The 576,716-nt window shown below is 39.6% G+C and overlaps 3 protein-coding genes across 5 annotated transcripts; 2 read left to right on the top strand and 1 right to left on the bottom strand.

Annotated features, from left to right (window-relative positions):
• The first annotated feature begins 134,237 nt into the window (after window positions 1-134,237).
• Window positions 134,238-484,515, top strand: TPK1 (thiamin pyrophosphokinase 1). Of its 2 annotated transcripts, none has more exons than XM_060108529.1 (9): window positions 134,238-134,334; window positions 134,729-134,787; window positions 192,553-192,624; window positions 259,017-259,086; window positions 292,514-292,586; window positions 318,639-318,734; window positions 339,752-339,898; window positions 382,631-382,742; window positions 483,342-484,515. In XM_060108529.1, the coding sequence occupies exons 2-9, from the start codon at window positions 134,745-134,747 to the stop codon at window positions 483,467-483,469; spliced, it is 741 nt and encodes a 246-aa protein (XP_059964512.1). In that variant the 5' UTR covers window positions 134,238-134,334; window positions 134,729-134,744; the 3' UTR covers window positions 483,470-484,515. The 2 variants fall into 2 exon arrangements, with proteins under 2 accessions (XP_059964512.1, XP_059964513.1); XM_060108530.1 differs by lacking the exon at window positions 483,342-484,515 and adding an exon at window positions 462,684-463,924.
• Window positions 484,516-518,678: 34,163 nt separating this feature from the next.
• On the top strand, window positions 518,679-524,132 carry NOBOX (NOBOX oogenesis homeobox). The gene is made up of 8 exons (XM_060107753.1): window positions 518,679-518,727; window positions 520,188-520,745; window positions 521,168-521,364; window positions 521,582-521,694; window positions 521,967-522,052; window positions 522,272-522,503; window positions 522,830-523,134; window positions 523,831-524,132. The coding sequence occupies exons 1-8, from the start codon at window positions 518,679-518,681 to the stop codon at window positions 524,130-524,132; spliced, it is 1,842 nt and encodes a 613-aa protein (XP_059963736.1).
• A 15,655-nt stretch (window positions 524,133-539,787) lies between these two features.
• Window positions 539,788-565,617, bottom strand: ARHGEF5 (Rho guanine nucleotide exchange factor 5). Of its 2 annotated transcripts, XM_060108400.1 has the most exons (15): window positions 565,576-565,617; window positions 555,070-558,184; window positions 554,222-554,273; window positions 553,739-553,803; window positions 553,275-553,528; window positions 547,826-547,986; window positions 547,147-547,299; window positions 546,714-546,843; window positions 546,408-546,482; window positions 545,887-545,976; window positions 544,586-544,743; window positions 543,810-543,971; window positions 542,330-542,400; window positions 540,662-540,766; window positions 539,788-539,945 (listed from the first exon to the last, which is right to left on the bottom strand). In XM_060108400.1, the coding sequence occupies exons 1-15, from the start codon at window positions 565,615-565,617 to the stop codon at window positions 539,788-539,790; spliced, it is 4,791 nt and encodes a 1,596-aa protein (XP_059964383.1). The 2 variants fall into 2 exon arrangements, with proteins under 2 accessions (XP_059964383.1, XP_059964384.1); XM_060108401.1 differs by lacking the exon at window positions 565,576-565,617 and having other exon boundaries at window positions 554,222-554,309; window positions 555,079-558,172.
• Between the last annotated feature and the right edge of the window lie 11,099 nt (window positions 565,618-576,716).

Below are 576,716 nucleotides of genomic sequence, written 5' to 3'. Positions count from 1 at the left end.
TAGAGTAATCTTGGTTCTAGGTTTTCCCCTCCATCACTTTAAATATATCATGCCATTCCCTTCTGGCTTGTAGAGTTCCTGTTGAGAAATCAACTGTTAACTTTATGGAAGTTCCTTTTTATGTTATTTGTCTTTTTTCCCTTGTTGCTTTTAATAATTTTTCTTTGCCTTTAATTTTTGTCAGTTTGATTACTATGTGTCTTGACGTGTTTCTCCTTGGGTTTATCCTGCCTGGGACTCTCTGTGCTTCCTGCACTTGGGTGGCTATTTCCTTTTCTATGCTAGGGAGGTTTTCGACTATAATCTCCAAATATTTTCTCTGGCCCTTTCTCTCTCTCTTCTCCTTCTGGGACCCCTGTAATGCGAATGTTGTTGCGTTTAATGTTGTCCCAGAGGTCTCTTAGGCTGTCTTCATTTCTTTTCATTCTTTTTTCTTTATTCTGTTCTGAAGCTTCTGTTCTGAAGCAGTGAATTCCACCATTCTGTCTTCCAGGTCACTTATCTGTTCTTCTGCCTCAGTTATTCTTCTATTGATTCCTTCTAGTGTAATTTTTATTTCAGTTATTGTATTGTTCATCTCTTTGTTTGTTCTTTAATTCTTCTAGGTCTTTGTTAAACATTTCTTGCATCTTCTCAATCTTTGCCTCCATTCTTTTTCTGAGGTCCTGGATCATCTTCACTACCATTATTCTGAATTCTTCTTCTGGAAGGTTGCCTATCTCCACTTCATTTAGTTGGTTTTCTGGGGTTTTATCTTGTTCCTTCATCTGGTACATAGTCCTCTGCCTTTTCATTTTGTCTGTCTTTCTGTGAATGTGGTTTTCATTCCACAGGCTGTAGGATTGTAGTTCTTGCTTCCGCTCTCTGCCCTCTGGTGGATGAGGCTATCTGAGAGGTTTGTGCAATCTTCCTGATAGGATGCACTGGTAGTGGGTCAAGCTGGGTGTTGCCTTGGTGGGCAGAGCTCAGTAAAACTTTAATCTGCTTTTCTGCTGATGAGTGGAGCTGAGTTCCCTCCCTGTTGGTTGTTTGGCCAGAGGTGACTCAGCATTGGACACTACAGGCTCTTTGGTGGGACTAATGGTGGACTCCAGGAGTGTTCATGCCAAGGAGTACTTCCCAGAGTTTCTGCTGCCAGTGTCCTTGTCCCCGCAGTGAGCCACAGCCACCCCCACCTCTGCAGAAGACCCTCCAACGCTAGCTGGTAGATCTGGTTCAGTCTCCTATGGGGTCACTGCTCCTTCCCCCTGGGTCCTGATGCACACACTACTTTGTGTGTGCCCTCCATGAGTGGAGTCTCTGTTTCCTCCAGTCCTGCTGAAATCCTGCAATCAAATCTTGCTATCCTTCAAAGTCTGATTCTCTGGGAATTCCTGCTCTTGTTGCCAGACTCCCAGGTTGGGAAGCATGACATGGGGCTCAGAACCTTCAGTGCAGTGGGTGGACTTCTGTGGTATAATTGTTCTCAAGTTTGTGAGTCACCCACCCAGCAGTTATGAGATTTGATTTTATTGTGATTGCACCCCTCCTACCATCTCACTGCAGCTTCCCCTTTGCCTTTGGACATGGGGTATCTTTTTTGGTGAGTTGCAGTGTCTTCCTGTCAATGACTGTTCAGCACTTAGTTGTGATTCCAATGCTCTCGCAAGAGGGAGTGAGCGCACCTCCTTCTACTGTGCCGTCTTGAACCAATCCAATATTTAAAGATTTTACATGTCCATAATTATAGTATTTCATGCCAATAAAATTCTCATTAGTGATAATGAGAATTAATAAACAAATAAATAAATAAGGAGTTTGGGATTAACATATACACACTACTATATATAAAACAGATAAACAATGACCTAGTGTATAGCACAGGGAGCTATGTTCAATACCTTGTAATAACCTATAATGGAAAAGAATCTGAAAATGAGTACATATGTGTGTGTGTGTGTGTGTGTGTGTGTGTGTGTGTGTGTATAAAAAACTGAATCACTTTGCTGTGCACCTGAAGCTAACACATTGTAAATTAACTATACTTCAATAGAAAAAGGTTAAAAAAATACATTTTTGTAGTAATAAGGCCCAAATAACTAAATTAAAGAAAAAAATAGAGAAAAATTTTAATAATTCACATGACTATATCCACTTCAATTTTGAAAGTATACTAATTGTAATAGTCTTATTTTAGTGATAACTTTTGTATGCTGACATAATTTTCACTAAGCATAAGCCATTCCCATTCCTGCTATGAAAGAAAGAATTTTCCATTTTTCCAATGAAATTGCCATCACTCAAAATATTGAACTTCAATTCATCACTATCTGTATTTATAAATGACATATAGTACAATATATTATCATTCTCTTCAAAACAAGTGATTCTTATTAGGAATTAATTTTCAAATTGCCATTTGGAGATCTTAGACTCTGCCTTCTATAGCATTCTATTAATTAAATTGACCTAACTAAATATATCACTGTCATTCAGCAAAAATCCTGATGTCTTGTTTTGGCAAAGTTTCAAACCATAGTACATTTGAAGAATGAAGCAGTTTGCATCTTAAAGAAAGACATCTTTCACTAAAGATATAGCAAATTTATCATCCTGTAATTATTACAATGGAAATTAGTAGAAAAGATTTTCTTTAATTAAAGAAATAGCACTACTCAATTCTAGCCATGGATCTTTGTCTCATTAATAATGTGACTTTGGAGAGATTACTTAAATTATCTGGACCTCCACTTTCTCTCTCCATCTTTCATATCCTTTCAAGCTTCAATATTATTTAATTCTTTAATTATTTGTGCTGTCATGTTTATAATCAAGAGAACCAAATGCTCTTTACTACAGTGCAAAATGTGAGTTTCTCTTTGATAATGTGCTGATCTTTAACATGAGAATTTTGGTCTGCCTGGCACTTCTGTTTCTCCATTAAAATGAATAAACTTACTTCCTAACCTAAATTACTGTTCTGTGATTTGGGACACAAATTTAAGGAGAAGGTTAAGCTTCTAAAATAGAGGCTCCAAATATAATGACCTAAATAAGATAGAAGCTTATTTATCTTTCATATATCATTCCATCTGGTCTAGGGTTGGGGAGGGGGTTGGACTCTTTTCCCCGAGGTCATTCTGGCATCTAGTTTCTTTCCTTCAGGAAATAGTAGTCAATACAAAAAGATAAGAAGAAAAGAAATAAGCAATATACAAATATTAATGAACAGTGAAGTGGTAATGCATGTGGGTCTTGCCCTATCATTCCTGAGAAGCTATGACAGTCAACAAACACTGGACAAAGCAACTGTTTCCAAGAATTGAACAACAGATGTGCAGGATGTGGTTCTTGAGAGAAAGAAAAAACAAAGTGAACTCTGCTTTCCAAACTATGACATAGAGAAATGAAACCCAAAGAGAATGCAGTGGTGTTGGGCTGAGGAAACTGATTGGAGGTTGGGCTTTGAGGGAACTGGACTTTGTCGGCAGGGAGCAGGAGAGGATGAGTCCTGGATATCTCTAGAGGGATTCCATTTTGTTCTTAGCCAAATCCTACGTGCTTTGCATACACACAAGTCTCTCTGTGGCCTGGCTGTGAGCTGCTACTGGGGATGAACAGGAGGCTCTGAGCTAAGCAGAGGTTCTATGAATAATACCTTGGTAGAGAAAATTATGCAAATTTACTAAACTACGCAAATTAATTATGAATACACGAAGATGTATACCATGTTTACCAGAAGATATTAAATTTATTCTCTTCCAATTAACCTATAAATTCAACTTAATTCCAATCAAAAGTTTCTTCTAAAACTCACATGGAAAAAAATATAAATGCATGCAAACTCAAGATATTCTTTAGAAATGAAAACAATGAGAGGGCGATCACACCTCAGAGTAGAGAAGACATTATTAAGACACAATAATCAAAAGACATAAAGCAAAGATAGATGAATTTTGTTTTTTGTTTTTTTTTTGCAGTACGTGGGCCTCTCACTGCCATGGCCTCTCCCGCCGTGGAGCACAGGCTCGGGACGCGCAGGCCCAGAGGCCACGGCCCACGGGCCCAGCCGCTCCGTGGCATGCGGGACCCTCCCGGACCGGGGCACGAACCCGCGTCCCCCGCATAGGCAGGTGAACTCTCAACCACTGTGCCACCAGGGAAGCCCAAAGATAGATGAGTTTGACTACATCACAACTCAAAACTTCTTTGAGGCTAAAGAAACTGTAAACAATATTTAAGATCAAGGAAATACCTGAAAAAAATTATCTAGAATATATAGGAATTCTTGGGTATCAATAACAAAAAATACATTGATCTGGGCTTCCCTGGTGGCGCAGTGGTTGAGAGTCCGCCTGCCGATGCAGGGGACACGGGTTCGTGCCCCGGTCCGGGAAGATCCCACATGCCGCAGAGCGGCTGGGCCCGTGACCCGTGACCGCTGAACCTGTGCATCCAGAGCCTGTGCTCTGCAACAGGAGAGGCCACAGCAGTGAGAGGCCAACGTACCACCCCCCCCCCGCAAAAAAAAACATTAATCTAATGGTAAAACTGAGAAAAATTAGAAAAAGACAATTGGCAGAAGAGGAAATACTAATAGAAAGTAAATATACAAAGAGTTTGTTCAACCTCAACAATAATTAAGGAACTCCATTTTCCCTCCATCCAGTCAAATATAAATAAGTCTTACAGTGTAAAGTGCTGGGGAAGCTACGAGGGAAAGAAATTCTCATACACTGCAGGTGGGAATAAAAATAAGTACAGCCCCTTCAGATGAGAGTTAAGCAGAATGTAATAACATTGAAAATACTCATAACCTGGAACCCCTGTTATTTAATTTCTGGATATTTAACTTCTTCCTCCCCAACCTCCACAAAAATACATATGTGCACAAGGAGACATATTCAAGGGAGTTGGCTGCGACATATTTTTAATAGCAAACATAAAGACTGGAAACTAATCTAATTGGACATAAAAGCAAGAATGAACAAATTACAGTACCCTTATGATGAAATACTTGTACTAATTAAAAAGAATAAACTAGATCTATCTATTTATATAGTATATATATGTACATGGTTTGAGCTTAACATAAGGGAAGATTATAAAAAGCAAATATGAAACATGTATAATACACACGTACAAAATATACAGAACGTGTGTGTATGTGTTTTGTTTGTTTGGTAGGGAATGCAAATGTAAACATCACAGAATTTACTCCAAGGTTAGAAGTGTGGGTAGTGTAGCTAAATCTATAACGTTTCATTTAAGAAAACAAAATACGAAAAGAGATTTGAGGTAAAATGTTGACATTTGTCAATGTTGCATGGAAAAAAATATGTAATTGTATATTATTCTTTATCCTCTACTGTTCTTTCTGATATCTTAAAGCTTAAAAAAATCAATGTTTGTTTAACAAGTGACATAAGTTTGTGGTGCTGAAAAATAATTGAGGAAATCTTGGGTCAGTGCAAATACTATCACAAGTCACAAGTCACTTGGTGGATCTGGTCAGATCACTGTTCACTTTGCTGGTCAGAGACAGCTTTGAAACATCTAGGTTTCTTTTAATAGAAGAGGTAAATTAGAATGGCTTATGCTTTAGAAAGAGACTTATTGTTGTTTTATCTTAAATGACTCCCTTCAGAAATATTTGTTGGTAACACATAAACTGGAAAGAATTCTTTTGTTCCCTATTATCAGGCAGTGAAGTTTTCCCCAAGAATATTTTGAAACAAAAACCACATACAAGGCCATGCTCGAAAGTCACCGTTAAATTGATCAGTGCTTGGTCTGGTACTTACAGTAATAGTTAAAGCATTCCTCCAAGGCCCATCAAAATAGAGCTGAGATATTATGTTCATTCAAACAAATGTCTTGCAATTTACACCTAATGAAATTCTCTCTTAACATTGTTTCCTTCACTCCTCCCTCGTTAATCAATTAAGGGGGAGTAGAATTAAGACAGCAACTCTAGCATAATGTGAGAAATTTTCCCAGCATTCCTGAACCAGGGAATAAGCAAATGACACATGGTTTTTCAAATGTGTGCAATACATCAGAAGTGTAGAGAGGAAATTAACATGAACTTGGGGGAAATATTACAGCTAACGTTGCTCAGTAGCAGACCTTGGATCTGTTTTTCCATTTGATTTTGAAATTATTGGTTACTTTTATGGACTTTGCCAGTAAAATAATTCCAGTTTTATTACTATCCATATCCTGTGGTTTTATTTCCTAATAAAAATATGTGTAGTGTTAGTGTTGTCCTGAAATGTAATTGATTTCTGAGAGGTATAATTCGCTCTCTGGGAAATAGTCTTGACTTTCTATAAGATAGCGCATGGATGAATGAGATCGTGAGAAAGACGACAGTGCCAAAAAGTAATAATGGAGATAAAAATGATTTTTCATTATTTTGGTATTGTATAGTTTTGAGTTTAGTTTACTTTTTTAAAGCTTTTATTGGAATTGCATATTTCAATAGAAACCTTCAAAAATTAGTTTTGATGTCATGAGTTTTTTTTTTCATTTCTCAAATTATTATGCTATCAGTAATTTTAAGTTGAAACCTCCCTTTTTCTCCAGAAATGCAGACAAGATGTACTTGGGATGAAGTCAGAGATCATAGGAAATTTAATTGGGCAGTTCTTAAACATGAGAATTCCTGATTTATTTAGAGGCCAGCCGTGGGAACATGCTAAAACATCCCAAAGAACTTAAGATATTTACCAAGGGCTTGTGTGAAGGACACGTCCTAAGTATTATGAGTGGCACATAGTCTAAAGATCTAACTGGGGAGAAAAGATGTCTATCAGCTCATATTGCAGTCTTCCTTGTCACCGACAGGAAGAGCAAGATGCTTTCAGCTCCTCTCCTGTACCTGCCCACAAACCCCAGCCCAGCCTTCCATGAGATTCACCAGTCAAGCAAGGCCACTGCTCTCTGCTTGGGTTTCACTTCCCTATGTCACAGTTTGGGAAGTAGACCAGAGGAGAAAGCTCACTTTTTGTGCTTGCTTTCTCTCAAGAACCACACCTTGAACATCTGTTGTCAAATTCTTGAAAACAGTTGCTTGGAGCATTTTGTGCAGTGTTATTGTTGTTTACGGTAGCAGAGTAAATCTGATATTCATTACTACCTCATGGTCAGAACTGGATGTCTATTCTCTTTCCTTCATATCCGTATACTTCTTATTTCCTTTTTTGTTATCTCCTCCCACACTAGGGCCTGAGCTAACTGAGGGCTGGGATTGTACAGTTGCTTATGAGATAGACTTACAGTCCAGAGAAATGTATATTGAATGAAGCTCAAGGGAACAAAAATTTGAATATTATTGATGAACAAAGGTTTTCCCAACCCAATATTTGTATTATTTCTTCTGAATAAAGATGATTCACTTTTGGGTCTCTCTTCAGAATAAGAATATAAGTATCAGGTGTAACAGTCTCCATACACAGATACATAATTCCTTATCCACCATCCTGAAAACCACTAAAACCCAAGGCTTTTTGCAAATTTTGTGCCAAAACTCATTTGGTAGCAAAACTGGACCTGAAATGACATGAGTGGGCAATGGTGTCTCAATGCTCCTCCCAGGAATATGCACCAGTGCTGATTATTGGTTTTTTATCTTGTAAATTTTGTAATTATCAGCAGTGCAGAAAATGGCGTTAATGGTGACTATAAAGCATCTTATCAAAGAATATAGCTTGGGAGTTGCCACTATATATGATTTAAAGAAAGAGACAAGATGTTGACGTTTTATGGTGACAGTGATGACAAGAACCACTGAAAACAAGGAAATCATTGCAGAAGTAAAAACCAAAGAGCTTAACTGTGGGTTGATTAAAGGGTTTGACAACAAAAACAAAAAACAAAAAATGCAAGTATGTCACTGGTCAGTTTGCTGGACAAGCAACAAACCTCAAACATAGGTCATTTCCCATAATATGCTTATCAAAGTTTTTGCCTAAGCAAGTGAAATATACTTACCTTTCTATTCTTCAAAAAATGGAATATTAAGAAAATATGACATTGTCAAAATCCATATGTAATGTTGAAGTTTCAATCTTTAGCAGCTGTCATTTTCATGGGGAAATGCCAAACAGTGCCATTCTGGGACTTTATTCCTAGAATTAGGCTAGCCAGATCACACACTACTAGCATTAATACATGTGAGTTAATGAAAATAATACAAAAAGATATCATAAAACAAATAAAAATTGAATCATCAAATCAAATAATAACATGTAAATTTGGACATTTATATTTACTGTGTATTGAAAATGATTGTGTTGTTATTAAAAGTGGGGATTTTTCTAAGACTGAGCACCTCCCACTTTCCTAGTTTTCTTGTTGGGTGAGCCTATTTCACAGTTAACACAACTAGAGAAACATGGTAGAGAGAGAAGAGAAAGGAAAGAGCTACGAATTTTTTTATAGTCTGTAATACTATGAAGCTAAACAATGTTATCATAATGTTCTGGCTAACTTCTTTGAGGAAGGATTGGAGAAGAATTTCAGAAGTTTTGATTTATTCACGCACATGAAAATTGTTTCTTACATCACCTACCTTTTTTATTTATGTCACTAACTATGTCTAATATTATTGGAGATCACAGCAAGTAGAGCATTCTAAAACTTTTTTTCCATACCATATTAAATTTTAAGCAAGTTATCTGATTTTCACTTATTTTGATATAATTTTGTTTGTATAGATGAAGCCATCAAATGGATTGTTTTTCACTTTCTTGAATGGAGAACCAATTTAATAAACCCTGTCTTGATCCAGATTGCTATTTGGAAACCTAGATAATATTGATATATTTTTTTGATTTCTGTAGTATAAATGACAAACTCTGAAAAACATGCTGAATTTCATGGATTGTTTTCTAAGTTTATAAAACCTTTCCTTTTATACTTAGTGATTTAATGAAAAATATATAAATCAGTTTCCTCTTTCTCTAAAGAATGTTTACAAATACAAAAAGTATATATTCAAACATAAACAAGATTCCTGTCAGTTGTTTAAATACAATTCCAAATGATTTTTTTAAAAGCCGAATGCCTTCTCTATCCGCTGGAAAAAAAAAAGTAGATTGTAAAAGCTATTAAGAAAACATGAAATACCTATGATAAACCATAATGGAAAAGAACATGAAAAATTATATATATATATATATATATATATATATATATATATATGTATAACTGAGTCACTTTGCTGTACAGCAGAAATTAAACACAACATTGTAAATCAACTATACTTCAATAAAAATTTTTAAAAAGAAAACATGAAATGATCTTATCCTAAATAATAATAAAAGATATACAGAGATATCACTTTACATTACTAAATTAGCAAGGAAAATTCTAATTTTAAATTTAACTTTGTTGAAAACTAATATACTCCTGTAGTGTTACAGGCTTCCTAGAAAGAATAGAACAACAGATATTGATTCATAAAAATGTTTATATATCAATTATTTAAAATAATGATGGTGAAAAGCATAGTCTCATATAAGGTTACTTAGTATATAATGTGAAATGAAAAGATCACAGTAACAAATGTTATGTTCACTATAGTCGAAACAGTAAGTAAAAAAAAAAACAAAATCTTGGTCTCACAGAGAGATTTGAGAAGAGGTTAGAGCCTTGCCTATGGAGAACAGTTAAAGTATAACCTGTGAATTTTCTCTGCATATGGCAAAACGAAATTACTTTTATGCTCTAGGGCCACAGTATCCAATACAGTAGCCACTAGCCAGAGGCAGCTATTGAAGACTTGAAAGGTGGCTACTCCAAACTGAGATATGCTATAAATAAAAAATATAGTCTGGATTTCAAAGAGTTAGAATTTAAAAAGAATGTAAAATATATGATAAGTAATTCTTATTTTGATTACAAATTCAAATTATAATATTTGTCTATATTGAGTTAAACTATATTATTGAATTATTTATGCCTGTGTCTATGTACATTTTAAAATGAGACTACTAGGTCATTAAATGTGATCCTGTGATTAAAGAAGGCCCTTACACAAGGAATTACATTCTTAAGACAGGAATCCAACAATGATGCAGGTAGATGAAGAAGATTCAGGCAGGGCACTAACAACTTTTACTGGGAGATTGTTTGGTGGGATCCACCAATTTTAGTGAGACTACTTTTGGTTGCAAGCAGCATAAAATTCAATACCACTATATTAATTAAAACAGAATGTGCTGGGTTTCCCTGGTGGCACAATGGTTAAGAATCTGCCTGCCAATCAGGGGACACGGGTTCAAGCCCTGGTCCAGGAAGATCCCACATGCTGTGGAGCAACTAAGCCCATGCTCCACAACTAGTGAGCCTGTACACCACAACTACTGAAGCCCACGTGCCTACAGCCCATGCTCCGCAATGAGATAAGCCACCGCAATAATAAGCATGCGCACCACAACAAAGAGTAACCCCCGCTCACCACAACTAGAGAAAGCCCACACACAGCAACAAAGACCCAACACAGCTATAAATAAATAAATAAATAAATAAATAAATAAATTTATTTTTAAAAATACAAAATGTGTTGCTTAATGAAACTCAGAAGTGCACAAATATGCCAAGTACCTCTTTTTTTAAAAAATATAGTTGAAGTACAATATTATGTTAGTTTCATATGTACTACATAGTAATTTGACATTTACATGCATTATGAAATGTTCACCATGGTAAATCTAGTAGCCATCTGTCCCCATACAAAGTTGTTACGATATTATTGATCATATTCCTTATACTGTATTTTACATGCCTGTGGATTATTTATTTTATGACTGGAGGTTTTTAACTCTTAATCCTCTGTACCTAGTTTGCCTCACCCCTTACCACCCCCTCCCTTCTGGAAACCACCCATTTGTTCTCTGTATCTATGAGTCTCTTTTCATTTTGTTTTGTTTGTTTTGTCTTTTAGATTCCATATGTAAGTGAGATAATATGGTACTTTTCTTTCACTGTCTAATTTAGTTCACTTAGCATAATACCCTCTAGGTCCCTTCATGTTGACACAAATGGCAAGATTTCATTTTTTTAATGGCTGAGTAATATTCTGTTATGTGTATATATATATATATATTCCATTATATATATATATATATATGTGTATATATATATATATATACATATATATATATATTACATTTCCTTTATTTACTCATCTACCAGTGGGCCCTTAGATTGTTTCCATATCTTGGCTTTTATAAATAATGCTGCAATAAACATTAGTGTGCATACATCTTTTCAAATTAATGCTTCTGTTTTATTCAGGTAAGTATCCAGAAGTAAAATTGCTGGATCGTATGGCGGTTCTACTTTTAATTTTTTGAGGAAACTCCATACTGTTTTCCATAGTGGCTGCACCAATGTACAATCCCACCAACAGTGCATGAAAGTTCTGTCTTCTACACATCCTTGCCAATATTTGTTATTTGTCGTCTTTTTGATGATAGCCATTATGACAGGTGTGAGATGATATTGTGGTTTTGATTTGCATTTTCCTAATGATTAGTGATTTTGAACATCTTTTCATGTGTATTTAGGCCATCTGTATATCTTCTTTGGAAAAATGTCTGTTCAGATCCTCTGCCCATTTTACAGTCAAGTTGCTTATTTTTTTGATGTTCAGTTCTGAGTTCTTTGTATATTTTAGGTATTTACCCTTTATCAACCGTATCATTTGGAAGTATCCTCTCCCACTCAGTAGGTTACCATTCGTTCTGTTGATAGTTTCCTTCTCTGTGCAAAAGCTTTCTTGTTTGATGTAATCCCATTTGTTTGTTTTTTCCTTTTATTGTCCTTGCGTGAGAAGAAAGATCCAAAAAATATTGCTAAGACCTATGTCAAAAAGTGTACTGCCTATGTCTTCTTTTAAGAGTTTTATGGTTTCAGGTCATACATTTAAATCTTTAATCCATTTTGAACTTATTTTTGTATGTGATGTGAGAAAGTGGACCAGTTTGATTCTTTTGCATGTAACTGTTCAGTTTCCCAACACCATTTATTGAAGAGATTATATTTTCCCCATTGTATATTCTTGCACACTTTGTCATAGATTAATTGATCATATAGCATAGGTTTATTCCAGGGCCCTCTTTTCTATACCATTGATCTATGTGTCTGTTTTTCTGCCAGTACCATACTGTTTTAATTACTGTAGTGTTGTGGTATAATTTGAAACCAAGAAGCATGAAACCTCCAGCTTTATTCTTCTTTCTCAAGATTGCTTTGGCTATTCAGAGTCTTTTGTGTTTCCATACAAATTTTTAAACTATTTGTTCTACTTCTGTGAAAAATTTCATTGGTGTTTTGAGAGTGACTGCATTGAATCTGTAGATTGCCTGGGGTTGTATGGTAACTTTTACAATATTAGTTCTCCCAATACATGAGCACAGTATAACTGTTTGTATCATCTTCAGTTTCTTTCACCAGTGTATTATAGTTTTCAGAGAGCAATTCTTTTACCTCTTTGGTTAGATTTATTCCTAGGAATTTTATTCTTTTTGATACAATGGTAAATGAGATCATTTTCTTAATTTCCCTTTCTGATAGTTTTTTGTTAGTATATAGAAACACAATTTACTTTTGTATGTTGATTTTGTATCCTTCAAATTTACTGAATTTGTGTATTACTTTTAACAGTTTTTTGGTGGAGCCTTTAGGGTTTTCTTATATAGTAAAATGTCATCTGCAAATAGTGACAGTTTTACTTCTTTCTAATTTGGATGGCTTTTATTTCTTTTTCTTATCTGATTGCTGTGGTTAGGACTTCCAATTCTATGTTGAATATAAATGGTGAGAGTGGGTAGCCTTGTCTTGGTCCTGCTCTTAGATGAAATGTTCTCAGTTTTTGATTGTTGAGTATGATAATTGGCTATAGATTTGCCATATAGCCTTCATTATGTTAAGGTGTGTTTCCTCTATACCCACTCTGTTGAATTTTTATCATAAATGGATGTTGAATCTCTGTCAAATACTTTTTCTGCATCTATTGGGAGGATCATATGCTTTTTATCTTTTATTTTGTTAATGTGGTGTATCATGGTGTTGGATTTGTGGATATTGAACTATCCTTCCGTCTCTGAGATAAATCCCACTTGATCAAGGTGAATGATCCTTTTAATGTATTGTTGAAATTGGTTTGTTAATATTTTGTTGAGAAATTTTCATCTATGTTCATCAGTGATACTGGCCTATAATTTTCTTTTTTGTGGTGTCTTTGTCTAATTTTTGTATCAGGGTGATGCTGGTCTTATAGAATGAGTTCAAAATCATTCCCTCCTCTTCAGTTGTTTGGAATAGTTTGAGAAGCATAAGTGATAACTCTTCCTTACAATTTGGTCCTGGACTTTTGTTTGTTGGGGTTTTTGATTACTGATTCAATTTCATTGCTGGTAATTGGTCTGTTGATGTTTTCTATTTATTTCTGATTCATTCTTGGGAAATTGTATGCTTCTAGGAATTTATCCATTTCTTCAAGGTTATCTATTTTATTGGCATATAATTGTTCCCAGTAATCTCTTATGAGTCTTTGTATTTCTGTGGTGTTGGTAGTAACTTGTAAAGTTAGATTGTCTATTTAAGATTTTTCTTGTTTCCTGAGGTAGGATTATATTGCTATAAACTTCCCTCTGAGAATTGCTTGTACTCTGTTCCATAGATTTGGGATTGTTGTATTTCCATTTTTACTTATCTCCAGGTATTTTATTTCCTCTTTGATTTCTTCATTGACCCATTTGTTGTTTGGAAACATGTTGTTTAGAATCACATGTTTTGTTATTTTTAGTTTTCTTTTTAATGTAGTTGATGTCTACTCTTATATCATTGTCAATGGAAAAGATGTTTGATATGATTGAAATCTTCTTAAATTTATTGACTTTTGTTTTGTGGCCTAACACGTGATATATCCTGAAGAATGTTCTATCTGCAGTTTTGAGATGGAATATTCTGTATATCTCTATTAGGTACATCAGATTTAGTGTGTCCTTTAAGACCACTGTTTCTGTACTGATTTTCTGTCTGGATGATCTGTCCATTGGTGTAAGTGAGGTGTTAAAGTTCCCTACTTTTATTTTGTTACTGTCAACTTCTCCTTTTTTGTTTGTTAATATTTGCTTTATGTATTTAGGTACTCCTATATTGAGTGCCTATATATTTACAATTGTTATATCTTCTTGTTGGATTGATCTCTCTATCGTTATGTAATGTCCTTTGTCTCTTGTTACAGTATTTGTTTTAAAGTCTATTTTGTCTGATGTAAGTATTGCTATCCCAGCTTTCTTTTCATTTGCTTTTTCACAGAATACCTTTTTTCATCCCCTTACTCTCAGTCTGTGTGTGTCTTTAGATTCAAAATGAGTCTCTTGTAGGACACATATAGATAGGTCTTGTTTTTTTATCCATTCAGCCAATCTGTGTATTTTGATTGGAGTATTTAGTCCATTTACATTTAAAATGATTATTGATAAGTATATAATTATTGCCATTTTGTTAATTGTTTCTAGTTGTTTTGCAGTTCTCTTTTGTTCCTTTTTACTTTTTTACTCTCTTACCTTGTGGTTTGATGACTATCTTTAGTGTTAATTTTGGATTCCTTTCTCTTTTTTGTATGAGTATCTATTATAGGTTTTTGGTTTGTGGTTACCATGAGGTTCATATATAACAACATATTTAGATATAGATATAGATGTATATATAGATATAGATGTATATGTGTGTGTGTATGTGATTAGTTTAAGTTGATAATCTCTTAAGTTAGAATACATTCTAATAGCCCTATATTTTTACTACTCCTCACCATGTTTAGTGTTTTTGATGTCATATTTTGCATCTTTTTGTTTTGTTGAGTCCTTAACTACTTATTGTGGATATAGATGTTTTAACTCTTTTTGTGTTTTAAACCTTCCTACTATATTTCTAAGTTAGTTGATCTACTAACTTCACCATATATTTACCTTTACCAATGAGATTATTTTCTTACATAATTTTCATATTTCTAGTTGTGGCCTTCTCTTTTCCATTTAAAGAAGTTCCTTTAGCATTTCTTGTAAAGTGGTGTTGAACTCTTAGCTTTAGCTGTCTGTAAAACTCTTTATTTCTCCTTGCTGTGCAGAGTATTCTTGGTGATATGTGTTTTCCTTTTATTACTTTGAGGATAAACCCTTCTGGCCTGCAAACTTTCTTCTATAAAGTCAGCTCATAGTCTTATAGGCATTCCCTTATACGTAACTAATTGCTTTTCTCTTACTGATTTTAAGAATCTCTCTTTGTTTCTAATTTTTGCCATTTTAATTTGGTGTGGACCTCTTTGGGTTGATCTTGTTTGGGACACTATGTACTTTCTGGACCTGGATGTCTGTTTTCAGCTATTATTTTTTTCACATAAGTTTTCTGCCCCTTCCTTTCTTCTCCTTCAGGGACACCCAAAATGCAGGGATTAGTATGCTTGATGTGTCCTGGAGCTTAAACTATCCTCTTTTTTAAATTCTTTTTTCCTTTGCTATTCAACTTGGGTGATACAGTATCCACATCGCTGATCTATTCCTTTGTATGATCTAATCTACTGTTTATTCCTTCTAGTGTATTTTTAATTTCAGTTAATGTATTCTTCAACTTTGTTGGGCTCTTTTATTAACATTTCTAACTCTTTGTTGAAATTCTTCCTGTGTTCATCCAGTCTTCTCCCAAGTTCAGTGAGCATCTTTATGATCATTAACTTGAAACATTATTGATTAGATTGCTTATTTCCACTTTTTTTAGTTCCTTTCTTGAACTTTTGCCTTGTTCCTTCCTTTGGAATATATTCCTCTATCTTCTCATTTTGCCTAGTTCTCTGTGTAGATTTCTATCTATTGCGTCTGTCAGTTATATTTCCTGATCTTAGAAAAGTGGCCTTATGTAGGAGATGTCCTATGGGATCCAGCGTCACTCTCCCTTCTGGTCACCAGAGCTATATGCTCTAGGGGTGACCCTCTTTTGGCTTCATGGGCCCTTCTGTTGTGGGGCTGACCACTGTGTGTGTGTGTGCTGACAGGCAGGGCTGGTCCCAGCCCAGTTGGTGCCAGACCCTGCCTTGTGCAGTGGCTGCTGGCCCACTGATGGTCCAGGCATGGCTGGCTATGAAGCCTGGCAGGAGTGGGTAGGGTCTTGAGACTGTTGCCAGCCTACTGGAGGGCAGATCCTGGCCCCTGCAGAGATGTCTGCATGGCCAGGGACCTGGATCTCAGGGCTGGCACCAATCCATTGCTTGGCAGGTAAGCCCCCAGCACTAATAGGCTAGAGGGAGGATTCCAAAATGGCACTTGCCAACACTGGTGTCCATGTGGTAGAACAAACTCCCTAAATTGGCTGCTGCCAACATCTCCATTCTCAGAGGGAGCCCCAGTTGCCTCCTGCCTTTACAGAAGGCTCTCCAAGATCAACATGTGGGTCTGACACCGGCTTCTTTCAAACAACTGCCTCTGCATAGGACTCAGAGAATATGAAATTTTGCAAGTGCCCTTTAAGAGTGGAGTCCTTTTTTCCTATCTCTCTCCAGCTCTCCCATACTCAAGCCCTGCTACTTTTCAAAGCCAGGCATTCTTAGGGTTTGTCTTCCCAATGCAGAAACTCCAGGCTGGCATGCTCAAAGTGGGGCTTGGACTCCTCACTCCTTGGGGAGGACCTCTATGATTGTGATATTTCCTCCATTTGTGCATCTCTGACCTGGAACTATGGGCCCTGACTCTACTGTATCTCCACCACTCCAACCTGTCTCACTGTGGTTCCTTCTTTTTGTCTTTAGTTGTGGAAAATCTTTTCTGCTAGTCTTCAGGTCATTCTCATAGATAGTTGCTTTGTAAGTAGTTCTGATTTTTGTGTGTCTGTGAGAGATGGTGAGTTCAGGGTCTATGTACTCTGCCATCTTGGCCACCTCTAATTCTGACACCCCTTGATGCCACAGCTCAGCAATGTCACAAAAATCCAACTTCCTTCTGCATACAATGTTGGCTTCATCCTAACAAAAGTACCCTTGTGGTTTTCCTAATGGCAGCAAGATTGTTGCCAGTAAATAATGGGCTTTGTGTTTCCTATTTTAAGACCAACATATGAAAGAGTATTTGTCTTTTCTTTCTTTCTTTTTTTTTTTTTTTTTTTTGGCTGCTCTCATGGAATGATGAGGAAGTTTTCTTCCCAAAAGATGCTAAAAAAAAAAAAGGCCTCCTTTTCCTATCTGATTAGCCTTGAGTCCCAGTTTCATCTCTAAGCCAATCACTACTGCCTAGTATTAAGATGAGCTGATTGAATTAAGGCAATCAGGGATCCATCTGTATTTGAGAGCTTGGGGCTAGGGGTCAGTTCTGCTCAAACTGCACAGAGGGGAAATGCAGAATCATTAAGAAAAAAAGGAAAATGGATGCTAGGGATGTACCCAACAAATATACACTCTACAGCCTCAGGCATAAACACAGAGGCAAGAATTCTAATGGGAATTTTAATTAACATATTAGCATGAGGGAAGATAAATATATAAACTTTGTGAGATATTTTTTAAACTTTGTTACTATCAGAAAGTTCTTTGGTTTTAGTCTCTGGAGTTTTTTGTTTTATCTCTCTTTTTTTGGTCTCATAGTCTTAGCAATATAACCCTCAAACTCAAGGGCCATAAATGCTTCTTTTTCTCAGTTTCAAGGAAGGAACTAGTGAGAAGATAGTGAGCTGAGGAGCTACAAGGATACAAACCTAAGCAAATATTAGGGGTTTGAAAGGATGAACATTAATCCCCCTCTCCATACTTCTGCTTATCTATCCATGTCTTAGCTAGTTCTTTCCAAGAGAAGTGGGTTGAAAATTCTGATTTGTCAATGACTGTAACATCACCTGTACCACAAATAACTGGTTGATGTGGTTTCTGTATATTAAATGCTGGCACTCTCCAAGTAGAGAGCCCCACATACTTCATTTATTTTTTAAAGTAAGTTGTTAAGGTATTTCTATTCATAATTCAGACTCTATTATTTACTTTATTAACCATCAATAACATAAGTGAAATTTAAGGCTGCAACATAGGGCAACATAATAATTATAACTTATTAGATATAAGTGGGAGTAGGTAGAAATCCTAACTTAAACTATAAGTCTGTGTCAAGTTGTCCATCCTTACTGGCACTGTAAGTTCTCTAGTCCAAGCACTACATTGAAGGCTACTGAATGTTTGCTCAGAAATTTACAAAGATATTTTGGGCTCTTTTGTTATAATTTTTATAAGCAGTCACCTTGCTTAAGAAATCCAAAAGGAATAAGAGTAAGTAGACAAATTTCCACAACAATCTGCAAACAAAAGATTGAGAAATAACTCGAATTCCCAAAGAAAGTGGGGAAATAATTTGAATGACTGAAATGGGGAGTAACAGATGAAGGGGAAAGAAAATCAAGATTGTACCCTAGAAATGAAAGGGTTCAGAGTTAGAGACAGAGATCAAACAAAGGTGGTTCTGGCAGGTCAACAGTAGAAAAGCACACAGAAAGAGAAGAAATATGAAAATAATTTTTATCTTGGATTGGTGGTTTTATTACTGTATTAAATCCATTAATGTCTTGCAAGTGAAATAAAAAAGGACTTAAACTATATAGTTGAAGCAAAATGAAGTGGTAGGAAGTAGAGTTTCACATTAGGCATTGGCAGATTAGCTTACTTCAGACCAACCATCCCACTCATAATAACTAATATTGAAAAGATATTTTAAAAATCTGTTTGAGTGCTTCAGAAAACTACTATAGTGGATATCATGGTACACTTCCTATACACCCCACTCTGGCACTGAAATACTCACTATCCCAGCTGCTTAGAGTTTTGGCAGCATTCAGCTTTCAACTGAGTCCTTTTCAGGGACTTGTCACCAGCTAAAGAGAACCACCTCATCTTAGGTCATGTCCCTTCCTGGGGTTGGTGGGGGTGGAGTGCACCATCCAATGACCAACATGAAGAGGGAGTGAAAAGACCCAGCACTCTTTTTTTTTTTGAAAGTTAATTTTTTTATTAGTTTCTGCTTTATAACAGAGTGAATCAGTTATACATATACATATATCCCCATATCTCTTCCCTCTTGCATCTCCCTCCCTCCCACCCTCCCTATCCCACCCCTCTAGCTGGTCACAAACCACCGAGCTGATCTCCCTGTGCTATGTGACTGCTTCCCACTAGCTATCGATTTTACATTTGGTAGTTTTTATATGTCCATATGTACACTACCATTCTCTCACTTTGTCCCAGCTTACACTTCCCCCTCCCCGTGTCCTCAAGTCCATTCTCTAGTAAGTCTGCATCTTTATTCCCATCTTGCCCCTAGGTTCTTCATGACCTTTTTTTTTTTTTTTTTTTTTTTTTTTTTTAGATTCCATATATATGTGTTAGCATATGGTATTTGTTTTTCTCTTTCTGACTTACTTCACTCTGTATGACACTCTCTAGGTCCATCCACTTCACTACAAATAACTCAATTTCGTTTCTTTTTAAGGCTGAGTAATATTCCATTGTAGATATGTGCCACATCTTCCTTATCCATTCATCTGTCAATGGACACTTAGGTTTCTTCCATGTCCTGGCTATTGTAAATAGTGCTGCAATGAACATTGTGGTACATGGCTCTTTTTGAATTATGGTTTTATCAAGGTATATGCCCAGTAGTGGGATTGCTGGGTCGTATGGTAGTTCTATTTTTAATTTTTTAAGGAACCTCCATACTGTTCTCCATAGTGGCTGTGTCAATTTACATTCCCACCAACAGTGTAGGAGGGTTCCCTTTTCTCCACACCCTCTCCAGCATTTATTGTTTGTAGATTTTTTGATGATGGCCATTCTGACTGGTGTGAGATGCTATATCATTGTAGTTTCAATTTGCCTTTCTCTAATGATTAATGATGTTGAGCATTCTTTCATGTGTTTGTTGGCAATCTGTATATCTTCTTTGGAGAAATGTCTATTTAGGTCTTCTGCCCAGTTTTGGATTGGGTTATTTGTTTTTTTGATATTGAGTTGCATTAGCTGCTTGTAAATTTTGGAGATTAATCCTTTGTCAGTTTCTTTATTTGAAAATATTTTCTCCCATTTTGAGGGTTGTCTTTTCATCTTGTTTATGTTTTCCTTTGCTGTGCAAAAGCTTTTAAGTTTCATTAGGTCCCATTTGTTTATTTTTGTTTTTATTTCCATTTCTCTAGGAGGTGGGTCAAAAAAGATCTTGCTGTGATTTATGTCAAAGTGAGTTCTGCCTATGTTTTCCTCTAAGAGTTTGATAGTGTCTGGCCTTACATTTAGGTCTTTAATCCATTTTGAGTTTATTTTTGTGTATGGTGTTAGGGAGTGTTCTCATTTCGTTCTTTTACATGTAGCTGTCAAGTTTTCCCAGCACCACTTATTGAAGAGGCTGTCTTTTCTCCATTGTATGTTCTTTCCTCCTTTATCAAAGATAAGGTGACCATATGTGCGTGTGTTTATCTCTGAGACCCAGCATTCTTATCCCAATACAACTCAACTCTAAAGGGCCTTACTAGCAGCAGAACACCTTGTAAGTTTGGCTGAGGTCTTGATTGCAACTGCATTGTATTTCAACTCCTCTTTCTGCTCAGTCATATTTCCTTTACTCCCCCACTAGGTTTGATCTTTAGAGAACTCACCAATTAATTTTCTCTATGCAAATCTGTACCTCACAGTTTACTTCAAAGCTCTAGGTATGGGGTGGTGATGCAATTGTTAAAACTTTCACTGATAATAAACTGGAATGAGATACTAGTGGGAAAAAAATCCACTAGTGGCAACAATATATCAAACATTGAGAAATACAGGGAAATTTTAAGGATGCTAGAATGGCTATTGAGGGTTTTTTTAATATATTTTGGAGAAAGACAGTGAAGGGCTGTGGGTGATTAATTGCCAGTTTAAGGAAAGGTGTAAAAGGTAGAGGACATCCTTATCAACATTTTAAAACTCTTCTGCAGCTGGAGGGCAGAAAAAGTTGAAGAATAGTTTCAGGGCTTAGTTATAAGAGCAGCAGGCTCTAAAGAGAATGAATTCTCAAACTCCACAAATCTCCTGCCCAAAATGGTTGAGCTGAAACAGGACTCTGAACCTCTTTTTCAAGACAGGCGAGTTTGGGGAATTCAAGGTTTTCAGGTGCATCAACTCAGACATCCTAATTCCATATCTCAATGTAGATCCCTTGGACTCCCAAGCAAGGAAGGTCATGCCACCTGTAGTGAAGAAACTCTGTAAAGAAAACATGTTCATAGTAACAGAGCAGATGGACTTCCCTGGTGGCAGAGTGGTTAAGAATCTACCTGCCAATGCAGGGAATACAGGTTCAATCCCTGGTGCAGGAAGATCCCACATGCCATGCAGCAACTAAGCCCACACACCGCAACTACTGAAGCCCATGCACTCTAGGGCCCATGTACCACAACTACTGAGCCTGCATGCCTAGAACCTGTGCTCCGCAACAAGAGAAGCCACTGCAATGAGAAGCCTGCACACGCAATGAAGAGTAGCCCCCACTCGCCACAACTAGAGAAAGCCTACGTGCAACAATGAAGACCCAATGCAGCCAAAAATTAAAAATTAAAAAAAAAAGAAACAGAGCAGATGACCATGGGACATCAAGATACCATAAAACCAAAATGTCCCATCATGAGCTGAGTTCTGTCAGACCCACCAAAGTTAGGAGTGTCCAACAGGAATCCATTGTAAGATATGTGTAGTTAAGTTGGCATTGGGTTTAAGCAGAACCAGAGAGCACAAGTAGGATCTTGATGTCATCCACCACTAGGGCACTAGCTCCTTTCCCTCAGCTGACACCTAGGCCTTATGTGTGATCCCTTAGAACCAACTGATGGAGGAGAAAAAAAAATACTGAGCTTGCTTTACAGATTGTTCATCTTGGCATGTAAAAGCAAACAGCTTTGGCCCTGAAAGGCATCAGTGAAAGTGAATCTTCCCAGTGGGCAGTATTTTCGACAGTTCACCTAGTCACTCACTTTGTGGAGAGAGAAGTCACTGAAGGTTAGAGAAGTAACTGAAGGTTAGAACATGTTGGTGAGCAATGGTGAGTAACTTGGCTGTCTGGTTATGGGCCTAGAAGGAGAAAAACTGTAAGATCAGAGACATGGAGGTGTGAGGAGGAGGTGCGTGGGTATATCTATAGGAGTATATATGAGATGTGAAGTTCGTTGTAGTACACATTTTGATGGCTTTGTGAGGTGTCAACTTGGCTGGGCTAAATTCCCCAGAATTCCCTTGCTAGTGTGTTTCCAGTTAAATAGCCTACAAGTGAGAGTTTGAAGATGAAAGGGAGGGAGCAGCCATAGGAATAAGTAGTAGTTATTCTTCTCCTAGTTATTCAGTCAAACGCTAGTTCTGGTGCTGCTGTAATGAAATTTTGCATATGTCATCAAAGTCCCAAATCACTAAATTTTCAGTTAATCAAAAAGGACGATATTCTGACTGGTCCTGACTTAATTTGGTAGAAGTCATTTAAAGAGACTAGGCCTTCCCTGCGTTCAGAGAATCCAGGCAGCAGAAGGGAAGAAAAACTGTAGAATAGTTCTACATCCTGGGAACTCTACACTCACCTGATTACTGCTAATCTGCTGATCTACTTCATTGGCATAAAGTAACACCTGGGCCTGTGGTTGCTCTCTCTTCACTTTGGATCTTCCTTGACTCCTAGGCTAGGTGTGTATGTAAAGCTCTGTGATGAGGGCTCTGGCTTGAGCAATATACCTTATCATCAAGGTCAGAGGCAACAAGAACAGACACAAGTTTCAGTCTGTCGTTATGGGGTTCCAACTCATGCTTCTGGGTTTCCAGCCTGATCACAATCTTGCTGATGGCCTATCTGTGGTCTTCAGGCTCCAGCATTCAATGTGGAGACAGTTTTGTAGAGACCTCCAAGCCTCACAATTGTGTCAGCCAATTCATTGTAATAAATAATGGGGCACATGGGGCTAAGATTCTGGAGAGAAAGGAAGTTAAGAGAGGTAAACATGTACTTGACTGTTTCCCATGAGATGTGTCAAATCAATTCAGTGGCTGAGAGACTCAGAAGAAAATAATGAAGCAGAGGCTGAGAAGCTAAAAGGCTGAGCTGAGCTTTCAGCAGTTTTATAGATCTTGGGGGCAGTGGCTAGTCATAGGAGAGAGGCCCTGGTAAACACCCCCAGCTCTCGGTTGTCAGGACAAAGAACTAAAGCTTAGGAAGAAAGAGTGTACTGGATATAGACCAGCCTCAAGGACTGAAGGCCAGCTTTGACTTGGTTCACTTTCTGATTAACACAATCCACCTTTAGCCTAACTGCTTGTCAGAAAGAAAAGGAAGTCTTTACTAGAGAAAGATAGGGCCAAGAACCATAAATTATCTCCACAATTTTACAAAAAAGAAACAAAAACACAAAGAGATTTTTAAATGCTGATGATATTTACAATGTATTTAATAAGATAGAGAACAATGACAAAGGATAGAAAAGTATGAAATAAAAATCACATTGAAATTCTACAGCCAAAAAAAACCTGCAAATAGAATTCAATGGATGATCTTACAAACAGATTAGCAACAGCTAACAACGATTTAATGAACTAGAAGATATGTCAGGAAAAAAGATTCAAAATGAAGTAAAAAGGCAAAAAGATTTAAAATGCAGAAAAAAGGCATAAGGTATATGAAAGACATGATGAAACTATAACTGGAGTACCAGAAGGAGAGGAGAGAGGCAGAATAGAATAGAACAGTAGTTAGTCTATGCATCTAGAACTTTTCTCAAAAATTTCCAAATCAAGATATAAATCCACAGATTCAAAATGTACAATGAACCCAAAGCAGGAATAACAACAACAATAAAATAATAAACAATCTGAGTACATTTTATTAAAATCAAGACAAAGAATCTTTTTTAAATGAGCAGAGAAAAAAATCCTTATATTCAATGGAACAGAGATAGGATTTAAGATATTTCTCAGTGTACACCATGAAAGCCAAAGGCAATGAAACTGTATCTTTAAAATACAAAAGGAAAATAACAGCCAAATTAAAGTGGCATACTTAGCAAATCATTCTTCAGAAATAAATGTAAAATAGTCATTTCAAACAAACAAAACTAAGGGAATTCATCTTTAGCAGAAGCCCATGCAAAGAAATATTAAAGGGTTTCTTCAGAAGGAATGAAAATGATCACAGTTGGAAGTGTAGTGATGCAGGAAGGAGAGAACAGCAAGATGTGTGTAAATATGTGGATAAATACAAATGAACATGAACTTATTAAACAATAGTGCTAATGTCTTATAGGTTTGAAATATAAAGGTAAATAAGGTATAACTTATAAGCACTAACTAAAAGCTATTGTAGCTATAATAGCAGGCAACCAAGATTTTAAGCAAAAAGCATTACTGAAAATTAAAGGAGACACTTTCACACTTTCTAGAATGGAAGAGTCCATTCACCACAAATATATTTAAAATTTAGATTTGTGTTATCTAATAACATGGCCTCAGAATGTATAAAGCCAAATTGGAGTAACCAAAAGGATAAAAATGCAAATCCACTATCATATTAGGAGCCTATTACACTTGTCTCAGTAACTTATAGAGCAAAGATCAATTAAAATGAACTTATGAGCTATTTGAAGTAATTAGCATATCTAGAACACCTGAACTATAGACTTTGTACTCTTTCAAGAATACAAGGAACATTTACCAAAGTAGGTTATACATTAAGTCAACCTATTTCATAAGCAAAGATGCAAAAAAAAAGAAAAAATTGCAAATCAAATCCAGCAATATATTAAAAAGATGATACATCATTATCACATTGTTTTTAGTCCAGCAATGCAAGGACTAAAACATGAAAGGTCAGTTTAATATCTGAGAATCAATTAATATAATGTACCACATTAACTGAATAAAGGAAAAATATGATCATCTCAATAGGTGCATAAAAAGATATAGAATCCCATATCAACATATAATTTTTAAAAACTTATAACACACTAGGAATAGAAGGGCACTTCCTCTACCTGATAAAGAGTATCTATAAAAATCGTATAATAAAATCATCTTAATAGTGAAATATTGAAAGATGTACCCCTATGATTGGAAACAATATAAGGATACTTTGAAATAAAACTGTTATTACTGTCAGACCACCTGATTGTACATGTAGAAAATAAAAGTATCTATAGATGAATTATTATAATTAATGTTACTATAATTATTATGTGAATGTAACAAGGGTTTGGATTAAAAGTCAATTGTAATTATTTCAGAAAGCAAGAAATTAAATTTTCAAAAATTAAAAATTTTAAAGGTAAAAATAGAGGACATGGGCTTCCCTGGTGGTGCAGTGGTTGAGAGTCCGCCTGCCGATGCAGGGGACACGGGTTCGTGCCCCAGTCTGGGAAGATCCCACATGCCGCAGAGCGGCTGGGCCTGTGAGCCATGGCCGCTGAGCCTGTGCATCCGGAGCCTGTGCTCCGCAACGGGAGAGGCCACAACAGGGAAAGGCCCGCGTACCGCAAAAAAAAAAAAAACAAAAAAAAAAACCAACCAAAATATAGAGGACATGCCATGTTCATGGACAGGAAGACTCAAATTTGCAGAGATATCAGTTCTCCCAAAATTGTTTCATAGGCTCAATGCAATTCCAACGAAAATATCAACATGTATTTTATGTAGATATCTATTAATATTCAGGCTTATTACAACTACATATAGAACAGCTCTCTTTGAGAATGACCTGAAGACTAGATAAAAAGCTCTTCTACAACCAAGGTTATAAAGACAGAACCACATGAGTGTGGACAAGAAGAGGAGGAGCAGTCTAGTCAGAACCCACACCACAGGTGGGTGACCCAGAAGAGGAGGTGGATATCACAGGCTTGAGGATTCTCCACAAGGGGCAAAGGGGCTCAAGCACCATGTTGGGCACCCCATCCTTGGAGTCTGGCACCAGGAAGACAAGCTCTCTTGGCTGGTTTGAAAACCCATGGAGCTTACCAGATAGTTGCAGAAAACCAAGACTCCACTCTTGAGAATGTTCTCCAAGTCCCAGGACTAAGGCAGATTAAAAACTGCATGTTGCTTTGGCCAGCCTGCTAGGACTGCCCCAGCCCACAACCCAGCTTGCACTGGGCCACTGCTGTAGCCACTCCTGCTCCGGCACTGATTCCCATCAAGGTGGAGTCTGACAATTTTCACATCAGAGAGAAGTGGAGCTCCCTCAGAACTGTGGCTCCAGAACCTCAGGCCCCACCACTGGCCAAAGTGGAGACTACAATTATATGCACCAGGGAGAAGCAGAGCCAGCTCAGAACTATGGCTCTAGACCATTGGGCCTTAGCCCATCCCCCAGACAGGGTGGCAACAGCCACCAAGCCTGAGAGAAGCCCAGGCTTGCATGGTGTTCTGACTCTGGCCCTACTCCCACCAAGACAGTGGCCACCAGCACACCCTGGGAGAAGACACAGTCCATATTCACCTCAGATACAGCTCTCCCACCAAAACCACTGGGCAGATACAGACTGCAAAGTAATGTTTCCACACAAAGACATGTCTTCAAGACCAAGATAGGTAACTGTTTCATTTAATTTCATAGTGACAAACAGAAAAAAATCAAACAAAATGAGAAAACAGAGGAATATGTTTCAAACAAAAGAATAAGATAAATATATACACACACAAACACACACACAAAGCTAAAGAAATGGAGATAAATAATTTAACTGATAAAAGTTTAAAGCAATAGTAATAAAAATGCTCAACTAACTCTGGAAAAGAATATAGGAACACAGTGAGACTTTCAACAAAGAAGTAGAAAATATTAAAAAGAACCAATAAGATCTAAAAATATATAATAACTGAAATGAAAAATAAAATAAATGGAATTAACAGCAGATTAGGTGATAGAAAACACATAAGGACTTAGAAGGCAGAACAATAGAAATCACTCATTCAATGCAGCAAAAAGAAAAAAATTTTAACAAGTATAGTTTCAGCTTAAGGGACTTTGGGGACAGCATCAACCATACTACCATTCTCATTATATGGGTCTCAGAAGGAGAAGAGAGAGAAAAAGAGGCAGAAAATACATTTGACAAAATTATGGCTGAAAACTTCCCTAACCTGAAGAAGGAAATAGATATACAGGTCCAGGAAGCAAAGAGAACACAAAGCAGATGAACCCAAAGAGATCCACACCAAGATATATCATAATTAAAATGGCAAAAGTTAAAGCGATAATTTTTAAGTCAGCAAATGAAAAACAGCTAGCCACATACAAAGGAATCCCCATAGGCTATAAACTTATTTCCAGCAGAATCTACACAGGCCAGAAAGGATTGGCATGACATATTTAAAGTGCTAAAAGGAAAAAATCTACAACTAAAGATACTCTACCCAACAAAGTTGTCATTCAGAATTGAAGGAAAGAGAGTATCCCAGAACAGCAAAAACTAAAAGAGGTCATCACCACTAAATTGGTCTTACAAGAAATGTTAAAGGGTCTTTATTAAGCAAAATGAAAAGGCTATAAAAAGAAATAAGCAAATATATAAAGGGAAAATCACACTGGTGAAGGTAAATATACAGTAAAGGCAGTGAATCAACCACTTAAATTAGCTAGTAAGAAGGTTAAAAGACAAAAATTGTAAAATCAACTATACTACAATAAACAGTTAAGTGTACAAATAAAGATGTAAAATATGACACCAAAACATAAAACGTTGGGGTGGGGGGTGGTAATAGGTAAAAATGTTGAGCTTTTAGAATGTGTTTAAACTTAAATGACTATTAGTTTAAAACAAGTAGATATAGATATAGGTTGATATATATAAACCTCACGGCAATCAAATATCAATAACCTACAATAGAAAAACAAAGAGAAAGGAAGCCAAACATAACACTAAAGAAAATCATCAATGAACAAGGAAAGAGGCTAAAAGAAAAAGAACAGAGAAGAACTAAAAAATAAACCCAGAAAACAACTAAAAAGATGACAATAAGTACATACTATATATTGATATAATCACTTTAAATGTAAATGGACTAAATGTGTCAATCAAAAGACATAGAGTAGCTGAATGAATAAAAAAAAACAAGATCCCCCTATACGCTACCTACAAGAGACTCATTTCAGATCTAAAGACACACACAGACTGAAAGGGAAAGGATGGAAAAAAGATATTCCATGCAAATGGAAATGAAAAGAAAGCTGGAGTAGCAATACTCATATCAGACAAAATAGACATTTTTTTAAAGTCTATAACAAAAGACAAAGAAGGGCAGTATATGACGATAAAGGAGTCAATCCAAGAAGAAGCTATAACACTCATAAAAATATATGTACCTAATATAGAAGCACCTAAACATATAAAACAAATATTAACAGACATAAGGGGAAAAATTGACAGCAAAACAATAATGGTAGGGGACTTTAAAATCCCACTTACACCAACAGATAAATTATCCAGACAGAATATCAATAAAGCAGTGACCTTAAATGACACATTAGACTACATGCTCTTAATAGACATCTACAAAACATTTTATCCAAGAACAGCAGAATATACATTCTTTTCAAGTGAACATGGAAATTTCTCTAGGATAGATCACATTCTAGGCCACAAAACAAGTCTCAACAAATTTTAAAAGACTGAAATTATCTTTTTATTACCGTCTTTTCTAACTACAAACGTATGAAACTGGAAATCACTATAGGAAGAAAAATGGAAAAAACCACAAACACACAGAGACTAAACAACATGCTACCAAACATGATGAGCTCAATGAAGAAATTAAAGAGGAAATCAGAAGTTACCTTGAGATGAATGAAAGTGGAGATAAAACTTTCCAAAATCAATGATACACTGCACAACCAGTTCTAAGAGGGAAGTGTAGAGTGATACAGGCCTACCTCAAGAAACAAGAAAAATATCAAATGAACAACCTAACTTTCTATCAAAACAGATTAGAAAAGGAAGAACAAACAAAGCCCAAAGTCAGCAGAAGGAAGAAATAATAAAAGTAAGAGAGGAAATAAATAAAATAGAGACAAAAAATATAAAAGATCAATGAAACTAATAAATGGTTCTTTGAAAAGATAAACAAAGTTGATAAACCTTTAGCCAGACTCATTAAGAAAAAAAGAGAGAGGGCCCAAATAAAGAAAATTAGAAATGAAAGAAAATTTACAACTGATATCAAATAATTATAAACAATCATAAGAGAATAATACAAGTAGTTATTTGCCAACAATTTGGACAACTTAGAAGAAATATACAATCTTCCAAGACTGAATCACAAAGAAATAGAACATCTGAACAGACCAGTTACTAGTATTGAAATTGAATCAGTAATCAAAAAACTCCCAAGAAAAGAAAGTTCAGGACTGGACAGCTTCACAGGGGAATTCTACTAAAAATTTAAAGAAGAGTAAATACCTATCCTTCTCCAACTATTCCAAACAATTTAAGAGGAGAGAATACTTCCAAATTCATCCTACAAGCCAGCATTACCCTGATACAAAAACCAGTATAAAAAAAGAAAATTACAAGCCAGTATCCCTGATGAACACAGATGCAAAAATCCTCAGCAAAATATTAGCAAATCAAATTCAGCAGTACATGAAAAGGATCAAACATCATGATCAAGTCAGATTTATTCTGGGGATGCAAGGATTATTCAATATCTGCAAATCAATCAAGTGATACACCACATTAACAAAATGAAGGATAAAAATAACATGATCGGAATAGATGCAAAAAAGGCTTTTGACAAAATTCAACATCCATTCATGATAAAAACTCTCAACAAAATTGTATAGATGGAGCATATTTCAACATAATAAAGGTCATTTATGACAAACCTACAGCTAACATTATACTCAATGGTGAGAAGATGAAACCTTTTCCTCTAAGATCAGGAGCAAGACAAGGATGCCCACTCTTGCCACTTCAAGTTAACATAATATTGGAAGTTGTAATCATAGCAATCAGACAAGAAAAAGATAAAAAGCATCCAAATTAAAAAGGAAAAGTAAAACTGTCACTCTGGGTAGATGACATGATACTATATGTAGAAAACCCTAAAGACTCCACCAAAAACCTATTTGAAGTAATAAATGAATTCAGTAAAGTCACAGAATACACAACTAATATATAGAAATCTGTTGCATTTCTAGACACTAAGAATAAACTATCACAAAAAGAAATCAAGAAAATAATCCAATTTACAATCAAATCAAGAGGAGTAAAATAAACTTAACCAAGGAGGTTAAAGACCTGTACTCTGAAAACCATAAGACATTCATGAAGGAAACTGAAGCTGATATGAATAAATGGAAAGGTATACCATGATCATGCAATGGAAGAATTAATATTGTTAAAATGATCATACTACCAAAGGCAATCTACAGATTTAATGCAATCCTTATCAAAATACTCAAGAAATTCTTCACAGAACTAGAAAAAATAATACTAAAATTTGTATGGAATCACAAAAGACCCCAAATAGCCAAGCAATCTTGAGAAAGGACAACAAACCTAGAGGTATCATGCTCCCTGACTTCAGTCTATACTACAAAACTAAAGTAATAAAAACAGTATGGTACTGGCACAAAAATGGACACAGAGAGAGATCAGTGGAACAGAATATAGAGTCCAGAAACAAACACACCCACATACGGTCAATTAATCTACAACAAAGAGGGCAAGAATATACAACGGGGAAAAGGCAGTCTCTTCAATAAGTGGTGTTGTGAAAACTGGACTGCTAATGTAAAAGAATGAAATTAGAACATTTTCTCACAGCATATATAAAAATAAAATCAAAATAATTAAAGACCTAGATGGAATGCCTTAAACCCTAAAAGTCCTAGAATAAAACATAAGCAGTACACTCTTATATTGGTCTTAACAATATGGCTTTGGATCTGTCTCCTCAGGCAAGTGAGGGAAAAGCAAAAATAAACAAATGGGACTACTGCAAACTTAAAACCTTTTGCACAGTGAATGAAATCATCAACAAAATTAAAAGGCCACCTACTGAACTGTAGAAGATATTTGTAAATGATATATCTGATAAGGGAGTAATATACAAAATACATCAGGAACTCATACAACTCAATATCAAAAAACAAACAACCTGATTAAAAAATGGGTAGAGGACCTAAGTGGGCATTTTTCCAAAGAAGACATACAGAGGGCCAACAGACACGTGAAAAGCTGTTCAACATCACGACACATTAGGGAAATGCAAATCAATGAGATATCATCTCACACCTGTCAGAGTGGCTATCATCAAAAAGACAACAAATAACAATTGTTGGATGAGGAGAAAAGGGATTCCTAGTACACTGTTGGTCGTAATGTAAGTTGGTACAGACACTATGGAAATAACAGTATGGAGGTTCCTCAAAAAATTAAAAATAGAACTACCATAATATTCAGCCAATCCACTCCTGGGTATATCTGAAGAAAATGAAAACATTAATTCAAACAGATATATACACCCCAATTTCACAGCAACATTATTTACAATAGCCAAGATATGGAAGCGACCTAAGTGTCCACCAATAGAAGAATGAATAAAGAAGCTGTGGTATAAATATATATATGCATATATATATATGTATACATATGTGGTATATACACACATGCACACACAATGGAATATTATTCAGCCATAAATGAAGAATGATTTTTTTTTGCCATTTATAGCAGCATCAATGGACCTGGGCATGTTGTGTGAACTGAAATAAGTCAGTCAGAGAAAGATAAATACTGTGTTTTCACTTTTATGTGGAATCTAAAAACTAAAACAAATGAACAAATACAACCATACAGAAACAAATACAGATATAGTAGTTACAACAGGAGAGAGGGGTGGCGGTAGAGACAAAACAGGTGAAGAGGACTAAGAGGTACAAACTACTAGGTGTAAAATAAATGTTACAAGGATGTGATAAGAGTGTAATGTTCAGCAGAGGGAATATAGTCAATATTTTATAACTTTATGTGGAGGATAATCTATAAAAATATCAAATTACTGTGCTACATGCCTGAAATACTATAATATTTTAAGTAAATTGTACTTGAATTCAAAAAAAGAAAAGTCAGCAAAAAATTTACACTGCTCTTTAGTAAGAAGGAACTCCAAATGGCCAATAAAAGTACAAAAATGTGAGCAACCTAATTGGTCATCAGGAAAAATCAAATTAAAACTACAAAAAATAAGACAGCAGAACCACCAGAATGGCTAGAATTTAAAATGACTAAAAGCACCTACCTTTTTAGAGCAAATAGATCTTTCAAACACTGCCAGTGGGAGTCTCAGTCGGCACAGTCACTTTGGAAAATGGCTTGGGAATGTCTGCTAAGGTTGAATATACACAGACTCCAAGACCCAACAACTTTACTCCTAGTTATTTTGGGGGTTTTCAATGTTCATTTTTACTAATTTTATCCTAAACGCACACTTGAAGTCATCCAGATCAGAAACAGATTTCTTATTTATTACTTCTTGGTAAATAAAAACTATATTGCCCACTATAATACGCCTTTTGCCCCAGGTTTTCACTCCTGGGACCACGCAATGAGAGCCATTGGAAATGTTCCATACGTGAATGGATGGATTCTCCATAGGCCAGGGAAGAGAAAGAAATGATTTTCTCTCCCCTTCTGACAGTGTGTCTTCCTGACACTTGGTATATAAATAAAATCTCTCCAGGAGGCCATTAGCCACATAATCTTTACTGTTGTGAGACCTAGTGTTGTGAGGCCTCATTGATCCTTGAAATGTAAATACTGAGATAGATAAGGCCCCAGTCTCTGAGTATGATACTAACCCAAGTGTCTATCCCTTTGGCTTTGGGGGAGATAAGAGAAGTTTCATTATCCGTTTGGATCAGAGCAATTAGCTCCTTCATCAGGGAAACAAATGGCTATAGCTTTAATCTTTATGGTATGTGAATATGTTTCTAAGAGAAGTGAAAACAAATGTCTCTAACTTTGTAGCGTATTTGTTTCCATGGCTAGGATTTTTTACATGAACACTGAAAAATCCAGGAATGTTTTATTTTCCCACAATTATGCACCCAACAGAAATGTGTGCACATGTATACCAAAGACATGTTGAAGAATGTTCATGGCAGCATTATTCTTTTTCCTCTCAACTTTCTTTCTTTCTTTCTTTCTTTCTTTCTTACTAATTGAGACACAATTGATATGTAACATTCAGTAAGTTTAGGGGGTAAAATGTATTGATTTGATACATTTGTATATTACAATATGATCACCACTGTAGCCTTAGCTAACACTTCTATCGTTTCACATGGTTATAACTTCTTTTTCTCCCAGCTTTATGGAGATATAACTGACATGTAACACTGTGTGGGTTTAAGGCACACAATGTGTTCATTTGATACACTTAAACATTGCAAATGATTGCCACCATAGTGTTAGCAAACACCCCTCTCACATCACTTATTTAGTATTATTATTAGGAGTTCAAACCTGAAAACCACCTGAATGTCTACCAACAGAATAGATAATTATCTATTATGGTATATCCATACAATAGAATTCAACACGGCAATAAAAATGAAGACAACTCCGGTATATGCAACAACACAGATGATTCCACACACAGCTTGAAGCAAAAGAAGCCAGACAAAAAGGAATACATACTCTATGATTCCATTGCAATAAAATTTTTAAATGGGTGAAACTAATCTATGGTGTTAGAAGTCGGGATAACGCTTACCTTTGGCAAGGAAAATGGAGACAGTGAAGGGGAAGGAAGCAAATCAAGGGGCTCTGAGTAATAGTCTGCATTGATCTGGGTAATGGTCACACAGGTGCATTTATTTTGTGAAGAAATCGTGGGCTGTCTGGTTATTATTTGTATACTTTTCTGCATATATTTTATATTCAAAAATTTAGTTTTCATCAAGGAGGAAATTTCTCATAAGGGCTCCCACAACTCTGACAGAATTCAAGGTCAGCCTAAATTCTGGCTTCTGGAAGTGCTAAAACAGAGACTAGAAAGCAACAGAACGCAAATGCTCATTTTTCCCTACCTCTCCTCGGTGTTTCTCTCCTCCTCTACCTCATTCTTTCCTTTCTCTTAAGTCTGCTTGGCAGAAGAAGACAGATGAAGTAGTGAGAGTAGTTAATAGAGTGGTTAATATTGTTTATTCCTAAAGGATTTTCTCACAGGAAAATACATAGGATTTGAAGTTCTCTTGTTTGAATTATTCCCAATAGGAATTAGAACAGCTGCTATTTTTAGCCTCTATGTACAGGCAGGGAAGGCATTTATTCTGATGGGTGTTATCTATTCCACCCCTCTTATTAAATAGTTTGAATACGACCTCTGGCTTAGAGTTTTTAAATAAACAGAGGGAAAAGAACTTTCATTTCAAAGCAAATAGACACTAATTATAAATTTAAACTTGAAATTTTCTGTAATAGGAAAATTCTGATCACTGAGAGGATAAAATAAAGCAAGCTGACAGTTTTCTATGCCAGAGGGACTACAGGTGATAGCTAGTAAGTTGAGAGATATCTCTAATGTTCCAAAGCAAGTTTCTAAAGCCAGAATCATTCCTTCACACACCTGCAAAAGATTCAGAAGCCCATGAGGAAGTAAACATTTATTTCAAAAATAAACTTGAAAGTTTGGAAATAAAAACAGACAAGGTGTTTTCTTTTATAAGAAAAAGTGGCCCTACACAATCAGATGTACCGTAATCAGAATTTCAAAGAGCAGAAATAACAGGTGACAACTTACTCAGAGACTTTCAAACCTACTGAACTGCAGAATAAGTGTAATTTACATCAATTAAACATCATATAAGTGGAGAGGATTAGAAATAAAGAGACAAGGATTCCAACTCCAATTTTGCCACCGACTATATGAATTTTTTTCTCTGTAAAACAAGAACAAACACTCATACTCTATCATGAGAAACAAAAGATCAAGGTGAAAATTCTTCCAAAGGAAGCTTACAAGTTATATTTGTAATTATTATTAAAATCTTATGGCTTCTTCTCTTTTATCTCTTTCTCTTTTTCCTTATGTCTCCTCTTCCTCCTCTCCCTTTTCATTTTTCCTTCCTCCCTTTCCACCTACTTTCCTTATTTTTACCTCTTTTCTTTCAACCTTCTCTATTACTTCTTTAATTGTCCATAGTATGGTATTTCAACTGACCATATAGTATAAATACACTTGTCTTTCTCTCTTAAACATCAACTAAATTGCTACTTTTACTTGTTTGCAACACAAAATTAATTTAGTTTCAATGAGTCACTGCTTTAGAGAAGAAAAAATTTTTTTAATGTTTCTTACCCTGGTCTAAAAGAATCATCCTTGGATTTATTGAACTAAAAGATTTAGTTTGTTAGTGAACAATATTTCAGCGTCACAAGGAACCAACCTACTAGTGATTTTCCTTTCAGGGACATTGAACCAAACACCACCTCATTTCTTTTGGTTGCCCTGTATCTTACCCTTGAGCGAATATGTATCTGGCATGCCTCCCATCCAGGTCCACTTTCTGAATGTTAAATGAGATCCTAAGATCTCTGATCAATGTTAATTAATCAATAAACACTTTATCAGCATTCACAATATGTATAGCTTATATTAGATCCTTTGAAAACTGGAGCTAAGAGAGAAGTGTTTTTTTACTTCAAGTATCTTTCTTCATATTTATACTAGGAAAGAGTATAAATATGATCTTATAAATAAGAATAGACGCATTCAGTTACATGCACTCAGCAGACCAAGAGAACTCTTCGCTTGATACTGTCAGACTGGTGAGAATACCAAGAAAATTAGGGGAAGATTCCTATCCTGGAGGAATTTATCATCTAAAAGGGAAGAAAGATAAGTAAACAAATAACTACATTAAAATGCAATGTGGTAAGTACCACAATAGCAGATGAGTAGCGAATAGGATGAGGAAGGATTAATTCCGTCTAAGGGCGTCAAGGCTCCACAGAGGAGGAAGCATCCAGCTGAGGCCCAGGGAGCTCACCAGGGGAATGAGAGAGGAAATGACACATAAAACATGGTTTTGTCATTCGCTGGCTTCTCTTCCTCCGCCTGCCCCTCAAATGCTGGTATCCTTCAGAGTTCAATACAAGATCCTCTTTACTTCCGGCTCTTCATGCCTTGTTAGAGAGCTTTCACCCACTTTATGACTTCTATGGGAAGGCTATCAAATTGGCATCTTCAGCCTCCGTGAGCTACCTATTTATCTATTTGCCAGTAATCTACATTTGAAGGGCCCAGAGCCGGTTCGTACTTATCAAGACCAAACTGAACTTAATCTTTCTTGCTGTTTGTCATGGGTAATGATGCCTCAGCCCCCTAACTGGTCTACTCTGATCCACTCTCAGTACTCGGGACTGAATGATATCACTAAAATACAAATTTAGTCTTGAAATTTCCCTATTTAAACCTTTCAAAGTTTTTCCATTGTTCTTAGAAAACGTCCAACATATAGTTTTGTGGGGTTTTTTGAGATTGAATATACACTTTAATTTTAGAAGAGTTAAGCTCCTTCCTGATGTAGTCTGCTCTCTCAGACAGCGGCTTATTCTAAATGCTTCAGCAAATAACGCAAAACAGTACGGTAAATCCCTATCCTTCCTAAGAGTGCTGCTGGAAGAGATTTCTCCCTAACCCTGGCTAAGGCTCTCTTTATTTATTAGGGGGATTAAACTTAATTCCCTTGATTTGTACTTATTCTTTCTAACAATGGTTTATACATAGGACTTCAGAGAGGCTTTTTCAGATTTGAGATACAAGTTCAATGTCAGCCTTTTTTTTTTTTTTTTTTTTTTCCTGGTTTGGCTAAATCACAACAAAGGAATAGTTGCCAGTAAAGCATGCTATGCAGAATCCAGGACTTATATGGTGACTCAGCATTGAATTTTACTCCCATGATTTTGTTGGAAATTAGATGCTGCTACTGAGAAAACCAGAAGCATTGGCTTCGGGTTCAGTAGATGTAAGTTGAGTTTATGAAAAATAGGATCTTACTATGCAGTCTCTTGATTACTGCTGAAAGAACTGTGCAGTCTCCTGATTATTGTTGCAAGAACTTCTTGATTGAATTGATACATCATCTATTTTTTTTCCATTTTACAAAGGTTTTTTTTTACAACTTTATTGGAGTATAATTGCTTCACAATGGTGTATTAGTTTCTACTTTATAACAAACTGAATCAGTTACACATATACATCTGTTCCCATATCCCTTCCCTCTTGCGTCTCCCTCCCTCCCACCCTCCCTATCCCACCCCTCCAGTCGGTCACAAGGCACTGAGCTGATCTCCCAGTGCTATGCAGCTGCTTCCCACTAGCTATCTGCCTTATGTGTGGTAGTGTATATATGTCCATGCCTCTCTCTTGCTTTGTCACAGCTTACCCTTCCCACTCCCCATATCCTCAAGTCCATTCTCAAGTAGGTCTGTGTCTTTATTCCTGTTTTACCCCTAGGTTCTACATGACATTTTTTTCCTTAAATTCCATATATATGTGTTAGCATATGGTATTTGTCTTTCTCTTTCTGACTTACTTCACTCTGTATGAAAGACTCTAGGTCTATCCATCTCATTACAAATAGTTCAATTTCGTTTCTTTTTAAGGCGGAATAATATTCCATTGTATATATGTGCCACATCTTCTTTATCCATTCATCAGATGATGGACACTTAGGTTGTTTCCATCTCCGGGCTATTGTAAATAGAGCTGCAATGAACATTTTGGTACATGACTCTTTTTGAATTATGGTTTTCTCAGGGTATATGCCCAGTAGTGGGATTGCTGGGTCATATGGTAGTTCTATTTGTAGTTTTTTAAGGAACCTCCATGCTGCTCTCCATAGTGGCTGTACCAATTCACATTCCCACCAGCAGTGCAAGAGTGTTCGCTTTTCTCCACACCCTCTCCAGCATTTATTGTTTGTAGATTTTTTAATGAAGGCCATTCTGACTGGTGTGAGACGATATCTCATTGTAGTTTTGATTTGCATTTCTCTAATGATTAATGATGTTGAGCATTCTTTCATGTGTTTGTTGGCAGTCTGTATATATTCTTTGGAGAAATGTCTATTTAGGTCTTCTGCCCATTTTTGGATTGGGTTGTTTGTTTTTTTGTTATTGAGCTGCATGAGCTGCTTAAAAATTTTGGAAATTAATCCTTTGTCAGTCGCTTCATTTGCAAATATTTTCTCTCATTCTGAGGGTTGTCTTTTGGTCCTGTTTATGGTTTCCTTTGGTGTGCAAAAGCTTTGAAGTTTCATTAGGTCCCATTTGTTTATTTTTGTTTTTATTTCCATTTCTCTAGGAGGTGGGTCCAAAAGGATCTTGCTGTGATTTATGTCATAGAGTGTTCTGCCTATGTTTTCCTCTAAGAGTTTGATAGTTTCTGGCCTTACATTTAGGTCTTTAATCCATTTTGACTTTATTTTTGTGTATGGTGTTAGGGAGTGATCTAATCTCATACTTTTACATGTACCTGTCCAGTTTTCCCAGCACCACTTATTGAAGAGTCTGTCCTTTCTCCACTGTATATTCCTGCCTCCTTTATCAAAGATAAGGAGACCATATGTGCGTGGCTTTAACTCTGGGCTTTCTATCCTGTTCCATTGATCTATCTTTCTGTTTTTGAGCCAGTACCATACTGTCTTGATGACTGTAGCTTTGTAGTATAGTCTGAAGTCAGGGATCCTGTTTCCTCCATCTCCGTTTTTTGTTCTCAAGATTGTTTTGTCTATTCGGGGTCTTTTGTGTTTCCATACAAATTGTGAAATTTTTTGATCTAGTTCTGTGAAAAATGCCATTGGTAGTTTGATAGGGATTGCATTGAATCTGTAGATTGCTTTGGGCAGTAGAGTCATTTTGACAATGCTGATTCTTCCAATCCAGGAACATGGGATATCTCTCCATCTATTTGTATCATCTTTAATTTCTTTCATCAGTGTCTTATAATTTTCTGCATACAGGTCTTTTGTCTCCTTAAGTAGGTTTATTCCTAGATATTTTATTCCTTTTGTTGCAATGGTAAATGGGAGTGTTTTCTTAATTTCACTTTCAGATTTTTCATCATTAGTGTACAGGAATGCCAGAGATTTCTGTGCATTAATTTTGTATCCTGCTACTTTACCAAATTCATTGATTAGCTCTAGCAGTTTTCTAGTAGCATCTTTAGGATTCTCTATGTATAGTATCATGTCATCTGCAAACAGTGACGACTTTACTTCTTCTTTTCTGATTTGGATTCCTTTTCTTTCCTTTTCTTCTCTGATTGTTGTGGCTAAAACTTCCAAAACTATGTTGAATAATAGTGGTGAGAGTGGGAAACCTTGTCTTGTTCCTGATCTTAGTGGAAATGGTTTCAGTTTTTCACCATTGAGGACGATGTTGGCTGTGGGTTTGTCATATATGGCCTTTATTATGTTGAGGAAAGTTCCCTCTATGCCTACTTTCTGCAGAGTTTTTATCATAAATGGGTGTTGAATTTTGTCAAAAGCTTTCTCTACATCTACTGAGATGATCATATGGTTTTTCTCCTTCAATTTGTTAATATGGTGTATCATGTTGATTTATTTGCTTATACTGAAGAATCCTTGCATTCCTGGGATAAACCCCACTTGATCATGGTGTATGATCCTTTTAATGTGCTGTTGAATTCTGTTTGCTAGTATTTTGTGGAGGATTTTTGCATCTATGTTCATCAGTGATATTGGCCTGTAGTTTTCTTTCTTTGTGACATCCTTGTCTAGTTTTGGTATCAAGGTGATGGTGGCCTCGTAGAATGAGTTTGGGAGTGTTCGTCCCTCTGCTATATTTTGGAAGAGTTTGAGAAGGATAGGTGTTAGCTCTTCTCTAAATGTTTGATAGAATTCGCCTGTGAAGCCATCTGGTCCTGGGCTTTTGTTTGTTGGAAGATTTTTAATCCCAGTTTCAATTTCAGAGCTTGTGATTGGTCTGTTCATATTTTCTATTTCTTCCTGATTCAGTCTTTGCAGGTTGTGCATTCCTGAGAATTTGTCCCTTTCTTCCAGGTTGTCCATTTTATTGGCATAGAGTTGCTTGTAGTAATGTCTCATGATCTTTTGTATTTCTGCAGTGACAGTTGTTTCTTCACCTTTTTCATTTCCAGTTCTACTGATTTGAGTCTTCTCCCTTTTTTTCTTGATGAGTCTGGCTAATGGTTTATCAATTTTGTTTATCTTCTCAACGAACCAGCTTTTAGTTTTATTGATCTTTGCTGTCGTTTCCTTCATTTCTTTTTCATTTATTTCTGATCTGATCTTTATGATTTCTTTCCTTCAGCTAACTTTGGGGGTTTTTTGTTCTTCTTTCTCTAATTGCTTTAGGTGCAAGGTCAGGTTGTTTACTTGAGATGTTTCCTGTTTCTTACGGTGGGATTGTATTGCTATAAACTTCCCCCTTAGAACTGCTTTTGCTGCATCCCATAGGTTTTGGGTCATCATGTCTCCTTTGTCATTTGTTTCCAGGTATTTTTTTATTCCCTCTTTGATTTCTTTAGTGATCACTTCGTTATTAAGTAGTGTATTGTTTAGCATCCATGTGTTTGTATTTTTTATAGATCTTTTCCTGTAATTGATATCTAGTCTCACAGTGTTGTGGTCGGGAAAGATACTTGATACAATTTCAATTTTCTTAAATTTACCAAGGCTTGATTTATGACCCAAGATATGATCTATCCTGGAGAATGTTCCATGAGCACTTGAGAAAAATGTGTATTCTGTTGTTTTTGGATGGAATGTCTTATAAATATCAATTAAGTCCATCTTGTTTAATGTATCATTTAAAGGTTGTGTTTCCTTATTTATTTTCATTTTGGATGATCAGTCCATTGGTGAAAGTGGGGTGTTAAAGCCCCCTACTATGAATGTGTTACTGTCAATTTCCCTTTTATGGCTGTTAATATTTTCCTTATGTATTGAGGTGCTCCTATGTTGGGTGCATAAATATTACAATTGTTATATCTTCTTCTTGGATCGATCTCTTGATCATTAGGTAGTGTCCTTCTTTGTCTCTTCTAATAGTCTTTATTTTAAAGTCTATTTTGTCTGATATAAGAATTGCTACTCCAGCTTTCTTTTGATTTCCATTTGCATGGAATATCTTTTTCCATCCCCTTACTTTCAGTCTGTATGTGTCTCTAGGTCTCAAGTGGGTCTCTTGTAGACAGCATATATATGGGTCTTGTTTTTCTATCCATTCAGCCAATCTGTGTCTTTTGGTGGGAGCATTTAGTCCATTTACATTTAAGGTAATTATTGATATGTATGTTCCTATTCCCATTTTCTTAATTGTTTTGGGTTCGTTATTGTAGGTCTTTTCCTTCTGTTGTTTTTCTTGCCTTGAGAAGTTCCTTTAGCGTTTGTTGTAAAGCTGGTTTGGTGGTGCTGAACTCTCTCAGCTTTTGCTTGTCTGTAAAGGTTTTAATTTCTCCATCAAATCTGCATGAGATCCTTGCTGGGTAGAGTAATCTTGGTTGCAGGTTTTCCTCCTTCATCACTTTAAATATGTCCTGCCAGTCCCTTCTGGCTTGCAGAGTTTCTGCTGAAAGATCAGCTGTTAACCTTATGGGGATTCCCTTGTGTGTTGTTTTTCCCTTGCTGTTTTTAATATGTTTTCTTTGTGTGTAATTTTTGACAGTTTGATTAATATGTGTCTTGGCATATTTCTCCTTGGATTTATTCTGTATGGAACTCTCTGTGCCTCCTGGACTTGATTAACTATTTACTTTCCCATATTAGGGAAGTTTTCAACTATAATCTCTTCAAATATTTTCTCAGTCTCTTTCTTTTTCTCTTCTTCTTCTGGAACCCCTATAATTCGAATGTTGGTGCGTTTATTGTTGTCCCAGAGGTCTCTGAGACTGTCCTCAGTTCTTTTCATTCTTTCTTCTTTATTCTGTGCTGCAGCAGTTATTTCCACTATTTTATCTTCCACACCACTTATCCATTCTTCTGCCTCAGTTATTCTGCTATTGATCCCATCTAGAGTATTTTTAATTTCATTTACTGTGTTTCTAATCGTTGCTTGATTCATCTTAATTCTTCTAGGTCCTTGTTAAATGTTTCTTGCATTTTGTCTATTGTATTTTCAAGATTTTGGATCATCTTTACTATCATTATTCTGAATTCTTTTTCAGGCATACTGCCTATTTCCTCTTCATTTGTTAGGTCTGGTGGGTTTTTATCTTGCTCCTTCACCCGCTGTGTGTTTTTCTGTCTTCTCATTTTGCTTATCTTACTGTGTTTGGGGTCTCCTTTTGCAGGCTGCAGGTTCGTAGTTCCTGTTGTTTTTGGTGTCTGTCCCCAGTGGCTAAGGTTGGTTCAGTGGGTTGTGTAGGCTTCCTGGTGGAGGGGACTAGTGCCTGTGTTCTTGTGGATGAGGCTGGATCTTGTCTTTCTGGTGGACAGGTCCACGTCTGGTTGTGTGTTTTGGGGTGTCTGTGGACTTATTTTGATTTTAGGCAGCGTCTCTGCTAATGGGTGGGGTTGTGTTCCTGTCTTGCTAGTTGTTTGGCATAGGGTGTCTAGCACTGCAGCTTGCTGGTCGTTGAGTGATGCTGGGTGCTGTTGTTGAGATGGAGATCTCTGCGAGATTTTCACCGTTTGATATTTTGTGGAGCTGGGAGGTCTCTTGTGGACCAGTGTCCTGAAGTTGGCTCTCCCACCTCAGAGGCACAGCACTGACTTCTGGCTGCAGCACCAAGAGCCTTTCATCCACACGGCTCAGAATAAAAGGGAGAAAAATTAGAAAGACACAATTAGTAGAAGAAAGAAAGAAAGAAAGAGAGGGAGGGAGGAAGGAGGGAAGGTAGGAAAAAAAGAAAGAGAGAAGATAAAGTAAAATAGAATAAATTATGCTAAAATATAATAAAGTTATTAAAATAAAAAATAATTATTAAGAAAAAAATTTAAAAAAAAACGGACGGATAGAACCCTGGGATAAATGGTGGAAGCAAAGCTATACAGACAAAATCTCACACAGAATCATACACATACACACTCACATAAAGAGGAAAAGGGGAAAAAATCATAAATCTTGTTCTTAAAGTCCACCTCCTCATTTTGGGATGATTCGTTGTCTATTCAGGTATTCCACAGATGCAGGGTACATGGAGTTGACTGCGGAGCTTTAATCCGCTGCTTCTGAGGCTGCTGGGAGAGATTTCCCTTTCTCTTCTTTATTGTCACAGCTCCCGGGTCTCAGCTTTGGATTTGGCCCTGCCTCTGCGTGTAGGTCCCCTGAGGGCGTCTGTTCTTGCTCAGACAGGACAGGTTTAAAGGAGCAGCTGATTCGGGGGCTCTGGCTCACTCAGGCCGGGGGGAGGGAGGGGTACGGAGGCGGGGCGAGCCTGCGGCGGCAGAGGCCAGAGGGATGTTGCACCAGCCTGAGGTGCGCCGTGCGCTCTCCCGGGGAAGTTGTCTCTGGATCCCTGGACCCTGGCAGTGGCGGGCTGCACAGGCTCCCCGGAAGGGGGCATGGACAGTGACCTGTGGTTGCACACAGGTCTCTTGGCGGCGGCAGCAGCAGCCCCAGCGTCCCACGCCCGTCTCTGGGGTCCGCACTTTTAGCCGCGGCTCACGCCCGTCTCTGGAGCTCCTTTAAGTGGCGCTCTGAATCCCCTCTCCTCGCGCACCAGGAAACAAAGAGGGAAGAAAAAGTCTCTTGCCTCTTCGGCAGGTCCAGACTTTTCCCTGGACTCCCTCCCGGCTAGCCGTGGCGCACTAACCCCTTCAGGCTGTGTTCACGCCGCCAACCCCATGTCCTCTCCCTGCGCTCCGACCGAAGCCGGAGCCTCAGCTCCCAGCCCCGCCTGCCCCGCGGGGGAGCAGACAAGCCTCTTGGGCTGGTGAGTGCTGGTCGGCACCGATCCTCTGTGCGGGAATCTTTCCACTTTGCCCTCCGCACCCCTGTTGCTGCGCTCTCATCCGCGGCTCCGAAGCTTCCCCCCTCCGCCACCTGCAGTCTCCACCCTCGAAGGGGCTCCTAGTGTGTGGAAGCCTTTCCTCCTTCACAGCTCCCTCCCACTGGTGCAGGTCCCGTCCCTATCCTTTTGCCTCTGTTTATTCTTTTTTCTTTTGCCCTACCCAGGTATGTGGGGAGTTTCTTGCCTTTTGGGAGGTCTGACTGAGGTCTTCTGCCAGCGTTCAGTAGGTGTTCTGTAGGAGTTGTTCCACGTATAGATAGATGTATTTCTGGTGTATCTGTGGGGAGGAAGGTGATCTCCGCGTCTTACTCTTCCGCCATCTTCCTCTTTCCCCTCCCAACATATAGTTTTCACAAGATGCTGGATTATCTGGTCATTGTGGGCCCACCCCCAGCCATCTTTATTGCTGTACTAGCCCCTCATTTTACACCTCCAGTAAGTCTGAGGTGACACACTCTTCTCCTGTACTTTGTCTTTGAAGACCTTCTCATTCTCCAGATCGCAGATTTAAAGATTTCTGTCCCTGAAGTGTGATTCCCAACCCTCACAATGAAGACTAGAACCCCCATGCTCTCTGGCTCCCATGCAAATCTTATTACACGAATTGTAGTGCGTGTTTCCTCATCCGGTTATATATACCCTCTCCATCACAAGGTCCATGAGAGAGCCAGTATGTCTGCCTTGAATAGTGGTCTGTTCCTTGGCACGTATGTGCTCAACATGTGAGAAGAGAGATATATCAGAACTGGTGAAAATGAGAAAGAAAAAAGAAGAAGAAAGCAGTTTAAAGAGTGCTGGGTGCGTGTAAACCACAAGAAGGAACGCTCGCCTCCACAGAGGGTGCATGACTTGGATTCCAGACAGACAGAGAACAAAGGCATAGAAACTGGCTAGCTGATGTAAAGCTAATCTTTAAAGCTTATATCTAAGTTAGGGACTGGCTTAGACACTGCCAACTTCATGTCTAAGTCTAATTCTCCCTTCTTGTTCACGTACTTTCTTGAAGGGAAGGATTACATTCGCCTAAGAGATCACCTAAAGCTTCTTGACTATTCGTCCCTTCTGAGAAATCTTTTTTATTTTTCAGTTCTTCAGCTTACACTGAACTCTTGGAGGGCTTGGACCACCACTAGAATGAACACTGTATGTTGAGACATCTCTCTCTCACACTCACACCCCTAAAAAGGAATAGATCATTAGGGAATCCTAATATGTGACCAGTGAATTGAAATAACATTACAGGCTGGCATGCTGTGCTTTCCAGTTTGGTTAAGACATTTGTTCAAATAAATTAATGTTTCTGTCTCAACTGATTGAAACAACTGTGCCTACCTAAGCAAATGGGGTAAAACTATTTATAGGAGTAGGATAAGAATTTCATTATTTGTTAAGAGATCAACTGAGTACTTGATATATATCACTGGATTTGTTCATGTAACTCTTAGAATATTGACTGAATCTTCCATTCAGTTTTTTCATTATTAGTAATCAACTGATATATAAGTACAAAGCAGGGTTATAATAGCTTTAACAAGGCTTACCTAAAACATAATTATTTCCTCCATAAACAGCATTACTCAGATACGTGTTATCCTGGAGAGTGGTAGGAAGCAGTCATAGAATTGTCTCTAAAACTGAGTTTTTAAGTTACTGACATTGGCTAATGTAAAATAAACTCAATGCATTTTCTTAAGTTCTGCAGTTGCTCAAGAGATCCATTTTATTTGTTTATACAGATAGACTTCTGGTAAGTCAATACCTGAGAAACTGATGAATGTTCAATAATCATGCACAAATAGATTTTTAAGCATTTAGCCAGAAAAAGCAAACTGCTTGGGACCCCTATATTAGAAAGGATCCAGCAAGATGAGGGGAGAGGTTATCATTCCATCATGGAGGAGGGAGTCCTTCTGAGAATGGATGAAATGTGATCCAACACAAGACACTCTGGGAAGAATCCAATCCCAGGATCTAGAGAACAGTGGAGGTCTTAGAAGAGCTTCCTCCGTTGGGCCTGCCCATCCCAGGCACAATAAGGAACCAGGAGAGTTGTGAGCGAGGACATCTGCCAGCCACTGAGATGGTGGCCTCTAAAGAAACCCCTCTTTCTTTCTAGAGAATCTATAGCACAGACAGACTGATTTTGATTGAAAATTCACACACACATACACACACACAGGCTTAAATCACAAAGATAATTCTTTGCCTTATTTCTCTGAAAAGACCAAGATAATTAGATCATTGGGCTTCAGGTAAATCTCAGTGGCTTAAAAAGTGTGAACTGGATCCAATTTCTTTCTCTCAATTGTTTTGCTCTGCTTCCTCAATACAGGCTCCATTTTTGTTAGGCTTTCTTCTTGAGATCCCAAAGTAGCTCCCACATCTCACAGAACTAAACAATTCCAGGTTTCAAGTCCAAGAAAGTCTGCTGCTTGGAGAGTTTGAACAAAAGTTCTGGCTTTGAGTCTTGTTGGACCTTTTTGGCTAGACTTGAGACAAATGTCTTAACCAATCACAGGGGCCAAGGAGATGGGATGTGTGGATTGGTTCAAGCCAGTTAGATTCTAACTTAGGAGCGGACAATGAGTTCTATCTCACTTAACTCACTCGTCTGAAAAATGTCGGGTATTGTTAGGAAAAGAGCAAAAAAGTCTAGGTTCTGGAGAAGCATCCAAGAAATATTCTATTTCATGTCACTTCAGTTACACCAAACACTTATTGTGTAGTTAGCATATGCCAGCCCTGTGCTAGGTGCTGGGATTGGGGAAGATTTGGAATGAGATATTGGGAATGCGTAAGATATAAAGATGACTATGGCATGGTCTCTGATCTCAAGGGATTTAACCCTCTGTCTGGGGAGACAAATATTAATAAGTTCCTTGGCAAGTCACATCAGAGGCATTGACAAACATGCGTCCTTTATACATACACCCTGGAGGTAACTGCAGGACAGTTTGACAATGAACCCTGGTCCCCTTCCTTCTTTCATGTCCATGGTTCCCACATCTTCTGCATTAAGGTACTTCTATATGGCATATTTTGGCAAAGCAGAAAACTTCTAGATTATTGTGAAATTGTTATAAGGAGATGGAGAAAGAAGCACGATTTTTCATTTTAAAATTTTAAAGGTTTTTATAAAACCACTGATTGCCAAGTATAAGAGTAATCATTTATTTAAATCATATTTTTCTTTCATAGTTTTCTTTAAATTTAATTTAAAGAGCTGTCATTCTTTTTCCAACGTTATGTCTTATCTGTCTCCCCTCCTGCTGATGGTGTTTTTAAGCAATGACAAAATGACATTAAAAATTCAATCAAAATGCCTATTTTTTCATCACTCTTTGACTACAATTATGTATTAACTGTGAAGAATAGCCTTTTCCCTCAGCATGAGAAAAGATGTTAGAATCTATCGTCAAGAGTCACAGGGTTTCTCTTAAATACAAAGTCCTGCCTGTGTTTTATAAAGTCACAGTTTCTGTGCCTGGAGTATTACCTAAGCATGTGGTTACCCCATGAATTACCAAAAATGTCACAGTACTTTGTTAAGGGTTTTTAAAACGTAGAGCATCTGTTCTAGGAAACCCAGTAGAGGATTCTCCAACATTAGAAGGGACACAGGCTTCCTTACTGCCCCTAGTGTCAGGATTGAATAAGATACCGTAGGTACTGGTAAAGCCATTTTAAGTAGGAAAATAGAGATGAACTAAACCCCTGAGGATGAGTAAGGATAAGCATCCTAAGAAATCCTTCTAAGGTAGGGCAAGAAGACTAACGGTGGCATGCAGACCCCAAAAGTTAAGTGCTAACAGGGTCATCAGCCTCTGGCTTGAGAACAAGTAAAGAACAAGAGAACATGGCTGTGGGGGACAGTGGAGAACATGGTGTGGGGGCACACTGGGAAGGGAGAGGCTTGTGATGGGGCCTCTCTGTGCCACAAGGGAGGAGAGTGGAATACAGACTTCACATCTCTTCTTCTGAACCTGCAGCCAAGCATGCATACAGTTTTGACTATCTGATGCAAAGACCCAATCAGCCCCTACGAGCTTAGTTCTGAGGCTCTGGAATTTACACAAGGTGGTTCTGTCCATAGGAAGATTCCTGTGGATGGAAGACCAGCAGTAAAAACATAGAAATTAAAATCACTGTCCTCTTTCTTCCTCCTAATTAACTCTGAGACAGAATACAGAGTGACTCTTTCTCATTCCCAGTTGTTTTGTCTGAGTTAATAGTGATTGGACGACTACATTTTCTTTCCCGTCCACAACAGAAGGTACTTGGCATCTCATCTTAGAAGTGACGCCAATTTTATGTGGCCACTTTCCCATCTAGGTTCAGGAGATGTCAAAACATCCCTGATGATGTGCAAAGAAATTGTTCCTGTGCTTTCATGATGTCTTGATAAGGCTAAAGCCTATGTATCTCACATGGAATATTTCTCCCTTATTTTGCCCTAAGAGAGAACTACATCTGTCATCACATCAATATCTCTAGCTTTGTTAAGTTCCACTATCCTAGAAATAGAGAATTTAATTCTATGCTTTGACAAGCTAGCCAATTTGATAGATTATATGGAGTTAAGTATGTTAGTGACCAATAATAATTTAATACGGTTTATAGAGCAAAAATGAAAATATATATATTGTATATATCTTATATAATATACATATTTTTTAACAGAGCTTCTTAATATCTTAAAAAATATCATCAGGGGATTACAAAAATGTAGCCTTTCAATATCCTTCACAGAAACCATGGCTGCCTACCTGGATATGTACAAGATCCCTGCTCCTGGCCCATCCTACCAGAATCCTTTGTGTTTTCTCCTATGCTTAAATATTTGCATGTTAATTTTACATGTATGTGCCTTTTTGATGTCAGTTCATTTGTCTGCCTGCCTTTTAAATCCATGTGCCTCAGTGATGCCTTAAATTCTTTAAATTGTTGTTTACCAGAGGAAAGAGGATCTGCCTAATTCTCCTTAATACAGCATCATATTTAGATAAATGTACTTAATAAGTGCTTTTTATTTCAAGAAATATTATGTGCAATATTATATCACAAAGTTATTTCTTCATGATGTCTTTTGGGGGTTTTACTGTTTACTTTCTTTGACAGTTAACTTTTTTTTAATCTCTCTTAATGCTGTCCCCAGTATAGAGGACAAGCAGCAGCCATCCTTAAGGAGTAAACAAAATAGCAGTAACTGTTCCCTCATCTCTGGGTGTAGCCCTGGTCACAGAACTCTGAGCTTCATTTCCTCAGTATGCAATGCAGATCACATTGTTTTATAAGACACGCATTTCCCTGAAGTATTTAAGATGGCAGCTTTCTCCTCAAGCCACCAACTTCCACATCTTTAGGTCAAAAATGCATCTCTCTCTCTTTTTTATTTAATCTCTTATTTTACAGATGAGGGAATTGAGATCCTTAGAGGTTAAATAGCTTGCTCATGGGGACACAGCTAATTAGCAGACTTGCAAACATCATTCATCAACCTTAAAAATGTCCTTTCAGAATGTTTTCATGTATAACCTATTACCCTTAAGAAAGCTCCTCTCCTAAGAGCTAGGAGTTTCGTCAATACTATCCACCTTCCTTTGTAATTAACTTTTGTTTTATCTCTCTTAATAGAGTCCATAAAATAGAGGACAAGCAGCAGTAGGTATTTTTAACCTACTACAGTTTCCGTATGTTATTAAACCAAATTTAAAACAATGTAAATTATTTAAAATAAGAAGCAACCAAGGTCTCATCAACATAATAAAATCAGAGCTATTTGATTTTATGTTCTTTCCCAAACTTCCTTTTTTATCTATTAATATATGTATTTTTAGAAGGCTGTAGTATAGTAGTATTTGTTAAATGCGTGTTTATGTGTATTATTGTTCTATTTTTCCCTTAACTTTATCTTGTTCATTTTTCTATCTTTTTATAAAATCCTAGAAAAATATATACAATGTAACTGCATAATCATGATGCAGAGGATAATTAACTTAACCTTTCCCCTGTTTTTGGACACTTAGGACATTTCTAATTTTTCACTGCTATGAGCAGTGTTGAAGAGAACAAATTTGTACAAGTAGAAGCACAGCAGTCTTTACACAGGAAACCATGCCTGGAACAAATATCCTCATGCCAAGTGACAACTCTGGTTCAGGCTTAAATTTTGTGAAACAGATCACGCAAATATTGAATTTTGTTTTGACACAGCATACATTTGCTTTGCCAAGATAGGGCTGGCGACAGAATGAACTTGTCTTTGAGATGTTTAAATGTTTTCCTTGGATAGGAGACCTTTTTATTGAGCTGTAAACTCTTTGGGTAAATATTTATTTTTCTTCTAGTTAGAATAGGAAAAGAACTTATACTTTATAGTGTTGTACACCTAGTATTGACCAGTACTTAATATACACTATCCAGAACCTCCCCAGAAACTCTGTAGAGGAGATGCTATTACTCTGTTTGATAAATTTACAAAGGGAGAACTGAGGCTCAGAGAACTTCAAGATTGCCAGAACCAATTGCCAGTTAATTGACTTCAAGTCCATGTTCTTGACATTGGCCTGTCTTACCATATCATGTATTGGTACCACATCAAAACTGAGCAGCAGTGAGAGGATACAACACCCAGTTGTTTTATTTAAACAGCTTTATTGAGATATAATCCACATACTGGACTCATTTAAAGTGTTCAATTCAATGACTTTTAGTATATTCACAGATATGTGCAACCCTCACACAGTTTATTTTAGAACATTTTCATCACCTCAAAAAGAAACCTATGGGACTTCCCTGGGGGTCAGTGGTTAAGATTTTGCTTTCCAATGCAGGGGGTGCAGGCTCGATCCCTGGTCAGGGAACTAAGATCCCACATGCCTCAGGACCAAAAAAACCAAAACACAAAACAGAAGCAATGTTGTAACAAATTCAATAAAGACTTTAAAAAATTGGTCCACATCAAAAAAAAAATCTTAAAAAAAAAAAGAATGAAATCTATGCCCTTCAGCTATCACCCCTTCCAACCTTCTCTCTCCCCAACCCTAAACAACAACTAATCTACTTTCTATCTCTGTAGATTTTCCTGTCTGTACTTTCAAATGAATGGAATCATAGAACATGAGGACTTTTGTGTCTGACTTCCTTCACTTAGCATAATGTCTTCAAGTTTTATCCAAGCTGTAGCATGTGTCAGTACTTCTTTACTTTTCATGGCTGAATAATATTACATTGTATGGATATATCATATTTTGTTTATTCATTAATCCATTGAAGGGCTGTTCCAACCTTTTGCCTATTATGAACAATGCTATGATAGACATTTATATATACATGTTTGTGTGGACATATGTTTTTATTTCTCTTGGCTATATACCTAGGAATGGAATTGCTATGTCATATGATAATGACAATCAGATAAGCATTTGAGGAACTGCCGATCTTTCAAAATAGCTGCGCCATTTTACATTTCTGCCATCATTGAATGAAGGTTTTCTCCACATCTTCGTCAGTACTTGTTATTATTTAACATTTTTGTTTTGGCCATCCTAGTGGGTGTTATAGTCACCTAGAGGTACCAGAACTATATTTAGATTATACATCACTGTCTCTCAACTGCCTCTTGGGTAAAAAGCAGATCTGACCAATCATAGAAAAAGCTCAAAGCCAAAGAAAAAGTCAAGGGCAAAGCAGATGAAAAACAAATTTTATTTCTATGAGACACATAAGCTTAAATTTAAAGACTATTTATGTGATCCACATGTCTACACATCCTTATATTTCAACATAAAAATTTTGGAAATTCCTTTCATTAACTGGTTTCAGTTGCAAAATGGTAGTTATCAAATATGCCCCTTTACCTCCATCCCATCTTCATTTTCTACTCTTTCATCCAAAGTTACTTGTGAATGTGAGAAAGTTAATTCTCTAGAGTCCCATGCTACTTGCCTTTCAGGATTATGAGACAACTTAGTTATTCAATACAAAGATTTTTACTGAGCATCTCCTATAGCCAGACTCTAGCCATGGAAGGTGTTGGAGCTCCAATTGTGAACAAAACCAGATAAAATCCTTGCTGCCTTGCGACTTACCATAAAGTGATAAAGAAGTTATCAATCAAATAATCACAAAAATAAATCATAAATCTACACCTGTTCTAAGTGCCACACGGAACATGTACTTAATTCAGGGATTTTCAAAAATGGTGAGTATACAGGAAGTTGGGAAGTGAGTTGGCAGGGAAACTTTATTTGCTGGGAATGTTTTTGACAGTGAGATGTTGAATTTATGGCAGTGCATTAAGTGTTTCATTCTATCTCAATTTTTTTGTCAGACCACACTGTAAAGAGCTTCCAGTGAAGCTTCTGGGAGTCCAAGAAACAAAAATATAATGTAGTTTTCCTTACAGTAAACAGAAATAATTTTACTAAATTTTTTTTAAATAATAATAATTTTACTATTATTAAAGGTCATATTCCAGTAGACATGTCTATTAGCCTCTCTACTAAGCTACATCAAACATTCAAATATATTTCAATGGATCTGATTATATGAAATCTATTTTTTTATATTTTTTTCCTTATTTCTTTTTGTTGGTTTCAAATTCTACTTATTTTTTTCCAGGTGTTTGTTGTTGCACCATTTGTTTTATTATTCTATATCTTCATTTCACATAACCTGTGGCCCTTTTTTGACCATTTGTGGTTTTATCTCTTATTTTACCTACAAAGAAATTCAAAGCTTATTAATAAAACAATTTCTCAGACATTTCTATTTGGTATAAAAAGAAATGGATTTGATCTTTTCTAAGTTTATATCAAAGTTTAACTAGACCCCTAATTTATATGCCTATAATTCCCTATTGTTTAAAAATGGTTCTTTGGAAGACTAGGTTTCCAAATGAGTGGAGTTTACCTGGATTTTACCTGGCTTAATTACTTCTTAAGGTATGGCATTGTATAACTGATATAGGCTCCGAGGTCAGATCTGAGCTTGAATCCAGACTCTATTATTTACTATTGGTGTGATCTTCAATGAGCTATTTAATTGCTCTGAACCTCAGTTCTTTCATCCAAAAAAATTTTTTTTTTTTTTTTTTTTTTTTGCGGTATGCGGGCCTCTCACTGTTGTGGCCCCTCCCGCCGCGGAGCACAGGCTCCGGACGCGCAGGCTCAGCGGCCATGGCTCAAGGGCCCAGCCGCTCCGCGGCATATGGGATCCTCCCAGACCGGGGCACGAACCCGTATCCCCTGCATCGGCAGGCGGACTCTTAACCACTGCGCCACCAGGGAGGCCCCCCAAAAAATTTTTTTTTATGTAATACTTTTACAGGATTTTTAGCATTAAGTAATAGAACTTATATAAAACATTTTATACATTTAGCAAAAAATATTATTAAAAGGTAACCTGTAAATAATTATCTTCTTTTGTATTTTCCCCGCTTTAGATTCATCTGGAATGTAGGAAAGGTTATTTTATCCCTCCTAGGAGATTTACAAGGCATTTTGTTTTTAAGTACAAAGCCCTCTTGACCAGTGAGAAAGATAAGCAATCTCTTTTGTGTCTGAAGCCTGGCTTCCTAAGAAATCAAACACTAGATGATTAGTCATCAAGTTCTATTGATGGAGAAATGTGTATGATAAAATGTTAAGGTTTGTTTTATTTTATTGAAAGAAAAAAAGATGAAAAGATAGAGGCAGCTGGTCCTTAGATGGATGCCTGGAATCTGAAGGAGAAAGATTATAGAAACTTTATGGGTAGAGCCTTGAGCCTCCTCAAATGGAGATGGGAGGATTTCGGGATGGTGGTGAGGTGCCACTTATTGATGGGAGCTGCTTAGGGAGCCCTCTGGCAGGCCCCTAGGCCTATACTTAGCACACAAAATCTGCTTATCTTCTGGGTATAGAGCTTGGCAATGGCACCAAGTAGCAGTCACAGAGTGATGATGGGTGACCAGCTCACTCCCAGTTCACAGTAGGACTGAAAGCAACCTCAGCAGTGGTGGTAGTCACAACCCAAAAGACCAAAACTCTTCCCTACTAGGAAGTCAGAAAAGTGATGGAGGTCTTTAAAGACCTGTGAATCCTTGAAAAATTCCAGAGAAAGTAAAGATCACAACTAGAACAGTAACTGATGTTGGACTTCTTGCCAAAATAGTTTTTTTCTATTCGAGGACAAGAGGGGAGCATCTTGCACTTTTTGTAATTAAAGAAAAAAGAAGGGGGGCATATTTTAATTGAAGTATAATTAACTTACAATATTATATTAGTTTCAGGTTTACAACATAGTAATTCAGTATTTTTATACATTGAGAAATGATCACCACAATAAGTCTAGTTGCCATCTGTCACCATACAAAGTTATTACAATATTATTGAATATATTCCCTATGCTGTAAATCTCCAAGATTTATTTATTTCATGACTGGAAGTTTGTACCTCTAAATCTCCTTCACCTACTTCACCCATCCACCACCTCTCTTCCCTCTGGCAACCACCAGTTTGTTTTCTGTAGCAATGAGTCTGTTTCTGTTTTATGTTTGTGCATTTGTTTTGGTTTTTAGACCCCACATCTAAGTGAAATCCTATGGTATTTGCCTTACCCTGCCTGACTTAGTTCACTTAGCATGATACCCTCTAAGTTCATATATATATATGGCACATTTTCTTTATTCACACATTTATCAATGATTTAGGTTGCTTCCACATCTTGACTATTCTTAAAAAACATTATAATGAACATTGGGGTGCATATATCTTTTCAAATTAGTGTTTTCACTTTCTGCAGATAAATACCCAGAGATGGAATTGCTGGAACATATGGTAGTTCTATTTTTAATATTTTGAGGAACCTCCATACTGTTTTGCATAGAGGTTATACCAATTTACATTCTCACCAACAGTGCATGAGGGTTTCCTTTTCTCCACATCCCCACTGACACTACTTAGTTCTTGTCTTTTTAATGATAGCCATTCTAAATGTATGAGGGGATATCTCATTGTGGTTTTGATGTGAATTTCCCTGATGATTAGTGATGAGCATCTTTTCAGGTACCTGTTGGCCATCTGTACATCTTCTATGGAAAAATGTCTAATCAGTTCCTTTGCCCATTTTTTAACTGAGTTGTTTGGTTTCTTGATACTGAGTTGTATGAGTTTTTGTATATTTTGGATATTACTCCCTTATCAGATATATTGTTTTCAAATATCTTCTCCAATTCAGTAGGTTTCCTTTTCATTTTGTTAATGGATTCCTTTACTTGCAAAAGCTTTTAAGCTTGATATAGTCCCACTGTTTCTTTTCTTTAGTAATATATATATATTTCTAAGACTGGTGTCAAAGAGTGTTCTGCCTATGTTTTCTTCTAGGAGTTTATGGTTTCACGTCTCACATTTAAGTCTTTAATCCATTTTGAGTTTATTTTGCATATGGTGTAAGGCAATGGTCAGTTCCCTTCTTTTGCATATAGCCTTCTGGTTTTCACACCATTTATTGAAGATATTATCATTTCCTTGTTGTATATTCTTGCCTCCTGTATCGTAGATTAATTGACCATATAGGTGTGGGGTTGTTTCTGAGCTGTCTATTTTATTCCCTTGATCTATATGTCTGTTTTTGTTCAAATACCATACTGTTTTGACTACTGTAGGTTTGTGGTATTGTTTGAAATCAGAACTCTGTTCTTCCTTCTCAATATTGCTTTGGCTATTTGAGGTCTTTTATGGTTCTATACAAATTTTAAGATTATTTGTTCTAGTTCTGTGAAAATGGTGAGGGTATATAAATAGGGATTGCATTGATCTGTAGATTGCCTTGGGGAATGTGATCATTTTAACAATATTAATTCTTCCAATCCATGAGCATGGTATATATTTACACTTATTTGTGTTATCTTCAGTTTCTTTCATCAGTGTCTTATAGTGTTCATAGTACAGGTCTTTCACCTTTTTGGTTAAATTTATTCCTAAGTATTTTACTCTTTTTGATGCAATTATAAATGGGATTATTTTCTTAATTTCTCTTTCTGGTAATTTTTTTTTAGTGTGTAGAAAGTAGAGATTTCTGTGTATTAATTTTGTGTCCTGCAACTTTACTGAATTAATATATTAGTTTTAATAATTTTTTGGTGGAGTCTTGAGAATTTTCTCTATATATTATAGTATCATATCATCTGCAAATAATGACAGTTTTACTTTTTCCTTTCTACTTTGGATTCTTTTTATTTCTTTTTCTTGACTCACTGCTATAGCTAGGACTTCCAAAACGATGTTGTATAAAAGTGGCAAGTGGGTGTTCTTATCTTGTTTCTGATAGAGGAAAAGCATTTAGCTTTTCATTGTTGAGTATGATGTTAGCTACGGGTTTGTCATATATGGTCTTTATTATGTTGAGGTATGTTCCCTCTATGAGACTTCTTATCATAATTGGATGTTAAATTTTACTAAACACTTTTTCTGCATCTATTGTGATGATTGTACGATTTTTATTCCTCATTTTCTTAATGTGATATAGCACATTGATTAATTTTTGGATATTGAAACATTTTGCATACCTGGAATATGTCCCACTTAAATCATGATGTGTGATCCTTTTAACATATTATTGAATTTAGTTTACTAATATTTTGCTGAGGGTTTTTGCATCTATGGTCATCAGGGATATTGACTGGTAATTTTCTTTTTTTTTATAGTGTCTTTGTCTGGTTTTGGTATCAGATAATGCTGACCTCAGAATATGTTTGGAAGATTTCCTTCCTCCTCAAATTTGAGAATAATATGAGAAGGCTAGGCACTAACTCTTCTTTAAATGTGTTGAATTCATCTGTGAGACCATCTGGTCCTAGACTTTTGTTTGTTGGAAGTTTTTTATTACTGATTCAATTTTATTACTAGTAAGCATTCTGTTCAGATTTTCTATTTCTTCCTGATTCAGTCTTAGAAGATTGTGTGTTTCTAGGAATTCATCCATTACTCCTAGGTGATTCAATTGGTTGGCATATAATTATTCATAGTGGTCTCTTATTCTTGGTATTTCTGTGATATTGATTGTACCTCCTCTTTCATTTCTGATTTTGTTTATACCTCCCTCTTTTATTTTGATGAGTCTGGGTAAAGTTTTATCAATTTTGTCTTTTCAAAGAACCAGCTTAGTTTCACTGATCTTTTCCATTGTTTTTTTAGTCTCTATTTCATTTACTTCTACCCTGATCTTTATTATTTCCTTCCTTCCACTAACTTTGGGCTTTGTTGGTTCTTTTTTCTATTGCTTTAGGTGTAAAGTTATATTGTTTATTTGAAAATGTTCTTGTTTCTGTCTTTCTTCTCCTTCTGGGATCCCTCTAATGCAAATGCTAGTATGCTTAATATTTCCCAGAGGTCCCTTAAACTATCCTCATTTTCTTTAATTCTCTTTATTTTTTGCTGTTCTGCTTGAGTGATTTCCACTCTTCTGTCTTCCAAATCGCTTGTCTGTTTTTCTGTATTATCTAATCTGCTGTTGATTTCTTCTAGTGAATTTTTCATTTCAGTTAATATATTCTTCAGCTCCAATTGGTTCTTTCTTATATTTTCTAACTCTTTGTTGAAGTTCTCATGTGTTCCTCCATTCTTCTCCCACATTTGTTAAGTATCTTTTTTTTTTTTTTTTTTTTTTTTTTTTTTGCGGTACGCGGACCTCTCACTGTTGTGCCCTCTCCCGTTGTGGAGCACAGGCTCCAGACGCACAGGCTCAGTGGCCATGGCTCACTGGCCCAGCCGCTCCACAGCATGTGGGATCTTCCCGGACTGGGGCACGAACCCATGTCCCCTGCATTGGCAGGCGGACTCTCAACCACTGCACCACCAGGGAAGCCCTGTTAAGTATCTTTATAACTATTACTTTGAACCCTTTATCAGGTAAATTACTTTCCTCTGTTTTATTGGGTGTGTTTCTGGGGTTTTTTCTTGTTCTTTTATGTGGAACATATTCCTCTGTCTCATCATGTTATTTGGCTTTCTGTGTTTGTTTCTATGAATTAAGTACAACAGCTACCTCTCTGAGCCTTGATGTCATAGCTTGTGTAGGAGCATCCCCCACATAGACCACATATCCTGGGCAGCTTGGGCAGGCCTGCTGGAGTTGGAGTGGGCATGGGCTGGGGAGCCCAGTGAATGATGCACTGAGGCTGCCTTGGGGGGATGGCTATAGCTGGTGTGGGTCAGAAGCCTGGGTTCTGGAGCAGCCTTGGCAAGCTGGTTAGAGTGCATGGACTGTGTTCCTGCCCACACTATCAGGGTGTAGGGGGAAAACCAAAAGAGGTGCTCTCTGGCACCTCAAACCCTGAGCAAAGTTCCAGCCATTCCTTGCCCATTTGGCAGATGCTGTAGGGTTAGTAAATAGATTTTGTTCATGTGTATTCTAGGTATCCTTTAAAATGCTGTATTTTCGCTGGTCCCAGAGCACACAAGTCTATGCATGGGCCCCTTCCTACTGCAGGTCACTGTGCTGGGGATGGGGTTATTGTCAATACCATGTCTCCATCTCTCCTACCCATCTCTGTGTGGTCCCTTTATCATTTGTTGTGCAGAAGCTCTTCAATCAGCCCTCAGTTCTACTTCAGGAGGAATTGCTCTATATGTAGGCGTAGATTTGCTGTCTCTCCAGGAGAAGATGAATTCTATTCCTATGCCAGAATAGAAGCCCCAAAATGACATCATTTACACTCTAAGTAATGTGAAGCAATTTATAACTATTGCACATATCTGAAAAAGAACAACAATCATTAACCATTTGATAAGTGGGAAAGCCTGTACATTATTTTGGCAAAAACATTGACATAATAAATGAATATATGATATTGTTTTTATTTCACCTTTGTGAGTCTTTTTTTCAAGTAAAATCCTGTGCTTCAGAAAACAGGTATAAACCATAAGAAGCCTGATTCTTCTGTAATCTCTTCTCCAATCCCTCCCTTTTCCTTTTTCCTATATCTTTCTCTGATCGTTTCTTCTGTCCCTCCTTTGAATTTTCAATTCCTCTTTCTTTTTTCTTTCCTTTTCTCCAAAGTCTGGCTCTTCCTCAACTTCTCCTCTTTCCCTCTTATCTCTTACCTTACCTTTCACAACTCCCCACCTCCCTGTTCCCTATTACACCTCCGTTTCTGTTTCCCACTCACATTCCTCCTTGCTACCCCTGCCATTAACCTCACTTCATTTCCCCACCTTGCACTGACTTTTTCAGAATAGAATTTTCCTTAAGTAGAATCAGTGATCTAGATCTATATTCCCTCCATTTGTCCACAAGGGAAATCTCACCACTCAGACCATTGTAAGTGGGAAGTTTCAAATGTAAGTACTTGAGTATCTTATATTCTGGACAATGATTCTGAAATCTGCATATGTCTGTGAAGAAAACATCATATTTAAATTAAAAGTGCCTAAAACATCTACAAAACCTTTTTTTAAATAGTTTATCTTTCAGGTTAAGAAAATGACGTGGTCACTGGTAACAGAAAGGGTTCTTTGGGGCTGAACCTAAGAAGCTGAAAAGAGGCACATATTCAGATAAAGTGTCTTGTGAGGCAAAACCATAACACCTAAGTGTAATAAGATTATGTATTAAAATAACTGAAGTAGGAAAAAGTATATGTAATATTCCACCTACCTAAATAATTATGACTTACAATTTCTTTTACTGCTTTAGCTTCAAGGCCTAACCTTGTTTACCCTTGGAACTTCTGTTCTAGAGGCAGAAAGAGCATTGTGTGGGCTGAGGAGAGACTGCAGGATTCCTGGCTCTTACAGTGGTGTTGATTTGAATAGATGGGCAAAATGTTTCCTTTTGCTCTTTTAAGGACTGGGTAGTATTTTTCTGAGAGGCTAATCAACCAAAACAGTAGAGTCAGTTAATGCGCATGCAGTGTACTTTTTACCTTGAGACCTTTTAAACAAATCCCTAATAGGAACTTAGGAAACATTTTCTAACAAAAAAAGTGAGTCCCTGTGAACATAAAGTTCCTAATGAAGAGAGGTAACGCAAATAGAGGAGAAAAATGTAAGAGAGGAAAGCTTATGACTTCCTATAATTTCTGTTCATTTTAAAAGAAAGAGTATATACACTACCAAACGTAAGGTAGATAGATAGTGGGAAGCAGCCGCAGAGCACAGGGAGATCAGCTCGGTGCTTTGTGACCGCCTGGAGGGGTGGGATGGGGAGGGTGGGAGGGAGGGAGATGCATGAGGGAAGGGATGTGGGAACAGATGTATATGTATGACTGATTCACTTTGTTATAAAGCAGAAACTAATAAAAAAATAAAAAACATAAAAAGAAAGAGTATTGTCATGACCACCTCGTGATTCAAGGTAAGAGGATTCAGATGCAGTCTCTTCTATTGTAAGACTTGAAGAGAACATCCAAAATATTAATCATCCTTGCCTTGCCGAATGTTTCACAATTGAAGAGTTATTCCTTTGGATAAGCTCATCTCCTGTTAGTTGAATAGAATGGATAAATCAGTAAAGCAAACCTGAGGACAATTTTCCTAAGAACTGATTCTGCATCAGCACTGTCCAATAAAAACATGATTTGAATCATACACAGTTTTAACTTTTCTAGGAACTACATTAAAAAAGTAAAAGAAAACAGAAACAGGTAAACTTAATTTTAATAATAAATTTTATCTAATCCATTGTAGCCAAAATTTTATCATTTAAACATGTAATACACATAAAAAATAGTAATGAACTCTTTTACTATTTTTATGCCAGATACAAAAGGACAAATATTTCACGAGTCAACATACATGAGATACTTAAAGTAGTGAAATTCATAGAGACAGAAAGTAGAATGGTAGTTGCCAGGGGCTTAGGAGGGAGGAATAGGTAGTCATTTTTTAATAGGTACAAAGTCAGTTTGGGGTTATGAAAAAAGTTCTGGATATGGTGGTGGTGGTAGTTGCATAAGATTGTGAATTACTTAATGCCACTGACTATATACTTGAAAATGGCTAAAGTGGTAAATTTTATGTCATGTATATTTTACCACAATAAAAAAAGAAAGAGAATTCGCTGCTATGAACCCTCGGTTAATATCCAGTCTTTTGACTTTGAATTTATTTCCTTTACTTTGGGAAGAATAGCTTCTCCATATTGCTTCATGATCATAGTTTAGGAAGTGTTATTATATTATTAATTACAAAATTACACCTTATTTGCTATATGGTTGAGTGGTAGGCGGTTTATGTAACAATAAGTGGGTTTAAATTTCACTTGCAATTAGAAATGCTAGGACCAACTGAGACTCATTCAGAAACAATAGCTAAAAAGTGGATTCCTGTTATGGAGGTGGGTGTGCTTGAAGAGGAGAAAAACAATTCAGTTCAGTGAAAGAATTGTTATTTTAAAAATATAGTACATGAACGACTGGCTTCTGATGAGGCATGAAAATGCTTTAATATTAGTAAATGAACAAAAGGAATTGTCAGTTTTTTCCATAATCACTCCCCCCAGTATGGTACTCAGCCTATCAAGATGTATGGGCATCAAAAGTGGAAAGAAGGGAGCACTTTTCTAGCTTAAAAGTAAATTAATTGGGGCTTCCCTGGTGGCGCAGTGGTTGAGAGTCCGCCTGCCGATGCAGGGGACACGGGTTCGTGCCCAGTCCGGGAAGATCCCACATGCTGCAGAGTGGCTGGGCCCGTGAGCCATGGCCGCTGAGCCTGTGCATCCGGAGCCTGTGATCCGCAACGGGAGAGGCCGCAACAGTGAGAGGCCCGCGTACCACCAAAAAAAAAAAAAAAAAAAGTCAATTAATTGGTAGATATTTACTGAGTTTTAGCATAACCTAATCTTGAAACTCAAAGCTAAAAGAATCCTTATGTTTAAGGGTAAGAGAATAAATTCCCAACTTTCCTATGACTGCATGTCATAGTCCATAGAAGCAGTGTGATCATGGAAAGCCCATGTGTAGCTGTTGGAGATGCCTATGTTCAAATCCCAACACTAGCATAATTAACTATAAAGCATTAAGAACAAGTTAGTTAGACTCTTTGAACCTCTGTTTACTTCCCTGTAAAATGGGAAATATTTATTTTTCACAATTGTCATGAGGATTCAAGATAATTTACATGCAGTATCTGACACTGATAAATGAAGAGTATTATTACTGTTCTTTTGGAAGTTCAATTAAGACTTATTCAGGGCCTCCCTGGTGGCGCAAGTGGTTGAGAGTCCGCCTGCCGATGCAGGGGATACGGGTTCGTGCCCCGATCTGGGAGGATCCCATATGCCGCGGAGCGGCTGGGCCCGTGAGCCATGGCCGCTGAGCCTGCGCGTCCGGAGCCTGTGCTCCGCAACGGGGGAGGCCACAACAGTGAGAGGCCCGCATACCGCAAAAAAAAAAAAAAAAAAAAAAGACTTATTCAACTTCTAGACCTAGTGTAACTTTGAGGAGAGTAAAATCTTTCTTTCTATACTTAAAGCATAATTACAGCAGTAATTAGATAATAGTTTGTTTAATTACCTGTTTAATGTCTCTTTCCCTTGTAGCACTTTTCCTTTGTAACATTTATGTAAACCACACGAAATCAGGAAACTCGTCTGTTTTCAATGCATTCCCAGTTCTCTGTGAAACCATGCAAATAGATAAAGAACCCTTGGGAGAAGAGAACACTAAGGCAAGAAGGGGCCACAGTTCTGAGAGCAAGAGTTTCATGCTCTACCAGACAGAGTTAGGCAGGGGAAAGAGTTGTACAGGTCCACCTCACTCAGTTGGGGGAGAATGCACTATTAAACTGAGGAATGTAGTTTTTCATCCCAATAAGACACCATCTTTACCCTGCCACCTTCTTCACATGGTTCATACTCTAAGTATATAACTGACATGACTTACCAAGGTGCATGTGCATGCTGCATATCACAGTACCCAGCACATAATAGATGTTCAAAGATATTTAAATAAGGCAACTATAAATCAGCCTTCATGTACCAGTGTGAAGGATTGACCTCGTACAATGTAATGGCCCTACTCATATAGTCTATAACTTTAAAAAAAAATTTATTAGAGTATAGTTGATTTACAATGTTGTGTTAGTTTCAGGTGTACAGCAAAGTGAATCAGTTATACGTATACATATTGGGTTAGCCAGAAAGTTCGTTCGGTTTTCAGTAAAAATAAAAGACATTTTTCATTTTCACCAAGAACTTTATCGAATAACGTATTCATTAACCGAACGAACTTTTTGACCAACCTAATATATCCACTCTTTTTTAGATTCTTTTCCTGTATAGGCCATTACAGAGTATTGAGTAGAGTTCCCTGTGCTATACATTAGGTCTTTATTAGTTATCTATTTTATATATAGTAGTGTGTATATGTCAATCCCAATCTCCCAATTTATGTCTTTTCCCCTTACCTCCAGTAACCATAAGTTTGTTTTATACATCTGTGACTCTATTTCTGTTTTGTAACTAAGTTCATTTGTACCATTTTTTAGATTCCATATATAAGCGATATCATATGATATTTGTCTTTATCAGTCTGACTTACTTCACTCAGTATGATAATCTCTAGGTCCATCCATGTTGCTGTAAATGGCATTATTTTATTCTTCTTTATGGCTAAGTAATATTCCATTGTATTATGTACCACATCTTCTTTATCCATTCCTCTATTGATGGATATTTAGGTTGCTTCCTTCTCCTGGCTATTGTAGATAGTGCTGCTGTGAACATTGGGGTGCATGTATCTTTTGAATTATGGTTTTCTCTGGGTTTATGCCCAGGAGTTGGATTGCTGGGTCATATGGCAGTTCTATTTTTAGCTATTTAAGGAACCTCCATACTGTTCTCCATAGTGTCTGTATCAATTTACATTCCCACCAACAGTGCAGGAGGGTTCCCTTTTCTCCACACCCTCTCCAGCATCTATCATTTGTAGATTTTTTGATTCTGACTGGTGTGAAGTGATACCTCATTGTAGTTTTGATTTGCATTTCTGTAATAATTAGTGATCTTGAGCATCTTTTCACGTGTTTTTTGGTCATCTATAAGTCTATTACTTTTTTTTAACATCTTTATTGGAGTATAATTCCTTTACAATGGTGTGTTAGTTTCTGCTATATAACAAAGTGAATCAGCTATACGTATACATATATATCCCCATATCCTCTCCCTCTTGCGTCTCCCTCCCACCCTCCCTATCCCACCCTTCTAGGTGGTCACAAAGCACCGAGCTGATCTCCCTGTGCTATGCAGCTGCTTCCCACTAGCTGTCTATTTGTCTATTACTTTTTAACCCAAACAGTCACAGAAATAACAATATGGTGCTCTTGGCAAAGGTTCACTTGTAGAAACAGCACTGGATCTAGGTTTGGAAAATGTGGCTCTTAAAGCACTTTGACCTTGGTTTCTCCATCTCTAAAATAAGGGAGTTTGAATGAGTGAGCTCTAGTTTCCTTCTAGATATACTATTATTTGATTTTTAGATACATACACTTCATCCAGATAAGGAGAAAATAGTAAAAAAATGTAATTAAAGCAGTGAGTAATTTTTAGTGATTCAAAGCAATACAGTAGCTTGTGGTCACCACAGTGTTCTGGGCAGAGTATTTATATCCATCAGGTCTTAATTAACTACTTAGATTAATATATGTTTAAGAAAGTGGTTCTAATCACTCTAATTTCACCTGAGAACTCTTGAGTAGCTTCTCCATAGTATTTCCCTTACATGGAGGCTACCTGAACCTGAGCCTTGGTCTACTATGCTAAAAATTTGAACACTGGAAAGTAGAGCCTTGGGAAAGCAGAACCATAAATGCATTTATTCCACCATTCAATGCATTGTTGAAACATAAGAGCAAACTCTGTGTCTCCACCCAGCATTGTCTAATATAACCCAGAGTGTACTTCACTGTACCCTCTAATTTAAGAGGTAAACAGAAAGTTATCTTTCTTGCATCTGTCCTCTCTTGAGTGCTTTTTAGCTTTCTCCATCTTTCTTTTAGCTCCCACTTTTATTGTAACAGATCCTCTGAAGTAGATGTGGCCATGACCTCTCAGTAGCAGCCTACTTGTTAAGGTGGTGTCTATCACCAGTGGACCTTGAAAAGACATGAGGGTGAAATAAGCTTTCTTCCCTCTTGCCTTTCTGTTCCTTCAGAATCCCCAAGATTAGTACATTGGTATTTATATCTGCAAGATAGAGTGATATTCAAAATATTTAATGACTAGCACTGCAGGAGCATGAATCTATAAGAAAGACATGAGGGTCTTTATTGTTACCCTAGGGTCCTGGAGGCTCCCATGATATGTCAGCAGTTAACCACTTACTTGTTGGATCCTGAGGAAGCCAGGGATCCTAGGGATGAGTCTAGAATGGCTGGGATGGTAGGCAAAGGGGATCTCAGGGCAACATGATAAGTAAGGAAGTTTAAATATTTTAACGATTAGTATGGCCATAACACTGTGTAGTGATGGAATATCAACTTTAAGTATATATATGAATTGCTCTACTAAAGAGTTAAGACACTCTCAAAAGAGAATTACAGTAGGAAGAAAAAGGTTAAAGTTCAAAGAAAAAGGTTAAAGGTCTAGCTAAACTGGACTTCTTGTAACTCTAAAGTAAAAGTAAATAAAAATGTAAACCCTAATCCTCTGGTTCAAAATGCCCACCTCCCGCCATCCTCAGGATTATGTCTCATTTACCAAGTGGCCCCTTAAATCTTTATGCTTGAATTTCCAGTGATTTTCCCTTGGGGAAACCACTACCTCTTCCTATAGAAAGAAATCTCTTCTTACAAATCATTCTTCCCTTCACCCAATACCATGCCCAAATGTAGATCAACAGGTTTGAGGGCTCCTGAGAAAGCTTCACCCAGATGGACAATGACCCCCATCATCTTTACACAGCTGGGGTGCAAGTGGCCTCAAATGCTGTTGGAAAGCAGGTTTGGGATCCTCTGGTCTGAGCTTCTTTTCAATATTCTTGTCAATGTGAACTCTAGGTCTCCCAGTTCTTTAACTTTTATCAAGTTGTCCTTAAACTAAGCACACCTACATAAAACCTTCATTAACCATTTTCAGACTGCATAGTTGCTGTAAACTGAATTATGTCCCCCCAAAATTAATATGTTGAAGACTAACCTCCAGTATGACTGTATTTGAAGTAAGGAACTTACACAAAGGTTAAGATTATACAAAGTCGTAAGAATGGAGCCCTAATCTCAAGGGATTAATGGCCTTGTAGGAAGAGACACCACAGAGTTCACTCTTTGTGCCATGTGAGGATACAGCAAAAAGGTGGCCATCTGCCAGCCAGGAAGGAAGCTCTCACCAGAAACAAATCAACCTGTACCTTGATCTTGTACTTCCCAACTTCCAGAACTTTAAGAAATTAAATTTCTATTATTTAAGCCACGTGGTCTGCGGTATTTTGTTGTGATAGTTCAAGCGGACTAAGACAATAGTTTAATTGCATAATAAGGAAGAAAATACTTTCTCAATTAGTATGGGGTTGCCATATCCTTTGAGCTGTATGGTCCTATTTATTCTGGAAAAGAACTATTTAGTTTTCTTTTGTTTGAGATTTGTTTTTCACTGCTCTGAACTAGTAGCCTATTTGAATTATTTTAAAAGAACACAAATATTAGTTTTAATGGCTATTTTCTAAGCTTCTGAAAATAGCTCTTAAAGAGGAACGTTCTGATGAGAAGGATTGCGTCGAGGTGTTGCCATTCATTCCCTATGCCACACTAATACAAATATCCTGCAAATCTGTGTAGCTGCTTCCCACTTACAAAGAGCTCTCCCTTGAGTTTTCACAAATCTGGAGACATAGATAATTTTTTAATTTCAAAAATGATAAATGTGAGGCTAAGAACAACTGAGACATTTGCCAAAGAATAACCAAAGAGAAAGTCTATGGTACACGTATTAAAACAAGTCCTCTTTCTATGAATCTAAGATTTTTTCCACTATGCAATTTTTTCTCTTGGTTTTATTCACTTTTTTTTTTACTAACCTTGTCCCTTTTTTAGTGATAAGGTCCAAGAGTTCAGAATCATGTCTGTCTAATCAGTTTTACACAGCATCTTATTCAGATGGCTACTTAAAGCAACTTAATTCAAGAGACCTTTATTGAGCATTTACTCTGTGCAAAGCACTATGTTAGGCATTCTCTCCAAGCTTTCAGGAACTCACAGTTTGATGATAGCCTTTAATAAAATTGCATTGTCTTTAAAATACGTTTTTACAGACATGTCTTAATTGATTCTGGAATAAGTAAGGTTCAGAAATCACAGTGGACCACTATGATATTGCTTCCGAGCATACTCCTCGTGTACTGTCGGTTCATTAACCCCACCCAACTATACTGGTAACAAATGAGCTGACTTGTTCTTATTCTATGTGAGACATCCTTGATCACAGTTAATTGTACACTTGACTCAAGCTTGGCCAATGAGTCTTTTCTCTGGGATTTTGGATTTTGACATCCAGAGAGTCAAAATAAGTCTCCATTTGGAACTGAAGACTTGAAAGTTGACTCTTGGGAGCTATTGATTTCCATGTGTCTCACCAACTGGAGAAAGGTGGTCTGCAAAGTGAGAATGAAGCCAACAGGCAGAAAGAAGCAGAGCTGATAGAATTCTGCTTGTCTTCAGGTCCCTGTTCTCAAAGTTCCTGAGATCCTTTGGGAAAGTTGCTCCTGCCTGTTTGGAAATTTGGCTTCTACTCTTTTTTTTATTTCCAAAAGCTAACATTTTGGGGGTTCTTTGAGTGTATTTGTTTGTTTTTGGTGTTTTGAGTTGGGGTTATTTTTTGCATTTTTTGCTTAAGCTGAGTTAAGTTGGGTTTGTGGCTTCCAATCAAAAGCCTCAACTGATACAAAGATCCACACATCATTTTTGTAGCAGAAACGGAGGAAGAAATTCAATTCATCATAGTCCTAATGAGAAAAATAAAATATATGAAAATAAATTTTTTTTTTTTTTTTTTTTTTTTTTTGCTGTACGCGGGCCTCTCACTGCTGTGGCCTCTCCCGTTGCAGAGCACAGGCTCCGGACACACAGGCTCCGCGGCCATGGCTCGCGGGCCCAGCCGCTCCGCGGCATGTGGGATCTTCCGGGATCGGGGCACGAACCCGTGTCCCCTGCATCGGCAGGCGGACTCTCAACCACTGCGCCACCGGGGAAGCCCTGAAAATAAATTTTAACATTCCTTAAAACCCATTCTGTCATTTGACTTTAAAATATTATGTTCACATAGAACAACTGAATTTTGCTTCTGGAAGGATACTTGGAAATTATTCCATGGCAATATTTGAGTTCCACCTTCTACATTGGAGGATTCCAAGGCCCAAATACTTTAGTGTCAAGCCCAGCTGTATCAAGAATGGAATCGTGTCACTAGACTCAAGGTAATATGTTTCTTTCTGTGTAAATATGGAATGAGTGTCCAGGAATATATTAAATGACTACTAAGAATAACACACTGTGCTAGCACTGCAGAAATTATTGTGCCCATGATTTATGATATTGCCCCCAGCCGGTTAAACATTACCTTTATCTGTCATTTACAGCCCTTTTCAGTCTCTCCCCCAACTCTCTTTCTTTCTCAGTCTATATATCAATCAATTTATCTCTCTAAGATATTTACCCTCTGTCTGAGGTTTTTTCCCCTAGCAAAGTTATTTTAAATTCTACACTGTAGGTTTATGTATCTTTTGTATTTCCCATATCTAAGCACAGTGTATCAAAACTGAGATTGCATATTTGATAGCATCAGTCTGCTAGTAATAACTGAAGTATGGATTCAGTTGTTGAGTATGGACTCTTTTCCCAAGGGACAAAATTTTTGGAAATATCCATGACCAGGAGCCTATAACAGAATGAGAAAGAATCATTGAAAAAAATAGATGAAGTTGAGTCCTTGAAATTCTCTCCTCCCTCTACCAAATTTCTTCCCTTGCTCCCGTCTCCTTCCCATATTTTACCTGACTAACTGTTGCTCATTCTTCAAGTCTCTGTTAAGATCTCATGAGAAGCCTTCTTCAGACCCCCAAAGTAGGTGTATGATTTCCTGTAATAAACTTTCATTGCACTCCATATTTCCACCTTTATAGCACTTATTATACCAGTTTTTATTTTTTAATATTTGCATTTCCCTCAAAGATGAAGCTCCTTAAAGGACTATTTCTTTCTTGTTCTCTGGCCTATTTGTGATACCAACCAGTACCTGGCACATAGAAGACATTTAAGGGCTTCCCTGGTGGCATAGTAGTTAAGAATCTGCCTGCCAATGCAGCGGACACAGGTTCGAGCCCTGGTCCTGGAAGATCCCACATGCCACGGAGCAACTAAGACTGTGTGCCACAACTACTGAAGCCCATGCGCCTAGAGCCCATGCTCCATGACAAGAGAAGCCACTGCAGTGAGAAGCCCATGCACCGCAAAGTAGAGTAGCCCCTGCTCGCCACAACTAGAGAAAGGCCATGTGCAGCAATGAAGACCCAACCCAGCCAAAAATAAAATAAAATTAATTAATTAATTTTTAAAAAGACATCTAATAAATCCTGTATTTATTAATTGACTGAAAATACATTGCCAGAGAAACCAAAAAAAGGAAAACATTTCAAAAAACAGGAAATTTATTCATTAATATTTTATTCACTATTCAATAATTTTTATAGCCTATCTATTACATTCCTGCCGCATGGAGATGGGAAGAAAAAAGCTACCACCCCCTGGGAATATAATGTAGGGATAGTCATTTCCATAAATTCTTCTAAGCAAATGTGATCATACCTATGTGATATAGTGTTACCAAATATTATAGAGAAGCTAAAAAGACTCAGACATATAAGACATGTTATATATATGCTTCACATTGAATTAGTAAATTAAAGATTTGTAACGTCTTTTGAATCATTTGATACATTTAAGCATTGCCTTCTTTAAAAAAGTATATACTTAATTCCTGTGCTGTGATAAGTCTATATATAGCCCCACAGATCTTTTTAAAAGACTGTAGACCAAAATACCATCTTTTATTTAAAATATATGCTCATGGGACTTCCCTGGTGGCGCAGTGGTTAAGAATCCACCTGCCAATGCAGGGGACACGGATTCGAGCCCTGGTCTGGAAAAATCCCACATGCTATGGGACAACTAAGCCCATGCACCACAACTACTGAGCCTGTGCTCTAGAGCTGGCGAGCCACACCTACTGAAGCCCACATGCCACAACTACTGAAGCCCGCACACCTAGAGCCCGTGCTCCGCAACTAGAGAAGCCACCGCAATGAGAAGCCCGCACACCGCAATGAAGAGTAGCCCCCGCTCGCCGCAACTAGAGAAAGCCCACACACAGCAACGAAGACCCAACACAACCAAAAAATAAATAAATAAATTTATTTTCAGAAAATAATAAAAAATAAAATATATGCTCAAATGCTTTAAGATATTTGTTTAATTAATTCATTAATAAATACTCATGATATCCTGTTTGCTCAGTATGGTACTAAATACTGAAAACAACTCTAATTTTGAGATTTAAAAAGCTGCTAACTCTGTAAAATAGTCTACCAGAAAGATGATAATAAATATTGCATTATTCTCTGCTATTTTTATGTGTATTCCACCCACTCTAGTGAATAATGAAGAGGCTGTTAAAAGTTCTGTAAAAGATAAAATACTAGTGATCCTGAGCTCCAATTTAATTAAGCTTGGCCAGGATTTATTATGAGTGTAGAGAGACTGTTGAGAAGTTCCAAGAAGTGAAGCTTGGTTGAGATTATCTATGCAGTGTGCATATATATTTATAACCACTGGGCTCTTTTAACTCAACAAATAAGCTTATTTTTCTGTTGCCTAAATAACTTTCTCTTTTGGAAAAAATAAATTTTCTTGAACAATAGGAGCACTTATTGTCAAGTGTAGGAACTGGCTTTATTGTTGGTCAAAAGAGGCTATAGGGCTTCCCTGGTGGCGCAGTGGTTGAGAGTCCGCCTACCGAAGCAGGGGACACGGGTTCGTGCCCCGGTCCGGGAAGATCCCACATGCCGCGGAGCGGCTGGGCCCGTGAGCCATGGCTACTGAGCTTGCACGTCCGGAGCCTGTGCTCCACAACGGGAGAGGCCACAACAGTGAGAGGCCCGCATACTGCAAAAAAAAAAAAAAAAAAAAGAGGCTATAAATCAAGTGATTCTTACTCTAAGTTTGAAATCTCTGACTAGTAATCTGGTGGATTAATGAGCTTGCCCTGATGAAATGGTCGTGCTGTTGCTATATTTAATCCTTAAAGGCACATGTTCTGGATTGTCAGGTCTCCACTAACTTGTGAAATTGTTACTCTTCCTTTTCCGGACAAGGCCGCTGGGCCTTATCTCATGGTAAGGTAAAGTTGACTAAATTATATTCTGGGAATAGAGCTGATCACTCAGTTAAGAAACTGGCTTTTCTAAGGTATGCACAATCAGGTCCCTGGAGTAAAGTGTCACTTCCTGGTGGGTCAGCCTACTTACACTTACAAATGGCCATACAAAAAAGAACAGGTTTACTAAGATGATATTATAGGTGCCAATTTATTCCACTAAGTGAGAGTGTTGGCCTTCAAATGCCATCTGTTGTGTTGGTGTACCTTTTGCATCCTTTATCTAGAGAAAATTAACATGATTCAACATGCTACATGAGTGTACGGTGAGAATGGAAGAGATTCAGGAAGTTTAGATGCAATTAATAAAATAGATACTCAGAACTTTATAATTCTAATACAATCCATTGTCATGTCAAAAATGTCTTTCAAAATTATGCCAAAAACCTGGAACATTATGTCCTTGAATGTTCATTATAGTCATTATAAAGAGCTAAGGGAATTCATTTTCTTTTTTTTTTTTTTTTTTACTCTTTGTTTGAAGTTTTAAGTAACCTGTTTTTTTCCTACTCTCTTGCCATTGCTGGGGCGGTATTTATACAGCTGTTCTCATCCCTGAGCTGCTGAATAAGGGCTTGCTTATCTCAAACAACTTTTGTAATTAGCTTTCAAGAAGCAAATTGCTGTGTTATGTACAGTATCTGTGATAACAATAAACTGTTCTTTTTCATAACATTTCAATGTGGACTTTAACTGGCAAGCCCCAGCATCTTGGTGAGCGTACTGTAAAATCACTCAGTATACTGAAAAAAACAGAAGAATATTTGACAATCCATAGAACTAGTATAGTTCTTTGAGCTCAGTTTGGTTTTTAAAGTATCTATTATATCAAAAAAACCTTAAAAACAATGTTGTAGTTCTCCCTGGGGGTACTTCTGTGACTCAGAAGTGGGAGTGATAACAAGCCCAGTAATTCAGGCAGATAAATCTCACAGGTTCTACCATGCATTTATAGTTCTTTATTTAGGCACTCACTCCACAAATATTTAGGCAAACACTTAGGATCCCTTAGAAATATTGTCATTTACCCGACAGGGAAATGCTCCCCAAAGCTGCTCTCAGATGAGCCACACAAGAGGATGCCAGGGGAGACTCTCCCATGGAGCAGAGCTTGGAGAGGTGAGGGTGCATAACCAAGAGCCCACTGCCCTACCAGGAACAGAGACCACAAATGCGGGGCACAGTGACCTTGTATGCTGTTTTCCCTTCTCTTATTTCCAAAAGGTATATATATGTATTGGGCAGTCATTCTTTTTTCCCTCTATCCTGTTTCCAGGTTGTGTTAGGGTGGCTAAGTGTATAATTTAGGCATAAGTTGCTACATGATTAAGAACTATATCTGCAGGTACCCAAGAAGAATGTATCACCCAGAACTCCAGGACTTGGAACAAGATGAGATTTTTAGGGCTTCCCTGGTGGCGCAGTGGTTGAGAGTCTGCCTGCCGATGCAGGGGACATGGGTTCGTGCCCCGGTCTGGGAAGATCCCACATGCTGCGGAGCGGCTGGGCCCGTGAGCCATGGCTGCTGAGCCTGTGCGTCCGGAGCCTGTGCTTCACAACGGGAGAGGCCACAACAATGAGAGGCCCACATGCCGCAAAAAAAAAAAAAAAAAAAAGAGATTTTTAGGAGAGGGTGAATGCATTTCTAAATATAAATATGATAGTTGCCTTATATGGAGCATATATACATGCTATGGAACACGTTTGAAATTGTGAATATAAGTGTATGTGTTATGTATGTTGGGAATTAAAGGATTCTGCACCCAATTCCAGTATGTGCATGCATGTGGGGGAGTAGTTCCCACACCATTAAGTAATTCTCAGACACCAGTTGGGTGTCCTACAATTCAACTCACTTCTGACACCATCTACCCAGAGAGAGCATCAGATTCCACAGCTTAAGGTCTCAGTCTCACAAGACTGTCCCCCTCCCCAACTTCAGATGCCAGTCATAGGTCCAGGTTGTCATCCGTGCTTCGGACTGACCGGCTATAGATTGGAGGTTCCAATGACCCCCTCCTCAGATTAGATTAATTTTCTAGAGCAGCTCACAGAACTCAGAGAAACATTTTTACTTAATAGATTACAGGTTTACTATAAAAGGACATAACTCAGGAACATTCAGATGGAACAGATGCACAGGGCAAGGTTTGGGGAGAGGGTGTAGAACTTCCATGCCCTCTCTAGGTGCACGGCTCTTCTGGCAACTCCCCACGTTCATCAACCCAGAAGCTCTCTGAACCCTGTCCTTTGGGTTTTCATGGAGACTCCATTATATAGGCATGATCGATTAAATCACTGACCACTGGGGATCAATTCAACCTCAACCCCTCACCCCTCACCACTCCTCAGAAATCAGGGGGTGGGGTAGGCAGTGTTAAGTAAAAAAAAAAAAAAGAAAAAAAAAAAGAAATCAGGGGGTGGGGACTGAAAGTTCCAACCCTCTATTCGTGCTTGGCTCTCCTGGCAACCAGCCCCCACCCTGGAGTAGGATCTAAAAGTCACATCATTAACATAAAAGTTGTGGTAGAAAGGGTCTTGTTATGAATAACAAGATGCCCGTTTCAGTTTTATGGCTCTGATGTGATTTCAGGAACTGAGGGCAAGAGAACAAATATTGTAACAAAAGATGCTCTGATCACTCTTATCACTCAGGAAATTCCAAGGATTTGGGGACCTGTGAGCCAGGAAGAGTGGACAAAGACTAAATATATCTGAGAAATATCTTCTGGTCATCTGAGTGACCAAATATATATTTCTTATAAATTACAATATTGCAGGAATCCAAGAGCTGAAATCTAACAGGCATCCATTGTTTCTTCCTGTTCTCCATTTCTTCTTTATTCTGGTATAAAACCTCTCTTTTCCTTTCTCTAACTGCCTCTCCCCTACCTGATGATGCTAAGAATTATAAACCCCAGTTACCACAGGGGTGAATATGACTGGCCAAAACGTTCTCCAGACTCTTGTGCAGAGATGGATACTGGACTCAAGCAGCCTCATCAGATCCCTGTACAAGGAGTGAACTTCATGCTGGGAGATAAGAGATGGGCACTGAGTGCTGGAGCCTTGGGATTCCAAGCAGGGTCTCCTGCAGATGAGCTTAACATGGAAGAAGTAAGGCTGCTGATTGAGCCTCTTATGCTAGTGATAAAGTTATACTACTGTAGTAGGGAACAGCAAAATCTGACTCCATGTTGGATCTGCTTCTTTTACTTTAACCTTTGCTTTTCCCTGCTTTTGTTATTATAATCATACACATAATGGCCTACCTCGGGGAACCCTGCCCCTCTGCCTGAATGTTAAACTAAAGTGCCTTTGTTCAGCTCACAGGGAGACAACCTGACCCTGCCCACCTGTGAATGGCTGCAGAAAAGAAGAAATTAACATATCCCCTCCCCTATGCTGGCCAAGCCAGGAGATATTTTGCAAGACTTATGGCCTTTTTACTTTACTTCCTCACCTCCTCCTGCTCTCTGTTCTATAAAAGAAATGGGCATCCAGACCCCAATAAGATGGTTTTTGGGGACACTAGTCAGCCATCTTCTCAGCCCACCAGCTTTCCGAATAAAGTCGCTCTTCCTTGCCTCAACACCTCGTCTCCTGATTTATTGGCCTGTTGTGCAGCAAGCAGAACAAGCTGGGACTCGGTAACACTACCTAAGCAGGAAACAGAACAAGAAAGGCTCATTTCAGATGAAGCCCCATACAGTGGAGGACCAACGCCAAACAGTGGCATCTGAAGGTCCAGCAGAGCTGTGAACATGGACTAAGAGACCTTGTTTGAGGATATCTCTAAGTTCCTGCAGCTTCTCTAGAAGCTGAGAAGAGATTGCATGTCCCCAAAACCAATATTGTTGGACCTATGTCTTTACATACATCCAAAATTAGGATTTTGGTAAAAGGCAGTTTATTTTGGTAGTGATTCCAGGAAGCAAAGTGGAGAAGTGGAAAGTGAGACAGTAAAGTTGGAGAAACAATGAAAAGTATGGCAAAGAGCACGTTACTGCTGTGGGCAACAGGGCCCCATCTTGCCAGAACCCTCTGAGCGACTGTGCAGATTGCAACATAGGGCAAGGAATCTGGATGTTTATCCATCAACTGCTCTCCCTCTTTAATTGAGGGTTATTCCTGAGCATTAACTTCCACTGGGCATCCAGCTTGCACACATATTTGTTCATGTAGCCAGAGAATGCTCTCAGATAAAGAGGTACAGAAAGCTGAAACTATCTATGGGTGTATTTTGGGGTGAGCCCAGGGATACGTGCAGGACACTGAGAGAGTCTGCTGCAATTTGTCCCCAAACTTGGGGAGGAGAGTTCTAATTATTATGTCTATTTGATTTAGAAAAATGAAGAAGATTCTAATCAAAATGACAAAATAAGCCAATTCATGGACAACACTTCCTTCCACTCCAACTCCAAATACGAATAAGTGCAAGTGAAAATATTTAGTTTAAAGTGGTTTGTTAGAGCCAATCTCAAAAACAAACAAACAAAATAACCTCCAGGTGACATAAACAAAAAGAACAGCTATAGCAGGGATTTGGAACTCCATGGTCCATGGGAATAACCAAATCTGTGACTTAGGGTTAAGATTGTAAAACCTGAGTGAGGACTACTGCTTTAAAATGAAACAAACATTCTCCATGTGAAAAATGTAGCCACTGAAGGAAAAATGAAGAAATATATCTTTTTTATTTCAAGTATTCTAAAGAAATGCAAACCTGTTACAAATACACAAAACTGATTTTACACAATGCAATATGGGAAACATCTTTAAAATTCTAAGGGAAAAATTATTATCAAACAAGAATAGAGTGTATATTTGGCTAAAGTATCAATCAGTATGCTGGCAGAATACAGATAAATTTAGATATACAAGGAACTTAAAACACTTCTCACACAGCCATTCTTTGAAAGATGCTTGAAGATGTATTCCAGCAAAATGAAGGAGAAAACAAAGAAAGAGAGGACAAAGCCTCCCAATGACAGCAGTTAAAGGATGATCTGAGATCAGAGCCATGCCACCCACCTAGGGAGCAACGAATTCATATTGGCACAGGGGACAAAGCACCAATATCAATAGAAAAGGGGAAACAATATTTAATAGGTAGTATGATTGGAAAGAGGAGGCATTCCAGAGAGAATGTGGGGAAAATTACAGAGAAGAGAAAAAGCATAATGTGTACAGGAAACTTCCAACATTTCAGAAGCCAGAGGTAACAAGAGAAGAGTCTGGGGAGGTAAGCAGAGCAAGATCACTAAGGGGGCTGTGCGGAGCATGAGAAACTCGCTCTCATCCCTGGCCATCACCCCTGTTGCTCACCCCAGAATGTAAGAATCAGACCCCACCAGAACTCATACCTCTCCTCTCAATATCTGTGATTCAACACCATCCTGTATTCAAGTGGCCAAAGGCAACTGTGGCAAAATTTGCAATAACAAGTGTCATCTTTGATGAGATTTTCTGTCTCCTTTGTTTCAATGGCTGCATCTTCCCTCTGGACTCTAGCATTTTTGCTTCAGTCCCTCCCCTACCAAAATGTACTTTAATGAAAGTATCTAAAATTAATAATTTACTACTTAAGGCTGCTATAAATGAATGTGTTGTTATCATTTTAAGCCTTTTTAAAAAAAATTTAAAGTGAAAATCTTTGCTCTCTGTTTTGAAAGCTTTCTATTGTTAACAATAAGCTGACAGTGATCCAGTCAAGGCCATTTTTCTGAACGTGTACAATATTATCATAATTTCAAAATAGATAAACCAGGCAGAAAGTCCCCTAGGGTTTAAAAATAATTGTCCCTGATATAATAAAATCATACTTTTAAATTGAGCCAACTTTTAAAAACCATACAATCCCATAATTAAGGGAAATGATAATTCTATAATAAAAACATTTAAATATGTTCAAAATAATAACAATAATATTACGCCACGTTTAAAATACAAATTCAAATTAAAGGCTAAAATGAAAAACAATTGGATTTTTTTGGTTTACTTTGTCCAGCACTTTTCTTCTTTGTAGTCTCTTGGGTAAGGTTGTACTGTGATAAGCCATCTTAATATCACTGACTTTTTTTTTTTTTTTTTTTTTTGAAGTACGCAGGCCTCTCACTGTTGTGGCCTCTCCCGTTGCGGAGCACAGGCACCAGACGCGCAGGCTTAGAGACCATGGCTCACAGGCCCAGCCGCTCGGCAGCATGTGGAATCTTCCCGGACTGGGGCACGAACCCATGTCCCCTGCATCGGCAGGCAGACTCCCAACCACTGCGCCACCAGGGAAGCCCTATCACTGACTTTTCATCTAAGGTAATTTCAGCGTTATTTTTTTTGTTTTTGTTTTTATTTTAATTTTTATTGAAATATAGTTGATTTACATTGTTGTGTTAGTTTCAGGTGTACAGCAAAGTTATTCAGATATACATATTCTTTTTTTACATTCTCTTCCATTATAAGTTATTACAAGATATTGAGTATAGTTCCCTGTGCTATACAGTAGGTCCTTGTTGGTTATCTGTTTTATATTTACAGTGTGTATCTGCTAACCCCAAACTCCTAATTTATCCCTCCCTCCCCCCTTTCACCTTTGATAACCATAAATTTTTGTTGTATGTCTGTGAGTCTATTTCTGTTTTGTAAATAAATTGATTTGTATCATATTTCTTTTTAGATTCCAGATATAAGCAATATCATATGATATTTGTCTTTCTCTGTCTGGCTTACTTCACTCAGCATTATTATTGTTTGTACTTTTCTTCAGCCTAGAATTCACTGCCTTATATACAGATAGAAATTTTTCTTCAGTTATGCAGATACTGTCTATTATAACACACTCTGATGGGAATAGAAGCAAAAGAAGTTAGCAATAGATATTGCAATAATTAGTAATGAGGGATACACTATTATCTGTTGAGAAAGACAACATAGTGTTAGAACAGTTCTAAAACTTTACTCTGCATTTAGCCGAAAGTAGCTAATAGCTAAAAACAATCACCATATTAACAGATTTAGCCATGTTAACCTTTTGACTATGAATGTCATGGCAAATGTCCACTTTATTCACTTTAGAAGCTAGAGAAAAATTGAAGATGTCTGCAAAACAAATACTTCTTTTCTAACACAATAAATATTAAAAAGAACAGCACTTAAATATAAAGTTTATATTAATATAAATGTAAAATGTATACAACATGCTCTGTATACTGTAAAGTGCTATACAAATGTAGTATAAATGCCAGAAAGTAGGAAGATGAAGATCAGGGTAGAATTTTAATCCCTAAGAAACACACTAACCTCATCTCTTAGCAGAAGTAGGTCCAATTCATAAAAATAAGATAATGTCAAGGAATTTCTAAATCCCCTAAAATTGGTATTTTATATTGAATTTATGATCTAATCACGTGTGGATTCCTTTTGTGTTAAAGTATATTAAGGTCTGTAATGTAATAGATATCTGCAGGGATTGCTTCCAAAGGGTTTGTTAGTTTTCTTACTGTGATTTTTCTCTGTAGGATTTTTGCTTTCCCCATTATAGTCTTAAAGCCATTGTGATAGATTATGTGTAGAGTGACCACATAATTTATCACCCAAACCCGGACACTTTTGAGTAGAAAGGAAGTGCTGTCAGGTGTAAACATATACCGTCCTGAGCAAACTGGGACATTTGATTATCCTGGGTATCAGGGAGGAACACTATTGCTTCTACATCCTGAAATTCTGCACCCGTCCTTTGTGTATTGAGGTTTGATGTTTAAGTATGAACTACCCAAGGTATGTTAATCATTTTCCATTTAGCGTTTTCAGATATTTCACAGCCTTTTAAAATTGTATATTTTAACAATTAGATTTATTTGGACATGTAAACTTTATTTCCCCAATTCTTCTGGGGATCAGCTGAAACAAGTAAAATATAAAGGATTGTGTATGGTACCAAAAGAGTCAGTTATTATTGTAAGCATATAATTTCCTAATTTCTATAATTTATCAATAAACATTGTGCTTATTATATGCAAGTTGCTACCAATCAATAATGTATTGTAGGAGATAGAAAAAGCATATAATCAATATACAACTTGATAAACACTATTCTCTAAGTATATACAAATAATTGGTAACAGGCAGGCCCACGAAGAATTCCCAGAGGAGGTAAGGTTTAAGCTGAGTCTCAAAATACAAGCTCATTAATCAGACAAGGACATTTCAATTCTTGTGTGTAAAAGCATGAAAGAATTCTGAAGTGTGGCATGTTCACATAGGGAGATCTGAGACTCCATCAGTCAGAGGGAGGATAGCTTTTTCCATGGGACTGAAAGGTAGGTTGAAACCCAATCATGAAAGGCATTGGGCAAGGCTAATGATGAGGGAACATAGGGAAGGTTAAGTTCGAAAGACAGTACATAAGGTGAGAATTACATTTAGTTAAAACTGCCTTGGGGCTTCCCTGGTGGCGCAGTGGTTGAGAGTCCGCCTGCCGATGCAGGGGACACGGGTTCGTGCCCGGGTCTGGGAAGATCCCACATGCCGCGGAGTGGCTGGGCCTGTGAGCCATGGCCCCTGAGCCTGCGCATCTGGAGCCTGTGCTCCGCAACGGGAGAGGCCACAACAGTGAGAGGCCCGCGTACTACAAAAAAAAAAAAAAAAAAACTGCCTTGAGGAGCTTCCCTTGTAGCGCAGTGGTTGAGAGTCCGCCTACCGATGCAGGGGACACGGGTTCATGCCCCGGTCCGAGAGGATCCCACATGCCGCCGAGCGGCTGGGCCCGTGAGCCATGGCCGTTGAGCCTGCGCGTCCGGAGGCTGTGCTCCGCAACGGGAGAGGCCACAGCAGTGAGAGGCCCGCATACCACAAAAAAAAAAACCTGCCTTGAAAGTCACTTATATTGCTCGTCAAGTATAGTATTCATTTTAAAAAATACAATCCCATGTAGTGTTCTTAGGCACAGTGAGGCCTGAGACCAACTAAATTTCCTACAAGAAGGAGTGAGTGAAACTGACATGCAGGTTATCTGCTCATTTAAATCTTTCTACTTTTAAGGTAACTATGAAATCTCTAGGATGAATGAGGGGGGTGCGGAAAAGGTAGGGAACAATTCTGTGCTTCTTACAAGAGTTATCAAATTCTGTCTTAAGAGTAAGCCTCTCGCATAGCACAGGGAGATCAGCTCGGTGGTTTGTGACCACCTAGAGGGGTGGGATAGGGAGGGTGGGAGGGAGGGAGACGAAAGAGGGAAGAGATATGGGAACATATGTATATGTATAACTGATTCACTTTGTTATAAAGCAGAAACTAACACACCACTGTAGAGCAATTATACTCCAATAAAGATGTAAAAAACAAAAACAAAACAAAACAAAAAAACTAGAATTCAAAAAAAAAAGATTAAGCCTTTATAACCATAATACAACTAATTAGATTAGATGATGTGACTTACTGTGTTGATTAAATTCATTTGATACAGACTATACGTTAATAAACCAACTACAAACTCAGAATCTATGGTAATTTACCATGAGTCAAATCACATTTATCTATCAAAGAGAAATAATCTATATGGCAAGTTTATGTTTTAAACAAATTTAAGTTTACCAAGAATAACCTTTAATTTTTTTTTTTTTTTTTTTTTTTTTCTTTTTGCGGTATGCGGGCCTCTCACTGTTGTGGCCTCTCCCGTTGCGGAGCACAGGCTCCGGACGCGCAGGCCCAGCGGCCATGGCTCACAGGCCCAGCCGCTCCGCGGCATATGGGATCCCCCCAGACCGGGGCACGAACCCGTATCCCCTGCATCGGCAGGCGGACTCTCAACCACTGCGCCACCAGGGAGGCCCTAACCTTTAATTTTTAAATAACTTTTAGATTAAATTATTATCATACAAATACAAAATTTTAATTAAACAATGTCATTGAAGCCTCTACCTGAAAAATACTCTGTTAGCAGTTAGTTGCCAATGTGCTTGAAAAAAATGCGTTCTTTGTTTAAAAAAATTTCCTGTAATGCAGCTTTTTACTAATTCAACCTGTTTGCCAAACTGCCCCTCTTACTTCTGTAATATTACCTTAAGTAGGTCCTATTTTACTGTTATGACACTCTCCATTTCCAATTAAGAATGATATTAAGCAAATCAAATTAAAAATAAAGCAGAGGTTGCAAAACTAAGTTGAGATGTATAACGGTGGCTAATAGGATGTGAACACAAATAAATAGAAAGCACGCTGTGGTTTTTTAAAAGGACTCATTCTGAATGATAGATCACTCATTTTATGGGTATTGCAAGGGCGGGCTGAAATCTTCCAAAAGTCATTTTTATTTTTCACAATAACTTAAAATATATTGAAGCTACTAACACAGGATGTAAAATGAATTAGAAGTAGACACTTTCAAATGAGGAACATAGAGATAAGGTGTTAGAATAAATTATCTATTTTGTCTACGTTATTTATCTTTATCTTTGTGCTTTTGAATTAATTGTACTGAGCTAATGGAAATATGAAATCAGCATTATAAAAAGAACTTGAGGGCTTCCCTGGTGGCGCAGTGGTTGAGAGTCTGCCTGCCGATGCAGGGGACACGGGTTCGTGCCCCGGTCTGGGAAGATCCCACATGCCGTGGAGCAGCTGGGCCCGTGAGCCATGGCCGCTGAGCCTGCGCATCCAGAGCCTGTGCTCCGCAACAGGAGAGGCCACAACAGTGAGAGGCCCGTGTACCGCCAAGAAAAAAAAAAGAAAAGAACTTGAGATCTAGAGAGTAAATATTTATTGAGTGCCTACCATTTAATGATACAAGGCACTGTACAGAGGGAATATTTTCATAAGTGCATTCAAAATAATAATCTGGATATTTTCTAAAAGAAACCTTTCAGTATATTCCATTAGAAGGCTTCCTTTTTTATTTATTATTTCTGTATATCTCACCTTCCTCTACAAAAGGGTTTAAAGTTCATCAGTTTCTGAGGATACTTGAAGGCATGTATGAAAATAATACTCCAAGTCAGTATATATCGAATAAACTCCATGAGCATGGATACAAACACAAATGCTATTGGATTCTGAAGAGAACAAACCATTTCTGTCCTTAGTGATGAATGAAGCCTTTAAGGATTCAGTGCTATTTGAATCTGGCTTCAAAGGATAATAAAGTGAATTGATTGCAGGAACAGTATATTTCAGATTCCAGAGATAGCTTACTTAAAGGAAACAAGGCAGATGACCACTAGATGCATTTGAGTAGAGTGAATGCACTTGCCTCTTGTTGATGGTGGTCGATTAATTGGTTGGTTGCTTGGTTGCTTGGTTAGAAGAGGGGACAAGAGATGATCCATTCATTTATTGTTTTTTTTCAAGCACTGAGTTCATGAAGGGGAAATGATGAGATTAGAAGGAATAGTGCAGAGAAGGTGGACATAAAAACCAGAGACCAGGAATCATACCAGAGCAAGTCACTTAACCCTTCAGAACCTCCATTCTTTTCTTCTAAAATGAAATTAGTCACTGGTTTCTACAAAATTTAAATAAGACAACATATATAGAACATCTAGCCCATAGTTATGAGTGATTTTTACTATTGGAAAGTATCAGGATAATGAAAGACTTTGAATGAATGTTAATAAAAACAACAATTGTACTGAGTGCTTACAACATGCCAAGCTCTGTTTTAATCATTTGACAAGTATTCATTTACAAGAGGTTGAGGTCAAGGTCACAGAGCTAGAGCCAGGATTTGGATGCAAAAAAACAGCACTAGCACAGCTGTAAAGGCAAAGTTTGCCTGGATTGAATCCTTCTGATGTCACCACTTTCTAGCTGTATGACCTTGTCAAGTAATAATCCTTTCTTTGCCTCAGTTTCTTCTTCATGTGTAAGTAGAGTTAATCTTTCACAGGGGTGAGTCTGTGTTACAGTAAAACTGTAAAAACAAAACATGGGTCAGAGTGGCCCTCCCATCCCCCTAACCCCCATCATAGTTTGTTGACACCTGGTCTAGCCAACTCCTAGCTGGGTGACATTTGGAAAATCATTTAACTAACTTTCCTCACCTCACTTTCCCCTTCTGTTATATCAACATCAAAGCATTATTGTGAAAATAAAATTAAATGATATGCATAGAAATGCTTCATAAATTCAAACTACTCTAGACTTTAGATTTTATAGCAAGCCCACAAAATATAAATTGCTCTAATGGAAGATAATGTCTATTTCTGTTAAAGAGCCATCGATCCCAGTGTCCCAGTGCCTTCGAATCTCAGAATTCAGTGATGTTTGAAAAGTTTCCTTCCTCAGATTTACAGGAATCCATGACTAGTCTCAAAAGCTTCCAGCAGCTTTTGTCTATTTTTGATCTCTCCAATTAAGCCTGTTCTTCCTTCTCTGGGTTCTTGTGGGCATTGCATTCTGGAACTGAAAAGGTCAAGACAAAGTCCATTGACAAGGGGTTAGTGATACATGCTGAAAAGAAATCAATTTACAGGAAACATTTGCCCATATATTTAGCAATACACTGATTTGGTTCATTCTTTCAACAAATATCGATTGAGCATTTATCATAAGGCGAGCACTTCAATGTCCTGGAGATACAAAGAGGAATAAGACACAGTCCCTGGTCTGTGTGAACAGACCAGTTACAACTAACTATTCTGTTTCAGAACATGAAACTCTTTTACCTTGAATGCATTCAGTAAGCAAGCAACCTTGGAGCTGGACAAGCAAAACTTTTGCTAAGTGGAGCACACATGTGTGGGCAAAGACAGTCAGGAAAGGACATGTCAGGAAAGGGTCATGTTTCACAAAATGCACTCACTTGCATGCTGTCTTCAAAGCATTTATCATGTCTACATGCTACGTTCCATTATTTACTTCATGATTTTCTTTCAATCAACGCATAGTTTCAAGTTTAAGTAAATTTATCTACAAAGAAAAGTTCAGTTTTGTTTTACTAATCACAATTTTCTCTGATACAACTGTGAAAATATGTTCGTAATTACATAAAAATAGTAATGAATAAAAAATGGTAATTCTTCTACCATTAAAAATTATTTCCTTGACCACCAGTAATATGCATTTCACACTGGGTAACGGTATTTGAGAGAGTGGTGAATCCAAGTAGGGGTTTTAAATTACTTAATAGGAAAACAGATGTTTAGTCCAGAAGGAATCTTAGAAGCCATGTAATCTAATTGCCAACATTTTATTGACACTAAAGCCAAGGGAAAAAGTATTTTGCCCAAGAAGGCAAAGATATATCTTGAATTGAGAACTAACAGCTTCTAATTTAATGTTCTTTCCAATGTTACATGGAATTGGATTTAGCTTTCAATACTTAATGACTCTGATAAATAAATTTATAGATCTCCAATTTTACCCTGAGTCATCTAGAAACTTGCTTGAAAAAATAGATTCAATATGACCTGTTCTTTGGTAATGGCATTAATAACTTCAGAAAACACTGATGAAATTTATAATTTCACTTGATACAACCATTAGCCTGCTGCCCAAAGATAAAAGTGAATAATAGCACTTGAAATAAACATGGCAGGCACAATATGTGTTTATTTCCGCCCTATCATGAAAACTCCACTAAAATAACTGTGAAGGATTATTGTTTTAAAAAGGTTTGGACCTCCCCCGCCCTTAAAAAAAAGAAAAAGAAAAGGAGACAACAGTAGATGGAAGGTAGCAATAAAATTCTGGGAAAAAACAAAAAATAAGGGTATAAGTAGATACTGAATTAGCAGAGTGGAGGAGAACGAAAATTAAAGCGCCAGGGTATGGGAAACCCCAAAGCAGAAATTGGAGGGTCCCAGCACACCTGAATTGAGGGGTAGGATTCAAAGTGGAAGTGAAAGCAGTAGGATCAGTTGAGAGTCTGGATAAGGAGCAATTAGACCCACTGTGCCCTCCCCAATGTATACAACCAGACAACTGGCCCTGAGTGATTAAGTCAGCATGTCCCTGAACTTGGGACCCCAGGCATAGCTGACAGTTGTACTTAAATGAGGGGACAGAATGAAAGTAAGCTTAATGGGCGGGAGATCCCCTTCCTAACCCCACGCTAGGAATAAGGGGGTTCCTTTCTGTTGAAAATGACCAGGCCAAAAGAAATGACCTGCAAATAGTGACCCTTGACTATCCCTTAACCAAATGAGCAATTTCCCCAATCAATTGTCCTAGAGTGAGGCTGGCTCATCCACCAGCCAAATGGGCCTTCTGCCTGTGGACTGGCTTTTTAATAACTGTATTTAAAATATGCATGGACTGGACTTCCCTGGTGGCACAGTGGTTAAGAATCCGCCTGACAATGCAGGGTACACAGGTTCAATCCCTGGTCCGGGAAGATCCCACATGCTGCAGAGCAACTAAGCCCATGAGCCACAACTACTGAGCCCGCGTGCTGCAACTACTGAAGCTCACATGCCTAGAGCCCATGCTCCGCAACAAGAGAAGCCACCGCAGTGAGCAGCCAGCGCACCACAACAAAGAGTAGCCCCGCTCGCCGCAACTAGAGAAAGCCTGTGCGCAGCAACAAAGACACAACACAGCCAAAAATAAATTTTTTAATTAAAAAAAGTTAAAAAATATATGCATGGACCATGGATCACCAGGCATTTTAAGGACTTTAGCATAAAGGACTGTGATGAAAATAAACAGAGAAATAATTTGAAGTATAGAGAAAAAGGAACTAGAAAAACTTAAGTAAAATTGTATTTAGTAATTTCAGAAAGATAGAAGATAATTGCATTCATTAAACAAAAACAGATTGCTAGAGAAAAAAAATGAAGACCATTTAAAAATCAAGAAAAGATCTTGAAAATTATAGATAGAGTAGGAAAAAAATTTTTAATCACTGAAAAGCTGGGAGTTGAAAAGAGGAAATAACCCCCAAAAAAGTAGAAGCAAAAGATGAATTAATAGAAATAGGAGTAGGAGAGAATATACTTTCAAAAGTCAATCTTCCGGGCCTCCCTGGTGGCGCAAGTGGTTGAGAGTCCGCCTGCCGATGCAGGGGATACGGGTTCGTGCCCCGGTCTGGGAGGATCCCATATGCCGCGGAGCGGCTGGGCCCGTGAGCCATGGCCGCTGAGCCTGCGCGTCCGGAGCCTGTGCTCCGCAACGGGGGAGGCCACGACAGTGAGAGGCCCGCATACCACAAAAAAAAAAAAAAAAAAAAAAAAAAAGTCAATCTTCCTAGTGAAACTTGTATAGAATCAATCTAGTTTAGTTGTTAGAGGGAAATTTGCCCAAGCAGCTTCTTGGATTTCTTCTATTCACACTGTATATGTTTGACTGGACTTGCTCCAAACTGGGTTATCAAAAATTTTTATTGAAAACAGAATATTTTAAATGTTTAAAATCAGTCAAGTGGCAGCTTAGCCATAAGAACATAGTCTGTTTCTCTCTTCATATATATGTGTGTGTGTGTGTGTGTGTGTGTGTGTGTGTGTGTGTGTCTATATATCACCATCATCATATTCCTGTTTTATTAACTTCAGCCAATCTGGCTTTCATTACTTTAAGAAGCCTGCTATGTTGCTCATCTGGAATTCTGATTTCCAAATATCTGCTTCAGTGAGCTGGAGAGATGTGAGAACGGAAGGGAGTGGCAGAATGGGGTTGAGGATGGAGGAGTGTCAGGGATGAGGGAGTGGACAAGAGCTGTCTAATCAAAATGAGCATAGTCCTCAAAGGTGATATTACTCAGTAGTTTCTGCAACAATCCGCTAATAATATGGCCACCCATAGATGCCAGCGGTTTGATCACTGTTGAAGAAAACCAGAGCTGGACAGTAGTAAAAACAGTAAAAAAGAGATTTTATTCAGGACCTATTGCAATAGGGGAAAAGAGACCTCAGCATAGAGGTGGGTTCTTTTCCAAATATAGCATGGACAAGTGACGATTTATAGCCAAGGAACAAGTCGGCAGTTGAGTGGGGTGAGGGGATCAGATAACAGATAACAGAAGGCTCTGTGCTTTGCAAAAACAGGCCCTATAGGTAGATGTGTATCTTAGGAAGAAGTTTAATGAACCCAGATTCTTGCATCTTCCCATACATTAAAAAAAGCACTAAAACCATTAACTTGAGATATCTGTTTTTTTGTGACTAGCAGATATCTTTTACCATGAATGTATGCTTGACTGCACATATTCCCTAGCCAAAAATCATAGAAATAGAGGATATAGATCTATACACTCACACATATATATATACATATATGTACTGGTTTCTCCCCCTACTTCGTTGGAGCAGTTCCCTCAGAGCTACTGAGAGGTTATTTCCTGGACTGTAGTCCTCACTGAGGTTCCTTAAAAAAACTTAAATTCAGAACTCTTACGTTGTGCATTTTTCTTTCCGTTAACACTTGGAAAACCAGAAACTCTATTTTTAATCGGAACTCTATTTTAATTATCATTTTTAAAATACAAAGATGTGGATCACCTTCCTCCCCACGGATACACCAGAAATACAGCTACACGTGGAACAACTCCTACAGAACACCTACTGAACGCTGGCAGAAGACCCCAGACCTCCCAAAAGGCAAGAAACTCCCCACATACCTGGGTAGGGCAAAGCGGAGAGATTCCCACACAGAGGAGCAGTGCCGAGCGGCACTCACCAGCCCGAAAGGATTGTCTGCTCCCCCGCCGGGGCGGGCGGCGCTGGAGCTGAGGCTCGGGCTTCGGTCAGAGCGCAGGGAGAGGACTGGGGCTGGCGGCGAGAACTCAGCCTGAAGGGGGCTAATGTGCCACAGCTAGCCGGGAGGGAATCCGGGAAAACTCGGGAGCTGCCGAAGAGGCAGGAGACTTTTTCTTCCCTCTTGGTTTCCTGGTGCGCGAGGAGAGGGGATTAAGAGCGCCGCGTAAAGGAGCTCCAGAGACGGGCGCGAGTCGCGGCTGAAAGCGCGGAGCCCAGAGACGGGCGTGGGACGCTGGGGCTGCTGCTGCCGCCGCCAAGAAGCCTGTGTGCGAGCGCAGGTCACTGTCCACACCGCCCTTCCGGGAGCCTGTGCAGCCTGCCACTGCCGGGGTCCCGGGATCCAGGGGCGGCTTCCCTGGGAGAACGCACGGCACGCCTCGGGCTGGTGCAACGTCACGCCGACCTCTGCCGCTGCAGGCTCGCCCCGCACTCCGTCCCCCTCCCTCCCACCCGGCCTGAGTGAGCCAGAGTCCCCGAAGAGGCTGCTCCTTTAACCCTGTCCTGTCTGAGCGAAGAACAGACGCTCTCCGGCGACCTACACGCAGAGGCGGGGCCAAATCCAAAGCTGAGACCCAGGATCTGTGAGAACAAAGAAGAGAAAGGGAAACCTCTCCCAGCAGCCTCAGAAGCAGCGGATTAAAGCTCCACAATCAACTTGATGTACCCTGCATCTGTGGAATACATGAATAGACAACAAATCATCCCAAATTGAGGAGCCAGGAGTCAGTGCTGTGCCTCTGAGGTGGGAGAGCCAACTTCAGGACACTGGTCCACAAGAGACCTCCCAGCTCCACACAATATCAAACAGCGAAAATCTTCCAGAGATCTCCATCTCAACAGCAGCACCCAGCTTCACTCAACGACCAGCAAGCTATAATGCTGGACACCCTATGCCAAACAACTAGCAAGACAGGAACACAACGCCACCCATTAGCAGAGAGGTGGCCTAAAATCATAAAAAGTCTGCAGACACCCCAAAACACACCACCAGACGTGGACCTGCCCACCAGAAAGACAAGATCCAGCCTCATCCACCAGAACACAGGCAGTAGTCCCCTCCACCGAGAAGCCTACACAACCCACTAAACCAACCTTAGCCACTGGGGACAGACACCAAAAACAATGGGAACTACGAACCTGCAGCCTGCAAAAGAAGACCCCAAACACAGTAACATAAGCAAAATGAGAAGACAGAAAAACACACAGCAGGAGAAGGAGCAAGATAAAAACCCACCAGACCTAACAAATGAAGAGGTAATAGGCAGTCTACCTGAAAAAGAATTCAGAATAATGATGGTAAAGATGATCCAAAATCTTGGAAATAGAATAGACAAAATGCAAGAAACAGTTAACAAGGACCTAGAAGAACTAAAGTTGAATCAAGCATCGATTAAAAACACAATAAATGAAATAAAAAATACTCTAGATGGGATCAATAGCAGAATAACTGAGGCAGAAGAATGGATAAGTGAGGTGGAAGATAAAATAGTGGAAATAACTGCTGCACAGCAAAATAAAGAAAAAAGAATGAAAAGAACAGAGGACAGTCTCAGAGACCTCTGGGACAACATTAAACGCACCAACATTCGAATTATAGGGGTTCCAGAAGAAGAAGAGAAAAAGAAAGGGACTGAGAAAATATTTGAAGAGATTATAGTTGAAAACTTCCCTAATATGGGAAAGGAAATAGTTAATCAAGTCCAGGAGGCACAGAGAGTCCCATACAGAATAAATCCAAGGAGAAATACACCAAGACACATATTAATCAAACTGTCAAAAATTAAACACAAAGAAATCATATTAATAGCAGCAAGGCAAAAACAACAAATAACACACAAGGGAATCCCCATCAGGATAACAGCTGATCTCTCAGCAGAAACTCTACAAGCCAGAAGGGAGTGGCAGGACATAATTAAAGTGATGAAGGAGAAAAACCTGCAACCAAGATTACTCTACCCAGCAAGGATCTCATTCAGATTTGATGGAGAAATTAAAATGTTTACAGACAAGCAAAAGCTGAGAGAGTTCAGCACCACCAAACCAGCTTTACAACAAATGCTAAAGGAACTTCTCTAGGCAAGAAACACAACAGAAGGAAAAGAACTACAATAACGAACCCAAAACAATTAAGAAAATGGGAAGAGGAACATACATATCAATAATTACCTTAAATGTAAATGGACTAAATGCTCCCACCAAAAGACACAGACTGGCTGAATGGATACAAAAACAAGACCCATATATATGCTGTCTACAAGAGACCCACTTCAGACCTAGAGACACATACAGACTGAAAGTAAGGGGATGGAAAAAGATATTCCATGCAAATGGAAACCAAAAGAAAGCTGGAGTAGCAATTCTCGTATCAGACAAAATAGACTTTAAAATAAAGACTACTAGAAGAGACAAAGAAGGACACTACATAATGATCAAGGGATCAATCCAAGAAGAAGATATAACAATTGTAAATATTTATGCACCCAACATAGGAGCACCTCAATACATAAGGGAAATATTAACAGCCATAAAAGGAGAAATCGACAGTAACACAATCATAGTAGGGGACTTTAACACCCCACTTTCACCAATGGACAGGTCATCCAAAATGAAAATAAATAAGGAAACACAAGCTTTAAATGATACATTAAACAAGATGGACTTAATTGATATTTATAGGACATTCCATCCAAAAACAACAGAATACACATTTTTCTCAAGTGCTCATGGAACATTCTCCAGGATAGATCATATCTTGGGTCACAAATCAAGCCTTGGTAAATTTAAGAAAATTGAAATTGTATCAAGTATCTTTTCTGACCACAATGCTATGAGACTAGATATCAATTACAGGAAAAGAGCTGTAAAACATACAAACACATGGAGGCTAAACAATACACTACTTAATAACGAAGTGATCACTGAAGAAATCAAAGAGGAAATTAAAAAATACCTAGAAACAAATGACAATGGAGACACGACGACCCAAAACCTATGGGATGCAGCAAAAGCAGTTCTAAGAGGGAAGTTTATGGCAATACAATCCCACCTTAAGAAACAGGAAACATCTCGAATAAACAACCTAACCTTGCACCTAAAGCAATTAGAGAAAGAAGAACAAAAACATCCCAAAGTTAGCAGAAGGAAAGAAATCATAAAAATCAGATCAGAAATAAATGAAAAAGAAATGAAGGAAACGATAGCAAAGATCAATAAAACTAAAAGCTGGTTCTTTGAGAAGATAAACAAAATTGATAAACCATTAGCCAGACTCATCAAGAAAAAAAGGGAGAAGACTCAAATCAATAGAATTAGAAATGAAAAAGGAGAAGTAACAACTGACACTGCAGAAATACAAAAGATCATGAGAGATTACTATAAGCAACTCTATGCCAATAAAATGGACAACCTGGAAGAAATGGACAAATTCTTAGAAATGCACAACCTGCCAAGACTGAATCAGGAAGAAATAGAAAATATGAACAGACCAATCACAAGCACTGAAATTGAAACTGTGATCAAAAATCTTCCGACAAACAAAAGCCCAGGACCAGATGGCTTCACAGGCGAATTCTATCAAGCATTTAGAGAAGAGCTAACACCTATCCTTCTCAAACTCTTCCAAAATATAGCAGAGGGAGGAACACTCCCAAACTCATTCTACAAGGCCACCATCACCCTGATACCAAAACCAGACAAGGATGTCACAAAGAAAGAAAACTACAGGCCAATATCACTGATGAACATAGATGCAAAAATCCTCAACAAAATACTAGCAAACAGAATCCAACAGCACATTAAAAGGATCATACACCATGATCAAGTGGGGTTTATTCCAGGAATGCAAGGATTCTTCAATATACGCAAATCAATCAACGTGATACACCATATTAACAAACTGAAGGAGAAAAACCATATGATCATCTCAATAGATGCAGAGAAAGCTTTTGACAAAATTCAACACCCATTTATGATAAAAACCCTGCAGAAAGTAGGCATAGAGGGAACTTTCCTCAACATAATAAAGGCCATATATGACAAACCCACAGCCAACATCGTCCTCAATGGTGAAAAATTGAAACCATTTCCACTAAGATCAGGAACAAGACAAGGTTGCCCACTCTCACCACTCTTATTCAACATAGTTTTGGAAGTTTTAGCCACAGCAATCAGAGAAGAAAAGGAAATAAAAGGAATCCAAATGGGAAAAGAAGAAGTAAAGCTGTCACTGTTTGCAGATGACATGATACTATACATAGAGAATCCTAAAGATGCTACCAGAAAACTACTAGAGCTAATCAATGAATTTGGTAAAGTTGCAGGATACAAAATTAATGCACAGAAATCTCTGGCATTCCTATATACTAATGATGAAAAATCTGAAAGTGAAATCAAGGAAACACTCCCATTTACCATTGCAACAAAAGGAATAAAATATCTAGGAATAAACCTACCTAAGGAGACAAAAGACCTGTATGCAGAAAATTATAAGACACTGATGAAAGAAATTAAAGATGATACAAATAGATGGAGAGATGTACCATGTTCTTGGATTGGAAGAATCAACATTGTGAAAATGACTCTACTACCCAAAGCAATCTACAGATTCAATGCAATCCCTATCAAACTACCAATGGCATTTTTCACAGAACTAGAACAAAAAATTTCACAATTTGTATGGAAACACAAAAGACCCCGAATAGCCAAAGCAATCTTGAGAACGAAAAATGGAGCTGGAGGAATCAGGCTCCCTGACTTCAGACTATACTACAAAGCTACAGTAATCAAGACAGTATGGTACTGGCACAAAAACAGAAAGATAGATCAATGGAACAGGATAGAAAGCCCAGAGATAAACCCGCGGACATATGGTCTCCTTATCTTTGATAAAGGAGGCAGGAATGTACAGTGGAGAAAGGACAGTCTCTTCAATAAGTGGTGCTGGGAAAACTGGACAGGGACATGTAAAAGTATGAGATTAGATCACTCCCTAACACCATACACAAAAATAAGCTCAAAATGGATTAAAGACCTAAATGTAAGGCCAGACACTATCAAACTCCTAGAGGAAAACATAGGCAGAACACTCTATGACATAAATCACAGCAAGATCCTTTTTGACCCACCTCCTAGAGAAATGGAAATAAAAACAAAAATAAACACATGGGACCTAATGAAACTTAAAAGCTTTTGCACAGCAAAGGAAACCGTAAACAAGACCAAAAGACAACCCTCAGAATGGGAGAAAATATTTGCAAATGAAGCAACTGACAAAGGATTAATCTCCAAAATTTATAAGCAGCTCATGCAGCTCAATAGCAAAAAAACAAACAACCCAATCCAAAAATGGGCAGAAGACCTAAATAGACATTTCTCCACAGAAGATATACAGACAGCCAACAAACACATGAAAGGATCCTCAACATCTTTACTCATTAGAGAAATGCAAATCAAAACTACAATGAGATATCATCTCACACCAGTCAGAATGGCCATCATCAAAAAATCTAGAAACAATAAATGCTGGAGAGGGTGTGGAAAAAAGGGAACACTCTTGCACTGCTGGTGGGAATGTGAATTGGTACAGCCACTATGGAGAACGGTATGGAGGTGCCTTAAAAAACTACAAATAGAACTACCATATGACCCAGCAATCCCACTACTGGGCATATACCCTGAGAAAACCATAATTCAAAAAGAGACATGTACCAAAATGTTCATAGCAGCCCTATTTACAGTAGCCTGGAGATGGAAACAACCTAAGTGTCCATCATCGGATGAATGGGTAAAGAAGATGTGGCACATGTATACAACGGAATATTACTCAGCCATAAAAAGAAATGAAATTGAGCTATTTGTAATGAGGTGGATGGACCTAGAGTCTGTCATACAGAGTGAAGTAAGTCAGAAAGAGAAAGACAAATACTGTATGCTGACACATATATATGGAATTTAAGAAAAAAAATGTCATCAAGAACCTAGGAGTAAGACAGGAATAAAGACACAGACCTACTAGAGCATGGACTTGAGGATATGGGGAGGGGGAAGGGTAAGCTGTGACAAAGCGAAAGAGCGGCATGGACATATATACACTACCAAACGTAAGGTAGATAGCTAGTGGGAAGCAGCCGCATAGCACAGGGAGATCAGCTCGGTTCTTTGTGACTGCCTGGAGGGGTGGGATAGGGAGGGTGGGAGGGAGACGCAAAAGGGAGGGGATATGGGAACATATGTATATGTATAACTGATTAAATTTGTAAAATAAAAAATAAATAAATAAATAAAAATTAAAATAAAATAAAATAAAATAAAATAAAATACAAAGATGTGATTTAGAAAACAAAGACTCCTCAAAGGTTTTTAATGAAAAGCACATCCTTGCCCCCAACATCCTAATCCTCTAACTTCTTTCTCAAGAGGCAAGCATTTCTGACCCTTTAATTTTTTCTTCTTGTAGTTATCTCCCTATTCTGCCTAATATGCTTATGTTAATATCTCTTATTTTTTCCATTTTATGCATTATCCATTGATCTTTCTGCTATGATAGATGAGGATGTACTTCCTTTACATTACTTGCATCTCCCTCCTCCAATCCACCTAACCTAGGAATATCAATCACTCTCTAGGTTATATCAATAAACCATGGTTATGGGAATTCTCTGGCAGCCCAAGGTTAGGAATTCCGCACTTCCACTGCAGGGAGACATGGGTTCGATCCCTGGTCTGGGAACTAAGATCCCGCAAGCTGCACATTATTTACTACAGAGCAAAGTAGTATCTTGTGATTATTTTTCCACTCTTGTATAACCAGTTGTTCCCCTAGAATTTCAAAGTGATTCTTCATCTGTTCTTCCACTATTTGTCTTTCTCAATATTTTGAAAATTTTCCAAGTTCCTGGTCACAGCGTATATTCTACTAAGAACTGGTAGCTCTCTCAGTATTTTCTATTTGGGTTATAATGTTCCCTCGTGTTTTCATCTCCTTGAGAGGTAATTGCAGTTATTTTGTAATCCATCCTTTTCAGTTCTATCAGGTGCCACTGTTGTCTTCTTCAGGGCCCTCAGACCTCCATGTTTTGAACACCTGCGACTTCGTATAATTTATCTCCTGTGGCTCAGGCTCACTGTTGAGCGGCAGGAAGAGCACAGGCTTAAAAGCAGTCAGGCTGGGGCTTCCCTGGTGGTGCAGTGGTTGGGAGTCCGCCTGCCGATGCAGGGGACACGGGTTCGTGCCCCGGTCCGGGAAGATCCCACATGCCGTGGAGTGGCTGGGCCCGTGAGCCATGGCCGCTGAGCCTGCGCGTCCGGAGCCTGTGCTTCGCAACGGGAGAGGCCACAGTGGCGAGAGGACCGCATACCGCAAACAAAAACAAAAACAAAAAAAAGCAGTCAGACTCAGATGTAAAACCCAAATCTGCCACTCACCAAGCATGTGATCTCAGGCCATATAATCCCTCTGGTCCTTCAATTTGCTACTGTACATTAAGGAATGGATTAGAGAATTCTTCAGGAAATATGCATTTCCTTATTGAGCACATAACCTATCCTTGGGCACTATTCTAAGCTCTTTACATGCATTTTCTCATTGAATCCTCACACCAATTTATGAAGTAGAGAGTATTATAATCCTCATTTTGCATCTGAAGAACCTGAGGTCTATGGAGTTTAAGGAATGTGCCTAAGGTCACAGGGCAGCAAGGGGTGGAACCAGGAATCACCCTCAAGCGTCTGACTTCTGAGCCCTAACTCTCAATTCATACTGTATGCTTCCCCTGAGTGTGAAAATGCATCTTGACAAACTGTTCACCATGATAATAAACCATACAGCTTCTCTTATGCATCATCCATGTCCCAGGATTTATCTGTAAAGGATGGTCAGCCTAATGGAACATTCTGGTAAACACTGATCAGCTGTAACTATTCTCTAGGCAGAGCCCGAGGCCAGCCGTGAATAGAGTGAAGGGTACATTCCACCCAGCAGATGCGGCCCCAAAGGCTGAGCTTTAATGAGCCTGCTCCTCTGTTATTTCCTTAACCACCTGACCCATTATGCAAAAAGTTCACTTTCCACTGCACTGCAGCTTCGTACACAAGTCTCCAATAAGTCTTATTGGACTTCGTACACAAGTCCAATAAGTCTCTGGCTTATTGAAAATATTACAGGAGAATGTGATTTCCCCAAATTACTGGTTGTCTGAATCACTTGAAAAGTATCTCAAGTGATTGAGATGACAATTTTACACATACACACACATATAGATATTCCTGGGTCTCACATCTAGAGTTTCAGATTAAATAGGTCCACGGAAGGCCACATAATATATTTTTTAAAAGCTTCTCAGATGATTCTGATGATCAGCCAGATTAGGGAACCACTGCTCCAAGTACTAACTCTGTTATCACCGGGGGAAATGATAGCTTTCTTCCCCTGCTTTTCTTCTTCTTCTCATAGGAACACTGCAGTCAGCTGACGTTATTCTTCAGTTCCTTTCTTTGATCCTAAGAATGACTGTGCAAAGGTTAACCCATATATTCTCTATTTAGATTATTACTGAACTAAAACCACAAGTTGATTTCTTGGCAGATATTTCATTAACCATAAGCTATAGATGGATTTTTCAGTAGATCTTTTTCCTTCTGCCAGTTTTCCGTATGAATTTCCATGAAAATACCCCGAATGCTCATTTTCTACTGTTCACCTCGCCCAGGTCTTTCCCTCGGCCCCTTTGCTCCTCCCATTTTCCAATTCACCCTCAGATCCAAGTTGTCCAGCTCCCTTGCCGGCCCGTCCTAGATGCTTGCAGAAGGAACCAGACACAGAAGCGGCCAGAGAGGCATGTTTATCTGGAGGACGAGACGAGTGTGAGGAAAGATAGTTAAGAAGTCACCTAGTTATCTAATTCCCTGATGCTTTCTTCCCAGCCCCAGTGGCTGTGCTTTTTCAACAGGAAGCCAGCAAATTGAAGATAATCATGGGAAGTTTTTATGAGAGCAGGAGTGGGGAAGAGACCAGGGCACAGAGAGGAAATATATCGTTATCAAAAGATTGATGCCTTGTACTTTAAGCCTAGAGAAAAGACTGAGAAAAATAGATGGAGAGAGAGATCTATTGACCTGGGTTAAGAGCAGCTAAGGGACTTGTACACCAGGCTGTCAGGAAGGATGAAGCCTATGACCTCGAAAATAGAATTATTTGCTGTGCTAGAAGTGATGCAGGAATCAAATTCCACATTTGTAAAATAAGCCCAGTTCTGATAAATCTCAAACTGATGGGATGTGAGTAGGGAATAAATGAGAAAGAGGCTTTTCATGCTGGGTGGGTGAATATTTTGTTTTCCACCCCCCCCACCACCACCACCCCACCCCCCGCCCAAGGAATGGGAGAGGCAAGAGGCATTCTGATTTGACTTAAAATCACACTGTTGATTCAGTTATACAACTGACACTTTAATTTCTGATGTTTATCGGTTCATATCTATTTGCAGTAAAGTAAAAGTATTCGGTGGATTGTTATCACTGTATGTCCAATTTACATAATCCTGAGTTTGCCAGACTGTTGAGTTATCAAATGCCTGGCACTTTCTTTTCACCTGGAGGACATATCTGCAGGACAGGAAACACCAGTACCAGCTGGGACAGTGAGGATGTAGAAGGGACGGGGCCCAGGTGTATTAGTTCTTTTTTCAAATGTCACAGAACAACAACCAAGGTTAAACAAATACCATAACATAGAGACATGCTGTGTTCCAACCTGGAACACCTTCTGCCTTGCGTGGCAAACTTTTACTTACCATCCAATGCCTCAAAGCTATTCCAGAATAAACTATTTCATGGCCACTCCAGGTATTTCTATCTATTTTTTTCTATTCTGCCACAACCGTGTGAACTGACTGTATAAAGTACTCTGTTCATCATGATGTATTTTAAATAATTGGATACATCTACTTCCCAATTACATTTTGAGTTTCTCCCAGGAACTGTGTTTTATTCATCTTCATAGTCCTTGCAGGGCAGAGCAGTGACAGATAGGGAGGAGAGAGCTTACAAATGAGCAGTTGTAAACATGATAGAAATAAACAGCCTAAAATATTTTAACGATATATAGGCATGAGATTCAACCTAGAGCTCCACCCACTCAGGGATAGACTGAAACTCTAGCTCTGACTAGGATTGAACAGACAAAATCCAGTTGCAAGATAAAGATAGAGGAGATTTGTCAGGGCTCTCTGAGTCTTGTTGATGTGGTAAATTTCTGCTGTATAGAGGTTAAGAGCTCTGGCTTTGAGTCAGACAGCATGGAATTTACCAGCTATGGGCCTCAGGAAACTCACTATCTCTTAAAGCTTATGTCCTCATCTGTAAGATGGGGAAATTCATAAAGTAAGCACAATCCTTGGTACTCAATAAAGAAGAAGAATATTATTATTAAATAAGATAATGAAGATGATCATCATCATCCAACCAGGTTTGTACAACGAGAAAAAACTTTGTCCTGGAAAAATAAATTATTAATCACTAGCCATGCATTGTGATTGTCAGAAACTCTAGTATCAAATTCAGAAATGGAGACAAAGTGTTAAGTCAAGGCGGTCTGTGCACCTGTGAGATATGCAGGGATGTCTGTGTGTCTGTGGACTGTGGGTATGAGTGTGTGTGTGTGTGTGTGAGAGAGAGAGAGAGAGAAAGAGAGAGAGAGAGAGAGAGTGAGAGTGAAATTGGTGAAGAAAGGTTTTGGATAAATAGTGATTGCCAGGTTACGGTTCATCACATATGCTATAGAAGAATAAATGACTGCCCTCAGTTTTATAGACTGAATTGTGTCCCCATAAAAATTCCTATGTAGGAGCCCTCACCAGCAATGTGACTGTGGAGATAAGGTCTTTAAGGAGATAATTAAAGTTGAATGAGGTCATAAGGGTGAGGCTTTAATTCAATATGATTGGTATCCTTTTTTTTTTTTTTTTTTTTGCGGTACACGAGCCTCTCACTGTTGTGGCCTCTCCCGTTGCGGAGCACAGGCTCCGGACGCGCAGGCTCAGCAGCCATGGCTCACGGGCCCAGTCGCTCCGCGGCATGTGGGATCTTCCCGGACCGGGGCACGAACCCGCGTCCCCTGCATCGGCAGGCGGATTCTCAACCACTGCGCCACCAGGGAAGCCCTGGTATCCTTATAGGAAGACAAAGAGACACCAGGAGTGCATGCTCACAGGAAAAAAGACCATGTGAGGTCTCATGAGTACAAGGCTATCTGCAAGCCAAGAAGACAGGCTTCACTAGAAACCAGCCCTGCTGGCACCATGATTTTGGACTTCTAGCTTCCAGATCGGTGACAAAATTAATTTCTATCATTTAAGCTACACAGTCTGTGGTATTTTATGATGGCAGCCATAGCAAACTAATACACTGAATAAGAGCACTCTTTCGTTTCTCACAAAAATTTCTCTCTCTCTGGAAGCGGGGATTTGGGGACCATATCGTTTGATCCTTAAAAGGCATCCTCAGTAGATTCCACCATTGCCTATTCACACACAAGCGTTCCTCCTACTCAGGGCCCGGGAGGACACCCCAGCATCAAAGTCCTGCGCAAGGCTTGACTGGGGAGCAGATATTTATGGCAGGTTCTTTTTATCTGTGAAAGAGATTTCTTTCTAGGGTCAGATGAATAGCAGATGTGAAGCCACGATTTCAATCCAAAGATGCTCAACTTGGATGTCCTGTACTCTTTCTAATTTAAAAAAAATTTTTTTAATTTTATTTTTGGCTGCATTGGGTCTTTGTTGCTGCATGTGGGCTTTCTCTAGTTGCAGCGAGCAGGGCCTACTCTTCGTTGCAGGGCATGGGCTTCTCATTGCAGTGGCTTCTCTTTGTTGCAGAGCACGGGCTCTAGGCGCACGGGCTTCAGTAGTTGTGGCATTCAGGCTCAGTTATTGTGGCTCTTGGGCTTAGTTGCTCCGCAGCATGTGGGATCTTCCCAGACCAGGGCTCGAACCCATGTCCCCTGCGTTGGCAGGTGGATTCTTAACCACTGTGCCACCAGGGAAGCCCTGTACCCTCTCTATTGATACAGCAGCATCCTTCCAGTTTTCCCAAGTTGGCACATAGGAAGCAGTCATAAAGCTTAGTTGAATGCTTGACTGAAAATTGAACAGCATGTTAACTTATCTTATTAATAATATTTGATCATATATATATAATATATATATGTACATATGTATAAACTTTAGTTTATGGTACTTGATTTTGGACAGGAGGAAAGAAAACTAAAAAAATATAACTAGAGGGTAAATATGCATAAAGTAGTTGAAAAATCAAATTATCAGGAGCCTGCACTGAGGTGTTTAAATTTGCTAATGAAATCTTCAGCATTACCTTCCTCATGCTGGATTTAAATACACAGATGTACTTTTTATTTTTATCTCTTTTTTTAGGAGGATCAGTTTTTACATTCTCCCTTACCTTTAGAAAAAACATCTGTTTGGGATTTCTCAGGTTCCCAAGGCTATAGCTAGAGCATGGAATTAGCTGATGCACAGAAGGGGCTGCCATGTGCTTACACATCTTGCCCCAAGCTATTCAGCCTGCTGCTGATTACGCTGACACTGCAGGTAAAAAGAGCAAGCAGTCTCAGATTCTGCTTTAGTCGAGACACGAGGAAAAGAAAGAAACAAACAAACAGAGAGAGAGAAGGAAGGAGCGAGGGAGGGAGGGAGAGAGAGAGGAAGGAAGGAAGGAAGGAAGAGGATCTGACCCACCTGCCTATTTCCTTCTCTTAAACACACAGAAAACTCACTTTTCCCCAAAGCTTTAAGCTGGAATACTGGAGGAATGCAAATCATGAATATCTTCAGATTGTTGTAATACTTTATGTTTCTAGAGATTCACGTTTGTTCATTAGTAGTCTCTCTCTGCTTATGTAGCAACTAAATAAACCTGATTACCATTTCACTCTGCATAGTCACAGATCATGCAGAACTCGGGATGGGCTTTTTTTTCATTTTCATAACAGTTCAACAGTGAAATAAACAAAAACATCTCTATGTCAGACACCCATCACTCTCCAATTTTCATTTCCTAAACATCTGAGGAGAGAGGAGGGAGGAAATGATGACAACTGACATGACTCCTGTAATAGGCTTTACATAGTTTGATTCTGTCCTTTTTTAAAGACACCTTTTTTTTTCACAATTTCTATTTCAAGTATTTTCTTTTTTTTTTTTTTAATTTATTTTGGCTGCACCGGGTCTTAGTTGCGGCACACAGGATCTTTGTTGAGGCATGAGGGATCTTTAGTTGAGGCATGAGGGATCTTTAGTTGTGGCATGCGGGCTTCTTAGTTGCAGCATGCATGTGGGATCTAGTTCCCCGACCAGGGATCGAACCTGGGCCCCTGTACTGGGAGCGTGGAGTCTTACCCACTGGACCACCAGGGAAGTCCTTCAAGTATTTTCTTTCTATAGTTTCTGATGGCAGTTTCCAAACTCAGAACTTTTTCCATTCTATCCCAGCTCCTCCTAGACATTTTTTAAAAAATGAGAATAGAGATGGTAGTTTGGGATACTGAAGAGTAATTTAATTCTTTTGAATGTATCAGCAAGTTAGTAAATTTTGAGGTTCCAGAAGACAATTCAGGCTTATCTATCAAGGATAAAGACTCTAAATATTGCAAATAGATTTATATATCTGCTTACAAATTTGATGAATATTTTTAAAGGATTAGAGTTAATTCCTAAGATTTAACTAGGGGAGAGGGGAGGACCAATAAACACTTTTCAAAGTAACTACAACCAAATACAAAAACAAGATATTGAACCTAAAACTATTTTTGGCAAGCCATAGTATTGCAGTATGAAAAAAAATGTGCTTCCAGAGAATCAAATGAGAAAAGCAGAATTTGAAACTAAAAGTAAATACGTGGGACTTCCCTGGTGGCGCAGTGGTTAAGAATCTGCCTGCCAATGCAGGGGACATGGGTTCGATCCCTGGTCCGGGAAGATCTCACATGCCGCGGAGCAACGCAGCCCATGCGCCACAACTACTGAGCCTGTGCTCTAGAGCCCATGAGCCACAACTTCTGAGGCCGCGCACCACAACTACTGGAGCCCCCGCACCTAGAGCCCATGTGACACAGCAAGAGAAGCCACCACAATGGGAAGCCCACGCGCCACAACGAAGAGTAGCCCTCGCTCGCCGCAATGAGAGAAAGCCCATGTGCAACAAAAAAGACCCAATGCAGCCAAAAATAAAAAATTAAAATTAAATAAATAAATAAATAAAATAAAAGTAAATACCTGGAAGAGTCATGATTACCTACATATCCCATTGACAGATACTTGCACATGAAGAAAGCTGGGAGAATAAAAATGATGCTGAGAAGCTAATGCACAAACAACCTTAGAAATGATCTAATTTTTCATTCTCTATCTTCTTACTAAGGAATAATGACCAATCAAATATTACAAAGTGAATAGTAAGTAGTAAGCTAACTAAAATTAGCCAGCATTTTTCTCTCTGGAAAGCAAGTGTCTGTTAGAAAGCAAAACAAGCTTCAGTAAGAGCACTTGTAAGAGACAGAAAAGCAAAGAGTATATAAATGTCTGAAATGTAGGGTTTATATTCAGAATTTCTTTCCCTTTCTTTCCTTTCATATTTTGATTTAGAAACCAAATGTCCTCAATCCAGATACAGAAGGATTAAGTGACTGCTGTGAACTGAATTAACATGTAAGTGTTTGGGTAGGTTGATTACATATTAGGGAACTGAGAATGAGGATGCCAGCTCTAGAGAGGTAAGAGGAAGACACAAACCAGAAGGATAGTTTGGCATAGCTATGGTGGCTGTCTCCCTCTCTTCTCCATACACAGCATCTTCAATCAGATAAATACTTCTTGCTTTTGTTTTCCTATGTTAAGAGTATGCTGTAAATTATCAGAACTAGTAAATGAGTTCAGCAAGGTTGCAAGATACAAGATCAATATTAAAAAATCAATTGTGTTACTATACACTTGCAAGGAACAATCCAAAAATGAAATTAAGAAAGCAATTTTACTTACAATAACATCAAAAAGAATAAAATACTTAGTAATAAATTTAACAAAAGAAGTGCTAAACTTATACTCTGAAAAATATAAAATATTTTTATATAAATATAAATATATAAAATATATTTTTATATAAAATATAAATATTATATATATAAATGTAAAATATAAAAATATAAAATATTATTGAATTAAAGAAGATATAAATAAATGGAAAATACCAATATTCCCCAAACTGATCTACAGATTCAATGCAATCCATATTAGAATCTCTGCTGGCTTTTTTCTAGAAGTTGACAAACTGATTCTATACACATATAGAATTACAAGGGACACAGGTCACCAAAACAATCTTAATAAAGAATAGGAAAGTAGGAAAACTCACATTTCCCTATTTCAAAACTTACTACAAAACAACAGTAATCAGGACAGTATGATACCAGACCAAGGAAAGACATATGGACTAATGTCCAGAAATATAATCATGTGTCTATGGTCAACTAATTTTCAGCAAGGGTGCACAGACTATTTAATGAGAAAAGAATAGTTGTTTAAGCAAATGATGATGGGACAAATGGCTAATTGTGTGAAAAGAAAAAAAAGAGAAAAGAAAGGAAAGAAAGAAAGAAAGAAAGAAACTGGATCCTTATCTCACCCATACACAAAAAAATTAATTAAAAATGGATCAAAGACCTAAATGTAAGTGCTAACAGTATAAAAAGTATAAGAAGAAAACATGGGGTAAATATTCATGATCTCAGATTTGGCAAAGGATTTTTAAATATGACATGAAAAAAACGAGCAACAATAGATAAAAACAGATAATTTGAAAGTCTTCAAAACTGAAGACTTTTGTATTTCAAAGGATACCATGAAGAAAGTAATATCACACAGAATGGGAGAAAAAATTGTGTGTCATAAGGGAATCATATTCATAATATGAAAAGACCTTACCACTCAACAACAAAAAGACAAACAAGCCAATTTTTAGAATGGGAAAAGATGCTGAAGAGGCATTTCTCCAAGAAAAACATACAAGTGACAAGCAAGCACATGAAAAGATGCTCAGCACCTTTAGTCATCAGGGAACTAAAAAGACAACAATATCGAGTGACGGTGAGGATGTGGAGAAATGAGAACCCTCACATACTGCTGGTGGGAATGTAAATGGTGCAGCTGCTTTGGAAGATAATTTGACAATTCCTCAAACAATCACACATAGACTTACAATATGATGCAGCATTTCCACTCCTAGGTGTATAGCCAAGAGAAATGAAAACATATTTCCATAAAGACCTGTACATGAATTATTATAGCAGCACTATTCCTAATAGCCAAAAAGTGGGAGCAACACAAACATTCATCAACTGACAACTGGATAAACATAATGTAGTATTATCCATTTAACAAAATATTATTTGACCATAGAAACGAAAGACATAATGTTACATGCTACAACACCAATGAACCTTGAAGACATTATAGTAAGTGAAATAAGCTAGTCACAAAAGTTCGCATACTATATGACTCCGTTCATATGTAATTCCAGAATAGGGAAATCTATAGTGATAGAAAGAATAGTTGCTTAGGGCTCAGTGATTGCTTGGAGTTGGGGGTTATGGTGGGAAAGAGAGGTGATAGTTAAAAGAGTATAGGGTTTCTTTTTGAGGTGATGCAATGTTGTAAAATTGACTATAGTGATAGCTGTATATATCTGACTACATGAAAAATAATTGAAACTGTACAACATAAATGGGTGAATCATATCCCAATAATGCTGTTTCTTTACAACTTTGTGTACCATATCAGTTATCTGAAAAGTTAAGAAAATTATACTATAAAATGTCTCATACGTTATGCATTTTCATCTAATCCTTCATTGCTCCAGTCTTTCCAAAACTGCAGGACAATTATTTTTTATAGTATTAAACATATCAAAAATCATCTCTGTGTTGTAAAGCAACTATACTCAAATAAAAATTAATTTTAAAAAAATCTTTGTGTCCCAGGGCTTGCAGAGAACAATAAAAACTCCTTAGTTTAGGGCTTCCCTGGTGGTGCAGTGGTTGAGAGTCTGCCTGCCAATGCAGGGGACACAGGTTTGAGCCCTGGTCCGGGAAGATCCCGCATGCCGCGGGGCATCTGGGCCCGTGCGCCACAACTACTGAGCCTGTGCATCTGGAGCCTGTGCTCTGCAACAAAAGAGGCCCCGATAGTGAGAGGCCCGCGCACCGCGATGAAGCGTGGCCCCCGCTTGCCACAACTAGAGAAAGCCCTCACACAGAAACAAAGACCCAACACAGCCAAAAATAAATAAATTAATTAATTAAATTTTAAAAAAAACTTAGGGTTTTTTAGGGTTTAGGGTTCAAGTTTCCTCACAATCTAGCTTTATAGTACCTTCAGAAAACATATTTAATTTAAAAAGTTATATGAACACAAGTAAGTAATGCCACATAAAAGGGTATATAGTGAAAAGTACACATCTCCTTCCTACTTCAAATTTCCAGTTTCTTTCCCTAGAGGCAACCAGTTGCCAATTTCTTATGTATATTCCATAGATGTTTCCCATGACTGTTCTGCACCCAACCTATCCTGATCTCTCCATGCATACTCTACTTATACTATTATTGTTTCATATGCATAAAACTAATGTTCTCCATGAAAGAAAACTATATGCTATACTTTTTTAAATGTCACCTATAACACCAAAAACCCAGGACCTTCCACATTATAGATATCCCAGCAAATATTTGTCAACTGGCAAGGTTAGAGGAAACTGCTCAGAAAAATCTTGGCTCACTAAAGATAGTGGATGAAAATATTGTAACAAGGGAAAACACGTAGACAGGGGTAGAAGTATATGGAGGAAACATTTTCTTCAATGTTTTCGCAAATGCATATGGATGAAAACAGTCTACGGGATTAACTTCCATTGAGAATAACCAAACTTAGTATTGTTCTTCTGTTAATTTTACATAATGGCAGAGTAAACAATACTCCCTACATGGAAATTCATGGCAAAATAACTGTGCTCTTGTAACGTTACAATTATATCTTCTAAAGCGATACATTTTTGTTTTGATGTCAGTGGAACATTCTACTAGATTACAAATTCATTCCTAATAACATAAAAGATTTTCTGAACTTGTAGCTCAAAGCCTAACAATGAAGATAGCAATGTAACAAATGCTCGATTCACATCTCTATAAGTACTTGATTCTTGGTATTAAGAAAAGTAATGTTTCTCTTCAACTAACTTTTGTAACAGTTTCTCTTTTAACGCCTTTTCCTAGATACAGTCTGTGCCTTTTCTGAGTTAGTCACCATTACATTTACTTCCTTTTTTCTTTCTACCTTCTTTATAATATTTAATGACAATCTTAGTTTTTGTACTCTCCTATTTTCTCTTTGCTTCACTAATTAGAAACAAAGCAAATATTCCTCTGAAGGTCAGAAACACAAGTGTGATGGATTCACCTTGCATTATTAAGAAATAATAATGTTTTGAGATTGAACCTGGTTCTGCAATATCCACCAGTCTTCATCTTCCCAGGGTACTATTACTGGCAGCACAGTGCTAAGTTGCCTGGACAAAATGCTTGCAGTGAAACTAATAAACCTCACTAGTTAGTGAGTTGGGTGAATGAGCAGTCTGAATATATTAAGGTTTGAATTTGTAAAATGTCAAAAACAAATAGCTAGCCACTTTGCAATACAGAGAGTAACAATCAAAATACTCAAGTGATTTATTTAAATGTTTCCAGCTATAGAACTTCACCTTGGACCTGGATATGTTTATTTGCTCATACTGTTGTTAAAATAATGGTATGATTAAATACTCCATTTCTTCCTTCTGGAGAGTAGTGATTAAGTTTACATTTTATGTCAAGATTTCTTTTCAGCCATGTGCCTTAACTTGACTCAAACTAATATGGCAAACAGACCATATTGAAACTTGCAAATCTATTTGCACCTGAAAAGAGAGAAAACATGCCAAATGAATTCCAAATTTTTGTATGTGTTTTAGATAAATTTGGTGATTGATAACTGAGCTTAAATGTAACTTCCATAACCTCATCCATCTATGTAATATGTTTAATAAAACATGTTTAATAATATGTTTACTTAAGGGGCCTTCAAACTGCTACTTAAGAAATGATAGAATGATATATTTGAGTACCTTAATATTTTAAAATCATGCTCATTACAGACAATGGAATCATCCATTGGTAGAGCTTCAACAGCAGACCCAGAGATGACAAGATATTTAGTAAGCAAATTACTGAGTACCTCATTACGTTTTCTCCAACCACAGACATTGTAAGTTCATTCTATTAACCTTAATAAGGTTGCTTCTGAAGCTCTTTATTTCTAAGATTTAAATGAGAACTCTGTCATATGTCAGCCTACAACTAAACCTAAATAACCAGACCAATAATGCAGATGCAATGTGCTAAAGTCTTAATCTACTACTGAGTTAGTATGCGCCCTTTCACTTAAGTGAGGCTATTTATATCTAGTTTGAAAATGAAAACTTAAGCAAGAATTGGTTTCTAGGGCTTCCCTGGTGGCGCAGTGGTTGAGAGTCCGCCTGCCGATGCAGGGGACACGGGTTCGTGCCCTGGTCCGGGAAGATCCCACATGCCGCGGAGCGGCTGGGCCCGTGAGCCATGGCCGCTGAGCCTGCGCATCCGGAGCCTGTGCTCCGCAACGGGAGAGGCCACAACAATGAGAGGCCCGCGTACCGCAAAAAAAAAAAAAAAAAAAAAAAAGAATTGGTTTCTATATCCTCTGAGCATTGATGTTCCTTCATCCTTTTAGGTTAGTGAAGCACACCTCTCTGTAAGGCTGACCTATATCACCCTCAGCCCAGAAAGTTATTCTAAACAGAATAATTTTTAAATCCATGAAGTGTATACATTAAAATTTAAGTTACAAAAAACTCTGTTTCTAACTAAACTAAGACAATATTAGATAAGTGATTTTGTATGACCAACACATCCAAAGATTTGTTTATACAGAAAGAATAAATGCGTGTGTTTTTTAATACTTTTTTTTTTTTAGGATCTCTATTTATTTATTTATTTTGGCTGTGCCAGTCTTAGTTGCAACACGCAGGATCCTCAGTTGCCTTAGTTGCGGCATGCATGCAGGATCTAGTTACCTGACCAGGGATCGAACCCAGGCCCCCTGCATTGGGAGTGCGGAGTCTTTTCCACTGGACCACCAGGGAAGTCCCTAAACACATGTTTTAAATGCATTTTATTACTGAATAAAATGAAATAGTGTTCAGAAGATTTATTATTTTTTGTTTTATAAAATAACAGGAAAATACTGGAATCTTGGAGATTAAACCATTTCAACAGCTAGCCTTTCTACCCCATCTCTGACAACTAGCTGCTCAGCCTCTGCTGGAAAATATTGTTGCAGAGAACCGAATGCTTCATTATTGGAGGGTCCAAGATTTTTAAAAAATTCTTACTTGTGAGCAGCTTTCTGTAATTTCTACTCATTCTACCTCTTGTAGAAACATAAATCAGTCTAAATTCAAGGAGTAAATAATATTGTAAGTGACAAAAATGCATTTCAAACTTGGCTTTCTTGAATTCTTGATTAAATAGCTCATTTTATGTACAAGAAACTTCCAAGGCATTTTACTAGAACTTCAATGAGCATGAGAAGCTCTAATATGAAGAACATTATATTATTGCCATCCAAGAGATCAAAAGTATATTTGCAAATACTTTCCCTCCCACTTGTGTGGCCTTTCCTCTATTTTCTTCAATTTTCCTTTAAATTAAAACCCCTTTCCCCTGGGAATGATTTCAGCTGTGTTCTCCGTGATTAAAGCAAATGACATTGTTATTCCAATGAGATGTTTGTTAAAATTAGTGAATATCTAATTGGCATAATGTAAATAAAAGAATATTTTGGTGCTTTTTATCACTCTGAGAAACCACTTCCCTCTCCATTTATCCCAAGTAAGCCACCAGGGGGTAAAATACACAGAGCTATTTGCATTACTTAGTAATGCACAGTCACGCATTATTTGCAAATAGATCTGCACCTTGAAGGAAGTAATGCCTTTAACTCCAGAACCTAACATGAAATAGCCTCTACCTCTCCAGCAGGAAGTTATCCTCAAGGTCACAGAGTAATATACCTCTCTCTTTCAAATGCCAGTATTCAAACTGAATTCCATCTCTGTTTGCACTGTGCAGAATCACACAAAATCTCAGCTTACATCATGATTCTTACCCACAGCACCTGAAAGCTCTTTCTTTGTGGGGATATGATAAATGAGAACTGCCTCTGGAACTTGGTTGCTAGAGGTAAAGGCTAAGTGTGAATTTGAACTGGATCCAAAGCCTGACGCTTATTTGGACATTAAAACTGTCAGATGATCCTACAAAATATGCCTCGTGCTTGTTTCACTGTGCCAATTGGCCTTCTAAGTATATCGACTTCCAAGTTTCATCCCACACTCTGAGACTCTATTTGGAGAGCCAAGAGACATGAAATTGTTGACACAAGAGGATACAATGTTGGTAATAAAATATTCCATTCATCTCTTTTATATCTATGCTTTCTTCAAAAAATATAGGGCACTTAAGGATGTTGTTCAGGCAATCAAGTTTTGGACAGGTTTAACATTTAAACTTTGTTACAGGTTTAAAGCAATTTCACTCTGAACTTTCTATATCCACATAGATTTATTCTATGTGTTAATTTAATGATTAATCAAATTAAGCTTTTTAATTCTTGTGGTTTTTAAGAATTCATTTTCTGTGATGTGACAACATCACAGTACTAGTTGCTTCCTATGCTCGAAATAGGCATTCTGGGTTCTTTATTTAAAATGTATTTTTGAAAACGTAACTTTCTTTTTACTAATAGTTATAAGCGTGTGAACAATTGAAGTTTTCATTGGAAAAGAAGGTAAGAATGAAGGGGTAAAATAGTGACTCTTAGCCTTTCTATTTAGAATATGTGGGGAACTGTGGTAGATAAGCAACTATATTCTATTGTATTTCCTGGGAATTTTCTTAGACTTTTTTGGCCTCAGATTCTCCACTCATAAAATGGTTATAAAAATGTGATATTTTATCAAACCAAAGACACCACTGATTGTAACATACACTATTATTTTGTGTACCACTAAGGAAAACAAAATACTACTTTAACTATAACATAATACTTTCTTATCCCTTAGAATTCTTGTTTTATACTTAACGAAAATCTTTTTTTAGTTTTATTTAGACATATTTAATCATTTGTCACACATTTGTCTCTATGATTTTCTGTGTGCACAATAATTCTCAATACAGTAAAACAAAAAACAAACAAACAAACAAAAAAAGACTATAACCAAACTGAATTCACAGGCAATGGAATTTGGCTAACAAAGACTATAACCCTCCATCAATTGTAGATGCTCCCAAGGTTGGAAGGGTCAATATGTGAACTTTTAAACTCTACGAAGTATGTAATTCTGTTATTATCGATAGAAATAATTATTGTCATTATCACTATTATTTTATGGTTGTTACTATTGGCAAAACCATTTGTAAACCACACATGATTATGTTCCAAAATGAACATACAAAGATGTTCTGCTTCCTATAGAAACCATTGTGTTAAAGTTAATTTTTGGACCAGTCCCTCCCATCAGGAAACTTACACAAGTCTCTTAGATAGCCTGATCCACCAGAGGGCAGACAGCAGAAGCAAGAAGAACTACAGTCCTGCAGCCTGTGGAACAAAAACCACATTCACAAAAAGATAGACAAGATAAAAAGGCAGAGGGCTATGTACCAGATGAAGGAAAAAGATAAAACCCAAGAAAAACAACTAAATGAAGTGCAGATAGGCAACCTTCCAGAAAGAGAATTGAGAATAATGATAGTGAAGATTATCCAAGACCTCAGAAAAAGAATGGAGGCAAAGATTGAGAAGATGCAAGAAATGTTTAACAAAGATCTAGAAGAATTACAGAACAAACAAACAGAGATGAACAATAAAATAACTGAAATGAAAACTACACTAGAAGGAATCAATAGCAGAATAACTGAGGCAGAAGAACAGATAAGTGACCTGGAAGACAGAACGGTGGAATTCACTGCCGCGGAACAGAATAAAGAAAAAAGAATGAAAAGAAATGAAGACAGCCTGAGAGACCTCTGGGACAACACCGAACGCAACAACATTCGCATTATAGGGGTCATAGAAGGAGAAGAGAGAGAGAAAGGATTAGAGAAAATATTTGAAGAGATTATAGTCGAAAACTTCCCTAACATGGGAAAAGAAATACCCACCCAAGTCCAGGAAGCACAGAGAGTCCTATACAGGATAAACCCAAGGAGAAACATGCTGAGACACATAGTAATCAAATTGGCAAAACTTAAAGACAAAGAAAAATTATTGAAAGCAGCAGGGGAAAAATGACAACATACAAGGAAACTCCCATAACGTTAACAGCTGATTTCTCAGCAGAAACCCTACAAGCCAGAAGGGAGAGTCATGATATATTTAAAGTGATGAAAGGGAAGAACCTACAACCAAGATTACTCTACCTGGCAAGGATCTCATTCAAATTTGATGGAGAAATCAAAAGCTTTACAGACAAGCAAAAGCGAAGAGAATTCAGCACCACCAAACCACCTCTACAACAAATGCTAAAGGAACTTCTCTAAGTGGGAAACACAAGAGAAGAAAAGGACCTACAAAAACAAACCTAAAACAATTAAGAAAATGGTCATAGGAACATACATATCAATAATTACCTTAAATGTGAATGGATTAAATGCTCCAACCAAAAGACACAGGCTTGCTGAGTGGATACAAAACCAAGACCCATATATATACTGTCTACAAGAGACCCACTTCAGACCTAGGGATACATACAGACTGAAAGTGAGGAGATGGATAAAGATATTCCATGCAAATGGAAATCAAAAGAAAGCTGGAGTAGCAATACTCATATCAGATAAAATAGACTTTAAAATAAAGAATGTTACAAGAGACAAGGAAGGACACTACATAATGATCAAGGGATCAATCCAAGAAGAAGATATAACAATTATAAATATATATGCACCCAACATAGGAGCACCTCAATACATAAGGCAACTGCTAACAGCTATAAAAGAGGAAATCGACAGTAACACAATAATAGTGGGGGACTTTAACACCTCACTTACACCAATGGACAGATCATCCAAAAGGAAAATAAATAAGGAAACAGAAGCTTTAAATGACACAATAGACCAGATAGATTTAATTGATATTTATAGGACATTCCATCCAAAAACGGCAGATTACACTTTCTTCTCAAGTGCGCACAGAACATTCTCCAGGATAGATCACATCTTGGGTCACAAATCAAGCCTCAGTAAATTTAAGAAAATTGAAATCATATCAAGCATCTTTTCTCACCACAACGCTACGAGATTAGAAATGAATTAAGGGAAAAAACGTAAAAAATACAAACACATGGAGGCTAAACAATATGTTATGAAATAACCAAGAGATCACTGAAGAAATCAAAGAGGAAATCAAAAAATACCTAGAAACAAATGACAATAAAAACATGACAATCCAAAACCTATGGGCTGCAGCAAAAGCAGTTCTAAGAGGGGAGTTTATAGCTATACAAGCCTACCTCAAGAAACAAGAAAAACCTCAAGTAAACAATCTAAACTTACACCTAAAGGAACTAGAGAAAGAAGAACAAACAAAACCCAAAGTCAGCAGAAGGAAAGAAATCATAAAGATCACAGCAGAAATAAATGAAATAGAAACAAAGAAAGCAATAGCAAAGATCAATAAAACTAAAAGCTGGTTCTTTGAGAAGATAAACAAAATTGATAAACCATTATCCAGACTCACCAGGAAAAAGAGGGAGAGGTCTCAAATCAATAAAATTAGAAATGAAAAAGGGGAGGTTAAAACAGACACCACAGAAATACAAAGTGTTGCAAGACTCTACTACAAGCAACTCTATGCCAATAAAATGGACAACCTGGAAGAAATGGACAAATTCTTAGAAAGGTATAACCTTCCAAGACTGAACCAGGAAGAAATAGAAAAGATGCACAGACCAATCACAAGTAATGAAATTGAAACTGTGATTCAAAATCTTCCAACAAAAAAAAGTCCAGGACCAGATGGCTTCACAGGTGAATTCTATCAGACATTTAGAGAAGAGCTAACATCCATCCTTCTCAAACTCTTCCAAAAAATTTCAGAGGAAGGAACCCTCCCAAACACATTCTATGAGGCCACCATCACCCTGATACCAAAACCAGACAAAGATACTACAAAAAAGGAAATTACAGTCCAATATCACTAATGAATAGAGATGCAAAAATTCTCAACAAAATACTAGCAAACAGAATCCAACAACACATTAACAGGATCATACACCATGATCAAGTGGGATTTATCCCAGGGATACAAGGATTCTTCAATATATGTAAATTAATCAACGTGATAAACCATATTAACAAACTGAAGAATAAAAACCATATGATCATCTCAATAGATACAGAAAAAGCTTTTGCCAAATTCAACACTGATTTATGAAAAAAACTCTCCAGAAAGTGGGCATAGAGGGAACCTACCTCAACATAATAAAGGCCATATACAACAAACCCACAACAAACATCATTCTCAATGGTGAAAAACTGAAAGCACTTCCACTAAGATCAGGAACAAGACAAGGATGTCCACTCTCACCACTACTATTCAACATAGTTTTAGTAGTCCTAGCCATGGCAACCAGAGAAGAAAAAGAAATAAAAGGAATACAAATTGGAAAAGAAGAAGTAAAACTGTCACTGTTTGCAGATGACATGATACTATACATAGAGAATCCTAAAGATGCCACCAGGAAACTACTAGAGCTAATCAATGAATTTGGTAAAGTTGCAGGATACAAAATTAATGCACAGATATCTCTTGCATTCCTATATACTAATGATGAAAAATCTGAAAGAGAAATTAAGGAAACACTCCCATTTACCATTGCAACAAAAAGAATAAAATACCTAGGAATAAACCTACCTAGGGAGACAAAAGACCCATATGCAGAAAACTATAAGACACTGATGAAAGAAGTTAAAGATGATACCAACAGATGGAGAGATATACCATGTTCCTGAATTGGAAGAATCAATATTGTGAAAATGACTATGCTACCCAAAGCAATCTACAGACTCAATGCAATCCCTATCAAATTACCAATGGCATTTTTTACGGAAGTAGAACAAAAAATCTTAAAATTTGTATGGAAACACAAAAGACCCCAAATAGCCAAAGCAGTCTTGAGGGAAAAAAACGGATCTGGAGGAATCAGACTCCCTGACTTCAGAGTATACTACAAAGCCTAAGTAATCCAGACAATATGGTACTGGCACAAGAACAGAAACATAGATCAATGGAACAAGATAGAAAGCCCAGAGATAAACCCATGCACCTATGGTCAACTAATCTATGACAAAGGAGGCAAGAATATACAATGGAGAAAAGGCAGTCTCTTCAATAAGTGGTGCTGGGAAAACTGGACAGCTACATATGAAATAATGAAATTAGAACACTCCTTAACACCAAAAACAAAAATAAACTCAAAATGGATTAGAGACCTAAATGTAAGACCGGACACTATAAAACTCTTAGAGGAAAACATAGGAAGAACACTCTTTGACATAAATCACAGCAAAATCTTTTTTGATCCACTTCCTAGAGTAATGGAAATAAGAACAAAAATAAACAAATGGGACCTAATGAAACTTAAAAGCTTTTGCACAGGAAAGGAAACCATAAACAAGACGAAAAGACAATCCTCAGAATGAGAGAAAATATTTGCAAATGAATCAACGGACAAAGGATTAATCTCCAAAGTATATAAACAGCTCGTGCAGCTCAATATTAAAGAAACAAACAACCCAATCCAAAAATGGGCAGAAGATCCAAATAGACATTTCTGCAAAGAAGACATACAGATGGCCAAGAAGCACGTGAAAATCTGCTCAACATCACTAATTATGAGAGAAATGCAAATCAAAACTACAATGAGGTATCACCTCACATCAGTTAGAATGGGCATCAACAGAAAATCTACAAACAACAAATGCTGGAGAGGGTGTGGAGAAAAGGGAACCCTCTTACACTGTTGGTGGGAATGTAAATTGATACAGCCACTATGGAGAACAGTATGGAGGTTCCTTAGAAAACTAAAAATAGAATTACCATATGACCCAGCAATCCCACTACTGGGCATATACCAGAGAAAACCATAATTCAAAAAGACACATGCACCCCAATGTTCATTGCAGCACTATTTACAATAGCCAGGATATGGGAGCAACCTAAATGCCCATCGACAGACGAATGGATAAAGAAGATGTTGTACATATATACAATGGAATATTACTCAGCCATAAAAGGAGCTAAACTGAGTCATTTGTTGAGACGTGGATGGATCTAGAGTCTGTCATACAGAGTGAAGTAAGTCAGAAAGAGAAAAACAAATACTGTATATTAACACATGTATGTGGAAGCTAGAAAAATGGTACAGATGAACCAGTTTGCATGCAGAAACAGAGACACAGATGTAGAGAACAAACGTATGGACAGCAATGGTGGAAAACCACGGGGGTGGGGATGGTGGTGTGCTGAATTGGGCGATTGGGATTGACATGTATACACTGATGTGTAAAAAGTTGATGACTAATAAGAACCTGCTGTATAAATAAATAAATAAATAAATAAAATTCAAAAATTAAAAAAAAACATTCAAATAATACCACTCTAAAAGAAGTTCTTGTAACTCAAGTTGAAATAACTTGCTTATAATAAAACGCCATGGACCAAAGAAGGAAACAGCTTTGCAAAACAGAGACAAATGCATGTGTATGCAGCATATGAAAAAAAATGTCTAGTGGACTTACTAAAGCCAGTTTAAAAATTCAGTCATTCCTTGGACATACTTAAAGACTAAGTGTTTTTGTTTGTTTGTTTTGGGGTGAGATTTCTGTTTTATTTATTTATTTATTTATTATTTTTATTAACAGTGTTGTGTTAGTTTCAGGTGTAAGTGTTTTATTAAAAGAATCTTCCCTGTTCGCCCTGGCTTTGCTTCTATAAGGGTGAAAATGTAGAAAGCTTATATGTGAGTAAAAAAAGAAGACAAAAAAGAAAGTTAATTTTTGAGTATAGAAGAGAAAATAAATTCTCTTTTTTCCAGCATAATTTTTTGTGGGAGCTTCTCTGACCTAATGGCATCAATAACTCAGTATGCAATTCTTTCATTTTCTGCCTGTGTATTGGGAACTATCAAAGTCTTCCAGGTACCATGGACAGCACCACTCTTGATTAAACTTCCCTCTAATTAAATAGGTACCTTTTAACAGTAACTGTGAGATTGACCTATAGGAACACCTAAGTGTATAAGCCAAGCCATCCTACCTGCTTTTTTTCAACTTCTACCTCCTCCTGTGACAGCGAGCCTTAAAAAAAAAAAAAAAAAAAGATAGCTCCATTCTGTCAAGCTTTACAGATTTTAGAGCTTTATATAAATTCCACTGAAGCTACTTACTCTAACTTGATGGCCTCATCCTAGCTGAACACTGCACCGAACTGCTTCACAGTCAATAGAAGTATCTTTGGAATCGTTCAGCATGTGCTTTCCCTCTGTGATTCACTTTTGGTGGCTCATAATGCAAGGTACACAGTACTGCAGAATTTATTTTTCTAAGTTCAGTAACCTTTCCAGTTCACTCAACCAAATAAGAATAACATTAGACCACATAATGTAAAAATAAATTCCTAGGTGTGATCTTTGCAAGGATAAAAAATGTTTATAGCTCATACTTAAACTCCCTTTGTCTATGTAATGAACACAAACCCAACCTGTTAAAACTTATCACTTTTGCTTTTTCAATAAAAATAAGGATGGATCATTAACAAAACAAAATAAGAAAAACCAGGGTCTACTGTTGTCAATAATAGTATGTGAATGCCTGTTTATGAGAATAAAATATAAAATTTATCTTTTCAAAGTCAACATGTTTAAAATTGTATGGGTTTTCCACATTTTGATATACTCAGTGACTTCATAGTTACTACATATCTTCTCAATTTGTATCTACTTAAATTCCTTGAGTCTTCCTTTAAATGACCTAGCCACACATCATTCCAAGGGGAGCTCTAACTAAGGGACTTTGGATGCAGCTCAGTGTTTTCATCCTGAGATGTGCTCCTCTACTGCCCTCTACTGTAAATATCAATAATTTCTACAAGTCGGCCAGGATATATACAGGATATATACATCAAAAAGCAGAAAACCAAGGAAAAGCTCTACTTTGGAAAGAAAAACAGCACGAAGTTAACATAAAAAGAACAGGCAGTAATTTTTCATTATATTATACATTACGCCCAAAGTTGCTACTTTAAGTCACCATTATTAAAACAAGTTTCCAAAAACATGATAAATTGTACTAAGCAGAGTTGGCTGCATCTATAGTGGCAGGAGGAAATTTCTCAGAGCCTTAGGTTGGAACTCTTTTGTTCACTCCATGTTAAATAAATGAGTTAAAACAAGAAGTGTAGTAAAGTCCATAAATTTTGACCTCTGCTTCCAATCTCCTATTTCTAAATTTCTCCTTTCTCTACTGAGAAAATACGTTCATTTATTTTCCTCTCTTACCAAAAATGAAATGAAATTGAAGGTCAATTACTTGCAGTTGTTTATAGCTGGATCAATTTCACTTCATCAAATGTTCATTCCGATTAAGGTTCGTAACATGGCATTTCTTTCTTTCTGTTCTTCTTTCCTTTCTTCCTTCAACAAATAGTTTTGGGGCATATTCTATGTCCCAAGTACCTTCTTAAGAGCTGGAATGAGACTGGTTTCTGTCTTCACGGAACTTATAGTCTATAAGGAGATACAAATATTTAATTAAAAATTACAGGAATAAGTACTTAAGTATAATTTTCTAGAATAATATTACAAGCAGAGCAAGTATCAATAGTATATGCAAAGGATCCTATTTGGAGGGGAACTTGGTGCACTCAAGGACCTGGAAGGTCAGTGTGCTAAAGAAATGTGTTACCTGAGGCTGGAGAACAGAGCATGAGCAGAATGATCTGGGTCATGTTAAGGATTTTGGCCTTTATCCCAAGAATATTTGGAAACGATTTGGTCATTTTAGGCAGAAGAATGACACGATCAGACTTGTGTTTAAGAGAGATCACGATGCCATCTGTGTGAAGAAAGTGGGGACAAGACTGAATGCAGATTTTTTTCAAGGGATGTTGCCTAAGTGAAATGTGATGGAGCCCGAAATAAGGAGGAGGAAGTGGACAACTTGGAGAAATTTTTAGAAGGTACTATGGAAAGGACTTGATGTGTATGAGAGGGCATGAAGAAGAGGTTGTGGAGTTGGACTCTAAGGGAAGAGTAGTTCTGAAGCAGAGAAGGCATGTGATTTCATCATGAGGTGTGTTAAGTTTTCTCTGTAATTCAAAACAAAACTGTCCCTTCCTTAGTCCTCTCCCCTGCTCATACAACAGTACACATGTATACACATGGAAATCCCAACATTCCAAGGGAATTTCAGGCACATTCCAGCTATATGTCAGATAACTGATATAGAAGACACATCCTGGGCTTCCCTGGTGGCGCAGTGGTTGAGAGTCCGCCTGCCGATGCAGGGGACACAGGTTCATGCCCCGGGCTGGGAATATCCCACATGCCGCGGAGCAGCTGGGCCCGTGAGCCATGGCCGCTGAGCCTGCGCGTCCAGAGCCTGTGCTCTGCAACGGGAGAGGCCACAACAGTGAGAGGCCCGCGAACGGCAAAAAAAAAAAAAAAAGAAGACACATCCTCTCCCTATAAAGATATTGAAATGCTGAGTATATTTAAATATATATATATGTCTTTGTTTTTTGTATGTATGTATGTATGCATATTATACATTTATGTGTATATATGTGTGTATACACACACATACATACCTGCATGTGCACTGACTCAGTTGTTGCTAATAGGGATTCAGAGCCTCATATAGATCTTACAGTGGGAGACTAGAACACCAAAGAATATTTGGGGCAAAAGACATAAGTTTGGGATTCATGTGATGGGACTGCCAGAAACAAAATTTTGCATGATGCCACTTTATTCATAAACTCAGCCAGGAAAACCACAAGGAAGCTTCCTTGTACTGTATTCAGTGTCTTGGATGGAAAGGAAATTTAAAAATCTGCTGTGAATGAACTAATGAGAATTAGGTTTCTGCTACTCATTGGTACAACAATGTAAACTGAAATTTAAAGTAAAATCTAATTCAGAAATGTTGAAATCCAAAGGATGTTGTCATAAGCAAATACAAAACTGTTGTTTACATAGAATCAAACATTTTGTTTCCACATAAGGAAACAAATAACAATGTGAAAGACCTAAAAACTGCAGATGATTTAACAATCTGAAAAGAACTATAAAATAGATGTTAAATGATTAAAGAAGTAAAAGTAAGAATAGATGTCATAGTAATATAAAACAGTACAACTAAAAGATCAGGCAAATTTTTAAATAACTGGAAAAACTGATTCTGAAAATATCAAAAAATTAAGTGAAAAATAACTTCAGAATAAGGTTAAGTAACAGGAAAAAATAAAATTAAATAGAGGGTTGCTGGATCACTCTAACAGAAAATGAAAAGTTTATCTTCTGGAGCTATTTAACTGAAAAAAGATCTGAACTCAGGAATAACTGAATTTCAAAGTGAGATGCCCAAAAGAAAGGTTTTAGAGATAATGACTGTTATGGGGAATGGTAATGAAATCAGTCATCCACTCTATTATGTGGTCCAGCATTTAAAACTCCTCATCACAAACACAGAGCTTCCAACAAACTTTTTGGGATTTTAGATGCAATCTTCAGGGACTTCCCTGGTGGTACAGTGGGTAAGAATCTGCCTGCCAATGCAGGGGACACGGGTTTGAGCCCTGGTCCAGAAGATCCCACATGCCATGGAGTAACTAAGCCTGTGTGCCACAACTACTGAGCCTGCACTCTAGAGCCCGTGAGCTACAACTACTGAAACCCGTGCGCCTAGAGCCTGTGCTCTGCAACAAGAGAAACCACCACAATGAGAAGCCCGCACACCACAGCGAAGAGTAGCCTCCACTCGCTGCAACTAGAGAAAGCCCACATGCAGCAACGAATATCCAATACAGATGAAAAGAAAAAAAAATTCAATCTTCAACTTAATGAAAAGATCTTACTCCTATATAGAAGAATCTGGTACAGGACCTGCCTTATTGCATAAACAACTAACTGCATAAAATATGAAGCAGACAGAGCAGAACTGTGTTGCCTAAGAGAAGAGAAACAAAAAGATGAGCCCTAGGATCATCTCAGCTTTCTATCTGAAAGCAATTTCCAGATTACAGTATAGATAGGGAAAAATAAGTAAAACCAACTGTCTAACTGAGATGAAAAGACAGATAAAAATTTGAGGAGGCCAACGATACTGGGATTTTCAGGGAAGAGTACCAGGGAACCATGCAGAAAAAGAGCTCCAGAAACCTGCATAGAGATCCCTTCAAGTCTTTGACTGAATTCAATTCTGGCCATGTGTCTACAAGACCAGCCGAAGTACAACATCCAGAATACAATAAGCTAACAATTCCCAGAGTTCACACAGGATTGGGAGATATTGGAGTTCCTTTCAGCCGGAGAGGAGAAAACCACTAAATACACAGGACACACACTGGAGACCTCAGAAGAGTCATGCCTTAGAACTATGACTAAATAGTCCTAGAGTAAAGGCTACTGTAGACCTGTCCTAACAAAGGCTGAAGACAAACCTCAAAAGTATAAAACAGATCCTTAATTAACTGGCTGACAAAACTTTAAGATCTTTAAAGAAATAAAACAAAATTCAAACACTCAACCACAGAAAAAATAATGTCCAGCATCCAACCAAAAATTGCTAGACATGCAAAGAAGCAGAAAGACTTGATCCATACTAGGAAGAAAGAAAAAGGCAATAAAGAGATCCCAAAATGACAGGGATGATGGAATTAGCAGATAAGGATTCTAAAATAGCTATTATAATTATGCTCATGGATTTAAAGAAAATAGATATTTTTAAAAATAATAAATGGAGTTTCTAGTACTTAAGATTACAATATTTAAAATGAAAAATTCAGTGACATCAGCATCATGGTGGCATAAGACATTTTTTCTATTTGTGCCCCGCCCAACAACAAAAAGATGGCATCTATCCATGGACAAAAGTGCCTTTGAGGGAGCTGTGGGACCTAGCACCATATGCTAAGGGACCCATGAGGAATCTTTCCCACCTCTGTGCTTGATAATAGGCAAACAGACCTCAGTCCTGGCTGTGGATTCTGCGGTTGCCTGTGTACCAATGCTAGCCTCCCTCACACTCTGAGAGCCCCCGGAAAACATTGTCTTAGACAACCACCCATGGCTGAGAGACCCTTTGTAGAAGTACAGGTTTCCAGAGGAGAAGTTCCAGCACACCACTGGAGCAAAAGAAACATAAATTTGGATTCATTGGAGTAGGTAAAAGGAACAACTTGATTTTACCCACATTATCCCTCCGCAAGGTGGCACAGCTTAAGGCCAAGAGAGGTCTTCTCAGCCGTGATTTATCCTACAGGGGAAAAAGTGAGTGAGTGAGCACATGGCTTCCCCAGCTGTGCAGGATGCTGGCAAAGGGATTCATTTCTCTCTTGCCCCACCCAGAGTACAGAATCATGAGCTATATGACTGAGGGGCAGGAAGAGACTGGGAGAGCTGAATATAGAACTGAGAGGGCATTAAAAGGATGCAGATCCTACTAACACCCACAGGCTCCATCCACAAGCCCAACCACAAGCCACTGGGAACACCTAACATGGCGATCCTCCCAACTGGCCCACAGGCATCCACAGCACTCCATGCATTTAACCCACACACCTGCCAAGCCTGTGGCCAGCTCCCTGTACATGCTCCAGACAGTGGCAGAGACAGCAAGTTTTGGTAGATGACTAGTGAGCACACACAGAAACCAGATCCAAATCTGCAGGCTGGGGAGAGACCACAAACTTGAGCTTTAGCATGATTATTTTTGGAAAACGAAAGAGGTTGTCAGCACACACCTGGTTTTTTGCAAGATCCAGAGAAGTCACACAGCTTTAAAATTCTGCCACAAGAAGTGTGGAGCAGGGGTACCCATAGAAAGTCTGAGATAACCTCAGAATCTCTAGTAGGGATGATGGAAGGTATCTCTCTCCTGAAGGCCATTAGTAAAGACTGGAGGAGGTGACTGCTATTTCAAATGTGAAGATAACAGTAGAAAACTACAAGGAACATGAAGTATCAAAGTAACATGACACCACAAAAGGATCACAATAATCTTCTAGTAAACAAACCCAAAGACATGGGAATCTGCAATTTATTCAATAAAGAATTCAAAATAGCTATTTTAAGGTAACTCACTGAGTGACAAGAAAACACACAAAGACAATTCAGTGAAATAAAGAATGCAATATATGAAAAAAATGAGAAATTAAACAAAGAGATAGAAATCATAAAAATGTACCAAACATAAATTCTGGATCTAAAGAATACAATGAATGAAATGAAAACTGCAACAGAGAGCACCAACATCAGAATAAAACAAGCAGAAGAAAGAATCTGGGAGATAGAAGACAGGTATCCAGTCAGAGGAAAACAAAGAAAAAGAATGAAAAAGAGTGATGAAAAGTTACATGATCTATGGGATACTATACAAAGAAGTAATTTGTGAATTATTGTAGTTCCATGAGGAGAAGAGAGAAAAGAGGTCAGAAAGCTTACTTAAAGAATGAAATGAGGGACTTCCCTGGTGGCGCAGTGGTTAAGAATCTGCCTGCCAATGCAGGGGACACGGGTTTGAGCCCTGGTCTGGGAAGATTCCACATGCCACGGAGCAACTAAGCCCATGTGCCACGACTACTGAGCCTATGCTCTAGAGACTGTGAGCCACAACTACTGAGCCCGCGTGCCACAACTACTGAAGCTCACGCCTAGAGCCTGTGCTCCTCAACAAAAGAAGCCACTGCAATGAGAAGCCCGCACACCACAACAAAGAGTAGCCCCAGCTCGCTGCAACTAGAGCAAGCCCAAGTGCAGCAACGAAGACCCAGTGCAGCCAAAATAAATAAATAATTTTTAAAAAAAATTTTTAAAAAAGGATGAAATGAAACTTTGCCAAATCTGCAGAGAGATTTGCATATACAAATTCATGACGCTCATAGGTTAACAAACAAAATCAACTTAAAAAATTCATCTCCAAGGCACATTATAAAAAACTCAAAGCACAAAGTCAAAGAGAGAATCTTAAAAGAAGATCTTTTAAGAATCTTAAAAGAGGGTAACTTACAAGGAAACCGCCTCACGTCTATCGGGATTTCTCAACAGAGACCTTACAGGCCAGGAGAGAGCGAGGTGATATGTTCAAACTTCTAAAAGACAAAAACTGCCATCCAAGAATACTTTGCCCAGAAAATACATCCTTCAGAAATGAAGGCAACATAAAGACTTCTTACAATCAACAAAAGCTGAGATCACCACTAGATCTGCCTTATAAGAAAGGTTGAAGGGAGTTCTTCAAGCTGAAATGAAAAGATGCTAATTAGTAACAGGAAAACATATGAAAACATAAAACACACTGGTAAAGGTAAGTGTATATTCAACGTCAGAATACTCTAATACTGTAATATGGAGGAGTATTACCCACTTAACTCTTGAATAATGGTTAAAAAGGCAAGAGTATTAGAAATAACTATAGCTATAATAATTTGCTCATGAATACACAGTATAAAAAGAGGTAAATTGTGACATCAAAAACATAAAATGAGGTGGTGAGGAGTAAAAGTTTAGAGGTTTTGTAAGTGATTGAAGTTATCTGTGTAAAATAGACTGTTACATTCATGAGATGTTTTGTGTAAGCCTTGTGGTACCCACAAAACAAAAACCCACAGTATATACACAAAAAATAAAGAGAAGGGAATCAAGGCATACCACTATGGAAAATCATCAATTCAAAAAGGAAGGCAGCAAGAGAGGAAGAAAAGGAACAAAGGAGCCAGAAAACAATGGTATTAGTAAGTCCTTACCTATCAACACTTACTATAATGTAAATGGATTGAATACTTCAATTAAAGATATACAGTGACTGGATGGATTAAAAAAAAATAAACAAGAACCAACTACATGCTGCCTATAAGAGATTCACTTTAACTTTAAGGACATGCATAGACTCAAAGTAAAGAGATAGAAAAAGACATTCGATACATGTGGAAGCCGAAAAAGAGCAGGGTAGCTATACTTATATCAGACAAAACACTTTAAGCCAAACATGGTAATAAGAGACAAAGAAAATCATTATATAATGACAAAAGGAACAATTTATCAAGAAGATGGAACATTGTAAATATATATGCTCCCAACATCAGAGCACCTAAATATATTAAGCAAATACTAACAGATCTGAAGGGAGAAATAGACAACAGTACAATAATAATAGGGGACTTCAATACCTCACTTTCAATAATGGATAGATCATCCAGACAGAAAATCATTAAGGAAACATTGGACTTGAACTATAATTTAGACTAAATGGATTAACAGACATGTAACGAATATTCCATCTAACAGCAGCAGAATGCACATTCTTCTCAAATACACATGGAACATTCTCCAGGATAAGTCACATGTTAAATCCCCAAAAAAGTCTTAGCAAATGTATAAATTTGCAATGTATATTCTCAGACATTAGAAGAACTAAACTAAAAATCAATAACAAAAATATATCTGGAAAATACCCCAATATTTAGACATTAAACATCATACTTCTAAATAGCACATGGATCAAAGAAAATTAGAAAATATTTTGAACTGAATGATAATAAAACCCAACATCTGGGAATTTGGGGGTGCTTAAAGAATGCTTAAAGGGGAATGCTTAAAGAATGCTTAAAGGGGAATGTATGGATTTAAATGCTTATAGTTGAGGAGGAGAATATAAAACCACTAACCTAAGCCTCCTATTTAAAGAGTTAAAAAGGAAGAGCAATTAAATCCAAAATAAGTAGAAGGAAAGAAAGAAGAAAAATAAAAATGCAAATTTATAAAATATAAAAAGAAAATAATGGCGTGAATTGATAAAATCAAAACATCTTTTCAGAAGATTAATAAAATAGATAAAACTCTAGCTAAGCAATGAGTAAGAAAAGAGAGAAAACTAAGTTGCCAATATCAGAAAAAGACAAAGATCATCACCTTGGATCCTTCAGATTTTGAGAGGATAATAAAGGAATATTAATATTATTACATTAATAAATGTGATGGTATGGATGAAATGGAAATATTTCTAGAAAAACAGAAATTACCAAAACTGGTACAAGAATAAATATAAAACATGAATAATCCTGTATTTCTTAAAGTAATTGAATATACCATTTAAAATATTCCTCTCTAAAAAACTCCATGCTCAAGTGGCCTCACTAGTAAGTTATATCAAATAGTTAAGGAAGAAATAAAACCACTCTTACATAAACTTTCAGAAAATGCAAGAGGAAGGAACCTTTCTCAACTCAATTTATGAGGCTAGAATTACAGTGAAACAAATACTGGGAAAGGAATACCTTTACAAGAAAGGCATGCTAATACTAATATTTCCTCATGAACATAGATGCAAAGTATTTAATAAAATGTAAGTCAAACCTAGCAATATATAAAGTGGATAATCCATCATGACAAAGTGGTATTTAATTCCAGAAGTTAAGTAAGATTGGTTTAACATTTGAAAATCAATCAGTATGATTACCATAGTAACCAAATTAAGTAGGAAAACCATATAATCTTCTTATAATAGGTGTAAAAAAAGACATTTCACAAAATTTACACACGTTTACAGAGAAAATCTTAGCAAACTAAGGAATAGGAGGGAAATTTCTCAATCTGATAAAAGCACATTTCAAAAAAACCCTACAGCTAACCGCATAGTTAATGGTGAAAGATTGAGTACTCTATGCATAGGTTTGGGAACAAGGCATAGTTCCCAAAGGGCCTGATCTCAGTTTTTCCTTTCAAAATTATACTGGAGTCCCTAACCAGTGCAATAAGGCAAAAATAAAAATGAATAAATAAAAGGCATACAGATTAGAAAGGAAGAAATAAACCTGTCTTTATTGCTGACAATATAATCAATAGATTTGCAGACAACTTGATCTGTAGATTCTAAATCTACAAAAACATGTTAAATGACAAATAAGTGAATTTAAAAAGATCACAGGATACAAGGCGAATGTAAAAAATAAATTGTATTCCTATATATTAACAACAAACAACTGATGTTTAACAGTTGATGTATAAATATCCCTCAAGTAGGAAAATCCTGAAATACACACACACACACACACACACACACACACATACATGTATTTCCCATGGGATTCAGCTCCAGTCTCCTATAGTGGTACCTGGCTTATGCACCCTTCCTTTGTTGCCTTCTTTAATATTTGGGTTGGCCAAAAAGTTCGTTCGGTTTTAAGTACAAATAAAAGACACATTTTTCATTTTCACAAAGAACTTTACCGAACAACAGATTCACTAACTGAACAAACTTTTTGGCCAACCCAATAACTCCATTCTCTACAAGGGGTTCTGCACCTCCAAATAAACTACTTGCGCTTAAATCCCTGATTTAGATTTTGCTTCTGAGAAACCCAAACCAAAGTATATGACAATTTGGTGTGGCCTAGAGTTGAGGAGGTAATGACCAAACTCTTGAGTGACTAGTAGCTGGGATGTTAAAAAAAATGGGTCCTCTGCCTGCAGACAGGCTCCAGATTGCAAGTAGCTGAAATTAGGGACTGCAGGCTTGCCCAGGTCTCTGCAATGTGTGGTACCAGCCTAAGCACATAGGAGATGTTTTTTGTTTTGTTTTGTTTTTGCGGTACGCGGGCGTCTCACTGTTGTGGCCTCTCCCGTTGCGGAGCACAGACTCCGGACGCACAGGCTCAGCGGCCATGGCTCACGGGCCCAGCCGCTCTGCGGCATGTGGGATCTTCCCAGACCGGGGCACGAACCTGTGTCCCCTGCATCGGCAGGCGGACTCTCAACCACTGCACCACCAGGGAAGCCCGAGACCTCAGTTTTATAATGAAAAGCTCTGAATCTTAATAACTGAGCCTATTTCAGTATTTAGTTTTTACCATAATATTTAATTTTCATATTAAAATAAACATATTCTAATACTAAAAGAAGCATATTTTAATACTAAAAGTGACCAAAAATTATGAATTGGAGTGATGTCCTCAATGAGTCTCATATTTACCAGGTGGGAGTGGGATGGGGGTCAGGTGGTTTTCAACAAAGCACAGGTGGCAGTAGTTACAAAAAATAAATAAATATAGACAGAACTACATAAATTGTGTATATATACATATACGCACATATATATACACATATATAATATGTTATATAAGGAATATATATTCTTTCTCAGATTCTTTCCCATTATAGGTTATTACAAGATATTGAATACAGTTCCCTGTGGTAGACAGTAGGTCCTTGTTGTTTATTATTTTGCTTTTTAATACATTAGACATTTATCTTTATATGGTGTGAAGTAGAGATTGATTTTCATAATTTCCATGAATAGCTAATTGCATCAGAATATTTATTAAATATACCACTGTATTTTTTCCTCTAATTTAAAATGTCACACATAAACTCAATTCCTGCATATGAATTTGTTTCTGAACTCTGTTTTGTTCTATCAAACTGTTTCTATGCTAGTGATACCTTTTTTACATTACTATGGTGATATATATTTTTCTATACCTAGTAGGAAAGTCTCTTCTTATTGACCTTTTCTTTTTCCCCCAAAAATGTTATTCTTCTCGTGGCATACTTACAAATCAGTTTGTAAAATTCCATAAAAATCTTGTTGATACTTTGAAAATCTAAATTTATTAGATTTATTTGGGGATTCTTAATTTTATTTATTTTTATTTTATTTTTAGTGATAATGTGTCTTCTCAATCAAAAACATGTATGTCTTATTATTTATAAGTCTTAAAACAGGGCTAGTTTTTAACATAATTTTTATATATAGTGTATGTATACACAGTGAATGCTTGCTATGTACTAGGCAGGGTGTTTGACACTCAGGATAGGGCAGTGAACAGATCAGGCCAAGTCCCTGCCTCATAATGGAAAAGATCAGTACATAAGTTACAAGATTAAGTGTTCTAAAGCAGAGAAACAGTGTATAAGATAGAGAGTAACTAGGGGAGGTAATTTTACAAAGGAAAATCAAGGTAGGCTTCTTGGAAGAGGTAACATGTGAGCTGGGAATGAGCCAATTATGTAAAGAAATTGGCGGGGCCGGGGAAGAACATTCTAGGAGAGGGAAAAAGAAAGTAGAAAGACTTGTTCTGTTTAAAAACACAAGGGAAACAAGCATGTGAGGAGAAGAATGAGATAAGATAAAGCTGGAGATAGGAAAAGTCCAGATTATTCAGGACCTTTTCGGTTTGGGTTTTATTCTTAAAACAGCTGATGAGTTTTAAGCAAGCAGGGACATAATCAATTTTACAATTTAAAAAGGGAGCTTTGGCTACCTTGTGAGGACTAGATTAGAAAGATGCTAGGGTGGAGAAAGGCAGCAGTCAGCAGATATTACAGAGCCTGGGGAGGGACAAGCTAGTTGGCTAGTTCGCTCTGAACATCTGTTTTCCCTTACCTGTTTAGTAATAACACCCATTCTCATCTGGCCCTACTGCATCTCATCTAAGTGATTACACTTCCCAGCCTCTCTTAAAGCGAGAGGGAGCCACGTGATTAAGTGCCACCAGACAATTACTTTTAGACAAAAGCATTGTGTGAGACTTTAGGGAAGCCTTTAAAATGTGGAACTTGATCTGAGCCTCTGCTCTGGGAAAACAGTACTGGCTGAGAAATTCCCCACCCTCTCTTTTTTTTTTTTTTCCTCAGATGAGATATAACTGACATTATATTAGTTCCAGGTGTATCCAGCTCAGCATTCTTTATCTCATGAATGATTAGCTGATATTAGAAATGTTTGTCTGCTTGAAAATAGCTAAACACGCACATAAACATTTCCTGTTCAGCTGATTGAGGAATGACCCTGATTGCAAAATGACCCCAACTGCAAATCACCCCACTTGAGACTTGTCTATACCTCCCTACAAACATCGAAAGCAAAACCACACAGTGGAGGCACTTGGATCTTAGGGGATCTAGGGTGTGATCCCTGTTTCAGTAGCCTGAATAAAATGCATTTTGTCTTTTACACCTTTTTATAAGGTAGGTGGTGTATCTCCTTCACTCTTCCTCCTTTCTTTCTAATGCTTGAAATGTATAGGTGAAGGAGCACAAGTAGCCTTCTGGGAGCATGAGGTGGCATACATTTAAAATGAACTCTACTTTTTCAGACCACGTGGCTATAAAAGGGCTATAAAAGAAAGGGTTATGAAAGAAGCACAAAAGAATGTAATGAGCTTACAGAGCAAAGTAAGATTAATTGTGAGAGGCTTGAGTGAATCTCAGGGAAGACTTTTCAGAGAAGATGATCCTTTAGATAGGCTTTAAAATAATGAAAATTTTGATTGATAGTTGAGTGGAAATGACAAGGATGATTGAATCTTGATCCATGTTGACCGCAACAGGCTGGGATAAGTGATCAGTAGAACAAAAGTTGGCACCTGACTGAGTTTATGGAATGAAAGAAAAGGCAAATTAAAGTTATTTATCAAGGAGTGCAGAAGAATAACGATGCTAAGGAAAGAAATGGAGACTCTGGGAGGAGGAATAAATACATGATTTTAGTTTTAGCCACTTGAATCAGATGTAATGGTGAGATATTTAAGTGGAAATCTCCTAAAGGCAGCTTAATACTGTTTGAACTGTTAAAGTGTAGACACACATTCTGAAGTTGAGAGAATGATTTGATTTTCTGAACAAAAAATGCTGAAGTAGATGAGGTGATAGAAGCTGATTGAAGACCAGAAATTCCAAGACCACTTAGGGGCAGCAGTAGGGAGAACAGCTGTTGAAGGAAGGGTGTTAGCACCTGTGCTCATAGCCTCTCGTAGCTTTCCCCCAACAGTTGTTTGGAGGAACACTGTTCCACAAGATTTTAAAAGATATACCAAGCAAACAGTGTTCCATGCTCCAATAGTTTTGAGACATTCTGGGTTTGGAGATGTTTAAAGATGTATAATGTGCTATAAATCTCAAAGGAGGCTGGTAACAGTGTTCAGTGTTTTCAAAACTTATTTCACTCCAGAAATTTTTTATTATAAAATATTTAAAACAACATATATTTTGAACTCCACCAGTTCAAGAAAATGGGGGCAGAATGGAAGACAGTTGGGGAGGGAGATGGGAGAGCCATCTATGTATCGTAGAGAAAAATGCATAACCTATTACTAGAGGTTCCGCCCTATCCCATGGAACTTTTGGGAACCATAGGATCCATTGAAAATTTGGTTGAAGCTATGGAAGTTCTCCTCTGAAAATTATACCATGTATGTATATATGTTCCTTTCCCTGGAAGCCCAAAATATGACAGGGATTAACAATAATGACCATTAATTTCCTTTTAATATACATTTTCACAACCTTAAATTTCTTTACTATGCATATTGCAAAAATATTAAGTAATAAAATACAAACATATATAAAATAGAAAGTGATATTTCCCTAAGTCTGCTGCCGCCTATGTACTCCATCCCTTTATCTCAGAGGTCATTTTTTTTTTTTTTTTTTTTTCTGTACGTGGGCCTCTCACTGTTGGGGCCCCTCCCGTCGCGGAGCACAGGCTCCAGATGCGCAGGCCCAGCGGCCATGGCTCACGGGCCCAGCCGCTCCGCGGCATGTGGGATCCTCCCGGACCGGGGCACAAACCCATGTCCCCTGCATCGGCAGGCGGACTCTCAACCACTGCACCACCAGGGAAGCCCTCAGAGGTCATTTTTAACAATTCTCTTTGTATGTTTATCCAAATACATTTAAATAATATATCTGCAGGAAAACAAACAAACAAGCCTAGATGAAATAAAGAGTAACCAGGGGAAGGAAGTCAGTTTTGTGCTGAGGCTGGATGGATGAGTCAGCTGTGAGAAGAACTGGAGAAGAAGCATTCTAGGCTATTGCTAATGGTTATTGCTATTGCAAACAATTTCATTATGAACATTCAGTAAATACTCACTGATTGCTTACTCTTTGCCAGCAACTGTGCCCGAATGTGAGGATTGAAAAGTGAACAATTAAAATTTGGTCCTAGTTCTCTTGGAGCCTACATTTTAGGGTAATTAAATAAAATACAAAGACCTCAACATAGTGACTGGAACATAATAATTACTCAATCAGTGTAAATTTGTCTGATTATTTAAAATATTATTTGCAATCTGGCAAGTAAATTTATCTCATTGTTCAAATTTGCTCTCCGAATGCTATTGATGCTGTGTTTTTCACATTGTTTGCCATTTGAATACCTTCTGAAATTTGCCTGTATATATCCTTGTAATTGAGAAGAACAAATCTGACTCCATATTGGATCTGTTTCTTTTACTTTAACCTTCATATTCTATTGCTTTTGCTACAAGTTAATCACTAAAGGGATGTTGCCTATGGCTTAAAGTACACATTATGGCCCTTCTCTCAGAATCCTGCCTCCCATGTCTGAGCCTTAAGCTAAAATACTTTTGTCTCATAGGAAACATCCTGACTAGGCCCACCTATGAATGGCTGCAGGAAAGAAGAAATTAACACATCCCCCTCCAGAGTCTGGCTGGAACCAGGGAATATTTACAATAATGTATCACTTTTTTTTTTACTTCACCTCCTCACTTCCCCCTTTGTCCTGTAAAAGAAACTAGCATCCAAACCCAGACAAATGATTCTTTGGGACACTGGTCCACCATCTTCTCTGTCTGCTGACTTTCTGAATTAAGTAGCTATTCCTTACCCCAACAAATTGTCTCTCAGTTTATTGGTCCAAGCAGTATGAGCTTGGACTCTGCAACATACTTGGTCATCCCTTTACTGGTCTGTTTGCTTTTTACTGATATAGATATAGCAACCACTTGTCTATTACATGGGCACAGTCTCCCTCCACCTCCAGTCTGTTGTCTTTTAGTTTCTCTAGTGGCATCTTGAAACGTGAATTTTGACATTTATTGTGGTTAATATTTCAGTGTTCTTCGGTAATGACTTTGGGAGAAACTTGAGCTAGATTACACATAAAAGCTTTGCAAGGATGTGTGTTACAAATATAAACAAGGATGTCATAAGGTGTAAGTGGAATATGTCTCATATTGATGGAGAGGGACAAATGTTTGTTGCACACCTGTACGTGCTAGGCACCTGCCCAAGTGTTTATCCATACCAAGCCATTTGATCCTTACAGAACCGTTCCAAAGTAGGCAACATTGTTCCCATTTTATATCTGAGGAAACTGAGATAGAGTTCCAATGTCTCACAGCTAGTAAGTAACATAGTTGAAACGGCCCACCCATGTAACTGTGATGGCAAAGTCATAATATTTAATTTTACAACGATAACTGTAAAGTCCCTAGCAGTTTGGTCTAAAATTGACTGTGAGATAGGTGTACCCTTGGCTTAATAGTGGTGAATGTGAAAAACACCTGCAAGTTCTATTTGATCTGGCAGCTGAAAAAGTTAATGAGCATGGGCAATGTTGTACTTTTCTACGGTTGCATCACTCCTGGAACCTTGTGTCCAGTGTCAAAGATAAACACAGACGGGTATTAGTTGAAGCGTTGAAAATAGATTTTGTTTAGTAACTACTGACAGTCGAGAAAGAGCTGAGTTCCATTCCTATTTGTGGAGAGGCGATTGGAACGTTTTAAAGGGAGGATGAGAGAGGGGCAAGAGTGGGAGCTCAATAGAGTTAGAGAAGTGAAAATTGCAAAGCGTCGGTCAGTATAAAGGCGACTAGACCAGCTTCGTTTGCTAGCTGGCAGCTGCGGAAGTGAGGAGTCTATTCTCCCACAGAGACTGGGAGACAGAGGCCCTACCCTTCCTGAAGATTGCCTCTTCAGGGAATGGCTCTCAGGACTTTGAGAAAGATGCCTCTGAGTCTTAAGAAACATATTCACAATTTCAAGCCCTTTGGGAGGTCAGGGGCCGGCCATCAGCTGTTGGCTAGAACTTTCTCATCTAGGCATTTTAATGGTTGTGTGTCCTAGGGGTCCGCCTTATACTGATAGAAACCGTGATAGAGTTGGTCACGTCTCATAGCGCAGGGGCTTGCACGAGTTGTCACGTGCTGACAGTTGCGCGGTTCTCAACAGCTGTCAGAAACACAATTTATGAGCAACATTAAATATAGAGGATGGGAACCACGATGGTGGAGTCTGAAGATCATGTCCTATAAGAACCTCGAAAGAACAAGAGTTTAGCCTGGAAAAGGTAAAGCCTAGGGAGTCTAAGTCTAGAGATCTGGTTTGCTCAGTCTTGGAAAAGGCTGCGTGGCCACAGAATGAACTCTTAAAGTTGGGAGTGTTGGAGCGAGCGGAGCTGCAAGTAAGCAGCTTAAAGTTCCTGCCAACGAAAACTTTCTGTGATTGTTGCAACCAAGTGAAGACTTTAACGAAGGCGTGCTCCTTAAGTACACAAGCTGCAAGCGAGAGATCAAAAAGAATGAGGACCGAGAAAACGGGCTCTGGATAACCTGGGACGTTTGCTTGGCTCTGATGCCAAGCTGACGAAGGGTGACGGGGAAATTAACGCTTGGTTTGGAGCAAACAGCGGCCTCCGTGCCAAAGTTCAGTGACGAGCGCTCAGCAGAAACACCAGCGATTGCTTCAGGGCCTAACTAGCTTAGAAGAGAGGGCGGCGCGGGAGAGCAATTAGTCGGGCGCCCTCACCCACGTGGACACGCGATTCGGGCGGGGCAAGCGGCTCGCACGCGCCTCCGGCTCCCGGAAGGAGGCGGGGCCGCCTCCAGCGCCGTTCCCTTAAATCTGCGAGCGGGGATCGCGAGTCGTCGAGGTTCCTCAGCCGAGCGCCGAGCGGTCGATCGCCCTCGCTCCCGCAGTCTGCGCTCCGCTCGCTGGTGGCTCCACCCGCCATTATGTAAGTGCGACAGCATCCTGGCGCGCCGCCTTCGTTCTCGGCGTGCGGGCTGCAGGCCAGGGCGGGGAGGAGGTGGCCGCCCCTCGCCGCTCTGGCTCCCTTGGCTCCCTCGGTCCCCGGATGGTGACGGCGGCGCGGGGAGACGCTGGACGGGGCGGCCTTGCCGAGGCACGCGTGGCGCCCGCATGCTTTGCCCCGCGCGCCCTGGAACCCCTCGGGGCTCGAGTCTCCCGCGTCCCCGCCGCCGCGCGCCCTGCCTGCCGTGCCCGGGCCCGCACGCCGGGAGCGCGGCTCGCTCCGTGCTCCGCCCCGGAGACCAAGTGTACTGGCGATTTCGCGCGCCGTTTAATTAGCTAGAAGTTCTAATGTGGCGTTTTTATGTTTTTTAATGCAGAGACCAGTAATCCGTTATGGAGCATGCTATTACCCCGTTGGAACCCCTGCTTCCCACTGGTACTGTATTTCTTAACACGTTTTACAGTGACATTGATGTGCTTACCCCCAGAGCCCTGATGAGGTTAAGAGGGCTGGACTCCAGACCCAGAATGGTTTCCAATCTGCCTCAGATTTCCTCCAGTTAGGCATATTACTCACCCTCTCTTGTGCCTCAGTTTCCTTATGTGAAAAACATGAGGATAGTTTTTAGTCCTTGCGGTGTAGAGTTGTTGTGAGGGCTAAAAGGTGATGTATTTTATGCCCTTCACCTGGAGAAGACTGAGCCCTACTTGTAATGTGAGCTCTTAGGCTCTTAACAGCCTGAACTAATCTCTTAACAACATTAGACGCCAAAGGGGTAAAGATCAGTCTTTATTGCCTTTATTATTGCCTGCCCATGGTGCCCGTTTGTAATCCATGGAAAATGCCTGAGGTTACCCAATAAAAAATGCTTTAAATATGTAATACTCAAGAATTTTTATTGTTTCTTAAGTGTAAAGTCATTGTAATACACATGGAAGTAGATGGAAGAGTTCTTTGAAGCTAATTGTTAGTTGTATTCATTATCGTGTGTAGTAACTGACTTGTGTGCTAATTGCATGATAAAACATTTTTTATTTACCAGTTTTTGTGTTTCTGTTGTGTAGAACTTCTAGTTTATCAGTTCATCAATTTAAATAGAATGCATAGCTTTTTTTTTTTTTTTTTTTTTGCGGTATGCGGGCCTCTCACTGTTGTGGCCTCCCCCGTTGCGGAGCACAGGCTCCGGACGCGCAGGCTCAGCGGCCATGGCTCACAGGCCCAGCCGCTCCGCGGCATATGGGATCCTCCCAGACCGGGGCACGAACCCGTATCCCCTGCATCGGCAGGCGGACTCTCAACCACTTGCGCCACCAGGGAGGCCCCAAATGCATAGCTTTTTAATGCTTAAAGTTTTCTTTAAAACTTGAAACCCATGAATTGACGAGTATTTTTGGGAGGGGGCGGGATATTGAATTTGATTTGAACTTGTCAGCTTTCCCACATCCTGGGAGTATTTATGGTAAAACAATCAAAGGATAATAACAGTAGGGAACACTGACTCCTTCCTCTCCAGTCATTTGCTGTGCTAAGTTGTTTATATATACTTCATATCTTATTTTACAGGTAAAGGAAACAGGTAGTAATGGAACTAGAATCTGAACCCAGATATGTTTACATTGACTTGGTTTAGAGGTTGGGTATTTAATCATAACTAAACGGCTTCTCCTAAGTTAAGAAAAGCACTGGCAAACATAAACGTTTTGCAAATGGAATTTCATAGTTCTGTTATCCAACAGTAGCGGGACTAACAGCATTTCCAAGAGGAAACATTGGATTCAGGTGGCCTGTTGACGTTAAGATCCGTTACTAAATCTAAGTGCTTTAGGTTTAGTTAGAAAGGAGGATTTCTAGTGTTTTCTAGGTTTAATGAGATACGTCATATAGATAGTGCTGCATAGTAAAGGTTGGAGTGAGGCAACAGGGTCTCTGGGTTTAAATCTTAGCTTTGCTGGTTGTATTTCAGTTTCTTCATCTATAAAATAGGAATCTTTCGCAGGGTTACTGTGAGTATAAATGAGTTGTAAAACCTGTAAAGCACTTGGCTTCACGAGCGGTTAAGCTATTAGATTCAGCAGTAAGGCTAACATGGTTGGATCTCTGGGTCAGTGCTGAGATAGAAAAGGTCTGGAGGAATAGAAAAGTAGGAAATAGTAGGAAACACGGGCAGTTCTGCTCCCTCTGTGTTTTATCAAAGGCTTAGGAAGGAGGCCTAGACTCGTCAAGTCAGACATGTGTAAGCTCCTCACTGGGACAGGGCATGTAGGGGAACTGTCAAGAACCGTGATAGCCTCTATGAAGCACGGATCCACCAGGCAGAATCCCGAGCTCCTTTGAGGAGATCTTTGGGATTTAGTGGTTCTCCTAGTTTCTTCCTGTTCCTAAGGGTAAAAGTTTATACAGATTCCCATCTCTTCTCAAACACTGGCCCAGGAGCACGGGCTCCCTAGAAGTGTTCGACTCTAGATAAATGAGAGATGATTAAAAACAGAAAAGTGTATGATGAGGGGCCCTTGCAATGCCTGGCCTTTTATAGTAATTCGGAAAGTATTCGAGGTTAACTTTACATTTAGAGGGATTCCCTTCATCAAACTTAATACTTAATGCTTAATACTTTATGGCAGAGAGGTAGTTTTTGTCTTGATAACTTCTGTGAATTTAATTTTTAGGCATGATGTACCTGTAATGTGTACCCAGATTTAGTATAGCAGGCATCCTGACAAACTGATTCTCTTCAGATTAACTAATTGCTAGGTGGACCAAAATGCACACCTCTGGAATGATCATTAGCTCAGGGAAATATATATTTTTAATCTTTGTTTTTTGTAACTAAAGTAAATGGTTATTATTGAAAAAACGACTAACCTAGAATGTGGAAGTTTCCTGTAATCCCTCTTCTGGAAATAACCATTATTAAGGTGGCATTTTTTAAAAATATACTTTTAAAATTTATTTGGCTGCATCGGGTCTTTGTTGCGGCATGCGGGATCTTTCGTTGCGGCATGGGGGGCTTCCCTCTAGTTGTGGCGGGCAGGCTCCAGAGCGCACGGGCTCAGTAGTTGTGGCACAGGGGCTGTAGAGTGTGCGGGCTTAGTTGCCCCGCGGCATGTGGGATGGATCCCAGTTACCCGACCAGGGATCAGACCTGCGTCCCTTGCACTGGAAGGCAGATTCTTAATGACTGGACCACCAGGGAAGTGCCAAGGTGGAATGTTATAAATACTTATTTTTGTACATATAACCCAGTATATTCTTGTTTTAAATAAAATGGATTTATATTATAAATTGTTTTATAAATTACTCTTTTGGAGCAGTGGGTGAAAACATATCAATATTCTTTTATTACAAAGATTATTATAGATTCTATGTGCTCTTTGTTCATTTTTTTAACAAACTAGAAGTATTTCTGTATGTTAAAAAAAACACCAATGCAAGTGAGTAAATATGACAAATCTTATTCAGTGATTATTTAACAATTCATGTATTGGGCAGTATCCAATGTAGCAGACAGAAAGGAACTTGGAGGAGCTGTACAAAATGAAAGACTATAGGCAGAAGCGGGCAGGAACAAGGAAATTATACTAGCAAAAGGTAGATTGGTTCTAGCAAGGTCACTTTCCTTTAGGGGATGGTAAGGGTCTGTCAGGCAGATTACTTCACTAGTGCTGATAGGGTGATTCCTGATGGGCTGGTTTAAGATTCCATTTTGGGGAGAGCTGAAGCTGTACATAATTGGGTTCAGTATTAAGTCTGGGTTTGGGGATGTAGCATACATGACTCCATTTTGGGCCCGTTGTCTTGTTCTTAGCACTGCAGGGAAAGATCTACATAGCAGAGATTGTCATTTTAAATCTCTAAATGGTGTTTTTCTAAATGTGTGTGTGTGTGTGTGTGTATGACCTGTTTTATGCCCTTTCCTGCAGCTTTTTTCACTTACTACTTTAGGATGGTCCATATGTGTAGATATCCCAACTTTTTTTTTTTTTTTAATGGGCAGTATAGACACAAAGGAACTAGGCTTTCTTAATAGACATTTAGGTTATTTCTAGTTTTTCTTATTCTAATCTATAATGCATATCTTTGATTATATTATTTTTGCATATTTATGTGAGTTTATCAGTAGGATAAATTTCCAGAAATGGAATTACTGGATCTAAGGGTATGTTTGCATTTCTGTTGTCTAGAGGACCTGACAAGTAGCTAGTGTATGTCCTTTGATACTAGGTGCTGTGGAGGATACAAAAGTGATCCCTTCTATCCAGGAGCTTACGGTCTTGTTGGAATCAAGAACAAAACAAGACAGATTCTAGTTAGATGTTGAATTATGTCTGATAGGACCCACATAGGAACCGTGGGGACTGGAGAGAAGGTGATGAGGGCAGGCTGGAGTAGGCAGAGAAATGATGGGCTGGACAGGTGTCAAGTGGGCATCCAGAAAAGCACTGGATTTAAATTGTGAGAGGCCTGGGTAGGGGGAGAGTACCAGAGCCCTGCAGGCACTAGGTCTTCCTTGAGTGAGAGCTCAGTGCTGCATCTGGCCATGAACTAATTCAGTTCATCTGGTGGCGAGGGAGGAAGAACTAAGTTTGGAGAGCACAGGTGGAGGTTTTGGAAGGATGGTTGAGCAGTGAGTGTATAACCACACTGGAGGATAGAGAGATTTATTGCAATGTAGGAGATAGAAAACTTTGGGAAGTTTGTGTCCTTCTGCCTTTGGAACATTTTATTTTATTTTTATTTTATTTTATTTTATTTTTTTGTGGTATGCGGGCCTCTCACTGTTGTGGCCTCTCCCGTTGCGGAGCACAGGCTCCGGACGCGCAGGCTCAGCGGCCATGGCTCACGGGCCCAGCCGCTCCGCGGCATGTGGGATCTTCCCGGACCGGGGCATGAACCCACGTCCCCTACATCGGCAGGCGGACTCTCAACCACTGCGCCACCAGGGAAGCCCTGGAACGTTTTATACGAAGCAGCCTTTTGTATACCTTAAAACTCAATTAAATTGTGTCATCCACGTCATGGTTCAGCATTGCTAATCATATACAGGTTCAAGTCCTTATCCTGACCTTAAAGACCCTTCGTGATCTGACTCTTAACCACTGTTCCAGAATACTTCTTTTATCACTCACCTCTCTGTGTCCAAGCCAAGCTGAACTCCCCACTGTTTACTTATGTGAACATTTATTGGAGCTTCAATACTTTCGCCTTAGCTCATGCTACGTTTATCACCTCGAATGTTCATTTTCAGTCCTTAGAATTGTTATTCTAAAATTTTAGCCATTCTGGTGAGTGCGTAGAGGAATCTGTGGTTTTAATTTGCATTTCCCTTATGGCAGAATGCTGACCTTGTCAGTTGTTTATTGGTTATTTGTACATCTTTGGGAAATGTTTGTCTCTTGCCCTTTTTCTTTTCTTTTTCTTTTTTTTAAGTATAGTTGATTTTTAATGTTTCAGGCATACAGAGTGATTCAGTTATACATATATCTGTAGCTATATCTATATATCTATTCTTTTTCAGATTCTTTTCCATTATAGGTTATTACAAGGTATTGAATATAGTTCCCTGTGCTATACAATAGGTCCTTGGTGTTTATCTATTTTATGTATAGTAGTGTGTATCTATTAATCCCAAATCCCTGATTTATCCCTTCCCTCTGTTTCCCCTTTGGGAACCATAAATTTGTTTTCTATGTCTGTGAGTCTGTTTCTGTTTTGTAAATAAGTTCCTTTGTATCATTTTTTATCACTTATCATTTTTATCACTTATCTGCATAAGTGATATCATATGATATTTGTCTTTGCCTAACTTCACTTAGTATGATAATCTCTAGGTCCATCCATGTTGTTGCAAATGGCATTATTCCATTTTTTTATGGCTGAGTAATATTCTGTTGTTTATATATGCCACGTCTTTTCTATCCATTCATCTGTCAGTGGACATTAGGCTTTCTAACATGTCTCAGCTATTATAAATATTGCTGGTTCAGTCTTTTTAAATCCAGCACAGTTGTCCCTCACATTTTAAAATCCCCCTTAACATTGGGTATTGACATCTATTTATTTATTTATTTATATTTTTGGCTGCGTTGGATCTTCGTTGCTGCGTACGGGAGTTACTCTTCGTTACGGTGCGCAGGCTTCTCATTGTGGTGGCTCCTCTTGTTGCGGAGCTCGGGCTCTAGGCGCGTGGGCTTCAGTAGTTGTGGCTCGCCGGCTCTAGAGTGCAGGCTCAGTAGTTGTGGCCCACGGGCTTAGTTGCTCCGCGGCATGTGGGATCCTCCCAGACCAGGGCTCGAACCCGTGTCCCCTGCATTGGCAGGTGGATTCTTAACCACTGCACCACCAGGGAAGTCCCACGTATTGATATCTTAAATAAAGTGTTTATATCCCTCTTAAGTTGATCTGATGGAATAAAAAAATACAGCAGATTGGTATGAATCATCATTCACTTAGAAGTATATATAAAAATCTCTAACTGAAAAGTTCCGTTTTATTTTCCCCACATAATTTCATCATAAATTTGTGCTAGAAAGCCTTTTATCTATCACTCTCCATTTCTTTGCAAAAAAATTATATACATTTAAATTTTAAAAGGATTCCTGTGACCATAATGCTCTTGGGAGTTATTTCTTCCAAACTGAATTACCATTGTTGAGGTTTATTATGAATCAAATTACCATTTTAAGTATTATGAGCACACACTTGATCAAATCAGCATAATTATATTACACATTTTTGTAACAACTAACATTTACATGACACTGTGTGCTGGGCATAGTTTTAATGCTTCAACAGGGTAAAACCTATAGAAAAGTTCTGGAACTAGAAGTCCAGGTTTGAGTTTTAGGCATCCTCTTCACTAGTTACGTGACCTTGGGCATGACACTCAATTTCTTAGAGCCTTAGTTCCTTTATGGAAAGTAGGAATATATACAAATGTGAACTCCTTGGTCAAATTTAAGCTAGTATAAAGTATAAAAAGCAAGTTTAAGTCGAGTCTATGCATATGTAAAATATTTTGTATTAGATCAACTTTATTATATTGATTATTACATTTTGAAATCCATTCATTTTTCTAATTCTCAAAGGAGATAGCTATTTATTTAGTAATGTGTTCACTTAGGGCTACCAAAACTATTTTTTCCTGGATTCTGTACTTTTCGTCCATGCTTGTTGAATTCATTATTTCTAGATGCACGAAATTATTTATAGTGGTCATAGTTTTTTGATGCCTCATGGTTAAGTGGAAATGAATCTGGGAATATCTGAGATTCATTCATATACTAGTATTCATATACTAGTATAGTATTCCTGCCATCTCTTGTATTTCTGGATTTCCATGGAAAATTTCCATGGAAAATGCCTAAGTTTGTAAAAAGGAGTATAAAACCTGAAGATGGATATTAGTGTTCCCCACTTTACTAGAAGCTAATTTGGGAATCCCTGGGTAATCTGTATCTAGAGTTTTGGCTCCTTTGTAATGTAAATGTGTACTGGCCACCTGCATCAGTAGTTCTGTGCATTTTGCAGCAACAGATCTCTCAAGAACCCTTGGTGATGACATTCATTGGTACCAAACATAGTCCTAAACTGTTAACTCCCTTCTCTAATCTCTATTTAGCAAATCCTTATAAGAATAACATAAGGGTAGATCTCAGTTATTTGCATTTGCCCTTACTTTTTAAATTATAGACGAAAAATTCTTCAATATATAGTAGCAAGATGCTTCTTGGTCACATATCCCAACTAATTAAGCGTTCTTGTTAGACATTCTGCTTTGTTCTCTTCTTTAGATCTGGGCTATCTAATATCTGTGGCTGTTGAGCATTTGAAGTATGGCTAGTGGGACTAAAGCACTGAGTTTGTAAGTTAAGTGTGAAAAGCAAAACGGCATCAGTTATTGGAAAAATTTTCACTGTCTGGAACAGTGTATTAGTTTACTGGGGCTGCCATAACAAAGTGCCATAGATTGGGTGGATTAAACAAATTTATCTTCTCACAGTTCTCGGACTGGAAGTCCAAGACTAAGGTGTTGGCAGGGTTGGTTTCTCCTGAGGCCTCTCCTTGGATTGCAGATGGCTGCCTTCTCTCTGTGTCCTCACATGTTGCCCCTTGGTCTGTGGGTCATCTGTGTTCTAATCTATTCTTATAAGGGTACCAGTCCTATTGGATGAGTCCCACTCATATGACTTCATTTTACCTTAATTACCCCTTTAAAGGCCCTATCTCCAAATACAGTCACTTTCTGAGGTGCAGGAGGTTAGGACTTCAGGAATTTATGCGGGACACAATTCAGCCCAAAAGAAATAGTGTATATAAACAGCTCATGCAGCTCAATAGCAAAAAAACAAACAACCCAATCCAAAAATGGGCAGAAGACTTAAATAGGCATTTCTCCAAAGAAGATATACAGACTGCCAACAAACACATGAAAGAATGCTCAACATCATTAATCATTAGAGAAATGCAAATCAAAACTACAATGAGATATCATCTCACACCAGTCAGAATGGCCATCATCAAGAAATCTAAAAACAATAAATGCTGGAGAGGGTGTGGAGAAAAGGGAACACTCTTGCACTGCTGGTGGGAATGTGAATTGGTACAGCCACTATGGAGAACAGTATGGAGGTTCCTTAAAGAACTAAAAATAGAACTACCATATGATCCAGCAATCCCACTACTAGGCATATACCCTGAGAAAACCATAATTCAAAAAGAGACATGTACCAAAATGTTCATTGCAGCTCTATTCACAATAGCCCGGAGCTGGAAACAACCTAAGTGTCCATCATCGGATGAATGGATAAAGAAGATGTGGCACATATATACAATGGAATATTACTCAGCCATAAAAAGAAACGAAACTGAGCTATTTGTAATGAGGTGGATAGACCTAGAGTCTGTCATACAGAGTGAAGTAAGTCAGAAAGAGAAAGACAAATACCGTATGCTAACACATATATATGGAATATAAGAAAAAAAAATGTCATGAAGAACCTAGGGGTAAAACGGGAATAAAGACACAGACCTACTTGAGAATGGACTTGAGGATATGGGGAGGGGGAAGGGTAAGCTGTGACAAAGCGAAAGAGAGGCATGGACATATATACACTACCAAACGTAGGCTAGATAGATAGTGGGAAGCAGCCGCAGAGCACAGGGAGATCAGCTCGGTGCTTTGTGACTGCCTGGAGGGGAGGGATGGGGAGGGTGGGAGGGAGGGAGATGCATGAGGGAGGGGATGTGGGAACAGATGTATATGTATGACTGATTCACTTTGTTATAAAGCAGAAACTAATAAAAAAAAATGGGAAAAAAAAAAAAAGAAATAGTGTGCGTCAGTTTACTTTTTCAGCTGTAAACTTTTCAACTTTAAAAAAAATTGACTCGGTCCACATTTCAGAATTCTCATGATTACCAAGTAAGGGAAGTTTTAATATCACTCCAGTTGAATATAGCTGGTGGATGAATTAAAAAGTTAATGTTAGTCTCTTAGTTGCTGTTTTGTACTTCTGTACAAAATTTCCTCTATTCATTCAACACTTCCTGAGAATCTAAATTTCATATGTACTTTAAAATTTTCTAGTGGCCTCTTTAAAAAGGTGAACTTTATCTTTAATGTCTAAAATGACATAATTTCAACATGTAATGAAAAATAAACGATTGTTAATGCACTCGTTGACTTTTTTTTGGTACTAAATCTTCAAACTCCATGTTTAGTTTACACTTCTAGCACGTCTCAAATCAGATGCTAAATTTTCATTAGAGATACTTTAGTTTGATAATTTGTCAAATATTTTGCTTTTATTCGTATCAGCAAGGGTGAGCTCACAGACTCATACTTTTGGGATAAACTTGATACACAGGGAATAAAATGTTTCTTTTCCACAGAAAGCCTTTGGAGACAAGTATTGGAGCTAGGAGTACGACCTGGGTTTTCTGACTATTTTTCCTAATATCAACATGGCTTTTTTGTTGTTTCAAGTGCTATGCCTGCTTTGAAACCTGGAAAACTGGCAGGTTTTTGTGTTTGTTTGTTTTTAAAGAAATGTTCATCCCTTTGTGGATGGCACATAGCCCTCAGGCTAAAGCTTCTGCTTAAGGATTGTGATGTCTTTGCTCTCCAGAGATAGCTAAGAAATCGAAGAGGCAAACTAGTGGATTTTTCCAGTTCCAAGGGTTAATCCTCTTTACTCTCCTGCCCAGTTAGAAATCTAGCCTAGGTAGTCTTCAAGTCTCTTGCACATTAAGGGGAAATTTGCTGCTTTGACTCATAATGCTTTTCCTTGGTGTATAACTCATAATGGTTGGACTCCTTTCTTTTTATTCTCTGCAATTTATTTCTAACTTACTAAGACTTTGCTGTCGTAACTACACTTTGTGTATTTGTGGTTTAACTTTTCCGTGTATTTTACTTGATTTTCATACTTGCCTTAATTTTTGTTGTTCTTTTAATTTGTTTCATTATATTTGATGACAAAAATGTTTGGTTCATCTTCATTCTTAATGGCCAAATTGTTTCTTTTGCCTTAAGTAATATCTCATTAACTTTATAAGCCATCTTCTCCACATGATCTAGGGAATCAATTTCCTTTGTTTTGGTGGTATTACGTCTCTGCAGCATCTCCCCCTCACATCTTTTCCATATTAGCGTTTTAATAGCTACACGCTTTCCGAAACAAAAGCTTCTAAAGTGAGTTTAAAAATAATCTTAAGGGAGACACAAGAGGGAAGGGATATGGGAACAGATGTATATGTATGACTGATTCACTTTGTTATAAAGCAGAAACTAAAAAAAAAAAAAAAAGTAATAAAAAATTCTTATGTTTGTCTGCAAAAAGAAATAAATAAATAAAAATAATCTTAATTTTAAAAAAAGTCTTGTAAATTGGTCCTTTGTAGCATTATCAGAAATAATACTGTTCTTTCAGACAAAACAACTGAAAATATCAAGTGAGGAGCTGTGGAGGCAGCTGTACTATTAAAAGGAAAACAATCTTCTGTGGTTTTTGGTACATTAACACCAGATGTCTTTGGAGGTTCTCTAGGAAAATGAGGTGTGTTTGTGCATTCACTTCTCATTCAAATGAATTGTATTCTCTTTTTTTCTTGGTTAAATCCATCAGAAAGAGTTATTCTTTGTAGGTGGAAAACAGATGCTCAAACACATGGATTTCATTCTGAGAGTATTTCTGTATCTTGATCACACCATTGTCTTTGAAGGTGTTCATTTATCACTGTGGAATAGTTTCTTTTGTTTTTATGACTTTACAGAATTTAAGCTTTTGATTTACTCTTAGGCCTTGTGTAAATTGTGTAAATTGGGCTTCTGGCCCAGTTGCTGCTGTTTACGTTGAGGCAACTTTATTTTTCTGTTTCAAAGTAGGAAAACTTATCTTGCAGTTTATTCTTAATGTGAGTAAAAGTGCTGTGAGTACTGAATCCTGTGTTTGGAGAGAAGACTTTAGAAATCCTTAGTGTTCCTGGGGCACGTGTGTCTTTGGTAGCGCCCCTCTGAGATGGCTCTCCGACTTTTTTGCTTGAACATGTTCGGGTAGTTCTGACTTTTTGAGAAAATACATACTGTTGTTGGTCAACTGATTGTTAAAAATGTGTACTTAAGCTGAAATTGACCTTTAGTTCTCTTATTTTTCGACTGAAATCATACAGAAGACTTTGACTTACTTTCTACTTAATTGCCTTCAAATGCTGACAGACCTTAACCAGTTTTTTCTTCCTTTTTTCTCTTTTTCCAGGCTAAATATTTGTAGTCATGTATTCAATAGTTATTGGAGTGATTGCCGTGTACCAGGAACCATTCTAGGCAGTGGAAGACATACCAGCAATTTTCCTTACATTTCTTATTTCTCAGTTCCACTATCCCAGTATAGGCAGCAGTAATCTACTCCTGGAAAATGAGATGTTCTTCTCAAGAACACTTACTGAGAGCCTGTTTTCCATTTTTAAAAAAAAAAGACTTTATTTTTTTTAGGGTAGTTTCAGGTTTACAACAAAATTGAGAGGAAGCTGTATAGAGTTCTCATAGACCCCCTACACATGCATAGATAGCCTCTCCCATTGTCAACATCCTCCACCAGAGTGGTACATTTATTACAGATGATGAACCGACAGTGATAGATCAAAATCACCAAAGTCCATAGTTTACTGTAGGGTTCACTCTTGGTGTTGTACATTCGATGGGTTTGGACAAATGTATAATGAAATATATCCTTATAGAATCATAACAGAGCATTTTCACTGCCCTAAAATCCTTTGTGCTCTGTGTATTTATCCCCCCCCACATTGATTTTTTTATTTTTTCCGTAATTTTGCCTTTTCCAGAATGTCCTATAGTTAGAATCGTACAGTATGTAGTTTTTTCATATTGGCTTCTTTTACCTATTGATATGCATTTAAGATTCCTCCATGTCTTCTCATGGCTTGATAGCTCATTTCTCCTTAGCACTGAATAATATTCCATGATCTGGATGTACCACTGTTTACCCATTCACCCACTGAAAGACTTCTTGGTTGCTTCTGAGTTTTGACAGTTAGTAATGAAGTTGTGATAAACATGCATGTGCAGTTTTTGTAAGGACATACGTTTTCAACACCTTTGGGTAAAAACCAAGGAATGTGATTGCTGAATCATAGGGTAAGATAAAGTTTAGTTCTGTAAGAAACCACCCAGCTGTCTTCCAAAGGGGCTGTACGTTTTACTTTCCCACCAGCAGTGTATGAGAGTTCCTTTTGCTCCACTTCCTCACCAGCATTTGGTGTTGTCAGTGTTCCAGGTTTTGGCCATTCTCATAGGTGTGTAGTTGTGTCTGTGGTATTGTTTTTAACATGTGTTTCCCTGATGACGATCGATGTGGAGCTTGTTTTCATGTGCTTATTTGGCACATGTATAACTTGTTTGGTGAGGCCTTTGTTAAGGTCTTTGGCTTATTTTTTAATTGACTTGTTATTGTTGAGTTTTAAATGTTTCTTTGTATATTTTGAAGAAAAGTCCTTTATCAGATCTATCTTTTGAAAATATTTACTCCCAGGCTGTGGCTTGTCTTCTCATTCTCTTGACATTGTCCTTTGCAGAGCAGAAGTTTTTAATGTTAAGGAAGACCAGTTTATTAATTATTTCTTTCATGTATTGTGCTTTTAGTTGTTGTACCTAAGAAGGCATCACCATATGCATAGTCTAGGTTTACTTCTTATGTCTTAGTAATTTTGAAGTTTTGTATTTTACATTTGGGTCTTTGATCCATTTTCAGTTGATTTCTGTGAAGGCTGTAAGGTCTGTGTCTACATTCCTATTTTTTTTTTTTTTTTTTTTTTTTTTTTGCGGTACGCGGGCCTCTCACTGTTGTGGCCTCTCCCGTTGCGGAGCACAGGCTCCGGACACGCAGGCTCAGCGGCCATGGCTCACGGGCCCAGCCACTCCGCGGCATGTGGGATCTTCCCGGACCGGGGCACGAACCCGTGTCCCCTGCATCGGCAGGCGGACTCTCAACCACTGCGCCACCAGGGAAGCCCTACATTCATATTTTTGTATGTGTATGTCCAGTTCCAGAACCATTTGTTGAAGAGACTGTCTTTGCTCCATTGTATTGCCTTTATTTCTTTGATAAAGATCAGTTGTATTTTATGAGGGTCTATTTCTGGGCTCTTTATTATTTCCCTTTGATATATTTGTCTGTTATTTCTGATACCACACTGGGAAAGCTTTGAGTTTCTCACCATTAAGTATGATGTTTGGGGCTTCCCTGGTGGCGCAGTGGTTGAGAATCTGCCTGCGACACGGGTTCAAGCCCTCGTCTGGGAAGATCTCACACGCCCGGAGCAACTAGGCCCGTGAGCCACAACTACTGAGCCTGCGCGTCTGGAGCCTGTGCTTCGCAACAAGAGAGGCCGCGATAGTGAGAGGCCCGCGCACCGCGATGAAGAGTGGCCCCCCCTTGCCACAACTGGAGAAAGCCCTCGCATAGAAACGAAGACCCAACACAGCCAAAAAGTAAAAATAAAATAAATAAATAAATAAAAGAAATGAAAAAAAAAAAAGTATGATGTTTGCTGTAGGTATTTTGGAGATAGCCTTTATTAAGTTGGGAACATTCCCCTCTATCCCTAGTTTACTGAGAGGTTTTATCATGAATGGGCGTTGGATTTTCCAAATGTTTTTTCTGTATGTAGTGAAATGATCATGTTATTTTTCATTTTTAGTCTGCTGATGTGATGGATTACATTAATTGATTTTCGAATCAGTCTTGCATACCTGAAATAAATCCCACTTGGTTGTGGTGTATAATTCTCTCCATACATTTTTTGGGTTCAATTTGCTAATATATTCTTGAGGATTTTTGCATGTATGATCACGAGAGATCTGTAGTTTTATTGTAATATCTTTGTCTGGTTTTAGCATTAGGGTAATGGGGGCCTCATAGAATGAGTTAGGAAGTATTCCTTCTGCTTCTATCCTATGAAAGAGATTATATAGAATTTGCATGATTTTCTCCTTAAATATTTCATAGAATTCACCAGTGAACCCATCTGGGTCTCATGTTTTCTGTTTTGCAAGGTTATTATTGATTCAATTTCTTTAATAGATGTAGACCTCTTCAGATCATTTATTTCTTCTTGTGTGAGTGTTGGCAGACTTTCAAGGAATACGTCCATTTCATCTAGATTATCAGAAAATTTGTGGGCATAGAGTTGTTCATTTTATTCTTGTAATATCTTTTTAATTTCCCTGGGATCTGGAGGGATGACCTCTCTTCCATTTCTGCGTTTTCCGTTATTCTAAACTGTAGCATTTGCAGGATATTGAGAATCCTGATCAGAAAGGTTTTGATCAATCATCAGAGGAGAGAATATTGCTTTAGGATTCCAAACAAAACCCCAGGAGAATGGAGCTTTTCATACCCTTCTTTACATTTATGAATTTCCTTGTATGAGACCTTGCTACTTAGATTGAAGTCCCTATCCTAGCACTATTGGTATTACCTGGGACTTGTAAGAAATGCCGAATCTCAGGCCCCACTTTAGACTGACACAATAAGAATCTGCACTTTAACAAGACCCCTACCTGAGTCTTATGCTCCTTAAAGTTTGAGAAGCACTGACCTGAGAAACATATCAGATTCCTTTTTAACATAATTAAAACAATCTCCATCACATTTAAGGATAATATTTATCATTCTTCAAACTTCCTTGCAGCTAATAGCATATGGTGGTTTTCTTCAGAGCTTTATTGTTGTCTGTGGAAATGCCTTGTGTGATCATGCATTCAGGACATATACACAGTGGCAGAGGTTGGCTCACCTTGGTGTGATGCCGCGATCTCTTTCTCTGCATCAGCAGTAACTGTGGTGCATGTCCCCTTTGTTGGCAGTTTGTGCTTTTCAAAATATATGCAAATTATTCTGATGGTCTGTCAATGTAGTTGGGATATAACTTGAGGCTTTTCTCTGACATAATTTTGTTTCGATGTTGCTAATACTTGTAATTATTTTTTCATCTCCACAGAGGAAACATACGTATTTCAGGCTGTATAATAGTTTCATTGAGCCAACCTTTGAGTGCCTACTGTACATGCGGCACCACGCTAAATCCATGCAACTGAAATATGTGATCCAGGCCTTTATGGAGCTTATAGCCTAATAGGGCAAATAGATGAGAAAATCGGAAGTTAGAGTGCAGTTGCGATAAGAGACATCATAGAGGAAATCCTGTGTATTAAGTGGATTGCGTAGAAAGGATTTGAGACAGGGTTTCTGGAAAGACTATTTAAGCTGGGAAATCTACTTAAGTTGTTCCACAGTTTTTACTTTTGTAATTAATGCTGTGAGATAGATTATATCGTAGTCCACATTATGTGTTGAAGGAAAATTTCTGAGAGTGGAATTACAGAATCAAAGATCTGAGTGCCTACAGTTTCTAGTACATGTTACCAAATGGCTTTCCAGAAAGGTTGTACCATTATGTGTCCAATAGCCACATATCAGACTGACCCTTGTAGTACGTCCTTGCTGGCAGTGCATACTCTGCACTTCTTGATGAAAATACTCCTGGATTGTAGCTGCCCCTGCTCCCCTCCCGTCTCGTACGCTTTTTGCTTTACTTCTATTACTGCCTTCTGTAATCTGAGTTGGGAAAACTTGTTCAAGACTTGAAAATGAGCAAAAGAGATTACCTGGTGTCTTTTCAGTGGAATACTGGGCTCGTCTTTGCGGACCCTCCGGTGACTATATTTGGGGTGTATACTTTTTACTCATTTTCTTTTGTCTGAGCTGTTCGGCAACTCCGTCGGGGTGGAAGTTGTGACTGATAGTTGTGCAAATGATTCTTACCCATCGTAATGCAAAAAGTTTTTATCCAGTAGAGTTACAGTTGATTTAAACTCTGAAAAAGAGAGAGCCCCTGATATTTTATTGCCCTGTAGCAGAGATTTCTAAATTTTCTTTCTGTTCATGGCACTCCTAATGTATCAGTAATTTTTTCATGGTGCCACTAGGCCAAAGGAAATGCCTAATGGCTCCTTTTTATTAAGAAGTAAAGTCCAAAGAACTAAGTAATGTTTGTTCACTGTTTCTGTTAGTTCACTGAGGCACCCTGAGTGCTTTGGTGCTTATTTCTCGAATCCTTCTTATAATGGAGTCACCATTTTTGCATCTATTAGCGAATTCATTTTAGTAATCTTGTGTCTGTTCAAAATTGAACTGTTACTGTCGTTAGTTAATGAGTTGAATAATATCTTTGGCATTGTTCATTTTATATTTGCATGAAAGTAATTTTTTTTTTTTTTTTTTTTTGTGGTACACGGGCCTCTCACTGTTGTGGCCTCTCCCGTTGCGGAGCACAGGCTCCGGACGCGCAGGCTCAGCAGCCATGGCTCACGGGCCCAGCCGCTCCGTGGCATGTGGGATCTTCCTGGACCGGGGCATGAACCTGTGTCCCCTGCATTGGCAGGCGGACTCTCAACCACTGCGCCACCAGGGAAGCCTGGAAAGTCATATTTTTAAACTTTGGAAGATTACACTTTAGCACCAGTTATGTTCTTATCTCGTCATTAATTTAAAAGGTGAATAAGTAGATAATTTTAAATTTCTTTGAACTCAGTTTCCTGATGTGTAAATGATGTATCACAGGCTGTGAGCTTTAAAAGTAAAAATGCATCTGGAAAACAGCATAGAGCCTGGCAGGAAAAGGGACAAAGTGGGCGGGACACACATGCCCCAGACTACACAACACACAGTGTAGTGGTTACCTAGTGTTTATTGGGGACAAATGTACAAGCAGAGAAATAGAGCACATGTGATTCCCCAGGCTCTCATCCTGCAGAGAGGTGCTTAGGCTGGCACCTCGGGCCTGGGACGTGTCTTGGACGTAGCTCCAGGAGAGGAACTTCACCCCATAATGTCCCACATCTTTGCTGGAACCTCTAGGTGACTCTCTCACAGTAGGAACTTCTGGTTGGTGGAAGTGGGAGCCCTGGTTCCTTGGCAGCTCGTCTGAGCCTGTTCTTTGATTAACTCTGACCTGCTGAGCTCGCTCTTTGAAAAGATCCAGAAATGGGGGAAGGGAGGGAAGGCAAATGAACCTCCAGGGCCATCCAGATTTGTATTTGTATAAGATGAAATGGATATAATGGTCAAAAACTTTACATTTAGGCAACAATTGAATAATTTTATGCATTTTAATTTCTTTATGCTTGATCTCCATGTGCTAAATATTACCTTTTAACTATAGAAGTGACTTTTTTTCTGAAGCAGTGTTGCAGTCAATTCTGAAAATGTTTTGCCCCCACGTTCAAAGTTTCTTAATTTATAAATTTTATAAAACTTAAATTTTAATTCTGAAACTGGCAAGTAGGATAGGATGCATTTGGCATTGATGAGGTATGCAAGGAATGGTGGGTGAAAGAAGCTGATATGTTTGTGATAGACTTGAAAGGCTAGGAACATTGACATAGGAATATCAGGAATAGAGCAAGCCTGGGGAAAAATGAGATAATGATGGGAATTTATAGGTGTCTAGTGCCAATGGCTTTTATAGTTTTCAAAACCAGATAAGTTTTGAAGCCTGGTGGAAACTTTATACAGTTTTTGTTCAAAACTATACAATAGTTTACCTCTTTAATTTCTGCTGTCTCTTGTTTGATTCAAATTACTATTATCATGGGAACAGTTGGTTTTTCAAAGTTCTCTATTGTCTATTGTCAACTCACCTACCTGCATTAGTGTTGCCTGTTTCAGTGGATATGTTGCCATGTGCCTGCAGTAATTTTTGTTAATTAAAAACAAACAAACAAACAAACTTGGGACTTCCCTGGTGGCAAGTGGTTAAGAATCCACCTGCCAATGCAGGGGACATGGGTTCAAGCCCTGATCTGGGAAGATCCCACATGCCGCGGAGCAACTAAGCCTGTGCACCACAACTACTGAGCCTGTCTGTGCTCTAGAGCCCGTGAGCCACAACTGCTGAGCCCACACGCTGCAACTACCGAAACCGGTGCGCCTATAGCCCGTGCTCCACAACGAGAAGCCACTGCACTGAGAAGCCCGCGCGTAGCAGCAGAGACCCAATGCAGCACCCCCCCCCAAAAAAGAAAAAGATCTAACGTTAAGGGACCCCTTCACATGTGCTGCTTCATGCTAATGCCATTCATAGAAACTAATGGTTCAGCTCAAGTGTGAATTGGTCTGTGATGTTAGAAAACTGAAAGGATTATGCATACTGTAGTATGGCATACTTGAAATCCATCATAAATTCACCCTTTCTATGACTGTTAGGAGACGAGTTATTGTTTCCACTTGCCAGGTAAGAACAACACTTGAGATAAAGTCTGACATTACACTTTTGCCCTTCGACTGTTTTTTGAAGTGTAAACGGGTTATGTTTCGTCAGTCTTCTTGTTAAGAAATCTAATCATTTTTATGGCCTCTGATGAGAGCTGGAGTTGCTGATGGCAGCTATTGACAGACCCAGAAGAACTACTCAGGTGAGACAAGGACACTTTAAAGATGGTTGAGTTCTGTGAGGAATTTTCTGCTTGCTTGTACCACACCATTTGAGCCATGTGTGAGCTGCGTCAGCTATACTTGCTCCTTTTTATCTCTTTGTGTCTGCATGATAGCAGTTTGTGTTTGCATTGTCAGCATAAAGATGATGATGATGATTTTGAATATTTGCTGAGAGCTTACTGTATGCAAGGAGCCATTCCTAGAGTTTTATATATATGTATATATCTCCTTGTTTATTCTCCCCACCCACTCTTAAGATGAATATATTGTTACTCCCATTTTAGAGATGAGAACGCTCAGGTACGGAGAGGTTGACTATCTTGCCAAAGGTCTCATATCTCGTAAGTGGCAGAGTCATGGTTTAGGCTTAGGCCGTCTGGCTGCAGAGCCTATACGTAAGCACTGTGCAGTACTGATTTTGTATGTGTACGTGTGGGATGCCTGATGTAGTTTTATTTCTCTCCTATGAAAGCCTTCCCAAACTCTTACCTCTTCTTCTGGGACCACTGTAGACTTGCTCTCATTCTGGTCAGTGAGACCACTGCCGCCTTTCTTTGGGAAGCACTGTATCAGTTAGGAATGTGTTTGATGATAAGTAATAGAAAAACTCATCTCACAGTAGGTTAAGCAATTAGGGGGTTATTCTTCTTAAGTGCTCAGTGGTCCAGATGTAGGTGGCTGAGGGCTGGGCGCAGCTGCTGAATTCTCTTGATAGGGACAGAATTCTGTTCTTTGTGCTTCTGTGTGGGCTGTTGGCTTCATGCTTGTGGTTTCATTCCAAGCAGAAAGAAGAGAGAAGGATGCAGGCATTTAAAAAAGGAGCAGCCAGCCTCATTGATCCTTTTATATGAGAAAAGAAAAAGGTTTTCCAGAAGATTGACATAATTGACTTTTTTTTTTTATGTCATATTGGCCCCAACTTGGTCACATGGCCATTTCTAGAGACCAGTCACATGGAGTCCTGTTATCAGGACGGGTTTGACTAGCCACAGCTTATCGCTTAGGACTGGGGTCAAGACATGCTGCCACCTACATAAACTGAAGTTCTATTCCCAGAGAAGAAAGCAGGTTGGGTGGGTTGGATACTGGGGAGAGAGTTGACAAAGCTGACCACAGAGGTGGCTTCCTGGGGCTCCAGCCCAGTCCTCAGGGTTTGCTGTCATTGTGATCTTGTAGTCAGGATCCAAGAGCTCTAGTCCTGGTAAGAATTTCCAGAATATACTTGTCATTTTTTTTTTTATCTCAGATGAAGTGGCTCACTTCCTGTTTTTTCTCGAAGGCCTTTTTCTAATATTCCCAGGAGTCTCATTCCTTTGGATCTGGAACTTTGCCTTGTGTTTTGCTTTCTACCCATTCCAAAGCATCTCAAGTGTGAGTCCTACTGAGTTTTGGTGACTGAGGCCTTGTGACTTCTTGACAGGTTTCTCTGATGCTGTCTTTTGTCTCAAACTAGAATCTACTTGCAGATTTAAAAAATTCCCCTGCCTGAGCTGCTTGTCAGGATATTTTGCTTAATTGAACCTGCCTAATGTAATAGTGTTGTTCATTGTGTCCCTAATCATTGGCTAGGCACTGTTTTAGGATAATTAGGGGGTCTGGTTTATGTGGCAAGCATATAAAATGCCAGTAGCATGCCACCAGTGCTTTGCCGATAGTAGATCCATAGATAACTGATCAATGAATGATTAGGTAAACTGAGATCAAAGAGGTGGAGAAATCCTTGAGTTGTTTTTCCCCTAGGAGCTGAGATCCTGTATTATATAAATGGTTAGTGTTACCAGTTTTAGCAAATAAGAAAGATTTAGTCAACATTGTATGAGACATGGTTACACTGAAAGTAATTTTTTCTTTATCTCTCAATTGAAATGGATGTCCACACACTTACATTAAAAAATTATTTGGTGACTCTGCAATGTGTTGACTTAACAAGGCAATGTTACATGTCATAAATACCTAGAATGCAGTTGGAGTGGGTCAGGATGTAATTTTAGTTTTGATCTTCATATTAATAGTATTTTTGGGGGTTTCTTTGGATATTTCTGAGTTTGCTGTTTATATCTAAGAGGAAAGATTGTCTAGTTCTGAAGTTCAGGAGAGGCAGGGGAATTGAGGTCAAAGAAGTAGGTCAAGGATCAGGTGGCAGTGTCATTTACTGAGCGGTGCTGTAATTGGTTGGAATACTTGTCTGAGTTCTTGGAGGGCAAAAACAGGAGTTCTTATTCATTTCTGTATCTCCTATGCTACGTGTTGTACTACTTATATTTGGAGAATGAGGTAGACCATTTAAGTTGACTTGACAGGATGCTCAGCTCCAAATCCCTGACTTGTAGGTACCGTGATTTCTTTTCCTGTCCTTTGTATTTGTGTCAGAACCCTAAAGAACAGGCACCGAATCACACCCCGCCTCTCCTTGACTTCTTCCATTTCCTGTCTTGCCCCTGGTCTTAGCTACATCTGCTCATGAGTCTAGCCTGACGAAATCTCTCATGAGACTTCAACTTCCTCTTGTTATCCCCCCCACCTCTCTCCCCGAATCTGGGGATTTCCCTCTCTTGTAAGTCCAGCTATATTATGAGAAAACAGTTTTACATACTTATTCTGTTTTATCCAGCGGTTTGAGGTGTTTATAGTAAGAGTGTTCTGTATAAGATTAGTCTGCCATGTTTTATGTCTTCCTTGTCTTAAGCAGAGTATCTTACACACATTTCAGTCTTTTATGGATAGCTCACTTTTTTTTCTACTGCTGGTAGATTAACCATCAATTTAGAGGCTTAAGACAATACTGATTTATTTTTTCCTCACGATTCTGCAGTTGGGCTGGATTAGGGGCTTGTTTTTCTGTTCCAGTTGCTCCCTGTTGGGGCTGGAATGTTCAAGATGGCTTCTTCACTTACATGTATGGTATCTTTTCTGGAACAGGCTTAGCTGGGTATCTGTTTCCACATGATCTCTCCAGTGTGGTACCTGGACCTCTTTGCCAAGGGCTCCAAGAGAGTGCATATCAAAGAGAGTAAACCCCACTGTGGAAGCACTTAACCTATCGCTTGCTTCGTGCTTGTTATTGTTGCTTTGGCCAAAGCAATCAATCAGTTAACCAAGCTCAGAGTCCAATATGTAAGGTCTTTTTTTTTTTTTTTTAACATCTTTTTTGGCATGTAATTGCTTTACAATGTAATGTTAGTTTCTGCTGTACGACAAAATGAATCAGCTATATGTATACATATATCCCCATATCCCCTCCCTCTTGCATCTCCCTCCCACCCTCCCTATCCCACCCCTCTAGGTGGTCACAAAGCACTGAGCTGATCTCCCTGTGCTATGCGGCTGCTTCCCACTAGCTATCTGTTTTACATTTGGTAGTGTATATATGTCCATGCCACTCTCTCACTTTGTCCTAGCTTACCCTTCCCCCTCCCCGTGTCCTCAAGTCCATTCTCTATGGCTGTGTCTTTAGTCCTGTCCTGCCCCTAGGTTCATCAGAACCTTTTTTGTTTGTTTGTTTAGATTCCATATATATGTGTTAGCATATGGTATTTGTTTTTCTTTTGACTTCACTCTGTATGACAGACTCTAGGTCCATTCACCTCACTACAAATAACTCAGTTTCGTTTCCTTTTATGGCTGAGTAGTATTCCATTGTATATATGTGCCACATCTTCTTTATCCATTCATCTGTCGATGGACAGTTAGGTTGCTTCCATGTCCTGGCTGTTGTAAATAGAGCTGCAGTCATGTGGTACATGACTTTTTTGAATTATGGTTTTCTCAGGGTATATGCCCAGTAGTGGGATTGCTGGGTCATATGGTAGTTCTATTTTTAGTTTTTTAAGGAACCTCCATACTGTTCTCCATAGTGGCTGTATCAGTTTACATTCCCACCAACAGTGCAAGAGGGTTCCCTTTTCTCCATACCCTCTCCAGCATTTATCATTTGTAGATTTTTTGATGATAGCCATTCTGACCGGTGTGAGTGGGATACCTCACTGTAGTTTTGATTTGCGTTTCTCTAATCATTAGTGATGTTGAGCATCCTTTCATGTGATCGGGTTTTTGTTGTTGTCATTATTGAGTTGTATGAGTTGTCTGTATGTTTTAGAAATTAAGGCGTTGTCAGTCGCAGTGTTTGTAAATATTTTCTCCCAGTCCATAGATTATCTTTTTGTTTATGGTTTCCTTTGCTGTGCAAAAGCTTATAAGTTTGATTAGGTCCCGCTGGTTTACAAAATGACTTATTAGAGGGCTTCCCTGGTGGCGCAGTGGTTGGGAGTCCACCTGCCGATGCAGGGGACACGGGTTCGTGCCCCAGTCTGGGAGGATCCCACATGCCGCGGAGCGGCTGGGCCCGTGAGCCATGGCTGCTGGGCCTGCGCGTCCGGAGCCTGTGCTCCGCAACGGGAGAGGCCACAACAGTGAGAAGCCCACGTAATGCAAAAAAAAAAAAAAAAAGACTTATTAGAGATTATTCTGTCCTTTTCTCCTTCCTCTTTTTGTGCTCTGAGCCTTGATTTTTTGTTGTTGTTAAACTTTTCCCCTCTTTTTTCTTTAAAACCGCCTTCCAGTCTGCTCTTTTTTAAAAAAAATTATTTAATTTATTTTATTTTTGGCTGCATTGGGTCTTCATTGTTGCTTGCAGGCTTTCTCTAGTTGCGGCGAGCAGGGGCTACTCTTCGATGCAGTGCACAGGTTTCTCATTGCGGTGGCTTCTCTTGTTGTGGAGCACGGGTTCTAGGCGCACGGGCTTCAGTAGTTGTGGCTCTCGGGCCCTAGAGCCATAGGCTCAGTAGTTGTGGCGCAAGGGGTTAGTTGCTCCGTGGCATGTGGTATCTTCCTGGACCAGGGTTTGAACCCGTGTCTCCTGCATTGGCATGTGAATTCTTAACCACTGTGCCACCAGGGAAGCCCTTCCAGTCTGCTCTTGATCTTCAAAGGAGTTTGGGAAATAAAGGGAAGTAAAGGAGTCCTCAAAACAGATTTTTGAAGTGGACTGAAGATAAATACATATTATAGGTTCTCAAAGTCACTTATGCTATACATCGTCCCTTTGTCTAAACAACCATCTGCTCTACTTTAGCCCTACCTCATCACAGAGTCTTTTATGGATAGACAGGTTTCTTTTTAGATACAATTCTGTTAATAAATTACTTATTCCAATATGTTGGCTCTATTTTTGACAAAACTTAGTATTTGAAAACATAGAAACCTAATCCAAAACTAATGACTGCAAAACAATCAATACAGGCTTCCATGGTTGTTTTGTGCTAAATGGTTTATTCTGCCGTAGATTTACATAAAGAGTGAGGGCTGTGGATCCTGAGCATTTTGTAAGTTATTGGATGTAGTTATTGTGAATTTTTAATCAGTTTTTGCCCTTTTGTGCTCGTTGAGAATAAGATACTTGGCTTGGTTTAATTTAAAAAAACTAAAGTTAATAGTGAAAGATCCTAGGAGAGTGTCAGATTTAACTTTGCAAAAGAAATACATTATTGTGTTGATTGGCTCTAATAAACAATAACTTTGTATAGACAACTGTACCCAAGGTATTTTTGTTTTGTACTTTTAAAGTCAGAATATATTTTCTTATGGAAATGAAATTACAATGTTGGTTAAGGTCTTAGACTAGCCCATAAAAGCCCATTTAATGCATAATGAAGTAGAATTATAGTACTTCTGGTAACGGGATATTGTTCCTAGCTTTTGAAATTCTGGCAGGAAGGATGAGATCAGGACTCCAGAAGTGGCAGTGGAAGCAGGTTTGATGGCACTGGAGGAAACAGCCCCCAGCTGGGAAGTACAGTATTGGAAGTGGTGGTTTGTACATATGTGGGCCCTAAATCCTCTTGATGAGTCAGCATTGCCTGTGTTGTGTTCCAACTCATTTTTCTTCTTTGGGCCTCTTTTTTTTTAATTTTTTATTATGTGTTTTGCTTTAAAGCTCTACTTGCCCAGTAAGTCATAGGGTGCATTATAATATTTTAGTTTTTTTTTCCCTTCACATAGTCATTGTGCATGAGCAATTGTAACTTTCAATTGTGAAAGCTCATTATATTGTGAAACTGAAATCTGAGTGTTCTTCAGGACGCTTGGAACATATTGACAGGTTTTCTTTGAAAATTACTTTAATTTCTTTTATCTTTGTTCAGGATCTTAACTTAAGCTTTTAAGATAAGAACTGATTTCATGAAGAGCTGTTCTTCTTTCCCGTAATGTGAGAATCCCACATAGTGATAGCAGGCTAAGATTCCCTGATGGTTGAAAAGTGATTCTTCTCCATTTTTAATGGCAGCACTGTCAAACTCATGGTAGAATATGATGCAGATAATCATTGTGGGCTGTAACTCTTAGTATCCTACACGTGTAATTTCAGGTGTATTCAATCTTTATGCAAGCTTGAAATCTAGGCAGTTGATCTGATAGTTTGCACATGCCAAGGTTTTAAAGTTTATTATATTTTTATTGAAAGTTCCCATGTAAAGTTTCTAAGGGATGACTGAATAAGCTGAACTACTCCACAATGAAAGGTTTCATGGTTTTCTGTCTCTGGCAGTCTTCTGCTCTCCAAAAGAAAGGTGGAATGGCATATCTTCTAAAGCTGTAAACGTCAAATTCCCTTTTCCTTTTTTCCCTAAACTTTCCTCTGTTTAAGGCTAACTTGTTAAAGCTATGGTTAACCCTTGAGTACAAGATTTCTTTGCTCTAAAGAGAAAAACTAATCTTGAGATAGGAATGCTATAAAGGAAGCTTTGGTTTAGTTTAATAGTGGTCAGATGGCTACAGTTCTATTCTGGTTAATTCTGAACTGTAATTTTTGGGTAGGCTCTGGAGGGTATAGCATTAGTTTCAGATTGAAATGGTCCTCTAAATTTAGATTTGACCTTTCTTTTCTTTAGACTTTGCCCTGCAGATTTTTATCCTTGTAGGAGGAGTACTGCTCTGTTGGTTCTCTTCACTTCTACAATTCTCCTGATTCTTCATGAGCTGTTCAAGCATTGTTTTCATGGCCTCTTCTTGGGAGAAATTGTGTTGTACTGAATTGGTGGTTGGATTAGATGATGTTCCCTTTCACCCCAGGAGCATGTGGTCCTGGCCTGCCTTTTCAGAGTGCACTGCATTGTCTGTGGTCACAGGTAGCTGTTGGGGATTCTGGAGAGCTTGATTGTGGGTGGTGAAGAAATCAGTTTTGTTTCCTCTCATGAGTGCACAATGGGGATGAGAAATATGGTAAAGTATATTGTAGAGAATGGATGTTAACTAAGGAGTTCAGACTTGAATTCAGTTAGGCTTCTGCTCTGACTGAATAGGAGGAGGTAGCTAACATGTTGAAGAAAAAGAAGTAGTGGGCTTTCTATTTAATGTAATTACAGATACAGAAGACTATCTGGGCATTTATAACTGAGCTTTTGAATAAGCCTCAAAGAACAATAAGAAAATATGAAAAGTGCCAACATCTTTGAAATACAATACTAGAAAAATGCCATCACAGTCTCTGAAATTGTATGCAGAGATAATGCCATTAAAGGAAAAGGCTTAATAGAAGTCGCATGTAGGGCAGGAGTTTTTCAGTAACTTCAGGATTCAAAATAAAGTCTTTTTTATAATGTGAAACTTGATGATAATATACAGGCAAGAATAAGTACAGATCCTTTGCTACTGCAGGGTACATACAGAGGAATGAGTATAAGTTGCTATGAAAATATTTTTATTTGGATCTCCAGTGATATTTACATATATTTGGGTGGAATCCATTTTAAATTTAGTTACGCAGTTAACTAAGGCACACAGAAATGAAACAAATTGCAGGAGGATAAATTATTTTAATAGCATGTCATGATCACAAGAGTACATAGTTTACTGTTTCTCTTTTATAGGCAGAGTTTTCATTACTGTAAGATGTCACTTTAAAAAGAACCTTGCATAAATGTAATTGGTTGTTTATTAACAAACAAATCCAGAAGCATGAACTCACTCTACTTGTTGAGGAAATAGAATCTGTGTAGTTATCCATTTCTTGAATTTTATGATAATAAATTGTGATTACTGACATTTAGTATATACAGATGTATGTTTTGGGGATTACTTTGGAAGTATTTGCTTTATATTAAGCTAAAATGGAATAACCTTATTCTTTTAAAAAATTTGAAATCATTTCATTTTATTATTGAAAAATGAACTTTTAAAGTTTTTTCCCTAAAATTTTATTAGAGATAATTGAGATTTTATGTTGCATTATTAAGTTATGTTAAAACTTGCATAATGCTGATTGGTAGAGGTTGGAGGTAAAAATGTAAGTTGAATTTTGCAATTGAAGCGGAACAGAATACATGACCCCAAAATATGACGGTTTGGCATGTGGATTATTTTGAGCTGAAGGCAGTCAAGACCCAGAAGACTCGAGAAAAAAACTTTACCTCTCCCTTAACTACCGAAAAGAATTTAGATGGGGATTCTGGCTCAGAGAGAGCTGTTACCAGAAGTAACTATCTGAATGAACTATCTGTATAGCAAGGCAAACATCTAATTACCAAACATCTGTTCTTACTGTCCTATGAATTGCCCTCCTCCCCTTTGAAGCCCCAGGCCCCTATCCCATTCCTTAGCTCAGGATGGCATATTAAAGCCTCAGCTTCCCTACTTGCCCTTCGATCTCATACTCTTATGGGATCCCATACATATGTAATTAAATTTGTTTTTCTCTGGTTAATCTGTCTTACATTAACTTAATTACTAAGCCAGCCAAAAGAAGCTATAACGGTAGAGGAAAAATTTTTCCTCCCAAGCACACAATCCAAAAGATTGGTATAGCTACATGTTTTTCCCTCCTTTGCTTAGACATATATGATGACCTGTAAAAATGTGGAAAACGAAAAATACATTTAAGAAAACTTGCAATTAAAGGATAATAACTTTTTTGAGAATAACTTTTTTTTTAACACTCGGTATTGTTTAGTATTTTTATAATAAATGTTGTGAAATTAACACATTTATCCCTCTATCTGTGAGAGAATGGTTACAGGACTGACTTCTCATGGATACCAAAATCAGTGGATGCTCAAGTCCCTTATATACAATGATATAGTGTTCGCATATAACCTATACGCATCCACCTATATACTTCAAATTATCTCTACATTACTTATAATACTTAATACAATGTGAATTTTCTGTAAATAGTTGAAATTCAATATAGAGTCGGTGTGTGGCAAATTCAAATTTGTTTTTTGGAACTTTCTGGAATTTTTTTTCCAAATATTTTCAGTCTGCGGTTGGTGGAATCCACAAATGCAAAACCCACAGATATGGAGAGCCAACTAGTCCAGCCAGGCGTATTTTAAAGAGGGAGGATATTTGTGGATATGTCCAAAGCTAACTGCCAGCAAGTAATTTGATACCTTTCTTGGAAGATAAAAAGTGATGAAGTTAAGGCTACATAGTTGCAGGTAGCTTTAGTACTGGCAGCAGGAAATGAGCTGTGTCTGAAAACAGCATGAAATGTAATTCAAAGTAGCCATCTAATTTATCAACAAGAACAAACTGCTCCTGTTTTAAAGTATATCAATTACTCTAGGTACCCATTATGGCCTGCTCAACCTAGTAATGTTTGCTCAAAACTAGAGAAAGTTTGCCTATCTTTTTAAGGCCTCTTACATTTCTTTTAAGTGTTCTTTAATTAATTTTGAATTTGTATCCACTTACTATTAAAAAAAACTTTTTATTGATGTGTAATAACCAGAATAGTATTTAGCCTGATCTGTTTTCACATTTTGAATGCACCGTGTAGTCAGCACCTGAGCCACCTGGCTGTTTCTTTTAGAGTATGTTGACTCTGGAGACCGTACCTATGACAGCATTCATTGAAGATTAGGTCCCTCAGAGACTTCTTAGTATATCTACAGTGGCTAATATATTTACCAAAATATTAAAAATTATTTAATTTTCTGAAGGTACTTGGTAAAAATCTTAGTGGAGCCTTAAAAGAAATCTTAGTGTAGGAATCTTAGTGTAGACTTAAAACAAAATGATAATGATTTTTTTCTAGGGATACTGGAATGTTGATACAATTCTCTGTACCTGTTTCTGCTTCTTCCCATGCTCCATGTAGTACTGAGTTTGAACAAGCACTTAAAAAAAAAAAAAAACAGCTCTTAGTTTGTGCCAGGTACTGTGCTAATCTGGAGGGTTACAATAATGAGCAGGCATCTAGGTCTTCCTGATCCAGGAGAGAGAAGTAAAGTAACAAATCAGCATGAAAATTGCTCTAATAGAGTTGGGTACTGGGGTATCTGCCGAAGGCTGGGATGGCAGTATGGCTGTCTGCCCCAAAGCAGAATTGGTGCCGTTATTAAGGTATGAGTCATGCTGGCATATAGTTGCAACTGTAAACAGAACAACGAAGGACACTCAAAAACAGTTGTAAGATATTCAGACTTTGAGTCCTAGCTTGAATGTTTTTGAAAGATGGAGCTATTATTTGAAGGTCTGATTGATCTTTATAGAAAATTTTTATCTGACTGTCCTTTTGTCCTGTCTTTTTCTACCTGTAAACCTCCATGTTTACTTTATTTCAACAACAGAGGAATAAGGGCTATTTTGAAGAGATAGTAAGATGAAGATGAGACATTATAACATGAACTATAGTGTATAGAGTCTCTGCCAGTATCACCCTTCACCACCCACTTCAGTCACAGGTAGATATGAAATTCAGCAACTAGTTTTGAACACTGACAATGGGCCAGGTGCTGTGCTGTGTACCAGATAATTTAGGTTAAGACATGGTCCCTGCTTTCAGGAGTGTATGGTCAAATTGGGTCTGAAATAGAATAACCATAGTACTGTCATAATGTAGCAGGCAGCTGCTCTAATTCAAGTATGGAGCAGTTGGTATCAAGATACATAAAATGGCATGCCAATTAAATGGCTAGTATCTTGGATACAGTGATCACTAATACATATTTTTCATGTTGGGAGGACAGGTGCTGTATAACTTTATAGCAAAGCTTCTTTCAACTAGTGGAGAGAGAACCATGACCGACAATGTTGAGCTTACATTAAAGGGGACAGTTTGTTCCTGATAAGGAACTAATGGTGGGAACAAATGTATAATGAAAGTTTTTCTTTTTGGCCACCGTGTGTGTGTGTGTGTGTGTTCTAAGGTTAATAACCAAGCTGTTTATAAGCGGCCAGCCTAAAATTGTGTCCTTGGCCTTAGTTTAAACAAATTGCCTGACCAGAGTTGCTAGGGTTCACCCAACAGTTGAGTACTGAATGCCTACTCTATATCAGACCTCAGCCCTATGTTGGTACTTGTGGAATCTCTGTTTAGTTGGAGGAAAAGAAACAGTTACAATACAGATATATAGTAATACATTTGAGGGTGGTAAATGTGATGGGAAACAGAGGGGGGTTGGAAGGGTTGGCAGTGTGAGTGTCAGGAGGGAGCGCAGTCCGCACGGCTGCCCTCGTGTCTCACACCAGTTGTGAGTTCAGGGGTCCTCAAGACTGCCCGCTGCTTCAGTAATTTGCTAGAAGGACAGATAGAACTCATGGAAGTTGGAATGCTCCTGGGTACGGTTTATTACAGGGAAAGGATACGGATGAGAAGAAAGCAGCCAGTGAAGTGGTGCATAGGGCAGCACCAGGAAAGTTCCAAACGCAGAGGGCCCGGTTGTTCTCTCCTTGTGGACTTGCAGACAGCACTCAGCATCTTTGTGTGATGTTCTTGGCAGCCTCGTGCGGCAGTAGCATTGAGTATTGCCAACCAGGGAAGCTCACCCACACGTTGGTGTCCAGAGTTGGGACTCTTCACGTAGGCGTGGTTGACTGACCCTGTGGCTGATGTCAGCCTCTTGCCCCTCCAGAGGTCAAGCTGACCCAAAGCCCCCACCCTGAATCAGCAAGGTCCCCAGGCAAACAGAGACCCTCTTCTCAGGCTCTATAATCCAAGGGTTTAGAGATTATCTCCTGGAAGCTGAGAGCACGGGCAGATTAAATCCCCTCGTACAGAGGTGGTTATGTTAGGCCAGTGAGCACCTTGAAGGAGGTGAGGGGCTAAGTCATGAAGACGTTCAGGTATAGGCAGAGCAGTAGCCAGTGATGAATGCCAGTGGTGGGAGTTACGCCTGCCCTTTTCAAGGAACAGCAGAGCATGGTGGGGCTGGGGAAGAATGGGGAAGGAGGTGTGGTAGTAGAAGTGATGGGTATGGGGGCTGGGTTGATTTTGGCTTTTCTCTGAGTGAAATGGGATTTGAGCAGAAGATTGACACAATCTGATGTAATCATAAACCAGATCTGCTTTGTCCATAATGGATTTAGGAGGTAAAGGCGGAGGAACAACTGAGGAGGATGTTGCAATGATCTAGGGTGAAAGGTTACAGTAGGTAGAAACAGTGTAGGTGGGGAGGTGTGGTAGGATCCTCGGTGTTTTTTGAAAGCAGCGTTAAATAGATTTGCTGATGGATTGATTGGGGGTGGGAAAGGAAGAGAGGAGGTCAGAGGTGACTCAGGTTTTCTGCCTGAGCAACTGGAAAGATGGAGTTGCCATTAAGCAGCACTTTTGGTGAGAAGATAGGACTTTAGTACCTGTTAACTCTGAAATGTTCATTATATATACCTGTGGATATACAGCTTCGGAGTTATGAGAGTTTAGGGCTGGAGACACACATTTGAAATCGGCAGTGTGGACGGTAATAAGAGTATGAGACTGGATGAGGCCATCAAAGGAGTGAATGCAGATAGAGAGGGGAAGCAGACCAAGGGCTGAGCCCGGGGCAACCCTGACTTCAGGAGACGGGGTAGAAGAGGACGAACCACCAGCAAAAGGGAATGTGAAGGGCTCGCCGTGAGGCAGGAGGAAAACTATGGGAACGTCCTGTTTTGGATGCAGGTGAAGTGCTTCCTGGGAGGAAGGAGTGATCAACAGAGTGGATTCCTGCTCACAGGTTACGGGGCTGAGGACTGAAAATGGACCATAGATTTAGCAAAGCAGAGCCATTGCTGACTGTGATGTGAGCATTTTCCTTGGGTAGGATTGTGGTGGGTTTAAAGCGTGGGAAGTTAGGGATTGAGGAAAAGAGGAGAACAGAGTTCTCAAGGTGGGTTTTTTTTTTTTTCTTTTTTGGACATTTCTCTGACATTTCTCTAACAGAGAACAGAGAAACGGGGAGGTAGGCTGAGGAAGAATTGTGTGTGTGTGTGTGTGTGTGCGTGTGTTTTAAAGCATGGAGAGTTAATAGCATTATGTATGCTGATATGAATGTTCCAGCAGCAGAAAGGGAAATAATATGTAGGAGAGAAGAGGGAAGAAACAGAGAAATGATGGGGTGAGTGATGGGATCTAGGGCACAGGAGGAGGGGTTAGGTCTTAGGAGCATAAACAGTGATTTATGTACGAGGAAGAGTGGTGCACATGTCTAGAGATGCTAGAAGTGAGTGGATGTGTTCGTGTGAATTTGTGGGCGTTTTCTGCCTGATTCAGCCTTAACCACTGAAGTAGGGTGTAAAGTTATAAGGCAAGACTGAGAACAGGGAAGGAGGTTTGAGGGCAGAGAAGTGGAGTAGTCTAATAGAGGGTGGGAGAATGTAGACCTTGTGTGGACCTGTGTCCCACTTAATTAGCATTTGGCTGTCTCTCTGTCCCTGAGAAGCACATGAGTGACTTTTTAATTTGTTTCATTTGGTTTGACGTTAGTTACTTCCATCAGCCTCCAAATAATTTAATCTTCATGTATAATTCAAATATATTTAAAATGTCCCCGAGCTCTGTAGCTTTGCTGTTATAAAAACTGGAAAAAAGATCTTTCAGTCAGTATCCTCCCAAGTATTCAGTCCAGAAATGTACAGAATTTATGTAGTGCTTTGCTGGAGAGTGGGGAACTCTGGGGACACCACGAGTTCTGTGATTTTGGCCAACGGAACTAACTGTCTGAGCTTTTTCATCTTAAAAACAGGGAATGGAAAAAGCACTAACCCATAGTGTCCTGTGTGTTTTAAAAAAAACACTTAGAACAGTAAGGGCTCAGCTAATGCTAGTTATAAATAACCATTATCCACACCTACCTTCTACCTATTGCAGCAGAATGAGCTTTTTAAAATTTCCCAGGTAGAATTAGGTAGACTCCTTTGGGTCCGATTTATTCCTGTAGGTCCCTTCCGTTTATCTGCAATATGTAAAAATGCAAAACTCAAATTGAGGTTGAGTTTTTTTCTGTGTGATAAGGCTCGCCCACACCCAGCCTGCTGTGACAGTAACCAGCACTTTTCTTCTGATTCTGAGTTGACTGCTAGCCTCTTCCTAGCTGTTCTTGACAGGGTCACGTGACAGAGACTTGGATGCTTCTTCCTGGGTCTGCAATCCGTTGAGCTAAACACCAAGAACTGGCTGAACAAAGTAGAATTGAAGCATGAATATAATTCTCTGCATCGTGATTAAAATACCTTGTGAAATGTCTCTTGTTTTTGAGATGAGGCAAAAAAAAAAAAAGCTTACAATCTCTGTATATTTACCTTAAACTGGAAACCTCTTCTAAACTGATTTATTAGTTTTTAAAAACTCAAAGAATTTATAGGTATTCTGAGGAAATATGACATTTTGGGGGGTGTTCATTTGGTGTAAAAATTTGATATGCTGGTACCCTAGAAAAATTCAGAAGTACCAGAAGATTAAAACTACAGGGTGCACAAAATACTCTGTTTTACTGAGAGTAGGAGAGATCTACTTGTTAAAATGAGACTTTTTTTTTTTAGGTAAAATATTTGGTTGTAATTGAGTTTCAGTGAACTATGGGGCCATGACGTGGGAGCTAGTGGAAATCTTTTATGAAAGCAGTGGAGCCATGGGACATTGGGCCTGGTTCTTAGCTATTTTAGTTAAAAAGCATTTATTGATCGTATGCTGAATGCAGAGCCCTGTACTGGGAAGCTAGGAAGGAAACAAAGGCAAGGTTTCTGCTTTTCAAGTGTGGAGTAGAGATGGTATAAAATTTTAGATTAATTTAGTCTGTCCTCCCCCTTTTTAAATCCATGATACCAGAACACTCAAATTTAGCTTCTCATTCTATGGTGATTATTAAATGATGCTATGAATTTTCAGTGGACAGGTAGGATTGGAGAAGAGACTTTGTACCTACATGGAACTGGTAATAGAATGACTTTCCATGCTTTACCAGAGTTTAACCAATTGATCAATTTCACAGTAGTTACCACATAATTACATTTTCTCAAGTTACAGAACACTTAATCAATTTAGGAATTTTATTTTCTGAGGGAAGATGTAGCCAACTCAGGGAATTCCATTTACCACCAAGCAGGCTTCAATTTCTGAGCTTTTCTGAAACCAGTATTTATATACATGCCATGTTGGTTACATAGAATTTCTTGGACACTATTCTTCTTAAAATAATATTTAGCTATCCTTTTTACAACTGCCTTTTAAAGACTATAATTCCATTCTCGACAAGAATCTAAAATTTTGTTTTGTGTTTATTTGTAAGTGAATTTTATTGCTATACGAAAATTGGTGAGTACTTGAATCAAGATAATGTATACTTGCAAAGTGAATATAATCTTCCGCAAAATTTGCTTTAAAGTGGTATCTTGAATATTATCTCATCATTTTAATATGAAAAATGTTAAAATAAGAATTTTAGGGGGTAGCATTTTAATACTTCATGGAAATGAATAATAAATGAATAAAATAAAATATCTGATTTAATGATTACTAGGAATATTGAGTGAAAGTTAAACTGGAGTAGAATAACAGTGTTACAACATGTAACTGCTTCTTGGATAGACCTAGCTAACTAGAAAAAGTTAACTCGTAGAAAGGCAGTATCAAGTTTTAGGTAAGAATTTTGATTTCTATCTGAAGTTTTCTTTTTTCTTTTTTTTTTTTTTGAGCGTCAAATATATTCTCTTTTGTTAAATGAGAAGAGAGTATTTTCTCTCTATTTGTACTTTTTTGAGGATAAAGGACATGCTAGTGTCAAACTTATACCTTGTGCACTTTGAGCTCTGGTGGAGGCCTGGTGATGAGTACTTTAGCAAGTAGACCCATCACAGCCACTGCCTGGACGTTCAGATTATTTGGAAGCTCCAGAAGTACTTGCCGTTCAGTTGATCAGTTAATAGTATTTGAGTACTTACTGTCGGTCCCAAACCCTGGTAGACATTGTAAGGGTTACAGAAAGGTCACCAGTATTGGCATGTATTCCTCTAATACTATTTGTTTTCAGGGTTGGTGACAAGTTGACATAGGATATCCTGAAATGAGTAATGTTAACAAGTTAGTTGTAAGGTCTGATAGCATTAGCCATCTTCGGGTTAATATTTTCATTGTTAATATATTTTTCTAATTTTATACTTTTGGACTCTCTTGTCTGAAATCCTTAATAGTTTAATATCTCTCTTGTAAACAGCAGATAGTTTAGCTGGGTTTTAATTTTATATCCAGTCTGACAATCTGTCTTTGAACTAGAAATTTCATTTTGTTTCTTGACTGTGATTACTGATTATAGTTGTTTTTTTTGTTTTTTGTTTTTTTTTTCTTTTTGCGGTATGTGGGCCTCTCACTGTTGTGGCCTCTCCCGTTGCGGAGCACAGGCTCCGGATGCGCAGGCCCAGCGGCCATGGCTCACGGGCCCAGCCGCTCCGCGGCATATGGGATCCTCCCAGACCGGGGCACGAACCCGTATCCCCTGCATCGGCAGGCGGACTCTTAACCACTGCGCCACCAGGGAGGCCCCTATAGTTTTTTTTTTAAGTATGAAAGTTTTTGTGTAGATGTGTGATTTTATAATTTTTAATTTTGGCATAAGTAGAGATTTATAGGAAGTTGCAAAGGAAGTATTCAGGGAGGTCCCATGTACCCCTCACCCATTTTGCCCTAATGGTAGCATCTGCATTAATATAGTACATGTTAAAACAATAGCAAAACTAGGAAATTGACAGTACTCTTCATGGAGCTTATTCATATTTCACCAGTTTTACATGCACTCATGTGTGTGTGCACGTGTGCGAGCATGTGTGTCTGTACAGTTTATCCCATGTGTATGCTTGTTTAACCACCACCAGATTCAAGCTGCAGCCTGTTCCATCACCACAGGCCCCCTCACACCACCCCTTCATAGCCTCACCTACTCCTCTCCCTCCCACTCCACCCCTAATTCCTGGCATCTACTCATTTGTCCTCTATCTCTATAATTTTATTTCAATAATTTTATATAAACTGAACCATCCAGGGTGAAACCTTTTGAGATTGTCTTTTCACTCAGCATAATTCCTTTGAGGTCCATTCAAGTTGCTGAATGTATCGATAGTTCATTCCTTTTCATTGCAGAATACTGTTGCGTGGTAGAAATGTCCCATTTTTTGTTTAGCCATTTCTCCCATGAAGAATATTTGGGTTGTTTCCAGTTTTTGGTTATTGCAATTAAAGCTGCTATAAACTTCCATGTACTGGTTTTTGCATGAACATAAGGCTACATTTCTCTAAGATAAGTGCCCAGGAGTGCAGTTGCTGGATTATATGGTAGTTGCATGTTTAGTTTTTTTTTTAAAGAAACTGCCACACTCTTCCACACTGTCTGGACTCACCAGCAATGTGGGAGTGATCCATTTTCTCTGCACGCTCCCAGTATTGTCACTTTTTAAATTCTAGACCTTCTGATAGGTGTGTGATGATAACTCACGGTGATTTTAATTTGCATCCCAATAGCTGATGGTGAATTCATGTGCTTATTTGCTGGCCGTGTAGCCTCTGGTGAAATGTCCATTCATGTTTTTTGCCCATTTTCTAATTGGATGATTTTTGTATTGGTCAATTTTGAGAGTTCTTTCTGTATTTTAGATACAAGTCCTTTGTGAGGTATATGCGTTTCAAATATTTCTCCTCATTGTAGCTTGTCTTTTCCTTCTCTTAGCACAGGGTCATTTGCAGAGCAAGAGCTCTTAATTTTGACAAGGTCCAATTTACCAATTTTTCCTGTATGTATCATGCTTTTGGTATCAAGGGTGACTTTCTTTTTTTAAAACCTCCTATTCTTTCTTCTTTAGGTATTTTATTGTAATTCTTACTTCACTGTCTTCCTCTTTACACTTTGAGAAGCTGTGTACCCTGTGTGTATTCTTTTTGTCCTGATCTTAAAATTTCGAACATGTATGTTTGACTCAGAGTATAAAGTTAATAATTATATTTACCTTCCTCCTAAGCAGATTCTAGGATCTAAGAATATTTTAACTATACTATCCCTTCTTTAATCTTAGGCTGCGGTTGGTTGCAATTTAGTTAACCTTTTTAAAGCCACAAATTCTACATAGTATAATTATTTTATGAACACTTGTGAGAGAGTTTGTATATTTGAAAATCTCTTTAATCACTGTTATCCACGATATTCGTTTTATTCATTTTGAGTATTGAGGTATGCATACTTTACAGTATTCCGTGACCATCATTTGGACTCCAGTGTTGCTGCTGAGAGGCAATTGTCAGTCTGATTGTCACTCCTTACTACAGTGTCTTTCTTTTATGGAAAAAAAAATCTAACGAGGGCTTCCCTGGTGGCGCAGTGGTTGAGAGTCTGCCTGCCTGGTGCAGGGGACATGGGTTCGTGCCCCGGTCCGGGAAGATCCCACATGCCACGGAGCGGCTGGGCCCGTGAACCATGGCCGCTGAGCCTGCGCATCCGGAGCCTGTGCTGCACAACGGGAGAGGCCACAACAGTGAGAGGCCCGCATACCGCAAAAAAAAAAAAAAAAAAAAAAATCTAATGAAAGTAGTAGGTAAGGGAAAAAAAAAGACGTCTAATGTTTATCTTGCCATCCTTGGACAGACTAAGCATCAGGGTAAACAAATAAGTGATACGAGGAAGTTTCTCTTTACAGAAATATTCCAGGTAGTAAAGAGTAGTGGTAGAATTAGAATCTTAGCTCCTAATGAGCAGTGCTAGAATTCAAGAGCAGCAACAGAATTAGAACTTCAACTCCTGACAAAATAATGGTTGTAGGCTGTGATCATAACAAAAGGAAAGATGTCTTGATCCATTCAGGCTGGTATAACAAAATACCACAGACTGGGTGGCTTATAAACAACAGAAATTTATTTCTCATGGCTCTGGAGGCTGAGAAGTCCAAGATCAAGGTGCCAGCACGATCACCTTCCTGGTTCATGGCTGATGCCGTCTTGCTGTGTCCTCACGTTATGGAAGGGGCGAAGGAGCTCTGTGGGGTCTCTTTTATAAGGTCACTAATCCCACTCTATGCTCATGACCTGATTTCTTCCCAAAGGACCCACCTGTTAACACCCTCACTTTTAGGGGAGGCCATCTAAGGGGAAGTGAAATGGAAGGGAAATCTGGATTAAAAGGGATTTGAGAGACATATGTGTGGACCTTGTTTGAATTTTCATTTGAATGAACCAAGTATAAAAATATTTTTTTTTCGTGCAAGAGGAAATTTGAACACATGGAGTAATTGATATCAAGCAATCATTTAAAAAATTTTTTGGATCTGATGATGATATTGTGGTGGTGTCTTTTAAAAAAATAACTTATCTTTTAGAGACGCATGTGGAATTATTTATGGGTGAAATGATACGATGTATAAGATTTACTTTAACAATGTTGTTTTTGTTGCCTTTGTGTTGAAAAGAGTTCTCAAAGGATGTGAACCTCACTTTTTCTTGGATTAGACATAGAGAACGGACGTGCGGACACAGGGGGAAGGGAAGGGTGCGATGAATTGGGAGATTAGGTTTGACGTAAATACACTACCATGTGTAAAAGAGATAGCTAGTGGGAACCTGCTGTATAGCACAGGGAGCTCCGCTCGGTGCTGTGTGATGGCCTAGCTGGGTGGGGTGGTGGGGGGACCGGGGGGAGGGAGGGAGGTTCAAGAGGGAGGGGGTGTGTGTATGCATGTGGCTGATTCACTTCGCTGTGGAGCAGAAACTAACACAACATTGTAAAGCAATTATACTCCAATGAAAAAAAATAAAAGTAAAAATAGGCAAAATGTCTGAACAGACTCCTCATCAAAGGAGATACACAGATGGCAAGTAAGCATATGAAGGCTGCTCTGCATCATATGTCATCTGGGAAATGTAAATTAGAACAACAATTAGATATCACTACACACCTATCAGAATGGCAAGAATCCAAAGCACCGACACCACCAAATGCTGGCAAGGATGTGGAACAACAGGAACTCATTCACTGCTGGTGGGAATGCAAAATGGTACAGTTTCCTTCCTAGTTTCCTGATAAGGGATCGAACCTGGGCCCCCTGCATTGGGAGCACGGAGTCTTAACCACTGCGCCACCAGGGAAGTCTCAGTAATTAACTTTTTTTTGATGCCGTAAATATCAAAAACTGTGAGCAACCTTAGACTTTACCCCACTTGCAAGCTAACAAGTCACAGTTTGGTGTATACTGGTAAAAACCTGAGACTCTGGGTCAGAGATGAAGGACAATTTATTACTCACAGCAGTAGCCAGAGTGCCAGTTTCCCGGACCTCGTTGCCTAGTGGATGATGGGAAGAGGGTCAGATGACAGCTTTTATGCTGTGGGTTTTAATACAGGGAAGAACCCAGATCTTATGAATATCCAATTTTTTTATCATGGGAAGTAAATGCTATGGAAGGAGATATTATCTTTATTTTGCCAGACAGTAAGGAAGCCTGTACTATGCTCTAGAGGAGACACTGTCTCTATCTTCCAAACTGTCTTGAGAAGACAGTGTGGAGCAAAAATAGTCGATACATCCCTCACAAGACATATAGAATCATGAGAGGCCCACAGAGAATGACCTTTTGGCAATATCTATTCTTTTTTTTTTTTTTTTTTTTTTCTTTTTGCGGTATGTGGGCCTCTCACTGTTGTGGCCTCTCCCGTTGCGGAGCACAGGCTCCGGATGCGCAGGCCCAGCGGCCATGGCTCACGGGCCCAGCCGCTCCGCGGCACATGGGATCCTCCCAGACCGGGGCACGAACCCTTATCCCCTGCATCGGCAGGCGGACTCTTAACCACTGTGCCACCAGGGAGGCCCGGCAATATCTATTCTTGATGAATTTGCACAAGAATACCTCACTCTGTTGGCCACTTGGGTTAATCAGAACGACAGACACTCTGACCAGCTCTGTTCAATTTATCTCATGCAAAATTTAACCAAGGGCATTACCAGTCATACTCCAAGGCAGCAGGATGAGGCCAACCTGAGCTAGACCACTCACTAGTAATAGTCCCAGGGTCAATAAAAATATAGTAAGGTTCATCAAGGCCATATTGGCCAGAGGGTGGCTTGAGTGTTGCCTACTGAACAGAGACACATGTCCATTTCAGCTTCCGCATAGTTGGTGCTGAGACTGAACAGCTGCAGCAGTTCGGTACACATGGGGATTTAGCTGAGCGGAGAGCTGCGTGAGCAGTGCCTTTGCTTCACCCTGGAGGAATAGCTGCCACTTTTCATGAAGAGCTGAGATGTACAGTTCCTAGCCGGTCCTTGAATGTACAATTTCTATTCTTATAGGAGGGTATTGGGCCCTTCCTACCTTGATAGTCATTGAATCCGAGTTGATCCATCCCTCAGTGGAAATATCAGGCCAGAGAGTCACAAGGTCAGGCAGTTAGTTTCAGCAAGACCCCAGTGGCAAGCTGAAAGCTGCTTTTTAGAAGGGAGGCAGTGGGTGACCATGGCACAGAGTCGATGAGTCTAAAACCCCAGGGTAGGTCTCTGGTTGGAGGCTGCCGCCCTTTGCTTGATGCTCTAATTGATAAAATCATCAGTCACAGAGATTATTAGGGTTGAGAGCATGCCACAGCTTGTTGGATGATTTTCAGCAGAGCCTTTTTGTTTGGGCTCAAAGGATACTGGTTTGTAGATTAGCTGATATTAAGTACCACACAGAATGCTTAAGTGTGGCACCTACTGTTTTCAGAACCCAAAGAGTCCAATAAGGTATTGGGTCCCCTTTTGGTGGTAGGGGACCGAAGATTTCCTTGACTGCCAGAGGGACTGAGTGTGAATCTGCCTACGTAATGCCAAGAAATTTAACTGGTGAAGACTCTCAGATATTGTGAGGGTTTATAGGCCGCCTTTGCAGGCAGAGGTGTGATAACACCACAGTCAGGACTGGGAGAGTGAGACTTCTGACTTGGTCACTAACGGGATCTCTTCTATAGTGAAAACTTTGGATGTCAGAGGACTCTAAATTCTCCCCGCCCCATGGCAAATAGCCTGAGGAGTTGAGGTTCCCCAGGGTGTGCCTGGCGGCCTTGCATGTGGGTGTGAGTTGATCTAGGGGCACAGGGGCCTGTGGAATAGAAAAGAAGGTGTCGGTCTCAGTCCGTGGAGGGGTCAGTTAGCGCCTCAGTGGCTGGAAGCATCGGGAGCAACAACTGGACTCAGGCTGCGGTGACCACTGTCGCCTCCAGCTCCGGTTTGCCTTTTGCACTGGCCACATGTGGCTGTTGGTTGTTGAGATGTTGCTTCTCTTCCTGCCCCTGCTGCCTTTGAGTCCTTAACAGAAGGCTGTGATTAGCCTTCTCCTGGGACTCTGTTGTTTCAGCTGGACCACGACAGGGAGAACAGACAGAGAGCAGTTTACATGTTTGACGAGCACTTCTTTACCTGCTGCTCTTTCTCATCTGGATGAATCACCTCCGGCACTTGTGGGCCAGGGAAGTACAAGCGTTTTGCACAAAATTCCTACTTTATGTTCAGATGTAGAAGCGACAGCTGTATATGGAAGAGCCCCCTGCAAGGTCTTAGCTTCAGAGGGAGACAGACATTCTGTCTTTCAAGTCTCTTGACTGTACAAGGATCCTTGAAAAGATCATCCAAAACAAAGGCAGTCAGTGCTTCACTCACAAGATGGACAGAAATACAAGCCCCTCCTGGAGAACTGTCTCCAGCAATAAGTGGCATGGATGCCGGTCACTTTCTACCGTGCTTGTGGTTTGGAGTCATTCTCTCCGTCCTGTTTTATTGTCAATATGGTCGTGTCTATCTTTTTTTTTTTTTTTTTTTTTTTTTTCAGTACGTGGGCCTCTCACTGTTGTGGCCTCTCCCGTTGCGGAGCACAGGCTCCGGACGTGCAGGCCCAGCGGCCATGGCTCACGGGCCCATCCGCTCCGCGGCATGTGGCATCGGCAGGCAGACTCTCAACCACTGCGCCACCAGGGAAGCCCAATCGTGTCTATTTTATGTCTTCTCAAATTTGCCAAAGTTTTGATTGACTGATGTTATTCTTTAACTTTTTATGTATCAGGGTTGTTACTTCAAAGTGATCCTGAACAGGGCCAGTTTCCTGAGCTTGTCTGACTGATACGCATTCAAATTTCCCTCCCCTTTGGCTTTCAGGAGCCCTGTCTTCTGGTTTCTTTTTCACTCACTGTGCCTTCTTGGTCTTCGCTAACTCCTTTTAACATCTCTCAGTGCAATTGTACAATATTCAGTAGAGGCTTTATATTTATTCATTTGAAAATAAGATTGAACCATTTATTATATGGCAGTCACCTTCTAGGCCCTGAGGCTACAGCAACAAATAAAACAGGTAAGACTCCCTCCAGCCGTGGATCTTCATACTCTGTGAGACATGTGCTGAGTATTGCATATTATTTAATCCTCACAGCTGCTCCATTATCCCCCTCCTCACTTGAGCTCTGATCTCCCATGGTGGGTGGCCCTTTTCACCTTTGGCTCTGATGCCGCAACACCCTGTGCCCCTGAAGAGATACTCACATGTACACACTTGCCAGGATCTGGCTCATCTGAATTATTCATGAAGAGGAAGAGAATAATAAGTGTATGTTTGTTGTTTTTTTGTTTTTTTTTTTTTTTGCGGTACGCAGGCCTCTCACTGCTGTGGCCTCTCCCGTTGCGGAGCACAGGCTCCGGACACGCAGGCTCAGGGGCCATGGCTCACGGGCCCAGCCGCTCCGCGGCATGTGGGATCTTCCCGGACCGGGGCACGAACCCGTGTCCCCTGCATCGGCAGGCGGACTCTCAACCACTGCGCCACCAGGGAAGCCCCAGTATAGGTATTTTTAAAGAGTACCTTACCTCACTTCCTTAATTTGTCCATTTTGTATACTGTATATAGCATTTTTTAAGGAACATCATCCACAACGTTCCTTAGAAATCAGTGACTCAGTAACCTCTGGAGGCCACAACCAAGCAGACACTGTGAATGGAAGTTACAGATAGGTAGTTGTTCTTAGTGTAAAGTATTCCCCCTCTATTAATGAAAACAACTCCCATATTTAGTGAGATCTTTATATTTTCTTCAAGCCAAAGTGTGATCATCTTCTAGAAATTTTGTATTGTGCTAGTGATTCCGGGGCATGCCACAATTATTGCAAGAGTGACAAATCCACTTGAATACCAAACGTTGCCTGTAAACTGAATGGTTGTACATGCATGCCCTTGAGATAGAGTCATTTAAATGTTTCAGTGCTTGGCATTTTTTTGTTATATGACTACTCCCAGTGAGAAGATAGTAAAAATATACATTTTTAGTAATCAAAAGGAGTTCTAAGAAATGAGTAAAATTATTCACCCCAGAGAGGGGAACTGGTTGGTAGGGGACTGCAAAGAATGACTAATGTTTCACTGTATATCCTGTTGTATCTCTTAATGTTAATTCCTCATGCATTAACTACCTACCCAAAAAATGAAATTGGAAAAAGTCCTTAGGATTTTGATGAATTGGAAACAGTTCTAGGTTACTTCCAAGAGGCTTTGCAACTCTTAGATCTATTGTTGATTATTCATGTCCAAAGGAAAGGAAAACACACACCATTATTATAGAGAGTGGAACTTGTCATAGAATTCGGTATAATCATGCTAAGAAATTGACTACATTTCAAACCTTACATTGTTCTTGGAAGATCTTGAGTATATATTTACAGGATATGTTTAAATACCATGCTTTTAAAAATGTATTATTCCAGATTTTTGCAAGTCTGGTCCCACAAAAGGCACAGCAAACAGAAAATGTTTACTTAACGAACAAAAGAAAATGATCTTTTTATATGAACTAGTGAAAGAAACTGGCCCTAGATTCTTGAGTTTACAGATATTTTATGGATTCACATTGTAAATCTGTCTTCAAAGAACAAAATTAATTTCTCTTGGTTCTAATATCTTTACCAAAAATAATAATGAGCACTCTAGGTGTTCAATATCAAATGCCAACTGCTTAATGAATTTTGGACAAAGAGGTGAATGGAATGTAAAAGCAAATCAAGAGTCTCACAGTTGGCTGACTGTGAACAAAATAACTTAGATAATTGAGTATATATTTGCTTTCAAAAATGATATTAGAAACCTGTTACCAGATTCTCAGGAAAAAAAAAAACACTACACCTTCATTTCTGCTTAAGGAGTTTATTTTTTTAAATAATATCTTCCCCAAAGAGGAGAAATCTTGAGTTGTATTTTCTCTTAATTGTATTACATTAATTGTTAATATATTTCCGTATGCCTCTTTTCTCTCTTATTCCTGCTTTTTTAATTAGTTATCTATTTTATACATATCAGTGTACGTATGTCGATCCAATTTCCCAATTCATCCCACCTTCCCCCCTTGGTGTCCATACATTTGTTCTCTACCTCTGTGTTTCTGTTTCTGCCTTGCAAACCGGTTCATCTGTACCATGTTTCTAGATTCCACATATATGCGTTAATATATGATACTTGTTTTTCTGTTTCTGACTTAGTTCACTCTGTATGACAGTCTCTAGGTCCATCCACATCTCTACAAATGACCCAATTTCATTCCTTTCTATGGCTGAGTAATATTCCATTGTAGATATGTACCACATCTTCTTTATCCATTCATCTGTTGATGGTCATTTAGGTTGCTTCCATGACCTGGCTATTGTAAATAGTGCTGCAGTGAACATTGGGGTGCATGTGTCTTTTTGAGTTATGGTTTTCTCTGAGTATATGCCCAGTAGTGGGATTGCTGGGTCATATGGTAATTCTATTTTTAGTTTTTTAAGGAACCCGCCATACTGTTCTCCATAGTGGCTCTATCAATTGACATTCCCACCAACAGTGCAAGAGGGTTCCCTTTTCTCCACACCCTCTCCAGCATTTGTTGTTTGTAGATTTTCTGATGATGCCCATTCTAACCTCTAGTGTGAGGTGATACCTCACTGTAGTTTTGATTTGCATTTCTCTACTAATTAGTGATGTTGAGCAGCTTTTCATGTGCCTCTTGGCCATCTGTATGTCTTCTTTGGTTGTATTTCCTACTTCTTGGTCATTTTGCCTTTTACTTTAGGAGCTTTCCTTAATAAATCTGTTTGTTACATCTATAATGACATTTGCAAAGATTATTTTGTTGTTTATTGGCTGTATTGAATTTGTTTAACTTGTCTGTCTCCTCTCTCTTTCTTCATTACTTTTTTCCTTCCTCCCTTCCTTGCTTTTGTTATCCTCATAATATCCTCAAATCTCTGAGGGTGTATCTATTAGAGAAGCTCTCATTTTCATCCCTGCATATCATCTTGAGGTGGTTGTTCTGTAATTCACTGATTTTTTTCCTTTAATATTCTTACTTATCCTTAAGTATCTTTGAACTTTTAAAAAGATACATTTAGTAAAGAAAGACTTCCTGATTTGGTTTAGGCTGGTGTAGATTTCCTTTGTGGTTATATGGCCTATTTTCTCCGTACAGATTCTTCCTTAAAGGAAATCTCAAAGGCAGGCCTCATGATTGGAAATGGATACATTGTAGAGGACGGGTGAATTTTTATTGCTAGTGGTGAAGTTTTTGAGGCGGTCCCTATTAAATCTGAGTCCTGAGTGGGGCTCAAGGGCGTAAGAATTTACTCTCTTCTCTACTTCTTTCAAATAAATAGTTTTAAATTTAAATGAATCCATTTTATAATTAATTTTATTGAGATATAATTTTAAATTCAAGACAGTTGGTGGTAATGATACATTGAGAAATGGATGGATGTTATTTAACTCTTTAGATTGACTAATTTTGGTGAAAAATTTTAATTTTAGGATAGATTTGGCCCTGAGGCCACACATGCCAGTCTTATTAGGTTTGTTCTTACCTTTTTATCTTACTTATTTCTCTCACACAACCTTACGTTGAGCATCTGTCTCCTGCTAGACTTCGAGATGTCTGAGGGCAGGTACAAGGTTTCTATCTCAAGTGCCTTTGTGCCAAGCTCATAAAAATGCCAAGCACAGTAAAAGACGTGTTGTATAAATAGATAGATGAGAAAAGTGAGGCCCAGAAACTGATTTTTAGGAAGCTTACAGATACATAAAGAGCATTTATTATTTGTTGAGAGCTGCAGATAAAGGTGTCTTTCAGACTTTATGGAGCCCAGGTTCATTAATGATGGCAGAAATGAAACTCAAGTCCAATATTTTATCTGTGGCTACTTCACCTTGCTCTACAAAGGAGAATTAATGAGAAATGTAGGAGGGTTGTAATAGGTCACTCTATTACATTTTGGGGTTAGACTCAGTTCTTTTGTCTCAGTGAGACTTTCCCATTTGGTAGTCAGAGATAAAGATTAGGTCTGTGATTTTTTTTTTTTTTTTTTTTTTTTTTTTTGTGGTACGCGGGCCTCTCACTGTCGTGGCCTATCCTGTTGCGGAGCACAGGCTCTGGACGAGCAGGCTCAGCGGCCATGGCTCACGGGCCCAGCCGCTCCACGGCATGTGGGATCCTCCCGGACCGGGGCACGAACCCGTGTCCCCTGCATTGGCAGGCGGACTCTCAACCACTGCGCCACCAGGGAAGCCCCTGTGATTTCTTTTATGTTGCTTCATGGTTCCTAATATACATGTTTATCAACTCCTATGTTTCCTTCCATCTCTCCCTGGTCTTCCCTTCTTTCCCTGGTCTGCCCCAAAAGAAATAATATATTTAACGTGGGAATGAGCCTACACACAGTTTTTCTTTCTGTTCCATAATCAATATGTTTTGCCATTGAGCCTAATTACTGCATCTTACTCTCTCTGCCGTAGATATTACCCCCAATTTTTCAGGCTCATTTGAGCTTCTGTTATATGTAGCTTTATCAAGATCTTTTATAGCTGTTCTCCCATTTTTCAGTCATAATTACCTCATTAAAATTTCTGACCACAAACCTTTGTGTTTTCTCGTGCTTGATTCGTTGTCTGCTACTCTTTTTGCCTTTCTCTCTGTAAAAATTGTACAGAAAAAGGAGGAAGTCCTTGCATGTATAACCATGCCCACTATAAAAGTGTTTTATTTTCACTTTCTCCCTCTTATCTAATAGGTGTTAAAGAAAAAAAATTCCAGCTATTAAAGAAAAGTAATCATTCAGTAACACTTGTTAAAGCACAGTAAGGAAGGTTTGATTCAAGGGGGAGGGGTCATGGTAATAGGTGTAGGACCACTTCAGTGGGGTCCTGCAGTGGGAGAGAGATTGAACTCAATGAGCAAGTGGGAATTTACGGCCAAGGAACAGGGTCAGTGGATGGAGAATTATTAAGAGGAAACATCAGGGGGTGAGGGGGGGATTCTGGCCAAGCCAACCTGACAGGATTCTTGCTGAAGGCAGGCCAGGGTGACCAGACATTACCAGGGGGATGGTGGAGGAAGAGGAACCCCATCAGATATTGCACAGGGCAGGTGGCAGTGAGCGGGCGGAGGGTACTTAGCAGGACTCATGCTAAAATTGGACAGTGCCAAGATAGACAAAGAGTGAGGCGTAGTTGAAAGAGTTCAGGATAGCCTGCGTAGAGTTTGGTCAATGAGAGAATCTTTGTCTCAGGTGGTGTGCCATTTGCATCTGGAGACTGTTTTTATTTTCTTGCTTGTTTGAATAACTTCAAGTTCTTGTAGGGTCTATTTTGGTTCAAAGCAACATATATATATAGACACACGTATATAAACACATGTATATAACATATAAACATATATAGTAGTTCTTTTGTATTTGAAGAAAATCAAGGTTGATCTTGAGCTTTATATTAGCTGATGTGTTCTGTTCATTGCTGATTTCAGATACAATGTACCTTGAGATTAATTGGCCATGTAGTAGTATAGAATAGTATATAAATTAACTATAATATGAAAATCCACGGTAACCATAGTAACTACTGTTACCTACGATGAGTGTCTACTCAAGTAGTCTATGAAAGTAAAATTATTTTTTGTTTTCGTGGAAACCTTTCTGCATTTGTTGGGCCCCTATGCACTAAGTCGTATCTATGCGTGAAGTAATTTCTATCTCCCATGCATTCTTTGCATTTTCTTTATTAAAAAAATTTAAATATGCAGTCTCTCATGAAATATTAACATACCCAGGGGTTTAGGAATGACCCATTTTTCCAGTTTATTTGGTACTTTATTTTTTTAATTTATTTTTTTTAAGTAATTTAATATTTATTTAATTTTTGGCTGCGTTGGGTCTTTGCTGCTGCTTGCAGGCTTTCTCCAGTTGCAGCGAGCGGGGGCCACTCCTCACTGCGGTACACGGACTTCTCATTGCGGTGGCTTCTCCTGTTGCAGAGCACGGGCTCTAGAGCTTGAGGCCTTCAGTAGTTGTGGCACATGGACTTCAGTAGTTGTGGCTCGCAGGCTGTAGAGCGCAGGCTCAGTAGTGGTGCACAGGCTTAGTTGCTCTGCGGCATGTGGGATCTTCCTGGACCAGGGCTTGAACCCGTGTCCCCTGCACTGGCAGGCAGCTTCTTAACCACTGCACCACCAGGGAAGTCCCGGTACTTTATTTTTTAAAAAATGGTTTAAAACACCTTTTTCTTTTGAAAATTTTGTTTTAGATACTATTTTAGATTACTTTTTTTAAAAAAAGGAAACCATCTACATACACAGAATTTCGAAGCAAACCAATAATTATTCTGTGTATTTTTGGTTGATATTTATTGAGCTGGTACTTTGCGCTCCATCTTGTCTAAGGCTCTTTGAAAGAAGCTTAAGACCCTCTGTTCTTGAGAAGCTTTCACTCTTGCACGCCCTCTAGCTTTTCTCTCTTTTTCCATGAGTTTTTAGAGACTTACTTTTCTGTCACATTATATAACCTTCCTTAAATTGGGATAACACTCACAATCACTGCTGTCAGCCAGGTGGCCATTCGTGACCTAGGTGTATCATTCTTCGGGTCATTATGATAAAGTCTGGCTTAGATTAGATGAAATATTACTTAAAAAATCAAAATAGTATACTCATTTTATATAATTTGAGAAACAATTTTAAAAGGTTGATAGAAGGAAAAGTACTAATATAAAGAAGAAGCTTTGCTTATATTGGTAATCAGGAAAATTTAAGACCCTGAGACGACAGGACTTTTAAATGCCGAAGTCTCCACCAAAATTGCCCTTTTTCCTTGAGATTCCTTTAATTGTCCCATCTGTTTTCTGCTTCTTCGAAGGTTCATAAGGCAGCCTGTGATTCTGCTGGAAACTCAGTGGCTGTTGATAGGTTGCTGAGAGTCTCCCACTTAGCCTTTTCTGAGTTTTTTCTAAATCAAACTCCTGGTCTCAAACTTCTTGGGTTTTGCAAGAAGTGTAGTACAAGGCAGGAAATCTACAAAGATATGGAAGGGGCAGCCTAGAGGTTAAGCCCAGAGGCTTGGGTGTGAGAGTCTGGCTTTGTTCTGCCATTTAGTCAGTCCCTTTGCTTCTCAAGCCTTAGTTTTCCCTTTAGCAAAATGGAAAAAGTAATATAGGATTTTATGGCCATAATTTGTAGCTGTTTGGGAGGAAGAAGTTTTCTTCTATCCTTCTAGGTTATTCTGGCTGGTCTAAGAATTAAATTGACAAGAGACAGATTAACAAAAGTTTAATAGAGAAGAAGAATCAAACAGAAGTTTAATAACATGTGTACATGGGAGAGATCTAGGAAAACTCACCAGAATGGCTGAAACTCTCATCTCAAATACCATCCTCAACTAAAGACAAAAGAAAGAAATTGTTGAGAGTGGATAGTAGGTAATGAGAGGTTATCAGGAAAAGCACAGTAAACACAGGGAATGTTCTTATTGTAGATTTAGGTCATTGCCGGCTCCATTTCCATCAGTTGGAGTTTTTCCTCTTCCTGGTGCCTCCAGGAAGACACCCTTACAAATGGAGATTTTTCCTTATAAATGTCAATGTTTTTCTGAAGGGTTAAGAACTACTTGGTTTTCAGAGGTTTTTCCCTGTGTGCTATTCCTGAGAAAATGACCAGCTTAAAATAATTCGTATGCCAAAGAGACCTATGTTGGGGTGGCAGACTCTATTCCCCTGCATAGGGGTTAAATGAAATAGTACATATACGATACTTTGATTTGTAACTTTTGTGTTTTCTTATCCTTGTATTCAGTGACCATGTATGGAGCATCTGCTCTGTGCCAGGCACCAACAGTGAATAAGACAAAAAAAACTGAGTGTCCTCTTTGAGGTTTTTTCCTAGTGGGGGAGGATCTAAGTACTTGGTACATAATAAGCATTCGGCAAATGTTACCCCATTGTATAAGAAGTTACTGTATAACACAGTTTAACAGTAGAGCTTGCCGTATGATAAAATCATGGCACCTTATTATTCTCTTTGGGCTGACAGTACTTGGGGAAAGGAGAGTTCTAATTATCTCCTCACACATCCCTACAATGGCTCCTGCTTCATCAGGGCTCAAACGAAGGAACTGCCAAGAGTTTCAGATGGCAGCTTGCTGTGCTGGCACTTACTATTCAGATGCTAATGGAATAAATTCTTTGGCTTTTATACTTGGGAGCAGATTGTATCTGTCTTCTTTAGATTTCATTCATAATCTTATTCGCAAGTTCCTTTTAGCTTGTTAGAGAGGTCTGTAATTTTAGGATCATGAGTTGATTAACAAAAATAATGTTAAGAACTATTTCATTTTAACTTCAGTGTGTCAAGTCTGAAGAAGTCATTCACAATCTTACAGCTATCTGGAACACCTTGACATCGCTCTAAGCAATGCCAATAGTAGCCATATCATTAAGAAAACCCAACAACAACAATTATTTGAGTCTTCAGAATCTCCAGCTGCAATTATCGGGGAAGGGAAAATGGTGAGCATTATAACTTAAAATGGCCTAAAATATATTTTACTTTGGGGCTGCCACTTCTCTCTCTCTCTAGGTTTTTCTACTGCCGTTATCTCTGTTAAAAGATAAACGGAAGCACATTAACATTTGCAAGAGTTTATTTGAGCAGACATTTATTTGCATCAGGCAGCCCCTGATTCGTAGTTAGTGATTGGCTGTTCTTAAATTTCATTTTCTCGGGTGACGGCATATTTACAGTTGACTCTGGCTTAGGTTCGCATTTGCTTACACAGGCTAAGGAGGCCTTAGAGCCATCCCAGTCTCATGGCCTCCTTGTCTAACACCTCTTTCCCCCATTCACCGCGTTGGCTACTTTTTTGTGTGTCTGACCCCTTTTGGCATTTGGTATTTTCTCTGCCTGGAATGCCCCGCCTCTTCTGCCCAGGGCATTCATACTCACCTTCATGACGGCTGGAGTGCATCTTCTGTGACACCCCTGTCCCCCTGGGGATTTTTGTTTCCCCTCCTGTGGGATTTCACTGTTTTAGCGCATTGGGTTTGCTTTGTTTAATCGGTTGTTCTTTGCACTGTTTTGGGACTTATTTTCCTCATTGGCCACAAAACATGAATAGCCGTCTTAATACCATCAGCTCTTTCATGGCATCACAGGGAAATAATGGCTTTTAAATATAAACATACGTTTCTGTTAGAAAAGCAGAGAACAGTACGATCATTCTCTGTTAATACCCTAGTGTCTTTTATCCTGGCACCTTAATTCCATAAACTTCAACTGATTTATTTATAAACGTCATACAACTCACAAATATTCATGATGTTGGTGTAGAATAATAGGAAGGGTAGCTTAAATACAGGTTTTAATTGCAACCGTGAATTGTAAGATGCACCATTTTTAAAGATGCCATTAAAAAGGGGGAAAAAATGACAAACTCTGACACAGTGCGAAGATACCACTGATTCTAAAATACATTTTGAATGCATCCTAAACTGCATTTTAGAAATGCTAAAATGTACAAAAACGTTCATTTTTAAATAGGTGAAATGGGGTCATGTTATACCTTCTAAAAAGATTTAAGAACTCCATTGAGGAACAAAATGTAAAATTGGTTTCCATTTGGTTTCCTTTCCTTCATTTGCCTTTTGGTAGATGTGTGTATCTACCCGAATCATTAATGAGCAGGGAAGTCATCAAATGCCAGATGGCTGGAAGATGGAGGACTGATTGTTCAGAGGATCTGGGCACCCATCAGATTACCTAATCTGCTTTCATAATATTAGACATAACCTACAAATAAACAGAGTAAGACAGTTGCGAGTAGAGAGTTGATTTGTCATGCATGTTCATAAAAGTTTTGAATAAATTCTCATCGTGTTTGAAAAACTTTGAATTACAAGACATTTTATGAGAAACACTGCAAGTTGCCCTGCAAAAGGATTTGGAGCTAAAACTAACATTGGATTCATATTGAGAAATGAGTTCTTTTGCTTCAGAATCTCATGTGATTGCTCGGTACAAAGGTTAGTTGTAAGAGCCTGAAGATTAGTTGCATTTGACTTGATTCAGCTAATATGTCAAGATTCGTCATGTGCTAGGTGGAGATAAGGAAACCCTGGTAATGGTTTGGTTATTCTCTAGGTTTCTGCCAGCTTTTACATGCTGTACTTTGGCAACTTGTTGATTGTCTTGTATTAATATTGAAGTCATAGAGGACTATGGGCGTGGCACCAACTCTCCTCCTTTGAGCTAATGTGTAGTGGGATGGGCAGTGGACTCAATGATAAGAGGTCTAAGTCTAGCCTCACCTCAACTTCTGGCAACAGTGAACTGTTTAAATCTTAACTATCTCACTGGGCCTTGAGTTCTTTGGATGTTGACTTCTTTTTGATGATGAGGTTAAAAATAATGATATTCACCCTTTTTCTCTTCATGATCTCAGTCTGTTACTTTTATAATGCCATCGAAATAGAATTCAGTTTGTATCTGGTTTAGAACTGGACCATATACTCCATTAAGTGAGGGGCACGAATATTGAGGCTGCCCTCGTTTGTTCTTTACAGTAAAAAAAGAAAAAAAAAAATTCCAAGATTGTGTTTCTGTTCATACAGGGTATGGTGACATTAGAAGCAATTTTGTAAGACACAAAGTCTTACAGATTAATTGGGAAGAAATAGACTCACAGACATAGAAAACAAACAGTGGTTACCAAAGGGGAAAGCTGGGTGGGAGAGGGATAAATTAAGAATTTGGGAACATACAGACACTACTATGTATACAACAGGTAACCAACAAGGACCTACTATATAGCAGGGAACTATATTCTATAACTTGTTACAACCTATAATGGAAAAGAATCTCAGAAAGAAATATATATATATATAGATATATAATCTGAATCACTTTGCTGTACACCTGAAACTAACACAACATTGTAAATCAACTATACTGCAATAAAAATTTAAAAAAATAATAAATTGATTAAAGGTTAATTGGGAAGAAATTTGGAACGCTGTAAAATTATGACGGTTAGGTTTGTGTACAAGTGTGTATGGTTAGTTGTAGGGTACCTATTTTAGTGATACAGGAAACAGCACAGTGAGTGGTTTTTAAAGTTTATGTTAGAAAGCAGTTATTTCATGACTTCTTTGTGCCAGGGCCTAGGCTAAATTTTGAAGAGAAAAGGGATGAGTAAATTATTTTTTCTACATGCCTAAAGTGTATCAGCTGGTGTTGAGTAAGAAGCATATAACAATTATTAGCAGAAGGAATAAAATATTATGGTTTTTAGGTGAGAATGATTAATGGGGGGGAAAGGGAGAGAGGTTGGAAAAAAGAAAGTAAAATATTTTCTCTAAGTTGTGAAAGATAAAGTCCTTGCCAGGGGCAAAAAGCTGTGTTTGTAGAGTATTTATTTACTTGGTGTCAGGCCCCATACTCAGCTGTGTGTTATATCTCCCTGGATCTTCCATACTTGGTGGGCTCAGAGTTGGTAAATCAGTTACTCAAATATCACAAACCACACAGCCAATAAGTGGGCTTATTAGAATTCTCTAAAGCCCAGCCTACTAGGGATTAGTAATCATGAGGGTTTTGAACGTAAAGTAAATGCCAAACTGACTTTACCTAGTTATAATTTTCAGAGTAGTCTAGATTAAAAAAGGAAAGAATATCAGATCCTAGTACCTAAATATCTCTATGTATAGAAATAGACTAACATAAATGTTATGTATAGAAATTGATTATTGATAGCATCATTAGTAAATCATAAATGTGCTATAAATTTTCAAATGGCTTCATTCTTTGCAAATGTGCTTTCACAGATAATACCTTAATGAAAGTATGAGTTTAGAGGAGCAGTAAGGTGGGTAATAATGCTTTTCCCCTTCATCAGATGGTTCTTTGAGCCACAAAAATACTGAGTTCACATATCAAAGAATCAGTGACAGAGAGGAGTTTGCTCGTTCATTTACATACACATACAATACTGTCAAATGCCTCCTCTAGCACTGCAGATCTTGCCAAAGATTAAAGGACCATTGGTTTATCCAAATTATTAACTCCTTGCCATTAACATTATATTGAGCACTTATCGTGTGCCAGGCTATGAATCTCTTATCCCTGTTGAATGAATGGATGAGTTAAAGTCTTCCTGTGTTTCGATGCTTGCTTTCTCTTTGTCTTCTCCAGTTCTCCTCTAGATCATCTTTACCATAACCCAGCCTGGACCATGGTCATTGCGTTAATTAAAATTCAGTTTCTCTCTACAGAACAGTGAAACCCCAAATACTTGGCTTAACTAAAATAAGAGTTTAGTTTTTTCTCATATAAAAGAAGTCTGGAGCCAGGCATTGAAGTGCTGGGTGGAGGCTTCATGGCATCATCAGGGACCCAGGGACCCAGGCTCTTCCAGGCTGTTGCCCTTGTTCTTAGGATCCCAAGTGACTGCTAGACTTTCATTCATTCATCAGTCTTGCTCCAGATGGCAGGATGGAGGAGGAAAAGCAGCAGAAGGAAAGGCCCCCTCCACTTTATGGAGCCCCCATAGAAGTAACATATAAAGCTCTTCTGTGTATCTTCTTGGCCAGAACTTAGTCTTATGACTCAATTTTGCTGCAAAGGAGTCTGAGAGATGGTTTTTCACCTGGACAGTGATGTGCCCAGTAAGACAAAAAACAGAAAAGCAAACAAAGTAAAAACCAAAACCCAAAAAGCCCCTCAGGTTTGTGTTGTTAAAGAAGAGGAGAATGAATATCGTGAGACAGTCACTGGTCTCTGCCGCGGTCGTTCCCTCTAACGCTGCCCGAAGATGCCTCCTTGCCTCCCTTCACCTCTTGACCAGCGATGTTGCCACTTCTCAGACCAGCTGTCATCACCGTCTTACTTGTTTACACCGATTCCTATTTCTACTCCCAGAGGAGTCTAGATTAGAAAAGGAAAGAACATAAGACCCTAGGACCTAAATATCTTTATGTATATAATTTGTCATGCTGTAGTTGCCAACCCAGAGTGTTAGAAGTTATATGACTGGTTTAAACCATCTCTGATTTAACGCAATATTTATTGTGTCTTTAACGGTTTCCTGTGTTATTGTTAAGCCAGAGATCTAAGATTTAGATTCAATACGAATAAACTAGCTGGCCTGCCCTAAAAAAAAAAAAAAAAAAAAAAAAGAATTGGTGGGAAAAGTCCTGAGTTATAGGCAGATCTGATGTCCTATGCCTGTTAGTCAACCCCAACTGAATTCCTGTTTTTCAACCTGTGGACTGTCGGCTCCTGTAGTCTGTTTCTTACAGCAGTCGTTTTAAATGTTGCATTTGACTTCCATATCTTCACTTTGGTTCTTGTTTACTTTCTTATAAATAAATTGACCGTACTCTGCCTCTACCTCAATTTTGCATGTCTCTGTGATAGGTCATCCTGTGCCTCAATCTCAACACCTGTTTTTATCAATAGTATGTAAGCCACAGGGCAGGGGGAAGGGGGGAGGGAGTGTTCATTCCTGAACAAGACTACTTTGTGTTCTATATATACCTGTTAAATGAATAAATAGATCATTTCCCTTCTCTCTCTTACCTCCGTCCTCCTAATTCGAATATAATATTTTCTGTATTTTTTTTTTTTTTTTTTTTCTTTTTGCGGTATGTGGGCCTCTCACTGCCGTGGCCTCTCCCATTGCGGAGCACAGGCTCCGGATGCGCAGGCCCAGCGGCCATGGCTCACGGGCCCAGCCGCTCCGCGGCATATGGGATCCTCCCAGACCGGGGCACGAACCCGCATCCCCTGCATCGGCAGGCGGACTCTTAACCACTTGCGCCACCAGGGAGGCCCTATTTTCTGTATTTCAAATAACTTCTCTGGACTTTGCTGACTTTTCCCTCCATTTCTCACAGTTCAGTTTTTATTTTTTAAGAAGACGCATCTCTCAGTTTTCTAACTCCTTGTTCTCTTTACTATCTTGAGGCTGCCTCTGTGAATTTTTAGACTTTTCTTTGAGATTTTCCCACCCTCGTTGGCCTTTTCTCATTGTCTAGTCTGTGTGACGTCTCCTTAGCGTGCTGTGTTATCGATGGCACATTCCTGGAATTACCCTCTTAGTTCTTTTACCTTTCTGGCTTTTTCTTCTGTATTTCCTTTGTTGACGTCCTTCTGTTTTGTAACGGTGAGCAAAACATGACGATTTTGTGTTCGTAATTTGTTCTTTTCTCTCTCTGCTCTTTCTTTGTAGTATCTCAGCTTGTGTCTGTGCTTTGACCTTTAGCTATCATCTCTGTATGGATGATCCCCCGACATACATAAATTGCCTTTACTACTCATTTCTCTATCACTCTAAATACTTCGTGGTGCCTCAGTTGAAATTCCTCCATCATCCTAAACAGCATGTCTAAAATCTGGGATGTTAGTATTCATGTCTTAGGTGTACGTCATTAGCGTGTTGCTTCCTAAACTTTCCACAGTAACAGTCCTACTGGCAAAGGATAGCAGCTTCCTGTGTGTTGTTTTCCTTGTCTGGAATACCCTTTGCTTTATTCTGTCCAGCTACTTCTTTTTAAGATCAAGTTCAAAAATCTGCATATCACAAAGATTTCTAGGATGTCACCAGACCTTACTGACTTTCTAGGCTTTGAACTTCTGCCACATTCATTTATCTGTTACCCAGCACTCCTCATATCCTTGTGTTGTACTGTCCCAGCACTCCTCATATCCTTGTGTTGTACTGTATTGTGGAGTAAATCGTCTTTATTATAAATGTCTTATCTCGCAGATACCCTGTAATCTTATTCCTCTTTGCACTTCTAGTGCCTGGTATATAGTCGGCACTTAATAACGTTTGCCGTGGATGATGCCATCCCCTTTTCATTTCCTTATCTTGTTCCATTTCGAACACTGAGATTGCTTTTTAAAAAAGTTAATTTTTCTTATCACCAAACAACATTTCTTTCCATAAATGAAATGGAGTGCTTGGACTCAGCTGAATGACAGATTTCCAACAGCCTGATTGCTTTCTGCTTTGCACTCTTTACAGTACATTATAAAAGGCTTGAAATGATTGTTGGAGAAGTAACTCTTTTCCATCTTTCTTAGTCTTTTGAGGGTCATCTAAAAACTTGGAATAAAAGAGTCATGAAAAGAACTAGTAGGATTTTGTGGAAACAGAGTTTTATATTGGAGAGTTCAAGATAACTCGGGGTGGAGGGAGAGAAGGAAAGTGAAGGAGAGAATATGAATAAATGAGGATGAAAATGCACGTGAAAGTACACGCCCATCAGACCCACACTGCTTGGCAAACAGCGTCAAGATAATAGCAGACCAGCCAGGTAGAAGGGTACTTGAATCAAAGTGTTACATATATCAAAAGACTAAGAATTCATATCAAGGGCATTTTGGCTGCACACCCTATACAAAAAGAAGCGTACCCAATTGTCTTTATAATAAACTATTTTTATGATAAATTCCTCAGCAATATAGTAATGTGATGGACATATTGACTAAAGTAGATCCAATTAACCTATGGTATCTTTTAAAATTCAGGTGTAAGAAATTAGCTGTGATTAAACTTTAGCTCCGTGTAGACTGCAGATCTGGTCTATGAGAGTATGATTCCAGACTCATATGAGGGGAATGAAAGACTTGGTTCACTTGTTTACTTTATTTTGTTTTTTTTTCCCCATAGGGAGTTTGAAATACTGCCTTGTGATTCTGAATCAGCCTTTGGACAAATGTTTTCGTCATCTTTGGCGCAAAGGTAACCTTAATTAGCATTTATATTTCTTTGCTTTCTTACTCTACTTGGGACTAATGTGACTGTTAAATATCCCAGAACCCAGCTGGAATACCAAAAAGTGGAATTTAAAATAAGGTGATTTAATTATTGAGTTATCAGAAGAATCCTTTTTTTTTTTTTTTTTTTTTTTTTTGTGGTACCCGGGCCTCTCACTGTTGTGGCCTCTCTTGTTGTGGAGCACAGGCTCTGGACGCGCAGGCTCAGCAGCCATGACTCACAGGCCCAGCCGCTCCGCGGCATGTGGGATCCTCCCGGACCGGGGCACGAACCCGCGTCCCCTGCATCGGCAGGCAGACTCTCAACCACTGCACCACCAGGGAAGCCTAGGAGAATCTATATTTGCTTCTCCGTTAACCTGTTTATACATGTGGTTTCCACAGTGTGGACCTCCAAGGACAGAATTACAATATAACATCACTCTATTGCATATCATAACTACTGTATGGATGTTTATCCTGAGTACTTAACAAGTATTTGTTCAAGTGTAAATATTTTTGGCGCCAGTGACGGCACAAAGCATCCACAAACCTCCCTCATTCGGGCATTCAATAATTAGGTATCTGCAGGGTGACTGGATTTGCAACATTAAAACAGAAGACATGTTGCCAATATATTAGAATCTCTAGGGATTCTGAAAAATATAGTTAAAAATGGAATAGTTTCACAAAATTAAACTCCTGTGAGATTTCATGTCAAAAATAGGTATTAACTCTTTTATATTATTCTTTGATTTTTATGGAATGAACTCAAGAAAGTGATGTTAAATACCATTTGCTGTTTTGAACCTTTGCTCTTCTTTAATGAAATCTTGAGATTTTTTTCAAAGGGATCCTTCTGCTATGTTATCAGTGTAAGTTTTGGGTCAAATGATAGGCAGAAGAACATGCTTTGTGATATACTGAAGCATATTCCTGATCCTGTCTCATCAGCCCAGAATTCTTTAGTTATTCTCATCATTAAGGTTGTGTGTCTTAGAATGCAAATGTATTATGTTAATAAGCTCACATCTGGACAAAGGTAGTTGTGATTCTAGAGGGAATAAATCATTATACATGATTTTGTGAAAAGAATTTTTCTTGTCCAGTAGGATCACGATGAAAACTCTTGGTATTCTAAACTTAGCCATCTTTAAGTTAGGTAATGTAAACTTTCACATTATAGTTGTACTAACATTGCCCTCACAGACAATTACTTAACTATTATCTTTCATAGCACTTACTACTCATTTACTTGTAATTAGGTAGTTATTTGGGTACCATAAGGCCAAAAGGTCTTTTTTGTCACTTTATCTCTATTGCCTAGTGCTGTGTCTGGCACATAATTGCTTAGTAATTACAAGGAATAAAAGAGAGAATTTAATATGGTTGATATTGCTATTAAATACCAGAGCAAACTGCTTAGGCACATCTTTTCTACCTGAACTTATTACATCAGGTTTTATGATGATTTTAGGAGAGTGTGTGAGCAACTGTGTTTTACTGCAAACATTAGAAATAGACAAAATATTCATTGATAGGAACTGTTGGAAACCTTGGATAATGAAAACCACATCTTAAGGCTCATATTTTGGGGAGTTAATGGTCCTGTTTTGCACGTAGCATGAAATGATGTAGATTTTTGAGCTGATTGAAGTTCTTCATCTCATTAGTTTTTCTGCAGTGAATTTGATCTGAAAACGTCTCAGGCCTGACATTCGCCCGCTAATCATTTGATTTGCATAAAAAAATGAACACTTGGTTAGTATGTATCAATATACATGAAGAAAAGTAAAGGTATCTAAAGTGTCTTGTGTACTGAAATGGTTAGATAATTCTCATTTCCAAAATAACTTTTCTTTAGGTTATTGAAATGTTAAATTCTTTCATATATGCTTCTAGGATAATTCTTGGCATTTTGGAGCCATGAACCATTATAAAAATCAGATCTGTTAACAAAGCCTAAGGAATACGTTTTTTGTGAGTCTCTTATAACAGAGGCTGTGGGTTTATGTTTGTGTTGCTGCTCTTCCAAGTAAAGGCAATGAAACAGGGAAACTCTGAGCTTGAGTTGTTGCTTTTCACAACAGAGAGAGCCCCAGAAAAAAGCAGCAGCGTGGGTTTGGGAGGGAAGTCAGCATTGTGGTTTGGGATTTCATTTCAGCAACTAAGTCATGGCTGGGGGCTGCCATGCTGTTCCTGTTGAGCTCATATCTACAACATTTTCTGTAATTTCTGTGGATGTGAAGATTTGGCAGGAGCAGAAATTAAGGGGTGGAAGCTGGACTGCTAGACTAAAACACAGAAAAATTTGAAGGCTGCTACACAATATAAGTCTCTTATATAAAATCTGTATTTTACCTTTAACCTATAAGCCAAGGGCTTCTGTTGAGTAGGTATTTCCTGAGATTCGTTTCAGGGGAAAGACTACTTTGAAGGTTTTATTTTCTTCCTGCAGTGTTTAAGTGGCATGTTATAAAGTCTAGTTTAAATGACTAAAGGAGGGATTCAAGGGAGATTAAGATTATAAAAGTTTTTGAGTGTGTTTTCCCTTTAGTGCATCGTGAAGATTTAATGATTTTCTTGGTCACAAGCCTTGGAATAATAACCCTACGTGTCTAGCGTTTTGTACTCTGGGTTTAATCTGGGGACATAAAGTAAGTATTTGGTAGGTAGGTAGATAGATAAAATGACAGAAGTATAGTTAGTGAGTATCTCACTAACTTTCTGTAGCAATCAGAGATTATTGGCCTTTGTGACTATTGCCCTCAGATTTCTTAACCTCTTTTTTTTGGGGGGGGGGAGGAAAGGGCACAGTCATGAACTGTCTATAAAAGACTGAAATGTATACCCTTTTTAGCAATATGCAGTGAGTCATAAAAGAAAGCGTATTTCTTTGAATTGTGTAATTCCACTTCTAGGAATTCATCCTGAGCGGAGGGTGGGGGGAAACAACCAAAGACGTAAACAAAGGTTTACAAGCAAGAAACTCAACATTATTAACGATGGGAAAAAACTGGAAATAACCTAAATGTCCAGCAAAAAGGGTGTGACAAAATACAGCATGGAATATCCATCATGAGGAATATTAACACAAACCTCCAAAACTGCATTTCTGAAATTGGTTTTTTTAATCATTTAATTAATTAATTAATTTTTGAAATTTAATTTTATTTTTTTATATAGCAGGTTCTTATTAGTCATCCATTTTATACACATCAGTGTATACGTGTCAATCCCAATCTTCCAGTTCAGCACACCACCACCCCCACACCCTCTGCTTTCCCACCTTGATGTCCATACGTTTGTTCTCTACATCTGTGTCTCAACTTCTGCCCTGCAAACTGGTTCATCTGTACCATTTTTCTAGGTTCCACATATATACGTTAATATACGGTATTTGTTTTTCTCTTTCTGACTTACTTCACTCTCTATGACAGTCTCTAGATGCATCCATGTCTCTACAAATGACCCAATTTCGTTCCTTTTTATGGCTGAGTAATATTCCATTGTATGTATGTACCACATCTTCTTTATCCATTCACCTGTCGATGGGCATTTAGGTTGCTTTCATGTCCTGGCTATTGTAAATAGTGCTTCAGTGAACATTGGGGTGCATGTGTGTTTTTGAATTATGGTTTTCTCTGGGTATATGCCCAGTAGTGGGATTGCTGGACCATATGGTAATTCTATTTTTAGTTTTCTAAGGAACCTCCATACTGTTCTCCATAGTGGCTGTATCAATTTACATTCCCACCAACAGTGTAAGAGGGTTCCCTTTTCTCCACATCCTCTCCAGCATTTGTTGTTTGTAGATTTTCTGATGATGCCCATTTAACTGGTGTGAGGTGATACCTCATTGTAGTTTTGATTTGCATTTCTCTAATAATTAGTGATGTTGAGCAGCTTTTCATGTGCTTCTCGGCCATCTGTATGTCTTCTTTGGAGAAATGTCTATTTAGGTCTTCTGCCCATTTTTGGATTGGGTTGTTTGTTACGTTAATATTGAGCTGCATGTGCTGTTTATATATTTTGGAGATTAATCCTTTGTCCGACGAGTCGTGTGCAAATATTTTCTCCCATTCTGAGGGTTGTCTTTTCATCTTGTTTATGGTTTCCTTTGCTGTGCAAAAGCTTTTAAGTTTCATTAGGTCCCATTTGTTTATTTTTGTTTTTATTTCCATTACTCTAGGAGGTGGATCAAAAAAGATCTTGCTGTGATTTACGTCAAAGAGTGATCTTCCTATGTTTTCCTCTAAGAGTTGTATAGTGTCTGGTCTTACATTTAGGTTTCGAATCCATTTTGAGTTTATTTTTGTGTATGGTGTTCGGCAGTGTTCTAATTTCATTCTTCTACACGTAGCTGTTCAGTTTTCCCATCACCACTTATTTTTTTATTTTTTATTTTTTTTGCGGTATGTGGGCCTCGCGCTGTTGTGGCCTCTCCTGTTGCGGAGCGCAGGCTCAATGGCCATGGCTCACGGGCCCAGCCGCTCCGCGGCATGTGGGATCTTCCCAGACCGGGGCACGAACCCGTGTCCCCTGCATCGGCAGGCGGGCTCTCAACCACTGCGCCACCAGGGAAGCCCCCATCACCACTTATTGAAGAGACTGTCTTTTCTCCATTGTATATCCTTGCCTCCTTTGTCATAGATTTGTTGATCATAGGTGCATGGGTTTATCTCTGGGCTCTTTATCTTATTCCATTGATCTATATTTCTGTTTTTGTGCCAATACCATATTGTCTTGATTACTGTAGCTTTGTAGTATACTCTGAAGTCAGGGATCCTGATTCTTCCAGCTCGGTTTCTTTCCCTCAAGACTGCTGTGGCTATTTGGGTTCTTTTGTGTTTCCATACAAATTGTGAAATTTTTTGTTCTAGTTCTGTAAAAAATGCCATTGGTAATTTGATAAGGATTGCATTGAATCTGTAGATTGCTTTGGGTAGTATAGTCATTTTCATAATATTGATTCTTCCAATCCAAGAACATGGTATAGCTCTCCATCTGTTGGTATCATCCTTAATTTCTTTCATTAATGTCTTATAGTTTTCTGCATACAGGTCTTTTGTCTCCCTAGGTAGCTTTATTCCTAGGTATTTTATTCTTTTTTGTTGCAGTAGTAAATGGGAGTGTTTCCTTAATTGCTCTTTCAGATTTTTCATCATTAGTATATAGGAATGCAAGAGATATCTGTGCATTAATTTTGTATCCTGCAACTTTACCAAATTCATTGATTAGCTCTAGTAGTTTTCTGGTGGCATCTTTAGGATTCTCTATGTATAGTATCATGTCATCTGCAAACAGTGGCGGTTTTACTTCTTCTTTTCCAATTTGTATTCCTTTTATTTCTTTTTCTTCTCTGATTGCTGTGGCTAAAACTTCCAAAACTATGTTGAATAATAGTGGTGAGAGTGGACATCTTTGTCTTGTTCCGGATCTTAGAGGAAATTCTTTCCATTTTTCACCATTGAGAATGATGTTTGCTGTGGGTTTGTCATATATGGCCTTTATTATGTTGAGGTAGGTTCTCTCTATGCCCACTTTCTGGAGAGTTTTTATCATAAATGGGTGTTGAATTTTGTCAAAAGCTTTTCCTGCATCTATTGAGATGATCATATGGTTTTTATTCTTCAATTTGTTACTATGGGGCATCACATTGATTGGTTTGCGTATATTGAAGAATCCTTGCAGCACTGGGATAAATCCCACTTGATCATGGTGTATGATCCTGTTAATGTGTTGTTGGATTCTGTTTGCTAGTATTTTGTTGAGTATTTTTGCATCTCTATTCATCAGTGATATTGGTCTGTAATTTTCTCTTTTTGTAGTATCTTTGTCTGGTTTTGGTATCAGGCTGGTGGTGGCTTCATAGAATGAGTTTGGGAGTTTTCCTTCCTCTGCAATTTTTTGGAGGAGTTTGAGAAGGATGGATGTTAACTGTTCTCTAAGTGTTTGATAGAATTCACCCATGAAGCCACCTGGTCCTGGACTTCTGTTTGTTGGAAGATTTTTAACCACAGTTTCAATTTCATTACTTGTGATTGGTCTGTTCATATTTTCTACCTCTTCCTGGTTCAGTCTTGGAAGGTTATACCTTTCTAAGAATTTGTCCATTTCTTCCAGGTTGTCCATTTTATTGGCATAGAGTTGCTTGTAGTATTCTCTTAGGATGCTTTGTATTTCTGCGGTGTCTGTTGTGACTTCTCCTTTTTCATTTCTAATTTTATTGATTTGAGTCCTCTCCCTCTTTTTCTTGATGAGTCTAGCTATGGTTTATCAATTTTGTTTATCTTCTCAAGGAACCAGTTTTTAGTTTTATTGATCTTTGCTATTGTTTTCTTTGTTTCTATTTCATTTATATCTGCTCTGATCTTTTATGATTTCTTTCCTTCTGCTAACTTCGGGTTTTGTTTGTTCTTCTTTCTCTAGTTTCTTTAGGTGTAAGGTTAGATTATTTACTTGAGATTTTTCTTGTTTCTTGAGGTAGGCTTGTATAGCTATAATCTTCCCTCTTAGAACTGCTTTTGCTGCATCCCATAGGTTTTGGATCGTTGTGTTTTCATTGTCATTTGCCTCTAGGTATTTTTTGATTTCCCCTTTGATTTCTTCAGTGATCTCTTGGTTATTTAGTAACGTAATGTTTAGCCTCCATGTGTTGGTGTTTTTTATGTTTTTTTCCCTGTAATTGATTTCTAATCTCTTAGCATTGTGGTCAGAAAAGATGCTTGATATGATTTCAGTTTTTTAAAATTTACTCAGGCTTGATTTGTGACCCATGATATGATCTATCCTGGAGAATGTTCTGTGCACACTTGAGAAGAAAGTGTAATCTGCTGTTTTTGGATGGAATGTTCTATAAATATCAATTAAATCTATCTGGTCTATTGTGTCATTTAAAGTTTGTGTTTCCTTATTAATTTTCTGTTTGGATGATCTGTCCATTGGTTTAAGTGAGGTGTTAAAGTCCCCCACTATTATTGTGTTACTGTCGATTTCCTCTTTTATAGCTGTTAACAGTTGCCTTATGTATTGAGGTGCTCCTATGTCGGGTGCATATATATTTATAATTGTTATATCTTCTTCTTCGATTGATCCTTGATCATTATGTAGTGTCCTTCCTTGTCCCTTGTAACATTCTTTATTTTAAAGTCTATTTTATCTGATACGAGTATTGCTACTCCAAATTTCTTTTGATTTCCATTTGCATGGAATATCTTTTTCTGTTCCCTAACTTTCAGTCTGTATGTGTCCCTAGGTCTGAAGTGGGTCTCTTGTAGACAGCATATGTATGGGTCCTGTTTTTGTATCCATTCAGCAAGCCTGTGTCTTTTTTTTTTTTTCTTTTTGCGGTACAGGGACCTCTCACTGTGGTGGCCTCTCCCGTTGTGGAGCACAGGCTCCAGACGCGCAGCCTCAGTGGCCATGGCTCACAGGCCCAGCCGCTCCACAGCATGTGGGATCTTCCCGGACCGGGGCACGAACCCATGTCCCCTGCATCAGCAGGCCGACTCTCAACCAATGCGCCACCAGGGAAGCCCCAAGCCTGTGTCTTTTGCTTAGAGCATTTAATCCTTTCACATTTAAGGTAATTATTGATATGTATGTTCCTGTTACCATTTTCTTAATTGTTTTGGGATTTTTTTTGTAGGTCCTTTTCTTCTCTTGTGTTTTCCACTTAGAGAAGTTCCTTTAGCATTTGTTGTAGAGCTGTTTTGGTGGTGCTGAATTCTGTTAGCTTTTGCTTGTCTGTAAAGCTTTTGATTTCTACATCGAATCTGAATGAGATCCTTGGTGGGTAGCGTAATCTTGGTTGTAGATTCTTCCCTTTCATCACTTTAAAGTATATTGTGTCACTCCCTTCTGGCTTGTAGAGTTTCTGCTGAGAAATCAGCTGTTAACCTTATGGGAGTTCCCTTGTATGTTATTTGTCGTTTTTCCCTTGCTGCTTTCAGTATTTTTTCGTTGTCTTTAATTTTTGCCAGTTTGATTACTATATGTCTTGGCACGTTTCTCCTTGGGTTTATCCTGTATGGGACTCTCTGTGCTTCCTGGACTTGGGTGGCTATTTCCTTTCCCATGTTAGGGAAGTTTTCGACTATAATCTCTTCAAATATTTTCTTGGGTCTTTTCTCTCTCTCTTCTCCTTCTGAGATCTCTGTAATGCAAATGTTGTTGTGTTCAGTGTTGTCCCAGAGGTCTCCTAGTCTGTCCTTATTTCTTTTCATTCTTTTTTCTTTATTCTGTTCTGAAGCAGTGAATTCCACCATTCTGTCTTCCAGGTCACTTATCCGTTCTTCTGCCTGAGTTATTGTGCTCTTGATTCCTTCTAGTGTAGTTTTCATTTCAGTTACTGTATTGTTCATCTCTGTTTGTTTGTTCTTTAGTTCTTCTAAATCATTGTTAAACATTTCTTGCATCTTCTCAATCTTTGCCTCCGTTCTCTTTCCGAGGTCCTGGATCATCTTCACTATCATTATTCTGAATTCTTTTTCTGGAAGGTTGCCTATCTCCACTTCATTAGGTGTTTTTCTGGGGTTTTATCTTTTTCCTTCATCTGGTACATAGCCCTCTGCCTTTTCATCTTGTCTATCTTTGTGTGAATGTGGGTTTTGTTCCACAGGCTGCAGCATTGTAGGTACTTCTTGCTTCTGCTGTCTGCCCTCTGGTAGATGAGGCTTGGAGAAGTTTCCTGATGGGAGGGACTGGTGTTGGGTAGAGCTGGCTGTTGCTCTGGTGGGCAGAGCTCAGTAAAACTTTAATCTGCTTGTCTGCTGATGTGTGGGGCTGGGTTCCCTCCCTGTTGGTTGTTTGGTCTGAGGAGACCCAACAGTGGATCCTACCCAGGCTCTTTGGTGGGGCTAATGGCAGAGTCTTGGAGGGCTGATGCCAAGGAGTACTTCCCAGAACTTCTGATGCCAGTGTCCTTGTCCTCACGGTGAGACATAGCCACCCCCCGCCTCTGCAGGAGACCCTCCAACAGTAGCACATAGGTCTGGTTCAGTCTCCTGTGGGGTCACTGCTCCTTCCCCTCGGTCCCAGTGCACACGCTACTTTGTGTGTGCCCTCCAAGAGTGGAGTCTCTGTTTCTCCAAGTCCTGTCAAAGTCCTGCAGTCAAATCCTGCTAGCCTTCAAAATCTGATTCTCCATGAATTCTTCCTCCCTTGCCGGACCCCCAGGTTTGGAAGCCTGACGTGGGGCTCAGAACCTTCAGTGCAGTCGGTGGACTTCTGTGGTATAATTGTTCTCCAGTTTGTGAGTCACCCACCCAGCGGTTGTGGGATTTGATTTTGTGATTGCACCCCTCCTACCGTCTCATTGTGGCTTCTCCTTTGTCTTTGGATGTGAGGTATCTTTTTTGGTGAGTTCTAGTGTCTTCCTGTTGATGATTGTTCAGCAGTTAGTTGTGATTCCGGTGTTCTCCAAAGAGGGAACAAGAGCACGTCCTTCTACTCTGCCGTCTTGAACCAATGGTTCGAGCCTTCTTAACCTCTTTCTCTCCCTTTTTTTTTTTTTTTTTGAGTCATGCTTTTTCTTTCAGTAAATGCCTTTTTCACACTGACATATGTATTAAATGAAAGAGATAGGGATGTCTGCGTTTTAACAGCTCTGTTTATTTCTTGTTGTGGTTCAGTGTTTCTCATCTTGGGGTCACCAGGCTTACCAGGGTCCTCAGAGATAGTAGGAGAGATCTCCAAACTACATAAAATTGAAATACAAAAAAGAAATAAGAAACCCAACAGACATGGTTATGGCTGGAATGGAGAGCTGGTGCGGGTGGGTGGGGGTGTGTGTGGGAAAGACACAGGTGCAACCTGTTCTTGAAGGCGGCATCTTCATCAAGAGCCACAAGGCCTCAGATGGAACTTGATCTATCCCTGCTTCTCAACAGCTGTGAAATTATTGTAGCATTTGATTAATTGCATCTACTTTGCTCACATCTGTATGCTTTTCTGTCTTTAAACAAAAACACCTTAGCTGAGTAAAGCATTTGTTAACAAAATCATGACTTCCTCTGCTAATTATACTGATATTGTGCTGGTGATTAGTATTGCCATCAGATTTAAGTTTTAAGGTGAAGTGGAAATCTGCTATAAAGCACTTTGTTGTACTGACCCTTTCCTTCATAAATTATGCACCCCAGGACTCTGTAAGCCTCTTTTCCCCTGATTATTTGAAGTTTAAAGTCAAACCAAAGTTAAGAAATTTATATCAAGTTTTCCTCTTCCTTTGCTCTACTATACCATTTCTCTATTCTGTGGGACTTTCTTCCCTCACTTCTGGTGTCCGTTTTGTTTGTTCTCATTGAAATAAGAGAAACTGGATATTTGTACTTTTCATGTGTAGATTGGTTGAATTGATTGGTTGCTTTAATATACTTGGTATCAGTAGCTATTTTATTCCTATTGTATGTATTTGTATCCATTATCCCTGTTAGAGGAATTTCAAGGGAAACATACTTCTTTTTTTTTTTTTTTTTTTTTTTTTTGTGGTACGCAGGCCTCTCACTGTTGTGGCCTCTCCCGTTGCGGAGCACAGGCTCCGGACGTGCAGGCTCAGCGGCCATGGCTCACGGGCCCAGACGCTCCGCGGCATGTGGGATCTTCCCAGACCGGGGCACGAACCCGTGTCCCCTGCATCGGCAGGCGGACTCAACCACTGCACCACCAGGGAAGCCCGGGAAACATACTTCTTGATAATCACCTTGAAATTTCAGAATCATCATAGGGTTGTTCCTAACGCTGATCCTGAAAGGGCTAGTCCTCATCCATCTCTTTTTTTTTAAGCATGTGTTTCTAATATAGTTTTTATCTATGGCCTCATCTTCCATTACTACCCCATCCTATGTATTTAGTGATGGATATAATAGAGCTGCCTTCTTCTTTTGTGCCTGGAATAGATTTTTACTTATTCATCGTACAAACTTCAACTCATCCTTAAATGTCCAACTCAAATGCCACCTCTTGTGTACAGAGCCTTCCTTAGTGTGCCCAGGTAGAGATTTTCTCCCTAATATTTGTACTTTGTTTCTTTTACTTATATCACCTGATCCCTCCTTGAGAATAAGCTTCTTGAAGAAGGAGAGAGAGTGTTTGGCTGATGGTGTTTTCCTCCTGGTTCCTGTGACACTAGCCTGGGGGCAGCTATTGTAGGTCATCCTAGCAATTGCTGAAGGTCAGTGTCTGTCTTTGGTGCTTTCTAGATCCTGGAAACCCTCTTGCCCTGGTGTGAACCAGTTAGAGGGCAACAGATGGGTGGGGGTGCACACTCTCCCTCTCCCTCCCCCTCCCCAGATTCCTCTTTGGTTTTCAGCCTAGGTTGGGCCCCTTTTCTACTTCAGCTAAATTGGAGCTCTGTCAATCATTTTTTTCCCTCTGCTCTAAGACTCCCAGATGCTTATTTTGTATTTCCTAGTATATAACCAATCAGAACTGCTATTTTCATTAATCTCATCTTCTTTCCTTGTAGCTCATGTGCAAGAATGTATTCCTTTTTTGCCTCTTTGGTTTTATGTCTTTGACAGTTGAAGTGCTAACAAATGGGTCATTGGAATATATCCTCTTTGTCCATTAAGGTATTATGGTAAGGTATATCTTTTATTATATTTTTTATTTTTTATTTTATTTATTTATTTATTTATTTTTGCGGTACGCAGGCCTCTCACTGTTGTGGCCTCTCCCGTTGCGGAGCACAGGCTCTGGACGCGCAGGCTCAGCGGCCATGGCTCACAAGCACAGCCGCTCCGCAGCATGTGGGATCTTCCCGGACCGGGGCACGAACCCGTGTCCCCTGCATCGGCAGGCCGATTCTCAACCACTGCGCCACCAGGGAAGCCCCTATCTTTTATTATAGAGAAGGATATAAAATTATGCAATTAAGCAATATCCTTATCTTCTGACATTAGTTTCTAAAGAGATTTATCATATATTTTTACTGTAATGCTTATAATGCTCCTTTCTTTAAAATAATTTCTTTGTGAGAACAGTAGGTTAACCTTATTTTTGAGAATATAAATGCTTCCGTTTTTCCGTGGATTTTAATCTTTAATTGTAGAATATGTGTACATTGTAAAAATTTAACACATCACTTTTTATAATGAAAAAGTGTCAGTCCCCATTAACTATTTAATATTCCCTTCATTATTTGTTTTATGCTTTCATTTTTTTTCTTTTTCATTATTGCCCATGAAATGATTTTTATATGTATTTTTAACCATCTATTAGGGTAATAGATGAAATGCTTTGACTACATAGGAAAATGACCCGAAAATAGTGATTGCCAGGCCACGTGACTCTGTATCCTTTATGGCAGTTAGTGTAGCCATTTTGACTGCTTGTTTTACTCTGGTTTTTTTCTGCTATTTAGATCTGTGTCCTAACTGGTATGTCGGTTTTTAATGTAACTAGAAAATGGCTTCAAGTCAGTTATGCTACTTATGTTTATATATACATATATATATTTTTAACTCATTCATTTATTTACTTACATTTGCTCCATGTTTAATTTACACACACACACTTGCTGACGTCAAGCCCAATGAAGTGAGCCTGATGTGTAGTTAGTTAGAAGAGTATAAGCACATTATTAACAGTTATCCTTGCTAGGGAGGCTGAGTAGTACCTTTGTGGTGAGGTATCCTTACTGAAATAAAGTAAAAGTGAAAAACAACAACAACAACAACAACAACAAAACACAAACCCGAACAGTTCTATCTCTGGCTGAAGCTGATAGTGGAATACTACATAAACCTAGATACAAGTGAAGCATCACCTTTGGGTTAACTGTCCAGAAGGGAATTCAACATTTTGCATTTCTTAAAGTTGATGGTGTTCAGCTCTTTAGAAGGTGTCCTGCCATTCTCCTAGTCAAAGTATTCGGGCCTTAGATGGCCTTCCCTGAAATGCAGATGTTGTCATGTTCAACAGTGCTTCCCAGAAATTTGTTTTGGAGACATAAAGGCTCTCTCCATGATGGCTTTTGTCCATTTTGGTTATATAGAGCTTATTCAGTTAGTTTGAAGGACTTCTGAAAGAGCAGGCTTTGAGAAGCAATCAGAGAAACATGGTGTGACTTATCTCCATTTCCCCCACGTTGTGTAGTGTATTTTACCCTTAAGAATCTGCAAACATTTATTTTTACCCCACCCTGCTTTAAAGTTTGATCTCTAAAGACTGTTATGTGTTAGATAAATATTAGTGTTCCTATGTGTGTTAATTCTTTGTCCCACCTTGCTTAGTGACTTCTCCTTTGTAATAGGTTGTTTGAAGGCAAGCTGCATCTGAACATTTATTTATTTTTAAGATCATGCTAATTTAATTGAATATAGATGAGTTAAAGAACATTTCCACTGGTTAATACTTGTGTACAATTATCGATTAAAAATAACTTGAAATTTTTTGTAGTGCTAGTCTTTGGGGGAAGCTGAACCTCTCTGAGCCTTTAGTTTCACAGTAATAGCTGCCTGGAGTCTTTCAAAAGAAGTTGCCATTGGGAAGTAGAAAAGAGTAAGAGGGTGTGATATCCTCTTCACTACTTCACTGGGAGACAGACGTTTGGCTGAGAGAAAGTCTGATCTACATTCCTTCTGTGTCTAGAGTTTACTGGCAATGTTTGGAACCAACTGAAAGGAATACCACAGGGGGAAATCATAGGGCAAAACACTTGTTTAAGCTGGTAGGAGAGGAGCTGTAGGGGGAGGAAATATTCTAATTTTGAACGTATTCAATAGAACTGAATGGGGCTTCTCTGGTGGTGCAGTGGTTGAGGGTCCGCCTGCCGATGCAGGGGACACGGGTTCGTGCCCCGGTCTGGGAGGATCCCACATGCCGCGGAGCGGCTGGGCCCGTGAGCCATGGCCACTGAGCCTGCACGTCTTGAGCCTGTGCTCCGCAACGGGAGAGGCCACAACAGTGAGAGGCCCACGTACCGCAAAAAAAAAAAATAAATAGAACTGAACAGTGTGAACTGTTAGATGCATTTAATGGCAGAATCTCTATGAAAGTGAAATAGTGATGCTTCTAATAAGGCTTCCTTGTTATCTAAATAGTTATCATGAATTTAGCTTTTAAGGACTTGCTGGTTATGACTACCTGGATAGGTAGAATATCATGTGCATTTTTGTCATTTAAATGCATCCAAGCAAAGATCCAGCTGATACTTGAGGTGGGAAAATGCTAGGCTTTAGAGTATCCAAATTTTAGTTAGGATGATCTGGGAGGCATCTGTTCTAGTGATGAGTAGCGTAGTCATTTGAGTTAAGAATCCTGTAACCTTGAGGCTTATCACAGTTTACTGAACTACCAAATTGACACTATTTATGTCATTTTCTGTTCTTAGTGTTTCACAGAACTTATGCTTTGAGCACATTTAAGTGAACATTGAGCCAAAGATCCGATGAGCTATTTGCATACTTGGTTCAGGTCCATTAAGCAAAACAGTTATGTACAAGCTCTAGTCCCTGTAAATAAGGCTGGCAGAAAAGATCTATGCCATTCACTCGAAAACATTTGGGGACTACCAGAAGTTATTTAAATAGATGACAGTTTAATGTATTAGTGGCACAGAACAAAACACATTTTGTCTGATGCGAGGCTAGAGACATAATCTACTACTCTCATCCCCAAGATGATGGCCCATTTCTATTGAATTAAATCTTTCATCCTTCTGGGTATTATAATATAAATGTTGTCAGGATATTAAGGACCTCAGTGTTACTTTCTTTCTTAGGATTCACTCTTAGACAATTGTGTTGGTGGTGTTTTGTTTCAGTAACTACAATATCCTAGGGCATTTAGGGAATTGATACCAAAACTTCAAGTACTTTATATTTGAAATGCATTTTGTAAATATCCTGCTACACATCCTAATTTCATGGTACTTTGTATGAACTGTTGTACTTGATATTTAAAAAAGAAAAGCCATTATAGAATATCAAGTTTCACAGCATAGCATTTTCTAATATGTTTACTGAAAGGCAAAAATATTCCATGATTTTCTTTTTTAATCCATATTTTTTCATGTTGTCAGTGTCAAGCAATGTACAAGGCCCATAATATCAGAGAAAAAGACACAAGCCCTGTTATTATTGTGCTTACAATCTAGTGTTTGATGTATCCAGTCTCACTGTATACATCATAATATTCCTGGCAAATTAAAATGTATTATTATGGACTGAACTGTCCCCACCCCTCCATCATATGTTGCAGTTCCAACCCCTAATGTGACAGTATTTGGAGATAATATCTTTAAAGAGGTAATTAAAGTTAAGTGAGGTCTTTGGGTAGGGTCACTAGGACTACTGTCCTTATAAGGAAAGGAAGAGATACCAGGGCTGGAGCTCACAGAGGAAGGGTCACATGAGGACACAGTGAGAAGGGCACCACCTGTAAGCCCAGGAGAGGGCTCAGGAGAAACCAACCCTGCCGATACCTTGCTCTTGGACTTCCAGTCTACATAACTGTGGGAAAATAAATTTCTGTTAAGTCACCCTGACTGTGGTATATGCTTTGAAAGTCCTAGCACACTGATACAATTATATATAAGGCTTCTTGGCAAGTTGAGAATTGTTCAACTCTCTTCTCTTTAGAAGATGATTGATCTCAAAGGTCTTTCTTCTTTACAAGTCTGGTGTCAGGTATTCTCTAGGCAGTCTTGCTCTTACCTTAGTATGTTGTAGCTCTAATCAGTTGTCGGTAGTAGCATTGAACCTCCCTTGGTCCCCCTTTGTTTACAGAAGACATTTCACTGACTTCAGAAAAACAGTGGAAACACCCTACATATTAGATATTAACTTGATGAGCATAATTAGAATTTGAGAAATCAGTTTTGGACACGTTAAACAGATACAACAGAAAAAGGTATGGCCAAATAGATTAAAGCACACATTTCAATAACTCAGTTGTCTGTGATTATTTTGGGCACTGATTTATTGCCCTTTATAAAGATGAGAAGAATTTGCTTTTCTTGTAAAACATCAATTAGAGAGATGCATTGCATTGCTTTGGGACCATTCTCAACTTCCTTCTGGATGTTCTATAGGTCATTTCACATAACGGGCAATCTTAAATGGAAGTCTTCCCTCTTCCCTCATAGGATGTGTCCTGTTTGCAGCACCTTGGCCTGCTCTTGGCACTAGGCTTGTTCACTTACCGGTAAATAACACATCCCACCACTGATTCTCAACGAAGCTATCTGTCCTTACTAGGTAAGATCACCTAGGGATTGGAGGCTCTTTTAGATGAGGGGGCAGTAGCTTTGAAACAAGATATAAAGGTGTTTCTAAAGAAAGAAAGGTTGTTTTTGGGCATACTATTTTGTTTGTTTTTACACTTTTTTTTGTTGGTCTGTTTTTTCTTTGCGGTACGCGGGCCTCTCACTGTTGTGGCCTCTCCCGTTGCGGAGCACGGGCTCCGGATGCGCAGGCTCAGCAGCCATGGCTCATGGGCCCAGCCGCTCCGCGGCATGTGGGATCTTCCCAGACTGGGGCACGAACCCGTGTCCCCCTGCATCGGCAGGCGGACTCTCAACCACTGCGCCACCAGGGAAGCCTGTTTTTACACTTGTGTTTCTAACTTGGCAACAGACATACAATTCTTTAAAATATTTAAGATACGTTCCTTTCTTTTGAATATCTACATCAGAAAAATACCTTACCTTTTTTTCCCCTCACCATCTGTCATGTTAATACAAATATATATATGTGTGTAAACACTTCGGTGGTTTTTATGAAGTGAGTGGACTCATTGAATTAACTTTATTGGAAAAAATATTCACCAGACTATCAAGGGTGGGGAATGAAGCGGGTTAGTGAAATCAGCCAAGGTAGACTCACAAAACCTAATATCTTTTAGAAGTTACCAGCCTCCCTCCATCCCTCCCTTCCTTCCTTCCTTCCTTCTTTCCCAACTTAAATAGTGAAAAGGGGAAAAATACCAATGATGGTTATTTCCTCCCCAATAAGTCATAAGTGAATGACTGTAAGAATTTAGCATTATGAGATATTTTATTTAAAATTCTTTCATCCTGTAGTTGGAATTTATCTTTCCTATATATAAGTGGTCAATGTGTGAAACACATTCCAAAGTAATAGAAGTTAATGGAAAATAATATAATCTTCCAGAATATTTGTTTTTGAAATTATAATTCTGCCCTTAAGGTAAAATTGTTCTGTAATTTTATTTTGAGGATCAAAGCGCCAAAAAATGGAACCTCTCCTCCTGTGTTCCATCACTACCTTTAAGAACACTGATATTTTGACTTTCTCAGTAACGTGATATGTCTTTGGGATGTTTTTGGGTGTTCAAAAGAGGAGATGGTAGAGGATAGATAAGGTGCAATGCATTTTTTCAATTGTCAGCAAGTTTTGGTTATGTTAAAAATAGATTGGTAATGCTATGTTTAGAATGTACTTAGCATTACCAGACTGTATCATTCACTAGACAAATATTTATTCGATGTATAATTTATCACTGGTTATAAATCCAAGCCAGTCTTTTTGCTTTATGGTTATTTTATACATCTTATTTATAGTGATGCATTTTATAATTTCAGTCCTTTTTCTGGGGTTTCACTGGCAGTTTAATCATGATTCACAGCATTGTGCATCCTTTATATTCAATAGCATGTAGAACATTGCAGGAATAACACAAGGGGCATTATCTTTGTACTGGCTGGAAATAGGCTGGGTTTTTCATCTTAGAGGAAAAGAAGATAAATATAAGCCGAAATTTGTAGGAGTACAGATGTAAATGTACATAGAAAGCAAGTTTAGGGATCTTGAGAAATATAAATATGCCAACCTAAGCCACTATCCATTTATTTAACACAGTAGACTTAATTGTACACAATCCATGTCCATATGCTTAAATTCACCAGATTCTCTTTCGCTTTGATTATGTAGGCAGAACTATTAGTTTGCTTTTTCCTTACTTTTTCATTTTTTTAATCTCAATTATTACTAAATCAAAGATGTCTTTGAGAAAATATATTTTAATTCAGAGCATTCAGTAGGCCTCTAAGGACTGTCTTCCAAAACTTTCTGGCTGAATAAAATACAATCTCTCATTGTTGGAAATGAGATAGGGTTATTGTCATAGTGTTGCAAATGGAACAGTGTTTCTAGTTTTTATGGGACATTTTTAGCAGAGGCCTCAGTAATAACTTCCGTTCCATTTGTGCCTTTTTATAACTTCTTACATAACAAAGCAAAAACTATGTTAATGTTAGAAATTAGTCTAACACTGGTATTTCTTTCTAATGATAATGGAATTGTAAGCGTGCTTTAATAAACTTAATATTTTCTTGGAGAGGTGAATTATTATTCTTCTCACAGTATAAACACAGATCGAGATAGATCTCTTTCTGGGTTTTAAAGAAGCAGCAGTCCTCTTCACAGGAGAAAAATAAATAGAAAGCAAAGGTAAACTTTTTTTTTCTTTTGTAAATAGAAAGTAATATTTCCATACTTAACAACATTAAAAGCTGTGTATGCATTGCTCTACATATGTTTAGTTAAATGTGGTGTAGAAATGGTTTGGAGGTTTTACTTGTAGGAAATGATTTTCATATCCTGTCTGTGACATCTGTTAACGTTCCATAAGCATGCAGCCATGAACTGTTGTAGCTAAGTAGAATCCTGAGGCCTTTCACATCTCTTTCGTTCATTCAGTTTAACCAGAATTTGAGGGTGAGATATGAACTTTTAAGTTTTATTCTTTATTACACACAATTGGCATTCAAGTTTCTGGAAGGAAGATTGAGCAATGCAGTCCCTTATTCCTTGTTTAAAAAAACAAAAAACACTTGTAGGTATAGTGAGTTGATTAACTGTATATCTCAGCAAACTGGAAAATTTTTCTGCTAGCCTTACTTTTAGAAGTTACAAACCATAAATGTCAAACTTCCAATCAGTATGAAAACAACTTGGTAAAGATTCCATCCATCCTCTTATATTTATTCTATCTCTGCACTGTGAGACTAATGAGACTTCTTATTTTGAGTGCTGACCTTGGTACTTGGAGATCTTTTGCCATTGAAGTGGGTTTCAGTTGTATTTACTGTATGGTACTCATTATGTCAGGAACATTCACTAATTATTATTATTTTTTAGATGTTGGGGGTAGGAGTTTATTAATTAATATATTTATTTTTGTTGTGTTGGGTCTTTGTTTCTGTGCGAGGGCTTTCTCTAGTTGTGGCAAGCGGGAGCCACTCTTCATTGCGGTGCGCGGGCCTCTCACTCCCGCGGCCTCTCTTGTTGCGGAGCACAGGCTCCAGACGCACAGGCTCAGTAGTTGTGGCTCACGGGCCTAGTTGCTCCACGGCATGTGGGATCTTCCCAGACCAGGGCTCGAACCCGTGTCCCCCGCATTAGCAGGCAGACTCCCAACCACTGCGCCACCAGGGAAGCCCCTCACTAATTATTTTATATGATGATTTTTAATCCTTGTTAAGCACTTGTTGGAACAAACTGGAAGTGGATATTTCTATTGCATTTCAACTTTAGAATCAATGTAGAATTTACTTTTGCCTACCAGTGAGCATTTTGTTTCCCTTTTTTTTAACAACTTGATGTCATCATGCTATTGTTAGTGGTGTCTTTCTTATTTTTGAACACTGAACTGATAATTTCACCTGCCTTTTATATTCAGTTTGGAATCAAAATTAAAAGACAGTTTATTGTGGTACATGGATGGTGTCACTTCAGTAAATTTAAGTGGTGTCTTTTACTTCTAGTAAAAATTGTTAGTAGTTAATTGAACTTTTTCTTTCAGTTTTATGGATGATACCAGCGTAGTTCTGAAACTTATTTTAAGGCAAACTGTTAGTAAATATGTCAACAAAATAAATGAGGAAAAATTAGAGATAAATAACAAGTTAGTTACAATCATGGAATGAAAAAATTGTAAAATTGAGTGAGCTTAGAAATATATATAGAAGAATATTTATTTCTGAACTTTTTGTTATTACCTGTACTCTATTTTCTTTCTTGAGTGTATCAAGGGAGCCTTAAGATGACATCTGATTGATGTTTGGTTCATAAAACTAGGAGGTTATTATACTTGATTGATTAATTGGGTGCTGTCCTTATCTTTAGTTCATTTGACCTTTCCAAATAGCATATTTTCAGCTTTGGTATCATAAATAAAAGTGAGAGGAAACGTTTCTCCAAAACAAGCTAATAGATATTTACCGCTTACTTTCATCTTCTTATAATATGGTAAAGAGGGGTGTTTTTGTTTTTCATTAACTTATGAAATTCTGATCAGCTTCTTCAAATTTGCATGATTCTCATCCATTTTTATTTACTACCCTTGTTATTTGCAATGATTAAGATCTTACTTTGGCACCTTGGATGATATAATAGATGATGATGGTACTTTTAATTTTTTAAACTATTGGAAACTTTCTTAAACAAACTAATAACTGTTAATACTAATGAAGGAAATTAAAGAATTGGAAAATATATTTTTACCCATGAATATTTAGAAAATAAGTCTGTAGATAACCAGTATTGTGAAGGGAAAAATACAAATATTTCTCAGTATGCCAAAATAACAACAAAAGTGAAAAATCCTACATCTGGATGGGTTAGAGAACATTTTCCAGTGTCAAAAATTTCTTTATTTCTCTTTTTTTATTTTCTTAGGGAAATGGCATCTTTTCTGAACAGATTTTATAAGGCTGAATGAACCACTTTTCCTTTGAGGTTTGGGAGATAAACATTATATAGTAGCAAATAAAGCGAGAGGACCTTTCATGAGGTTTAAATTCATTAGCATAGCAGGGACAGTGATCGTAAGAAAGAATTGGGGTGGGGCTTCCCTGGTGGCGCAGTGGTTGAGAGTCCGCCTGCCGATGCAGGGGACACGGGTTCGTGACCCAGTCCGGGAAGATCCCACATGCCGTGGAGCGGCTGGGCCCGTGAGCCATGGCCGCTGGGCCTGCATGTCTAGAGCCTGTGCTCCGCAACGGGAGAGGCCACAACAGTGAGAGGCCCGCGTACCGCAAAAAAAAAAAAAAAAAAAAAAAAAAAGTGTAAAAAGAATTGGGTTTTTTTTTTAATGAATTAATTTTTAAAATTGAAGTATAGTTGATTTAAACTGTTTTGTTAGTTTCAGGTGTACAGCAAAGTGATTCAGTTATACATACTATATATCTATTTTTTTTCAGATTCTTTTCCATTATAGGTTATTACAAAATATTGTGTAGATTTCCCTGTGCTATACAGTAGGTCCTTGTTGGTTATTTAGTTTGTACATAGTAGTGTATATACATTAATCAAGAATCAGGTTTTAAGTGGACACTTCCATGTCAGAAATGGAAACTGTTTCTTCCTTCAGTTTTTTTCTGCTTCCACCTCCTTCCCTACCTGTAGTCAGTGTATAAAGCAGGACTTTTTAGCTGTGTGTTACCTTCTCCCCATCCACTCCCCAACTTTGCTTTAGAACTGCTTGCAGAACAGCTGTAGATAATTTTAATTAAGCAGCATGGACGTTTTTCATGGGGGACTACATTTAATAGAATTGTTTGAGCTGTTAACGTTCAATTGTGGATCGTCTTTGGCTTCTACCTCTCGTGTCAGTGCTTAGTATGGCACCTTGCACTGTGTTGAATAGAATCTCTGTTACTCGCCCCTCTGCCTGTCTGCTTGCCTTCCTTTCTATCAGCCTGCCAGTCTGTGCCAATGTGTCTACCGTTATTTCATGCCCTACATTTCCCATTTGAGGAAAATTAGTCTGATGTCAGCTAGCTGTTTCACCTGACCTCCCCATTTTTTGGTAGGCACATAAACCTACTCAGTTTTTATTTTTTTAGACTTCCAAGATATCCACAGAACATTATTATGTTGCCTTCTGAGTCCTTGATAACATGAGAGTTCTGCATATTCTATGCCAAGGAAAACTATCCTTGTAGAGTACACAATATTTCAAAGAATTTAAAAAGTAGAAAGCACATGAAGTCTTCATTCTGTAATACTTTGTATTTCTGATTACCTTCCATGAAATGAAAGTGGTTAAGTTAATATTATTTGTGTTGGTAAAGTTGTCACAGAACTGTTGCTTTTTATGTTTAAACAGCTTATTCCAAATAGTATTTGGATAGTTCATATATGTTGCTTCCAGGTGGCAATAGTATGTCATGTCTCTGTAGAATGAACAGTATCTTTCCTAATCTAGCAAAACTTCTACGGTATAAATCATGTTTTCCATATGTTAATATCCAGCATCTTAATAAAAATTACACTTAGTGTTAAAGAGTGAATTCAAAGCTGATACTTTTCAGGAGATACTTAACAAAAATAGTAAAACATTTTGTTTTAAAGGACTCTACCAAGAAACTGAAAAGACAGTCCCCAGAATGGGAGGAAATATTTGCCAATCATATATCTGATAAGAGACTTGTATATAGAATATATAAAGAACTCTTACAACTCAATAAGAAGATATATGACCCAATTAAAAAATGTGCAAAGGATCTGAGTAGACACTTTTCCAATGAAGGTAGACAAATGCCCAACATGCACATGAAAAGATGTTTTACATCATTAACCATCAGGGAAATGCAAATCAAAACACAGTGAGGGGCCTCCCTGGTGGCGCAGTGGTTGAGAGTCCGCCTGCCGATGCAGGGGATACGGGTTCGTGCCCCGGTCCAGGAGGATCTCATATGCCGCGGAGCGGCTGGGCCCGTGAGCCATGGCCGCTGAGCCTGCGCATCCGGAGCCTGTGCTCCGCAACGGGAGAGGCCACAACAGTGAGAGGCCCGCGTACCACAAAAAAAAAAAAAAAAAAAAAAAAAAAAACACAGTGAGGTACCACTTTATACTCACCAAGATGGCTGGAATCAAAAAGATAAAGTGTTAATGAGGATGTGGATAAATCAGAGCTCTCATATGCTGTTGGTGGGAATGTAAGATGGTGTGGTGACTTTAGAAGACAGTTGGTCACTTCATTAAATGGTTAAATATGGAGTTACCATTTGACCCAACAGTTCCACTCGTAGGTATATTCCCAAGAGAAATGAAAACATAATGTCCACACGAAACTTGTACATGAATGTTCATAGCACTGTTACACATAATAGCCAAAAGGTAGAAACAGTCCTAAAGTTCATTAACAGATAAATGGATAAACAAAATGTGGTTATGTCCATACAATAGAAACTTGTTCAGGTCATAAAAAGGAATAAAATACTGAAACATTCTACAACGTGGATGAACCTTAAAAACATTTGTCTAAATGAGAGAATCTAGACACAGAAGATCACATAATTATATGGTTCCATTCATATCAGATGTCTGGAACAGGTAAATCTACAGAAACAGAATATATTAGTGGATGAGGGATGGGGAGTTAGGGGAGAATTACTAAAGATATGGGGTTTCTTTTTAGAGTGATGAAAATATTCTAAAATTGATTGTGGTGATGGCTGAACAATTCTCTGAATATTCTAAAACCAATGAATTCTTTAAATGTGTTAATTTTATGGTATGGAAATTATATCTCTGTAAGCTGTTACAAAAATAATAGACATTACGGTACATTTAGTGTCTTCTAATCTTTATTATCCTAATAAATTTTAATATTTGTCTTGATTAGTATGTTTACTTTTCTTATGAGCTTTCATTAATACCAAAATTTGTCTGATACTCTGTCCTTAATTTTACATATATTCATGTAGTTTAGGCCAGTGGTTCTCAAATTGAGCCTGTGCCAGAATGACCCGGAGGACCTCAACCTTAGCGTTTTGGATTCAGTAGGTCTGGAGCAGGGCTCAAGAATTTGCCTTTCTAACAGTTTTTAACAAGAATGCCTCTGGTCTGGTTTGAGAATTAGTGCTTTAGGTCTTAAAACATCATGCTTTTTTAGCACATTTATTAGCTCCTGAGCTAATGGCCTTGGTAGATGGAAATTTTAGCTCTGCGTGATCTCTCCCTGTGCTCTTCTCATATCGCATCTCTCTTTCATCAGCGAGAACATAGCTTTTTAGTATTATATATGGTTTCCTTTTGTGACCATCTCTCCTCTTTTCTGCATAATGGGATGGATGTTTGAGTGAAAGATTGTTTTTACCATCCAACTTTTTGATCTTGGTTTTCTTTAACACTTGTAGCTACGATTTTCTCTGCACATCTACCTCAGAAAGTTCAGAAACTTTGTTAATGCTACACAAAACAAAATATTTTGAACAGAAAAAAAATAAAGCTGATTTCTTTATGAAGCGATATACTTAAGAAGCGAGACACAAATGTCAGTTTCATTTTTTGCTGTACTTCACTGTTCTGAGTACTTATTTTAATTCCCAAAGAGTGACTTTAATTTGTTTTAATTAGAACACTCTTGTTTGAAATATTTTTACTAGGTAAGCTTTATGTGCAAGAGTGTGACACGCATTCATTATTAGTATTAAAGTCTTAATGAAGGAAACTGCTTTCTAAGGATATTAATTTTCTTGATTTAAAACAAGCAAACAAAACATTTTCTGAAAGGGAAATCTCCTCAGGATTCTGTCACCATAAAGTCCTTATTAAGCCTCTTGTCCCATGTTGGGAATTAGTGATGGTTCAACATTCTTATCAGACTAATAAGTGAAATGGAGATCTGGCAGATGGCTGGGATTACAGAGAGGATAGACAAGACCCTTTCCTGGAAGGACTTTACAATCTGGTGTAGTGTGTGTCGTCCATCAGTGAGGATTTATTTAGCATCTGAGATTTACCAGTATTGTGTACCATGCCCAAAGGGGATCTGAGAGGCATACAGGGAAGGCCCTGCCCTTGAGACGTTTTTATTCTGTATTGAGATGAGACCCCACACAAGAAGTAACCACCTTTGTGCACGTAGTGTATCATGCGGTGGTGGCTATGCATGCCATTGAAATTCAGAAAGGGACTTTGGGATTGAGCTGGAGATCCATGTGGATGCACACACACACCAGGAGTTCACTGAAAACTGCTGCAGGCAACAACGCCATCTCTGATTATAAATTGCAAGGAGATCAAAAGTGATTCAAAAAAGAAAAAAGAAAACAGCTAGGACATAGAATTCTTTATTTTATGAGCTGATGTGGAAGGGAGCAGCTGTTGTCTGTCAAACTGAGGAGTCCTGATGAATGCTGGCCCGGTTAGTGCCCTTCTCTTGTCTCCTGTATTGTTAGAGGACGTTTTATACCAGGCTTTGGCTGGCACCACAGTTCAGGGAAACTTCTGGAAGAGCAGAGAATCCTAGAAGCCGAAAAACAGGCAGCTGTTTAGAATGTTTTACAGTGTTGGAATAGGTAATGCACCAGGATTAAGAATTCCACCTTATGAACAAAGGTAGAAATATAATGAAAAAATTATATATATAATATGCTGAAAAATATAGTAATATAGAGAATATTAGAAGCAACTTAATACCTTGGGCTTGTCTGCTACATCTGAGTGTTAGAACATTCTCAGGTTATAATGACCTCTGAAAAGTCTGTTCTGAGTCAAAGAATTGCATTGTCTCTCCTTTATATAATGGTAACAGTAACATGAGGCATGCTATGTACCACAGGTGGGCATTATCTGTTAAAACTCTTTGAATTTAACATAAAAATTCCTTTTGCATTATAGGTGTTCCATGTATGCATATTGAATTGAAGTTAATTTATTTTTGATTATTTTATTTCAGTGAAATTAATCTTGCTTGGGCCTTGTGACTTCTAGTTCATGAAAACATGCTCCCTTGATTTAGCCAGAATTTTAAGTTGAGCCAATATGTTTGCTAAAGTGAATTAGTTAGGAATTTATAAATATGATGGATTTGTACATAATATATATTTGTATTTTTTTACCTTATTCCAAAAATGATTTAATAAGGAAACTTGAATCAACTTAAATTTAACCATCTTTCCAACTCTGCTGATTAAAGATGTGTAAAATGTTTTTCGTATTCATAAATGACTGTGTAATAATATTGAACTCTTAAATTGTGTGTGGAAATGTTTCCAAATGTATAAACGACTTAAATGTAAAAAGTAAAAATCTTTAAAGACAATCAATTACAATATATGTTAATGTAGAATAAAGGAAAGTCCATTTCAACTAGGATCGGAAACCCAGAGGTTTAAAAAGTAGGCATGTTTGATTATATAAAAAATCAGTAAATTTTCTGTAGCAGAAAATATTAAACAGTGTTAAAAGAAAAACAACAACGGATTTGGAAAAAACAACAGATTAGGAATAATAAGTATAAACACATGATAGATAAAAGGTTTTATCTATAAGAAGTCTTATGTATAGATAAATAAGAGCCAAATTAACCAAAAAACAATTTACTGAGAATAAACATAGGCATTTGAGAGAAGAACTATTTCAAATAAACCTCCAACATATGAAAAGATGCCCAAATTGATGGTAGTTGGGAAAAGAATGTTAGCATCATGAGATACCATTTTATACCTATTAGAGTAACAGCTACTGCTGTTGGAGACATAGGAAGTGGGATATTGTTAGCAGAGATGGAACTATTTTATCTCTTTCTTGGAAAGTAATCTGGCAACTTCTATTAGCATAAAAAAATATGTGTCTCTTCAATTCTGCAATTCCAACTACTGTGACTATCCCATAGAAATATGAACTACATATGTGAAAAATATGTATATGTATATACACACGGTGACACATATTTATGGACATTTATTGCAGCATTCCTAATAGAGGCGGAAAACTGGAAAACAAAGTAAGTGCCTATCCATAGTTGAATAGTATATATTATGGTATACCTGTGTCATAGAATATTATGCCATTTGAAAAAAAGAATTAGAGCTTTGCTCATTGCCTTGGAATTTCAATGAGGTATTATTGAGGGAGAAGAAAAACAAGATGCAGAAAAGTTCCAATTATATTATCCTATTTTTATAAATCAAAGTAAAAAAAGTCCATATATGCATATTTGAGTGTGTATGTGTGAAACGTGGTGTCTGTATATAACCATGGAGAAGCATAGTCCTAGTATGTTTCTTGGAGAGCGGTTAGGGGGAGGGTATCTAGTGATATTTATGAGCATAGAGAAAAGAGAAGGAGACAGCAAGCAAAAAATGAAAGTATAAAAGTAGCGTAAATAAAAGCATTTATGATATGAACAGATTTATATGTGTAAGTTTTGAGACATTTATATAAATTGTATACATGTATTCAAAAGTAAAATTTTAAAAAGTTGAGAACAATATGAAAAGGAGGGCTGATATGTGTGCAGAGGAATTGAACATAGACGTCTCCTTTGGCTGGAAGTTGTAGGCAGAACCGCAGTGATGGATTGGAAAATACCTATTTGGCAACTATAAAAAGCTTTTCTCAAGTATTTTTCCTCTTATGATGAGTAAAATCCTCTTATATTGCAACTCTGCATCTTCAATTTATTTAGAAAAAAATAATGCATTCAAAGATGGTTAGTATAGAAATTATTCAATTATTAATTCACTGAAGAAATAGGTAATGATAGTACCTGTGTGTGATATAAATTAGGTTCTGGATATAATGGAACACTATACGAGCTAAGGTATGTTATTTGGCTGAGGGGGTCACAGAAGGCTTCCAGGAGGAAGCAGAGGATGTGTTCTAAGCAGTACGGTAGCGAGAAAGGAAGTACAGAAATGAGAAGGAGTATGGGTTTCTATGTTAAGTGCAATGGAGCAAAAGAATCAACTAAGCAATAGATTATAAATGAAAATTAATTGCCGCATTTTATTGACTCTAAGACTCCATCGATTGTAAGATGCGTTATTATTTTATGTATCACTAAGAAAGAAAGACATGCTTATTATACTCTTTATTGCACAAACTTTTCTACCTCATGGTTTCTCTGGGTCAGGAATTCAAGAATAATTTAGCCTGGGTGGTTCTGGCTTAGGATCTCTTACGATTGCCCTGAACATACTGTCCAGTCATCTGAAGACTTTTCTGGGGCTGGAGAACCCACTTTCATGATGACCCACTCACATTGCTGTAGGAGAATCCTTCATGCTTCATGGAGATGCTTGAGTGTCTTAACAGTGTGGCAGTTACCTGTCCCCAGAGTGGGTGATCCATGAGAGCAGGTGAGGAGATTCTGTCATGATTTTATGACGTAGTTTCAGAAGTCACGTACTATTATTTATATAATGGTCCTTAGAAGTGAGACACTAGATCAAGCCCACTTTCAAGGGGAGGGCAATTAGATTTTATCTTTTGAAGCATCAAAGGAGGAGCATCAGGGAATTTGTGGGTATAACTGAAACCACAACTTCTGTAAAGGGAACTATAAGTGAAAAAATGGTTACAGTTATTTTGTAGAACTTAACATTTATTTTCTTTTTCTTCTGAATCACTTTGCAGAAGAGTTGTTGATGTTCACGGTTTTTTTTGACAAACACTGTCTTCTGTGCCATTAGGAACACTGCTGATGAAGCATTTTTTAAAAGAGTGACACACTAATGTCTCCCAGTTTTGTTTTTTTTTTTTTTTTTTGCGGTACATGGGCCTCTCACTGTTGTGGCCTCTCCCGTTGCGGAGCACAGGCTCCGGATGCGCAGGCTCAGCAGCCATGGCTCACGGGCCCAGCCGCCCCACGGCACGTGGGATCCTCCTGGACCGGGGCACGAACCCGTGTCCCCTGCATTGGCAGGCAGACTCCCAACCACTGCACCACCAGGGAAGCCCTCTCCCAGGTTTTTTTTTTTAAGCTGCTGTCATCAAAAATGCAAGTTTTAATGCTAGTGTTTTCTTGATCTTACCAGAATGTGTCAACAAAAAGTATTCTGTGAACTATCTGGATTCCTTTTTCTTCCTCACATGGTTTTCAAATGGCTTATTGATTGAGAGTCAAAGGACTCTCTTGTGGTCCGGATATGTCACCAGGGGTAACAAACCAAGTTTGTGCACCCATAGACAGTGTCACGATTGTTACTGGGCCAAGTATTGATTTTGCTGATTTTTAAACATACCCTAATTTCAGAATGTTAAAATATTGAAAAGTGAGCTTGTTTTTACTGAATGATGTGGAGAGCTGTTCTTTTGTTGGCTCAGCACTCCTTTTTTGCTACAGTTCTCTCTCTCTCTCTTTTTTTTTTTTTCTTTTTGGCAGTGAGACCTCACGTCTTTCAAGGAATCCCCTCACTCTAACCATTCAGTTCTAGGAGAAGCTGCCAGTCTTCATACTGAAGCCAAATCTGGTTTCCGTACCCCAATACCGATTTTAATCTCGGAGACAGAGTTTTGGGTGCAGTAGAAGAGCTTTATTGCTTTGCCAGGCAAAGGGGGCCACAGCAGGCTAATGCCCTCAAAACTGTGTGTCCCAATCTGGAGGGGGTTGTGAGGAGTTTTCTAGTGATGGTTCAAAGAGGGCGCAGTCAGCGCGTGGACATCCTTCTGATTGGTTGGTGGTGAGGTAATTGGGAGTCAGCAACATCAGCCTTCTGGTTCCAGCTAGTCTGCTTGTGGGCATCACACAGTTAACTCCTCCCACCTGGCCGGGGGTTTCAGTATCTGCAAAACAGCTCAAAGATATTGTTCTGTATAGCCCTGGAGGGGGAACCAGGACCCTGCCCCAAGGCTGCACTATTGTTTCTTGACTGTTCCTCCCTTGTCTCCACATCCCCTCCCTTCCCTAATTAGCAACTGTTTGAACCTGCCCATTGGAACTCAGGGAAGGTCATGGGGGCCGAATGAAACCGATTTTCTGTAATCAAGAAATGGGGACACAGAAAGGCTTTTGTGCTCAGGAGCCCCACAGTGTCCAGCTCCATTTCAATACCCAGCCATTGGCTGCAGCAAGCTGCATCCAGATGAACAGTCCACTGGCCACTGTGATTGGATCAAGGGTGGACCCATGACTTGGCTTGTCAGTAGTTTTATGGTGTATTTTTAAACTGGAGCTAGTCAAGCCAACTGCCTCACTGCCATTGTCCCCAGTTAGGAACGATGGGAGAGATTTCAGTTTCCCTTCCAGCTGTATGTTCTGACTTGGGATTTCAGGAGACAGGACCTGCAGCAGAAGCCACGAAACTAGTAATGGTTTTTGCAACTAAATCTGCCTGTTTTGCTTAAGGTAGTTCAAGTTGGGATTGGCCTGACCCATTAAAGATTTGTGAAATGTAATTTCGTTATCTGTGTTTAGTGTCCTGGCTTTACAGTAAAACATAGAAATCATGTCACCCATAAAGGCTGCTGTGATTTTTGTTGCTGACTTTGTAACCAATCCTGTTTTTTTCATTGGCTTTTGAGTTCTGTAACTTAAGATTCTTTTACTACTTAGGTTTTTAAGAATGTTACCTTTGTTGTTGGGGAAGAAATATCCTTTTATCAGTAATAGAATGTTTAGATCCACCAGTTTTTAGATCTAGTTTTTGATGTATGGCTAATAAGGGTAGAAAAACAAAAAATTGTTAGATATCTGAAATTTGCTTTCAAGACAATAGTTGAGACTTCAAGGATTGCTTACTGGTTGGTCACATGGTTTACATTTGATTTTGACCAAACTTGTTTGACTGAGCAGAAGTATCATTTTGGAAGAAGGAAAATTGAAGTTGTAGCAATCCCAGAAATGAGAAATGCTGAACACTCTAGTTCACAGCCAGGACATTTGGGACACCAGGCTTCAAGCCACTACTGATGACTGCCCATGAGAGTAAATAGTCCTGTTAGATGTGAGTTTTAATAGTAATATTTATATACTGTTTATGCAGAATTTGCCTAACACTAAAAACTAGCCAGTACTAAGAAATTGCCTTTTATTTCTGTCTTCTATGATTTCTTTCATCAGCATTTTTACCATACAGGATCCTTTACATGTATTTTTCAGTTTATACGTAAGTGTTTTGATTTCCTTGAAGTGATTGTAAGTTATGCTGTGTTTTAAATTTTGGTTTAATACTGACATGTTCATTGTCAGTATATAGAAAGGTGATTGATTTTTGTGTGGAGATGAACACATCCTAATTTGAAAAGTGACACTATGTGTTCCCATAGGAAATAATGAAGCACACAAAAGACTCTTCTTATTTAGGCAAAATTTTCAAATATTTTTGATATTTTGTTGATATTTTATATAATTGTCAACCACATCATAGGCATCATTTTAAATATAACTTTATTTTTGGAGGAAATATTAGAAAGAAAATATTTACCCAGAGAAAGAATTTTCTAAGGAGATGAGTGATTCATGATATATGAATTTAGAATACATGGATAATATAATGTATGCAGAAGCAATAATTTGTGTGTGTGTGTATGTGTGTGGTACGTGGGCCTCTCACTGTTGTGGCCTCTCCCGTTGCGGAGCACAGGCTCCGGATGCGCAGGCTCAGCGCTCGTGGCTCATGGGCCCAGCCACTCCGCGGCATGTGGGATCTTCCCAGACCGGGGCACGAACCCGTGTCCCCTGCATCGGACTCTCAACCACCTCGCCACCAGGGAAGCCCCAGAGCAATAATTTAAGTTTAATTTTTCTGTTTGCTATTTTTTAGACTAAATTTGTTTTGATTATATGCTTCCTTTAAAAAGTCAGCTTGATTATTCTTGCCTCTAAAATCACTCCTTCTAAATAGACACTTAGATTAAACATAAAGATTTTGGACATCTTGTATGACATTTAAAATGAATTTCCACATGCTGATTTGCTCACTCATCTATTTAAAAATACAAATTAGTTAAATTCAGTAGTCAGCACAGGCAGATTCTTGTCTGAAGCCTTGCAGTGGATTTATGTGTTATTTTCTCAGGAACCTAAATCTTGCCAGTAACTTTGTTACTCTCTGATAAGGCCTGCCTTTCTTAAGTTAATGTTGCCTTTGCTGCCTTCACACAATATTCACTACCTCTCTTTATTGGTTGCAGAGTTAGGACCACCGTAAATATAGCAAGCATGAAGAGAAGGAAGAGACAGGACAGACAATTTATTTTCATGCATTTTTGGCTACCATTTAAATCACAATTCTCAGAGGAAAGTGGAGCTTAATGGTCATCCTTAAGTTTAGGGGGAAAAATGTGCATTTTTACTCTTAACATGTTGTGTTTTATGGCTGTATCACATTTGGTTCAGAATAATGGTGATTCAATAATGACATTTTATTATTCAAGCTTGATGAATAGGATTGGGAAGGGCTGTTAATTTTATCCTTCCGTTTCACTATAACGAACAGTTGGACAAAAGTGAGGGACACTGACGGATGATATGAAGAGGTTGTGTTTAATGTTTTTTAATGAAGTGCTCGAGTTAAAATAGAAATACCTCGGGCTTCCCTGGTGGCGCAGTGGTTGAGAGTCCGCCTGCTGATGCAGGGGACACGGGTTCGTGCCCCGGTCCGAGAAGAGCCCACATGCCGCGGAGCGGCTGGGCCTGTGAGCCATGGCCACTGAGCCTGCGCGTCCGGAGCCTGTGCTCTGCAACGGGAGAGGCCACAACAGTGAGAGGCCCGCGTACCGCAAAAAAAAAAAAAAGAAATACCTCTAGCCTAATTCAGACGCTGGCAGTGGAAAGGCTTGCTCCTTCTAGGGTGTTTGTTGGTTGCAGCGCTGTCCAACTTCATTTCAAATGCATCTTTTGAGAATTAGAATGCAAATACATAGGTTGATCTGTTACAGTGTAGATAAATAAATAATGGAGATTTTTGCTAATCCCTCCTTTGCTATTCCTTAGGCTTATTTTTTCTACTCATGGCGGGTAAGTCGATAACTACTTTTGGATTATAAAGACATTTTAAGATGATGTATTTTAGCTAGTTTGGATGGAATAAATCCATGGCTGCCTTATTTTGTTTAATTCATGAACTGATATCACTGTAGGCAACACCACTATGTGGACAGGAAGGTAATTTTTTATATATATCCATCGGAAATGGAATCAATCCAAAATAAATAAACAAAATTCCATTATGCTTACCATTTTGGTATTTGCTAAGCAGTTTTCTTGTATTGCCTGTGTAAGAAGATAGAGTAAAAAAGAAAAAAAGGTTCAAGATGAAGTGTTCTATAAATTTAGCATAACATAATTCGGATTTTCAGTTATGTGAGGTTTGAACCAGTGTTCTTCAGTTAAAGCTTTTGAGTAACTTTTTTGTAGATACAATTACGGTTCTGACCATTTGTCCTTTGACAGCTGGAATAAACCATTTGGCAGTGGGAATGGCATGCCAGTGGGGCTTGTCTTTTGGCCAAGATAGGACAGAGTGAAACAGCCTTGGTTGCTTCGAGACTAAGGGTTCAGTCTATGGGTAGTTTGGACAACTGGTCCGTGGATCTGCGTGTTAACAGTGAATGTTCTTAACGTATGATTTTTAATCACTTGAACAGAAATTTTATTCTGGAACCACGAAATTTTATTACATTCCTTTTAAGTGTTACAATAAAGAATACTTAGTTACCATTGCCCTACTCTAAGTGGGATTTCTAGACACAGCACTGGTGTGTAGCTTGGTGTAAATTTGAGTTTATGATTGAAAAAAATATAATTAAAAAGCAGCAAAAAAAAAGTTAAAAAAGAAGTTGAATGATGGTGACAGTTTTTATGAGATCTTTCAGACATTTAGAGAATAGCATAACATCCTCACTGATAATCTAACGAGTGAATGAATGTGTGTGTGTGTGTGTGTGTGTGTGTTTCTCCCAGTTGTCTACAATTGAGTCCCCATATTTTCTTATTTTATAAATAGAAATAAAAACTACTTTATTGGATTACCGTGAGGATAAAATGAGATAATATCTAAACCTGGAAGGTTGTAAATACTTCATAAATGGAAGCCCTTGTTAAAACTGTTATTCTTAAGAACAGTGTAGAGTTTTTACTCTTCTAGCATCTTCGGAGTCTCATGAATGTAGTATATGTGTGATCCAAGTAATGATGTTTACCATGGCTTATCCACCTTGTTCTGTTTAAGGATTATAATTAGGTTATTTCTTTAACTGGATTCATTACTCCCGTTTGTTTTTCTTTAAGAGCAAAACCAAAAAACCCCCACCAAAAACCGCAAATGAAAAACAAAAGGCAACTCACCTTATCAGCCCTGATATTTCTATCAAGATTGCAGATGCAATTTAAGGATTTGGACAAAATAGAAAAAAAGAAAAAAGGGCACCTAGAGGAAAGGATAATGTAATAATAATGTCTGTCATTATATCATCCAAAAATATCCCCTGTTAACTCCTTGAATTATTTCTTGTTAATCATGCATGTGTGTGTGTGTGTGTATGTGTGAGATTATATTTACTAAAATAGTGTTTATGCTGCAGATATATTTGGGTTCCCTTTAAAAATATTTTGCAATTATTTTTTCATTTCACAACATACTCTTTGAAAATTGTTTTATTGATGTATCATAGTTAGTTTAACCAGTCCTCTGTTGCTCTGTTCTACAGTATAAGTGGGAAGTAGTATTTTTTTTTTTTTTTTTTGCCTCTAAAAGAAGCACTGCTTTAAAAGAGCTGCTGTCCAGCTTCTGCTTGTCTGTAGTTTTCCCTTTGCACTGATTTTCTTTTTTCTGTTGCTGTGCTAAACTAATCCATAAAAAAAATTTTTTTTTGAAAAGTAGGTTTATTAATAGCTTCTGGCTCTAAATATAGCCTACAGGTATTGAAAGGTGATAGCTCCTAATCTCTTTAAGGACAAAAATTGGGCATTCTGATAAATTTTGAATCTCAAAGATATTTTTAAGTAATAATAACTCCACGAATAGATAAGCAGCCCTAATCATTTAGTATGTAGACCATCCCTTAACACATGTGCCTTGAAAAACTTAGGCAATAAACTTCAAAAAGTTTAAAGTTTAAATATTCATTTTAAAAATATTTAGCTCAATGTCTGCTATGTACCAACCAATTATCCTTTTCTATTCTGGGGATACACTGGCAGATAAGACATGATTTCTGCTGTCATGGAGCCTACAGTTTGTTGGGGTGGTGTGACAAAGACAAATTATGCAGAAGTAAACAAAAGAACTGAAGGAAAATATCTGATAGTGGTCAAATCAAAGCAAATCAAAAGGTGAGGTGGTCAGAAAGTACCTCTTTGAAGAAATCACATTTGAGTTGCAATCTAATCATGTAAAACTCTGGTGGCAAAGTTTTTCTGGCTGAGGGAACAGCAGGTGTAAAGGCTCTGAGAAGGGAATAAGATGGGTGTGTTTGAGAAATACAAGGAAGCCTATTTGTGGCTGGAGGATAGTGAGGGATGAGGATATGCAATTTTTCTTTAAAGTTACAAAAAAAAATATTCTTTGAGAGTTATTTACTCACAAAAGCTTAAATAGGATTTTTAAAATTGAAGTATGATTAGCATACAACATATTTTTTTTCAGGTGTGTAACATAATGATTCAATATTTGTATATATTGCAAAACGATCACCAGGAAAGTCCAGTTAACATTTGTTGCCATACATTGTTACAGATTTTTTTTCTTGTAATGAGAACATTCAAGGTCCACTCTCTTAGCTACTTCAAATATATAATGCAGTATTATTATTTTTTTAACATCTTTATTGGAATATAATTGCTTTATAATGGTGTGTTAGTTTCTGCTTTATAACAAAGTGAATCAGCTATACATACATATATATCCCCATATCTCCTCCCTCTTGTATCTCCCTCCCAACCTTCCTATCCCACCCCTCTAGGTGGGCACAAAGCACCAAGCTGACCTCCCTGTGCTTATGAGGCTACTTCCCACTAACTATCTATTTTACATTTGGTAGTATAATATGTCCATGCCACTCTCTCACTTTGTCCCAGCTTACCCTTCCCCTCCCCGTGTCCTCAAGTCCATTCTCTACTAAGTCTGCATCATTATTCCCATCGTGCCCCTAGGTTCTTCATGACCATTTTTTTTTTTTTAGATTCCGTATATATGTGTTAGCATATGGTATTTGTTTTTATCTTTCTGACTAACTTCACTCTGTATGACAGACTCTAGGTCCATCCACCTTACTTCAAATAACTCAATTTCATTTCTTTTTATGGCTGAGTAATATTCCATTGTATATGTGTGTCACATCTTCTTTATCCATTCATCTGTTGATGGACATCTAGGTTACTTCCATGTCCTGGCTATTGTAAATAGAGCTGCAATGAACATTGTGGTACATGACTCTTTTTGAATTATGGTTTTCTCAGTGTATATGCCCAGTAGTGGGATTGCTGGATCATATGGTACTTCTACTTTTAGTTTTTTAAAGAACCTCCATACTGTTCTCTGTAGTGGCTGTATCAATTTACATTCCCACTAACAGTGCAAGAGGGTTCCCTTTTCTCCACACCCTCTCCAGCATTTACTGTTTGTAGATTTTTTGATGATAGCCATTCTGCCTGGTGTGAGATGATATCTCATTGTAGTTTTGATTTGCATTTCTCTAATGATTACTGATGTTGAGCATTCTTTCATGTGTTTGTTGGCAATCTGTATATCTTCTTTGGAGAAATGTCTATTTAGGTCTTCTGCCCATTTTTGGATTGGGTTGTTTGTTTTTTCGATATTGAGCTGCATGAGCTGCTTGTAAATTTTGGAGATTAATCCTTTGTCAGTTTATTCATTTACAAATATTTTCTGCCATTCTGAGGGTTGTCTTTTCGTCTTGTTTATATTTTCCTTTGCTGTGCAAAAGCTTTTAAGTTTCATTGGGTCCCATTGTTTATTTTTGTTTTTATTTCCATTTTTCTAAGAGGTGGGTCAAAAAGGATCTTGCTGTGATTTATGTCATAGAGTGTTCTGCCTGTGTTTTCCTCTAAGAGTTTGATAGTGTCTGGTCTTACTTTTAGGTCTTTAATCCATGTTGAGTTTATTTTTGTGTATGGTGTTAGGGAGTGTTCTCATTTCATTCGTTTACATGTACCTGTCCAGTTTTCTCAGCACCACTTATTGAAGAGGCTGTCTTTTCTCCATTGTGTATTCTTGCCTCCTTTATCAAGGATAAGGTGACCATATGTGCATGGGTTTACCTCTGGCATTTCTATCCTGTTCCATTGATCTATATTTCTGTTTTTGTGCCAGAACCATACTGACTTGATGACTGTAGCTTTGTAGTGTAGTCTGAAGTCTGGGAGCCTGATTCCTCCAGCTCCGTTTTTCCTTCTCAAGATTGCTTTGGCTATTCGGGGTCTTTTGTGTTTCCATACAAATTGTGAAATTTTTTGTTCTAGCTTTGTGAAAAGTGCCAGTGGTAGTTTGATAGGGATTGCATTGAATCTGTAGATTGCTTTGGGTAGTAGAGTCATTTTCACAATGTTGATTCTTCAATCCAAGAACATGGTAAATCTTTCCATCTGTTTGTATCATCTTTAATTTCTTTCATCAGTGTCTTATAATTTTCTGTACACAGGTCTTTTGTCTCCTTAGGTAGGTTTATTCCTAGGTATTTTATTCTTTTTGTTGCAGTGGTAAATGGGAGTGTTTTCTTAATTTCACTTTCAGATTTTTCATCATTAGTGTATAGGAATGCAAGAGATTTCTGTACATTAATTTTGTATCCTGCTACTTTACCAGATTCATTGATTGGCTCTAGTAGTTTTCTGGTAGCATCTTTAGGATTCTGTATGTATAGTATCATGTCATCTGCAAACAGTGACAGCTTTACTTCTTCTTTTCCAGTTTGGATTCCTTTTATGTCTTTTTCTTCTCTGATTGCTGTGGCTAAAACTTCCAAAACTATGTTGAATAATAGTGGTGAGAGTGGGCAACCTTGTCTTGTTCCTGATCTTAGTGGAAATGGTTTCCGTTTTTCACCATTGAGGATGACGCTGGCTGCGGGTTTGTCAAATATGGCCTTTATTATGTTGAGAAGAGTTCCCTCTGTGTCTACTTTCTGGAGGGTTTTTATCATAAATGGATGTTGAATTTTGTCGAAAGCTTTTTCTGCATCTATTGAGAGGATCATGTGTTTTTTATTCTTCAGTTTGTTAATATGCTGTATCACATTGATTGATTTGTGTATATTGAAGAATCCTTGCATTTCTGGGATAAACTCCACTTGATCATGGTGTATGATCCTTTTAATGTGCTGTTGGATTCTGTTTGCTAGTATTTTGTTGAGGATTTTTGCATCTATGTTCATCAGTGATATTGGCCTGTAGTTTTCTTTCTTTGTGACATCTTTGTCTGGTTTTGGTATCAGGGTGATGGTGGCCTTGTAGAATGAGTTTGGGAGTGTTTGTCCCTCTGCTATATTTTGGAAGAGTTTCAGAAGGATAGGTGTTAGCTCTTCTCTAAATGTTTGATACAATTTGCCTGTGAAGCCATCTGGTCCTGGGCTTTGGTTTGTTGGAAGATTTTTATCACAGTTTCTATTTCAGTGCTTGTGATTGGTCTGTTCATATCCTCTAGTTTTTCCTGGTTCAGTTGTGCTTTTCTAAGAATTTGTATATTTCTTCCAGGTTGTCCATTTTATTGGCATAGAGTTGCTTGTAGTAATCTCTCATGATCCTTTGTATTTCTGTAGTGTCAGTTGTTACTTCTCCTTTTTCATTTCTAATTCTATTGATTTGAGTCTTCCTTTTTTTCGTGGTGAGTCTGGCTATTGGTTTATCAATTTTGTTTATCTTTTCAAAGAAAGAGCTTTTTGTTTTATTGATCTTTGCTATTGTTTCCTTCATTTCTTTCTCATTTATTTCTGATCTGATCTTTATGATTTCTTTTCTTCTGCTAACTTTGGGGATTTTTTTGTTCTTTCTCTATTTGCTTTAGGTGTAAGGTTAGGTTGTTTATTTGAGATGTTTCTTGTTTCTTAAGGTAGGATTGTATTGCTATAAACTTCCCTCTTAGAACTGCTTTTGCTGCATCCCATAGGTTTTAGGTTGTTGTGTTTTCATTGTCATTTGTTTCTAGGTATTTTTTGATTTCCTCTTTGATTTCTTCAGTGATCTCTTGGTTATTAAGTAGTGTATTGTTTAGCCTTCATGTGTTTGTATATTTTACAGATTTTTTTCCTGTAATTGATATCTAGTCTCATAGCATTGTGGTCAGAAAAGATACTTGATGTAATGCAGTATTAACTCTAGTCACCATGCTGTACATTACATCCCATGACTTATTTTATTAGTGGAAATTTGTACCTTTTGACTCCTCTCACCCATTTCCTGCCCAACCAATCCTTTCTGAATATTCATGAGCTTAGCTTTTTGTTTGTTTTAGATTCTACATAATAAGTTAGATCATAGTGTATTTGTCTTTCCCTGACTTATTTCACTTACTATTATGCCCTTGAGGTCCCTCCTTGTTGTCACAAATGGCAAGATTTCATTCTTTTTTTTAATGGCTGAGCAATATCCCATTGTGTATATACACCACATTGTCCTTTTTCAGTCATCCATCAGTGGATATGTAGGTTGATAAATGGGATTTTTGGAAATTTTCATAGCAATTATATGTGTAGACAGTTACCTACTTTCTTGATCAGAAACACTAAATCTGAGATGTGCTGACTTAAAAAAAATTGCACAACGTGAGAGTTGCAAGTTGTTTTATTTGGAGCTAAATGAGGTCTATAGCCCATGAGACAACATTTCAGATAGCTCTGAGAAACTGCTCCAGAGAGGTGTGGGGGAAGGTCAGTTTATATGTGATTTTGGTGAAGGGGGAGTACATGCAATCAAGCACATATTTTTTGCGGAAGGTCTCATGGGGGTTACTGGTAGTCATGAGGAGCAGACGTCACCATGAAGGAATTCAGTGCTTTTCTAGATATGAGGAGATGCAGGAATTGGGCTCATAAAATCCGCTTCTGAAAAATATCTGACTTATCTGAAGACCTGTTTTGCCCATTTTTCTCTGAGCATAGAGTGCCTCGTTCTTGATCTCCACCCTGAATTCCTTTCAGGGGGTGTTGAAGGTTAGCCGCAGTAGCAACTGATTTAATCCTTGTAGAGGTAGATGGCAAGTGCCCATGCAAGTGGCAATTTGTAGTCGACAGGTGTTACTCTTTTTAGAACCCATTTTAGCTTTGCTGCTTGACTGCTTTCACTGATTAAGGCCAAGAAGGATTGTATATCCAAAATTCCAGACTTGCCATTACTTACCAAGAAAATAATTGGGAAGAACCCACATTTGCATTTGTGTGTATGAAGGCAGTAGCAATTCAAATGTCTCAGGATGGGGACTTCCCTGGTGGTGCAGTGGTTAAGAATCCACCTGCCAAGGCAGGGGACACGAGTTCGAGCCCTGGTCCGGGCAGATCCCACATGCCATGGAGCAGCTAAGCCTGTGTGCCACAAATACTGAGCCCGCACGCCTAGAGCCCGTGCTTTGTAACAAGAGAAGCCACTGCAATGAGAAACCCGTGCACGGCAATGAAGAGTAGCCCCTGCTCACTGCAGCTAGAGAAAGCCCGTGTACAGCAATGAAGACCCAATGTAGCCAAAAATTAAATAAATAAATAAATTTATAAAAAAAAAAGTTTCTGGGGTTTCCCTGGTGGCGCAGTGGTTGAGAGTCCGCCTGCCGATGCAGGGGACACGGGTTCGTGTCCCGGCCCTGGAAGATCCCACATGCCGCGGAGCGACTGGGCCCGTGAGCCATGGCCGCTGGGCCTGCGCGTCTGGAGCCTGTGCTCCGCAACAGGAGAGGCCACAGCAGCGAGAGGCCCGCATACTGCAAAAAAAAAAAAAAAAAAAAAAAAAGTTTCATGATGATGATGGAGTCAGTGGAAGCAACTAACATTTTTTTTTTTAGTGTTTAAATGCCAGGCACTCTCTTGCAGTCTTTTCATAGATTGATTCGTTTAACTCTCACCCTGGGAAGCAGATGGTCTTATTATCCCCATTTAACAGATGAGGAAATTGAGACACAAAGAGATTGAAAGATTTGCTCAAGGTTGCATAGCAAGTCGCACTCAAGGTCACACACTAGTGGTAGAGCTGGGATTCAACCCCTGATTTATACATATCTTCTGCAAATAAAACATTTTAATAAGTCATTGATTAATTTCCTTGTGTCATATGAAAAGTTAATGATTAAAAAGTATGATAGAACCTAGTGGTTTAATTTTGTTTTTGGAAAATATTCTCCTTCAATACTCTGAGTCCATAAAACCTGTTGTACGGTATTTAGAAAAGCTTACTAGGGAAAAAAGTGAGCCTGTAAGTGTTGGTGTGGTTATATTGTTCTTTTTAATGTGATACAACATTTTTCAGGCTTTAGAATCTTTGGATCTTACAATGTTTGTTTTCAGCAGGGGCTACATCTCTAAGAGCTTAAACATACCTATTGTGCATCCCCAAACAATTCTATGAAAGCAGATGCATTAAGGATCTGTTGCATTTCCGATTATCTCAAGGTCTCAATTAACCATTTACACTTTATTAAGAACAATTGGCTGAATCTGAACTACAACTTAAGATTGAGAATTAATACTTAGTACTCATGGACTCAATTACATGTTATATTTTTATTAGGTGCAATGACAAAAGATAAAATATTTATATCAATTAATATTTAGAGGTATAGCTGTAGCTACCCAACGTGTAAGCTTTCTTAAATGTATTTGACCCAAAGTACTATACAGTACATCTAGTGCTTTAATGTAACACTAGTTCACAGTCTTCGTATGAACGCAGTATGAACTTAGTATGAACGGCATGAATGCTAGTTCGTACTGTGCATGACTCTTACTGATATTAATCTATGAATATTAAAAACTTAGCATTTGAATAACTTCCTGTTTTTTAACCTGACTTCAACTGAAGTACAGTTCTGTGTAGAAGGACAAGGTAGACGAGGTGGGGTTTTTGTTTTGTTTTGTTTTGTTTTGTTTTTTTGTGGTATATGGGCCTCTCACTGTTGTGGCCTCTCCCGTTGCGGAGCACAGGCTCCGGACGCACAGGCCCAACGGCCATGGCTCACGGGCCCAGCCGCTCTGCGGCATGTGGGATTTTCCCAGACCGGGGCACGAACCCGTGTCCCCTGCATCGGCAGGCGGACTCTCAACCACTGCGCCACCAGGGAAGCCCTTGTTTTTTTTAATATATATTATTTGCAGTTATGTTTAGTGATGGCTATAATGTGTTAGCCTTGCCTTTTATTCAAAATTATTTACAAATTACACGGTCAGATTTTATGATTATTTCCTTTAGAAGGGAGCTCTCAGTGAATGATTAGATTCATGTGAATAGATAAGTGATGAGGCTTTGTTTTTAAGTGCATAGAATAGTTGAATGAGCCCCCATGTACACATCATCCATCTTCAACAGTTATTAATTCACAGCCAATGTTGCTTCATCTCTACTCTTCCCTGCCTGATTATTGTAAAGCAAATGCCAGATCTCATGTCCTTTTCATCCATAAGAAAGGAAATTATTTTAAAAATTTATCTGTAGTCTGTTTTATGTGGCTGTACTTAATATTAGTATAATATACTTAGGCTTCTTCTATTGAAAAATGCTGGAGGGCCTCCTTTGGCATGCATGAATTAGGCCAGATGCCTAGGAGAGATGTGAAAACAGATGGAATTTTTATGTGTGTTAGATGTTGTGATCAAATGTGCCACCAGTCTTTCATTCTGCTTTCCTAGACAGAACCATGGAATCATCTTTGATGCTTCCCCTTCTTCCTTCTCCCCTTCCTGTTATGTCTTCACACTCTGTTGATGTCTGTCATTCTTTAAATGTCTTTTCGATTCACTTTTAGCTGTGTGTCCACTACCGCCATCTAACTTCACTGATGATTACATGTCTCTTAGGCTGTTTTCTCTGATTGCATTTTCTTCTCCATCGCAGTTCATCTTTCGGACTGCCCCTCCTAACTTTCACCATATTCCTTTGTAGTATCTATAGTGTTTATTCTTTCCCACTTAAATTCTTTTTTCTGATATGTACTTTTCTTCTGTACGATGATCCTGTCATAAACTCACCATTTTTAAATTTACAGACAGAAACCTTTTAGGCTGCTCTCCTGAATACCCTTCATGTGTGCTGGGCCGTGCTCATCCTTGCCATTCTGCTTTGATGTACATTCTTTACTCAGTTTATAAATCTGTCCTCTCTCTCCTTTGGTCTATAACCTGCCTTTCCATCAAAGGTCAGCCTATTTAGTTGCTCTTGGGTCAAGTCCCCCTTGATGACTCCAGGCCTATACTGATCTTTCCCATTTCAAAACTTTTACATGTGTGACTAGTTGGTCCTATGAAATGGAGTCTTTGGTTGTACTTTTTTCTCTAACTATTCCAGTTTTCTTATGGATTTGTGTTTTTAAACTGGATAGATATCTTCCAGGGACAGGGAGTTTTCAAAACAACATTGGACACATAGTGCGTACTTCACATGTATCTGCTGGTTAAAGCTCTTGAATATGACGTATACCTGGACTGTTTTAACTGACCATTTGGTTTTTATTGTAATACACATTCCTTTGTCTTTTTTTTTTCCCTTTGTCTTTTGTGAGGACTGTTTTCCTTCCCCCTGTTTGTTGGCTTCTAATCATCGAGCCAGTCCATAGACCTCTGGCTTCTTAAAGCAGAACCAGGAGGGAGAGGCAGTTAACCTCCTCTTATCACCATTGTCATGGTCACCATGCCTGTGCCACTGAAGGATGGACCAGCACTCCTTGAGGGTGCTCAGTACTTAGTGGTATTCCTCACCCTCCAGGAAGGGAGGGTGCAGGAAAGGAGAAGATTCTGAGATTAATTCAACTCCTTTTTAAAGGAGCAGACTTTCTGAACGAGCGAAAAAGCTTCAGATTTTCTTCCACCAGAAAATGAGTCATTTGTAAGAGGAAGGGAAAGGAAAGGAAAGGAAAAGTAAGGCAAGCTGTATAGAGAACTAGGTAAAAGAAAAACAGATGCGTTATCCAGTCCAGTCTCCTGCTGCTCGCAGCACAACAGGTCAATAAATCAAGAGATGAGTTGTTGGGTCAAGGAGTGGTGACTTTATTGGGAATGGTTTAAGTTGGAAGGCAGTTGCTTACCATGTAGTTCCTTAGGCATTGTACTATATAAAAAATTCCTTGTATTTGTGAGGAAGGTATTTATTCTTGGAAGAACTCATGGAACAATTCCGTGTTTTTTTGCAAAGTCACATCCCGTTTGTTTTACTCTTCCTTTTAATTTAGGCATATGAGTGAGTATGGTAAAATCTAGTTTAAAAGACCTTTTTAAATAAGTAAAACAGATTCTTAGTGAAAATAAAGCATTGTGTCATAGTTCAATTAGTAGAGGTGTTTTCGCCTTTGTTTTGTTTCTTTCCTGGTGGTGTTTATAACATTGCTGTTTCTTTCTGTTAATGGTATCTTGGGTCTAATTGAACAATATTATGTATTTGAGCTTAGTAAATTTAATTGACCGTATGAAGGATATATAATACATAGGGGGACAAAGCATACTGCATATGGCACCAGATGACATGGGATTTGAATCCCAGTTCTGCAATATCGTAACTGTGTTGCCTAGAGCAAAGTCAGTTTTTTGAACCTTGATCGTTTGCTGCTAAAAATGATTTTAGGTCTGATTTAGTAGTTCTTAACCAGAAATGAACATTATACTCATTTGTTCATCACCACATCTTGTGATCCTTTTTATATTCATATTAGGTTATAAAGGTTTTTTTTGTTTTTTTCCAATCATCAGTTCATTTTACTCTAAGTGTGCCCTGCCCCGTCATCCCTCCTTTTGATTTAAGGACTGAAAAAATTCCAGCTCTTAGGTTTTTGTTTTATCTATTTTATAATTCATTAATATTTTTATTGGATTATGATCATAGAGTGTTATTTGTCCTATTTTTCCTATTTGGAATTTTCATGGCATTTTCTTTGTGGCTTGGATATATATAGTTATTGTGATTTTTCTATGGACAGTGGAAAAGATCTATTTTCTGATTACAGTGTTTGATATACTTTACTTATTTGTACCTTAGTAATTATTTATTTTTCCATGCCCTTTATTTTCTTGGATTGCGAAAGGGGAATAGATTCTTCCACTATTGATACATAACCACCCCTGCTTTCTTTTTCTTTTCACTTACCAAGTATGCCTTTGCCCGTTTTCAATCTTTTAAAGTTACTTTGTTTCAGGTGTATTATTTACACTAGACAGTTGGGTAATTTATTAGAGATGGAGAAAGGAAACAATATGATATGTGGTATCAGACAAGACTTTAAGGAAAATCTGATGCATTAGCTAAGCCTTGGTGGCAGGAAAGAAGGACCTTGGTGTGTGAGGTGGAAGAGAAGCAGGCAGGGAGGTGGCCCAGTGGGGAATGGCAGGGGTGCTTCAGGCAGAAGGATCAGCAAAGGCTTTGTTGTGACACGCAGCTGGTCATAGTGTTTCTGTGTATTTTCTGTAACCTGAGGTTTTTCCCAGAGTATTTATTTATTTATTTATTTAGTTAGTTATTTTTTGGCTGCATTGGGTCTTCATTGCTGCACGTGGGCTTTCTCTAGTTAAGGTGAGCGGGGGCTACTCTTCGTTGCGGTGCACAGGCTTCTCATTGCAGTGGCTTCTCTTGTTGCGGAGCACGGGCTCTAGGCACGCAGGCTTCAGTAGTGGCATGTGGGCTCAGTAGTTGTGGCTTGTGGACTCTAGAGCGCAGGCTCAGTAGTTGTGGTGCACGGGCTTAGTTGCTCCGCAGCACGTGGAATCTTCCCGGACCAGGGCTTGAACCCCTTTCACCTGCATTGGCAGGTGGACTCTTAACCACTGCGCCAGCAGCGAAGTCCCTCCTAGAGTATTTTTTTCAAAAAACTCTATGAGAATGAAATTTCATGGGTCTTAAAATGTTTAAAGATGGGTATTTGTTCAGGAGCTTGGGATGAACACACACATACTACTATATATGACAGATAACCAACAAGGACTGTATAGCACAGGGAACTCTACCCAATATTCTGTGATAACCTATATGAGAAAAGAATCTCAAAAAGAATGAATGTATGTATAACTGAATCACTTTGCTGTACACCTGAAACTAACACAACATTGAAAATCAACTATACTCCAGTAAAATTAAAAAAAAATTTTTTTTAAGTAGTTGTTTCCTTTAAACTTAAACAGCAGTTTGACTGGATGTACTTCTATTTACTCTAGGGACCTTGTAGGAATCAAGTATATTGAATGTTTCTGTAGAGAAGTCTGAGGCTAGCTTGATTCCCACCCCCTTACCCCAAAAGAATACTTCTGGGCTTTTATCTTTAAGTACCAGAGATTTTCATTAGACTTGACTCAGTATTACCATCCTATATTGTTTTGCCCCGGCATGTATGTACCTTCTCAGTCTACAGGTTTGCATCTTCCTCTTGTTTGGAAAATTTGTCTTTAATTTGTCCTTTATTCTTCTTGGGAAAGCAGTTACACATGTGAAATTAAAAAAAAAAAAAAAAAAAACCTTCCATTTCTTTTTCTTTCAGCCTTTTCTAATTCATAGTTAATTTCTGTTTCTTTTTGCTCATGTCTCCATCTTGTCTTGCATGTTCATTCTGCTTCAAACAACTTCTTACTTAGATTTAATTTTTGATGTTCTCTTCAGTCTCGTACTTTATCTTGTTCTGTGATTTTGTCATATCTTCTAGAGCTCTGTATCACTTCTTTGAATGTTTTAACTTTTTCCTTAAGTTCTTTGAGTTATAGTGGTGTTTCTCATTATGATTTTCACTTGCTTGGTGGCAACATTTTTCTGGTGACTTTTCCTCATCTGTCTTTCCAGTTACTTCCTATCCCTCTCTTCTTCCTTCCTTCCTTCCTCTCTTTCCCTCTGTCTCCTGTAACTTCTTGGTCTATTCTAGGTCCTGTGCTAGTTCCTTTTTATTAATCTTTGAATGAATCTAGCCCTCTCCCCAGTTCCCAACCCCTGATTTGAAACTGATTTATGTGGGGGCTGGGAGAGCAGGAGTAGCAGGAATTTTTCCTTGTCCACAGGAAAGTGCTTCATGATACAGGGTTGTATAGTTGAGAGTGTTTAACCTTTATGTGTTGCTGCCAGTACAGTAGAAGCTAGGAGACTGTTCACAGTTCAGTCTTGTCTACCTTCTCTACTTTGTCTCAGCAACAGAGTGTTTCCTTCACTGATTTTGTATCTGAATCTTTGGCCAAAGACCTCCTCTCTGCACCTTCCTATACCCCTACTTGAGTTTCATTGCCTTTGGCAGCTTTTGCACTTATTGGGATTGGGTGATAGATTTTGTCTAGTCTTATCTGAGATGGAGTTTCCATTTCTTTTATTCTGCTGTTATTTGGGGAGGGGAAAGGACAGAGACGTCTCCACTCTGCTGTCTTAAAACAAGGTCATAGTTTTTCCTTTAAATCTTCCAGTAAAGCTGCTCTAGCTGACAAAAGCCTTCTTCAGAGTAATATTTAGGATTTGGCCACTTGACTCTTTCCATCCGTCCTTTCGTTGCTCAGTGATTTTGCTTCTGATTGTTAGTTGTTTTCCTTGAGGACTGGATTTCACTGTCTGTGGTTGGGTTTCCCCGATGGGTTAGCTGTGAACAAGCAGGGCATCCCTGTGCTGTGAGGATTGTTTGTTTTGAGGGCACATCATGGTATTGCATTTACTAAAAATATTATAGGGATCAATATTTCCATCTCAGTTCATTTCTCCCAGCTATATTGTACTTCTTTGTGCATTTATGAAGTTGTATATCTTATGAGTTATTAAAATAAGCTTGAATACATCTTTTAAAAAGAATGGGAGTAACTTTTATTTGCCTGTCGTCCCATCCGGAAGCACTGGTTTCCTTTTATTATTGAATGCTACTTAATGTTGCTTTTCACGTTCCAAGGATCAAAGACTTAGGGGAGAAAAAAGTTCATGGTTCTGTACTTTGGTGGGGAAAGGAGATAGTTATTTTAGTTTCTGTCGTCAAGTACCAACAGTTATTTTCAAATGCACTGCTTATAATTGTTTCAAATTTACCAATACAACAATGAAACACATTTTTCATAATGAAATACTTATTTTTATCCTTCACGCTTGCAAGCTGCTCTCCATTCATCCTGTTTGCAAACTGGAGCAGCCGCATTTCTTTAACATGAGCCAAATGCCGTTTCCAGCTGTTGACATTAATTCTTTTTTAGGTCCTGTTAAAAACTATCATCCAACAGCGAATCTCACTGTTTTTCTTTTTGCTCTTCTTATATTTCCATTGACTTTTTTTCTTGTTCTTATTTTCACTCATGAATAAAAGTGTTTTTCAGTGATCCTTCATGTTTGAGATAGAGTAGAATTAATAAAAAGAATTTTTGTCTTGGTATAACTTACTGTATCGTTCACCAGGTAGTTGATCAAAATTCTAATTTTGCATCCCTTTCATTGCATAATTTAAAAAAATTAAAAGTTGCCTATAGGCTCCAGAATAAAGAAAAGCTATACTACTGTATATATTTTAAAAATTGCTGTAGGGCTTCCCTGGTGGCACAGTGGTTAAGAATCTGCCTGCCAATGCAGGGGATGCAGGTTCGAGCCCTGGTCCGGGAAGATCCCATATGCCACAGAGCATCTAAGCCCATGCACCACAACTACTGAGTCTGTGCTCTAGAGCCCGCGAGCCGCAACTACTGAAGCCCACGGGCCTAGAGCACATGCTCTGCAACAAGAGAAGCCACTGCAGTAACACCCTTGCACCGCAATGAAGGGTAGACCTCGCTCGCTGCAACTAGAGAAAGCCTGTGCAGCAACAAAGACCCAACGCAGCCAAACATAAAATAAATAATTTTAAAAAAATTTAAAAATTGCTGTAATATGAAAATCTTATTGTTCTCATGTAGATTTGAGTCAAGACCTGTGCAAAAGCAATTGTGCAAAACAAAACAAAACCCCCAAGGTTGTAAAATACTCTTCAGCTCCTTCCTTTGGGGATAACAGGTTCATATATGCAGCAGGTAAGGTAGATTTTATTCTGGGTGCCATATTCCCTTATCGTGGATGTTATTTACACAACTGCTTATCCTTGAGATTTGGTGATTCTTCTGATAGTATAAAAATAGGTAGTAGGCATCATGGGGTAAATAATTGGTTAAAAAATTTTTTCTCTATATTAGAAGTTTTGTTTCAGTTGTCTAAAATTGCTTCCTTTGGGAAGAAATAATACAAAAAGTTGATTATTGTCTTTATTTTAAATCAAAAAGGCTGATTTTGTCTAGAGTTACAAGGGGGTAATGTGAGTAACCTAGTCTAGTTTCAGCTCATCTAGGTGGTTTTTTCTGCTCTCTCGCCTCTGGGTTTCTGTCTGAAATGATTTCATTCCCTTCCCCTTTTTCCGCATAGAGGACTCATACTTTGTAAATAGTAATAAAACATTACTGTTTTTTTTATTATTCGTGCTCTCATTTCCTGTGGTTTGCTCTCTTTTGTGCCCCAAGCGGAATTGGCTTTTTGCTCTCTGCCTGCTCCCATAGAGCTTTGCATTTACCCCAACTTAGGAATCATTTCACTGTATTACTGTATTTACCTCTCATGCCTTATTGCCCAATGCTAGAAAATATAAATTAATGGGAGCCACAAATGTAAATTTAAATCTTCTTGTAGGCACATTAAAGAAGTAAAAAGAAACAGGAAAAGTTCATTATAATACTGTCTTACTTAACCCAGTGTATTCAGAGTATTATCATTTCAACATATAACCAATGTAAAAATTATTAATGATAACTTTTATATTCTTTTTGTACTAAGTCTTCAAAATTCAGTGTTTCTTTTTTTTTTTTTTTTCTTGCGGTACGCAGGCCTCTCACTGTTGTGGCCTCTCCTGTTGCGGAGCACAGGCTCCAGACGCGCAGGCTCAGCGGCCATGGCTCACGGGCCCAGCCGCTCCGCGGCATGTGGGATCTTCCCGGACCGGGGCACGAACCCGCGCCCCCTGCATCGGCAGGCGGACTCCCAACCACTGCGCCACCAGAGAAGCCCAGTGTTTCTTATACTGACAGAACATCTCAGTTGAGACTAGCTGCATTTCAGATGCTCAGTTCCACAAGTGGCCAGTTGCTGCCATATTGTATAGTGTAGTTCTAGACTGTGGTGTCCTTGAGAGTTGGAACCATGTGTGGTTTTTGCTGTATTTCTGACTACCTTTGGTGCTCATTCAGTCTGTGCTTAGGAATGAATAAATGAATGAATGAATGAGTGAATAAAATACACTGGAGGGTTATTGTAGATTAATGTCGGAGCACTAATAACATCAGTGCCTCCTGTGAAGAGAACTAAGGCACATTGACTAAAAAGAGGACCCAGAGTCTGGAAGGATCCTGCATTCCAGTCCTATGGTAGGACAGCTGGGGGTGGGCTTTGAAGAGATAAGTTGCCAGGGATTTATTGCAGGAGACAGTAGGAGAGGAAAATAAGACAGTGGCCAGTCTCCATCCGTGGTGTACTTTGCAACTGTTATTCCATGATCCAGAGCACTTGACAGCACCTTTCACTTCTACTGGTAGGCTAAGCTGCTCCTACCACAGTATTGTAATCAAATTTGTAATCAAGTCCTGTGTGCAGCTTCAGTTTGCTGCTTAAACAGTACATTGATATGTTGTATCAGTTGTATAAATTGATACAGTGTGGCTAGCAATTCGTTACAATGTAGTGAATTACTAATGTCCCTATTCTGTGACCCAGCGCTTATCCATTTAGGTATATACAGCCTGAGAAATGTTTCATATGTGCCCAAGGAGGCATCTACATGATACTTGTGACGATTTAAAAAATTAAAACCATGCAAACCGCCTACCTGTCTAATCATAGGAGATCAGACAAATATTTTTGACATATTCATTAACTCTGTACAGGAATTAAATGAATCCAGTGAACTAGATTTGTATTTCCAAATGGAAAGTGGTCAGAAATATAATGTTGAGTGAGAAAAGCAAGTTTCGGAACGCCTATTGTTTCAAAATTAAAAATAACATCACACAATTACACAATGTTATATATTTCTCAATGATGCATATGCATGCTATATAAGTTAAAAAAACAAAAAAACTCTAAAGATAAATCCTATGTCCAGAACTGTGTGTACCACTGGTAAGGGGCCTGGGAACAGGTTGGGTCTTCAGAGAGAAATCTAGGGAATATAAACTTCTATAGTTTTTTTGGGTTTTTTTGGTAATACAGAGTACTGAATTATAACAGTTGGCAATTCTAGATGGAGGTCACAGAGGTGTTATCTTATTCTTTGTTCTTTGATGTATTTTAAATTGTTCTCAATTTCTTTTTTATGCATTCAAGGGATCTCTGGGTCTATATTCAATTTTTTTGAAAGTAAAAATGTAGGATTAAATATGCCAGGGATATTTTTCTTTATTTGTACACACTTCATATGAATTATTTCAATCATTTGCTGAAAAGAGGATGCACAGGTGGAGAAATATCCTTTTGATGTATACAAGTACAAAAAAGCATTTTATAACTTTGTTCTACATTTCAGGCTAGAATTTTAATCCAGATCCCTACAGGGAAATACCTAATAAACTCTGTGCCCCACTGGACCTTTTGTACCCTTGTGAGTTAAGATAAAAAAGTATTTTTAAAATCTATAGCCTAAGCCTTTCAAAGATGTGTCAGCTGTGGTCTATTTCTGTTCAGGTCAACAATCACTTACGGAATTCCTGTTTGTGGCTTGAGGCTTGGGGATAACTAGGAGATTGTGAGTAATACTTAAGGGGAAGGAGAAAATGACTGCTTCAGACTTTTCAGGATATGGAAGCAGCTGGGAAATGTCCAATTGAATAAATAAACATTCACTGTCATAGGGAGAAAGAACAATCGATGTTTTTTAAATTAAGTTATTAATTTATTGCCTCTCAGCTCCAAGTCCATGCTTCACCATCTGCTCTGTGATAATGAAGCTGAGCCTTTTAAGCATTTCTCCTTTGTAGTGAGTATGATGTTAAGCTCTGTCAGCAGAGGGCGTGGGAGAGACATTTCTGGATGAAGGGGCTTCTCTTCCTGATTCCAGCATCTTCCCAGACCCTTGCAGGTGGCTTCATAGTGAATCCCAAGGCCAGCACCTCCCTGTGAATGGTGTCCTCCCCTCTTCCACACTTCAGAGGGAGGATTTCCCACCATCGAGACCTTTCCAGTGTTGTCTGCTTCCTAGATCTGGTCTTGCTCTATTCTTTACCTCACCACCTCCACCCGCTGTGACTCCAACCCCTGTTACTAATTTTCTCACATTCAGATTACTTTCACTTATTACTTTCTCTGTTTGAATTACTGCATGGTATCTCCTGATGGGACCCTGATGGATACAGAAGGCAAACTGTGTTTCCTCCAGTATGCTAAGATCAATACAAATGACTTTGATATTTAAAAGATCTCTTAGGATCTCTTCAACCCTGTTCTTCATTTTCTTTCAGTAAGACATGAAGCTAGTTCTGTGAATGGGTCAGTAGACGTGAACATCTCTATGGCTCTTGCCGTGTATTTTACTGTGTTGGAAAAGCATGTGCGTTATTGTTCCTGAGGAAGTTGATATTCGAGGTTCTTACACTTTAAGCTTATGTTGTTTCATCGTTTATACGTCACTTTGCTTTATTGGGTCAACTCATATGCACAGTGGAGGATTTCTGGTGTAAAAAAAATAATGTGGACTCTATTACCAAGTGAATCCAGGTTCTAATTCTGGCTTCACTGTTACAATAATTCTAGTTCTAACTCCATAACACACAAGTGAAAAATCTTAGTTTCTAAATTAAGGTTCACACTCTGAAGCCCACAGGAAAATTTATGTAGCTTGGGGCAAATAACTATGTGACTTTGAGCTAATTTCCTTGTCTGTAAATAGGAAATAAAATACAAGCCTTTGAGTTGTTGTAAGGTTAATTATGTGGTAGTAAAGCACCAGTAGCAATGTGTAAATGATCCCATTTGTCTGCTTCCTTGCCAGTATTTGATATAAAATCACCATATTTTATTTCAGCCATTTTAATAAGGATGTAGTGTTATCTTGTGATTTTGAGTTTCTCTGATAACTAATGATGTTTAACACTTTTTCTTGTGCTTATTTGTCACCTCTATAGCCTCTGTTTTCCTTTTAAAAATTTCCTAAAAATAACATTTCTTGTAATTTTCTTACAAGTTTCTGGGGGGAAAAAAAACAGGGAAAAAAATGACCTGTTTCAGGTTTTTCTTTTGGTATTTGCCATAGCAATTGCATCTGAGCCTTCAAATCAGGGTTTCTTTGCCAGAAATTATTTCACATATTCAGTTACCCCAGGTCCTTTCTAATATTTTGGTTTCATGTTTCCTTTGATTTAGGAATAACCAAAACAAACAAACAAACAAACAAGGAAACCCAAACTCAAGCCCAAGCAATAGAACTGCTCTGAACAACACTTATTAACATCACATCTATCCTATAAACTGTATTTCATGTTTTAAATTTTTATTAAACTTTTTTGATAATGCCTTTAATTTTTCACTACCATTAGTATAAAATATTTCCACTATACAGAGACCCCTTGAGGCAAATCCAATGTGGAGAAAAGTGGGAGAAGAGCTACTGAAACTTTACATGTCTCATTGTAAGGAGAATGGCAGGCCCATAGGGTTATAATATAAATGGGACACTAAAATGTGAAGGATGATAGAGGGCCAAGAATAGCAAGAAATATTTTATGGAATGTGGCCAAGCATTGGACAAAACTACAGTAGAGGGAATAGTAAACAGTTATAAACAGTACCAGTGTTTGTCAGTTGCTCAAGACAGGAAACTGAGGGTCATCTCTGAGGCCCTTTGCACCATCCTCCACATCCAAGTCTCTCAGCCGATCCAGTCACTTTCAACTCCCAATATATGTTGAAGTACATCCAAGTTTCTCTGCCTTAAGTGCTGCAACTCTAGTCTAAGCCACCTTCTCCCCTGGTCACTGCAGGTCTCCTAAGTAATGTCATTACTTACACTCTTGTCTCCCTCGGATCTGTTCTCAATGTAAAAGGAAGAAAGTTATTTAACACAGAGGTCAGAATAGAACACTGAAACTTAAAACCCATCATGGCTTCATTTTATACTTGAGGTCGGTTCTATACCATGGCCTGCTTAATATGGTTCTTGACTGCCTCTCAGTTTTATTTCTTAAAGCTATTCCCTTATCTGATTAAACTACAAAGCAACTGGCTTTCTTTTAAGTATTTACAAAAAGAGCTTTTTCGTGCCCTGATAAGTCATGTTTTAAAGAATAAGGTTAATTCACCTCTAAGAATGTCCCCAGATAAAACTTACAAACTAAGAAATGTGGTAAGGCATTTATTCATCCCCTTGAAGCTCTTTAAGTGTGCTTTGTTCCACCTGGTTATAACTTTTGGCCTAAAGAAACCCTAGTATGAATTGTTGGGTAATTATCTCTTGCTTTTAACAGGAATCCAATGATTATTCTTCTTTTCATCTATTTCTAGAAATATTATCTCTAATTCCTCTCCCCTTATTCTTACTAATAGCTGTCAAACAGTCCTCCCCCAAAACTTTTTTTTTCCTAACCAGGAAGAAGAATTAGCTTGACTCTGCTAAGTTAGAAAAGGAGTGTAGTGAATTATAAAATTATAATATGTGAAATGCTTACATTAGTTGGTAGTAAAAATATGTAATTTTTTTCTGTTTCTAGTTTTTCTGTATTAAGGCCCAATTGCTGAAATTATCCTATCATTACTATTTAGATTTAAGGATTATTGTTTAAAAGAATAGGTTTGTTTGCTAGAAACTCTCAGTAAATTGCATTAAAATATTTTGTCAAAGGTACTTGGAAAGGTACAGATATGATCCAATTAAGTATTTTTTTCTTCTATCTCTACAAAATAAGATAAATGTATCACTTGTGTAACAAATATCTGATTTTAACACATTTTCACTATTGATAGATGGAAAAATAAATCTCTCAATTGAAATATGTCTTGCCTATAAGTTCTGAGATCTGATACCACTGATCCCTAAAAAAAAAAAAAAAAAAAGGAGAGGTGAAGGAATTCTGGTGCTGAATGAGCAGGCAGAGGAGGTAAATTGGTTCTATGGCTTCTGCCTTCCTCCATTACGTAACACATTTGCATCAACAAAGTGAGTTTTGTTTAAAGGCTCTTACTTGTGCCAAGCGAGCCAGCCACCGTCATTGCTCTTTTCTTCTATTCCAGCTCTTCTTGGTAGTTCTGGGCATTTAATTATTTTTGCTCATTCATAGACATCTGCCACATCTCATTTTGTCACTGCTGCTTTACCAGTGTTTGTACATTATGAAATGACTTGAGCTAATAATAGAAGTTGTCATTTTTCATGTTCCCTGTCTATGGTGGTATCTTTAATGGTGGTTTCTCATCTGTCCTGGGAGATGATGTGAGCTATCAGCACACAGTCAGAAAGACCTGACTTTGACTGTTGTCACTAGTGGCAATAATTTAGTTATAGGGTCTCAAATGAGGAGGAGGCACAAATAGAGAGGGTGTGGGATCATGCTGGAAGATTACGTGGAATATCATAGATATTAATACATGTACGGATGGTAGGAGAAATCTTACTGAGAATTCAAAAAGTCTAAGAGAGAGGATAAGATGGTAGGTTTGCATCTGGGATAGATTGGAAGGCAATTTATTTATTTATTTATACACATTTATTGGAGTATAATTGCTTCACAGTGCTGTGTTAGGTTCTGTTGTACAACAGAGTGAATCAGCCATATGCATACATATATCCCCATATCCCCTCCCTCTTGAGCCTCCCTCCCACCCTCCGCATCCCACCCCTCTAGGTCGTCGCAAAGCACCGAGCTGATGTCCCTGTGCTATGCAGCTGCTTCCCACTAGCTAGCTATTTTACACTTGGTAGTGTATATATGTCAATGCTCCTCTCACTTTGCCCCAGCGTCCCCTTCCCCCTGACCTCCGTGTCCTCAAGTCCATTCTCTACCCAGCCTCCCCTTCCCCCTGACCTCCGTGTCCTCAAGTCCATTCTCTGTGTCTGCATCTTTATTCCTGCCCTGCCACAAGGTTTGTCAGTACCATTTTTTTTAGATTCCATATATATGTGTTAGCATACGGTATTTGTTTTTCTCTTTCTGACTTACTTCACTCTGTACAACAGACTCTAGGTCCATCCACCTCACTACAAATAACTCAATTTTGTTTCTTTTAAGGCTGAGTAATATTCCATTGTATATATGTATATAAGAAGACACATCTTCTTTAACCATTCATCTGTCGATGGACATTTAGGTTGCTTCCGTGTCCTGGCTATTGTAAATAGTGCTGCAGTGAGCATTGTGGTACATGTCTTTTTTTGAATTACGGTTTTCTCAGGGTATTTGCCCAGTAGTGGGATTGCTGGGTCATATGGTACTTCTGTTTTTAGTTTTTCAAGGAACCTCCATACTGTTCTCCATAGTGGCTGTATCAATTTACATTCCCACCAACAGTGCAGGAGGGTTCCCTTTTCTCCACACCCTCTCCAGCATTTATTGTTTGTAGATTTTTTGATGATGGCCATTCTGACTGGTGTGAGGTGATACCTCACTGCAGTTTTGATTTGCATTTCCCTAATGATTAGTGGCGTTGAGCATCTTTTCATGCGCCTCTTGGCCATCTGTATGTCCTCTTTGGTGAAATGTCTATTTAGGTCTTCTGCCCATTTTTTGATTGGGTTGTTGTTTTTTTTATATTCAGCTACATGGGCTGTTTGTATATTTTGAAGATTAATCCTTTATCTGTTGATTTGTTTGCAAATATTTTCTCCCATTCTGAGGGTTGTCTTTTTGTCTTGTTTTGATTTCCTTTGCTTTGCAAAAGCTTTGAAGTTTAATTAGGTCCCATTTGTTTATTTTTGTTTTAATTTTCATTACTCTAGGAGGTGGGTCAAAAAAGATCTTGCTGTGGTTTATGTCAAAGAGTGTTTTTCCGGGGCTTCCCTGGTGGCGCAGTGGTTGAGAGTCCGCTTGCCGATGCAGGGGACATGGGTTCGTGACCTGGTCTGGGAGGATCCCACATGCCGTGGAGCGGCTGGGCCCGTGAGCCATGGCCGCTGGGCCTGCGCGTCCGGAGCCTGTGCTCTGCAATGGGAGAGGCCACAGCAGTGAGAGGCCCGCGTACTGCAGAAAAAAAAAAAAAAAAAAAAAAAAAAAGAGTGTTTTTCCTATGTTTTCCTCTATGTTTTATAGTGTCTGGTCTTACATTTAGGTCTTTAATCCATTTGGAGTTTATTTTTATGTATGGTGTTAGGTAGTGGTCTATGGAAGGCAATTTAGCTAGGACATAAGTTGCTTTATTAATTCACCTGACATTGGTAGCTAGGTAGAATGTAGTTTCTGGGTGATAGTCTTGCTTTTAAATTGGAATTTTTGAGAATAGTGATGAGCAGTCTGCCTTACAGCTGGATATGGTGGGACAGCCTGCTGAGGTGTAAGTGGTCCTCTGGTTTGGGCATTAGGAGTGATTTTTGCTGAGTAGGGGATATTTGCCATTGTCTGTGGATATTTTTGGTTGTCACAACTCGGGTATGACTGGCATCTAGTGGGTAAGGCCAAGGACACTGCTGAACACCCTACAATGTACTGGGTGACCCCTTACAACAAAGGCCCAGATTGTGAATAGTAGCAAGGTTGAGCAACCCTGTATTATAACCAACGCCAACAAAGGTCTATTATATGTTTCCTTATTCCCTGTGGATTGAGTAGGCATATTTGCCATCTTGTCCCTAAAGAATGGCCAGTCTTTAGTAGAAATTTAATGATTGAGAATGCACTCAGCCGTTATTATTCCTAACAACTCACATTAGGACAAACTTGCATATGCTAGCTTAATTTACAAGACCCTGTTTTTCTGCACTGCCTCCCTCTTGGCAGTTTTTACACATGATGAGCTTTACTCATCTTTAAGAAATATTTCCCCATGCCACTTTAGGATAGACAGGCAGTTTGATGTTTGGTTGTTTTTAAGGTTTCTTAGTAATGAGGTATTTGGTGTCACTAAGTGTTAAGGCGGTACCTGATTGTAGACTTTATAAAGAGCATCAAAGATGACTAAATGTCACACTTTATCTCCACAGCACATAACTAGGAGAGGGGGAGGTAGAAGGTGGTAGAGAGAAAGGGTAATAGCATTTACACAGCAGCATATACCTAAAGGTAATAAAAATTTTTCGTTACATGGCGTGAACTAGCCCATTAGGGCTAGCACGGCACTGTGCATGTAGATGCTCAAGATAAATACCATTTGCTTTTTATTTGAAATAAGGATAAGTCTGTGTTACTGACTTAACTAAAATTGAAAGAGTATTCCACTCACTGTTTGTGGGCTATTACAAATAATGTGAGCTCTCTTAATCATTGCACATAAGTATACTGTAAATTAAACCTTTCATCTAAAACTCTGAAAGAGTTACCTAAACAGCACTTAATTATGCATCTTGGTGCTCCTGTGAGCAAAGTAAATTGTCGCCCTCTCTTTCAGAGAGCTCATATTTCCATGAAAGGCTTTGAATGAAAGCTTTTCCCCAAGAAATAAAATCCCCATAGGGAAAGCATGCTAATCTGTCTGTTAACCATGACCACGGACTGACTAATTTGGATCGTAATCAAGGCTTTGCAGATGAGAGTGTGTACAAATAATAAGCCAACTACCTACAAAAATATATACCTCCTTTTAAGGCCTTGATGCAGTATAGACTTGAGGCATAATAAGGTAGTATTCTCCAACTAAGAGGAAGATTCTGTGTCTTTGAAGTAGAAATTAATATTTGGATTAGTTAAGGCTCCTTCAGATTCAAATGACAGAGAACCCAACTCAAACTGGCCTGAGCCAAAGAAGGGAACTTGTTAGCTCATGTATAGGGTTGGCCCAAAAGTTCGTTCGGGTTTTTCATAACATCTTATGGAAAACCCTGAACAAACTTTTTGGCCAACCCAATAATTAAAAAGGCTATTGCTAGGACTGTGGGGACTCAAACAGTACTCTTGTCTCCTAGTTTTACCGTCCTGTATTGGCTCCATGCTCTGGGCTGTTATGATAGCCCATCATAGATCCAAGCTTACACAGTCTCTCAGGTGGCAGGATAGCAGAAAAGGGAACCTGGGAAGTCTCCCTAGGTTTCATTACCTTTGATTGGATCACATCTCTGTCTCTGAATCAGTGCCCCCAGGCAGGAGATGTAACAGCATGAACTGAGCCGTGTGCCAAATCTGAATTTGGGTGTAGATTTAACGCCACTTATGGGCTGCGAGTGCAAGAGCAGCGTTCCCTTGAAGAAAATTAGTTATGGAAAAAATAGGTCTTTCTCCTAACCCTGTCCCCTTCTGCAGGAGTACCACTGTAACCATTTCTTGTGCTTAAAATTGTGTAAATATAAAAATCAATACCTTTATTACTGTATATATAGTTGATAGTATCTTAGATGTATTTTTCCCTTGTTTTTATCATTGACCAATATATTTAACACTCCCCACTCGTGAAGGTCTCCAAGGAAGATCCTGTAACTTCTCTTGTAAATCACAGAAATATCCTAAACAGACATTCTGTTTTTTATGAAGTATTTAAGAAATACTAAAAGTGAACACCTAAATGTGTTTAAGGATAATAGTTCATTAAAGGAAACCTTCCATGAGTCCTTATATAAAATATATTTCTTATTAGGCTTCATGATATGGTTGAAGTTTTAACATGGCAGAGAATACTTACAGGTCAATGTTTTTAAGTAAGAGATATTTCTGGAAGAATTAATTGATTTAGACCTTCTTGGCTGCCATAAGTATAAAATATGAAGTATGGCTTTATATTAGCATTGTCCCTAGTGATGAAAATTGGTTAAAAACACTTATCTTCACTGAAAAATGGATTAAAGACTTAAATGTAAGACCTGAAAGTGTAAAACTCCTAGAAGGAAACATAGGGGAAAAGCTTCTGGACACTGGTCTTGGCAATGATTGCATAGACCTGACGTCAAAAAACAAACAAAGCAAAATTAGACAAATAGGGCCATATCAAACTAAAAAACTTCTGGACAGCAGAGGAAACGAGCAAGAGTGAAAAGGCAATCTACAGAATGGGAGAAAATATTTGCAAGCCTTATATATAATAGGGGATTAATTTCCAAAAATGTAAGTATCTCCAACAACTCAGTATCCAGAAAAAAAATCAAACAACCCAATTAAAAATTGGATAAGGAACTGAATAGACATTTCTTCAAAGAAGACCTGCAAATGGCCAACAGGTATATGAAAAGATGCTCAACGTTACTAATCATTAGGGAAATGCAAATCAAAACCATAATGAGATACCTCTTCAAACCTCTTAGTTTGGCTATTATCAAAAAAAAAAAAAAGACAGCAGGTATTCGTGAGGAGGTGGAGAAACTCAAACCTTACTTTGCTGTTGGTAGGAATGCAAAACAGTGCAGCCGCTATGAGAAAGAGTATAAAAAGTTAAAATAGAACTACCATATGACTCAGCAATCCCACTTCTGGCTGTTTATTCAAAAGAATTGAAGTTAGATGCTTAAAGATACAGCTGCACTTCCATGTTCACTGCAACACTGTTCAAGATAGCCAAGACCTGGAAATAACCTAAATGTCCATTGATGGATGAATGGAAACATGGAATATACAGATAATGGAATATTATTCAGCCTTAGAAAGGAAGGAAATCTAGCAATATGCAACAACATGGCAGAAACTGAAGGACATTATACAACATGAAAGAAGCCAGTCCCAGAAAAACAGATTATTTCATGATTCCCCTTATATGTGAAATTTACAACAGTTAAACTCAGAGAAGCAGAGGATAGAACAGTGGTGGCCATGGGCTCGGGGCAGGGGCAGTTGGGGAGTTACTGTTCAACAGAAGTCAAGTTTCAGTTACGTAAGGTGATTAAGTTCTAGAGATCTGCTGTACAGTGTTGTGCCTGTAGTTAATGATACTGTATTATTCACTTAAATTTTAACAGGGTAGATCTCACGTTACCTGTTCTTACTGCAATAAAAATAAAAGACAAACCACTTAACCTCTGTAATGCCTGATAGTGAACTTTCTGATATCTGAGTAGTTGTGTCTGTCCTCACATGTTTAGTCAGGGATTATCACTTCTTAACAAAGAATGTGTACTTGGTAGACTGTTTCTGAGGCTAGTCCAGAAGGTACCCCCCCCCGCCTTTTTTTTTTCCAGCCACACTAGCTCATATGGGTAGAAGAATAGAAGTTGGGAATTATGTGGTTTACTGTTGTTTCTAAGGCAGGGAGAGAATCCTGGCTTAAACCAGTAATAGCGATGGACTAGATTGATTTCAGACACACAAAGACTAATTATATCTTTGGAGTACGAGGGAAGAAGGACCTATGTTAGGAGTAAACAGGGTCTGGCTAACTGGAGGTGTTTAGCTGTCCAGGAATTCTGTAAGACATCTTCTACGTGAGATTCTGGATCTTTGCTTTCCTCCAGATTAATGTAGGTACCTTCAACTCAATCCTGACCAAGTCTGTCAAAATATTTGATTTCTTCTCCTAATAATGGGATTGGATCTGAAATTATTCTTGTCACCTTATGTGTATTTTCCTTTTTAGTTATTATTATTGGTTTTAAAATTGTAATTACAATATAATTCATACTTCTTGTAAAAATATTTTTAGCAGCACAGTGTTTAATGTAAGAGTGAAAAAGTGTCTTCCATGATCCCATGCCTATTCCTTATAAATAATTAAGGTTAAAGAGTTCATTGTGTGCAACACAGAAGTGGTCTTGGACTTGGATTAGCAAACTAAGAAGACATGATAGGCTTTACCCAACACTGAGTTTACTTAGCTTTAAGGAGGAATTCAAGACAGGTAATAAATATTGATTGTTTACAAAAATAGTGAATGTCTAGTTACTTCCTAGGAGTGACTTTCAAACATTCTGGTCACTCCTTGTTTGGTATGCTTCTGACCAGAAAGACATTGATTCTTGGGTCTCTTGAGCTGTTATGCCTTGCTGTAGTTATGAGCTTCCTCAGGGTGTAGGTCTAGTGTCCGTTCTCCAGTGTGGGTGCACCTTATTAACGCTGATCACTGACTACTTGGATAAGCATTCTTGACATAGTAACCTTGGTACAATTCTTAGCTTTATTGAATTGGGCATACTTCTATATATTCTCTGAGTTGCTGTTGCAAGGAAGATTTGACCAAAAGTTAAAGTTTTAAATAACATATCTTATAAGAGGTAACATATAAATACATATAAAAGCTACTTTTTTTTTAATGGCTCCATACAGGGCCTTGATATATTTATTTTACCAATATTCAAGTGATGACCATTTAAGTTTGCTAACAGCTTTTTCAGGATTACACATAATATCACAGTGACTGTCCTTGTACATACGCCCTTGTGAATTTGGGCAAGTTTTATAGGCTACATAGCATTTCTGGATCAAAGGACCTACACATTGAAATTTTTATAAATCTGCCAAACTGTCTCTCAAAATTATAATTTTATCAACAGCATGTAAGAGAATATGTTTCCCCATGCTACTTCCTTCTGGTTTTATCTTTGTTGTCTCTCTCCAGTTCCTGAAAAATTTTGTGAGTTTGGTAAAATATATATAATACTCTCTTTTGCATTGGAATCAGCACACTTGAGATTCGCTCAGTCATAGTACTAATAAGTGGCTGATGCAGATTGGAACCAAAATCCTTTATGTCTAGTGTTCTTTCAGTTGACTGACACTGAAAAATGTTTCTTTGATTTTACTTTATTTTTTCTTACATCTTAATACTTGGAACCAATATAATAGTCTACTTTTCAGAAAGTCAAATCATTTCTGTCCAACTTTATTCAACAGAAATTAATGAACTAACCAGTTAACCTCTGATTGTGAGTGGAGCTCTTCATTATTTGTCAGTAGCAGTAACTTAGGCCAGGTTAAAAAAAATATTAGTTTAAGATGTATTTAGTATGCTTATTGGTAGTACCAATATATAAAGTTGATGTAGAGATTTTAATGTATTTTAGTCTTCAGCTGTTTATCAACCTGATGCATAGTAAATAACTATTCAACCATTGAAACTGTAGTATTTGATAAATCTGCAAAAATTTTGCTGTATGAGCCAATGACATTTTTACATTAAAGATAACTCATGCAGTAACTTCTTTTCATTAAAGCGTGGGACAATTTAAATGATGATGGAGTGAACATATTTTTGAGGCTGATTCGTGATTTATCAAAAATATCTTATTTGAGAGTTTCCTCTACTACTGATTTTTTTAGTCGGTCACTTTCATTAATAGTGATTTGTTTACTCAGCTTTCAAATTGCTACCAATGAATTCATGGCAACATATGTAATACATGCTTGAAATTTTGTTTTCCAAATGCAATTTTATTTAAGTACATGGAAAATATTTCATTAATAAGATTTAAAAGTGGCAGAGTATATCTTTTTTGTTAAGCTTTATTGACAACAAAACAAAATAGTTTTAGGGACAGACTGGAGCTTGTTTTTTCTTTCAGATGGATTGCACCCCAATCCCAGCTTCTAGGTAATGAAAGAGTGGTCCACAGATTGCATCACGGTTATTTTAACTCTTTTAGCCATTTAAAACAGGAATAGATGTGGACACATTTACTTCCTAAGACTTAGGTATTTCTCTTTTATTAAACTGCTCTAAAAATACCAATTTAAGTCTGGCTGTGAGAAATAACAGGCAGGAGAAAACAGTTTTGGATTATCAAAGTAACACTGATTTTAGCTGAACTAGAGTTAATAATACACAGTTTTACAGATTTGTCCACTGAAATTAATTGCTCCTGTCCCAGTCCTCCCATCGTGTTTCATTGCTTCTGTCATAGCCCTCATGGTGTCTACAGTGCAATGTATATACGTGCTTCTCTTTCTCCTTTTCCCACAATAGTGTGAGTCTGGAGAACTAGTTCTTTCTGTTATTCATCTTTCTATTCTGTTTAGGGCCTGCCACGTGATAGGTATAAATGTTGAATTCAACTGATATTTGTAAAATAATATAGTGCAAAACCATGACAAGTCATTCTATTTGATAATCTTTGGCCACTACTTCTAGATGTTCATTTTACTTCAGTGAATCAATTTTACATAAAAAGATCTTACATAAAACGATACACTAGACTTGTTAATTTTGTTTACAGAGAAATGTTTTGTATACTCTGAGGGTAATTACTGACAGTTTATCATCTGTTTCTATTTATCAGTCTTTTCCATCTCCCTATTCATTTGTTCTACAGCATCTTGTGTATGTGAGATTATCTCTCCATTTAGCTTTTGATGTTTTTGAACTTTTCGTTTTCGGTATTTAGAAAATATGCAGGATATTTTGTGATCTTCTGCAGGTTATGTTTGTGGTATAATTTGAATTTGGGTCCCTTTCCTTAAAGGGAAATATGTGTTGTTGGTAATTGGTAAAATGAGATGACCCTCTTAGATATCTTGTAAAAACTCTTATTTTTGTTTTGCACTTTTTAAGGACCCTAGGCTTTTCTTTTCTAGAAAAACCATGCTTTTTAGACTTTATTTTCATTCTCCATTCAGGAATGGAGGAAGAGGACTAATGAATGCTTTAGTCTGTTGAATGCTTATTATGTTCCAGTATTGTGATGAGCACTATTATAATTATTAAGTCATTAATTGCTTAATAACTCTGTCAAAGGTGATACTATTACCATTTACAGATGAAGAAGCTGAAGCAAAAAAGGAATTTCTTTTTTTTTTCCCACTTGGCCTCTGTTTTATTTCTGATATAATATAGGACACAGAAAACTATTTCCCGTTTATCATTGATTAGTGGAAAATTCTTTGGGACCTTTTCTCATGCCGGTACGGTCAATTAGCTATCTTTTCCAATATTCCACCTAGAAATTTGGAGGTAAATTTTATAAACACTCTTTTAAATGTGTAGCTAAATTTGCAAAAAGGGAAAGTGATTTCATAAGTGCAATAAAATGAGGAAGTAGCTCAAAAAAATATAGTTGTCTCTCGGTATCCATGGGAGATTGGTTCCAGGAGCCCCTGAGATACCAAAATCCTCAGATGCTCAAGTCACTAATATAAAATGGTGCAATACAGGAATTCAGCCTCCTTCCACAGATTCAGCAGGGGACCAAATTTGAAACCTTTGGATAAGAAGGGCCTACTATAGTTTATTTCTTCTGAAACTGCTGGTGTCCAAGGTCTTTGCTGATTTTTATGACCTAATGATTGGTTTTAACAGCTATGTGGGGACGGAGGCAAGGCTTTGGTCTGTTCAGGGTGAGGAATTAGAATCTCAGGCATCTCAGCATTCACTCTTATATCACCCAGGATTTAAAAAAAAAAAAAGTTTGATTTGAAACTATTAGGTAAAGGATATTTTTTTTAAATAAAGGGATGAATTGATGCTAAGATACTGACCATTTCTAGGAAAATTAGAAATTAGAGAAGTAACAACGACAAAAATAGTAGACCATGGACTAAGAAAATTTCAAGGAATGATTGACCAGCAGCATCAAATCCTAGGGTGATACTAGGGGAAAAGCACGGTAAGCCAAGAGATAAAAAGGCCCAGTTAGAGAGGCCGCTGGGGCTCTTTTGCCTTATCTGATTATCTTAGTGCTTCTCAACTTTCAGTCAATTTTGTACCAACTTCTCAATTTTTACAGTCACATATATCTAGATTATTAGTTACTTCATACTTTAAAATAAACTGAAGATGTTATGCTTATGATTTATTTTTAAAAGAAATCTTTCATATCACAGTAAAATATGGAAACCCTTAATACCTGCCATAAATAGAAATTTTCTGTAAAAATTAATAAGATAAGGGAGCAAGGGACTTGCCTGGTGGCGCAGTGGTTAAGAATCTGCCTGCCCATGCAGGGGACACGGGTTCGATCCCCGGTCCGGGAAGATCCCACAGGCCGCAGAGCAACTAAGCCCGTGTGCCGCAACTACTGACCCTGCACTCTAGAGCCCACGAGCCACAACTCCTGAGTCCGCGTGCTGCAACTACTGAAGCCCGCGCACCTAGAGCCCATGCTCCACAACAAGAGAAGCCACCACAATAAGAAGCCTGCACAGTGCAACTAGAGAAAACCTGCGGGCAGCAATGAAGACCGAACGCAGCCGAAAATAAATAAATAAATAAATTAAATAAAGAAGGGAGCAAAGTTATAAGCTATGTTCTGTTACCTGTTTCTGAGCCCGAGGCCTACCTTCTGTTATAAAGAAGGAAAAACAAGCTTTAAGAGTTACTGAAGACATCATATACAGTCTTCTCCTTTATTTAATAAGGGGAATGGGAAAAGATGGAAAAAGGAAATACGCTTGGTCTTAGGTGACTCTGTCTCGCTTGTGTGTGTGACGTGCAGGGTCGTTTTCAACACTAGCAGTGTCACTGGCTGAATGTGAAATGATCCAAGGGGGGGAGCATGAGTGTGTGTGTGTGTGCGTGTGTGTGTCTGAGTGCCTTTTAACGTTCATCCTTTGAAAGATACTGCTCTAAGCTTCCAATATTGAACCATTCTTTGTTTTTTTCTTTTCGAAGCTCTTTTAAGAGCCTGTGCTGATGGAGGTGCCAACCGCTTATATGACGTCACGGAAGGAGAGCGGGAAAGGTATGCTTTCTTTCAGCCAGTGTCTGTTATATCAGTTGTGCTCTTGAGCTTGTTTTTTTCTCTTCTTAGTACATGGTGACTGTTCATTTTCCTTCAAATTCTTTTTACAGAAAACCACCTCAGGGAGAGAGCTGCTTAACCACGTTGTATTATTTCTTTGCTTTGAGTGGTATCTGCTAGTAGAAATAGGCCAATCTTATTCTTATTTAAAAAAAGAAAAACATTCTACTATTGCAAAGTCTCATTAAGTAGCATTATCAAATATTGATATTTGTGAGGACTTTGAACATTGACTAAAATAATGGTAATTTGAGTTTTTATTCAAACAGTTTAAAGGAATACAAACTGATCTCATATAAAAGATATATACTACTGTAGAAGGTTCAAGATTTTTATATTAGCATTGAGTAAAACTCAGTATAATTTAACATCTGAGTTATGCACACATATATTTTTAGAGATAAATAATTTATTTCTTAATGATTTGTTATCTGTGCTCTCTGGTTTTCCTGATCTTTGCATGGTGAGCTATTTTTAGATGTGAGAATACGTTTGATGAAAGCACAGTTTAAATCTAGCTCATTGCCAGCATGTGTATAGTTCATCCTCTTGGCAAACACAAGAACTTATAGTCTAGATATAAGTAGACTAGCTATGAAATTTAGTTCTACTTCTACCATATGTGTTATTAAATGTACTGAAATGTTTATAGTTTGAGAAATCACCTCCGTGCTGCAAAAAATAAAAATATTTGATGCAGCATACTGTAGCTGTGAATTTATATACATGTATTTTGAAATGATGTTAACATACATCTTTATGGCATCAAAATTTGTACTTCACATTTTTAATATTGGAGCTGTTTTTTTGAAAGCAGCTGGTTGCCCATAGGAGGAAGGCATGAGATTGGGCATGTCTGGATGCATTATCAAAGAATATAGCCACAGTGACAGCTAGGAAGACAATTCAAATTCTTAACATTTTGTGCGTCTTTATTTTTAAACTTTATGGATTCCTCTGACTGTATTCTCGAAGACTTGACATGGACAGTGTGTGAAAGAATACTCAAGTATGTGTATAGAAGTGTCTGGGCCAGTTGCTTCAGAGAGGAGCATAATGGCCATGTGGGCAAGATATGAATTGGGGGCTGTTTGTTTCATGTCTATAGTCTGCTTAGTGGCCAGCAGTCTGGTACTGAGTGCCTTTTCTCTTGGTGGTGGGTGTAGCTCATGAACATAATTATATGAACCAGAGCTGTGCAAGGGTATTAACACAGTACTTCCCAACTCTTCCGTGATCATAAGAACCATCTAGAATGCCTATGAAAAAATAGATTTCTGTACTGATTAATTTTATTGGATTGGGCTGGCCACTAATAAGAAATATAACATCCAACACGTTTACTTGCATTTGAAAGTAGTGTACATCGCCAGATTTGGGAATGGGTGCCATTAGTTTTGCCCAGATTTCGAAATAATCATTTCTTATATTTCTTAACACATTTATAAGTGATCTTACGGAAATCTTCCAAGAAGATTTATATGATTTATCTAGCATCCATTTGTCCATATATGAAGATGTTTAAGAAGAAAGTGTATTCGTTGTTGATTTTCGAGTTGTAATAACATGTTTGCCGTGATGCATAGTCTGATGCTTAGGGACGTGGCTGGCTGGGGTGGAGATAGAGTCCCTAATAGGGAGATGAGTGAAGCTAACTGCTTCATGTGGGAATTAAAAGTGTTGGAATAAATCTCATTAAGTCCAAACCCTACCCAGTTAAACTAATTGGACATAGGTGACTAAGCATGGTTCCTCTTAACTGTATTTTTAACAGAAAGGCTTTACAAAGGAAATGGAAAAAATATTCATGAGTTTTGAAAAGCCAAGTTAGGGTTGTGGACCACTGCTCTGCTTGTTCTTATTTTTTTATTTATTCAGTGTGCTAATCTACAATGTAATACCTTATAATTGTGCAATAAAACATGAATATGTAGAGAATCATCTCCAGTTGAAGGGAAAGTGAGACCTTTACACATTAGGAATGGAAAGAAGGAAGGCTGTTGTAGACAGTAACAGAGGAGCAGGGTTTGCCGAGGGATAGCGCCGAAGCAAAACTCAGTGGTGACCTTACGTCTGATCCTGTACCGAATGCATTCAGTCTTCTACATCTTTCACAAATGTTTGTCTTTGTTTCTACTTTGAAAGTCAACTCTCTCCAGTTACCAGGTGTTTTTTTTAAAATAAAGAAGCCCTTAATGTTTTTGTTTATTGTGAAAACAATGCATGGTGATTTGAGTATATGCTAGTGAGTTGGGAGAAACAAAAAGAAAAAAATAAAAATATCTGTTATTGGGACTTCTTTTGTGGTGCAGTGGTTAAGAATCCACCTGCCAGTGTAGGGGACATGGGTTCCATCCCTGGTCCAGGAAGATCCCACATGCCATGGAGCAACTAAACCCGTGCGCCACAACTACTGAGCCTATGCTCCACAACTCCTGAGCCTGTGCTCTAGAGCCCATGAACCACAACTACTGAGGTTACATGCTGCAACTCCTGAAGCCCAAGCACCCTAGAGCCCATGCTCTGCAACAAGAGAAGCACTGCAATGAGAAGCCCGCACACTGAAATGAAGAGTAGCCCCTGCTTGCTGCAACTAGAGAAAGCCTGTGTGTAGCAACAAAGACCCAGTGCAGCCAAAAAAAAAAAAAAAAAAAAAAAAGTTATTTTTTCCTAAGTAGCAAAGAGTTGCATTGAGTTCTGCCATTTGGAGTTCAGAAAATATGAATAATTTTTCTTGCTCAAGTGAATGTAAGCTCAGTGAATGTAAAGTCCCTTGTGCCTAGAAAATTGCCTGAGAATATTAGATACTCAAAAAATATTTGTTAATAAGTATTTGATTACAGTTACTCTGTTCTCTCTCACCGTAAGGTTTTGAGTGACTTTGATGACCCGTGTATTTTCAATAACTAGATTACCTCTGCTCTGAGAGCTGATAGGTTCTGATTCAGGTGTGTGTTCAGTCTGTACATCAAACTGAGGCAGGGTGAAGACCCAGTCAAGGAGACATAGAATGGGCACCGCCAATGATATTTGGATCCTAGCTGTGGTTGTGGACTTGAGATTAAAGAGGAAGACATTTTATGAGGACTCAATCTTTGTACTGTACTCCTGTACTCTTTTTTTTTTCTTTTTTTTTTACTGTACGCGGGCCTCTCACTGCCGTGGCCTCTCCCGTTGCGGAGCACAGGCTCCGGACGCGCAGGCTCAGTGGCCATGGCTCACGGGCCGTGCCGCTCCGCGGCATGTGGGATCTTCCCGGACCGGGGCACGAACCCGTGTCCCCTGCATCGGCAGGCGGACTCTCAACCACTGTGCCACCAGGGAAGCCCTGTACTCCTCTACTCTTAACTGACTGTTTTCCTAACCCCAGAGGTCTGCTTTTGGAAATGTGGGGCAGTAAGTTTGGGTATCAGTTGTGTGGGCTAATACCCCCAATTCTACAGCTCCAGCCTGATACTGACTCAAGTCTCATGTTTATATTCTGGTAGTGGTCTGTGATGAAAAAGTCCATTGGTGGGCTCGCAACATCTGCCTCCTGTCTTCTCCCAAGTAGGTAAAACCCACCGTTGGTCAGAACCAGGATGGAGAAGCCTGGCCCCATGATCAGAATAATCACAGGATACAGAGATGAGGGTGAAAAAAATAGAAGAGAAGCAGGGTAGGATTTGCTAGGAAGATTTTACGGAGCAGATTTTTTTCTTGCTCATCATTGATAGGCATTGGAGGTTTGTTTTGTTTTTCTAGCCATGATTTTATTGACACTGTATTAGATCAGAAAAGTGTAAACTGTCCGCAGCAAAGAATATTGCACGATTGTTATTTGCACGTACTAGGTAAATAAAAGTGATGATGGGAGGGTTATGCACTCCCCGCCCTGCCCCCAGCCTCCATTGCTCTCCTCCTTCGCCCCAAGTTAGTCCTTTTTCTGCATCTTTAACAGATACTGTAAGAGAAGGACTGTTGTTGCTCTAGTCAGTTTTTAACCAGGGTCCAGAAAGTTGTCAACTCTGAGAGTAATTACCAGTGTTTTCCACCATAGTGAATATTAAAAAACAAACATACAGAGAAGTGCACAAGTCATAACGATACAGCTCAATGAATTTTCGCAAAGGGGAGCACGGCAGCGTGAACAGTACTGAGATCAGTAAGTAGAGCGTCATCCCAGCGTTGCCGGAGCCTTCCTCCTCCTCCCTGCCGTCGCCAGCCCCCCTCACGGGAGACCTAATTAGTGTTACTTTGGGGCTTCATAAAATAGAATCATAATATATTGAATTTGGAGTGGATGAACATTTTTTGGGATAAAGACTCCATAGCTCTCTGAATCTGAGAAAAAGATGAAGAAACACTGCTGGAGGTTCTTACAGGAGAATTATAGTAACACTAATTATGGTTAGGAGATGAAGGAAGTAATGGAATCAAGTAGAAGAGAATAAGAATTGTACAGAAACAGTCACAAAATCGATGACACAACATAAGTCTGACAATATGGGAGAAATAATTTATATTGATCATTTAAGAAAATAATGCCTTTTAAGGTAGGTAAGCATTTTTATACCCTGTTCTGTTAGCTTCTAGTTAAGGTAAACTGACTAAAAAAAAGAGAAAGCTTTGGAATGAGATACAATCTCTCTAGAATAACCCAATGGCAGAAATAAGAATGTAGCATTTAACTTGTGATTCATTCATTCCTTCATTCATTCAAGCATTCATCGAATACCTTTTACAGTTAGATATTTTGATGGTTACTGTGAATATATAAATAAATAAAATATAGTTCCTGCCCCCAAGAAACTTACAGTATAATAGAAGTAAAGAGGAAATTAGCATTCGGTGTGGTAGATTATAAAGCACATAATGCAAAAGCTCTAGTTCTGTGTGACAGGTTCTATGACAAAGGAAAGCATGGGTGTGGACCATTAAACTAGAATGGGGGTGTTAGAAAATATTCTGAGGATCCTAATGGAGTGTAAAAAGTTAGTTAGTGCCCCAGAGTGTGGTGTGTGTTTGTGTGTGTGTGTGAGAGAGAGAGAGAGAGAGGTTACTGGGGAGAGGTGGAGTGTTTCTCCTTTTGTCTCCTGGATAAAATCTAAACTCATTACGGTGAGAATCAGGGTGTGGCTTTTGCTGCTGTTGTCAGCCATGCCTTGTCTTCTCCCAAGTCCTTTCTCCTCACTGCCTGTGCCCAGGGCCCTTTCTCAGGCTGATCTTCAGCTTGTTCACATTGGTAGCACCCATAATCCATTCTGATTGTCTGGCAGTCCATTCTGGTTGGTCAGAGCTTATAGATCCTTTGCTGTACCTATGTTCAGATGGTTTTAGTAGCATATGCTAGTGTTTTTTTGTTTTGTTTTTTGTAGTAAAACTCTCCATGCAGCTGTGCTCAATGAAATGCTGTCTGCCCCATGAGGGCACCCTCTCCTTGCAGCCCGATGGGACTTGGACGTCTCTTACATCTTGTAATACTTTTAAATTTACAATGTTATATTCACATTTTACCTTGATTTAGAGCTGTAAAGACGTATGTCTTTTACTAGGTTGTAAATTTCTAGTGATCTATTGTCCTTTAACTTTGCATAATACTTTGTAATTATTTACCTTCTCATTTTACCTTGTGATTTAGCTATGTGTAGATGTATCTTATCTCCCTCATTAGGTGGTGAACTCCTGGAAGGCAGTGATCATAATTAATCTTTATGTGCCTTATAATATCCAGAACACTAATGAGCATCCAAGAATTTATTGAATTAATGATTTGTCTTTGATATCTTGGCAGAAATGTCACAAAGATGAAGCTTTTTTTTTTTTTTTTTTTTTTTTTATAGCCAGGGGTTTCTAAGATACTGTATCAGGTACTAGAAGTATCTTGATGCTAGAGAAGAAACTTCAGGGATATATATAAATATAAATATATTTTAATATTATTAGCATGTATAAACCATAAATGTCTTGTATCTAAAAAGATTATCCATTTTTTGTCTGAAATCATGAATAGTAATATGTCCCACTTATTTCCATAATGTCTTATATTACACTGTATTCTTTTTTTATGCAACTATTTTTTTAATTTTTTTAACGTCTTTATCGAAGTATAATTGCTTTACATTGTTGTGTTAGTTTTTGCTGTATAACAAAGTGAGTCAGCTCTATGTGTACATATATTCCCATATCCCTTCCCTCTTGCGTCTCCCTCCCACCCTCCCTATCCCACACCTCTAGGTGGTCACAAAGCACCTGAGCTGATCTCCGTGTGCTATGCGGCTGCTTCCCACTAGCTATCTATTTTACATTTGTACATTGTATTCTAATTCCTACTTAAATGACTGTTTTATCATGAAACTAAGGTCCTTACCTTTGAATTTATTGGCATTTTGATGCTAAATGTGAGAGGTTTTCTTTTTAAATTGTGATTATGTGGGACTTTAAGAATCTGAAACTCACAGCATAATAGTCTGAGAAATGGATATGAATTTTGGTGTCATTAGTGTGTAGGAATTTGAAATGGGGGGAGTGTTGTTTTTAGATTAGTTTTCTCACAGTAATTGATGAATATAGCATCCTGACTGGGAAGTCCTAAAGAAGATTATTTTTATATAAACAATGTTCTAGTTGAGCTTAGTTAGTTAGGAGTTGGTCTTCTCTTTCACTTAAAAGATTAGCACCCAACAAAAATTCCCTGAATTCATACAAATGACCATTCAATTAAACATGCATTAATAAGGGGTAGGATGAGGATAACCTGGGTGCTTAAATAGAAAAGCAAGATTCATTCTTGATTTCTTATGCCTCTCCGTTAATTTTTTCACAGTTAAGATTTCAGACTTGCTAGCTTTATATATTCTTGCAACTTTCTCATCACAGATTAGTACTGTTACCAAACCAAACTTGGGTCCACTTGCCCGCCATGCAGCAAAGCCAAACTGCTGACACGGGGTTGTGGTGAATGAAAGTACAGCGTTTATTGAGGGTGCCAAGCAAGGAGAATGGATAGCTCATGCTAAAAAGACTTGAACTCCCCGATGGCTTTCAGGGAAGGGTTTTTAAAGTCGACCCTTGGGGTGAAGGCTACACAGCCATGCCTTTCTTCTGATTGGTTGGTGGTGAGGTAATAGGGTGATGTTTCAGGAATCTTAATCATCAACCTTCTGGTTCCAGCCAACCTGGGGTCCAGTGCATGTGGTCAGCAAGTAGTCGCCATCCTCCACCTGGATTGGCAGAAGTCTTATTTCCTGTAGAACAACTCAAAGATTTGCATCAGGTTGTTATGGGTATCCCTTGAGAAGGAACTAGGACTCTGTTTTATAGCTGCACTCTTGTTTCTTGACTGCTTTTCCTTTGTTTCTGCATTCCCTCACTTCGCTAATTAGTGCCACTTTGGAACTCAGGGAAGGACTCGGAGACTACAGCCCTTTTCTACAAACAAGAAATGGGGGACACGGAGGGGCTTTTGTACCTAGGAGGGCCCTGCAGGGTCCTGCTCAATTTCAATCCCCACTTTTCTTTGATACTCCTCAATCCTGAGGGGAACAGGGGTGGGACAAGAAAGGGAATCAAGTTTTGGATAGAGAGGTTAATCATAAACTGAGCAGAGAAACTGGGTTTTAGGGGAACTCGGTTTTAGTACCACTTTTCAGTCACTGAGTGGGAATGAAGGATGACGATTGTACCTCTCTCTCTAAAGCTCACTGTGCCCCAGCGAAACCACTTTCCAAGTATCATTTAAATAACTGAATCAAGTGGGAGCCTAGCTCTTCCTACAGATTAGCTTCTAAAGCCTTTATCAATGTAATTAAACCAGGCATCTGGAAGCAAGTTATCTGATACACCCATGAAGGAATCAATGACTTGTCTGACTACATATGAGTAACTTTAACAATTTGTGCTCTCTGTCCCTTTCTTTGCAGGCAGGTAGCCATGGCGTCTAGAATGGGAATTCTGTAGTGAGAGTGTGCATGGACTTATTAGTTAGGTCAGCATTCAGAATCCAATTCTGTGACTTCATTACTGTGAGATGTTTTGCAAGTAATTTCACCTCCTTGGGCTGTAGTTTATTGAAAAGTGACATTTTAGGGAGAGATCTATCTTCTAGATTATTCAGAGAACTCTTTTTTTTTTTAGTTTTTGAATTTTATTTTATTTTATTTTTATACAGCAGGTTCTTATGAGTCACCAGTTTTATACACAGCAGTGTATACATGTCAATCCCAATCGCCCAATTCATCACACCACCATCCCCACCTGCCCCGTGGCTTTCCCTCCTTGGTGTCCATACGTTTGTTCTCTACATCTGTGTCTCAACTTCTTCCCTGCAAACCGGTTCATCTGTGCCGTTTTTCTAGGTTCCACATACATACATTAATATACGATATTTGTTTTTCTCTTTCTGACTTACTTCACTCTGTATGACAGTCTCTAGATCCATCTACATATCAACAAATGACCCAATTTTGTTCCTTTTTATGGCTAATATTCCATTGTATATATTTACCACAACTTCTTTATCCATTCATCTGTCGATGGGCATTTAGGTTGCTTCCATCACCCGGCTATTGTAAATAGTGCTGCAATGAACATTGGGGTGCATATGTCTTTTTGAATTATGGTTTTCTCTGGATATATGCCCAGTAGTGGGATTGCTGGATCATATGGTAATTTTACTTTTAGTTTTTTAAGGACCCTCCATACTGTTCTCCATAGAGGCTCTATCAATTGACATTCCCACCAACAGTGCAAGAGGGTTCCCTTTTCTCCACACCCTCTCCAGCATTTGTTGTTTGTAGATTTTCTGATGATGCCCATTCTGACTGGTGTGAGGTGATACCTCATTGTAGTTTTGATTTGCATTTCTCTAATAATTAGTGATGTTGAGCAGCTTTTCATGTGCCTCTTGGCCATCTGTATGTCTTCTTTGGAGAAATGTCTAATTAGGTCTTCTGCACATTTTTGGATTGGGTTGTTTGTTACTTTAATATTGAGCTGCATGAGCTGTTTATATATTTTGGAGATTAATCCTTTGTCCATTGATTCGTTTGCAAATATCTTCTTCCATTCTGAGGGTTGTCTTTTCATCTTGTTTGTAGTTTCCTTTGTTGTGCAAAAGCTTTTAAGTTTCATTAGGTCCCATTTGTTTATTTTTGTTTTTATTTCCATTACTTTAGGAGGTGGATCAAAAAAGATATTTCTGTGATTTATGTCAAATAGTGTTCTTCCTATGTTTTCCTCTAAGAGTTGTATAGTGTCCGGTCTTACATTTAGGTCTCTAATCCATTTTGAGTTTATTTTTGTGTATGGTGTTCAAGAATGTTCTAATTGCATTCTTTTACATGTATCTGTTCAGTTTTCCCAGCAACACTTATTGAAGAGACTGTCTTTTCTCCATTGTGTATCCTTGCCTCTTTTGTCAAAGATTGGTTGACGGTAGGTGCGTGGGTTTATCTCTGGGCTTTCTGTCTTGTTCTATTGATCTATGTTTCTGTTTTTGGGCCAGTACCATATTGTCTTGATTGCTGTAGCTTTATAGTATAGCCTGAAGTCAGGGAGTCTGATTTCTCCAGCTCCGTTTTTTTCCCTCAAAACTGCTTTGCCTATTAGGGGTCTTTTGTGTCTCCATACAAATTTCAAGATTTTTTGTTCTAGTTCCGTAAAAAATGCCATTGGTAATTTAATAAGGATTGCATTGAGTCTGTAGATTGCTTTGGGTAGTACATTTTCACAATATTGATTCTTCCAATCCAAGAACATGGTATATCTCTCCATCTGTTGGTATCATCTTTAATTTCTTTCATCAGTGTCATGGTTTTCTGCATACAGGTCTTTTGTCTCCCAAGGTAGGTTTATTCCTAGGTATTTTATTCTTTTTGTTCTAATGGTAAGTGGGAGTGTTTCCTTAATTTCTCTTTCAGATTGTTCATCATTAGTATATAGGAATGCAAGAGATTTCTGTGCATTAATTTTGTATCCTGCAACTTTACCAAATTCATTGATTAGCTCTAGTAGTTTTCTGGTGGCATCTTTAGGATTCTCTTTGTATAGTATCATGTCATCTGTTAGACAGTTTTACTTCCTCTTTTCCAATTTGTATTCCTTTTATTTCTTTTTCTTCTCTGATTGCCGTGGCTAGGACTTCCAAAACTATCTTAAATAATAGTGTTGAGGGTGGACATCCTTGTCTTGTTCCTGATCTAGAGGAAATGCTTTCCATTTTTCACCATTGAGAATGATGTTTGCTGTGGGTTTGTCATATATGGCCTTTATTATGTTGAGGTAGTTTCCCTCTATGCCCACTTTCTGGAGAGTTGGTATCATAAATTGGTGTTGAATTTTTTCAGAAGCTTTTTCTGCATCTATTGAGATGATCATGTGGTTTTTCTTCTTCAATTTGTTAATATGGTGTATCACATTTATTGATTTGCATATATTGAAGAATCCTTGCATTCCTGGGATAAATCCCACTTGATCATGGTGTATGATCCTTTTAATGTGTTGTTGGATTCTGTTTCCTAGTATTTTTTCAAGGTTTTTTGCATCTCTATTCATTGGTGATATTGGTCTGTAATTTTCAATTTGTGTAGTATCTTTGTCTGGTTTTGGTATCAGGGTGATGGTGGCCTCATAGAATGAGTTTGGGAGTATTCCTTCCTCTGCAGTTTTTTGGAAGAGTTTGAGAAGGATGGGTGTTAGCTCTTCTCTAAATGTTTGATAGAATTCACCTGTGAAGCCATCTGGTCCTGGACTTTTGTTTCTTGGAAAATTGTTAATCACAGTTCCAGTTTCATTACTTGTGATTGGTCTGTTCATATTTTCTATTTCTTCCTCTTTCAGTCTTGGAAGGTTATACCTTTCTAAGAATTTGTCCATTTCTTCCAGGTTGTCCATTTTATTGGCATAGAGTTGCTTGTAGTAGTCTCTTAGGCTGCTTTGTATTTCTGTGTTATCTGTTGTAACTTCTCCGTTTTCATTTCTAATTTTACTGATTGGAGTTCCTCTTTTTCTTGATGAGTCTGGCTAATTGTTTATCAATTTTTTTTTTTTTTTTTTTTTTTTTTGCGGTACATAGGCCTCTCACTGTTGTGGCCTCTCCCATTGCGGAGCACAGGCTCTGGACGCGCAGGGTCAGCGGCCATGGCTCACGGGCCCAGCCGCTCCGCAGCATGTGGGATCTTCCCGGACTGGGGCACGAACCCGTGTCCCCTGCATTGGCAGGCAGACTCTCAACCACTGCTCCACCAGAGAAGCCCCAGATGTCCTACTTCTATAGTCTATAGTTTTTGACTATAATCTCTTTAAATATTTTCTCTGGTCCTTTCTCTCTCTCGTCCTTCTGGGACCCCCTATCATTTGAATGTTGTTGCGTTTAATGTTGTTCTAGAGATCTCTTAGGCTGTCTTCATTTCTTTTCATTCTTTTTTCTTTATTCTGTTCCGCAGCAGTGAATTCCACCATTCTGTCTTCCAGGTCACTTATCAGTTCTTCTGCCTCAGTTATTCTGCTATTGATTCCTTCTAGTGTAGTTTTCATTTCAGTTATTGTATTGTTCATCTCTGTTTGTTTGTTCTTTAATTTTTCTACGTGTTCGTTAAAGATTTCTTGCATCTTCTCGATCTTTGCCTCCATCGTTTTTCCGAGGTCCTGGATCATCTTCACTATCATTATTCTGAATTCTTTTTCTGAAAGGTTGTCTATCTCCACTTCATTTAGTTGTTTTTCTGGGGTTTTATCTTCTTCCTTCATCTGGTACATAGCCTTCTGTCTTTTCATCTTGTCTATCTTTCTGTGAATGTGGTTTTCATTCCACAGGCTGCAGGATTGTAGTTTTTCTTGCTTCTGCTGCCTGCCCTCTGTTCAGAGAACTCTTGATGATGAAATGTTATCACTTTTTGGGCTGGTTCATACTAGACTCAGATAAGCCAAGAGGATGGAGGGTGGCCCTTCAAAGGTACGGTGTGTGATGAATTATAGAACAGTTGCAGAAGCATATGAGGTAGTTTTAAACAATAGCTATAAATTATTTCATAGTTAATATTCTGTGTGCAGTAATTGTATAACTACTTAGAAAACTTGTAAGAGCTTATCATATTGTGTTTGGAATCATGGAATGTAGTGTCTGGCTTCTCTGATTCTTTTCTGTTTTTAATCAACTTTGTTCAGGAATAATTTCACACAATAAAATTCATTTTAGACAGAGAGTTGAATTAGTTTTGAAGTGGTTAACAGTTGTATTTACCACTGCAGGCAAGTTGAAAAGTGTCCATCATTCCTCAGATTTCCTTCTTGTTCCTTGGCAGTTGATCCCTTATAGTCTGGCTCCTGAAGCCTTCTAGAATATCAGATAAATGGAATTACAGCGTTTGTTTTCTTTTGTCTGACTTTTTAACCTATCCAGTGCTTTTGAGGTTGATCATGTTGTTGTGTACCTTTTCACTGTTGAGTAGGTTTCCATTATACGGGTATACCATGATTTTGTTTATTCATATAATGCAGTTGATGGACTTGATTCTTAAGAATTACCTTTTTAGTTGGAATTTGTTATCATTTCTTCATATTCTTCGGGAGGAATGTTAGTTCTGTTAGCTAGTACCAAACAAAAATTGCAAAGTTGTCACTTCAACCCCAGAGGTTATGTAAATAGTAGTAGACACTGATGTATAAGGCCTCTGTTTTCTCTATCATAGTGAAAATTCTGCAAAAGCTTGCTCAGTATCATAGGCTTTTATTGAATAAGATATATAAATATAAAACTGTTGTGGAGTAAGTTAGTATCAAGTATCTGAACATACATCGTGATCTTAATAACCTCCAATATATGTGACAATTGATTTCAGTCTACCTGTGACTATAGTTTTCTCAGTGATTGGGATTTATTTTCACTCATTTCATGACATAGTTGAAAATGTACTTTCAGTATGCTTTAACATGCATAAAGAGGAAACATGTACTTTGCTTAAGAAAAACCAAAGATCTTTGGTTTTGCTTGATTCTTATAAGCCTACCTGTAAGCAATATTTAGTCATTTGCTTTGGCAAGTTTTTATTAAAAAGTATTTATGCAGTCAAATTACTAAGCTCTGTAAGCATGTCAACATTATTGAGTCTTTGAATCAAAATGATGGAAGGTAAAAGTGATTAGCACATTTAAAAGAAAATTTATAATAGGAGTCTTGGTATTAAAGAACACTACACAACAAACTGTGAGGACATATTTATGTTGAATTATTGATTGGATTAGTTTAGTAATATATTTTAGTCTGTTGGTTATCAAATGCCATAAATCAGAGATCCCAAAGTTATCCATGCATGGCTCCTGAATCATTTCGCGGTATTGGAGGAGGGGAAAGTCTGTATGTAAAGATGCTATGTTTGTCAGATCATGCATGAAGTCAAAATAAATTTTCAGAGTGACATCATTTTGAGCAGCTGCAGGATGTCAGTTTTCAACTAAATTTAATCAGGGGCATTGTTTTTTATGGCTATTCTATTTCATAAAGTATGCTCCTGACAAATCGCTTTTCCTTTCTTGCACTGGGGGTGAGTCTTCAGAAATAAATTACCTTCAGATGATTTTTCAGAGAAACCTTGATCATCTGTCAAAAGTTTTGAGTAACACATGGCTCTATTAATTTTATTTTTTTAAAAACTGAATTTTTTTTAGCACTTGTTAATACCATTGAAGAGCTCACGTATTTCATCACATTTTTTTTGCTTATTTTCAATATATTATTAGATTGCTGAGTTAAATAATAATTGAGAGTAATCATATAATATCACATATATGTTGTATATTTATAATATATAATCACATATATACCTCATGTATGTACTATATACTACATATTGTATATGTAAAATATATAATCACATGATACCACATATATATAATTGCATGTGCATATATGTATATAATTTTTAAGAAAAATTATGGAATGGTCCCTGTCTGATTTTTCATATGCATTTACATACATGCGTGCTTACATACACACACCTAGCACACCTAGATACTTCCTGCATGATTTTTCATTATTAAAATTTTGGTTTTGTGCGGTTGGACCAAGGGTAAGCAGAATAACTTCAACAACTAGATGGCATATATGATTTGTTGACACATCATTGTAGGACATGAAATTTGAGTTGATGATGAGATTGTACCTAAGCCAGCTGTGGCCTTCTTATTGTTAGGGGACAGAAAAGTGACAGCTGGAGTTCAACTAGCAAGGGCTGGTCAATGAACTTTGTGGGAAAATATCCAAATGGCAGTTACACCATGATGAGCACTGAGCTGTCACCTGCAAACCTCTGTTTTAGATCTGAGAGTTGTATTCTTTGAAAACTTTAGTTTTACCTCTGTAGCCAGAGGGTTCAAGAATATGCTAAAGAATCTAAGAAAGGGCATCTAAAATACAACAAGAAAATATTTTACCATCATAAGAAAAAAATCACTGTGTGTATGTATGTGTACTTATATATATATATATATATATATGTATGTGCACACACATACACATACATATTATATCATAGTTGTTTAACTCTTAGGTATTATTTGCCTTAGGAAGTAGAAGAGACCTAGAGAAAGGAAGGGAACCTAAATAATGAGCAAGAGGACATTAATCTGTAAATGCACAGGCTGAAAGGAGCTAGAATGAAAAATGATGATGATTAAAAACGTTGACTTACTCTCTAAACTCTGTGACGTAGAATTGCATTTATTACATTTTGTCAAGTGAGATTAGCAGTGCTTCTGCTTGGACTATGGGAAAGAAGGTGTTGTCTCTCACCACAGAGTTTAGACCAGTGAGCTCTTTATTTTTAACCTTGGATATCAGGGTCCATCCATTTCTGCTGAATACCTGTAGGGGTGCTTGACAGCTGGGGTGTGCAACTTAGGGCTAGAAGACATGAAGGAGGAGGTTGTTTAAGCATTAGCACTCTTTGTCAGTGATTATTTAAAATATTTGTGCCATATTGGTCTCCTACTCAGCATATTGTTGAAAACACCATTGGAATGCCCATTGAAATGTCAGCGTGCACCCCAGTGTTCATGGCAGCACTATTTATAATAGCCTAAGACGTGGAAGCAACTTAAGTGTCCATTGACAGATGAATGGGTAAAGAAGATGTGGTCTGCATATACAATGGAATATTACTGGGCCATAAAAAAGAATGAAATAATGCCATTTGCAGCAACATGGATGGACCTAGAGACCATCATACTAAGTGAAGTAAGTCAGACAAAGACAAGTATCATATGATATTGCTTATATGTGGAATCTAAAAAATGATACAAATGAACTTATTTACAAAACAGAAACAGACTCAGACATAGAAAACAAACTTATGGTTACCACAGGGGAAAGGAGGGGGAGGGTTAAATTAGGAGTTTGGGATTAAAATATACACACTATTATATATAAAATAGATAACCAACAAGGACCTACTGTATAGCATAGGGAACCATACTCAATATGTCTTGATAACCTATAATGGAAAATAATTTTAAAAATATGTATATATATATATATAGCTGAATCACTTTGCTGTGCACCTGAAACTAACATAACATTGTAAGTCAACTATATTCAACAAGAATTTTTTTAAATGTCAAGGAATTAGTTTTAACATCAAATGAAGATACTTTTTTTTATTTATTTATTTTATTTATTTTTGGCTGCATTGGGTCTCTGTTGCTGTGCGCGGGCTTTCTCTAGTTGTGGAGAATGGGGGCTACTCTTCGTTGCGGTGCATGGGCTTCTCATTCAGGTGGCTTCTCTTGTTGCGGAGCACAGGCTCAGTAGTTGTGGCGCACGGGCTTAGTTGCTCCGCGGCATGTGGGATCTTCCCGGACCAGGGCTCGAACTCGTGTTCCCTGCATTGGCAGGCGGATTCTTAACCACTGTGCCACCAGGGAAGCCCAAATGAAGATACTTCTTAACAGAACACTATATCTGATTCATTTATGAAAACTGTAAAAAAGACCCTTCTTTTAAAAATTCATTTACAAACATCTTTCTTTTGCTTCCTTCTAAGTGTTACAATCCTTATCTTTAAAAACTTGGCTCATGTCTTGTTTCCTGGTAACTAGCAATTTCCATATCTAAGTCAGACACAGATTCTCTAAGCAGCCCTTTACTGTCACTCCGCATTATGTTGAAAATTTCTGTGAGTGTTTCTACTTTGTTGTACAGAATTCCTTGTTCTCGTTTTATTCATCTTTGGAAATAACACTAGTACCCAGGATGAGGTTTGACAAATAATAGATGACAAATATTTTTAATTGAGCAGGTTAGATGGTTTTCTCTGAAAATAATAATACTTTTCCTACAGGTAAGTCAGTAAATGATAAAACCTGAATGAACTAAGGTTATTTGTTGACTAGATCTCTTACTTTACCGGGTTAGGTTCAGTTATTCCAAGTCTCTTTTACTCTGTACATCCTTCCTGGATGGTCTTTTATCCAGTGCTTCTCTTAACTTATCATAGCATTTATCACAACATGCTGAAATCACCTGTTTGCGTGTCCCACCAGCCTGTAACCCCAGTGAAGGCTTACTGGCTTTTTCTCTTTCTCACCCCCAGTAACTAGTTCACTCTGTGCTTAATAGTTATTAAAGCATGATTAGGGGACTTCCCTGGCAGTGTAGTGGTTAAGAATCCACCTGCCAATGAAGGGGACACAGATTCAAGCCCTGGTCCGGGAAGATCCCACATGCCCAGAGCAACTAAGCCCGTGTGCCACAACTACTGAGCCTGCACTCTAGAGCCTGTAAGCCACAGCTACTGAGCCTGCGTACCACAACTACTGAAGCCCGCGTGCCTAGAGCCTGTGCTCCACAACAAGAGAAGCCACCGCAATGAGAAGCCTGTGCACCGCAATGAAGAGTAGCCCCCGCTCGCCACAACTAGAGAAAGCCCGCGCGCAACAACGAAGACCCAATGCAGCCTAAATAAATAAATAAATACATACATAATATTGAAAAGAAAAAAAAAAAGGAAAACATGGATTAAAAAAAACATGATTAGGCATGATCTTCCATAAAAATTTGATGTATTTTTCTATCATAGATTAAGTATGAAAGCATATTTCTGACCCAGTAAAGTCATTCTTAAATTTTTTTTTCAAGAGGAGAATTAGAGAATGACACTAACAGCTCTTCTGCTAATGTTGTTAGGAGCTTCCTTTTTTTTTTTAACATTTTTATTGGAGTATAATTGCTTTTCAGTGGTGTGTTAGTTTCTGCTGTATAACAAAGTGAATCAGTTATACATATACATATATTCCCATATCTCTTCCCTCTTGCGTCTCCCTCCCACCCTCCCTATCCTACCCCCTCTAGGTGGTCACAAAGCCCCGAGCTGATCTCCCTGTGTGCTATGCGGCTGCTTCCCACTAGCTATCTGTTTTACGTTTGGTAGTGTATATATGTCCATGCCACTCTCTCACTTTGTCCCAGCTTACCCTTCCCCTCTCCCCATATCCTCAAGTCCATTCTCTAGTAGGTCTGTGTCTTTATTCCCGTCTTGCCCCTAGGTTCTTCGTGACCATTTTTTTTCGTTTTTAGATTCCATATATATGTGTTAGCATACGGTATTTGTTTTTCTCTTTCTGACTTACTTCACTCTGTATGACAGACTCTAGGTCCATCCACCTCACTACAAATAATTCAACTTTGTTTCTTTTTATTTAAATATTTTGTGTCCCTGGGTTCTTGGTTGTAAAGAACAGAAAAAACCTCTGACCAATAAGTGAGTATAAGTGAGAAGCCTGAGGGGGTTGGGCTTGGGAAATAGGCAGGAAGCTGGAAACCAGATCTACAGCTATGTTTGTATTCTAAGAACAAGAGGCTTGCAGTCAGCCTCTGTGAGCCCAGCACTGAGGGCTGCAGATGAATTCTCAACAGTCTCTCGTTCCTTGCGTAAGAGCACATGATTGACTGACGAAGTGGACGTGGTTAAGGGACTATCTGCCCCTGCCCTTGTTTCTCAAGGGGGTGGGAGTCCTGTCTGTTTTTGGCGTGGGCTGTGCCTAGCATCAAGACTCACAACATGTCAGTTTCTGTAAACAGGGGTAGGAAGAGCCAAATGCAAATACAGGTAAAGGAAACCAAACGCTTCCTACGGATCCCCATCCACAGCATTTTTCTTTGGCTGCCTGGGACCTGGGACAGTCTAGTGGTCTTTATCAATCTCCTTCATATTTTTCACTTCAGTGCACCTCCCAACCTTAATATTTAGTGTCATGTAAAATGCCCCTAGTTATGAGATTTTTTTTTATTCTTCCTGGTCTTAATGACAGTGAATTAAATGATTACCTGTCATGCATATGAAAAACCTTTCATGCATTCAGAGAAACTTAATAATGTTCCTCCCAAGTTTTAAAAAAAAAGTGTACCATGTACACTTCCTTAATTTTATAAAAGCTTGTAATCAGAGGATTCTGTGTATTTTCCCTGACTTCATGTTATCATATATTTTTTTCTAAGTAAACTCTTAAATCCCACTCTTAGGATTAATGATTTTTCTGGGGGGGGTGTAATTTTTTAAAGATACGTTTTGCGTTTAAAAACAAGTTTCTCTAAATGAAATATTACTAAGACAAACTACATTGCACAACATAGGTATTTCTTTACCTGATCTGGATCTTTGTGACAATTGAGTTTAAGAGAATACAATTTTTTTTTGATTTGTAATATGTAAAAAGGTTTCATTATTTGAGAGCACAGTTTTGCTTTAAAAATACAATAATAGAGTGTTTTGGGTTTTTTTTTTACAGAATTTCCTTGGTTTGTCTTTTTTAGATGACATTTTTTCAGATGGATTCCTTTATTAAAAAATATTGACAAATTTATATACAGGAAAAAACTGTTTTCTGACTTGAAGCATAGTATTTAAAAAGGCAGCTGAAGCCGAGAAGCTTAGAGTGCAGTCTTCTCTGTACAACTATCATCATGTTTTTTCCTTCATGCAAAATTCACTTATTTATCACTAGCGGCCTCTAGTGTGTATTTAATTTTCTTCCTGCTAGGCTGTAAATTAGTAGGTTATTAGTAACTGGAGAGCAGTTTCATGTGTTAGGATCAAGAAAAACAGCTATAGTTTCTGTCATCTTAGCATTGCATCAGTCAGTGGAAAGGACATTTTCACATAATGGTGTAGCCTTATGAGCCCTATTACCAGTAGTAGGGTGTTCATCGTGACTTTCCTCCGTGTGGCAGTTGTTCTCTGAAGTATACTTCTGATACACTGGGAGAAAGCAGTGATAGTCTTGCACTGCACTGATGCATTCTCATGCTTTTAATAGGATGGAATCATGTTAGGATACAGGTGGCAGAAGTTACCAAAACCAGAGATTTTAGCCAAACCATACAGCAGAAGTCTGAACCAAACTGTCCTTAGTTGTCCAATTTTAAACAAAACTGTATTCAAGTGCTTTTTAAAGTAGTCATAATTACAAATAGTAACAATACAAAAATAAATTAGTTTAAATGAATCAAATCTGAATTATTTAGTATTTGCCTTTGGTTTTTTGTTTTTACCTTTATATATTCCTTTTTTTTTTTAAAGGCACATTCTCCCCTACCCCAACCCACCCTCCCACTTACAGAAGTAATTCAAGTTCATTACAGTGAACTTGGAGGATACAGGATGATACAAAGTGAAAAATAAAAATTACCTGAAATCACCTAGATTCTCACTGTTTATATTTTTACACACTTTTTTCAATTTCTTATTTTTCTAAGCTTGTTTCTCTTGTTGAGTGTATATATGTGTGCATATGTAATAAAATAGGAATTTTTATGCATATATTATTTTATATCATACCTGTTTTATCAACATTATATTGTGAATACATTATCATATCATTAAATATAAATTTTATGTTCTTATTTATCAACCATTCTCCATATATCAGGAGTGTTTATTGTTCATAATTTTTTATAACTCTGATGAGTAAAACTTAGATAAGTTTTGTAAGTAAAACTTTGTACACATTCCTGGCTCTTAAAATAGATTCCCGGGAATTTGGATATGAGGTCAAAACTTATGAATTAAAAATTTTAAATTCAGGTTGATAGTTTGCTTTCCATAATATTTGTGCTTATCTGTGCTTTTATCAACAATGTAAGATCTTATACATTTCTCTCCACTCTTGCCAGCTTTATTAATTTATTGCTGTGTGATGCAGGAAATTATGTTCAATTGTTATTTTAGCATGTTTTGTATTATACAGTCATTCCATATGGAAGACATTATTGTAGGAATTGGGGGATGCAGCAGGGAACAGAATGCCTGACTTCCTTGAAGTTTCATGGAGTTAGATAAGAAGTCAGATAAATAATGAAAATACAAAGTATGTTACTAGTGATACGGAGAACAGAAAAGCAGGAGAAGGGGTAGGGTGGTAGAAATTAAAGGGAAGAGGCCTCACTGAGAATGTGACTTCTGAGTTAAGACCTGTAGGAGGGGAAGAGGTGGGCCACTTGGAATCCACAGGAAGAGCAGTGTAGGCAGAGGGAATGAGGGAATGCCTGTGTGGACAGTCTGACACCTGAGAATGGTGTCATTCAATAAGAAACCACCACAAAATTTAGTGGCTTTAAACAACAATGATTTATTGTTGTTTCCAATCCTAGGGACAGCTAGGCAGATCTGGGCTCACTCGCATCAGTCCTGCAGGTTGGGTAGGCACTTCTGCTCACGACATTAGCTTGGGGACAGGACTTGCTCACATGTTTGAAGGTTGGCTGCCTATAACCTGGGTCACCTGACTCTTCTGTCTTACCCTCCATCCTTCAGCCTCAGGCTTGCCCACAGTTCTTCTCATGGCAACAGGGGAGGGCTCCGGGAGAGCAAAGGAGAGGCTGTAGCTCCATTGGAGGCCTTGGTGCATAACTGCCAAGCCATCACCATTTCCACTGTATTTTGTCAATCACAATAAGTCACCAGGTTAATACAAATTCAGGTGGGGGAGAAATAGGCTTGTGTTAGCACCTCTTGATGGGAGGATCTGGAAAGTCACCTTAAAAAGGAGTATAGGGCTTCCCTGGTGGCGCAGTGGTTGAGAGTCCGCCTGCCGATGCAGGGGACGCGGGTTCGTGCCCCGGTCCGGGAGGATCCCGCATGCCGGGGAGTGGCTGGGCCCATGAACCATGGCTGCTGAGCCTGCGCGTCCGGAGCCTGTGCTCCACAACGGGAGAGGCCACAACAGTGAGAGGCCCACATACCGCAAAAAAAAAAAAAAAAAAAAAAAAAAAAAAGGAGTATAGATGGAGGGGGAAAATAATTATGGATAATTTTGCAAACCGTCTGCCACAGGTATGAGGAGGAAGCTTATTAGGGGGAGAGTGGTTAGAAAGTTAACGGAGGGTAGATCTTGTAGGGCCTTTGTAGGTAATACTAATGATTTACTCTCAGTGAGATGGGAAGCCGTTGGGCAGTATTGAGCAGAGGATTGGTCTACGCTGTCTTATCAGCATTCTAGCTTGGAAGATGGTAAGAAAGAGCAAGATTCAGGATACATTCTGCAAGAAGCGTCTATAGAACTTGCTGACAAACCAGTTATGAAGAGGAAAAAAGAAGCATCAGGGATGAGTCTAAGGATTTTGGCCTGAACAACTAGAGAAGATTGATTTTTCGTTTAATGAAATTTGCAAGACTGTAAGGGGGACAGCGTTGGTGGGGAAAGGAGCAGAGATTCAGTGATGCATGTGTGGAGTTTGAGGTGTTTGTTTTATATCTAATGTTGAGTAGAATGTTCAATCCCTGAGTCTAGAGTTGAGGGAACTTATAAGCTTCAGAGCCATCAGTATACAGAGGGCATTTAAGGCCAAACGACTTGGTAAGATAACCTACTAGTAAGTGCAGACAGAAGAGGAAAGAGGTCCAGGGGCTGAGCTGCGGGCACTCCAGTGTTAAATCCAAGTGAAGTGTAAAAACTATCATGTAGACAGAGAAGGAGTAACCAGTGACTTACAGGGAAAACCAGGAAACCATAGTTCTTAAATCAAATGAAGAAAGGGGATCAAGGAATAGAGAGCAATCAGTTCTGTTACGTGCTTCTGATGGATAAAGTAACATGGGAGAATTGATCATTAGATTTAGCAATATAGCAATATGGAAGCTTTGAAGCTTGAAAATGTGAAAGATGTATATACACATACATACCTATATAATGATGATAAGTTATATATACACACACATTAACACATTTAAATTCCTTCTCTTTGTATCATATCTTTGATTTCTCCTATTTGATTTTATTTCTATTTGAATCAACTGTTGGTGTCAACTTTATTTGAACAGGGATGGTCACCCTTTGTCTTTTATATTTCTTCTAAATGTTTTCCATAATATGCTTTTTACATTTGTTAATACTCATCTTCTAATGATTTTACGATTTCAAGGTGACCTGTACCTAAGCCATTATCATCAGATTATCAATTCTTTCCGATTCCTGTAAGACAGAAATCATTACTAAGTGCTATAGAGAAATTCCTGAGCTCTAGTCCCTGTCTTTTAGGGTAATGGTTCACATATTCATGTATAATGGATAGAAGCAGCAAGGTAAAAACAGAAATTTGCAAGGATAGGAAATGCAGTATTTACTTTAGCAGGTCAGCATATGCCTTAAATTCTTTTGTCATTTTCTTAAATAAGGTTTAATTCCTGCTATAAGGGAAGCTGTGGGGAAAAAGGAAGAATAAGAATTAAAAACACTATACTAGCAGAATGGTTAGCTAGGCAGCTTATTATGCTTGGCTTTGGAAAATGTGGGAGGAACAGACAACCTATTAGTGACCCTAATGGCATTTATCACTAACTGTATTTATTGAATTCTGTATATTATGTCTCCACTGAATCACAGAGAGAAGCATAAAGCAAATAAATTACACAAAGTAAGTCACTCTCAGTGAGCTAGCCTTTTATATTAAGGTGAAGAATTGGCATTAACCCGTATATATGCTTTGGGGCTCTTCCATGTTTGTAAATAAGACAAGATGAAGCCTTCCACTCTGCATTATATCAAGCTTAGCATGATTCCCCTCAATATACATAGCATTTTCTGGCATTACCCTGCACCCCTACCACTACTGCCTTCTAGGAAAATAATCCCGTAGCTTACTTTCTATTCAAATAACCTCTCTCATTCCTTTCCTCTCCTCACCACTTTTGGAAAATAATTACAGAAAAGGGCAGGAGGGGAAAGTGACCTAATACTAAGAGCCAGAGGAAATATTTAATTGTACAACTTTTATTGCATTTAGTGTGCAAAGCCCTGTTCTGAAGCTAAAAGAGGCACTAAGTCATTCTCCCGTGTTTTAAAGATGGTAACATCGCCAGCCACATGTGAACACAGGTGACTGAAAGACACATCAGCTGTCATCTAAGAAATGAGGAAGTGACTTCGTGGAGTATATACACATGCTTTTCCTTCATTTCCTAATTTTTCTTTCATCTCTTCCGACTTTTTTTCTTTTCATTGCCTGAATGCGGGCATTATGTTTCTCTCTCATCCTCTTGTCATGATCTCACTCGTTTATCACTTTTCATGCAGAATCACCTGTTACCAAGCCTTGGCTTCCCTTTCTCTGACTGGCCGGCTCCCCTAGTCTGGCAAGTCTGTGTTCTTCTGTTGCATTCTGTGCTTGACGGAGTGTCAGTGATTCTCTTCTATAATATCCATGCTTAGATTTTGAACTGTTTGGATCTGTAACTTTGGTATCTGCAGCGTGGCACACATTGTATATATTTAATAAATCTTTGATAAATTAAGTATCCCATGTATGGAAGATTCACGAGTATATCATTTTACCTCTGACCTCTCCTCAGCGCTCTCTCTGCATTTACAACTTTCAGCTGAGCTTGGGCACTGAAATATTCTGTAATCTCAAACTCCAACTGTCTAAAACTCTAGTTCTTACTATTTTGTCTTAACCAGTGGTATTAAGATGAAATCAAATTTCTGAGACTTAAATATTGATTTTAGTCTTTCAAAATTAAAATTGTTTCCTGTTTATGGAGAATGTTGAGAGGGAAGTTTCAAAAGATGGATTGAACCATTTTATAGATGCCTTAATGACTAGTCAGTCTCAGGAATAGATGTTCCTCAAATGTGGTGCCTTGTTAGAAGAGTTTCACACTAAATCATGGTACTCGCCACGTGCATAGTTGGGCAGCAGTTAGCGTTGTATAAATCGTGACCCAGTCTCTCTATCTCTTATCCAAAAACCTCATTTCCATCCTAAAACTTGATAATGAGTCTTTTAAGAATAGCATCTTGCAGGAATGACGAAAGTGAATAAAATGACAAGACGCTATGTGCTTGAGTGTAGTTTATATTATAAATTTTGTTTTCTGGAAACCCACTGTATAAATATGATTTAGTAGAAAAACTGTCTTTTCACAAAACCTATTGTTTAGGTCTTGACACATCATTCACCTCAGAGGAAACTTGCTAGGTTATATGCAATATATAAAAAAATTTTTAATGACTTGTTTATTGTCTTTGATGTGTATTATGTGACTCAGTATGTGCAGGCTCTGGTCTCCATATTTTTAGTGCAAATATTGTATACATTTTACTTCTGTCATTCTCATTTCTTAGTGTTTTCATCTTTCTTCAACTCTTTGTGGAGCAAAGGAAACAGTACGTTTTGGGCATAGAGTTGATATTAAATTTTAAAACGACTTCTCTTCTGAAATCTTTCTACCTTAGATTTTGCTGTTGAATTTATTATTTTTTTTTCTTCTTTATATCTCGTCCTTCTTTGGTGCCAGCTCGACAGGTCATTAATTAAACATGTAAACTGGTTCTCTGGAATGGAAATAGTCTCACTCCCGAAACGACCGGTTGGTTATGTAGTGTTACCTGAGCTTTGAAAATCTAGCAAAGCCACAAGGGAGGACGCAAGTTATCCTTCTGTGTAGAGAAAAATCCATTCCCATGTGTCCTGAAAGCCACCGACAACACATTTCACCACCTGCATGTATAACATTGAACTGCCAGCATTGGGAGGCAGTAAAATGATTTCTGAAGTAGCATCTGATATATGCTTGGTACAGTTGTAGTAGCGTCTTACCAAATGTTATATTAAATAGTAAGCTTTTTGATTATGTGATTTATAAAATTGCTGTTAAATTATTACTTTAAAGAATAATGTTCACTGTAACACTTTGGGTCTTGATACACAGTTGAAATGATACATTTGTCAATGAGAAAATTATTTTCTAAAATGTATATTTTTCAAAATTTGAGGTGCCCCTAAACTATAAAATATTATAAAATTAAATTGGTTATATTTGCATTATGTATATATAAATACATGTTAAATATAATATATAATTATATAAGTTAGTGGGGCAATTATTAAGCTAGTGTGAATTATAAGTAGGATAAAATATATTTAGAAAAATTGAAATCCACAAGCTACTTTAATGACATATGATTGATTTTTAATTAATAACAATTTCATTCTGTATATAAATGGAGATTTTAAAGTCTCAAATAGCTTATTCTCTTAGTGATCATACTTCATTCCAGGAAGTACTGATTTACAGTTGATGATTTTGAGCAAGTGAGAAAAGAAAGAATATTGTGTGTCATGGAACATACCTTGTATGATGTCAGTCCCGTTACATCTATTAAGTCTTATTTTTGGCCCATAGCAGGAGTTGGCAAACTATAGCTTGCAGGTCAGCTGCCTAAAAGTAAAGTTTTATTGGAACATAGCAGTGCCCGTTGTTTTCCTACTTTCTACAGCTGCCTTGCTATCATGACAGAGTTAAGTAGTTGAGACAGAGACATTATAGTCCACAGAAGCTAAAATACTCACTGGGTCTTTAAGAAAAAAATTTGTTGACCCCTGGCCTAGAATATGGTCTGTTTCGAAGAATATTCCATGTGCAGTTGAAAAAGAATGTCCATACCTGCTGTTGTTGGCTGGAGTGTTCTATAAATACAGGCATACCTCAGAGATACTGTGAGTTTGGTTCCAGACCACTGCAATAAAGCAAATGTTGTAATAAAGCAAGTCACATGGATTTCTTAGTTTCCCAGTGCATATAAAAATTATGTTTACACATACTGTAGTCTATTAAGTGCACAATAGCCTTATGTCTTAAACTACAATGTATATATCTTAAATTAAAAATTTTCTTTTGCTAAAAGATGCTAGCCATCATCTAAGCCTTCAGTGACTCATCATCTTTTTGCTGGTGGGGGGGTCTTGCCTCAGTGGTGACGGCTGCTGACCGCGGAGGGTGGTGGATGCTGAACGTTGCCATGGCTGTGGCCATTTCTTACAATAAGACAGCCATGAAGTTTGCCACATCAACAGACTCTTCCTTTCATGAATGACTTCTCTGTAGCATGCAGTGCTGTTCGATAGCATTTTACCCACAGTAGAACGTCTTGCAAAATTGGAGTCAATCCTCTCAAACCCTGCCACTGCTTTATCCGCTAAGTTTATGTAAATTCTAAATCCTTTATTATCATTTCAGCAGTGTTCATAGCATCCTCACCAGGAGTGAGGCTTTCGAGAGCTCTCTTTCTCTGTATGGTTCCATTTTCTGCATTTTCAGGCTCTTCACCTTTCCTTAAAATTAATCTTGGTCTCCTCAAGTTAGGGAGGCCGTAGGTCTCTTGAGTTTTCCCTCCTTGTGCTCTGAGATAGAAATTGCCTTCAGAAAGAAAGCTGAGGAATAATAGGGGCTCATCTGATTTGTTTCCCTTTTTTTTTTAACAGCAGCTGTCCTGAGCTGCCTGCTTTCCACTGTCTGAATACCATTGTTTAGCATATTTTGTCTGATTTTTCCAAGTTGTTACAGTGAGAGGTAATTCCCATAGCATGGGCAGTAGTAGCTGTCTATATATTTTAACTTTTTACTGATTCATAAAATATGCATTGTTTATTTTGAGTTAGAGTGCTCCGTTACAGAACTGAATTATTCATTTGTTTGTTTGTTTCCTGCCTAGAATGAAATATGCTTTCACGAAGCCTCATATGATTTCATAATTGTGCCTCTTTTTACCACTTCTCTATTCATTAAAATAAATCATAAACCTAGAAGCATAAGCAGAGCACACCTAAGGATTGATAGCTTATGGTATGGAGTAACTTGGTACTCACACTGCTGCTTGATTACCATGCACCTCTGGTTGGATATACAAGTAGGGCAGATTTCAAATAAGGGCCAAGATTTTGTGAGAAGTTAAGTTGCCTATTCTAATGGAAGTGTAGCAAGAAAATTTTCCTATGCCAGGCACGGTAATCCTTCAACTCAGAGAACACTTACATTAGCCTACAGTTGGGCAAAATCATCTAACACAAAGTCTATTTTATAATAAAGCGTTGAATGTCTCACGTAATTTATTGAGTACTGTACTGAAAATGAAAAAGAGAATTATCGTGTGTCAGTTGTGTACCCTTGTGATCCTGTGGCTGCCCAGCATCTCCAAGAGAGTATGTCATATCACTAGCTTAGGAAGAGATTAAAATTCAAAATTTGAGGTGTGATTTCTACTAAATGCTTATTGCTTTCACACCACTTAAAGTCAAAAAATCTTAAATTGAACCATTGTAAGTCAGGGCCCGTCTGTATTTAAATATCTTTGATACCTTTATTAGGGACTTAGTAAAATAACCTGATTGTATCTATAAACACAGTCAAAATGTGGTACCATTTTTACTTATTGTATTTTAGATCAGCCTTGATTTTTTCCTGCCTGTTAATTAAGTTATGCAGTTTTGCAGAGAATATTAGCTCAAACCTTTGAATGATCAATTCCTGTTTCTTTACATTGGATACCATTATTTTTTTCTTGTATCTGGAGCCATATTCTTTCTCAACAATGTTCTCAAAATTTCTCCTCCTAGCATATTCCTTTAATCAAGGTCCTATCCTTTATTTATTTTTTTTTTAATTTTTTTAATTTTTTTTTTTTGCTGTACGCGGGCCTCTCACTGTTGTGGCCTCTCCCGTTGCGGAGCACAGGCTCCGGACGCGCAGGCTCAGCGGCCATGGCTCACGGGCCCAGCCGCTCCGCGGCATGTGGGATCTTCCCGGACCAGGGCATGAACCCGTGTCCCCTGCATCGGCAGGTGGACTCTCAACCACTGCGCCACCAGGGAAGCCCCTATCCTTTATTTAGCAACGAGCACAAATCCTTCTTTCCTCTGCCTCAGTGATACTTTTCTAATATATACAGGTTGACCAGATTAACACTGATTAATAAAATCAGGAGGAGAATAATGCAGTTATATAGAGAACTTTCTCCATAAGAAACTCTTACTCCACTTCGTAAGTGCATGTATCTGGGAGGCTGTAGACACAGCTGTTAGAGAATAAAGACGGTGCTGCCTGGGTGTGAAATTTGGTTCTAGCTCTTATTAGCCTTCTAACCTCGGGCAAGTTACTTAGCTTCTCTAGTAATAACTTTGACTTTAACTGAATGGCTTAAATCCTGCTTGCTGTGTGCCGGGCATTTTCTAAGTCCTTTACATGTATTAACTCTTAATCCTCACAACCACTCCACATTATCCTCATTTTACATAAGACGAAATGAGGCTCAGAGAAGTGAAATAATTTGGACAAGCTAAGAATTAGGGAGCAGGCATAGTAAGAAGTTCATATTGAAGGTTTCTTTCCTTGTTCTTTTCCACTTCCCCCTTCCCCTTCCTTCCCTCTCCTGGCCTTTTTCTTCCCTTTTTACCATTTTTTCTACTTCCTCCTCTCCACTCTTTCCCTCCCCTCCCCTCACTCTTCTTCCTTCCTCTTTTTGTCCTCTCTTCCTTCCCCCGCCCCTCTTCCTTTTTCTCCTTTTCCCTCCTACTCCCACCTCTCTTCCTTTCATCCCCTCACCCCTCCTGCTTCTCCTCCTCTGCCTTTTCACTTTATTACATTATTGTCACCATCTGTATACTTGGTGCTTTGGGGAATACCAAGATCAATCAGAGATCTCCTGCTCCAAGAACTTGGTCTAGAAGAAGCTAAAAGACATTTAGAGAAATTGCTTAAAATGAAATGGAAAGTAAGAGATTCACTGCTACGGAAGTTGGAAGGGAGTGGTTGTATCTTCTTTGGGAGCAGAGAAGGCTCTGTGGTCAGCAAATGTCTTAGGAAAGACAGTCATTGTGTGGTAACACACCATGGTTAAGTATATCTTCTATATGTGTCAACCTTTCTCTCAGTTATTGCATGGGATGGATCTTTAGCTCATGAATTACTCTCAACTCTTTTTGATCTCTTATGTTGTCATTAGTGAGAAACAAGTGCAGTAATATTTAAAATATAAATACCAAAGAGTCAATGCCATTTTTGTGGAGTTTGTAACACCTTTTAATACTAACAAGTCAGTGCTGGTAGACTGAGGATACCAAGAAGAGGTCCACTGGTGTGACGTACATCAACAGTAGACAGAAATGTGATCACTGGTGACACAAATCCGTTTACTCTTCATCAGTTACTATGTGCAGTCAGTCTCCAAACAGTTTTGAAAATTATCTTCTGTGTACACTGTCTTTTTTGTGTGTGTGTGTGTGTGATACGCGGGCCTCTCACTGTTGTGGCCTCTCCCGTTGCGGAGCACAGGCTCAGCGGCCATGGCTCACGGGCCCAGCCGCTCCACGGCATATGGGATCCTCCCGGACCGGGGCACGAACCCATGTCCCCTGCATCGGCAGGCGGACTCTCAACCCCTGCGCCACCAGGGAAGCCCTACACTGTCTTTTATATCATAATATAGTTCCTCTACATCTGTGAAGTGTCATCCCCAATAAGTACCTCTTCAGAATGCCCAGGTGCCTTGGCAACAGGTGCCTCAGAAAATGTTAGGTGGGCTTTTAATTGCAACGTCCAAAAGCACATTTCAGGAAGATTCAAAAACTAGTGTATTATATCAGGAAATGTTATAATTATTTTAGTTATCTCAGCATGTATACCAGGTGTATTTTTGCTATGAGTCTTTTTAGAAATAAGCATCCTCATTCATTTTAAAAGCCTCTATGTTATACTGGAGAAAATTATATTAAAAATTTACTGAAGTCGGTTGTCTTTTATTTATATAATTTTGTCTTCCTGTTGATATTTTACATGAATATATAAGTGAATTTACATGATTGCTTTCCTTCATTAATTGCAGAGTAAGAAAAATATCTAATGCTCTTTAAGACGATATATCCTAGGGGATAGATGTTCAGCTGACTACATTTATCAGCTTTTATTTTTCATTTTATTTATTGTCAAAAAATGTAGTATTTGGAAACTGCCAAATTGATTCTTGATATTTGAGGTGCTAAAATTTGTGGAGGAACATAGAGTAGGTCTTATTAGGACGTCACGTGATTTGGACTGCACAGGACCAGAGTCCTAAGTTAAAATGACTGCTTTACATGGTGAAGTACTGGCCAAACTCACTTGACACACAAAACTCACTTGACTTCTTAGATTTCAATTCCTTTAAAAGGATAATGGAGGTATTGGAGGAATGGTTTCTTTTATCCTTTCCAGCAATGTCTCAATCCCTTTAAGTTGCTATAACAGAATACCATAGACTGGATGGTTTATAAACAACAAACACTTACTTCTCCCAGTTCTGGAGGCTGGGAAGTTCTAGGTCAGAGTGCCAGCAGATTCACTGTATGGTGAGGTCTGTTCCCTGTTTTATAGATGGCTGTCTTCTTGCTTTGTCCTCATGTGATGGAAGGGGGGAGAGCTTTCTGGGGTTTCTCTTATAAGGGCACTCATCTATTCATGAGGGCTCCACCCTCTTGAACTAATCACCTCCTAATTTAGGTGTTAGGGTTTCAACATATGAATTTGAATTTTGCAGGGACATAAACATTCAGACCATAAGAAGCATGAATATTCTGTGATCCTTATGGGTTTTAACTTGTGTATGGTTGAATGGTGGTAAGTGGAGGCATTTGAAAGAAAGTTTGAAAATGAATTAATTTTTGCAACAGGAAGAAAAAAAGAGGTGTGAATTAATAGTCTATCTTTAGTCCTAATTAAGATATAAGGGAGTTACCAAAATAGGTATAAAATGAAATTTTGAAATTCATAGATACTATGGGGACGTTTTGAGGAGACAAGTTTGTAGGAAGATGTTGAAACCAGGCAAGGTGATTTAGAAACCTATTTTACTTCCCAGTTTTGCCTTATTCTGAGAGAACTGTTGTTTTTTGCACATGGCTGATGTTCAGTGAATGTTTCTGAAATCAATTGATTGAAAATTTTAATAAGTAACTATCATTGTTTAATGAAAAGACAAAACTATGCAGTTTATATGGTACAGAACTCTGTGGTAGAATTTTCTCTTAACCATTTAGTCCTAAGAAGATGTATAGATCAAAGAAGAGTTGGTCCAACATAGACTAGTTAGAGTTGACCTAAGAAGTACTATTTACAATTGGGTTAAGAAATTAAAAACATTGTAGAATAGAACAAGGTTAGTATGGGTTTTTAAATACTCTTCCTTATTAATTTTATCCTGAATGTGTACACAAGAAGCTCTGAGTGAGAGTTCTTATTGCCTCTAATAAAAGTTAGATGAAACAAGTATTAAATATTTAACTTTCATGGAATCCTATCAGCCTCCTCTTGGATATGAAGGCCTTCCTTGCCTTTTGCACCACTTCCAGTTATATTTTGATATTGCATCAATTCCTGTGCTCTAGTTTTTATCCCTTGGCTCATGCAATGATAGGTCGATGATCCTGTGCTAATAGCTGCATGCTCCATGTGTGAAAGACAAGGAAATAGGATATTTTCCCTTAACTTATTAAGTGGGAGGTGGCAGCTCTGCTTCTCCCCTCTTGAAAGAGTCTCTGGTGGAAATTTTATGGGCCTGAATCTTAACCCCAACCGACTTAACAATTTATATCAGTAAAATCTCTCCAGGAGCCACATAGCTCCGTGTGTCTTAGCTTTTATGACCTAGAGATGTCTCTAGGTTCTGGGGCTTTATCTCTTTTGACATATCATGCCCAGCAGTAATATTCAGTCTCCCTTTAACTAGGAACCTGGTTCCTTATGTAACAATTTGGCCATCTTGAGAAGACATATAGAAGTTATATTATGATTCTGAATCAGGACAATTAGGTAAAAAGCTAGATCTAATTTTTATGGTATATGAAGAGCAGAATATTTCTGGAAGACAGGAAAGCAACTATTCTCGTCTTTATATCATAGATACTTCGGAAGCTCAGAAAGCAAGAGCATTTGGCAAGAGCTCTGAGAAGTCCAGGGAAGTTTTATTTCTCCACAGTTAGGTGTTTTCATTGGGAAGAAATTCTACCAGGTCATGTCAATGTTTTATGTAAAAAATAGTAAAGGATGGCTTATGTAGATACAGTAAGGTATGTTTTCCAAAATGAGTTCTGAAAAAATATAAATGGTAGGGAAGAGAAATAAGGTAACAGTGATATAATTAGAAACATCCATTTGGGGGAATTCTCTCTATTTAGTAACCGTGACCTTTGTGGTCTTGCAGACCTATCTAGAAGATTCCTATTTCTATAAATATGTCAGTAGGATATTTAGAAAATGTTTTTGGACTGACTCCTGCTCTACAAAGAATGCCTAATCCTCATCATCATTTGTTCAGTTCAAATCTGCTGGAAGTTTTGAACTGTTATAAGGGTAAAATACTATCAAAGTTTGTATATATTTGTAGAAGGTACTATGCAAAGACTATGAGTCTTTGTGATAGGGTTTTGAATTGGGAGCTTTTTTTAAACCAATAATCTTCTTTAATCTTTATATATATATATTTTTTAAAATAAATTTATTTATTTATTTATTTATTTATTTATCTTTGGCTGCGTTGGGTCTTCATTGCTGAGCGCAGGCTTTCTCTAGCTGCAGCGAGTGGGGCTACTCTTCTTTGCGATGTGCAGGTTTCTCATTGCGGTGGCTTCTCTTGTTGCAGAGCACGGGCTCTAGGCACGTGGGCTCAGTAGCTGTGGCTCGTGGGCTCTAGAGTGCAGGCTCAGTAGTTGTGGCGCACGGGCTTAGTTGCTCCACGGCGCGTGGGATCTTCCCGGACCAGGGCTCGAACCCGCGTCCCCTGCATTGGCAGGTGGATTCTTAACCACTGCGACACCAGGGAAGCCCCTTTATATGTTTTTTTAAACAAGATAAATATTGACTGATAGTGAAACTAAGTTGACGCCTTAGTTGGATACGTGGAGTTGCCCTCAATCGTGCTGTATAGAAACTAAGCGTATAAGACATAACATCCCATTCACTCTGAAAATAGGCTCTTTTTCTTTTTCCTTTTGAGTACATTAGCTCTCTCTCTGGTCCTTATAATCATAGTTTTAAAGGTTAGCAACGAAGTAGCCTTAAATAGTTGACTTACCTGGAACTCTTTCTTTCAGCTTTGTGCCTGAATTCATCAGTGGAGACTTTGATTCTATTAGACCTGAAGTTAGAGAATACTACGCTGTTAAGGTAAACCATTAACACTTCTATATTTAAGGTCTTTCTCATATGATTGCTTTCCCTATGTTTTTTCCCTGGTTTTCTGGGTGTATGTGTAGGGATTGAGAAACTCATTGTTTGGTTACTTTGTTACTTAATAAGTTTTTTTCCTAGCAATTGTCATACACATTCAAATGGAAATTTAGAACATGACAAGTGGGAACACAATCTTAGAATTTCTGTGACCATCAGTTAAACATTAATGCTTAGTCTTTTAAGCATGGATATTTTAAATGAGTTTATAGTTTTTATGCCTCATTAAAAATATACTACATTGTCTACATCCTCATTAATTATGTATTTTTCACACATCATTTTAAATTTCATTTAATGAATGTATTGTATTTTACTTAACCAATTCCCAATTGATGTACTTTAAATGTTGTCCATTTTATTGTAAATGAAAAACATCTTTGTAAGTGAATTTTTATAAAAATCCCTAATTGTGTGTGCCTAGAATTTTAGAACCAGTTATTTTTTTTTAATATTAGTTTTCTTGAAACTATTACTGAAATAATAGTGTTATTCAGAACTGAACTACTCTGTTCTGAATAACACTATTCATTACAGCTTGAAATTAATAATAATGTACAGATTATTAAGGTGTTCATTTTGTCACTATTGTGCACATCTTCCAAAGATCCTTGCCACTTAAGAACATACAAATGATCTAATTGCGAATGATAAAAGACACAGGAGTGTCTTATACTAATTAATAATTCAAGCTTTCACTGGCTTTAGAGGACAATGCAGGGTTTTTTAAATGAAAATTATAGCCTCGGCAGTTCTTCTACCCACAACACCATCATCTGTGTTATTCTGAACTGGCATTAGTAAATTGTGCATTTTTTAAAGGAACAGCAGTTATTGAAAGAAACTTTAAATTCTTTTATAAGGCTCTGGGATGGATGAGATAAATTCATAAAGAAGAAAGAGGAAAACTTTTGTAGGAAGGAAGGAGGGAGGGGGAGGCAGGGGAGGATAGAAGGAAAGAAGGAAAAAGAAAAGAAAGAGAAAAAAGGGAAACATGAATCTAGGTGAGGAAACAAGGTTACCGAGGTTATAAAGTGTAGGCTGTTGTGATGGAAATTCTGGGGCCAGCAGTGAATGCAGATCTGTGCACACCCCATCTACCCACCAGCTGATCAGCCTTTCCATCAGCAAATGAAGACTGCTCCCACGTCAGTGTTTGATATTCATGCTCAATTACTTTAACAATGGCATGTTTCTATTCATTCCCCGCAGTCTCACTTCTCATTAACTCCATACCTCAACCTCCTTGGGATGGAAAGCCCTCAGCCTTGCTTACAATGCAGAGTCTTGCAAATTCATAGACATTAATCATATTTTCGGGAGCAGAAGAAACAGCAGGAGAGGCAGGGACAAACAGACTCAGAAACCAGTTGAAGATCTGGCCAGATGTGACTCTTCTCTCCTTCTCTTGAATGCTACCAGCTTGCCAAGACTGCAAGTGTCAATCTGACAGGATGAGGAAATAGCAGGAAAGCATGGGAAGCCAGCTTTTTTTGTTTCTGAATGGCTCAGGGGTGAAGGAAAATTTTGAGTTAATACCTTTCGATGAATTTCCCTTATATTTCCTGCTTCACTTTTGATTGTAACCTCCAAAGCTAACTTCTATTTGTTAAGATTTTGTTTGAAAAATAAGATTAACCGAATCTTCTAATTCCTACATTGCGTGCTTCTAAGTTGATGTAGTACAATCTAGGTTGTTTTTTTTTTTTTTTCATGTATCGATGAGAACTCACTGCTTTTGAACTCTTTGGATCTGTTCTTAGAGGGCATCAGTGATGTCTTGTATAAGCTAATGTGCCCTGTAGAGCACGTGGCGAATGTTTGGCTGCAGTTTTAATAATGATGGTAATGACAACAAGTTAATGCAGCATTACACACAATTCATATAAGCCATTATCTCCACCTTAAGCAATCTTTAAGCTGCTCTGTTACAATTGAAAGGAGGTTATTTCCACTGAAAGTGGAAAATACACTTTTTTCCCACCTGGTTTGGATCATCAATGAAGCTGAAACTGAGGCTCTATTGAAGAAAGTAAAATAAGGAAGAAATTTAAAATGCTAAAGTTTTGTTAAAATCATAAAGTCGATTCGTAGCCAACATTGGTTCATACGACTTTTTTCTCCCAATAGATATATCATTGACTTATAGGAAAAATCCAGGTTTATGTGACTATACGTGACTTTTACTTGGTTTGCCTGCTTAATTTCTGAAAATGCTGAAATATCAAGTAGTTGGTTTGTCAGCTTTTAAACAGAATATACTCTAATTCTTGCCATCTGTATTCGTTAGTTATTGCTGTGTAACAAATTGTCCTAAAATTTAGCAGCTTAAAACAGCAAACAGTTCTTCTCTTGCACAGGGACTCCGGGTAAGAAATACGAGAGTCACTTAATAGGGTGGTAGTGGCTCAAGGTTTCTCATGAAGTTATACTGTAGCCTGGTTTTTCCGTCATCTCAAGGCACCCCTGGGGCTACAGAAATTTCTTCCAAGATTATTCCTGTGGTTCTTGGTTGGTTTTACTGGCTGTTACTTCTTACTGGCTCTTGGTTGGAGACATCAGTTCCTGGCCATTGGGCTGCTCACAGCATGGCAGGATGCTTTCCGGGGAAAGAGGGAGGGAAAAGAAAACATGTATGCAAGAGAGCCAGCCCAAGACAGAAATAGTGGTCCTTTTTTTTTTTTTTTTTTTTTTTTGTGGTACGCGGGCCTCTAACTGTTGTGGCCTCTCCCGTTGCGGAGCACAGGCTCCGGATGCATGGGCCCAGTGGCCGTGGCTCACAGGCCCAGCTGTTCCACGGCATGTGGGATCTTCCCAGACCGGGGCACGAACCCGTGTCCCCTGCATCAGCAGGCAGACTCTCAACCACTGCGCCACCAGGGAAGCCCAATAGTGGTCTTTTTTATAACCTAATTTCATCAGTGATATATCACCTTACTATCTCTTCTGCCAGTTGTTATTAGTCACAAAGACCAGCCCTGGTACAGTGTGGGATCAGGCTACACAAGGGTGTCAATGTCAGGAGACATGGATCATTGGTAACCATGTGGCGGCTGGCTGCCAAGCTATCTGCCCTGGTACTGATGAAACTGGATTGTTAGGCAATGAGAAAGATGTTTTAATATCATCATAATGCATTCTTGGTCTTTAATTAGTAATATGTAAGAGGAAAGAAGAAAACATAGCCATTAGCAATTTTTCTTCGATTAGGTCTCTGTATGCATAACCTGCTTCAAGTTAGGTTACATACCAACCACCTAACCACTAGTCTTTATGTCTACAGCCCTTAGTTATCTATTCCTCTGGGTTTTGGACAAGAAGGGGGACAAGCTCTGGTCTGCCGCTTAATTCCATATGGTCCACAGGGTATGACCAAGATATACAATTTATACCTCTTGTTAGTTAACATGCAGCAGTGTGAAAACTGCATATTTTACAGAGCAATGATGTACCATTGGATTCATGCCAAAGACGTAATTTGAAATTTCAGTTGAAGGACAGTGTGACTTGTAACTATCAATGTATTTTTCCATGCTGATTGCTCCATGTAACCTGTTTTAATATTAAACATATAGATACAATAAATGTTGATTATATGTAGTTATAGTCCAGCTACTTGTGATACACTTCCTTGATGCATATGGTATGCCATTCTTTTTTTTTTAACAAGAAATAGTTTATTTTATGACTTTTATACATTGACTTAATTTTTTAAATATTTAATATTTTCAATGTTATTTATTCTTCTTAACTTATAGAGAAGTATATATTTTTAATTTTTTAATTTTTAATTTTTTAACATCTTTATTAGAGTATAATTGCTTTACAATGGAATGTTAATTTCTGCTTTATAACAAAGTGAATCAGCTATACATATACATGTATCCCCATATCTCCTCCCTCTTGCATCTTGCTCCCACCCTCCATATCCCACCCCTTTAGGTGGTCACAAAGTGCTGAACTGATCTCCCTGTGCTATGTGGCTGCTTCCCACTAGCTGTTTTACATTTGGTAATGTATATATGTCCATGCCACTCTCTCACTTCTTCCCAGCTTACCCTTCCCCCTCCCCGTGTCCTCAAGTCCATTCTCTATGTCTGTGTCTTTATTCCTGTCCTGCCCCCAGGTTCTTCAGAACCATTTTTTTTTTATTTTAGATTCCATATATATGTGTTAGCATACGGTATTTGTTTTTCTCTTTCTGACTTCACTCTGTATGACAGACTCTAGGTCCATCCAACTCACTACAAATAACTCAATTTCATTTTTTTATGGCTGAGTAGTATTCCATTGTATATATGTGCCACATCTTCTTTATCCATTCATCTGTTGATGGACACTTAGGTTGCTTCCATGTCCTGGCTATTGTAAATAGAGCTGCAGTGAACATTGTGGTACATGACTCTTTTTGAATTATGGTTTTCTCAGGGTATATGCCCAGTAATGGGATTCCTGGGTCGTATGGTAGTTCTATTTTTAGTTTTCTAAGGAACCTCCATACTGTTCTCCATAGTGGCTGTATCACTTTACATTCCCACCAACAGTGCAAGAGGGTTCCCTTTTCTCCACCCCCCTCTCCAGCATTTATTGTTTGTAGATTTTTTGATGATGGCCATTCTGACCAGTGTGAGGTGATACCTCATTGTAGTTTTGATTTGCATTTCGCTAATGATTAGAGATGTTGAGCAGCCTTTCACATGTTTGTTGGCCATCTGTATATCTTCTTTGGAGAAATGTCTATTTAGGTCTTTGGCCCATTTTTGGATTGGGTTATTTGTTTTTTTGATATTGAGCTCCATGAGCTGCTTGTAAACTTTGGAGATTAATCCTTTGTCCTTTTGGGCATTAATCTCCTTTTAACCTTTTGGAGATTAATCGTTTGCAAATATTTTCTCCCATCCTGAGGGTTGTGTTTTTGTCCTGTTTATGGTTTCCTTTGCTGTGCAAAAGCTTTTAAGTTTCATTAGGTCCCATGTGTTTATTTTTGTCTTTATTTTCATTTCTCTAGGAGGTGGGTCAAAAAGGATCTTGCTGTGATTTATGTCATAGAGTGTTCTGCCTATGTTTTTCTCTAAGAGTTTTATAGTGTCTGGCCTTACATTTAGGTCTTTAATCCATGTTGAGTTTATTTTTGTGTATGGTGTTAGGGAGTGTTCTCATTTCATTCTTTTACATGTAGCTGTCCAGTTTTCCCAGCACCACTTATTGAAGAGGCTGTCTTTTCTGCATTGTATATTCTGCCTCCTTTATCAAAAATAAGGTGACCATATGTGCGTGGGTTTATCTCTGGGCTTTCTATCCTGTTCCATTTATCTATCTTTCTGGTTTTGTGCCACTACCATACTGTCTTGATGACTGTAGCTTTGTAATACAGTCTGAAGTCTGGGACCCTTATTCCTCCAGCTCTATTTTTCTTTCTCAAGATTCCTTTGGCTATTTGGGGTCTTTTGTGTTTCCATACAGATTGTGAAATTTTTTGTTCTGGTTGTGTGGAAAATGCCACTGGTAGTTTGATAGGGATTGCATTGAATCTTTAGATTGCTTTGAGTAGTATAGTCATTTTCACAATGTTGATTCTTCCAATCCAAGAACATGGTATATCTCTCCATCTGTTTGTATCATCTTTAATTTCTTTCATCAGTGTCTTATAATTTTCTGCATACAGGTCTTTTGTCTCCTTAGGTAGGTTTATTCCTAGGTATTTTATTCTTTTTGTTGCAATGGTAAATGGGAGTGTTTCCTTAATTTCTCTTTCAGATTTTTCATTATTAGTGTATAGGAATGCAAGAGATTTCTGTGCATTAATTTTGTATCCTGAAACTTTACCAAATTCATTGATTAGCTCTAGTAGTTTTCTGGTAACATCTTTAGGATTCTGTATGTATAGTATCATGTCATCTGCAAACAATGATGGCTTTACTTCTTCTTTTCCAGTTTGGAATCCTTTTATGTCTTTTTCTTCTCTGATTGCTGTGGCTAAAACTTCCAAAACTATGTTGAATAATAGTGGTGAGAGTGGGCAACCTTGTCTTTTTCCTGATCTTAGTGGAAATGGTTTCAGTTTTTCACCATTGAGGATGATGTTGGCTGTGGGTTTGTCATATATGGCCTTTATTATATTGAGCTAAGTTCCCTCTATGCCTACTTTCTGGAGGGTTTTTATCATAAATGGGTGTTGAATTTTGTGAAAATCTTTTTCTGCATCTATTGAGAGGATCATATGATTTTTCTCCTTCAGTTTGTTACTGTGATGTATCACATTGATTGATTTGCATATATTGAAGAATCCTTGCATTCCTGGGATAAACCCCACTTGATCATTGTGTATGATCCTTTTAATGTGCTGTTGGATTCTGTTTGCTAGTATTTTGTTGAGGATTTTTGTATCTATGTTCATCAGTGATATTGGCCTGTAGTTTTCTTTCTTTGTGATCTCTTTGTCTTATTTTGGTATCAGAATCAAATGATGGTGATGGTGGCCTCATTGAATGAGTTTGGGAGTGTTTGTCCCTCTGCTATATTTTGGAAGAGTTTGAGAAGGATAGGTGTATCTCTTCTCCAAATGTTTGGTAGAATTTGCCTGTGAAGCCGTCTGGTCCTGGGCTTTTGTTCGCTGGAAGATTTTTAATCCCAGTCTCAATTTCAGTGCTTGTGATTTGTCTGTTTATATTTTCTGTTTCTTCCTGGTTGAGTCTCAGAAGGTTGTGCTTTTGTAAGCATTTGTCCATTTCTTCCCGGTTGTCCATTTTATTGGTGGTATGCCATTCTTAATTTATTATGTAAAGCCTCCTTTTCAGATAGCTGTGACATCTTTGTGTTTCCCCTTTTGCCCATTTGTCTTAGTTCGTTTCTGCCTCGTTCGCTAATGTTAACTCAGAATGAGGAATGTCTCCTACCGATTTTCTCCTTGATATTTTATTTTCCTTTATATTTTTCACTTTCTGAGTCAGTCAGTGCTTCTTTGATTCAAGGTTAAAATCACCTATTTCCGTCTTTTTAGTTATTCTGTCAGTCATGCCCACATGTGTTTCAGTTTCCTGAGACCTTTGAAGAAACTGTAGTATCTCATGTAACTTCTGATATTCTTTTACTGTTGCATATAGTCTTTGGGGTTTTTACTGAACATAGGAAGGGGGTTTTAAAGCATGCTTCCTTATGCTTAGGAGGTTAAGGAATTAGTTGCAGTATTTAATTAATGCCTTAGAAAGTCACCGAAAAACAGGTTTTTCCATAAATGTAATTGTGTAGGATATAAGATAGCAATATTTTGTAAATATACTGATAAAAATGTAAAATAATTCAAAATATTATAAAAATTAAACAGTGTTATTAAGCCCAATTTTATGATGTGGAAACTGAAGCTCATAAAGCTTAAATGACTTAAGGGAAATGGTAGAACTAGCTAGAGACAGCTCTTGTATCAATTTCCATGTTTTCCATAAAAATTTTTTATTAAAACTGGGACTCAGTTACTACTACTGCTCTTAAACAGATTACGTCTTTGGTCTATTGGACAGGACAGTTGATTTTTGCACAAGGTATTTAGCATCCCTGGGAATGAATGCCAGTATCACCAGCAATGTGATAATGGTCAGTGTGAGAACCAAACACTCTCCCTTCACATTTCCATCATGTCACTCCCTTTCACCTGCATTTCTGGGGTGGCAAGAGTAGAACTGCAATAATTGGGCCAGACCAATAATGACCAAACAAACTGGTAAATTATTACATTACATAAAATCTATTTATAGGACATGGAATTGAGCCAAGATAGAACATTGAAGAACCAAGGTGATTTGGTAACAGAAAGATAGCAAGGGCATGGGTAGGCTGTAAGTATAAGAACGTCGTCTTTGTGCTATGACAAAAGTGAGTCTTTTGGCATTCCGAAAACTGTTGCCATCAACACAAGGCCATGTTCTCGACAAGGTGGTGAAAACTACCCTCGTCATAAGTCAGGAATAGGTCTCTAGATCTTAGTTCTGATATTATCTTCTCTGTTAATTCTTCCAGATCCTGGAAGAACTCGGTATGGTATCCTAACGATGGTCAAGTGTATTGGAACATGGTGTGGGCCAAAGACCCTGTTAGCCCTGCAGTTATAAAGATAAGACTTGGTTGAAGAGATACAGTGAACCCCAGTATAAATGATGAGTGAGACTTGCAGTAACCTTGAGTTGATGCTAGGCCACTAATTTTCTATTAGAGACATAACAGGATTATTCTAGGCCAGCTGGTAATTCTACAGCACTGTAAACTGCAAGAGTGGAGACAGAGATCCAGGCAGACTATTGTCTCCTTGTTCTTTCATTGTATCTTTTTCAGAATTGGGAAAGATAAGATTTTTTTTATTTTTCAGAAATAACATGAATTATTAAAGAATATCTTTTATTAAATCAGTGTTTCTTTTTTTTTTTTTTTTTTAAAGAAGATGTTGGGGGTAGGAGTTTTTTTATTAATTTATTTATTTATTTTTGCTGTATTGCGTCTTCGTTTCTGTGCGAGGGCTTTCTCTAGTTGTGGCAAGAGGGGGCCACTCTTCATCGCGGTGCGCGGGCCTCTCACTATCGCGGCCTCTTGTTGCGGAGCACAGGCTCCAGACGCGCAGGCTCAGTAGTCGTGGCTCACGGGCCCAGTTGCTCCGCAGCATGTGGGATCCTCCCAGACCAGGGCTCGAACCCGTGTCCCCTGCATTAGCAGGCAGACTCTCAACCACTGTGCCACCAGGGAAGCCCCTAAATCAGTGTTTCTTGATGATATTTTCCTATTGTCATCTAACAGTGGCATGACCATACCCACATTTCTGCAGACTCAGTCAATGGGCAAAGGTAGTCTGTCTAAACTTTTTTTTTTTTGTGGCTGTGTTGGGTCTTCATTGTTGCACATGGGTTTTCTCTAGTTGCAGAGAGCAGGGGCTACTCTTCATTGCGATGCACGGGCTTCTCATTGTGGTGGCTTCTCTTGTTGTGGAGCACGGGCTCTAGGTTTGTGGGCTTCAGTAGCTGTGGCGCGCAGGCTTTGTTACTCCATGGCATGTGGGATCTTCCCGAACCAGGGCTCGAACCCGTGTCTCCTGAATTGGCAGGCAGATTCTTAACCACTGCACCACCAGGGAAGCCCTGTCTAAACTTTTTTAACCTGTGCTCCTTTTGTTAAATATAAGATGCCATAAATGTTACATCTAATAGCAGAAAATTTCTCATCATTTTACATCTCATCATAATGTCTGTTGCTTCTATAAATGTGTTTCAGTTGCATTTTAGGAGACTGAGTATTTGGGTTTGAATATATTTTTTCCCAGTCAAAATAATGGGAAACGGGCTTTTGGTTGACATTTGAATAGGATGTCTGATTTTTCTTAAATGGACTACTGATGTTAAGCAGGAAATGCTTGTGTTTTAATTCCAATTTAAAGACAAAGACACTGATTCTCAAATAGTGTGGGTGGGAGGTATAGGTAGGCATATTACTTAGGCAGAGATGTCAAATAACTTAATACTTAGTCTTAGCTATCAGTAGTGTGCCTTTTCATTTTTAAGTTTTTATAAATGAAGCGATAATGTTTTCATGAGCTAACTATGCAGATTATTTTTTGAGTTGTTAGTTTGCATATATGGATGACTTACCAAGGCATACAAATTAAATTATGTTATATAGCCCTGGCTTTTTCATATATTTGTAGTAATGGTCACATAATGTTGTACATGTGAGAGACCTCTCGAAGTGCTAAAAGAACTATTTTAATGTAAAGTGTTAGTATTTTGTTTTACTCTGTAAAGTTAACTGAAAGCTTTTTAATAACTATCCTCAGTAACACTGCTTTTAAAATGATTTCTGATCATTTTATTTCCGTAAGTGTACAATTTATGAACCTAGATTTGATTCATAATCAAAATTAATGATAGTATCCTTGTGAGTTTGACAGTGCCTTGGGTTCAGTTTTATTTAAATTTAAGTCTCCACAGATTTTTTTTTTTTTTTTTTTTTTTTTTTGCGGTACGTGGGCCTCTCACTGTTGTGGCCTCTCCCGTTGTGGAGCACAGGCTCCGGACGCGCAGGCTCAGCGGCCATGGCTCACGGGCCCAGCCGCTCCGTGGCATATGGGATCCTCCCAGACCGGGGCACGAACCCGTATCCCCTGCATCGGCAGGCGGACTCTCAACCACTGCGCCACCAGGGAAGCCCTCCACAGATGTTTTTAATCTTCAGTTAAAAACATCTGCGTGGCTCTGCCTAATCTCATGTATCTTGTTATTTTCTCCTTTTAGCTGTGTCTCTTTCCCAGTTCCACCCAGCCACATGCCAACAACTTTTAGACATGGTAAAGTTAATTAATTTAGAGAAAATGGCAAACAGGACTGTGAGAAATTGTAAAACATTAGCAAGTTTGACTCTTACGCCAAAAAGAGGAAATTGTATGAATATATAAAGCTCAGCTCCATTTATTGTTATACTTTTTTAAGTGAAACACACACACACACACACACACACACACACACACACATCCCCTGAGAATAATAAATTCTTAGGCTTAAGCATCAAGACTAATTAACATATGCTGAGCTATAAAGGCTTTGTGAAGGGAATTATAGACTGGCAGTTTCCACTGACAGCTGAGTGACAGGTTCTCCACTTTGGTAGGCTCACCCTTTTAGTATCTCAGCAAGGGAATGATGAGACAGGCAGGGGACATGATGTGAAACTGTCTCTTGAATACACCTTCATTCTTAGGCTTGCCTCAATCATAGTCCTTTCAAATTGTCTATATTTTGCAAAGTCTGTCTTGTTTGAATTTGTGTAACATACTTAAGGCATTTAAAAAGGGGGAGCCTATGCCCTTTAAATTTTTAAGCCCTCCCAAGTGCCTCACATGTGACTCCTGGGCCAGCCCAGCCTGTCTCTTCTGTAACTCTGTGGTCTCTGGGGCCTCTGTCACTGTTTCTCTTCCCTCGTTCACTTGGATCATGGAACCCCCTACTCATCCGTCTTCCCCCCACGGTTCCCCACCTGTAGCCGTTGGGTATTCTTTCCTTTGTTCTTTCCTTGTAGAGCTTGATCAAAACAATTTTATCATAATTTTCCTCCTTATCCGTATTAATATGTAATATGTGATCTCCTGCAACCTGAAGTCTTGGTCATTCCTTCTGGAATCCCTAGGAATTAGTAGGTTCTCATGAAAGTTTATATGACTCAGGTGTCTAATCCTTCTTTTAGATACTTGGTATAAAAAAGATGTCTTTGATCAAATGAGTTTGTGAAATTTGACATTCTCTATGTCCCTCTTGGAAATTCAGCATGCACAGTATCATTCTAAGTAAGTCTGCCAAAATTTTAATTTTGTTTACCTTAGTGTTATACTTCTCAAGTGAGTTTCACCATTGAAAAGCTACCCTTTACCCACTAACAGTTAAAGTAAGATATTGGTTTCCAACAGGCTAAAATGTATTTGGATGCTTATAAGTTTGTTGTACTATTTCAGGTTTTCTCTACTTTTAAAAGTTGATGAGAGAAATAATCAATATAACCTTGAAAAGAGTAATAGCTGGCAATTGCTTTAACGTGCTCACAATATGACAGACACTTTTATATGTACTTTCATTTATAAATTCATTTAATCCTTGCATCAAATTTTATTAGGTTGGGGCTTCCCTGGTGGCGCAGTGTTTGAGAGTCTGCCTGCCGACGCAGGGGACGTGGGTTCTTGCCCTGGTCCAGGAAGATCCCACATGCCGCGGAGCGGCTGGGCCCGTGAGCCATGGCTGCTGAGCCTGTGCGTCCGGAGCCTGTGCTCCGCAACGGGAGAGGCCACAACAATGAGAGGCCCGCGTACTGCAAAAAAATATATATATATATATTAGGTTGGAACTGTCACCTACATTTTACAGATGAGTATGGAAGCATAGAGGCTGAGTAACTTGCCCAAGCTTACACAACTAGGAAATGGTTTAAGTAGGCTCCAAACAGGCATTCTTGTCCCAGAATCCGTGCTCTTTTCTAGCCATTATGCCATAATCCTCTAGTTGAAAGGAGGGAGTTTTCTCAAAGTGAAGTGAGGATCAGTTTCACATGCTGAGGAAATCTTGTGGCCTCCTTTCCTTTGTGAGCATTCAGTTTTCCTTTTCAGGTTCTGCTTAGTTCTGAGTAATCGAACAATAACCTCCACCACGGTTACCTTCAGCGCTCCCACTCCTGCCCCACCACATCCTTGCTTTTCTAGGGAGAGTTGGCAGAGAGCGCTGATGGAGGGCAAGTCCATCCTTGGCATATTTGTAGTGGGTGTGAAGGAATGGCACCTGGACAAGACCAGATCTCTGCGTCTAGATACTTATAGGAATATTATAGACTAGAAGCTTATACAAGCATCCTAGTAGAGGAAGAATCTCTGTAGCTCTTTGTTTAGAGGGTTCCCAAGACCACCTCCATGTTCTGTAATTCACTAGAGGACTCACAGGACTCGTATAGTCAGCCTGTCACTGTAATAACTCACAGCTGTGAGTATAGGAAGCAGAATCAGCAAAGGGAAAAGGCACTTGGGGGGAAAATTCTGGAGGAAATAAGTCACCAGTTGCACGAGTCCTTTCCCAGTGGAGTCACGTAGGATGTGCTTAATCAAATTGTAACAAGTGTGATGTGTTGTCACCAGGGAAGCTCATTCGAGACCCAATGCCCAGAATTTTACTGGGGGCAAAAAGAAAGCAGGTGACAACCTAAGTGTCCATCATCGGATGAATGGATAAAGAAGATGTGGCACATATATACAATGGAATATTACTCAGCCATAAAAGGAAATGAAATTGAGCTATTTGTAATGAGGTGGATAGACCTAGAGTCTGTCATACAGAGTGAAGTAAGTCAGAAAGAAAAAAACAAATACCATATGCTAACACATATATATGGAATTTAAGAGAAAAAAATGTCATGAAGAACCTAGGGGTAAGACAGGAATAAAGACACAGACCTACTAGAGAATGGACTTGAGGACATGGAGAGAGGGAAGGGTAAGCTGTGACAAAGAGAGAGAGGCATGGACATATATACACTACCAAACGTAAAATAGGTAGCTAGTGGGAAGCAGCCGCATAACACAGGGAGATCAGCTCGGTGCTTTGTGACCGCCTGGAGGGGTGGGATAGGGAGGGTGGGAGGGAGATGCAAGAAGGAGGAGATATGGGAACATATGTATATGTATAACTGATTCACTTTGTTATAAAGCAGAAACTAACACACCATGGTATAGCAATTATACTCCAATAAAGATGTAAAAAAAAAGAAAGAAAGCAGGTGCTTAGCATAAACCACATTGTTTGTACAAATAATGTAGGCACAGTGAGCCACTATTGGGGAAAGTTGTTTATCAGTATAGGGAACTGTTTGACATTCAGGTCCTCCAGGTGTTAGTACGAAGGCCAACCATGCAAGCAGGCTTTAGAAAAGCATTCTTGAGCCTGCTATGTTAAGTCTTTTGGACACCCACCCTGTTCCACTGGGAACTCTGGCTCTGCTTTTAGGAAGGAAGCCATCATTTTGAGACCCTGTGCTGTTTTAAAATAACTTTTGACTTCTGTTAATAGACGTGGTGGCTTTCTTGTTTCAAACGCTTAAAGTTTTCGTTCAATGCTGTGTTGAAAGGAAAGGTTATTTTACAACACCCAGGGCAGTGAAGATTATAGCAGATTAGAATGTCTCTTTATGTTTGGGACTGAATGGAGAATCGCTACAAGGTAAATTATGTTTGTTCTCTTCTTTTATACACTGTCTAGAAAAACAGAAAAAGAACACTGGGTTACATTAGGCAACTTGTTACTTAGAATTTTTAAGAGTTTAATCATGTGACATTCTTGCTGAAGAAATTGTTACTCATCAGCTGTCATTTGACAATTTAAAGAAAACTTTTTAGTTTTAAAGTAGAGTTGTTTTTAGAAGTCTGGTAAATAAAACGGAAGTAGTAATCTACCATAGTATGCTTTATACAATAAAGAGGAAAGTGGGAAATGGTTACTTTGTGATTACATCTCTACAGAGTAAAAAGACAATTTTCATACCTGTGTCAAGGAACATAGATCATTTAGATTTCAATCGACTTTATGTAACTATTCCCCTTCTTAGCAAATTTGAGAACGAGTTTGGGCTAATTTTAGATCTCTATCTTTGATTATTCAGAGTATAAGTCATTTTGCTTTATGCCTGCTGTGCTCTTAATCTGGCAGGCAGTTTCTTATTACAGAGTTCTGGTCAATTCAGTTTAATAAAAGATTATGGAACCTCATTATTAAAAGTGTAATGTATTCAACTTTTTTTAAGACTCGAGTATATCTCCCTAAATATTTTTAAATGTATGCTAACATACAGGAAGAAAGGCTACTTCAGCAATGGATAGGGGAAAATAAAGTGTGTGGGAGCTAGAATTTTAAGACCCCATAAAGCTCTTATTATCCTTGCTTATTTCTTTAAAAACGTATCAATATTCTAATGTGATGGGATAATAAATTGTATTTCATCTTTTCAGAGCCAACTTGAAAGGTGGCCTTTGACATCTTCTTGCCTCCTTTTCTTTACCCTTGATTGACACCTGTTTCCCCTCCCAGAAGTGTCCGTTTCTTTCATACTGTCCTTTAGCTCCTTAGTCCTCAGTTGGGTGAACCACTTCAGTCTCAACCCTGCTTCACACTCCAAAATTATCTTAACTTTCTTTTCCCTTCCTCTCCAATGAAAGTCATGTTTTCCTTAATGAAACTGATCTGTTTGTGAGTAAGAAGGAAGTATGGCAAGTAAGTTAATTCACAGTAAGAAATTCATGATGAATTATCTTTCCTACTGTTACTTATATTTTAAAAGAAGAAATTTTTTTTCACCTTCATACACCAGTAGGAATATTCATATTTACAGCCTGCCTGGAAAGGCAGGAAACTCTGGCAACATCTACCAAGGGTTATAAAAAAATGTTCTTATAATTTCCCCAGTAATTTCATTTTAAGAATTCAATTCTAAGAAAATAACCAGAAATAAACACTTCTATACAGAGATATTGATCAGAACGATATGTTTAATAGCCCAAAAAAAGTGAATTATGTCATGAATATAACTGATAAATATAGTGATAATATAATGAGTTGGGAAAGCAGAAAAAAGGGATGAGAAGGATAGCTAAGCACTCACTGCCCATTTCAGATGTCTGTGGGTGCTCTGAGGGTCCCAAGCCTTGGGCTACAACAGAATCAGCATGGAGTCAGGTAGGGGTCATGTCTGTCTAAAAGCTAAAGGATTTTCAGGTATTTAAAACAGGAGAAAAGCAACTAAATAAAGGTTCAGTATAAATTATAAAGGTGTTTTTCTGCTTAAACATTCCAAAATACCCAAAGTTTAATTAGGCAGGGTTGAGTACAAAGCATGGTAGGTTACGAGTATGGGCTTCAGATGACATACTATGTCCGAAAGCAGCTGTGTGACTTTGGACAGGTTATTTAATCTCTCTAAACTTCAGTTTACACATCTTAAAATGTGATAATTATATTAACCTTATAAGGTTGTCTTAGAGATTCAAGAACATAATTCATATAAAGTGACTCATATCTCATATAACAAGATGTGTACTCAAATGTTACTTTTTATTATCATTATTGATTTAGTGAGGAAGATAGTTAATTATCAACAGATCACAATTTTAAGATTCTAATTTTAAGATTCTTTTGAGGTTATCTGATTTTTCAGAGAATTAAGTTATATGTTGTTAGGAAGATAATCTGTTGAAAAGCATTTTAGATTTTGTAGCTACAGACGTATTTAATTCTGCTAGGTGAGAAGCTATATGCAAGTCACTCCAAATAAATGTTCAGAATTGGTGTGCATGGTACCTACAAGGAAATAACACTTCTAAACTTTTAACCTTATAAACACAGTCCATAAAGTTACAGTAGGAGTCTCAGAGCTCCATAAAATTTTTGCAGGATAATTTTCACAAGTCCTTTCTTGTCCTGGCTAGATGGATGTGCACTAAATGACTTATCCTAAAATGAATAAGCAAATAGCAAGTTTGGGAATGCTTTCACTGGACTTGCCTCTTGTTTTAAGGAGGCTAAGTCTCTCTCTGGATAGAGTGCATGAAATAACAATTGATACGTTGTTATAATTTTTTTCCAAAGGATTTGTTTCCTTTCCAATTAAGGAGTTTTAAAGGAGTCAGCATAATATAACCTGATAGGTTTTACGTGTGTTAAATGTAAAAACTCATTAACCTATTTTAGTTGAATTATTGGCAAACAGTAAAATTAATTGAGAATGACAGTCTAATGGCTTTTGCATTGATCTTTTGAAATTAGGTTGATTAATGACACTCATTGTCTTGTAATAATTTCTTACAGGTTGTCAGTGAATTCAAAAATAGTTTTATAAGCCTCCACACAAAGTTCTATGGGGAATATTAGCAATATTTCGCTTACTCTAGTGATCTTTGATGCGAGGTGGTGTGACTGTAGCATCCATGTTTCTAGAGATTGTTCAGAAGTGCTGAGGTGAGAATTTGCTTTGTGTGCATCTCTGTGCCCAGTGCTTTCTGGGCATTATACAGGGCCTCTCAACAGCACTGTTAGTTTGCATGCTAGGTCCATTACAGATAAGGAAAAGGGAGTTCGCAGAGATTTTTTTTAAAGGCTTGAAACTTTTCCCTCATATTAAATTCCTCAAACATGTACAGAGTTTGGTGGTTAAAATCACAAAAACTATTTGTGGGCTTGGAATGGGGATTGGTTGATAAACTACAGCCCACAGGCCAAATCTCATCCGCTGTCTGCTTTTGTATAGCTGGCAACCTAAGAATGGTTTTTACAGTATTAAATGGTTGGAAAAAAAATCAAAAGAATAATAATATTTCATAACGTGAAAATTATGTGAAATTCACATTTCCGTTTTTTTGGAACACAGCCATTCCTACTCATTTTTTTTTTGTCTGTAGTAGATGTTTCCATGATACAGAGGGAGAGCTGAGTAGTTGGAACAGAGGCCCTTTGGCCTGCAAAGCCTAAAAGAATTACTTTCTGGCCCTTTACAGAAAAACTTTGCTGATGCCTGGTCTAGAGTGGTAATTTATCTCAGGCTTTTATAAATGACTTTATTCATTATTGAATGCTTACCACTTGCTGTGTCCTGTGTTGGGTTCTTGTATGCAGATGCAATAATGAACAAAGGGACATAGTGGGTACCTTCATGGAGCTTACAGCTTAAAGCTAATATTTTAATAGTCATAAGATAGATGTAATAATACAGTTATTTGGTCATTAATAAAATATTGTAATATTTGTAAGGTAGACTATTAATAATTTAAATAATAATAAAATTATTTGGTTAACTAATCTAATAATAAAATTATTTGGTTAATCTGAGTATTTACCATAACCCTTACTTGAACCTTTTTTCTTTTTAAAATATACCACACTGAACATAAACCTTTGCTTTTTAGATGACTTGTGATTTTACTGAGATTAGGATCATATATTATGAGCATATATTTTTGTGTTTGCTATAGCTATAGATGCCAGCACTATTGGAAATTAACTTGAACTATTACCATTCCAGGGCATGTTCTGAAAACTGTTTATTGCTAAATTTTACTAAGTTCCTGATATCAGTTTGTTTCCTTGTCATTTTTCTTTCTATTGAGAAATAATGACTCATTAAAAAATACTGTGAATTATTTATGTAGTACTTTATACTGCTATATTGGTTAAGCCTCAGTGGTACAGTTGTATTTCACTTTACCTGATTGGATGTTCACTTTGTTAACATTAATGTATTGTTAAATTTTAGTTTATATAATTGCATATGAAGCACTAATATTTGTCACCATTTTAAGAACCTGATTAATCATACATTAAAATAAGTGTTACATAGTTTCCTAATGGCAGCAGGTAGCGTAATGCCTGAAAAAATAATGTCATTGTTGCTTTTCTGAGTTAGACTCATAGTCTGATTTATCCACATTAATATTTCAGAGAAACGTACCATTAGTCCCATGAGGAGAGAAATGGTTTTAATCCATCCATCATTTATCCATCCATCAAACTTCTGTAGACTGCTTGGTATGTGCTGGTATTGTCTTTTTTTTTTTTTTTTTTTTTCATTAATAAGAAGAGTTTTATTTATATAGTGATTAACTTGGTAAATATATTCAACATTATGCATATAGGCTGATTATATTATTTGCAATATTGATCCTTTTACCGTAATCTTTTTTTTTTTTTTTTTTTTTTTTGTTTTTTTTTTTAATTTTTTTTTTTTTTTTATTTTACAAATTTAATCAGTTATACATATACATATGTTCCCATATCCCCTCCCTTTTGCGTCTCCCTCCCACCCTCCCTATCCCACCCCTCCAGGCGGTCACAAAGAACCGAGCTGATCTCCCTGTGCTATGCGGCTGCTTCCCACTAGCTATCTACCTTACGTTTGGTAGTGTATATATGTCCATGCCGCTCTTTCACTTTGTCACAGCTTACCCTTCCCCCTCCCCATATCCTCAAGTCCATGCTCTAGTAGGTCTGTGTCTTTATTCCTGTCTTACCCCTATGTTCTTGATGACATTTTTTTCTTAAATTCCATATATATGTGTCAGCATACAGTATTTGTCTTTCTCTTTCTGACTTACTTCACTCTGTATGACAGACTCTAGGTCCATCCACCTCATTACAAATAGCTCAATTTCATTTCTTTTTATGGCTGAGTAATATTCCATTGTATATATGTGCCACATCTTCTTTATCCATTCATCCGATGATGGACACTTAGGTTGTTTCCATCTCCAGGCTATTGTAAATAGGGCTGCTATGAACATTTTGGTACATGTCTCTTTTTGAATTATGGTTTTCTCAGGGTATATGCCCAGTAGTGGGATTGCTGGGTCATATGGTAGTTCTATTTGTAGTTTTTTAAGGAACCTCCATACTGTTCTCCATAGTGGCTGTACCAATTCACATTCCCACCAGCAGTGCAAGAGTGTTCCCTTTTTTCCACACCCTCTCCAGCATTTATTGTTTCTAGATTTTTTGATGATGGCCATTCTGACTGGTGTGAGATGATATCTCATTGTAGTTTTGATTTGCATTTCTCTAATGAGTAAAGATGTTGAGCATCCTTTCATGTGTTTGTTGGCAGTCTGTATATCTTCTGTGGAGAAATGTCTATTTAGGTCTTCTGCCCATTTTTGGATTGGGTTGTTTGTTTTTTTGCTATTGAGCTGCATGAGCTGCTTATAAATTTTGGAGATTAATCCTTTGTCAGTTGCTTCATTTGCAAATATTTTCTCCCATTCTGAGGGTTGTCTTTTGGTCTTGTTTATGGTTTCCTTTGCTGTGCAAAAGCTTTGAAGTTTCATTAGGTCCCATGTGTTTATTTTTGTCTTTATTTCCATTTCTCTAGGAGATGGGTCAAAAAGGATCTTGCTGTGATTTATGTCATAGAGTGTTCTGCCTATGTTTTCCTCTAGGAGTTTGATAGTGTCTGGCCTTACATTTAGGTCTTTAATCCATTTTGAGCTAATTTTTGTGTATGGTGTTAGGGAGTGATCTAATCTCATACTTTTACATGTCCCTGTCCAGTTTTCCCAGCACCACTTATTGAAGAGACTGTCCTTTCTCCACTGTACATTCCTGCCTCCTTTATCAAAGATAAGGTGACCATATGTCCGTGGGTTTATCTCTGGGCTTTCTATCCTGTTCCATTGATCTATCTTTCTGTCTTTGTGCCAGTACCATACTGTCTTGATTACTGTAGCTTTGTAGTATAGTCTGAAGTCAGGGAGCCTGATTCCTCCAGCTCCATTTTTCGTTCTCAAGATTGCTTTGGCTATTCGGGGTCTTTTGTGTTTCCATACAAATTGTGAAATTTTTTGTTCTAGTTCTGTGAAAAATGCCATTGGTAGTTTGATAGGTATTGCATTGAATCTGTAGATTGCTTTGGGTAGTAGAGTCATTTTCACAATGTTGATACTTCCAATCCAAGAACATGGTACATCTCTCCATCTATTTGTATCATCTTTAATTTCTTTCATCAGTGTCTTATAATTTTCTGCATACAGGTCTTTTGTCTCCTTAGGTAGGTTTATTCCTAGATATTTTATTCTTTTTGTTGCAATGGTAAATGGGAGTGTTTCCTTGATTTCACTTTCAGATTTTTCATCATTAGTATATAGGAATGCCAGAGATTTCTGTGCATTAATTTTGTATCCTGCAACTTTACCAAATTCATTGATTAGCTCTAGTAGTTTTCTGGTAGCATCTTTAGGATTCTCTATGTATAGTATCATGTCATCTGCAAACAGTGACAGCTTTACTTCTTCTTTTCCCATTTGGATTCCTTTTATTTCCTTTTCTTCTCTGATTGCTGTGGCTAAAACTTCCAAAACTATGTTGAATAAGAGTGGTGAGAGTGGGCAACCTTGTCTTGTTCCTGATCTTAGTGGAAATGGTTTCAGTTTTTCACCATTGAGGACGATGCTGGCTGTGGGTTTGTCATATATGGCCTTTATTATGTTGAGGAAAGTTCCCTCTATGCCTACTTTCTGCAGGGTTTTTATCATAAATGGGTGTTGAATTTTGTCAAAAGCTTTCTCTGCATCTATTGAGATGATCATATGGTTTTTCTCCTTCAACTTGTTAATATGGTGTATCACATTGATTGATTTGCGTATATTGAAGAATCCTTGCATTCCTGGAATAAACCCCACTTGATCATGGTGTATGATCCTTTTAATGTGCTGTTGGATTCTGTTTGCTAGTATTTTGTTGAGGATTTTTGCATCTATGTTCATCAGTGATATTGGCCTGTAGTTTTCTTTCTTTGTGACATCCTTGTCTGGTTTTGGTATCAAGGTGATGGTGGCCTCGTAGAATGAGTTTGGGAGTGTTCCTCCCTCTGCTATATTTTGGAAGAGTTTCAGAAGGATAGGTGTTAGCTCTTCTCTAAATGCTTGATAGAATTCGCCTGTGAAGCCATCTGGTCCTGGGCTTTTGTTTGTTGGAAGATTTTTAATCACAGTTTCAATTTCAGTGCTTGTGATTGGTCTATTCATATTTTCTATTTCTTCCTGAGTCAGTCTTGGCAGGTTGTGCATTTCTAAGAATTTGTCCATTTCTTCCAGGTTGTCCATTTTATTGGCATAGAGTTGCTTATAGTAATCTCTCATGATCTTTTGTATTTCTGCAGTGTCAGTTGTTACTTCTCCTTTTTCATTTCTAATTCTATTGATTTGAGTCTTCTCCCTTTTTTTCTTGATGAGTCTGGCTAATGGTTTATCAATTTTGTTTATCTTCTCAAAGAACCAGCTTTTAGTTTTATTGATCTTTGCTATCGTTTCCTTCATTTCTTTTTCATTTATTTCTGATCTGATTTTTATGATTTCTTTCCTTCTGCTAACTTTGGGATGTTTTTGTTCTTCTTTCTCTAATTGCTTTAGGTGCAAGGTTAGGTTGTTTATTCGAGATATTTCCTGTTTCTTAAGGTGTGATTGTATTGCCATAAACTTCCCTCTTAGAACTGCTTTTGCTGCATCCCATAGGTTTTGGGTCGTCGTGTCTCCATTGTCATTTGTTTCTAGGTATTTTTTAATTTCCTCTTTGATTTCTTCAGTGATCACTTCGTTATTAAGTAGTGTATTGTTTAGCCTCCATGTGTTTGTATGTTTTACAGCTCTTTTCCTGTAATTGATATCTAGTCTCATAGCATTGTGGTCGGAAAAGATACTTGATACAATTTCAATTTTCTTAAATTTACCAAGGCTTGATTTGTGACCCAAGATATGATCTATCCTGGAGAATGTTCCATGAGCACTTGAGAAAAATGTGTATTCTGTTGTTTTTGGATGGAATGTCCTATAAATATCAATTAAGTCCATCTTGTTTAATGTATCATTTAAAGCTTGTGTTTCCTTATTTATTTTCATTTTGGATGACCTGTCCATTGGTGAAAGTGGGGTGTTAAAGTCCCCTACTATGATTGTGTTACTGTCGATTTCTCCTTTTATGGCTGTTAATATTTCCCTTATGTATTGAGGTGCTCCTATGTTTGGTGCATAAATATTTACAATTGTTATATCTTCTTCTTGGATTGATCCCTTGATCATTATGTAGTGTCCTTCTTTGTCTCTTCTAGTTGTCTTTATTTTAAAGTCTATTTTGTCTGATATGAGAATTGCTACTCCAGCTTTCTTTTGGTTTCCATTTGCATGGAATATCTTTTTCCATCCCCTTACTTTCAGTCTGTATGTATCTCTAGGTCTGAAGTGGGTCTCTTGTAGACAGCATATATATGGGTCTTGTTTTTGTATCCATTCAGCCAGTCTGTGTCTTTTGGTGGGAGCATTTAGTCCATTTACATTTAAGGTAATTATTGATATGTATGTTCCTATTCCCATTTTCTTAATTGTTTTGGGTTCGTTATTGTAGTTCTTTTCCTTCTGTTGTGTTTCTTGCCTAGAGAAGTTCCTTTAGCATTTGTTGTAAAGCTGGTTTGGTGGTGCTGAACTCTCTCAGCTTTTGCTTGTCTGTAAAGGTTTTAATTTCTCCATCAAATCTGAATGAGATCCTTGCTGGGTAGAGTAATCTTGGTTGCAGGTTTTTCTCCTTCATCACTTTAAGTATGTCCTGCCACTCCCTTCTGGCTTGTAGAGTTTCTGCTGAGAGATCAGCTGTTATCCTGATGGGGATTCCCTTGTGTGTTATTTGTTGTTTTTCCCTTGCTGCTTTTAATATGATTTCTTTGTGTTTAATTTTTGACAGTTTGATTAATATGTGTCTTGGTGTATTTCTCCTTGGATTTATTCTGTATGGGACTCTCTGTGCCTCCTGGACTTGATTAACTATTTCCTTTCCCATATTAGGGAAGTTTTCAACTATAATCTCTTCAAATATTTTCTCAGTCCCTTTCTTTTTCTCTTCTTCTTCTGGAACCCCTATAATTCGAATGTTGGTGCGTTTAATGTTGTCCCAGAGGTCTCTGAGACTGTCCTCTGTTCTTTTCATTCTTTTTTCTTTATTTTGCTGTGCAGCAGTTATTTCCACTATTTTATCTTCCACCTCACTTATCCGTTCTTCTGCCTCAGTTATTCTGCTATTGATCCCATCTAGAGTATTTTTTATTTCATTTATTGTGTTTTTAATCGATGCTTGATTCGTCTTTAGTTCTTCTAGGTCCTTGTTAACTGTTTCTTGCATTTTGTCTATTCTATTTCCAAGATGTTGGATCATCTTTACCATCATTATTCTGAATTCTTTTTCAGATAGACTGCCTATTACCTCTTCATTTGTTAGGTCTGGTGGGTTTTTATCTTGCTCCTTCTCCTGCTGTGTGTTTTTCTGTCTTCTCATTTTGCTTATGTTACTGTGTTTGGGGTCTCCTCTTTGCAGGCTGCAGGTTCGTAGTTCCCGTTGTTTTTGGTGTCTGTCCCCAGTGGCTAAGGTTGGTTTAGTGGGTTGTGTAGGCTTCTTGGTGGAGGGGACTACTGCCTGTGTTCTGGTGGATGAGGCTGGATCTTGTCTTTCTGGTGGGCAGGTCCACGTCTGGTGGTGTGTTTTGGGGTGTTTGCGGACTTTTTATGATTTGAGGCAGCCTCTCTGCTAATGGGTGGTGTTGTGTTCCTGTCTTGCTAGTTGTTTGGCATAGGGTGTCCAGCACTGTAGCTTGCTGGTCGTTGAGTGAAGCTGGGTGCTGGTGTTGAGATGGAGATCTCTGGAAGATTTTCGCCGTTTGATATTATGTGGAGCTGGGAGGTCTCTTGTGGACCAGTGTCCTGAAGTTCGCTCTCCCACCTCAGAGGCACAGCACTGACTCCTGGCTCCTCAATTTGGGATGATTTGTTGTCTATTCATGTATTCCACAGATGCAGGGTACATGAAGTTGATTGTGGAGCTTTAATCCGCTGCTTCTGAGGCTGCTGGGAGAGGTTTCCCTTTCTCTTCTTTGTTCTCACAGCTCCTGGGTCTCAGCTTTGGATTTGGCCCCGCCTCTGCGTGTAGGTCGCCGGAGGGCGTCTGTTCTTCGCTCAGACAGGACAGGGTTAAAGGAGCAGCCTCTTCGGGGACTCCGGCTCACTCAGGCCGGGCGGGAGGGAGGGGCACGGACTGCGGGGCGTGCCTGCAGCGGCAGAGGTCGGCGTGATGTTGCACCAGCCCGGGGCGCGCCGTGCGTTCTCCCAGGGAAGCCGCCCCTGTATCCCGGGACCCCGGCAGTGGCAGGCTGCACAGGCTCCCGGAAGGGCGGTGTGGACAGTGTCCTGCGCTCGCACACAGGCTTCTTGGCGGCGGCAGCAGCAGCCCCAGCGTCCCACGCCCGTCTCTGGGCTCCGCGCTTTCAGCCGCGACTCGCGCCCGTCTCTGGAGCTCCTTTACGCGGCGCTCTTAATCCCCTCTCCTCGCGCACCAGGAAACCAAGAGGGAAGAAAAAGTCTCCTGCCTCTTCGGCAGCTCCAGAGTTTTCCCGGACTCCCTCCCGGCTAGCTGTGGCACATTAGCCCCCTTCAGGCTGAGTTCTCGCCGCCAGTCCCAGTCCTCTCCCTGCGCTCTGACCGAAGCCCGAGCCTCAGCTCCAGCGCCGCCCGCCCTGGCGGGGGAGCAGACAAGCCTCTCGGGCTGGTGAGTGCCGCTCGGCACCGCTTCTCTCTGCGGGAATCTCTCTGCTTTGCCCTACCCAGGTATGTGGGGAGTTTCTTGCCTTTTGGGAGGTCTGGGGTCTTCTGCCAGCGTTCAGTAGTTGTTCTGTAGGAGTTGTTGCACGTGTAGCTGTATTTCTGGTGTATCTGTGGGGAGGAAGGTGATCTCCGCGTCTTACTCTTCCGCCATCTTACCCGGAAGTCTCTCTGGTATTGTCTTAGCAACTGAAATGCAGTGGTCAGTTTCCCTGTACTCAAGGAGCAGAGTCTTCTCTTGCCCGAAGATCCTGTGGTCCCAAAGCTATAGGCAAGGATTTGCCAGACATGAATTTTTGCCTCTCTGTGTGTGTGCGTGTGCGTGTGTGTGTGTGTGCGCGCACACGCGTGCGCACGCAATTTGTTCCACTTTGGTTAATTTGCTCCGTTAATTTGGTTAATTTGCTTTCTCTCATCCTTGAAAACTCTTCGAATGGCAACTTTATATACTAGATTATATTTAACTTTCACTTACTCAGCTGTTTGTCAGAGACCTTACATTGTTTTATTCCTGAATTAAGAAGTCGGAAGTCCCCTCGTGCTCTGGTTTTACATACCTTTGCTTCCGTAAGACATTGGAGAGAAAGGTGTCATTTCAAAAATATCGTTTCTTGCACCACCTCAGTTCACTAGTGCCAACAAGCTGGCACTTTTGTGGCACTATATTTATAAATATTTTTCAGTGTTTTTCACTAGTTATCTGTTGTAGAAAAGGCAAAGAACTTATAAATTCACTTCATTATGTCCAAAAGGTAATCCAGGAGACATATTTACACAGGCATCTCTCTTCCTACTTCTTTTTTACATGAGGAAAATAGGGTGCTGTAAAGGAATTTTATAGGACATCTAACTTGATTTTACTTAAAATGTAGTTGTAGTTTATCATTAGTTCAGTATTAGTTTTTCTGTTGTGTGGGTAAACTTAGGAAGTCTGCTCGAAGAAACTCAAAGTTTTTTAGAAATAGTTTAATTTCAGGTAATTTCTCTGTGAATATATTTTATAATACTTGTACCTGAGTCCTTATGCTAATCTTGAATGTCATCACAGCAGTGATTTTTAAAGACCATTAATGTAGTATAATTTGTACTTTTTTGGGTAAAGTGCTTGTCGTAATCAGGTCGTTATTGTGATAGTCTAACATCATTGCTGAGATGTCTTGTTATGTGAAATAATAAAGATAATGAGAATGATTCTAATGATCAAGGTATAATACAGGCATGATGGGATATGTCTGACACTTCCTCTTTACTTTTATAGCTCTTGATCTTGTTCCTAGGCTGACATCATTACTTATTCCTACCTTTTATCTTATTTAACACAGGGATGTGAAATTATTTCAACTCCTGATCAATACCATACTGACTTTACCAAGTGCCTTGAAGTGCTCCGAAATAAGATAGAAGAAAAAGACCTACAGGTAAGATAGGCGCCTATTTGGTGGTTAAGAGTCTTACACCAAGGATGTGAAAAATCCTGTTTTTACTTATCTGAAATCATTATTTGCTTTTGTGCTGCTTATCTGGATTCCCTTGTCAGGTTTTTTCAGTATATGAATAAATCTGCACTTAGCTGTCAAAACATTAGCACTTGAATCATAGGTCACAGATTCCAGAACCTTACTGTGATGAGGTCCCAAAATGGGTGAAGTGGACCTTGTATAAAGCAAACAAAACTGGCAGCTCATTCTCAGCCTAAAGGGAGTAGCTGCTTTCTATCTCAGGTTGGTTGTTGCCCTGAAAAGCTGTGTGTGTTTGTGTTTGTGTGTTTATATATTATGTAGGCAAGACAAACAAACAACTATGGCCTAGATTTGGCCAACATTGCAAACTCGTATATAAACAAATAAAATATTACTGACTTTTTTTTTAAATGAGAAAAGAGTCTGCTGCTTTGCACGTGTGGACTCTTTAAGGTGTTCAATAGTGATTTTCACATAGCACCCAAGCGTATAATCACATCAATTAGCTAATGCACAAATTTGTATGTTTTTATATTTCACAATTTTTCTGATACTTGTTGAAATGATATGCAGACTTTTTAAAGTCTGTATTCCGTGAAGATCCACGAAATTAAACCTGAAGCAGTGAGTGACAATTGACCATTATTTTCCTGGGAAGGGCAGGAAGGTAAGCTGAGATGCATGATCCAATGTGTCATTTTTAAACTAAGAAAACTAGGAAAACACCTCTGTACATTAGGATGGTTTTCACTGTACAAGTAACAGGAGACGTGTTTCAGCCTTTCCTCAGTAATCGAACGGGGTAGGGCCGAATTCAGACACAGCGCAGTCAGATCTCATGTCTGCTTCTTCCATTGTCTTGGCTCTGCTGTGTAAGCTTTCTCTTCAGTCTGGTTCCCCTGACTGTCTGCAATGGCTGCTTGTAGCCATTTTTTTTACACCGTTACATCTAGAGGGATTGAGGGGCAGGGTCGTCACTTCCCACCGTCATGAGACCTAAGTCCTGAAATCTCTCCATTAACCACCCCTTGGTTTTGGCAAAGGATGATGAGAATAACCTGATTGTCTTGGACTGGAGCAGGTGGGGGGGGTCAATCCACATGTCTCATACAGTCCAACTACAGGGCTAGTACACGTGTGGCGGGATGGCCTAGGCAGTGGAGATGCACCCCTAATAAAAACTCACTCCTTCGCAGAAGTTATGAAAGATTTATTCTAAAGTATATTTATTAAGTTGGGGTAGTAGATCCTTTTCTCCCTTTGAAGGAAAGCCTTGTCAACTATTGTAATTATTGACAAGTAGCTCACTCTGCAAACTCGATAAATGTAACTGAACGAACATTTCTCATCTCTGTTGTAGCTTGAGCTGCACCTAATGTGCTACTTCCAGCAGTCAATTGCGGTAATAATATATTTGTTTAAGGAAAACAGAAGACAACCTATTGAGAGTTATCTGCTTCATCCCGACATAGCTGATGTTGAGTTTCTTGGAAAAAAATTCTAAATCTTCACAACTGTTTCAGTTTTCCTAGTACTTCCACTGAGTATATTGAAAGCTGGGAATGAAATTATGTGAGTGTCATTTGTTGTGTCTAATTGATAGTGTCTCTAATACAGCATTCAGTCATTGAATCTCAAAACAAATCATCGTATCTCAAACTCAACAAGGCCAAAGTCCAGAGAGAGCGTCAAACTAGGGGAGGAGGATAATCAGGTGTATATAATCTGTGAAACAAATAGGACAAAGTCTTGGCCGAGCCAGTGGAGGCCTGGAGCGAGAGGACCTATTAGAGGACTCCTGCATTGGGCAGAAAGGGCCGCACCCTCCTGCTCCCACCGTGCTTAGTCATAGGCTGGAGGCCGCCAGGGACGTGCATGGCCCTGGTGGCAGGCTGTGCTGTGTCATGAAGGGGTTGCCGCTGGGCTGGGTAGCCAGCTGCCCTCCTCTCAGCCCAGTAGCGAGGTCCTTGTGGAGAGAATGGGAGCTGGGCACCTCCGTGGTTGGCATGCTTTGGGTCCAGTGCATTCTCCAGCCTCATCTTGAGTCCCCCCTTTCTCCTTGTTCCCAAAATATGCCAGATTCCCTCCTCTCCTTTGCCTTAAGGTGTTTTTTGTATATATGTTGCCCCCTCTCTCTAGAATGTTGTGAATATATTTTGATTCTTTTTTTGTGTGTGTATTTTTCCTTGTCTTTGCCAAGGCCATGATGGCAGAGTATGCCTGACATCCTCAAGGACGTCCTCTTTCCGCCACCATAGCTCTGGGTTAGGCTCTGCGGCTCTACATTTCTATGCCTCCCTCTTTTCTCCTTTACAATACTCTGAACACTTCTAATAATTGTGTTAATTGTGTATATCTAATTGTTTGCTTAAGGCCTTTCTTCCCAGCTTGACTCTGTAGCCCATTAGGCTGGGATCAGGTCTGTCTTGTTCACGATTGTACGGTAGCCCTGTGCGTATAAGAGATGCTCGGGGAACTCACAGGAGAGCAGGAGATGATGCAGTTAGGGGAGAGGTTTTTTAGAGAAGGCTGAGACATGAGAAACAAATAGAAGTTAGATGGCAAAGGGGAGAAGATGGTGGCCAAGTATGGCAGTCCACAGAGAAGATGGCTAACACTTCAGTGAACCAACAGCAGATCGTTTGAAGAGCTTTACGACAGAGAACAGTGTGGTTACTTGATGTTTGAAGAAGCATGGTTAGGTCAACTGAATTCATTACTAACCAAACCATCCAAATTAGCTCTTGTTCAGACTGAAAAAGATGGTTATGTTAAATCTGAGGACTCTCTCTGTGAGCTTCCACCTGACTTTATGTTTAACCTGGGAGCACAGCATTGTCTTTGGGTTAACATAATAGCAGGAGAAAAGCAAGATTAGAAAGATTGGAAAGGAAAATCATAAAAGATTCCCCTCCACACATTCTCCTACCCTCAAGTGAGATCATCATGAGGGCTTTTACAAATTTCTTTCTAAAATACACATAAACTGTGTCAGAAAATCCTCTATACGTCTCCACCTAATAAATCTTACAAAATTATCATACATTTCTTGTTTTCCACTTACTAAATTATAAATATGAATTTGTATTCAAAGTGTCTATATTTTGTAGTAAGATCTTATCTTTTTAGCATATACTTTAAAATATTAACTGTAGTATAAATGAATTGAATTAAAGTAGTATTTAATATGTTAAGGAACCATACTGTGTAACATATTAGAACTTTACAGAATTTGGATTAGGGTCTGTCATTATCCTAAAGGAGTTTACTGTCTAGAACATGAGGTTAATCATAAAAGAAAAGATTTCCCTAAATTACCTTATTTATTATTTATCTGTTTTAAACCTGCTCCTCCACCACTTTTATTCCTCTGCAAAAAGGTTCTCTGATACGTGTGACTTTTTAATGCTTTGCTTTTATGTTGCTACATTGTTTATCTGTGACTGAGTCATGAATAATAAATTTATCAGGATGCCATCCGATATGACTAAATCTTCAAAGAGCACATATATATTCTGATGCTGTAATACATGTTTGAGATCTAAACCCAGGAATTCAGTGGAAAACATTAAAAGCTATTGCTCCAAGTTTCAAAAAATGTAAGATATACATTGTTTAGGATGAATCAGGAAGAAATCTAGATTATAAGGCCCTAAGAATAATAGGTCTCCTAAAATACAGGTTAGGGTATTTCCTAGAATTATATGGCAATAGAATCAGTTACTTCAGTTTCTGATGTTTTAAACAGACTTTATATTGGGCAAAATTTGGGCAGAAAAGTTGATGTTAATTTCAAGCTGTACATTGTATAGATTTAAACTCATACTAGTTTTATTTGCTAAAACCTCAATACATTTTAGCCCATTTATACCGTTTTTTGTTTTTTTGGTTTTTTGGTTTTTTTGCGGTACGCGGGCCTCTCACTGTTGTGGCCTCTCCCAGTGCAGAGCACAGGCTCTGGACGCGCAGGCTCAGCGGCCATGGCTCACGGGCCCAGCTGCTCCGCGGCATGTGGGATCTTCCCGGACCGGGGCACGAACCTGCGTCCCCTTCATCGGCAGGTGGACTCTCAACCACTGCGCCACCAGGGAAGCCCCTGTGTTATTTTTTTTGTAAGCAGTTTTTTAATCAAATGATGCAGGTTGCTGAGTATTATATAAATAAGAGCAAATGTGTAAGTTTTATACACACAGACAAATATTAATGACTACAAATTAAATATCACATAAAGACTGTAGGATTGGTCAGTTAACCCAAGAGGACAGAGTAGAAAGACCTTGAGTCCACCTCCTCTCAGGGGCACATGAAAATTACAACTATTTACAGAACAACTATCAGAGAAATAGATTGAAACCTACCAGAAAAGACCTTATACAATAAAGCCATAAAGAAGGAACCATAACAAGATGGGTAGGAGGGGCGGAGTCATGGTATAGTCAAGACTCTTACCCCCAGGTGGACGACCCACAAGTGGGAGAATAATTACAGCTACAGAGGTTCTCCCCAAGGAGCAAGGGGTCTGAGCCCTACATCAGGCTCCTCATTCCAGGGATCCTGTGCCCAGAGATGAGCCCCCAAGAGTGTTGGCTTCAACGGTCAGTGGGGCTTACTTTCAGGAGACCAAAAGGACCAAGTGGGGAGATGGAGACTCCACTCTTAAAGGCACCCAGGGGAGAAGTAGTAATTTGAAAGGTGTCTGGGTCAGACCTACCTGATGATCTTGGAGAGTTTTAGACTGTTTATATCTACTGATTATCAGTATTGGGCATGACTGGTTTGTAATGGACTAATGGCTTTTTTATGTTCATACTAAATATCTGTTGCTGCTCATCAAATTTAAGACTGACTCTATCTGATTGGACTCATTACTTTATCAATATAATAAGATATCCCTAGGGTTGCTGGAAGAACTATGATAGTGCTGTGAGAAGTATTTTCCAGGGTACTCTGATGTCTTCAATAAAGTCTGCTCTGATGAGCTGGTATCTCTGGCAAGATTCCAATCTTATCTAAAGCAAAACATAATAAATCTGTTGTGTGTGTACACACGTGTTCTGGAAAGGAATAAATACTGTCTTTACGTTAGAGAAACCTAGCAGATACCACCTTAATCAAGGAATCATAATTAACATCATCAGTGATAATTCATGTTAGTAGTACACGCCCCTCTCTCTAGGTATAGGGTGAGGAGGGCACTTGCCGTGTACTTCCCTGAAACCCATAATCTCAGTTTAATCTATGAAAAAAATCAGAGAAACCCAAATTGAAGATCATTCTACAAAATACCTGACCGCTATTTTCAAGGTCATGAAAGACAAGGAAAGACTGAGAAACGGTCACAGAGCAGAGGAGGTGAGAGAGACATGAAAACTAAATGCAGTGGGGTGAAATGTGAGTAAAGTCCAGAGTTTCATTAGTAGTTGTGCCCCAGTGTCAATCTTAGTTGTGACAAATGTGCCATGTTTATATAAGATGTTAACGTCACTGGGAACTGGGTGAAGTGTGTACTCCCTGAAGTATCTTCACGACTTTTTACTAAATCTCAAGTTATTTGAAAATAAAACATTTATCTGAAAAAGTATGTTCAGTGTTGCAAATATGCTCTAACAGTGGAATGGTGTCGTCTTTCTGTGCCATGACTTATAGTAATATAGACTAAAAAGCAAGTACTACAATCAATAACTTTTTCTGGACTCTCTCAATTTTAAAATGTTTCCTCAAAAAGTTTCAAACTGTAAGACTCTGCTGCATGTTTAGGCAACTATTGTACATGAAATCTATGCCTGCTTGAAAATCTTCACTAGAAATTTGATGGTGTTTAAGCTACATGACAGGCCAGATCCTCTCAACTTTCACAGCTTCCCTAGAGGTCAAAGTATGGCAGGACTCAGTCAAGGATATGATTTGATCAGGACTGGGTCTAGAAGGGGTAACCCTGCTTATTCCTGCATTCCCTCCTGACCTGTCAAAGTCCTGTGGTCTCCATCCCTACCTCCATGTTCTCCCTGGCTCTTCTTATATTGATATCCTGTCATACCTGCCTTTTGCTTTTATCTTGTTTCCCTGGGCTTCAGTTATCATTCTGTGCCATTAACTCTATATCTTATATCTCTAATCCTGAACTCCAAAGCCCTGTTTCTAACCACTAACTGGAAGGCCAGAGGAACTTCATTTCAGTGTAAACCAAAATTCATCATCTTTCTCACAAAATCTCATTTTCTCTTTCTTTTCTGTCTCATTCAGTGGCACTACCATCCATCCACATGGCAGAAACCTGAGAGTAACCTTATAGTTTACTATCCCTGTACCATCCGTCAGTGGCTGGTCACAGTTGCTTTAACTCTACAGGTATCTCCTGTGCCCACTTTGTTCTTTCCAATCTTACTGGTACTATGTTAGTTCAGACCTTTATCATTTCTTACCCGGGTTATTTTACTAGCCTTCTCTTTGCCCCCTTCACTCCATTCCCTTACTAAAATTTATATCCTCTATCTTTTTTTTTTTTTTCTTTGCGGTACGCGGGCCTCTTACTGTTGTGGCCTCTCCCGTTGCGGAGCACAGGCTCCGGACGCGCAGGCTCAGCGGCCATGGCTCACGGGCCCAGCCGCTCCGCGGCTTGTGGGATCTTCCTGGACTGGGGCACGAATCCGCATCCCCTGCATCCGCAGGCGGACTCTCAACCACTGCACCACCAGGGAAGCCCTATATCTTCTATCTTAAATGGACATCTGCTTTAAGTCTTTTCTTTTCTCCCAGTTACTTATTCAGTAAATACTTGTTCAATGAATAAATTTATTTCCAATAACATCAAGGCAGATTCCAAAGGATATCCTGGCAAGCCTTAGCTGGCATGTATCCTCTGTGAAAGAATCTCCTTAGCATTTCCTACTAATTCTCCCACGACACGTGTGACATGTGTCCACATTCCTTACATTGCCTGCTGTCTGTACCAATTGTAGGAATGAATATGCTTATTATGAAAAGAATTAGTCTCCAACACATTGTAATCAGAGGTTAGGTGCTCAGATGCTTGGGTTATGCTGACATTCTTTCAGCTGCATGACTACAGAAAGCTCTTTAACTTCTTTAAGACTCATCTTTCTCATCTGAAAAGTCAGAAGAATAATCTACACGTACCAGCAAGTTACGAGGCAAAGCATTTACTACAATGCCTGCCACATGTAAAGCCCTTCATAAAATTACAATAGTAGCAGTGTGGTATTAACAGTCATATATTTTTGTGCACCTTAGCTCTTATGATCTCATAACATTTTACATAATTTCCTTTGCATAATATATTTATATATTTACAGAAAATAAATATAAATTTTATATAAATAAAATATAAAATACTGTATTTTATAGATATATTTTATAAAATATATTTATATATTCTATTTAATTTTATAAAATATATGTAATATAGTATATGATATTTATTTTATAAAGCATTTACCTTAATATATTTAATTTATAAAAATTATAAATATAAATAAGATCTTTTATAAAATATATATAGTGATCTTTTGCTTTTATAATAAATTTCATGGACCAATATGATATTCGAATTAGATAATGTTTTTAGGAATCAGACTAATTAAAGTTTATAGCCCAGTTTCATGGACTCATCATTTCCTTGTTTTTTTAAGTGAAAATAATTTTTTTTAATTGAGGTATAATTGACGTACAACATTATATTACTTTCAGGTGTAGAGCATAATGATTCAATATTTGTATAAATTGTGAAATCATCACCACAATAAGTCTAGTTAACATTCTAGCATTGTTTGTTTTGGACGTATTCTGATTTTACAAGATTTCTTTTAATATCAGACACTTGAATTAAACAGAGGGCTCCTCCCATGTTGCAGTGTTTCCTAGGGGAGGTCTTCAATGTCCCCTTTTCCCAGGGAACCAGTGAGAATGGGATCTATATGTTTAGTGATGGGATCCCTCAGCGGGCGAGTTGCACAGCCCCGCTGACTGCTGTGTGCCTCGTGCCTGGATGGAGAGAGAAGAGGAGAGGTGTGCTCCGGCTTCCCCCATGCTGCGGGGGACCTTGTGTGCCTTGTGCTCACTGAGGGATGTGTTACCCAAGGAAAGTCACAACTTCACTTCCGCATTCCAAAGGCAGACTTTCTCCCCTTAGGTACACTGGAAGCTACTGGGGATCATCTTCCGATCAGCTTAGCAAACTTTTACGTAGTATGTGTCTGTTAAGACATTATGCTAGGATTTGGTGACCAAATGCATGGCCTCAAATAGACTCCAGTCTAATAGAGGAAACAGATAAATGAGTAACCAGAGAATAATTCAGACTATCATAGCTGCTGTGACTTGCCTTTTCAGGATAGATTCAACTTAAAAAACAGATTGTTTAGTGGCTTCCCTGGTGGCGCAGTGGTTGAGAGTCCACCTGCCGATGCAGGGGACACGGGTTCGTGCCCCGTGCCGGGAGGATCCCACATGCCGCGGAGCAGCTGGGCCCGTGAGCCATGGCCGCTGAGCCTGCACGTCCGGAGCCTGTGCTCTGCAACGGGAGAGGCCACAACAGTGAGAGGCCCGCATACCGCAAAAAAAAAAAAAAAACAGTCCAGTGCATATTCAGAAACCATAGTGTTAATGACCAAGTGTGAAATTTGCAATCAAAATGTCTCTATTCTCCCAGAAGTTGGAAAGGGGTTAATTAACATAAACTATTTATATTGCACCAGATTGCAAAATCTAAGAATTGCACTGCAGTAAGCCTAATAGCCACCTGTTATAAACGGGTCAATAAAAACTGAAGAGAGTTTTATACCACTAAACTTTCAGAAAATAATGCGCCCCAAGTACTACAAATAGCCAAATCCAATCCATCCAGACATGGAAGCCAAGAGTTTCATTTATCATTTTAGACAAGAATATGCAGCTAAGACTTATTTTATGGCTGAAGCAAAAACAAGAAATATTGTTTGGAGAAAACAAATCATGATGATGCAAGATAGGGTAATAGCTATTAAAAAATGATCACAAGTACAGAAGTACTCATATTCTGGGAACAAAGCATCTCTTACCAAAAGTCAGTCAATTGGCAGAGGTTTTGAAAACTGTCTATTTTCAGCTTGCTCAGTGGTGGGAATGAAAGAGGATGAATGAGGGATGAAAGAGGATGTGGGTGTCAGGTTCTGGTACCTCATAACCCATTTTTCACAGAATGGGAGGAATGACTGCTTAGTGCTCTTCCAAATATTCAACTTTAGAAGGGCATCATGTATGTTACAGAAATTTTAGAGTGAAAAATATCTGGTGCTTTTTCAATAGGATGATCAGAAATGCAGATTTGAATTTTTTTCATTCATCTACCAAGCAATCATTTAGCTTCGAATGGACGACATTTACACAAACTGTAATATCCTTTCAAACTCTACTTCCAAATAGCTAGTGGTTTCTGAATATGATATAGGTCATACTTTGAGTTTTAATTTTGCACTAAATACCAGCTGTGTTGACAATGCTGTGCTAGGTATTTTGGGATTTCTAAACCACAAATAATACATCCTTCCATTTCTCAAGACCCCTGATGGTATGAGAGGTTTGGAGACCATAATTACCTCCAGTAGATTTATAATATCCATGCTATTTATACAAACCATGATTTTATGTAACTTTTACTTACTCTTAAATATATTCCTGACTCTTCAAAGAATTCTTTTCAGCAGAGATAATAGAATAAAATCATGTTAAAAAAAACACAAGTATGTGTTTTATTCTATTCAATTCTCCTTGGCACCCACTTTCTGAAATAGAGAAATGTAAATACATGCAAATCTGCTCTTGTCACCACTTTGTGTATTTACATGGAAGGAAAAATAACACATTTCCATATATATATATTATATATATATATATATATATATAATATATATATACCTCTCTGAACTCTCCAGAGAGGTACAGGGACATTATAAGCTCCTAACGGCAGTGAGGGAGTGAGCTGCCTGAGCTTTTATGCTAAAACTTTTACTGGGGGATTATGGCTTCAGTCAGGAGTCTGAGTATAGATCCTTTTCATCACCTTCACAGTTTTCTGTCAAATGCAAACAAGCTTGTATACATTGCTCACTTTTCAGGTATAAATATGTCCCTTCCTCTGCTTTTTTACTTTTTAAGCTTTTCTCTCAATAACACGTTGAAAAACAAGTTTTGTGGTAAACATGTTTATGACGTTTCTTAATAACTTATTTGCAACTTGACAAAGTTGGATGAAAATGCTCTGTCCAAACAAGTTTGTTTGTTTGTTTGTTTTTCTTCGGAGGTGGAGGTAGGCATCTTTGGAAATACTTTACAAGGGAGGGTGGAGAAAGGGGATAGTTCAGACACTGAGGTTTGAAATCTTGTGATGTGTTCTGAGAACTAAAGTATTTCTAGAACATAAATGAGGTGGGAGTGGCAGGTGTAATTTAGGAGTCAGTATAGGAGGAGATTGGACTTTATTTATCTTGTAGGTTCTGGAAAGCCAGTACTGAAACAGAACACTGGCATGATCAGATTTGAGATGCAGAAAGCTTTCTCTCATAATCAGGTAGAAAAATACTTGGTTATAGAAGGCCAGGCAGGAGGCCAGTGGAGTTATCCAGGGGAGAAGGATGATGCCTGAATTAAGGCTGCAGCAGGGAGGATAGAGAACAAATTATTGGAGAAAAATCGGGAGCCTCATTATCTTGCCATTGCAAGAGGCATTATTTCTTTCTCACCCAAACAAGTTTGCATTAAACTGTGACTCATTGGGCCTTGTTGAAATTTAAATGGGATCCCTGTAGTATTGTTTCCACAGGCTGCCAAGATCCAGCCACATATATTCTGTGTTTGTCAGTACAGTATATTCTGATACCATAAAACCTGAGGTCTTTAATTTCTCTGGTGTTTCATTGTATTTCACATCAATCACTGGAATTATTTTATAGGCTTATTAAAACATATTTTGATATTGCTGGGTTGTTGTCCATTTATTGTTTTTCCTCTATCTTGATCCCATGATTTCCTTCATGGCCTGCATTGGGTCTTCCATCTTTAAATGAGAGCATCAAACAATTGGACCAGAGAATTTCACCTTCTGTTTAAGCCTAACTTTTGTACAGTAAAGATCTTTGAAGGTTAAGGGAAGCTTAAGAATAATGTCTAAATTTTTTGAGACCCTAGAGTTTAATTTTGTTAAGTTGGCTATATTAATGTTACTTGTAATTCTCAAAGAGTAGGGTAAACGTGTGTCTTTGTTTACATGGGATAGCCCTGGTTTATGCATGTATTCTTGGTGTAATTATTTATAATGTCCCCCTTTTACTTTCAAGAGTGTCTCAGCTTGTACATTAAATTGTATGGTCACCCTATCAGGGAGAGCCACAAAGAAATTGTCCATTTATGCATCTCCAGAATTCAGTTTATGGAAAGTCAATGCAGTTAAAATATTCTGACAGCCACTGTCCCTGCTGTAGACTTCGTGCATGCTGTATCTAAGTCTTCTTGAGGACAAATGGAGAAAAACATGTCATTTGTTTATCAAAAGGTTTTTACTGCTATAATAGAAAAATGAAATTGCTTCTCCTTTTGGTGTTATATATCCTTAAGCCAGTCTTGTCATGATTCTATTAAGGCAAATAACGCAAAGCCAAGTTTTTCATTTATTCTCTAAACAAAACAGACACAGTTATTATTTAACCTGTTAGAGTGGAAACCAGAGAACCTCACATGGACTGTTAGAAGTGAAAGGGATCTTGAAAACTAGGTTAGGGAATTTAGTCCATCCCTTACCTTTATACATGAGCCACCTAAGTCACAAGGAAGTCATGTATGTGGTTCCATGGCTATTAAGGGAATATACCATACTATAGTCAGGTCTTTAATGTATTAATCCAGGGTTTCAGGGTTCTTTTTTTGCTACACATGATTGCAGATGAAGAGCCAAAAGCAATCTCTGTTCCAGCACTTCCCTTTGCTAACAAAAAGGGTCCATGTAAAATACCCTGACTTGAATGTAAGACATGTATAAAAATCAATTAGAAATTGATTTTTAACATTTTTATATTACAGAATATGGCATAATAGGTATGTTCCTGTGTCATGTGTGCACAAATATATTATTTAAAACATTTTATCCGCAGAGCTAACAGGATTGTAACAACACTTTTTAGAGTTACAGACACTGCATCTTTGATGGATCACAACCGATAGAAAATGTGTTAGTCTCTGAGGGTAGCTTACATTCTTTAGAGAATGGTAGATGTGTTCTAAAATAAACAGATTTGCCCTAGAATGTGTGTGCTCTGTCTCTCAGTGCCCTCTGAAACTCGTGGTCCATCCTTGTTCAAAATCCCCTGTATTCACAATGTCTTTACATCTAATTCCAACAGAAACTGGACTTTTTTCTAAGGACAGCAATTCTCTGCAGCCATAGTAGTGCTGTTGTTTTGTTCTATCATTTCTCCTGCTGCTTTTTCTAGAATGGGCCCCAGAATTAGGGGTGGGTGTCTTCACTACTCTTCGCCATTTCTAGACCTGTGTGGTCCAAAACTCTAGCCACTAGCCACCTGAGCCCTTGAAGTGTAGCTACCCTAAATTGAGATGTGCCATTACTGTAAAGTACACTGAGGATTTTGAAGACCAAGTGGGAAAAAATGTAAAATATCTCAATATTTTTTCCAGCTTTAATGAGATAATTGATGTATAACACTGTGTAAGTTTAAGGTGTACAACGTGATGGTTTAATACACATATATATTGCAGAATGATTACAATGATAAAGTTAGCTAACAAGTCCATCACCTCACATGATTACCTTTGTCTGTTGTGGTGGTGATGAGAACATTTAAGATCTACTCTTAGCAACTTTCAAATATACAATACAGTATTGTTAAGTATAGTCACCATGCTGTCCTTTAGATCTTTGGAACTTACTCATCTTTCAACTGGAAATTTGTACCCTTTGACCAGTATCACCTTACTTTCCCCACAACTGCTGACAACTGACAATATCCTCTCTTTGCATTCAGCTTTTTTAGATTTCACACGTAAGGGAGATCATACAGTGTTTGTCTTTCTTTGTCTGACTTCTCTCACTTAGCATCTCACGTCCTCCAGGTCCATCCATGTTCTCACAAATGGCAGGATTTCCTTCTTTCTTGTGTCTGAAGACTGTTCCATTGCGTGTGTGTATATTTATGTGTGTGAGTATGATACATATATATGAATATATCTCACATATTTTTTTAATCTTCTTTACCCATTTATCTGTTGACAGACACTTTGGTTGTCTGGTTGTTTCCATATCTTGGCTATTGTGAATAATGCTGCAGTGAGCATGGGAGGATGTTCGTGAATATGGAAAGATGATCTTGACTTCTCGTGTGTGTGTGTGTGTGTGTGTGTGTGTGTGTGTGTGTGTACACACTGTTTCTTCTGGGTATATATATACCCAGAAGAAACAGAAGAGAGTTTGATTGCTGGGTCATGTAGAAGTTGTATTTTTAACATTTTGAGGGACCTCCATACTATTTTCATAGTGGCTGCACCAATTTCCATTCTCACCAACAGTGTACAAGGGTTCCCTTTTCTCTATATCCTTATCAACTCTGTTATCTCTTGTCTTTTAAAAAAATTTTATTTTATTGAAGTGTAGTTGATTTACAAGGCTGTGGTCGTATCTACTGTACAACCAAGTGACTTAGTTATATACACACACACACATATATATATATATATATACATTCTTTTTTATATTTTTTTCTGTTACAGTTTATCACAGGACATTGAATATAGTTCCCTATGCTATACAGTAGGATCTTGTCTTTTTGATAATAGTCATTCTAACTAGCATGAGGTGATATCTCATTGTGGTTTTGATTTACATTTCTCTAATGGTTAGTGATGTTGAACATCTTTGCAGGTACCTGTTGGCCATTTGTATATCTTCTCTGAAAAAAATGTCTATTCACATCCTCTGCCCATTTTTTAATTGGGTTGTTTGTTTTTTTGCTACTGTATGAGTTCCTTTTATATTTTGGATATTAACTTCTTATCAGAGAGATGGTTGCAGATATTTTCTCTCATTCCATAGGTTGCCTTTTCATTTTGTTAATTGTTTCTTTTGCTTTGCAGAAGGTTTTTAGATCTGTGCAGTCCCACTTATCTATTTTTGCTTTTTTTTTACTTGTGTTTTTGGTGTCATATCTAAAAAATTGTTGCTAAGACCAATGTCAAGGACCTTTTTCCCTATGTTTTTTTCTAAGAGTTTTATGGTTTAAGTCTTTAATCCATTCCAAATTAATTTTTGTGGGTGGTATGAGATAGGGGTTCAGATCTATTCTTCTGTATATAATTATCTAGTTTTCCCCACACCTCAATATTTTTAATACAGCTTACATGTTAAAATGATATTTTAGATATAGTACATTAAACAATATACATTTTAAAAATTTTACCTCTTTTTACTTTTTTAAATGTAGCCACTAGAAAATTTTAAATTGGATTTGTGTCTCCTATTGTATTCCCATTGGACAGTGCTATTCTATTTGATTCTTCGTTTCTTCTTTTCCCCTAAAAACTCAAGCTCTGAATCTCATGTCATCAGATTCTATCATCCTCATCGTTCATTGCTGTAGTCTTCGTTTGTTATAATCCTGGTCATTTTCCTGCTTGTCTTGATGAAGTTAACATCTAGGTCACCAATAATTTTTTTCAACAATACTGTTTTAATTCATGGTAAATTCCATACACACTTGAATGAACCTTCCAGTACACTGATCTCTTGTTTCCTTAAACTTATCCCCTCTAGTTATGTCGTTTGCCTCTTTACCTCAGTTAATTGTATGAATATACCTAGACCTTGTCTCTACCAAGATTTGTAAACCCTCCATAATCTCTGTTTTATCCATTTGACTCACCCGCTTGCCCCTGACTTCAGCAATTCTTCGACTCCACCAGTACTCTGATCCATTGACCGTGCTCTTTTACTGTCCTTCAACCCTTGTTTTACTTCTCCATTTATTCAACAAATACTTGAGGTACCAACAAGTACGTAATAATGTGCCATGCTGCATTCTAAACACTAGAGACAGAAAAATCTCTGCTATCATTTAATTTTAGTCTAATTAGAGTGACACATAATACGACAAGCTAAAGAAATAAATGATTTAGCATGGGGTTAGATAACAAGAGGTACTAAGGAGAAAATTTAAATCAGGGAATGGGGATATGATCTGTTGGCGTGGAAGAGGGGAAAGTTTTTTTTTTTGTGGTACACGGGCCTCTCACTGTTGTGGCCTCTCCCATTGCAGAGCACAGGCTCCGGACGCGCAGGCTCAGCGGCCATGGCTCACAGGCCCAGCCGCTCCGCAGCATGTGGGATCTTCCCCGACCGGGGCACGAACCCGTGTCCCCTGCATCGGTAGGCGGGCTCTCAACCACTGCGCCACCAGGGAAACCCAAGGGGAAAGTTTTTGATAGATGGTCAATGAAATAAAGAAGCTAGCCATGTGAATATCTGAGGATAATGTATTCTAGGAAGAAAGAACAGCAAACGCAAAGTCCTTGAAGTAGGAAGGACTCTTGTGTCTTCAAGAGATAGAAAGGACTCTTGTGTCTACAAGAGATAGAAAAGAGGAAAGAATTACTATTGGAGCTGAGAGGAGGAAGAGAACGGAAATAGGTGAGACCAGAGAGACACCTGGATATCCAATATTGCAGGCTTTGATGTCTTATTAAGAAAAATCATTAGAAAACCATTGGAGGATTTTGAACAGAAGAGTGTCATAATCTGATTTACATTTTAACAGGATTGTTTTTGATACTGTATTGAGACTAGACTGTGGAGAAATAAGGGCAGAAGCAGAGATCTGTTGGAGGCTATTGCAGTGTTTCCCATGAGACAGAACGTTGGCTCACATCCTCTGATGGATTTTGGTGGCCATGGTTGTGATGAGGTTGTAGGTAGTGAGGAGGGGAGAAATTTTGGATACATACTGAACTTAGAACCAGTGGAATTTCCTGAGAGAATAAATAAGGAGCGTGAGAGAGGAGTCAAGAACGACTCTGGGAGTTTTGGCTTGAGCACCCGACGTGAGGAAGACAGTGGGAGATCCTGATTGAGGGAAAGATCATGGAACCTTGGAGATCTCTATTGGATTCCAAATGCAGATGTCAAGTAAGCAACTGAATATATGCATCTGGAATTGAGGAGAGAGGTCTGGACTGAAGATACACACAGTTAGGCAGTGCTGACATTCATGGTATTTAAAGCTACAAGGCTGCCTGAGAACACCAAGGGAGGGGATGTAATGACAGAATAGAATTAAGGACCTTGCTCTGGACCACTCCAAAGATGTTAAGTTCGTTCCTGAGAAGACACAACCAGTGAGATCAAGGCAGTATGGTTTGCTGGAAGCCCATCTTTCTGGAAGAGACTTCATTCAGGAGGAGGTAAGAATAAACTTGTCAGATGTTGCTGATGGATCGAATAATGTCAGAGCTGAGAACTGACCATTGGGTTTTGCAGTAGGATGTCACTGGTGATAGTTTTTGATGAAGTGATGGGGCTGGCAAAGTTGTCTCTCGTATGTATTACTGTGCTGACCTCTTAACGATCTCCTGGTTTTCTTCTTTGCCTCCACACAGTTTGTTCTCCAGACACCCAGCGTGGTGACTTTTAAAAATATATACATTGTGTCACCCCCCTGCTCAAAATGGCTTTCCACTTAATGCTAATAAAAGTCAGGACTTTACAATGGCTTACCAAGGCTCTATACAGATCTAGCATTTAGATTTTAATGATTCCTCCTACTAATTTCTCATTCATTTCTCACGGCTAGCCTCTTGACATTCTTTGAAAATGCCTGGGGCCCTGTCACTGCTTCAGGGCCTTACTGCAGTCTGTTTTCTGATGGGTCTGGCTCCAGGTGTCTGTACCTGACTGGATCCCTCATCTCCTTCAGGTCTTTGCTGCTCCTCTCTTGCCTTTCTGATGGAGCCTGCCCTGGCTACCTTGTTTGAAGTGGAAGCTCTTCCCAGCCTAGCATTTTTCATCTCTCTTTTCCTGCTCTCATTCCCCTGTAGGACTCGCCATCTTTTCACATCCCAACTAACATACTTATTTTCTATTTTTATTAACTGCATATTGTCCTCCATCTGTTTTTAAAATTAATTTGTTTTTAATTTTTATTTTATATTGGAGTATAGTTGATTAACAATGTTGTGTTAGTTTCACGTGTACAGCAAAGTGATTCAGTTATACGTATGTTGTCCTCCGTTTGAATGTCAATTCCATGAAGGCAGGAGTTTTTGTCTTGTTTACTGATCTATCCTAAGTGTTCAGAATAGTAGCTAACACATGGTAAATGATGGATAAATACTACCCGGGGTAACACATGTGAAATAAGTTATTCTTTTCAAAAGCTACTAACTGTTAGAATCCTTGCCAAGTAGGGAAGTACTGTTTTGTAGGATTTAGATGACGTTAACTCAGCCTAATAATCAGCTTCTTGCCTCTCTGGTTATTTATTCAATTTTCCCTGATTTTCTATGCTTTGGGGAAGCTCAGTAAATGCTTGCTGTCTGCTCTGTCGCACACGCTGCGGCTGGCATCTGTGATTCATAGGCCTCCTCTAGATGGAGAGATATACAAGTACATCAGCAGTCGTAACAAAGTGTAACTTGGTGTGCTGTAAGGAATAATTGGTGGGTTTTGTTGATCAACCTGGTGCAGACACGTGTAGATGCGGAGTTGGCACCAAGGAGAGGCGTATGGAATTAAAGGGCTGTAATGCTCACAGATCCGAGAGAGGAAGGCATGCAGTGGGCCATGCAGGGGCCTCATGGGAGGAGGGCACAGGGTGTGAGCTTAACCAGGCAGGCGGGGAGCCAGCAGAGAGAGAACGAGGACCAATGAGCAAGTGCCTTTTGGGGGGTCTGGGTGGGGACACAAGCAAAAGCTTGAGAGGCTGTCACTGGTGTGTTTGAATGTCACTAGATCAGTCAGAGGAGGGCACAAAGGGGAACTTGTGACAGAGACCATACTATCACCCTGGTGCACCTGGTCCTCTGTGCCAGGTGCTTACAGCCTGTTTGTGGGGATGCTGAGGCATCCAGAAAATATCATGTTTTAAAAATTTACAATACACTGGGTAATGTAAGAAGTAAATGCACAGGGCTTTGGATCCAGATAGAAACGGTATCCTGGCAGTCTGTAAATAGCCTGCTTTCGATTGAACACTCTTTCCCAGGGGCATTGCTGTCCTAAAGGCATAAATCTAGGCTTGTAAAGCCTATGTAAATATACAGGGTTGGTGTCTGTCTTCTTTCTTCTATCTCTGTGAATATCAGATGTCCTACTTATTTTTTCTTTTTTTTTTTTGCGGTACGCGGGCCTCTCACTGTTGTGGCCTCTCCCGTTGCGCAGCACAGGCTCCGGACGCGCAGGCTCAGTGGCCATGGCTCACGGGCCCAGCCGCTCTGTGGCATGTGGGATCTTCCCAGACCGGGGCACGAACCCATGTCCCCTGCATCGGCAGGCGGACTCTCAACCACTGCACCACCAGGGAAGCCCCAGATGTCCTACTTCTAACCAGAGCTAAAGAACTACAGAAACAGCCCTGGGCTGGCTCCAGCCCCCGCTGCAGCTTGCATTGATCCTCTAATGTTTTTAATCAGTCTGGATATAAACACTTCCTGTAGGGAAAATGAGTAGTGATGAGAAGTAATCTCGCTGCTTCTTTATTCTGAAAAATTCAATGACTGGTTTACAGATATTGCTGATTCATCATGATATCCTGGCGTGGAAGATGTGGATTAAGTTTCGGCCTTAAAGGTTATGGGATCCCTCAAGGCTTGGAGTATAGTAATGAAAAATTGAGAACCTAAAAAAAGGATTCCAGAATCTGCATAGTGAATCAACTATTTTATCATCAGGCCTTGGTTCTGATATGAATTTAGGATTATGTAGATAGGACTATGCCATGTGCTTTTTACCAGAGCCTTAGAACTTTCTCTACTTTATATTTCATATATAACTTCTTTTAGCATCTTCTCTTCAATTTAAAGCAAATTGTCTTTAGTTCTTCTGAGGTCCTATATAATTTCTGGGCCTTTTCCCCTCCAGTCTGGAGTGGCTTTACTAATAAGGTTTCCTAAACACGACCAGGAGCAATTACCGGACTTGATAACCCCAAACGAAGGTTTGTAAGTTTCTTCTGAAGACTAAGATGTCCCAGTCTTCACCTGTGTATTAGGTGTATTACTCTTCCTAGAGTGCATGGCCTTTCTCTGCCTCAAATCTAATTCTCGGAGTTCTAGAAAGATCGCCAAAGAAAATATTAGATCCTCTAGATGTGTGGTATACTTGTCTTAAAATATTCTAGCTTTGACCTGAAGCATCTTATTCAAAATAAAAATTCCTATTCTCCCTATACTCTGAAAAGGTCAAAAATAGGAAACTCATTCCAAATTTCTTAATTTTTCTGTGTAGTTTACTTTTTTATGTTTTTATGGAATCCCATTCTGATTTATATATTCCTGTAGTATGGCAATTAACCTCTTTCTTCCTTAGGCTGACTAGTTCTTTCTTGCAGTGTCTTCAGTTTTCATTCATCAAACATTTGAGGTCTTGTACATGTTAGGCACTATGCAGAGGACCAGGGCCACAACCTGTGGGCCAGAGAAGCACAGCCTTTGGCTTTATGGAGCTTAGGCCACTTACTGTTCCTCTAGAGACCGAACAGGTTATACTGGTGCTTGGGTGATATGTTACTCTTCTAAAATCATGCCTTCTTCAGACTAAATGTTATCTGAGCTTTTAAAATGTACTGTTTTAAAACTAAAAGCCAAATACTTCCTATCTAAATAATTTCTATTTTATTCCAGGTAGAGTGATTATAACTGTCACTTTTTATTGTATGTAAGGTTTTCTTATAATAATTTAATTAAGCTCTTCTGCCTTTCCTTTTTCATGATCAGTATACCAGCTTTGACTCTGCTGATGCATCACGAGATCAGCCTGACCAGCAGAAGGAAAGAGACCAGGCAGTGCCTCTTTTTCATTCTCCTTAAGACCTTCAGCCAACTGCCTTATGCAGGAGGAGACTGTTACTCTGCCCCCTTCCACTGCCCTGCAGCCATTCTTTAACCATTGTCTTATATGTCAGGAAAGCATCACAGTAATTTTATATACAAATATCATGGAAATGTATTTTCAACAACAGGGGAACGTTTAAATAAACTATACTGTAGTCATAGGAAATGCTTTGCTTAAAGTGTTAAAAGAAAGAACATACCAAACGACATGTAACAATAATAAAAATAGTAATATAAATGTAATATACTGAAAATAATACAATAGATGAGTAGCTCACACTTTTTAAACAATCACTGTGTTGTGAACATGTTTTAAATGCTTTGCACTTATTGACCCATTTAGTTACCTCATTTAATCCCCCCAACAACCCTCTCAATTGGTCATTATTATCCAGTTTTTACATGTAAACATAAAAATGAGGTACAGAAAGTTTAGGCAACTTCCTAGGTTTGGTGAAAAGCCAGTACAGGTCCTTAAGATACCTGGGTTCTAGGGGGCGCTCACTCACTGTTGGGTGATCAAAGTGCCCACAGGGATGCCGTGAGGAGTGGATGGGAGAGGCACCAATTGTGAAATCAGGAAGACTTCCACATGGAAGGGACATGGAACAGAGTTTTAAAGGAAGAGTTGGCTAGTTTTCCAGGTGAATAGGCAGATGGGAAAACCTATTGAAACCCGACTGCCACTCACCAATCTTGTGACTTAATTCCTTCATCTGAGCAACACAAATGACGTCTGCCATTTCTTCATGGCTTATCTAATAAAATAGGGTACTGAAAGCTCTATGGAAGTGTTTGATGTTTTTTAATTATTTTATTTTATTATTATTTTTTAAATTCTTAAATACATGACTGCTGGTTTTCCTTTGCTTTCTTAGGTAGATATGATTGTGACCTTGGGAGGACTTGCTGGGCGTTTTGACCAGATCATGGCGTCAGTGAGCACTTTGTTCGAAGCACCTCGGATCACTCCTTTGCCAATTATAATAATCCAAGAGGAATCGCTCATCTACCTGCTCCAACCGGTAAGTGAGGATTAAATACAATGTCAGCGCTTTGCTTCCACAAAACCTGTAACAGTTTCGTACACAAGGAGAAAACATCTACCCTGTTTATGTATTTGAACTGTGAGTGACGTTGACGTGTTTGATTACTTGTGGCTGAATGGGAAACAGGTGGAGGAGAAGCCTCATTGTACTCAGAAAGACAAAACCAAAAAAAAAAAAAGTTTTTAAATTAAATTGACTAAGAATTAAATTTAGCATTTTTGCATTTTGAGCAGCTGAATGTGAGTGCCACTTGAGAAAAATCTCAGCAGAGAAAGCACAAAGCTTGGCAAACATTTCAAATGGAATTCTTGTATATTTTCAGTGTTGTCATTATAATTGGAAACTATTTGATTTTGTTAAGCACTTAAAGTCTTGAGCTTTTACTGTTCATAAGTTGCTTGCTTGTTAATTTCACCTCATGATGATGTCATTCATTTCCAATGATAAACATCAAGGAAATTTTCTATCAGTGTAGTGCTTAGAACAGAATTCTTATTACATAAATATGTTTTATGAGCTTGATGAGTGTATTTCAGTTTGAAAAATGATTGTTTGGCAACTTTTTTTTGTGTGTGTGGTACGCGGGCCTCTCACTGTTGTGGCCTCTCCCATTGCGGAGCACAGGCTCCAGACGCGCAGGCTCAGCGGCCATGGCTCACGGGCCCAGCCGCTCCGCGGCATGTGGGATCTTCCCGGACCGGGGCACGAACCTGTGTCCCCTGCATCAGCAGGTGGACTCTCAACCACTGTGCCACCAGGGAAGCCCATGTTTGGCAACATTTTTTAAAGACAGTGGACAGTTGTTTTTTTTTCTTTCTTTCTTTTTTACTTGTCACTGTAATGTGCTACTTATAGCTTTGCTTTCAGTCCATCTGCTATTCATCATCTGTAGCTTGTCATTACCTAAAAACTGTTGTTTGGTTAATATGGCAGGCATGCTTACCACCGTTCAGCCAGTTGTGCATTTTTTTCTGGCTCTTTGCATTGCCTGGCTTTGCTTTCTGGAATACTTGCTGTGAGATGCGAAAAGGAAGCTGAAGAATTCGGTTTTCAAACTCCATAGTGTCCATTTATTTGGTCAACAAAGAGCTACAGAGTGCCTGCTACCTACGTGTTGCACTGCTGGGCAATTGAGGATTAAACAGAAACAGTAACATATGTTCTTTACTCTCTAGTATATGTCTAGTGAAGAAGACATTTATAAAACACAGACATAAAGCAAGGTCAAAAGGTTAGTACATAAAGATGATGAAAGATTATATAATCTGGTCATGGGTGTGTAAGGAAATGCTTCACAGAGGCACTCACATTTTATTTACTTAATTAATACAACAAATTTTTTCTTTTTTTTTTTTGGCTGCTGTGCGGCTTGTGGGATCCTAGTTCCCTGAGCAGGGATTGAACCCCGGCCGTCGGCAGTGAAAGCCTGGAGTCCTAACTACTGGACCACCAGGGAGTTCCCAACAAATATTTCTTGAGTACCTGCTATATGTCAGGTACTTTTCTGGGGATACAGCAGCAAGCAACAACGACAACAAAAAAAATCCCTTCCTCTCGTGGAACATAGATTGTGTTGAGCTTACATTTTAGCAGAATCTCAAAGGATGAGTGCATGTCTGCTATTGAAGATGATGGGAAAGTCATTCCAGTTAGAAGGAGTCACTAAAGAAAGATAGAGCTGAAGGGCATGTTGTGGCATCTACAGGTAATTCTGAGCAGCCATATGGAAAATATTGAAAGATCAGACTCAGAAGACTTTGGATCCTGCCTCTGAAGAGCTTTGAACTCTACATACTACAGTATGAACTTGTTTGCCATAAGCTATGGGAAGTCATTAGAAGATTTCAGTTAGCAGTCTGACATGCACAGATACGCTTCTTAGATTTCTAATTAGATGTTTTTTAAATACCTGTACTTTCCCAACAGGTTCTGAAGCATGACACTCTCTACAGTTGTGAAGCATTGTGCTTTATCATTTTATAATGATTTTATGATGCGGCAAATGCTAAAACAGTCAACTGTAACTTGTCTCTATGTAAATACTCTGGCTAAGAGATAACTAGACGGAGTACAATGATTTTTGCAAAGTAAAATTGGAAGATTAACTGATAGCAAAAACCACATCTAAAAATGACTTCTGCTCTTAAGATCTTTTCATTTTCTGTGGTATTCTATATCTTCATTGTATAATTGTAGACTTCCTAAGATGTATTCAGCTTGGGATTTCTTGGAATTCCTCCATCGATAGATTGCTGTCTGTCCTCAGTTTGGAAAACTCTCAACCATTATGTTTTCAAATATTGTCTCATCCCCCATTTTCTTTCTCCGTTCTTCTGCAATTCCAATTAAGCATATATGTGATCCTCTAATTGTATCATATATAATCTCAGAACTTGTCTCTTGTATTTTCTGTCTTAATCTCTCTGGGCTGCATTCTGAAGTTCCTCATCACCTCTGCAATCCACTTCACACTTCTGCTTTAGCTGTTCTATTTTGCTACTAAACTCATCCTTTCAGTAGCAAAGGCTATATTCCTGCCATGATTCATCTCTCTTACAAGCTTTCCCTTTACTCACATTTTAAAAACTCGTAAAACATAATTGTCCTACTTCCTTTATAGTCTAGAAAAATTCTGATATCTGCAGTCTTTATAAGTCATCTATCTTTTATGTTCTCTTTTGCTTTTCTATTTTGTAATTCCGTATTTTGTGATTTTTAGCCATGACCTCATATTTCTGGGAACTTTACCTGTGGGAATTACTTATAGAAGGAGTTAAAAGTGAGTCCAAGGAGAATTTAGAGTGGACTTCCAACCCAGTTATTTATAGGCACTAATAACTTAGGACCTTTTGTTTGAGACTTTTTGGACCATCTCGGTGGTATGTATTTTGAAGCTAATTCTGCTGGGCGTTTGACTTCCAGTTACAGATACCCAAGGAAGACTTGTTCCTCTTCTTAACCAGGGTTTGGCTGGACAGTTTTCCTAGCGTTCACGTGGGAGTAGCCTTTGTATTCGTCTTTTCTCTGAGAATCTCCGCTGAAGTGGTACCGTCTCCTTTTACACTCCTACGTTGCTCAGGCTTGCTCTCCTAATGACCTTCCATACTTGGAGGCCTAAGCAACTGAAACTCAAGTTCCTCTGATTTGGTAAAAATCAAATGCCTGTAAGGTGAAAGGTAGATTGGTGTTCTTTTTCAATCAAAACTTAGTTTTTGGCTTTTGAATATTCTTTGAAAAAAAAAAGAAAAAGATGTTTGATGCATTTTGAAAGATTCCCTTTCATTTTTTTCTAGCTTTTTAAATTTTTGTCGGTTGGCCAGGGTACTAATCTACCCTCTGTATGTTGCAGTGATAATTAACCCCCACATCTCAGAGGCTTAACTGAGATTAAGCTTCATTTTTTTTCTCATTCATGGAAAATCTGGTGTGGTTTGGGCAGTATCCTCCATTTTATATCCAAGCCAATTGGGAACATGTTGAGTCAGCAGGGGAAAAAAGGTTACTGTAAAAAGTGGCACTGCATGTTTTTAAAGGCCAGGCCTGGCTGTGGCTTGTGTCACCTTTGGTGGGAACACAGTTACACTGCCCCAGCTCAGTATGAGGTGGTCCAAGAGAGGAAGGCTGTGGGCCGGGAAGATGACTGAGCACAGACCATTGTCTCTGTCAAAGGCAGAGATTATGTTCTATAACATCATCATCTTTTTTTTTTTCATTTATGATACGTCAGACTTTAATCATTGAAGGAGAATCCCCAGTTCCCCAAACATAGTAATCATGGTAAGTGTGCTTGCATACGCCATGTCCTCTAGAATCTCTCTCTGGTCATTTTGATTTTATCTTATTGAAGCAACTAGAAAATTACCTTACCCTATCAAGTAAGTATTACAGTGTGAGGCAGAAAGTTCACGCAAGACCATACCCTCTCCATTGCGTGAGAAGCGTAAGAATGTTTAGCACAGATTTTCCTCTGGGGGCTCAGTAGGGTTGGCTCTGCTCGTCTTTCCCAGGGGTCACATCCCAGGTCTCTGCTTCTCAGTCACTTTTAGTGAGAGAGTAGTTAGCAACCAGGGCAACTGCAAAAGCCAAAACGAGTATGTTTGAGGGTTTAAGATACGAATCAGTCTTATACACTCTACCATATTTTTAAGCAGTTCTAATTGTACACTTATGAAATGTGATCAATTAAAAGCTGATTATTGCACAGAAGCAGCCTATATCCTAGAAATGGAACACGCAGCGTTGGAGCTGAAATGACTCTGTAAGATGTATTTTCATTTATCTCTGTGTTATACATGGCATATGTATAAAGTACGCATCTGTATTGGGCAGTGTGCATATTCAGGACGGATGTCTGCAGGATACTGTTCCTTGTTAAAAGGGCTTATTGTAGTCACACTCAGGATGGACATACCATAAATGTAAATTGAAACCATTTTCAAGTATTTTGGTGCTAGACTAAGGAAATCAATCTGGTTTGCTTCAGTGACAGATAAAGAATGCTCTCAAAATGTTTTAAATGTACTTCTTAATTGAAAGTCATCAAATAGCTCTTCTTGAGAAAGGAGATAATTTGGGGACTTGTACAAGAAGCATATCATTTGAGCTTCATAACAGTCCTGGGAGGCAAGCAGGACAGATCATAAGAATCAGACAGCAGTGTTTTGACTCAGCAGTTTTTCCACTGCACTACGTTTCCTTCTTCATGGAACTAATGGGCTGAGATGGAAATGACAAACTCTTAAAACAAGTCACAGTCCACAGGCTGGTCATTATCCATAGTGTATGCATATGTATATTTATACACACACACACACACACACACACACATAAATTCTCTACAATACTCTTTTCAAATAAGATTGATCTTCGATGCACCTTAAGGGTATATCCTACCTTGTGGCTTTACCCTGAAATTAAACAAAAATAACACTCTGCATTTTCCTCAACTATAAAAAAATCTACCTACAACAAGAATCTTTGTTATTTAAACAGATTAAAATGAGATTGCCATCAAACTTTGCTAAAATATATCAAAAGTGGTAGAATTCAATATAAATGTTAATTATTATGAGTATTATTTTTGAGGACAGTGTCTTCTCGAATTGGTTCTGTAATTCTAGGTTGTGTGAAATTGAAGATAATAGCAGGAGGTGTGAGATGTCTTATGGGACCTGTGTGTTTGGCTGATAAATGTTTTAGGGCTTGTATTTGCTCTGTGACGGTTAAGTAGCTGGGATAGCCCTGGACCATGGAACTAAAATGTGCTTCTCTTGATTTTTCTAAAAAAAAGCCTCTCAACCCTCAACTCATCTTAATGTTTCTGTAATGTTCTGTGTTTCTTTCTCTACATACGAGACTCTCGTGAGACCGTGTTATGTAAATAAGCCACCATCCTTCATTCATTAAGGGTACGTTAGTCATTTGGGACAGGCCTGTATGTCGAGAGCCATTCAGTTAAAGTTGTGTAGATCGTTGCAGCCTAAAATCTTTCATCTAATTCTCTCTTCAGTCCACTTCCTATGACTCATTTTTGTTAATTACAAATAGCTGATTCAGTTTGTTATACAGCAGAAACTAACACAACACTGTAAAGCAATTATACTCCAATAAAGATGTTTAAAAAAAAAAAGGCAATAGTGTACTTCCAGGTCTATATAAATTTGGAAGACTGGAAGTTTTTAGCTGGTTGACTTTTTAGAAGATAATGTCTTTTCGATCGTATTTTGGCATATTTCACTTGCTGCGGGTCTGATGTCATTAGGAGTGAAAACCTCAGTAGGTAGCGTTTACTTTGAAGGGATGTTCAAACTGCCATTTTAAAATAACAAATTAAAAATAGAATGCCTAATAGCCCCTCCCCGAAGAGTCATCATCCCTCTTTTACCCCCCCAAAATGTGTTCTTAATAAAACATCATGTCCTTTTATGAGCAGGAGATTTTATGAAAATGGTGAGAGACATTTTAGCCATGAAACCCCACTGATGTCAATGACGGGTTAGGCAGTGTTCCCCATGAAGACAGCCAGGTGCTCAGAGCGTGTTTGTCGCACTAACTATGCAGGGTGTGAATGGCTCCAGATTTCACATACATACTTTCTCATTTTCTGGTCCTGTGCTTCTCAGGAGTCCAGAAACATTAGCTTCTGTACACTGAGCATAAATTATCTTTTATCTTCAAGTTTTATGGCAGTTGGTAATACAAGTTAATAGGATTTATGACCAAAAAATGAGCTGTCCGTGAGTTAATAAGGCATGCCTTTTGCGTTATCCCAAACCTTGTTCAGTGATTCCTGTTCAGGATTCCAGTGTCTGATGTATAAGAGAATGGTGTTACAGAGTGACACTGTCGGTTTTTATCTCATTTGAATGAACTTCTACATACATTGTAAATATTTCTTCCTCATGATCTTAGCCATGTTTCCTACTGCTTGTTTTTTCCTCTCATTAGATCAATTATTTACTGTATAAAGTCCTGACATTTTCTCCATTATACATTTGAAATGCTGGTAATGAATATGATAGAAAGATGTTAATAGTCTGATAGAAAGAAGCTGAATATTCATGATGTAAATTTGGCGTGCATGGTGGTTTCTGCAGAGAACCAGGGGTTTGGATCTGTCTGTCCACACGTCCAGCACCATCTCATCAGTGATAACACCAGAGAAGTGATTCTCAGAGTGACTTAGAGTGAGGGGACTCTGTAGGCAACACTGATAATCTTCTCACTATTTATTATCCAATTATAATTCCTTTCTTTGGATTATTATTTCATTCTCCCCCTGTATCTTCTCAATTTTTGTTGTTGCTTGGCATCTTAGAATCTTTTTTATAAATTACACAGTAGCATACAACCATTCAGTATTGGTGTAAATAGTATAAAGTCTGAGAGATCATTTTATAGATGAGCAATTGCAGACACTTAAAGGTAAAGTGATTTTCCCAAGGTTATGCGTAGCATTTCCTTGAAAGAAAATTTATGCTGAAAATGAAGTAGATTTCGTGCAGCGATGCCTAAAAGGGGACCGCTAGGCATTTCGTGTCTGTAAATGGCCTGCCACTCAGAGCCTTCTCAATCTCTCTTTCCTCTTCCGCAGGGCAAATTGCTATCCCTCCTTCCTTCCTCTGTACTACACCCACCGAAGAAGCTTCCTTCTCTGGGAAAGTTGGGCCACCCAAGGTCTAACCTAAACGCTCTTCAAAGTGGCTCCTTGCTTTGCTTACTCTTTTTCTTAGGCTTGTCTGCTCTGTATGCCAGGGCAGCAGATTCTTCTCGACGAGGACTGCACACAGACACACATCGGCCCTAAGTACCCTCTTCCTTCCCTCGCTTCAGACCTTGCCCAGCTTTCTAGGAAAATGTTTCTATTGCCCCTTCTCTCCTCTTCTGTCCCCTTCCGGGTGCTTTTCCTCCTCCTCCACTACATGGCATTTAAAAAATATAAAACAAAACCCTATCCCATTGTAGAACAGTGTATTTGCCTTTCTTAGTAGTCAGACGTTAAATTTTAATGTGCAACAATACCACAAAATTCCAGAGCTCTACAACTCTCATTTTGTAAGCACCCCAGTGTCCCCTTTAGATCTCTATAGGAACTTTCCCTCTGTGGTTTTATCCATGGTTAATGAAACTAACTTTCTTTAACTAAGAAGTGAAATCACACATCCAGGAAGTATTTATTTTGTAGGTTTATTTTCTGTTCTGCTGATTCTGTTTTTGTTGTTGTAGAGCATAGAATACTTCAGCAAAGAACATTGATGGAAGAATAAATAGCAAAATTTACACTCCTTATAAGGAAACACTGGGTGCTATAAGGATGGCGTGGAAAAAAACATTTAACCCAAATTGGGCGCAGGGTTGGTGGTGAGAATGGGGACAGTCTCTGAGGGAGATCCTAGCTGATGGGCCGTTAGGCAAAGAAAGGAATAAAGACATTTAATGTGAAAAGGCAAGGGGGCCTTAGAGAACTTGCCACCTTTGGGGGAATCTCCAAATTGCTGGATCCTGGGGAGCCTCAGAGATGCAGCTAGAAGTAAGAAGGTTCTAGATCATGAGGGGCTTGTTTGCATTCTCAGGAAGATGGTCTTTATATTGAGGGCCAAGTTCAGGTATTAAGTGTTTTTATCAGGGAATGATGTTAGATTAACATTTTAGACAGTTTGGTAGCAATGTGAAGGATAAATTGATTAAGGAAGAGATGAAAGCCATTCAACTACTTCAGAAATCCGAGAAGGGAATGGTGAGTAAGTAAACTTAAGTAAAGATGGGCATGAAGAAGAGATGATACAGTTCGTTGCGATGTGGGTTCAGAAGTCTTTGCAGGAACACAGAGGGAAGAATCAGTGCGATGCCTAGGATTCAGGATTAGGCAACTGGGTGTTGTCTTTCCTTGAAATAAAGAATGTGAGAAGAACAGAACAAAATGGGAAGATAATCAGCTGAATTTGGGACATAAAGAGATTGGTCTGTTTTGGGAACTGAGTAGAATTGCCTAAAAGGGTTAAATATTCTGCCTGACCTGGAGGTGTACCTTGAGATTCATCAATATATACATGGTAATTAGAAACTTGGGAACGGACTCATCACCCTGGAAGGACAGTGTAGAGTGTGAAGAGCCACGGCAGATGGTAGAACTCGAGGGAATACCTTAAAGGAGAAGAAATAGAACTAAAGGAGAGTGATGCTGAAACGAAGGTGGTTTAGAGTTTCAAGAGGCAAGGGAGTGATCAACAAGGGTATCAAGAATTTTTTTTAAAAATGATATCATGAGTTTGGAAGCTAGGAAGGCTTGATAAGGTACAGTTTTCATGGTAAAATGTAGGTAGGAACCAGATTATTCTGAGTTGAGTATTAAATGGGAAGGGAGGTAGATATATATTTCTCTTTATTATTGTTTGCCCTTTTTCATTGTTCCTTCATAAGCAGTTGGATTTTTTTTCTTTTTTTGGACTAACCTGGGAACTAATGACGGCTACAAAATTATTTTGGTGAGACCATTTTCCAAGTTAAAAATGAAACCAGGGCTTCCCTGGTGGCGTAGTGGTTGAGAGTCCGCCTGCCGATACAGGGGACACGGGTTCGTGCCCCGGTCCGGGAAGATCCCACATGCCGCGGAGCGGCTGGGCCTGTGAGCCGTGGCCGCTGAGCCTGCGCGTCCGGAGTCTGTGCTCCGCAACGGGAGAGGCCACAACAGTGAGAGGCCTGCATACCGCAGGAAAAAAAAAAAATGAAACCAGAAGAGGAATGTTTGGGACCATGCCTTTATTTCTTTTCCAGGATGACCAGAAGTGTAGCTGCTATGCTGCACCTTTTTAAGATGGATGACACATTTATGGACACTCATTATATCACTAAATACTGGTGGAGTATGTTGCAATGTGTTTTAAATTCATATTGTCTTCGAAAACAAGCAGAAGGGCCACCCCCAGCTCTACAATCCTGACAGGCCCTTCTCTCCTTTCTATGGGCACCCCTGGTCTGGGCATCAGCACGAAGCTTTGAGTCAGACCTTTTCATCTGCCTCTTTCTGGTCTGTCATCTTTTCAGTGTTACATGACCTAGGGAAACTGACCTGTCTCCTGTTTTCCAAGCTGACCACATTTGCTCCTTTCTCTGCCAAAAATACTTTTTGTTGAAGTCACCCTCTTCTTTTAAAGCCCTGCTCAAATCCTCTGTCTCCAGAATTCCCAAAGAAACCTCTCTGAACTTCCCTCATCTGGATTATTTTCATCATTTTTTAAAATCCTTTTTCTCCTATGGGCCTCAAGCAGTTTATCCATAAAAGAAAATTCGTTAGGGTATAACTTCTCTCATTTTCTAAACCTTAAAAAAATACAGTCGCCTCTTTTTAATCAAAGGTGAAATAATAACGATCATACTTCATCCAGTGGTAGTTCATCCCGTGGTAGCCAACTCCAGATAAACAGGAAGTTTTAGGTGATCTCCGTGTACTAGTCCCATTATCAAGAGTGTTCATTAGTGCCTCCCCTTGTAGAATGCAGGGTGCCTGGGCATCCCAGGTTGGGAGTCAGAGGCTCTGACTTGGTCTACTTATTTCCTACTTAGCACGTGCTTTTTTCCTAGTTTGTTGGAAGCTCACGTGGGGAGGAGTGATAGCTTCTGTTAGCGGCCGCTGGAGTGCTAGTTCTCTTGAGCAGATACATGAGGAGGATGGTGGCAGGGTGGTAGGTTTTAAAGCAGCCTGGATGCAATGAAGCTTCAAGGGTAAAGGCCGGAAATGATAACCCTAGTACCCGCCGCTCACCCATGCAACATACAAGTTCTTTGACCTTAAAGAAGTCTTTCACTCAGGGAGATTTACAGAAAGATGCCCATCAGCAAAAACCTATGGTGATCCCTCAGTGATTCCTAAAGCCGCAAGGGAGGAAATATCAAATTCAGTCTCAATGGAAACTGTTTAAAAACTTATTTGGACGTTGGCCTTTTCGTTTTCAACCATGAGTGACAGAGAATCGGGTTAGGAGTCTTGATGCAATCCAAAAGAATGCTGTGCGCAGGTGAAACAATAGAAGCGATGGCATCAGCATTTGTCACAGCGCTGTCATCATAAATTTTCATAATGCAATTCTGGGTAAAGTCATGGAATATTGGATGCTGAGTGTCCTCTTTCCCTTTATCGCCCCCCACAGTCCTCTGTGGCAAGGGCACAAGTACACCGTGTCACGTATACTTTGTTCAATTGAGCATTGCTTCAGCATCTTCCTTTGATTGAAAACAAAGGGTTGCCAATGCGGTATCAATGAACTGTGAAGTGATTTGAGCGTTACCAGCAGGGAACTGAAATGAGCTTCTGGGAAGAAGATGGGCACCGGTGAAAGCTTCTATATAAAGGGCTTCATACAGCCCCAGCTGGGTTGTATGACTTCTCATCCGATTAAGATTTCTTTTTTTCCCTGAATTGGGGAGCATTTTGATCTTATTTGTTCCAGTGAAATCAAAACTGAAAGTGAAGAAAAAGTGGAACACTTACCCAAATAAAGTTGCGCTAGGAGGACTGGGATTCGAGGGTACTTCTTCAAACTACACATTCACGCTGGATATTTTGAAGCTCTTCCAAGGAATGGCGTAAGGTACCTCACCCTCATACATATACACACATATAGACAACACATGTAATATACATGTGCATACACCCGCCCCCCCGCCACCAAGAATCTTACCTCTTCCAAGCCCAGTCTCACTGAGAGGGAGGTCTTCTGGGGAGGAATTTTTTTCTGAAAACCACTATCCTATATAGCTGTCTTTTTTTTTTTTTTTTTTTTTTTTTTTTTTTTTGCGGTACATGGGCCCCTCACTGTTGTGGCCTCTCCCGTTGTGGAGCACAGGCTCCGGATGCGCAGGCTCAGCGGCCATGGCTCACGGGCCCAGCCGCTCCGCGGCATGTGGGATCCTCCCGGACCGGGGCACGAACCCGTGTCCCCTGCATCAGCAGGCGGACTCTCAACCACTGCGCCACCAGGGAAGCCCTATAGTTGTCTTTTAAAAGCTACCCTTAGTCCTTCATAACTTTGTCATGATCAGAATTAGGATAGTTGACTTAGATACGTATGAAATAGTTTAACAATAACATTTATAAAGATACATCAGAGTCAGGGACCAAGTTAGCAAAGCAGAGTATAACCAAGATGATCAATAGACAGAGAGAGAGAGCGAAAGGGAGAGTTAAGCTTTGACAGAGAATAGAACACTAACGATGCCCCAATTTCCTGTTGTCTTCTGAAGTGGACTAAGACACTGCTGATAGATGTCAAGTAGATAGGATGTTCTAAATGTCGAAGACATGCTGAATATTAATCTGCCATTGAAGTCTCTTGAGAGCCATGCATGAGTTGTAAAACAAACAAACACACAAACACACAAACACCTTTGTACCAGAAAGCCCGGAAAATTACCAGAAGGATTTTTAGAGTGATACAGCACTTTGAGAGTCTGTGCAATACGTTCATCATTGTCTCACTTGATTCTCAGCAGCCCTGTTAAGCCTGCAGACAGGTACATTGCTCCTGTTTTTCAGATGAGGAAACTATGCGTAGAACACTGTTGCGAGTGCGTGGAAAATCCATGAACAGTCTAGGGATTTTCTGAAACCTAGTCCTGTACCCTTTGCTTTGTAGCTGCTGTCTGTTAGAATCCCCGCTTCCCTCTCTGAAGGGCATTGCACCTTATGGAGGCTCCAAAAGCACGAAGGAGAAGTAACCAGTTTCAATTATCTTCCATGCCCTGAGGGTGGTGCATTAGGAACCAGCACTGAAATCATCTGCGTAGCAGTTTTTTCTCCCCAGTCAACTTTCTCATTATGAAAATTGTCACATATACCGAGAATTTGAAAGAATAGTATAATGAGCAACACATTCCACCCATTTCTAATTTTTTTAAAGCATTTGACCATGTATGCTCCATCTATGAACAGATGTATTTGGGGGGAAGGTGACCCTTTGAAATTAAATTGCGGATGTCTCATCACATCTGAAATACTTCAACATGGGGAATGGTATTTAGAAACTGAGATCGAGATAATAGATACGCTTACTGCTACTATGGTGGCATTGCTTCTAGACATTTTTCAATGAACAGGACTTAGAAACAAACAAAAAGTTGGGTGTATGCATAAATTACAAGTTTGTATTGATATTTTGAATTCGGTTTTTCTCTACTTAACCTATTTTTATTTTATATTTTTTATTTCTTTTGCCCTCCCTCAAAATTCCTGGTTTGAAATAACATACTTGTTTTAAACTATAGTGTGTAGTAACCAGTTTCAAAATTATAATATTTAAATTACCACTTATAGTAAACTACTAAAGGACATTTAAAATTTCTTTGCAGGTCTTTCCATCTGTCTTTAAATTATAGCCCAGTCAGAGTATTGTGTCTAAAACTTGTCACTTGAAATAATAAATTTTGTTCTTTCTGTGGTTATGCTACACATTTAACTCTTAGGTTCCTTTGTCACAGTTTATTTGTAGTTATATGACTTTATTTTTTAATTACTATATTAAAATATTTAATTACATTGTTCAGAAGCAAAGCTTCATAAGAAGTTATTGTCAGGAGACTTCTTGCTTTCACTTCTGTCCTCTTCACCACCACCACCCTCTTTCAGAATCTTCCAGATTCTGATAGAGAAAATAAATAAAGTAATAATATATTTTGGAGACTGCGCTATAGTCAGTAATAGAGATCATCTTCCTTCTTTTATTATGGCTGTTTAGGACACTAATTGTATGTATGTATCTCAGTGTACCATACTTTATCCATGTGTAGCTTTTTGAAAGAACATGTTGGAAATTCCGACAAGGTAGTTCTTTGAGTTGTGGCTTACGGTGTGTTTTGAAAATGTTCCTCAGGTGATTCTATGCACTATCTGATGAGAGAACTGCTTTGCTCTCATAACACCTTACGAGGTGGAGACGGTAGGACCCAATTTTAAGGCCGAACAAACTGGGTCTTAAAAACATGCAGCGACTTGTCAAGAGTTACTCTTCCATTTAACGATAAAGCCACGTTCCAAATCCACGTCTAACGACCCTTTAGGTCTCTCCCTTCCATAATTCTCTTTCCCATTACATGATTCATGAGCTTGGTGTGATGTCATTCAGTGTAGAAGAAGCAATTTTAAGAGGTAAGCTCATTAAGCAAGCATAACATGTACAGACCACATAATTCTTCTCTAACAGAGAATCAGGCTTCACTGCCACCTTTGTAGAGTGTAGATAAGTTTTTAAATAGAAAGAAATGAATGGACATAATCAGTTTCCTTATCAAGGAAGAAGAATATTCTGTTATAGCTGAGATAGTAATGATAATGAACCAGAGTCTTTCTTTTTTAGAAAAAGTCATGTTGATAGAGGAGCCTCAGAATTGATGAATTGCATACCCATTGGCCTTTCCAATTGTCTGATGATAGGAAGCCAATTTCACTCCTACCAGAAGCCCTCAAGGTAAAAGGCACAGAATATGGAACATTGGTCTTATTTTATCACTCAAGTTTCATGTTCAAAAATGCTGCTCAAGGGATAGTGGGAAAGGATTTATTTTCTCCTGGGTGAAGCTAGCCTATTAAGAAGTGGGCACTCTTTGAAATTTTGATAGTAGTAATTGAAAAGCTATGAATAGAGCTTAATATTTTTTTCTGAGCATATTTCACACTATAAAATATTTCCAGGAACAGAGCAAGCATTAAGAAAGTTAAAGGGACTTGGACAGTTTTTTTCATGTATTCACTCAACCAACATATTCACAAGGACTTATTTGTATCAGGTATATTGCTAGATTGAAGATGAATAAGTTATTCTCAGAAAAGTTTTGCTAAATCTATTTAGATCATTATTTCAATAAGATAAAAGAAGTGCAATATTACAAATACCTACAGACTATTATGGAAGCGTAGAGAAGCAGCACGTAATGTACCACAGACAAGTGTGGGAAGAATTCCTGGAAAAGGTCATGTCTGAGCTGGGTCTCAAAAGTAGACAACTGAGTAAGGGTCACTAAAAGTTGAAGAGGTCAGAAGACAGAGAACGGAGGACGTGAGCAAAGCTGTACAGTAAAGAAACCGAGCTGTTTATTTGGGAGAACAGTAGAAAGCCTGATGTTTCTGGGATGGAAAAGGAGGACATGGTGATGGATGAGAGGAAAGAAGCTAGGTTGGAGAGGCAGTTGAAGAGCACTTCCTCTGCCATGTTAGGGGATTCGGATTTTAATCCTTCAGTGTTAGACAAATGATTTGTAACTCTTGGAGGTTATGAGCCTATATGAGAATATGAGGGAAAGTATGAACCTTCTCCAGAAAAATGTACATATCTACATACACTGAAATTTTTAAATATAATTTTAAGAGTTTATAGAAGTCCTGAGCCTATCCATAGAGTTCCATTTGGAAACCGACTCTTTCAGACAAATACTGGTATACCTTGTTATCTTACCAATTAGTAGGGACAGGCCCTGGCTGTATTCTTAAATAGGACTTTCCCATTGAGTTATTAACAGAAATTATCAAATGGGGGGTAGCCAAGTTCTTCAGTAATGGTGAAAATTATGATATAGTGGCTAATACTGAATCTCAGCATGTGCCAGGATGAAGAAATTATTTTTCTCCCTATTTCTCAGATGAAGCTCAAGGTCTTGCTTACAGCCGGTAGGATGCAGAGATGGGATGTACCCAGGCACTCTGGATGCACATGTACTGCTCTGTACTCCTAGTTACTGCATTATAACGCTCCCTGAGAAAGACAAATTGAGGCCTTTTTCAATGGTAGAAGCCTAGGCTTATTGGCCATAGATACAGGTCAGTATGCAGATCTTATGTTCTGTTCACTGAACTTACCTCTTAGATAGAAAGATTTCTGCCCTTGCAGGCACATTCATTACACGATTGTGAATAGCATTAAATATGGATACAAGATTATTAGCAGCAACACTTAATATTGTGTATCATCCAGTAGGCTGCCGTAAAGAATTTCATTTCTAAAGCCAAATAGTACTTAATTCTCTAAAATCACCTTCTCCTGAACACATACTTCATTTAAAACAAGTTTATGAACTAAATCCTAACTTACTACTTAGCATAAAAATGTTGATGTGCAACATTAAAAAAATTAATGCTACAAATCTCATCCTCTATTCCTTTTATCTGTGATGCTTTTTTTTCCTGAAAAATTGCATTTATATCCAAAATAAAAGTTTATTATAACAAGGCTCTTTTGGAGAGGAGTTATGCTCAAAGAAAGGAAAACATTCAGAACCATTAGAAAGGGAACTAGAAGGAGACTGTATATCATAGTTCATTATAGAATAGTTAACTGAATGTATGAAGAAGCAAGGTGATGTCTATAACCCTGTGGCTTATTAGGTCTGAAAAGTGTCAGTTATTCAGTGCAGATTTAGGTGTTGTCGAGGGGCTTCTGGTTCTGAGTGGGAGGTTTGGGTCTTGACTCTAGTTTGTACTGACTGGCTCCTGGGGACTCTCTGAGTCCCAGCTTCTTCATCTGTAACTTGGGAATGATACTGCACGGGATATTCACGAAAATTAAAACATATAAGGACTTGTATATGAAGTTGATTCTTGTTTTATTTTGTTTTGCTTTCGTTTGGTTTCTTTCCTTTGGGATTCAAGTGGAAAGGGTGGCGTTCAGCCTACTCCTTATTTCCTGGCACATTATTGTTGTTGGTCAGTTTGTTTCATTGTTGATTTGGGTTTGTTGTTTCAAATCCCATTTTCGCCTGCGACTCCCTATTCACCCCATAAGAAACCATCCAAATATATTATAATTTACCTTTTTGTTTGTGCTTTACAAAAATGTGTATTGTTTTATGACCATTAAAAAATATTTATATGTGTCTCTAAAAGAAAGCAATTCCTAAAAACCATACCTAAAGTGACTAAAGTTAAAAATAATTACTTAATATGATAAAATACAATTTTTCTATATGCTCTGTTATTTTAAGTTTTTTTACGGTTTGTTATATGATTAGGGATCCAAACGAGGTCTGTGCGTTGCAATTGGTTAATATTTTTGTTGTCTCTTTTCATCAGTAAGTCTCCTTCTCTGTTTTTCTTTTTCTTCTCCTTCTTCCTGTTATTCTACCCCTCACCCCTCAACATTTTTATTGAGGAAACTGTCATTTGTTCCATGGAACTTTCCACAGTTTGGGTTCATGGCATGGCAAGTTATCATTAAACACTTTCTCTTTTCCTTTGTGTTTTTGTAATTTGTAGTTAATTCTAGAGCTGTGATCAGAACAATTAAAAGATTGGGGGGATGCTTCTGAAATAGGTGACATTGCATCATAACATTTGGTTGTCTCTTTATTATGATGTTCTAGCCAGTGATAATCATCATTCACCTCCATAGTGGTTGCTCAATGGTAATACTAAACTATTCTACAATTACTACTTTATTTATTGCCTGAAACACCTCCATAAAGAGCAGCTTCCCTCAAATCAGCTACTAGGTTATCTTGTAGAACAGTTTTTAAAGGAAGGCAGGATACACATTTAATTCTTTTTTCTTTTATTTACTATTTTTCAGAATAACGAGTTGGTTCCCTAGCATTCTTCAATATTAATCAGTATTTTCCTTAAGTTCATGATTATAATCATATTTGATAGGTACAATCAGTCCATTATAGTTATTATCTTTATTGCTACTCAGAGTGTTCTGTCTTTGGACAGTGGGAGCATAATCAGTTTGGCTTCTGAATCTGCTTGACATAAATCCAGTAGTCTTTGATAACTTACTTGCTTTCTGTTTCTGTAGCATGTTCCTGGATTCATCTTGTACACTTCCTGGCTGAGTCTTAGAATTTCTACAGTGAGCTCTTTAGTAAGAAATAATATAGAGACTATAACCTAATATAGAGACCATAATATAGAGACCATTAAGGGGAGTGCTTGTAGCTACTAAGTTGATTCAATAGACAAAGCTAGGATTTTTTTTTTAAGATAACGTGAGTTCATACTTATGCTTTCCATTCAAACTCAGTACTACAGGGAAACAATATCTTTTGATGAGCAGAGCTTTAAAATTTTGATGAAGCCTACTCTATTCATCTCTTCTGTTATGGATCATGCTTTTGGTGTTTTATCTAAGAAATTTTTATCTAACCTAAGGTTACAAAGATTTCCTTTTATGTTTCCTCTTAGAAGCTTTATATTGATAGTTATAGGTTTTACATTTAGATCTTTGATCCATTTTGCTTTAATTTTTGTACACCATGTGGGGTATGGATTGATGTTCATTTATTTGCATATGGATATCCAGTTGTTTCAGCACCATTTGTCATAAAGGCTATTCTTGCCCCACTGTATTGCCTTTGCAGCTTTGTCAAAAATCAGTTATCCATGTACATGTGGATCTATTTCTAGCCTTTCTTATATACTCCATTGATGTTTTCGTTTTCTTTAAGCCAGTACTACAATGATGTGATTGAATAATCTTTTGCATGTATCTCTTTGTATGTTGCCGGTGTATCTTTTGGATAGATGCCTGGAAGTGTGATTACTGGGTCAAAGTTTCTCCTAAATGCTCCCCCATAAGAGTGTAAAATGCAATTGTAAGAGTACCTATTTCCCCTCAGCCTACTGATCTGAATAGGTGAGAAATAATATCCCAGAGTAGTTTAAATTTGCATTTCTCTTATTAAGAATGAGATTGAGCATATTTTTATATCTTTAAAAGCTCTTCACATTTCTTTTCTCTGGACTGCCCATATTTTCTATAAAGTTGTTGACCTTTTTTTTTCTTTCTATATTGTTAAAAGCTCTTTACATATTGTCTGTAATATGAGTTGCATATACTTTTCACTTTTTCTTTATTATTATTTTAGGAAGGGTGTATGTATGCACTTATGCTTTGCATAAATGATATTGTTTTCACCTTTTTCTTATTTTTTATATAATTTATTTTTAAAATAGGCTTATATCTTAGAAGTTTTAGACTTACAGATTAGATTGAACAAATAGTACAGAAAGTTCCGATATATACCCCCGTCCACTGCACGTGGTTCTCCCGTTATTAACCTACTAATAATGTACATTTGTTACAATTAATGAACCAAAAATTGATACATTATTGTTAACTAAAGTCCATAGTCCATAGTCTATTCATATGTCATTACTTTTTAACCCAATATCCTTTTTCTGTTCTTGGATCCCATGTTATATTTAGATGTTGTATTTCCTCATGCTTTTCTTTGAGGTTTTCTTGTTTTTTCTCCGACTTTCCTTGTTTTTGTTGACCTTGACAGTTTTGAGGAATCTTAGTCAGACATATTGCAGCATGGCTCTCTGTTGGAATTTGTCTGATGTTTTTCTCATGAATAGACCAGATTATGTGTTTTAGAGAGGAAGAGCACAGAGTTAAAGTGCCATTTTTATCACATTATACCAAGGATGCATACTGTTAACGTGATTTATGACTGTTTTTTTTTATTTTTATTATTTTTTTTTTTGCGGTATGTGGGCCTCTCACTGTTGTGGCCTCCCCCGTTGCGGAGCACAGGCTCCGGACGCGCAGGCTCCGGACGCACAGGCTCAGCGGCCATGGCTCACGGGCCCAGCCGCTCCGCGGCATATGGGATCCTCCCAGACCGGGGCACGAACCCGTATCCCCTGCATCGGCAGGCGGACTCTCAACCACTTGCGCCACCAGGGAGGCCCTATGACTGTTTTTATTAACTTGATCACCTGGCTAAAATATTGTGTGTCTGTTTTTTCCTACCATAAGGTTAATGTATGCCCCCCTTCCATCTGTACTCGGAAGGAAGTCACAGTGTGCAGCCCACATGGAGGAGTGGGGAGTTAGACTGTCCCTGCATTAGGGTGGAGTAGTTACACAATTTATTTGGAATTCTTTGTGGGAGATTTCTCTCTTTTTCCCCATTTAAAAATTTATTCTGTATTTTTTTATCAGATTGGGCTCATGAATATTTATTTTATACTTTGATTTGTTTTCTAATTCTACTTTATTTGGTTGTTCAGATTGTTTCAGTGTTGGCCATTGGAAACTCTTTCACTTGGTTCCTGTGCTCCTTTGACAGAGCCCCTAAGAGTGTGTGTGTGTACACATTTAACACACATGCTTCCTTTTTTTCTACTAGAAGGCATTCCAAGCTCATCTTGTATATTTCCTGCCCTAGTCTTAGAATCACCTATTTTTCTGCAGAGTTCTGTTTCCCTTTTTTTTGGAGAACGGCTTTAGAAACCAAAATCTGGATGCTAGGTGTGCTTTCTGCTACTGGGGTGTCATTTTTTAGACCCTCTTAGCAAAGAAGTATAGATGTGTATTTTAACCTGTGTATATATACCCATATTTATACATACTTCTGTATGTAACCATCTGCATATATATTAAGTTAAACATGAGTTCTTACTGATATTTCCAACTGTAATCCATCATCACATGGATCGTTTTAGCTTATTTCTCCTGCTTGTCTGTAACCTCTCACTTCAGCAGTGACAAACCTGGATCTCACCATCTACCATCCATTTAGTTAGTTATTTAATTCCAGTATACATGAATAGCAGTGTTAGAGTTAATAACTTGTACCCCTGTAGGAAGCAACTTTATCGGCTAGAGGACAGTACTTCTGTGTACTTCCTTTTGCCTTTAGTTTTACAGACTCTATTCATTTCCAAAGTACTTAGGTCAGCACCCTTTTCCTACTCCCTCTACTGAGGCTATTCCATATATTGGTAATATAGTTAGGTTCTACTGTCAATTCTGCATTTTGTCCCAGAATCCCCTGATCCTCCTAAATGATTTTTTCAATTTGTATATGATAAAGTTCATTCATAGTGTTGTGAAGTTCTACAGGTCTTGACAAACCCATACTGTCATGTACCCACCTTTACAATACCATGCATGCAGTACAGTACAGTATACCTTTGCCACCCTAACAATCCCCTGAGCTTCACCTATTCATCACACTCCCCACCTTCCCCTGGACCCCAGGAACCAGTCGTCTTTGTACTGTCTCTATAGTTTTCCCTTTTCCTGGGTGGCATATAATTGGAATCATACAATATGTAATCTTTTTAGACTGGCTTGTTTTGCTTAGCAATGTGCTTTTAAGCTTCCTCCATCTTTTTTCTTACCTTTTTTACTCAGCATTATGTTTTTAAGATCTATCTGTGTTGCTGTGTATACATCGATTCTTTTCCTTTGCATAGCACAAAGTGTTGTATATCTAGTATATTTGCCAATCCACTCTGAGTGCTGGACACCAAATTGCTTCTAAACCCTGCATCTCCCTGCACCCCTACCAAGCTACATCACCACAAATAATTTTGCAGTGCACAGCCTCACATATATGCCCTTACAGAACTGTGTGAGCTTTTCTTTGACATGTATATATAGAGAGCGAGCTAGGAAAAGAATTACAAGATCATAGGATATTTGTTTATCCTATTTAACTATTGCCTGATTGCTCTCTAGAACAGTTTTATCAAACCAGCAGTGTGTGGGGGAGTTGTGTGTGTGTGTGTGTGTGTGTGTGTGTGTGTGTTTTAAAAATCATCCCCATATCCCCACCAATATTTCACATTATCCAAATCTGGGTATAAAGTATATAGGAATCAAGTGATATTTCATCGTGTTCATTTGTATTTCTGTAATTACTAACAAGTCTGAGCATCTCTTCATATACTTGCTTGCTTTACTCATTTTTCTGTTGGGGATACTGTCAAATGTTTATTGCTGATTTGCAAGTATTCCTTTTATATTTTAAAGATAAATCCCCTGTCAGCTTTGAACATTACAATACATCTTTTCTCATTACATCATGTGTCTACTAGCTTTGTTCATGATGTCCTTTATTGAATAGAATAATCAGTTTAGTTTTTGGCTTGGTTGATAGTGGTACCATTTACTGACATGCTGAAAACAGGGAGAGGAATAGGATAGACTGAAAACTAGGGGTAGGAATAGGAGTTCATCTTGGTTGCCTTAAGTTAGAGATGCTCATTGAACCTTCAAGTAAGAATCTTGAATAGGCAGTTGGATATTTGAGTCTGGAATAAACATGAGATTTTGTTAATCTTAATATTCTAAATTGTTTTTATTATTCCTTGAAGATATTCTTTTCTTTTTTTATTTACATTTTAAAACTTAGAGCTTTGTTGTTTAAAGTTACTAAGAAAATTTTTATTTAAGAAATTGGAATTGAAGGTACTTTAAATTGTATCATAGTGGGGTTTTTTTGGCTACATATGTAATTTTGATCATAATTTCATTTTTTTCTTATCCAACATACTGAATCTTTGCAGAGTCATGGTTACCCAAGGAAATGTGCAGTTCTAACTTGTTTCAAGGACTCTGAACATATTTCATAGAACATTTACTATTCACCTTATAAATGATAATGTTTCTCCATTTCCCATTTAGATTCTAAAAAATAACTCAAGGTGACTCATGTTTAAATTGAATGTGAAAATAGATAGTTTTGATGTAAATCTATATGTTCATGGGATTCAGTTATCAAGTATTGAATATTATAGTTTCAGGACCATCTTAAGTAAGAAGGAAATGCCTATGGGTATGCAAATGTGAATCTTTTATTTTTTTAACATCTTTATTGGAGGATAATTGCTTTACAATGTTGTGTTAGTTTCTGCTGTATAACAGTGTGAATCAGCTATATGTATACATATATCCCCATATCCCCTCCCTCTTGTGTCTCCCTCCCACCCTCCCTATCCCACCCCTCTAGGTGGTCACAGAGCCCCAAGCAGATCTCCTCATACGATGCAGCTGCATCCCACTAGCTATCTATTTTACATTTGGTAGTGAATATATGTCAAGCTACTCTCTCACTTCGTCCCAGCTTACCCTTCCCCCTCGCCTTCTCCTCAAGTCCATTCTCTATGTCTGTGTCTTTATTCCTGTCCTGCACCCAGGTTCTTCAGAACCATTTTTTCTGTTTTTTTAAGATTCCATATATATGTGTTAGCATACGATATTTGTTTTTCTCTTTCTGACTTAACTTCACTCTGTATGATAGGTCCATCCACCTCACTACAAATAACTCAATTTCGTTTCTTTTTATGGATGAGTAATATTCCATTGTATATATGTGCCACATCTTCTGTATCCATTCATCTGTCGATGGACACTTAGGTTGCTTCCATGTCCTGGCTATTGTAAATAGAGCTGCAATGAACATTGTGGTTCATGACTCTTTTTGAATTATGGTTTTCTCAGGGTATATGCCCAGCAGTGGGATTTCTGGGTCGTATGGTAGTTCTATTTTTAGTTTTTTAAGGAACCTCCATACTGTTCTCCATAGTGGCTGTATCAATTTACATTCCCACCAACAGTGCAAGAGGGTTCCCTTTTCTCCACACCCTCTCCAACATTTATTGTTTGTAGATTTTTTTGATGATGGTCTTTCTGACTGGTGTGAGGTGATACCTCATTGTAGTTTTGATTTGCATTTCTCTGATGATTAGTGATGTTGAGCATACTTTCATGTGTTTGTTGGCAATCTGCATATCTTCTTTGGAGAAGTGTCTACTTAGGTCTTCTGCCCATTTTTGGATAGGGGTGGGTTTTTTTTTTATATTGAGCTGCATGAGCTGCTTGTATATTTTGGAGATTAATCCTTTGCCAGTTGCTTCATTTGCAAATATTTTCTCTCATTCTGAGGGTTGTCTTTCTGTCTTGTTTATGGTTTCCTTTGCTGTGCAAAAGCTTTTAAGTTTCATTAGATCCCATTTGTTTATTTCTGTTTTTATTTCCATTTCTCTAGGAGGTGGGTCAAAAAGGATCTTGCTGTGATTTATGTCAGAGTGTTCTTCCTGTGTTTTCATCTGAGGGTTTTATAGTGTCTGGCCTTACATTTAGGTCTTTAATCCATTTTCAGTTTATTTTTCTGTATGGTGTTAGGAAGTGTTCTAATTTCATTCTTTTACATGTACCTGTCCAGTTTTCCCAGCACCACTTATTGAAGAGGCTGTCTTTTCTCCATTGTATATTCTTGCTTCCCTTATCAAAGATGAGGTGACCATATGTGCCTGGGTTTATCTCTGGGGTTTCTATCCTGTTCCATTGATCTATATTTCTGTTTTTGTGCCAGTACCATATTCTCTTGATTACTGTAGCTTTGTAGTATAGTCTGAAGTCAGGGAGCCTGATTCCCCCAGCTCTGTTTTCCATTCTCAAGATTGCTTTGGCTATTCGGGGTCTTTTGTGTTTCCATACAAATTGTGAAATTTTTTGTTCTGGTTCTTTGAAAAATGCCAGTGGTAGTTTGATAGGGATTGCATTGAATCTGTAGATTGCTTTGGGTAGTATAGGCATTTTCATAATGTTGATTCTTCCAATCCAGGAACATGGTCTATCTCTCCTGTTTGTATCATCTTTAATTTCTTTCATCAGTGTCTTATAGTTTTCTGCATACAGGGCTTTTGTCTCCTAAGGTAGGTTGATTCCTCGGTATTTTATTCTTTTTGTTGCAATGGTAAATGGGAGTGTTTCCTTAATTTTTCTTTCAGATTTTTCCTCATTAGTGTATAGGAATGCAAGAGATTTCTGTGCATTAATTTTGAATCCTGCTACTTTACCAAATTCATTGATCAGCTCTAGTAGTTTTCTGGTAGCATCTTTAGGATTCTCTATGTATAGTATCATGTCATCTGCGAACAGTGACAGTTTTACTTCTTCTTTTCCAATTTGTATTCCTTTTATTTCTTTTTCTTCTCTGATTGCTGTGGCTAAAACTTCCAAAACAATGTTGAATAATAGTGGTGAGAGTGGGAAACCTTGTCTTGTTCCTGATCTTAGTGGAAATGGTTTCAGTTTTTCACCATTGAGGATGATGTTGGCTGTGGGTTTGTCATATATGGCCTTTATTATGTTGAGGTAAGTTCCCTCTATGCCTACTTTCTGCAGGGTTGTTATCATAAATGGGTGTTGAATTTTGTCAAAAGCTTTCTCTGCATCTATGGAGATTATCATATGGTTTTTCTCCTTCAATTTGTTAATATGGTGTATCACATTGATTGATTTGCATATATTGAAGAATCCTTGCATTCCTGGGATAAACCCCACTTGATCATGGTATATGATCCTTTTAATGTGCTGTTGGATTCTGTTTGCTAGTATTTTGTTGAGGATTTTTGCATCTAAGTTCATCAGTAATATTGGCCTGTAGTTTTCTTTCTTTGTGATATCTTTGTCTGGTTTTGGTATCAGGGTGATGGTGGCCTCATAGAATGAGTTTGGGAGTGTTCCTTCCTCTGCTATATTTTGGAAGAGTTTGAGAAGGATCAGATCCATGGTTTTATATCTTAAAAAATTCATAGTTGGCTTTTATTATTTAGGAAGAAAGGATAGTATCTTAGCTATTTATGTTTATAGAGGTGATATTTCTTCCAACAAGGGATGTGACCATCCTTAAGAAGACAAAACAAAGAAAATCTTTCTTTAAGTACAGGAAAAAAAGTTCCTATATTGCTGTGCTGGGCACTCATAAAAATGACTGGTGGTACTTTCAAGCATCATTCATCAGGCTTACATTTTAGAGGGAAAAAAAAAATCTCACTCTCCACTCCATATTCATTTAAGTTTTAAGTGCTTAGAAGACTTCCCATAACCTCGACTTTAGCCCTGAAATGGTAAATCGTTTTTTTTTATTTCTTTTAAATTTTATTTATAATATGTTTGTTTGTTTATGTATTTATTTATGGCTGTGTTTGGTCTTCGTTGCTGTGCACGGGCTTTCTTTAGTTTCGGCAAGCGGGCTTTTCATTGCGGTGGCTTTAGTAGTTGTGGCACATGTGCTCAGTAGTTGTGGCCCGAGGGCCCTAGAGCACAGGCTCAGTAGTTGTGGCACACAGGCTTAGTTGCTCCACGGCATGTGGGATCTTCCCGGACCAGAGCTCGAGCCCCTGTCCCCTGCATAGGCAGGCGGATTCTTAACCAGTGTGCCACCTGGGAAGCCCTGAAATGTTAAATCTTGACATGCATCAATTTTAGCAGTTTGTTCCGGCACTGCTAGAACTCTGAGCACCCAGATGTACAGAGCTTTACGTTCTGTTTTGCCATAGTTCTTTCTCCTTTTTCACCCATCACTACTAACTTTGTAGTGTTGTTAGCTTTTACATCTCCCCTTATTTTAAAACTGGACTAATGTAAAAGTTTCCTATTCAGTGAGAAACACCAGACAATGTATCAGACATGTTGTGCTTTCTTAACACATCCAATCACAAAGGGCAGGTGAGGAGACCATCATCATATTCAAGTGGGCCTGCAGAATGAGATTTCTCTGATGTCATAAGTATTGTATTTACCTTAATTTTGTGCTCTCTCTACACCGCCTTCTGTGACATCATGCAGGCTTCTCATATAGCAGAATTATCCTGAATATTAAAAATTTATTCTATTTGAGTATATAAGTAGGTTAGGAGAGAAAGGACTGGGAAGTTTTTAAAAACATATTTATTCTTCGGTATCTAAGAAGTAGCAGGTATAAAAGTGTTACTTATGTTAGTAATATTTAAAATTCATTGGGAATTAAAAAATTGCCATAAAATGACATTTTTGCAATATCTTCTTATACCAGATTCAGTGTTCAAATTAGAGTCAGAAGATAAGGGTTCAGATTTTGACTGCTACTAGGATAATCTGTCCAAACAGAGCAGCACTGTGAATTGTGGAATTTATGGCAGTGCTATGATGTAAAAGAAGGCAGTAAAATTATGGCTTTTTTTTTTTTTTCCAGTAACACAGGCCTCTCACTGTTGTGGCCTCTCCCGTTGCGGAGCACAGGCTCCGGACGTGCAGGCTCAGCGGCCATGGCTCACGGGCCCAGCCGCTCTGCGGCATGTGGGATCTTCCCGGATCAGGGCACGAACCCGTGTCCCCTGCATCGGCAGGCGGACTCTCAACCACTGTGCCTCCAGTGAAGCCCTATGGCATTGTTTTAAGACATGTAATGATTGGGTTGTATGGGCTTTTCTTTCATGCACTAGGCTGTCTACCCACTTATTTGGTCTGTGTTTTCACAGCAGCCTTGAGATATGGGGCAGGTGACATAAGACTGCTGTGTAGACTGGCCTTAGCACGGGGATTGGAGCTGAACAGGGGTAGTGTAGACAGTGTTGAAGTTGGATGAATGTGTTTCATAGAAAAGCACTATGTGGTTGTTGTCACCTGTCTTCTGTCTTTTGTTTTCTCCATTAGCTTCTCCAACAAAATCAGAGAATAATTAAAGATGCACAGCAGAACCCCTTTCCTCACACAAATGCAAAATTCACACGTTAAACCCACCTCGGTCATTTTTTCATTCGCCATGATAAAGTCATGAGAATGGAATAGGTAAGATTTATTAAAAGCTATGTGCCATGCACTTAGATCTGAGTTGAGCCCTTTATGTGTACTACTTAATTTCACCTTGGCAGCAACTCTCCGATGTCAGATAATATCATTACCTCAGTTTTGCAAATGAGGAAATTGAGGTTTAGAGAGATTAATACAATTGTCCAAAGTCACAGGGCCAGTAAGTGGCAGGACAGCTGTCATTCCAGGTAATCAGACCACGGAGTCCTTGCTGAGTCTCACCACAGTAGAATCGCTGTGAGTTGCCGACTCCCTTAGCACTGTTGTTGCCAACACAATGCTAAGTACAAGCTAAAATAGAGCGACTGGGATTGAATGCCAGTCTTCTCTTACAGAACAGTCATCTGAATGGCCCTTAATAGGATCATATTAATTTTTATTAACATAAACTACTAAATGGAAAAGCAACAATTATTTTCATGGATACGTAGAAAGAGATAACTCTTCGATTGAAAACCACGCCTGCTGATTGAAGATCCTGAGTTTTCAACTATTTTTCACATGGCATGGTGTTTTTTGTTTTTTTTCTGTTTTTTTTTTTTTTGGACCCTTCACCAGGTATATCAATATATCTTAGAAGAAATGGACAACTACCATGACAACTACAATGGAAAAGCAACAATTATTTTCATGGATACGTAGAAAGAGATAACTCTTCGATTGAAAACCATGCCTGCTGATTGAAGATCCTGAGTTTTCAACTATTTTTCACATGGCATGGTGTTTTTTGTTTTTTGGACCCTTCACCAGGTATATCAATATATCTTAGAAGAAATGGACAACTACCATGACTGAGATGTTAAATGTCAAATATTTTTAAAATAATGTTACTAATTAGTAGAATAAAGGCTTCCCACAGCCTGGTTCCTAAGGTTCCCTGCAACAAAAAATTACTGACATCTTATAGAAAAAAATTCAAAATATTTTGTCCTGCCTTTTTTTGTTGTTATATATCTCCCTTTAATTTTACTCATTTTTCTAAGTAGCTAATTGCATGTGTGTGTGTGTGTGTGTATACACACACACACATACATATATACATATATATATATACACACACACTTACTTCACTTGTCATTGTGTCATTGGCCTCTATTGTAGTATGCCAAAATCACACATTTTGCACATTTTAAGTACAGAACGACAAAGTCATGACAGGCTTAATCATGATGGACAGTCACTAAGTCCATGATAGTATTGAATTTGGATTTAGAGAATGAAAGAGGAGAGGATATAAAAATGACAGTGACATTGAAGAGTAGGACCTTTACTTTTCATCTTTTACCAAAGACTGTTTTCTCACAGATGACTTCAGAAATTAAACCCCAAACACATTTTGGTGCACTGTTTTTCCTAAGTGTCCACGTTCTACAATGAAAATGCAGCACTTTTCTTGTCCGAGTCTACAGGAAAAAAAAAGTGCTATCAGTTATTTAGAATCTGATTTATGCCTTAAGAGATTGGCTGCCACTCTCTGCGATTTCAGGGAAGCTGGGTATCAAGGAGCAATTTTCAAAGAATTGAAAGCTGGCACAGGGTTATGAATAAATTCTGAGAAGCTTTGACCTTCCCTGTCAAACGACAGGACCATAAATATGTTGGTAATTCTGCTTTGTTGTGAGTACCTGTTCTTTTCCATCTTGTGGAGTTTCTAAGATACCATAAATTGGTGCCAGCAGAACTAAAACAAATTTTTTTTTTGTATAAAAAAAATTAGAAGAGGAGAAATATAAGGTAGAGAACACAGGTAGCAGCGTCTTGGTTGTTGCTCCTGAAATATGTCTAGAATTAGAGGATCCAGTTTTGGAAACTTTATAGTATCCAAGTTAAAAATAACTATTTGGTCACATTTTATCATTTATTTACATGAACTCAAATAAGTGACTTTTGGATAGGAATTGAGGTGGTTAATGCACAATATTTTTAATGGTTTCCCTCCCCTTATGCCAAAATCATCATGAAATATGGCTCATTCTTGCTTTAATATAGTCTTTTAAGATAACTACATACAGTATATAATTACATACAGAATTTAGATATGTGTAGCGTGGTTAAGCATAAGATGCTGTGTTTTCATGATTTTGTTATGTATCTTAATTCCATTAAGATGCAATTTATTGATTGTCGTAGAATCTTTTTCCTCTAACTTCACCCTTACCTTTCCCAAGCTGACAATTCAGGAAAGAATAGAGATGAGGGAAAAATTGGTCCAGATAACCCACAGAGAAGGGGTCAAAGAAAAGCTGGTTGTTTTCCTTTAGAAACAAAGAAAAACCTTTTCATACTTCCACTTTTTAAGAGGGCTCCATGTATTCTTTTGAATAAAAATGAATATATACATACATATATAGATAGATAGATAGTACATATATATGTATGCGCACACAAACATATACACCTGTTGTCTGTTTTAGGGACACTTAAAGAAGCAGAAAGGGCACAAGAAATGAGGAAGAAAAGCAGTGGGGATAGAAAGATACAGCAATGCAGACAAAGGCATCTAGAAAGAGATGGAGATTGTTAGTCACCTATGGCTGTGTAACAAGTCACCACAAAACTTGGTGTCATAAAACAACAATAAGCATTTATTATGTCTCAGAATTTCTCTGCAGATCCGGAATTTGGACTTCTCTGGATGCTTCAAGCTTGGGGTGTCATGAAGTTCAGTTGTCCCAGCATCCGTCATATGGTTCCCCGGTGGCTCATGGGTGGTGGTAATGGTGACGGCGGCCCTGGTGGGGGGCAGGGAGCAGCTCCGTTCCTCTCCGTAAGGGCTGACTGGTACACATAGGTTAGTCCTATCAGTGTGGGGAGTCATAGGCGGGGACCTAAATTCCAGGAGGCAAGGTTCATTGGGTGCCATCTCGGAGTCTGGCCACCACAGAGAAATACGGTAAAAGAGCATTAGACTCACATGAGCACATATACTTGTAGGAAGATGAGAGGGTAAAAGACCAGGTGGTTCAGTGGTGAGGTGAATGTGACCATGATCATCCTGCAACACACTTGATTTGTGACAAACAGACTGCTGTCGTATCAGTTGTTACTCCAAACCCAGTGCATCACATCTAGTTGCTTAATTGTGGCTCCATGATAACAGTCCCCTTTACAGCACAGAGCTGGAAAGCTAAGCTGCATCAAGGCATGGTATTTCTCTCAGAAGTCTTACCATAATTTTACCCCAAGACATCAAAAACTACCCCCCCTGCAAAATCAGTACTTTTACTTTTCTGATGTTAAAGACTCTTAACTTCATATGTAAGAGGTACCAGTATAAGACCACTGTGGCCATCAAGACTGTGATCTGTATAACTTGAAAGGTGTATTTATTTCAACATTGTGCCAATACATACTACATAGCATATTATGGGGCACTTTTCAGATTGCTTTCAGAAGACAAAATTATTCTAACATTCTTGACATGAAAAATGAGAGACAGGTAAATTGTCTAAAATCAAAAGTAATGCATTGCATGAAAATAAGCCAGTTTGAAGTTCAGAGAATAAAGAAAAACTTGCACAAAAAAAAAAAAGTAAGGCATTGTTTTGTGGCCCATTGTAGTCCTTTTGTGTGATAAAAATAATAGTACAGAATGTTCATAGAGCATTTATTCTGTGGCAGGCACTACTCTGAGTACCTCACATACCCAGTCATTTAATGCTCACAACAGTCCTTTCATTCTGGTTTGATAGATGAGGAAAGCAGAACACAAACATGGTGAAAAGATTCAAATCCAGAAGTCTTTCTTTAGCACTTGTGCCTTTAACCACAGCACTGTACGTAGAACAGACTACCCCAGGCTGGTTCAGAACAAGGATTTGTTAATAATGACAGCATTTCTCTCAGACTCACTCCATGGACAGAATCTAAAGCCTAGCCAGAGTCCCCAGGGGCCAGAAGAGGGAAATGGAAAGCTTTCAGAAAGCTCCGGAGTATTTCTCTTGAGAGGGTGCAGCCAGTATGGAGACGGGTAGGTCTGACTTAACTTTTTTTTTTTTTTTGAGGTACGCAGGCCTCTCACTGCTGTGGCCTCTCCCGTTGTGGAGCACAGGCTCCGGACACGCAGGCCCAGCGGCCATGGCTCACGGGCCCAGCCGCTCCGCGGCACGTGGCATCCTCCCGGACCCGGGCACGCGTGTCCCCTGCATCGGCAGGTGGACTCTCAACCACTGTGCTACCAGGGAAGCCCTTTTTTTTTTTTTTTAATTAGGGTATTTTAGGTTGTTTTACAATGTTGTGTTAGTTTCTACTGTACAGGGAAGTGAAGCAGAGTTCCCTGTGCTATACAGCAGGTTCTCATTAGTTATCTATTTTATACATATTAGTTAGTGTATGTATGTCAATCCCAATCTCCCAGTTCATCCCACCGCCTCCCTGCCTTGGTTTCCATACATTTGTCCTCTACGTCTGTGTCTCTATTTTTTTTTTTTTTTTTTTTTTGTGCTGTACGCGGGCCTCTCACTGTTGTGGCCTCTCCCATTGCGAAGCACAGGCTCCGGACGCGCAGGCTCAGCGGCCATGGCTCACGGGCCCAGCCGCTCCGCGGCATATGGGATCCTCCCAGACCAGGGCACGAACCCGTGTCCCCTGCATCGGCAGGCGGACTCTCAACCACTGCGCCACCAGGGAAGCCCCTGTATCTCTATTTTTGCAGACAGGTTCATCTGTACCATTTTTCTAGATCCCACATATATGCGTAAATATACGATATTTGTTTTTCTCTTTCTGACCTACTTCACTGTATGACAGTCTCTTTGGCAGCTGAGTTGACTCTGGTGAGACAAGGGGAGATCTTTTCGTGGTGACTTGGATAAGGTAGGAGTGAAAGAAATTGTGAGAAGTGATAGGGATCTGGATATATTTAGAAGACAGAGTAAATGGGATTTCCTCAGGGGTATGAAAAAAAGAAAGAAAACTTTCCACCTGAGTAGCTGGAAGGATGTAGTAGATATCCACTCAGTTCAAAAGCTGTGTATGGGGCGGGTTTGAGATAAAAGATGAGGATGTATCAAATAGGCAGTTGTGGGCTTCCCTGGTGGCGCAGTGGTTGAGAGTCCGCCTGCCAATGCAGGGGACACGGGTTCGTGCCCCGGTCCGGGAAGATCCCACATGCCGCGGAGCGGCTGGGCCCGTGAGCCATGGCCGCTGAGCCTGCACGTCCGGAGCCTGTGCTCCGCAGCGGGAGAGGCCACAACAGTGAGAGGCCCGCGTACCACAAAAAAAAAACAGAAAACAAATAGGCAGTTGTATGTTCAGGACCGGAGTTAGAGAGGGAAGTCTAGACTAGAGATACAGATTTGGATTTGCCAAGATCTACATGACTGAGCTCACAAAGAACATAAATATAGGTCGATTAGAGAGGAGGATCTAGCCGAGCCCAAGGGACTGAGCCCTGAGGCAGTTCAGTTTTAGGATTTGGAGTGAAGAGGAGGAGCCAGCAAAGGAAACTGTGGGTGAAGAGGAAAACCAAGAGATTGTGGTGTTCTGGAAGCAAAGCAAAGGTAGTATATCAAGGAGGTAATAACCCATTGCAAATTCTACTGATAGGTCAAGCCAGATGAGGACTAATAATTGACCGTTGGGTTTAGCAGTTTGGAGGTCATGGGTTGTCTTGGTGAAAGCTGATTTGGAAAAGGTTAATTAAGCGAAGGCTTAATTGGAATGAATGTAAGAGAATTGGAACAGTGAATTTAGACACCCCTTTCTAGGAGTCTTAATGTAAAGAGGAACAAAGAAATGAGTTAGCAAGGTGGTAGTTGGCACATGAATTGGAGGTTGAAAGTAGTTATATGAAAACAGCTAAGCTTAGTGCCCCCCTTTTGATAAATATTTGTTGTATTCCTACTGTGTGTCCAAGATTGTTCAGTGTTTTATAGATACAAAAATTAATGAGCTGTAGTTTCTCTCCTTGAGGGTATGCAAGTAGCCCGGGCTGTGTGTCCATGGAGGGCTTTGGAGAAGAAGTGCTTTCATCAAAGAGGTGATACTGCTTCTACTTCATATTTTATAGAATCTGGGGGAGAAGCCAAACTGTCGTATCTGTTCCTGACTAAAAATACTCAAATCTTTAAAAAAAAATAAAAAAACTTTTGTGTGTTAATTTTCTTTATCTTAGCCCACTCATTGATTTTGCTTTAACCATTCCTTGTGAACTTCTTGAAGACCCAATAAGTGCATTTTTGAAAAAAAAAAAGTGTGTTTTGAAAACAGGAATGAGTGTCACACACATCCTTGTCAGCACCCTCCTTATAGCCAGTCACTAGCAGAGGACAATTAAATGAATGAGGACATGTAAGTAGAATGGGAAATGTTGAAGAGAGGCAGATGAGGTCAAGGAACATAGTTGTTCATTTACTTAATTCATTTACTGCACAAGTATTTATTATTTAGGATAAACTTTGGACAAGATCATGCAAAAGCTTAATTTGCTGATTGAGTATAGGGAACAAAAAGCAAGAATGGGAAGAAAAGCAAAGGAATGAAATGGTCTGAGTGGCCTTTGAAGATAGAAGCCTAGAAAAACATGATGATGTAGTAAAATGAAGTAGGTGTTAAAATCACAGCATACCTGGGTTTAGATCCCACGTCTGCTAGTTACTAGTTGAGTGGTCTTGAGCAAACTAATGACTATACTGAGTCCACAGTCTCTATTTCAGTAGTAACTCTACCACTCCAGGTTGTTAGGAGAATTATGGTGCCCAGAAGAATATTAGGTCAGAGCAGATATTCAAAAATTGTTACCTTACTTCTCTCTTTCTTTAACTGGAACTTTTTCAATTATTTCTTCCAGAATACAAAGTTTGATAGTTGAGCTGGGGTTTGAAATAATTACATGAATGCAGAGTTGTCTTTTTCTTTCCCCGTCTTCAGGAGCACTAACAATATCCCATGAGCATTGTGAGCATAAGTGGAAAACAAAACAAAACCGAAGTAGACACATAGCTCAGTTAAACATGCTGAATATCAGCCATACTGCATCTCAGCAAGCAGACATGCTGCCTGGAGTGTATTTGAATAGGATAATGAATGGGATCACCCAGTACGTCTATCCACTGTCAGACCACCTCACAATTACCCTTCACTCCCCTACCAGTCTTAATGACTTGCAGCCTCTGCTGTAGCAGAAAGAAGTATGGGGGCGGGGAGGGGTGATGAATCTGACAAAAGGGAGGGGTCCAGTGGAGGCGAATGTACAATACTTGGAGTAATTGTGGGAAGCTGGCTGTCTGCCGTAGGAGACTCTGCATAAAGCTCTTTTAAAGAAGGAGAGTTGAAGTAGCTAAGGAGACAAGGAGGACAGTTGAAATACATCTTGCAGTGCCGGCGTTCCCATTAACTCTTTACCAACTATGAGAAAATTTGAGAAACAAGTTCTGTGGCTTTAGAGTCTGAACTGAATTTTATTTCAATTATTTGCTTGCATTGAAGAAAGAGAATCTTGGGTTACCTTAGTACGAGGCTCAGTTCAAATTGAGAATTCCAGAAATTAACTTGAAGCATTACATTTTGGATATGGTGAGCAGATATGAGACCTTAGAAGGAGTTCTTTGGAGTTTTCTAAAATTGGTGAACGAAGTTGGGGAGGTGTGCTCCTATAAAGAAGGATTATTTCAGAATAGGGGAACATTTTTAAAAAGTAGTTTACTGAAAACCAGAGCTTCTGTATAGCAAATGGAGGTATGATTCTTCTCTTTAAAATATCTTAACGTCTTATGAAGGTTAAAAATAAAAATGTTTACATACATTTTTTTTCTCTTTCTCCCTTCCTGCTATATTTCATATTAGTCTTATGAGGTCTAATCACTTTTTTTTCTCTTTAAAAATTACTGGTCCGGGGCTTCCCTGGTGGCGCAGTGGTTGAGAGTCCACCTGCCAATGCAGGGGACACAGGTTTGTGCCCCAGTCTGGGAAGATCCCACATGCCGCGGAGCGGCTGGGCCCATGAGCCATGGACGCTGAGCCTGCGTGTCCAGAGCCTGTGCTCCACAATGGGAGAGGCCACAATGGTGAGAGGCCCGCGTACCGCAAAAAAAAAAAATTACTGGGCCAAAGTGACTAGGCTTTTAAAAAATAAAGAGCAGAGAAGAGTGGAAAGAAAACATGTGTTCAAGTTAAACTTGGAGGACTTGATAGAGGGAGAGGGGTAAGTCAGTCAACATTTATAATAGGAATGTTTGAAGCCCTGTTCGTGGCACCTTATACATGTTCTCATTTAGCCCAGTGAGGTCGTACTGTCCTGCCCACTTTACGTACAAACATAAAATGTGTCCTCTGTGTACACCTTGAAGTATATTTTGAATACTGTTGACGGGGTATTCATAACTGTTGGTTGTGTGTGGTTTATCCTAGTGTCCAATTAAGCAGACATCCACACAGAGAATTCTGTCTTGGTGCCTATATGGAGACCTTTCAGTTCAATGGGGCCCTCTCTCATCTACTTTAATTTTGACAAAGATTTTTCCAGGCATATTGACACCTTTTTATTGATACTTTTTCCTTTTGTTCTAAACCATCAATCAGATATTTATTAGACACTTAGTATGTTCTTCCCCCTGTGCTATAAATCCAACAGAAGTGAAAGGCTAGGGTTTTGCCTTCAAAGAAATTTTATTCTTTTTAAGGATATAACATGCACCCATTTGAGAGGTACAGGACAGTAACAGAATGCTCTATTTTGTGGTGTAAATAAAGACTGTAGCTGTTAGAAGCAAGTGTGATCTATGTTAACTGGAATAACATAGGGGGCTTTGAAAAGAAGGTAGAGTTTGACCTTTGCTTTGAAGCTGCTCTTGGTTAAGGATGGAGAAATAGCCTAAGAATAGACAGGGACTGTGGGCCTCCTGATCACACCATACATTAAGTAGAGTAACATTTATCTGAAGTTATTTGAAAACTCTGTGATCACTCTTTGACTCAAAATCTATCTTTCTCGTGTAACCTGTCCCATCTCCACTGTTAGAAATGCTTGCTTCTGGGATAAGTATTGTCTTTAGAAGGCATCCTTTAAAATGTCCATGTGTTTTGGAGGAGCAAAGAGTAGGTTTCTGACAATTTAGTGTGAGGGCACTCACCAGATGATTCTCTCTGACTGGAATAAAAGGAAGGCTTAGAGATAGGATAGGATACATTGTAAGAAAATCATCAGTACCGAGGTGCTAGGGTAGAAAGGATAAACATCGATGACATCTGTTTTAATTTGAAAGAGTTTAGTGTTGGGAGTTAAGGAGGAAGTTAGCCAATCATACTATTTTACTGCCTCTAACAATAGTGGGTATTTCTTAAATATCTTTGACTTTTAAATAAACTAGCTTAACAGGCATTCAGAAGGTTTTCTTTTGGATATACCTGCACCCAGTTTTGTCATTAACCTTTTAATCGAAAAATAAGCCTACCTTTGGTCAATATACACATGATTTCAGCCTCAGGTGACTAAATAATGTCCAAAACAAAAATCAGATGGAGGTTATTAATTTCAAAACATATCACTGAAATGTTCTGGCTGTGGAAATATTCAACCAAAAATCATAGTTTCAGGTGCTGTGTGCAGAATCTCTATTCCAAATCAGTATTTTCCTAGGTGGATTTCATGAAATGCAAATTCCACAGGTAATTGTGAAGTGTTATTTTAAGGGACAGGAGGAGGAGCTGTAGTTAAGTAAGTTTGGGAAACACTCGCTCAGGTAAACAGAGTTTTTTGCTTCAAGACTACCTAGAGGGACTTCCTTGGTGGCGCACTGGTTAAGAATCCGCCTGCCGATGCAGGGGACGTGAGTTCAATTCCCTGGTCCGGGAAGATCCCACATGCTGCGGAGCAACTAAGACCATGCACCACAACTACTGAGCTGGCACTCTAGAGTCCGCAAGCCACAACTACTGAGCCTGTGTGTCTAGAGCCCGTGTTCTGCAACAAGAGAAGCCACCGCAATGAGAAGACTGCACATCGCAACAAAGAATAGCCCCCGCTCGATGCAACTAGAGAAAGCCTGCACGCAGCAACGAAGACCCAGTGCAACCCAAAATAAATAAGTAAATTAAAAAAAAAAAAGACTACCTAGAACACCTAGGATGCTGGTGTGTGTTGTGACTTCCAAGAGGGGAATCCAAGAAGCTATTGTTCTAATCTTAACCAGACCCCACGACTAGCGTTCTGTGGGATATACTTTGGAAAATGTGGTTCTGACATGATTGGAAACTCTAAAAGCTCTCTATAGATAAGGAATTAATGCTTTTTCAGAAGGAAATGCAATCAATCAATCAATGATAAAGAAATATATATTAAACCAACACGCTTGAGTTTTGAATTCTACGTTTGTGGAGCAGAATAAGTCAATATACGAGTCCTCTAGCTCTGAGATTTTGCAATTATAAATTCACTGAAAAGACCATTTCTCTTGTTACTACTTTCAGTCCTGTGGATAGTCGCAGTATGAAATGTACCAGCACAAAAGTCTATCTTTGTGTGGGAGAGGTCACCTCTTCTAGTAAATATAAGGTAGATCCTTCCGTGACTTCTTTCACTGTTCATTCCAGGGGGCTATTTAAATTCCCGTGGTGTTAGCTGATGACTTTTTAAAGTACCTGGACAAACTAACAAAAGATTAGGTAGCAGAGATTAACCTTGTATTTAATCAGTGTACAGCAGTATTCCATTCATACTGGGTCTAACCGTGTGCCAGAAATTTTAGCTGCAATTAGCCATGGGGTGTAAGTGCAGCATTAACAGCAATTTGATGAATGGTTATCCGCTTTATAAACTAGTATCGGTATCTGCTCCTTGAATCTTCTGCACTAAGCAGAAAGGACATTTGTGGTCTTCCTGTGTTCAGTTGCTTTGTGAATGATCTTGTTAAATTTCTCTGTATTTTGTGAGCACCACACTAAGATAACTTAGCCTAAAACTTAGCCTCGTTATCGGATTTAAAGATTTAGAGACATAAACGGTTCAGGTGCCTCAATGCTTGGAATTTTTGCACAAGCAAAATCTAGGGTGAGCTTTATCATTTCTCTCGGTCATGTCCTTGTCATTTTCAAAGAGGAGGTAAAATACAATCAAAGGGACAGCGATTTCTTAGCCCTTCATTAGGTGTCCACTCGTGTATGTTTTGCTCTAGCTTTTGGCATTACAGCGTAGGGACAGTGACTGTGACGCTGCCTGTCCTTTACATGCTCATAAGTATGACTTCCAGCATAGGTGCCAAGCACCATCTTTGTTGCCTTCCACCGAATTACAATTTCATCCCTTATTGAGGTTGTTACTATGTTACAAATAACCATGATTGGAAAACCAAACTGTCTGTGATTTTTTTTGTTCCATCTCTACCATATAGAACTTGCCTTTGACTTCGAAGAGTCATCTGAGCTCAGAACAGGTGACAGAATAGGAAGCTGTGCAGTGATTCATGAGAGTAGATGGAAGTCAATGATTAGTTCACGTGGCTGTGGTCTCCAGTAATGGCATAAATCTTTAGGGATGTTCCTTATGTCAGGCTCCATGCCTGCCTGTGTCAAGTCCCATATAGGCTGGCGTATACTATGAATTGAGAAATCTGAGGGATGAACAAAAATTCCTTTTGTTGTCCACTGTAAACATGTCACACAGACTTGATACAGGAGGAAAGCATAGTATTGCTGTTAACCATACAAAGCTAAATTTTGTATATTTATAAACACAAAGACCATTCACTTGTGGCTAAACACCTTTTTGGAATGAGAGGAAAAACTGTTCATTGTTTGATTGTAGGCAAATACCTATCTGGGACTTTTTAGGTCCCAGATTGAAATTTTCAATGTCTGTTGAATCTTAAAATAATGAGGAAGGCAATGAATACATAGCAAGGCTAGAAGAGAGAGCTTACCATTGTGTCATTTAAACCAGTGGGGTTTTTAACAGCACCCTCCCACCCCGGGATAATAAAGCTTAACATGCGTTTGTGCTGTTGCCTTTGCATTATATGATACAAGTTGAAGAATCTTCCCAGGGAGTTAATACTCACGAGTTGAGAAATCATTCCTTATTTCCTTTATCATTCTTTACTGCAGTTAGCCAGAGCACCAAACATGGTAATGTGTTCAACTGACCACTACCAAACCATTAAGCAGGCCACAAACAGAGGGAGGAAGGTCTTCAATTAGAAGATAGGAATTAACTGGAACAGATTGAAAATAAGACAACCCGAGGACACATGAGTCCCCTTTGATAAGAAATGAAGAAGTCACAGGGCTCATTGTCAGAGAACACCATTACCAGAGACAGAGGTAGAGCCATCTGGTCCAGGAGTGCATCCCTGCCCTTCTTGGTCCCGTGTCCTTTGCCACCCAGAGCCCAGGAGACTACGGGTCACCTGCAACTCCTCTGATATACTGTCCTTTCTGATGGGGACCCTGGCGGTACAGCCCTCATCAGTCTGGGATCCGCCATTGTGAAAAGTCACCATCATTCCTATCCCTTCACTGCTGAAGCCAAAGCGGTTCTAAGGAAATCAGAATTCCTGCAATACCCTCTCTCATGAGCTCCTTTGATGAGAAAAGAGGCTTTGTTGCTGCTTTCCAAAGTTGTTAAAGTCTGTTACGTTTGGCATCTCTGGATGATAATTTGTATTGTATTTAGCATCTGTATCTTCAGAGAGAATTATTTCTATAATGGAAGGTAGTAGGGAGAAATAAAACTCAAAATTCATGTGGCAAGCTATCAATGTAAATCACCTTAGGGAAAAGATTCTAAAGAAAGAAATAAAGGTGGCTCATATCTTAAAAAAAAAAAAAAAACCCTTTTTTTTAGGGGAAGAAAAGCAGAACAAGGTTGTAAAGGCTGCTGAGAAATGGCTGCACGTTTCTCCATGTGTGGTACCCCTCATCTGCTGGCCTAGGTTTTAAACCCACCAGCACCTTGCTGTTAGTCCCACTGAAGGGATGAGAAAGTGAAAGGTCATTGAGAGACTTTTAAAAAATAACAATACTCTTTATGCTTAGAGCAGTTTTACAGAAAATTTAGCAGATGAGCTGGAGGGTTCCGATATACCCCCTCTCCTGCTGGCCGTTTCCCCTATTATCTTGCATTAGTGTGGTACCTTTATTACAAACGGTGAACCAATATTGATACATTATTAAGGAAAGTCCCTAATTTACGTTAGAGTTCACTCCTGGTGTGGTACGTCTGTGGTTTTGACAGATGCATCATGTCACGTGTTCACCATCACGGTGTCACACAGAATAGCTCTACTGCCCTAAAAACCTCCTGTGTTCCACCCATTCCCCACCCCACTCCGATGCCTCCAGTGATCCCCCTCGTGGCTTTTGCGGTGGGCCCTCGGCCCGCGAGCCTCTTTGCCCTCCCGTCGTGAGTTGGCTGTTGTTCATCCTTCAGTTCCCACACAAGCATCATTCCTCAGGGCGCCCCTTGCTTGCACGCTGCCCTCCACTCCCCACACCGGATCGGATCTCTGATCTGTCATCTTTGCTCCTTCCCTGTGTGCTGCCTTCCATGCAGTGGTCACAGGTTTCATGTATACAGTTGGGTGAATAACTTGTCTGTGACCCTGGCTTGGAGGTTCATGAATGAGTAATAGGGCAGGATGAAGAACAGAGCTATTTCAGATCGCATTCCTCAGGCCCGCTGCTGGCGCTTAGGTGTGTTACCCACATAACCAATAACTCAGGACAGGGGCAATTTTAAAACCCCCCTTTAAAAATATCTGCAACTTTCAGCTCTATTTCCTGATTCCCATATGATGTAAAATGATGAGAAAATAAAGACCACTGCACTTTCTTCTACTCTTTTCCTTACTTGTGCCTTCTGACAATTATAGCGTTACTTTTACACTGAAATATGTAGAAATTTTCTGTAATTATAATATGGTTTATATGCCTTTGCTCTAAGTTACACTAAAAGAAAAACACCAAAGATCATTATCCAAGAATGAGTTAAGTTTTTATTTCGCTCCTGAGTTTTCCCCATGGCTGTCCCCCAATTATTCCTCTTTCTTGAATTACTGTTTTTAGTAATTAGTAATTACTAATAATTACTGAATTATTAGAATATTTTCTCTATTTTTTTCCTTCAGAAGAGTCTAAGAATTTCTAAATCTTGTATCACTTCATATCTAAAGTATGTATTTGTTATTTTATTTTTATGAGATTTCAGTGTTGGGTCAGTAGTACTCGTTAGTTCATAGCACATTATCATCTCTGGTCCAGGCAAGAATCCTCATTGGTTGATTGATCCATTGCTTCCCTTTTGTCCCTATATCATTTCCCATTACGCAAACATGTTAGTGTGTGTGTATATATGAATATATATTTTTAATTTTGTTAGTAGAAAAAGTGCCTTATTGTGTTTGCATTTATTTTAATCTACATAGATAGGTTCTGTCATTTATCATGATTCTGTTTCCTACTATGTGTTATGTTTTCACAAGACACTGTGTTTTCTATCCATCCACATTCCTCTGTGTGCATCTAATCCATTGCTTGGTGTATATCTACAAGTGTTGTCTACCTTTCTTCCCATGATGGACACCAAGTTCAAATGTATTTTAAGTTTTCTTTAAAAATCTTCTTTGTGTTTGAATGTATTTAAGCCCTTCTAATTGAATTCGTGCCCTCTGATTGAATGTTCAAATGGAAATATAGGTATATGAATTGTACAGGCAGTAAATGTCTGAATGAACTTGTGTTAAACACAAGGATTCATATGTATAATAATCTAGAGAATTGTTTTCCTAATAAAAGCAATCTTTTGACAAAAGACAAATCCTGCTTGCATGTTGAGACCTGCATACAGTAGAGTAAGTTCTCAGAAACTTACAATATACAGCACAAAAGGCATAGTTGCAGTAAAAGTAAAATGACTGTACAAGGAGACCTAGATACCTTAGTTTGGTAATATGTCATATATTAAATATACTTTAAAGCAATATTTTATTAAAATGAAGAATATCTTTTGGAGCTTATTCCTTCAGAGTTATTTTAATTATGAAAAATACCTTTTTTACTCTATTATTGAATGCATGCATGTCTTGACATTTTCCCATAAGAACTTGAGGTACCTTTCTACAAAGACTGTATACCCTGAGGATAATGAATAGGGTAGGAATGGAAAAGCATTACTTTGTAGGAGAGGCATTTCCAAGTATTTTATTTAAAAGCAAAGCCTGTGGCCTTGATTGAGCATTACATTTAACTTTAACCTTCTTGTAAACTGAAAATTTGAAAACATGGTAGTTTATATCAGTTTTCATAATCAGAATAGAAGAAGCATACTCATTTCTCAGGGCAGATACTCTATTTCCTGGTAGAGGTATGCCCCACTGAGCATCTCCTAGAGCAGCTGTGGGTATAGGAAAGAGGCTAACCATTAGTAGGGTTTACACTGAATTCTCAAGGTTAGAAGCGCAGTTCTCAGATAAAAAGCAGAGATTTTACTGAGGAAGCAATGTTGTATTTACACTCAAGCAAGTGTTTGATTAAGACCCTAGAAGTCTGTATCACTTAGTGCTATATCTTTAGCACATGGAATCTTGGAAGTGGCAGATATAGGTAAGAATTCTGATTCTACCCCTTGTTACCTGTGTGGTCCTGGACACATTTAATCTCTGCAAACTTCAATTTTCTGATATATAAAGGTAATAATTAACAATAAACTACCTTGTAAAACTGTTGCTAGGATGATTAAGTCAGGTGAAAGTTCCTAGGATAATTCAGTATGTACCTCATAAGTATGTTGTTAGGATTAAGTGTGATAAACCACGTGAAGTTCCTAGGATGGTACCTGGTGCGTATGACCAGGTCTTCAGTGAGCATTAATGGGCCTTCCTTTCCCTTCCCCGTCTTAACAAACTTTCCTTCTCTACCGCAGGGAAAGCACACATTGCATGTAGATACCGGAATGGAAGGTGATTGGTGTGGCCTTATTCCTGTTGGACAGCCATGCCATCGGGTTACGACAACAGGCCTAAAGTGGAACGTCAGTAAGTAAAACCCTTGCACAAAGGGAGGTTTTCTTTCTTTCTTTTTTAAAAAAATTTCTCTTGATAAATAATTAGAAGTGGAATTGCTAGGTCATATGGGAACTCTATGTTTAACCTTTCAAGGAACTGCCAGACTATTTTCCAAAGCAGCTGTACCAATTTTATCTTCCTACCAGTGATGTATGAAGGTTCCAGTTTCTCCATATCCTCACCAACACTTGTTGTTGTTATTATTCCCATCCTAGTGAGTATGAAGTGTTATCTCATTGTGGTTTTTATCTGCTTTTTCCTGATGACTAATGATGTTGAACGTATTTTCATGTGCTTATGGGCCATTCGTATATTTTCTTTGGATAATGTCTATTTAGATCTTTTGCATATATTTTAATTGGGTTATCTTTTTTTTTATGTTGAGATGTAAGATTCCCTTATGTATTCTGGATAAAAGTCCTTTATCAGATAGATGATTTGAAAATATTTTCTCAGAGTCTTTGGCATATCTTTTTATTTTCTGAAATTTAATTAACTAAGTGCATTAAGTTAATCTAATTTAAATTTGATGAAGTCTCATTTTTTCTTTTATGGATCATACTTCTGGTGTCGTGTCTAAGCACTCTTTACCCAGCCTTCTTCGCGATTCTGTACGCCTGAAACCTACTTTACTTTTCCAGAGAAGTAGCTATTCTTACTAAAATAGAGTTATTTTTATAATCAGACACCTGAGATTTTATAAGATTAACTGTCCTTACTAAATTTTAAAATGTTCTTCAGTACTTATGAACTGTATTCAGTACTGTACCTCGGTACTAGTTGTACTAAAACTGTCTGGTTTGAAAAGAACAAAAAAATGAGGTGGAACCGTTCATGAAATAAATTTCAAAAGAAACCATCAGGCATTATGAAACGAATCATCCCTAGTCTCTAAGAATAACAGTAATTTAATCAAAGGGCTTTGACTGAATGTCAAAGGGATTATTTCATGATTGACCAATACCTCTAAGGTTATAAAAAGTAAAATACGGAACCATGTCATTCTTTTATAACATGTAGAACTTTGAGGTTCCTACAAGGAAATAAATATTTCAAGAAATAAATACATTGAAGATTAAAAGATATTTTAAAAGGCCTTTCTATGAGCCGTTGCTGAAACAATTAGGGAAAAAACTAGAGATATTTTGAAGCAAATGTCTGGCAAGGTCATCAGAATTTGAAAGGACGGTGAGAACAGATCTCCTCCAGTGCTAAGAAATCTGTGTGACAGGCTTTGAAGCGGTTAGCTGAAACTGACATGAGCTCCCATCAGAAGGTTTATTTGAAAACATTTCCAGCCTAAAACAATTGTTTTACTGTCTGGAGCTCCCATTCTCTCCAAGGATCCAGGCTAGACAGTGGTGAGCTTCCTCCTGGATCTGGTAGTGACCTCACTTTCCAGGGCCGACGCCAAGACACGCTGGGCACTGTGCAAAGTGAACAGGAGAGTTGACCGTATAGCTTCCATTATCTTACAGGAACAGGCAAGAGTTGGAGGATACAAGAGATTCTTCTGTGCTCTTTAGAACATCCTCAGAGCCCCTGTGTTCCACACCAAAATGCACATCCTAATTCTTTTTTTCCCCTAATTTAAACTTACAAAAATGTTTTATACAATCTTTAAAGGTTATGCTCCATTTACAGTTATTACAAAACGTTAGCTATATTCCCGGTGTTGTGCAGTGCATGCCTATTGTACACCCAGTAGTTTGCACCTCCCACTCCCCTCCCCCTGTATTGCCCACCCTCCACCCGTAACCACTAGTTTGCTCTCTATATCTGCAAGTCTGCTTCTTTTTTGTTATATTGACTAGTTGGTTGTATTTTTTAACTCCACATATAAGTGATATCATACAGTATCTGAATAATAAAATTTAGTCCAGGAAGGGGCCTTGGGCATGATGTGGAGCTTTTTTTTTTTTTTTTTTTTCGTTACGCGGGCCTCTCACTGTTGTGGCCTCTCCCGTTGCGGAGCACAGGCTCAGGTCGCGCAGGCTCAGCGGCCGTGGCTCACGGGCCTAACTGCTCTGCGGCATGTGGAAGGGGCACGAACCCATGTCCCCTGCATCGGCAGGCGGACTCTCAACCACTGCGCCACCAGGGAAGCCCCATGACAGAGCTTTTAATCTTCTTGTCTGTGATAATGTTTCAGTCCTGCCGAAATGCTCTACACTATTACTTACCTATATATTTACAGATGGCTTCAACTTTTGAAATAGATACTTTTTTCTCTACAACTCTGTGAAAATAAGAAATAGGAACTTCACAGGGTATGAAAAGCAACAGAGTTGAGACGCAAGTGTTTCATCAGTGGTATGTGGTAAAAGTGCTAATGAATGGGGTCTTCTGATAGGTAATATTGCCTCATTAAAAAGCCATAAAAATAACTGAAATGACACCATGTTGGCTTGGAGAGACGTGGATAGATCTTTTTCACAGAGAGCGTCCTGCTTTACTCAGTGTCATTGTGAAAGCAGAGCTCGATGTCAGTTTGTCCGTCACCCCTACAAAGTGGCAGGACAGGGCTGGACCCAGAGGAGGAGAAAGGAGATACAGAAACTTAGTCAGGAGTTGCTCACATCCTGGGTCAAGGAGAATAAGCAAGCCCTCATAAGGAAATGCATCAAAATCTTCCTCAGGTGGTCTGGAGGCTGGCATTCTCCCTGTCTGTACCCACACTTAAATATGATGCCACTTTCGGATATGAATCAGAAAGTAGTCTGATTCACCTGTTTCAATTTGTGGTATCTCCCATCATGGTCTGTGTTTAACACAAGTGCCTGTGGGGGTACCACCCTCCAGAAGTGTATCTTTACTAATTTTGTCGGAACTACCGCTGTTATAATACTTCAATTCATAGCAATATACTGTGAACAGTCTGTGGGGTGTGTCTGGCACTAGAGTTTCTCTAGGCCATGTACACATGGGACTAAAACAGCTGCATCATAGGCAGTGGCATCCTCATCTTTACTAGACCTGTCGTATAGCTCTGAGAGTGGAAATGCCAGTGTACACTTGGCTCAGGAGTACACAGGAGTTCCCATGCTTCACGTCCTTACCCTGTTCTTGGTATTGTCCGATTTAATCATTTTTGCCAGTCTGCTGAGTGCCAATGATATTTCATTGTGGTCTCTGATTGCTGGTGAGTGAACGCATCTTTTTGTAGTTATTAGCCATGTGGGTTTCCTCTTCTGTGAATTGCTACTTTCTTCTACCCTTTTAGCCCTTGGACTATTTGTTTCTTTCTTGCTAATTCTTAGAAGCTCTTCAGACCCTAATGACCTTCCTCCTGGCTATACATTGCCTTTGCCATTTGTTTATGCCATTTTTGTACACAGAGAGGTTATTAAGTTAAAGGTACTCAAATTTATCAGTCTTTTTCTTTCAGATTTGTAATTTCTGTGTCATAAATCATGTTTTTATTCCCTGTGGTTGTAAAGATGTTCTCACAGTTTAGTTTTGAGGGGGACTTTTCTTAGGTTTCTCCTTTCACCTGAAATTGATTTTTGTGTATGATATGAGTTAGGGCTCTAATTTTTTTCCTTACTGATAACCAACTGCCCTAGCATCATTTATCATCCTTTTTCCAGTGATTTGTGATATACCATAAGTTTTCATATTCATGGGTATGTTTCTTTGATCTCTAGTCTCTTCCTTTGACTTACATTCTTCTTCCTGTACTGATACCACACTGCCTTAATTAACATAGCTTTATAATAAATATTGAAATGTTTTGAGTCTACCAACCTTGTTCTTCGAAATTTTCGTGGCTATTCCTAGCTTTTTTCTCTTCTTTGTAAGCTTTAGCATTAGCGTGACAAGTGTCACACACACAATTCCATCGTAATTTTTATTGGGATTATACTTAATTTACAGATTATTTTGGGGAGACCAGAACAATTGGGGAAGAGAATTCCTGCATGAAACTGAGTCTTCCCATCCATAAACATAACGTATCTCTCCGTGTAATTAGAACTTTTTAATTGCTTTTGATAATTAAAAACTTTTGTCTAAAAGATTCTGTACTTATATAAGATTTGTCTGTAGAAACCTTGTATTTTACACTGCTGTTGGAACTACACCTTTAAAAATTACAGGACTTCCATGGTGGTCCAGTGGTTAAGACTTTGTGCTTCCAATGCAGGGGACGTGGGTTCAATCCCTGGTCGGGGAACTAATAACATTCTGCGTGGTGTGGCCAAAAAATAAATAAAAATGATATTTTCTGAGTTCATTGGTGCTATATACACATACAATTGACTTTAGTATATTGTATTAATATATTGCTGAATACTTCCGTTGTTTCTAAAAAAGGGACTTGGGTTTTCTATAGAGCCACAGTGTTGTTAGTAATCAAGTTTTCTTTCTTCTTCATCTGTAACAAGTAGGATTGTGTTCAGTTAGGAGTAACTGAAATAGCAGCTTTAAAAACTGCCCCCCTTTCCCCCTTCATGTGACAAAGTATAGAGTTAAGTAGTTACAGGGCAAGGTTTCTATGGTTTCCTCAGCCTTTGCCTCAAAACATAAGATGTCTCCGTTGCAACTCCAGCCACTGTGTTCCCCGTTCAGCATCAGGTGGGAAAACACGGAAGAGAGAAAGTAGGACAGCATGTATTGCAGGAAAACAAGGCATCAGGGATTCCCAGCATTTCCAGAAATCCTTCCTGCATCCAATCTGTTGCCTCAGTGGCTAGAACTATCAAATACCACCTAGCAGCAAAGGAGTCTGGGACATGACATTTTTTAATCTGAGGACATAGTCACCCCAAATAAAACCGAGGTCCTGTCAGTGAGGAAAGAAAGAATGAGTAGGAGTCTACTCTTCTATCAAACAAATGCCTTTTCTTTGTCTGCCATCTTGATGAGCAGTTTAGCCACATATATAATAAAAACTTATTTTAACTTTCTTCCAGCCAGTACTCTTCTGGATTTCTGTTGTTGCTGTCGATGAATCCACAATCAGACTTTTTTTTTTTTTGCGGTACGCGGGCCTCTCACTGTTCTGGCCTCTCCCATTGCGGAGCACAGGCTCCGGACACGCAGGCTCAGCAGCCATGGCTCATGGGCCCAGCCGCTCCGTGGCATGTGGGATCTTCCCGGACTGGGGCACGGACCCGTGTCCCCTGCATTGGCAGGTGGACTCTCAACCACTGCGCCACCAGGGAAGCCCCAGACTAATTCTTATTTGTTTATAATCTGTCTTTAACTCTATCTACTCTTTAGACCTTATGTTTTTCTTTGATGTTCTACAGATTTACTACAGTATGTTTAAGTGTAACTTCTCTCTTGTTCTAGTTGGTTTTCCTTAGCCCTAATAATTGGTGTTCATTGATTCTGAAAGTTTTTCAGATATCCCCGTTTTTCAGATAAGGGCGTGGTAGTTCAAAGCCCTAGTTAGTGATTTGCCCAAATTCATATCATTAAGGGATTGATACACTCAAAATTTGAATTCAGCTCTTCAATGCTATTTTTCCTGTTTCTAACTAGTAAATGAAAGACCTTCCATATAAAATAAGTTGATGTTTTTAAAAAATCACTAAAATGAATTTGGGATAAAGAGAAAAATACAAGAGGGAGTTAACTGTAGACAGGGGAAAGAAAGCAAAGGAGATAGGAAAGAGGACAATAATGGTAGGAAATTAAAAGTAATTTGGAAGAAAAATAAAAATCCTGAGGGACAGAACTTTTAACTTCTCTACACTTTTGCCTAAGAAAAATATTAAATGGTGTTGCGCTCCATTTGCCCAGGCCTCTGCTTTATGACACTCACATTGAGTTTGAAATTATGCATTCATTGTTCTTCATTGTTCCTTTTTTTGTGTTTTTTCAAAGAAGTATAGATATAAATGACAGAGTGAAATAATTTTGTAGCATTGACTGAAAGAGACTCAAATCTAGCCCAAGTGAAAGAATTTTGAAAGAAAAAAAATTCTGAGAAACAGTTTGAAAAGATTTTTCATCTCTGTGGGAATGCTTTGTAATAAGTGTGTACAGGTATCAAGGTTTTCTGCAGGAGTTCTCTGTGAGTTTTTTTTTTCTATCTATCTATCTATCTATCTATCTGTTTGTTTATTTATTTATACATCTTTATTGCAGTATAATTGCTTTACAATGGTGTGTTAGTTTCTGCTGTATAACAAAGTGAATCAGCTATACATATACATATGTCCCCATATCCCCTCCCTCTTGCGTCTCCCTCCCACCCTCCCTATCCCACCCCTCTAGGTGGTCACAAAGCACCGAGCTGATCTCCCTGTGCTATGCAGCTGCTTCCCACTAGCTATTTTAAGTTTGGTAGTGTATATATGCCCATGCCACTCTCTCACTTTGTCACAGCTTACCCTTCCCCCTCCCCGTGTCCTCAAGTCCATTCTCTACGTCTGTGTCTTTATTCCTGTCCTGCCCCTAGGTTCTTCTGAACCTTTTTTTTTTTTCTTAGATTCCATGTATATGTGTTAGCATATGGTATTTGTTTTTCTCTTTCTGACTTACTTCACTCTGTATGACAGTCTCTAGGTCCATCCACCACTGTGAGGATTTTTAAGTGCCAGCCTAACAAGGGAACAGTTCAAGCATCTATTAAAAAACAACAACAACAACAACAACTACAGTTGCTATTAATGCAGTTTCAGTGAGAAACTCTTAATTCTCACTCCATTATGCCTCACAAGGTGATTCTAGTCAGTTGTCATGGTTCAACAATAGCTATACACACTTAAGGTATAGCCTTTGTGAGCTCATGCCACTAATGTGTGAGATGTTTCATGTTTCTAAATGTCGCTATTATTATTTTAATTATTGCTTTTCTAGTCCAGTGCTTGAAAAAAAAAACATTCTGAAACTGTGATGTCAACATTTCCTCTTTGATTCAAGGACAATATCTTTTGTTTCTTCATTCTTTTGATAATCGGTGACCCACTTTGAGTTGAAGAGTTTGTTACAATTTTTACACAAAACACATGCTTCAAGAATCAAAGTTGATGATAATAAGGATGGCTTTTAAAAAATTATTATTATTTTTTTGACCCCAAGGAAGATGTTAGCTAAAGTTTCGCTCCCCAAGACCACTTTCTCAAGTTTACATTTTGGTAAAATGACTGTATTTCATCATAGCCAAGATTTCATCAGTTGTAAGATGCATTATTATTATTTTATGTACACTGAGAAAAAAATGCTACTATGGGCCTCCCTGGTGGCGCAAGTGGTTGAGAGTCCGCCTGCCGATGCAGGGGATACGGGTTCGTGCCCCGGTCTGGGAGGATCCCATATGCCGCGGAGCGGCTGGGCCCGTGAGCCATGGCCGCTGAGCCTGCGCGTCCGGAGCCTGCGCGTCCGGAGCCTGTGCTCCGCAACGGGGGAGGCCACAACAGTGAGAGGCCCGCATACCGCAAAAAAAAAAAAATAAAATAAAATAAAAAAAAATGCTACTAATTATAATTGCAGAGATGTGGGGAAAATATATGTTAAAACTGATTAAATATGGTAGATCAAATAGAATAGAAATTTACAAATCAAACTATATGCATAGACATACCACTCTTAAACCTGTTGTGAAAAATTGCAAAAGCCTTTGAAATGGGCAAAAAGATACCTGTGTATCTTTCAGTGGATTGTTTGGCCTGGTCTAGAGGCCCTTGAAAGGTTATATGATTCTATAGGATACCTAGCTTTTCATCGTCTTTGATTATTTTGCAATGTTGTGGAATTAGAAGTTAACTGATAAAGGGCAGATCATACTGTATATGATTCCTGTTCATATAAGTCAGTGAACTTTTGCTCTGTGAAAACTCCATGGATTATCACCCTATATAAATGGCCAATTTTCTATCTATTAGCAAATCCATTTCAGCATTCCTTGTTGTCTAAATAGGTCTGTCCTTTGTAGTCTCCTTTGGACCAGTTTTTTACATCATAATAGTTTTCTCATTAATTAATGACTTAATTGAAATCTTTGATGTGTTCATTTTTTATTTGTTTGAGTCATTATTTTACCCTTTAAAAATTAAAAAAAAATTGTAATCACCTATGATATTTAAAGGATCACAAGCTGTTGCAGTCCTTAAAAAAAAAAAGTGTAAAGTGTTATTGCAAAATACCACTTCCGGTTGTATGCAGTAGGTCAGAGGGAGCTCTGGGACAAAGGTCTAATGATGTCACTTCCATATTTGTATCCCAGAAAAGGTCTCGCAAAGGGCTGTGCTTGAACTGTGCACTCTGTATCTATAAAGGATCATGGCCATGACTGAACCTTTTAAGCAAAAGAAATCAGACCAATACGCTCTTCTAGAAGGCAAAAGTTGATTCCAGTACTAGAAAACTAAGCTGGAAGGAAATGACATTTTTTAAGCAGTGTTATTGAAATATAATTCACGTATTATAAAATTGTTCTGTTCTTGATCACAGAAAGAAAGCATCCAGTGTTTTTCCCGTGAACTATGATGTTAGCTGTTGGTTTTTCATAGATGTCCTTGATCAGATTGAGGAAATTCTATTCTATTCCTAGTTTGTTGAGTGGTTTTACCATGGAAGGGTTTTGGACTTTGCTCTTTTTTTTTTTTTTTTTTTTGGTCTATTGAGATGATCATGTGATTAAAAAAAAATCCTGTTGATATAATAATATATTACATTAATTGAATTTCCGATATTAAATCAAACTTAAATCCCTCGGATAAGTTCCACTTGGTCATGATGTATAATCCTTTCTCTGTATTGCTGGATTCAGTTTCCTAGTATATTTTTGAGGATTTTTGCATCCACATTCCTAAGATACATTGTTTTGCAGAGGTTTTTTCTTGTGATGTCTTTGACTGGTTTTATAATCAGGGTGGTACTGACATCTACTCTTAAACTCCAGACATTCAGGAGGGAACCTCCAGGGAAGTCAACCAAGGCAGCAAGAGTGAAACACCAGTGAAGTAGGTCTAGCAGACAGGATGCAGATTTGGGGAGGACATGGCATAGAGGAAACTCTGGTTGCAGGAGACACGTGAAGTGTGTTCTGATCCAGAGATAGGTGGTGCCTTGTACCTTGCCCTCTTTTATTTGTGTGCTTGCTGCTAGAGACAGGAGGGAGGAGAGAGTGAGACCTATAGGGCCAGCTTGTATCTAATGAATAAATAACAGGGGCGGGCTGGCCCTTCTAAGGAGGAAGTTTAGGTCACTGAACATTTAAACAAGCCCAACCTGCTGGGGAAGAGGTTTCATTTACAGGAAATTATATTGAATAATCTCTAAGTGTTCCTTTAAAAAGCAATTATCTCCACACATGGATAAAGACAAGGAGCAGCCTTTCCCCCTTCTGTGTTTAATTAACCATCAATGGCTTTGCATCTTCACTGCTTTATATTATTAACTTAGAAAAGTCATTAATGTTTCCATAGGTCATTTTTATATATAAATAGAAAGTGCTAGCTATAAATTCCAATAGTGATTTTTCTCCAATAATAACTTTTTACTAAGGATCTTTCAAACCTTAGGAATAATAAGTTCCCTCACAAATTTATATAAATTTAAATGTGTGAAAGATGTATTTTTCATAACAGCTGTACCTAGAATATTACATTTATTTATATATGTATAAATAAATTAGGATGATAATTACAGATAAATATTTTCACAAAGGTTTCTCAAGGAAGCCTTACATTTCTATTTGTAGGGCCCTGAATATTTTCAAATATTTGGTAAGATTTAAAGTGTAACAGTGCATACTGAGTTCATTGCTCTAGGCTGTATTAAGTGTTTGTTTTTTTTAATTGGAGTATAGTTGATTTATAATGTTGTATTAGTTTCTGCTGTACAGCAAAGTGAGTCAGTTATACATATACATATATCCACTCTTTTTTAGATTCTGTTCCCATATAGGTCATTACAGAGTATTGAATAGAGTTCCCTGTGCTATACAGTAGGTCCTTATTAGTTATCTATTTTATATATAGTAGTGTGTATATTGTCAGTCCCAATCTCCCAATTTATCCCTCCCCCTCCTTCCCCCTCAGTAACCATAAGTTTGTTTTCTACACCTGTGACTCAATTTCTTTTTTGTAAATAGGTTCATTTGTACCATTTTTTTAGATTCCACATATAAGTGATATCATATGATATTTGTCTTTGTCTGACTTCACTTGGTATGACAATCTCTAGGTCCATCCATGTCGCTGAAAATGGCATTATTTAGTTCTTTTTTATGGCTGAGTAATATTCCATTATATATATGTACCACATCTTCTTTATCCATTCCTCCGTCAATGGACATTTAGGTTGCTTCCATGTCCTGGCTATTGTAAATAGTGCTGCAATGAACATTGGGGTGCATGTATCCTTTTGAATTATGATTTTCTTCAGATATATGCCCAGGAGTGGGATTACTGGATCATATGGTAGTTCTATTTTTAGTGATTTCTTATATTTTCGACTATGGAAATAACAGAGTATTACATTCTTTTTTTTTTTTTTTTTTTTTTTTTTTGCGGTACACGGGCCTCTCACTGTTGTGGCCTCTCCCGTTGCAGAGCACAGGCTCCGGATGCGCAGGCTCAGCGGCCATGGCTCACGGGCCCAGCCGCTCCGCGGCATGTGGGATCTTCCCAGACCGGGGCACGAACCCGTGTCCCCTGCATCGGCAGGTGGACTCTCAACCACTGCGCCACCAGGGAAGCCCTACATTCTTGATTAATGGAATATGTTAAAAAAGAAACCTTTATTGTTCATACCACATCTTGATTTTTTAATGTATCCTTGATAGTAAGTGCCAGCAGATGACAATTTCTATGATGTATAGTCCAGACTATATGAATGTTATTTCCTTTACTTAGAATCTAGGATAATTATATTGATAGTATCAGAATGTTGAAAGGCACATCATCGTGTGTCTTGACCTATGATTTTCAAATGAAATAATGAAGATCTAAAAGTGACTCCCACAAATTACATGGTTTTGTAGGTCCAGAGCTGGCCTGGAACACAGATGTCTCTATCCCAACACAGGGCTTTTTCCTCCTAGGCTCCTTCACTACTAGCAGTGTAGGAAACTTTGATATTTGATAACAGATTCAAATATATATAAAGATAGGTAAATGTAAAATGCATGATGTTTGATAGGTAGATTGAAAAATATAACCATATTTGTTAAAATTTTCATGATGTAAGTTTTCAGCTGTATCAGTTCCAAATTGCTGCTATAACAAATTACCACAAGCTAGAGGCCTAAAACAACAAGCTCATCATCTACAGTTCTGGAGGTTGAAGTCCCAAATGGGTCTTATGAGACTAAAATCCAGGTATTGACAGAGCTGCAATCCTCCTGGAGGCTAGAGTGGAGAATCCTTTTCTTACCATTTCAGCCTCCAGAGGCTGCCCACATTTCTTGACTCATGATTCCTTCCTTCATTTTCAAGGCCATCAGTGTAGCATCATCAAATCTCTCTTTCTCTGACCTCTGCTTCTATTATCACCTCTCTTTCTCTGACTCAGACTCTGAGCCACCCTCTTTTAAGGACGTTTTGACTACACTGGGTAATCCAGGATAATCCTAGCTCATGCTTTTTAATTTAAATCACATCTGAAAAATCCCTCCTGCCATGCAAGTAACTTACTTACAGATTCTGGGGATTATAATGTGGACATTTTGGGGGTGCCATTATTGAGGCTGTCATTTAAGTCTGTAATCAATAAGTTCAGTAATTTCCTGGAATAATACATATTGAATACAGTTATTACATTATTGAAACTTTACAGTTACTCTGAAAAGTAATGTATGAAGACTGTTTACATGTCCTTGAGAAACTGAATCTCAGTGTTATTCATCTTGGCCTCAGATAACGTGTGGTAAAGGCTCAAGACAAAATAGACACAAAATATTGTGTGAGCATGATTCATGTGGTGTCCACAAAGAGGGGTGAGAGTGACAATTTCCATTCACTCTGGTTTCTGTTCTCCAAGGATTGTGGTCAAGTTTAGTCCAGCGTATATTCTGATCCCTGGGAGCCATGAAGGAAGTCAGAAGGTTTGCATATGGTCAGCTGTGAGTTTGTCATCGGGCTTTTATTAGACATATTCCTTCTTTCTATCCTTTTTTGATTCCTTCTCTTTTTTAGCCTTTGAGGCTGCATTTTAATGAGAAACTGATAGTTTCTCCCAATAACAGGCAGCAATCTGATGTGTGATTAAGATGGTGAAAAACAAAAGGCAGAAAATTTGACTCTTCTTAGATTGCTTTCTTAGTTACATATTAGTAGAGTCTCAGGACTCTACGGGTCCTTAACAGTCGATCAGATATGTATCATTAATTTGCTGAGCACGCATACACCAGCAAACTACTGATTGAGTACTTATCTGCTCTCACTTTTATTCCTGCCCCTTCCACACACACAAACACCAATGCCGCACACATATACTTGCACTACAGTATGGTACAAGTTTGGGTTTTCTTATTATATACATAGATTTGATCAGTCTGGGGTCATAGAACACAGAACTGCCACTTTTGATAAGTTCCGAATATTAACACTGAGGAATAATCGCACAAAATGACAATCATGGGGAACTTGAGGACCCAACTTTTATGAAAAAGGCAAAGTTGGGTAAGGGAGAGCTTGATAAGCAGTAGGTATTATTTCTCTGGGGAGAAAAATACAAAGAGGAACAAGATTTTTTTTTAGACTATGTTATTCTGCATGATTTTCAAAAATTATACTGGTAAGCAAACATTACATTTTCCAGACATATCAGACTAATGACATAACAGCCTACAACAAATTTGTATTAAATACTGTATATTTCGTTAACTCAGCTCCAATTCTGTTTTCTATGTTGTAGGATTTGAAGCAGATATGAATGATTTTTCTTAAGTCCTTACCCTTTTGTGATTCTGCTGAGAGCACAAGAAACCAACAATAATTTACTGTATGCCATAATCATCCTGTTTTGTTTTTAGAAAACTCCCAACAACCTGACAACACACATTTGTTATGGTTGAGTCTAGGCATTTAAATATGAAAATAGTTAACATGCATTTGTAGGGAATATGACAAATGGGAATTTGTGAGCAGACCAATTTTTCATTGACCTGCATTCAAGAACACTATTATAACTCAGGCATGCCTCCCAAGTTGTTTAACTGCGTTCATTTCCTAGTATTTATGTGGGCAGGTTGACTGATGAGAATGACTTTGGTATAAGCTCAAGAGTCCCTTTCTATTTCCCCTCCTCCAGGCTTCACTTTTGTGCTGATTCAGATGTGAGCTCTGCATTCAACCATCCAGCTAATATATTGAGACAAGAAAGCAATAACTTTTGCTCATTACATGAATTGTAGAGAAAGAATCAAGGGGTTCAGATGAATAAACTTTCACTATGGGAACAGCTCACGGGGCATAATTTTCTTCTGGGTCCAAATAATCATATTGTGTGTTTTGAATATACTTTCTTCTACCTACCTTTTCTCTACACTCATTCTTATTCAGGTATAACATCAACTCTTTTATGAATGCAGAGTATTATTATCCTCATTTTGTAGATGAGGAAACCAAGATCCAGAATGTTAAATGAATTGTCCAAGTTCATGTTTCCTAACTTAGTCTTCTATGCAGAGAAAGTGGATCCATCACTGGTTACTTACATATCTATTTTTAAAAGCTTTCGCCTTGGTGAAGTAACCTATCTCAACATCCTTTTTCTAAATGAAAATAGAATTTTCCTGGACGCTGGGCAGGTTCTAAGACAAAGGAGACAGAGAATTAACACCTTGGCAATTAAACTTATGATATGAGCCCTACCTAAGACATTCCTTTCCACTCTGTGAGCCACAAATCAGAACCCATGCAGATTTGAGGAGTGTGTACTTTAAGTGTAACTTATGCTCACCGTGATGTGTGATGTCTGGGGTGATTATAAACCAAATGTCATTCATCGTGGTTCTCAAGTATTTGTGGTAAGGACTCAAGGGAAAAAAAAATATTTACTTAGCATTCACAAAGGGGGATAAATGGTTAAAGCAGGATTTTTGATGAAAAGGAAGGAGCAGTGATAAAAGGGCAAGACGGTTTGGCTGCAGGAGGTTTCGATGGCAGGCAGGTTTCTCAGCTGTGAGCTGCTCCTGTGTCCTGTAGATTGCTTGGAGGCCAGATTGTGAAAAAGCTGAAAATATTTGGAGAACACGAGGCTTAAATTAAAAGAAGGGCAGATCACACTGGGGAAATGCCCAAAATGCAGACTAAATTAGAAGCATCTGCATAAAGGCGCTCTGAAATATGTCTGTGGACCCCAAATAAAGTTTGTAGTGAAGAAATATTTGCATAATGTGTTTTTGTTACTGTGCAAGGGAAACTCAAGGTACAGATTACACAGAGAGAAAGTAAGTTCTCAAGCTTAAGAGGTGTATTTGGGAACTAGCAAGAGAGGGTAGAGGTCTTCTTCTGGTTTTGAGATTATAAAACAGCCAAAAAAGGAAACAAATCAATGCTTTAAACCTGTTTGACAAAGTAACTCTCTGGAGATTATAACATGTAATTTACCTTCTTTGTGTAATTTGTACCTTGAGTTTCCCTTGAAACGTAGCAAAGAACATTTATACAGCTATTTACTTCAGTTAATAATGTGGAGGAAAGGTGACAATAGGGTTCAAGCTCTGACTGTGAAACGAATGAATTATACGGTCCCAGGACGTCATGCAGATCCTTCATCTATACCAAGAGGGCTGCTAGATGATGTCAGAGGTCTTCTTCAGTGTGGAACTGTGGCTTCTGAAGCCACAGAGAAATAAGCAGGTCCAGATCATAAATGCCAGGAGCTTAATTTTCAAGGAGACAACTCTCTCCTCCTTAATTCCCTATGTGATGGCAATTAAAGTCCCCATGGGAAGCAGCAAGAGGGCCAGACTCAGGAGCATTCTGTCTGGGGTCGCTGTGTCAGGGGTTGATGTGCAGCCCCTTTTCTCATAGATTTCGTGCCATGTGGTTCACTGTATGGAAGTGGCTTTGAATGTTGCAAAGGAGGACGTCCTGTGTCATCATTACAGTTTATCGTCTCTTGCTGAAGGTTCTCACTCTTCAGAAGTGCCCAGTGAGGCTAGAAATGGCAGATGATGGTGATTATTCCTCATTTACTCTGAGAAAGAATGGACGCTCCGGCTGCAGGAATACAACATTTTCTGATAATGATTTATTAGTAGTGTTGTGACCTCCTGCTTGCCCCAGTGCCCGTGTCATACTTTGGCCGCCTCTCAATTTATTTGCAAGGTTTCACTTTGGAGGAATCATATCAGCCTTTTTCACTCCTCTGTTTTCTAGACCCCATTTAATTGCAAATTAACAACTTGTCTCTCAACTGTTCCTAAGTCTGGCTTTTCCCTGTGTGTGTGTGTCTGTGTGTCTGTGTGTGTGTGTGTCTTAAGAATGTGCTTAGAAAACATTATCAAAGCAAGGCTTTCTGACTTACCAGCTACAATTGATAACCAATTTTTATTTTTAACCATTGAAAAAAATTATTTATTTGCAGTATATCAGTGTTAAGTCTGCCAGGAGAGAGAAACAGGTTCTGGGCAATTTAAATCTGACATATAATTAAGAAAAACACATGTTCAAACCTGAGGTGTTTTCAGTTGACCTGAATCCCACCAAGGGCTGATATTCTACAGATAAAGTAGATAAAGTTTTATTTCCTATACCTTGCATGGTACATTACTAACAGGCAAATTAAATAAAGAAGGCTCCCCCATTCTAGAAGGATACATTACCGAGGTCGGTGGGTATCTGGCTTGTGCTTGTTGTACAAAGTGAAGAAAGGCAGAGGCGCTGGCCGCCTCCTCATCCTGACCCACTGCTGCTGCAATTTTGATGTAATTATGAGTGCTGCTCTCACCTGCCATGAGGTTTCATTCTCTTTCCTTTAAAATGTGTGACTTTGAACTAAATGATCTCAATCTTTTTCATTAAGTCTTTCTTCTTTATTCTCAATAGCAGAATTAGACTATTTTGTTCTCTCCTCCTGAATACCTATGAAAAGCACTTGGGATCCAACACACATGCCATTTCCCCCTTAAAACATGTCCCCAACCCCTAGTATTCTCAGAATCTGTTCTCCCTTGAATATCTTCCTCTCCCTTACCCCCCACTAAAATCTTCACTCATCTTCCAGAGCCCTTTCATATCACGTCCTTCGCGAAGCTTTCCCAAGTACATGTGATTTTTCTTTCTTAACTTTGAATTCCTGAAGTGTGCTGTGCACCTCTTCAGCACGTTTACCTGTTGGTGTCATTCTCTGTGCGGATGTTTTCTTCCTGTTATTAGAACGCAGTCGCCCCAAGGAGTTGGCGCTTTCATCTGTGTTTCCTCCTCGTCCTCTGGGATAGAGCCTTGCGTGTTTTGTGTAATTAGCAACCTGTTTTAAATGAGCAAGTGCATTTTACCCCCATGAATTCTGTAATGGGACACAGAGTCAACTGCATGATAGTAAAAGATGCCGAAGCAAGAGTTCTATATTGTAAACCTTTAAAACAATTAGAATAATGAGGGCTAAGTTCAATTTTAAGGGTGAAAATAGTTGCAAACCTGCCAAAAGTTGATACGGTTTAAAGTGATGCCTTTTAGAATATGAATGTTAGTTACCAAAGATGGCTTTTTAGTATGAGTGTGTGTGTGTGTGTGTGTGTGTGTGTGTGTGTGAGAGAGAGAGAGAGAGAGAGAGAGAGAGAGAGGTGGGTGCCTATCTAGGGAGTGGGCAGTGCAGGAGTGGATCTGTAGAAATCTCACCATGTTGAGGATTTGGAGTGTTCAATGAATTCATTGCTCCCCTAGATGCTTTTCTCTGACCCATTTGTTTACTGCTCTTAATATGAGGCAACGTCTAAAGCATTTCATTTTTAGATTCCCCTCTTATAGATGTTGAAGATGGTGGAAAACTGTAATGTGAGGGCAAGTATCATTATAAAAAGAAAAGAAAATGGAATTGGTTCTCTTATTGTATCTTAATTCATGAAACTTCTAATATTTGCTGTGCAAAAGGAAGAAAAATCCTAGTTTGGTTTATTCTACTGTGTCCTAGAGGGCACTCTTACAGTATTATATAAATGTAAAAATTGGGTTTGTTTGTTCCAATCATTTTGTATCTTTATCCACTTAACTAGATTATTAATTTCTCTAGTTTATGAGCCCTTTAAGTTTTCCTTCCCATCCTGTTTAGTAACAGTTTTAACACTAGGTGTTCAAATGACTTGATAAATAACAGGATTCCTTATCAAATTGGTCCTTCTTTTTCATATCCATATTATATACATTCTTCTACTGTTATCAATGAGAAGTGAATAAGGAAGTGGTTACTTAGCCTTGGGAAATAGTTGTATTTACATGTTGGTAAGAAATAGTGAATCCTGAAAAAAAATGACAGGGAAGGGTGAGCAAGGCAGGAAGGTGAAGGGATGATACAGTTTATCCAATGAGGAGGATCATGTGCAAAACAGAGTTAAATGGTTGGATTTCACTGAGGAAATATTCTGGTCACTCTTGAAAATGCAGAAAAGTAGTAGCATAGTACAGGCAGGGCCAGATTTCTGTTTTTCAAGGTGGTTAGAGAAGAGTTAAATGCATGTTGAGAGCACAATGGCAGCAGAGTTATTAAGCGTTTTTGGGGTTTTTTTTTTTTTTTTTTTTTTTTTTTTTTGCGGTACGCAGGCCTCTCACTGCTGTGGCCTCTCCCGTTGCGGAGCACAGGCTCCAGACGCGCAGGCTCAGCAGCCATGGCTCACGGGCCCAGCCGCTCCACGGCATGTGGGATCTTCCCGAACCAGGGCACGAACCCGTGTCCCCTGTATCAGCAGGCGGACTCCCAACCACTGCGCCACCAGGGAAGCCCAAAGGAACCCTGTTTATCACTGTGATCCAATTCTGCCGTGTCCACAATCTGTGGACTCCACCGCGGGACGGCAGGCTCTCAACCCACAGGAAAACCACACCCCTCATATCCTTAGACTCATTACTGTCAGTCACTCATAGTTCAAGGCCAGTGCCCTAGAAGGGGCCGTTTGCTGATGCTCTGAAATCCACAGCTTCCATTTTCTGAATCCCTCCTTATTTTCTAGGCTCCTTTAAAGCAACTGTTGCCTTTTGAAGATGTATACCTCCAACCAGATGCTATCTTTCATTTCTCTGAATCTTCAAAGCATTTGGGAGTGTCTCTTTAAGGCACTCCAGCCTTGGATTGTAAGATTTGTATAATTGCCTTAGGTTCCTTCCCCCACCTAGATCAGAAATAGAGGCAGAAACTGGGTCCTAACCATTCCTACACCTTCTAAAACACAATCCCATGCCTTAGACATTCATGAATCAGTGTGAAACTTGAAAGAAACTCTGCTGTTTACTAGGTGTGTGACCTTGTGATTTACTTCTCTAAGCCGACACTTTCTCACCTCTAAAACTGAGTTAATGATAGAGAAAATAAAAACCACATCATAGGACTCTCAAAAGAATTAAGCAAGATAGCATATACAGTGCCTGGCACAGAGTGTAATAAGTAGTGGTTTTATTACGGTGATGGATTTTATGGGTTCCCCAAATGTCAACCCCAAGAGAACCCAGGAATGGCCTATCTGAAGTGACTATCTTTGATTCTAATATTAATGACATTCTAAAATATTGACTGTCATAGGGCCAATAATAAACATAGTACCAAAAATTCAACTGTGAATATAGGCCTATATCCTTAATTAAGAAAAAAGTTAACAGTGGAAAATCACTTCTGAGTCTTATAAATAGGAAATTGGATTTCCTAATGGGTAATTTAAAATACTTTGGGAGCATAAATACACCTGGAGCACTCAAGCTATAAGTTGGTGACTCAGAGAACAAGGGCACAGAATTCTGAAATAAGCAACAGCAGATGGCCACTTAAGGTCTCAAAGAGCAAATTGCAGAAAATAAGTTAATTCATTTAAACATGCATGAATCTCCTAAGTGGGGGAATAACCTGAAATGGTGCCGAATGATTTCCTTGGTTATGTGTGTTCTGAAGTATTAATAATGCCTTGTTTTGTGCCTTTTACCTTTGATGGGAACAGATCCCAGAATCTTTTGCCTTATTAAATTGTTTTCAGAGTAATTTAGATTATAAAACAGCAAATTCCAGTCAAAGTACAGATTGGTTTCATTGATTTGGAGAAGTGGATAGCAAGTTTATCAAAGGATAGATGGATCCTGGAGGGAATGAAAAGTGATTATGATTAAATCGTTAGAAAAGAGCTTTGGAGAGGCTGACATAATTTTGCAAAAACTTCTTAAAAATTTGAAACTTGCCTACCTTTCTGCTAAAATATGTGCAAAGATTTTATCAATCTGTCTGATACTGTGTGGCATGGCAATGTAAGCTCTAAGAATCAGTATACTCATTTGTAGACTATAGGGTAGATTTAGTATATTTATCAGAATTATGACTCAGTTATTTCCAGATCTCATCAGATGTTTTAATTTTCATTCTGGGAACCACAGACACGAAAATCCCGGCAGTTTATGTCCTTGCATACTTAAACTTTACGGTTGTATAACTGAATAAATAAAGGAAAAGGGGCCAGAAAGAGGAGGCAGAGATGTCAGAAGCTGAAGCGAACTGTCAACTAAAGGCCTGTAATGTTCGATGACGTGTTCCATCTGATCTTCTAAAGGAGAAGGATTTAAGGAAATTACTGTGTGCCCTGCACACGCTGGTTGTCAGGGTAGCTTTCTTGTATGGCAGCGGTTCATTTTTGATGCCAAGGCAGTGAGGGAGAGCTTGGCAGCAGAGCAGGAGCTCGAACTGAGGACACCTGGCTATGGAATGGATGAAGCTTAGCAAAGGATTTGGCAGCCCTGCCTGAGAACAAAAACAATCAAAAGAATTGCCGAGAACCATAAAACCAGGAGAGTAGGGATATGAAATACATCAACCTGATTTTTTGAACATGGAAAAACATTAAACCTATTCTAAGTCTGTTAGGATGCCCATGTATTTCTGTGAGTTTCTGTTACTATAGTAATTTATATTTTGCCCTGGGACTATGAATAGGATAAAGTCAGATACTTTGTTATTGTTTATTTTTTAAGTTTGGAAAAACACATACTTCTTAACCCAGGGTTTAAATAATTTGTAACTTATGAATAAGTGCATATATCCCTGTAGTTGAATATTTCCTTTGATGCCAAAGGCTCATTATTTGTATGCTAATCTGTTCTCTTGGGAAGCTCTGATATGTTACAATTGCAAATAATCTTTGAAATCTTTTGGAGCAACTATAAAAAAAAACAGTACATTCCAGGACGATGGTACAGCATTTGCAAGGCTTTGTCATGATAGGTCAGGAGGTATTTTATGTAGCTGGAGTGTGCATAGAGGTGGTGGAAAGATGAGAGATGATGTCGGAAATTTAGGTGGGATCAGATCGTGTCCTAGGAGAGGAGGCCTGGATTTATTCTTATTCTGTAGGCAGTAGGGGAAGATTTTATTTTATTAAAAATTTTTTTTATTGGAGTATAGTTGATTTACAGTGTTGCGTTAGTTTTGGCTGTACAGCAATGTGAATCAGCTATACATACATATATACATATACATAGATATACATATATATACATATATATATATGTGTATATATATATATATATATATATATATATATATATATATATATCCTCTCTTTTTTAGATTCTTTTCCCATATAGGTCATTACAGAGTATTGAGTAGAGTTCCCTGTGCTATACAGTAGGTCCTTATTAGTTATCTGTTTTATATATAGTAGCGTGTATATGTCAATCCCAATCTCCCAATTTATCCCTTCCCCCGCACCTTTCCCCCTTGGCAACCATAAGTTTGTTTTCTACATCTGTGACTCTATTTCTGTTTTGTAAATAAGTGGGAAAGAATTTAAACAGAGGAGGAAAATGATCACTTTTGTGTTTAACAACAATTCATGGAATCATATGGACTGGATTACAGAAAGATACAGTAAATAACTTAAAAAGAATCAGACCACGTATGAAACTAGAACCTTATGTTAATTATTTGAATATAAACTCAAAAGAAGCATTTGTCACTCATTCTAAAGGGATAAGATCTTTTGAGTGACTCTTTAAAAAAAAAGATGCCTATATTAAATATATTACAATTGACCCTGAACAACACAGGTTTGAGCTGCCCAGATCCACTTATATACACGTATTTTTCAATAGTGAACGCCACAGTACTATACACTCTGTGGTCGCTTGAATCCAAGGATGAGCAAGAACCACTGATGCAGAGGACCGACTATAAATCATAGGTGGATTAACCCCCAGGTTGTTCAAGGGTCAACTGTACTGTCTTTTTCAATAGGTACCCTTGACCTTTAAAATTCCAAATTCAACTTCATGTCTGCTTATGAAAGAGGAAATTCTCTTCTTCAGTGACAGGGTTTGCGGGATCACTTGGTTCTTTACAACAAACACAAAATTCGAAGTTCTCCTTGTGAAATGTGACACGTGTCTGTTTCTGTAATTTATTCTGCCCTGTTGTTCTGACTCAACCAGGTAACCTACTATTCATTTGTTTAAAACAAAGCGATGCAGCTTAAAGGGCCACATGTACTGTAAATGAAGTTCTTGAGACATTAGAAAATCATCACAATTACATATCCACATCCCCACACCCACTGTACTGTGTTTCACACCACGCGCTGCTGTTGATAGATGGATTATACTTGTAGGTAGAAATCAAATATTACCCACAGATAATGAATATATTTGGATATGTATTTATGTGTCGGTACTAACTGTCCATTGATGCTTCTTTAAGAGCATATGTCTTATAATAAATTGGAGGGCAGAATCTTCAAGAACGTTCAAGTATGAAATACTGTTCTATCACTACTGTGTTTCTGGTGATTAGCTTGCCTTTTTAGTAGCTCTGTGAGATGTTTTTCTAATCAGTGCACATGAGCCATCATCAAAACTAGAATTCCTAATTCTGAGCCCAAACAGTTGGAGTCCAACCAAATCAGGACCTTCAATAAGCGTTGTAAGGAAAAAGACCTCAATCATGTACTCCCTCTCCCTAGCTCTGCGTACATTACTGAAAAATTTTATTAAAGTTTTTGTACCAAAAAGCCTTTAAGAAATTTGAACGATGTACCTGTAGGCAGACAGTATTATCTAATCAAAATTTGATTTGTGAGGGTGAGTCAGGTAACATTCATAACTTTAATCATGTTAACAACTCTGAAATTGGCTGATAATTATTTTAGAATTAGAGGCTCTAATTTGTACATTGTTAACGTGTTTCCAATGACCGGCCAATGTAATAACAATACCAAATTATACTGTCTTCTTTGAGATCCTAATGGGCAGCTGAAATGGGATATTTCCACCAGAACTGAATATCAGTTTTTTCCTGAACATCCAAAACTTGTGAAGTTTCTGAAGATTCAAGGTCAGGTGTAGCATTGTGCTAGTAGAGTCCTATCATGTTCTCAGTGGTTTTAATTCAGTTAAAATCTGTGACCCAAAACGGTCTTATCAGCGTCATTATCACTACCAGCAAAGTATCCTAAGTACAGTACCAAGCAAAATGCTCTGTAAACCACTTGAATGCCAGTATCTTAGCCATATAGCTTTATCCTTCTTTATAGTAGGAATCCATCAAATTAACATACTAATCAGAGAGGCCTCCGATGAGAAAATTCCACTGCCCCTAAATATTTCTAATGATGTGTTTTAAATCTATGCAATAAGGATAAATTATGTTAACACAGGATTTTAAATATTTTCTTAAACTGTAGAACCCTTTGCTCAACCAAAATTTTACCTAGAACCTTAAACCATAAAGCTAGATAAACACCTGTTTTTATTTATGTATAATACAAATGCTATCTACAGTGATTTACCACACACAGTTTTTTTTAAGTTACTAAAAATGTATTCATAACACTGTGTATATATTTCTAACTTTACTGTGGGCTCTGCTTTATTTTTTCTACAAGAAATAATAGCTAATAATACCAAGTGAACACTGAGCGCTCCTTTATATGTCAGGAACTCTTTTGAGTGCTTTCTTTGAATTGTCTCACGTAATCCAAGTGTCAAGTACCATATTGCAGGTGGGGAAGCTGAGGTATAGGGATAGCAACTTTGCTGCCCGGGATCACAAGTGTTTGAGCAGTAGAGCTGGGAGTGTTCTCTGGATGACTGACTCCAGAACCCAGGTACTGACCACTCATGTATCACCTCCTACCCTCCTACCTAAAATAAAAACAACCTTGCACCAGGATCTCTGAATGCACAAGGCTGCTATAGACAGATTTTCGTCAGACATACTTGAGGAGAATTTTGCAGAGAATTAGTTGCCTTATGGCTTTCTGAAAAATTAGCCCACAGGCCAGGGGTTTGGTTTTATTATTACCTCTTTGCTGCCTCTTGAACTTTTTTTGAAGCAAATGCTGGTGTCAACCTGGCTGCACACTGGAATAACCTTGGGGGTGGGGGACGGGTGGTATAAAATGTACTAGTGCCAGTACTTTTGTCCCACACTTGGAGGGCCTGATTTAATTGATCTCATGTGTGGCCTGGATACCCTTTGTTTTGTTTTTTTCCACGCTTCCCAGATGTTTTCTGTGCAGTCAAGGTTAAGAAGGACTGTATTTAAAGCTAAGCTGCCGGGCCTCCCTGGTGGCGCAGTGGTTAAGAGTCCGCCTGCCGATGCAGGGGATACGGGTTCGTGCCCCGGTCTGGGAGGATCCCATATGCCGCGGAGCGGCTGGGCCCGTGAGCCATGGCCGCTGGGCCTGCGCATCCGGAGCCTGTGCTCCGCAACGGGAGAGGCCACAACAGTGAGAGGCCCACATACCGCAAAAAGAAAAAAAAAAAAAAAAAAAAAAAGCTAAGCTGCCTTTCTGCTGTGTTCATACCGTTGCTCACATAGGGTATACATGAGATGGGTGTAACTAACAGAGTGGGATGGGTGGCTAAAATCAAGTCACTCTAAGTTAATAGGACCACTTATTAATACTGAGTCATTCATTCTTTTTTTTTTTTTTTTTTTCCCAAGGACAGTCAACTGGTAGGAAGAAAAATCCAGCAGGGGCAGGAGACAGAGAATGACGGGGCTACTTAAGCCAGGAGATGGGAGGAGGCCTCTGAGGAGGTGACATTTGAGCTGAGACCTGGATCACATAAGGATCACATCTCCTTAGGGAGCTGGCTAGGGGCAGGGAGGGCAGAAGCCTGGAGGCAGTTCTGCCTGGTCCACTGCAGGTTCTCATCCCCTACTTTGCAGTGCAGTTGTGAGCATCAGACACAAGGTCAAGTGAATAAAGCAGCTAGCCCAGAGTAATAACCACCATGGGTACCATTACCAAGGGCAGCCCCCTTTTCCAGATGAGCAAACTGAGGCCCAGAGAGGATAAAGTGTCTCCCTGCAAACCAGAAGCTGGGGAGTAGGATTCATATGAGGCCACAGTGTTCCACCTACAGCTGTGCATGCCTGGGGGCTGGAGTCTGGGGTCCAGCAAGGAGCCCCCCCACCTCAGGACAGAGGTGGAGGCACAGCTCACAGAGATGCCAGACAGGAGGGTCCAGAGGGTGAAGTCAGGGCTTGGGATGGAGGGGGCTTGGGGATGTGGGGTCTGGGATAGCTACATTGACCAGGAGACCTCAGGAGCTTAAAAACAGGGGATGCCTCGGACTTCCCTGGCAGTCCAGTGGTTATGACTCGCCGCTTCCACTGCAGGGGCACGGGTTTGATCCCTGGATGGGGAAGTTCTGCATGCCATGCCGGGAGTTCCTGCTGGGAGTCTTTAAACGATTGTTCTTTATATTATTCTACAACACACACACACACACACACACACACACACACACACACTCTCTCTCTCTCTCTCTCCCTCCCCCTCCCTCCCTCCCTCCCTCCCTCCCTCTCTCTCTCTCTCTCTCTCTCTCTCTCTCTCTCTCTCTCTCTCTCTCTCTCTCTCTCTCTCTCTCCCTAAGAATTCTCAGTGGGTCATTGAAAACCAGTCTAGGTGTTCCTGTCCATTGTACGTAAGTTTTCTAATGCCTAGCTTTACACCTTGTGATATGAAAAGCAACAAAACCTCAAGCTCGCAAAAGCATTATTTTGGATAATATTTACAACACAGGACTGAAAATGGGAAGATTCTGTAGAAAGGGAACGTCTGTTTATGATAATTAGTAGTAGTGGCTAAAAACCTATTCTGCATATGGAGCACTCACTGTTTCTTTAGTAGCCCAGACAACTGCTTTTAGCAGGAGGGACTGTCATATGTAACGCCTTCCTTAGAGCCATAGCAGAACAAAATGCTTAGTGTCTGGGGAGGGACTCACAGCCCTAGAACATGAGCATACATACATACACATGTGTACATACATATACATGTGTACATACATAGAGGTCGGGGGGAAGAAAGAAGGAAGGGAGGGAGTAGGAAAGAAAGGGAAAGGGAGAAAAAAAGAACAGAACGAGGAAGGAAGGAAAAGGAAAAGATTGATTTCCATGCCTGTCGCTAAATTATTATTTGGGCAAGTAGATTAGTTCTCCTCTGTGGTTGCATGTGCGGGCAATTATGCTCCATCTAGAGTAATTAAACACGTTCATTTGTTTTCTTGGAAATGACTAAAAGTAGATTATGTGCCATCAGGTGATTCTCATTTCAAAAAACAAATAACTTGTTTAGTGGTAAAACTCCACCTCCAAAAATGTCCATACATTCCTTTATCCCCTGCCATCAATTTTGGTGTGTTGTGACTTTTTAAATCATAAATATCTAGTTCCAGTACATTCACTATACTGTCATATTAAGGATGTTCCTTTTTAAATTAGAATCTGTACGGTGATTCACTTTACTTTTTTCCCTTTTCTCATTCAGATGATAGTTTTTTCCACCTAACTATATATCCTATAGTTACGTTTTTTTTTTTTTTTTCTGAGAATTTTGTCACAACTTGGATCCACAGAATCCTTTAAAGCCTGAAGACAAGTATTTGCCTAGGAAAGACAGGGATGGAGGAAAACATAACTGATATGTTTGAGGTCTGAGTTTGTTTGGATCAGTAGCCTGCAGCGCTCTTTTTAGCTGGAGGGCAGGAGGACAGAATGCTCTCTTGGACAGCTGTCCCCACCGTAACTGCTAGCTGTGAGTGCACAGGATAATAGGTGTTGAATCAAGGAACCACTAAAAAGGTGTACTTTAAAAGTTTTGTCAATTAAAATATGTCACGTGTGATATTAGAGTAATTGAAATTATTATGTCAAATGATACACTGGCCTTATAGCAAAATTGGGGCATTCTTTAAAAGAAACCTCTTAGCTGTTCAGCAAAGCCTAGGATATAGCAAAGAAGAGTAATGTCATTGCTTAGACAGGTTATTTGTTGGTTTTCTGATCCAGGCTGTTGCCCCGCCAGGATTCTGAGAGCCCTGGGGTCCTTGTTGGATTCCTTTCAATACCTCAACTCCTAGATAATTGAAAAATAAAATCATTGCGGTCCGCTTGAGGAACTGGGGATCTGGGCTGATAGATTACATCCTCTCCCTCTGTGTCCAGATTGTCATGGTGCTTTCTCATCATTCTAGCGCCCTCACTGCTTCTGGACCTGAAACACCTGTCTCTGTATTATTCCTCACTCTTGATTGCTGTCACTAAGGTTCAGTTGACCCCATGGGCAGGAAGGGTGAGTGACTGCTTGAAGCAACAGGCTCCAAGGAAGGGATAAAAAGAGAGCACCTCACGTCTGCCCTGTCAGCTCCGTAAAGTAACTGGCTCAGACAGAGGGCAAGGGAGATCGCCTAACTTCGATGGCACAGGTGACCTAGTACTCGGCAACCAGGAGAGCTCAGCCAGGTATCTCCTCTCGTACAGAGCATAACCAGCCAAGGGGCTAGGGACCAGAGTGGAGCTGTGTCCTTTTAGCAGTCTAATTGAAGAGCGAATCTCCTCCGTCGAGAAACTGTGTCTTGACACTTGAACGGCCATGATGATTAACTGCCAAACTTACCATCCTCCCACGTTTCAGGATATTCCTGTAAAGAAAAGGCCAGTCTAATGAAACGTGCTTGTTGACCATCTGATCAGCTGTGACTTGTTCTCTAGCCTAGTACTTGAGCCAGAAAAACCAAGGTTAATTCAAGCGCACAGGAAAAGATAGTAGTCTGATCCTACGGCGTAGTCTCAACTATTTTGCCCCTCCTTCTACAGTCCTATCACTTTAGCCACTAGTGACCCTGGCTAAAAGGTCACTCAGTCAGTCAGTCAATATGAAACAAAATAAAAGTCTTGAGTTTCAGGACCACAAGGCTTGACCTTTCTACTTCTTAAATACTTGAACGGACTCACAGCAGCAGTTCCTTGCTTCAGCTCAAGATGACAGACTCACCCTCCTGGACAGCATGGTCTGACTGCTGTATGATGCTTCTCTCTCTGTGTCTCTGTCTTTAACCCTTCGTCCTTTACCTCCAGCGGACATTAATTCTACCTCCCTGCAGAAAATTACTTAACTTCCTGGGTTAGGAAGTGAAATTCAAATGCCAAAATAAGCATTATTTGGGTTGAGTCACAGGAATGATTTATTATGTGTTGGTTGATCAATGAATCATTTGTCCACTTCGGGAATAGACTTCTTTAGTTTGTTGCCATTATACCTGGCAATCAACTAAAAAAGATACAGCAGCATAAACAGAATTATTTCAGCAGTTCATCCTCTGTGGGACCTATTACTTTATAAGGAAAGTTTTAATGAAATTACAAATTAGAGTTGTGTCCTGCCATTGCAAAGTGAGTTCTGCTTTTAGAGTGAATGTGGCTTTCGTAGCACCCAAGGTGATACTTAGTTGTGCCCGACAGTGACAGCAAGGCGATGAGCAAAGGATCATTGTTGGACCTGCAGTGCCATCTACAGGATATATGGAGTAATGGAGATTGTGCTTCAAGTAATGCAGCCACAGGGGAATTAAGATGTGTTATGTGTTTCAATAAGACTTTGTTGCTACATTAAAAAAAAAAAATAGTCGTATGTTTGCAAAATGCTGTTATAGTACTTAAGCCTCTATGAGTTAGACTCCTAAGGTAATGGAGTGTTGTGTTTTGTTTTTTATTGAATTAATTGGAAAGCCCATTCATTTGTTTCAAAAATCCATCTGATAATCTTTGTAAGATGTAGCATTAAAGTTTCTGGTTACTTTGAATAGACTGTATTGCAATTAATATTAGATCATGATTTACTTATTTGTCATGTCTCTGGCTTACATCTGTCTCTCCCTGCCAGAACATAATCACCAGGAGGGAGAGATTTTTATTTTATTTACTGATTTTTCCTAAGAACCTAGAACAGTGCATGCACAAAAGTAGGTGCTCACATATTTGTATGTGATGAGTGAATATCACTATGTTTTGTTAGTAAGAGGAACAAATATGGAAAGTCAGTTACTCTCCTGGAAGCTTAGGGTCTTGCTTTTAATATGAGGGTGCCAATACCTTCTTCCTATCTTTCTGTTGTTGTAAAAATTAAATGAGATAGTGGATGGTGAGGTACTGTGAACTATGAGGCACTATAAAATTTAGGCATTTTTCCCAAATAACATTTTTTAGTTTGGGTAGAACTCAAGAAATGTAGGAAATGTAAGACCCTCTTTTTCGCCCCCTCCCATAATTTCCTGAGGTACTTTTTTTTTTAAATAAAGTGTGGCATGTTCTTTTTAATTTTATTTATTTGTTTGTTGTTTATTTATTTATTTTTGGCTGCGTTGGGTCTTCGTTGCTGCACGCGGGCTTTCTCTAGTTGCGGCAAGAGGGGGCTACTCTTCATTGCAGTGCGCAGGCTTCTCATTGCAGTGGCTTCTCTTGTTGCGGAGCACAGGCTCTAGGCACACGAGCTTCAGTAGTTGTGGCATGCGGGCTCAGTGGTTGTGGCGCATGGGCTCTAGAGCGCAGGCTTAGTAGTTGTGGCGCATGGGCTCTAGAGCGCAGGCTCAGTGGTTGTGGCTTGTGGGCTCTAGAGCGCAGGCTCAGTAGTTGTGGCTCACGGGCTTAGTTGCTCCGCGGCATGTGGGATCTTCCCGGACCAGGGCTCGAACCCGCGTCCCCTGCACTGGAAGGCAGAGTCTTAACCACTGTGCCATCAGGGAAGTCCAATCCTGAGGTACTTTTAAAAGACCATATAGGTTGGGGTCTGGAAATCTTTATTTTATAAAAAAAATTTAGAGGATCCTGAAGCACACTAAAATTTCAGAACTTCTGGCATAAAGAAGAGGTTGAAATTGAATTGAACCCCATATGAAAAGTTACTCTTTTACTCTTGCCCTCGTCAATTACTTCCTGATATAAAGTTGCTTCTGATAGGATGTATTCTTTTTTTTTTTTTTTTTTTTTTTTTTTTTTTTTTTTTTGCGGTATGCGGGCCTCTCACTGCTGTGGCCTCCCCCGTTGCGGAGCACAGGCTCCGGACACGCAGGCTCCGGACGCGCAGGCTCAGCGGCCATGGCTCACGGGCCCAGCCGCTCCGCGGCATATGGGATCCCCCCAGACCGGGGCACGAACCCGTATCCCCTGCATCGGCAGGCGGACTCTCAACCACTTGCGCCACCAGGGAGGCCCAGGATGTATTCTTTGTCATAAGGAAAATATAGAAAATTTTAGTTGATTTATTATTATTTAGCTTATGGTTTAGAGTACTACCTAACTTTTACAAAAATTTAGACCAGAAGGGTCTAGACATATGTAAATAAAGACTCCCTGAATACATGAATGTTACTTAATTTTAGAGAATTTTACATATATTTCACAAAGTAGGATATAAATGTTACATAAAACATTAGAAAATCAAGACATACAGGGTTCATCAAGGTCATATCATTTGATCAGGTGGGAGACGTGAGTAGAACCAGGTCCTCTGATTCCAGCTCCGTTCTGCTCTGTCATGCTCACCCTCCCAACTCCTATTTCCTTCCTTCTCCTGCCCAAACACCAGGAACCAGCAGAGAACACAGTGCTAAGTGTGCAGTAAGGCCCCAGTAAGCCTCATTTCATAGATCAGTTTCTCAGCATTCTACATTTGAAATGATTTTTCATCAGTTCATGTTTGTCTTCTTGACAGCCTCACTTCAGCTAGAATATTCGGAGTAGGACTAAAGTTCAAAAGAATGGGCCAAATACATAGGATTCAGTTCTTTGGATTCAGAAAGGAAAAAGAAAAAGTCTCATGTACTGTTTATGAAACTTGTGATGTACAGTTTGCATGTTAGAGCCTTTTTTTTTTTTCCTATTCATGCTTCTGTTTTTTCCACCCTAAGACAGATAGACAGATAGATAGATGGATAGATAGGTATCACTCATGTCTTTGCTTCAGGAAGTCAAATATACTCAATAAACATGCTCTCTGGCCTCCCCAACACACACACACACACACACACACACACACACACACACACACACACACACATATCTGCCTTTGGAATGCTGCCAAGAATTACCATTTTACTTGAATAGCATTAGGTAATTTATTTAATCTGTTCCAAACTTTAGGAAATTCAGTACTACTAAAATATTCTTTTCTGATATAAGCCAGTGATTCTTAAGGCTGCATATCTAGAGGTATAGGCTGCACATCCTCCCCCAGGGCTGTCTAGCTTTCTAGTACCAGGCATTTTTAACTGAGAAATCAGCAATGCAGTACTTGCTGTATTTTCCAGAATCCCATGCTAGGATCCTGCACTCTTCTCTGGCCCTCTTATTAGCAATGATCTGACACAAAGAATTATGAAACCTGGGAAAGACAGAGGCCAGAAAAAACTGCCCCATCTTCCCAGGATGTGCCATATCCCCCCCACTACCACCCCAGAACCTCCAAGAAAAGAAACTTGAGCCTACATTTTAGACTAATCATCATCCTCTGGTTACAGGTACATTTCTGGGAGGCCAGAGGCTGCTTCCCAGGGTGCAGAATGACACATGCAGACGGCCATCATCAATCATTCATCAGTTGCAATTGCTATTTGCATCCATTTATTTAATCACAGGGTACAGCAACCACCACCCACGAACAGTTCAAAATCAGATTAACACAGAAACACTGAGGGTGATTATAACATAATCACCCACAAATTCTCTAACACTGTCAGAAATATCTGCCTGCCCCTGTTCCTATTTCCTTCAAATGCACAATAAACGTTCTCTCTCCCCCATGTCACATGTTTAAGGAGGGGTGGGAGAGCGTAGAATATTGTAACACAGAGAGCATATGGGGGCCATCGCATGCCACATTTCTTCAGATCAGCAAAGAAACACATCCCTTGGGCTGCACATTCCTGGGATTGTGGCTCTAAGCATATTCTCTTTTATTTCTGTAGCCACACAAGATGCACACTGAGGCAAAGCCGCTCTGCACCTCCAGTCACCTCCCTCCTGCTCACACCCCTCCCCAGTCACCTTCCTTTACTCTGTTCATGGTTTTCTGCATGTTTGTTTTCGGTACCAGGCTTCATCTTTGTGGTTTCTACATCAGGTTCTTTTCACGATTGCAATTAGACTTGAAGCACCTCCGTATTCACTTTACCCAGGACATCTTTTTAGAATCGTCATAAACAACACTAAAAGCACTGAAGATGGTCAGTGACAGGAAATGAATGACCTTTCTTTCTTCCTCTGTTTGAAAATCTCTCATGACTCTCCTATCACAATCGTGTGCGTGCGTGTGCGTGTGTGTGTGTGTGTGTTGACTCAGAATCGTACCTCACTGGACAAATACTGAATTGACTTCTGCTCGCTTCTTGTCACATCATTAAAGTGCTTATATACTTTCTACTGTATACAACATAATTTAAGGACCTTAAGTTCTTAAACTTCTCCTGTTATGTATAACACTATTTTAGTTTGAAAAGAGATATTCAAATAACGTAACACCTAGGTGATAGCAAAATGGTTTCGTGACTAAAGGCTAAAATTCGAGCGAGGCTTACATTGCACACTTCAGTGTAACCAGGAGTAAAGACCAGGGGAAGCAAGCAAAGTATCGCTCGTCAAAGGAAGCCTAGGCCGCCTATTGGCAGCCCGGCTGGTGGACTGTGTTAATGGACCTGTAAAAACTTTGTGGGCATTACATTGATATTGAGCCCTTGCAATTTTATAATTTTAATTAAACCCACTAAATTGAGGCATGAGGTCTCCATGCAGGGTGAGAGGGGGCACAAAATGTACTGTCAAGCCATCCTGAATGGATTCAACTGAATTTCTTCTGTTCTTCAGCTAAAAGGATTAGCTGTTCTTTGCATCCTCAAGTGCTTGAAAACTTGGTCAAGGCTGAAAAGTGCTATTTTCAGGTCAATATCTCCTCCGCTTTCCCAGTCCCACACTCAAATCAGTTCCTACCTGCAAAGGAGGCTGGAATCTCCACTCCTCAGTACTTTTATATATGAGGTAGCCTAAAAATTGCCATCATTGGTGTCTATGACAGGCCTGTCTTTAGCCTGAATAATATGATAGTTAGGTTTCAGAATATTTTAAGCGAAGGAGAAGGTGGGTTGCCCCGTTGCCAGCAAGCTCATTCTTGCTTTTACATATATTTATATATTCCTCCTGCCAGGAATGCTCATTTTCTCTCTTTCCTACCTCCCTCTTTCTTTCCCTTTTTTACCTTTCCTTCTTACCCAACTTTTTAAGGCTCAGCTCAACTCAACCTGAGCCGTGAGGCCTTCCCAGAGCAGGACAGTGATTTCTCCTATACGTAGTTCTTCTTGCATATTTTCTGGAATACATAACATAGAATCTTACTGCGTTCATCATGTATGTACAAGATCATGTCTCTTCCAAGTGACTGTGGTGTCCAGAGATCAGTCATACATCATCACTTGTCTAGTTAGGCTTATAGAAATGAATGATATTTAAATTAATGTTTCTTAGAACTTGGATTTTTTTTTTAATTACTTATTTGGGAGGGAAAGACAATCTCTTCTGTCTTAAGTGCTTATAAATCGGATATTTTTAGATTTCTGGAAAACTAAGTACTGAAACAGGTAATGATAAAGCTATTAGGATAGCTTTCCAACATCCACTGTCTTATGTATAAGATCCAATTTGAATGGATTTTACTGTTGTACATTTCTAAAATAATTTCCATAAAAATCATGTTTTCAAACTTTAAAATGCTTTGAACATAGATATGCCATGATATTCGAATCCACTTAAACATAATTTAAGTAATAAAAAAAATGGGTTTATACGTCCATCAGCAGTTAGGCAAGATTACTGAAAAAAGTAATAAGATTTATGGTACATCAACTCTATAAATGTAGCTAACTAGGTATCTGTCATCTCTTAGAGGTAACATACCAAGTGAGGTGTGCAGAAGAACTTGAAAAATACCCTTTGTTCACATATTTTGAGATGTGACATTAGAGTGACTTATTCATGAGAATTTCATAATACATTAGTAAGTGTGCTGCAGGATATTTTGGAAAAGTAACAAAGGCTTAGTAATGCAAAGTTTTTCTCCAGCCTTCTGTTCCTAGAGATAAATGAGGTGAGACTTTCTTTTCAGTTCAAGACTTCAGCTCTTCCTATCCATAATCTCACTTATCACTTCATCCTACACATTTGTGTAGTTGCTTTTTCTCTTATAAATCTGCTCCATCTCCTCTACTAGATTCCAAGTCTCCTGGAGAGAGATCCAGGATTTTTTCATCTGTTTCCAAGGCCTACCAGCAGAGTGTCCAGTGCAAAGTGTGTGCACATGATAGAAGGAACAAGAGTTTGCTACCAGACAGGGGGCAAAGTGGGAGAGGAAGGAGAACGCATATGCGTGATGGCCTGGTTAGCTTCACTGTCTGCTAAAGATGGCGCCCTGTTGCTGGCTCAGCTCTACATCAACGATGTCCCCCTCATTCATGCAGCTGTCTTCATCCAAAATCTCCATCCAACATTACTGAAAGCCTCTTGGCGGCTAGGCATCTTTCTCTGAGTATCTTCAGGGAAATTCATCAACCGATAAGGGCATTAAATAGAAACATGGCCCAGTGAATTCTGGATTGTGGTGGTGGTGACAAAAGCACAGGGAAAAAGGCTTTTTAAAAACAAATTTTTTAATGAGGAGTTGGCCTGAAAGAAGGGAGGACATTCTGGCAGATGGACACCCAGGAATACAGACACAGAGGTGGGAACAGGAAGGGGGGAGGTGCAGGGATCTAATGGCAGTTTGCTGTCACTAAAACAAAAAAAGTGCAAGACACAAAATAGTGAGGAATGGGTATTAAACCTATCGAGGCTATGCCAAAAAGGACCCTGATAAGCTGGTTAATGAGCTTGGACTTCATCTCACATAATGGGTATCCATCAGACATTTAAGGAGAGTGACGGGCTAGTTTGGATAGTTCAGTCTGGCAGTTTTGTAAAGGATGTATTTGAAGGCATAGAACTGAGGGCAGGGAGACTGATAAGTAGATGGAATGAGGTGAGAGACTCAACGGGCAAGAGTATTAAAATTGGAGGTGAGGGAATATTCAGGAAGGATTTTGGAGGTACAGTTACACCTCTGTCTCAGTACTCTTTTTTGAGTGTAAATCATATATCACTCCCCGTTTAAACCTTTAGATGGTTCCCCATTGCTCTGAGAACAGAACACGCACATCTACCAACTCCTACAAGGCTTCCCTCCTGCTTACCTCTGAGCTCAGACCCACATCCAGTTCAACCACTGTCCTCAGCCAGGCCTGAGGTTATTTACTTTCTCTGTATTTACCTGCTGGTCTCTCTGGTTCAGGGCAGCAGTTTGCCCTCTGATCTCACTTCTCTTGGGGATTGAAGAGTTGTTGCTTTTTCAGTTGTTCAGAAAGAGTTGCATTAGAGGGTTTTAAGTAAAGGAACATACTTCACAAGAAATACTCTGGCTGCCATATTGTAAAAAGACTACAAGTCATCAAGTGCCAATGTGGCAGGCCTCTGCTGCACTCAGACTTGTTGAATTATTGAAAAAAAATCATTATATTTTTTTACAAACCATAGCTTACTCTTTTGAGATGCAAGGGACTAGTGGGAGACTAGGCAGCCTCTTGCTATGAGGCTAGTCAGTACATCTTACCTTGGGTTCCGGGGAATCTTGGGAAGGTTCTAACTGAGAACACAAGTATCCCCAGGTGGATATATCGGTGGGGGGCATTAATAAGATGCAGAAAAATGCTGAGTTTCATTCTAAATCTCACCCTTTTTAAGATGCACATCACCCAGCAGTTGAAGAGTTGGGTTGCAAACTTTTCAATTCATTTTTAAATATCATGGATAATAAAAAGAAATCTTAGGTTGATTTGGGGTATACAATTAATTCTTTACTCTCAATACAGGATCTGCTGGTTACATTTCACACAGTTGTCCCAGACACTGGCGTCCTGCACCTTGCCAGTCCACTGTCCCTGGGTGGGGCTTCCATTCTCCTGGTCACGGGGGGCAGCTAGAGCTCTACCCTGTTAGTGTTCCAGGTGGCTGCATAGAAATCAAGGAACGAAAGCATCAGCTGTCTTTTTAAGGAAAATTCCCTTAAGTTGCTATAAAACCTCAGCAAGTATCTTTTTAGCCAGAACTTTGCCTCATGGACATACTTAGCTGCAAAGGAGACTAAGAAATGTTATCTCTGTTCTCAGGAGCTATGTACCCAGGTAAAAATCAGTGGTTCTGTTATTCTAGATGAAGGAAAAAATGGATATCAGGGGATAATAAGCAGTTTCTGTCCAGACTGCAAATGACATGGAGAATAGTTGGTACTGTTTTTGTTTTGTTTTGTTTTAACATCAAAACCCCCAGGATTTACGGACTTGGGTCAAAAATGTGGAAGACAAAAATGTGGAAGGTTCATTTGAACCTACAAATTTGTTCAGCACATTTTCCTACCAGTCACAATTTTCATTATGCCACTTGAGCCATTTATTTCTAAATCCATCCCCTAATTTAAACTCTGATGGAATTCACACAGCATATATAACTCACCACCAGACAGCTGTTTTTGATCAGCCTGGTGGCGGCATCCCAAATCTATAACCCTGGGATTTGCATTCTGTTCCAGGTCTTCCACCACAGAATGAAAGGAAGTTTGTTTAGGAACACTGGTAATTAAGGCAGGGTGGGGCGTTCCATGCAGGCTTACTATGTATGTAGGTAGGACTAAAGTATAAAAGTGATGAGTCTCCAAGCCATGAAAGCCAGGTAAAGCCCTACGGACTTGAATTAGATTCATGGCTTTCAGTATGTTTTATACAAGTAAAGGTAAGAAGGAGGAAATTGAGCTGATTGACATAAACAGCCTAATAATCTGAGTGGATATTTTAAATCACCCACTTATTACTCAAAGACATGAATCTTTGTCAGATGTCTACTCATGCTTTTTTAAAGCTTATTTGCTTTTTTTCCCCTTTACTTGAAGTATGAAGAAAAGATGGGGGGTACATTTCTCTTATCTCTTGAATCAGAATGTCAGTTCCATCAGAATGTGACAACTTTGACAAATGAAACGGTAGCTTGATCAGCAGTTTTGATATAGGTGCAGGGGTTCTCGGGTACCGAGGCTCTCCTCACCCGTCCGTCATGTACAGTGAATGACCTGACAGTTACTTTGCAAAGTTTGGAAATTTAACTTGGGAAGAATGATAAAGAATATAGAAACCCAAAGTATACAAATAAATTGGAAACCAAATGCTATTTTGTTTTGACACTAAGAAAAAAATGTTCATTTATCTCGGTTTGAATTTCTTTCGTTCCCATCCCGTATATATGTATGTCATACTGGAGTTCCATTTTGCTCTATTTCTTTTCAATCTTTGTCTCATAGCTATTAGAGCAAACTTCATACCCTAACTAGGTTCTAGAAATAAAGGACATTTTCTGTCTTCTTCTCAACTTGTTGCTAGTAAAACCGCTCAAAACATGGAGTAGAAGGATACCTCTGCATATCTCTATTTTTTCAGGCACCTGATACATCTTTCCCCTGCCACTACCATTCTTTTACTTTTTGTTTTAGCTTATTAACTTCATAAAAGAGCATGCAAACCTTGATGGATTTGATATCTGTTTCAGAAAGCAATGTCATTTAATCTGTTGTGAAGAAATTACCCATAAGAATCTTGAAAACTAGTTAAGATGGTGACCAGTGTCATGGAGACCACATTTAATGCCCTTTCAAAGTTAGTCCCCCTCCAGAGCAAAGGAAGCAGAGAGGAGGGGAACTTCCCTTCCCTAGGCCAGTGGGCTCTCCTCCTGAAATTTGCAAAAATATTCCCAAATACCAAGGACCACGAATTTTCATTCTTGTAGCTCTATTCTGGTTACCTATTCAGTGTTCATTCAGCACAGATTGTCCCTGTCGTAGCATTTGGGTTTGTATCGAGCTGAGATTGTTTTTCCTGCTTGTATCTAGAACCATAATATATTACTTAATAAACTGGCTTCTAAGCATACATGTCTTTTTAAAAATATAATTATTTTCCTACAAAACAAACGTACTCGCGTTTTCCCCCACGTCTCCATCCCCTTCAGGATCCTCGTGATGCTCTTTTTACTGTGAGTGGAACAGGTGAGCCAACAGACCCTTAGGGTCACTTTAAAAAGTGTTTTCAAGTCTCTCCTCGAGCCTAGTTTAGGAATAACAGTCCTATGTCTGCAATCCCATTCTTTCAAAGTCTGCTGTAAAGACTTCAGAAATATGTCTCTCCAAGGATGTTTAGGAAGACCAGCTTAAAATTTAAAGTAAACGAAGAGTGGCTGTGGGAGGGATGCAGAGATAACAGGAGGCTTAAATGGAGCAAGAAAAGGAAGGAATGCAGTTACTTTGATGCAGTTCTTTTCCAGGCCTGAGCAATGTCTGTGTTCCTTTGAATTTTAAACGTGTTTGAATTTTCTTGTATTGCTGCTTGCAGCTATCACATTGATCTAGGGGAAGCAAGTGGGGCAGTTAAAAATCTCATTCCAACTTGGAACTGCCTCTAGATTGATTGGTAGTAATGGCAAAGTGGCTGAAGAGGAAGGGACTGTGTGCTTTATTTCTTATTGACCAAAGGTGTGTCTGTCTGATTAGTCTCTGCCCGCTACAGAAATAGCAGGTACATGCCGTTGAGGGATGTAGCGATGGAGGTTTTGTGCTTTGAGGGAGGCCAGCAAGACACCTGTCCCAAAGTTATCACCACTGGATTGTCCATTGCTTTCCAAACTCTACCACTGGAGATTCACTCATTCTGACATTTCAGTTCAAGTCAGTCAACAAATATATTTTGGATCCAATCCTTATACACAGCTCTGGGACTTGTAAAGGATTCAGAAGTTAATAAGTGTGGACTATCCAGGAATTTTCAATCTTGAGGCTGGACAGACATTTTTGTGTGTAAGAATGTATGTTGTATGATTTCTAACTTCAAGCCAAAAATAAGAACGGAAACCAAACATATGAGTAAGCAAAACTAATTTAAAAAAAAAAAGATTGAGTTAAAAAAAAATCTACATGCCAAATAACTACAAGAGATCCATTTAAAGCAAAGTGACCCAGAAAAGTTAAATGTAAACAAAGTTAAAAGTACTAACAAGCATAAAGCTGCTGTTGAGATTTTTATTAGACAAAGATGGATTCAAGGTAAACTATGTCAACAGAGATATGAATGAGGAATTTATAATATTAAAGGGAACAATGAGGCTATAAGTATTATACCCAAACACTATTGCACCAAAATCCATAAAGCATAAATTACAGGAAAATGAAAGAAGAAACTGACAGAAACACAATAGTGATTATAGCCTTTAATTAACCTCGATCAGCCCATGACAGATCGAGAAAACAAACAAAAAGAGGTGAGATATCTGAATTATAATTAGTAAGATTTACATTATAGATAAGCATTTGCATACATAAATACATATATTTATGTGGTGTATATATGACATACACTACAAATATATGCACATGAATAAAATTATATAACAACAATTTTCAAATCACCTTAGAAATATACAAAATTGACTGTTAAGTGACCAAAAAAATTAAATTTCTACTGTAAAATAAGAATTCCACATTCTGACCCAGTGAAGTAAAACTAAAAATAATAATAATTCACAGATTGATAAGAACACATTCTGGAAAGTAAAATTTTACTCTTAAGCAACTCCTGAATCAAAAGGAATTAATGATGCATTTTAAGAATTAAAAAAATCCCTGTATATCCTAGAATAAAATTTGCTCAGGAAAATATGTAGCTTTTAATACTTGCATTCTAAAAAAGAAAAAAGAAATGAATCTGGTTTTAACTCAAGAAGCTACAAATGGGACAATAGAGTATGCCTAAGGAAGTCAAATGAAGAAAATAAAAATGATCAAAGGAGAAATTTAAAAATCACAAAATTAGGGCTTCCCTGGTGGCACGGTGGTTGAGAGTCCACCTGCCGATGCAGGGGACGCAGGCCCGTGCCCCGGTCCGGGAAGATCCCGCATGCCATGGAGCGGCTGGGCCCGTGAGCCATGGCCCCTGAGCCTGCACGTCCGGAGCCTGTACTCCGCAACGGGAGAGGCCACAACAGTGAGAGGCCTGCGTACCGCAGAAAAAAAAAAAAAAAAAAATCACAAAATTGTTAAGCAGTCCGAAAAACCGGTTCTTAAAAATAGAAAGCAAGAAACCACTAGACAGTGGACCATGAAAAACAAAAAGGAGAAAGCACAGGAAAAGTAAAATTAGAATTGTAAAAGGGCAAATCACCACAGTTACAGTAAAGATGAAATGAATGATAAAAGTAATATGCAAGTATCTACCAAATATATTTGAGGCTATAAGCATTCCAGCAGGAATATGGCACCATGGAGTAGACTCAGAGTCACATAATGAGAGCAGAATCGGGAAGGAAATGGAGAAGATCTACCCCTCTGCTGAGATTCCAGAATATCCTCAAAAGAATAGAAAACTGCATTTATAATCCCCTGATCAGATTCTAAAAATTTTCTTTCCCATCCCTCTTGAAATGGCTACTTTTCGCCTGATGAAGAAGAAGGTTGCTATTGAGAAACAGTTTTTCATTTGGAAAATAAATCTAAAGACTGAATATAAAAATGCATATGCTATGACTGAACTGTGCAAAACAAAATAATTACACACATATATAAACATAAAGTGAGGACATATATTTAATTAGAGTAATAAGATTATGGGTAATTTTTCTTATTTTCCAGCCTTTCCAAAATACTGCTTGCATAATAGAAATGCAGAACAAAATAAGGTGTCTCCTGTATATGAGTCCAAATTTTTTTTAACAGTTCTGCAGACTTTCTCCCACTCAAAGGACAAAGTACACTCTTCCTATCATTATAAAATTGTAGATGGTGTTAAATTATTCCTTCAAAGGCCACCTAAAATGAACCATGTCCTTAGTTGAATGCATACTCTTCTTGAGTTGTTACCTCTTAAATACCACCTATGACAACGGTCTTTATCCTCATAGGAAGGCAGTCATATAAGAAATCTGCAGTATAAACTCAGTTTGTATATTTTGTGGGAAGTACAGTGCATTTCATAGTAAATTAACAGATCCTAATTAGTGGAATAATTCCCTTATCCTTTATTTAATTAACCGTAAGTAGAATGGACCAAAAGACCACTTTGCAAACTCCACTAGAGATGACAGACATCAGGGATGATTCTGATCTTGGACTTAGCAACTGTTTTAGTTGAGAAGACAGATACTTCAATCTCTCAAGACACAGAGAGAAAGGTGACAAACTTTCTACTATGTATCGAAGACTGACTAAGACTTTGCATGGATAAAATGATTTATTTCAGAGCTGGTAACTACACTGTCTTGGGAATTTGTTGAGGTTGGCAGTGGTACTTCTTATCAAAAGATGTCAGAAAATTCTTGCTGCCTATACTGTGTTTTTGAGAGCAAAAGTTATCTATTTTGTGACAGAAAAGGGGGGAATATTGTCCTCAGTTTTGGTTATAGTGTATCATTATAACTTTTGGTCTTATTAATACTTAGGCGACTTTGGATAGAATACTTACAGAAGTTTTTGCACATCATAAAGAATTATATATCATGTCAAGGACTAGATGAATTGATGACAGCTTGGATGAAATATGACCTACTTTGCATATATATAAATATTTCAAATACTGTATTCAGGTAGAAAGGTATAGAATTTTTAAGAATTTCCTTACAGTTACTTGTACTTAGGAAGGCAGTCTGGAACTTAAGGCAACACTGCTTTTATTTCCACTATTAGTAATTATCACAAAGTATCTATATCTGGAATAAAATATCATAGCACAACTACTCTATTACTTTCTTCCTCCTTTTAAATAAAATCTTCAGAAATTTGATTCAGGTTCCCCTTGCCACTTACAGTCCATATCTTTGATTATGAGCTCCTACAAAAATAAAATTTTAAATCAACATTAAAAAACATTATTCTTTGCAAAAATTGTTTTGCCCAAGTAATGAAACAGTGCAGACCTATGAAACATAAGAAATAGAAGTCCCATCATAATCTAGCTGCCATAGGTAACTGCTTTTAAAAGTTTGATATTTATTTTCCTAGAATCTTATGCCTTTTTACGCTATGTATATTTTTAACAAAAAAAAAGTTAATAAGCATACTCTTCTATATTTGCTTTTCTCACTTAAAAACATATTTTATGTATTATTAAATATATTGCCTTACTTTATAAATACAGATCCAAATAATGTGGTTAATGCATTTGTAGCATCATGTTGTATAGAGCTACCATGATTTATTAAATCAGTTCCAATTTTATGTATATGAGGATTATATCTATTTTTTTTAATTACAATGTTGCAGCCAAAACCCTTGTACATGTACATGTGTGACTAGTCAAGAGGACCCAGTGTCCAGAAGTGAGATGGTTGTATCATGGGCTATATATATTTACACATTTGCCAAAATGAATATTCCTGCCAGTCTAATGGGGAAATTTGTCATTTTAATTATTAGGGAAATTATTACTTAATTATTAGGGAAATAGAGCATCTTTTCTTACAATTACAGGAATTGTAAGGTTTTTTTTGAATTGTCTACTCGTCTTTTCTGTTGGATTGTTCATCTAGGTTGTGTGAACACATTTTTTTCTATTAGAGTTATTGGACTTACATGTATAGTACATTTATTTGTAGTTTGTCTTCTGACATTATACATAAAAGTGCTTATTTATTCTACTTCAAAACATTTTGAAATATTTTGAACAATTTTTTGAAATGCATAATATAGAAAAATATAATTCTTACATTTCTACCATCCAGAATTAGCATTTTTTGTTTGTGTTTCCAGCCTTTTTTTAAAGAAATAAAACATTTAATGCATTAAAAGAAAAGCAAGTCTTCCAGACCAAAACCTCAGACCTTGTTTATCTTCCTGAGTGACAAAGTTTGTTTTATAGTCTTCTAAAACTTTTGTGTAGTTTTGAATGCTTGCATATGTTTCTATAAACAATATGTTATATTACTTTCGGTATTTTAAATTCCTTTTGTTAATAAGAGCAAATTTTATAGTATAATATTTGGACTTCCTTTTACTAATGAGCATTTTGTTTTTGAAATTTATCCATGTAGATATGTACAAATTCAGCTAACAGTGTTTCATTTTTAGGCACTCAGATTTAATAGTTTTTTATGTCTTGACTTTCCTCCTGTCAAAACTATAAAATTGTCCAATTATTTTATTCTCTTTTTCTTTTTTTTGTTCACATTTAAAATTTTGATGTGGATCATTTGATATTTATTTGAGGATAACCACCAACCATCTGGTGGTTGCACAACATCAAGAATGTACAGTACTGTCACTGATTTATATACTTTAACATTGGGGGGAGAAAAAGGGAATAATCTAAGTAGGGAATCAACCCAGTTTTCTTCCCCAAATTGCTGGATGGTTTGCTTATAGTTCATTCATCAATTCCTTATGTGCTTATCGATTGAAAACACTGCCTTTGTCAAACATGCAATATCCAGATACATATGATCAATTTCTGTGGTTTTTCTATGCATTTTTATTATCTGTATACTGTTTATAACCAGTATAGTTTAAGTTTATATTATTATTCTCCCCACATATTTTCCTTGGTATTCTGTTCATGCTTTCAATGTGATTCAGAATTGTTTTATCATGTTCCTAAAAGAAAATCTTATTTTTATTGCAATTTCACTGAATTTATAACTTAAATTAGGGGAATTTTTTATAGTTTCGATTTGTTCTTCAGACACATATTCATTTATTCACATCTTCTTTCACGCCCCTTCAGTAAAATTTTACAGTTTCCGTCATACAAGTTTAGTAAATTTCTTCTTAAACTCATGTCTACAATATTTTTGTTGCAGTTAGTGTAAAATCTTTCATTGTATTTTCATATTTTCTGTCTTGTTCATATTTGTATAGTATGTAACTTTATCAAACACTCCAATTGTTTTCAGTAGTTTTTAGTTGGTATTCATAGATTATATAGGTTTATTTGTCATCATGTGTCTTCTTTGGTAAAGTGTTATTCAAATCAATGGTTCTCATCTGGGGCAATTTTGCTTCCCATGGGATCATTAGCAATGTCTTGAGACATTGTTGGTTGTCATTAATATGGGTCCTGTTGGCATCCGTTGGGTAGAGATTGGGAGGCTGCTAAATATCTTTCAGTGCCCAAGAGAGTCTCTTGATATTAGTGAGTTATATAAGTTCTTTATATATTCTAGATACAAGTCTTTTCTTGGACATATGTTTTGCAAATATTTTTCCCAGTGTGCAGCTACTTTTTGATTTCTTAAGTCTCTTTTGAAGAGCAGAAGTTTTAATCAAGTCCAATTTATTGATCTTTTAAAGTTTTTATAATTCATGCTTTTTGTGCTTTATTTAAGAAATCTTTCTAACCCAAGGTCACTAAAATATTTTCTTCTGTAAGTTTCTTAGTGTTTGCTCTTACATTTAAATCCATGATCCATCTCAAATTAATTTTGGTAAATGATGAGTTAAGGCTTGATGTTTTTCCAAATGGCTATCCTATGGTTCCAACACCAGTTGTAGGAGATTTTTTCCTTTCCCCAGTGAATTGCTTTGAAATCTTTGTTGAAATTAATTATTCATATGTGTAGATCTCTTTCTGGTCTTTACATTCTGTTCCACTGATGTATCTATAATCTACTACCACAATGTTTAGGTTACTGAAGCTTTATAATAAGTCTCGGAATCAGATGGTGTAAATCTTCTAACTTCGATCTTTTTAACAATATTGAATCTTCTGGTCTAAGAACACAGGGTATCTCTCCATTTCTTTAGGCCTTATTTTATTTTTCTCAGCAATGTCATCTAGTTTTTAGTTTAAAAACTAAATTTTTGTCTGATTTATCACTAATTGTTTCATATTTCTTAAAGTTATCTTAACTAAATTTTTTCAGGTTTTGGATTTAATACTGTATTAGCTCACATCAAAAAAATAATTAAGAAGGATTTTTTGTTTGTTTTCTGTTTTTTTTTTTTTTTGAAGATTTGGAGGAATTAATAAATGGAGTCTTTGGCCTCAAAATGCTTTCCTCCTTACTTCCCAGTCAAATGCTACCCATTCATTTGAGACTGTGGGAAAGACTATTTCTCTACCCTCTTAGGTAGACTATGTATTTATAGTCACTATTTCTTGAATCTAATTAAACTTCCTATGAATTTATGCTTGTCTCCCCTTCTACATTTCATATATCTTGAGGTTTTTCTTTATATCACTGAGCATGATGCATTATACACCTTATACAGAGGGCAAGGAACTCAGTCACTAACGCTTGAGTGTTCAAAGGTAGGTTTCTGTAAGAAAGCTTAAAATAGAATTATTTCTCTGAAGTAGAGAAATTGATTTTTTAGGAGGGATATTGCTTATAATGCTTCTGGCTAGTTTAAAGATGATCTGACAATTCTTGATGATTAATTACTGAATCACTGTTTCTCTAAAATACATGTCTGGGGCTTCCCTGGTGGCGCGGTGGTTGAGAGTCCGCTTGCCGATGCAGGGGACACGGGTTCGTGCCCCGGTTCGGGAAGATCCCACATGCCGCAGAGTGGCTGGGCCCGTGAGCCATGGCCGCTGAGCCTGCGCATCCGGAGCCTGTGCTCTGCAACGGGAGAGGCCACAACAGTGAGAGGCCCGCGTACCGAAAAAAAAATAAAAAATAAAAAAATAAAAATAAATAAAATACATGTCTGACAGTTATTTCCTTTGGAGAAATGTTAGAAGGAAATAACATCAAAATTTAAAAATCGGAGCAAGACTAAATGTAAAGACCCCTGGAATTTATTAAAGCCTTAGAAAAGGCTTGTACCAGATGTGATGAAACATAAAAGCTATGCATTTTATTCACTTCACAGAGAGATATATGTACCCTAAAAATTGACTCATGAAGTTAAAGTTTTGGTGTATTTTATACTGGAATGAATGTTGCTACTAGTAGGATGATACACCAGGACCCTACTGAAGAACAATGGAAAAAGAACAAATGACTTGGACCTGGCAAAACTATCTTTACAAAGAAATCCTATATGCTTTTAACACTCAGATGACAGAGCATTTTTAACTAAGGGTCAGAAAATGAACATGATAGGTTAGCTGGCTAGACAGACATCCAGGAGAGCCTGCATTCATTGGGACACAGTCATCCACCAGCAGAGACATGCCATGTTGGAGGTCGGAATTCAGGTGTCTGCAGGTCTGGATCTGGATGCAGGTGTACAGAAGGATCAGAAAACACATATATAAGACATGTGCCCCCATCTTATAAGTTTTTATACTAAGGAAACCAGTTTAAATGGGAGACTGAGGGCAAATTTTAAGTAGGAAAAAAAAAAAAGAGTAGAAAAGTATAATGGATTGTCTCCATAAGCACTTCAGGCTTTTTTAGCACTTGCTGATGACCCCAGCTTCTTTCCTACCAGATGGACTGGACTCCCTTGCCAGGAGCAAGCAGAGGGGGTCCTCGGGTGGCCTAAAATGTGGTACTTGGTGCCTGAGGATAACTGTGGCCTCTAGTGTAAAAATGCTGGTCAAGGTAGCATTTCCACCAAAAGATTTAAGGACACTATAGAAGTCTGTTTCCCAGAGGAGGAGAAACTAAGCCTGAGAACTTTAAGTCATTGATACTAATAATGAACAAGAGAAAGTAGTTGTATTCATATCTGAAAATAATTGATTTATCAGAACTCTGAAAGTCTTTAGATAACAAATTATATTACTAGAGATGGTGCTTTATCCCAGCAAAAACGTTTGACATACCTTTAATTCTTAATCAAATTTTCTCTACTTTCTGTCCATGATGTTATTTATTATATTCTAAAGAATGCCCTAAATAATTATTTTTTTAAGTAAAATGATTTTTTTTTCTTTTTTTTTTTTGTGGTAGGTGGTCCCCTCACCGCCGTGGCCTCTCCCATTGTGGAGCACAGGCTCCGGACACGCAGGCTCAGCGGCCACGGCTCATGGGCCCAGCCGCTCTGCGGCATGTGGGATCCTCCTGGACCGGGGCACTAACCCGTGTCCCCTGCATCGGCAGGCGGACTCTCAACCACTGCACCACCAGGGAAGCCCTAAAATAAAATGATTTTAAAATTATGCTGGTGACATTACAGTAATGATTTATAGATTGACTAAGACTTTGGTTTTCTTCTCTAAAATGTATAAGCTTTGTGGTGCTTTGCTGATGAGTAATTACTGCCAGCCTAATGGCTGTCACCTGAAGTGAAAGGAAGGCATGAGGAGAGCTTGACAACCACTCTCAACTCCTTGATAATAAGCTCTTATGTCGGGCTTCCCTGGTAGCACAGTGGTTGAGAGTCCGCCTGCCGATGCAGGGGACACGGGTTCGTGCCCTGGTCCGGGAAGATCCCACATGCCGCAGAGCAGCCGGGCCCGTGAGCCGTGGCCGCTGAGCCTGCGCGTCCGGAGCCTGTGCTCCGCAACGGGAGAGGCCACAACAGTGAGAGGCCCGCGTACCACAAAAAAAATAAAAATAAATAAGCTCTTATGTCAAAGCAGGATGAGTTGCAAGTGGATGACATAACAGTAGAACACTGCCTTTTGTGGATTATTAGTGCCTTTCTAGAGGATTATCATCACTGCTGGCTTTTGGAGAAGAGTCTCAGATCATAATTTTAAAAGTCACTGTTTCGGCATCACCAAACAGATATTCTAAGCCCATCTTCTTACAAGTGGTTTAGGTTATTTTTCTTCAAGGGCATTTGTGTGTCAACATTTTATTTTAGTTGCCATTTGGGGGTGCTATTTTCACATACTTGTAAAATCTTTTTTTAATTTATTCTCATCCACTTAGAAATTTGCTTAGTATTAACTGTCAAGTTGCGGCTCTTTTCCAGATCTATAAAGTTATGGGCCTGTTTTTCAGATTTTTTGTAAAATAAACACTGACCCCCGAGAATCAGCTGTTTACATTTTTTTGTTGAGAGGTTTGATTGCTTCTCTCTTCCTATCGAAGGCCCAAGCCAGTTTCCTTTTCAAGACCAAAATCTTCCTCCCAGCCACTCTCTACCTTGAGCCCCAACTCCCAGCCCATTCCATGATGAAGCAAAACTCCTTGACCAACCAAAAGTAACAAAAATACTTCTTTGTAGAACCTTAACAGTGGCCTATGGATAATCAGTACTCTATCCCGCATCCCATAACACACACACACATATATATACATGTGGGTTTAACTGATTCTCTCCTTATATATCCTTCTCAATCCCTCAAAGAACTCAAGGACTTTAGTCAGGTATTTCTGTTTTGAGTCTGATTTATGAACTCTTCTTTGTCTGGCCAGGTGCCGGCCATACTCCACAATTCATAATCTGTCACCAGGTGTAATGGTCCATTTCCAAAGGTGAAGTGTGACAGTTCTTTATGTATGCATCAGGTAAACAGATCGTGTGGCTGCTCGGGTATCTATACGAAGTGGGTGATCTATCTGGAGAGCACGTTAGCCTTTCAGCACACCCCCAGTTTCACTGTGGTTCTCTTCTTTTATGCTCTTCATTTTTCTTCATCAAAGGCTTACCTGATGAATAACATCCAATCACTAGTGAGCAGTTGCTCGAAATCCCTAGAAGGGGAGTGGGTTGTGGTACCCAGTGAATTTCAGAGCATCTCAACCTTCAAACCTTTGTCGAATGAAATGCCGTTCAGAGGGTACAACGTTTCTGTTATACAGGATGAATAAGTAGAGATATGCTGTACAAAACTGTTGTGCAGTAAAAAATTTCTTAAGAGGGTAGATCTCATGTTAAGTGTTTCACCACAATAAAAAAAGGAAGCATAAAGGAAAGAGGGTCATTGGGATTAAGAGGAGAATTTGGTTTGGTTTTGTTGGTTCTTCAACAGTGTCAGCTTTTTCTTAACACTTGATGGTGACAAATCCCATGGCTTCCATTGACAGCTTTGTTTTTTTCTTCATGTCTATCACAAGACTACAGATAAACCTCTTCATTCAAGGATTTAGGAAACTGAAAGCTTCAGGAACCAAATCTTAGAATAGATAAACTTGAATTACTAGGCCTCATTTTTTTTCATTTTCATGAGTTCTTTCTGTATATCGATGGGTTATTTCTCTAGAGATGTAAAATTTCTGTTGTTCAAGGTTGGGACATTGCCACAGGAGGTATTCAGTAAATTCGGCCGATCCATCCAGCTAATAAGCAGGAGCACAGATCTGCAGATCAGCGGTCCTCAACCTTTCTGGCACCAGGGACTGTTTTCATGGAAGACAGTTTTTCTACGGATGCGGGGGGGGGGGCGGAGGCGGGGCTCGCCGCTCACCTCCTGCTGTGCGGCTCAGTGCCTAACAGGCCACGGCTGTAGAGGATCTTGAGTAGATGCAGGATAAGAGCGGGCACACGAAAATCATCAGGCACCAAATACTGCTAAGATAATTCATTTTCCAATCAGTATAGTGTGAACTGAAAAAAAAATGCACAGCCTGAGAGTTGTGAGCTAAGTTTTATGTGGGGCAAAATGAGGTCTATAGCCCAGAGACAGCACCGCAGAGACCTCTGAGAAACTGCTCCAGAGAGGTAGGCGGGGAGGTCAGTATACATGTGATTGGTGAAGGGGGAGTACGTGCCATCACGCACACATTTTTTTTTTTTTTTTTTTTTTTTTTTGGCGGTACACGGGCCTCTCACTGTTGTGGCCTCTCCCGTTGCGGAGCACAGGCTCCGGACGCGCAGGCTCAGCAGCCATGGCTCACGGGCCCAGGCGCTCCGCAGCATGTGGGATCTTCCCGGACCAGGGCACGAACCCGCATCCCCTGCATCGGCAGGGGGACTCTCAACCACTGCACCACCAGGGAAGCCCCCAAGCACACATTTTTGCAGAAAGTTGCTACTAGTCACCAGGAGCAGTCGTCACCATGAAGGATTTTAGTGCGTTTCTAAATGTGAGGAGATGTAAGAATTGGGCTCATAAAATATTTTCCTGAAAATATCTAAATATCGGAAAGCCTGTTCTTCTAGTTTTTCCCAGAGCACAGAGTGCCTCATTGCTGATCTCCACCTTGAACTCCTTTTAGGGTGTGTTGAAGGTCAGTGGTCACAGAAGCTTGTGAGTTAATCCTTGTAGAGGCAGATGGCAAGTGCCAATTTGTAGTTGGCAAAAGGAAAAATGCATGTTTTAAAAGTGGATCTAAGCTTACTAAAGTTAACTGTCCACATTTTTTTTTTAGTGCTTTGTATGAACTACACAGGAGTGAAAGTCAAGTTTCAGAGTTTTAAGTAGGAAATAAGAAAATTAAAAGTAAAGGGAGCAGGGGCATAGAATTCATTCCAGGAATGTGGTAACCAAAGAAACGAGATTAGAAGAGTCCGATCAGTAGAGGAGGGATCCGTCACTGAGGGCCTGGAGAGAAATTTGGTTCTATTTTTGTTTTCATTTTTGTTTTTAATGATGAACCCTGGGTTGTTTCAAGAAGGAAGGAGAGGAAATGGTGAAGGAAAAGAGACTAATGGCATGTGAAATGGATGGGTTAATTTTTAAAAGAACGACCAAATCAGTACTTCTCACATTTTAATGTGTTTTGTTAAATGCAGATTCTGATTTTTTTAAATAAATTTATTTATTTTTATTTTTGACTGTGTTGGGCCTTTGATGCTGTGCACGGGCTTTTCTCTAGTTGCGGCGAGCGGGGGCTACTCTTCATTGCGGTGCACAGGCTTCTCATTGGATGGCTTCTCTCATTGCAGAGCATGGGCTCTAGGTGCCCGGGCTTCAGTAGTTGTGGCACACGGGCTCAGTAGTTGTGGCTCATGGGCTCTAGAGCGCAGGCTCAGTAGTTGTGGCTCATGGGCTTAGTTGCTCCGTGGCATGTGGGATCTTCTTGGACCAGGGCTCAATCCCATGTCCCCTGCATTGGCAGGTGGATTCTTAACCACTATGCCACCAGGGAAGCCCCAGATTCTCATTCTTTAGGTCTGGGGTGAGGCCTGGGATTCTGCTTTTCTAACAGGATCCCAGGTGATGCTGCCTTCAAGGCACTTAAATCATGCTGGGAGACCAAGTCAACACATCTGAAACTAGTCATGATTGTTTTAGCACCTGCCATATATAAGACAGCACAATAAATTCAAGTAAGTGCTAAATAGCACGGTACTTTCCAATAAATGCAGTGAAAAACTCTCAAACCTTTAGACTTCCATGTATCCTGAGTGATAAGGAGATAACTCCATATCAGGGAGGAAAAATGGTGTTGGTCATTGAGTTCATGACAATAACACATTTACAAGTCAAAAAAAAGAGACTATTAGTTCTCAGGTAATTAGGAAAATATCATTGAACAGCAGAGAAAATGTAAGTCAAAACCATCAAGGGTGGGCTTCCCTGGTGGCACAGTGGTTGAGAGTCTGCCTGCCGATGCAGGGGACACGGGTTCGTGCCCCGGTCCGGGAAGATCCCACATGCCGCGGAGCGGCTGGGCCCGTGAGCCGTGGCTGCTGAGCCTGCGCGTCCAGAGCCTGTGCTCTGCAATGGGAGAGGCCACAACAATGAGAGGCCCACGTACCGCAAAAAAAACACAAAAAACATCAAGGATTATTATTATAGTTTCAATTTTGAAAACTGCTCCTGTTTGTATTTCTAACATTTTCATATACACATGCTCCCAAATATGCTGATATATGCAGGAAAGAAAATGAGGTCGTTTTCATTATCTGCACATCCTTGCATCTCTTTAAAAAATCAGAATGTGCATTCATGTATTCTCGCTTAGCGTTCTGATCTTTGCATTTCTGGGGGGAAGGAAAGAAGGTGTGTGGTTTTGTACTCAGCTAGTTCTTTTCCTCTGTATTCTACTGCACATGTGTGACTTTTCTTTGGTTAAGAGGTAGAGAATAGCTCTTATGTTTTAAAGATAACTTGACAATGACCTGATGAGAAAGTTTTATGTCTCTTTATGAAGTAGAAACATGAATCCTCTTTGATTGGAAGAAGCATAAAAAGATGATAAATATATTAGCCAGGTTTTTCTCCATAGACCCTTGGACTTGCTAGCACAATGTAATGAAATGCTATATGCTTATTACAACCTGTGTTGTTTGACCTTTAAAAAATTTTCTGACAGCAAAGCAGAGGGCTGTCCTCTCTACATTACTTTTAATATAGACAAAATTAAACTATTATTTTATATTTTTATCACTATAGATTGGGCATTATGTAGATATTACTAATAGAATTATCTGTGCATGGAAATTCTCTGTACATTTCTTTACAACCTCCTGTACATCTATAATTACTTCACAATAAAAGTTTTTAAAAATTGAAGGTAAAATATACAAGATTAAAATACACAACAGCCATAACATATATGCATATTAAGTTGGGATGGTTAAATGGAATTGCAGTATCCTGAGATTCTTGTTTTGTCTGGAATGAGGGTAAAAGTATTGAGGAATATTAGGCTTCATGTTAGGATAAGAGTGCTGAAATTTCTAAAGTAATCGCTAAAGGACTAGAAACAGCATCTAACTTCTAAACTGGTAGACAGATACTCGTGTAGATACTTAAGGATGAATCTGTTGAGGGAATTTGAAATTAATAAAGCATAAGGGGCAGAACAGGATCAAGGGAGCCTCTTGTCAATGAGATGACGATGTAAGAACAAGAGAAAACTCAAGTACACAAACTGTGACTTCCGAAAACTGAGAAAGTGCTTCAGAATGGCAGATTTCGATAGAAGGAATTAAAAATGCTGAGACAGTGTTTTTATTCTTATTAGAGTTGGGTTCATAATAAGATCAAGGGCTGCACCGGGGGGGTCTTGAAGTGCACAGAAAAACCAAGATTAAGTCAAGTAGCAAGTGACATCATTTCAACTTAGTAAGGTGACGAGGTCATGGTCATGACCTAGATATTTAGGACTAAGCTCTAAATGTGTGTTAGGGGGATGGGGTCTATTCTTTTTCTTTTTTTTAATTGAGATACTATTTATAAAACATAAAATGTACCACATTAAAGTATATAATTCAGTGGTTTTTAGTATAGTCACTGTGTTGTACAACCACTACTATCACTCGTTTCCAGAACATTTTCATCACTCCAAAAAGAAACTTTGTATCGATTGCCATCAGTTCCAATTCCTCACTCTCTTTTCCTGTGGCAGCCACTAATCTACTTTATGTTTCTATAGATTTGCCTGTTCTGGACATTTCATATACATGGAATCATACCATATGCAGCCTTTTGTGTCTGGCTTCTTTCACTTAGCATAAAAGGTCCAGTCATACGGTAGTGTGTAGCAGTACCCCATTCTTTTTTGTGGCTAAATAACATTCTATCACATGGCTATACCACATTTTGTTTATCCATTTATCAGTGCGTGGACATTCAGGTTGTTTTCACTTTTTTGCATATCATGAATAATGCTGCTATGAACATCCATGTACAAGTTTTTGTGTGAACATATATCTTTGTTTTTTTTAAGATCAATCTCAATTACTTTTTTTAAATTTTATTAAATTATTTTTTAATTTATTTTTATTTTTATTTTTGTCTGTGTTAGGTCTTCATTGCTATGCGCCGGCTTTCTCTAGTTGTGGCGAGCAGGGGCTACTCTTTGTTGCAGTACGCGGGCTTCTCACTGTGGTGGCTTTTCTTGTTGAGAAGCGCAGACTTCAGTATTTATGGCACGTGGGCTCAGTAGTCGTGGCTCGTGGGCTCTAGAGTGCAGGCTCAGTAGTTGTGGCTCACGGGCTTAGTTGCTCCATGGCATGTGGGATCTTCCCGAACCAGGGATCAAACCTGTGTTCCCTGCATTGGCAGGCAGATTCTTAACCACTGCACCACCAGGGAAGTCCGTGAGCATGTACCTTGAGTCCTCTTGACTCAAAACATATCCCTAGGAGCAGAGTTTTCTAGGTCCTGTGGTAATTCTCTGTTTAACTTTTTGAGGAACTGCCAGACTGTCTTCCTCAGTGGCTGTACTATTTTACATTCCTATCAGCAATGTATAAGGGTTCCATTTTTTCAATATCCTCACCAATATTTATTTTCTTTTTTAAAAACATAGCCATCATAATGAGTGCGAATTGGTATCACGTGGGTTTTTTAAAATTGAAGTATAGTTGATTTACAATGTTGTGTTAATTTCTGCTGTACAGCAGTGTGATTCAGTTATACATATATATACATTATTTTTCATATTCTTTTCCATTATGGTTTATCACAGGATATTGAATCTAACTCCCGGTGCTATACAGTAGGACATTGTTGTTTATCCATTCTATATATAATAGTTCGCATCTGCTAAGCCCAAACTCCCAATCCATCCCTCCCCCACCCATCCTCTCCCTTGCCAACCCCCAAGTCTGTTCTTTATGTCTGTGATGGTATCTGGTGGTTTTGATGTGCATTTCCTCAATGATTAATGATGTTGAGCATCTTTTCATATGCTTATATATAAGGCAGTTGTATATCTTCTTTGGAGAAATGCCTATTCAAATTCTTTGCCCTTTTAACAATTACGTTATTTATCTTTTTTATTGTTGAGCTGTAAGAGTTCTTTCTATATTCTGGATACTAGACCCTTATCAGATATATGATTTGGAAATATATACGATATATTGATATATTGATATTTTCTTTTTCTCGGGGTTGTCTTTTCATGTTCTTGATACTGCCCTTTGATGCATAAAAGTTTTTAATTTTGATGAAGTCCAGTTTATCTGTTTTTTCTTTGGTTTCTGTTCTTTTATAAAGCTATTTTTATTGAAATAAGATGCTATTTTAAATTCTTGTTGTCTCTTAGTTATGCATAATTTAGATAGATAGCTTTTAGAGAGTCATAATTTAGGTAGTAACCTGCCTCACTAATGAGATGAATTATTAGTTCCCTTTAGCTGCTGTAACAAAATTGCCACAAACTTGATGGTTTAAAACAACACAGATTTATCATTGTACAGTTCTGTAGTTCAGAAGAGTGAAATGGATCTCACCGGGCTAGAATCCAGGTGTTAGCTGACCAGTGTTTCTTCCTGGAGGCTCTAGGGGAGACTCTGTGGCCCTTCCAGCTTCTAGAGGCACCACATTCCTCAGCTTTGGGCTCCCTTCCTCCATCTTTGAAGCCAGCAGTGTTGGACCAAGTCTTCCACACATTTCATCACTCTGACCTCCAACTCTACCTCCCTTTTCCACTTTTACGGGGCCCTTCTGATTACATTGGGGTCACCTGGATAATCCAGGGTGCACTCCCTATTTTAAAGTGAGCTAATTGGAAAACTTAATTCCAGCCACAGCCTTAAAACCTCAATCTCCAGGTAATGTGTAGTCACAGGTTCTAGGAATTAGGAGGTGGATATCTCTGGGCAGCTATCATTCCTGTACTACAGGTGACCTTATTGCTGACCTGCTCTGCTAAAGCTGGGGACTGCAGGACATCTGTTGACAGCTCATGAAATTGCAAGTACTCTGAAATAAATTGACTGTCAATATCATTGGTCTTGTCTCTACAAGCCTATTTGTGTCGTGGCAGAAAGAGTAGTAAATATGTAAATTATTTATTCTTCATGAGCCTCTTTTATAATCCCTAAACCAGAAGTTTCTATTCTTGCAATCCGGGAATAAACCAGCTCAGAAGTTTGGCATTATGGATCGCAATCTTCAAACTGGCTTTCTAGAAGTGGGTTACACGGGCAGGTACTTTTTTAGGGGCAGCATGGTACAGCGAGAGAGCTTGGGCTTTTGACTTGAGTGGATCTGGAACTAGGTGTCAGCCCACCCACTTTATTTGAAAAGTCCACCAGAATCCAACTACATCCACAAACCTAGATTTTTATGAATGTGCATGAAACTTTGCATTTGTGTGGTAGCATATCTCAAATATCTCTAAAAGGCAAATTGATACTTTTTTTTAAATGAGAAAAACTAGTGCTTAAAATATCTAAAGGAGCTTAAAGACACTTAGCCATACTGTTTACTGAATGATAATGCCTTTAGGAAAACATGTTAAGTGTACGCGCTTTAAAATCAATTTGTCAGTGTGATGTGAGAGATAAAAGGGTTCTCCTTACCTAATGCTGTCGGAGGACACCAAAAAGAGGCTGACGGTGGCTTCTGTCCAGTCTTTTTCTTTGATTAAAAGGAAAATGAGACAGAGGACAGGCTCCCGTGTTTACTGCTGAGCATCCTCTCCTGCCCACATTTTCTTGCCCAAATAATCTCTTGCCACATTTAGACAGAAGGGGGAAAAGATGAATAGCATAGCCTGTGGGTGCTCCCAGGGATATACAGAAAGTCTGAATTTTTCCATCTCTGTATGCATCGAGGTGTCTTTTATTGTGGGATACATGGATTGTGAAAACTCAGATTATTATTAAAGAGGGCAGCGGGCAATTTAGGAAGTGCCCTATCTCCCTATGACAAAGGCTTTGCAGCTAAGTGCAGTAACTTATGTTGATAAATTGCAGCTGTCAGAGTGTCCAAAGCACTTCGTGGGATCCGTTTCTAACTTTGCATTTTTCATTCATGCATTCTGATGTATAAACTTCTATTACAAGAAAAAAAAAAAAAAAGCACAGCGAGTTCTAGAGGTAGTCCCTGAATCGTCATAACCCGGTTTGGGTAACATTAAACAAAAGTAAGAATGAGGATAACATTATTATTATTAATGCCTCCTTTGCCCTCCAGAGTCCATAAGGATCTGAAGGTTGAAAGAAACGTTAGAGAAAGAGACCATTATTTAAATGAGTTCAGTTGTCCAACAAAAGAAAAAAATGCCCTTAAGATGGAAAGATTGATTCCAAAATATAGGAAAATACATACATACTAACAAAAAGTGTGAAAGGCAATGGGTTAAGTTCTATATGTAAATGTCATGACTAGTATAACAGGGGGAAAAATGATAGATAAAACTTACATTAAAATAAAAAGCCTGCACGTTCTAATAATCTGTTTTTGCCACTGTATCCATGAGCTGTGTTTCATACTTAAAACTCAGTGGTTTAAAACTATAGCCACATACCTTGCTCATGCAGTTGCAGTTCAGGTAGGATTTGGCTAATCTAAAACGGCTTGTTTCATAGCACCTGGTGTGTCACTGCTCTTAAAATTGATTTGTGTGGCATCTGGATGGCCATGCTCCTTACGCCTCTCTGGATTTAGAGCTAGCATGTTCTTCTCAGCACGGTGCCAGACACTCAAGACAGCAAGCAGAGACCTGCAAAGCCTCCCAAGGCCTGTGTTCTGACCTGGTGCACTGTCCTCTCTGTTCACATATCATTAGCCTAAAGAGTCACATGGCCACGCCCATGTCAAGGGACAGACTCTGCTCTAGATGAAAATTCCTGCAAAATTGTACCAAATTTTGTACCCAAGAAAGCCTCTGCTATAGGTAGTAAGATAATCTACGTAAATTTATAAAGTCTTAAAGTGAAATTTTTGGGGGAAAAAAAGAAAACCTCTAGTTTTTAAGCAACTCATGCATCAAAAGTCTTAACCTAAGGAACAGATACAATAGGTGTAGCAGTCACATCTCCAAGACTAACTAGGTTTGTCAAGATAATCTAAACCAGCTTGTGCACATGGCCACACACTATCAAGCTTATTTAGCTAGAATATTTCTGAGAGTGATACCAAGTGATACCAAGATGATAGAGGCTTGCTTCACCTCGCATAGAATTCACCTCTCCACCTCCCATTAAAGCTCTTCTGGCTGCAGATCTTAAAAAATAGAAAAATAAGAGAGATGAAATATGGCTTGGAAAGTGATATAGGACTGTTTGCTTGGTTGTGCATTTGCATTATTTTGTGATTATTTTTAATGCCCTTCCAGATAAGCCTACAACTTAAACAGGGTAATTCAAGGCTAGAGATGGCAATTGCTAACGTCTGGGTCTCTTTTATGACCAGAAATAGAAATACAATTTCTTACTGATACTGATTCCCGAGGCCCCCAGGGAATATACTTTGTCTGGGGAGTCTTGGCCCAGAAATGCTCCATAACTGTAGAAGATAAACAGCCCATTCCCTTCTAGATTTGTCCAGAAATGATGACCTTAAAAGCCTATTTTCTTGCCCTGTCTTGTGGCAAGTGCACCACCTAAGCAGGTGAACTTTGTTTATCTTCTCTGTTTTATTGCTTTAGTGCCTCTTGTAATTGATTGAGAGAGAGGTGAAATCCTCCTGTGCAGGAGGATTTACACTCAGAGGTGACATTCCTCCATCAGGGCCAAGAGGGTAACATCAGATAAATAACCGAGCACATGCACGGAAGGAAAAGTTAATGCTCTGAGAGAATGTCTTTTCCTCAGTACCAATAAGAAAAAAGAGGAGACTTCCAGAACTGGCATCTGGCCTAAAGTTTAAGTCATAGGGTTAAACGGTTTTTTTCCAATTTATTTTGAGTCAAGTACTTTTTCTTAGAGACAGTATATCAAAGCAGGATGAAGTAAGAGTAGCCGTGTGGATAAAATTCTATACTTTGCCCTAGTTCAGTTATACAGCGTTGGTTAAACTTGCTGTTCTTACCATCAGACTCTGCACAATGCTAATAAAATCTCATTTCTTCTCAAAGCAGAGATCAAGGTGTCTACAGTTTAGGGGGAAAAAAATATGCATGTTATTATGCATAAAAATAAATGAAAATAATACAAAGTGGGATGTACAGTTTTTTAAGAGGATCAGTATTTTAGCATACTCAGTGTCTCAGTCTGTCTGGGCTGCTATAACAAAATATCATAGACCGGATGGCTTATCAACAAACATTTACTTCTCACAATTCTGGAGGCTGGGAAGTCCAAATCAAGGTTCCAGCAGATTCTGTGTCTGGTTCATAGACTTCCTTCTTCTCTCTGTGTCCTCACATGGCAGAAGGGGCCAGGGAGCCCTCTGGGGCCTCTTTTATAAGGGCACTCATCCCATTCATGAGGCCTCCACCCTCATGACCTCATCACTTGCCAAAGACCTCACCTCCTAATGCTGTCACCTTGGGGGTTAGGATCTCAACTTATGGATTTGGGGGCAACACAAGCATTCAGACCGTAATCGTCCGTGTCCTTCAAACAACCCTGGTGGGGGCGTGGACAGCAGGGATGTTTTCTTCCCATTCTGCAGAAGCAGAGCACAAGAAAAATAGACAAAAATATGAAATAAGATCATCACAACTTCCCCATAATCCTCTAATCCTGAGACAACCATGGTGAACATTTTGGGGTTTATTTCAGTCTTTTTTCTATGTTAGATTTCTTAATTAGAAAAGAAACTCCACATTTAAGCTTTTGTAACTTAAAGTTGCATTAGGTTTTTGGCTCTTTTTGTTGTTGTTGTGTTGTTTTTAAGCAGCATACTTATTTAACAAGTATTTACTATGCATCTACTCTGTGCACACATTACGTTAGGTGCTGAGGATTTAAGGGTAAGTCTGGTGCTCAGGAAGCTAAGACTCCAGTAGACCATGCTGTTGGCTAATAATTGCGCTCATAGTCTGTTCAAACCAAAAGACTATCACCAATTAAGCTTTTCCTATCCAGAACATATGATTTTTTAACTCAAATATGAGGCTTTACATTTTCTAGTGAAATATCCTGCAGTTGCTTTCCTTTGTTCATTTGTTTACATAACAGCTTTTGTAAGACTTAATTCGCATACTGTAAAATTTACCCTTTTAATAGTTCTCCCATTGCTTTTGGTTCATAACTTTTAACTTTTCAGGATCGTTGTGAATCTTGTTTCTTTCCTTAGTTTATCTCTCCTGGTATCCTGTCACCCACAGATCAGATTAACCTTACAGATTTTATTCCAAGAGGATGATAGAAACTTGAATGGGGATAGTTCCAAGGACAGAATCTTGCATTATTGAGGGCCTTTCCAGAGAGCCGCTCATCAGTCCTCTTCGGGGAAGGTACTTAGCATCTCTCAATTCATCTGTCTGTATAAACCTTTAGCCCATACTTCAGCATGTTATTCTTGACAATATGCAAAAGTAAAAGGATAGTCTCTGAAAAGTAAGCCGTTACTCAAGCGTGATTGAACGATCCTTTTCAACAATCTGAGTCCAGCAAGCAGAACCCTAACATCATCCCATGCCCTGAGCCCAGTTTCCTTTGTACAACACACAAGACCGTCTTCCCTGATGGAGAATACGAAAGCCCAAGAAAAGCTGAGTCATTGATGCTACATCCATCTTCTCAAAGCAGAGATCAACTCCTGTTTTCCTTTGCTCCAAATATAGCTTTGAAGCCCCTTTTTGTTACTGAATTTAGCACTTTTTGGTTTTATGATCTTTCTTATCTTTTCTGAAATAGCTTTTCTATTTCCCCATCTTTTAAAGTATTTGCTTGAATAAAGGAAACCCTTCCATTTATATTTTCCAGTGGTGAGTCCATCCTCAGAGATATGATTATAAAATAGTAATATTTAGTCTGATATGATAAAATGTAGAATCCTTTTGTTTGGGATGGGTTTTGTTTGTTTGTTTGCTATTAGTATACAGCATCTAAGCCATTAGGTGTGCCCCTGGCTAGCTTTCCTGACAATTTCAGAATAACCTCAGGACCTCAGTGTGCCTCCAAAAGATATCACATCCAGCCACGTCTCCTGCTCTGGGCAGTTTATCTGGTGATATTCTCCCCTTTCCCTTCCACATTTAACTCCTCTTCTCTAAATAATTTATATATTTCTTCCCAATTTTTTACCTGTATTGCATTTTGAGCCAGAAACCCATCCTTTGTTTAATGTCGGCAGCTAGTGGACTGTTTGTTTCCTCCCGTCTCCTTTTCTTTTTCTTGGTATAATTTTCTTTCCGTAAGGGCAGCATCATTAAAGTTGCACAGTGTCTATAACAGCGTGGATCCTGTCATATCTCCTTGCTCTTACACTAAGGAAAAAACATCTCGCAGTTGGCAAGCAGTTCCTCCTGGGACCTCTTGGCAAACTGGTAACTATCTTCTGGGGACTTTTCCTAAGCATTTAACAATATTTAGGCAGAAAGGCAAGTAAACACTAATGCTTTTATTTGAGTAGAGATTTTTGAGGAGCCCAGACAGTTATGTGAGCACTGTTACAGTGCAGTATCAATACAGTTTCCCACTCTAATTTTCTCCCTTGGCTCAGTTCCTCAAATTTGAGGGGAGTGCCTTTCCTTATAATTTGTGTTAACAACCCCCTTGTTCCTCCTGCTGTCTTTATCTTTTCTCTCCACCGTAAATTGATTCCAGTGGGAGGGAAGGCAAGATGGTAAATCAGTAAATCGATGCTCTCATCTCCACTTTTGTTTTGTTCAAGTCTAATTACACTTTATCTTCCTATAGTAGCATATTTTCAAAGTTAAGTCTTATGAATTTCAGTATTTATACATGTACCTAAAAGGGAAAAAAACTTCTCTCCCCTTCAATTCACACCTGCAAACTAATATTTGCCATAATGAGATAAAGGTAAATCCTTTTCTCAGAAAGATGACTGTGATTACCAAATAACACCATTCATAAATGAGCCTTTTTAGAAATGAGTAAGTGCGTATTGTAGAGAAAGGAAAAATGAAAACATTTTTTTCCTATTCTTTTGTAAGATCAGTGTGACCAGATAAAGGCCTCTGGAGGTCTCCTGGTCCAAGAAGAATGCCTTCCTTGCCTTTAAAGGCCCCACGGGCCACAGCTCTCAGCAAAAATAATTATTTAAGCATCACTGTTGTGACTTCTCTGGGCACATTCAGTTAGTCAGAAATTACTGAGTATATTCCATGTGTATGGCATGGTTTTAGGTGCTAGAAAAAGAATAATACTCAACATCTATTGAGCTCTTATTCATGTGCCAGGAAATGAGCAGGAAATCTGGGTGTTTCAGGGTATTTTTCCTGTCTATTCCTGTTGTTATTTCAGAGGGAAAAGGCAAGGATGGATCTTGGGGTAGATCAGATGTGTGTGAGATTTAACCTCTGTGAGCCCTAATCTCCAAAGCAGGAATAATAGTAACACTACCTCCTTCACCTGGTTGTAATGGGTATTTGTATAAGTTAATTCAGATAAAGCTATAGCCAATTCACAGTGGAACAATGTAGAACTATTTTTAAAGTTAAGAAATCAAGAAAGAGGAGTTTCTTCCACATGTCAGTCACAATACTAGGCACTGAGAATACACACTGTTTTTGGAAAAAAAGTCATTGGTGATCTTGGTACAGTTTCAGTGAAATAACAGAGGTGGAACCTCCATTGCAGCTGGGTGTGGAATGAGTGGAAATTGAAGAGTAGATAAGGAATCCTAATGTCTGTGCTCTAATGTGGGTGAGAGAGTCAGATTGAGAGCTGAAAGGGTCTTGGGGTCAGGGAATGAGAGAGTTTAAGATGATAGAGCCTTGAATACATCTCAGTGCTCATAGACAGACAGAAAGAGATGGGAAGAGTTTGAAGAAACAGGGGAGAGTGCTGAGTAACCAGTAGGTCAAAGCTGTGAGTAAACTGGAGACAGCAGAATCCAGAGCATCGGAAAGAAGAGATGTTTCCTTTTCTATCATAACCAGAGGAAGGGAGAATTGAGTGAGTGAAACTATAGCTGTTGGGAGTGAATGCTGAGGAGATGCTGAGGCAGTTCTTCTTGGGCTTGTTTTCCCCAAGAAGTTGGGGTAGAGTCATATGCTCAGAGTGGATACATATAAGGTAAGAAGAAGTGTAGGAGGTTTTAGATATGTGGAAGTGTTTGAACAGTAGCTATCAAGAACTCCAAAATACTTGACCAAGAAAACAAAGAAAGATGGCTTCAGCAGAAGACCTAGTTGAAGCTGAGTGCTTTCTCTGTGTCCATTTTTAGTCTCATTCTGGAAACAAATGAATGCCAACCAAATGAGAACAAGGAAGACTATTTATAGTCACTTACCGAGTGACCCAAAGGCAGTCCGAGGAGTAGGAAAACTTTATGGTGGAAAGTGGAAGACGTGAGGTTATGCCGATTGGAGTCTGTTGGTCTGGAGAAGCTGTAGGCAGGCTAACTAGCAGTGGATCCTCCTATGTAATTGGTTAGAGGATATTTGGTGTATGACTGTTAGCGTAACTGATGTCATCTTGGGCCCAGAGAGTTCCTCCTGTCCTTCCACTGACCCTCCCTAAGACTGTACTTTGCCGTAAATCATGTCTCTGTTGTCAAGGGCTTTGTAGTTAATAGATATTGGGTTTTCTTTTTTAAACATTTATTGAATATGTTGCTACCAACTTTTTTAAAAATATTTATTTATTTATCTATCTATTATCTATCAATTTATTTATTCAGGCTATGCCGGGTCTTAGTTGTGGCACACGGGATCTTTCTTAGTTGCAGCATGCAGGCTTCTTCATTGCAGTATGCAGGATCTAGTTCCTCAACCAGGGATCAAACCCAGGCCCCCTGCATTGGGAGCGCGGAGTCTTACCCACTGGACCACCAGGGAAGTCCCTGTAGTTAATAGATATTGTTTAATGATGATTAAGTCCAGGTGGCCTCTATGCTCTGTTAGCCTCCCAACAATGATGAAGACCTTCGCTGATGTATTCCTGGCGCCCACAAAACTAGTGACCCATTCATAAATCTTGACTTAGAAATGCACTTCCTGTTTCCAAGCACATACCGCCATACCCTAGATTAACTATAAAACCAAGGGGCCCAGTGGCCCCTTGGTGGTGAGAGTGCAGCTTCGATTGCTTCTGGATTGTTGTCTGCCTGACCCCACCCTGTAAGTCACCTTATACTAAACTGATCCATCAATTATATGGAGCTGCCTGCCTCATTTTTTGGTCTCAAGATACCTTCTCAGTTTGGTGGGCATTTTTCATTCCCTCTGTCCTCTAACATTTGGATTTCTTTGGCCGGTCTTAAAGTAGGAAACAGGGACAAAAATTAGGGAATCTGTCAGTTATTATTCAAGTCCCGGCCACTTAGGGTCAATTGTTATGAAGTTATTGTTGGGCTTCCTGGATTGTTAATAGATACAGCAGTCTGACTTCCTACAAGTCTGCCTTGTAGCAGGCTGGCTTCCTGGGCTGGCTATTGTATATAAGAGTTTGGTTTCCTGGGCAGGTTTCTGCAGGTTGTGCGTCAGAGATTCTGTTTTACATGTGGTCTGGCCATTGTCTGTTTGTATCTTCAGTCTCTCACCAGTTTATCATTATGAAACTTAACATGGCCTTTTGCTTAGAATCTATTATTCCTTCAGTTAAGAGAATATAGAACTCAGGAGGCAGAAGAGACCCAGGGAATAGTCAGTGATGGAATGGGCATAAGGACATTTGTAGGACTACATTTCAGGAACTAAAATGGAAATTCCAGCTGCACTGTAAAGGAATAGTTTTTTTTTTAATTGCTTCATGGTTTTGCACCTTGCATAAGATAAAGCCAAGCTGTGGAATTGGAGCAGCTGGCCAGATCTCTCAGAACATACAGACTTACATCACCTAGCAAGACTGGAACTGGGATCCCAGGCAGGGTGAGGGCTGTCTCAGCTACCTGAGACTTGGTTTCCAATCCAGTGTTCTCATTTTCATTGATCTAAGAACTGCCCATCATCAAGCATGTTGCACATTTGTCTTTCAAATCTAGAATCAGAGAGTTCAAATAATGCAGGATGTTAACCCAAACCTTCCATGAATTACTCCACAGAGCTGTATAAAACCATAATAAACCTATTGTGAATATCTATTATTCATACTGGCTATTCAGGCTTAAGAGAGTTTAAGGAGAACTTAAACTTATCACTGTATAACCATGAGGCATGATAAATGTTATGATTAATGTTATATCAGAATACTCATACTTTTAGGATTATTGTTACTCTTCCGGAAATTCCCTTGTTCCCATAAGGAATGCGAGGAGCAGTTTCCCTGATTAGAGACACAAGGGTGTATTACCATTGACGGATTATATAGTAAACCTTTACCTTGCCTCTCTTCACATAGTGAATCTCTCTTCTCCTTCCTGCCTGACGGAAAAATTTAATGGGATGTTTCCCTCCAGTAGTAAAACCACTGAGCCATAGAGAAAGTGCTTTTTGCATCTAATGAAGGAAATACCTTGATACCAGCCAGGAAGAGTCATGACTTCTACATAAATGTTGTGCTAAAGTGAAAAGCTCAACAAAACACTTAGTTTATCAGAAACACAGCATTTCTCAAAGTTCTTTCCATGTGGTATTTTATGGATCAGAGGTAATCTGAAGTTGCTAATGGTCTCAAAGGATGAAAAGGGGGAAAATGGGAACAGGGTTCTGGCCACGGAGGCAAGTTCCTCCTTCCCCCTGGTGCTTCGGGACTCACCTGTCAGGTGGCCTGGAAGCAATATTAAATAAGTTCTGGAACATCTGGGGTTAGTATGCTTCCACTGTAATAACCATGTAAGGAAAATCTGAGTTCTAGGAAAAGAAGTCAGTAAAAGATCCTTGATTTGAGAGCTCAGGGAGAATCGATATCAAAGTGTAGTGTGGGTTGGTCTGTGTCTTGGCTTTCTGGATGAATTACCTGACACCTAGACCCACAGCCTGGGTGGATTGGATGTTGGTAGGGCAGACGCCCAGTTTCAGGTCAAATACTTATTGTCATGGGTACCAAAGTCATTCTTAGTCTTTATGTTGGTTGTTTTATTCAGGTATTCATTTATTCATTCAATAAATATTTATAGGAAGTCCACTCTAGACCCAGTACTCTGCTAAGTGTACAGTACGATAGAGAACAAAACAAACCTGGCCTCTCCCGGGCTTTTACATGATTCTGAGTAGTGAGTGAACTTTAGAAATAATATTTTTAATAGTAGTACTTTTGTATAATGTAAACAGTTAGGGATTCCTTGTTTTTACTGGAGTTTGTTGAACAGGCAGACTATCTTCTACAAATTGAGAACAGTGCCAAGCATAATTATAGCTTTCCTCACCTCATTTTCATAAAGTTCTTTTTTCATAGCACCAAGGCTCTATATTTGCACATATACTGAACCCTTATTTCCAGCTAGGACCCCTGTCAGGATGTGTTATAATGTCAGAGTCTTCAACTATGGAACACAGTAAGTCCATTACCACAACAAAGCATGGATTGGGGTAGCCCCTTTCAACATTCTTATTGAATGCCTGCTTATTCCGGTGTTTCTTACCTTTTTAAAATTCATGACTCATTTTAATAAACATAAAAATATCACCCTTAATATCTGAATTTTCACAATAAATTTTGCACTTAAAAAGAGATTAAGGGGGGCTTCCCTGGTGGCGCAGTGGTTGAGAGTCCGCCTGCCGATGCAGGGGACACGGGTTCGTGCCCCGGTCCGGGAAGACCCCACATGCTGTGGAGCAAGCAGCTGGGCCCATGAGCCATGGCCGCTGAGCCTGCGCGTCCGGAGCCTGTGCTCCGCAACGGGAGAGGCCACAACAGTGAGAGGCCCGCATACCGCAAAAAAAAAAAAAAAAAAAAAGAGAGATTAAGGGGACTTACCTGTTGGTCCAGTGGTTAAGACTCCAGGCTTCCATTGCAGGAGGCACGGGTTCAATCCCTGGTTGGGGAACTAAGAACCCTCATACCACACTGTGTGCCGAAAAAAAAAGGGGGGGGGGGGAATTTTAAAAAAAGATTAACACAACTGCAATTTAAAGAATTTTTTTTCAAACTATACATACAACTCCCCCCCACCCCTAAGAATTAGTCTTATAAAGCATATGAATGTCTTTGTAGATTACAGTAACTGCCCTTTTTCATATTTTTTTTTTAATGTTAAAAAAAAATCCTGGGTACACAAAGAGACAGAGATTTCAGGTATCCTAAAATAGCAAGTCAACCCAATAGAAATTTACTATACTCTTTTTTATAAAAAGGCCTTTAAGGTGCAATTTTTTTTTCTTTCCTGTTGTAATTATATTATCTCTTTAACTCCAAATGTCATGAATTAGCCATATGGGAGAAACTTAGACCAGAAGATGGTCTGCTATTTTTGTATTTCCTACAATGGCCTCTTAACTATTTTTGAGGCCGTGTAAATCCTTTTGCACACTGGGTTTTGGCTAAATCAAAACAGGAAGTAGATCCTTCTATCTTAGCATTTCAGAAACGAGTAACATATATCACATACCAGGAGCATGTCTTTCGCAATTTTTCACAAGCGTCATGTTTGAAGGTTGAACTACATGCAGTCAATTGCACTGTTAAAAATTTAATGTCTTTGCCTGCAGACATTATATTATACCAGTATATAATTGTACCAGTATATTAATTTCATGGTGCATTAAACCTCTGCATTTGAGGGTCATGAACTTAAAGTTCAATATGATTAATATGTGAGTCTTTTATTTTAAAGATAACTTTTTTACTTTGATTTTACAGGCTTTTTTCCATGATGTATAAAATCATTTACATAAGCTACATTAATGCTAAAACACACCACCATTCTTGCATTGCACATTATGAGAGCCATATAGGACTAGCTACTGTTTAAAAAAGCACTTGGTATTTGTGGCAAAATTTTTAAAAATCTATTCCTTTTTGATTTAAAAATTTTAAATATTAGGGCAGCATAGGGAGAAAAAGAACTACCAAATAGCAGTTGTAGTCAACAAAGTAGCATCTGTTTAGAATGTTGAAGCACATTTAAATCCTGAATTAAGAAGAGATCAATCACTGTCTCAGGCAAAATGCCTAGGAAGGCGCCTGGAAGGAGTTCACCAGGGTGCCCATCAGAGGCAGATGCGTGTCCAGATGCCTACTGTCACGCCCAGATCTAGAGGATGCTTATCCCTAGCCCCAAGATGTTTAGAAGGAAAAACAATCTGCCAAGATGGTTTCTTCATCCCTTGACAGGGAAACGGGGACTGAGATAGGTTGTTTGTATCTCTGGGCTTATTTGGAAGGATAAGACTTCTATGGAATAAGAGCCAGAATAGAGAGATTTTATCAGATTCATGCCCACCATGACTTGGCCCCAACCCACAGTCCTGCAGTGCATATTGTAGGAAATGCCCCTTTGATTCTGAAGAAAGGAAACAGACATCAAGACATCGATCACTGCCATGTCCATCGATACATAGAAAATGGGACACTGCAGCACTAGTAGAATGTAACTGACACCGGAGGCTTCCTGGCCACTGCTCAGAAGTGAACCCGCCCCAAGGCCAAGATCAGAGACAGATGTTATTCCAGATCCATCAGGTGGCTGCAAGTGCCCAAGGAGAAGCCGATCTGTAGTCACTCCTCTACTACTAAGTGTAGAGAAGAGAGACATCACAACTGTGTCCGTCATCTCTGCAGCAAGGGATCTGCCAGTAATCGGAGGACATCACAGGCACTGTAGTGAGCATTCATGAGTGAGGTCCAAAGGAGCCCAGATCAAACACATTTTTTCCAGATGACTGAGATGAAGAATATGGATAGAGATATTAACTGCCCCAGATTGTTTCTTGAAAAAATGTCTTTGATTAAGAGTAGAAAAGTGAGAAGTCACAGTTGTAACCATCAAGAGGGTGGTTTGGCATGCTTCATCCACTCTTGATGGGACCAAAATGAGTAGCTTAGACCCCGCTCATCAGCAAAGCACAACGAGGGCCAGAATCAGAGGTGCCCCCCCCCGAACCCTCTCACCGACTAGATGCCACGTGTCATTGGAGGAATGGGGGAAGCCATGGATCTTCACTCTGTCCGCCTAGATGCTCGCGGGGAATGTATGGGATTGTTTATTTCTTAATTGCTAATATGGAAAAGACATTCTCAAGCTACTTCTATATGTATACACTTGTGATTTAACAGTTTTTAAAAATAAGTTCAATTTTAGTAATGACTGTTATTACCTAATAGATTAGAGAGCTGTAAATCTGCCTATATCTTGCCAAATAAGTATCACTTCTTAACCTGCAGCTTTTTTTTTTTGCGGTACGCAGGCCTCTCACTGCTGTGGCCTCTCCCATTGCGGAGCACAGGCTCCGGATGCACAGGCTCAGCGGCCATGGCTCACAGGCCCAGCCGCTCCACGGCATGTGGGATCCTCCTGGACCAGGGCATGAACCCGTGTCCCCCGCATTGGCAGGCAGATTCTCAACCACTTGCGCCACCAGAGAAGCCGTAACCTGCAGCTTTGATATAACTTTAGCTTGTAAGAACTGTATACCTCAGTTTTTAAGGAATGATTTTTTTTTCAATATAACAAAAAAATTGCCATTCTCCATCCCTCCCTCCAAATATTTTTTTATAAAAATGTTATAATCATCTGATTTGGGTAAAATTGGTGTCAGATATTTTGAAACAGTAATTTTCATTTTGAAAGTTGCAATTATAGCCATTCATTTCAAATGATTTTTTTTTCATGTTCTCTAATGATAGAGATCAGTTTCCCTAGAATTACAAATAAAGACTCTGTCATTTAAGTCTTTCTTCTATACCATGAAATAATCTTCCCATATTAAAAGTGAATGTAGATTAGCTGAATTTCACCTTAATTTTTATCTAATGTGTTTTCTATAGATATAGCAAAATGTTTTTACTAAAAAGCCTAGTATTGAACCATGTCCGAGCAGCTAAGCCTGTTGGCACATGTTCTTTCTCCTTTGTCTAGACTGTTTGTTAGTACTACTTCATTAAACGGTGGCTAACACTGACAATAAGAGAAACACTCCTATAGACAGTGTTTTATGAGGGAATTAGTGCATCATCTAAATAAGAAAATGCAGTAAAAAGTCCTTAGGTTAAGCCCTTTATGCTCTGCTTCCATGCTCTGTGGCTTCTTTGAAGATAAAGAGTGAGAAACTGCTGACTCAGTTTTTCTGCTGGCCTGAAGCCTACAACATTGGTCAGTCTACAAGAATCACTTTTTTCTCTTTTATGACTGAGCTTTAGAAACATTTAGGTAACGTTGCTACATTTCAGGCAACTTAAATATTCACTCTGTAGCTCAAAATCATTTAACTTTGATCAGCCAATCTGAAAATGGTCCTGGGGAGCCCATCAATGTGTTGGTCCCAGAGTTTGACTGTGTGAAAGCAGAAAGCACACCGAGCTGGAAGTCAGTAGACTTGGATTCTGGTGCTGGGCTTACCTTAGGTCAACAAGGTATCTTGAATTGGCTTCCCAGTCTTGACATGAAGGGGTTGGATATTAGACCAGTGGTTCTTGGACTACATTCTCTGAAGCTCTGACTCCTAGCAGTTTCTGTAAGGCCACCTTAGTTTGGGAGTGGGGGTAAAGCCAAGTGGACAGAGCTCTGAGCCTAGTATCCTAACTGGTCAAAGTAGGAGCAGCTCCATTTTTATCTTTGTCAAACCACTGAGCTAGATCATAGATAAGGTCCCTTCCAGATGAGAAATTCTATGATAAAAGAAGTTAGACCAAGTCATATACCTGATGGGGAGAAAAAGACATTTGCATATTTAATGTGTGAGGTAGAAAGTACATGCCACTACTCCAGTAATACAGTAAATGCTAAATAGAAAGTTTTATATTTGAGCTTGGTATAATATAATATGCAACTCTGTATGCAAATAGTTAATGCAGAGAAGGTTCGTCAAGAAAAGAGAGAAGTAAAAGCTGTCAGCAGGAAAGGATCCATGGTATGAATATTGAAAAATGGATTGATTATTATAACTAAAGTAGGAGGGAATATATTAATAGTGAATTAAAGTAGCTTGCTTTTGAGAATGGCTAATATTTTCAGACTCATTAGAATAGTGATATGGTAAGATGCCCGCTGTTTCTAATATGAAATATTATCATTGTATATCAGTGAGAGGAAATTAAAAATAGAAATAGGTCATGATGAAATATATTAGGAGCAAGCATATATATTTATACATTTATGGACAGAGTCTTAAAACTGTTTTATTACCTTCAATATAACAAATCATTTCTGTTAATAATAAAACATTTGAGTTAAATGCTGTTTTCCTAAAAGACAGTGGTCAGACTTTCACTAAATGAAATTCTGTTCTAAAAATAGCCCCATAATTGAATGAACTTTGTTTTGATGGTAAACACTCATCTGCCATTTCTGTTTTGTAAATATTTTTCAACAAGGCAGTAAAAAGCCACTGTGACCATTGGGATTTCATTTTCAAGAGTCTCACAGAGGTTCAGGGTGAGAGGTGTCAGAAGTCCAGTTGTATTGATGTCCCTGGTAGGTAAAAGCACGAGACAGGGTGGGAAGGGACGTCTGGAGAAACTGGAGTTGACCTGTAATCCAGAGGGGAGCAGGTGGTACAGCCAAAGAGGAAAGCAGGTTACCATGCAAGGCCCCGGGCAGCAGGGAAGATGCCTTCAAGAGAGAAGTGGGTACTTCATCAGCAAGGTGTCCCCTCAGGGGAGCAGCTGGTCTGACTAAAGTTAGCAAGATTGAGCCAGAATCTTGAAGGGGTTTACATGGCAAATCTTTCAGAACTTCAGGAGCTTTTGTAAACTCAAAGACTCGGAGTCCTTGGATTAATTTAACTAGGTCTTCCCCAGCCACATATAGAGAAGCAACTGCGAATGGCACCTACTCTCCACTCCTGAGATTTATCAGTATATGCGGGGATGTTTCTAATTCTTCCTAGGTGGTGGAAATAGTTTTATTTCATGTATTGGTGTGGGTATCGGAGTGAGGGTATGTGTAAATATATGTGATATTATAGGTATTTTCAAAAATACCCTCACTGGGGCTTCCTTGGTGGCACAGTGGTTGAGAGTCTGCCTGCCGATGCAGGGGACACGGGTTCGTGCCCCGGTCTGGGAAGATCCCACATGCTGCGGAGCGGCTGGGCCCGTGAGCCATGGCCGCTGAGCCTGCACGTCCGGAGCCTGTGCTCCGCAACGGGAGAGGCCACAGCAGTGAGAGGCCCGCGTACCAAAAAAAAAAAATACCCTCACTGTAACATAATAGGGGGGTACCTTGTGTTCAGAATTTGTAAACCTTTCTCCAAAGTGGTTCTGCTCTTCCCTCTAAGGGGGCATTCCTTCTTCACATGGGTTATATGAAAATCCATGCCATTCTTTTTTTTTTCCATTTATTATTTTTAAAAATGTAACAAGAAAATTTAAATTTATATGCATGCACATATTTTCCCAGTTGTGATCAATGTATATAGTTTGAAATGTGATTTTTTCTCTTACATGTCTGTTAGGGAATTTTTCTGTATTGCTGCAGAGTCTTCATTTTTAATGACTATCATATTTATCAAACTTAAGTAACATATACTATTAGCTTGGCATTAAAACATTGTAAGAAACTTACTTTTAACTAAATCAGAAAGCATCTTTGTCTGACGTGGCATCCCAGAGCAGTAACGGTGGATTGTAAAGCAGACTTACCAGGCCTTCATCCCCTTTTAGAGCCGCCTGGCTTTATTTGCGTGGATGCCTCTGAACTTGTCCTCTCTAATGTCACAAGCCAAAATGTGTCTTTGCCTTTATGATTTCCACACTTTCCCCACTTCCATCTATACCCAAGGTGACAGCTTTAATCCACATCCTACACATAACATACTATAGCTAGTTGAAATCTATATGGTTATTGATAAGGTTAATAGATGTCTTCACCAATTGTAACATATATCCTAGTTGTTACAGATGTCAGATCAGCTTATACATGAGGTATAAAATAGGCTGGCTCATAAACTGGTTTAATCAAATCTTATTCAAGTGAGTTATGTCCTTCAAAGCAGTTTTGGGGGTGCCACCATCTTTTACCAACCCAATACATTTCAATCTTCTAATCTCGTCCCTCTTTCTCAAGTTACAAGGAAGAGGTGCAGCGTCCTGTAACAGTTCTCCCAATACGTTTATGCCTTTTTCTGAGCATAATGTTTATATGGGTTTTTTTATTTGTCAGTCTGTTTGGGGTTATCTGATTTGACTGATAACTTCTAAAAGATCATGGATTGTATGGATGTCACCTGCAGGTTTGGGATTGATGTTAAGTAATTATACTTTGCTACCTCACATATTTTCTTCCTTCACTTTTCTGTGCCATTTCCATTTGTTTGATGTACTTACAATAATCTCTGTTGACATTTGAAGGATAGAAGCAAATGCCACTTTAAAGCTTCCTCCGTGCAGATGAGATGATAATAATACAACAAATTTTCAGGACTTGCATGGAGAAGTCAAAGCCCTTCACAGACATTAACTCATTCATCTTTACAGCAGCTGCATTAGAGATAACTGTGGACAGGTATTATTGGCATTTTGCACATAGATGCTGAGGTCACCTAAGGAACGTCCAGCAAAAGCCATAGCATATTATAGTGGAAAATCCAACCCTGTTTTCAGGGCTGGCACTGAGGCCAGCAGCACAAGATGACTTGCCCAGTGTTCTACAGCCAGTCAGCAGCAAATTGGGATGGTGTTTGCCTTATATAGCCATCATTCTCCCACTTGTGTGAATGTTTTGGGGGCATGCCAGTGTCCACAGGTGGCAAGGCAGGGCCCCAGGAGGTGAAGGAAACAGAGCAAAGTAAATCAACTCAGAGCAGCCTTCGGACAGACTAGCATCCCCCTCTTTGCATGTGCATTTAAATCTGATACAGACTTTTCACACTGAACAGTTTTGGCCAGTTCTACACAGATCATTCATTTTGCCACTAACAATGAATGTAAATAGGTCACATTTTATGGATTCGGACTGCCCTGTTTATTTCATAAACCCAGTAAGTTTTTTGTGTTTTTGTGGTTTTTTTGGATTTTCCCTAAAAACAGCTCTGATGGACTCTTTAACTGCAACATGGGACCTGGGAGTAGAATTTAGTGCTAATGATATAACACATTTTCTTTCTAACAAAGAAAAATAATAAAAAATTTTGTTTGCTTTGGAAAAGCCTGAACATTTGAGAGTGCTAATGCTGGGAGATGTTTTCTAACTGGCCTATAATTAGCTTTGATTCCTCCAAGCAGCCGCGTTTTCTTGGTCTGATTGTTTTTTGGACAGCAGGCTGAGACATAGCACAGGAAATGTGAAGATGGAAGAATAATTGACCATCAGAAGCCTTCTAATGACTGCCAGCCCTGATCCAAGGGCAAGGAGAATGTGTGACTTGTGAGAGATGAAGATAAATGCAGCCCCTTTCAAACAGAATTATAAGAGCCCTTCCTTAGACACCTGAGTTCAAGAAAGGATTAGTTGTCAAGATAGAGAGGTGACCGGTGAGTGCTCACCTTGGGAGGAGTCTTTGGCAGATCAGGATTTTGAGAGATAATGTCCTAAAAGAAAGCAGAGCTGAGGACTTGTTATCAGAGCCTGCATAACAGTGAATAAGTCTCCTCTTACCATTTTCCCAGGCACTAAGACGTTCTGGTACATAATTTGGTTAATTTTCAGGTCCGCCTGCATCAGTAAGTGTAAGTAGAGGTTATCCGTGGTGAGCTTCAATAAGTTGGCAAAGGAAGGACTCTTTCCCACATACCAGGCTGAGCTCTCTGCATCTCTCTTAGGCTCTTCCAAGAAGCTGTGATGCAGGTATCACTGGCCAGGTGACTTCTAAATTTGGCATGCATTTTTTTCAATTAGGATTTATTTTAATGCACTTCAAATCAGTGAGCATTTCTTGCATTCCTTTTTTTTTTAATTGGCACATAATCGCTTTACGTGTTGTGTTAGTTTCTGCTGTACAGTGACGTGAATCAGCTCTATGTCTACGTATATCCCCTCCCACTTGGACCTCCCTTCCACCCCCTCCCCCCATCTTACCCATTTAGGTCGTCACAGAGCACCGAGCTGAGCTTCCTGTGCTTTATAGCATGTTCCCACTAGCTGTCTACTTTACGCATGATAATGGCATCACTTCAGTTTGGGGGAAATCAAGGTGAACAAGACAAAAAACACTTTCCGTCCACAAGTCCTTAGCCTATTTCCCAAATTTTTGTCCAAATTTTAATATTGAATTTTAATGTTGAAACATTTCAAACCTACAGAAAATTTTAATAATACAGCAAAATCTATATTCTTTTCACCCAGATTTATTAGCTGTTAACATTCCTCTATATTTCCATTTCTCTGTGTGTGTATTGAGCTTTCTGAACCAGTTGAGACTATGCTGAATACATGATATTTAACCCCTGAAATTCTTCAGTTTGTACCTCCTAAAAGAAAAGATATTTTTCCTACAAGAGTACAGTGCTATTATCTATTCCAAAAAAATAACACTGATAGAACAGTGTTATGCAGTCTATATTCATATTCCTTAATTTTCCCTGTAATGCTCTTTATAACTTTTTAAAAATCTACTAGAAAAACCATGCATTGTTTTTAGTTGTCATGTCTGTTTAGTCTCTTTTAATCCAGAAAAATCTCTTTTCAGTCTTCCTTGACACTGACACTTTTGAATAGCTCAGGCCTGCTAACTTGTCAAGCACTTCACATTCTGCGTTGGTCTGATAGTTTCCCCATGATTATATTCAGCTTAAGCCTTTTTGGTAAAAATTATTACAATAAATGATGTTGTATTCATCCCTTCATCATATCAGAAGGCACATAATGTCAGTTTGTCATTTTACTGGTGATGCTTAAGCTTGATCATTTGGTTAAGATGATATTATTATTTTCATTAAAAGTACTACATGGAGTGTTAGTTGGAGACTGTCAATACCTTACTCCCCAGCATTTCACCCTGTGGCTTTAGCATATTGATGTTCCTTGCCTGAACCAATTATTACACTGGAAGCTGCAAAATGGTGCCTTGCTGATATTCTAATTCTGTTGCTCATTCCTTTAGTAGTTGGCAGTCTTCTGTAAAGAAGAGATTTTCCTCTCTCCACATGTCTTTGGGGATTCTATTTATTACGGAATGTGTTATTTGCATCACTCTCAGTATTCTTCTCTATCTCAAAGTGCCCTAAATTTTTTTGAACACTCTTTTGCTTTCTGGAACAAGGTGTTTCAGACTCACCCTGTACTTTGCCTGCCATAGAGGAGGGGTCTAAATGGCTAACTTTTAATACAATGTATATTCCAAGGAAGCAATCAAGCCATTTATAAATGGAAAAGAATTATTAATTCAGCCCATAGTGGGATACAGAATCAAAGAGAGATGTACAGACTAGAAGATGATATTTGACTTTAGCCTTGAAGGATACAACAAGCATAGAAAAGACTGGATAAGTTGCAAAAGGAGGGGAGATAGCAAAACTTTTCACGGGGATAGGAAGTTCCTGATCTTTTTTTACTTTTTAGTTGAAAAAAGTATTTTAATAGTCCCTTCAGATAATTTTATATTGGGATATAGCTGATTTACAATGTTATATTAGTTTCAGGTGTACAGCAAAGTGATTCAGTTATACATACATCCATTCTTTTTCAGATTCTTTTCCCATATAGGTTATCACAGAGTATTGTGGCGAGTTCCCTGTGCTATATAGTAGGTCCTTGTTGATTATCTATTTTATATATAATAGTGTGTGTATGTTAATCCCAAACTCCTAATTTATCCCTCCCCCACCTTTCCCTTTGGTAACTATAAGTTTGTTTTCAGAGTCTGTGAGTCTGTTTCTGTTTTGTAGATAAGTTCATCTGTATCATCTTTTTAGATTCCATGTATAAGTGATATCATATGATATCTGTCTTTGTTTGACTTCACTTAGTATGATTGATAATCTCTAGGTCCATCCATGTCCCTGCAAATGACATTATTTTGTTCTTTTTTATGGCTGAGTGATACTCCATTGTATTTATGTACCACATCTTTCTTATCCATTCCTCTGTCGATGGACATTTAGGTTGCTTCCATGTCTTGGCTATTGTAAACAGTGCTGCTATGAACATTAGGGTGCATGTATCTTTTCAAATTATGGTTATCTCCAGATATATGCCCAGGAGTGGGATTGCTAGATCATATTGTAGTTCTATTTTTAGTTTTTTAAGGAACCTCCATACTGTTCTCCATAGTGGTTGTACCAATTTACATTCCCACCAACAGTGTAGGAGGGTTCCGTTTTCTCCACATCCTCTCCAGCATTTATTGTTTGTAGACTTTTTGATGATGGCCATTCTAACTGGTGTGAGGTGATGCCTCATTCTAATTTTGATTTGCATTTCTCTAATAATTAGTGTCATGGAGCATCTTTTCACGTGCTTTTTGGCTATCTGTATATCTTCTTTGGAGAAATGTCTATTTAGATCTTCTGCCCATTTTTGGATTGGGTTGTTTGGTTTTTTGTTTTTGAGCTGCATGAGCTGCTTATAAATTTTGGAGATAAATCCTTTGTCAGTTGCTTCATTAGCAAATATTTTCTCCCATTCTGAGGGTTGTCCTTTGGTCTTGTTTATGGTTTCCTTTGCTATGCAAAAGCTTTTAAGTTTCATTAGGTCCCATTTGTTTATTTTTGTTTTTATTTCCATTTCTCTAGGAGGTGGGTCAAAAAGGATCTTACTGTGATTTATGTCATAGAGTGTTCTGCCTATGTTTTCCTCTAAGAGTTTTGTAGTATCTGGTCTTACATTTAGGTTTATTAAGGGAATAGCAAGTAGCATGGGGTGGCTGGCAAGTAGGTTATAGGGGAGGAACTAGATGATGAAGGGCCTTAATGTCAGGCCATGATGTTTAGGGTGGGGGGCAGGGAGGTTATAGGCAACTGGAGTCCATGAGTTATTCTTTCACATGAGAGAGACATGATCAGACAAGGCATTTAGAGGAGTGGGAAGGAGCGGTGATGATTTGGGGTAAGGAGTACAATTAAAGGACTATCTGCTACATGTCCAGGAAGGAGTCATGATATTCCTTACAGGATGTATTGATAATATATATCCTATTGGTAATTTTATGTTAGGTTTGTTTAAATTTTGCAGTTCCAGGTTTTTTTTCTACAGTTTTGCTACCTATTTTTAAACTGTCAACTTGAAGCGCAGAGGACTCAGTCTGTCTCACTGCTGAGCACATGTTAAGTATCTGAGTGTTTCTGGATCCATTCCTATAATAAGGGGAAATCATTTCAAATGGATTTGATATGCTTACTTTAAATGTAATAGTACCTTTATAACATGAGACTCTATCACTCCATATCTGCAGGTGAAATGAAAATCAGTATCTGTATAATTAAATAATGTTCCTCTGCAGAAACAGATAACTGAATCTTAAATATAGTTCCCACTTCAGTAACCTAGAATCTGTACTGTCTAATCAATACAGTAAATTTGCTACTTATTGCTCTTCAACACTTAAAATGTGACTTGTCCAAATTAAGATATGCGGTAAGTATATATACATACCAGATTTCAAAGACTTAGTATGAAAAAGTAAAACATCTCGATAAGACATGTTAAAATGATAATATTTTAGGTATACTGGATTAAATTAATAGAAAATGGCTCACTCTCAGCACTTTTATTCAACATAGTGATGGAAGTCCTAGCCAGAACAATTAATTAGGTAAGAAAAAAAAGGCATCCAACTTGGAAAGGAAAAAGTAAAACTGTTACTATTTGCAGATGACATGATTATTACAATGGAGAAAACCCTAAGACTTCACCAAAAAACTGTTAGAACTAATAAATGAATTCAGTAAAGTTGTAGGATACAAAAATCAATATAAAAAATTTTATTCTGCTTCCATGTACTAATAATGAACTATCAGAAAGAGGAATTAAGAAAATCTCATTTACAATTTCATAAAAAATTAAATACCTAGAAATAAATTTAACCAAGGAGGTGAAAGATCTCTACACTGAAGACTATAAGACATTGTTAAAAGAAGTTGAAGACTAAAATAAATCAAAAGATATTCCACACTCATGGATTGGAAGAATATTGTTAAAATGTTCATACTACTCAGGGAGTGCAATGAATCTACAGATCTTTCTAGCAAAATTCCAGTGGCATTTTTCACAAACATAGAACAAACAATCATAAAATTTGTACGGAACCACAAAAAGACCTTGAATTGCCAAAGCAATCTTAGGAACAAAGCTGGGGGGAGGACCTGCAAGATGGCAGAGCAGTAAGACACGGAGATCACCTTCCTCCCCACAAATACATCAGAAATGCATCTATATGTGGAACAACTCCTACAGAACACCTACTGAACGCTGGCAGAAGACCTCAGGCTTCCCAAAAGGCAAAAAACTCCCCACATACCTGGGTAGGGCAAAAGAAAAAAGGAAAAACAGAGACAAAAGAATAGGGATGGGACCTGCACCTCTGGGAGGGAGCTGTGAAAGGGAAAAGTTTCCACACACTAGGAAGCCCCTTCACAGGCAGAGACGGGGGGGGGCGCAGGGGGGGAAGCTTGGAGCCACAGAGGAGAGTGCAGCAACAGGGGTGCAGAGGGCAAAGCAGAGAGATTCTTGCACAGAGGATCGATGCCAACCAGCACTCGCCAGCCCGAGAGGCTTGTTTGCTTACCCACTGGAGCAAATGGGGGCTAGGAGCTGAGGCTCCGGCTTTGGATGTCAGACCCCAGGGAGAGGACTGGGGTTGGCTGCATGAACACAGCCTGAAGGGGGCTAGTGCTCCACAGCTAGCCAGGAGGGAGTCTGGGAAAGAGTCTGGAACTGCCGAAGAGGCAAGAGACCATTGTTTTGGGGTGCACAAGGAGAGGGGATTCAGAGCACTGCCTAAACGAGCTCCAGAGATGGGTGTGAGCCGTGGCTATCAGTGCAGACACCAGAGATGGCATGAAACACTAACACTGCTGCTGCAGCCACCAAGAATCCCGTGTGCAAGCACAGGTCACTATCCACACCTCCCTTCCCAGGAGCCTGTGCAGGCCACCAATGCCAGGGTCCCATGATCCAGGGACAACTTCCCCGGGAAAACACACAGCATGCCTCAGGCTGCTGCAACGTCACGCCGGCCTCCACCGCCGCAGGCTCACCCTGCATTCTGTACGCCTCCCTCCCCACAGCCTGAGTGAGCCAGAGCCCCCTAATCAGCTGCTCCTTTAACCCTGTCCTGTCTGGGTGAAAAACAATCACCCTCAGGCGACCTACACGCAGAGGCAGGGCCAAATCCAAAGCTGAACCCAGGGAGCTGTGCGAACAAAGAAGAGAGGGAAATCTCTCCCAGCAGCCTCAGGAGCACCAGATTAAATCTCCACAGTCAACTCGATGTACCTGTATCTGTGGAATACCTGAACAGACAACAAATCATCCCAAAACTGAGGCAGTGGACTTTGGGAGCAGCTGTAGACTTGGGGTTTGCTTTGTGTCTAATTTGTTTCTAGTTTTATGTTTATCTTAGTTTAGTATTTAGAGCTTATTATCATTGGTAGATTTGTTTATTGATTTTGTTGCTCTCTTTTATTTTGTTATATCTATATATTATTAACTTTTTCTCTTTGAGTGTGTATGTGTATGCTTTTGTGTGATTTTGTCTGTATAGGTTCACTTTTACCATCTGTCCTAGGGTTCTATCTGTCCGATTTTTTTTTAGTATAGTTTTTACTGCTTGTTATCATTGGTGGATTTGTATATTGGTTTGGTTGCTCTATTCTTTTTATTTTTAATTTTTAATTTTTTAATTTTTTATTTTAATAACTATTTTTTCTTCTTTCTTCTTTTCTTTTCTCCCTTTTCTTCTGAACTGTGTGGCTGACAGGGTCTTGCTGCTCCGCCCGGGTGTCAGACATGAGCCTCTGACGTGGGAGAGCCAAGTTCAGGACATTGCTCCACCACAAACCTCCCAGCCCCTCATAATATCAGTCGGCAAGAGTTCTCCCAGAGATCTCCATCTCAATGCTGAGACCCAGCTCCACTTCAACGACCAGCAAGCTCCAGTGCTAGACACCCCATGCCAAACAACTAGCAGGAAAGGAACACAACCCTACCCATTAGCAGAGAGGCTGCCTAAAATCACAATAAGATCACAGACACCCCAAAACACTACTGGACACAGACCTGCCCACCAGAAAGACGAAATCCAGCCTCATCCACCGCAACACAGGCACCAGTCCCCTCCACCAGGAAGCCAACACAACCCACTGAACCAACCTTACCCATTGGGGGCAGACACCAAAAACAACAGGAACTACAAACCTACAGCCTGTGGAAAGGAGACCCCAAACACAGTAAGGTAGGCAAAATGAGAAGACAGAGAAACACACAGCAGATGAAGGAGCAAGGTAAAAACCCACCAGACCTAACAAATGAAGAGGAAACAAGACACTCTACCTGAAAAAGTATTCAGAATAATGATAGTAAGAGGATCCAAAATCTTGGAAATAGAATGGAGAAAATATAAGAAACGTTTAAAAAGGACCTAAAAGAACTAAATAGCAAACAAACAATGATAAACAACACAATAAATGAAATTAAACATACTCTAGAAGGAATCAATAGCAGAATAACTGAGACAGAAGAACGGATGAGTAACCTGGAAGATAAAATAGTGGAAATAACTATTGCAGAGCAGAATAAAGAAAAAAGAATGAAAAGAATTGAGGACAGTCTCAGAGACCTCTGGGACAACATTAAATCCACCAACATTCAAATTACAGGGGTCCCAGAAGAAGAAGAGAAAAAGAAAGGGGCTGAGAACATACTTGAAGAGATTATACTTGAAAACTTCCCTAATACGGGAAAGAAAATAGTCACCCAAGTCCAGGAAGCACAGAGAGTTCCATACAGGATAAATCCAAGGAGAAACATGCCAAGACGCATATTAATCAAACTATCAAAAATTAAATACAAAGAAAAATATTAAAAGCAGCAAGGGAAACGCAATAAATAGCATACAAGGGAATCCCCATAAGGTTAACAGCTGATCTTTCAGCAGAAACTCTGTAAGCCAGAAGACAGTGGCAGGACATATTTTAAGTGATGAAAGGGGAAAACCTACAACCAAGATTACTCTACCCAGCAAGGATCTCATTCAGATTTGATGGAGAAATTAAAACCTTTACAGACAAGCAAAAGCTAAGAGAATTCAGCACCACCAAACCAGCTTTACAACAAATGCTAAAGGAACTTTTCTAGGCAGGAAACACAAGAGAAGGAAAAGACCTACAAATTCAAACCCAAAACAATTAAGAAAATGGTAATAGGAGCATACATATAGATAATTACCTTAAATGTAAATGGATTAAATGCTCCAACCAAAAGACATAGACTAGCTGAATGGTTACAAAAACAAGACCCATATAAATGCTGTCTACAAGAGACCCACTTCAGACTTAGGGGCACATACAGACTGAAAGTGAGGGGATGGAAAAAGATATTCCATGCAAATGGAAATCAGAAGAAAGCTGGAATGGCAATTCTCATATCAGACAAAATTGACTTTAAAATAAAGACTATTACAAGAGACAAAGAAGGACACTACCTAATGATCAAGGGATTGATCCAAGAAGAAGATATAACAATTGTAATATTTATGCACCCAGCATAGGAGCACCTCAATACATAAGGTAAATGCTAACAGCCATAAAGGGGAAATCGACAGTAACACAATCATAGTAGGGGACTTTACCACCCCACTTTCACCAGTGGACAGATCAATCATCCAAAATGAAAATAAATAAACACAAGCTTTAAATGACACATTAAACAAGGTGGACTTAGTTGATATTTATAGGACATTCCATCCAAAAACAGCAAAATACACTTTCTTCTCAAGTGCTCATGGAACATTCTCCAGGACAGACCATATCTTAGGTCCCAAATCAAGCCTTGGTAAATTTTGAAACTTGAAGTCATATCAAGTATCTTTTCTGACCACAATACTGTAAGACTAGATATCAGTTACAGAAAAAAAAACTGTAAAAAATACAAACACATGGAGGCTAAACAACACACAAGTAAATAACCAAGAGATCACTGAAGAAATCAAAGAAGAAATCAAAAAATACCTAGAAACAAATGACAATGAAAACACAATGACACAAAACCTATGGGATGCAGCAAAATCAGTTCTAAGAGGGAAGTTTATAGCAATACAATCCTACCTCAAGAAACAAGAAACATCTCAAATAAACAACCTAAACTTACACCTAAAGCAATTAGAGAAAGAGGAACCAAAAAACGCACAGTTGGCAGGAGGAAAGAAATCATAATGATCAGATCAGAAATAAATGAAAAAGGAATGAAGGACACAATAGCAAAGATCAATAAAACTAAAAGCTGGTTCTTTGAGAAGATAAACAAAATTGATAAACCATTAGCCGGACTCATCAAGAAAAAAAGGGAGAAGACTCAAATCAATAGAATTAGAAATGAAAAAGGAGAAGTAACAACTGACACTGCAGAAATACAAAGGATCATGAGAGATTACTACAAGCAACTCTATGCCAATAAAATGGACAACCTGGAAGAAATGGACAAATTCTTAGAAAAGCACAGCCTTCTGAGACTTAACCAGGAAGAAACAGAAAATATAAACAGACAAATCACAAGCACTGAAATTGAAACTGTGATTTAAAACCTTCCAACAAACAAAAGCCCAGGACCAGATGGCTTCACAGGCAAATTCTATCAAGCATTTAGAGAAGAGCTAACACCTATCCTTCTGAAACTCTTCCAAAATATAGCAGAGGGAGGAACCCTCCCAAACTCATTCTACGAGGCCACCATCACCCTGATACCAAAACCAGACAAAGATGTCACAAAGAAAGAAAACTACAGGCCAATATCACCGATGAACATAGATGCAAAAATCCTCAACAAAATATTAGCAAACAGAATCTAGCAGCACATTAGAAGGATCATACACCATGATAAACTGGGGTTTATTCCAGGAATGCAAGGATTCTTCAATATATGCAAATCAATCAATGCGATACCCCATAGTAACAAATTGAAGAATAAAAACCATATGAGCATCTCAATAGATGCAGAGAAAGCTTTCAACAAAATTCAACACCGATTTATGATAAAAACTCTCCAGAAAGGAGGCATAGAGGGTACTTACCTCAACATAATAAAGGCCATATATGACAAACCCACAGCCAACATCGTTCTCAATGGTGAAAAACTGAAAGCATTTCCACTAAGATGAGGAACAAGACAAGGTTGCCCACTCTCATTCAACATAGTTTTGGAAGTTTTAGCCACAGCAATCAGAGACGAAAAAGAAAGAAAAAGAATCCAAATCGGGAAAGAAATAAAACTGTCACTGTTTGCCGATGACATGATACTATACATACAGAATCCTAAAGATGCCACCAGAAAACTACTAGAGCTAATCAATGAATTTGGTAAAGTAGCAGGATGCAAAATTAATGCACAGAAATCTCTTGCATTCCTATACATTAATGATGAAAAATCTGAAAGAGAAATTAAGAAAACACTCCCATTTACCATTGCAACAAAAAGAATAAAATACCTAGGAATAAATCTACCTAAGGAGACAAAAGACCTGTATGCAGAATAGTATAAGACACTGATGAAAGAAATTAAAGATGATACAAACAGATGGAGAGATATACCATGTTCTTGGATTGGAAGAATCAACATTGTGAAAATGCCTATACTACCCAAAGCAATCAGCAGAGTCAATGCAATCCCTAACAAACAACCAATGGCATTTTTCACAGAACTAGAACAAAAAATTTCACAATTTGTATGGGAGCACAAAGGACCCCAAATAGCCAAAGCAATCTTGAGAAAGACAAATGGAGCTAGAGGAATCAGGCTCCCAGACTTCAGACTATACTACGAAGCTACAGTAATCAAGACAGTATGGTACTGGCACAAAAACAGAAATATAGATCAATGGAACAGGATAGAAAGCCCAGAGATAAACCCATGCACATATGGTCACCTTATCTTTGTTAAAGGAGGCAAGAATATATAATGGAGAAAAGACAGCCTCTTCAATAAGTGGTGCTGGGAAAACTGGACAGCTACATATAAAAGAATGAAATTAGAACACTCCCTAACAGCATACACTAAACTAAACTCAAAATGGATTAAAGACTTAAATGTAAGGCCAGACACTATAAAACCCTTAGAGGAAAACATAGGCAGAATGCTCTATGAAATAAATCACAGCAAGATCCTTTTTGACCCACCTCCTAGAGAAATGGAAATAAAAACAAAAATTAAAAAATGGGAGCTAATGAAACTTAAAAGCTCTTGCACAGCAAAGGAAACCATAAAGAAGACGGAAAGACAACCCTCAAAATGGGAGAAAATATTTGCAAACGAAGCAACTGACAAAGATTAATCTCCAAAATATACAAGCAACTCATGCAGCTCAATATCAAAGAAACAAACAACCCAATCCAAAAATGGGCAGAAGACCTAAATAGACATTTCTCCAAAGAAGGTATACAGATTGCCAACAAACACATGAAAGGATGCTCAACATCAGTAATCATGAGAGAAATGCAAATCAAAACTACAATGAGGTATCACCTCACAGTGGTCAGAATGGCCATCAAAAAATCTACAAACAGTAAATGCTGGAGAGGGTGTGGAGAAAAGGGAACCCTCTTGCTCTGTTGGTGGGAATGTAAATTGATACAGCCACTATGGAGAACAGTATGGAGGTTCCTTAAAAAAACTACAAATAGAACTACCATACAATGCAGCAATCCCACTACAGGGCATATACTCTGAGAAAACCATAATTCAAAAAGAGTCATGCACCACAGCGTTCATTGCAGCACTATTTACAATAGCCAGGGCATGGAAGCAACCTAAGTGTCCATCGACAGATGAATGGATAAAGAAGATGTGGCACATATATACAATGAAATATTACTCAGCCATAAAAAGAAACGAAATTGAGTTACTTGTGGTGAGGTGGATGAACCTAGTGTCTGTCATACAGAGTGAAGTAAGTTAGAAAGAGAAAAACAAATACCATATGCCAGCACATATATATGGAATCCGAAAAACAAAAAGTGCTGAAGAACCTAGGGGCAGGGCAGGAATAAAGATGCAGACATAGAGAATGGACTTGAGGACATGGGGAGGGGGAAGGGTAAGCTGAGACGAAGTGAGAGAGTGGCATGGACATCTGTACACTACCAAATGTAAAATAGATAGCTAGTGGGAAGCTGCCACATAGCACAGGGAGATCAGCTCAGTGCTTTGTGACTACCTAGAGGGGTGGGATATGGAGGGTGGGAGGGAGGCGCAAGAGGGAGGGGATATGGGGATATATGTATATGTATAGCTGATTCACTTTGTTATACAGCAGCAACTAACACAGCAATATAAAGCAATTTTACTCCCATAAAAATGCTTAAGAGGGCTTCCCTGGTGGTGCAGTGGTTGAGAGTCTGCCTGCCGATGCAGGGAATGCGGGTTCGTGCCCCGGTCTGGGAAGATCCCACATGCCGTGGAGCGGCTAGGCCCGTGAGCCATGGCCGCTGAGCCTGCGCGTCCGGAGCCTGTGCTCCGCAATGGGAGAGGCCACAACAGTGAGAGGCCCGCATACCGCAAAAAAAAAAAAAATGCTTAAGAAAAAATGAACAAAGCTGGAGGAATCATGCTTCCTGATTGTAAACTATATTTCAAATAAAAGAAGACATATAGGTCAAGTGGAACCAAACAGCCCAGAAATAAACCCATGCATATATGGTCAATTAATTTTCAACAAAAAAGACAAAAATATACAATGGAGAAAGGGCAATCCCTTCAACAAATGGTGTTGGGAAAATGAGATGTACACATGCAAAAAGAAGGAAACTAGACCTCTATCTTACACCATACCCAAAAATGAGCTGAAAATGGATTAAAGATTTTAACATAAGACCTGAACCATAAAACTCCTAGAAGGAAACATACGGAAAAAGCTCCTTGCCATCCACTCTGCAGTGATTTGATTTGACCCCCAAAGGAAAGGCAACAAAAGCAAAAAAGTAATAAGTGGGACTTCATTGAACTAAGAAGCCTCTGTGCAGGTAAGGAAGCCATCTTCTGCAAAGGAAACCATCAACAAAATTGAAAATCAACCTACTAAAAGGGAGAAAATGTTTGCCAATATATCAGATAAGGAATTAATATCCAAAATATATAAAGCACTCATACAATAGCAAAAAAAAATTTTTTTAATGGGCAGAGGATCTGAATAGACTTTTTTTCCACAGAAGATACATACAGATGGACAACTGGTACATGAAAATGTGCTCAGCCTCACTAATCATCAGGGAAATGCACATCAAAACCACCTCACACCTGTTAGCATGGCTATTATCAAAAAGACAAGATAACAAGTGCTGTGAAGGCTGTAGAGAGAAGGGAACCCTCGTGCACTGTTGGTGGGAATGTAAATTGGTGCAGCCACTGTGGAGAACAGTAGGGAGGTTCCTCAAAAAATTGAAAACAGAACTTCTATCTAACCCAGCAATCCCCCTTCTGGGTATTTATCCAAAGGAAACGAAAATGCTAACTTGAAAGGATTATCTGTGCCCCCATGTTCACTGCAGTATTATTTACAATAGCCAAGACATGGAAACAACTTTAAGAACTTTAAGTGTCCATCAGTGGATGAATGGATAAAGAAAATGTGAGATTTTGTAAATACACACACCCACACAGGAATATTACTTGGCCATAAAAAAGAAGGAAACCTTACCATCTGCAGCAACATGGACGGACTCTGAGGGCTTTATGCTAAGTGAAGTAAGTCAGACAGAGAAAGACAAACAGGATGATCTGATATATATGTGGAATGTCTCATAGATACAAAGAACATACTGGTGATTGCCAGAAGTGGGGGGTGAGAGGGTGGAAGAAATGAGTAAAGGTGATCACAAGGTACAAACTTCCAGTTATAAAATAAATAAGTCATGGGGATGTGATATACAGCATGATGACTATAGTTAATAACACTGAACTGAATATTTGAAACTTGCTAAGAGAGTAGATGCTGCATGTACTCTATACCTTTAAACTAGAAATAGTTTGACTTTCTGCCTTTAAGAAAATGAAAACACAATATAGCAATTTACTTTTTGAAAAGTTTCAAGTCTAAATGCTGTTTTATAGGATACAATTTTAATAGTAATAATCCTGCCAGGAGTTTCTATTTTAAAGTGTAAATTAGCAATTTTTAAATAGAAAGTTTGTCTCACGTATATACATAAAAAGACATTTTTAAGATCTCTAGTTCAAAAAATTAAAATTGTAAAGACCAGTCACAGTGAACTGATTTTAGAGGTAGTATGGTTTGCTTTAATGCTAACGAAATCTGAGTCACATTTTCTTAACGTATAGCCATTACTCCAACAAGGCTAAGCATCTTCAGAGAATAATTAATGGATGTAGAGCATACAGTGGTTCCATTATGTTGAAGTAGTTAATGATGTCCAGTAAGTCTAATTAACTCCTAGAACTTAACCTAATATTCCAGGATGGTAGGGAACCTTGGGATTCAGCATAATAGGCTTATTAAACACGTATCTGTGTGGTAGAAACAGTACTACGTTAAGTCTTAGAGTGGTTTTATCAGTCTCGCTAAGTCATCCACTTAGCCTACTCTGTCAGGCTGTTGACAGTTCTATACTTCAGGGAAACAGACCAGCATCAATTCTCTTTTTAGAGCTCCTCAAAGTATTGCTTTAACCTCCCATAGCAACATGTGTCTAACAACTTTTGTGATCATCATAGCCTGTGGATTTAACCTCTCTGAGCTTCCTTTTCCTCATCTGTAAACTACAGATAAAAGCCTGCTGTACCTTGAACACTGTAAGTGCTCAGATAATGTCTTGAATGAATGAGCATTACTCCATCCCAAATACCACCTCTTTGAGTAGCATCTCCCAGACAAAGTTTGTTCACTCCCTTCTCGTTTACTCTCTGTTTTGTTGATTTTTAGATACATTTGCATTACCTTTTAAATAATTTATTTATTTTTATAAGATAACCAGTGTCCATCCACAGATTCTTGGGAAGCCAGGCCTCTGGGGGATTCCTCCCCATTCCACTAGAATATACAGACCATTCCAGCTCCATCCTTATTAGCTCCTGCCTCCTGCTTCAATCCTATCCACTGAATTGGACTATATATATGTCTTCACCTTTTACTAAAATGTGAAGTCCTTGAAAGCAGACACACTCATGTTTGTATCCTTAATGCCAGCACAGGGTATAACCTTCATAAATATCTGTCAAACAAATGAGTTTGCACATGTATGCAGATGACACCTGAAATGATTTTAAGCATCACACATAACCTAGCCTGGCAAAGTTTATCTCATTCTGTCTCTCAGCTGGCTATAAACTAGTCACTTGAATTAAGGCATTTGCTTATTGTTCAAATCATGACATCTCTCTTTTTTCATTTTAAAAGACTCTTAAGGTAGGAGAGGAAAATCCGATCTACTTTATTGACAAAATAACGGAAGAAAGCAAAAGGGATGGAAATTCCTTGAATACTTACTGTGTGTTAGAATTTTGACTATATAATCCATACAACTTCTCTGTGAAGCAGACATTATTATCCACATTTTGCATATGAGGAAACTGAAGTCAGAAGGTCAAAGAACTGAGTTCATATAGAGCTAGAGAGTGGTAAAGCCAAGGTTTGAACCTAGGTCTGATTTACTAACCTCATCATGACAGGGTTCATAGTTTTTGACAGCAAGATGCCTCCTCTGTAAAAAACACCTGAGCAGAACAATCACACAGGTGCAGAGGGAACAGATGCTTCCTTCTCTTGCTTTCCAATGCTTGAGAGCATCAGAGGCCTCCAAAGTACTCCTTTACACTCTGTCAACCAGTTCAAAAGAGCACAGCCCACTAAACCAGCTTGCAGAGTAAGGTAAGAAGCCAGGACAAATGGCCCTACCTCCCTCCAACTGACAGGAAAAGAGCTGAATACTTGAATTCTACCAATTTGCCAGCCTCTGCTTTGCAGTCTTCAGTCTTTCCAGCTTTGGAGAAAAGCTATAGGACACCACTGAAAGCAATAGAATATTAAGTGCCTAATTCTCAACCTTTCCTTTGGGAAAGAAAATACTTTGAAATAATGGATGAAAATTATAAAATCAGTTTTCATGTTTCTCATATTTTTAAGTTCTGTTTCTCTAAAATATGAAAAGCTCAGAGTCAGACTATGCCTCTGTGTTCCCTAATATAATTCACATTAAATTTCATTGGAAGAGGAACTTAACCCATCCTCACCAGCCAATATTCTATCATTAGACTACAACTGTCCTTAAAACAAATGATCATGCTTTGAAGCAAATAGATAAGACACAACTTTTACATTCAAACAGAGCAAGCAATTTTAGGTTATGCTTATCACAGATTACACGGTTGCTTATAGTTTTACACATGGCTATCACTTTTATTTTTGTCTATAGTTAAAAACAGGGCTTGATCTGAGTGGTTGTCTCAGAACAACTATGTCTAGCTCTGCTGTACTCTCTGCAAACAAAAATGGAAAAAATCTGAATCTAGATAGGTTCTAAATGTTGAATTGAAAGTAAATGTTCAGCTAACCAAAGTTTTGGACGAGTCCTCTGGAGTAGAAATGAAAAAGTAATTTGTGAAGGAGTGACATCATCAAGATGGAAACATAGGTCATTCCCAACTTCAGTCCTCTTCACAAGAAGACCAACTAATAACTATCTATAGACAAGACACCATTGTGAAAATGCTAGAACACAGGAGTGAGGCTGAAGGCACCCCCTGTATCACAGAGAATGAGATAGGACCGCATTAGAAAAGTTAAGAGGAGCAGCTACACTCTGACCACATCACTCCTCCCCCAGGCTGGCTCCCCAGGCCTGCAGTTCCTCCGGGGGAAAAGAAAGTCCAGGTGGACACCCAGCTCCTCCAGCATCATGGGTCATGTCTCAGGATGCCTTCTCAGGTCTTGCCTTATGGGCATCTAAAGGGACTTGGGGACGTGACTGTGACAGAGAAGGGGGAAGGGATTTATAGCAACGAGTCCTCGGATTGTGGCCCTGTTCCTACTCCCAGTGGTGCCCAAGTAGAAGTCCCAACCAGCACCTCTGATCATCTGCAGAGCCAAGATCGTGGTCCATTCTGACCAGGGAACTTGGCAGGGCACAGATCTGCCTGATTCAGGACTCCAGACAGTGAGCCCTTGCCAGCCATGGAGCCTGTTCTGCCATGCCATCTGGACAGGAAAGCTAATTCATAGCCCCGCCCATTGCTGAATACCGCCTCCAGCCCTACTGACCAGGAAACCTCACCAGAGCTCCTGGGAGTCTGTGTAGCCCATCCTGCAACCACAGTTACAGCAGCACTTGAACGGAGAGCCTAGCCAGTGGCCCTGCCCATCTGCAGAGCCAGGATGGTGGCCTGTCAGGCCAGGGAACTTGGTGCATGATTCTGCCTAATTTGGCCCCCAAATAAGAGACGTGTCACCCTTAGAGCCTGTCTAGTGGCTCCGCCCAGGCAGGGAAACTAATTCATAGCCCTACCCGCTGTTAAATACAGCCTTCAGCATGCCCAACCAGAAACCTAACCAGGCACATGGGAAACTGTGTAGCCCAGGGGTCCCCAGCCCCTGGGCCGCAGACCCTATTAGGAACTGGGCCGCACAGCAGGTGGGGAGCAGCAGGCCAGCGAGTGAAGCTTCATCTGCTGCTCCCCTTTGCTCCCCGTTGCATCACCGCCTGAACCATCCCCCCACCTCCCGCCCCGGTCCGTGGAAGAATTGTCTTCCACAAAACCAGTCCCCAGTGCCAAAAAGGTTGGGGACCACTGGCATAGCCCATCTTACAGCCCCACTTACAGTGATACCTGAGCAGAGAGCACAACCAGTGGTTCTCACCATTTGCACTGCAAAACCAGCAACTCTGCCTGGCCAGAGAATTTGGCACACAATCCTGCCTGATCTGGCTCCTTAAACAATGGGCTGTGCTGGCCATGGGGTCCATTCTGCTGCCCTGGTCAAGCAGGGAAGCTACATCATAGCCCCAACTACTGCTAAATATAGTACCGAGTTCTGACCATCCAGGAAGCCTGACCAGAGAACCCAGGCAACCACAGAGCCCCATCCAACAGCCTCAGTTAGGCAGAGAACCAAGCCAGCAGTCCTATCCAACTGTTTTCAGCCACAACACATACCCCACAACCTCAGAGCTCAGGCAGCGGCCTTGCCCACAAAGAAGACCCTAATAGCAGGTTCCCCCTGCCCAAGGAGTCTGTCAGTTCACATGTCCAGAACCCCAAGCTGAGCTGACTGGTGAAGTACTGTCTCTGCCAAGGCATACCTGTAAAGTCTAGAAGAAGAGACTGTTTACTCAAATGTGCAGATACCAATGTAAGAAATCAAGGATCAGGAAAAATCAGGTAAACATAACACCACCAATGGAAACTAATAAAATGCCAATAATTGACCCTAAAGAAATGGAAATCTATGAACTTCAATGAATTCAGAATAATCCTCTTAAAAGAAGTTTAGTGCACTACAAGACAGATAACAAAATTCGGGGGGGGAAGATTGCATGAACAAAACGAGATGAAGAAAAAAAATAGAAACCATCAAAAATAAACCAAACAGAAGTCCTAGATCTAAAGAATACAATGACTGAACTGTAAAGTTCAATAGAGAGCTTCAGAATCAGAATTGACCATGCAGAAGAAAGAATCAGTGACAGAGAAAGAATCAGTGACAGGGTATTTGAATTTATCCAGTCAGAGGAACAAAAGAACAAAAAGAATGAAAAAGAGTGAAGAAAGCCTATGGAACTTGTAGGACACCATCAGAAGAAACAATATCTGCATTATGGGTACCCAGAAGGAGAAAGAGAAAGGGACAGAAAGTGTATATAAAGCAATAATGGCTGAAAATGAGAAAAGAAATGAACATACAAATCCATGAGGCCCAAAGGACCCCAAATAGATTAAACGAAATAGTTCCAGAAGTCAAAGACAGAAAGAGAATTTTCAAAGCAACAAGAGAAAGCAACACATTACATACAAGGGAATCCCCATAATGGGCAGATTTCTCAAAAGAAACTTTTCAGGCCAGGAGAGAATGGGTAATATATTCAAAACATTGAAAGAAAAAAAAAAATCTGTCGGGCTTCCCTGGTGGCGCAGTGGTTGAGAGTCCTCCTGCCAATGCAGGGGACACAGGTTCGTGCCCCGGTCCGGGAAGATCCCACATGCTGCGGAGCAGCTAGGCCCGTAAGCCATGGCCGCTGAGCCTGTGCGTCTGGAGCGTGTGCCCCACAGCGGGAGAGGCCACAACAGTGAGAGGCCCACATACTGCACAAAATATATATATATATATCTGTCAACAGCAGTACTATACCTGGCAAACCTGTCCTTCAGAAATGAAGGGGAGATAAATAAGTGCCTGAACAAACAAAAGCTGATTGAGTTTATCACCACTAGGCCTGCCTTACAAGAAATGCTAAAGGGAGTTCTTCAAGCAGAAATAAAGTGATGCTAATTTACATGATAAAATCAGATGAACACAGGTATAAGACTTCCTGGTATTGGTAAATAATCAAAGTTATTTAATATGGTAATAGTGGTGCATAATTCTCTTACAACTCTAGTTTAAAAGTTTTAAAATGTATTTTAAAAACCCCATAACTTCAATAGTCTGTTACTGTATACATAATATAAACAATATGTAAATTGTAACGTGATGGAGGAGAAGTAAATTGTAATTTTAGAGATGCTATTGAAGTTAAGTTGTTGTCAGCTTAAAATGGGATATTATAAATATAAGATAGTTTATATAAGGCTCATGGTAACCACAGAGGAAAAACCTATTACACAGAAGATCAGGATCAAGTGAAAGTATACCAATACAAAAAAAGTCATCAACACAAAAGAAGACAGCAGAAGAAGAAGCAAGGAACAACAGAGCTACAAAACAGTCAGCAAAACAAGGAAGAAAATGGCAATAGTAAATTCTTATCCATCAATAATTACTTTAAGCATAATGGATAAAATGCTCCAATCAAAGACACAAAATTGGATGAATGACTTAAAAACAATATCAAACAATATACTGCCTACAGGAGACTCACTTTAGCTTCAAAGACACAGACTGAGACTGAAAGGATAGAGAAAGTTATTTCAAGCAAATGATAACGAAGTAAAAACAAAGGTAGCTATACTCAGACAAAATAGACATTAAGCTAAAAATGACAGAAAGAGAAAGAACTTCACTATATAACAATAAAGGAGTTAATCCATCAAAAAGATACACCAATTGTAAATATTTATGCACCCACCCAACATCAGAGCACCTAACTATATAAAGCAAACATTAACAGAATTATAAGGAGAAATAAATAAACAACAACAAATAGTTGGGGACTTTAATACCCCACGTTCAATAACCAATAGATCATTCAGACAGAAAATCAATAAGGAATCAATGGATTTGAACAACACTGTTGACTAAGTTGTAACAGACATATACAGAATACTTTGTCTGACAACAGCAGGATACACATTCTTCTCAAATGCACACAGAACATTTTCTAGCATAGATCATGCATTAAGCCACAAAACAAGTCTTTGCAAATTAACCAAGACTGAAATCATACCTAATATCTCCTCTGACCACAATGGTATGAAACTAGAAATTGGTAAAAGGAGTAAAACTGGATAATTCATGAATACATGGAAATTAAACAGTACTATCCTGAACAACCAGTAGATCTAAGATGAAATTAAATGAGAAATTTAAAAGTATCTTGAGACAAATGAAAATGGGAACAAAACATACAAACTTATGGGATGCAGCAAAAGCAGGTCTCAGAGGGAAGTTTATAAATGCGTACCTCAAGAAATAGAAAGATCTCAAATAAACAACTGAACTTTTACACCTCAAGAATCTAGAAGATGAAGAACAAACTAATCCCAAAGTTGGCCAAAAAAGGAAATAAAGTTTAGAGCATAAATAAATAGAGACCAGGAAATAAATAGAGAAAACTTAATAAAACTAAGGGCTGGCTCTTTGAAAAGATAAACAAAACAGACAAATCTTTATTGAGACTAACCAAGGGGAAGAGAGAGATCCCAAATTAACACAAATTTAAATGAAAGAGGGGACATTACAACTGATAATATAGAAACACAAAGGTTCATAAGAGTCTTCAGTGACCAACTATACACCAACACATAGAAAAAGTGGATAAATTACTAGAAACATAGAACCTATCATGACTGAATTAGGAAGAACTAGAAAATCTGAACAGACCAATTACTAGTAGGGTATTGAATTGGTAATCAAAAATCTCCCAAAAAAGAAAAGTCCAGGACCAGATGTCTTCACTGGTAAATTTTACCAAACATTTAAAGAAGAATTAACAGCAATCCTTCTCAAAATATCCAGAAATACTGAAGAGGAGAGAACACTTCCAAACTCATTTTACAAGGCTAGTATTACCCTGATATCAAAGCCAAATAGGACATTACAAGAAAAGAAAACCACAGGCCAATATCCCTGATGAATATAGATGCAAAAATTCTCAACAAAACAGCAAACCGAATTCAGCAGCACATTAAAAGGATCATACACCATGACCAAGTAGGATTCATCCCTGGGGTGCAAGGATGGTTCAATATATGCAAATCAATAAATGTGATATATTACATTAATAGAATGAAAGATAAAAATCATATGATCATCTCAATAGATGCAGAAAAAGCATTTGACATAATTTAACATCTGTTCATGATAAAAACTCTCAACAAACTAGCTATAGAAAAGGAATGCACCTCAATACAGTAAAGTAAGGCCACATATATCAAGCCCACAGCTAACATCATACTCAATGGTGAAAGACTGAAGGCTTTTCCAACAGGACAAGGATGCCCATTCTCACCACTTCTATTCAACACGGCACCAGGTGTCCAAGCCAGAGAAATCAGGCAAGAAAAAGAAAGAAAAGGCTTCCAAATTGGAAAGGAAGACCCCAAATTATCTCTGTTTGTAGATGACATGATTTTATGTATAGAAAAGACTAAACACTCAACCAAAAAAAAAAAAAAGGTCAATGAATTCAGTAAAGTTGCAGGATACAGAATTCCACATACAAAAATCAAAAGTATTTCTATACACTAAGAATGAGTTATCTGAAAAATAATCTCATTTACAATATCATTGAGAACAATAAAATACTTAGGAATAAATTTAACCAAGGAGATGAAAGATCTCTACACTGAAAACTATAATATATTGATGAAAGAAACTGAAGATTAAAATAAATGGAAAAATATTCCATGCTCATGGATTGGAAGAATTAATATTGTTAAAATATCTATACCACCCAAAGCCACCTATAGATTCATTGCAATCCTCATCAAGATTCCAATGGCATTTTTTACAGAAGAAAGAGAAATCCTAAAATTCATATGAAACTACAAAAGACCCTGAATAGCCAAAGCAATCCTGAGAAAGAACAACAAAGCTGGAGGCATCACATTTCCTGAATTCAAACTATATTATAAAGATATAATAATAAAAGCATTATGGTACTGGCATAAAAACAGACACATAAACCAATGCAACAGAATTGAGAACCCAGAAATTGAGAACCAACACATATACAGTGAGCTAACATGAAAAGAGAGCCAAGAATACTCGATGGAGAAAAGACAGTCCTTTTAATAAATGGTGCTGGGAAATTGGATAGTTACATGTAAAAGAGTAAAACTAGATCCCTATTTTATATCACTCCCAAAAATTAACTCAAAATGGATTAAGAAATTAAACATAAGACCTGAAACCATAAAACTCCTGGAAGAAAACACAGGAATAAAGCTTCTTGACATGGGTCTTGGCAAAAGACCAAAGCACAAAAGACTAAAGCACAAGCAACAAAATAAACAAGTAGGACTACACCAAACTAAAAAGCTTCTGCACAGCAAAAGAAACAATAACAAAATGAAAAGACAGCCTAAGCAATGGGATAAGATATTTGCAAATCATATCTGAGAAGGGGTTAATATTCAAAATATATAAAGAACTCACACAACTCAAAAGAAAATAAAATAAGTTAAAAATGGCCAAAGGATCTGAATAGACATTTTTCCAAGAAGACATACAGATGGCCAATAGGTACATGAAAAGGGTAGTTAACATCACTAGTCAGGGAAATCAAATCAAAACCACAATAAGTTATCACCTCATACCTATTAGATTGGCTGTCATCAAAAAGACAAGAGAGAACAAGTTCTGGAGAGGATATGGAGGGAAGGGAACCTTTGTGCACTGTTGGTGGGAATGTAAATTGGTACAGCCACTATGGAAAACAGTATGGAGGTTTCTCAAAAAAATTAAACATAAAACTACCATATTACCAGCAATCCCACTTCTGGGTATATATCCAAAGGAAACAAAATCACTATGTCAAATAGATAACTGCACTCCCATGTTCATGTTCATTACAGCATTACTTACAATAGCCAAGACATGGAAACAACCTAAGTTTCCATCGACAGATGAATAAAGATGCGGTGTATATACAGTGGAATACTGTTCAGCCATAAAAAGGAAACCCTGCCATTTGCATCAATATGAATGGACCTTGAGGGCATTATGCTAAATGAAATGTCAGACAGAGAAAGACACGTACTGTACCATCTCACTTATATGTGGTAGCTAAAAAACTCAAATTTATAGAAAAGATCAGATTTGTGGTTACCAGAGGCAGAGGGTGGAGAGAATGAGGTGAAGGTGGTCAAAAGATAGGGACTTCCAGTTTTAAGATAAATAAGTACTGGCTATGTAATGTTCAACATGACGAGTATCATTGCCAAGGCTGTATTGTATATTTGAAAGTTGGTAAGAGAGTAGACACTAAAGTTCTCACAAGGAAAAAAATGTAATTATGTAAGGTGATGGATGTTAACTAAACTTATTTTGGTAATCATTTCACAATATATACATATGTCAAGTCATTTTGCTATACACCTTAAATTTATACAGTGTTACTATATGTCAATTCTCTCTCAATAAAGCTGGAAGAAAAAATAATAAAAGGAAGTAATTTGTTGTATTGCTATCTGCAGGAAGTTATCTCTCTGCCAGTCTTATGTATTTTATTTCTTGATCGACCCTCACACATTTGGGGAGAGGGGAGTTCAGTATTAATTACAAATATTTTCTTTAAAAAAAAAAGAGATTTTCTTCTAAGGGAGACTTTTGAAAGTTTTGTCCAAAAGCATGATTCTTTGGAGAAAACATACTCCAAAATAATTGTAGTGACATAGTCAATTAAATTTCATGATTTTGTGTTTCAGTTTATTCATCTTAGTTTTCTATCATTTTTATTCTACTTTCCATAAAGTTGGAGATAATCAAATGAATTTCACTGTAACCTTTAATTAATTGTAACTATTGTTATGGACTGAGTATTTGAGTCCCCCCAAATTCACATATTGAAGCCATAACCCCCAATGTGATGGTATTTGGAGGTGGGGCCTTTGGGAGATAATTAGGGTTGGATTAGGTCATGAGGGTGGGACCCTCATGATGGGATTAGTGCCCTTATAAAAAGAGGAAGAGGCAGGAGATCTCTCCACCAAATGAGGATACAGCAAGAAGGCAGCTGTCTGAAAACCAGCCAGGAAGACAGTTCTTTCCAGAACTCAACCATGTTGGCACCCTGATCTAGAACTTCCCAAGCTCCTAAACTGTGAGCAATAATGTCTGCTATTTAAGCAACCCAGCCTATGGCATTTTGTTATAGCAGCCCAAAGCCAACTAAGAAATGTTTAATAACTGGTTCTTTTAACATTACAAAATAAAAAGAAAACATGATTTATAAGCCTGGATAATAATGGCCTTAAATATTTCATGCAAAGTAAAAACTGTACCTTCTCATACCCTAATAAAGCTATTTCACTTCTTTTCCCATTTAAGAATTAATTAGGATGCAACAATGTCTTAGAAAAACCAATATATATAATATAGTCGTCTACCTAGGATAATCCAAAATCCATAGTCTGCCTTCAGAAAATCAGAAAGGAATTTATGTGCAACTACAAACTAGAGAAATAATTTTGCACTCATGTCCTTTGAGCCCAGGTAAAAAATAGGATTTTAACTTAATTAGTTGCCAGAATCTTAAACACATTGTTTCACATTCAGGTGGGTTGTGTGTACCTTGTGCTTCACTGGGGGGTTTCCACTGTAAAGCTGGTCCACTGAAACACCCTAAACTGCCCTTCTGAATAAATGGTATAAAACGTGTAAACTGTTCCCCAGCCCTTCCCCAGAGGGCTGTTGGCAACCCTGGGCCTGGGATGGATGTCAGTACGGATCTGGTGTGCACCTAGATTCCAGGCACGGTCACCCTTCAGGAGAGCAAGGCTTCTTTCCTTGACAGATTTCACTATCTATGTCTGGATTTGTAAATTTATGTGCTTATCATAAATATCATTCAGAAACATCATCTCAGAAAAGCCCCAGATTAATGAGAGGCGAAAGCTTCTTGCACTGAGTTACCTGTTAGGGCAACAGTCACACGAGGTTCCCTCTGTATTCCTGTAGTTTTACTCTATAACTTCATGTTTGCATTAGTAAACGTGTTGACAGTTTACTAATCACGTTAGTAATTAGTAAAGAAATAGTTTGAGTTTTAATAAGTAAACTGTGTGAATTACTGATGTTATATTATCCTATAATACTACTTCTGAATTTTTAAATTGCCTTTTCAAGATTTCCTCAGAAAGATAACAGGCTCCCTCTAGCGGGAAGTGACCATTATAATTGAATTATTTACTCCAAAGCTGTGTAACTTCATAGTTGAACTTTGTTTGAAGGAAAAGGGGCCTTTTCTGACTCTTGACATTTGTTTATTTCTCTCCATAACATTTGTTTACTTTTCTCTTTCTAATTTCTTAGCGAAGAAATCGGTACTGATTATCAAGGAATGTTTGTAGGACAGTCATGGTTTCAAGTCATGTTGATAACGTGAACTGCTCTTTTATAAGCAAAGGGAAGTGAGGTTACCAATGGATGCCCAGGCATTAACTTCAACGAACTTGTTAGGAAATATATATATTATATATATATATATATATATATATATATATATATATATAATATATATATATATATACACACATATATATATGTAACTTATATGTAATTATGTAATTTATAAATTTGTAATTTATGTAATTTATAAATATATAAACTCTAATAATATAACTTAACTCCAAAGCCTTTATTTTCATAATTAAGCAATTTAAAGGATTATCTCATTTTGTGCCCTCATCATATGCTGAGTTTAAGTGGCTTGCTCAAGATTACACATTTGGAAGTCTGCTTTTTGACCTCCGAGTTCTGATTAATTTTACAGAAAGCAAGCCTTGTTCACTTTGGCTTTTCTTTATGAGAAAAAATGACCAAAATCCCATGCTTTTTTTGAAAGTAATTAGCTTTCTGCCCATATCATTTATAATTGAAACTAAAACTGTATTTTTATAGAGCTTAGTCAAATAGAAAAATGTTAATTCTGGGGCTTCCCTGGTGGCACAGTGGTTGAGAGTCCGCCTGCCGATGCAGGGGACACGGGTTCATGCCCCGGTCTGGGAAGATCCCACATGCCGTGGAGCGGCTGGGCCCATGAGCCATGGCCGCTGAGCCTGCGCATCTGAAGCCTGTGCTCCGCAACGGGAGAGGCCACAGCAGTGAGAGGCCCGCGTACCGGGAAAAAAAAAAAAAAAGTTAATTCTGAATCATCAAGAAAAATTAAAATTGCACCCAGGCAAGGAAGTAACCTATTACAAATATGGGTTTTGGTTTTACAACTGGTAAAGAAAAAAAAAATTAATGAAATTTAGTATTGAGAGTGACATATATCCCAAACTGGTAAATAACCAATAACCAACTCCAGGAAGACTGGTTATAACAAGTTATAGAAACTTTCAGGTTTAGAATCTCATATCATACATTTCACCTATCCCACATTAAAAAAAAATTTTTATTGTGGTAAAAGTCACATAAAACATACTGTTTTGACCATATTTAACTGTACAGTTCAGTGGCTCTAAGTACATTCATACTGTTGTGCAACTCTCACCATCATCCATCTACTGAATTTTTCTCCTAAACTGAAATTCTGCCCCCATTAAACACTAACTCCCCATTCCCCCCCGGAGATTGGGATTGACATATGTACACTCCTAGGTATGAAGCAGATGGCTGGTGGGGGCCTAACTGTATAAGCACAGGGGGAAAAAAAGGTACAATCTGTTTGCAGGGCAGGTATTAAGTTAACCTAGCCCGCATTTTACAGATCATCTATCAAAGTGTGTGCTTAATTGCTTTTTGGTAACTCTTGACAAAGCCATTCTCCACTGGAGGGAGCTTGGCTCTCACCAAACTTGTTTTCTTATTTTCTTACAGCAAATCACAGGATTAGCTTTGGAACACTGGTCAGCACTTCCAATACCTATGATGGATCTGGTGTTGTGACTGTGGAAACAGACCATCCCCTCCTCTGGACCATGGCTGTCAAAAACACCCATGACTGACCTCCGCAGCTGTGCCTCTGACCTCATTTGCCAACAACTTCATGCTCCACGAGAACAGTTCACCTTGGTTGGCAGGAATCTAAACCTGTCCCTGAGAAACCCGCTAGTTTTAAATATGTTAATGTTTAGATCATCCAGGTGACATTATGAATGACAGATCTCAATTGTACAGTGAGGGGGGGGGAAATCATTATTTCTTAAGAAAGTAAATTACACTCAGTTGGAAAACTAATGTAGATTATTCCACTCTAAAATTCAGGACTGATCATTCTTATGTTATTAATCATTCCATGTATCCTAGAAAACTGTTTTTTGCTTTTTGGGGTTTTTTTTGCTGTACGCGGGCCTCTCACTGTTGTGGCCTCTCCCGTTGCGGAGCACAGTCCCCAGACGCACAGGCTCAGCGGCCACTGCTCACAGGACCAGCTGCTCCGTGGCATGTGGGATCTTCCCGGACCGGGGCACGAACCCGTGTCCCCTGCATCGGCAGGTGGACTCTCAACCACTGCGCCACCAGGGAAGACCTAGAAAACTGTTTTTAGGTTTGAAGCTGAGAAGGCTCTGTTGAGGCTCCGTGGTGTCCAGCACATAAACCTCCTCCTGTTCATCCTTAATTGCTTAACACCGAAGGCTACTTCTGTCTAATAATATTAGCTCTCTCTGTATTATATGTATTCCCTTTCACTGAAAAAATAATTCCTTCTAGCTTGGGATGCTAGAACTGCACCATTTTATTCTGGCCTTAATGGTTTTTGCTATTATCTTTTCGTAATAAATTCAAAAATGATTGGCCTGATTATTAAAATTTAAAACAGGCAGAACCTGCCCAGCAGCTTTACATAGTGCAAAGCCAGTGTTGCCCTAAGGAAAGGGACCAGCAGCAGGAAAGGGACCAGCAGCTCTCTTCTTTCTGGTGCTACAACAGAGTGACGGTTGCCTTGTAAGTGGAGAGTGAAAGTGGGATCAGGTGAACTAGCATGCAGTTGTGCCTAGTCAATCATTAGAGATAATTGTTCGTAATTTATGCAGATATATGTGAAATTGAATCCAGATGTCAAATAAAAATATTTAGTTATCCATGTGCCTGGGGTCCGTTTTTAAGAAAACAATCCATTTTCTCACCTGTATTTTATAATGACCAGTCTTTCCTAATCAGTGTTTCTGTACAAAAAAACAAATTTGCTCAAAAGATGATTAATAGGTATAGTTCTTCATGCCTCTGATTTTGGGGAGCAACCCAGTGCTGTCAACACTTTCTCTAACCATGGAAGTTACTTTCTAGGGCACATGTGCCACATGTTTACACTTAATCTCTCTGGACCCATGGCCCCATCTATACAATAGGGATTATAGGTAGCGCCTGTTTACCTTGTTGGACTTAGGAAGGACAGGTAGATTGCTTTCAAAGATTGTTACGTGCTGGAGAAAAAAGAGCCAACAGAGGGAAGGTGCTTCCGTGGTAGAGAAAGTGAAGAAAACTGGTGGAGGAAGAGCCCTGGGGAAGAGTAAGAGAAGGGCTCAGAGCAGAGGTGAGAGCCGCACACCGTACAGTCAGTACTACAGTGCAAGGCCCGGTTCTAGGCCCTTCCGCCTCTTAGCACAAATGCAGAGCCCAGAGCTTCTGTCCCTCTACTGTCTCCTCCCACCCACAGCAGAGACAACTGTAAAGAAGGCAGGGGCTAGAGACAAACATGTTACCAAAGTGGGAGGGGTGGGGGAGAGAGAAATTGGGAATCTGGGGTTAACAGATGCACGTTACTACATATAAAATAGGTAAACAACAAGGACCCACTGTATAGCACAGGGAACTATATTCAATATCTTGTAATAACTATAATGGAAAAGAATCTGGAAAAGAATAGATATATATGTATAATTGGATCACTTTGCTGTACACCTGAAACATTGTAAATAAACTATACTTCAATTTAAATAAATTTTTTTTAAAAATAGCTAGAAGAAAGCTCAGTCAAGCACTAGCCCCTTCGCTGGCTCATTTAACTCAGAACCTCCAACGGGAAAATATAACATAAGACCTCCAAGCCACTGCCTCAGCCAGCGCCTGCGCCAAAAGAAGCCAGAAAGAGGGAGGAACACTGGGAAAGGGCCCACCCAGTACCTGATATTGAGTTCTGGCTCACTTACAGTTTCAGGCTCAGCTGTTACCTGTTCATTACTAAAAATGTATTCACAACATATGGAATCTGAAAACATGTCCACTGTTTTGAGATTTTACTGCAAAAGAGTCATGCCCTATGTACCCTGAAAATTTTACCAGTGTTAATAAGCGGATACTTGTCAAGAAGAATATAGTTTGCTGAAGTTGAGGGGGAACAAAAGCACTGAGATTCCTCCCAGACCCCCCACTGGAGGCCCGTGGAAGGCCTTCCCCTCAAGTATAGGGCTCCTCTCCCAGTCCTGCCAGGCTACTGAAGAACTAGGTATTTGACCCCTTTCTAGCCCTTAAAACTACCTAAGTGCAATTTTCCTCTTTCTGTGCTTCCTCACCACATCATTTAAACAAGGATCCACTTACTTTTATACTAACACGAGGAGTCTGACGATGGACCTCAGGGGCCCCCAGTGAACTTCCTGAGCCTCCCCAGGCAGCCCCTCTTGCCGCCCCCATGTTCACTCTGGATCCTGACCTCCCACTTGCAGCCAGAAGAGAAACTGGAAGCTGGGCTCTGCCGGGAAAGTGGCCTGTGCTCCTTGGCCCTTTTGACTGCAGTCTGTTTCTCCTTTTCATGCGTCAGATTTATAGCTTTTATGAATCTAGTGATGGTCACCCCAAAATGGCATCTGGCTGCCTAAGTCACTGAGTAGTGAAGATAAGCTGTGATCACTCTTCAGGCAGCTGGGAAATGGCTGCAGCTATGGAAACCCTGGTCGGAGTCACAAGTGACTATGAAATGTAGTAAGTTTTGTGTGCTGCCCGAGGAATTGGAGGTGGACCACACTCCCAGACACAGGTCGGGCAGAATAATACATCTTCATTCCTTAATTTTTGCTAAGCAGACATGGAGCAGTTTTCACTTGGGATGGGACCTAGGGCTGTTTCACTAGTTCAGGGGTCGGTCAGAGCATGGAGAAGGGGGCCGTGACAGCCTGGGCCTTCATAAAGGTAACTGCTCAGGGTTTCGTATTGTGCTTCCGTATGTGTGGAAAGCATTTTAAGCGGACCTTGCTTACTACTCCTGCCCCAAAGTCATGCCTCCAAAGCTTTACTTGAACAACCAAAGTAAAGCAGCACGTGGATCTGATGTGATTGAGACTGATGCTGTACGCGCAGTCCATAGCGGCAAGAAACTATTCTTCTCTCCCCTAAGGCTCTGGGATTATAAAAGGAGTATGGTCTGAATTGTGACTTTCAAACCATATTGACCATGACCCACAAGAAATACAATTTGTCTTGGCTTCACTGGTGGCACAGTGGTTGAGAATCTGCCTGCCAATGCAGGGGACACGGGTTTGACCCCTGGTCTGGGAAGATCCCACATGCCGCGGAGCAACTAGGCCCGTGAGCCACAACTACTGAGCCTGTGCGTCTGGAGCTTGTGCTCCGCAACAAGAGAGGCCGCGATAGTGAGAGGCCCACGCACCGTGATGAAGAGTGGTCCCCGCTTGCCACAACTAGGGGAAGCCCTCACACAGAAACGAAAACCCAACACAGAAAAAATTAATTAATTAATTAATAAACTCCTACCCCCAACATCTTCTTAAAAAAAAAAAACAATTTGTCTTGTAATCTATTCTACACACACACACACACACAGTGTACTCTAATAATTTTACTCTAAATTGAAAAACACCCAGGAGTCTATTCTAGATAGAAAAAAAAAAAAATACAGAAAAGGGTAAAGTAAAATGCATAAAGGGACTTTTTTAAACTGTGTGTGTGTGTGTGTGTGTGTAAGGGTTCTGCATTAGGCATACATGTCTTTCCTAAGTTTAGGACAATATGAGTATAGTTTACCACTTTATCTTCACCACTTAATAATAGTTTTTATTCTCATATGTGGGCTAAGAGATAACCTACCAATGACAGCAGGCTGAATGTGATCCTACTGGGGAATAAGAAAATCAATTTAACTTCATTAGGAATGGGGAGGAGAGCTAGATTATTTAAATTGTGTCTAAAGCATTCTACTCAAAATAGAATAAATGATCCCCATACCTGGGGAAGATTAAAACTGAAGCCACAAGGTCAAGCCATTCCCAGGGTGTCAATATATATGGAATGGCAAATTCCTGGCTCATACAGTACAAGTTCGCCCTTCCTTGCCCACAGCAGATTTCACTTATCAATCATAGTTTTCTTTTCTGATGAGCCCCAGCCTGAGTGTCATTTCAGAACAATTCTGCAGGCAGCCATGATCAGTTATTCCGCATTGCCCTGGCACCCCCGGTGGCTCAGAGCTAATCTGTGATCTCAGCACTGTGCACACAACAGCTACAGTTACAACCTGGGGAAAAGGTCATGGTAACACCATTCTTCGTCACAGGTAACGGATAAGTAAACAGATCCAAGGACTTGTTCCCTATGTACTTAATTCTACCACTGAAAGCAAGGGCTTTGTACAGTACATAGCAAACGAAAGAGAAAAACTAAGGCCAACTCTGCAAACAACTTGAAAAACATCAGCAAGGAGCTGAGATTACGCATTGCTAAGAAATAAGAAATTTTTCCTAATAGACTTATAGCTAGTCCCTGAGAACCAAGAAATCTCACATTATAATACAGTGTTAGTCCAAAGGTTGAAAAGGGTTTTTAACTCACTGTAAAAGGAATGGATAAGACTAAGATTATAAATCATACCTTAATTAGTTATTTCTTTTAAACATACCTTTAAGCCCTAAAGACTAGTGAATATTTAATAGCCAGTTATGTTTCTGAACAACAAACATGGGAAGTTAGGAGTATACAATTCTGCAGGAACTGAGCAGAGTCCCACCTGAATGACATAATTAATTCTGTGCTTAGTTCCTTGACACTACGAATCCTCTGCTGGAATATAAAGTCCTTGAGAGTTTGCGTTTGGACTTTGTGTTCCTTGTTATCTGCTGTATCTTCTGTCTTAGAATAGGGCCTTGTCTGCAGCAGGGGTGCAAAAACTATTTGTGTGGTGCCTTAACTAACCTCCCCACTTGGACCCAGGCCCCAGGAACATACTGCACGACTGCCCTAGCCCCTAAAAACTATCATTCCTTTCCTTCCTCGATCCCTAATTATCCAAAATTTAATTAGATGCTGAAGTTTCTCTTGAACAGTTTCCTCAGTCCTAAAGATAAGTGCCTAATTCTAGACTGGGCAGCCCTGGTTATAAACGTGCTCTCTCACATATCTGAAGAAGGAAATAATGTTCACAGTGCCAAAGTTGGGCTTAAAAACATCATCCAAGACCAAATACAGCCAGTAACACAAAGGAAATCAAAAGATCAAGGAATTTGAAGTTGCTTGAAATGGACAGAGAAGGGAAAATGAGAGCCATGGGCAAGTTATGATGAAGGTTTGGGAAACTGGTTAAAAGAATCAAGATCAGGGACTTCCCTGGTGGGGCAGTGGTTAAGAATCCACCTGCCAATGCAGGGGACATGGGTTCGAGCCCTGGTCCAGGAAGATCCCACATGCCGCAGACCAACTAAGCCCATGCACCACAACTACTGAGCCCGTGTGCCACAACTACTGAAACCCACATGCCTAGAGCCTGTGCTCCGCAACAAGAGAAGCCACTGCAATGAGAAGCCTGCACACCACAACGAAGAGTAGCCCACGCTCGCCGCAACTAGAGAAAGCCCGCATGCAGCAACAAAGACCCAACTCAGCCAAAAATAAATAAATAAATTTATTTTTTTAAAAAAGAATCAAGGTCAAAATAAATGTGAAGAGCACTTGTAATTGGCCTGAAGTCCAGGGGGAAAAAAAAGGAAAAATAAGAGGTAACAAAGAAATTTTTCAGAGTCGGAAATCGTGTAGCTGCAGCTATTTCTAACTTTGGTGGTTCAAGGAATGCCCTTGACTGTCATTTGTTGAAATAGACTACAGATAAGAATATATGTTGTTTTCAAATACTTTGAGACCATGGCATGCAATTCTGCTATTTCCTTTGCTTGTGTCTACATCTACTTGTTCCACAAATTAAACCTTTAACATGGATATGAAATTAGCCTGGGGAGTCTAAAACCATAAAAAAAAAAGGTATGTTATCACTAACAGCATTACCCACACAAAATCTCATTATTTGTGACTGATCCAGCGTTCTCTATTAAATAGCACTGTTGATTGGGGAGCTTCAAGATGGCGGAAGAGTAAGACGTGGAGATCGCCTTCCTCCCCACAAATACATCAGAAAATACACCTATATGTGGAACAACTCCTACAGAACACCCACTGAACGCTGGCAGAAGACCTCAGACCTCCCAAAAGGCAAGAAACTCCCTACGTACCTGGGTAGAACAAAAGAAAATGGAAAAAGCAGAGACAAAAGAATAGGGACCGGCCCTGCACCAGTGGGAGGGAGCCGTGAAGGAGGAAAGGTTTCCACACACTAGGAAGCCCCTTTGCAGGTGGAGACTGTGGGTGGCGGAGGGGGCAGCTTAGGAGCCGCAGAGGAGAGCGCAGCCACAGGGGTGCGGAGGGCAAAGCGGAGAGATTGCCGCACAGAGGATCGGTGCCGACCGGCACTCACCAGCCCGAGAGGCTCGGCTGCTCACCCGCCGGGGCAGGCGGGGCTGGGAGCTGAGGTTCGGGCTTCGGTCGGAGCACAGGGAGAGGACTGGGGTTGGCGGCATGAACACAGCCTGAAGTGGTTAGTGTGCCACGGCTGGCCGGGAGGGAGTCTGGGAAAAAGTCTGGACCTGCCGAAGAAGCAACAGACTTTTTCTTCCCTCTTTGTTTCCTGGTGCACGAGGAGAGGGGATTCAGAGCGCCGCTTAAAGGAGCTCCAGAGACGGGCATGAGCCGCGGCTATCAGCACGGACCCCAGAGACGGACATGAGATGCTAAGGCTGCTGCCGCCACCAAGAAGCCTGTGTGCGAGCACAGGTCACTCTCCACACCTCCCCTCCTGGGAGCCTGTGCAACCCGTCACTGCCAGGGTCCCAGGATCCAGGGACAACTTCCCCGGGAGAACGCACGGCACGCATAAGGCTGGTGCAACGTCACGCCAGCCTCTGCCGCCGCAGGCTCACCCCACATCCGTACCCCTCCCTCCCCCCGGCCTGAGTGAGCCAGAGCCCCCGAATCAGCTGCTCCTTTAACCCCATCCTGTCTGAGCGAAGAACAAACGCCCTCAGGTGACCTACATGCAGAGGCGGGGCCCAATCCAAAGCTGAGCCCCGGGAACTGTGCGAACAAAGAAGAGAAAGGGAAATCTCGCCCAGCAGCCTCAGAAGCAGTGGATTAAATCTCCACAGTCAACTTGATGTGCCCTGCATCTGTGGAATACCTGAATAGACAACAAATCATCCCAAATTGAGGATGTAGACTTTGGGAGCAAAGATATATATTTTTTTTCACTTCTTCTCTTTTTGTTACTATGTATGTGTATGCTTCTGTGTGTGATTTTGTCTGTATAGCTTTGCTTTTACCATTTGTCCTAGGGTTCTGTCTGTCTGTTTTTGTTTTTTTTTTAACTTTAAAAAATTATTTTCTTCATAATTATTTTTTATTTTAATAACTTCATTTTATTTTACCTTTCTTTCTTTCTTTCATTCTTTCTTTTGTTCTTTCTTTCTTTCATTCTTTCTATTTTTTCTCCCTTTTATTCTGAGCTGTGTGGACGACAGGCTCTTAGTGCTCTAGCCAGGCGTCAGGGCTGTGCCTCTGACATGGGAGAGCCAACTTAAAGACACTGGTCCACAAGAGACCTCCCAGCTCCACATAATATCAAATGGCGAAAATCTCGCAGAGATCTCCATCTCAACACCAGCACCCAGCTTCACTCAATGACCAGCAAACTACAGTGCTGGACACCCTATGCCAAACAACTAGCAAGACAGGAAAACAACCCCATCCATTAGCAGAGAGGCTGCCTAAAATAACAACAAGGCCACAGACACCCCAAAACACACCACCAGACGTGGACCTGCCCACCAGAAAGAAAAGATTCAGCCTCATCCACCAGAACACAGGCACTAGTCCCCTCCACCAGGAAGCCTACACAACCCACTGAACCAACCTTAGCCACTGGGGACAGACACCAAAAACAACAGGAACTACAAACCTGTAGCCTGCGAAAAGGAGACCCCAGACACAGAAAGCTAAGCAAAATGAGAAGACAGAAAAACACACAGCAGATGAAGGAGCAAGGTAAAAACCCACCAGACGTAACAAATGAAGAGGAAATAGGCAGTCTACCTGAAAAAGAATTCAGAATAATGATAGTAAAGAGGATCTAAAATCTTGGAAATAGAATAGAGAAAATACAAGAAATGCTTAACAAGGACCTAGAAGAACTAAAGAGCCAACAAACAATGATGAAGAACACAATAAATAAAATTAAAAATTCTCTAGAAGGGATCAATAGCAGAATAACTGACAGAAGAATGGATAAGTGACCTGGAAGATAAAATAGTGGAAATAACTACTGCAGAGCAGAATAAAGAAAAAAGAATGAAAAGAACTGAGGACACTCTCAGAGACTTCTGGGAAAACATTAAACGCACCAACATTCGAATTATAGGGGTCCCAGAAAAAGAAGAGAAAAAGAAAGGGACTGAGAAAATATTTGAAGAGATTATAGTTGAAAACTTCCCTAATATGGGAAAGGAAATAGTTAATCAAGTCCAGGAAGCACAGAGAGTCCCATACAAGATAAATCCAAGGAGAAACATGCCAAGACACATATTAATCAAAAATTAAATACAAGGAAAAAATATTAAAAATATATAAAAATATTAAAAGCAGCAAGGGAAAAACAACAAATAACACACATAACCCATAAGGTTAACAGCTGATCTTTCAGCAGAAACTCTGTAAGCCAGAAGGGGGTGGCAGGACATATTTAAAGTGATGAAGGAGAAAAACCTACAGCCAAGATTACTCTACCCAGCAAGGATCTCATTCAGATTTGATGGAGAAATTAAAACCTTTACAGACAAGCAAAAGCTAACATAATTCAACACCACCAAACCAGCTTTACAACAAATGCTAAAGGAACTTTTCTAGGCAGGAAACACAAGAGAAGGAAAAGACCTACAATAACATACCTTAAACAATTAAGAAAATGGGAATAGGAACATACATATCGATAATTACCTTAAATGTAAATGGATTAAATGCTCCAACCAAAAGACATAGACTGGCTGAATGGGTCCAAAAACAAGACCCGTATATATGCTGTCTACAAGAGACCCACTTCACACGTAGGGACACATACAGACTGAAAGTGAGGGGATGGAAAAAGATATTCCATGCAAATGGAAATCAAAAGAAAGCTGGAGTAGCAATTCTCATATCAGACAAAATAGACTTTAAAATAAAGACCATTATAAGAGACAAAGAAGGACACTACATAATGATCAAGGAATCGATCCAAGAAGATATAACAATTGTAAATATTTATGCACCCAACATAGAAGCACCTCGATACATAAGACAAATACTAACAGCCATAAAAGGGGAAATCGACAGTAGTAACAAAATCATAGTAGGGGACTTTAACACCCCACTTTCACTAATGGACAGATCATCAAAAATGAAAATAAATACGGAAACACAAGCTTTAAATGATACATTAAACAAGATGGACTTAATTGATATTTATAGGACATTCCATCCAAAAACAACAGAATACATATTCTTCTCAAGTGCTCATGGAACATTCTGCAGGATAGATCATATCTTGGGTCACAAATCAAGCCTTGGTAAATTTAAGAAAATTGAAATCGTACCAAGTATCTTTTCCGACCACAGCACTATGAGACTAGATATCAATTACAGGAAAAAACCTGTAAAAAATACTAGCACATGCAGTCTAAACAATACACTAGTTAATAACCAAGAGATCACTGAATAAATCAAAGAGGAAATCAGAAAATACCTAGAAACAAATGACAATGAAAACACAATGACCCAAAACCTATGGGATGCAGCAAAAGCATTTCTAAGAGGGAAGTTTATAGCAATACAATCCTACCTCAAGAAACAAGAAACATCTCAAATAAACAACCTAACCTTACACCTAAAGCAATTAGAGAAAGAAGAACCAAAAAACCCCAAAGTTAGCAGAAGGAAAGAAATCATAAAGATGAGATCAGAAATAAATGAAAAAGAAATGAAGGAAACGATAGCAAAGATCAATAAAGCTAAAAGCCTCCAGAACTGCTCAAAGGATCATACATTGCAGAGACCACTGAGTGACATGTTTATCTTCTTTGAGAAGATAAACAAAATTGATAAACCATTAGCCAGACTCATCAAGAAAAAAAGGGAGAAGACTCAAATCAATAGAATTAGAAATGAAAAAGGAGAAGTAACAACTGACACTGCAGAATACAAAGGATCATGAGAGATTACTACAAGCAACTCTATGCCAATAAAATGGACAACCTGGAAAAAAATTGACAAATTCTTAGAAATGCACAACCTTCGGAGACTGAACCAGGAAGAAATTGAAAATGTGAACAGACCAATCACAAGCACTGAAATTGAAATTGGGATTAAAATCTTCCAACAAACAAAAGCCAGGACCAGATGGCTTCACAGGCAAATTCTATCAAACATTTAGAGAAGAGCTAACACCCATCCATCTCAAACTCGTCCAAAATATAGCAGGGGTAGGGACACTCCCAAACTCATTCTACGAGGCCACCATTACCCTGACACCAAAACCAGACAAAGATGTCACAAAGAAAGAAAACTACAGGCCAGTATCACTGATGAACATAGATGCAAAAATCCTCAACCAAATACTAGCAAACAGAATCCAACAGCACATTAAAAGGATCATACACCATGATTAAGTGAGGTTTATCCCAGGAATGCAAGGATTCTTCAATATACGCAAATCAATCAATGTGATACACCATATTAACAAATTGAAGGAGAAAAACCATATGATCATCTCAATCAATGCAGAGAAAGCTTTTGACAAAATTCAACACTCATTTATGATAACAACCCTGCAGAAAGTAGGCATAGAGGGAACTTTCCTCAACATAATAAAGGCCATATATGACAAACCCATAGCCAACATCATCCTCAATGGTGAAAAACTGAAACCATTTCCACTAAGATCAGGAACATGACAAGGTTGCCCACTCTCACCACTATTATTCAACATAGTTTTGGAAGTTTTAGCCACAGCAATCAGAGAAGAAAGAGAAATAAAAGGAATCCAAATCGGAAAAGAAGAAATAAACTTGTCACTGTTTGCAGATGACATGATACTATACACAGAGAATCCTAAAGATCCTACCAGAAAACTACTAGAGCTAATCAATGAATTTGGTAAAGTAGCAGGATACAAAATTAGTGCACAGAAATCTCTAGCATTCCTATACACTAATGATGAAAAATCTGAAAGTGAAATTAAGAAAACACTCCCATTTACAACTGCAACAAAAAGAATAAAATATCTAGGAATAAACCTACCTAAGGAGATAAATGACCTGTATGCAGAAAATTATAAGACACTGATGAAAGAAACTGAAGATGATACAAATAGATAGAGAGATATACCATGTTCTTGGATTGGAAGAATCAACATTGTGAAAATGACTCTACTACCCAAAGCAATCTACAGATTCAATGCAATCCCTATCAAACTACCACTGGCATTTTTCACAGAACTAGAATAAAAAATTTCACAATTTGTATGGAAACACAAAAGACACCGAATAGCCAAAGCAATCTTGAGAAAGGAAAACGGAGCTGGACAAATCAGGCTCCCTGACTTCAGACTATACTACAAAGCTACAGTCATCAAGACAGTATGGTACTGGCACAAAAACAGAAATATAGATTAATGGAACTGGATAGAAAGCCCAGAGATAAACCCATGCACATATGGTCACCTTATCTTTGATAAAGGTAGCAAGAATATACAGTGGAGAAAAGACAGCCTCTTCAATAAGTGGTGCTGGGAAAACTGGACAGGTACATGTAAAAGTATGAAATTAGAACACTATGTATGACACCATACAGAAAAATAAACTCAAAATGGATTAAAGACCTAAATGTAAGGCCAGACACTATCAAACTCCTAGAGGAAAACATAGGCAGAACACTCTATGACATAAATCACAGCAAGATCCTTTTGACCCACCTCCTAGAGAAATGGAAATAAAAACAAACAAATGGGACCTAATGAAACTTAAAAGCTTTTGCACAGCAAAGGAAACCATAAACAAGACCAAAAGACAACCCTTAGAATGGGAGAAAATATTTGCAAATGAAGCAACTGACAAAGGATTAATCTCCAAAATTTACAAGCAGCTCATGCAGCTCAGTATCAAAAAAACAAAAAACCCAATCCAAAAATGGTTAGAAGACGTAAACAGACATTTCTCCAAAGAAGATATACAGATTGCCAACAAACACATGAAAGAATGCTCAACATCATTAATCATTAGAGAAAGGCAAATCGAAACTACAATGATATAGCATCTCACACCAGTCAGAATGGCCATCATCAAAAAATCTAGAAACAATAAATGCTGGAGAGGGTGTGGAGAAAAGGGAACCCTCTTGCACTGTTGGTGGGAATGTAAATTGATACAGCCACTACGGAGAACAGTATGGTGGTTCCTTAAAAAACTAAAAAATAGGGCCTCCCTGGTGGCGCAGTGGTTAAGAGTCCGCCTGCCGATGCAGGGGATACGGGTTCGTGCCCCGGTCTGGGAGGATCCCACATGCCGCGGAGCGGCTGGGCCCGTGAGCCATGGCCGCTGGGCCTGCGCATCCGGAGCCTGTGCTCCGCAACGGGAGAGGCCACAACAGTGAGAGGCCCGCATACCGCAAAAAAAAAAAAACTAAAAATAGAACTTCCATATGACCCAGCGATCCAACTACTGGGCATATACCCTAAGAAAACCATAATTCAAAACAAGTCATGTATCAAAATGTTCACTGCAGCTCTATTTACAATAGCCAGGACATGGAAGCAACCTAAGGGTCCATCAACAGATGAATAGATAAAGAAGATGTGGCACATATATACAATGGAATATTACTAAGCCATAAAAAGAAACGAAACTGAGTTATTTGTAGTGAGGTGGATGGACCTAGAGTCTGTCATACAGAATGAAGAAAGTCAGAAAGAGAAAAACAAATACCATATGCTAACACATATATATGGAATCTAGGGGAAAAAAAGTTCATGAAGAACCTAGGGGCAAGACAGAGTAAAGATGCAGACCTACTAGAGAATGGACTTGAGGACACGGGGAGGGGGAATGGTAAGCTGGGACAAAGTGAGAGAGTGGCATGGACATATATACACTACCAAACGTAAAATAGATAGCTAGTGGGAAGCAGCTGCATAGCAGAGGGAGATCAGCTCGGTGCTTTGTGACCACCTAGAAGGGTGGGATAGGGAGGGTGGGAGGAAGGGTAACGCAAGAGGGAAGAGATAGGGGAACATATGTATATGCATAACTGATTCACTTTGTTATAAAGCAGAAACTAACACACCATTGTAAAGCAATTATACTCCAATAAAGATGTTAAAATAAATAAATAAATAAATAGCACTGTTAATTAACTTGTAAAAAATTATTAATGCCACAAAAGAATCATCTTTTTTATCAAAAAAACCCCTATCTTATCCAAAAATCTTGCCTTCATGTTCCTTTTATTAACACAAATAGTAACTCAGAAAATATTTGTAGAATGCACAAACAAGCATTCTATGTAATATTAAGACATTCTGCTCACCTGTCCCTTTTAGATATCCCCATGCTTTGTCCCAACACTCCCTGCTGGGTAACCCCAATAATTTTAGTATCAATTATAAAATCAGTTATTAAAAATAATCATCTCAAAAATAGTGAGGCTTTCAATACTATGGCCATGGGACCAAATATATGAATGCCACAGAATAAGAGATTTTTTACAATAATAGAGAGGTTTTACCTTTTTGTACTATCGGAAATGTTAACTGTCCATCAATTCTCTCTTGACTATATCAACTTCATTAATTTAAGAAGTACTTTTCAATCTATGTTTCATTCTCTATTCATGAAAAAAAATTTCTAGGCCCCAAAGTCTGTCTACACATTCTTCTATTTGCACTCCTTTAAATTCAGGGAAGCCTTGGGGGCTTCCCTGGTGGTGCAGTGGTTGAGAGTCCGCCTGCCGATGCAGGGGACATGGGTTCGTGCCCCGGTCTGGGAAGATCCCACATGCCGCAGAGCAGCTGGGCCCGTGAGCCATGGCCGTTGAGCCTGCGCCTCTGGAGCCTGTGCTCCGCAACGGGAGAGGCCACAACAGTGAGAGGCCCACATACCGCAAAAAAATAAAAAATAAATAATAAATAAATAAATAAATTCAGGGAAGCCTACATGAATAATGAGATGGGGAGAAACAATGAGAAAGTTGTTGGGATAGCTTTTACTCAGTGAATCTATTATGCATAGTTTGAAGTTGACATTTTAATCCAAGTTTTTTTTCAATCATTGCAAGGAATTGAGCAACATGGTCAGTTTGAATATCTGTATGCCAGTGGCACCAACAATGAGTTTCATGAGAAAAAGTCACATATTAAATCATGAGGAAGTCAATATATTCTTTTCAAGGCCAAATGGAAGCAGGATAGAGATTTTTTAGGAAGACAGTAAGTTTTCCACAAAAAGAAAAATTTACTCTAAATTATAAGACATGGCTATGCAAATCATTTTCATAATTTCTTCTCTAGATTAGATATTGCTAGTAATTGTGTATCCATATTAATATATAAATGGTGTTAGTCACATAGATGCTATGGTGATTTATTCCTATATTCAGGAACAAATGGCTTTGCACAAGCTGCCCTAAGACTTCTTCACCTCTCTCTTGGGTAGATGTATAATTTATAGGAGCTGAAGCTCCACAGCACAAAAATCAGATTCAAGAAGATAGGATGAATGGATTGACTACAAAGAATTAGGAGTTACAGGAGCCCCGAGCTACTTAAGTTTCCACTTACTCATATTCTTGCCTACACAATGCATTCCACATACAGGACCTTCTGTAGATTTCAAGGAGGCACATTTCATCTTAACATGAAAAAGAATCCCCTAACAATTCTGCCCTCCAGAAGTCACAGCATGGACTCACTCCCTCGTGATGTCGCAAGCTCCCTGGTGGACAATGCAAGGCTGGACTAACAGTTGTGGGATCTGGCCACTAAATTAATTTCCAAGATTCTATGTTGAATAACTCCCCAGGTATCCAAGATTTTATACCTATATGAAAATTGAGGGCAAGAATATGCTGCTTTCTACATGTGTGCTGCTTAGCTAAAAGCATCATAAGCAATTTTAACTTTCTATTTTTTACAAATGTATTTTTTTAATTAATTTATTTTTGGCTGTGTTGGGTCTTCATTGCTGCGTGTGGGCTTTCTCTAGTTGCGGCGAGCAGGGGCTCCTCTTTGTTGTGGTGCACAGGCTTCTCATTGCGGTGGCTTCTCTTATTGTGGAGCATGGGCTCTAGGCACACAGGCTTCAGTAGTTGTGGCACGTGGGCTCAGTAGTTGTGGCTTGCAGACTCTAGACTGAAGGCTTAGTAGCTGTGGCTCATGGGCTTAGTTGCTCCGTGGCATGTGGGATCTTCCCGGACCAGGGCACGAACCCGTGTCCCCTGCATCGGCAGGTGGACTCTCAACCACTGCACCACCAGGGAAGCCCGAAAAGAAAGATTTGAGAGAGATGGCAGAGAAAAAATGTTGGCCAGAGTTTGTAACTGATGAGAACCCTGTTTCTCAAAGAGAATAGCCATTACAAGGAGCAAAATCACCTGGGCCACCTGCTAAAACCGGAAGATTCCTTGGCCCAGAAGCACAAAATCAGAATTGTGGGGGAGGGGAAGTGAATCAAGGAAATCTGCATTTTTAACTGGTTTCCCAGGTGGTTCTTGAAGGAATACATAGTATGGGAAGGGGAGAAAGATGGTGTGGTCAGTCTTTATAAGTTTGGAGGACCACGGAGCACCCAAAAGGAAGGTTCTGAACGTAACCGTAAAGACAGGATTCAAAAGGAGGAAAAGGTCAGGGCTAGAGTTACAGATCTAGGATGAATCTGAATTTCCTAATAAAATATAGGCAGACAATAACACTCGGAGGGCAAGTTTCTTTATATATTCAATGTCCAGATACCTTCCTCTTTTGGAAGAACGCTGTCTGTGTGGATTTTGGTGGAAGGAGGGCTCTACTTCTCACTATCAGAACCTAGAAACCAACTATTCCTGCCTCTACCTGTCAGTGGCTGGAGTGTGAGGATGTATCAAGACCACGTCATTTAGGTGCTTCGACCGAGGACTTTGAGTCTTAAAGGAGAGTCTCAAAGATGTAAGAAAGATTGAATAAATAATTCACAGCACTGACCTCCCTCGTGTCAAGGTGCCCATGGTGATACCCATTCCAGACTCTTCTTTGGGTGGGAACTTGACTTCTGCTGAGTAATTTTTCCATGTATGACATTTCAGCCTCCCCCCAGCCCTGAAGCTATGAACTACTCATATATTTTTCCATAAATTCCTTTTCTGCCTAAGTTTATAAGATTTGGAGAACACTAAAGGACAAAAATAGAACCTATGATAACTTCCTCCGGATACTGGAAAGAAAGAAATACAGATATGAGACAGAGAAAGCATGCTCAGAGAGCAAAGGGTCAAAGGATTGCTTAAGATAAGGATTGAGGAATGAGCAATACCACAGAAAGTAAGATAGAGTTTACTGAAGAAAGGGTTTGTGAGGATTGACTCCAATTTTGAAAGAAGTTCTACCGTGGGTAAAATGCTATCAAACAGCATTGCATACTGCAGTGATATCGTTCACAAAAGGAAGAGTCAATCGCTGTGGCAAACTTCATAGCTGTCTTATTTTAAGAAATGGCCACAGCCACCCAAGTTTCAGCAGCCACTGCCCTGATCAGCCAGCAGCCATGAACATCGAGCAAGACCCTCCACCAGCAAAAAGATTACAACTCACTGAAGGCTCAGATGATGGCTAGCATATTTTTAACCAATAAAGTGTTTTTAAATTAAGGTATGTACATTTTCAAAATACATAATGCTATTGCACACTTAATATACCACAGTATGGTGCTAACAAAACTGTTTTTTTAAGCAGGAATCTATGTTTTTTTTTTTTTCATTTTTTAAAATTTTTGGCTGCATTGGGTCTTCATTGCTGTGCATGGGGTTTCTCTAGTTGCGGCGAGCGAGCGGGGGCTACTCTTCGTTGCGGTGCACGGGCTTCTCATTGCAGTGGCTTCTCTTGTTGTGGAGCACAGGCTCTAGGCACGCAGGCATGCAGCAAGCGGGCCCATTAGTTGTGGCACGCTGGCCCTAGAGTGTGCAGGCTTCAGTAATTGTGGCATGTGGGCTCAGCAGTTGTGGCACACGGGCTTAGTTGCTCTGCAGCATGTGGGATCTTCCCAGACCAGGGATCAAACCCGTGTCCCCTGCATTGGCAGGCAGATTCTTAACCACTGCACCACCAGGGAAGTCCCAACATAACTTTTAGATGCACTGGGAAACCAAAAAATTCATGCGACTCACTTTATTGTGATATTCACTTTACTGAAAGGGTCTGGAATCGAGCCTGCAACACCTCCAAGGTATGCCTGTGCAAATTAGTATCTCAAAAAGTTATCTTGCAATATCTCTCTCCTACCTACTTCCATGAGATTATGAGCACCACTGAGCATCAGGAGTCTTCTTCATCTGTTACTCTACAACCTGAGCATCCTGCTTTACACACAGAATGTGCTTCATACACATAGAAATAAAATTCATTCAAGTAGAAGGGAAGAAATCAATCAGGGGTAGTGGGGAGACTTAACAATACAAATAGGTGGGTAGAAGTTCCTAGAGAAACTGGAAGAATTGGACTAATTATGTAGTGAGAGAGCCTATATTTAGAAAGGTAAGACCCCTCTCAGATACCAGGGCAAGTCCAGAAAGTGGAAGAAAAGGCCCTTCTTATTGGTGAGAGGAGGCCATAAAGAAGAGTGACTCTACAGAACCCCCATTCATGACCTTACAGAGGTGAGTGTTTATTGTAGCTAACCTGTTCTTGTTCTACCTTCATGTACTAGTTTGTGGGCAGCAGGTAACCTGTCTTCTTACCTCTTGTATCTCCAGACCGAGAAATGGAATATTTCCTGCCATAAAAGGATGTCACAGTCATCCGCTATTGCAGCCACCACCTGACGGTGAGCTGGTGAGCCCTGAGGGGACTCAGGAAGGAAAAGCATACCTGCCATCTAGCAGCCATCAGACTGCAGTCACTCCCTACAGTGAGCCCTGAGGAAGCTCAGGATATGAAAACACAGGACACTGGCCCCAGACAGCTGAGGTGCATTTCAAAGGAATTATTTCAGTGAGCCCAGACTCCGGCATCTTCCCATACATAGAAAAGCGCTGAATGCCTTAACTTGGGATATCTGGTTTTCTTTCATTAACAATCACTTTTGACGTTCAGACGACCTGCCCTTTGTTGCAAAGCTCCTATATATCCTGGCTCCCCCCTCACCTCCTTGGAGCCGTTCTCAGGGCTCCTTGAGATGCTGCCTCCTGGGCCTGAAGACCTAAAAATTCCCTCCACATAAAACATAACCCTCAACCTTTAGGTTGTGAATTTTTTTTTTAGTTGACAAGACCAAGAGGGGCCATGACCTAACCTGATACTGTGACTGGTGAACAGCGCTCAGGGATCCTGGAATTGGTGCCAGATGCATTGATCAAATAGAACTTTTACATTGTCTCTAGAAACTGGGAGGAAGGAAGCAAATAGATATTTGGTGACGAGAACGGTCTAAGACAGAGACAATCATGCTCCCCCCAGTATTCCAGCTTCTCACACATTTCCCAGTGCCCTGGCAATTAATCAGGGCCATATGAGTGGTTCCAGGTAACAAAATATAAGCAGAAGGGATGGGAGTCAATTCCAAGATAAGACAGTTGAAAGGCCCTCACTTCCCCTGCTGGCAGTTCTGAGAAACAGGATTTGGTTTCCAGACAATGGGTCAATACAATGGTCAACTTGGGTTGCTGAGTATATAGAGCAGATGCCCCACTGACTAATGCTGGACATGTAATCTGAGTAACAAATAAGTCTTGTTGTTTCAAATCACTGGAATTTCAGGGTCGTTTTTAAAATAATACAGCATAATTGATCCTATCCTAATTTGTCACATCTACCTTGCAATCTTCTTTTTCCCCTTTGATAAGATTGAAACAGAGCAGGACCCTGTGGGTCCCCCGGGCACAAAAGCCTTTCTGTGTCTGTGTCCCCCATTTCTTGTTTGTAGGAAATAGGCTTCATTCAACCTCCATGAGCTTCCCTGAGCTCCGAGGAGCAGGTTCAAACAGTTGCTAATCAGGGAAGGGAGGGGATGTGGAGACAAGGGAGGAGCAGTCAAGAAACAATAGTGCAGCCTTGGGGCAGGGTCCTGGTTCCCCCTCCAGGGATACACATAACAGTATCTTTGAGCTGTTTTGCAGATACTGAAACCCTACCAGGTGGGAGAAGTTAACAGCATGCTGCCCACAAGCACACAGACCCCAGACTAGTTGGAACCAGAAGGTTGATGATGCCGACTCCCAATTACCTCACCACCAACCGATCAGAAGAATGTCCACGCGCTGACCACGCCCTCCCTGAACCATTACTGTAAAACTCCTCACGACCCCCTCCAGGTCGGGACACACAGTTTCGAGGGCATTGGCCTGCTGTGGCCCCCTTTGCCTGGCAAAGCAATAAAGCTATTCTTTTCTATTCCACCCAAAACTCTGTCTCTGAGATTTAATTCAGTACCGGGATACAGAGGCCAGATTTGGCTTCAAGATTCACACTGTCCACATCTTTCATGGATGGCCCTTTACCTACAGTCAACATTAGAGTCTCAAACTTGCCTACAAAAGCTGCAAAGTAACACAGTGGTCATTCTAAGTCACTATCTACCATGCACTTGTGTCACTCCTCTAGAAAAATTCTTCCAATAACAAAGAGAAAGCTTTAAACTAGATGTGGTAGGACAATGGTAGAGAAAGTTGAGAGTTCCTCTCAGGTTTTAGGGCCAGTAATCCAGGAGTCTCCTAAGTTTTCAAACACATATAATTTCTTTTGATATAACAAGGTACCCAGTTCTCCACCTTGTTCTATAGGAACTTGGGCATCTGTTAGTTTATAATCCCACTAATTCCTCTGTCTCGTAGAATCCCCACACCTTGCCTATTTTCGCCTGTGATCACAAAGAATGACGGATCACCCAGCCTCACTCAATGACTGTCAAATATTTCAGGGGGTTCTAGCCCAGTCACAGAAGGTCTTTGTCATTTGAGGAAAATTAGGATTATGCTATAGGCTATATAGGGCTCTGTATTTGGGATGAGGGATAAAGGGAGACATACTTACTGGTTCTGGGCATCTAAGATGCTGGTTCTCTGGCGTTCCCAAATCTAAAATTCCTTTGTAGTTGCATTTGACTATTTACCTTCCCCAAAGCAGCTCAATTTCCAACACTAAGCCTTTAGAATCTTATAAAAAAGAATTCTGTACTGAAGTTATGTCTAACTTACTAATGCAGGGTATGGATAAAGGTCATCTTTTAGACCTGCAAATGGTATTTTAAGTACTGAAAGGAGAAGGGAGAAATAAAAGGGGATAAATGTGGAAAAGGGGAAGGGGGCAAATATGGGAAGGGCATGCTCAGAAGGAGACCAGGAGTCCAGGGTGGATGGAGGGACAGTTGAGGCTCCATATATGAGGGTGCATGTGGGTGAGAGTTTGCAGGGCAGGAAAGCCATCAGCTATTTACTGTTTATCACGTAAGGAGCAGGTAGGCGACTGTGGGACTTGGTTTACATACATCATCTCACTTAATCTTCCCATTAACTGATATGAGACTGATATTGTTACCTCTGCTTTACATGAAAAAAACTGAGATGTAGGTGAATTTATCAAGTGAATAGGTGGCTAAATTGCAAAGCAAAACCAACCCTTCCCTTCTCCAAAGTCTTTGCTTCAGCATATGATAAAGTTTATTTGTTAGAAGTCCTAGGTGTGTAACCGTTAATTTTCTCCTACCAATACAAAGCCCACACTGTACCCTTCTCTAAGCTAACTCAGGTGTGTTCTTCCAAATTTCTTCATGGGAAAAATCACATTATCACACCTATAAAAGAAAATCTTCCACTTACAGCTACACATGCCTAGCAGAGATCAAAATTGAAAGCTGGGATTCACCAAAACTGTTTCCAACCAGGTGATATCATTAAACAACCACAAACTTTCAGCAAATCATTATCCAAACCAAGCTGATAAAGGACTTAGAATTTTGAGTAATGTGGTATGGCAGCCCCTCATGGGATCAAGCCATAGACACTTTTCTGACAAATGGACTTGTTTTAGTCAATCGTGTATAGACTTATGGAGTCATTCTGTGCCATTCAGAGAGGAAGTAGTTTTCAAACATTGCTCAGCATAACCACCATGAAGCCCTCATTCTAGCAGATAAAGCTCCTTGATCCCTGCTCCCACCACCTCCAAGTTAATTACTTAGTGAATTTCTTCAGTGCTGTGTCTTCTCTTGCCTGGCAAGCAAGTAAATAAACTTAGGATTCTTTTTTCCTTTATCGTTCTGGTGGATTTTGTTTTATTTGGTGACACACCTGATTACCCTTCCCCATCTTGATTATGGAGACAGGCTTCCAAAATGCTTGCTGTTTTCTAAATTGTCAGCTTTCAAGAACAGTCAAGAATCTTGAATTTCCAATATGCATTATCCTGATTGCACATGTCCAGGGCAATTCAGGGGGCTATCTCAGTCATAAGTCTCTAAGATTCTGGCCTTCAATCAGCCCAGAAGTATCCTGATTCCAATCATCTCTGAGAGCTGAAGCTGATGCTTTGACAATGATTACGTTAACTCCAAGGAACTTCCAAGGAATAACTTTTCCTGTACTTATTTCTTACAGAAATCAGCCACAGAAATGCACCATCTGTTAAGAAGAGAGAAAGAACTCTTGGCTATGAACTGCTTTAGTGGTGGGATGATATCCTGGAAGGGAACAGCACCTGCTCAGCACCCTCACTGATAAACACAGTGTGGAACACCTGCTAGATGATGGCAGCTATTCTACTGCAAGTTTTATTCTGGTTTTCTTATTTATAATTTCCAAGTTCTTCAAGTGGGCAACTCAATACTATCTGCAGAAAGCAAGAGTATACACTGTGACAGGACATTCATTCATTACGCAAACATTTGCCAAGGATCTACTACAAGACGGGTCCTGGGCTAGGCTGAGGGATGAAAATGTAAATAAAACATAGAGGTTATTACCCTTAAGAAGAGTAGGAGACCTCAGTCAGGTGTAGAAGCCTAACTAAGGATCTCCATAGAAGAGTCCTAAGTGCATGACAGAGGTATAGCCTGAGTGCTGTGGGAACACAGCAGTAGCAACAAACACTGAGGTATGGAAACATTTAACAGAGGAATTCATAATTGAGTTGGGTCTTAAAGAACAAGTAGAGTTTGGCTAGATGCGGGATGCATGGGAAGAAGGTCTTGCTAGGTGGAGAGAAGAGCATGTGCAATGCTCTTGAGGATCAAAAAGTTTGGACACGATCAAGATGTGGCAAATTGTTTTGATTTCCTGAAAGTGGGTGGGCTGGGGATTGGGGTTGTCATGAGGTCAGCTTATAAAGGACTGAGAATGCTAAACTAAGGGGTTTGAACTTTATCCTATAGGCAGGGGAGAGCTAACTGAAATTTATAAAGTAGTTTGTGGGCACTTCCAGCCAATATGAAGTAACAAGCACCATCACATTTACCCTACCCTCTTAAACAAGTAAAAACTATACAAAATCTAGGAAACAGTGATTTTCAGACATTGGACAACAGCCAATGCAGAACAGTCATTCCTGAGAAAAGAGAAACAAATGAGCTGAGCCCTACAATTACCCCAGCATACTGTCTGGAGGAAATTTCCAGGTTGCAGGGCAGGGTTGAGGATACAGAACTGAGAATTCAGGGAGACTAAGGTGGCTGGCATTCGCAGGATGGAGTGCTGGAAAGGAAGCACTACACAGAGAGAAGAGAGCTGCATTGAGAGGAGAACCCTGCAGAAGAGACACAGAGATCTTCAGGGGGTTCCCCTCAAATCTTCAGCTGAGTGCTGGTCACTGCATGTGTGTGGAGAAACTACCCTAGTTGGGAAAAGAACCAATGAAAAGGCAAAATAATCACTGAAGTTCACACAGTGCCAGGGATAGTCTGTATTCCTATAGCCAGAGTGGAAGAAACTTGCAATACATGATGCATTGAGTAGAGTATTCAGAAGGATATTGCCTCAGGAATAGGGAAAATTAGCGCCAGAATGAAGGCTTCTCTGGTTCTAGGTAACACAACTTAGAAGTCAGTCTTTAAAGGATTAACGTGGGGCCTCCCTGGTGGCGCAAGTGGTTGAGAGTCCGCCTGCCGATGCAGGGGATACGGGTTCGTGCCCCGGTCTGGGAGGATCCCATATGCCGCGGAGCGGCTGGGCCCGTGAGCCATGGCCGCTGAGCCTGCGCGTCCGGAGCCTGCGCGTCCGGAGCCTGTGCTCCGCAACGGGGGAGGCCACAGCAGTGAGAGGCCCGCATACCGCAAAAAAAAAAAAAAAAAAAAAAAAAAAAAGGATTAACGTGTTTCCAAGTAACAGAACACAGAGCAAGGCTCAACAATATATATATATATACACACACACATATACATATATACGTATTTATGTGTGTGTGTATACACACACACACATATATACATGCATACATACACACCTTGTTGTATATATAGAAGATATAGATATATCTATATATATGCACATCACCTACATATACACAACAAGGTAAAATGTCTGACGTTGAATACAACATTTCAGGACAAGCAACGAAGCAGGAAAATATGACTCATAATTAGGACGAAAGCACACTGACAGAAACAGACCCAAAAATAGTAGATAAGAACATTCAAACAGTGATATAATTATATTCCATATATTCAAGAAGGTGAAGAAAAATATGTGCATGTTAAGTAAAGACGTGGAGGATATAAATGAGACCCAAGTGAAATTACAGTATTATAAATGAAAAAAAAAATCAATGTCTTAGATGACAAATAAACTGAATGGAATTAACTACAGACACAGAAGAAGACTAGAAAACTTTAAGACACAGCAATAGAAACTCTCCTAAATGACACACAGAGAAGAAAAAGCCTTTTAAAAAAGAAAAGCAGCATAATAAAGCATCAGTGAACCATAAGACAGGTTCAAAAGGCTAAGTATAATTTGAGTCCCCAAAGAAGGAAAGAGAAAAAAGGGGAGATGGAAAAAATATTTGAAGAAATAATGGTGAAAAATCTCCCAATTTGATGGAAACTATGAACACACAAATCCAAGAAGCTATATGAACCCCAAGCACAAAACACATTAAAATAACTACACTAAGGTACATGATAGTCAATCTGCTTAAAACCAGTGATCAAGAGAAAAATCTTAAAATCAACTAAAGATACAGGTGCAGAGAAACAAAGTTAAACATGATAGCAGCCTTCTCTTCAGGAACAATGAAGGACAAAAGATAGTGGACCCACATCTTTAAAGCACCAAAAGGAAGAAAAACTGTCAGCCTAAAAGTCTACACATCCGGCTTTCAAAAATAAAAGGAAAATAATGACTATTCAGACATAAAAATGCTGAAAACTCCATTACCAGATTTTTACCACAAGAAATTTAAAAGGAATTCCTTTAACATGGAAAATGATACCAGATGGAAATCTCTTAGTGAGTGATATATTATGTGTGAGTGGTCTGAACACTTAAACAATTTAAGGCAGAGACTCATATTGGATTAAAAAACCAAGATCCACCTATATGCTGTCTACAAGAAACCCACTCTAAATATAAGGTTGTCTGTGCTCATCTCTGAAGACTGCACCAGCCCTAACAAGCTGCAGCTCTGAAAAGTCATGCCCTCTGGTGAATATGGACTTTACCAAAGAGGCATGCCAAGTTTCACTGTGTTCTTTACAGCAAGCACTAAAATGCCACATTTTATCCCTGGCTTCTGGCTTCCTCAGTTCTCAAAACGGTCAACACTTTCAGGAAGCATTCCAACTTAACGGCTTATCAAATCCTGTTAGACATCAGGTTATGAATTACCAGAAACTGTAATTTGTGCCACGAATCTGATAATCCTTTTCTTCCCCCTTCCAACTAAAAAAATCCATATTTTTATTCGTTCATTCATCAGCCAAATAGTTAACATGTATAAGGCAGCCACTTTTCCAGATCTGTATACACAGGTATGTATTGGTGAAACACTGTAGCTTCAGTACCCATGGAGCTTAAAATATAGTAGAGGAGACAGTCTGTAAATGAAAATATAAGTACATGTTGTGTTAAGAGTAGTAATAAAAACAAAGAGGGCCTCCCTGGTGGCGCAAGTGGTTGAGAGTCCGCCTGCCGATGCAGGGGATACGGGTTCGTGCCCCGGTCTGGGAGGATCCCATATGCCGCGGAGCGGCTGGGCCCGTGAGCCATGGCCGCTGAGCCTGCGCGTCCGGAGCCTGTGCTCCGCAACGGGGGAGGCCACAACAGTGAGAGGCCCGCATACCGCAAAAAAAAAAAAAAAAAAAACCAAGAGAAAATATTAGGAGGCGGGTGTTAAGGTAGAAAATGTGGCCAGAGGACTCCTCCTTGAGAAATAACACTTAAACCAAGAGCTGGGTAGGAGCTAGCCATAAGAACCACCGAGAGAGAGGTTCCGGGAACAGGAATAGCATATGTAAAGACCCTGAGGCAGAAGAACGGAATATGTTTAAGATGCTTGAAGGACAAGAACAGTCACCTGAGATGAAGCAGAAATGGTAAACGGGAACCAGATCCTGCAGGGCTACGGTAAGATGTTTTCATTTTCCTCTAAGTACAATGGACAGTCATTAAAGCATATAAATAGCAGAGTGACACACAAGACAATTTCCATTTTAAAAGTATCTCCCTAGCCAGCCTGTGGAGAATGGATTATAATGGGACAGGAGTGGAAACAGGGAGATAAGTTTAGGAAGCTGTCACTAAAGAACAGGCAGGAGAGGAGAGGGGCTTGGGCCAGAGTGGTGATGACCGAGAGAAGTTAAAGGATTTGAGATGTATTTCGGAGGTTGAACTGGCTGGAATATTCTGGCACCTTATATGTAAGCTGCGGGGGAGAGTGCAGAATCAGGGATGATTCCAACTGGGTGGCTGAAACAAAAAGAGGGAGACCTGGGGGTGTTACAAGTCTTGGGGTGAGAATCAGAAGTTCAGTTTGAGAATGAGGTTAAGTTTAAAAACTTTGAAAGCCATCAGTGCTTCCCTTGCTCATGAGCCCAAACCAACGGGGCCTTGGAGCAGCATCTCTGAGAGTTCAGATCAGAAATTATATCTCCCAACTAAAGAAGATGGATCTAATATTGCCTGGCGCATCTCTAATTCCAAATATGGCTTTCCCCACCTCTGTTGCTTTTTCCTCCCTCTCCTTGGGACTGCTCTGAATGTCAGCCTGACTGAATTCAGGTGGCCCAGGCAAGGCCCACACTTCCCTGGGTCAATTTAATAATGCACACAGCACCCCAGTTATAAGATAGAGACCCGGAGATGGAAACAACCTAAGTGTCCATCATCGGATGAATGGATAAAGAAGATGTGGCACATATATACAATGGAATATTACTCAGCCATAAAAAGAAATGAAACTGAGTTATTTGTAGTGAGGTGGATGGACCTAGAGTCTGTCATACAGAGTGAACTAAGTCGGAAAGAGAAAGACAAATACCGTATGCTAACACATGTATATGGAATTTAAGGGAAAAAAAAGTCATGAAGAGCCTAGGGGTAAGACAGGAATAAAGACACAGACCTACTTGAGAATGGACTTGAGGATATGGGGAGTGGGAAGGGTAAGCTGTGACAAAGCGAGAGAGAGGCATGGACATATATACACTACCAAACGTAAGGTAGATAGCTAGTGGGAAGCAGCCGCATAGCACAGGGAGATCAGCATGTGACCGCCTGGAGGGGTGGGATAGGGAGGGTGGGAGGGAGGGAGACGCAAGAGGGAAGGGATATGGGAACAGATATATATATGTATAACTGATTCACTTTGTTATAAAGCAGAAACTAATAGAAAAAAAATTCTAAAAAAAAATGTACCAGTTTAGAAAACAAATTATTCGGTGACCCTAATTCTTAGTGGGAAATAATAATGACATAATAAATACATGTGTAATTGTAAAAAAAAAAAAGATAGAGACAATCAAAAGCCTTTTGCAAGCTGAAGACTGGGTCTAGCAGCCCATACGGTTGCTCCTTTGTCTTTCCAGCAAGCTGCATGACAGGTTTTTCCAGCCTAATTATTTCTCGGTTAATCAATCTAGTCTTCTATCATTTCATCTCTCTGCCCCATTTAAATGCATGGCTGATATTTCACCATCCCCTCCTGCATGCAAAGGAAGCTGCTGCTAGCTTCTACCCTGCACTACTGATCTTGCCCTTGATTGATATCAGGAGAAAGGAGACATTTCAAGACAAGGGCAGCTCATCTTCAATTCCAAAGAGCTGGAACTGTCACTCTAATGTGGGTGGACTTTAAAGCTTGGTGGCCCAAAGCACAGAGGAGCCTGCTGACCACGACACAGCCCCACCTTTCACACTATTCACTGGACCTGGAGGGGATGGTACCTGGGTCACAGGGTACCAGACGCACAGGCTCAAAGGCTTCCAAGCCCACAGGGACATGAGTCCACATCCTAAAAGCACCAATAGAACAGTGAGGACCACACCCTGGCCAGAAGGCAGAGCTCTCTTCCTGCACGATGAGGGCTCCTGGCAGAGCATTTTCTCCTGGGAGCCACGACCCTACACCTGAACACCAGAAAAGTCAGTCAAGCCACTGGCAGAGGTGTAGCCCCAGGCCAGCAAAGGAGGAAAAACACCTTGCTGTGGGGATCTTCTAACTCTCACTAGACCTGCCCGGTTGGCCAGTCAAGCTTAGGACCTCAGAATTTCAGGCCCCTCCTTGATGAAGCACTTTAATTGTACACTTGCCAGCCTGGCTGCCTATTTCTGTGCAATGAACAACTTTGTGGCTCCTCATGGGTTTGGGACTATAAAAAACCATAGGTCAGATCAATCACCAACTGGAAGGGATTTTTTTTTTAAAGTCTGTAAGAGGAAAAAAAAAAGAATTAGAAGCTTTATTTCAAATTTGCTTTTTAATTTAAAAAAATGTAGACCTTCAAGTTAAAAGTTTTTGCCAACAGGTGCAGAATAGTTAATTACAGTATGGTCACACAATAAGTTCCTAAGATGGAAAAAAAAAATAAAGGACTCTGCTTCTCACAGTACGTTTTGCAGGGAGGAATGCTCAAAATTATATATGGAGTATAATTACAATCATGTAGAACATATACGAAACACAGTAATGGCAGAAATACTGTAAGGAAAGGTACCAAACTGTCTACAACTGATACTGTTTGATGGAAAATTGTACTGTTTTCTTTTCTAATCATTCTGTATTTACCAATATTTTCCTGATAAGTTTGCATTCCTATTAAGAGAGACAGAGTTATTTTACTTTTAAAACAAATTAGACATAAATTCTTCTGCTTGCCTGTCTACAGCCCGCTTAAAGAAATAGATATAATTTAAATCTAAATGTTTTAAAATCACGGTCAACAAAAGGTTAAGAGTGCTACACTACACGAAATCTTATTTCTTTCAATTACACTTAACTGAATCCAGGAAAACTAAACTTGTGGTCAAAACACTGGGATTTATATATATATATATATATATATATATATATATACACGTCTATATATATATACACGTCTATGTATATATGTACGTGTATGTATGTACACATATATATGTTTTTTACTTTTAAGTTTTGAGATAATTGTAGTTTCATGTTAAGTGTTAAATTAAGAAATCATACAGAGAGATCTCATATCCGCTTCCCCCAGTGGAAATATCTTGTATCACACCAGGAAACTGATATTGGCACAATCCACAGACCTTATTTAGATTTCACCAGTTTTACACACACTCATTTGTGTGTGTATACGTATATAAACTTGACCCTTGAACAACGCAGAGGTCAGGAGCACCAGCCCTCTGCACAGTCAAAAATCCATGTATAACGTACGGTTGGCCTCTGTATCCGTGGCTCTTCCCTATCTGAGGTTTCACCTCTGCAGATTCAACCAACTACAGATCATGCGGTCCTCTGGTGTTTACTATTTTAAAAAATCTGCACACATGTGGACCTGTGCAGTTCAAACCCGTGTTGTTCAAGGGTCAACTCTGTTTAGTCCTATGCAATTTTATCTTACGTGTAGATTCACGCGATCACCCCCACGGTCAAGGCTCAGAACGGCTCCATCACTGTTGCTCCCTTGTACAGCCATAGCCATAGCCACTTACCTCCCCACACTGCCCTCTAATTCCTGACAATGGTGATCAACTTCTGGTCAACAAACAATCATTGATCCCCATGTGCAAATCACCATGCCAAGCCCTGGAGGATCTTTTTTTTTTTTACTTTTTAAAACTACTTTGTTGAATTATGACTGACATTTGAAACATCATACGTATGGAATGTATACAACTCTATGAGTTTGGGGATAAATATATGACCATGAAACCATCACTATCAGCAAGGCTGTTAACATTTCCATCATCTCCCAAAGTTCCCTCGCACCCCTTTATCATTATTATTGTGTGTGGGATAAGAACACTTAATATAAGATCTACCCTGTAGCCAATTTTATATATACAATACATACTGTTAGCTCCAGGCACCATGTTGTACATTAGATCTCCTCAATTTATCCTGTATAACTGAAACTTTGTACTTTTTTCTCACACACACACACACACACACACACACACACACTGTATTTTATTTTTACAAGAGATAGACTGACACCAAGCATTGTAAATGGATGGCCACAACAAAAGCAACAATGATTGCAATTACCAAACATGAAACACACTCATACTATGTCATAATATTGACATTCAGTTCCCTGGAGGATCTTGACGCAAATATAAATGACATAAACAGGAAAGCCTAGTGGTTAGGAGTATGGCCGGGAACCAGACCAACCGGGTTCAGATCTTGGGTGTGCCACCTACCAGCTGTGTGATCTTTGGCAAAGTGCTTAAGCTCTCTGTGTCACAGCTTCTTCTTCGATAAAATGGGGCTAACAACAGAACCTTATAGGGTTGTCGTGAGAATTCAATGAGCTGATATTTGTAGAGCAAGTAGAAAGCACCTGGCATGCACAGATGTATGTTAACACATGTAAGAGCTCACCATCCGGTGGAGAACATACAGAGCTCTCATCAGGTCAGCCTGTGTTAGGTGATGTAATATCAAGGTAAACACGGCACAGTGGGAGGACAGGAAGGAGCAGTTCCTCTGGCGGTGGAAAGCTAAGATAGGCTTCACAGGAAAGAGATAATTTGGGTTGGGCTTTCAAGTATGAGTAAGACTTTAACAGAAATAAAAGGGAAGGGATGATGTTCCAGGCCTATAAAACAAAGTGCTCTGTGGTCCCGAGGCATGAGAAGGCGGGGGCCATTCTGAGAGAGGACCACAAGATTAGAACAAGAGGACACCATGAGGAGACCAGACGGGGGTCTGTGAGTGGGGTGAGAGGAGGAGAACAGCAGCCACAGATGAGGGAAGGCCGGGGCTGGGCTTGGAGGGGGTCTGGAATGCCAGGCTATAGTTAGCATTACAGCTTTGCAATCCTGGAGGAGACCAGAACAGAGCAGAAAAAAGACAGTCTGTCTCCAAAACATAGGTACATCAGGAGGGGATCAGAATGGAAGGGAAAGTACTTTGTAAATTACAAAACACAAGCAATAGTGATTTATTAGGAGGACAGCCTGATTAAAAACCAGCAGCAGCAACCACGTTGCTTAGACACGGTCACTATTCTTGTTAGATGCATAAAATCTCGGGAGTCTGGGGCACGGGGATTAGAAGTGATCAGGCTCACTCATGCCAGAACCTGTTTTCTCCCCGCCAGGGAAGTTCCTGCTCTAGCCAGGTGTCCTCAATGCCCATCACCTCCAACCAGCCTTTCCCGGGGTTTCTAAAGGAAGCAGATCTGCAGAGACTTTGGCAACTCCCAGTGTCTCCCTCGTCACTGGCACCCTCAGCTCTGTCATGGTGAGCCCACGGCGTTGATCTGATCATCCGGCCAAGGGCCTCCTTTGGGCTCAGGACGTCCTGGTCCCCGAACCTGTGCTTCTCCTCCTGGTTGTTTCCTGGGGCCTTTACCTCCCGTGTTGGCTGGGACTGTGCTCTCCCAACCCAGGGCCTGTTCAGATTTCTGCCTTTTCACAACCGTATTCTTGCCTCTGGTCCCAGGATTTCCAATGACCTGTTGCTGCCCACTCCCAGGAGTGACATGTAGGAGAAGAATGAATTACCCTGTGTGTCTGCTTTGAAAAATTTTCTCAGCCAACCACCTTCTACTGGTTATTTTTCTCATTAGAGAGGGAGGGAGGAAGGACCAAGAATCTATTTCACTTGCTTAAACGAATTGTACGGTTGGTTAACTCTACATAGAAAGGGGGAAAAAAAAAAGATTAATTATACCCTTTAGGAGCATCAGACCTGTTCCTTTTTGTTGTCATTCTCCTACCCATGAGAAGAAAAAGATGTTGGAATAAATGGCTCTTGCTAAGAGGGTGGAAGTGGTGGTGTATAGTTTGGCTCTGAAAACTAAGGACAACCTCCTCCCCTCCACGCACCGCCCCCCCCCAAAAAATCCTTCCCTCTAAACAAGGTTGGTATATGAACATGCCTGAAGATCATGAAGATGCCATGTACCAAGTCTTAGAAATAAATATTTCCAAGTACCCCTAAAGCAGTATCTTTTTGTCCTCCCAATAAAGAGCATCCTCCCTCAGTGAAAGATAGCACTCTCCACAGCATATATCAAGTACAATCCCTTTTCAATCAAACACGTCAAGACACTATCCCAAGCCTTCTTAGACCAAATTCACTTGCAGCCATTAAATCGAATTTTCATGTACATAAAGAAAACTATATCAGTTGTAAAAAAAGAAAACACACAGAACAACAAGGCAAGAATATCAAGACTGAGGAAGGGAGGAAAGAAAGAGAGAAAGAAAGAGAAAGAAAGCTTCGATTTCCCTGATGTCACAGCCCACGCCCAACAAATTCAATTATTTATGTGTTTAGAAAATGCCAACATCTTCAATTCCTTAAGTCTCAGAGCAAACCCTTTTATACAGTTGGACTCTGTATCTTTCAAAGTTTTATGTAAGGGTGGTGTCCAGTCCATGGGTGATTTGAGTCTTTGTTTTTCTGACCTTCACCCAGGCAGAGGGCAAAGAGGCGGCGAGAGGAAATACAACATACGTGATGGCAGGGAAGGATGATCTATTCTTAATTTAATGAGATAGGATAACCTATTAAGAAATTAATTGTGACCCGCTTTCACTGCAGCAGACACCTCAGTAAAGGACAACAGGTCATCTCCTTCCCCCACAAAGTCCCCCGCCATCCACTTTCCCTATTTCCATCCCCGGGGATGGTTTTAGTTGACTTTGTTTCTGCAGATCTACGAATGTCTCAAACGCTAACGTGAATAAAAATCACCTGAGGGGGTCTTCCCTGGTGGCGCAGTGGTTGAGAGTCCGCCTGCCGATGCAGGGGACACGGGTTCGTGCCCCGGTCCGGGAAGATCCCACATGCCGCGGAGCGGCTGGGCCCATGAGCCATGGCCGCTGAGCCTGCGCGTCCGGAGCCTGTGCTCCGCAACGGGAGAGGCCACAGCAGTGAGAGGCCCGCGTACCGTGGAAAAAAAAAAAAATCACCTGAGGGGCTTGTTACAATTTCGGGATGCCTCTCTGGACCTACCAATTAAAATTTCTCGGGATGGAGCCTGAAGTCACATTTTAAACAAATTCCCTAGGAAATTCTGATCCAGGGGGTCAACACTCCTTGAAAAACACTAGGTCAAGAGAGACATTAAAACTGGAATACTTGGGTGTGGGAAGCAGGCGAGCTGAGGCTTCAGAGGAAAGAACCAGACCCCAGAAGCCTCCTCTCCTGGTTAGGGAGGTTGGTTTTTATCACACAGGCAGGCAAGGGCCACTTCAGGGTTTAAGCAGGGCTGTGACACAGTAAGAATGCTTCTCCCTTAAACTTCAGCTCAAAGCTCATGTGTCACCCTCTCCAAGAAGGCCTTTCCTGCCCCACCCCCAATCCGAGGCCAGCAGAGCTTCCTGCTCCTCTATGCACCCTTCTAACTCACCACCGACCTCCTTGTATGGACACTGTCCATTTACTTGTGTCACTGTTCTAATCCCCTCTCTGCCAGTAAGCTTCTGCAGGCAGGAAGTGGCTTGCGCACAGTGCCTGGCGCACGGTAGGTGTCCTATAAATGTTTAATCAAGCAGACTATTGCATTGCATTTACCACCATGTCACCACCAAATGATGATGTTTCACAAAGAAAGCGACTTCACTGCCCCCCATTCCTTGCTCACATGGCCTAGAATGCATCCTTTCTAGCTGAAACTGGGCCCTATTTTTAAACCCTTCATTTATTAGAGGATATTAGTCTTATAGGAGTCAGAATGAAACACCAGATGCCTGGAATTTTGGTCACGTTGTCACGGAGTTAGCTCGTTTATAATTTTTATATTTCAGAAAGAACTCGTAATTCTCCAAAGTTCACGTGTGTAGGCCAAGCCCCTGAAAGGAGTTTAAGGCACAGGAAAACGTACCAATAGGTGATTACAGCACGAAAGCACATGGTGTCCAGAGTCTTTTAAATCCTAAAAGCAAAACACCTGATTTCTATTCTGGACCACCCCCCACTCCCAAACCTCCAGCACCAAGCACCTGTTTCAATCTGGCCAGCACCTCCCGCTCAAGGGCAGATGGAAGGAAGAGGCCATGAGGATTTTAAATCCTGAAATTATGTTATAAAGCAGACAAGAAACATTCCAGGAACTGGGAGTTGTAAAGATCACACCTGTGAGATCTCCCTTATGAGACGCTCCTTCATTCTCAGCCAGAAAAATTGATATCAAGCGGGTGGAAACATGAGACAAAACTTTGACGAGTTAGTACTTTCTCCCGGCTTACCTGCGGCCTCCTGTGTGCGTGCAACTGTGTCCCCTTCAAGAGGTGTCCACTTCACCCTGCAGCCTGGGTTCTCCCAGCTCGCTTTCATCCTCGAGGACAGCTCCGTGCTCTACGGACCTTCCAATCAGCGTGGGCTCTTGGGGGCTCATTAATCCTGAGGCTTGGGGAAACCTCAGTGATGCAGCTGGGAGATGGGCAACCCTTGTTAAGGGTTTGGAGCTCCCTTGATAAGCGGCTCCCCAAGTCGCCTTCCATAGGAAGGACTCTGTCTCCAAGGCCAAAGGCGCCACCAAGCCCACTGCCAAGTCCGGACAAGGGAGCCGGCCCCCCTCCCCCAGCCGAACGCCCTGGCCCTCCAGGGCGAGCCTCCTGACCGCGACGCCGTAGGCGGGCTCTCGCCCACGCCCCGCGTGCAGCCCCCACCCACCGGGGAGGGGCCGCAGCGGAGCCCGCACCTGCCCCGGCTTGGGCCTCGGCGGGGGCGGGAAGCGGCGTGGCCCCCCGGGCCTCGCCAGCCCGCAGCTGCCCCATGCACCGCCCTCCCGAGTGGGCCTCGCCGGCGGCGGGGTGGGGACGCGAGCCCCCACCCTGGCTCGCAGCTCCGCACACCTGCCTGCGCGCGAGGCTTCATTAAGCGGCGCGCAAAGGCAGCCCGGCGGCCGCGTGCTGGAGTCCAGGCCATGGAGCTCAGCCCGGAGCGCTGCCCGGAGCCGCGGGGTGAGTGCACAGGGGCCTGAGGGGCTGGGGGGGGGGGCCCGGGGCCCAGCGGCAGGCCGAGGGTAGGGGTTGGAGGGGAGTTGAGAGGGGCTGGAGGGGTCGGGGGGCCAGGGAGCCCACCACGCCATGCCCCCCATCCTTGGCGTTCGGATCTCTGAGGATGAAGGGAAGAAAAGCAGGGCCGTGATTCTTCTGCTCTAGGTTCCCACACCCATCACCTTTCTTACCGGGGCCTATCACCCGGATACGTCGCATTTATTGAGCACCTACTGTGTACCGGGTTTGCTAGGCTACAAGCGCCCCTAAAATGCTGTAAAACCGGTGTGTCCCTCCTTCCCCATTTCACCATCCAGCCTCGGCGCTTCGTGCCGCCATAAAGGCCTGCAAACCCCCTTCACCAGCTTGTACCCTAGGAAACAATCTGACAAAGCAAGCGCCCTAGCCCATGACCTACATCTTTCTTACACATTGTTAGAAAGTCGTTTCTTAAGACAGCCTATCTCATGCAACTTTCATTAAAAAAAAAAAAACTCGCTCTAGTAGTGAGCATCCACTTTAAAATGTTCCAATTTAGTTAGAAATGATAATAAAGCAGCTCCTTGAGCTGAGACGGTTTGGGATCTGGAGCTTATGAATAAGTTGGGAGGGGAATGGGGGCGGGGTTGGTGACCCCAGGAAGGACTCTGTCTCGTGATCAAGAGCGCGGCGCTGTGTGAGCTTGGGCAAACCACTCAGCTTTGTCAGCCCCATTTCTTCATATTAGAATGAGCTATAAATATGCCTTCCTCACCAGGATTAAATGCATGCTGGACTAATCTTTGAAAGGTGCCTAGCACAATGCCTGGGACATGGTAAACTCCTGATGAATCAGTCATAGCTCAGAGAAGGACAGACAAGCTTGGAGGATGAGTGACAGGAGCTTTCAGTGCCAGCCAGGTCACTCTTCCTTACCTGTAAAAGGAGGGCGCTCACCTGGGCCCGAGGCCCCTGAGTGAGGTTCTGCTTTGCAGGGAGGGGATGGGGGTGTGCCTGAGGGAGAGGAGGGTGGCCGAGTGAGTTCTGTGGGAGGTCAGGGTGGACATCCCTGTTAGCTCCTTTGATGTCCTTGCCTGGGCTCCTGGGGACCACTCAGTCCCGCCGTGCCCCTGCCCTGAGCACTGATGCCTGTGTCTGCCGCAGGAACGAGATCCAGTCTGAGAAACAGCACAGTCTCCATCGATTCCTCTCTCTCTTCCCAGAGTCCACTCCAACATTTGTCCCCTAGAAACCCCTGAATAGACGCCTGTCCCTCAAACTCACATTCCAGGTCTCAGGGAGAAAACAGGGAACTCACAAAGAGTAAGTCCCGCCCCCCCAATTAGGATTGCACGCCTACTGTCTAGGTACGCGAGCTCAGGCCCCTCGTGGCTGCATCTATTTGCTTTTGCGTTTCCAAGCTGTGGGATAATCTAATTTGACCCTCACAGTAGCCGAGTTAGGAAGGTACGCCTGGAATGATTACCCCATTTGATAAGTGGACAAATTAAAGCTTCAGATCAGACAGGACACCAGTTGCAGACCAGGAAGCAGCACGCCCTCCTGGTCCAGGCTGTTCCTTCTCCCGAGCTAAAGTCAGGGGGTGCTGGCTTTCCACAGGTCAGGAGGGCAGAGACAAGCCCCAGGCTGCCAGGCTAGAGGAGGAGGAGGAACCCCTGCAGAGTTCAGCCCCCCACACTCAGGAAGCCCCAAGTGAGGACGTGCCCCTCTCCTGCGCTGCTCCCGGGGAGAAGCAGCCATCAGAGGCCCCTGGAGAAGGAGCTGGAGCTGGGGCTGGGGCTGGGAGAGCCGGCCAGCGCCAGGGCTCAGGGCCTCTCCGCAAAGACAGAACCCTGGGCCCGCCTAGACCCCAGCCTCAGGGGGAAGCGCACCCTCTCCCGGTGAGAGAGGGGAAGCTGGGGAAGAGGCCCTACTCTCCAGCCGCCGGTAAGCAGAAAAGGCCTAACGCTGTGGGTCTGGACTCCACGGCATCTCCCAGTGTCGCTAACCCAGCCCGGGCCACGTACAACCCAGTGCCTTGTGGGTCAGGCCGGGGCTCCTGCCATCTGGCCAACCTCCTCAGCACGTTGGCCCAGAACAGCCAAAACACAGACCAGAAGAAGTCCCCGGAAGTGACCTGCCAAGGCCGGAAAAAGACGCGGACTCTATACCGCTCGGGTAAGTCCCTGAAGGCGAGCGGAAACCTAGGGGACCTGGCATCATCTCTGGGAAAGCTGGGCTCAGCAGAGAACGCAGCAGCCCCAGGAGAGAGGAGTGTGGTTGGTTTGTACATCACCTTGGCTGGGTCCTCTCTTGAGCTGTGCAGGCCATGACCTCTGACGTCAGAGGGAAAGGTTGGGTTTTCTCATCAGAATATGAAATTGGGCCCGGGGTAGGAGGGGCAGGAAAGTAAACACCACACGGTTCCCTGCCACAAAGCCGGAGAGACAGGAGGCCCCAGCCCAATGGGGAACTTAGTCGCAGGGCTCTGCGGAGGCCCTCGGGGTGGGGACAGTGGTCCCATCTGGAGGGCATCTGTTTTTCTTCTCTGCTCCCGCATCACTGGTGTTCATCCTCAAGCCAGTGTTTTCTTCTTCCAGACCAGCTGGAGGAGCTAGAAAGGCTCTTCCAAGAAGACCACTATCCGGACAGCGATAAGCGCCGGGAGATTGCCCAGACGGTGGGAGTCACCCCCCAACGCATCATGGTAAAGGGCACTGGCCCTCGGTCTCGGGGTGGAGGAGAACCCACGTGCTGGCACTCTGGGAGAGCCAGACAGAGCCGGACAGGGGCTGGGGTGAGGCCTCAGATGGGGCTGTGTTCTGGCCTGTTTGTGCCACAGCCTTAGAATAGGAGAAGAGGCAAGTGCCTCAGAGGCCATCTCGAGGAACCTTTCCCTGCCAATCTGAGTGCTGAAGTGACCTCCTACAGTCACGGAGACATCATGGGACAGCAGGACTGCGCCTCAGGCTCCACCCTGTTTCTCAAGCTCTTCGGGTGTCTCTCCCCTACAGGTGTGGTTCCAGAATCGCCGGGCAAAGTGGCGAAAAGTGGAGAAAATGACTGGGAAGGAGAGCAAGGACGCCACTGCTGACCCTGCCCTCAGCCCCACCAGCAACCAGTGCAGGTAAGACTTTCTCATCTTCCTGGCCCATCCCCGTGGGCAGGAACTGGGGGCTAAGCTGGGATCCTGGGCTCTAGTGGGAGAAGGGACTGGAAGGCTGGGCGTAGGGAGTTGCTGGCTAATGGTTAGAGAGATTTTGACTGCATGGGGTTGGGAAGTTGCCCAGTGCCTTGTAGGAGGCACAGTTTGGAAATCTGGGTCCCTTTCCCTGCACTGAAGCCCCAGTCTGAATCCAGGGACTGCCCGAGCTACAGTCTTCACTCGTCTCCCTCTAGCTCTGCAGCCGGACCGCCACCTGCTGTGCCCGCGGACCGGGAGCCTGGGACCTTCGCTCAGGAGCCCCCGCTGGATCCCCTTCCAGGTGAGCTGACCACCTTCCGAGGGTTGTCTGGGGGAGTACAGCGGTGCGGAAGATGGCAGAGTCAAAGGGCTGTTTCTTGAAAGACCTGGGAGTGGCCGGAGCTCCCCACGGTTTCTTTCAGGGGGACCCGGGCTTTGTGCACTTGGACCACACCCAGCCCTGCCAAGGCTGCCCCCCACTTTCGTACTCTTACAACCCCCCTTTGACCTCTGTTCCTAGAGCCCCCCGTGCTGCTGACATCTGACCAGACTCTGGCCCCGACCCAACAGAGTGAGGGTGCCCAGAGGGTGGAAGTGACCCCACCACTCTTCAGCCCCCCACCTGTCCGAAGAGCCAACCTCCCTTTCCCCCTCGGCCCCGTGCACACGTCCCAGCTGATGTCTTTGCTGCTGGATACCCCGGGCAACGAGAGCAGCCGCAAGGATGGCCCTTGCGGGTCGTGGGGTACGAGGTACGCAACCTAAGTGCGGTGGTACTTGACTTACCCTGGGGGAGGCACGGGAGGAGGAAAGATAGATGGAGCTTGGGAGGGGGGAGGGTAACTGAGAGAAGCAAGGAGTAGTGAATGCGATGAGGATTCAAAGGGCACGTGGATTGGGGCGCGAAGGATCTGGGACATCACAGCAGTGGCGCGGGAACGAGGAGGAGAAGCCGGAGCAGGAGAAAGAACAGGAGACGGCAGGCCTGGGGTGGCGGAGATGGGGAGGGGGGCCTCGCTGCGCGGTGGGGGTGGGGCCGCCCCCGGAGCCGCGCAAAATACTCCGCTGCCTCCCTCAGCATCACGCCACCCACCGCCTGCTCATACTTGGAGGAGCTGGAACCCCAGGAGTATCAACCCAGCAGCCAGCCAGGACCGTTCCAGTTCTCCCAGGCTCCACAGAGCCAGCTTTTCCAACACCCCCAGCCCCAGTTTCCATACCTGCACCCCTTCCCCTTCCCCATGCCCAGCTCCCTGACCCCTCCACTGCTGGAAGACTCTCTGTCTACATTGTCCTATGGCCCCAGCGGAGGCACATCCCAGGGCTACTTCCCAGGCCCTCCCTCGGGGCAGAGCCTGCTGCAGCCACCCGCTGGGAACATGGGTGAGTCGGGGCTGGAAGAGAAAGGGGCCTTTGGTGACAGAGGACGGGGAGAAGGGAGAGAGCCTCGTGAGCTGGCGGGAAGGCACGGGGGTGAGTGAATCCCTGTTACCTAAAGAAAGGCCGCTTGTCTTTGTGAAGCTCTTCTTCCTCAAGTGTCTTGGAGGTTTCAGGGCAGAGTAAGAATCAGCAAGAGAGCTTTGGAGTGAGGAAAAGCAAAGTTTAAAGTCCAGCGCAGCTCTTGGCTCTCCTGAGGTTCCTGGATTCTGAAACGGGGATGATATTCCCATATCTTAGAGGGCTTGGTGAGCATTAGGAACAACACACGTGAAATACCTGGCACGGGATAGGTGGTAGCTGATGTGAGTGTCCGATGGGCCACCTGGACCCTGAAATCCTGGAAGTGACCATCTCAGGAGGACTCAGTTCCAGCAGAAGGGGAAGAAAGATGCTGGTTCCCAGTCTCCTGCCTGCGTGAGAGGGCACTCACTCGGCCTGACCCACGGGTCCACTTCGTGTCACTGTTATCCAACCGTAGGACCTCGAGACAGGAGCCTGCCAGGTCCCGAGGGGAGACTCGCTCCAGGGTCCTAACCCGTGTTTCTGTGGAGCGGGGAGGGGCCTCTGTCACAGGACACGTTCAGCGTGGTCGGTGCCCGTCATCCCACTTACCCTCTGTTGTGCTGTTTGATCCCACAGGTACAGTCCCCTGGAACGACCCCTGCTTGCCAGACCTGCCCTTCCCCAGTTCCTTCTGTCCACCAGCTCTGGGGGGCCCCCCGGGAGGGGACGGCTGCTTCCTGGATCTGTTTGCAGCCCCTTGTGCTCAGGCTTCGAGCAGGCAGCCTTCCCCAGGCCTCGCCCGGCTTCCTGAAGGGACCAGGCCCGGAGCGGAGCCCCTACTCAGCAAGGCCCAAGAGGAGCTGCCTGCCGCCGCTGTGGAGCTGCCCTCGGCCCCTGAGGAGGGCCGACAGGAAGACCAGACCAGCCGTGGCCCCTAGTGCTGGGGCCGAGGAGTGAAGAGGCCACCCTGCTGGGGAGGGTTGGGACGCCCCAGAGTAGACGGCAGTTGAAGTGTTAGGAAAGACTGGACTCTCTGGATGGGGGTGGAAGGAGGGCGTTTCCCCCCTGTGTGGACTCATCTTGCTGGATGCTGATTTGAGAAGGAAGAGGCCTGGCCCTGCCCTTTTCCCCCCCACCTCTGGATGGTGGCCCTGAAGAAAGAGGGTGGCCTATGTCACCTCCCAAGTTTGTATCAGTTTGTGTTGTTTCCTTGCCTTGCTGCACAGATGAGCCGCAGTGTCCGCTGTAAGCAGTAAACTAGTCTCCCCTTGGGCTGCTCTCTGTGATGATGTGTCTCCCCTCTCGCGCCAGTGAAGAGCACCGTGCCCGTCACTGCTTTCCACTAGGCTGACCAGCTGTGTCCTGGGCGGCCTGGGCGAGGTCCCCCCCATGGGGCAGGATCATGGGGAGGCTGGCATCCTCCGGTCTCCTGCTGGGGGAGGAATTGGGCCACTTGGACTGCGTCTTTGCTCCTGCCATGAAACCATGTTCTAGCCCCAAACCCAGAACTGAGCCTGAGCAAAGCTGAGCCCCGGCCCTTCTCTGGAATTAGGGCCCTGCAAGGATAGGATTACCGAGAGAAGCGCAAGGCTATTTAGGTTAAGCCTCTAGAATTGTGAACCATGACTTACATTCCTAGTGGTGTTTGTTTCTGGAGTGGGGGGGCGGGGGAGGAAATGAGGGGCCACGGCTGGTCTGGTCTTCCTCTCGGACCACCTCGCTGTGCATCTGACGAGTGTACATCGGGTGCCATCCTGGACCTCCAATGCTATGATCATTGGAAAATACACAATTTTTTTAAAACATGTATTACAAGCAATTATTAACTTAAATCCATCGTACTAGTTCTAGCGTCATGGCTCATGAGAACTGAAAAGGAAAAATATTTAGAAATAGAGAAGAAGTGTCTTAGCTACACAAACGCATGTCCGGGTATCTGTGTAGGGTTTTAAAGAACAACAGTATTTAGTAGCTTTGCACTAGTATTCTACTGCCACACGAGGATCCTAATAGCTGGGCTTCAGTAGCCTTAATTTAGGGATTGCAACATATACACTGAAATAGTAAGTGTCTTATATTGTGATGTAGCTAGGTCTTTTAAAATATACATCTCTCTTTATTTTATTTATTTTTTTGCGGTACGCGGGCCTCTCACTGTTGTGGGCTCTCCCCCTGCGGAGCACAGGCTCCGGACACACAGGCTCAGCGACCATGGCTCACGGGCCCAGCCACTCCGCGGCATGTGGGATCCTCCCAGACGGGGGCACGAACCCGTGTCCCATGCATCGGCAGGCCGACCCTCAACCACTGCACCACCAGGGAAGCCCTATATCTCTCTTTCGTTTTCACATTTTGTCTCATGATGCCCATGAAATGAGCAGCCTAAAAACAGATGTAAGGGGAAAAGATTCTTCTGTGTAAGCGGTAAAAAACAACTGTTCGATTCCATGCTATTCTTCCTCTCGCCATCAGTCACCACAGCATACTGCTGCTTTCAAAGCCCTACAAGGAGGCTGGATATTTTCTCCTCCAGATCTTAACTGATTTAGGTTCCTGCCACTCCGATAAGTAACGCCTGGTATGGATAGCAAAACAGTAGATATCTAAAGCCAAGAATTTAAGGGTGATGGGCTTTAAGATCTGTGCTTATATGCAACAATTAGATTTAAAGTGTTAGGCAATCTAATAGTATACTATTAGAATAAAATAAGTTCATTGAGAATTGAGAATGAATGATAGACCAAACAAAGAGAAAATAGTGACAACTTCTTAGAAGCATAGAATCCTCAGCTGACAAGTCCAACCACCTGGCAAATGCAGGAATGATCTCTATACCACCACTGATGGAGGATCATTCAGTCTTGATTTTCTAGGGGGGCTGCAAAGGAGTGGGTGGCTAGCTCCTTTACACAAGAGCCTACAGAATGTTTGAAAGCTTTAATTATTATGAAGTTCTCTCTTCCACTAGGAGGAAGTCAATATTGTTTAACTGATATGAGTTTTGCTTTCCACTTGCTACAAAGAATAAACCTAATATCACAAAATCTGAGGACTGTATGTCATTCCTCAGAGCCCTGGCCTCAAGTGGCCCAGTCTCACTCTTTGCCACCTTAAATCCCTCTCTTCAAATGAATATGAGTTTGTGGATATTCCTTTTAAGAGTGGTGCCAATGGGACAGGATCGAAAACTCAGAGATAAACTCATGCACCTATTGTCAATTAACCTACGACAAAGGAGGAAATAATATACAATAGAGAAAAGATAGTCTCTTCAATAAGTGGTGCTGCAAAAACTGGGCAGCTACATGTAAAAGAATGAAATTTGAACACTCCCTAACACCATACACAAAAATAAACTAAAAATGGGGACTCCCCTGGTGGTCCAGTGGTTAAGAATCAAACTTCCAATGCAGGGGATGTGGGTTTGATCCCTGGTCAGGGAACTAAGATCCCACATGCCATGGGGCAACTAAGCCCACGTGCTCTAGAGCCTGTGCATCACAACTAGGGAGCCCGAGTGCCACAACTACTGAGCCCTTGTGCTTTGGAGCCCACGTGCCACAAGTAGAGAGAAGCTCATGCTGTGCAAAAAAGATCCTGCATGCCGCAGCAAAGACCCAATGCAGCCAAATAAATAAATTTTAAAAAATAAATTCAAAATGGATTTAAGACCTAAATGTAAGGCCGAATACTGTAAAACTCTTAGAGGAAAACAGGCAGAACACTGACATAAAAAGCAATATCTTTTTGAATCCACCTCCTAGAGTGATGAAAATAAAAATAAAAATAAAACGGAACCCAATTAAACTCAAAAGCTTTTGCACAGCAAAGGAAACCATAAACAAAATGAAAAGACAACCCACAGAATGGGAAAAAATATTTGCAAACAAAGCAACTGACAAGGGACTAATCTCTAAAACATACAACAGCTCATGCAGCTCTATATCAAAAAAACAAACAACCCAATCAGAAAATGGGCAGTGGGAATGTAAATTGATACAGCCACTATGGAGAACAGTACGGAGGTTCCTTAAAAAACTAAAAATAAAACTACCATACAACCCAGCAATCCCACTACTGGGCATATACCCTGAGAAAACCATAATTCAAAAAGAGTCATGTACCACAGTGTTCACTGCAGCTCTATTTACAATAGCCAGGACATGGAAGCAACCTAAGTGTCCATCGACAGATGAATGGATAAAGAAGATGTGGCACATTTATACAATGGAATATTACTCAGCCATAAAAAATGAAATTGAGTTATTTGTAGTGAGATGGATAGACCTAGAGTCTGTCATACAGAGTGAAGTAAATCAGAAAGAGAAAAACAAATACCGTACGCTAACACATATATATGAAAAAAAAAAAGGTCATGAAGAACTTAGGGGCAGGATGGGAATAAAGATGCAGACCTACTAGAGAATGGACTTGAGGACACGGGGAGGGGGAAGGGTAAGCTGGGACAAAGTGAGAGAGTGGCATGGACATATATACACTACCAAATGTAAAACCCATAGCTAGTGGGAAGCAGCTGCATAGCACAGGGAGATCAGCTTGGTGCTTTGTGACCAGCTAGAGGGGTGGGATAGGGAGGGTGGGAGGGAGGGAGATGCAAGAGGGAAGAGAGATGGGGACATATGTATATGTATAGCTGATTCACTTTGTTATAAAGCAGAAACTAACACACCATTGTAAAGCAATTATACTCCAATAAAGATGTTAAAAAAAAAAAGGGCAGAGGATCTAAATAGACATTTCTCCAAAGAAGACTTACAGTTGGCCAAAAAGTACATGAAAAGATGCTCAACATCACTAATTATTAGAGAAATGCAAATCAAAACTACAATGAAGTATCCACACCAGTCAGAATGGCCATCATTAAAAAGTCTACAAACAATAAATGCTGGAGAGGGTGTGGAGAAAAGGGAACCCTCTTGCACTGTTGGTGGGAATGTAAATTGATACAGTCACTATGGAGAACAGTATGGAGGTTCCAGCAATCCCACTCCTGAGCATATGTCTGGAGAAAGCCATAATGAGAAAAGATACATGCACCCCAGCATTCAGTGCAGCACTATTTACAATAGCCAAGACATGGAAACAACCTAAATGTCCATCAACAGAGGAATGGATAAAGATGTGGTACCTATATACAATGGAACATTACTCAGCCATAAGAAGAATGAAATAATGCCATTTGTAGCAACATGAATGGACCGAGAGATTGTCATACTAAGAGAAATAAGTCAGACAGAGAAGGACAAATATATGATATCACTTACAGGTGGAATCTAAAAAAATGATACAAATGAACTTATTTACAAAACAGACTCACAGACTTTAAAAACAAACATGGTTACAAAAGGGGAAAGATGGGGGGAGTGATAAATTAGGAGTTTGGGATTAAGGTATGCACACTACTATATATAAACTAGGTAATCAACAAGGACCTACTGTATAGCACAGGGAACTCTACTCAGTATTCTATAATAACCTATATGGGAAAAGAATCTGAAAAAGAATGGATATATGTATATGTATAACTGAATCACATAGCTGTACACCTAAAACTAACACAACACTGTAAATCAACCATACTCCAATATGATAAAAAAAAAAAAAAAAAGAATGGCGCCAGAACTGAACCTTACTTGAAGTTCTGGTCAATTGCATTGTGCAGTATGACTGTTTACCTCCATCAAATAGGACTTTCTCCTCAATTAATGTTGTCTGGAGAGAAATTGGCCTTTATTTATTTTTTTAGCCAGTTCATATTCTTGATCCAAGACAAACTTTTTGTCAACTATGACCCTCTAGGTCATTTTAATAGAAGCTGTTTTAAAGCCGTTCTCTCTCATTTTGTATTTGTAGAATCGACATTTTGAATCTAAATGTGCAAACATTTATATTGCTTGTTTAGTTTCATTTGGTTAATCTTAACCCATTATTGACACTGTTAAGACGGTTTGGAGTCCTTATATAGATTAGCCATATTTTTGCACTTTTTTTCTCCCTGTAAGTTTGTTCAGTATGTTTTATGAATTTTATGAGCAAGTCATTCAAAATTAGTAAACAGGATACAAGTACAGAACATTTTGACATAACTCCTTGAAAATATTAATGAGCACTTTTTTGAGTAGAGAGTTAAACTAGCTAAAATCCACCTTCACTATATTATCATCCAGGGCCATCCTTTGCCGTTTACAGGATTTTGGAAAAGGATTTTGAGAAAAAAAAAAAACTTTGCTCTATGACTCACTAAAATCAAAACATATTCTCTTTATAGCACTCTAATAATTTAATGTTCTTGGAAACCTAACAACATAATAAATAAGATTAGTTTGGCATGGCTCATTCATAAGGAACACCTATTGTCTTTTATGATTATTTTAATCTAAATGTTCACAAACCATCTTTCAATAATCTCTTCCAGTAATTTATGAGAATTTTACATTAAATTTATTCTCCTTTAGTTTCTACAAATCATCTCTTTGAAAATTAGGACAATTGCCTCTTTTAAATCTTAGAGATAATCTTTTAAATCTTAGAGATCCTCTCCTGTTCTGCTCTGGAAGAAATATAGAATTAAGTATATCTATAATTAAATATAAATCAGCTATAAGACTCCTGTTTGGGTTTTGAGACCATCCTGTGTTTTTTGCCCAACGCTTTTAATTTCTAGAATGTTGTCCTTTCTGGAGAAGACAGACTAAAATAAGAGTCATATGTTCTCGGTATTATATGTTGACGTTATAATGTGTTCCTTGAGAAGTACATTTACCTTTTCCCCGTTCTTCCTGTTGCAAGTTTGGTTTTATTATTATCATTGCTAGTCTTACTGTTAGTATTGGTCTTTAACATGTTTTGCAGCACTGAGTTTCTGGGCTCCACACTTTGAGATATTACCTTTGAAATTCCAGGATGTGCCTACTTTTAACTTGTACATCTTTTCAGCCCTTTTAAAGTCTGAGCTTGTAGCCACAGTGTTACCTTTTGGATGACTTCTTCCATTGCTCATAATAATCACCTGGGATTAGACCCGCAGAATGTCATAGTTCCACATGCCTCTGAGCCAACCCCATTTGGAAGGAGGCTGAGCTAGAGTTAGCTATAGCTTTTGTTTTGGATTTGGTGGGAGTGAGGGAGCAGACACTGCATGCTGGAGGGCCATGGTCAGGCGACTTCTCTCCTTACATCACAGGGCACGCACATTTCAGCACTCCTCCTACATCACCCTCCCCTCGTGCCCCCTCCCCCCAGTCCCCATCCTCTTGATGTGATCACCCACCAACCGTGCAACAGTGTGCAGTTGGCGGGCGTAGAATCCTTCCTTGCAGACTCCAGGAAAAAAAACCCTTATAGGCCTCCAACTTAAGCTTGTACTCTCACAATTTTTCCACTAGATGGTGGTCCACCACCACTTTAATTGTGGCCTTAAAGTATTCTGGCTGTTTACAAGAAAGCCCATAATAATTCTTTCTCTCAAACGCCCTAGAGCCACTGAGATCAGGTTCAAAGATATTAAACTCCCTTGGGTTGCAGCTTAGTTTGCCAGATAAAATATAGAGTGTTCAGTTAAATTTGAACTGCAGATAAACAACAAATAATGTTTTTAGTATAAGTATGCTTCCTGCAGTATGGGGGTGCCCTGTATTTTTATTTGCTAACTTTGGTAGCCCTAGTTACAGCACTTTGCTGGGGACAGCTACATCCACCATAGCTTCGCACTTCAAACAGATTGTCCAGGAGCCAGGAATTGGGCTCTGCATCTCTACTCAACTTTCTTGCATTTCAGGCTCTGAACAGCCCTGTTCATTTAGTATTTTCCTCCCTCCTGCCATTATAACCCTCCATTCAGGCTCCACACTTGTCTAAAAAAATGCTCTAAAATCTGTTGGAATCCTATTATATTATCTGTTCCTGTTAGCCACATTATTAATTAGTTACTTATATATTTCTGAGATAGTCCATTAGAATGTATTTTGAAATGCATATTTTAACGTCATTTGCACTGACGGAACACAGAAAAACAGGCTGCAAAACCGTATGCTAACACATATATATGGAATTTAAGAAAAAAAAAAGTCTTGAAAAACCTAGGGGTAAGACAGGAATAAAGACACAGACCTACTAGAGAATGGACTTGAGGATATGGGGAAGGGGAAGGGTAAGCTGGGACAAAGTGAGAGAGTGGTATGGACATATATACACTACCAAACGTAAAATAGATAGCTAGTGGGAAGCAGCCTCATAGCACAGGGAGATCAGCTCTGTGATTTGTGACCACCTGGAGGGTGGGATAGGGAGTGTGGGAGGGAGGGAGACGCAAGAGGGAAGAGATATGGAACATATGTATATGTATAACCGATTCACTTTGGTATAAAGCAGAAACTAGCACACCATTGTAAAGCAATTATACTCCCATAAAGATGTAAAAAAAAAAAAAAAAAGAAAAAGACAATTTGGCTTTTGTTGATTCCACTCCAAGTGTTAAATGGTCTTGATTGATTAAGTCTGATTTCCTGGAAGTGAAGAATCTCCTTCATTCACCCAGAAGTGGTGTCATTTTAGGGCCCAGGGAAAGTCTGGGTTATTTAGGGTTCTTATATTTGTAGTTTAGTTTATAATGTTCTTTCAAAAATACCCTCTCATTTGAGTTTTGTAACAAAGTCCTGAGACATGAAGGCAGACACTCATTCCATCGTTCAGTGGGGATTTACAGGCAGCAACAGCACTGGGTGAACACAAAGATAAATAAAATGCCTTTTCCAGGCTTCAGGGAACTCAGTCTTGCTGGGGAGTCAGACAACACAAATGACCAGTTACACTGCAGGAGGGGGATGGTGTGCAGGACCGGCCATGAGAACAAGGTGTGACGTACATCTAAAAGTTGCAGCAGCCATGTCTGCTGGGGTTAAGAAAGCTTCAGAGTCCAGGGCATTACTCATAAAGGAGAGTAGAATTTGGATAAGCAGAGAAGGGAGGAAAGGGTATTTCAGGCAGAAGACATAGTGAGTGGAAGGCCATTGAGACTGGAAAGATGATTAGGGAGAAGGTCGGAGTGGCTGGGTTTGTAAGTAGAGAGGCCAATGGAGGGACTGTCGTCATTGAGGCTAGTAAGGGACAAAGGGAAAGGCCCCATATTCCATGCTAAGATGCTTGAGCTGTATTCTTTGGGGGATTAGAGAGGCACTGGCATTTTTAACTCAAGCATATGACTTGCCCAAATTCAGGTTTCAGAAAGACAAATGGAGCACAAGATTGGAGGGCTTAGAGAGGAGAGGCAGGGAGACCAGACAAGCCTACTGAGTTAGTCTAAGTGAGAGATGATGAGAGGCTAGAGAAAAGTAAAGAATGAAGAGGGCCGGATCTGAGAATTTAAGAATCAGAATCACTATGAGCAAAAACTAGCTGAAAGGAATCAAGGAGTAAGGGAAGAGGACAAAGACTTCGGTAATTAAAAAATGCTGTTAATTGAGAAAGGAAATAATGGGGATGGAGCAAATATGGGGAAAAGGGAGGCCGTTTAGTTTGTGTGTGTTGAGGCTTTAGTTTCTGTGTTCGTCTGGGTGGACGTGTCTAGGAAGACAAATATGGAGCTAGGGTCTGTGAGAGAGGTGAGGACTAGAGGTTACTACTGGGCTTCTTCAGCATAGAAAATGCTAGTTGAGGTCAAGAGACCATACAAAATGGCTCAGAGAGCATGTATAACAAAGGAAGTGGTCTTAGGATGGCCTCAGGGAAACACCAACAAAGGAAAGGTGTGTGGGGCAAATAAAAGGCGGCACTGAGATGGATAAGGAATGGCTGAGTAGAGGTGGAAGGAGCTGGAAGAGGTGCTGGATGGGTCAGTAGACCTGGAGAGGAGGCTGGACAAATAATTGTGCACGTTAGATCACATTATCTGAATTTATGAGGTTTCAATGATTTCCTAAGGATGCCTTAACCGAGAGGTCTTTTATTTTCCACTTCACCAAATGCAGATAGAGGAGTCTTGCTTCCTGAATGTCAATATATCACGTAAAAAGCTGAAAGATCCTTAATAGGTAAGAGGCTCTCAATGATAGCCAGTTTTGTGTATGTTTTATGAGACCACAGGAGGAAAGGAAAGAGCTTACTTACTTTACTCAGAAATTGGTCCTCGGACAATATATTAATGGTGGTGATAACCATTTATTTAGCATTTATGGTGTATCTAGCTCTTTAATAGGGAATTTCATTTCACAACAACCCTATAAGGTATTATTCATTTGACAGGTGGAAATCTGAGATGCAAGAGAGGTTTGCAAGAGAGGTTTACGAATTTGCCCGAAGTTGCAAAATAAATTTTGGACAGGATGTCAACTCTGTCAGGAGGTGCCAACTTCAAGAAGCAAAGGATTTTGCTTTAGAGGGAGATAAGAAAGAAGGTCAGAAGGAGGGGGTGAGTGTGATAAAACAATGGGTGTCATCTAGATTAGATTTAGAATAAAATCCCTCCAGAGACCCTCAGTCTGTGCTTAAATAACTTCAACACTCAGTACTGTTTGATTTCAAAAGAAGGAGGGACATCGTTGTGAGACGTAAGAGGGAGAAGAGAACACTGGTAAAAGGGAAGAGGAAGCTGCATGTTCCAAAGATGGAAAGGGAATTGGAATGCATGAAAGGAACAGGGCTGGAGGGGAGTCAAGTGTCTACAAGGGGCCACGTGAGAAGAGGGAGGTGAGGCTGGATGGCTAGGGTTGGTCCAGGCTTATTACCTGGTAGCTAATGAGAGGGGTAAAGAGAATAGTCAAATCTGAGATCGTTATAATGCACTCTTCCAAAAAGATGCAGGTGGTGAAAAGACTGGGAGTACAGAGACCAGTGGGGACATCATGCCAGTGTCCCCGAATGAGGTGTTGAGACTAAAATAGTGGTAGGGGAACAAGAGGGAAACCATCAATGAGAGTGATGCTAGGAGGAACACAACAGAATGTGACTGTCTGGGTAGGAAAGAGAGAATGTCAAATTGACCTCAGGTTATAGAGCCCAGGCATCTAGGAGAATGATTTATAAAATATGGAGCTGGCTTCTGCCTCAGCCTTATAGCTTCTGCATCTTCATGTGTAGCTTTCACACTTTGTTTCTTAGTCTCATTACTCTGGTCAAGTTGCCTCAGGTACATTCATCCATGCACAGTTTTATTGTCTGAGAATGGAATTTCCAACCACACAGATTCCATGGTCCTTTCTCGCGTACTTTCGCCCTATGGCTGCTGTGTCATCCTTTCTGTCTAATTCTATCCAGGGCACCCTTCTCTCCAGCTTGGCACCCTTGTCCCAATCCATATTCCTGTAGCCACCAGGGGTGCAATCTGTCATTCAGAGCCCCCCTCCAAGCCACAACAAGCATTGAATCTTCCCAAGTGACCCAATTTGCCCACTTTTTTATTTTACCTTCTTGCCCATTATTCATTTTGGTTTGACTTTTCTGTCACTTACTGTAACTCTTTGTTATTTGGATCAGTGAAATCAGGTACATTTTCATACCCAGTGAACTAAAATGTCTCCCCAGAATCAATTTAAAGGACTTACTGTCAAATGTTTGAAAAATATTTTATACATCATTTTCTTTGATTTCCAACTGGAAACTCCTTCATCTTTTTTTCCCTTTTTTTTGTTAATGCCAGTATCATTTGATTTCAAGGAGGAAACCCAGTCTCTCTGCACAGATTCCATTTTCTATTACAGATCCTCTTGTCCTTTCCTCCCCTAAAGCTGAACACACACACACACACACACACACACACACACACACACACACACACACACACCCTGAGACTCTCCAGTTCTTAGGGCCCTGCTGTGTAAGGATGATGAATGGCTGCAAAAACCAGTCCTTATCTTTGTTTCCTGGCCAAGCTCAATCCAATCACAAACCTGCTTCTTAATCATCCCACAAGTCTGTCCACTAGCTCCTCTCACTTTCTCGAAAGTCATCTGCCTCCACATGTTCTGTTTACTCAATCTCTGCATTTTATGGCAAGTCACCCTCAGCCCTTTGTGAGCAGCACAAACTCAGCAGATCATGTGCTTAAATCCTAGAGGTAAAGAGCAGGCAGCTCTGATTTGCAGCTTACGACTCACGGGCTGTGTGGCCGCCTGCAAATCACGACCCCTCACCAGGCTCCACCTTGACAGTGAAGGGGTTAAACACAAAGACCTTTAGGGTTCTTTCCACTCCAACAGTGGATGACTGTCTCATCCCCAGGGGTTGACCTCAATAAGGAAACGCTCTAGAACTGGCTGGATGAGTCTCACCCACGGATCCCTCTTTTCCTTCTGCATTTTCCTTTTCTCCCTGAGACTGCTTCTGTGATGGCTGAAGTCTCTTGCTGGATTCGTGACTCTGTGGACTCTCCCATGGTCTCCCCCGGTCAGTCGCCCTCAGCCACTCTTCCCAGCAGAGTCTGAACTTTCTCCCTGGAGCCCTGTGGCCTGTGGGCAGATTCAGAGCCTCCACCTCACTCAGTGCAAACTGACCCAGCTCCTGCTCTACTTCTGACTTTCCATCTGCATTGTTCAGAGATAATTGCCTCTCTGAATCGCTCAGGTAAACTGCCAGGAAAATATCTGTCTGCCCATTGGTGCTCCTGGGGAGCTCTGTGGGCCAGACTCAGGCCCCTCCCTGTAGCAGGCTCCAGCCCTCAGGGCCCTGACTCATGCACCAAGCAGCTGGGATCTGTAGTCACTCCCTCTGCGCTCCCTCACCAGCTTGGAAAAAGCTTACAGCTCACACCAACCCAGCTCCTTTCCTTCTCAGGCTCCCCACTCACCTGTACTCCCTGAGTCTTCTTTGTGCCGTAGCCTCGCTTAGGGGACCTTCCCTGAGAATTCTGCAGACTGAAGGCATGCTTTGCTTCTTCTTCTTCCAAGGAGAAGTGAAATTTCCACTCCGTAATTGTCATTGAAAATGGGTGCGTTGGAAGAAATGCGTCAAAAGCCATTAAGTATAGAGAATGTTCTCAGTCTATTTGAATCATGACTTAAGTCTGGCACCTGTTTCCCTTTAGCTCATTTGCTTGTAACCTTTGGCCCCCTGGCACACCTGATTTCAGAGTTAGAAGATTACATTAAACAACAGGCTTTGAGCTGCTGTAATCATGCAGCTCCTGAGTCATGTTAAGAGCAAATGCGCTCTAAGGTAACTGAACTATGTGAGCCATAGGGCAGTCACCACCACCAAAAGGTATTTACGCAGAGGTTTGGAAAACCATGTACAAACACGCACAAGTCTCAGTCATGTGTCTCGGGGTAGGTGGGTGAGGAGCGGTTGTGTCTATAAAGGGCTACCGTGCCAAAATATTGCATTTCTAATTTGACCTCATTAATAAGAAGAGGTTATGATAAGGGCACTAAATACCTTAAAGCACGCAGACAATTATGGGTAGAGCAACATGGGGTCCAAAAGGATACTGGGTTTATTTCAGGGAGATAAATATGTGTGTAAAAGAAGGAGAGCCAGTGAATGTAATTTCTTTACATTTTCAAAGACTTTTAAACAACTTCTATCCCAAAGGCTAATTAAAAAAAAAAAAAATCAGTCATCCTAGGACCAAAATCCATTTTACCTCGTGTTGTGGATATAGAAGTTGTTTAAGAGAAAACAAAATTAGGGAGAATAAACACATCTCAAACTGTGAGCCTTCTGGGTACTAACATGCAAGCTGATCTTATTAAAGTCATTAAAAATGACTGACAGAGCAAGGACTGCACAATAACAATCTTAGGATCACAGTTAAGTCTAAGTGAAAAGTTGATGGTGAAAATAAACTTTACAGGGCTTCCCTGGTGGCGCAGTGGTTGAGAGTCCGCCTGCCGATGCCGGGGACAGGGGTTCACGCCCCGGTCTGGGAAGATCCCACATGCCGCAGAGCTGCTGGGCCCGTGAGCCATGGCCGCTGAGCCTGCGCGTCCGGAGCCTGTGCGCCGCAACGGGAGAGGCCACAACAGCGAGAGGCCCGCGTACCGCAAAAGAAAAAAAAAAAAGGACTGTGGTTTATGTCTCCTGAAGACATTATTCCTACCTGGTTTAGCTCAAAAAAAAACAAGAAAATACTGTATATTCATATGCCTCAAATACAGTCTGTCCAAAAAGTGTTACTTAATGGTTGTTTTCACAATTTCTCACAAAAAATTGCTAAGTTTCTAACACACTGATGCCAAGCAGGATTAAAGAAAAAAATTGAGTTAAATTCTGGAAATCTGAAGAAGGAAGGGACAATAAGTAGAACTTATTATGTGCCCAACTTTCTGAAACCTAAAGTATAAAAAAATTAGTAATTCAATTCAGGAAAGATTACTCATACCTAAGCTGTTGTTGTTGTTGGTTTTTGTTTTTAAAACCAAGGATCTAAAAACAAGTTGAAGCCAATTGTCTCTTAATTTCCCAGATTAGGTGAGAATAACCTGATTAAACAAATATATATTAAATTCCTAAAGACAGTTTCGGTCTTATAGAAGTCAGCTCTAAAGGTGCTCAGAAAGTCTTAGCAATTTCAAGCAAGGAAGCAGTCATTCAAATAAAAATTTTTTTTTACATGTGTATCATTCAGACATTGATATTTTACCTCTCTGGGAAAATAAGGGAGAGTTTGCCTGGAAAATATAAGGTTGGATATGGCTCTGTTTGAGCCATGTGGCCAGTGTTCAAATACTGGTGTGAACAAAAAATTTGGATTATAATTACTGTTATTGCTATTAAGAATCAGTTGTTATTTTACTTATAATACATACATATTAATATATCATATATTAATAATAAAAAGCTAGCTTTATGAAAAGAGTGAAAAATCTCAATCGAACTTCTCTGAAGTCATCCCTATTTTCGATTTTTTTTAGCAGTGTCAGCCTGTTTAGGATAAATTAATATTAACCCAAACTTAATTACTATAGTGATAGCTTTTCTAAGGATTAAGCAAGCTAACTTATATTTGAGGATGGATTAAAAACAAAATGTCTTATCAGAAGTGATACTATTGTGTCGTATCATTAATTGGGTATAGGACAAAGTTTACCATATTATTCTTACCTTTGTACAAAGCTGCAATGCAATGCTACTTTTGAGGCCCCCTAAAGATAAACCAGAGTGGTGGAATGTCCAGGAAAGAACCATAATGAGCCCACTTAAAAGATGATGCTATGGGCTTCCCTGGTGGTGCAGTGGTTGAGAGTCCGCCTGCCGATGCAGGGGACGTGGGTTCATGCCCCGGTCTGGGAAGATCCCACATGCCGCGGAGCGGCTGGGCCCATGAGCCATGGCCGCTGAGCCTGCGCGTCCGGAGCCTGTGCTCCGCAACGGGAGAGGCCACAACAGCGAGAGGCCCGCATACAGCAAAAAAAAAAAAAAAAAAAGATGATGCTACCACTGCTGTTATGAGGGCTCAATATGAGAAAAAAAGGTAAAGGGTGACGTTCTTCAACTGAGAAAGGCAACCTGAGGGGAGACAGAGAATCATATATCACAGAGTTGGATGCGAGTCTGGAGGCTACTTGGTTCGATCCTGCATTTTACCTTTAAGGAAACTGAGACGTGGACAAGCTGCATCGTGGCCAGGCGGTGACTGGAGTTTAGGTCTCGTGACTTGGATTCTCAGACTATTTCCTAGAATCTAGGATTCTAGGACTCTACCCCATGCTGCTTCTCACAAAGAGGATGAAACTGTGGTAATGATACCTTCACTATAACTCAAGTCAAAATATAAACTCATGAATGGTCAGAGTAGGATTTTCAAATCTACCTAAACTAGCTTAGACCTTAACTTGTGGGTTCAGTAAAAAAGGAGGTTTGAATGGGGTATTCATCACCCATCAACTCATTTTAATTCCTTATACAACCTCTGAGGCCATAACAAGCAGAAAAACTGTCCAAACTCTGAGGAGTCAAAGAAAGAGTTGACTACTACCGTAACCCAGGCACCATCGTGGTCTTTCATGACACCTAAATCAAATAGCCTAGAATCCTCATAGGATTCCACGATCTGAACCTTGTTCAGGGGTCTGGGGAGAAACACTCGGAGAAGTGCCAAGTTTATTAGAGTGAGGGAGTATCGCCCTCACATAGCCACCGATCTGCAGGCACTGACCTCGCCCTGATAATTATGGGGTATCTCTAGGGTTGGAAGATACCTTAAAAGGTCACCAGGTTAACCCTCCCAACTGATGTGTTCATCCCCCTTAAACAGCTTCCTCCAGTGGGCTGAGGTCAGATTCTCTTTAACACACGGCCATGATGGAAACTCTGGTCACTGGAATTGGTACTCTGGAAGCAGAGAACATTTAAGTACTGCAGGGTAGTAGAAGTAAAGTTCCTTGGCTTAGGCCCCATTGGTCCCTTTTCCTATGAGAAAAGATTCACAGAGTCCAGTGCAAAGTCCCTGAAAATCCCCCCACCAAGCACAAAGCACAAAAAAAGGAGGCCTGGGACTAGCGACTGGCAGCTCGGTGTTGTCCTTGGGTTTCAGAAGGTCTAGTTCCTGGTGCACAGAAGGCCTCTGTTGCCAGATTCTGGGGCCAGCCCTGTCCAGGAACATCTTGTCCTTAAGCTCAGGGGATTCCTCCCAGAAAACAGCTAGGTCTGCTGTTCCACCAGCTGTAGTTTGGCAGTCTTGACTCGATGGGCTTCCTTCAGGTTCCGTGCACGGACCTCTGGGTTGGAAATGAACTCCACTTGCTGTACAGGGAACCAGCCTTGCTCCCCATCGGAGAGTCTCACGCCCTCCAGCCAGCCTATGGGCACAGGGTGGGTGGGAAGAAGAATTACCTGGAAAGGACCCACAATAATTTCCCCCAGACCTCCTTCCCAGAAATTCTTCTGAACTGTAAGGCTGAAAGGACTGGAGAGGCCGCAGCCTCGGAAATCCAGCCGCCCCGTGCACTCACCCTGGCTGCTGTAGGTCTGGCACAGTCCACAGCTGCCGGCTCCTGAGCCTTCTCCACTCTTACCCGTTGCATTGTATTCTCCCCAAATATATGCTGAAGTTCTAAGCCCAAGTAACTCAGAATGTGGTCTTATTTGGGAATAAGGTTGTTGCAGATGTAATTGGTAAAGTTAAGATGAGGTCATACTTGAGTAAAGTGTGCCATTAATCCAATATAATTGGTATCTTTATGAAAAGAAGGAAATTTGGACACACACACACACACACACAGAAGGAAGAGAGAGAGCCTGGAGTGATGCTGCCACAAGCCAAGGAAGCTGGGGCCACCAGAAGCTGGAAGAAGCAAGGAAGGACCTTCCCCTAGGGTCTTCAGAGGGAGCATGGCCCTGCCAACACTTTGATTTTGGACGTCTAGTCTCTAGAACTATGAGAGAATACATTTCTATTGTTTTAAGCCACCCAACTTGTGCTACTTTGTTAGAGCAGCCTTAGGAAATGAAGACATCCACCCATAGTGTCCCACCTTCAATGCCCAGCCTGCTCCTCATGGATTCTCCCTCTTACCATCACTGCTTTGCTGAGTCACCATCACCACATCTGCCTTCTCTAGTGCCAACTCATCATTCTCTCGGGGTTTGTAGGCTCGAAGGCACTGTACTTGTGGGGAATCTTTGGAAGAGAAGAGTGTGAGAGAGGTTAGGAAAGGCAGGCGACTAGAACATGAGAAAGGACTTGCAGGGGGAGCTTGGGAGGACTTGGGAGAGAGAAAGTTTGGGCTGTTGAAAGTTACACACAAGAAAGACAATTGGAGAAGTCTTCATCTTCTACCAGGGAACAAAATGGTTGATAAGGAAATAGAAATGCCAGACTTGAAATGAATCAAAAATTCTATTTCCCCAGCGAAGATGGAGAAATAGGTTGTGACCACCTTTTAGTGACTCATTATTACAAATAATTGATATTCTGCTAAAGACCCATCTTCCCACTGAAACCTTCCCTGATTGTCCTCAGTGGATTCTAAACTCCTTTAAAGTGACTGTCTATGGCAAACCGTTTATCTTTTACCTAATTGTTTCATGTTTGTGTTCTGCCTCTCCAACTAATTTGCACATTCTGAGTCTGTGACTCATTCTTCATTCTCTTCATGGTACAAGATGTGGGGCTAGAAGAAACTTATCCAGTGGGGTTCCAGGTATGATCTAAGCAAGGCACTGAACACCCTTCCTCATCTATAAATGACTGAGTTGATCAAGGAAATGCTGGATTTTTTGTATTTCTGTATCTTCGTGAACGAGGAGAAATTTCCACAGATTTGAAGCTCCAAATAAGATGCCCCAGAGTATGCCTGACCCACAGCCTTCTATCGTACGTGGGTTTATGGCTCTTTCTACTCTACCACACTGCACTGGCTCTCTTAGAAAATAAACAGAACACTGCATTGTTATCTGTACTTATATTTCCAAAGCCCATCCATATCTGCTATTCACAAGATCACAGTAAAGGAGGAAGAATTATCTTGCCTTCCTTACCTACTGCGGAACTGAAGCCCAGCAGACGGATTGAACACTGAGCATAACTCCGTTTACAGCCTGGTTCTCCTACTTCCTTTTACAAAGTTCCTTGTATTTGTTTGTTCTTTTGAGTCACTAAAGGCTCAGTGTTCCTTTGAATTCAGTTCTTCTCGGATATGAATTAGAGAATCCTTGCTGGAGGACAACTGTGGGGCTTACATGAGACCGAGAAGTCCATTCTTAGCATGAATGCAGACACTTTCTAATGTGTGTGCCTGTGGTTGCCCATGAGTACCTGGAAGCCTGGGGTAAAGGCAGTGTCTCAGGTCATCCGGTACAGGAGGGGTTGTGGTCAGGACAAATCTACTGTGTTGCTATCCTCCCCAACCCCAGATGGACTCTCTCCCCCTATTTCCCCAAGACCTTCAAGTCAGTAAAATCTAAATATCTATCTAATCTACAGATATTTTAAAAGAGCAAACTATTGCCCAAGGCAAGGAATGTATGGTGCTGGGGAGGAGGCACTGCCATGGTGATGAGCAACTTTAAGCAGATGCGTCTCAAGTGTTTAAGTTCCAGTGACCAGCCCTCCACTCTGAAATTCTGGACAAAAGTAATAAATAGAAGCCTCCCTGAGTTACTACCCAGGGTCCTAAACTCCTGCATCTAAAGGAGACTTCTGACCCCACCATTTTTCTCTCCCTCTTAGACCTTCACTCACCATAACACTCCAGAAGGTCCAACTCCTCTCTTGGCATGGCCAAGGCTGAGATCCAGCGAAGCTTTTCACTTCTAGGAAACAAAGCAGGGTCATAGCTTCAACTGCAGCTCTGGGGGTATAGGACAGGGGCCAATGATAGGGAAGGGAAGGGACCGTGGAAAAGACTTGTCTAGTTCAAAAGGTTGTCTAGTTCAATGATATCCAGGACAAAAGTCAATGGGACTCCACTTGGATGGAAATTTGACAGGATCATATGTTCATGTGTCTTATAATCCTTTATCTTTCCCCCTCTCTTTCCAAGCTTATCTTCTTAATGGCATCTTGTATCTTTCAAGTAGGGGCATAAAGTCAACTGTCAATTATGCACATGTAGATTTTCCATTCTGGGAAGTGTACTAAGCAAAATGTTCATCTCAGTTGAGATTCCCGCTATCACTCTGCATACTTTTTGACACTCTTCTGCCTACCTTCCTTCAATCAAATATCTCAGAGATGAAAATTATTCTGTAATCATGATTAGATCAGGGAGGTATATCTACTATTGTTTTGGTCATGTAATAGAATCCAAGCCTAATTTTGTAATTATCTGAAGGTTTTTGTATTCTCTTAACCTCTGCTTCCAAACATCCTGGAGTAATTGAGAGCTGACACTATTACCGTTCCAGGAAGATGCTGCCCAAAGTGCTAGACAAAGAACATGAGCCTGTATCTGATTACTTGACTTAGGTGACATTTTGCACCTGTACCAGCCCCTCCGTTCCATAAGTGAGCGCAGGTATTATTGATCCTACCCTGCAGTGTCTATTCTAAGGGACAAAAATGCAAAGTGTCTACAACATAAGGATGTTCAGACCACTAAGTATCTTGTCAAACTTTTTAAAGAAGAGATTTCTTATATCTTTTATAATAGCAATAATAGCTACAATTGTTTATAATGGTAGATACTGTGTACCAGATTTTATAGGTATTATTTTCAATACTCTTCACAGTGTTTATATGTGTGAATGTATTTTATTATTATTAATATTAAAATCAAAAATTCTCAACACTATGGATTTCTGCTCAGCAGAGGACTGGGTTGGAAGGTGGGAGCAAAGAAAGCTGAAGGCACCCCAGTGCTTATCTTTTTCATGTCTTATTCACATATATGCCCCACCAGCCTTGGGCACTGAGGAATTTCTGGCTTATACACATTCAATTGTAGACGTCAGTAATCCAATAGACTTTGTCCTTCTCAGCATAATAGACGCTAAGCCTTGGTAGTGACAGTGACTTTACACCCTCTCCCACCCAGTCTCCTGTAAGTCATTTATTAGCTCTAGGAGCTTGGGTTCAGGATGCTCTATAGGTGCTCCCCAGTCCAGAATGGACTAAGCAGTACTGTGGCTGTTTTCTGGACACATTTTCTGCCTTGGTCCCGCTTCCTCGCCAGGCATCCCTCCCTCCCTCCCCCCAGCCTCCCTGCCCAGCCCCATCTCACTGAGTCTCCGTGCGGAAGAGGTACTCAGCCTGGGAGCCCTGCGCATTGTCCCGCAGGAAGAGTCGGAAGAGGTTTTTGTGAGGTCCATGCAGCTTCATTTCACACTTTTCCCCTCGGACAGAGGAGAAGGGAGCGTGGTCAAATACCAGGAAGCGGCTACCCCTGCAAAATACAAGGCTTTTCAGCCTGACTCTAGGGTTATCATGCTTCCTCCACCCTCATATCTTACCAATTCAAAACCCCTGGCCTTAGCATCTGCAGCCTGCAAATTCTCATAAAAACCATAAGATGGTGTCAACTTGCTCCTAGGAGAGATTTGTCAATGGCTTGGCAAAGCACATATCCAGTGCAACGGATGCTTTACCACTTCAGAGTTGAAGAAACAGCCAATATAAAGTTTCTAAGGCCCTCAGGACAAAAGAGTTAGGATCTGGAAGTGGCTAAGTATCGATGCTAGGCTAGTAGGCTGAGTCCAGCCCAAAGAAAGCACAAACAGACTGATCTGAACATGTGATAAGCTAATTTGCTGCATTTTGCTCTGTGTCTATAACACGGTCCAGGTCCTGCCAGGTGATCTCGGGATATAATTCGGTGAGATCCCCTTTTTGGCTTTGGACCATTTTCCTCCTCTCTGGGTCATGACCTGGCCTCCGTGGGGTGAGCCAGTGAGAAGCGTTCCTCTCTAGCAACATGACCCTTCCCTGTCCCTTTAGTCCTTCCCTCCCGCCTCCTCCCACTTTCCCCTTGTGCTCTGGCCTCCCATTCCAGTCACTGACTCTCGGGGTCGAGATAGCAGCAGACAGTCATTGAAGAGGTGCAGGTGGACTGGGCGTGCGCTCAGCTTCCTCCGCAGCCCTGGGGAGACACTGAACTCCAGGGCCGTCAGCTCCCCACTCTTCACCAGCCAGCGGGACTGTGAAATGAGCGGGAATATCTACAGAGCAGGGAAGAGAAAGAAGATGGTGTCACAGACAGGACAAGCATGAGGCTTTCTCCCAGGCCTGCCCTCCTCACCATCCTCTTCCTCATAAGTCCCACCCCCGACAATCACCTCTTTCACATCTTCCTCCTTGCTCATAACCCATCCACTTAAACTCTGTTTCTCTCGGAACCGTCTAACTACCACTGTCTACTGCTGCGTGGCTCCCATGTCCCCAGCTCAGGCAAATGGAAGGTGCCTATGGTCCATCCCAGGAGAGGGACTACATGAGAAAGCTCAGCCCTAGAAGCTGGAACTGAAGAAGAGATGGGAGAACCCAACTGGGGCATGTGAACAAACAAAGCGGAGAACAGTATGATATGTCTCTTAGAAGTTAAAAGTTTAGGGTGGTTCTGACATCCGTTCTTTCTTCGATTATAACCAGAGACAGGAGAAGAGCAGTCGGAATCAGATGTGGGGATGAGAACAAAGAGAACCAGGTGGGGTCTGCCTAGAGCTGGAGTTTGGGTAGTGATTAGGGTGTTGAACAATGATTAACATGTAGATAAAGGATTTTCCCTCTCTTCTTGGGAGGTAAGGATGGTATCTGTTCTGAGGTGAAATTTGAATGTGGAACTTCTATTTTAAATTTGTATTTGGATGAGAGATTTTGGCTCTATATTTGGATTCAATTTTATATTGCTTTGGTTAGACTAGACGGAGACGTAATAAAATATTGAATAATTCAAGTACCAAAAATATATCTTTATAAAGGCTTACATTGAAAAGCTCTCTCTCATCTGCCCAGTCCCCAAAGGCACTCTCTCCCCCTCAGGTAACCACTGTCCTTCATTTCTTATGTATCTTTCCAGAGTTTCTTTCTGTATACACAAGCAAATGCATATACAGATTTTTACCCTACTTTTTCACCAAAGGTAAGATACTATATGATACACAGAGTGCTGCATTTCCCCTTTTGCACTTAACCATATATCATGGAGACTGAAGTCGGCATTTGGGTATCCCAGAAACAGGGCAGAACAGGTGTGCAGAGATGAGGTTAGAGACTGGGATACCGTGAGCGAGATGGTTCTGTGATAGAAGGTGACCTGTGGGATCTGCTTCCCGGCAGGGTGGGGACCCAAGGGACTAACTTACCCTGCACTCAAACTCGATCTTCTGGCTCAGGTAGATCAGCTCCTCCGTCCGTCGCATCCGCTGGACGTTATTATTGCAGTCTCGGATCAGCTGCGTGTTCAGCAGGATGAAGAGAGAGGAAGAGATCCCTGTTAGAGGCTTTGGCTTTGCGTCCCCTGGGAGAAATCTGGAAACTGGTTGTGATAGCTTTGGTCTTTCCACCAGCCTGGAAGTGAGCCAATACAGCAAGACGCTGAAGCTCTAGGACTGTGGTATACTTTGTAGAGACCTGACAGAACATTCCTGGGCTGCGTGAAAGTAAGATTTAATCTGGGGATGGTGGTAGGAGAGCATAGCCCCTTGGCATGGAGTGTCCTTGAGGCTGTGGGGTATGAAGGCTTGGAGGTTTGGTGGGTGCAGTGAGGTAGCTGAGCAATCCCATTACCAGGGGCCTGTACTTTCTGGAGTCATGGGCCGGGGCAGGGGAAGAGTCCTCTGTGAAGAACAAACATGGGGTCCGAGTAGGGGTGGTAGCTGCCTACCTCCTCCAGGGCATGGTGTGCCTTCGTGGCCTCTGCTTCCTCTGAGGAGCCAGGCTGTGTTCTCTTCAGAATGTTCTACAGAACAAACCGTAGGCGGGAGCCAGATGGAAAGAAGGGATGGGCACACAGGAAGAGGTGAATGGAGAAGATCAGGAACAAAATTTTATCGGCAAATATTTCTGAGAAAGGAGAGTGGGGGTGGTGATACGGGAGACTGCTCACACTGTCCACAGGGGGTGGGACAGTGGCAGGAGAAGGGATAGTCCTTTGGATTAAGGGGGTGGGCTGAGGTGGGGTCTGCTCTACCTGGAGCAGCAGCTTGAGACGGGTGATGCGCTGGAAGGGCAGGATGAGAAAGGACTTGAGGGAAAGGCGTTGGCAGATGGGGTCACTCTCCAGCTTCTCCAGGACCTCTCGGAAACTGCTGTTGCTATTCCTGTGTGGGCAGGGAGCCTTGGGTGAGGAGGGGTTGGTGAGTATTGGGGGACACAGTGAAGGCGTGGGGAGTGGGGGCTCGGTGGAACGCCTGTAGGTTGGGAAAGAATGGTGGGGTCCAATGTACAGGAGCCCCAGATGTGATGGCTGAGGGCGTCTGATCTGGAAGCGGGGTGGGGCTTGAGATCACAGAGCAGGCACAAGAACATGTGCACTCGGGGTAGCCCTCTGGGCTGGGTATTGGGGGTCTGGTGCAAGGTCATCGGAGGGCCCACGTGGGGACGGGATGGGGATCGGGTCTCACAGCAGGCTTTGGAAGGTGCGTTCCTGGTAGGTCTGGTTGGTGACATAAGGCAGGTAGACCCGGCGGAAGTTGGGGGCATGGCTCAGAACCACATCACACACTTGGAAGGTGAAGATGTTGCCCTCAAAGTTCTCTTCCAGGTCTGAAAGGAACCTGTACAGGATTAAAACAAGTCTCATTAGACTTGTGGGTCTCAAGTGAGGAGTCGGCTGACCCCTGCTATAGCTTGAGCTTGTTACTTCTTCCCTCCATTCGTCAATAACTTCTATTGACTGTCCTTAGCTCTGTGCTGCTCGCCATGCACTAGAGTTCTCTCCAAGGCTGCCGCTCATTTGCCCCTGATCTAACTCTCTGGTCCTAATATCCCATTTCTTGCTCTTCTTTTCATCCTGTTCTGGTTTTCTGATCTTCAGATGTTTCCCACGTCATCTCCAATGCTCTGCATGCTCACAGCACATCCAAAACCTCAACCCAGGAAGCATTTCTCATTCGTTTACCCATTACTGTTCCCAACCACCCACTCACATTCTCCTCTCTTTGCTCTCTCTATCCCTGTAGCCACTGGGAATCATGGAGGGAGCAATGAGAGGGTTCTGAAAAAGGAAAAAGCCAATGAGAGGTTTACAGGCTAAAGAGAGTGAGGCTGACTGAGTGGTATTTGGGAGAAGGGGAAGCTCACATGGTGCTGACGTCACGCACATCCTGTAAACGAGAGAAGAGCCATTGATGATCCTGGTTGGAAAGGGTGGCCCGGAGCTGCTCTGAATGTTGGAAATGATCCACGGCTATATGTAGACTGCGCAGGTAGGAGGCCTCTGACACAATCAGCTCAAATTTGGCCTAGGAGATTAGAGAGGAGGAAGACTAATTAAAAACATTTATTGAATCCCTGCCGTATGTTAGCCACTGTGTAATATTTCAGGGGTAGAGCGGTTAACAAGACGGATCCTTTTAGAGCTCACAGTCAACACCAGAATCCAACCTGGTATCTGGGAGGAGAGAGTAAGAACCTTTGAAGCTGAGGGAAAAACATGTGCAAACCCTCAAAGGTGGAAGAGACAAAGATGCTTTCAAGAAACTCAAATAAACTGAGTATCCTTGGAACCAAGGGTACAAAAGTAGTGGCCGGAGATGAAGCTGGAGAGGCAGAGAGGAGGTCTGGAGGATTATGTAAAGAAGGTAAAATAGCTTAAGACAGTGGGGAAATGAAAAGAGGCTTTATGTATGGGACTAACTTGATCTAATTTGTTTCCTATTGTATAGAGATATTTCTGAGCACAGTATGAAGAAAAGATTAGAGGGGGCAAGAGAGCCATGTTAGGGAAGCATCATAGTAATTCCAGAGGAGACATGAAAGTCTAAATAGCCATGGGGATGGGGAGAGGTAAGCCAATTTCATAATTATATAGGAGAGAGATTTGGAAGGCCTTGTTTATTTGCTAGAAATAGGGGCTGAAAGAACAGGAAGAGTCACAGCTAATGCCTCAGTTTTTGAGTTTGGTAACTGGGTGAATGACAGAGTTCCTTACTGAACTAGAGAACCCTGGAAGAGGAACAGATTTAGGGGATGAAGGTAATTTGAGGTTTGAGGAGCAATGGAAGGAAGCAGGATGTTTGAGAAGGAGATGGTGCAATTGTGGTTTAATGGGAACAGCCCAGTTATTGGGAAGTTCCAGCAGGAGACACAATGACTCAGCCCTATTCTCTAGCTGGCCTGGTCATGCTCTTCATTGAAGTATGCAAGACAAATGCATGGACAGGAAAGAGAAAGAACACGCACACACACCGTGGTGGTGACTTGGATAACTAATGACATGGCTGGAGGCCGCTCACACACGACAACACTGAACCAGGGCACTGAAGGTTCATTTGCGTCCTGGCTCTAACATTCGCCGAGTATATCACTTTGGGTGGCTCATGTACCTCTCTGAACCTCAGTTTTCTTATCTGTATAGATACAGTGACCCTCTCCTCACAAAGATGTTGTGACAGTCAAAAGAAATGGAGTCAGTGAAAGCACTTTTCCCCAGAAGTGCTAATTCAGGAAAGGAACATATGTGTATAAGTATAAAGGCTTTTCTTCTCAGAAACATGAGACCAGGGCCGGCCTAGGAGCCCTGGTGGACTTCCTTGAATTCTGGAGTTGGTGAAAGAGAGCTAGGGTTCAAATCATCTGCCCACTGTTTGGTCCATAACTATGGGCAGACCAGTGATTTTCTAAATATCTTCCATATGCTTTAAAAGTTGAGGTCAGCACAAGGCCCCCAAGTGTGAGCTTCAAAAAACCTAAAAATGTATACCTGTTTGGCTTGGTAAAAGCACTGTTTATCCATAAGTCCTTAAGGCCAAAATTTTACTCCTTCCCACTTCTGAAAGAGGGAGGATATGGCACTAATGTGTGTATCAAACTATATACCAGATACCATGCTAAAAGCTAAATATGTGTTGTTTCATTTAAACCACACAGCAACCCTGAAAAGTAGTCATTATTATCCTTGATTTTTAGATGAGTAAACTGAGACTTAGTGAAGTTATATACCTTGCTTAATGTTACACAGCTAGTAAATGGTGATCCAGGATTTAAACCCAGGTCAGCCTGATTTGAAATTAAAGTAGTAAATGTTTTGTATACAGTGTGAGGAAATGTGGTAATCTCATTATTTTACAAGTAGCTGTCCAGTTTTCCCAGACTTGTGAAGAGACTATCTTTTCTCCTTTGTACATGCTTTCCTCTTTTGTCAAAGATTAATGGACCATAAGTTTATACATTTTTTTCTGGGCTCTCTACTCTGTTACATTGATCTATGTGTCTGTTTTTGTGCCAATACCATACCATTTTGATTAGTATAACTTCGTAGTATAGTCTGAAATCAGGGAGCATGATACCTCCAGCTTTGTTTTTTTTTCTCAAGATTCCTTTGCAATTTGGGGTCTTTTGTTGTTCTGTATAAATGTTAGGGTTATTTGTTCTAGTTCTATGAAAAATATAATGGGTATTTTGATAGGGATTGCATTAAATATCAACTCAAAATGACTTAAAGGCCTAAATGTAAGACCAGAAACCATAAAACTCCTAGAAAACATAGGCAGAACACTCTTTGACATAAATTGTAGCAGTATTTTTTTTGATCTGTCTCCTAAGGCAAAATAAAGGCAAAACTTTTTAAAATGGGACTTAATTAAACTTAAAAGCTTTTGCATAGCAAAGGAAACCATCGACAAAAAGACAACCTATTACAAATGATATGACCGATAACGGTTTAATACCAAAAGTATATAAACAGCTCATAAAACTCAATATCAAAAAAGCAAACAACCTGATTAAAAAACAGACAGAAGAACTGAATAAACATTTTTCCAAAGAATATATACAGATAGCAAACAGGCACGTGAAAAAATGCTCAACATTGCTAATCATCAGATATGGAAATCAAAACTATAATAAGATATCACCTCACACCTGGCAAAATGGCTATCATCAAAAGGTCTACAGGGCCTCCCTGGTGGCGCAAGTGGTTGAGAGTCCGCCTGCCGATGCAGGGGATACGGGTTCGTGCCCCGGTCTGGGAGGATCCCATATGCCGCGGAGCGGCTGGGCCCGTGAGCCATGGCCGCTGAGCCTGCGCATCCGGAGCCTGTGCTCCGCAACGGGGGAGGCCACAACAGTGAGAGGCCCGCATACCACAAAAAAACAAAAAAAAAAACAAACAAACAAAAGGTCTACAAATAACAAATACTGGCAAGGATGTGGAGAAAGAAAAGGGAACCCTAGTACACCACTGGTGGGATTATAAATTAGTGTAGCCACTATGGAAAACAGTATGGCAGTTCCACAAAAAACTAAAAATAGAACTACCATATGATTCAGGAATTCCACCCCTGGGTATATATCAAAGAAAATGAAAACATTAATACAAAAAGACGCATGCGGGCCTCCCTGGTGGCGCAGTGGTTAAGAGTCCGCCTGCCGATGCAGGGGATACGGATTCGTGCCCCGGTCTGGGAGGATCCCATATGCCGCGGAGCGGCTGGGCCCGTGAGCCATGGCCGCTGGGCCTGCGCATCCGGAGCCTGTGCTCCGCGACGGGAGAGGCCACAACAGTGAGAGGCCCGCATACCGCAAAAAAGAAAAAAAAAAAAAAAAAGACGCATGCACCCCAACGTTCATACCAGCATTATTTACAAGAGCCAAGATATTAAAGCATTATTTACAAGAGCCAAGATATTGAAGCAACCTAAGTGTCCATCAACAGAGGAATGGAAAAAGAAGATGTGGTGTATATATATATATATATATATATATATATATATATATATACACACACACTGGAATATTACTTGGCCACAAAAATAATGAAATTATGCCATTTTCAACAACATGGATGGACCTAGAGGGTACTATGCTTAATGAAATAAGTCAGAAAGAGAAAGACAAATATTCTATGTTATCATTTGTATGTGGAATCTAAAAATAAAACAAACAAATGTATACAACAAAACAGAAACAGACTCGCAGATATAAGAACAAACTAGGGTCACCAGTGGGGACAGAGAAGATGGGAGGGGCAAGATAGGGGTATGGGATTAAGAGGTACAAACTACTATGTATAAAATAAATAAGCAACCAGGATATACTGTACAGTACAAGGAAATATAGCCATTATTTTATAATAACTTTAGAGAAAAAATATAAAAATATTGAACCACTATGTTTCACATCTGAAACTAATATTGTAAATCAACTATACTTCAGGAAAAAAAATAAAGTGGTAGACATTTTTTGATTGATTACTATGTACTAGGAACTTATCTTTTTTAAAATATTTTTTTAATTGAAGTGTAGTTGATTTACAGTGTTTCAAGTGTACAGCAGTGATTCAGTTGTACCTATATATATATACATGCACATACAGGTATATACACATATATACTCATACACACACACATATATATATATATATTCTTTTACAGATTCTTTTCCATTATAGGTTAGTATAAGATATTGAATATAGTTCCCTGTACTATACAGTAGGTCCTTGTTATTTATCTATTTTATATATAGTAGTGTGCATCTGTTCATCACAAGCTCCTAATTTATCCTCTCTCCCACCCCGGGTAACCATAAATTTGTTTTCTATGGCGGTGAGTCTATTTGTATACATATACCACATCTTCTTTAGCCATTCATCTGTTGATGGACAGTTAGGTTGCTTCCATGTCTTGGCTATTATAAATAGTACTGCTATGAACAGGAACTTACCTTTTTTTGATTCTCCCAGTAGCTCTTTGCAACCCAGTTTTACAAATGAGGAAACAGAAACTTAGAAAGATTAAGTAATTTAGCCAAAGTTAAATAGCTAGCAAATATTAAAGTGAGCTTCATATCCAGGTTATTTAAGCCAGAACCTAAATACTTAAACATTGTTCCATAATGCCTTTCCATCGTGCCATACTGTCTTCCCAGGAAGAAAAGTTTTAACCCATATTTTAGATTGATTATTAAGATAAGCTCTCCAAGTAAAACATATTAATAGTAGTAACTTAACATCAGACCAACAGCCTATCCTATAGTCTTGCTATTGGAAGTAAGGACCAAGCAGAGACTGATGGTCATTCAAAAGCCTCTAGAAGACCAAAGTCACAGGACAGCTGCAAAGGCCACTCTTCAAGGGACCCAACAAAAAGCCCCTGCATGCTCCTTGGTTGAAGAGGAAAACTTTAGTGTAGACTGAAACCCTGGTTGAAGAAGGAAAGTTTAGTCTAGCCTGAAGCTAGACTAACTAGATTAACTAGATTAACTCCACACTCCTCCCAACAAATTCAGGGGCACGGCCACTTTGTAGGAGCTCAAACCAATTAACAGGGAGGAGTTCATGGGCAATGGCATGAGGAGGTGGGAGGAGGGAGAGCGGTGACATTCAGAAAGCAACTCAATGGGGATGACTCACTGTCACGGTGTGCACGTGTGCGTGATGAATACGTGTGTGCGGTGAGTATGTGGTAGGGACAGCGTGCTCCTGGTGGTGGTGGGGGTGGGGGTGGGGAGCAGGAGATAAGGACGAGGGCAGTGAGCCTTTGCTTTCCCTCCTGTAGCCTCTCCCCCTGCCCCACCCTGCCCTGCTAGGTACCTCCTGGAGTTTTTGGTCTTCGTGGGTCATGGAGAGCAGCACAGTGCTATTGCGCACCACGGGGATTTCCTGCCAGAGGGAGCCACTGGAGGCCATGGAGAGGCGTTGCAGGTAGGACTCCGAGGACACCAAGGCCTTTCGGGGCTGCCGGGGGGAGGCGGGCTCCGGTGCCTCTGTCAGGCTGTCCAGCCGCTGCTGGCTCTGGATCTCCTTGTTCAGAAACACATCGCTGTACTCCTGGTAAAGCAGCTGAGCTACAGGGGTGAAGAAACATGGGGGAGGGAGGGAATTAGGGAGCTGCGGAGTTGAGGCACACAAACAGAAGCCACCAAGCTGCTTCTGGCTCTCCAGGCATCTCTCTCTCCCTAAAGATATCCCTGGCCCACTGATGATAGCCAGGAATCCCTCTCCGGTCTTGGGCAGAACACGCATGTGGGTCCACAGTTCTGTTTCAAGGTACTCACAGGAATTGATGAGCTTGGAGCAACGTCTTGAAAAGCCTCCCATCACCTCCTTTGGCTTTTTCTCCCTGTGGAGTCAAGAAGGGCTCCGTGGTGCTTGCTGGCCTTCAGACACGGAGAAGCCCCAGGTGACTACAGATAAGACAGTCTCTAACCACTGAATGTCAGGGCCAAATCCCCTGGAGAGGCAAGTTGTAGCCTGACCCACTTTTGGGTAGTTTGAAGCTTTTTTGGATGTCAAGCTTTTTTTACGGGGGTGGGGTTTAGTTCATGGGGCCAAATGGCCTATATAGGGATGGGAGATTTGGACTCAGTTGATGGAAACAGATAAAATGTCTCCCTACACCCTGGAAACCTGGGGTCTGTCTCTTCCCCTCCTTAACCCTGGAAAAGACAGGGTCCCAGAACCTTTGTCAACTAATGAACATCTCAGTATCCTAAGAAAAAAGAGTAAAACCGTATCCATTAGGAGAGAGGGTGACTCACCGAAAAACAATGGCGTCTGAAAGGCTAGGGGATTTTTCCACGGCTGGACCTCCTGTGTCGGAAAATGGAAATGGAAATGAAACTGGGACTTCAGAAGGGGCATTCAGAGAGAGCCAAAGAACATAAGATCTAGAGTGGGAGACGCAGGCATCGGTGTGGGGCATGGGGGGTGGTAGGTGGGTAAAAGGGCTCAACTGGGAACCCGTGAGAGAGGAAAGTGCTGAAGTCGAAAGCATTTGAGGATAATAGTACCAGGTCAGTCCCCGTTCCTCGTTTCAGAATATGAACTGGACAAGTAGAAGATGCCTTCTCTTCTACTGGAAGGACATCAAGCAGGTCTTTGTAACTGGAAAGTAGTGGCGGAATGAGGGGGGGAGGTCCAGAACAATCTTGGGGAAAAGAGATAACACAATAAAAGCACACCATGGGGCTTCCCTGGTGGTGCAGTGGTTGAGAGTCCGCCTGCCGATGCAGGGGACGTGGGTTCGTGCCCTGGTCCGGGGAGATCCCACATGCCGCAGAGCGGCTGGGCCCGTGAGCCATGGCCACTGAGCCTGCGCGTCCGGAGCCTGTGCTCCGCAACGGGAGAGGCCACAACAGTGAGAGGCCTGCGTACCGCAAAAAAAAAAAAAAAAAACCCACACCATGGTTGGGTGATGGATGGAGATAGAGGGGAAGGAGAAGAAAAGGCAGCACCATGAGCTCAGAGAGGGGCTCAAGGACTTTCCTCTGCGTTGGGGCTGTGTATGTGGGTGAGCGAAGCCAGCAGGAGGCTGGGGGACAGAAGGGAGAGCTGGAGAGAGCTCAGCCCGACACGCATGTCACCGCGGTCCTCGCCGCTCACTCACCTGAAGAGCCCTTGGGTAGGATGGAGGGTCTGCGCAGGCCCTGCCGGTGCCAGTCCTTCTGCTTACTCGACCCCTCAATGGGGACCCCCGACTGTCCACTGCTGCCCTCCGCTGGTCTCCCTGGGTCCCGTCTGTGAGGCCAGCTGGACGCCTTCTCCAGCTGGGGATGGCCGAGCTTTTCTGGCTGCCTTGCTCGGCCTAGATCCGACCTCCTCAGGCCAGTGGCTCCTTCCTGGGGGGCTGTTCTTCTGAAAGATCTTCTGGCAGGGACCTCAGACTCTTCTGAGATGGGTCCCTGGACCGCCAGAGTCCAGGGGGTGGTCAGGAAAGGGGGACTTACAAGATCTGTCATGTTACTGAAAGCCATGCCAGGGGGCACCTCACTCTTACTCCTACCGGCGGGAGGTGAAGAGTCTGTCGACCTGCCCGTGGCCGGAGGCCAGGAGACACGTCCCGCAGCATGGGGAGTGGAGACGGTCCACTCTTGACAAACTGGCCTGGTCCTGGCCTGACCCCCTGAATTTCCGAGTCCCCCCTGAGTGTGCCTGCTCCTCTCCCTGGACTTTGGGGGCAACGGTGGTGGTTCAGGAGGAGGGCTCACGACAGGGACCGGCGGGAGAGGCTTGTAGATCCTTGAGCTCCGCAAAGAAGAAACAGGAAAAGGGAGTGGCTGAGACAAATCGGGGGTTGGGGGCAATGGCTTGCTGTACCTTTGCCTGGGAGAGACAGAGGTCTGAGCGTGGTCGGGGCTGTCCGGGGTGGAGGGCAGGGGTCGGTGCTGCCTTGCCACAAGGGGGTCAGGAACTCGGGGCAGTGGGCCTTTGGGGTGGCCGTGTAGCCCTAAACCTCGGGCCAGCAGAGGAGGATGGCTGTACCGTCTTGGCGTGGGGACCATGGCAGAGCAAAGGCCGTCTCCTTCCACCATGGAGTGGACGCGCCTCTTCTCTGGGGCAGGAGGGGGTGGAGGCTCACGGCTCCTCTTATCTACGGAGACGGCGGGTGGGGAAGGGCCACGGGCAGGAGATCCTGGGGCAAACGCTGAGGGATGTGTGGAGGCCCGCGGTTGACTGCTTGGGGGGCTGCCAGGCCTTGCTGGATTTGAGGCCAGTTCTTGAGAGTCCTGCCCTGGAGCGGGGAGTGAACTTGAGGATTCCGGAACGACGACGCAGTCCCTTCCGCTTCTCCTGCCCCTTCTTGGGATCACAGAGCCATAGATGGCAGCTTTGGGGGGTCTCTGGGGCAACTCTGAGTGGGAGGAGGAGAGTGATACTCCCGCCAGGTCCGGAGTCGGTTCTGTCCCATGAGAGCCCGGGAAGGAGTTGCCCCTCGGGTGCTGGGCCGCCCCAGTTTGGTTGCCTGGGGGACCGTGAGGGCTGGCCTGGCCTGCTGAGGGGAAGCCGTGGAGGGCGGCTGCAGGGCTCTCAGAAGCCCCACAGGGAGAGGGGCTGTCGGTGGGTCGAGAGGCTCTGGAGGTTTCTGGAGAACATGCAGCAACCGAGGGCTCCCTCCTGGGGAAGGCGACTTGGGGGCCGGCAGAGGATGAGGCAGGCATGCCGGGGGAGACTTCAGGAGGGCTGGGAGGGGCTGACGCTGCTGTCCTTGGAGGGGTCACAGAGACCCCCTCCTCTCCCCGGCTGGATGCCGTCCCTTTCCCCAGCTCAGAGCCCACTTGCTGGTTGTACTGAGCTGTTTCTTGGTCAGGCGACTCCGTGGCAGGAAAGGAATGAGGTAAAGAAATGAGCTGCTGGGACCATCCTACTAGCTCCAGGGTAGGAGTCAGAGCTACAGGGGACGGTTCCTCAGCCCTCGGCTCTGTCTGAGTCCCGGGGATCCTGGCTGTGGGACAACGGGCATCTGGAAACAAGTCATAGGGAGAAGAGACCTCGGGGGCTACCAGAGCCAGTGTGGCAGGAACATCACGCTCTCCTCCTTCCTCTGTATCCCTCTCTTCTCCCCCACCCCCCAGGGTGTCCCCATGCCCACCGCCAAGCTCCTCCTCACTTGACCCTGCCTTCTCCTCCTGCCCCTCTACTGGCATCACTTTCCCCTGTAGACCCTGATCTTCTTGCTTTCCAGTGAGTTTCACTGATTTCCCCACTAAGCTTTGATTCTCCTCGTACTGAGCATCCACCTCACTCTCCTCTGGCCCCGTCAACTCCCCGCTTTTCTGTTCCCCTTGTTCTAGATCCCTGTGGCCCTGAGTCCTCCAGTCCCACGCACCAGAACTCAGACCTCCCACTTCCCCACTATGGCCCTTGCTTTCTCCTTGTTCCGCGAGCATCACATCATCTTGAATCTGCTGCTGTTTTTGTCTCTGTTCTTCCTCTGTGCCGTTAACCTGCTCTCCCATCTGCTGCCCCGAAAGCCCATCAGAACAAACATCCTCCCGCAGAGTTCCCTCCCCCTGAAGTCTCTCTTCCTCTTGTCCCTGTCCCTCCAGCTCCTCGGCCTTCTGGAGACACACGGCCCCTTCTCTCTCTGGACTTGCCTGCCTGGCAGGTCCACTTTCGGAGTCCTGTGGCTGGTCGGCCTCTGCAGGGTGCTCTTCACAGCAAGGCCCACATCTGGTCTGGGCAGAGGTGTCTGGGGAAGGTTCCTCCTCTTCTTCGGCTTGTCCGGTTTCCAATATCAAAGCAGTGAGTTCTGGTTTAAATTCCACCTCCATGCTGCTACCCAGTTCACTGGATATTGAGGCCGTGTCTAGATATTCACCCTGGTTGGGGCAGGCCCAGAGCTCTGGGGGAGCCGGCGGCCTTGCCTGTCTATCAGCCGGGTACTGGGGCCCTGCCTCCTGGTGCTCTGGAGGGTCACAGGCCTCAGCCATCAGGTTTTCCTGGTTGGTCTCCACATCTTCAGAGGCTTCGATGGGAAAAGAGGTCATGCTCTCAGGTGCACAGTCATTCACATCCCTTACGTGTCTCTGCTGGGCCTCCAAGAGCCCGTGTCTCTCTGCCCACTGATAGGATGCGTCCTCGCCCTCTTCAGCTTCAGGCTCCAAGGCAGGGGTCCGCCTGCTTCTCATGGGAGCTGCCAGGATAACAGTGAATTCCACTCTGGCAGGAATCGGGGTCGCCGCTCCGTGTTGGGGCCCCTCGGCCTCCATCAGGGCTGAATCCTAAAGAGGAATAAGAGACAAACTTTCTATCCCCTCTTCTGCTTTTATTTATCAGAGGAACAGACCATAAAGAACAAGTGTGTGATGATTTCTTTGGTTCCATTTACTGTCATTCTTTGAGACAAAAAGTACTTCGCAAAATAAGCAAGAGCCTCTATGAAACTTGTCACTGATTTAGTCCTTTAATAAATATTTACCAAGTGACCCTCTCAGTAGTGAACAAGGCACACAAAGACTGTGTCCTCATGGAGCCTGCAGTCTTGTGGGAGAGACAGATGATAATTAAATTAGAGCACAAGACCGCTGTCAAAGGGCACCAAGCATTCCCAGTGGTCATTACCCTCTAGATTGTGTTATGTCACAGTGTCTCCCTGTCTACTCTCTGGGCACCAAGAGTGACTCAGGTCCATATAACTCCCAGACACTGTGAGTGGCACACCCTAGATCTAAGAGCCCAGAGAAGCAGTGTCTGGAGGGGTATCCTCCACCTAAGCTGCTGAGGGGATTAAAACAGGTCTGGCCATTATGGCCAGTGTCTGAGGTACTACAGCATCGTGTAATCTCCTTTATAGAGGGTCTGGATTTCATTCATCTTATTTTCCACCATGTCTGGCAGAGCCTGTAACTAATTAACAAAAAAATTCTTTTTCAATTATAGAGGCAGCTGTTGGAAAGTGGAATGATAAGTAGACTTGTTAGATGAGAACCAGAGCAGATGCAATGGGTACCCACTTCAATGAGGGCCATCAAACTGTGTACCCCTCACTATCTTACTCTCCCGTTCCCTCCACCAACCGTGTGAACTCTTCTCATGACTGCCCACGTTATTGACCTTCCACCTCTCTTTCCCACCTTGCAAAGAATTTACAAACCAGCGGAGAGGAACTGCTTCAGTTTCTTGCAATTCAGAGAGACCCACACTTCACTGTGTCCACCTTCTCCCTCTGACAATGCAAGAGCATCCCTCCTCTCTAAGTGCCACCTTCTTTAGCCCGCCTTTTCAGGACCTGATGCTATGGATTATCTCATTCGTTCATACCTTCACCTTATTTGTTGGAAGCATCCCACCAGAATTTAAGCATGTTCATGTCTTTCTCGTCTTTCCAGTGTGTAAGTGGAATTCTTCACATCTGCTGTCTTCATATCCTCACATCTCACCTACCTCTAGCTGAGCTTCAATAGCACCACTCTGCCCATCTCTCCTACAACCTTAACTTGTTAACTCCAAACAAGACTCTATGGATGCTTATTCTGGTGGTTCTTGCCAGCATGACACTACATTGGACACAAATTTGACATTAGAAATACTTTTTCTTGTTATTTGTGAGACTACATTTTCCTGATGTAACCCCTTAAGTGTTCCCCAATCCTCCAACTGGGTTACTGTGCTCCTCTCTGTAGCACTTATCAACCAGAGTTCACTTTACTTCTCCTTTGTAGCATTTATACAATTATAATTATATAGTTACGTGAGTATTTTGATTTATCATCTGTCTCAAACAAGAGGCGGTAAGCTTCACAAGATCAAGAACAATATCTGTCTTGCTCAACTGTCTACACCTAATACACAATACCTGGCTCATACTAAGCACTCAATAAATATTTTTCCATCACAGAATAAAATTCTTATTTCCCTCCTGGCCCGCATTCCCCGTATCTAATCAGTCACCAAGTCCTGTGGACCCCACCTCCTAAGTATCCCTCAAGTCTGTCCACTTCTCTCCATCTCCGCTGCTACAGCCTGGTCCACCCTGCTGCCCTTTCGTACCCAGGCCACTGCACAAGGGGCACAGCTGGCCGCTGGCCTCCACACGGCTTCTCTTCCCCTATTTCCAAGGCATTCTCGCCCCAGCACCTGAGTGATCCTTAAAAGCCCCACTTCTAGCTTAAATTCTTCAGTAGCCTCTTGCTGCCATTGGGATGAAACACAAATATCCATTGTGGGTTACATGCCCTCCACATCCTGGCCTCTGCCTTCCTCTCCAGCAGACTCAGCACCTGTCAACACCTGTCGGTTTTCAGTCCCCTCGGCTCACCTCCCTCTCTCACCTGTAGGCCTTCACACGTGCTGCTTCTCTACCTGGAATCCCACTCTCCTGCTCAGAGAACCCTTTACTTCTTCTCACACTCACTGCACTTGTAGTTACAAATTTCGTGTCTATTTTCTAGGTTAAACCATGAACTTCATGAGAACACAGACACTGCCATATTTAACTGCTCAATCCCCTCTGCCTGGGGCTTACCTGTCCCTCAACAAAGATTCACTGCATGGATAAATGCAGAAAGGAAGAACACAGAGTTAAAAGAGTGTTGTCCAACTTTTAGTTCTACTTTTTTTGCATCTTGATAATTTTCACACAGTTGTAGAAATCCTGTAATGTACTTGAACATTCATTTTCTTACCTTTAGAAAGGGGATAATACACTCACTTTCCAAGGACTTCTAATAAAGATTAAACAGAGCAACGTAAAAAATAAAAAAGTGCATTGTTAACACTGATGGTAATAGAAATGTCAGGGATTGTATTGTTGGAGAGAGAAAAAGAGAGAAAGTGTAGGAGAGAAATATAGGATTTCGGAGCTGGAAGGACTTTTAGAGACACATAGAAAACTTCACCTAATTTACAGATGAGGATACTGAACTCAGATAACCTACTCACTTGCTCAAGTTTCCTAAGCAAATGTACAGGTGAACTCAAACCAGGGCCTTCTGACTTCAGTCTACCATAAGCAACCAGAAGTCCAGCTGTAAGAAAGCTGGCCAGTCATTAGTCCAGAGAAGACCCTGGGGGCTTACAGAACTCACAGCTGCACCTGGACTCACACCTTTCCTGTCTGGTCTAGGCTTAAAGCGGAAACCCACTGCCCCAAATGCCTTCTGTCCTGTGATAGTGCACGTGCATACACACTTGCATAAACATACATACATATACATGCACACTAAACCACCCTTTCAGGGACTTCCCTGGTGGTTCAGTAGTTGGGAGTCCGCCTGCCAATACAGGGGACGTGGGTTTGAGCCCTGGTCCAGGAGGATCCCACACGCTGCGGAGCAACTAAGCCCGTGTGCTGCAACTGCTGAGCCTGTGCTCTACAGCCCACGAGCCACAACTACTGAGCTCACATGCCACAACTACTGAAGCCCACATGCCACAACTACTGAAGCCTACATGCCTAGAGCCCGTGCTCCACAACAAGAGTAGCCCCTGCAATGAGAAGCCTGTGCACCGCAGCGAAGAGTGGCCCCTGCTCACCACAACTGGAGAAAGCCTGTGCGCAGCAGCGAAGACCCAACGTAGCCAAAATAAATAAAAATAAATAAAATCAAAATAAACCACTCTTGCAGGTTCTACGCAGGAGAGCCTGACATCACCACATGGGTACTTCCCTAGCCACCCTGCAGCTGTAGTATGCAACAAGCTCCTGGTCACCTCACAGACACAGATACCCATCTCTATGGGGTAAAGGGCCATGTCTAACGCAAGCGTAATGTGTAGAAGGGCTTTTACGTCCTTTTCCAGTTAATTGACACAGTGTGTGATGTGGGCCCTACATCCAGCCCTAAGTACAAAACACTATAATCACTACAGATGATACTGCTGTGACGTGACCCTGTTTTCCCAGCCACAGGTTAAATAATATACTTGCTGGGGCTTCCCTGGTGGCACAGTGGTTGAGAGTCTGCCTGCCGATGCAGGGGACACAGGTTCGTGCCCCAGTCCGGGAAGATCCCACATGTCGCAGAGCGGCTGGGCCCGTGAGCCACGGCCGCTGGGCCTGCCGTCCGGAGCCTGTGCTCCACAGCAGGAGAGTCCACAGCAGTGAGAGGCCCGCCTACCGAAAAAAAAAAAAAAAAAAAGTCCACATGCCACTGCAACTAAGAGGCCCATATGCTTCAAGGAGGATCCCGCGTGCAGCAACTAAGACCTGGTGCAGCCAAAATAAATAAACAAATATTTTTAAAAAATAATAATATACTTGCTCACCGTAAACACTTTCTGAAACTTGGCTCCCACCTGCCTAAGGAGACCTTGTGATTAAACCTGTAGCCTCCCCTCGCTGGCACGTGTACTGTCCCGGCCCTATACTCATAGACACTCTCATGTCCTCAGAACGAGCAGCCTCTAAACACACAAGCGTATTTCTGCTATATTCAGGTTACATCTACAGACAGCATGTGCTACACGAACATCTTTAGTTCCACTCTAGTGACACAATGTGTGTCTGTCTCCTGCAACCCCACTGACACTATTTCTAACATTATCTTCACCCTTTTGGAAATACTGGTGGTCACCGGCTCAGCCCCCATGTCCCTATACTTGGTCCTGTCCTATAATCCTATGACAATCAGGCATGACAAGTCTAGAACGTGACAAAGCTAAAAGAAATCTGTAAAACATGGTTTTGCTCACATAAGGGCGTCAGGAGAGAGATTTGTTTTGCGCTTCCCACTTTGTAAGAGTCACTTCCTCATCGCCTTCTGCGCTGGGGGTGAATAACCATTTTTACCTGAGCACAGGCAAAGACAGAGCATGGCACCATGGTGAGCTGGCCTCCCTCCAGACCAGGGTCATTTTTGCATCTGCTGCCCCCGTTCGCATGCGACTTCTTTCAAGACAAAGCTCCAAGTCACGCCATTGACACAGCGTGGGATAGAATCCAATAGTCCCCTTAGAGCCCCCAATACCTTAGGTCTTGTCCATTTCAATTCACCAGACATCAGTTTGTATTTCAAAGATATCCCTCCTCCTTATCTCCCACCCCCATTACACTGCTTCTTCTCCAATCTAGTGTCAAGTGCCATGTGTACTTTTGAGGACCGTGCTTCCTGGATTGTCTAGCAGTGTCAGTTTCAAATATTCTGACTTACACCACAAATCACTGAGATACTCCTGAGGTCACAATACTTCTGCATTTACACTGTATCACCTATATGCTATTTTAGGAAAATACCCACCAAATCAAAAGAAATGTTCTCATTTTGATTTCAGAAAAAAGATCACCACATAGATGGATGCCGCTAGTCACTGTTTCACATTATTGCCCTCAGTGCTACAAAGACATCAAAATAAGAGTAGCTTTCTGGACCACTAACTGCTAAGACCTGTGTTCTACCCGTTTTAGGAAAGCCCCATCATCCAAGTGAAAACTGTAATAAACACCTCTATCTACCCCTAAGGTCTGAAAATATCACATCATCCACTGCCTTGTAGCCCTGATGGGCTCACACAGCCCATCATTAGTGGCAACGCTGAAATATACCCCACAAGCCCACCTGTGGCCCTGGTGCCATCTACACAGATGTGAGTGTGAGTGACCTGTTTGTGTCCTTAACACAGACCCTGACGGTCACCTTGTTCTGGTCCACCTTGTAGACACTATACACGACCAGCTCCTGTTCACTCCACAGACGTGGTGAGTGACTCACCCCTGTCTACACCAGATTCTGTAAATCATCTGTTTGGGTTTACACCACTTGAGGGACACTTGAGTAACACTGATCCTGTTCTTGTCATACCACATAGTGACTGACCACACCAGACACCATGAATGACATGTTCCTGTCTATCCCACAGACGCTGTGCTTAATGCAGCCACAGGCAACCCCAGAGAGACCACGTTGTGGACAGCCATACGCTCTAGGGGCCCCTAATCTATAAAGACTCTTGACTATATTTAGAATCACTGTATCCTTCTGATAAAATGGATTCCCTCCCCCACATCCTGACTTCTCTCTCTTTCCCACCAAGACAATGACAGACCTTCCTACTGCTGGACAGTCTCACTCAGAATTGACACCCCACATCCTTTCCCCTCCCCAGCCCCCCAAGAATCCCCTCAATGGACATGGCTCCAGTTTCAGGCCCCCAGATTGGTTAACAAATGACCCCCATTTTGCCAGGGTCCAGGTGTCGATAAACCAGGAAGTCTGAACAAGGGGCCACATCAGGAGCTGTTTAGCCAGGAGCTGAGATTTCTTGGGGAGCCAAGGATGCCAGACCCAGGACTGCAGTGGGGGAGCAAATGGGGGAAGAAGCTAGAAAAGAAAGTCACTCTCCCTCCCTTGTCTGTCGGACACACCTTTCCCCCTCAATCTGACAAGAGTCCCAGCCAGAGTTCACTCCTCACTCCCTGGGAGACAGGAGAGCAGATCTGTCTTGGGAATCCCGGATCCAGGAAGGAGACCAGGGGCTGAGATCTGAGAATCCAGTGGCACCCACCGGGATGGGCTCTCCTAGGACAGTCTTGCTGGAGGGAGGTTATGAATGATGCTCAATACTAGACCTCAGCAGGGTGTTCTAGCACCCCAACTCTGAATAGCTCTCTCCCCACTTCCCCAAGTTCTGAATGCAGTGTTGTGATCTACACGAAGCTTTGGAAGCATTGCCCATATGTGGGGAAACCGGGTGGAGGGCAGGGCCGGAGCGGTTGTTTACAGGTTAAAGCACCTGGGCTAACAGGGAAGCGCTGTGTACTTAGACATACGCAGTATGCGAACCTATAGGAAGATAAGGGAAGGAAGGCCCAGGCCTGGTTAAGAAAACAGGAGACAAGAAAGCGTCTCCAGGGAGGGGGTTCGTCCACAAAGGGAATCTCAGTTATTCCTTACGATAGGGGTTAGCTTTCCCCAGGGCCTAGCCTTTGAAGAAAGAGCCCTCATTACCGGCCCGCGGAGCACCTAGGGGCAAGGTGCCCATTTGCGAGGCGGGGACCAGGCCGGAAGCGAATTTTTCCAGGCAAGAACCTTTCGTCCAGCTTCCCTCCTCTTCCAGACCAAGGTACTCGGTCCTACACCCCGAGCTCTGCCTATCCGCCCAGCCGCCCCCACCCTTTCCGGAGCCTACGTCCCCGGACCCAGCCGGGGCTGTGGCCCCAAGGTGAAGGCCTAGATTCCGGCGCTTCGCGCCACTCCCTGACCTCCGCCGGGGCTCGACAGCCGCCCGCCCGGACACGGGAGCTGCGGGGGAGGAGGGCACCCACCTGGGAAGTGTCACATGCTGTCCTGGCCCAAGAGTCCCCTCGGGTCCCCGGCGCCGGCCGGCAGTCCCCAGCGCAGGCCCCGGCTGCCCAGCCGCCCCGCCCGGCCGGGAGGGAGGGATCTGGTTCTCTTCGGAAGTTTCAGGTGAGGAAACCAGGGACACACCTTCCTGGAGGAGGGCCGGGGCCCCTCCGCGCCGCAGCCTCATTGGTGTGAAGGGAGCGCCCGCGTCAGAGCTGGGAAGTGCCGGCCGGGCCGGGAGGGGAGCCCGGGGCTGGCGGGACAGCGGCCGGCGGGGGCCCCCCGAGGGCGTGGGACCAGGAGAGCGGAGAGCGGGGCCTCTCCTGGGCCCGGCTGGGTCTCTCACACCTGCCTGGGTGTTTCTTCTCCCCAGTATTTCTTCAGGTCTTTACCTGAGCCGGACCCATGCCGATCTTTTCTCTGTTGATGTTCATCTCTTGGCCAGTCTGTGTCTCTGAACTTCTGAGTTTCTGTGTCCGTCTGTATTTGCATGTGTATCATCCGGCCTCCATGTTAATTTCTCTGCCTTGATGGCTACCTGTCTCTCCCTTTATGAGGAAGGGTGTATCCTGCTCCCTCTCCGCCTTTCTCCCTGCCCCGGCCCCTCCCTCTTCTCCTTCCTCCCTCTGACTCCCTAAGAGGGCGTCTCTTAGGGCCTGGGAACGTGCATCTCTAAAACAGCATGCCCAGGTCTTTCCTCCATGCATTATCTGAGTTCATGTCTCCCAAGGTGTGTGTTCCTCCTGCATTCTTCCCAGGACTTGTGTGTGTTTGTATGTAAGTATCTAAGCCTATGTCTCAGGCCTGTGTGTTTTCTCACGCCTATATATATATATTTTTCTGATAGTTTCAGGGAAACCTTGTGTTCTCTTGTCTCTGAGTCCAAGGCTGAGTGGGTCAATCTTTATGCCTCTCTGTAGACTTCAAAGAATGCCAAAATATTCTACGCTGCAGAGACAGACACACACAGACACAGACACACACACACACACACACACAAAGAATCCCTCACGTAGGGGACAGAGATTTTTGGTATGTTCATTTCAGTTAGATCAGTCCCCAACCTCACTCATTACTCCAGTCAAGTAGACTCTTAATGGGCTTTCTGGCTGTTTTGCTCTTAGGACTGCCATGATCTATAAGCCCAAAGAGCTATTTGGTGAGACCATTTCCAGATTACTGTGCCCATTGGCTGCTGCACTGATCCCAGCTGAGTAGGCCTAACAGAACTTGGAAGGAGGCTTTAGGATAGAATGTCATTAAGGCAGAATGGTTTCTTTTCCAATAGGGTCCTGAAGCCACTCTATATTCAAATAATGCACTACTTTGGCTATAGTACTCCAAGGAGTTAAGCCCTAAATAGTCCAGCCGCCTTTAGCCTACTCTGAGCTGCTGTGTAAGGTGTGGGAAGCCATGGGAAAAACCAGACCTAGGAGTTCAGGTATGTAAGGGCAGGCCTCACACATGCCATTAGCTCAGCAAGAGGATAGAATGGGGAGTGCAGAAAGTCAAACATTTAAGCTAGAACTGTCTATTTCTCAGTTGCGAGAGAGAATTCAGTCCAGGGTGTGAGAGAGCCCTTGACTTCTAATGGCTGAGCAAAGTAAGCAAACTCCTGATCTCTGGGCAGAAGTGACCGATCTCTGCTGTTTCATGCTGCCTCCTGGGAGTGGGTACTGTGGTCACAGGTGCTGGAACTGCCTTCTAAACCATCCTGGCTATTCTTTCTGCTCCACTGTGGCTTCCCTTGGTTCTCCCTCTAGCTCTTTGTTTTCTCTGAATGTCAAGTCTCATAGACTTGACCTCCTCTTGTTCTACCAGCTCTGACCTATCAGCGTTTTTGTTTTTTTAAGTCACCACTCCTGATTCAATGATCTTGGGGTCATTGAGAGTTAGGCATACAAGGCTTGACCTGACTTTTCGACTAGTAGTGACATGTAGGAAAGTTAAAACTTACCACTTAGGGAGTTGATCCTTCCCACGGAGCGCCCCTGTCTGCAGGGTGTTTGCATGTGCGAACCATCTAGGGCCTCAGCCTTCTCTTGCCTTCACTTTGCACACTGGCGTTCTCTTTCTTCTTCTTTTCCATTTCTTGATGCTTGCTCTTGATGAGTGGGCTTCTTAATCAGGCCTGTCATCCTATACCAAGATCTTGATATCTTATTTGGGCCAGTTCCTCTATAAAGACCAGAGAGGAGAAGAGAATGATACAGTAGAAAGAGGGTGGGATTTAGATTCAGATGGGGCGCTTTGGGTCAATTTGAATCCCACCCTCACCACTTACTTAATGCAAAAATCTGGCATATTCACTTCCTGTGTTTCATCTTCATCTTTCTAGGCTTCATTATCCTACTGTCTTAAGTGGGGATAATATTTAATAATCGCTGCCTCACTGGGTTGTTGTGGTGAGTCAGCAAGGTACTATATAGAATCACCTTAGTACAAGTGTAGAAGGTGATTGATATGGTTTCCTTTCGTAACAGTGCCTGAGAGTTCTGTATGTTGAATGAATAAATTTACAATATCAAGGTGATAAGAGATGGGAAAGGTAAACCAGTTCAAAGTAAAGTTATTTTAAAATGAGAGCTGTAGGGCTTCCCTGGTGGCGCAGTGGTTGAGAGTCCGCCTGCCGATGCAGGGGACATGGGTTCGTGCCCCGGTCCAGGAAGATCCCACATGCCGCGGAGCGGCTGGGCCCATGAGCCATGGCCGCTGAGCCTGCGTGTCCGGAGCCTGTGCTCCACAATGGGAGAGGCCACAGCAGTGAGAGGCCTGCGTACCGCAAAAAAAAAAAAAAAAAAAAAATGAGAGCTGTATTCAGTGGGGGGAAAAAGTAAAAGGTTCTCGTTTGGGGGGACATGTTAGTTGCAGACAGTGCCTTTGAGATCCAGCCATGATGGAGGAAGGACAGAGAACTGTCCTCTGTGGTCCTAGGTATTGGGAGCAAAGGGATTACAGTGACCTTCTTTGAAGCAGGAACTCCTCAGTGTTCTCCCTGGGGCTGTCACTGCCCTGGACCAGATGTCACCAGCCCATGTTATTGGCTGTGTGCCCTCCCACTTGGTTAACTGACCCTCCGCGGATCCAGCACTGGTTCTTTGAATAGTGCTCTGGCCTTTCTGATTCTGCTTTGTACCTGATCCCGTGACCCACCTTTGAACCTTTTTGAAGTGATTTTGAACTCAGTTCTTTTCTTAACTTGGCCAACCATGGTCTGTCTATCTTTCTCCTTTAAATCCACCCTGACTTGGCCAGTGTGGTTCTTAACTATCCTGTTCTATTCTGATGAACATGTTTTTCTTTCTCATCCTTGGTTTCCCTTTATGTCTTTCCTTGGTTTCCCTTTATTTCTTTTCTCAACCTTTGTACATTGGTGCTAGCCTAAATGTAATGCTGTTCAAGGTATAAATAGTAATTGCCTCATTCTTTTTTTCCTTCGTTTACTTAATATTCATTTTTAGAAGTCAATATACAAAAAGCAACTCTCTGCCCCCAAAGAGCTCTCAATCCAATTGAGGAGAGAAACAAGTAGCAAATAATGATAGCAGAGTGTGATGAGTATTATGCTGATACCTACACAAAGTGTGATGCATAAAAGAGAGAGCACTGCTTGGGGAGCAAGAGAAGGCTTCAAGGATAAGGTGATGTTTGAGTTGACTTGCCTTTAAAAAGTACACTGTTACATGGTGGAGAGGAGGCTAGAGTTAAGGCATACCAACAGTGGGAGTGGAATATGCAAAAACAGAAGCATAAGCACATTCTGTTCAGGGAAGAACAAATAGTGGGCTTAACATGAAGTATGGTAAAGAACTGGCAGAGAAAAAAAAAGAAAAAAGAAGTAACTATGTAAGGTGATGGATGTTAATTAGCTTGATTGTGGTGATCATTTCATAATGTATAGGTATATTGAAACATCAAGTTGTACACCTTAAATATATACAATTTTTATTTGTCAATTATCCTCAATAAAACTGAACAAAATCCTTTAGAGGAGACTCATCTCTAGAAGCCTAAAGTCCAAACTCAGTAGCATGTATGGCCTTCAAGACATTTCATGACCTGACTTCTCACTCTCCCCAGGTCTCTGGAGGCTCATAGTTCTTGAAATTTCTCCTATAGGTATATTTTTCACTTGGGCACATATATCATAGGAACATATATATGCCTCTGCATCCTATTCAATTAAACCTCTTCAAAACGTCTGGGAGATAGTGTCTGAGAATGACCACATCTTTCCACAGAATGGTTACAGCCATGGGGAGTGCCAGCCGTTGTACAGTGACAGCAGGATCCTATCCCGTATTGCAGTAAGCAATCCCTGGAAGGGCTATTATTCGTATTGTCTCACTTTTTTTGAGTGTTTCATTTGGGGATGTTTCAGAAGTTCTCCCATCCCCAAATCTTGGAAGATAAGGATGGAGATAAAGATGGTGATGATCCCTATTGGCAAAGAGACTAAAACCAATGAAGCCCGTTTAGTGGCGTTCTGGCTCTATCGCCGTGGTTCCCAAACCTGGCAAATCAGCAAAATATTTAGGGAAGATTTTTTTTCTTTGTTATTATTCGTTGGTTTGTTTTTAAGTGTCCCATGTGATTATGATGAGAAGCCAGATTTGGGACTCTTGATATAAAAGCAATGGTTCTTTACCAGAGGCTTTTATCATAATCACCTGATAAGTTTTATGAATTGACTGTTGCCCCAAATCTATGGAGTTTCAATGGCATAGGGTCAAGCAGAACTATTGGAAAATGGCTCCTTGCTGGTTTGGATGCATGATGATAACAGAGACTCTCTGATCTACAGCAATAGTTTTAAAACAGTTTTTATCTGACTTTCTATCAATAAAAATATTTCAACAAGTATCCCCAATATGTGTTTTATTCATTTGTAAACAATATACACGTACTTCTTTATATTAATGTGAAACAGACATTTACAATAATGAGATGAAAACAAATATAATGAAAAGTTCTAATATTTTCATCCCATTCTCCCAATAGATCCACTGAGCATCCTGTTGTGTGGACCCCTGATAGAAAGAATGGGATCAGTGTTTCCTTAACTGGACCTCAACTCTTATTTAGATTTTATCATCTCCTGTAGCTGTCTAGAAGTAAAATCACCCCTGCCCAACCCAAGTAAGGCACTCTCACTCAATTATTTCATTCATTCAGTCATCCAACATATATTTCTTGTGTTCCCATTATGTGAAAGGTATTGAATGAGAGACTGGGGATATCGTGGTCCACGTGGTCCTTGTAATGTCAGCTTATATTACAACAACACATAAACATTAGACAAGTGATTACTTAATCATTATGTTATTATAGTTGTAATGGGTACAAAAAGTATATATATTTAACCTAAGAGAATAACTTTATCTGGAGAGTTGGAGAAATCAATAGTTTGGAAGTAATATTTCAGCTGAACTCTGAAGGATGAATACAAATGAACTAGGAAAAGAGGATGGGAAATAGGGTTTCAGGAGGAGGTGAAGGATTTGAAAACCCTGAGGCAGGAAGGTCATGGGCTCATTTCAGGAACTGAACGAAAGCTAGAGCGTTTCAGATCTAGGGGTCATGGTGGAGGGAGGGACCTAGGCACAAAACGGAACTGATGATGTGAGTGGAGACCAGAAATTCTGGGGGCCTAGGTGACCACATTAAAGATTTGAGTCTTTATCCTGAGGGCAAGGGAAGCCATGGAAGGATCTAAAGCAGGGAGGTGACAGGGCTAGATGTGCATCTCAAAATGATCACTTAAGAATATAATAAATTATCTGTAATCTTTCCCTTCTTATCTTTTGACTGTATTTAGAAACCTCTGCTTTTCCATTGCCCTTAGCTTATATTTTCCCTGTTCCTACTTTCTGCAAACTTTTACACAGCCTTCAAGATCCAACAGTGAGGTTACTTCCTTGGTGAAGCCTTCCCGCTTCTCTAGTCCAAACTTGCTCACCATTTGGAGCTAATCTCCATAATGGCACTTCCTAGGTTTTATTATAATTTACCTGCTTGATTTTTATTTGGGGAGGGCAGGTGCAGAAGGTTGGATTGATTACAATTTTCATGGCACACTGTCGTCTCTGGTTCCTTTGGTTTGTTCAAGTTTCCTCCTTTGTTTTGCTCATTTACTCCTTTTGTACTATTAAGAAAAAAACTCTGTATTGTTTGCATGGGCATATTTTTAATTTAATTTACATAAATGCTGCTGTGCTATCAATCTTATGATTTTCACTTTTTCCAATCAGAATAAATTTTGAAGGTCTAGTCATTTTTTTGTGTGAACCCTTATCCCTTCTATTTTTATTTTCCTTTTGCCCTATTTTCTTCTTCTCTCCTCCTTTAGTTTTATCTTATGTGTGAATATGTATGTGCAAATATATATTTATGAGCCATATTATATTCTTTTTGGTATGAGAAGTACACACACAGAGATACATATTGATATATACATAAATGTTTATACCAGCTCTTACATTAGCAGGAAGAGGGAGTTAGGGTCTCAAGAATTCCTCTGATGGGGGTTTAAAGTCGAATATTTCTTCTATCATTTATATATATATGTATTTTATTTTTTTCTCTTATTTAGGAGAAGCTGGAAAAGTGCATTATGTCTTTTGTGTGTGTGTATTTTGTCTTTCTTAGACTAACATCTCATCATAGTATTGAAGGAAAAAGTTGGGTCTTTGTGTATTGCCTCTCCTTCCGATGGCCATGATAAAAGGCAAAAACTGATAACCACGCGCTGGTTATTTTGAACACAGAGATGATCTTAGTTCTGAACTTATTAAACACTGTCTTTCCCTTGTGCTAGTAGAAAGTCATTGACCTTATTCCTAATCTCAAGCCCTTGATGTCTAATTCTGGAAGTATCTTGTTCCACCTCTCAAAGTCCCCAGGATTGTCCTTAGGTACAAGTGTACCTCTTCCACCCTAATCCATATTATCCCATTCTTCTTCCAAATGCAGCCACAACTCTCACAGCTGCACAGCAGGGCTTCTGTCCTACTCCTAAGAGCAGGCCCATCGTACCCTGGTGTCACCGTGTCCTGAGAGGTTGTGGCAGCAAAGGGAGAGGGAGTGACCAGTCATGTATTGCCATGTCACAGTTTTGATTGTCAAGGCACAGAATAGGAGACAGAAAAATGGAGACAAAAATAAAGATGAACAGAGAGAGAGAGAGAGATGCCATTCACTTCAGCAGAAACATTGTTCTAGTTCCTTATGATACAAATATTCCTGCTTCCGTGGCTCCCTCAAGACAGGGATACTGGAGCCATTAAAGAAATAGAAGCAAAATATTTAAAAGAGTTAGGAGGACAGTTCAATCCTATCCTTTTTTGATGTTCAAAGAGTTCCAGAGAGGTTGTGATTTAAAAGATCAGACCCCTAGCTCCTAGGTAGTGGCCAAGTGGGGTTAGCATCCTCTTGATTGCTCAGGCTACCAAGGTTACTGAGCCCTTACTCTAGCTTGTCTGTGTTCGTGATATCATGACTGCATAAATTCAAGGTAGGGTGCTCATTGTGGTGGGATATACAATGGCAATGATGACATGGACTGTGTCCCTGAAGAATTTGGAAAATGTAGGTGCAAATGGTAACATTCTAAAGCAGGCTCTGAGAAGCCTAAAGAGAGGTAAACATCAATGCCAGGGAAAGTTAAAGGAAGGTGTGATTAAAGTGGTAAGGAAAGGCTCCCCTGAAGACGTGAGTCTTGAGGTGCCCCTGGGTAGAAAGTGTGGGCAGGTGTGGGAGATACATTCCCATGATGGCTGACACTCTGCGCCACTCCTGAATACCCAGGTTCCATTCCTGACACGTGCCTGACAGTGGTAAAAGCAACATTTTGGAGGAGTGGGCAGCAAGGTGAGCATGAAGCCTTGAGACATTAACTCGGGTATGTGTGGAGGTAGTTGAACCATTATCACCTGAAATAACCTTCACCCGCATGGCCCACATCAACCTCCACCAGAACGTTTTTGCACAAAGTGCTTCTTTGAAAGAATCATCCACAAATCTGGTCTCCAGTCAAAGCGTGTTTTGGATTTTTAGTTTCTGAAGCAAATGTGAGTTTTCTGCTTGGCAGAAGCTATAGCACCATCTTGTGGAAATAAACGCTTTAGGTCACAAGCCTTTTTGTCCTGAAAAGAGTAGTCGTCTTTGCAAAAATCAATCTTGAAATGTGTTCTTGGCTCTAAATCATGCTTGGAACACACAATTTACAAGTAACAAAAAGTTTCTCATAGATTCTAAATCTTGATGGCTGAGTTAGCAGCTCTCAATCAGTGGCAGCTTTCTTATTTTCAGAATAATCCCGTACACTTAGGATCCAATATTCTCTCACTTTAGGATTATTTCTTTTAGGCTCTGTGTCCTCAGGTTTGGGTTTTAACCATGTCCCAAGGGACCCCATCTTCTTTGAAGTAGCAAAGCAACTCTAAATCCCCAATGAAAATAAAGGAAAATAAAGGAAGAAACACTGGCTGTCATGGCTCTTACCAGAGCAGTTGAGAAAACGAGGTCCTTTATATTTAAGAAGCTAAAACACTGTAATGGGGAGCTCAGGGAAAAATTCACACCTTCCAGGACCTTACAGAATCATTTTCTAGAAATTTTATTGGGTCCACTAAAAAAATGCCTGGAAATATAGATTGTTTTATTAGATTTTGTTAAATTCGATTTTTAGTAGTTAAAAATGGCTCAAACGTCTAACATTCAAAAGTTTTCATTCACATTCTCTTTCCCCTGCTTGTCACAAGAGGTAGATTTACCACAATGTTGGTGAAGCTTAAGCTTCACAGCCCCTACCAAGGGCCCCTTCCAAGGCCAGGACTAATCTTATAGTCATAAATTCACATTCTTTTTCTTAAACAAGCTGCCCAAAGTTTTATAAGCTTCAGCCTAGTTTTGCTGTTGCTTGTCATCATCATCCCAGTCTCCAGCTTCTCTCTTTGGTTCCTTATGTATCCCTCCAGAATTATTTTATGTACATATGAGCATATACAGATATAGATTATCCACACCTTCTTCCATTATACTTGCTTTTCTCAATGTAACTCGGAAACTTTCTATGTAAGATATAGAAGAACATCCATATTGTTTTTTGTTTGTTCGTTGCTAACTTCATGACATTCCATTGCACAGAGGTACTGCTCTTCACTCAGTCAGCCCCCACTGGTGGAACTTAGTGTGTATTTTTCTTAGTTGGTATTGTTTTTGCCATTTTCTTGTCTCCTGGAGGGTTTCAGAGACTTAGATGGTAGCTAAAAATCTTCGGTGGCCACCGGTTTCAGAAGAGGTAAGGATTAAAATAGGTGAAATTGGCAGAGGGAGTGCCAGCCTTGTTAAGTATCTAGGACTGTAACTCTTATCCAAACAGGTCCCCTAGTACCTACTATTCACAACCGAGCATGAATATGTGCATCTGCATGCTTATTTATGATTGTGAAACAAAGGATGGTTTTGCTAAAGAAATTCTGAGTATCTGAAGACAAGAGGAAGAGATAATTGTAAGCCTAGGGTGCCTCTGAAATCATACTGGGTAGGCATTGACTTCACAAAAGGACAAATAGCCCATGAGGTCAGTAATACTCTATCAGTAACATTGCTGCAGCCCACAGAAAGATTCCCATTGCACACACAATAACAATTTGTTCTGCTAGATGACGGAGAAGGGTCAAATAACCCAGGCATGGAGCGCTGGACGTCTGCCGCACACCGGAAGATCCAATCACTTACTATCTTGACTCTTCACCGACTTCAGCCACTACTTCCTTTCTCTCTTCCAGTTCAGTACAAACAACATGGGAATATCATTTTGGATAACTGGAAATCCAGCCTTTTTACCCTCTGGTATCAGCTGTTCAATCTCCTATTACATCCTACTTTCTGGGAAGAAAGGATCACATACCTGTCTAACAGGTCACCCCAAATCTAACCCTTTGCCCAGTTATAACTTTTGTTCAGACAATTTTCTTTTGCTCTTCCCTAATATCTGTCTTCCTTAGAACTGAATTGTAGTGGGTTTTAGTTAAAGAGAGCATGTTTCAAATCCTCTCTGTTTTATAAGGAGTCAGGTAAAATATACATAGAGAAAGTAGGGGAGGAGTAAAGAAAGGTGAGAGAAGAGAAATGATGAATCTCTATGCTGTAGTACTAAAAATAATGTTCAGTACTTTTCAGCTTAAAAATTGTTGACATGTATATTACCATCTTGAAACTCCCAGCACCCCTTTGGAACAGATAGGGTGGGTGGCATCTTATCATTTTATACATGGGGAAGCAAAACAAAGCAAAAAGACTGATCATGACATACCTGAACTCAGGTCCCTGGGATCCCCTCCTATCTAGAGATTTGATGATCAGGGCTGACACTGGCTGGGTCCCTCAGGAAGTGATTGGGGAGTGTTAGCAGTTCAGAATATCTCTGCTGTAGTGGGGCCTAGAGGATTTGTCTTGAAGCTTTATTTGGATTGTATTTCACATAAAATTGAACACAAATCCATCGTATGTATCAGTGGGAGTGCTGCTGCTGAGGGTCTGGGAGGGGGCTCAAGTCTCTCTATTCCACCCCTTAGTACCACCAGTTCTCTCGAGTTTCACTGCTGTCCTGAAGAGCCAGAGAGCTAGGGAACTCAGAGCCTCTGATTACTTGTGGCAGAGACTGCTAGATGTTTAACAAAACTGTTTCCTATTATTCCTGGGAAATAACATATATAGGCCACATATCCCAGATTTCCTTGTGGTTTTGTATGACCATGTGACCAAGTTTTAGCCAATGAGATGTGAGCAGAAGTGCCAATCACTTTTAGGCCAGGCCCACTAAAGCCTCCATGCTTTTCCTCCTTCCAACATACATGACAACCTTGGGAACCACATGGACATGGTGACAGATCGACAAGGTGTGAGGACCCTGTGTCTCCGAATCATCAGTTGATGGCTAATTGCTTACTGGTTGGGAACTCCTTCCCTGAGCAAGAAAAAAAAAATTGTATTATGTTGAAAAAAATACCTTGGTACAATTTAAAACAGTCTAACAAAATCCTAAATGATATTAATCTTTGCTTATTTTGTCCTGGGTTCAACTGTAGTTGTGTGAGCAAATGTGTGCTGATATGAATTTAAGAGGCAGATGGTCAAGAGGAGATCAGAATAAGGTAACCTAAATGAACTTTTTCTTTTCGTTTTTAAATGGCAATACTGACCCTTGTTTACTTTAAAATTTTCTAAAAATGCAGTGTTATTTTTTGCAGTACACTTTCCATTTTGAGAGTCATCTTTTTAAGCCTTTAATGTTTATCATTTTGAATATTTTCCTATACCTTAATATATGTCTGCACACACATACAAACACATGCATGCACACACATAGGCTTTTCTCTATAAGAATGAGAAAGTACTATATCAATATGACTTTTTTTTCCTTACTAGAATCTTCCAAACATTACATAGATAAAACTTGTTTATTATAATAGTTGCATTATATTCCAGAATACAGATTTATGTTTTATTTAACAACCCCACTATTGAA

This window comes from Mesoplodon densirostris, chromosome 9 (assembly GCF_025265405.1).
Source record: "Mesoplodon densirostris isolate mMesDen1 chromosome 9, mMesDen1 primary haplotype, whole genome shotgun sequence".
NCBI lineage: Eukaryota > Metazoa > Chordata > Mammalia > Artiodactyla > Ziphiidae > Mesoplodon > Mesoplodon densirostris.
The sequence above is the reverse complement of the archived record's forward strand: the minus strand, read 5'-3'. Positions and strand labels throughout refer to the sequence as shown.

Bases quoted from the DNA above. Each gene is read 5' to 3' on its own strand.
- NOBOX (XM_060107753.1), top strand. From the start codon at position 518,679: ATGCCCCCCATCCTTGGCGTTCGGATCTCTGAGGATGAAGGGAAGAAA. The intron at 521,365-521,581 runs GTGAGGCCTCAG...TCTCCCCTACAG, and splicing joins AGAGCCGGACAGGGGCTGGG to GTGTGGTTCCAGAATCGCCG. The intron at 521,695-521,966 runs GTAAGACTTTCT...GTCTCCCTCTAG, and splicing joins CCCACCAGCAACCAGTGCAG to CTCTGCAGCCGGACCGCCAC.
- TPK1 (XM_060108529.1), top strand. From the start codon at position 134,745: ATGGAGCATGCTATTACCCCGTTGGAACCCCTGCTTCCCACTG. The intron at 292,587-318,638 runs GTAAACCATTAA...TATTTAACACAG, and splicing joins GAGAATACTACGCTGTTAAG to GGATGTGAAATTATTTCAAC. The intron at 339,899-382,630 runs GTAAGTGAGGAT...TCTCTACCGCAG, and splicing joins TCATCTACCTGCTCCAACCG to GGAAAGCACACATTGCATGT.
- ARHGEF5 (XM_060108400.1), bottom strand. From the start codon at position 565,617: ATGAACATCAACAGAGAAAAGATCGGCATGGGTCCGGCTCAG. The intron at 553,804-554,221 runs GTGAGTCACCCT...TTGACTCCACAG, and splicing joins TCAGACGCCATTGTTTTTCG to GGAGAAAAAGCCAAAGGAGG. The intron at 546,483-546,713 runs GTAGAGCAGACC...TTTGTTCTGTAG, and splicing joins GTCTCAAGCTGCTGCTCCAG to AACATTCTGAAGAGAACACA.